The sequence below is a fragment of the Marmota monax genome, unplaced genomic scaffold, assembly GCF_021218885.2.
Source record: "Marmota monax isolate L192 unplaced genomic scaffold, Marmota_monax_Labrador192_F-V1.1 WCK01_AAM20220418_F8-fsc00001, whole genome shotgun sequence".
In the NCBI taxonomy this organism is placed as follows: Eukaryota; Metazoa; Chordata; class Mammalia; order Rodentia; family Sciuridae; genus Marmota; species Marmota monax.
In genome coordinates, this window is record NW_026693777.1 from 22,997,700 (window position 1) to 23,574,415 (window position 576,716).

Below are 576,716 nucleotides of genomic sequence, written 5' to 3' on the forward strand. Positions count from 1 at the left end.
TTCCATCCATTTGCCAGCAAATGCTGTAACGTCATTCTTCTTTTGGCTGAGGAAAAGTCCACTACATATATACCACATTTTCTCTATTAATTCATTAGTTGAAGGGGCTGAACATTTATTAAGCCTGCTAGGTGCAAGTCACTATGCAAGGTGCATTATCTACATTATCTTGTTTAATCCATAGAGGGATATTATGAAGCATGACTTATTGTCCTCATTATTTAAGTGAAAAAACAAGAGAAAACAAGGAGCCAAAAGGTTTGACAATTTGTTCCAGTTCCATAGTAAACAAAATACTAGGTGACAGAACTTAGATTTGAATTTAGATGTTGGGCTAAGGGACCAAAGGAAAAAACAAACCAAAGTGTTTGCTGTTTTTCCACAGTATTTCACACAGCCAACACAGACTGCTTCTGACAGCAGATGTGTGTGGGTTTTTTTCCTCACTTGCCAAGCAATTCTCTGCTAGTCCCCAGCAGACACCAGCTAGATGTCGTCTAACTCAACTTGGTTCTCAGGCTATCTACCTGGAGGTGGTGGCAACTCCCATGGGCTAAGCACTCTGTCCCACAAGGCTGTCCCCTCCTCCACCTTCAGAAGCCATTTGGGAGCACAGGTTGTGACCTGTGTCTCTTCTTCTTTGGGATTGATTTGTTTGCTAGAGTGGCTCAAAGAGCTCAGTGAAACACTTGCTTATGTTTCCCCATTTATTGTAAAGAATAACGCAAAGGGTACAGATTACCTCCAGGGGGAAGAACGGCCTAGCTTGAGGTGTGTGGGAAGAGATGTGAAACTTCCCTGCCTTCCCCAGCAGCCCCACCCTCTAGAAACCTCCATGTGTTCAACTATTTGGAAGCTCATAGAACCCAGTCCTTTTGGATTTTTATGGAAGCCTAATTACACAGGCAGAGTTGATCAAATAATTGGCTATTGACTAACCTTAATCTTCAGCATCTCTTCCCTCCTCAGAAGAGGTTTTTAAAATCGTGTTAAAATGTTTTACTTATTTAATTTCCTCAGCAGCCCTGTGAATTAAATCTCAAATAGCTCATGGGGCTGCTGCGTAAATTAAATAAATAAAATATTTGGAAGAGATTGGTTCATTTTTCCATGTGGCATGTACTGACGGGCCCCATGCTGGGTACATACTGGTGTACAGAACCAGAGGAGGCTTTCGCCCCAGGAAATCTTACAGCCCAGAGAGGAGAGATGACCATTATTCACAGAGGCATACTGAAAACCATTCTCTAGTCCCTTTCTTTAGGAGGGTTACTTCATTCAGCCCCGAAAAGTTATCGAGTGTGGGAGGATTATGGTTACTTGGCCTCCAGCCAGCAGTAGTGCTTGTGAGTGAAGCTGAAACCAAATTTCAGTCCATATCTTACTTACCTTAGGTTTGTCGTGAGGATGTCTGTGAGCTGATTAAAGAAAGCAACAAAGAACCCAGGTCACTTTGGAGATGAGCCAGGACTCTCTGCCTCCTCATGGATGCTGGGGCCTGTTGGCTTATGATATCTTGATTCCGTGGGTTTTCCCTCATCACACTGGCCTTCCATAGCTCACCAGGGCCCTGACAGGATTTCCTGTCCCAGCTCTGCTCATCCAGGCAACCTAATAATCTTAATAGTGTCTAATTTTAATTTCCAACTTGGAAAAGCTCATCTTTTTGCTCTAGGTCACACCAAAATCCTTGAAGAGTGTGTGAAATGCTGCTCCTCAGTCAAGGCCATGTTTTTCATCCTGTCTGTTGTGGTCAGGAGTTCCAGAGGAGGGGGGAACGGGGAGGCCCTGTGGTGGCTGATGTGATGTGCCAGGTCTCAGCATGATATTTGGTTGTAATATTTCTCCAGACCATCTTCTTTGTGTATTCACCAGGTGACAACCTTCTATTAACTTGTATGTCTTCTCAGGTGCCTGACTTTGCGAACATGGGCTGTGAATACATTATAAATGGGATGGTTGCTGGAATGTCTGGACACTCCATTGAAAAATAGCACATGGATATTGTGATCTATGGATTCATCTTTTGTTAGTGACCACCAACATGACCCAGCTCTAGGTCTAGTGAAAAATTGAATGTGAAAATCAGAGATCACATGGGCTGGTCATCTCTCCAACAGCCACATTCTTTCTTGTAATCTTGTTTTTTAGTCTCACATCATTTAAGTATGGTCATTCTATTTTAGTTAAAATTTGAAAACTAATTTGCTTGTATATCATATTTGAAGTTACTTTTTCTTATACAAAAGCAATGCAGAATAAATATATGAGCAAAATATATAAAATAAACATAGCTATAATCCTTCTACTGAGCATAATCGCTACTTAGATTTTTATGTATATCCTTCCCCCAAAGGATAAAGTGTCTAAAACATAGATATTCTGGGTTTGATCCCTAGTACCTCAAAAACCAACAAAACAAAACAATGACCCAAACCCCACAGAAACCAAACCAAACCAAAAAACATATATACTGCTGTATTTATAAAAATGGGATTACAAAGTTGGGTGTGGTGGTACATACCTGTAATTCCAGCAATTTGGGAAGCCAAGACAGGAAGATGTCAAATTCAAGGCCAGACTCAGAAACTCAGCAAGGCCTTAAGAAACTTAGTGAGATTCTATCTCAAAATAAAAAACAAGAATGGCTGGTGCTGTATCTTAGTTGTAAAGCACCCCTGGATTAAATCTCCAGTACCAAAAACATTAAACAAACAAACAAATAAATAAATAGGATTATATTGTTCATACTTTTATAGTCCAGTCATCAATATTAATCAATATTACTGAAAATATTTCTACAATATCCAATTATTTCCAGGATTTTCTAAATGATTTTTTTGGGGGGTACTGGGAACTGACCTCAGGGACACTCAACCACTGAGCAACATCTCCAGCCCTATTTCCTATTTTTAAAAAATTGTTCTAATTAGTTACACATGAGAGCAGAATGCATTTTAACTCATTGTATACAAATTGAGTACAACTTTTCATTTCTCTGGTTGTACATGATATAGAGTCACACCATATGAGCAGTCATACATGTACCTAGGGTAATGATGTTCATCTCATTCCACCATCTTTTCTGTCCCCCCGCCCCTGCAATTCTCTCCCTTCCCTTTGCCCAAAGTTCCTCCATTCTCCCCATGCCCCCACCCCATTATGGATTAGCATCCATTTATCAGAGAGAACATTTGGCTTTGTATGTACACGATAGAATATTTCTCAGCATTAAAGGAGAATAAAATTATGGCATTTGCAGGTAAATGGATGGAGTTGGAGACTATCCTATTTTGTATTTTATTTAGAGACAGGGTCTCATTAAATTGCTTAGTGCCTTGCTAAATTGCTGAGGATGGCTTTGAGCTTGCAATCTTCCTACCTGCCACCCACTTGAATCCACAAATCTATTTCTAGGGAACATGGATGGTCTAAGATAAAGATGAATACCTGCAAGTTTAGAGAGCACAAATAAAGGATTTTGAATTATTGATTTTTTGAATTATGTTTACTAAGGTAAAATTCACTACCATACGCTTTGTCCATTTAAAGAGTACAAGTCAAGGGTTCTAGAATATTTAGTTATTGTGAGTAATTTTCATCATCTTAAAAAGAACCTGGGGCTGTGTGCACACTTGTAATCCCTGTGCCACGGGAGGCTGAGGCAGGAGGATTGCTGGTTCAAAGCCAGCCTCAGCAACTTAGCAAGGCCCTAAGCAACTCAATGAGACCCTGTCTCTAAATAAAATACAAAATAGGGCTGGGGATGTGGCTCAGTGGTTGAGTGCCTCTGAGTTAAATTCCTGGCACCCCCCCCCCCCAAAAAAAAAATAACCTGAGGTACTTTGACTTATCACTCTCCCCAGCCTTAAGGAGGTGCTAATTTACTTTTGGTCTATGTAGATTCACCTAATTTGGACATTTCATAAACATGGAAAAAAATAACCTGAGGTACTTTGACTTATCACTCTCCCCAGCCTTAAGGAGGTGCTAATTTACTTTTGGTCTATGTAGATTCACCTAATTTGGACATTTCATAAACATGGAATAATGTAATTAGGTGATCATTTTTTACTTAGCATGTTATTGATTTTTATAAATGTTATAGTATATATCAGTATACCATTGCTTTTTATGATCAAATATTGCCTTGTATAGGTAGAAAACATGTTGTTTATCCATGTCAAAGTCACTTAGGCCGAGATGGATTGAATGCCTTGTGTTCCTATATAAAGAAAATGAAGCTTAAGCTTAACCAACCATGAACGGCCAGTTGAACATTGGTTATATAATCAGGGACTTCATCAGGATAGTCCAAACCAGGCAACTGCTCAAACTTTAACCAATCAAATAGTTTTATACCTGTGTGTCTAACCACATAAGCCTATCCTTTTAAATCCACTAGTGTTTTAAATTATGTAGAAAACAAAATAAAAAGTGATAAACCATTGTTAAAATAGTATTAACTTTTATAATTGCCTGTGTATTTACCTTAATTGAGATTTTTTTTCACATATCTTTGATATAAATTTCTTGCAGGGATAGGTCTAGTGGCAACAAACTTCCTCAGCTTTTTTTTTTTCTTTTGAGGAGGAATACTTAATTATTCCCTTACTTCTGAAGGACAGTTTTGTTGGATATAAGATTCTTGGCTAACATTGTTTTTCACCCTTCTAGCATTTTGAAAATACACCCCACTGTCTTCTGGCTTCTGTGTTTCTGAAAAGAAATCTGCTGATAATCTTCTTGAGGATAATTTTATGTGATCAATTGCTTCCAAGATGCTCTCTTTGTCTTTCAGAGTTTGATTATAAGTCTTGATTATAAGTTTGATTATAAGTCATAAAGAGACCCACAGGTCTCTATGCCCGTCTTACCTGGAGTTCGTCTAGTATCTTGTATGCTTACATTCATGTCTTTTATCAAATTTGGAAAGATTTCAGCCATCATTTCTTTGAATACTTTCTCTAACTCTTTCTTCTCTCTTCTTTTGAGACTTGCACAAGGCTTCTGTTCCGGCCCACTTGATGGTGACCCATGGGTCTCTTAGATCTTGTTCATTTTACTTTGATTTTTTTGTTTTGTTCCTCAAACTTGATAATTTCTATTGTCTTCACTTCAAGTGCACTGACTCTTTTGCCTGCTCTAATCTAATATGTCTTTGAATTTCTTTTCTGATTTTTTTTCCATTTTCATTATTATAGTTTTCAGCTCCAGAATTTCTTTTTGGTCTTTAAAATTTTTTCACATTTTAAATTTTGTTGCTATTGTGCATATATCATTTCCTCAACATCTTTCTTTAGTTCTTTAAGCATCTTTAAAATGATTTTTAATCATTTTTTTAGAATATTTGCTATTAGGTATTTTCTTTCCTCCCTCCCTTCCTTCCTTTCTTCCTTCCATGGGACTTGAACCCAGGGGTGCTTTACCACTAGGTTACATTCCAGCCCTTTTAATTTTTTTTTTTTATTTTGAGACAGGATCTCACTAAATTTCTGAGGATGGCACTGGGCTTGTGATCCTCCTGCCTCAGCCTCCTAGTTAGCTGGGATTACACCTGTACCCAGCTAACCTTAGTTTGGTCTTTTTCAGGAACAATTTTTGTTTATATTTTCCCCCTTTCCTATTTCTTTGTATGCCTTGTGATTTTTGTTGTTGTTGAAAGCTGGAAATGTGAATCAAATAATGTAGTAACTCTGGAAATCATATCTTCCCCTTTCCTAGGGTTTGCTCTTCATTTATCTGTATGTTCATACCAATAAATATATGCAGGTTGGTCCAGGAGGTGTCTGCAATGGGGTGGGGTAGGGTATGGGTACCTGCTACTGTGCTACGAACTGTTAATTGACTAAAATTAAACACAGTTTACATCTAAATATTTCCCTAGAATTTGCAAGCCTTCAGTAACTCCTAAGTTCTAAAATAGTTACACAAGGCAAATTCTGCCAGTATAATTGAATTCTAGGGGAGTAGAGAGACACTGGTACGGGTACTTACTCTGCTGTCCTCCTAGAATCTTCTAGATCATTGATTTTTTAAAAAATATTTTAATTGGATATAATGTTAAGTGTACAGAAAAGTTGCAATGCACAGGGAACTCCTATAAACATTTTATTCATATTCATCAACTATTTTTATATATATTTGGATATATATATATATATATATATATATATATATATATATATGTCCAAAGAATAGTTTTACTTAAAAATTAAACAAAAGTACTAATTACAAAAGATGAATGTATTTGGTTACTTAAAATTAAGAGCTTAGCCCATAAAAATAAAATGCAAGAAAAAGTTAGAGAAAATATATGAAATATATATAAATAAAAAGGAAAGTGGCATCTGGATTGCATTTTTAAAAAGGTAGTCCATTGAAATGTGAGTAGAAGACATTTCACAGAAAAGTAATCACAAATGGCCAATACACATGAGATGATTAACCCATTTCATAATTAATAAAATGTTAATTAAAATACTAGCAAAATACCTTTTTACACCTAGTAATATGGTCTAAACTCACAATATCTCATAGTAAGAATTATTGGCAAATGTGTAAAGTAAGAGAAACACCTAAAATACTAGGGGTAACATAAAATGTTTATGGGAAGGAAAGACTGTAAATAGGAAATGAAACAGAAAAATATATTAAGAACCATATTCTGAGAACAAAATGTATATGCAATAAGAGTTCTAAGCATGGGGTATGTGAAGAAGGCTTATTACCAAGAAAAATCACATTAATAGATGCCTTCCAAACTGCAGAATATCAACACACCATATGAATCAAAATGCATTCTGCTGTCAAATATACCTAATTAAAATTAAAAAAAAAAGAAAGTAAGAAAGAGTTAGAGAAAGAAAGAGAACACAACTAACCTACTCGTTTGCTTATAGGTTGTGAAAAGATTCATTGGTCTCTTGTTCTCATAGAAAAGCAACAGAATAATTGAGGGATTATTCCACTCTCATCAGTCTAATTTCCCAGCAACATAGTTCTCAGAACCTAACATTGACAAATGGCTTTTAAAAATCAAAGTTAGGGTAGCTTCATTTTCAATTGGTTGAATGTGATGCTTTGAAATAGTGTTTTTTTTTTTTAATTACCTTCCATATATGTACTTCAGAAGAATAAAGTAGTGGCTTTTAATACTGTTACTCATATGAAAGGACCCAAAATTGTTTTCCTTTTTCAATTTTTATCTGACCTATACATTTCAGTATAATAACAATGTGCTTTGACTATTGCTATACTAATCTATTAATAGTGGCTTTGTAGAACAAAGAATTAGTCAAGCATGGAATAGACTGTCTTTAGCCAACCATGTCTTTCTCCTTGACTCCTTTATTCAGGTAATATTTAAATGCTCAAAATCAACATATTCTATTTCCTCCACCTAGTATGATGTCTTATCAGAACACTTGGAATGCTGATAGTTCTACATCCTTTTGCTCATAAGTCACTTCTTTCCTACACTGCAGGGTGGCAATGTAAATGCGAGGCATCACTATCTCTGTTTGAGCTTTCTTCTTGAAAGTTGCATGATAAAAATATCTAGACTCAGTTTTACTTTCCTCTACCTCCATCTGAGTTTCTGAATTCTATTTACCCTAATGTAATAAATCAACTGGATTCATTTTTCACTGAATTCCAATTGTTTATATTTTGATTTCATTCACTTGCTTTATCATTTCTCTCTATAACACATACACATTATTTATCTTTTCTTTTTTAAATTTATTTTTTCAGTTGTAGTTGAAAAAATAAATAAATAAAGTTACCTTTATTTATTTATTTTATTTTATTTATTTTTATGTGGTGCTGAGAATTGAACCCAGGGCTTCACACGTGCTAGGCGAGCGCTCTACTGCTGAGCCACAACCCCAGCCCCTTATCTTTTCTTTTTTATTAGAGTTTTATAGTTACACACAGTAGTTATGTTCATCCCAGCCAACTCATACAAGCATGGAATTTGATTTAAGTTCATGATCCCCCTTTTCCCTTCCTCTTTTCCCTCCTGTCCTCTCTCCCTTCTTTCATTCTTCTTCCTTTACTCTTCTAGACTTTCTTTTGCTCTTCTATTAGTTTACTTCTGGTTCTTTCTACCTATCATAATGGTGAAGTTCCCTGTCATATATTTATATATGCACATAACATGATTTTTAAAGAATTCATTCTGCATTGCCTCCCCTTACCCATCCCTTCACTCTGTCTCTTGATTTTTTTACTTCTACATTACTCATCTTCCCTTTATTTTTATGTTATCTTTCCTTCCCCATTTCCTTTCCTTTACTATAGCTTCTGCATTTGAAAGAAAACATTTGACCTTATAGTTTCTGATTTTGGCTTATTCATTAGCATGGTATTCTCCGTTTCCATATATTTAGCAGCAAATGTCATAATTTTATTCTTTTTTTTAATATCTGAGGAGAATTCCAGTGTGTGTGTGTGTGTGTGTGTGTGTGTGTGTGTGTGTGTGTGTATGGGCATCTGGGTTGATTCCATAATTTAGCTATTGTGAATTGTGCAGCTATAAACATTGAGCTGGTTGTATCACTGTAGTATGCTGATTTTTAGATCTTTTGGGAAAATACAATACCAAGGAGTGGGATAGCTTGGTGGTATGGTGGTTCTATCACTAGTTTTTTGAGGAATCTCCATACTGCTTTCCAGAGTGGTGGTACTTGTCTGCAGTCTTACCTACAATGTACCTTTCTCCCCTACAACTTTACCAGCGTTTATTATTATTTGTGTTCTTGATCATTGCCATTGTGACTAGAGTGAGATGAAATCTTAGTGTATTTGTGATTTGAATTTCCATGATTGCTAGAGATGTTGAACATCTTTTCATGTATATGATGGTCATTTGTGTTTCTCTTTTTGGGGTTTCTATTTAGTTCTTTTGCTCATTTATTGGTTGGGTTATTTGTATTTTGGTGCTAAGTTTTTTGAGTTCTTGTATATTCTGGATATTAATCCCCTATGGGAGGAGCAGCTGGCTAAGATTTTCTCCCATTTTGTAGGTTCTCTCTTCACTCTCTTAACCATTTCCTTTGCTATGCAGAATCTTTTTAATTTAATGGCCTCCTATGTATTGATTCTTGGTTTACATTTCTTACGCTTTGGGGGTTTTGTTAAGGAAGCTGGTTTCAGCATCTATATGATAGAGTGTTGACCCTGTGTTTTCTTCTAGCAGCTGTAAAGTGTCTGGTCTAATTCCTAATTGTTTGATCTATTTCCGTTTGAATTTTGTGCAAGGTTAGAGCTAGGAGTCTAGTTTCATTTTTCTACAAATAGCTATCCAGTTTTCCCAGCACCATTTGTTAAAAAGGTTGTCTTTTCTCCAGAATATATTTTTGACATGTTTGTAAAATATCATATGACTGTAAATATGTGGATTTGTCTCTGTGTCTTCTATTCTGTTCCATTGATTTTCATGTCTATTTTGATGCCAATTCTGTGCTGTTTTTGTTACTATGGCTCTGTAGTATAATTTCTGATCAGATATTGTGATACCTCCTGTTTTGCTTTTCTTTAGTATTGCATTGGCTATTTTGAGGTCTTATTCTTCCAAAAGAATTTAAGAATTGATTTTTTTTCCTAATTTTGTGAAGAGTGTTGTTGGTATTTTGATGGGGATTGTGTTGAACCTGTATAGTGCTTTTGGTAATATGGCTATTTTGATGATATTAATTCCATCTATTCAGAACATGAGAGGTTTTTCCATCTTCTAAAATCTTCTTCAATTTTTTTCTTCAGCATACACTAGTGTTCTGAACTATTTAAAAGTAAGTTTGGTAAAACATGCCCCCTGGATATTTAAGAATATATTTTCTAAGAAAAACAAACTTTTCCCTACAAAGCTCCTGTACAAATATCAAAGTAAAAAAATGTAACATTGATAAAATGGTATTCTAGTTCACAGTTTATGCTATAATTTTATTATTTTGAAATTGACTGTTAACAGTTATTTTCCCCTCATTATAACATCCAATACAGAATCATGTAGTATGTTATATTTGCATGTTTAAAATTTCTATGATTTCTTGGTGGATTGGCCTACTTATTATCTAAATAAATAACTTGGATATAAAGTTATTTAATTTAGAAATTCTTTATGTAGTTTGGACACAAATTCTTTGTCAGAAGTATGTATTGCAAACTTTTCTTTCCCTGTTACGTGGCATGCCTATTTATCTTCTTGATGATAGCATCTGACAAGAATCTTTAATTTTTAAAAAGTCTAATTTAATGTTATTTTTATGTCTTTTGTTTTCAATATCCTATCTAAGCAACATTTGGTCTATGTCCCAAAGATATTCTCCCATTTCTTTTTTTCCAGAAGGTTTAGAGCTAAAGCTTTATAGATAAAGCATTTTCCTTAAGTCTATAACCCATTTAAAAATATTCTTGAGGTATGTTGAGGCTTATTTTTTCCCATAGGCAACATATGTATGCATCATTTTATAAATAGACTTCCTTTGCCGTCATATTGCTGAGATCTTTGTTTAAAAACAAATGATGGTAAAATTTTGCATCTATTTCTGTGATATCTACTTCTATTCATTTATTGGGTTATCTGTATGCCACTATATAACAGTCTTGATTACAATGCTTCTAGTAGTTCTTAATTTCATGTAAGTTAAGTCCTCCAACTCTATTCTCCCTCTTTAAGATACTTTGGAAAGTCGAAGTTTCATATATATTTTAGAAAAATATATATGAAATTCTCTGCTTTTTCATATATATTTTAGAAAAACATCCCCAGTTTCTGCAAAATGCCTTCTAGGATTATGATTGAAATTGTGTTGAGATGATAGATAATTTGGAAATAATTAACATATTAACAATATGATTGCCAATACATGAACATAGTGTATTGCTCCATTTATTTAGGACTTCTTTAATATTAGTGACTTTTATTATAGATATCTTTGTTCTGCCTAATTGTGTATTATTTTTGATGGTATTATAAATGGTGTTAAAAATATTTTTTTTCCAGTGGTAAATAATTCACTTCATTTTTGTATATTGACATTCTGTCCTGAGACTTTGCTGAGTTCATTTAGGATCATTACAGTTTTCTATTTAAATACTCATGTAGCCTGAGAAGAGACTATTTTACTTCTTTCATCCTAATTCTGCCTTATATTTTCTGTTCATGCTTTTTTCCCTGGTTAACACCTCCATCCAAGGTTGAATGGAAGTAGTTAAGTGAGGACACACATGTTTTGTTCTTGACCAATTATGAGAGAGCAATCAATTATGTACGATGGTAAGTGTCTTTCTTAGTTGCCTCTTATTAGGTTAAAAATTTCCCTTCTGTTTATAATTTGCAAAGATTTATTGTACATGGCTGTTGAATTTTGTTACATGCTATTTTTGTGCACCCATTTAAATGATTATGTGGTTTTTCTTCTTTATTCATTTAACATGATGAATTGTATCCATCGATTTTGGCATGTGACACCAAACATGTTTCTGGGGCACATTCTGCATGATGATTCAATGATTTACTTTTTATGTATCACAGATTTTATTTGCTAATATTTTCTTGAGTAATTTTGCAAATATGCTCCTGAGGGATGTGTGTCTTGATAAAGCTAAATGTTTTAGTCAGCTTTCTTGTTGCTGTGACTAAAAGACCTTACAAGAACAATTTTAGAGGAGGAAAAGTTTATTTGGGGCTCACAGTTTCAGAGGTCTTGGTCCATAGATGGCCAACTCCGTTGCTCTGGACCCAAAGTGAGACAGAAAATCATGGTAGAAGGGTATGGCAGAGGAAGGCTACTCAGGACATGACAATCAGGAGGCAGAGGGAGAGCTCCACTCAACAAGCACAAAATATAAACCCCAAAGACATGCCCCCAGTGACCCACCTCCTCTAACCACATCCTACCTGACCAGTTAATCCATTCAGGAAGATTAATGCACTGATTAGGTTAAGGTTCTCACAATCCAATTATTTCACCTCTAAACTTTCTTGCATTGCCCTAAAACAAGAGTTTTTGAGGGACATCTCATATTTAAACAATAACACTAAAAAAAAAAAGAAATTTAAAGCAATAATGTAGTATCAGTTTATAATGTCTACAGTTAATGAGTTGAAAAGCAGTAAGGAAATGTGTTAAAAATTTTTGACAAACTTGTATGAATTTACATATAAAGCATGAGAAATTTATAAATCCTCAATTGCAAATTGTCAAGTAGGTTATATACACAAAGACTGAAACTAGAATTTGAGGATTTTCCTTTTTTAAAAATTTTCGTGTAGCAAACTTACTCTGTGTCAAGATAACAGAGATTTCTTTTATTAAGTAATTGTTTTTGGATATGCAAGTTATTTTGAAAAAAGATTATTTTTCTTAAGGTTAAAAATGCTAATAATCATCATTACTTTTAAGAAAATATTGCATGTAACTATTTTATTTTGTTTTTGGATACTTATGACTTATGTTCTTATCTTCTCGGCCAGGCCTTCTTGATTTTTGTCTTTCCCAAAAGCAGACCCCAAATTTATAATGATAAAATTGTTAGAATAACCCTCACGTTTAAAATATCTTTGAGTTTCCTGAATGGCCCCCCAGGAAACACAAAGATTTCTTCCCTCTTTTTCTTCTTGTGCTTGCTTGGCATTTTCCAGATTTTAATTAATTCAAAGCTTATTGTGAAAGTGCTTTCGTTTGCCAGACTCAGGACAAAGGAGCAATATATGAAATCAATGAGTCAAAATAGAATTTCAGCCTTCTTGAGATATTTATGTATAAATAAAATGTTAATATGAATAGATTTAGATGATTGTGTATCTTTCATATTAAAATAAACATTAGCATGTTCATTTATAAAGACTGACACACTATCTCTAGAAAGGTTTTGTTTCTAGGTTTAAATATGCTTGTCAATCAAGGATAATCATAATATAGTTTATGGAGAGACTAAAGGCCCAGAAATTTGTCTTTTTCTCACTTCCTAAAATATAATCTTTCTTTCAGCATAATCAGTGACTAAATCTTTATATAATTGATTTTGTCTTATAGCTCAGTAGAGGATCCTATTATTCATTCTGATATTGTCAGGTATTATAATAAATTAACAAGAGTGTTGAGTCTTATTGTTTGCAGGATTTTCTGCTTTTTATTTTTGGTTTTATTTCATTTTTTTTATTTTTATTGTTGGTTGTTCAAAACATTACATAGTTATTGACAAATCATATTTCACACTTTGATTCAAGTGGGTTATGAACTCCCATGTTTACCCTGTATACAGATTGCAGCATCACATCGGTTACACATCCACTGTTTTACATATTGCTATACTAGTGTCTGTTGTATTCTGCTGCCTTTCCTATCCTCTACTATCCCCCCTCCCCTCCCCTCCCCTCCCATCTTCTCTCTCTACCCCATCTACTGTAATTCATTTCTCCCCATTGTTTTTTTTCCCCTTTCCCCTCACTTCCTCTTGTATGTAATTTTGTATAACCATGAGGGTCTCCTTCCATTTCCATGCAATTTCCCTTCTCTCTCCCTTTCCCTCCCACCTCTCATCCCTGTTTAATGTTAATCTTCTTCTCATGCTCTTCCTCCCAACTCTGTTCTTAGTTACTCTCCTTATATCAAAGAAAACATTTGGCATTTGTTTTTTAGGGATTGGCTAGCTTCACTTAGCATAATCTGTTCTAATGCCATCCATTTCCCTGCAAATTCTACGATTTTGTCATTTTTTAATGCAGAGTAATACTCCATTGTGTATAACTGCCACATTTTTTTTATCCATTCGTCTATTGAAGGGCATCTAGGTTGGTTCCACAGTCTTGCTATTGTGAATTGTGCTGCTATGAACATCGATGTAGTGGTGTCCCTGTAGCATGCTCTTTTTAGGTCTTTAGGGAATAGACCGAGAAGGGGAATAGCTGGGTCAAATGGTGGCTCCATTCCCAGCTTTCCAAGAAATCTCCATACTGCTTTCCAAATTGGCTGCACCAATTTGCAGTCCCACCAGCAATGTACAAGTGTACCCTTTTCCCCACATCCTCGCCAGCACTTGTTGTTGTTTGACTTCATAATGGCTGCCAATCTTATTGGAGTGAGATGGTATCTTAGGGTGGTTTTGATTTGCATTTCTCTGACTGCTAGAGATGGTGAGCATTTTTTCATGTACTTATTGATTGATTGTATGTCCTCTTCTGAGAAGTGTCTGTTCAGGTCCTTGGCCCATTTGTTGATTGGGTTATTTGTTTTCTTATTGTTTAATTTTTTGAGTTCTTTGTATACTCTGGATATTAGGGCTCTATCTGAAGTGTGAGGAGTAAAGATTTGTTCCCAGGATGTAGGCTCCCTATTTACCTCTCTTATTGTTTCTTTTGCTGAGAAAAAACTTTTTAGTTTGAGTAAGACCCATTTGTTGATTCTAGTTATTAACTCTTGTGCTATGGGTGTCCTATTGAGGAATATGGAGCCCGACCCCACAGTATGTAGATCATAGCCAACTTTTTCTTGTATCAGATGCCGTGTCTCTGATTTGATATCAAGCTCCTTGATCCATTTTGAGTTAACTTTTGTGCATGGCGAGAGGAGGGGATTCAGTTTCATTTTGTTGCATATGGATTTCCAATTTTCCCAGCACCATTTGTTGAAGATGCTATCCTTCCTCCATTTCATGCTTTTAGCCCCTTTATCAAATATAAGATAGTTGTAGTTTTGTGGATTGGTTTCTGTGTCCTCTATTCTGTACCATTGGTCCACCCGCCTGTTTTGGTACCAGTACCATGCTGTTTTTGTTACTATTGCTCTGTAGTATAGTTTGAGGTCTGGTATCGCTATACCGCCTGATTCACACTTCCTGCTTAGAGTTGTTTTTGTTATTCTTGGTCTTTTATTTTTCCATATGAATTTCATAATTGCTTTATCTATTTCTACAAGAAATGCCGTTGGGATTTTGATTGGCTTTGCATTAAAACTATAGAGAACTTTTGGTAATATCGCCATTTTGATGATGTTAGTTCTGCCTATCCATGAACAGGGTATATTTTTCTATCTTCTAAGATCTTCTTCTATTTCTCTCTTTAGGGTTCTGTAGTTTTCATTGTATAAGTCTTTCACCTCTTTTGTTAGGTTGATTCCCAAGTATTTTATTTTTTTTGAAGATATTGTGAATGGAGTGGTTGTCCTCATTTCCATTTCAGAGGATTTGTCGCTGATATACAGGAATGCCTTTGATTTATGCGAGTTGATTTTATATCCTGCCACTTTGCTGAATTCATTTATTAGCTCTAATAGTTTCTTGGTAGACCCTTTTGGGTCTGCTAGGTATAGAATCATGTCATCTTCAAATAGTGATAATTTAAGTTCTTCTTTTCCTATTTTTATGCCTTTGATTTCTTTCATCTGTCTAATTGCTCTGGCCAGTGTTTCGAGAACTATGTTGAACAGAAGTGGTGAGAGAGGGCATCCCTGTCTTGTTCCAGATTTTAGAGGGAATGCCTTCAATTTTTCTCCATTCAGAATGATGCTAGCCTGAGGCTTAGCATAGATTGCTTTTACAATATTGAGGTATGTTCCTGTTATCCCTAGTTTTTCTAGAATTTTGAACATAAAGGGATGCTGTACTTTGTCCAATGCTTTTTCTGCATCTATCGAGATGATCATATGGTTCTTATTTTTAAGTCTATTGATGTGGTGAATAACATTTATTGATTTCCGTATATTGAACCAGCCTTGCATCCCAGGGATGAATCCTACTTGATCATGGTGCACAATTTTTTTGATATGTTTTTGTATCCGATTTGCCAGAATTTTATTGAGGATTTTTGCATCTAGGTTCATTAGAGATATTGGTCTATAGTTTTCTTTCTTTGAAGTGTCTTTGTCTGGTTTAGGAATCAGGGTGATGTTGGCCTCGTAGAATGAATTTGGAAGTTCTCCCTCTTTTTCTATTTCCTGAAGTAGCTTGAAAAGTATTGGTATTAGTTCTTCTTTAAAGGTTTTGTAAAACTCTGCTGTATACCCATCCGGTCCTGGGTGTTTCTTAGTTGGTAGTCTTTTGATGGTTTCTTCTATTTCCTCAATTGATATTGGTCTGTTTAGGTTGTCTATATCCTCCTGACTCAATCTGGGCAGATCATATGTCTTAAGAAATTTATCGATGCCTTCACTATCTTCTATTTTATTGGAGTATAAGGATTCAAAATAATTTCTGATTATCTTCTGTATTTCTGAAGTGTCTGTTGTGATATTGCCTTTTTCATCCTGTATGCTAGTAATTTTAGTTCTCTCTCTTCTTCTCTTCATTAGCATGGCTAAGGGTCTGTCAATTTTATTTATTTTTTCAAAGAACCAACCTTTAGTTTTATCAATTTTTTCAATTGTTTCTTTTGTTTCGATTTCATTAATTTCAGCTCTGATTTTAATTATTTCTTGCCTTCTACTTCTTTTGCTGTTGTTTTGCTCTTCTTTTTCTAGGATTTTGAGATGAACTATGAGATCATTTATTTGTTGGTTTTTTCTTTTTTTTTAAGGAATGAACTCCAAGCAATGAATTTTCCTCTTAGAACTGCTTTCAATGTGTCCCATAGATTCCGATATGTGGTGTCTGTGTTTTCATTTATCTCTAAGAATTTTTTAATTTCCTCTTTGATGTCTTCTATAACCCATTGATCATTCAGTAACCTATTGTTCATTCTCCAAGTGATGCATGATTTTTCCTTCCTTCTTTTATCATTGATTTTCAGTTTCATTCCATTATGATCAGGTAAGATGCATGGTATTATCTCTACTCCTTTATATTGTCTAAGAGTTTCCCTGTGACATAATATATGATCTATTTTTGAGAAGGATCCATGTGCTGCTGAGAAAAAAGTGTAACTGCTTGATGTTGGGTGGTATATTCTATATATGTCAATTAAGTCTAGGTTATTAATTGTGTTATTGAGTTCTATAGTTCCCTTATCCAACTTTTGTTTGGAAGATCTGTCCAGTGGCGAGAGAGGTGTGTTGAAGTCTCCCATGATTATTGTATGGTGGTCTATTAGACTCTTGAACTTGAGAAGAGTTTGTTTGATGAACATAGCTGCACCATTGTTTGGGGCATATATATTTATGATTGTTATGTCTTGTTGGTGTATGGTTCCCTTGAGCAGTATGTAGTGTCCCTCTTTATCCCTTTTGATTAACTTTGGCTTGAAATCTATTTTTTTTTTTTTGATATGGGTATGGACACTCCTGCTTGTTTCCGAAATCCATATGAGTGATATGATTTTTCCCAACCTTTCACCTTCAGTCTATGTATGTCTTTTCCTATCAAATGCGTCTCCTGTAGGCAGCATATTGTTGGTTCTTGTTTTGTGATCCATTCTACTAGCCTGTGTCTCTTAATTGGTGAGTTTAAGCCATTAACATTCAGGGTTATTATTGAGATATGGGTTGTTCTTCCAGCCATATTTGTTTATTTATGTTACTAAACATGGTTTGTTTTCCTCTTTGATTATATTCCCCCCCTTTACTGTCCTATCTCCCACTGTTGGTTTTCATTGTTATTTTCCATTTCCTCTTCCTGTAAGGTTTTGCCGAGGATTTTTTTGAGAGATGGTTTTCTAGCTGCAAATTCTTTTAACTTTTGTTTATCGTGGAAGGTTTTAATTTCATCTTCCATCCTGAAGCTTAATTTTGCTGGATACCCAATTCGTGGTTGGAACCCATTTTCTTTCAGTGTTTGAAATATGTTATTCCAGGATCTTCTAGCTTTCAGAGTCTGTGTTGAAAGATCAGCTGTTATCCTGATTGGTTTACCCCTGTATGTAATCTGCTTCCTTTCTCTTGTAGCTTTTAAAATTCTCTCCTTATTCTGTATGTTGGGCATCTTCATTATAATGTGTCTAGGTGTGGATCTCTTATGATTTTGCACATTCGGCGTCCTGTAGGCTTCTAGGATTTGGGATTCTGTCTCATTCTTCAAGTCTGGGAAGTTTTCTCGTATTATTTCATTCAATAGATTGCTCATTCCTTTGGTTTGGACCTCTATACCTTCCTGTATCCCAATGAATCTTAAGTTTGATCTCTTTATGTTATCCAATATTTCTTGGATGTTCTGCTCATGGTTTCTTAACAGTCTTGCTGAGCTGTGTATGTTCTTTTCAAGTTGAAATACTTTGTCTTCATTGTCTGGATGTTCTATCTTCTAAGTGTTCTACTCTGCTGGTAGTATTCTCAACTGAGTTTTTAAGTTGGTTTATTGTTTCCTGCATTTCTATGATTTTTGTTTGTTTGTTTTTTATAACCTCTATCTCCCTATATAGTTGATCTTTTGCTTCCTGGATTTGTTTATGTAATTAATTGTTGAAGCGATCTTTCATTGTCTGATTTTGCTGTCTAATGTCTTCCTTGAGACTCCAGATCATCTGAAGTATGTATATCCTGAATTCTTTATCTGACATTCCATCTGCTGCAGATATTACCTCTTCTAACTATGAGTTGACCTGCATTGCTTGTGGTCCTTTCTTTCCTTGTCTCTTCATACTGTTCGCGTTTCTTTCTGCTTGGTGAAACTGTTGTGTTATTGAATTTTCCCCCTATATAGTTATATTGCTCTTGTATAGTTGCAACGTCTCCCTTGCAGGCGCGGGTGGTGGTTCTGCCCCGCCTCCAATTGGGGCAATGTGCCTACCATGCCGGCAGGCCGCTGGGCCTGTTCTACCAGTCGGTTGCAGGTCTGGCCTGTTCTGTTGGTGGTCACAGTTCCGCCTACCTTGCAGGCGCGGGGGGGGGCAGCTCTGCCCCTCAGCAGGCCGCTGGGCCTGTTCTGCTGGTGGGTCGCAGGGCCGCCTACCTTGCAGGCGCGGGGGGGGCAGCTCTGCCCCTCAGCAGGCCGCTGGGCCTGTTCTGCTGGTGGGTCGCAGGGCCGCCTACCTTGCAGGCGCGGGGGGGGGCAGCTCTGCCCCTCAGCAGGCCGCTGGGCCTGTTCTGCTGGTGGGTCGCAGGGCCGCCTACCTTGCAGGCGCGGGGGGCGGCTCTGCCCCTCCGCGGGCCGCTGGGCCTGTTCTGTCGGTGGTCACAGTTCCGCCTACCTTGCAGGCAATGGGGCAGGGGGCGGCTCTGCCCCTCAGCAGGCCGCTGGGTCTGTTCTGCCGGTGGGTCGCAGGTCCGCCTACCTTGCAGATGTGGTTGGCAGCTCTGCCCCTCCGCGGGCCACTGGGCCTGTTCTGTCGGTGGTCACAGTTCCGCCTACCTTGCAGGCGCGGGGGGAGGGGGCAGCTCTGCCCCTCAGCAGGCCGCTGGGCCTGTTTTGCCGGTGGTCACAGTTCCGCGTACCTTGCAGGCGCGGGGGGAGGGGGCGGCTCTGCCCCTCAGCAGGCCTCTGGGCCTGTTCTGCCGGTGGGTCGCAGGTCCGCCTACCTTGCAGGCGTGGTTGGCAGCTCTGCCCCTCCACGGGCCACTGGGCCTGTTCTGTGGGTGGTCACAGTTCCGCCTACCTTGCAGGCGTGGGGGGAGGGGGCGGTTCTGTTATTTCATTTTTAATTAACAAAAAATAATGATTATATATACATTTATTGGGTACAATGCAACATTTTGATACATATATACTTTGTAAAGTGATCAAATCTAGCTAGTCAATATAGCCACTGAATATATATATTTATTATTCCTTTTGATGAGGATCTTTAAAATTCTCTTTCAGCTTTTTTTTTGAAGTAAACAATACATTATTAACTATAGTTACCATGCTGTGCAATAGATCACATATTATATTCACCTAAATTTCTCTGATTTAAGATTAAGACTTGGAATGTGTGTTCTGTAAGAAACACCAAAAGAATCTGAGTAAGGAATTGTAACAGGTTCCCTCCCTCCCTCCCTGTGTCATGAGCCAGGCCTTGCACAAGGCATTCTGGCCAGCATTTCCTGCTAATGTCTCCACACACAGCCAGTGTAGACCATCAGACAAGCAAATGAGCAAACTTTTAGATGACTCCAACCCTTATCCTTCAGGTCCCAGTGAAGCAGAGATGAGCTGGCTTTACTGAACCCTGCTCAGATGGATGATCTATAGATCAATTAAATGTTGCTTTAGGTCACTAAATTTTGGATTAATTTGTTATACAATCATTGAAGTCATCAGATCCAGTGAAGCTATGTGGGGTCCCTCAAGATTCCATGTGAATTTTATGATATGAATCTATTTTTCTATAATTAGGATATAAATAGATCATTTTGTGTCTTATATTTATTATCATAAAGCACAACCATGAAGATAATTTATCCTCCAATTCTTTGTCATATAATCTTTAGAATAATTACCGAGACACATTTTCCCACTACACGTTATTATTTTTGTAGACAATCCTCCTGTTTTGAGTTCCTTCAATAAACTTAAATAGTGTTTATTTCCAAAGTATATTTTTAATTTTCCCCTTGTTTTTTATGTACTTATTACATAAAGTCCATTATGTACTTATTCATTCGTTAAATATTTGTTGAGCTTAGCAAAAGCCAAATGTTGAGCTAAACGTTCCTTTTAGCACCCCTGATCATATTTTTGTTGATAAAGTACTAGTTTCAACTAAATCAAGGACCATACATTTTATATTTAAGGACATAATTTGGATAATTATGGGATGCATTGCCCAAATTACTCTTAATGATATGCAAGGTAGGCCTAATTTAGGGAAAAGTATTTTCATAACATTATATAAATCTTTACTGCACATCAAGTTTTATTGAAATTGCTAAATACATATCTGACAAGATTTGAGCATAATTTTCCTAGATTTTTTTTTAAAAAGCTTTAATCCTATACATAAAAGGAAAAATCATAAATTTTAAAGCAAGAATTATAGAAAAATATTTGATAATCTATATTTAATAGTAAAAAAGAACTAATATCTGTGGTCTGTAAAACATGAATGAAAATCTCATAGAATGATTCTTAAACAATTAAAATTAAAATTCTTAAACAATTAAAAATTATATATATCTTCCTGCTAAAAATTTATTTATTGATTGTTAATAGTGCTCACAGATCTATATGTCTTAAATGCTTGAAAGTCATTTCCAATTTAAGACTGTGTTGACATAGAAATAGTTACAGGTTTTTTTTTTTTTGTGTGTGTGTGTGTGTGTGTCTCATTCGTCCTATATTACCTTTTACCCCATACTTGAAATGCTGAAATCCTGCCCTTGGGACACACCTTCGTCCAGCATATACACCTTTTATCTCTTTTGATTCTAATTTGTATCCTTTCATGACTATAATAGCTTTTCTGAGTTTTGTGAGCCATTTTTAGCCTGAGTACAATCTTGGGGCCCCTGACACAGGATGCCAAATATCCAGGGTCATCAAGGATGGAGTTGGATGGACAGTGTTTATTTCCCCCATGATTGTTAAGTGATGGCCTATTCAGAGCATTGGCAACCAAGAAGGTCCAGCTGGGCCTGGGTGTTTTAACTGTGGGTCAGTCAGGTTGACATGGGGCACCAGTGTGGCTGAGTTTACTCTCTCCTCATCCAGAGGTCACCCTGGTGTAGCATGGCCCAAGGCCCTCACCATAAGTCACACTGTTAGCCTGAACTTCCTTTTATTCCCAAGGCCCCAGGTAGATACAGACAATCTTATCAAATAGGACATCCAAGGACTTCGAGGTTATTCCTGAGGAGCTGGCCAGGGGTTAGTCTTTCCTTTGAAATGTGCAGAGTTTTAATAACTTAGTACCCTGAGTCCACCTTTGACTGCCTACACCCTGTACCTGAGGTATTGAAATCTTGCCCATCTTTTGAGGTCCAGCACATTCTGTATCTCTCCATGAGGCTCTCCCTAAACTTCTCCCTCCACCTACTGGCACTAACTTCTCCAAACTCTGTGTTTTAAAAGCACTTTTTTATTGAACTTGTCTTTGTATAATTCATGCAAATAACACCATGAGTTATAAATTAAGCTAGCATACAGTGTGGTTCCCACAGTACCTGAAATGACATCTTCCTTCGACGAGACCAATGATAACTGTTTATTGAAATGAAATATTATTATCTCTGCTCATGTTTTGTCATTCCTACTTTCTTATCAAATTACTTTCTAGGACTACATTGTCTTAATTTTAAAATAGGTACTGGTGACATTTATGAGTCATGTAACTTATTTTTGCTATCTCTGAGAAAATATAATCCCACCAAGATAAACATCGTTAAATGTTGGTGGCTGAAAATATCATGCTATTGTTCAATGGAGGAAGCAGCAAACAGAGCAGAATAATAATTTTATTTTCTGTAAATCTCCTGTCGTCACTGCCTATATGAGGAAGCTGCATCATTGGGTTTAAGTATACCAAGGAGAAGCTGATCTGGTATAGAGGTTGTGGACCCCCAGAGGCAGTCTGCTATCTCTACCATGCCATTATTTTATTTTATTTTTTTAAAAAAGCTTTTGCCTACATGGGTGAATTAACATTTGACTATTTCTATTGCAATTAAATTAAATGAATCATTATTTTGCAACCTAATACATCAGAGATAGACACTTTTATGGTTGGCAGAAACTCTTGCATTTGAAAATTTCCAGTAATTGCTAAGTATTCCTGAAAACTTCCATCTCCAACCATGTTTTCCAAAACTGTGCAGTTTGCTTTCCAAGTTTTGAAGCAGAAAACACATACAATCTGATCATTTGCTCTCTCTTCTTTGCAAAGAGAAGCATGTGCTCTCCCTGTTGGCGACCTTCTACTCTGGCACAGACCCTAGAGCCCAGGTCTGGTGTCTTCCATGGCACCATGCTCCCTACTCAGAATACCTATTACTGTCCTGTCCCACTGACAGATGGGTAATGGTAGCAAAAATGATAACACACATTAAAGTCTCTCTAGTTTAGGCTCAACCCAGGCTCCATACCTACTTAAAAAGAGGAAAAATACAAATTGGCATCAATACTTCTCCACCTTTTCTCTCCATCATGTGGTGGGCCTCTCCAATTTCATTTCTTTCTTCTCCTTCCTGCCAAACCCTTCCTGATTCATCAATCATAGTGAATATTGGTGTCTAGATGCTCCAGGCTGGTCCCTCCCTCCATGACTCTCTCCTTCCCTTTCCCTCAGTGCTTCGGCTTCTGCTTTTCTATTTTTTTCTTCTTTACTTAGTATTATGTTGTGTGTGTGTGTGTGTGTGTGTGTGTGTGTGTGTGGTGTTGGGGATTGAACCCAGGGCCTGTGCATATGAGGCAAGCACTCTACCAATTGAGCTAGATCCCCAGCCCCCATTATCCTGCTTTTTGAAGTCTTTCTTTTACACTCAGGTTCCATCTTCTATGTTCCCATCAAACTTTGTCTGTTCTTCTGTAAAAGCAATTTTTGTGCATTGTGATAATTGGACTACATACATGTGTTTCTTTTCCCCAAGGTTTTCAACTCCTTGGGGAGAGAGTCTTATAATAGTTCTCTTCTGCATTCCATTGCTTATCACAGAGGCATGCAAAAGATACTGAAATGAATAAACAAATAACTCAAAAACACAGGTTTAGTAATTAGATCTGAGCTGGCATCTCAGCGCTACAACCTATTTGCTGTGTAATCTTACACAAGCTACATGTCTTTTCTGAACCTTCTTTTTATCACTTATGAAATGAGGATGTTAAAATCTTCCCCACAGGGCTTTTATGCAGTTTAATGAGATTATATATGTAAAGTTTCTAACACAGGGCTTATTTTTATTCTAGATAAAAGTAGTTCCATTCCCTACTTTGCAAAATATATACTCAGTTATGTCAAAATAATCAAATACAGGAACTGATGACAGGATGGGAGAAAAGAAAATCATTTTAGGGTCATATATTTGCTACTGTGGATTTACAAAATGATGCATCCATATGTTGATTGGAAATTTATCAAGAGAAGAGGTGGGAATTCGGAATTTGGGGTAGATTTAGCTTTATCAGCATTTTATCTTGTGTACCTTGAATAGAAGGTGCGTTTATAGCAATCTTCTCCTTGTGTACTTGCTGGGGCTAGATGTCTGGTTTATCACTTAGTTCATGCATGTTTTTCACTTTAACCAGTTATCAATCTTTTGGTTGTAATTGACAAAAAACAAAATTCAAACTAACTTGAACATTCAAGAGAACAATATGTCACCCTAACACATTCTAAGTGTGCATGCATGTACTTCAGTTTGAAGCTCCATCTAGTGACCTACAAAGTACCAGGCTCTTTATTTTTTAATTAAAAACATTTTTTTTAGTTGTTGATGGACCTTTGTTTTGTTCATTTATTTATATGTGGTGCTGAGAATCGAACCCAGTGCCTCACACATGCTTGGCAAGTGCTCTACCACTGAGCCACAACTCCAGCTCCAGGCTTTTTATTTTTACATATCAAAATGACTGTTTTAATTCTTCAAAATCTACCCACTAGGGGAGAGAAATAGCTTCTTTTTCCCAAGAATGTTCAGTAAAATCATTTTATATCTTCTTTGTTCTGACTAACCAGTGAGCTTATCTTTAAATCAATCATGTTGGATAGAGTAGGTAGGAAGTGTTGATTGACTTAAGCTCCATGGGACCCCTTTCCTGGTGCAGTAGGGTGGAGGCAATCTACACAATGTGGCTGAAATTGGGAGAGGGATGGTGCCAAAGAAATTTTGGTTACAATTTCAAAAAGACATGAGGCAACAGGGAATACAGTTCAGAGAGAGCCAACTTATGTCCAATACACATCTGTTGACCATCTATCCCATTACCTGGCATTGCAGTGGTAAACAGTGAGAATTTTTGACAGTATCTCTTTTAGTTTTCAGGTAGAATGTCACACAAAAGATAATGCAGAGGGTGTAGGAGGGGGTATTCTTTTTCTTTTCTTTTCTTTTTTTTTCATGTGCACTAAATAGGGAATGTTGCTAGCATTATCTTGGTTATTGCCAAGAAAGAATGAGCTTGTTTTTAATTTAGAATAGAGTCATTTTCTTACATTTAATTTTTGTCATAATGGACAGATATTAGGGGTTTTCTCCAGTAAGTCCCTTGGGAAGTCACCTTTTTTTCCAGTTATAGGTGTTTTCTGTTTCCTTCCATATGGAATGGATTTTTTAAAGCAGAATGGATTTTGAGCGTTCCTGAACAAAGAGAGGTTTACAAACATGACATATGGAAAATATTTTTTTAAGTTTTGTGAGCATTTTAATTCCTAAGTTTATTTAGGTTGGATTCACTTTTTTACACACAAGACAAAGTGATCTGAGGAGCAGCTAATAGATTACAAAGTTCTATTACATTAATAAACATGAACTTACTCTCTGGAAATTTCATTTCAAGTGTTCCTTTTTGAAGTCATGTAGGTGTCTGAATGAAAACGTTTTCTTCACTATATTTTGGTCAATTTTTCCATATTTTGAATGTAAATAATAAAAGTGAATGTGTCATCTAGTACCTAACCTCTTTATAAGATGACAGAATAGTTTTCATTATCTGATTATCCTTAATTATTTTGTAAGGTATTTCTAAATATCCAGTTCAGATTTTAGGAAGAAAATTTGAGACTTCTATAAGCAGGAATCTTACCATTGAAAGAGAAATCATGTGGGTTGTTGTTATGGGCTAGCTTTTGTCTCCCTGAAACTTAGGTGTTGAGGTCTTAAACCCCTAATGCCTCAGAATGCAGCTTCATTGGGAGACAGGACATTTAAGGAGGTGATTAGTTTGTGAAGAAGTTCTGAGGGTAAGCCCTAGTTCTCTCTAGAGGTTAGGACACAGATGTGAACAGAATGAGAACCCTGTGAAGACATAGCAAGAAGGGGACATCTGTGAGCCACAGAGTCCTCAGCACAAACCAGACCTGCTGGACTTCAGTCTGGGCTGGCAGCTTTCAGAACTGTAGGAATGTAGATATTTTTTGTTTAAGCACCCGTTTGTGGCATATTGTTATGATAGCCCTCGCAAACTAATATAATCTTCTATCAATGACGCCATGTTGTTTCCTTGTGAGCTTATAGAGATCAGGGACTGAGGTGGACCCATCTGCTTCCACCTAGCTGGAGCCCGCCCTGGAGGTGTGTGGAACTGTTGGTGAATTGAACTGAACAAATACCGACAATGTTTTGATCACAGCAATAGCAGAGCAGCTGGCTGCCAGCCTGACACCTGAAGTTTCCAGACTATTGCTTGTCTAGTTCGTCCCAAGAAAAATGACTTATTTGTTGTTGTTCTTTCTTTTTATATAAAAGTGGAAGTAAAAGCATACAGATATAGAACTGTAATCTGGTAAAGCATTGTAAAAATAATCTGATAAAGCATTAAAGTATGGGGGAAAAAAAAGTAAAACTCACCCAGAGGTTCCCCACCCAAAGTATTGACTATTCAAGTTTTGGTGTAAATATTTTTTTCTTCAGGATTTTTCTGGGTGGCCATATCATTATTGTTATCAATTTATTTTTCCCTAACCAAAAAAATCGTGATTTACATAGCATATTCTTTATAATATCCTTACTCCCATATAATAGATTGCAGATATTTTTTCATCTTAGAAAATAAAATAAATGTAGATTTATAGTATCAATTTCCTTTTAAAAAATATTTATTTTTTAGTTATAGGTGGACACAATATCTTTACTTTATTTTTATATGGTGTTGAGGATCAAACCCAGTGCCTCACACATACTAGGTGAGCATTCTACCTCTGAGCCACAAACCCAGCCCATAAAGTAGCAATTTCAAATAGCTGGATTATAGTTCATTTAAGGAGTATACAATGCCTTATTTAGCCTCACCTCTGTTAATGGTAATTAGATTATTTCTTGTGTTTTCCTAATGTGAACAGTACTGTGAGGAGTTGGTATCTTTGTTGGTGTTCTTGTCACATCATTCCTCTTTTTTACTTCCAATCTCTTTACTTAATAATTACAGACAGATGTAAAACCCCAGGCTCTATTTGATATGCAAGGAGTTGTAGAACTTGTGGATACAGAGGCAATGCAGTCATCTTTTGAGGTTCTGTGCAGACTTCTTTTGGATGGCTCCCAGAAACCAGAACCTTTCTTGTGAGCTCTAGACTCAACCACCAAATTGACTCCATGCCCACGGCTTGCCTGTATCAAATCCAAAATGTCCCAAATATGGCTTCTGATGTCTGTCCTGAAACCTTTCACTTGTTGGCCTTTCCCCTTTGAATCAAAAATAGCAACTGTTGCTACAGTTGCTACAGTAGGAATGAAGGTGGGATCCCTGCTTCCTCGCTATGTCTTAACTTTCCACATCTACTCAGATCCCATCGGAGAATCTCTATTTTTATTTTTTTCTCCCATGATGCATCTTCAAACTACCTTGTTCTTTCTGTCTCTGCTGTCCATTTTGTTCCTTGCCTAGATGATGGCCATAGCCTTCTCACTGGTTTCCCAGTCTTCCCTCTGCTTCTTCCACGTAGCAGCAAAAGCCATCGGGCTGTACAAAGACTCACTGATATTGCTATCACAGGATTTCTTCCATTCCTGTCTCGTTATTTATGTGAACAACATTTACTGGTGCTTACAGCTATCAAAATGAAAAATGAACGTGTTTGAATGCAGTTTTCCGTTTTAATAATACCGATTTGTAGTGAAATTTTTCATCAATTGCATATTCATAACATTAATAATGACTTCTCCCAATTAAAAGATCATGCCACATCCCATCTTAAAATGCCTCAATGGTTCCTATTTATACTTTGATTTCAAGGAAAGTTCTAGGTCCTTGCTTTGGTCTACAAATTCAGAATGATAAGGCACTTATTTATGTGATCTCACCTGAGATTTCACAAGTGGTTCCCACTGGCTGGCCTGCTCTTTCTTCTTCTGGACTCCTTTCCCTCCTACTTTGCTATTTTTGCCCTCCACAGAGACACTTGCACTGAGTATCTAGTCTAAGTTGTGCCCCCACCTTTATTTTTTCTTTGCTCTCAGCCTCTTGTCCTGACATCTCGGAACTATTTGTCTTGCAAATGTTTACTTTTATTGCTGTTGTTGTTGTTTACTGTTTAACTCGTCTACTTGAAGGTGGCTGCATGAGGGAAGGGCTGAGTTTGTCTCAGTCACCAATGCACCTCTGGACTGCAGCACAGAGCCAAGCACACAGTATGCTCTCAAAAAACAATCTGGTGATTTTTATTATTTCTGTGGTTTTCTTACACAACCATGCTTAGATAGCAGTGTTAAAGAGCTTTAACTGCAGGCTTAACCCCACTGTGAGGCTGAGGAAGTCTTAGTACCTAAGGAGATATGTCCCTACCAGATGAGGTCTTGCTACTTTAAGCTCAAGGTCTAGTGACTTTGAGATGAATTGCTAAGTGCTTGCAGTTTGTTGAGCTACAACTTTCATTCTATCCCTCTCCCATTCTGTCTTGTCTCCCTTCTCCCAGTCTCATCCCCTTCTCCCAGAGCCTGTTCCAAACTATTGGACTTCTGCCTCTGATATGGGTTCAAACTTAAGTTGTAGATAGGACTCGTAGTTCCTTGCCTAAGGACCTACCAGCCCCTCTCCTGAAACTGGACTTGTTCCTGATCTCATCTATGGCCTTGGCTGGGATGTGCCTCTGATCAGACAGATTGTCCTCTTCTCCTTGTTCTTCTACCCCATCCTACCTGTTCCACTGGCCCAACTGAAAATATTGCCAGTCTTTAGAGATGTCTGCCATGTGTCACCCAAGGTATGGATGACAGCCTAAACTGGACTCAAGTTCACCACTGTCATTTTGGATTTGGGGATTTGAACTGCTTGCTGCCCAGTTTCATTGGAGGCAACTCCAGGGAAGAGGCCTGGATTTGAATGTTGGTTTTGCCACTTATTAGTTGTATGACCTTAGGTAAGTAATTGACTCATTGGAGTCTCAGTTTTCTCATCTGTAATTTGGTGGTAAATAATGTCTATATTGAAAAGTTGTTAGAATGAGTGATTGCCTCTGACAAGCACCTGGTACAGAACCTAGCACAGAACTGGTGGTTTCTGTGTTCCTAGTTCCCTTTTCCATCCCACTAGCCCATGACGCAGGTTCTGGCCTATGTCCAAGGAATCACATGGGCTTTTTCAGGCTGTTCTCTTTCTCTAAATGTGAACTGAGCTGACTTTTTTTTTTTTTAAACTTTCTGAGTTTCTGTTTTTATTTGGCCTGTACATATCCTTTAAACAAAAGCGTTCTCTCTCTCTCTCTCTCTCTCTCTCTCTAAACTAACTCTGGTTTATACATCTAAGCCACTTTGATCTATTCCTTTCTAGCATAAGAGCCATTTGTTCACCTTTGGAAGTGAACATGCCACAGTTTTTTTTTTTTTTTTCAAAGAATCCTATAGACAGAGAAGATGTTGGCCTGATTTCCCAAATTATACCTATATTGGGTATAGGGTGGACATTAGTCATTACATTCACATGAGAAGGTTATTTTTAAAATTGGAAACATTTTTTAGATGAATTCTAAAGCTATAATGGCTTTATTCTCCAAATGAAATGCAAACAATGGCTGTTCGTGATAAGAAACTTCTTTGGGATGACTTTTTAAATTTTTTCCAAAATACAATTGGAATTGCATGACCACAGAACTTCTCTGGAAGGCATAAAGCTGCTCTCTGGAGCTCAGACACCTTGGTATACATAATTTGAAGAATTACTGGGATTCCATATGTTTCTTCATTCCTCCTAGACAGTGTTGATGTTTAGAGACTTTTAGAGACTTTTTTTTGCTCTTTGTTTAAACCAAAGCATGTTTGGTTTAATCAAAGAGGTAACATAAACTGTTCTTTAAAGAATTGGTACCATATTCAGAATGGGATGTTTGTGACACAGCAGATGGGCTTGTGATCCGACTCAATTGCCATTTTATCAAATTTAGAGTAAATTGAAGAAGATCCCTAGCAGCTAACCCAGCTCCTCAAACAACAGAAGCTTAAAATATGTTGGTAGAGAAAGAATGAATGCATAAACAACTCAGGGTTAGAACTCTATAAATTTAAATGAGTTCAGGATTATTTAATCTTAAAATGTCAGAGTAGGTAAATTTTTGTTAGTTTCTTTTCTGGAGAAAAACCATCAGAGATCACAGTGGCTTCCATTCATTGAGTACCTCCTATAATGGGTGCTATTGCTTGCTTAACTCTCTCTTGCATTTGGGAAACTGTGCCTGCCTCCAAAGTCAGTGAGACTACCCATATGGTATTTACCAGCAACCAGGATAGAGTATGTACCCCAGACTAAGCTAGTGATGATGCTGCATCTCATTTGAAACTGTTCCTGTGTTAGCATTGACGTGTAGACATGTGACCACATTAGGAGAAGTCAGGGAATTCTCTGGACTGACGATTAGATGACAGAACTCCTATAGTTTGGATCTGGATGTCCCTCAATGACCCTAGCTGGGTGCTATTGGGAGGTCATGGAAACTTTCAGAGATGGGACCTAGTGGGAGGTCTTTCAGTCCTCACGGGCATGTCCTTGAAGAAGAACGTGGGATGACCTAGCACCGTCTTCTTTTTTTTTTTTTTGTTCCCGTGATGAGCAGTTTTGTCCCCACCCCACAAGTCTCCCACCAGGATGCACTGACTAAAGGCCCAAAAGTAACGGGCCAATTGATAATGGACTGAAACATTCAAAACTATGAGCCAAAATAAACATTTCTTTTTATAAGTTGATTTGACATTTGTTACAGTAATGATAGGCTGACCAACACAGAAATAGAGAAGTTTCTTTTTACATTGATACAGCTAAATTTAGAAGTGGTGGATCTGGGCTGTAGTGTGTAGGTAACAATGTAAACAACTGGCTTTCAGGAAAAAGATGCATATGTATGTATACACATGTATATTTAAATTCATTTTAAATTCTGTTAGATGTATAACACATACTTTTCAAATAATATTAAAATAGTCAACTCTTTTTGTGTATTTCATCTAGTCCTTTGATTCTCATGGGAAATTTTCACTAATTTTTGCCCAATTCCTGGGTCTATTGTCAACCTCTGGTCATAAGCGATAAAAATATTGTTGAAAAGGATTAGTATTTTCATTTATCTTAATGATGAAAATGAAACAAAAAAGTTATATGTTAGAAATTTATACATTTGTCAATGCTATGAGCATTTTTTCTTGAGTAGGGTAATAAGTTTTGAATACTAAAATAGCATTTCCTTGACCTTTTTTTGTTATTTACTATGTTACTATGGCTTAAATATTTATGCCTCCCCAAAATTGAGATCTGGGTTATTGTCATTGGATATCCAAGGTTTGGAGGTCCACACTGAGATGGGGGCAGAACTTCCTGACTCTTTCTTTCCTTTTCACCGTGTCTCCCTTCCTTTAGACCAGGGAAAATGTTCTTATCCAGGACGAAGGTGGAGCATATGAGAAAGACGTTTCTTACTAGATATTTTCCTACTCTTTTGAGTGACACTGTGGTGTAGTGGTTAAATAGAATGAATAAGAACTTGGGCTCTGAAGGTGGAATACCTTCATAATTCTGGTACATAATTCTTGTTATATCAGATACCATCTTTGTGTCAGTTATTTAACATTTTTTTACCCTAGTTTTATTTTTGGCTCAATAGGGATAATTTAAACACCTGCTATGGTGCCTGGTGCACAGATGTGTAATAAGAATTTGTTGAGTTGAATTAAATTCAATTTTACTCTATTATAATTAAATGGGAAAACGCATGTAAAGTACTTAGAACAATGTCTCACACCTGGTAAGAATGTACATAGCCTTTCTTATAATACTTTTCTTATTGCATTTCTGTTAGTCTAACGCGTAGGCTTTTGAGACTCAAATACCAGGAAGAGGTGAGCTGTGGTGAGGAGTGGGAATACAGTGAGAGCAAGAGGGCAATAGTATATATGGAGGTCAGGGAACATTTGATGTTTCAAAAATATCAATTCATCATATGTAATGGCTTGTTATCTGGTTTATCTAATCCTGGACTTTTCTTTCCCTAAGACATCTTGTATTCTAATTTCATACCGATTTATTTTCCTAAAATACCATGTCACTTCCTACTGAAAACATGCCTTTCATTGCACACAGAATAAAGCCCAAACTCCTCAAGTTGGTCTGACAAACCCCTAACTGTGTCTCCAAGCATCTCTCTCACTTTAAGTACAAATTTTCTACTTCTTGTCACACATCATGATTTTTCTTTTTTTCTTGTTCTTTTACCTAGAACTGACCACTCTGCCCTCCACCCCGCCTTCTTCCTGAGGATTCCCAGAAAGTGGCAAATAGATACGGAAACCTGATCTTCTCATAGACCAGCGTGCTCTGACTTGGGCCTATCACTATCTGTAAGAGATACCTTTTCCTAATTCTCATGAAGATGCCAGGGGTGGGTGGCAGTGCTGGTGAAGGAGGTACATAAAGTTTTAACTGTATTTGTAATCTTTTCTCATCAGCAGTGAAGCAAATGTTGCATCAGGAAGCACGGGGTGGCCTTAGAACTAGACACAGGAAATGCTTTTTGCCAAGTCTTTGGGGAATCCAAGGCCTCTTGGAGGAAGTGACATTTTTCCTATCTTCTGAAGGGTATGCTGGTAATACAAGATATTAGTGGAGGAGGAGAAAGGGTGCTGTAAGTGGAAGAAATAAAAAGGCGTATAGGCAGCAAGGAAGGGTGAGGATGTGGGATTGGAGTAACTGGCCCAGGTAAGCAGGAGTTGTTGGGGAAGGATGTAAAAAGATGGAGTCAGGGCTTTGGACCTGAGGGAAAAGAGAATCTTGGAGGTGTTGAAACAGGGGGGTGATGTAAGCAGATTTGTGCTTTAGGAGGATCACTTCAGCTCCCACGCAGGGTGAAGAATTGATTGGGTGAAGTTTGGAGCTGGGGTGGAGGATACAGGAGCACACAGGACACAGGGAGACCAGTGAGAAGGCTGCTGGGGAGACCACAGGAGAGATTATGGGGCCTGTCCTTCAGCGGTACCCATGGAGGGAGAGAGTAGGGAATACTTGGCAGAGAAGTATTTGTGAGGTTGAATGGACAGGATCGGGCGTGGGGTTGGAGAAGCATTGAATTTACTGACTTTAATACCTGGCATGGATAGAGGGGGCAATTCTGAGGGAGAAAATTTGGGCAGGCTGCAAGTTGATGCGTTTGCTTTGATTATGTTAAATGAGGGGTCCCTGTGGAATCGCCACAGGGAGAGAGTGAGTCAGGACATAGGTATATGGTTCTAAGTTGTAGGAAGGAAGTCTGTGTTTTAGAATCCAGAAATGTGTGGATTTCTGTATATTTGTATCTCCTTTTTCAGGGTTATCAAACAATTAATATCTCAGCAGGAAAACATGTCAATATTCACAGCAATTGGGATAAAGAAAGAATATAGATGCTATATGACAGCTCAGATCAGGTTTTCCTGGCAAACAAATTTGTGGCAAATTTATGAAAAAATACTTTATATCAGATTTTTCTGTTTTGTAAGTATGGACACAGGATTGTCCATCTGTGCTATCTAATTTAATGCTTATATCAACGATATGAGGCATTATTACTATTCTCTCTCTCTCTCTCTTTCTTTCTCTCTCTCTTTATTATTTTCTTTTTTAATAGATAAGAAAACCCTGGCACAGAAAGGTTCAGGTGCTGAGGTCTCATAATTAGCATTAAAAACCAGTCAGTCTAAGGTAGGAGAAGGTTTCCAGAAGAAGGGATTGGTATTAGGGTCAAGTGTCATAGGCAGGTAAAGTAAAATGAAGAATAAAATTGCCTCACTGGATTTGGCAAATAAAAAATGCTCTTTTGGGAAGTAATTTCAGGAACAAGTGGAGTGGACACCAGTGCATGTGGGTTAAGGAGTGACTAGGAGGCAAGGAATGGAGCACCCTGTACAGACTCCTCTTCTGAGATTGTCCAGGAACAGAGTGGGTTGGGAAGAGAGAAAGAAACAGCCAGTTATAATCATTTTTTTTTTTTTTTTGGTGGTGCTGGGGATGGAACCCAGGGCCTTGCATGTGCTAGGCAAGTGCTCTGCCACTGAGCTATATCTCCAGCCCAATGAAAGCATTTGTAAAGCATATTTAAAGTTGAAGAATAAAAAGAGGGGACAGTCAGTAAAGTGGGTTCTCTCTAGAGGTACAGGTGAGTAGGATCCAGAGCAGAGGTGGAGGGTCAGAGACCATAGTTGCTTCCTATTTGCTCAGAAGAAAGAAGGAAAAAAGAACAAAAGCAAGAGTCTAAGGATTGACAGCATGACCTGTTCTCTGTGAGTCATCTTCTGAGATTGGGAGGTGAGAGGGTGACAATTGAAGTGTGAAGAGACACAAGCACTGAGAAAGCTACTGCAGAGAACTAAAGACGCAGTGGATCGAGGAGTATAGAACTGGGTGCATGGAAAGGGTCTGGTTCAGTTTGGAGGTGTGGAATTTACGGCTCATCAGTCTTGGAGGTTTTGTGATTCTGTCCTGAGATTCTCAGCAGCTACAAATACTGAAAGAACTGGGTATGTTAGAGTTGGGTTTTGCTAAGTCTTCATAACCATCTTGGAAGCTGAGGTTCTTGGCACAATATCTAAATCCCAGAGATTCTCCTAGAATGAGCATTGTCCTAGATAGTGACCCTCCATCCTGATGCACATTGAAACCACATGGAGAACTTAAAAACAACAACAACAACAACAACTGATGTCAGTGTCTCATCTTCTCTTTTGGTTGATCTGGACTATGGCTTGGACTTTGAGATTTTTTGAACTCCCCAGCTCCCCAGGTGATTCTTGAGGTCAGTCAAGGAGAAAATTTTTGTTCTTCTAATTTCCTATGTCCAAATAAAGTTCAGAAACTATATCAGCCAGAATAGGCTATGTTATAGGTCAGTAACAAAATGCAGAATCTCAGTGTCTTAATACAATGAAAGTTTTCTGTTTTCTGCTTATATAATGTCTACTGCCACTCATATGGGCAGCAGTCCTCCTTGTACTGCTTGGCATTCATTTGTCATTGAAGCAGAGGAAGAGGAGCATGGGAAATGAGTCATAGTTCTTATATGCTTTTACCAGGAAGTAACGCCCATCATCTCTGGTCATTTTTCATTGGTCAACACCAGTTGCATGGCCACGACTAATTTCAAGGAAGAAGAAAAGGAAGCTGGATATCGATGAACATTAGTAATGACCACCACCTACATAGGGCTTTTATTGAAATACAAGTAGAGGGAAAGAACAGGCTTATGTATTTACTTTCACACTCTTATATAGTACTTATTGCATGCCAGATATTATTTTAATGGATTTCAAAGAGGAGCTCATTTAATCCTCATGACAGCCCTATTAAGTAGGTGATTTTATGTTGATTTTTTTCAGAAGGGGAAATTGAGGTTTAATAACTTGTTCTAAGTCATATAAGTAGCAGAGATGAGATTGAATTCCAGGCAGTCTGGGTCCAGAGTCAAAGTGCTGAGCCCCCATTTTGCTGAGCCTCTTTAGTTTTGCTTGCTCCCAGCTTAGATCCTGTATGGGGTGAGGGGAAAGTGTGGAGGTGGAAGTGTAAGTTTAAGTGCAGGACTTTGTGCATTCAAAGGTACGAAGCAATGCTTGTATATGTCACTGCTAGTGCTCTAGAAGGGAAGCACAAAGTGAGGTTTGGGGAGAAGGAAGTGGAATGGATTGATGGTGCTGTTTCTGAGACCAACCCTGGAGAGTGACTTCTGACCCTTTCCTTCTTCCCTTCCTTCCATTCCTCCACCAGTCATCCATTCAGCATCTGTCGACTGGATTGCACCCTGGCTCTATACTGGATTTGCTTAGAAAAAGAGAGCAGGGACAAGGAGAAAAATCATTCCCTCAGAGAGTAGTGGTTGGGCCATTTGTACATAAGGGATCAAACATTAAATCAGATTTTCTGAAAATGGATGTATAATTATAGCTACTGTCAAATAATTTTGATCTAGGCAACTCATATGGGCAGCAGTTCTCCTTGTACTGCTTGGCATTCCTTAGTCACTGAAGCAGAGGAAGAGGAGCATGGGAAACTGAGTCATAGCTTTTCTATGCTTGTACCAGGAAGTAACACCCATCACCTACAGTCATCTTCATTGATCAGCACCAGTTGCGTGGCTACAACTAATTTCAAGGAGGAAGAAAAGGCAGGGGCATAATGGCAAACATTAGTATGTTCGCCATTACTCTATATTTTAAATTCCTCAAAGGAGGAGTGTTGATAAAAAAAATCATTCAGCAAATTGCAGATCATAAATTCCTAATGTAACAATTTTCTAAAGCTTCACTTTTCTATTGGTTTCTGTTAAAGGGGAACACACCTGCAGTTCAGCTCATTGCAGTTTATTCTGTTGTGTCTTCAGAGTCTAAAAATACTTCCAGGGATTGGAACTCTTGGTTTTCATAGAGTTAATATATTAACATACCACAAGACAGAAAAAAAAAGGACACATGATCTCACTTTAAAATGGATTGTTTTTGCAATAAAATAAACAAAAAGAAGCCCTCTATATGACATTGAGGCTTTTAAATTCCTCTCTCACCTGTTAAGTCCTGTGGTTTGGTCACAACATATGGACTCTGTTTGCAAAACACTTTTTAAAATGCTGCATTGGCACCTCACTGCAATCTGCCAGCACAATCCTTAGGGTCAGGCAGTCCATACGGCTGCTGCTGTATTTTCCTTAACTCTGTTTTGATTGGGAGCTGTTTCAAGTTGTTGCCAGGAGCTTCTCCTTTCTTGTGCTGCAGGAGCTGTTCTGGCAATAGAGATGGCTGGATGTTGATGATTGTTGCCAAACTAACCCACTATTCAGGTTATTTTCTATTACTTAAAAGGAGCTTTGGCTACAGGGTCAGGAGACCCGATTGTAGTCTCTAGCTGAGTGCTCCAGTGCACTGAGTCATCTAGGACAAGGCATTTCATCTTTCTATGTCTCACTTTCTTTCTTTACAAAATGAAAAATTTAAACTGCAAGACTAAGAAAAGTGTGTCATCCAATAATTTGACACTTTATAACCACCAATTGCTTTTTTTTACAGTTAAAAATAATCAAAAAGTTTCAATGCTGGGCAGTTATTAAGGACAAAGAAGAAAGGACAAATGTCATTGTAATTAAATCTGTAGATGGAAATAAAGGAGGATGTTCTACCAGTAATTGTGTGACTGTGTCTTAATGGAGTCCACAAGAGTTTCCTCTTTGGGAAGTGTGAGCTAATACACCCACAGAGCAATGATTAGGAACAGGGATATTTATACTAGATGGGAAATGCTGGGAAGCTGGGATTTTAAATCAATACCCAGAGGCAAGATGTGGGCAGCTGATGATGTGCAAAAGAACATATAGATTTGAAATATTCCCTGTTAATGATGATGATAGAATTATCATACCATGCTAGAAATTTAGGGTAGCAATCTGTGAGAAAAAATACACATGTATATTTTAAAAATATAAGCCTGTCTGTTCACTACCTCAGTCAGTGAATGGTTGATTAGTCTAGGATATTTAACACAGGTCGTTTAAGACCCACTAGAGGGAAAAAATTCAACTGTGTGGTTTAGGCTGGGGTGGATGTGTGGGTTTTGAGTTTCCCTAAGGCTGTTGCACACCCTACCAAACTGCAGTGAGGGAGATGTAACCTCTTTCCTGAGGCAAGCTAAACATAGCGGATCCAAACTGTGACTGAGTTCTTGTTATTTAACTGAAAACATCCCGAGGTATTTAAAAGACATCCTAGCTGTAGGGGGATTCACTCACTTTCCCTGCGACGCTTCAGGAGAAAGCTAAATAGTCTAGTATTATTACATCTAGTCTCTCTCTCTCTCTCTCTCTCTCTCTCTCTCTCTCTCTCTCTATATATATATATATATATATATATATATATATAATTTTTCCCCCCCCAGAAAGGATCTTAGCAGAACAAACCACTTTTTGCTTCGTGTCAACCTTCTGGTTTGCTCAGATGCCCAACATCTGGCTGGGCAGGTGGAAATTTCAGAGAGGAGAGGGGGGAAAAACGACCCTAAGTTAAAATCTGGTTGTGCATTTAACTGTTTCGCCATCTCTGGACCACTGGCGCTGGTCCTTACCCAGGGTGCTCTGGAGAGGGAGGGAGGAGTAAAGGAGGAAGATGGGCCCACGCAGGGTGGGGAGGAGGATGGTAAAAGGGTGAGTTACAAAGTCCCCTGAGGACTACAAAGTCCCCCCAAGGCAGGTGTCTTAGATGTTACCCCAACCACAACCCAGGAAATGCCTTCTGCTTCTGGCCACCTGACCAAGATCACTTCGCGCTAATATTTTGAACCCAGCAAAAGTGGACGCATCTATCCAATTAACCTTCCGTTTTTGGCACCCAAGACTTTGCTGTCACAAAGCACTGACTCCGCTCCAGCGCACTTTGTGTCCTCCACTTATTGACCCTGCCTCTACAGTCCACAGGTTCAGGTGGAGACACCCGAGGGGAAGTCTTGCTGGGCTTCTCAAACTTGAGCGTGTAACATGTTTACTGGAAGGCTCCTTAACAACAGTTGGTTAAACTCCATTCCCAGAGTTCCTTGCTGCCTAGCTCTGGGATAAAGCTCCAAACTTTGCATTTTTAACAAGTTCTTAAGTGATGCTGATGTTGCCAGTATGGACCGGACCAATTTGAGGACCAATGCTTAGCTAAAAGAAGGTGCCACGGCTTGGGATCCCCCTTTCTTTCCATTTCTCCCCATTCTATTCGCATTTATGCAATTTTCTCTTCTCCGTGGCAATCCCTGGCTTTTGGACCGCTTTACCCGTTCCACTGATTCTGAACGTGTATGATGGTGGTGGTGGCAGTGGTGGAAAGGGGGTTGCCCCTGCCCTAGTCTTGCGCAGCTTCGTCTTCACAGCCTTCACTGATTTCCCACACAAATGCCACCTGTCCCACTGTCTCGCTTGGTGGGGATTATCCACACTCTTCCTTTACTCCTTGCGTCAAATGAAATCCCTTTCTGCAACTTTGCCGCGGCAATAAGGCCTGTTGCTCGCCTCTGGCGCTCAGCAGCCTTCGGGGAAACTCCCCTGTGAGGACCGTTGCTCTTTAGTATGCCAGACCCAGCCTGGGGCAGAGGGACTTTCCGGGTGCTAGCTCTGCCCTGGGACTCAATCTGGCTCCAGTTCGGGGCTGCGGGGTAGACCGGGTGCAGAAAGCTCCTCTGTCTAGGCTTCAGGCGCTGAAGCCCGGAGGGGGGCGGTAGCAGCGTCAGGTGGCTGCTCTGCTTCCCCGCGCACCGCCCAGTCAGATCCTACTCGGCGCTCAGCCTAGGGCGTCCATCGGTACCTCTGCCGCTGGAGCCACGTTCGTGGGAGCTGCGGTGGCTTAGGATACCGGCCGGAGAATGAGATGTGACCCCTCCAAGTTCTCATTGCCCTCCCTGGCGCTCTCTTCTTCCATTCTAAAGCGTTTATTGGACAGCGGGCGCTAGCCTCGATCTTCGGGAAGAGAGGAGCGACGACTAGGCGCACAGCCCAACAGAAGTTGGGCAGCGCAAGGCAGCTGTTATCCAGCTGCCCGAGCGGGGTGGGCTAGGAGACCCGGAGAGGCAGGTGCAGTAAGGGTTCTCTATCTGGGCTAAGAAGGGGCTTGAATTTGTTCTTTCTCTCCCCTGGCCCCGGGGCGCTGGGCAGTGGGAGAAATGCTGAGCCCGCGCCCCGGCGACCGCCGCCGCGGCAGCAGCCTCAGCAGCAGCCTCAGCATCAGCACCGGCGGGACAGCGACAGCGGGGGCGGCGCAGGCGCACTGTGCCCGGCGGAGCCTGCAGTTCCCGAGCCCCGTGTGCGGCACCGCCACAGTCTGGGCAGCGGCGGCCGGGGGAGCGCTACTACCATGAACTGCCTGGTCCTCCTCCCCAGAGCTGCTCATCCGGGTCGGGCTGGAGACACAGTCAGGGGACCCCCCCGCCGCCGCCGCGCCCCCTCTTCTTTCGGCTCGATCTCCTCCACCTTTTCCTCCTCTTCCTCCACCTTCTCTTCCTGCTTCCCCCCCTCCCCCGCCGCGGATCCTGGCCGCTGCTCTCCAGACCCAGGATGCCGGGGGGCAAGAGAGGGCTGGTGGCACCGCAGAACACATTTTTGGAGAACATCGTCAGGCGCTCCAGTGGTAAGGAGAGTTGCAGTTCACAACACCCCCACTTCCATCCCACCCACGCGCGCCCCCCGTCCCATCCCTCTCTTAAGGGGGGAGGGGGATGCAGGGAGTCTTTCCTGGTGGTTTCAGTTACTAGTCGGACCTGATTTTGGTGGGCGCGGGGTGGGAGTGAGGTGGCAGAAGAAAGTTAGTTGATCTCCTTCCTGGGAGCCTTACTCCCCCGCCTCCCACCTGTCCAGAGCCCCGAGCAAGGGAAGGGGGTGGGGTGGGTAGAGTATAGGTACATCCGGAGAATAGAAGTGAAATTTCGCTTTTAATGAAGGTTGTCTTTCTGTTTATCCTCTTCTCATATTTATTCCCAAGTAGCCTGCAGAAACTGACCACATTTATAAGAGTTAATCTCTGAGGAAGGATTTCCTTTGAATTGGGAATGGCTGCGAAAGTGGCTACTTAATCAGATTTAAGTCTCTGGAAGGGCTTTTGGTCACAATTGGCACAGCTGAAAGATATCCTGTGTTAGGGAGAGTAGTTGCAGTTTAACCTAAAAAAAAAGAGTGCTTGAAAAATGGGAAGGAATTACTAGGGTCAAATTTGTGTTTAAAGTTTCTTTCTTTCTTTTTTTCTTTTTTTGATTCTTTTCATTGTGCATTGATCTATATGATATATTTCATTTGGCTTAAGCAGAGAAATGTAGACGTGAAGCAGTAGCTCCTGTGCTTTAAATGCAGTTGGAGAAGAGATTTTAAAAAATGCCATCCTACCTGGCTACTGATATGAAGGTTTTGTCTTAAAGTGTCTTTAAAATATCACTTAGGCATGTACTTCCTACAAGATAGTCTGGATAGGAATAGCTGTATAGTTCACGTTTGAGACCCTATTATAAACTTTGCATTTTTACTAAAATCTGTATCTTCTACTTGTTTTTGATTCCTTTATATAATTTTTAATTCCTTTATATAATTTATAAGCAACATATATGGAGTATTCTGTAAAGCTTTTCCTTCAGAGGCCTGTTATTTTATTTGAAGACCCCTTGCTAGGAGAAATAGGAGAAAGACAGTTCTGCATATGGACTACAGTAGACCTTGGAACAAAGCAGTGGAAATACTCTCTGCAGTTCTGTAATTCCTTGTTTATTCATTCACTCATTGAAACAATGTGGATTGGGTGCCTTATACAATCAACATTCTTTGAGTCCTTTGGAAAAAAAAAAGTGATTGAGACACTTCTCCTGTTTTCAAGAAGCTCTTGCCTAGTGGGCAAGTCAGAGGCACACTTAAATTATAATGAATAATCAAATGCTATGATGTTTTTTCTGACTTTGGAGATTATACTGATTCTTAGATTAGGATCTCCTCTAATACTAGGCTTGCAAATATTTCCTCTGATTTGGGGACTATCTGTCTCATAAGGTTTCCCTTAAATCTCTGACTGGTATTTAATCTGAGGTTTGTGACTTTATTTCTTCCACTTTGGTTAATGCTCAGTGTTATAGAAGTCTAGAGAGGCTGTCTTAAAATTGGGTTGAAAAAATGAACTAATATAACCTAGTCTTGTATACATTTTAATACCTATAATATTTTTAGCATTCCAGTGTGATTTCATATGAATTTTCAATTTTTACAGTGTAAAATGTAAATTCATACTGGCATGTAATTTCTAAACTTGTACATTACTTACTTGTGCTAATACCATACATAGATTTAGAATATGAGGGGATGTTACTGTTAAAATAATCAGTCATTGGGGGGGATTTAAAGGTTATTGGAATCAGTTACTTAAGACGTATGAGTATTATTTCAGCTTTTTCATCCTCTTGGGTTATTTCAACTCCACATAATTTGGTCTGTAGAGGACTTTCCAGAGAAGGCCTTAGGAAACAAAACTCAGACTCTGTAACTCTGCTTGGTAGAGAGGATGAAGATGAAAATTCCTTGATTGAAGTTTACTAATATAATATCTTGGGTTGAAACTTCTTATACAGTCTGGTATTATGAGCCAGTTTTTATAATGTTTTGCTTTTAAATATAGCATGAAATTAAGGTTTACCTTATATGGTCCAGAAATATCTGCTTCAGTTGCCTCCATTTTATGTCTACCAGCCAACTTGATGAATATTTTATCTTTTCTATGCTTCATGCTCATAATTGTTTTGTTGGTTTAATGTTTCTTTACATGGATAACACCAAGTGTGAGTGTAAATTTATCTGTTTTGGCATTTTAAAATCCCACCTCTAATTGCCTATGGTTAACTTTGAATAGCGCTACTTGAAACTCCTAGCTTCATTTGAAATGTGTTTGAAACTTGAATGTATGTGCACATCTATATTTAATAAGTGCTGAAAAGTCTCTGTACTTCTTTCACAGGAATTCTTCAGAAATAGAGAATAACAGTACTACTCCACACATTCATGTTGGAGTATCCCATAGTTGTCATTTCTATATGATATGACAGATAAATTGAAATATTTATTTTATGAGATTGTTTAATTGAGATTAACAGAACACTTCTTCAGGGTTCTGATAGATGGATCAGGTTTTGTTTTCCACAATGAAGATTTTGTTAGTCCATAACTTAACAACATTGAAGGTGACATTTTGGCAGAGCTTTGGTGACAAAGGAAAGTAAAAGAGCCAGTTCCCAATCTGTTTAAGAATTGAGCAGAGACTTGTACTGTATATTGACCTGTACCCCATGAAAAGCTTTTTTTATTTTTCCTGGTACAATGTCCTTTTCTTCTTATGAAAAGATCAGATCTTGTAGTGAGAATCAGATAAACAGAAAAAATAACACACACACACACACACACACACACACGACATAGAAACATATGGATAAACAGGCATCCACCCAGACACAGAGACAAGACACACAGGAAGCAAACTAACTCGTGCTTTTTCACATACACAAAGGGAAAAAAAGATGTAGGAAAAAACAGAAACGTGTGTGTGCGTGCACACACACACACACACACAGAGAGAGAGAGAGAGAGAGAGAGAGAGAGAGAGAGAGAGAGAAAGAGATGTTAGACATGAAAGGGAAAGGGGCACAAAGGGAAAACATCAGGCATTTATTTTTGCCCATGGGTAGCTAATGAACAGAAATCTCAGTCAGTTAGAAATCCATCAGAGAACTTTTTGATGATGCAGAACAAATGAGCCAAAAGTATGGCATATTTGAGTATAGCTTTTAAACCTTAGAATTTCCCAATAAAGTTTCAAACTCCTCAGCTGCAATTTCCCAGGACAACTGTAGTATTGCCTTCCCTCAAGTAGCAACTATTGCATATTTGCTGTTATTTTACACCTCTTGAGATTGGATTTTTATTTTCTTTATTTAGTGGACTCTGTTACAGAAAAGGATTGCAAGTTGTTACTGTTGATTCGAAGTCTATAAAATAAAATAATGAGAGCCACTGAGTAGGATGGATATCCACACACACATGCTTTGTAGCCAAATCTCAAAATAAGACTAGTAAGGAATTCCTCTCTTTAGTTTTAAGATTAAAGACAAGTTAAGATAATTTGTAGACAAATAAAAGAAATTATAATAATTCTTTACATGTGATTCTAGTAAATTAGAGCACATTCTTACTTCAGAAGTTGGAAAGGGGAGAAGTATAAGGGGCAATAGAAATGTTTAGATAAAAATTTTTTTAATATATTTTTATTTTTGATTGACATAGTAATTACACATTTATGGGGTATAGTGTAACATTTCAATATATGTATACAATGTATAATGATCAGATCAGGGTAATTGGTATATCTGTCACCTCAGGCATTTATCATTGGGAACATTAAATTCCTCTGTACTACTTATTTTGAAATATTAAATTAATGTTATCAACCATAGTTAAGTTTAGATAAATTTTTGGTTAGTGGGATCAATATAAGTTGTTAGGAAGGAAGGGCTTGAGGACAATGTGTGAGTTCATTACATCTGAGCAGTGCCTCCTACAAGGCCCCTGCCTCAAGTATGTACTTACTAGATCTATGGAACATAATTAGGATTTCTTCCCTTATGTAAATTTTAATTGTTTATGCAAGCTATTCATCAATATAAATTGGGCTGTAGGGAGCAGTAAACTTGTGGTTAAAAGTTAAATAACTGAAAGAAAGGAATTGTTTTTAGGACTTTTAGGTAGACCTTTTGATCAAGAAGGCAAAAAAAAAAAAATTGTAGCCCTCAGTCTGATTATGTCATATGTTGTCTTTGATTCCTTAATGAAGAGGCAGAAGTGATTCGCTTGGGTGACAGAAAACTAGGTTTCCATTCTGAAAAATTCTAACTATAAATTAACATCTTTTTATTAGAAATCAATGACTGTTTCTCGATATTTTTAAGTACTGTGAAAAATTAGATGTTTTTCTAGTTTTATGAAAATTAGAAGTAATTTTCTTGTTGGAGGAAAAAAGGACTCAGGAAAGAAAAAACAAAAAACAGAGAAGATAGTGTTTTCTGAACCTCTCATCTTTCAAAAGGAGAAGCTCAATCTCCCCAATTTTCCATTGTTCTAGAGGTAGCTGGGTTGCTCGGCCAGTTTTTTACAGTCATCTTTTACTTGTAGAAAAATTGTTTTTGTGCTATAATTGATATTTGTAAAAACCGAGATCTTAAACCTATAAGAGAGGAAACAGAATTAGTGATTTAAAAACAAAACAAAAGGATAATAACTTTTAAGAATCATCCACTTTAAAATAAATGGTGGAAAGCAAATGGATTTTTTGTTATAAGGTTCTTGATTTTTTTCTTGAAAGGCTTTCTGTAACATCTAAGACACTATTCAGGAAATATTGATAAAACCACATAGTGTTTTTGAAGCATTGGTTTACCCAGGTCTTATAATATACCACTTTAACATTTAAAATAGCAAAGAGGTTGAAATTATACTGACCACTTCCTAAATTATACTGGTAAGTAAGCCAGAGGGTAGTGGCCGGCTTTCCAGCCCACATTGAATTATGTAATGAATGAAGAGCATTGCTGACTACATGGTTGCTAACCCCTGGACACTGTTGTCTGTACTAGAAATCTACCTCTTTGTCTATCTATTGCTTGCTTCCAGAAGTAGGATATGTAAGAAATCCATTTACTTAGCTATCTTTTAACTGACCTACTAAAAAAGCCCATGTAAAACCACTATTTTTTAATAGAAGGGAGTAATTTTGTTTATTTTAATTGATGAGGACTGAGTAGATTTTCCAGGAAGAAATCCTTTAGTTTAGTCAATGTTTACCTTTTACTTTCATTGTGATGAATAGCCATTTCCTGGGTTGGAGAATCAGTGCTTCTACATTCCCCAGAGGGAGCCTCTGCAAAGGTTGTGATATTCACCCAAGTTCTGTAGTTATCCTGTACCACAAGAGGTCACTGTAGGTTCTGGCACAGGTGAACCAGTAGTCAGTATCTTTCCTTTTCTCCCTCCTTCCCTCCACCCCCACACAATATAATTGGGAGTCAGTATAGTTAATTGTTGTTCTCGGAAGAAAATATCTAAAATGTAATACAGAAAAGTTCAATGAAGTAAGGTACTTCTTTCTTTTAATTATTAAAATTTACTGGATGGCAAACAACATCATATGACTAAAGGAATGTGATATTAATACAAATATTTTAGACTAATAGAACATTTACTTTAGTGGATAAAATTTTATTATAGTATATGATATCAGTGTCATGGCAATATATATGAAATATAAAGTTTTGCAGAAAAATGCCTTAGGTATAATGCTCCCTACCAGGAATATGATGACATATTTCCTATTTCAACCAAATTCTTCCTCTACCAGATGTCTTCATATAATTTATATTAAATTTGAGAGGCAGAATCAGTTCATAACAATGCTTTAGTTTTTTTCTTTTTTTGGTACTGGGGATTGAACTCAGGGCACTCAACCACTGAGCCACATCCCCAGCCCTATTCTGTATTTTATTTAGAGACAGGGTCTCACTGAGTTGCTTAGTGCCTCACTTTGCTGAGGCTGGATTTGAACTCTCGATCCTCCTGCTTCAGCCTCTCAAGCCACTGGGATTACAGGAGTGTGCCACTGCGCCCAGCAATGCTTTAGTTTTATTGGAAGATAGTTCACAGATTTATAGTTACTTCCCTGGGATGTTATGTTTTTCTAGTGTTTTGATGTCATTCAAATTTTAAAAGTAAGATACAAAGCCAAAACAAATTATTTTCAAAGTTCTCCAGGTTTTTAAACTCTAAAAGACATATGATTGGGAAATATATTAATTCCTGTCAACCAGCAAATGAATTTTGATTTTAGGGATTTATTTTTTTTTTGGTAGGGTTGGAAACTATGTTGAGAGATGCTTTGAAATGTCCCATATAAAGTTGGTTTTAATGGTAAAAGTTAAAATATGCCATAGAGTGCTTTTTTGAAAGAGATATGTTGTGAAATCAGATAAACATGAATGACAAGCCTGAGACCTGTGGCATTTATTGTTGTGGAAACTGAAGTCAAGGAAAGTATTGGGGTTGATGGGCTTGAAGAAATGAACATTTATAAAACATATTCATTTTCTAATAATAGAGTAGAATTTTAGAACAATTCTCAGCATGGTCCCCTAAATATTTTAACTTAATAATACCTGACATGACCTTTCATAATTTAAGAATGACTACAAGTAATCATTTAAATATTCTTATTTTATATAATACAGAAGTTAATATTGGAAAGGCTGAGTCTTAAAAGATATTTGATCAAGTGAAGGCAGTGATAATTATTGTCATAGAAATAAGTATTCCATATATTATTTTAGTTTTTGGTTATATGTGAATATGATTACCTAATGAAGTGACATACAGGTATACAATCTTGATGGTAGTTTTGTGATTTGCTAAGTTTGCAAATGGAGAAAGATAAGTAAACAAATGGGCAAGATAATTTAGAAAGGAAGAATGATTGAAAAACGATTTGAAATTCTATTGAAAATGTTTCTCTTTCTCTTTTGGGGTCTGATCCAATCATAGACATATGACCAGTAAGCACAAAGTCTTATGGACTTTGAGAGAGAAGAGATGTGAGATCTGAGCTTAAGTGTACAATCATAGCAGCTTATAGCTATAATGATATATAACTGCTGTCTCCTATTCCAATTTGATGTGAAGCTGAAATATTTCTAATCATTTTTGTTTTAATCTCCAAGGGTTTAAATGCTGGACTATTTTATATAAGACAGAACTGTTTTACACTTTTGTAGATTCTGATTACATTTTTAACAACTTTGCATTTAGTAGTTATTGATGGTAAATTTTATCTCTGGGAATCAATCCTTGCCTGCTTAAGTATCTTCTGGAAATTTTGCCTTGGGTCAAAGCACTTACAGTCCAGCCTCAAATTGCTGAATTAAACTAAAAATTGATCAACTCACTTGGGTTGAGGGGAAATGTTAACCTTTTTCCTGATTTTTTTCTTCTGGAAGCCTTTTCTGTAGGTTTTTCTGGATGTCTTCAGCACCTTTTTTTGTTTGGGGTAAGGGAAGCACAATGGGTTTATTTTCATATATTTGCAGCATTGTAAAAATAGAGAAATTCTACATTGGATGTTAAATAGTTTCAGAGTGAGTCTCCTGAAAACAACTCCCACCTCTTTGCCTGACTCTTATGTCTTTTATAGTTAATTGTTCATTAATGCAACAAAATTTTATTGAGTGCCCACTGTGTGCCAGACATTGATCTAGTACTGAGATTGCAAAATAAACACAATGACAGAATACTGTTTCTCCTTAAGAGGCAATATGCACATTGGTTAGGGTAGGCCTGCTTTTGAGTCCTGGCTGATGTTCACTAACTGTGACTAACTTACTTTACTTGTACCTGGTGTCCTCATGTGTAATACAAGTAACAATAGTATGTAGCTGGTGCAGGTTAGAGTGAGGATTCATAACATAGTATGTGCAAAGTGCAGGGAATAGTATCTGGCACATAACAAGCACAATATCCATGTCATTAGTTATTATTATGATTTTGTTGTTTAATACATTTAATTTTGAGTCATCATTTCCTTCCATACCATGTGGCAGCTAATTTATATCTAGTTCCTAATGTGGAAACTTCCTAGAAGATTATAAGTGAGCATTCTTGTAAATCCAGAGGCCTTTTTCTTTATCTGTATTTTTGTGTCTGCAGGATTTAATATGGCACTCCCCGGCCCTCTAACAGGTGCATCTGTTAGCTTCCATGCCTACATGCTCTCCTGCCCTTCTTACTGGATTTTTTATAGTTCTCCTCTCTCCTCCCTTTCCCTCTCCTTCCTTGACCTCCTGAAGATCAGCCAGCCACTGAGATTTTCCCTTCCTTTCTTCTTAAACCTTTGCCATGCTTTTCAGAGCAAGCTTTCTCTGCATTATTTAAACTTCATGCCCCAGTCCTGTGTTTGCAGTGGTATATGGAATTTCTTTTGTTCTTCTCCCAAGTCATCTAAAACTCCATATGCCCAGAACTGAATGTTTGCTTTTGGCCTCAAACAGATGGATGTTCTTTGGTATTTTCTCATGTCTGTCAAGAACATCTTTAATATTTTTGTCTTTTATCCTTAAAATCTTAGGGTCACCTTTGATTTCCCACTCAGTCGAACATTAGATTTACCCCCAACCTGATTTCAATCCTATGGGTAAGAGTTTTGCCATCTATTTCTCTTATGTTTCCTGAAAGTGCTATTTGTAGAGTAAGTGAAATTATGCCATTCACTATACTGACTCATCTCAGGGCATGAAACTGACCATAACTGACCTCATATGCAGCCAAGGCATTATAAATATGATGGACCGAAGAGCAACAAGAGTTGCCTCATTAGCTGAACTCAGAAACCAAAGATCTCCAAGAGTGAATAGTGAAATGTGGAACATTTCTCCTTCTGGCTGCTAAAGCAACCTCTTTCTCCACAAGAGCAACTACAGTCGAGGTTGCTGGTAATCTTCCTAGGTCTCTGCAGGGCACTTCCAAGGCTCAGAAATACCTGTCCTGGCCCTAGCCCTTGCTTGCAGTGACACACTGAGTCTCTCCAGGAATCCAACACCTACCTTACAGTGTTGCTGGAGAGATTTGGTGAAGCCACAGATGTCACAGATCTTGCACTGCACTGCATCAGAGGAAGGGCTCAGTACACAGTCGCCTTTTCATATTTTTCTACATAAGGTAAGGTAGGAGAAGTTTTTTTTTCTATTTCTTTTTGTTTTAACCTCAAGAAAGTAAAGTAATAAATAATTGAGACTTTCCTAATACAGGTTAAACTTAAAAGCATTTGGATTCACTTTATCAATGGTTTACTAACTTGGAGAAAAAACCAAACCAAATGAATAAATGATTCACCCTGCCCACCTCCCTCCACCCCCAAACAAAACTTACTACTTAGAGCAAAAGAAGCATCAGCAATGGTGACCTCAGAACCTAGCAGTTCTTCAAGAAGCTGAAGAAGGAAGCAGGGCCTTTAGCCCCCTTTTGTAATTGGCCCAGTGAAGACTGGCCCAAGGAGGAAATGGAATCTGTAGGAGCATATTTTTCTCTTGAACAATTATCTTCTGTTGCATAGATTGTAGAAAAAAAATTGAACTAAGATTTAGAAAATTTATTGGATTGCAATGCATTTGGAAAAGCTTCTCTTCTGCATTTGTGCCATGTGTGCAGGTTTCATTAGTCTTTTAATTGTAGTTCTTTATCAGTTATCTTGCCATTAGTGTTTGGTTGCCTTAAAAGGTAAGCTTCAAAGAAAAGTACAGTCCTTTCAGAAAAATTGTGGTTGGTTTCTAAAAGAAAACTTGGTCATTTTCAGGATTTAAAATGAGGCTTGAACACCACATATGTCATATCCTTTTTCCTGATAAACACATCTTGACTTATTTTGCATTTATTCCTCAATATTATATAACTAGCATATGTCTGAAGGCTTTTTAGGTATTTTAAGAAATTTCATCGTAACAGAATTCAGTAAAAATTTGCCATTATCTACATCATGGTGAATATTTTCTATTGTATTACAAGTCTATGAATCATATTGGTCATTATTAAACATTATTCCAATTACATTTTGCTTCTAATAATTTTGGCCAATATACATTTTAGAAATCCATTTTCTTGTGAACAAAACACCAACTAGTAAAAGTAGAAACTGAATTCTTGAACTTTTTTTTGTAGAGAAAATATTTTAACAAAGTTTCTATTGTCCCTGCCATTAGAATTTCAGGCACATATGTTGAAAGAGCTCATGCATTCTGAACCAGTTTGGCTGGATGGAAGAATGATGAAGTTAATGCCATCAAAGAAACACAGAAACTTAAAAATGTACCTTTGATCTTGAAGGAGATGAAAAGTGGAGGCATATTTTTATCTTTGATGACAGCTGAACAAGTTTGAATAAATTAACAGATATTTTTTGCATATTTCAAACTCCCACAGTGATGGTCTGTTTAATGTTGCCAATATTATTATATAATAATTAGTCGCATTGTGGAAGGCACAGAGTGCATGTCTGTACACTTTTCTGTGTGGATATAGAATTGTAGGGTAAAGGTGTATTTTGTAGGAATATGAAAGAAACCAGCTCTGTATTTGGTTATTGACATAATAACAGGCAATGCACAAACCAGAGATCAACATTGTGAATGCGGGCATGACATATAAATTATTTATGCTTTTGTTTAGCTATCTGCACTAAGATTTTATTTAACCCAAATAAAATGTGCTATGTATGCTTCAGTGATTGCTCTATTACTGTTATGTGAAACTTAAATATATTTATAGCTATCACTCACCTACAAGACAAATTTAAACAAATAATATAGATTCCATAATTTAAATTCACAAGTTACCAGATGCCATTCAAAAATTCAGGGAATTCTGTTTGGGAACACCTATTAGTATTCTTTTATTGTGTGGTCAGTTCTATATGCCTGGCTTAGTCCTTATCCACATTCTTGACAGTATCTAAGCACTGCTTTATGGTTGTTTATTGACGGTGTGACTTTAAATAGGAGTCAGAAATTTTTTATTTGATTGGTCACTCTTCAAACATTTGTGGGTACATAGTGATGAACAAACTGACATGATTCTTGACCTTATGAATCTCTTAGCCTGGTAGGTGAAACAGGTATTCAACAAACCCACATTAAATATGTAATTAGAAATCGTGGGCAAGCATTTTGAAGGAAAAGGGGAGGGTCCTGTGATCATGTGTTAACAGAGACTAATTTTGATTGGAAAATAGTGTTAGGAAGGCCTTTCTAAGGAAGTAGTGTTAAATCGGTACCCAAAGTCAGAAGTAATGAGATAAATGGGAAGCATATTTCAGGCAAAGAACAAAACGTGTGTAAAGCTAAGGAGGGAAAGAGAAAATGAATGGCTCAGTGTATGAAACTTAAAAGACTCATACAATTGGATTACAGAGGATATAAAGAGGAAGAAAAGACAGGGGGAAGTTTTGCATTATATCCCACATACTGCACAAACCTGCAGGTCACAGTGGTTGCTTGTTCAGGGCTGGAGGGAGAAGGAGCTAAAGTAGAATAGCTAGGAGGCTATTCCGAAGGTCCAAGGAGGTGGTGATGGTGGCTTGTCTGGGATAGCAGTAGTAGAGGTGGATAGAAATGGACGTGTCCAACATGTTTTGTTGGTAGAACCATCATAAGGACTTAGTAATGAATTAGATGGCATGGATAGGAAGGTGAAAGATGACTCCCAGGGTTTTGGCTCCAGCATCTGAGTATCGCTGGAGGTAGGGAAGATTTCCTTGAGATGGGAGAATTGGAAGAAGGCCATATTTGGAGTGAGGCTCTAAAGATCACCTGCGTCATCACTTTGTCATCTTGCTCCCTTTTCATTTCTTTGAAGAAGAAAAGACTGCAGCCAAAGGACACCCAGCTTAACTTTGCTGGGTACAGGCAGATTTCTGTATTCTACCTGCAGAGTACAGAAAGGAGATATCACATGCCAAGTAGTTACCTTGAACAGTCTTGTTTTTCCTATGTTTAGAAACATGTAGCTTCAAATTTTAAAGATTGTTTCAGATGGGAAACAAAGTAAACTTTGGAATCAAATCAAAGTCCCAACTCATATCTAACTTTATAATGCATGGCAATCAGATTTTTGAAAAGGCCTCTTCAACCAGTCCCTTCCAGAAGTCTATGTGAGTTTTTTGTGTTACTTTTCAGTTTCAAATTTTCCTTCTTGGTCACTAATTTTTGGAATGTTTGTTCTTGAGCTCTTTTGAATCAGGATTGTGCAGAGTCCTGGGTGTGATTGCATGGGACTGTGCTGTAGTTGGTCCTCCTTCAGTGACAAGAAGCAGCTGGAAAAAGCCCTGAGTGGGCTTCTGGGTTCCAGCACCTTGTCTCTGCTGGAGGAGTTGCGTCTCAGGCCTTGAGGGCTTTCAGAATGGCAGCGACAATATCCAGGAGGAGGACTCCAAAATGACAACTACATGAATACGATCAGAGCAAAAATCCAATTGGCTTTCTTCAGAGGGAGCCCTAGACCTTGGCAAAGCTGTCAATTAGTGAAAGCGTTTTCTTCATTTTGTGAAATCCTTTCCCTTCCCACCTCCACCCTGTGTCTTCTGTCTTTCTTTGTACTGTGGAATTCATTTAGGTGTCTTCTCATTTCTTAAAATATCTGAAAACTCCTGCTAATATTCTGAAATACTTCTCTATCGGATACTTTGCATAAAAAAGTTTAGAGGGAGAAACAGCAGGAGTATGACCCCCACAAAGGTGTTCCATTGCTGTTTTCTTCTTTCATGTATTTCTTCTTAGTCATCGTCTTTTTTTTTAAATTACTGTATACAGTCAAGGTGTATAAAAGTGTTTTGGTGTCCATATACATAATGATATTATTACTACAGTCAAGCAAATGACATTGTTACAGTCAAATATCTATCTCCCACAGTTTCTTTGTGGTAAGAGCTCAAATGTTTCTTTTCAGTATACAATACAGAATTATTAACTATATTACAAAAGCTGAACATTTATTTGATCTCTAGACTTATTCATCATATGTTACTGCAAGTTTGTACATTTGACCTCTCCATTTACTTCTCTACCCTGCACCCATTTTTAAGTCTGGAAAGTTCTAGATTCAAAAAGGGGATGATTTCACAAAAACAAAATCTAAAACCATAAAACCAAAACCAGTGTGTCCCCCAGAATTTCTGTAGAAAGGAAAGAAACATTTTAATGATTTTTGGTGCTCTTATTGACTGGCTATAACCTCTCTTCTTCCCCCAATTTTTGTCAGTCAGGATTATTGATCTCCTGGTTTGAGTTTCTTTTAGGAATGGTACTAGGATGTAGTGCTATTAATCTATTTTTAATTAATTTTTAAATTTATATATGACAGTGGAAAGCATTACAATTCTTATTATACATATAGGGCACAATTTTTATATCTCTGGTTGTATACAAAGTATATTCACACCAATTCATGTCTTTATACATGTACTTTGGATAATAATGACCATCACATTCCACCATCATTTTCAACCCCATGCTCCCTCCTTTCTACTCCAACCCCTCTGCCCTATCTAGAGTTTGTCTATTCCTCACATGCTCCCCATCCCTACCCCATTATGAATCAGCCTCCTTATATCAGAGAAAACGTTCAGCATAAGGTTTTTTGGGATTGGCTAACTTCACTTAGATTTATCTTCTCTAACTCCATTCATTTACCTGCAAATGCCATGATTTTATTCTCTTTTATTGATGAGTAATATTCCATTGTGTATATATGCCACATTTTTCCCATCCATTCATCTATTAAAGGCATCTAAGTTGGTTCCACAGTTTAGCTATCATGAATTGTGCTGCTATAAACATTGATGTGGCTGTGTCCCTGTAGTATGCTGTTTTTTAAGTCCTTTGGTTATAGACTGAGGAGAGGGATAGCTGGGTCAAATGGTGGTTCCATTCTCAATTTTCTAAGAAATCTCCATACTGCTTTCCATATTGGCTGTACCAATTTTTAGTTCCACCAGCAGTGTATGAGTGTACCTTTTTCCCCACATCCTTGCCAACACTTATTGTTGTTTGTCTTCATAATAGCTGCCATTCTGACTGGAGTGAGATGAAATCTTAGAGTGGTTTTGATTTGCATTTCTCTAATTGCTAGTGATGGTGAACATTTTTCATATATTTGTTGATTGATTGTATATCATCTTCTGAGAAGTGTCTGTTCAGTTCCTTGGCCCATTTACTGATTGGATTATTTGTTTTTTTGGTGTTTAGCTTATTGAGTTTTTATTAAACCCTAGAGATTAGTGCTCTATCTGATGTGTGAGGGATAAAGATTTGCTCCCAAGATGCAGGCTGTCTATTCACCTCACAGATTGTTCTTTTAACTTTTGTTTATCATGGAAGGTTTTTATTTCATCATCAACTCTAAAGCTTAGTTTTGCCAGATATAAGATTCTTGGTTGGCATCCATTTTCTTTCAGGGCTTGGTATATGTTGTTCCACCATCTTCTGGCTTTGAGGGTGTGGGTTGAAAAATCTCCTGAGATACAAATTGGTCACCCCCTATATGTGATCTGATTCCTCTCTCTTGTGGCTTTTAAGCTTCTATCCTTATTCTTTATGCTAGGCATTTTCATTATAATGTGTCTTGGTTTAGATCTGTTCTAATTTTGAACATTTGGTGTCCTTGTAAGCCTCTTGTATTTGGTTCTCCAATTCGTTCTTCATGCTTGGGAGATTTTCTGATATTATCTTATTGAAGAGATTGTGCATTCCTTTGGTTTGAAACTCTGTGCCTTCCTCTATCCCAATAACTCTTAGATTTAGTCTTTTTGATGATGTCCCATAATTCTTGGACATTCTGTTTATGGTTTCTTACCATCTTCACTGTTGATCAACTTTATTTTCCAGATTGTATACTTTGTCTTCATTATCTGCCATTTTTTTCTTCCAAGAGATCTAGTCTGTTGGTTATGCTTTCTATTGAGGTTTTTTTTTTGATTTATTGTATCCTTCATTTCAAGGATTTCTGACTTTTTTTTTCAGAGTGTCTCTATCTTTCTTGAAGTAATTTTTTGCTACCGGTATTTGCTCTCTTATCTCTTTGTTGAAATGATCAATTTTTGCCTGTATTTGTTCATTTAGGTCATTCTTTAATTCACAGATAATTTTAATTATGAACCTTCTGAACTCCTTCTCAGATATTTCATCAACTTTGCTGTCCATAGGTTCTGATATTTAGTGTCTTGGTTTGTTTGGGGAACTTTCCTCCCTTGTTTTTTCATGTTGTCTGTGTGTCTTCCTTTCTTGCAGTGTGGATCTGAGATATTACAGTTTGTTTCCTATATTCTTGTAGTACCCATGTAGATTGTCTTTACCTCACCTTGATGTTGGGCTTCCATACCCTGATGGTGTCCCTCAATGTATGCTACTGCATCTAAAGGTGGTGGCAGCAATAGCCAAGGTAACTCGAGATAATAGTTAAGGTGCCCCAAGATGGATGCAATGTCTTATAGAGATGGGGCTGAAAGAGTTGGCCTCACACTCCCTTTGTGATGCCTGCTCTGATATGCAGCTGCTTCTAGGCCCTGTCGTCAAAAAGTTACGGGCTACTGCATGGGGAAGACTATGGCGATGACTGCAGTGTCCCAAGATGGAAGTGGGTTAGGCTTTGGCTCCCAGGTTGGATGAGGGGCGAACTCGGACCTACCCTGGAACTGGGTCACGTGCAAGTTGATATGGATGGATCTGGGCCAGGTCTGAACTCCCAAGTCAATCTGCTGGTTGGAAGAGATGGTCCTGTGTTGGAGGCTGAGCTCTGGTGGGTGCCTGCTGGTGGAGGGGTGGACCCAGGCCTACTGTGAGCCTGGATCCCACTCGGTCTGGGCTGGGTCTAGTGCTATTAATCTAGATAGGGTTATTTTCCTGTTGTCTGAAGAAATTATTGTATAAAGATGTGTCTCCTTATATTAAAAATTAAACGAAACAAACATTTGGACAGAAGTTTTGAAATGGTGTGATAGAATAGAAAGTTTTAGACGGTGAAGTTTAGTTCTGTCTTTCTCCCTATTGAATTTCCCCCTTTTAAAAAGTTTATTGATTCTTTTTAGTTATTCATGATGCAGAATCCATTTTGATATAATTATACAAGCATGAAATATATTGTATTCTAGTTAGTACCCTATTCTTGTACATGATGGTGGGATTCACTGTGTTGTTTTCGTATATGTACATAGGAAAATTATGTCAGGTTCATTCCACTGTCTTTTCTTTTCTTATCCATCCTCCCTTTCCTCCATTCCTCATTGTCTAATCTACTGAACTTCTATTCTGCCCCTCACTCCCCCCAACCCTCTTATTGTGGGTTAGCTTCCACAAATCAGAGAAAACATTCAACCTTTGGCTTTTTGGGACAGGCTTATTTCACTTGGCGTGATAGTCTTCAGATCCATCTATTTGCTGGCAAATGTCATATTTTTCTGCATCGTGGAGAGAGAGAGACATGCTCTGCTCTGATTACTCTTTGAAAAGAACAGCAAGTTTTAGGCTGTGCCTAAACCTGAGCTACTCCATATTGTAAAGTAGTAGTTTGCCATGAACTACTCTATTTTGAGTCCAGGTGCCAAGGTAGAATGACAACACATCTTGTTTATACAAGTAAACAACCTCTGTCTGCCTGGCACCGCCACAAGGCACACATTGATAAAGAACTTACATGTGCCATTTTATCAAACTTAATCAAGGAGTATCTAGACAAGTGGACATACCAAATCATATGAGGAACACCAGACTTGGGAGCTTAACAACCTCATTTGATGTGAACACCTCACTTGAGTCATATAAAAAGAGGAGCCCCCTGAGACAGAACACAGTGACACCTTGACCCCATGACCTGGTCACTTACTATGGGCCTTGCCCAGGAAAATCACCACAGTGACAAACCTCTGATCTCCTCTCCCCACCGGCTTCAGCAAAGTGTGGTTTCTCCTGTCTGATGATCACACACTGCCGACTCCAAGCTGACACCTTGAGCTGATACTCTGAAACTGAAACTGCCATCTATCTGGACCCTCTGCTTTGACAACGCTGCAGAACTGGTTCATTAAAATCTTTATCTGGCCACTTTCAGTGACTCTTTGGCTCTGTATTCATGTCTCTCTCTCTGCCTGTACTCTTGGTTCAGCATCTGTGGCCCTGAGTCCATTAAACCCTTTATTAGTCTTTCTCTGACTTATTTATATATTACTGTGCGAAGTATGTGTGACTTGAGTGTTATAGATAATAGAAATTAAGATTGGAATGAAATGACCTGGGTTTGCCCAGCTTATGACTACCAGGTGACCCACAAGTATTCAGTGAATTCCCGTTGATAAAAGTGGTGTAGCTTGTGAATTTATTGTTATCCAATAAATTCTGAAATTGTGGAATGACACCAACATGTTTTCCCCATGTTAATGACATAGGACACTCTTGACTTATGTCCACCAGGCCAGTCCTTTAACTTTCCTGGCTTGCTTTTCCACCAGTAAAAAAGGAAGGCAAGATTGCATGAGGAGGATACTTTCACGTGCTTGGGAATCACCTGAGGACCTTGTTAAAGTGCAGGTCTTGGGTGGGTCTCAGGTTCTGCATTGTTAATAAACTTCTGGGTAATGCCCAATTAATATTTTGAGTAGTATGGTACCAGATCAAAGTGTCCCAAACTTGACTGAGCATGAGACTTGTCTCTATGGCTGTATTTTTGTATTCTATCCTGAGGGAGTCAATTCAGTGCATCTGCATTAGAATTTAGCAATCTCTATTTTTGACACTCGTGACAAGATTCTATTGCAGCTGCCAGCGTTTAGGAATTATTGCACTAGATTAGTGCTTCTCCACCCTGGCTGCACATTAGAACCACCTGAGAAGATTTAAAAATAAATATTAATGCTTGGGTTCCAATCCAGACTAATTAAAACAGGTATGGTGTCTTGGGTGGGTGATTCCTGTGTCCTCCTCCAATCTCTCCCACCCTCCTCTCAAGCAAATATGCAGCCAAGGTTGATCAACACTGATAATTGTTCATGGGGGGCCATTTTTAAAAGATTCATTTTGTTTTTAATTGAAAAGTCATGATTGTATATACTTTTGGAGTCCAATGTGATGTTCTTATACTTGTATACATTGTGGAATGACCACATTAGACTAATTAGCATATCTGTCCCCCAAAGTGTTTGTCATTTCTTTGTGGTAAGAATATTTAAAATTCTTGCTTTTAATAATTTTGGAATATGTAATATATTATTAATAACGGTAGTCACCTTGCTCTGAAATAATCTGATAATAACTTTGTACCCACTGACCAGTGTCTCCCCTTTCCTTATCCATCTCTCTTTCCCAGTCTCTGGTAACTACCATCCTCTCTCTGCTTCTAAAAGGTGTGTATGTGTGTGTATCTCCTAAAACATTGTATATTAAATTTGATTTTTGGGGGGCTGGAGTCGTGGCTTAGTGGTAGAGTGCTCGCCTAGCATGTGTGAGGCCCTGGATTTGATCCTCAGCACTACGTATAAATAAAGGTATTGTGTGCAACTACAACTAATAAATAAATAAATATTTAAAAATTTTTTGATTTTTTTAACTTTTCAGATGGCCTTAAGGGACCATTTTGAACCAGTGGCCTATGAGTTGGTTTTTAACCTTCCAACTCTTGAGGAAAAAGTACTTGTTTTATTTCAGGTCCACCTCTTAGAGGACACTGGGTGGTCTTGAAAGAATATAATGTTTCTCAAGCCTAAACCTCTTATAGGAATTCATTCAAGAATCTGCTGATGTGTGGAATTGCAGCTTCTGAAATCCTCCCTGCTGGTAGGGATAACGCCCTGATCCTCAGGCACCCCATACAGGACTGCAGTGTATATTTGAACCATTTGGAGATTAAATGTTTGTAAATATCTTCAAGGACCAGAGCAGCCTGGGTATTAAGGAAGGTTGGGTTTTCCAGAATTCATGGCTCCATGTGTACTAAGAAAGTGAGAACAAACTAAAACTAGTTTTCATCATCCCAGGGTGAGGCCCCCTGAGAATTCTGGGTGCTTTCCTTAATGGATTCATGTTTTTGAAACTTCTGGGCTGTCTCCCTTTCTAGTATTGCAGCTCATTTGCTCTACAGAGAAGTTATTTCTCTGAAATCAGATTTCTTTTCTCCACTATGTTTTAAAACTAAAGGAAATTAGAATTTTCTGGGAAGCAATTTTAATTAATTTGTTATCTTGTTCTTAATGTTTATTAATAATATTAGATTTCTCATTTGTTGAAACAAGAAGTTTTATGGTTGCATGGAATGGAAAAATTATATGACTATTTCATATATACATAGAATGTTTCAGTTAACACATGGGCAAATTTACAAAAGAAGGTCATAGATCCTTTAGTTTTTGGCATTTTCCATCTAATTTGGTCTTATTTAAAAAAATCTGTCTCTTGTATTTCTCATTTTAAAATATTTTATTGTAGTTTAGTTCTCACTGATAAATATAATTTTGTAGGTTTGTAGGTTCAATATTTAGATGTTTTTTTCCCTTATATATGCATTCACACTCACGCCTTGCCCACATTGCAAACTTTCTCTGCATATATGACACAGAAAAGAATTTTGCATACAATAATATTTTATAAAGCCTTTCTGCTCCAATAGTTAGTTTGTGAAAACTTTGCTGACGTTATCAATTATTTAACCTTCATAATTATCCAGAGTGGTAGTTATCATTATCACTAGTTGGTGTATGAGAAAACCAGTGACCTAATTAAAACTCCCCAGGTTTTTCACTTATTCTCTTGGTAGCACTGAGAGAGGATCCAAGAGTGGAGAGACTATTTGGGACAGGGATTTTTGTGATATTCTGATTATTATGAACATTTATCAGTTGATGAGTTCTTATATTAGCATTATGGCTAATTTACTGTACTATGGTTTTATAAAACATTCAGAAATGATAGAAACAGTTCTTTTATTTGTCCTCCATAGACCTGGAGTGCATATTATTAAAGAGCAATCATTAAAGCTTTATGGTAGGGGCTGGGAGGACTGGTCCAAAGATGTCACTCTTTGATGGTCTAAGTTACTGAACTCAATCATAAAGTATAAATATGAATGGAAAGCAAGTTTCTATTCTTTTGAACTTTAAGTTGGTTTTAAAAAATGCTGAGTTTCTAGGTATGATTGAATATGCAAACAGATATTATAGAACATACCTGGCAGATATCGAAATTGTTCTTATTCTGTGTTATTGGTTAAGATCCAATAGATTTTTTAAAAATGGTTTTGAAGTAATGGAAAATCTCCACTAGTTTGATAAAACTTTCATTTTTTCCCCCCTACACAAGTCTTCCTTGAAGCCAATAAGGAGAATTAATCTTGCATGCAGGAAGTTGCTTTAGGTCTTCCCCTTCATGCCTAATCTTCCTATTTTTCTATCTAAAGCAGAAAAAGAGACACAGTTTTCCCTAGAAAGAGTTTGAATTTGCAGATCTTTCAGGCAAGAATTAGAATTTAGAGAACATGTGTTCTAGTTGCTGCTTCTCCCTTTGGTAGTCTGGGCTTTGTGAGTTTCTGGCTTATTGTTTGTGAGCCATCAGTAGAAGGGAGAGGGAGTTGTTTCCTGGGTTGCAGGTAGCAGGGACAGCATCAGGCCCAAGTCCTAGCACAGTGTGTTCCCCAAACATACTTACTCATGATGCCCACTACTCAGTCAAAATACTTTCCCTCCACCTTTCGCCTGCCAACCGTGGTACTTTTCACTTCGATCCTCTATACCTAAACACCATTTCTTCCCCTTCCCAACCTGTTGACATTTACTTTTATATAGATGTGAACTGGCATGACTTCAGGGCATCTTTCCTGACTAGGTCACATCCCTTGTTACATAATTATCTTTTTGGACATGATTTACTCATGGTTGCTTTTGTTATTAATTCTGTTATCGGGCAGAGTTATTTTTATTGGCATATAAGTGAAATAATGTTATCGACAACAAATGGGTAGTGATAGTTGGGTGCTGCTGAGCTGGACCCTGCTTTTCCATTGCAGAGCTATTAAGAGTGGTATGATGGGGAAGGAAGGGTAGGATTTTTAATTATAGAGTTGACTAGAAACATTGAGAGCTCCTGATTTAAACCTAGCACTTGTCTTTAAAAACAAGTTTGTTTATGAGAGAGGGAGGCCTGCAAAGCTTTGGAGGTTTGCTTCAGACATGTTTTTAAAACCATGAGATGCAACCCTTCATTGAGGTGTGAAATTGATGTAATGGGTTTTGACTTACACACCTCAAACTGAAACAGAACAGAAAATGGTAGAGTACATCTCATGCAGTAAGTGTTGTCCTCAGAAATTTTTCAGTTGTATGTTCATGTGTGTTCATGCCTGTACACACTTTGTGTATGTCTACACCTTATTATTTATTTCTTACAATTGAGCTTCAGTTAAAAAAATGTCTGAAAAACACTGGGTTGCTAAAGAGTACCAGAAGAGGTAAATCATGTCCAAAAAAATAATTATGTAACTATAGATGTGACCTAGTCAGGAAAGATGCCCTGAAGACATGCCAGTTCACATCTAAATAAAAGTAGATGTCAGTGGGTTGAGAAGGGGAAGAAATGGTGTGTAAGTATGGAGGATCGCAAGTGAAAAGTACCATGTTTGGTAGGCTAAAGGTGGGGGGAAAGTGTTTTGACTGAGTAATGAGCATCACGAGTAAGCATGTTTTGGGAACACAGTGAAGAAACGGACTTAACTGCAGTGGCATGTGGACTTTAATAGTAATGAGATATATGTTTGCATTAGTAGAAAGGTGAGGCTAGATGTCAGAGGGCTCTATAAGTCTGGAAGGGGATTATAGATTTGATAATGTAAGTTGTTTGGATTCTTGAGGAGGCTAGGATGGAGGAGGCTTTCAGGGAGTCAATTTTTGCATAAGAGTGAAAATCAGGAGGAGTTAAAGCAGGGAGACTGGGTGGCTGTGTGCTGGGCCATAGTTGTCTGATCATGAAGTGGAGAGTTTATGGATTAGACAGGATAAACCGGCCTGGGATAAGAGGGGAAAGGACATTTTTGATGATCATATTTATAATTGATACTACATATAAAGGAAAATATGATATATTTATAGAGGAGTTTATGCTTTCTGAAGGATTTTTTGCAGCAATTGGCTCATTTTGATCTTCACTGTAACTGCTGTAGGTACCATGGAGAGATAATATTCATTCTCACAGCTAAGCCTCAGCTCAGATATCACTGTTTTCCTAAAACTCCTGATTCTCTGGTCAAAAGGGATTACCCATACTCCTCCTTGGGTTTTCTTTTAAATTTATATGCAGTAAAATGCACAGATTACAAGTATATAGTTCAATGACAAATATGTTAACCTGAGCAAGTTATACCATCATAGAGAACAATAAAATCTCCCAGAATGTTCTTTTTTTTGCCTCTTTCCTATGAGTCCCCTGTTTATTTCCTTCAGAAATTGTTGTTCTGGGTAATTAGCATATCCATCACCTTAAGCATTTATCATAAACAAAGAAAGAGATCCTTGTTCTGATCCTTTTTACTATATTAGCTTTCTCTGTATTTAAGTTTTATGTGGGTGAAATTATACAGTATAGCTACTTAAGTATTTGGCTTCTTTTAGTGATCATAATGTGTTTGAGATTCCTGCATGTTGTTAACTGTATCAGAAGTTTGTTCCACTTTAGAGCTAAGTGTTATTTCTTGTATGAATATGGCACAATTTAGAATCTGTTCTCTTGTTGATGAACATTTGCATTGTTTCCAATGTGTTGGCTCCTATGAATGAATCTGATGTGAACATTTTTCTGCAAGTCTTTTTGTTAACATATGCGTTTATTTCACTTGAATAAATATCTAGGGGTGAAGTTTCTGGGTCATAGATGAATATTTAACTGTACAAGAGACTGTTTTCCAAAGCAATCATACCATTGTAGATTTTCATGAGCATTTTATAAAGACATCCAATTGCTTCAGATTCTCATGTGGTGTTAGCCTTTGTAAGTACTCTGGTGGTTGAGCAGTGGTATAGCACAGTGATTTTAGTTGTTACCCACCTCATGCCTGATGACTGTGAAGTCGTATTTTGTGCTTACTACTACTGCATATCTTATTTAGTGAAATATCTGTTCAAGTCATTTGCTTGTTTTGTTGATTAGGTTGTTTGATCTTTGGTAGGAATTTTTAAAAATATATTCTGGATTGGAGTTCTTATTGGATGTGTGTATTTTGAATATTTTCTCCCAGGCTGTAGTTTTCTATTTTCTTTTCTTTACAGTATCCTTGAATGCTTAGTTAATTTTAATTTTATTGAAGCCTAATTTGGCACCTTTTTTATGGTGATTGCTAAATGAATCTTATATAAGAAATTTTTGTCTTCCTCCATATTGCAAGATTTTCTCCTATGTTTTCTTCTAGAAGTTTCCTAGTTTGTACTTTTGTAGTTAGGACTATGGCCTTTGACTCCTTAGCCTTAAAAGACATTTCTGCTGGGGCAGTATCACCTAATAAACTGTTCAAACTGGGAAGTCCTCTTGGAATGGACACAGTTAAATGAGTGTCTCACCTGATATATCTCTATTTTTTCAGTGTTTATTTTTTTTCCCAGTTTCTGCCCACTTTTGTTTTTTTTCCTAGTGTTCTCAAAAGTTTTTTTCTCATATGTTGTTCTGTGCTTCTTGAATTAGTATCTATTCTCCTAAGTTGGATTCGGTTGTTATACACTTATTTTTCTTAACATGTAAATTTGTTGAGAGCCAAGGGTATGTTTTATTAATCTTTATTCTATTCCATTGTCTAATCCAGAGCAATCCGTTTTAAGTAGTAACTACTACTTATCAAATGTTGAATTGCATTATTATTTTTATGAAGACTGGCTTTGAGACAGGACTTCAAGTCTGCTACTCATAAGCCCATTTTTATTTTGAGTATACTACCCTGAATATGAGCCCAAGGGGGATTTTTTTTTTTTTTGAGATAAGTTTGGAGTACTGTATTCATTTTAGAATTTTTACTCTTTAAAGATTTTTATTTTAAAATATTTTTCATTTTTATGTTAATATTTTAATATTAATTTTAATTTATTGTCATGTTATCTATAAGACTGCTTAAAGTGGCTGCCTGAAATGATTGGATTTTCAATCAAGATGGATACACAAAGATATTTGTTTTTTGTGTTAATTTTATACCTGAAGCAAACCTACTTTTCTATATTAATAAAGTAGAGATATTTCTTATATGTAATACTTGCAGTTTCTAAATTCTGTGCAATATGTGGTAGACAGTAGTATCTTTGAATAATTTTATTTTAAAAGAAGACCCTTTATTTTTTAATTTTTAAAATTTGTTTTTTTAGCTATCCATGACAATAGAATGTACTTTGACATATTATACATACATGGAGTATAACTTTCCATTCTTGTGGTTGTACGAGATGTGAAATTACCCTGGTTGTGTATTCATATATGATTACAGAAAAGTAATGTCTGATTCATTCTACTGAAAAGAATACCCCTTAGAACTATTTAAAATTATACTTCTCAAGATCAATCTAATATACAAAGAATTTGTCCCGTAATTTCAAAATTGTATTAAAAGAATTTTTGGAGCGGCGGGGGGGGGGGTCGCACAATTTGCCTCTGTTGTCAAGTATTTTTGTAAAAGTGCCCATAGGGTCTTAATAAATTAACCCATTTTTAAGTGTAATTATTGTAGTCAATAATATTATAGTAGTAATCACACATTGTTTTCATAACATAGGGTGTACTTGAATGCAAAGAGTTATTATAGTTTCTTTAAATGACATTTTTAGTTTGTGTATAAATCTTGTATGTATTGCAGATCTCATTGATCATCATGCTATATTGATTTCATAGGTTAGGTTACTTGTACCATAATCAGCCATCTTTTTGAATTTGCCTCTTTGATTACTTGAAAGAAGTAAATTGTTAAATAAGGCTAAGTAACTTCCTTTGTTTCTTTCTTCCTTAGAATCAAGTTTCTTACTGGGAAATGCCCAGATTGTGGATTGGCCTGTAGTTTACAGTAATGACGGTTTTTGTAAACTCTCTGGGTATCATCGAGCTGACGTCATGCAGAAAAGCAGCACTTGCAGGTATGTCATGGAAAAAGTTAGGAATCTTTTCTAAAATTGAACACTCTTCTGAAAGTAACTAAAAGCTTTCTCCTTATTTGGACTCACATATACAATCTATAGAGTAAAATTTATATTAGTAAGCTAAGAATACTGGATTGTCAATGGAAATATGTAGTTTAAAGAGCCATTGTTAACTTTTGCAAAGAGAGAGATTTTTGCATATCTGTGAATTAATTAATTCATTCAACAAATACTTTTTGATCAGATGCTGAGGGTTCAGAGGAGCATCCCATGTCAGAGAACCACTGAAGGATTCAGCACCTGTGGAGGGACTAACAGTGTTTTAAAGAAAATCAAGATCAGTGGAGTTGAGGGAAAGGAAGAGGGAAGGGACGAGGGCAGAGCAAGGGGAAGTGCTGGGGACTGAATTAGAGCAAATGACATTCTTTGCTTTTATAATCATGTCATAATGAATCCTAATGTTATATGTAACTAAAAACAACCAATAAAGTAAAAAGAAAAAAAATAAACAAGCCCCATTCAAGGAGAACACGGTCCATGAGTATTTAAAGGACATGAAAATGAAGTGCTTGTATCTTGTGTCAATCACATGTGCTTTGTAATGTTGGCATGTTGTACTGTTGCTATTTTGTTTTATGTAAAACAGAATTCTGACATTTATATTACTTTTGGCAATTTAAAAAATATACATACGCCATTTCTGCAAGTTTAAAGAGAGTATTATGATAAAAGGAGACCAGGAAAAAGAAAACTGTATATAAGAAGCAATTTAGAATCTAAAACTTTTCCACAACAATTCAGTAAGGCCAGATGGGGTGTTTTTTTTCCCTTGATTTAATTTTTCTTTTAAGCTCTCAATTAAGCTCTGAAATCAAACTATTTTAGAACTGTGAAGGATCTAAAAAATTTTTTTTTAGTTTGATCCTGTTTTTCAGATGAGAAAACTGAGGTTGAGCTATGTTAAGCAAAACAGTGATTTATCTTTTATCTTCACATTTATACTGAGAAACTATATACATATATCTACATTTACACTATATGTTCATTCTGAATCTAAAATGAAGCCAGGGATTTCATATTATACTGGTGAATCTAAGCCTGACTAAACCTTAAAGAGTTTTTGCAAAACATAGATTCCCCTACCTCTTAAATCTATTGAATCAGAATCACCAAAAGCAGGTGGATAGGGTCAGTAGTTAGTTTATCTTGATGTTTATCTAGGTTTGAGAAGTAGTCTGATCAAGCCTCCTCTTCCTTCCTGTATCTTCGCCTAGCTGTCCTCCCTGCTATAGTCATTCCTACATGCAGTCTTTACTTGCAGGTATGCAGTTGGTAAACAGGAGTGATGAAAAGTGTGGCCTTTGGTTGAGAAAATCCTTTGGTGGCACTGATGTCTTTGGGACTTTTTATCCATAGGGCAGGCATTGCCTTTTGTCATTAGGGGTGTGTCGTATGTTCTGGGAGATTGCAGGTCTGCATCATGCACCACCCTTTCCTGTATCCCCTGCAGTTTTTAAGTTAGGGAAAGGTTAAATTTGGTGGTTGACCTTACCCTGTGCAATAGGCATGATAGAAAGTCCCAGGGAACATTGATGTTCCCACACCTGCTGACATCTCATTTTCATACCAAGTCTGTCTCAGATGCTATCTTGTACCTGAAGGTATTTATGATTCCCCCAACAACTGGTGTCTCTCTTTTCTTTGATTCCTCCTAGTTCTTTGTGTGTATTTCTATTGACATCACTCTTTAGTCCTTAACTTATCCCTTGGGTTTGAATTTTTATTGGTTTTGTTGTAATTTTTGGGCAAGGATTGCTGTTCATTTCTGGACATACCATGAAATCCTGCTCCCATTCCTTCTGTATCCCATGTATTTGCCCAATTCCCAAAGGGGTTCACTTTTGTAAGTGTAATTTTTCCTACAAAAGGATTCCTTAAAAAAGGCTGGCATGTTATATTAACATATTTTCACCTCTAAAAGAGCTATTTAACCCTTCCTTTCGCCACTACCAGATTAAGTGCCTTGAAATCAGGAACTGGTCTTATTCACTTTGTATGCACTATAGAACACAGGACGGTGTATTGTGTCATTTTTGTTGAATTAGATTGGCTTGTTTTGCAATAAACCCCAGCTCAGCTCTTCCATGCTTCTGTAAAGCATGCTTCCATTTCCTGCATTTCATCCAGGACATCCGAGCTGAGTGAGGGAGAGAGTGTTGGACTATGCTGGATTTTTTTCACTGTGAAAAAGAGTGTGCAAGCCTTCCCCGAAGTCTTCACCTATCAGAGTTGTATTTTCAAAATGATCATATTCCGAACATGAACTGTTTTTACTTGCTTGCACAAAATGCCGAGTGTGTTTTGCTAATCTGAAAATTGCAGCCAGTTTAAGGTCCACACAGAGCGATGAAGTCTAGCATCTGACAAATGAGCAAATGATATCTGAGCCCTGGCAGGTTTTCTTGGAAGCATGATTTATTTTAATGCGTTCCCATTTTAAACTTCCTCATCCCTCTTTTAAAATTAAACTACACCCATTTTATGTTTACTGCAGCATTATTTAGAAGAGTGAAGACCTAGAAATAATCAAAATGTCTAGTTGTGGGAGATTTGTTAAAACACATTATGGCAAAGTCCTACTTTCTAAACCATGTGTTGGAAGGATAATAATGCTAGAAAAAGCTAAAAACATATTATAAAAAAAAGAGAGAGAGAAACTTCAAAACCAAAAAAACCCCAGAAAACCACCTCCAAAATGTTTATAAAACTGTGTCTGTGTCACAGTTCTGAGGTTTTGTTTAACATACAGCTTTTCCCCCCATTTCTTAAATGAATCTATAAAGCCCTTGAACATGAGACTTAAAAAAACAGAAAGGAAAGAAGAAAATTATATCCATATTTAGAGACACAGGGTTAATAATGACAAATTATAGTCTTTTGGAATCACTGAATTTCTGCTGAATATGGAGATAAATCATTTGACAGAGAAAATAGCCTTGTGAATAATTTAGAGACCTTCACTGATTTTAATAATGACAAATTTTAGATGAACTCAAGATTATAAGAAGCTCCCAATCAGGAAAACTTGGAATAGAACCACCATTTGACCCAGCTATCCCTCTCCTCGGTCTACACCCAAAGGACTTAAAAACAGCATACTACAGGGACACAGCCACATCAGTATTTATAGCAGCACAATTCACAATAGCCGAACAGTGGAACCAACCTAGATGCCCTTCAATAGATGAATGGATAAAAAAATGTGACATATATACACAATGGAATATTACTCAGGAATAAAAGAGAATAAAATCATGGCATATGCAGGTAAATGGATGGATTTGGAGAAGATAATGCTAAGTGAAGTTAGCCAATCCCCAAAAAACAAATACCGAAGGTTTTCTCTGATATAAGGAGGCTGATTCACAGTGAGGTAGGGAGGGGGGAGCATGGGAGGAGTAGAGGAACTCTAGATAGGGCAGAGAGGTGGGAGGGGGCATGGGGTTAGCAATGATGGTGGAATGTGATGGATATCATTATCCAAAGTACATGTATGAAGACATGAATTGGTGTGAATATACTTTATATACAAACAGAGATATGAAAAATTGTGTTAAAAAAATCTCAAACCTGTAAGATTATCAAGCTTTTTTCTAAACAGAATTAATTATAGAGATGACTGAAATGATTAAAAAAAAAAAAAAGAAGAAGCTACCAATCAGTGAGCTCCAGTTCATGTGGAAAAATGTGGCTGGTGACACTGTATATCTGAAAAAAAATTAAAAAAGAATCATTTTTTAAAAATATTCAAATGTGAATTGTTTTATGGGGAAATTTTTTAAAAACACCAGTTTGTGTTTTTACAACGTCAAGAGGCTAAGATTTATTTCTTTTGTTTTCTTATCTTTTTCTTCTTTGTTTTTTCCAATTTCTCCTCTATCAGACAGAATCAAATTGAACATTCTTCTCAATTTGTTAGAATATTATCAATATGCTGTCTTCATTTCTTTTTCAAAAATTCCCCTTCCGTAGCTGCTCATTTTAGTGTGTTTACTGGATGTCTTCCTAGTCCATCTTCCATTTACTTATTAAATATGTGTGTTCTTGAAATGCTGCTGTTTTCCACGTGCTCATCTACATGACCCCCATCATCTCTGCTATGCAGAAATATTTATGTTTTCTTTTTCCATTTAACGTTATGTTTTTTGAGATTTCTTTATGTTCCTGTATCACAGCCTGTTTTATTATATATGAGTGTTGCCTGGAGCTCCGGTATCTTTATGGCCTTTCTTTGATTTGTCCATCCTACTGGTCATGCAATCCAACTTCTGACTCTTTGCTACCCATGACAACATGGAGATAAACATCCTATATACATCTTTTTGTGGCTTATGTGAGAATTTTTTTTTCTTTTGTCTGCATGCCCAGAAATGGGATTGATGGATAGTAGACCAGAGGCAGAATTTTAAAGTCAGGTGCTGGGCTATTGCTCTCACCAGTATGAGTGAGCATGCTGATTTTCCCACATCCTCACTATGCTATTATAGTATCTAAATTTCAATTAAAAAATCTGATGTATGCTAGCTACTGTCTCATTTTTGTTTTAGTTAAAATTTAAAAAATTCTATGACTCATCAGAATGCCTAGGATTTTCAAATCTATTCCATTTTGTCATCTAAGAATTGCATTTCCGAGCCTTGAACTGTTTTGCTGTTTATTGGAGAACACAAGAAGTATTGCAAGTTTAAAGGAGAGTATAGGTTTTGAGGGAATGGCATTTCAAAGTATAAGATCCTATCTGATGACCCTTAAGAAACTCTGACATGCAAGACGTATTGTGATAGGTTAGGTTAGGTAAGATCCACGTTAGCCTTTCGCCTGTCTGTACCTTGACACTTTAAAAACCCTTGCTGCCTTGTTTTTTGTTTTTGGATAGAAGGGTGAGAAGAGCAATCTTGTGTGTAGGAAGGGAGGATTAAGGAGTAGTTAGATGCTTTTAAATATAATTACTTTTTTCTGGAAGGCTATTAACAATCTCTTACTTAAGCTATCAAATTAGACAACCAAACAGAGATACTAAGGTACACTTTCTGGGATGGATTTCACAAGCAGTTTTATTAATACAGGATTAACTCAGCAGCCAACAGGAGCACATTATGCATGATGGATGAAAGTCAGTGTGCTTCCCTTTGGCTGAGGGCTCTGCTCCTCATGGGGGCACTGAGGACAAGTGCAGGAGGCGGAGGTGCTTCAGTGATGTCAGATTCCTAAGGCTAGAGGCAACCAGTCCTACCCATGGCTTTCCTTAAGTACATGTTATTGATCTACCATTTATGACTCTATCTAAATCCTTTTAAGACCATATGAATTAATGGGTTGTGAAGCCTTTTGGTAAAGCCTTTGAATTATTCTAAAATTATAGTTTTGAGATTTTGAAGGCTGTGTTCTTATTTGTTTTTAATTCTTTTTTCCTTAACTCCTTTTCTCAGGCTTCCTGGTTTTTATTTTATTTGTTTATTTTTATGTGGTGCTAAGAATCAAACCCAGTGCCTCACACATGCTAGGCAAGTGCTCTTCCACTGAGCTACAGCACCAGCCCACTTCCTGATTTTTGATCTTTTTGACCTGAGGTCTCAGTCCACCTCCCTTTAGCCTTTGTAATGATCCTACTGTTAAAGCCTGTTCTGAGCCACAGACCACAGTTCCCAAGTGCATTAAATGGACTGTGTTGGTTTTTGGAGGAAACTTTTGGTAGTCTGTGAATTACAGCTGGCATATAATAGCACCTTTAAGAATGGTGACTGAATATTTGTGATGTTTTGGTCTAGGAACATTATCACTCAATAACAAAGAAAGATAGTTTGGTAGAGCTCTTGATTAGATTGTATTTCTTTTGAGTTGTAAAAGTTCTTTTCTTCCTTGGTGGTCCATCAACCATTATAGACATCCTTCCTTTGAGATATAATGAAGCTTGTTTGTACTAAGGACTTAGTTTAGAACCTTCTTGTCTCTTCTTAAACATACAGTTCTTAACAAAGTTTTTCTACAATACAATAGATGGGAGCAGAAAGAATATTATTCTTTGAAAAAAATTCCTGTTGTAAGTCAAAGCTACCTATTCCCCAATTTTTTGGGACACAAACCAAACATTGCCACCAGTCATTGATATGGCATGATTATAAAGCAGTAAGTTGAGGCAGGAGGTCTGTTTGAAAAAAAAAAAATCTTGTAGGCTCACAAAGGGAGATGCCTGGGGTTCTGGGCATCTCCCTTTGAGATATAATGAGTCTGTGAACAAACAGGATCCAATCTGAATCCCAGAATGTGAGAAATGAAAGGAATAGGGGTGGGACTAGTGGAGGAGGTCCTTCTAACCCCACTTATAAGACACATTCCAGCAATGTTCCAACCATTGAACACTAACTACATTGTACTTTGTAACTTCACATGTCATCCTTTTAATCTTCACCCTTTGAGTTGTGTTAACATTATCATCATTTTGCTGATGAGGAGACTGAGGGTCAGAGAGGTTATATGACTTGTTCATGAATTACAATTTGTAATTTTCCAAGGGCAAGGGAATTATATCATAGCTACTCACTATTATAGCAGAGATGGATCACTTCTGTGAAACCAATTTTATTTTCCTTCCAATAAGATAACACTGAAGTTGTAGAAGGCATTTATAATTACTAAAGGGGAACTTGGCATTCAGTGTAAGATAGCAAGTGGAAGTTATATATTTTTTATATTCCCAATATATATTCATTGAGTATATTCAATAAGAGGCATGAAATTAATAACATTATTACACATAGGTTTTCAAGTCTGGTGATTACTGGTTTTAAAATCTGGCTCCCTTAAATTCCATTAACCATCCCAAGACTGTGTTGTGCTTGAGTCTGTTGTGCTTTGGGAAATTGTAATCAGACATTCAACATTTACATGTAACACAGCCAAGCAAATAAACATGTGCCGGGCCTAGAGAATGTGGAGTCATTGACTTTGTACGGTTTGGATAACTTTTGGTGGTGGAAATACTTTCCAGGGTTTGAATTAACCTCTGGAACTTTTGCTTTGAGAAGATGGATAGTACATTTCAGACTTTCTTTATAGTCCATTTAAAAATACCTTTTATTCTTGAACTGCCGTGTTCCGCCACTTCAGGTATGTTCTGTCACTAAAAAGACATAGTATCATAAACTCAGAATGAAAAGTCTGAACGGAACAAGGTAAGAAATATAGAAAGGGCTTTAAAAGAGGTTTTCAGATTTTAAATAATTGGGTTTTTTTTTCCTTAAGCATTTTTACTTTGCAAGGACAGGCTATTTTAGTCTCAGAAAGGATGACTAAGGAAGATGAAGTTTTCATAGTTTACTTGAAAAGCTGCTTGTTCATTTTAATCTTCTCTTCAGACCTTTAACTGCACCTGACCTGTGTTGTATTTCCTGTTTTCTTTTTTTTTGTACCAGGGATTGAACTTAGGGATGCTTTACCAGTGAGCCATATCGCCAGCCCATTTTGTAAAATTTTGAGACTGAGTCTCACTAAGTTGTTTAGGGCCTCAGGAAGTTGCTGAGGCTGCCTTTGAACTTGTGATCCTTCTGTTTCAGCCTTCTGAGCTGCTGGAATTAGAAGCATGTGCTACTGCACACAGCATTATTTCCTCTCATGTGAGTGGGTATCTTTCAAGGCTCTGTGTCTAATTGCATTTCATCATTTTCTAGTCTTTTCTTGAAGAGGGTGCTAAAAATTGTCCAGCTTCAGGCACCACCACACCTACATCTGTCTCTGGTCAACATGCAGCTCCTTGAAAAATGGAAGTAAAGCCATAACAAAGATAAACATTTGACCCTTCAAAAACTTTGTTATCCAGCAGTGTCACATATTCTTGGTGAAAGAAATGGTCTGGACAGCCATTAGCTATTTTAGAATGATACAACATAGCACTATGTACCCCAAACTAGAAGCACAACTTGATTTTGAAAGCATCAAGAATGGAGTTTTAGAGATGCGAGTCCTTGAGAGAGTTCTGTCTTATAGATGATCAGATGTTTGTGAGGCTGTCTTGTAAAAACGGAATGCCAGACATTAGGAAGCTTTTTATACATTTTATTTTTTCTTTTCAATTAACACATAAAAGTTGCACTTATTTCTGGGGTACAGTGAGGTATTTCAGTACATGTATGTGATGTGTACTGATCAGATGAGGGTAATTAGCATTTCTGCCTCCGTATTTCTTTGTTTAGAGCCTTAGAGCTACACTCTTCTAGTTCTTCATAATATATGTAGTCGTTCACTGTGAACTCCAGTCTACCTGGTGCACTGTAGATAGAGTATTAGAACTTATGCCTTCTGTTTTGTTACCAATTATCCAACCTCCTTTCCCCCTTTACCTGCTCCTCTTCCCAGTCGCTAGCAATTAGTATTCTACTCTATTCTACTTTGAGCTCAACTTTTTCATTTTCCACATATGAGAGAGAACATGTGATATTTTTCTTTTTGTGTCTGACCTATTTCATTTAATATAATGTCTTCTGGTTTCATCCATTTTTGCTTTAAATGACAGGATTTTACTTCTTTTTTAATGATTGATTAATATTACTATATATATATTTATATTTTTTCTTTACCTATTCATCCACTGGTGGATACCTAGATTGATTCCATTTTCTGACTATGGAGAACAATGCTGCAGTTTACTTGGGAATGCAGTTGTCTCTTTATTATGCTGAATTTATCTCCTTTGGATATATATTCCAACGTGGGATAGCTGGATCATATGTTAGATACATTTTTAGTTTCTTGAGGAGATTCCATAGTGTTAGCCATAATTGCTGTATTAATTTACATTCCCTCCAGCAGAGTGTAAGAGTTTTCTTCTCCTGCATCCTTGTTAGTATTTGTTATTTTTTGCTTTTCTGATAATAGCCATTCTGATTAGGGTAAGATGATGATGTCTCATTATTATACTTAATATAATATCCTGTGGTTTTGATTTACATTTACCTGATAGCTAATGATGTTGAATGGTTTTTGTCATATAGTTGTGGACCATTTGTATTTCTTCTTTTGAGAAATGCTTATTCAGATCATTTTCCCATTTTTTAATTGGATAGTTTTTTTTGTTGTAGAGTTTTTGGAGTTCCTTTTACATTATGGATATCAATGTTTTGTCAGACGAATAGTTTGAAAACATTTTCTCCCATTCTGTGGTTTTTCTCCTCATTCTGTTGTTTCCTTTTCTGTGTGGAAGCTTCTTAGTTTGATAGAATCCCATTGGTCTATTTTTGTTTTTGTTGCCTCTGCTCTTGCGAGTCCAAACCACTCCCAAATCCTTGCCTATACCAATGTGTACAAAGTGTTTCGTCAATGTTTTCTCCTAGAAATTTCATAATTTCAGGGTGTATGTATAGATGATGGATATATTATGAGTGGATCTGGGATAATTCATTCTCCTGCCTATGGTTATTCAATTTTTCCAGCACCATTTATTGAAGAGGTTTTCCTTTCTCGAGTGTATAATTTTTGGCATCTTTGTGTAGAGCCATTGGCTGTCGATGGGTAGATTGATTTCTGTGATCTCTATTCGTGGTCTGTGTGTCAGTTTTTAGGCCAGTACCACATTGTCTGGGTTACTGTAGCTCTGCGGTATGTCTTGAGATCCAGGACAGCAATGATGGCCCCAGCTTTGCTCTTTTTGCACAAGAATCCTTTTATTATTTGTGTTTTTTTTGTGCTTCCATATGAATTTTAGGATTTTTTTTCCTATTTTTCTATTCCACGAAGAATTCCGTTGGTATTTTGATGATGATTGCATTGAATCTATAAGTCACTCTGAATAATATGGACATTTTAACAGTACAGATTCTTCCAATCCGGGGACATGAGGTCTTTCTATTATTTGTGTCTTCTTCAGTTTCTTCCACTAGTATTTTGTAATTTTCATTGTATAGGCCATTTACTCCATGAATTAAACTTGCTTTCAGGTATTTTATCTTATTTTATTTTTACAGCTATTATAAGTGAACTTGCTTTTGTGATTTCCATTCTTAGCAAGTTTGCGATTGATGTATAAAAGTGGAACTGATTTTGGTATGTTAATTTTTGTATCCTGGAACTTTACCAGATTTGTTTATCAGTTCTAATAGACTTTTGGTGGGATCTTTAGGTTTGTCTATATATGTGGAAATAGAGATATTTGACTTCCTCTTTTTCCATTTGTGTTCCTTTTTTTTTTTTTTTTTTTTTCTTTCTCTGGCTTAATTGCTCTGGCTGACTTCCATTCTGTGTTCAATAAGAGTGGTGAAAGTGGACACCTTTGTCTTATTCCATATCTTAGAGGAAACACTTTCAGCTTTTCTGTGTTCACTATGATGTTGCTCTGGGTTTGTCATATAGAGCCTCTGTTATGTCGAGATGTGTTCCTTCTACAACCGATTTGTTCAGATGTTTTATTTTATTTTATTGTTTTTAATCATGAAAGGATGTTGAATTTTATTGAATGCTTCTACTGCATGTCTTGCAATGATCATAAGGTTTTTGTTCTTCATTCTATCCACGTGATGTATTACATTTATTGTTTTGCTAATGTTGAACCATCTTTGCATTCTTAAGGTAAAAGCCCATTTGATTGTGATGGATAATCTTTTTCTGTGCTGTTGGATCAGTCTGAGTAGTATTTTGTTGATAGTTTTTACATCTGTGTTCATAAGAGATATTGATCCGTATTTTTCTTTTGTTGTTCTTGTGTCCTTGTCTGATTTTGGTATCAGGGTAATGCTGACTTCATAGAATAAGTTTGGAAAAGTTCCCTCCCTTTCAGTTTTGTGAAATAGTTTCTTCTAAGGTTTCTAATTTGTCATGTATAATTGTTTATATTAGCCCCTAATGATAATTTGTATTTCTGTGGTCTCAGTTCCATTATCTCCTCAAGCATCTCTGATTTTATTAATTTGGGTCTTCTCCCTTTTTTTCATTTGTCAGTGTACCTGAAGATTTGTTAATTTTGTTTATCTTTCCAAAAACCAACTATCTTTTGTGAGGTGTTTTTAGTCTCTGTTTTGTTTATTTTAGCTTAATTGGTATTTTGGTATTTGTTTTTATGTACTAATTTGGGGCTTGGCTTGTTCTTTTCAAATTCTTTGAGATAGATTTTTTAGGTTGTTTAAATGAATCTTTCTTTTTTTTTAATGTTAGCACATATGGTTAACTTAGTGTTACTTTTGCTATATCTCGTAAGTTTTGATATATTGTGTTTCCATTTTTATTTGTTTCAGGAAATTTTGCAATGTCCCTTTTGATTTCTTCAATGACTCACTGTTTGTGCTGTAGCATATTATTTAGTTTTCACATATTTGTACAATTTCTAAAGTTCTTTATGTTGTTGATTTTTGTTTTTTCTCCATTGTGGTCAGACAAGATATAGGAAATTGTTTAATTTTATTTATTTATTTTTTTAATTTTAAATTTTTTAAATTTGTTTTAATTAGTTATATATGACAGTAGAATGCATTTATGCACTTTGATATATCATACATAGGTGAGATATAATTTCTCACTTTTCTGAGGGTACATGTTATAAAATCATATTGGTCATGTAGTTACATATATTCATACAGTAATAATATCTGTTTCATTCTACTCTCTTTTTTTTATTGGTTGTTCAAAACATTATAAAGCTCTTGACATATCATATTTCATACATTAGATTCAAGTTGGTTATGAACTCCCAATTTTACCCCAAATACAGATTGCAGAATCACATCGGTTACACATCCACATTTTTACATAATGCCCTATTAGTAACTGTTGTATTCTGCTACCTTTCCTATCCTCTACCATCCCCCCTCCCTCCTCTCCCATCTTCTCTCTCTACCCCATCCACTGTAATTCATTTCTCTCCTTGTTTATTTTCCCATTCCCCTCACAACCTCTTATATGTAATTTTGTATAACAATGAGGGTCTCCCTCCATTACCATGCAATTTCCCTTTTCTCTCCCTTTCCATCCCACCTCATGTATCTGTTTAATGTTAATCTTTTCTTCCTGCTCTTCCTCCCTGCTCTGTTCTTAGTTGCTCTCATTATATCAAAGAAGACATTTGGTATTTGTTTTTTAGGGATTGGCTAGCTTCACTAAGCATAATCTGCTCTAGTGCCATCCATTTCCCTGCAAATTCTATGATTTTGTCATTTTTTAGTGCTGCGTAATACTCCATGGTGTATAAATGCCACATTTTTTTTTATCCATTCATCTATTGAAGGGCATCTGGGTTGGTTCCACAGTCTAGCAATTGTGAATTGTGCTGCTATGAACATCGATGTAGCAGTATCCCTGTAGTACGCTCTTTTAAGGTCTTCAGGGAATAGTCCAAGAAAAAGTTGGCTCTGATCTACATATTGTAGGGTCGGGCTCCAAATTCCTTAATAGGACACCCATAGCACAAAAGTTGATAACAAAAATCAACAAATGGGACTTACTTAAACTGAAAAGTTTTCTCTCAGCAAGAGAAACAATAAAAGAGGTAAATAGGGAGCCTACATCATGGGAACAAATTTTTACTCCTCACACTTCAGATAGAGCCCTAATATCCAGAGTATACAAAGAACTCAAAAAATTAAACAATAAGAAAACAAATAACCCAATCAACAAATGGGCCAAGGACCTGAACAGACACTTCTCAGAGGAGGACATACAATCAATCAACAAGTACATGAAAAAATGCTCACCATCTCTAGCAGTCAGAGAAATGCAAATCAAAACCACCCTAAGATACCATCTCACTCCAATAAGATTGGCAGCCATTATGAAGTCAAACAACAACAAGTGCTGGCGAGGATGTGGGGAAAAGGGTACTCTTGTACATTGCTGGTGGGACTGCAAACTGGTGCGGCCAATCTGGAAAGCAGTATGGAGATTCCTGGGAAAGCTGGGAATGGAACCACCAAATTGTTTAATTTTAAAAAAATTTGTTGAGACTTGTTTTGCACCCTAAAATCTGTCCTATTCCAAAGCATGTCCATGTGCTGCAGAATAATGTGTATTCTGCAGCTTTTGGAAATGTTCTGTAATGTTGGTCATTGTCATTTGGTCCATCTCTGACCTTTGTTGATTGTTTGAATGATCTGTCCATTAATGAAGGTGAGGTATTGAAGTCCCCATCTATTAATAGTGTTATTATAGCCTCTCTCTTTGAATCTAATAATGTTTGGTTTACAAAATTAGGTACTCTGGTATTAGGTGCATATACATTGACAATTTATACCTCTTGTTGAGTTGATCCCTTAATCATAATGTAGTGACTCTTTTTGTCACTATGACAGTTTTTTTCTTTTTATTTAGAATCTGTTTTAGCTGATATAAGTATAGCTACTTATGTTTGCTTTTATTTTCTGTTTGTGTGGAAAATCTTTTTCCATTTCTTCATTTTTAGTCACTGCGTCCTTATTGGTGAAATAAGTTTCTTGTAGCAGCATATTGTTGGTATATTCTTTTTAATCCATTCATCCAATCTATGTCCTTTAATTAGGGACTGTAATTCACTTACATTCATGGTTGTTATTGGTATGTAAAGGTTTGTGTCATTTCGTTAATTTTCTTCTTTCTTTTTTTAATATCCTTCATCCTATTCTTCCTCTTTATTTATCTCTATGGTTTAGTGGTTTTCTGTATTGATAAGATTTGCTCCTTTTCTCTTTCTCTTTTTTAATGTAATTTTTTATTTATATGCAATAGCAGAATGCATTACAATTTTTATTACACATATAGAGCACAAATTTTTCATATCTCTGGTTTTATATAAAGTATATTCATACCAATTTGTGTCTTCATACATGTACTTTGGATAATGATGTCCATCACATTCTACCATCAGTGCTAATCCCATGCTCCCTCTTTTCCCCTCCTACCCCTCAGCTCTATCTAGAGTTCATCTAGTCCTCCCATGCTCCCCACCTACCCCACTATGAATTAGCCTGCTTATATCAGAGAAAACTTTTGGCATTTGTTTTTTTTGGGGGGGGATTGGTTAACTTCACTTAGCATTATCTTCTCTAACTCCATCTATTTACCTGCAAATGCCATGATTTCATTCTCTTTTATTGCTGAGTAACATTCCATTGTGTATATATGCCACATTTTTTTAATCCATTCATCTATTGAAGGGCATCTAGATTGGTTCCACAGTTTAGCTATTATGAATTGTGCTGCTATAAACATTGATGTGGCTGTGTCCCTGTAGTATGTTGTTTTTTAAGTCCTTTGGGTATAGACTGAGGAGATGGATAGCTGGGTCAAAGATGGTTCCATTCCCAGTTTTCCAAGAAATCTTCACACTGCTTTCTATATTGGCTGCACCAATTTGCAGTTCCACCAGCAGTGTATGAGTATACCCTTTTCCCCATATCCTCACCAACACTTATTTTTGTTTGTCTTCATAATAGCTGCCATTCCAACTGGAGTAAGATGAAATCTTAGAGTGGTTTTGATTTGCATTTCTCTAATTGCTAGTGATAATGAACATTTTTTCATGTATTTGTTGTTTGTACATCATCTTTTGAGAAGTGTCTCTTCAGGTTCTTATCTTATATTAGACAAAGGTGCTAAGAACATGCTTTGGAGAAAAGATGGCCTCTTCAAGAAATGGTGCTGGGAAAACTGGAAATCCATATGCAACAAAATGAAAGTAAACCCCTATCTCACCATGCACAAAACTCAACTCAAAATGGATCAAGGACTTAGGAATACAACCAGAGACCCTGTGTCTAATAGAAGAAAACGTAGGTCCTAATCTACATCATGTGGGATTAGGTCCCAACTTCCTTAATAAGACTCCTGTGGCACAAGAATTAAAATCAAGATTCAATAAATGGGTTGGGCTCAAACTAAAAAGCTTCTTCTCAACAAAATAAACAGTCTGTGAGGTGAATAGAGAGCCAACATTTTGGGGACAAATTTTTACTCCTCACACATCAGATAGATCACTAATCACTAGGGTATATAAATAACTCAAAAAGCTAAACACCAAAACAAAAACAAAAACAAAAACAAAAAAACAACCAAATAACCCGATCAATACATGGCCCAAGGACCTGAACAGACACTTCTCTTTTGTGTAATTGCTCTTCTAGTGGATTTTATACTTTCATATATTTTCATGAGTCTTTCACTTCTACATGTAGATTCCGTTCATCCAATCTATGTCCTTTAATTAGGGAATATAATTCACATATATTATATATGATATATATATATAATAATTAAGCATAATTTGTAAGGCTATTGTGGTGGTGAGGAATTCTCAACTTTTGTTTGTCTTAGAAGGTCTTTAATTCTTTTTCATTTTTTCAGAGCTTTATTGAATATAATATTATTTTTTTTCCTCTTTCTGAACTTTAAATTTGGCATCACATTCCCTTCTAGTCTGTAAGGTTTCTTCTGAAAGATCTAGAAATAGTCTAATAAAGATAACCTTTAAATGTGACATGATTATTAATGATGAGTTTATCTTGTTCTTTTTTAGAATGTTGTCTTGAACTTTGACAGTTTGTAATATGCCATGGCAAAGACATTTTTTGGTCAAATCTGTTTGTGGTCCTTTGGGATTTCTGGACCTAGATGTCTATGTCTTTCACAAGATTAGGGAAGTTTTTTGCTATTTCATTGACTAGGTTTTCTATACCCTTTCCTTTATCTCTATTTTCTGAAATCCCCAGGTGTCTCATAAGTCCCCTTATGTTCCATAAGTCTAAGAGCCTCTTTTTATTTTTTATTTGTTTATTTTTTTTCTTCCTCTCTCTTAGTGTTCTTTTTATCAAAATATCTTTTTGTATCCTATTGGAATTTTTTTTTAACTTGGCACTTAAAGGAAACACTTTATGCTTTTTTTCTGGCCTATCTGAATTGCCAGAGTCACTACTCTTGCACTTTGGGACCCTTGGTAGATAAAATAAGGGTACTAGAAAATAAACTCTGCAAAACTGCAACAATTGATTTGATAACTGAGATGAGTAGAGAGTAACTAGCTGGTGAGTAGCATATAGAGTATGGATACCATGGAAAAAGGGAATGATTCACATCCTGGATAGGAGAGAGAAAGGAGGTTAGAGATTTTATATTGTTGCTCAGAATAGCACACAATTTTAAACTTATAAATTGTTTATTTTGGAACTTGTCATTTAATATTTTTGTATCAATGTTGACCATAGGTAACTGAAACCACAAAAAGCCAAACAATGGAGAAGGGGGAATGACTGTACTCATGTTTTGTAACTAGCAGTGAAGTTTGTACTTATCCAGTTACTCAGTTAATATAGTGTGGTAACTGAAATTTGAATGTTGTTGTTATGAAATTGGTGTTATTTAACGTGTGGTAATGAAAATCCATGCACAGAGGAATTGTGTAAAGCAGGGACTCCCTGTCCCCAGTACTTATTTATTTATTTATTTATTTATTTGTTTGTTTATTTATTTATTTATCTCTCTCTCTTTCTTTCTATCTATAACTTCTTAAGTTAACTGTTAGCAAATAGTTTAGAAATCATAATTAAAACATGGGTTAACATTTTACTGTGTATATGTGTCCTATAGCATTATGTTGTAAGCCTCAATTTCGATAAAATTTATCTAAGTAATGTTTTATATATTTTAGCTCATTGTATGGGAGCAACATTTCTGTTTTGTAGGCATATTTGAATGCCTAATCAAAGATGACTATATGATTTTATGTAGCATTTTAAAAGCAACACAAAACTGAAGCTTTTTTTTTCTTTTTTCTTTTCCAGTTTTATGTATGGGGAATTGACTGACAAGAAGACCATTGAGAAAGTCAGGCAGACTTTTGACAACTACGAGTCAAACTGCTTTGAAGTTCTTTTGTACAAAAAAAACAGTAGGTATTTCTTTTATTAGTAAGATAAGCCAACTCTTTATATTTTGGTAAATAGTAGTTAAGCTACAATGTAGACAGAATGTGAACTTTTATCACTTCTTATTTTGGTGGAGGGAGGGCAATTTACTGGTGAAATTTGATACCAAAATTTCTAAAATGATTCTACCAATGGAAAGCAACCTTTTAAAGAATGGAAGAAAATAGGGTGCAGTTTATTTTTAAAATTTTTGTTATAAATTGTCATATTTGTACATATTTATGGAGTACAAAGTGATGTCATGATTTATAATTCCAATGTAGAATATTTAAATCTGTCTAATTAGCGTATCAATCATCTCAAATACTCAATTTTTTTTTTTGTGGCGAGAATATTTGGAGTTTACCCTCTTGGTGATTTTGAAGTGCACAGTACACTTTTATTAACTGTATTCATCGTGTTGAGTAATAGATCTCACACACAGATGCTTCTCTTGTTAACTGAGGCTTAGTAACTGTTGGCCATCCTTTCTTCAGCCCCTCAAACCCCAGCCTCTCAATTCATTCCATACAGGAAGTAAATCATCCCTTTGTCCAGGGTATCCATACTCTATTCATTACTCACCAGCTAGCTATTCACTCTTCTCCTCTGATTTTTTGGAAGTTTGATTTTTTAAATTAAATTCCACTTAAAAATGAGAATGTGTGGTACCCTCTTTCTGTGCCTGGTTTATTTCACTTAGCATAATATTTTCCTGGTATATCCCATGTTGTTGCAAATAGCAAACTTTCTTTTAAAGGCAGACGAATATTCCATTTTGTATGTGTACCCCAGTTTCTTTATCAGTTCCTCTGTTGATGGACATTTAGGTTGGTTCTGTAAGGGGCTGTTATGAATTGTGTTTCCATGCACATGAGAAGGCAGACTTCTCTTTGATACAGTGATTTCAAATCCTTTTGGTTAATACTCAGATATGGGACTTCTACCTCATATATGGTAGTTCTATTTTTATTTTTATTTGTTTAGGAACCTCCACATAGTTTTCCATAGTGGCTGTGTTAATTTACATTCATAACAACAGTGTATAAGTGTTCCCCTTTCTCCTTATCCTTGCTAAAACTTACCTTTTGTCTTTTTGATAGTAATAATTCTGATAGGTGGGATGGATATCTATTGTGGTCTTAATTTGCATTTTCCTAATGATTAGTAATGTTGAATATATTTTTTCCACAGACCTATTGGCCATTTGTGTATCTTATTTTGAGAAAGTTCTACTTGGGTCCTTTCTTCATTTTTTAATGGAAGTTATTTGTTTTCTTTCTATACAATTGTTGAAGTTTCTTATGTTTTGAATATTAACCCTTATCAAATGTTCTGGCTTATAAATATTTGTTTCCCACTATAGGTTGTCTCTAAAATTTGGCTTTTTTGTATATGTGTCAGCTAGGAAAATATTTTATATAAACATCCTATAGTTATAATTAATATAAGTGATGAGATTTGTGTGAGGTTAACTGTCCAGTATGTGATCACAGATCTCATGCCATAGACTCTCTGTATTAGAGTTTGGAGGAAAAAGCAATGAGTGTGCTCAACCATCAAGTCCCCTTTCTAATGTGATTTTTTTCATATGGTCACTTACATTTTTCTCTTTTTGCTGCTTTCTCAAATTGTCCTTCTTTCTTGAAATGATTAGTCACTTCATCTTTAGAATCAAGGCCAAAGAGATATATCTGTTTGAAGTCCCAGCCAAATGTCATCTGGCTTATCACTTAGACTGCAGTCCATTCTGAATGATCTGCTCTTTTTCTCTGTAAGAGAAAAGGCAGTTTCTCTGTGCTTTCTGGGTCTTTTTTCACAAGTTCCAAATACACATTGTTAATTCATGGGAGAACCATACGCCAAAACCACTTTCACTTTTCATGAAATGGTTTGTTAGCCTTTGAATGACTTAGATATGTAGCCCAAGTATAGCAAAGAACACTTAAAGACACTCCATAGTACTAAGGTTATGCACTGTGACATTTAAACAGAACAAACAAATCTTTGCTTGATTTTCTAACATCAAAACCAAGTCTGTAGTTTCTGAGTTTCTCAAAAATACCTTAGTAAAATTTCTGTTTTGTTTATTGACTTTAAATCACATTAGTGATAGCTTAATATTCTTGGTTCCAAAAGTCTCCTTTCAGGGCAGTTTAGATATTTTTCCTGATGTTAATAAATTGAAATTATTATCTGACCTAGTTCAGGCCTGTCTGGCTCTTTTCAGATGGCTGCGTGAGAAGAAAAAAACATTATATATATATATATATATATATATATATATATATATATATATATATCTCCATATCCATCCATTAGGAGGTAGAACCCACAACACCATGGATTCAAACTCTTGTCTTTTTTCTAAAAATACCATCTGCATTGAATTTTACTTTTGATTTTTGCTTTAATATGAAGGATAGACATCATCTATGTGTTATTATGGAGTTCTACTATTTAAAAGCAGCTTAAAAAAACTTGTAAAAGGTCAGCTGAAAGCTTTTGACCATGACTGCAAAAAGTATATTCTTGTGACTTCTAAAAATGTTAAATAGGGAAATTCTCATGTCTCGAAACTGTTTTGGGAATGCTGGAATGCCAAGTCCTCCCAACACTTCCATTATGTAATTAGGTTAAACACCATTTTGCAAATGGGGGAAATAGAGATATTTGATTTAATATGTCTCAGGATTCACATTTCAGTTTGTGGTCTTTGTTCTGTAGGTCCAGTGCTCTGATTAGCTGTTGCTACTATGGCGAAGGAAATAGTAGCTCTGGGGTAATGATTTCAAATAGCCCCTCTGTGTATACAAAGGCAGAACTATGAGGGTCAGGATTAGGCCGAGTAACCACTACCAAAGCCCTGCCCTGAGTGTTCAGTGGCCCTCCACCCCGGAACCTCAAATCTAGAATATAAAAGATATTTCACCAGCCGCTTGGCAGACATTCAGCCTACTTGGGGAAGACTGGCTAGCAAAGTTGAAAAAAAAGAAAACCATCTTGATATCTGAAAACAGCTTTTAAGACAGCCCTGTCCGCTAGAATTTGAAAAGTTGCTGTTTTCATAGGAAGGCATGAAATGTTACACCATCTCTTTCTGTCCAGATTTCTAACAGACCTAGGAAAACGACTTATTTTTATGCCCTTTTCTCTTTGTTTATGACCCTATGCCTCAAGCTCATTGTGTTGGAACAGCCATAAGCCATGTATATACCGATATCTGGGTCTGGTTATTTGTAAAACTGTTCACATCACTCACAGTTCCTGGACACGCTGGGTAAAATAAGAAACAGAAGACAAAGAACAAGCCTCTGTGGGAGATGATGTGATTGTTTTCAAGGTCCCTGTCTCATCCTGCAATTATTTTGGAAAGGGCCATGTCCTTCCATAGCCCTGCTGGGGTTACAAAAAACATGGTTTCCAGAACTGAATATTCCCATGGAAATCTCTCTAATTCTCTGACTTCTTTTGGTAGTTGAGTTACTTCATCTTGTCTAAATAGCAAGTTGTCCTCTACAGTGGCATTGGGTGACTTTTCTGGACATGAATATGAAGGTGCTTCCTAATTGGTTTTCACTTGGAGTTGCTAAGGCTATCTACTCTCACCTGCAGACTGTTAGTACCTGCATAGTTCCTAAACTGTTCAAAAATCTTTGTGTCTTTAAGAGAGAATATTTGGAGGGGCCTTAGTGCACTATGGTTTGGTGAAAATATGATGAAAAATGTGTCTTTGATTCTGATAGAGCATTCCTTCAGTGTTTTATCATTTAATGGATAATTATTCTTTAAAGGCATTTCTTATGCATAGGTTTATTATCTGCTATATGCCAGGTCCTGGTTTCTTCAAATCCTAGGCTTTGATGCTCTGAAACCCTCTCCCTGGGTCTACTGTAGCCATTCTTTGAAGAAAAGGGTGACAGTGTATGGCCTCATGCATTAAGTGAGGTGGGTAAGAAGCAGAGGCTGATGAACACCCCTGAGACTCTCAAAGGTTAGGAACATGTCTTTTATTCCTTTAAGATTGCCTTAAAGGCTTCAGGTAGAGCCCAGTACATCAGGCATGAAGTGTTGTTGATGACCTCTCTCTAATATGGGGATGCGATCAAAATAGTGAAGGTGTAATATAACTTTATCTGACTGATGAGAGAGTCGTAGGATAGAAGCAGCATTTCAGATGTTCCTCCGGGAGGAATACTTATCAGAGCATCAGGTATTGCTGTTGCCGTTAATTGGAAACACTTGTCAAAATGACAAGAGGAGAGAAGCATGTAGGAGTGATCACACTTGGTGAGACTATCAAAAAGAGAACAAGCAGTAGTTTAGGGACCTAGACCCAAAGGTGACGCTGGCCTTACCTAGGTAGTGAGACTGCCTTCACGTGCTTGCTTTGCGAAGTGAGACTCTATGCTGTACTTTAGAATTTTGATATCTTGGGTTGAAAAATGTTTATTTAATTTGAACGACTGGTAGTTGATGTAAAAATAAAGGTTTTGGGATTCTTCGTAGCATTGAACGTACTGTTGTTTTGGTGCTAATTCCTGGCAGAGCAATTGGAAGCTGAAGGAAGAGGGAAGGCAGAAGAGCATTGGTATGGCTGGGTCACATTATTGTCCCTTCTGTCTCTCTCTGTTACAGGGACCCCTGTTTGGTTTTACATGCAAATTGCACCAATAAGAAATGAACATGAGAAAGTAGTCCTGTTCCTGTGCACGTTCAAGGATATTACATTGTTCAAGCAGCCGATAGAGGATGATTCAACAAAAGGTAATAGTCAAAGAATTATTGCACTTAAGAAGTAGTCTATTTGTTAAATAGCTTCTTCATCTTATTTTAACAAACTTCATTGGAAAACAAAATTTTAGTGTGCGTGGCCCTCCTTTACTTCACATTCACACTATTAATTGCCCAGAATCAGTTTTATTCAGTCACATTGTCTGAATGAAATAGCATGGCTATCCAAAGTTGAAATAGTAGTTAGTTAACTAACATAATAGGGGGGGATTAAGATAAGACATTCAACTCTGGAGGCTGAGCCAGGAGGATCGGGAGTTCAAAGCCAGCCTCAGCAATGGCAAGGCTCTGAGCAACTCAGTGAGACCCTGTCTCTAAATAAAATATAAAATAGGGCTGAGGATGGGGCTCAGTGGCTGAGTGCCCCTAAGTTCAATCCCCAGTACAAAAACCAAACCAAAACAACAACAACAAAAACCCCTGATAGGACATAAGGAAGAAATTTAATAAGGCATCATTAATTTAGAATCAGCATAATTGGAGTTTCAGCACCTTGTACCATGATGAGCTTTAGAACTGAAAGAGTATAGAGTTCAGGATGATTTGGCTGAAGCCCGACTAGAGCTGTGTTGATAAGTTGATTGAATTTTGTCCAATCAATTAGAGTTTTATTAGCTGACTTTTCCAGTTTACTTTGCTTTTATTTATTCAGTTGTTGCATTTTCTCTTGAGTAGAAGTTGCTAGGTTATGTAAAGTATAATTTTGTCATCAAGAGTGGTTGGCCAAATGTAAACCTCCCCATTGGAGTCTATTGACTATGACATCCAGAGAGACAGCTATAGAAACCTACAGTGTGTGTGCTTTTACCTCTTTTCTATGTAATTTATTCTCTCCAATTATGTTTAAATTAGAAACTGGTGTCATGTAAATGAAGAATTTCAAATACCCTTAGAAGTAGTTTTTATGTTATTTTTAATAATCTCTTAGGAGACTAAAAATGAAATGTCTTCCTTTTTGCATTTGGCAAACATTGCCCTTTTTTTTTTTTAAAAGGAGAACTGGCACAGAAGCTTTAAGCTTTCCAACTATAATTCTAAAATAAAAATCATATCAGTTTATTCCTTGCATATGAGTTCACATATTAATATTATATCTGCTCATTTTCTGGTTAGCATCACATTATAAAAGAAAAAATTTTACAATGTGCCAGTTTCAAAGTATGACAAAGAATAGTTCATTCATCAAAGAACTATTCGTCAATGACCACATTCTGAGTCATAAAACACTCTGACCAATTTAAACAAATAAAAATCTTAAAAGGTATGTTCTCAGAACACATGGAATTAAAAATCAACAACAGAAAGACATCTGAAAAATCCCCCAAATACTTTGAAATTAAGTAAAATATTTCTAAATAATCCATAGGTCAAAAAAGTCTTAAGTTAGATTTACATGGAAATATAGTGTATCAAAGTTGTGGGATGCACTAAAAACAGTGCTTTGGGGCTGTAGTTATAGCTCAGCGCTAGAGTGTTTGCCTAGCACATGTGAGGCACTGGGTTCAATTCTGAGCACCACATATAAATAAGTAAATAAAATAAAGGTTTATCAACAACTAAAAAAATTAAAAAATTAATGTGCTTTTATCATAGGAAAGTAGACAAAGAGGAGAATTTTAAACCAAAAAAGCCAAAGACCAAGAAATAATAAACCTTAGAGCAAAAATCAATGAAATAGAAAACAGGACAACTTTAGAGAAAAATTACCAAAATCCAAAGTTGCTCTTTGTAAAGATCATGAAAGGTAATAAATCTCTAGCTAGGATAACCAAGAAAAAAGGGAGAAGAAACAAATTATCAATATCATAGATTAAAGAAGGTCCATCACTATTCAAGCCTGGGACATGACAACATAGTGTAGGATTATTATGGACCATCCCGTGGTAGTTTAGATGAAATGACCAATTCCTTGAAGAATAGACTACAAAATCTCACTGAAGGAAAAAAAATAGACAACCTTAATTGCTCTGTATTTGTTAAAACTTCAATAAATTTTAAATAATCTTCCAAAACCAAAGAAATATTTCCTAGATAGTTTCATCAGTAAAACCCAGTAGACATTTAGGGAAGAAATAATACCAGTCTTCAAATCTCTCCCAGAAGTGGAAGCAGAAGGAACTTTCTTAACTCATTTTGTGAGGCCAGTACCATTCTGATACCCAAGTCAGAAAAAAAGTCATTACAGGAAATGTTTTTCATGAATGTAGTAAAAAATTTCTCAACAAAAATTGGATCTAGTGTTTTTCCTGAATATATATCTAAGAGTACTCAAGAAAAACTGAATAGAACAAAATATAAAAAATTACACTTGACAACCAAATGGGATTTATCCCTCCTATGCAAGATTGGCTCTGCCTTCCAAAACCCATCCATTCATGATAAAAACCATCAGAAAAGTAGGGATACAGTGGAACTTTCTCAATATGATCACCTGTGAAGGAACATCTGTGAAAACCCTGTAACAGTGAATACAGTAAAGTGACATATTTTAAAATAAAAGACAAAATGATTGATAATTTGATTTGTGGCCCAACATATTCATTTTTGTGTGTGTGGGGTGGCTAGTGGGGATTGAACTCAGGGGCACTCAACCACTGAGCCATATCCCCAGCCCCATTTTATATTTTATTTAGAGACAGGGTCTCTCTGAGTTGCTGAGTGCCTCTCTTTTGCTGAGCCCAACATATTCTTCAAATGTATTTTTGTAGCCTTCACACATGAATGACAACCAACCGGAGTAAAAAGCTTTAATGCCCCCTTCCTGCCTCCCCCCACGTGTATATGTGTATGTATTTGTATTTATGTGTGTGTATATATATATATATATACACACACACACACACACACACATCAATATGTTTGTGTTTGTATTGATGAATATCGTTTTCTGTTATCATTTAAGTGCTTTCATGATACAGTTGGAGCTGATCAAGAAAAGTATAGATGTACAGAATTTTCTCGTTGTTTCAACCTGGTGAACCTTAATGGTGGAGTCAGCAACTACACACACACACACACACACACACACACACACACATATATATATATATATATATATATATATATATATATATAAATGAAATTTGAAAGTTGTTGGCAGAATTTTACAGTGAGGTTGGGGGAAAGGGTGCTCATATGGAAAGGTTGACATTTACTTCTGAAATGAATGTCTCTTCTTTGGTCTGCCACCACCTCCATCTCTCTGTATCTCCATGTCAGAATCACAGAGTACTTTGTAATGTACAGTCTCTGAATGAAGTATGATTTTATAAAAGAAATATGAATAAGCCAAACAACTTTAGAGCATTTGATTTTCAAACTAGGAGTTTATTAGTCGTGTACATTAAAATTTATAGAAGAAAAATCAGATCCCATTGTGACAAGCATTAGTATAAAAAATAAAAATTCCAGTGCCAGAATTTTTAGAGGAAGAGCATATTGTAAAAAGATTTTTGAGATTCCTCCACGTTGTCCAGATGTGTAACAGATTACTGGAGGAGTATTGCATAATGTAACTATGAATGGTGTATATGAGCTACTTTCTATTATTCATGTGAGCTGTATATTTAATATGAAAAATTCAAAAGAAATGAAATATTTATGCCATTGAGTTATCATCCTACTGTATCTTTCATCTGAAGCCAGCATGATAGGAAATTGTGTTTTGAAATCTTGACCTGATAATATTTTTCAACTTTTCAAGTCAAATAAAGGAGACCGTGGAACTCTTGGCAAGTAGCAGGTGAGATTTCAAGATAGCACCATAATGTCAAATGATCTGGGTCTAGAGCTCTGAACTTGGAGGCAGTGAACTTGCTTTGACTCAGCCTTGGACACTAGAGTTACTTTTCATGATCTTTATAGGAATATTGAATTCCCTTTATTGTACATTTAGCTTTTTTTTTTTCTCTAATCAAAACTGAGGACAATACCTTTGAATTATACCATAATGGACAGTAGCAGAACCTACTGAAGGGGAAGATATCAGCTTTGAGGAGTAGTTAATAAATGGCAGGAATTTTATATTTATTATTGCTCATTCCTTTAATTTTGAAAATTAGTATTATTATCTCTATTTTACTCTTAAAGAGACTGGCATTCAGCCTGTGGCTGATTTCAAATCCCTTGTTTTCTCTATTGCACCATGTTGTCTTGTCCCTTTCCTTTGAAAACTTAGTTTTGGGGTGTAGCTGCCTTAATCCCCTGCTCCCTTTTCTTCCTATAAAAACTAAGCACAGGCTGGGGTTGTGGCTCAGTGGTAGAGCACTTGCCTAGCATGTGTGAGGCTTTGGGTTCGGTTCTTAGCACTGCATATAAATAAATAAAATACAGGTCCATTGACAACTAAAAAAATTAAAAAAACAAAAAACTAAGGACAGGTTGGGAACACGTGTGCTCCATCTTATAGAGTGGTACTGTTTGAATCAAAGAAATTAATTAATGATAATTCAAAGGGGCAAATTATTCTTGTTATCTTTTGTTCCTGATATTACGGTCTTGGAAATTTTAATTTTCAGATAATCAGTCAATGGTATCTGATACATTATTTATAATAATACCCAGGGGGAAAAATCACAGCCAAGAAATCCATTCTGTTGATTATCCTTATGTATTCTAAAATAGATGGCCCAAATCTTTGCCCATTTATACTGTACAGTATTTTCAAACAGACTCCAAAACTGCCAAGATAATTACAGTGTGAACTACCCTGTGCCAAATAGTTATGGCATCTTCTTGCCAATAATTGAGACAAAAAATTCCTGTAGAATAAAAATAACAGCAAAAGTAGCAGCCTTCTTATGAAAGCCAATGGTTTTCTTTAGAGAGGAGACAACAGATGAAATATGAGTAATTATACCATGTAGTCCCTGTGGCCAGGAGCATAATTGTTTACCTAAGCTTTTTTCTTATAGATTAGAATCTTGTGTTGCAGTCTAGTAGATTGATTTAACTGCCTCTGTGACTTCCTTTTATTTTTAAGATTAGGCAGTCCATGACAAAGAGGTTAATTGCAACCCAATAGAGCTAAACTAATGTTTTATTAAGAAGGAGTTGGCATCCTGAGCTTTTAGGAGAACAAATGTTCTTATAATGCCATGAACAACTTACAGAGCAAGTATTAGGCTCTTCATATTCTGCTGTCTGTTCATATTACCCCATATCGACCACATCTAAGTAACATCAGCAAACTGTGCTGAATAATCAGCCACACCAGTTAGGTTTATATAAAGGTGAGATCAGGAAATGTATCATTGGGAAACATTAGAACTGCTGATACATCTTTTTTCTCTGACCTAGACAGTGTGGCTGCTCAACTTTTTCAAAGTTTGACTGTACAATGGGGGTTGGTGAGAGATCAAATGAACTCACTTAACTGCTAGCATAGCAATTCCAGATGTGCTCAAGAGCACAAAGGGATAAGCATAAGGAAATTCAGTGTGGCATTATTAATAATAGTGAAAATCTAGAAGCAACTCAGGTGTGCATGCATGGAGCATATGCATGATCAGGAAGGAGCAAATCCTCAGTTCTCTGAGATCAAGGTATAGGTAAGAACCAGCTGCCATTGTGGCTTGGTCTGGAGGTGGAGGGAAGAGAAGGGACATTGAAGGCTATTGGGTTTCTTATGGCTTCTGTTCTATTTTATTTATGAAGTATTTGGGTATATGATAGAGTGAGAAGAGGTAGACAAAAGGATTATTGAGTATCTTCCAGTGTGTCCATTGCTTTAAATGTGAAATGAGCAACCCTTGGCTTTGCATTGGTTCTCCATCTTTAGTGCATTTTGTTAGCAAACTCCTCAATGATCTCTGGCTTTGACAATTGCCTTTGGCTTTGACTTCTCCAGGAAGAAAGAATCCTTTCTAGATCTTTCCTCCTTAATCTACCAGTATGTCTGAGTCTCTCGCTTTGACAATTGCCTTTGGCTTTGATTTCTCCAGGAAGAAAGAATCCTTTCTAGATCTTTCCTCCTTAATCTACCAGTATGTCTGAATCAGTTCTCCCTTTGCCTTTGCCATTTGTTTCCCCTGCTAGTTGGTCCTTGATTTTTCTGAAGGTAGATGCCAGTTGTTAGTACTTCCAGCATCCCCCGCCTGACCCACAGCCTCAACTTCTACCTTCCCCTCTCGCTGCCTTTCCCAGTCCAAATCCTTAGGTTATAAATTATGCTAACACCTGCTAAAAGTCGAGCATATTTCTTTCTTTATATTTTCATTTAAGTACATAAAATGCAGATACTGTGTTAATTCCTATTTAGATTTTTTATTCATTTCTTCATTCATTCATTCATTCAACAAAACATATTGAATGACCACTATGTGCTAGTCACCATTCTTGATAACCAGGAAAAGAAAGAATATGAAAACTCATATCACTTAGTAAATTCCCTTTTCTTCGATGTTCAAGGATAGTCTAAAGTGAGACTGACCTTCAATTAGAGTAAATTGACTGAAAACACTTTTATAATGATGAATTAATATTGCATTTTTCTTTCATTTTCTATTATAATTCAGTGGTAGTCCTATTTTTATCTATGGAGGGAAAAATACGTGTGTTTTATTTTCACTGCTTCAAATTTTTTTTAGGAAAATAAAATAAGGTAAAAAGATGGAATATTCCTTGATTGTATTACTTATTATCATTACCTATTACATATTTTAATCAAGTTATATACACACAGATGTATGTAAGCAAGCTTTTGGGGGTGTTTAAATGAGGAACTGCTGTTTCCTTATTTAGAAATAGACAATCAGAAGATAATGATAAGATTCCACTGATGTGTTTTTCCTCTTCATACATGTACTTCTCTGTATGATAATATGAAATGAGAGAGCACATACCATTTAATGATTCCATATTATTCTTTGTGTCATTGAATTTAGTCATTTAATGTATTCTTTTATTTTCAAAATGTTTTCTAGATTAGCTTTGTTGTATATAGGAATAAAAATGATTTTCTCTTTTAATCCAACTCAGATGTACAAAGGGGTACAATATTACCTATCTTAGAATTGTGATCTTCAGATTGTCTTGGAAGGTTTTACAAATAGTCTATATAATTATAATAGTCAACTGATATAAGACAGGGAAATTATCCTCATGTAATTTTTTAATATGCTGATGGTGAATGTAGTTACTGCCATCTGAGGATACTCTTGCCACTTTTAGCCAATATAGCAAAACCAAACCAAAACTCAATGACAATACAACAAAAATGATGTTTATTTTTAATCTGATTTTTAATGTTATAAAAATTTAACTAATTATTTATTTACTTCTTTATGCCCTGTTTTATGGTAGCTCTGTATCAAGTACTGAAGTGTGGAGAGATGAATAGTAGTTTAGCAAAAGTAACAATGTCAATCAGCACCTGCATTGGTGTGGTTAGTGGCACGTATGGTGTGTAAAGTATGGTGTGAGTGTGAGACCAGAGGTGATACTGGAATTGAGAATCAGATTCTGGGACCCTGTTGTGCTGGTGATGAGGATTGAACACCCCAGAAATGCCAAGGCAAGTGCAGAAAAGTTTTTTTTAAAGGATAGAACAGACACAGACTTCACCTGAGGAAGAAGTGAATCCAGAGCTGGTACCTGAGGGAGTGGGGGTGTCCTCTCCCTTTTAAACATTTTAGGTTCCCCTTCTTCTTATGCCCCCTCCTCCCCTTATCTTTCCTACATGACCAGTGACCAAAATCCTGGAGAGGAGCTGCCCAGAAAATCAGGAAGGGAGTCACCCAAGGGGTACTCATGGACAACTCCTTGTTTGGAGGAACAGTTCCCTGGAGGCAGGTGACCTTGGCAACAGGTTGGAGGAAGGGGAAGTGCTCTGGAGGGATTGGCATTTTATTTCCTTTGAATCATCCCCTATCTTCCTGACCCAATCATTCATTACCTACACTGACTATCCGTTTGCCCCAGCCTCAAATGTACAGAGGAAGGTACCTCTCACTTATGGATGGATTGAAGAAGCTTCCAGAAAGAAGTGATCCTTTAATTGATCTGAAGGTACCAGTAAGGGTTATCCAAACAGAGGGGGAAGGGAGAAGACATTTAGGGTTATAACATGTTATAACATGTAAAAACATGGAAACATGGGACATGATAGGGTAGACAAAGAATTTCTAGTAGATTTTATTTTGGATTAATTGTCACATAATGTGCTATTGTTTTAGGAAGGCTGGAATACAGTGTGAGAAAGCATCAGGAGATAAACATGGTGCAAATCTTTGTGGTCAGAAACTAAATAATCTGTATGCCAAAGATATACAGTGTTATCCTAGGAGCTTCAGACTGCTGCTAAAGGGTTGAAATAAGAGAATTGGATGGTCAGGTTTGTGCTTTAGGAAGAACTTTGTGAGTCAGCAGTGTGGATGTGGACCTTGCCACCTAACTCAGATAAAAGATGATGTATTGTGTGACATAATAAGGATGGAGGGAATAGATTTGAGATATATTTATTGACAAATTATAATCTATAAGGCTTAGAAGTGATTGTGTGTGTGTGTGTGTGTGTGTGTGTGTGTAGGAAATAGTGAAAAGAGGATGGTGAATTTCAAGTTTCTGATTTATGCAATTTGAAATATCATGAGGCAATAGATGAAGATCAGGAATGCGTGAATGATGCGGAGTTGGGGCTGGGGGACAAGATGATGATGAGGTGAATTTTGGACATGTTGAATGTCAGACGTCTGTAGAGCATCTTAGTAAGAGGCAGCCAATGGCAAATAGACACCTAGGTCTGACAAAGAGAAGAATCCTCTGCGTTGGTGAGAGCGATTACATGTTTTTATATGGATATTGAGTTTTTAGAGAGCCAGTGGCATCTGGTACCCTTTGTGTCTCTTTCACATTGTACAGGGTGAGCCTTAGGGCTATATATAATTCCAAAACTTAACTTTTTTTTGGATTCTAGTCACTCGGATGAGGTCCATCAGGAAGAAGAAAGCAGGCCTGTCCATCACTGGTGATAGTTTACTTCTTTCCCAACCTAATTATTAAATACATAGAAGGAGCTGAATTGGTGGGAGCAATTCAAAGTAGAAATGAAATCAGAATCAGCATAAAGGATAGTAGTAAAGTATAATGTAACTTTAGGTTGGTGTACTCCCAGAATTTCTTCCTTAACCTTTTATCACGTCTGAATTTTATAATGCCTTTAAAAACTTTCCTTTAGACCCGTAGGAGTCTTTCATTTTTAAGTTGTTTGGCAAATGTCTCAACAATAGGTAATACCATAGAAGTTATCAAATAGTTTTAATGAGATATTTAGTAGATGAGAGCTACTGGATTCCAGAGGAGGAATAGTTGAGGCAGGTTCAGGGTATGGTTGGTTTTATTCCGTTTGTTTGCATCTCATTGACATTCTTTGGAATTAATGATTTTAATAATGGCAATTTGAGGCCCCAGATGAAATTTCTTTCCCATTAAATTCACATTTCTTTCTCCCAGAAGCTACTGCTCTTTCAGAAAGCATTATTAGAATTCTACGTATTTCAAACATAATTTTTAGATATCACTGCCGTTCTTAAGAGAGAAATAACATTTTGCTGTTACAAGGACAATGGAAATATGCAATATGAAGCATAACAAGTGAGATTTGTTAATATTGGTCTTTTTCTACTTACGTGTGTTTATGTGCACACAAATATATGTAGGACCATTTTTATTAGGGTACTATTAGCTGCTATAAAATAACAATAATACTGTATTAGTGTTAATAAAAGAAAAAAATGGTTGATTTGACACAGAAGAAGTGTTTTTCTTCTTCGTATCAGTCCAAGTCAAGTGATCCTGGCTGGCATATGGCATTCTCCCATGCAGTGATTCAGTGACTTTGCCATCTCCGAGGGTCTTATCATTTGCATGCAGCTGGCATAAGGAGGAGAAAGTGTGCAGAAGCCACATTTGCTTCTTAAGTTGTGACATGGATGTGACACACGTCATCTCTGTTTACATTCCACTGGTGAGAACTTGGAATATGTACCTAGTTCCTAGATGCAGGGAGTACTGGGAAATGCTGAGAACTGGAAATAGGCACCGATTTTCCAGCAACAAATCCACACAATGAAAGTGGGAGCACAGAATTTCGTGAACTGCTCTCTGCCTTGGATATCTGATAGACATGAGTAGAACACAAAAGTCACACATAAAAGTTGCTCATTACTTTGTAGACACCCTTCAAGTATAAGTTGTTTGGTGTCCAGGTCAATAAAAAGCATTATATTGATATTTTTCGATTGTTCTGGTGTTATATGGTTGTGAGACCCTTTGAATGTTACCAAGAACATTGGATTCCTTATTAATTATGAATGAAAAACTGACACCTTTTTTTTCTTATTTTTTAAGGTTGGACAAAATTTGCCCGATTGACAAGGGCTTTGACAAATAGCCGAAGTGTTTTGCAGCAGCTTACACCAATGAATAAAACAGAGGTGGTCCACAAGCATTCACGATTAGCTGAAGTAAGTGTGAAACTGACTGGGCTTCCCAAGGTGGTGGTGTTGGTACGTTGTCTTGTCTTCCCCCACATGACTCAGTAGAACTATTTCTGGCTATTAAATTATAAATACTTACCTGGTACTTAGTTTTTCTTTTGCACAAGTGTAGAAATTCCAAATATTTCTTTTTATTCTCTTCAGCTTTTGAAATGGGATTGTAGTTTGGTACATTCAGTGATTGATGCCTGTGGAGTGTGCAGTTTCTTTTGAGCAAATGGGATAACAGATTCCTTTTTCCCACCAATGATATCAAATGATTATTGAGAGTTTGCTCTGTATGTGGCTCTCTGAAAAGGATGTGAAGATAAATAAGGTGTGGGCCCAGTCATCAAAGAGGTAAAGAGATAGCAGAGTAGACTGATAACACAATGTAAAAAAGCCCATGACAAACAGCAGGAGTGCATGTGGTAGCATTAACCCAGATGTGGGACGCTAGAGGAGGCTACCTGAGTGAGGTGACACCTTGGCTGAGTAAACATTGAAGGAAAAATGTATGTACTAGGCAAGTAGAGGAGGGAGGTCAGCATGAGCTGAGGAAGTCTGAGAGCTTTGACTATGATGACTTCAGTGGTCCAATTCATGTAGGGAAGGGAGGGTTATTTAGGGTGGCGTATAGTAACTTGATGGCTGTGGGTGTCTCATGCCAGGAAAATGACAAGATCTCATAGGTGCCTCAGAAAAATTTCTCAAATGGAGATTGCTCCCAACTGTCTACTTTTGTAATCCCATGCTTTTGTTGTACTTATTTAAAAACATTCTAACAAATAGTAATTTAAGAACTTTCATAGCTTTTACCAGCTTGCCTAAGGAATCCAAGGTACGAAAGTGTTTAAGATCCCTTTCTTGACCTACGGGTTCTGTGGAGGATGAGAAGGCAGGGAAAGCAGTTTCAGTAGTAAAGTCCTAGTGGTAAATTAACTAGGATGAACATGACCCAAAGCAAGGTAGTAGTAGCAGAAGTGGGCAGATTGCAGACAAATAAAACATCCTTTTTCTCTTGGTCTGGGGGATTGAACCCAGGGCCCCATGCTTGCTAGGCACACACTCGACCACTGAGCTACATTCTCAGCCCAACACATCTGTAGATAGAGTAGAACTGAGTGTGAAACAAGGGGATGAGTCAAGGACTTCTGGGTAGACAGAGCTGTTGGTTAATGAAATGAGAAATGCAAAAAGAAGGAAGAGAAGGTTTGGAAGCAATAACGAGGATGGTTTTGGACATGTTAAGTGTGAAGTTCCTGTTGGAAATCTAAGTGGAGGTGCCTAAAGGGCAGTGGGATGTATGGGTCTGGCGCTCTGGAGGGATATTTGGGTTTGAGTTGTAGACTTTGCTGTCATCCTCATAGACATGTATTTAAAGCCATAGGATGAGACAGTGTCACCCTGAGAGATTGTGTGAAGATCAGACAGAAAAGGGATGAGGATAGGACTCCCAGGCAGCTAACAGCTTTCCTGTCTGATGTCTTTTGTAATTATCACTTATTTTACTGGTATGAAAGAGCTGAGATGCTAATTGCTGTATCAAAGCTATGCTGAGCATGTAGAAGGCACTCAGGTAACCTACCTCAAAGAGTAGAAAGATAAAGTCAAATTCATATGTTTATCAATTTCCTCTGCCAGAGAAAGTAGCTGAAGCTCTCCAGGGCAACTCTCTCATCTAGTTGTTAGTATGAAATCTGGTTTGTAGAGGGTTAGGAAGTAAAACATGTTCCCAGAATTTAGAGAGCTGTGCAGTTTTTGTTAGCCCATGGCTAACTAAAAGACTCATTATAGTCTTCTGCTCTAAATAACACTGTTAGCTTGGGGTAACTTTAATACTTTGAGGTACAGACATGTTTTTTAAAACTAAAGTAAGGCATAACATAATGAAATGTTTATTAATATCTGTAATATTTAAAAAGATGATATTCAATTAGCACAAAATTTAAAGCAATTATATGCAACTTCTTTTTAAATAACGCCTGTTTGTAAGTACTGCTTGGTTTTGAAGCTACCTCTTCTTTTGCCTTGAGTTGTCCACTTTTTTCTAGAAATTAGGCTGAGGAGGAAGAGTGTTTGACTCTTCAATGTCATGGTCATGATTCTTCTGAATCTTAACTACATTTCATTCAAAGATTTTTTTTTTCCCTCTGTTACACAGCAGGACAAGAACAAGAGATAGGGGATTATTTTTAAAAACCTACCTTGAGTAGAAAGTTTCTTTCCCTTGAGATCTCATCATCTTTATTTTTTACTTTTGAGACAAAACTTTCATTCCTATTTCTTCCCATCTGATTTTTATTTGTTTTGCCTTTTGATATTAGTACTTTCAATTGGTCATCCCTAATTCATAAATTAGTTCTGTTACAAAATTGCTTTCTGTCAGGTTTTAGGCTTGGGTTTAGAGAACACACCGGAATAACAAGGTTTTCAAATAGAGATTTAATCTGTGGTCTGCCGTATGTGGTCTTAGAGTTCCAAACACAGATCCTGAAAAAATACCAACGAAGCACAAGAATGTTGCTTTTCCAATTAGACTCAAAGTAATTTCAGGCTTCTTTCCTTTTCCCAAGACAAGTAAATCTGATCTCAATTCCACCTGATCTCTGAAGGTAGGAGTTTCAGAGATTCCAGACTCTATGTAAGCAGTTAATAATTTCCCACCTGCAGGACATCCTGCTGATTGCCTTCCCTTGGTTCACATGTGTGCTGCCTGGGGCGAATGGCACTTCACCCCTGCCTTGATAGAGCCTGAATCCTGGAAGTCCACACTCCCAGGGCCTCGGAGAGGAAGAATGTATCTGTGTTGGTATAGAAATACATCAGTAAATGTGATTTCACCACCCCCTCCCCAACCCCAGGGCTTATTTCTTGTGAAAGTGCAAATGAAATAACAATGAAGAGGAAGAGTTGTTACTGCTCTGCTCTGCTGGAAGAGCCAGCGACTCAGCTACGATTCAAGTAGTGGTTTGCACATGAGGATGATCAAAACCTTTGTTTTGTTGTTGTTGTCCTTCTCCTCCTCCTGTATCTCTTTAACCCCTTACTCCTCCTCTTTGTCCTCCCCATCCTTCTCTCCCTTTAGCATTTGGGCAACAGTTTACATTTGCTATAGTCACTGTCTGAAGGACTGGGTCGGGAATGTCTAAAGAAACACAGAGATTTTACCTTGAGCTGTACCTTGTCATCACCTAGAAAGGTTTTGAAAATATAGATTCTCTGAGAACCTACCCAAGACCAAATTGAGTCATTCTTTGGAGTGGGGTCTAGTTGTGAACCCCTGTTGCACTTTCTGAAACATCCTCACCTGATTCTTATGTGTAGCCAGACTTAGACACACTGAACCGGAGATGATCCCCTTCTGTCTCCACAGGAGAAGGTTTATATGTCTCCAGGTGCTTATTCATCAACATAATAGGCACAGTATCTAGTAGGGCCCATAATACTTTTAGGAACTCACAAAATGTTTTGATTTCTATTAGCAACAGAACTAAAGATGAACATTTAGGTAAAAAGTTGAATATATGATTTTTAGTATATTCCTGTAAACCACTGTAGTTATAAAATATAACTTTAATTTATTTTTTAATGGGAAAATGGGATCCAGGAAAGCAAGAAGGCCCAGTGCCCAGGGAGGTGGTAGTGTCCTCTGGTGCTGAGTTTGTTCTTATTTTCCAACTCTGATTTCTGTGTGCTCAGACTATAGTCTGTGGAGATACAGCTGGTAAAATACTAATATTGACTGTGAAGGAAATTTTCACGTTTCACACAGTGAAATTGGAGCTGATAGATCAGTGGTTGAAAGGTGAAAGAGAAGGCTGTGATTATGTATGATTCTTTATGTATAATAGTCCAACTCAACATGAGGCTTACATTCCTGGGAGGATAATTTGCTGTGAGTAATTTAAGATCTTATGGGAAAAATATGCCTGGGGTACTGAAAATGTAGGTAAAAACACGAACCATCCTTAAAAACAGTTCTTCTAATCTTCCAACCCCAAATAACAATTATTATGCACAACTGACGAGAATACCAGTGGTGTTTTTCACAATGAAAATAGTTAGAATGGATGTTATATGGTTTTCAGTTATGTAAGTTCTATGTATGAGAAAAACTAGGGCACTCTCCCAAGTTTCAAAAGATGCTTCTGCATTTGTTTTGCTTTGTGGAATAGAAACCATAGAGTTACATGCTAATGAGTATTTTTGTTTATATCTATTCCTACATTTAAATTTTAATGCATTTATGATTTTATTATTTGAATATTTGGACTCAATACCTCTTGGTTTCCATTAGTTCTACAGACACTGAATAATTGGCTGAATAAGATGAACAAAGTCTGTTGGAAACATTATTTCACAAATTTTCTCATACCAAACTCTTTAACACATACACTGTCCTTTGCTTCATTGATGGCAGGAAGCAAAGGTTTTTGATCTGCCTTTAACTCCTTATTGCAATTTCCATGTTCCAGGTTCAAGAAACCAACACTAAGTCCTATATTTGTTAGCTTTGGCTAAGGGTGCCCAAACCTATCATCTTGCTCTTTCATCTGCTTTTGCTCTTTGTTTCTTCTTTTAATCAGAGTAAATCCAGATTCATATATATGAAATTTTTCCATTTGTCAAAAAGGTAGGGAGGAGCAAACCTGAGTATTTAAGTATTATTATTATTTTTTTTTTGCTAAAGGGAACTTGCATCTGACTATAGAGACAACATTTTTAAAGTGCTGGTTTAAGGGAAAAAAAGGAAAAACAAAACAAAATAGGGTGTAACACAACACATTATACTGCTGCTAATCATCAGGGCCCTTGCTGAGTGCCGCTCAGCAGCAAGATCACCAGCAGTGCCCTGGGGTTCTGAGGCTATCAGAACTGAACATGTATTTTCCTCGGGTGCTAAATATGTGCGAAGAATGGATAATAGTGAGTCACACAAATAGCTGTTGGACAGTCAGTGAGAGCCATACAATTCCAGGCTGGCTCACAGAGTGGGTGTGAAGGCAATACTCCCAGGAATATAATCCAGTAATGTTGGGGATTAGTCTTGACTACTGGAGAGTAGGACAGATGGAACAACAGACAGATCCACTTTTGTAGAGAGATTGGACTTGGAATGATTTCTGTTGAACAAACTTTAGGACAACTCAGAAGAGGAAGATGAAATTATGGAGCATGACTGTCCTTAAAACCCAGAGTGGTGACCAATAGGTGGTGATTTGATTGCCTGTATGTTTGAATTCAGTATGAATTGTGCAGAGACATCCAGTTAATTCACATATGCATTTTCTCCCTTTTAGGTCCTTCAGCTGGGATCAGATATCCTTCCTCAGTATAAACAAGAAGCGCCAAAGACGCCACCACATATTATTTTACACTATTGTGCTTTTAAAACTACTTGGGACTGGGTGATTTTAATTCTTACCTTCTACACCGCCATTATGGTTCCTTACAACGTTTCTTTCAAAACGAAGCAGAACAACATAGCCTGGCTGGTACTGGACAGTGTGGTGGACGTTATTTTTCTGGTTGATATTGTATTAAATTTCCACACAACTTTTGTGGGGCCCGGTGGCGAGGTCATTTCTGACCCTAAGCTCATAAGGATGAACTATCTGAAAACTTGGTTTGTGATCGATCTGCTGTCTTGTTTACCTTATGACATCATCAATGCCTTTGAAAATGTGGATGAGGTAAGTGTTTTGGTTTTATTTATTTAGTGGATCATAAGTTTCAGAAAAAAATCAAGATAAAAGAATTCCACTGACAAACTTCTTTTAAGTCCTCACTTTCAGTCTTCATCCTATAGGTTACCTTGCTCTAAGTTACCTTTGGTTTTCATCCACTGTGGCTGTGTCTGGAGCTTGGGGTTGGAGGAGGTGGGGAGAGAACCAGAATGGTAGCATTTGGAATAAAATATAGTTCACAAATCAGACAGTGGGTTAAAAGATGATGTATATAGCCAGGTGTGGATGTGCACCCCTATTATCCCAGCAGCTCAGGAGGCTGAGGCAGGAGGATTGCAAGTTCAAAGCCAGCCTCAGCAACAGTGAGGTGCTCAGCAACTCAGTGAGACCCTGTTTCTAAATAAAATACAAAATAGGGCTGGGGATGTGGCTCAGTGGTTGAATGTCCCTGAGTTTAGTCCCTGGTACCAAAAAAAAAAAAAAAGATGATATATATATATATATATATATATATATATATATATATATATATATATATATGGGCTGGGGATGTAGCTTAATGGTTAAGTGCCCCTAGGTTCAATTCCTGGTACAAAAACAACCCAAAAACCGATGTATGTACATTAAAAAAAACAAAAAACAAAAAAACTGCAGCATTTTAAAACTCTGTGCATCCATAAGTCTTACTGACTTATCCTCTCCAGATACATATGGTATCAGTGCTGGATTTAACATAAAGATGAGAAAATTTTCATGGGAGAGCAGTTCTTGAATTTTTGCCATTTTGGTTTCTGCTTTTGTTTGAAGTTTTATCAGAATACTTTTGTGGGTAGAAACTTATTGGAGACTTCTGATGTTTGGTCTCCTTGAAGGGTCTGCTCCTTTAGTGTTGTCACAGCAATTAGAAGTACTTAAAATATACAGTATCTTAAAAGACTACTTCATTTATAGTTTCTTAACCTCTAACTTAAAAGTGAGTGATTTATCAGTATATTGTGAACATTTTCCATGTTAACAAATCTGTATATCAGAAAGTTGAGACTGGAGGATTGTAAGTTTAAGAAAACAAAGCCATATCTATAATCACTCAGAATTTTAATGAATAATTTATTTTAAAACAGAGTGGATTATTTGTAAGTTGCTGTACCAAGCTATTAGGGTTCAACCAATAATTTCAATCTAGAATATAATCTCAATATGGACTATGAGTCAATACAGAATATCTTTATTATTAAAATACTTTCATAATGATAATCTTACTAAATTAATTTTGCTGAAGACTCTACTATGTCCATGTTAGACTGCTCAGTTGAAAGATTTTCTGCTACACTGTTATTGCTCTTGTTATTCTCTGTGTGTTGGGAGGTAGATCAAAATTTTCTTTGGTGAGTTTTTCCATAAAACTTCTATATTCAGTCAACTCTAATGGTATTAAAATTGATTTCTCCAAGAGACATATTCTGATACAATAGATATAATTGTTGGTTTAAAAATTGTGGAAAAGGAATCATAAGTAGTTCATGTTGTAATTTTAGATTTTTTCTGCATCCAGTTTTTAAAGCTATGTTTGATTCTTTCAAATTTACCCTCTGGAAAGGGTTAAAAGTAGTCAAATTTAAAATATTAGCTTGGTACAGCAAGAAAGTTGTCAATATCCATCTAGTTTTACCTGCATGTTTATCAGATTCTTTGCTCATACTATATTCAGTTGCATTCTTGGCTGTTTTTCTGTAGATTGGCTCATTAGTATCCATTAGGTAGCATCCAGGTTAGCATTCCAGTGGCCTTCCTGCATCATTCTTAAGTAGCTGTAATTAATATCTTCACCATTTTTCATCTTCACTCATGGACATGCATACAATTAATATAGTTAACATTATTTTGCTTTGTTGTTCAAAAGCACTGTAGCAGATGGTGGATGATCTGGGGTCTTAGCTTTTTCAAGGGCATGTTTTGTGGTGAGACTTTGGGATGGTTTCTCTTTCTCAGTTTCCATATTGTGAAGAAGGAAAAGGAATGCTTGTCTTTTATATCACAAGATGGTTACAAGAAATAAATTGGAAAAGAGGCATTAATGAAATATGGATTTCTGTCAGTCTGATGGGATATTATTATCTCATTTCTAATAATTTCATTTATATAACTGCTTTACAAATTCTGTGGTGGAGAAGAATGCATCTTCTATCTCCTTGGTATGCCTTCATTGTACTGCGTACATCCTAGAGACTCACTGACAGGAAGCAATCCGGTGTTAGCAAGGTTTTGGTAAATTGTACAATGTCACAAAAATAAAATGGAACTTAAACATAATGAACTGCGCTAGTGGTGACTTGGGAGTAAGAGAGCATATGAGTCTGAAAATTGCAATTTAATCCTCTAAGCTGCTGGTGTGCAGAATGACTGAGAGGACCTAATAATGCTCTTTATTTTCAAGACCATCAACATACTCTCTGAAGGTAATTTGATTTTTAGGAATTCATGAACTGGCTATGTGATTTTTTAAAAAGTCAACCATGAGGCAGGAAAGACAGGGTTTATTAGAGAAAGCCTTCTGTCTGAAAAGAAGGAATACAAGTTTCCTAGAAAAAATAAACAGAGGGAAAAGATGCTCTCACTAAGAATCCAAATAGAACTGAGCTTTTTGGAGCAGGCATTGTATCGACTTTAGAAGGTGTAGGGAGCTTGATTTCTGGGAGCTTAAGGGTAGCTGAGTCATGGAACATGAGAGGATGATGGGTCAGCTTCAGAGAACACATTGGTCAGCATAGAGGGTGTAGGAAACCTGATACACAGGGAATTTAGATGATGAGGAGTGCTGTTACTACCTGATAAACAAGGTAAACTAGGTCAGAACAAAATGAAATTGGGAAAAAGATCTCTTGTGTGTTGATTCAGCAAGAAAAAAAAAGAATGAACCAGAAATTTCCAAGTGGAAGTATATAAATATTTTTAATTTTTGAAAAGCTTTTAGGAAGCCATTTATAGATTATATTTTTTTCATGAATTATCCTTGTCAAGCTGTCACGTGTATATTTCATTTTATATGTTTATGTTATAATTTCATCTCTAGTCACCAAAATGAGAATTAGAAGTCAGAAAGACTAATTATGCTTGTAGATTTTAGTGACTCTTGTCAGCCTAGAATCTCTTTTTGTCCTTTTTGCCTTCTCAGACCTTTTACCAAAAGTAGTAGATTGGAATCATTATTTAAAACCATTGCTTTTAAAATTGAAATCTAAATACTGTTTGGGTGGTATAGGTGGGAATTACTTAATTTTTCTGTTTAATTTTTCTAGCCTTAATCTTACTCTCTTAGTCTGCTGTGTACTGCTGGAACAAAATATCACAGACTGGGTCATTTATAAAAAACAGAAATCCATTTCTTATACTCTCAGGGCTGGAAGTACAAGATCAGGGAGCTGGTGAGGCGCTTCTCACAGAGTTCTCACATAGCAGAGGGCGGGAAAGCGAACCTTTTTATAGGGACGTGAATCCATCTGTGAGGATGGAGCTCTTGTGACCTAAACACCTCTATCAGGTCATATTTCCTGATACTGTTGCATTGGGGATTAAGTGTCATCAGGAGTTTTGTGGGAGACAAACACATTCAAACTGTAACACTGTTCAGTCCTCCTTGGAATTGGTTGATTTCTCTTTTTACTGTTCCCTACATGATGAAGCCATGTCAACGTTCAGTTCTATACAATCTTCTTCAACTCTATAAAGAGCATGAAGCATTTTAAAATAGACTTTCAGAGCAGTTTTAGGTTGACAGAAAAATCAAGGGGAAGATACAGGGATTTCCCATATACCCCTCACATACCTGCATATACAGATTGACCTGCTATCAAAATCCCACACCAGAATAGTACATTTGTTACAACTGATGAACCTATATGGATACATCATCATAACCCGAAGGTGACGGTTCACCCTTTGTTTTGTGCATGTGCTGAATTTTGACAATGTATGAAGACAGGTATTCACTGTTGAATTATCAGATTATAATTTCACTTCCCTAAAACTCCTGTGTGCTCTGCTTATCATCAGTCCTTCCCTGCTAACCCCAAGTAACCATTGCTTCTCTGTCTCCTTTCCCAGGTGTCACATAGTTGGAATCAGATAGTTTGGAGGCTTTTCATATTGGCTTCTTTCACCTAGTACTATGCATCTATGGTTGCTCCATGTCTTTTCAAGTTTTGTTAGATCATTCTTTTCAGTGCTGAATAACAAATCATTGTTTGATGTACCACGATTTATTTATTCATTCACCTACTGAAAGACATCTTGGGTGCTTCCAAGTTTTGTCAATTATGAATAAAGCTGCTATAAACATTAGTGTGAGGATTTATATGTGGATATAAGTTTTCAGCACATTTGGGTAAATATGAAGGAACATGATTGCTGTATCATATGGTAAGAATGTGTTTAGCTTTGTAAGAAACTGCCAAACTGTCTTTCAAACAGGCTGAACCATTTAGCATTTCCATCATTAATGCCTGAGAGTTTCTGTTGTTCACATCCGTTGCCAGCATTTGATAGTGTTTTGGATTTTGGCCATTCTAATAGATCTGTTGTGGAATATCATTTTAATTTGTAATTCTCTAATAATATAATGATATTGAACATTTTTTCCTATGCTCATTTGTTATCTGAATATATTCTTGGGTGAGATATCTTTTTGGATCTTTCATGCATTCATTGGTTAGGTTGTTTATCTTCTCATTGTTGAATTTTAAGTGTTCTTTGTGTATTTGGGATAACAGCTATATATCAGATATGTCTTTTATAAATATTTTCTACCAGCCTATGGCATGTCTTGACAATGTCTTTCACAAATCAGAATGCTTAATTTTAATGAAGTTCAGCTTATCAACTATTTCTTTCATGGTTTGTGCCTTTGGTATTACATCTAAAAAGTGTTCATTATAACCAAATCACCTAGATTTCTTTTATTACTATGGTTAAGAATATGTTGTCTCCCATGAAACTCATTTTGAAATTTAATCCCCATTATGAGGTCTTCAAAGGTATATCCAGGTGTGACATTTTAGAAGTGATTAGAGCTCTGTCCCCATGAGTGGGTTAATCCATTTATGTGTGATGACTGGATTAATAGACTGTGGTGGGTAAACTCTGGAGTGGGTCTTCTATGAAAATCAATTTGATTTTCTTTCATGTGCTCCCTGGCTCATGTGGTACCTGTATTGCCCCTGGACTCTACCATCAAGAGGGTCACCATCAGATGTGGTTCTTTGGCCAGAACCATGGGCCCCAAGTAATTTTCTTTTCTTTATAATGTGGCTATAGTATTATGTTAGAAACAGAAAATGGACTAAAAGTTTTATATTTTTGTGTTTTCATAAAGTATGTGATCCATTTTGAGATTTTTTTTTTTTGTGGAAGGTAAAAAGTCTGTTTCTAGATGCATTTTTTTTTTTTTGCATGTGGATATCCAGTTCCATTGCTGTTTGTTGAAGGATGATATTTGCTCAATTGTGTTGCTTTGCTCCTTTGTGAAAAATCAGTTGACTATATTTATGTTCCTCTATTTCTAGGTTCTCTATTCTGCTGATTCATCGATTTGTTAATTAATGTGTTAATTAATTGTTAATTAAATTAATTTGTTAATTAATCCATCACTAATACCATTGTGTCTTCATTGCTATAACTTTACAGTAAGTTTCAATCAGGTAGCATCAGCCAGTCCTCTAAAGTTGTTCTCATTCAGTGTTGTATTGGCTATTCTGATATTTTTGCCCCTTCATATAGATTTTAGATTCAGTTTGTTAACATCCATTATCTAACTTGCTAGGGTTTGAATTGAAACTTTGTTGGATTTATAGTTCAAATTCAGAGAAACTGACACCTTGACAATATTGAATCTTGTTATCTGTGAACATGGAATATCTATTTATTTTTGATAGCTTTCATCAGAATTTTGTGGATTTTTTTGTCATATAGATCTTGTACACATTTTGTTAGGTTTATACTTAGATTTTTCATTTTGGGGAGTGCTAACAAATTGTGTTAGTGTTTAAATTCCCCTTGTGCATTGCTGGTATGTAGGAAGGCAATTGTCTTTTTAAAAATTATTATTATTTTTTTAAATTTTGAGACAGGGTTTCACCAAGTTGCTTAGCACCTCATTTAGTTGCTGATGGGGGCCTTGAACTTATGATCCTCCTGCCTCAGCCTCCTGAGTCATTAGAATTAGGATTATAGGCACTTACTCCTTTTTTTATTTACCAGCTCATGTCTACATTGTGAATCATGTCATTGTTGAATGAATATAATTTTATTTTTTACTATCCACATAGGGTATCTGTTATTTCCTCTTCTTTACTTATTGAATTAGCGAATTTCCATTATGATATTGAAGAAAAGTGGTGGGAGGAAAACATCCTTGCTTCTTTTTTGATCTTAGTGGGAAAGCTTTTAATTTTCTCACTATTAAGTGGGATGTTTAATATAGGTTTTCTGGTATATATTCTTTGTCAAGTTGAAATTTCTCTCCATTATTATTTTTCTAAGAAATTTTATTATGAATAGGTATTGAATTTTGTCCAAAGCTTTTCTAACATATATTGATATGATCATGCAATTTTTCTTCTTTAGCATCTTGATTATTTGATTTGCAAATGTTGAGCCAATCTTGAATTCCTGGTCATGGTGTGTAATTTTTTTTGTACATTGTTTTGTTCTGTTTTCTAATATATTGTTGAAAATTTAGCATCTGTGTTTATGAGAGAGATTAGTCTGTAGTATTTTTTTTCAGTAATATCTTTGGCTTTGGTATTAAGCTAACGCTGGTCTCATGAAATGAGTTAGTAAGTTTTCTCTTTGTTCCTACCTTCTGGAGGAGATTGTAGAGAATTCCTATCATTTCTTCCTTAAATGTGTGGGAGAATTCACTGAACTTATCTAGGCCTGATGTTTTCTGTTTTGAAAGGTTATTATTGACTCAATTTATTCAATAGATGAAGTCCTATTTAGATTGTTTATTTTTATTTGATTTTTAGCAGATGTTTCTTTCAAGGAGTTAATACATTTCATTAGGTCATCAAATTTGTCAGTATATAGCGGTTCAAAATATTCCTTAGTTATCATGTTAATATCCATAAGATTTTCAGTTACATAGTGGTATTCTTCTCTTTAATTTCTGATATCAGTAATTTGTGTCTTCTCTATTTTTCTTAGCTCAGCTAAAGGTAGATAAATTGTATTTTTTTCAAAATTGTATTCGTTTTTCAAATTGTATTAATTTTGTTGACTTTTTATTGACTTCCTATTTTCAGATTTATTGATTTATTTTCCAATTTTTATTATTTGTTTTATTCTACTTTGGGATTTAATTTGCTCTTCTATTTCTTGCTAAGGTGAAAGTTTAAGTAATTGATATAATATCGTTCTTCTTTTCCAGTATGTACATTCAAAAACTACAAAATGTTCTCCAAGCATTGCGTTCACTATAGCACAAATTTTGTTAAGTTATATTTTAATTTCATATTGTTCAGAATATTTTTAATTTCCCAAGATTTTTTTTGTTTGACTAATGTGTCATTTAGAAGCATGTTATTTAACCTCTAAATGTTGAAGACTTTCCCAGGGATTCTGTTATTGATTTCTGATTTAACTGAAAGCAGGCATTGCATGATTTCTGTTCTTTTTAAAATAAGTATAGTGATTTTTGTAATAATTTTAAAAAATTACATTTTATTGAGTATTAGATTAGTGGTTTACTCATACTTCTTTCATCCTTTACTTCTACTAAAGAATTGAAATCCAACAGAGATCTTTAGGCAACTGAAGGTTAGGCACTGTATCAAAGGCAGACATTATGCTTCCACAAGTCAGACTCCTGTCTTTCTAACTCATCTTTTTTTTTTTTTTTTTTGCAGTACCTACCATAATGCCTAGCACTCAATTGCCATTCTATGAATATTTCTGTTGAAGTGAATGAGGCCATTAAGGCTTATCAAAGTCTCCAAAATATACGTACTTCTTGTAAATAATGGGAAAGACAGGACCAGAAGGAGATCTTTAATAGCCTAACCTTAGCTGTACTCCTAACTTCTCATGGATAAGAGGACTGCTCACATCTCTCATAAGTTCCTTCCCATACATACTTTTATGCTCATATGTAAGAAATATTCTAGTTATATGGGTTGCTCTGCCATCTTTTCATTTATGTTTAGTGTTCACCCTAGGATTTAGATCCCTATGCAGGGGCTTCCCACTAGGAATGCCCATTGTAAATTCCTACTGTGAAGAAATAAATGTGGATCAAGATATAGTCTCTGGATGGAAACGTACCTACCTTCTAGTTTGAGGGAAAAACTTGCTTATAAACTATTACTGGTATTAACAGAAGAGGGGGTCAGAGTGAAGGTTGAGAAGGTGAAAAGGTTTGGGCAAGAATAAGACTCAGATTCCAAATTGAAATATGGTAGTTATGATCTCAGCCTCTAAATTCTATTCCTGGTGGGGATTGGTGGTAGAGGATGTTATCAGCATTGGGTAATACACAGATTTAATGATAGACATTCTTCTTATGTTTGAAAAATGTAGCAATGTTGCAGAACCATATTCCTTTGTACGAATTTTCCACTGAGACAAAGCAGACTGCCTAACTGAGGGAATTAGCTCTGAGAGAATAGGAAATAACAAGCAATAAGGAGAGCAATCAGGCTCCTTTATTTGATTTTTTTTGTTTACATAAGAAGAAACTTTTGTCTGTACTGATCTTCATTCATGATGAATGCTTCCTATTAAGCATCAGGGAGTGATTTTAATATAAAAAGGCAAAGAAGGTTGAAATATACATGAAGTCTGTATGCTTTAACTGTCTAAAATATTTTCCTTTAACTGATCTTAGCTGTAAGTTTGTGTGTGTGTGTGTGTGTGTAGTAATTATCTTCATGTTTGGAAGTCATAGTAATGTTACTGTGTTGTGAAAGCAAGTTCTGGTGGAGTTCATCCATATTCCATTTGCCCTTATTATAAGGTTTTATTTTATTCTGTGATATTACTTCTTTCACATAAACACATGAAAACTCATGGAAATATGTTTATCTTTGTATTGGATTTCTTCATCTTATTATATACATCATTGGTAAAAGGTTAATAAACCATTTTCATCTCTGCATGTGAATTTGACATTTGGTCAAATTTTTTTCCTTTATCACCCTGGGAACTGATGAAGGATGTATACCATCTATGTTTGTGGGCAATATCATTCAGGTTAAAAGAAGATCCCTCATCAGTAAGTTGTATCTGGATGGCAAGGAACTTTTACTGGACTATACATAATCTGATGGAGGGTACCAAAGCTTAAAGTTCTTTGACTGATGTCTGAGCATATCCCATGTGGCACTCTGAAACTTATGCCTGTACTATAGTGATTTATTGTCACTCAAGATATTGGATTAGGTGGAATCTTTTGGCATGAGTTTTTCAAAAGCCGCACCTCTAAACATAATCAATGAGACCTGTTAATAAGACAAAGCTGAGTTGAATTTATTGCTTACCAAAGTAAGGAAGAACACTACCTCAAAAAGGTTTGGCAATGCCTCCAAGCAGAAAAACAGGAACAGAATGTATGGAGACTTGCAAGTGGTCTTTAAAAGGAAGGGAGAGGTTGAGGGAGTGGACTTTATTAGGATTGGATAAGGTTCATGGTATAATGGTCCATGATTGGTGGAAACAGCAGGGTGAGGATTATTTAAATTTATTTCTTTATTTTTTTGGTGCTGGGGATTGAATTCAAAGCGTCATGCATGCTAAACACGTTCTATGGTCACTGGATTACAGACCCTGTCACAAGGTAAGGATTTTGAAGCCAAAACATTCAAAGAATCTTTTAGTATAAGCTTTCTGCTGATATTTTCCACCAAAGAGTTAATGGATTTTTGACAAGTTCTGGGAATGAAAGGTAATGAAAAATCAGACCAGAATGTGAGCAGGAAAGTTCTAGAAAAATAAAATCATTGTAAGGGAAAAAACAGAGTAGCATCAAGTCATGTTGATGTAGATAATAAGGGATGATTTCAGTTCTCCATGTTCAGGCTGAGACAAAGCAGGGCGGGAGGTGTACAATTTTAGTTCTCAAGGCTTTTAAGTCATATTGGCTTTAGTCTCTTTCTCACATTGGAATTCTCCCCGAAAAGATGGGACTCAAGGAGCATAGTTCTGTGGACTGTTAAATAGACTGCTAAGAGGTCAACTCCCACATAACATGGTGCCATATATTGCTATACTGATAACCAGTGACTCCTGTCTTCTACCCTTTTGAGTCTACTGATGAAAAGCAGGGCTTATGGGAGTCTTGGGAAGCAGAATGTCTAAGTGGTCAGAATTTCAGACATAGATATGGACTTTGCTATCATTTTTCTAGAGTGCATTTTTCCTAAGGATACTAGTTTTCACCATGATTTTTTTTTTTTTGTATTTAGGTCAATGTGTTAAAAAGAATATCAGCCACCTTACAGTTGCTTTTACATTTGTACACAAGATTACCCTGAGTTATGAAAGGCCTTACTCATAAGCTTTTGTTCACAACTTTACAGATGTTGCAATTTGTCTTGGATTCATCATTAATGAAGTGGTCTATTGCCTGGGTGACAATTAGTTTAGTATAATTACACATTTTTAGACTAGTTGGATTTTATACTCAATATGATGTTGCTTCACATCAAGGAGAAAACTTCAGACCAATATCACTAATGAACATAGATATAAAACATAAGCACTTCAAGAAGATAATACATTATGATCAAGTGAGTTTCACCCCAGGGATGCAAGATTGGTTCAACATATGCAAATAAGTAAATGTAATTCACCACATAAGTAGAATTAAGGACAAGAATCACATGATCACCTCAATAGATGCAGAAAGGGCTTTTGATACAATCCAGCACCCATTCATGTTAAAAGCACTAGATAAACTAGAGCTAGAAGGACATTATGTCAACATTATAAAGGTTATATATGAAAAACCCCAAGCCCACCTCTGAATAGAGAAAGCCTGAAAGCATTTCTTCTAAAATCAGGAACAACATGAGGATGTCTACTCTTATACTCCTTTTCAATATATGTTTTGAAGCCCTAGCCAGAGCAGTAAGGTAAGGAAGGAAATTAATGGGATATAAATAGGAAAAGAAGAGCTCAAATTATTTCTGTTAGAAGATCCAAAACATCCACCAGAAGACTTCAAGAGCTCATAAATGGATTCAGCAAAATAGCAGAATACTAGATCAACATAGAAATTAGGAAAACTATCCCATTCATAATGACCTAATTAAAATACTTGGGAATTAATCTAATGAAGGATGTGAAGGACTTTTACAATGAAAAATATAGAATGGTAAAGAAATTGAAGAAGATCTTAGAAGATGCAAAGAGCTCTCATTCTTGGATAGACAGGATCGATATTATCAAAATGGCCATCCTCCCCAAATTTTTACACAGATTCAATGTGATTCCCACCAAAATAGCAATGACATTCTTCACAGAACTAGAAAAAAACAGTCCTAAAATTCATTTGGAAAAATAAGAGATCTAGAATAGCCAAAGCAATCCTGATCAGGAAGGGTAATGAAGGAAGCATCATAATACCTGATCTCAAATTATGCTACAGAGCCATAGTAACAAAAAAAGCATGCTGTTGGCATCAACATAGACATGAGACCAATGGAACAGAAAACACAGGGGCAAACCCACAAATAACAGCCATTTGATATTTGACAGAGGTACCAAAAATATATTTTGGATTCGCTAGCATGGCTAAGGGTCTGTCGATTTTGTTTATTTTTTCAAAGAACCAACTTTTAGTTTTGTCAATTTTTTCAATTGTTTCTTTTGTTTCGATTTCATTAATTTCAGCTCTGATTTTAATTATTTCTTGCCTTCTACTTCTTTTGCTGTTGTTTTGCTCTTCTTTTTCACGGATTTTGAGATGAAGCATGAGATCATTTATTTGTTGGTTTTTTCTTTTTTTAAGGAATGAACTCCAAGCAATGAATTTTCCTCTTAGAACTGCTTTCAATGTGTCCCATAGATTCCGATATGTTGTGTCTGTGTTTTCATTAATCTCTAAGAATTTTTTAATTTCCTCCTTGATGTCTTCTATAACCCATTGATCATTCAGTAACCTATTGTTCATTCTCCAAGTGATGTATTCTTTTTCCTTCCTTCTTTTATCGTTGATTTTCAGTTCCATTCCATTATGATCAGATAGGATGCATGGTATTATCTCTACTCCTTTATATTGTCTAAGAGTTTCCCTGTGACATAATATGTGATCTATTTTTGAGAAGGATCCATGTGCTGCTGAGAAAAAAGTGTATCTGCTTGATGTTGGGTGGTATACTCTATATATGTCAATTAAGTCTAGGTTATTAATTGTGTTATTGAGTTCTATAGTTTCCTTATTCAACTTTTGTTTGGAAGATCTGTCCAGTGGCGAGAGAGGTGTGTTGAAGTCTCCCATGATTATTGTATGGTGGTCTATTAGACTCTTGAACTTGAGAAGAGTTTGTTTGATGAACATAGCTGCACCATTGTTTGGGGCATATATATTTATGATTGTTATGTCTTGTTGGTGTATGGTTCCCTTGAGCAGTATGTAGTGTCCCTCTTTATCCCTTTTGATTAACTTTGGCTTGAAATCTATTTTATTTGATATGAGTATGGACACTCCTGCTTGTTTCCGAAGTCCATATGAGTGATATGATTTTTCCCAACCTTTCACCTTCAGCCTATGTATGTCTTTTCCTATCAAATGCGTCTCCTGTAGGCAGCATATTGTTGGTTCTTGTTCTGTGATCCATTTTACTAGCCTGTGTCTCTTAATTGGTGAGTTTAAGCCATTAACATTTAGGGTTATTATTGAGATATGGGTTGTTCTTCCAGCCATATTTGTTTATTTGAGAGAACTCAAATTACTAGCATACGGGATGAAAAAGGCAATATCACATCAGACACTTCAGATATACAGAAGATAATCAAAAATTATTTTGAATCCTTATACTCCAATAAATTAGAAGATAGTGAAGGCATCGATAAATTTCTTAAGTCATATGATCTGCCCAGATTGAGTCAGGAGGATATAGACAACCTAAACAGACCAATATCAATTGAGGAAATAGAAGAAACCATCAAAAGACTACCAACTAAGAAAAGCCCAGGACCGGATGGGTATACAGCAGAGTTTTACAAACCCTTTAAAGAGGAACTAATACCAATACTTTTCAAGCTACTTCAGGAAATAGAAAAAGAGGGAGAACTTCCAAATTCATTCTACGAGGCCAACATCACCCTGATTCCTAAACCAGACAAAGACACTTCAAAGAAAGAAAACTACAGACCAATATCTCTAATGAACCTAGATGCAAAAATCCTCAATAAAATTCTGGCGAATCGGATACAAAAACATATCAAAAAAATTGTGCACCATGATCAAGTAGGATTCATCCCTGGGATGCAAGGCTGGTTCAATATACGGAAATCAATAAATGTTATTCACCACATCAATACACTTAAAAATAAGAACCATATGATCATCTCGATAGATGCGGAAAAAGCATTCGACAAAGTACAGCATCCCTTTATGTTCAAAACTCTAGAAAAACTAGGGATAACAGGAACATACCTCAATATTGTAAAAGCAATCTATGCTAAGCCTCAGGCTAGCATCATTCTGAATGAAGAAAAATTGAAGGCATTCCCTCTAAAATCTGGAACAAGACAGGGATGCCCTCTCTCACCACTTCTGTTCAACATAGTTCTCGAAACACTGGCCAGAGCAATTAGACAGACGAAAGAAATTAAAGGCATCAAAATAGGAAAAGAAGAACTTAAATTATCACTATTTGCAGATGACATGATTCTATACCTAGCAGACCCAAAAGGGTCTACAAAGAAACTATTAGAGCTAATAAATGAATTCAGCAAAGTGGCAGGATATAAAACCAGCACGCATAAATCAAAGGCATTCCTGTATATCAGCGACAAATCCTCTGAAATGGAAATGAGGACAACCACTCCATTCACAATATCTTCAAAAAAAATAAAATACTTGGGAATCAACCTAACAAAAGAGGTGAAAGACTTATACAATGAAAACTACAGAACCCTAAAGAGAGAAATAGAAGAAGATCTTAGAAGATGGAAAAATATACCCTGTTCATGGATAGGCAGAACTAACATCATCAAAATGGCGATATTACCAAAAGTTCTCTATAGGTTTAATGCAATGTCAATCAAAATCCCAACGGCATTTCTTGTAGAAATAGAGAAAGCAATCATGAAATTCATATGGAAAAATAAACGACCCAGAATAGCAAAAACAATGCTAAGCAGGAAGTGTGAATCAAGCGGTATAGCGATACCAGACTTCAAACTATACTACAGAGCAATAGTAACAAAAACAGCATGGTACTGGTACCAAAACAGGCGGGTGGACTAATGGTACAGAATAGAGGACACAGAAACCAATCCACAAAACTACAACTACCTTATATTTGATAAAGGGGCTAAAAGCATGCAATGGAGGAAGGATAGCATCTTCAACAAATGGTGCTGGGAAAACTGGAAATCCATATACAACAAAATGAAACTGAATCCCTTTCTCTCGCCATGCACAAAAGTTAATTCAAAATGGATCAAGGAGCTTGATATCAAATCAGAGACACGCCATCTGATAGAAGAAAAAGTTGGCTACGATCTACATTCGGTGGGGTCGGGCTCCAAATTCCTCAATAGGACACCCATAGCACAAAAGTTAATAACTAGAATCAACAAATGGGACTTACTCAAACTAAAAAGTTTTTTCTCAGCTAAAGAAACAATAAGAGAGGTAAATAGAGAGCCTACATCCTGGGAACAAATCTTTACTCCTCACACTTCAGATAGAGCCCTAATATCCAGAGTATACAAAGAACTCAAAAAATTAGACAGTAAGAGAACAAACAACCCAATCAACAAATGGGCCAAGGACCTGAACAGACACTTCTCAGAGGAGGACATACAATCAGTCAACAAGTACATGAAAAAATGCTCACTATCTCTAGCAGTCAGAGAAATGCAAATCAAAACCACCCTAAGATACCATCTCACTCCAGTTAGATTGGCAGCCATTATGAAGTCAAACAACAACAAGTGCTGGCGAGGATGTGGGGAAAAGGGTACACTTGTACATTGCTGGTGGGACTGCAAATTGGTGCAGCCAATTTGGAAAGCAGTATGGAGATTTCTTGGAAAGCTGGGAATGGAGCCACCATTTGACCCAGCTATTCCCCTTCTTGGTCTATTCCCTAAAGACCTAAAAAGAGCATGCTACAGGGACACTGCTACATCGATGTTCATAGCAGCACAATTCACAATAGCAAGACTGTGGAACCAACCTAGATGCCCTTCAATAGATGAATGGATAAAAAAAATGTGGCATTTATACACAATGGAGTATTACTCTGCATTAAAAAATGACAAAATCATAGAATTTGCAGGGAAATGGATGGCATTAGAGCAGATTATGCTAAGTGAAGCTAGCCAATCCCTAAAAAACAAATGCCAAATGTCTTCTTTGATATAAGGAGAGTAACTAAGAACAGAGTAGGGACGAAGAGCATGAGAAGAAGATTAACATTAAACAGGGATGAGAGGTGGGAGGGAAAGGGAGAGAGAAGGGAAATTGCATGGAAATGGAAGGAGACCCTCAGAGTTATACAAAAGTACATACAAGAGGAAGTGAGGGGAAAGGGAAAAATAATACAAGGGGGACAAATGAATGTCAGTAGAGGGGGCAGAGAGAGAAGAGGGGAGGGGAGGGGAGGGGAGGGGGGATAGTAGAGGATAGGAAAGGCAGCAGAACACAACAGACACTAGTATGGCAATATGTAAATCAGTGGATGTGTAACTGATGTGATTCTGCAATCTGTATATGGGGTAAAAATGGGAGTTCATAACCCACTTGAATCAAAGTGTGAAATATGATATATCAAGAACTATGTAATGTTTTGAACAGCCAACAATAAAAAATTAAAAAAATATATATTTTGGAGAAAAGATAGCCTTTTAAACGAATGGTGATGGGGAAACTGGATATATACTTTAGTCAACTTTTTTACTACTGTGAACAAAAGATCTGACAAGAACAGTTTTAGAGGAGTTCATTTGGAGATCCTGGTTTCAGAGGTCTCAGTCCTTAGATGGCTGGCTGTGTTGTTTTGGGCTTGAGGTGAGACTGAACATTATGGCATAAAGGTGTGGAGGAGGAAGGCAGGTCAGGACATGGAACCTCATCAGGGACAAAATGTGTACTCCAAAGCTATGCTCCAGTAACCCACTTTCTCTAGCCACACCCTACCTGGTTACAACCACCACTCAGTTAATTCATATCAGAGGGTTAATACATTGAGTAGGTTAAAAGTATCATAACCCAATCACTTCACCTCTAAAATTTCTTGCGTTGTCTCAAACAAGAGCTTTTGGTGGCCACATCATATAAAAAAAATACCAGGATCCATATGTAGAAGAATAAACTAGATCCCCCTCTCTTACCCTGCACAAAAGTCAAATCAAAGTGGATCAAAGATTTAGGAATTAGACCAGAAACTTTGCAATTCTTAGAAGAAAACATAGACTCAGCACTCTAGCATGTGGTACACACAACACCAATTTCCTTAATAAGACCTCTAAGGCTCAATAAATAAAACCAAGAATAAGTGGAATGGCCTAAAATCAAAAAGCTTCCACACAGCAAAGGAAATGATTAAGAGTGTGAAGAGATCTTTCAGAATAAAAGAAAATCTTTGTCAGCTACTCCTCTGACAGAGGATTAATTTTCAGAATCTATAAAGAACTCAAAAAACTTAGCATCAAACCCCCAAATAATCTGACTAATAAATGGGTAAAAGAACTAAACAGACAATTATCAAAAGAAAAACAAATGACCAACAAAAATATGAAAAAATGTTGAGTGTTTCCAGCAATCAGAGAAATACAAATCAAACCTTCCCTAAGGTTTCAATTCAACACAGTCAGAATGGCAATTATCAAGAACATGAAAGATAATAAATGCTAGTGAGGATGCAGAGCAAAGGTACACTCATACTTTGTTGGTGGGCAGTATGGAGATTCCTAAAAAGACCAAAGTACAACCACTTTGGAAGGCTGTATGGAGATTCCTCAAAAGACCAGGAATGGAACCACCATATGATCCAACTATCCCACTCCTTAGTATTTATCCAAAAGAACTATAATCAGCAGACTAAAATGATACAGGTACATCAATGTTTATACCAACACAATTTACAATAGCCAAATTATAGAATTATTCCAAATGTCCATCACTAGATGGATAGATTAAGAAAATGGGGGTATAAATATATAATGGAGTTTTACTCATCCATAAAAAAGCATGGAATTAAGTTATTTGCTGGTGAATGGAACTGGAAAACATAACGCTAAGTGAAATAAACTGGGGTGTCTAATCAGTAAGCTACATTCCCAGCCCCCTGTTTTATTTTTATTTTTGAGATCTTACTAAATTGCTTAGGGCTTTGCTGAATTGTTGAGGCTCATCTTGAATTTGCCATCCTCTTGCCTCCACCTCCCGAGTTTCTGGGATTATAGGCGTGCACCACTGTACCTGCCAGCATATGACTTTTTAAATTTTGGTACCCAGGATTGACCTCAGGGGCACTCACCACTGAGCCACATCCCCAGCCCTATTTTGTATTTTGTTTAGATACAGGGTCTCACTGAGCTGCTTAGCGCCTTGCTTTTGCTGAGGCTGGCTTTGAACTTGAAATCCTCCTGCCTCAGCTCCTGAGCCACTGGGATTACAGGTGTGTGCCACAACGCCCCGCCAGAATATAGCATTTTTAAAGCAAGGAAAGAAGTCCTCTATGAACAGACTGCACAGAGTGAGACTGGAGAGGTAGGCAAAGACAGTTTATATTAATGAGTCTGGACTTTATCCTGTGGGCCATAGAAAGTTATCAAGGAAAGATTTAAGGCATCCCCCAACTTGGTTTACTTGTACATATTTCATAATGTTTTTTTGGGGAAAAGTCAAGGTTTTAGGCAATATTCCTCTTTATGATATTGCATATTTTGATTAAACTTTATATTTACTATAGATGTAATGGATATTAAAGTCTTTTCCACAGCAAGAGACATTTAGAAATTTAGTACATTATGATTATTGCTAAAAACAAATGCCCATTTTTTATGTAACTAACTATCCCTCCCTCCCTCCCTCCCTCCCTCCCTCCATCCATCCATCCATCTCTCTAGACATATCACTGTAACTCAGTAAGGATATAAATTGGCTAACACAGGTATTGTGCACAAATTATTTAAATTTAGATCCTTTGCTGAAGGATGCTAGCTAATGCTTGGAGTAATTAGAATTATTTCCCAATGGAGCTCTTGGTAGAATAAGTTGGAAAAGTGAGCTCTGAGTAGGAGAGAAGCAATAGAAGTTGTTATCTGGGTTAGAGGTTCAGGTAACAAATGTAGATTGCAATTTTCTTTCAGTCTTTAAATTGCCATCTACAAAAGGAAATGGAAATGGACTATGTAGTCATTCATGTGTAAAATCTATTTAGAAAAAGAACCCAATGCTTATGAAACAGATCTTATTTCGTGGTTTCTATCCAGTTGTCCAATGTGGTCTATTCATGAAGATTAACCAGCTCTTAATTATTATTACGGTATCAGTGCCAAAGGAGTCAAATATTATTACGAGAGTTTTATGTATTGATTATTTTATTCTTTGATGAGCGTCCTCATTCTTTCAATAAACATTTGAGTGCCAACTGTGTGTCATAGAGTGCTGGAGAATGTGCTGGACATAGAAGAATGGTCAAAATATGATGTGCCTGCACAATCAGAGAGAGAAAAATGTGAAGAGAGTGTTCATGGTCTTTTGAGATTATATAATGAAATGACCTGATCTAGATCAGAAAGGGAAGGTTCCCTGAGGAGGGTGATGACTGTGTTGACATCTAAAGTATTAATAGACCTGAGTAAGCTAAGGACAGGGAGATGAAAGACTTGGAGAATATTCTATTTAGGATGAATAGCAATTTGTGTGTGTGTGTGTGTGTGTGTGTGTGTGTGTGTATAGTGAGGATTGAACCCAGGGCCTCAGGTAAGCTAGCAAGTGCTTTACCACTGAGCTCCATCCCCAGCCCATGGTTCCTGCATTGGACGGAGTGTGGCATCTTCAGAGATGGAAGTTGGATGCAGAGTGAACAGAAGAATGGAGAAGAACAGAAGCTAGAGTGATAAGCAGTGATAACAAACCATGGGCATGTGTGGACCAAACAGATTTTAGAACAATGAAAAGTGATTGTATGATTTAAAAATGAGAGTGATTCTGAAAAGCTTAACTATTTTGTAGTGTTCAAACAGATTGAATGGGTTCAGGTAAACACCTTGAATACAGGAAATTTTCATAGGTATAGGAGATGGATGCTCACAGCACGATCTAAGGTGTTGACAGTGGAGATGGAGAAGGAGACAAATTTCAGAGATGGTTAGAAGTTAAAATGGTTAAGATTTAAAGTTAGATTAGGAGTAGGGGCTGTCAGAGCAGGGATGACTAGGAGATCTCTTGGTTTCTGATTTGCTTAAATGGATAACTGATGTTAGGAGGGTGAAGGGAATCTATCATCATTATTATTATTTCATGAGAGGGACAGGTAATGTTTAAATATCTATGAATGAATGGCACATGATTGGAATTTTGAGTAGAGAAAGTTTGAAATATAATAAATGGTGACTTCATAAGAAAGGTAGTATAATTCACAGATAGTTGAGAGATACTTAGAGGTTGATTATGGGGGATTTATAGTGGAAACAGTCTACTCTATTGTATGACTTTCTTGAGCAGGGGTTTTTTTTTATACTAAGGATTGAATTCAGAAGCCCCTTAACCACTACATCCCCAACCCTATTTTGTATTTTATTTAGAGTCAGGGTCTCACTGAGTTTTTTAGTGCCTCACTTTGCTGAGGCTGGCTTTGAACTCCTGATTCTCCTGCCTCAGCTTCCCAAGCCAGGCTCTTGAGCAGTTCTTAATACAGCATAAATAGAGCTGATAATTGAGCCAAGATCTATATTTTGATGGAGGGTATAATGAGATTTCAGAGACACTGAGGAATTTGGGGTGTTGATATTACTGAAATTTGGGGCTACGTAATAAAGGAAGGAGACAATGAAGAATGTTAACCAAGGCCAGCTTCTTGAAAGGTTTGTTCACAGTAAGATTTTAAGTGAGCTTGGATTTGAGAGATATTTACAAGATATTTGAAGTAATAACGTTGAATTTTCTGTTCTCATAGAGTATTCACTGTCATAAATCTATGCAAAACACAATTGTGGTGCATATTCTAATACAAAAAGATAAATAAGACCTATTGTATATTAAATTCTATTTTACATATAGTCATCTTACCTATTTGGTAAGATTTTGATTAAAATGGAACCTCTATATCACTAGATATCTATATTTCCTCCCATCTTAAGTCATACAAGATGAAATTCTTTACTTGTAAACATATAACATATACACTAGTCCCACATTTGTATTAGCTGTTTTTCTTGCCTGCAAAGTAAACTATACCAAAATTTTGTGGATAATAATGACCACCATTTTTTCAAGTTACGAGTCTGTGGTTTAGTTGAGTAGTTCTGCTTACTTGAGCCATTTTTGATTCATCTCAATTAAGTTCACTCATGCATCTGTGGTGAGCTGCTGAGTTGGCTGGGACTTCTGGTCTAGGGTGACTGAAATGCATGACTCAGAGGGTTTCTTCTGTGCTCTCTCATCCTCCAGAAGGCTTGTTGGTCCTGTTCACATACCTACTGCCTTGGGTTTCAAGACCACTAGGAGATAGGCAAGGCCTGTTGTGGTCTAGGTTTAGATTTGACACAATAACATTTTTACCACATTCTGTTGACCAAAACAAGTTATAAGGCAGTCTAGATTCTGGAGATGGAAACAAATCTTATCTTTTTTTTTTTTTTTTTTTTGGTACCAGGGATTAAACCCAGGGATGCTTAACCACTGAGCCACATCCCCAGCCCATTTTTGTATTTTATTTAGAGACAGGGTCTCGCTGAGTTGCTTAGGACTTTGCTAAATTGCTGAATCAGGCTTTGAATTCTTGATCTTCCTGCCTCAGCCTCCTGAGCTACTAGGATTATGGGCATGCACCATAGTGCCGGGCTAAGGTCTTATCTCATGATGGGGGGGGGGGGTTGCAAGTTACTTTGCAAAGAGATATGAATACATGGAGAGAACTGACCACGCCTTTTAAAAAAATCAACTGCAACATCTTGTGTTGTAAGGTTGCAAGATGTAGTAAAAAAAACTGTGCCACTGGATATTAGAAGTCAATATTCCTGCTCTGTTGTCCACTTAACTATCATGGTTTCTTGGTCAAGAAAGTTCTTTGATCATCTGTTTTCTGTTTATAAAACAAGGGAGGGACGAAGGCAGTAAGGAATGTTGGCTGAATTATTGGCCTACTAATATTAGTGATGATCAATTGAGAAAATTGATTTGCATTTTGGATAGTTTTATCATTGCCAGGTATTATTTTTGTGCCAGTAACATCTCATATCTCTTTATTGTGTGAAAATCCACAAAAATTACTGAAAGAGTTAATAGCACAGAGATGTCTCCTGAATATTGTTCTTTATGCTACAATGGCCTGGAGGGTTTGCCAAGGAAGGAAATTGGCTACGAAGGTGGAAGGCTGATGACTGAAAGTTCCCCATTAACCCTGCTGTGTTCTATTATGCATTTGATGCGTTTGATATTCTCTTCCATGAGAGAAACCCCAGGGATTTGTGTACTAAGAGCTCAGAGGTTAGGAAGAGGCAGAAAGCCACTGGAGTACAGAGGAGGGCACAAAAGGATTGGAAAGTTTAGAGTGAAATGAGGCAGAAAATGAATGAACAGAGAAGATGGGTGGAAAGTAGAGAATCAAGAAATTGTTATCAAAAGGGTGGGAGTACAGAATGAGGACATTTTTTGAGGATCAAAAATGTCCAGTCCTATTATATGAGTGAAGCTAAAATTGCCAACAACGAATTAAATAAAATTTGTGGCTCAATGTAAAAGTTATGTGAATCATAAAACAAGGAAAACATCTCTCTTTTGGGGGAGATATATGTTGGATATGAACCCCTAATCATATTGTGAGTAAGAAATCATTAATCTGAATCATGTATTGTGGTGAAATGTTAACCTAACAACAGAGAAATGTGACATACTTAAAAGAAGAGTACACCAGCCTTAAGTGTAAAGCTTAAAGTATTTTCACAAAATGAACACAACTAGTAATGAGTAGCCACCTTAGGAAACAGAGTGTTACTGGGGCCCACAGAACTTTCTCTTCCCCTTCATAGTCAAAGTCCTTTCTCCAGCAGTGGAAGCCACTGTTCTTACTTCCAACCCCATACAGAAGTTCTACCTCTTTTTTTGAATTTGTCATTAAGTGGAATCATACAATATATGCTCTTTTGTGTCTTGTATTTGCTAAACATGATGCTTTTTTAGACTTATTGTGTTTAATTCTAGTCTGTTCATATTTAACTTTGAGATAATATTCCATTAAGTAAATGCACTAAAACTCACTTATCCATTCTACTGGATGGAGGTGGATTGCTTCAAGTTTTTGGTATCTACCACATTTTAAAAATCACATCGTTTCATTTTGTGTTTTGATTTTTTAATGATGGCATTAATTTTTTTGATACAAAGTAATGAAGAATGAGAATTTCCTAATAAAGTAAACTTAGTTACTTTTGTATATTGTTACTTTTGAATAACAGTTTCTGATTTGGCAAAAAGATGAAGGGAGAGCTGGGGTTGTGGCTCAGTGGTAGAGCACTTGCCTAGCATGTGTGAGGCACTGGGTTTGATTCTGAGCACTGCAAATAAATGCATAAAATAAAGGTTCATTAACATCTAAGAAAAACAAAGAAAAGAAAAGATGAAGCTAACACTAATGACAATTTGGGGTTATGTTGGGAGCAAAAAGAAGTTGGTTTGACTGTTGTACTGTTGCTATACAGAGGTACAGTAGAAAATGACCCAGCAGTGAAACAGAGATAGGATGTGGGCATTGAAGGTCTACAAAGAGATTGTACTTAATTTTATATTCGAGATGAAGCCCTTGGAAGATGAGCTCAGTGGTCTTCTTTCAGGAAGATTAATATTGAAGTGATTATGTAATTTAGATTGGGGTAAGGGTAGGAAGACTGAGTAGCAGCTAGTTGCTGTGGAAAATGAATTGAGAATCTGGAGGACTGGGTTGGAGTGACACTTCATTCTTTGCTAACTATGACTTTGGATGAGTTGCTTTTCTATTCTGAGCTTCACTGTCCTCATATGAGCAATCAAGGTAGGAATCGTTTGTTATTCTGAGAATGCAATGAATTGCTTCATGTTAGAGAACTGCAGATTACATAGAATTGTTAGGGCCTCCATAGACATCTTCTGGAGACTTTTGTTGTGACTGAGTGTTGAGAGAAAGGGGGCTTAGTCATTTAATCTCCTTCATTCATTCATAGAGAATGACCCATGGCTAAGCCAGTATTGCAGGTGCATAGAATTTAGTTATAACCAGTTTCACAGAAAGCAGAGATTCTGGAGCCACTGCTTGCATCTGAATCTTGGATCCCCCTTATACTAGCTAAGTGAACTTGGTAAAATAGTTTAACTTTTCTAGGCCATGTTTTTGTGACATTCATCACATAGAGTGATTTTGAAGGTTAGATTAGTTGAGCCATAGAATACACTTCGAACAGTAAATACTCAATGTTATCATAACCTTGCTGACATTTCCAAGTAGCAGTGAATGATCTAGCTTTTTGGTTGGTTAACTGCATGGTGCTGTATGGCACAGGCTTGTTGAAATCTTTACTGTATCCCTCTCTCCCTGCAGCTCCAACTATGAGCCGGGTTACTCACATTAGGTTTATATAGAATGAACTCAACATTCATGCCCTTTGTATCTGAATAAAGTTATGCCTTTCCTCATTTTCCTTTTTTTCCAGTTCCTTCCATATTTCCTAGTATAGTATGGTTTTGAGTTCTTTTATTGTGTGGCAGTTATCTGATGAATATATGCTATGTGTCTCTTACACATGTGGCCTGGTCAGTGAAGAGGTTACACAGAAATTCTCTTTGATACTCAGTGCCATACTCTTTTAGTATAACCCAAAGTTACATCGACTATTTCTTTTCTACATTATACTTTTAAATCACATTGAGTTCATTATTGACCAAATTCCCAATTCACTTCTGAATTTGCTTGTGTTGCAAAAGTTATCCTCTTGCTTATTGACTGCTTAACCTAGTTCCATATGCCAGCTACATAATTGACATTAGATATACTTCTCGAGTTTCGAATTTCCTAGGATGTGATGCATGCAAATAGACTTGTAATAAAGCATGATAGTAATAATTGTTGTAATAGAGATATGCAAAGTGTGTGTAACACAAAGAAAGGACACCCAGTTCTCACAGTGAGAATGGTAGGTGGGGAAAAGTTTACAGAGAGGTAGTGTTTGTTATCACTATAAGTAAGATCCAAGCCACCAAGAAAGTGGGAGGGAAGGGTATTTTAAGCAGAGGGAATGAGCTGTAATGTAGCTTGAGTCTTCTATGAGCTACACATGGCTGAATCTGGCAGCACCATGGCAAACCCAGGGAGGAGTTGGTGGGGGAGATGCTGGCCAAGTGGACAAGTATCAGGCCCTGATGGACTTTGCATGTCGTAGTTGGGAATTAATATTTGATCCCATAAGCAGTGGGCTAATATGAAAAGATTTTTAGCTCAGAGAGCAAGATCATTAGATGGGTATACATTTAAAAAATACTAGACTGACAGCCAGTGTGATCAGTAGAGAGAACAGAGGGCGGCTGATGCAAAGGTTATTCCCATCACACAAATGAAAACAAAACAAAACAAAACACCATGAATCGTGACCAAGAAAAGACTGTAGGAACAGAAAACAAGGAATATTTTTGAGAGACTTATTAAATAGATAGATTTTGAGCACTTAGGCACTTGTAGTGAGATTGTCAGGACTTGAAAACCAGCTGGATGTGACAGAAGAAAGGAGGCATTGAGTTCAGCTTCAGGTCTGAGCAGCAAGGTGAATAACGATGTCACTCATAAGACAGGAGATAAAGAACCCAGGTGGGAGAAGTGAAGATTCCCTTTGGGACCTATTACCTTTTGGATACCTATGGGACATCCATATGGAAATGTGCTGCAGGCATTTGGCTTGTGTGTAAGAAAATCAAGATAGAATACTTTTTGTGCTGAGAAGTGGACCTGTGAATCATCCTTATATAGAAGATTGCAGAAACCTGAATATGCAGTGGGTGAACCAGAGAGGGATAGGGCAATCATGATGAGAACTCTAAGCCACAATAAAAGTGTGGAGAAGGTTAGTCTAGAAAATGATTTTGGGGAATTGGTTAACAACCAGGAGAAAGGGTTTTCATAGAATCCATGGCAGAAAGAATCTACGGTGCTCACAAAATATTTTGTAATAATAGAAGGAAGACCCAAGACCCGCAGAGTAAAGAGAGAAGTGGGAAGAGGGGAGGGGAGGGAAAGTGGAAGTACTGAGATTGAAATAAGCAAGTTATACTGCATGCACATATGAATATGTCAAAAGTAATCCCGTTCTTACATAACTATAATGTACTAATAAAAGCATTGAAACAGTATTTCATAATATTTAAGTAATGTTGAATGTGAGTATAGAAAATGTGCTTTTTGGTGAGTGGCCTCTAGAGCCGGTGCCCTTCAGGGAGAAATCTGCCTACTACAGAACAGAGGAATGTATCTTCTCATCCTTTGAGCTTAATTCTGGTAGATTCTGATTATTTCCATTCTGGTCGTGGCTGTTTTTTAATTCTAGTAGGGTGAAGATTTCTTTTGTTTTCCCTTCCTTTGTTTTTATAGAGAACAATTCAGGTAGAAATGACTTTTCTATTCAGTATTTAAACAGAAATTCCATAGTTCTTTAAAAATTCAAGTTACCTAGAAAACAGTATTTCCAGCAATGCTATTTTATTTTCAAATTGAACTCTTGAGTTTTTCATGCATTTTGATTACGGGTTTCTTTAGAACTGAAGCAAGATATATTTATCTTAATGTCCCCAGGGCTCAACTAGAAGCCCAGCCTACAGAAATGCTCAACAAATGCTTATTTTTGTCTTTCATGTTCATGATTACACAGGCCCATTTTTGAGAGCTTCTAAGCTGTCTCAAATATTCTTACCTTGCAGTGTCTCATGTCACTGAATATTGCTAATTTGTCTCCCAAATTTTATTAATCCTTCTCTTTTTAACTACCTAAATGTTCAATATCTGCACCCCCTCCCCCCAAAAAAAAAGTTCAAGCGAAATGAGAATTTATCTCAAGGCTTCACGTATGACTCGACATTTGAGAACTCAACTGAAACAAGGCACGACTGAGGAAATCAAGGTTGAGACAGAAAACCCGGAGGGGGGACCCTGCTACCCTTTCATTTCTTTGGGTTCTCCTGTTCTGTTTCTCTGTATTCTCTCTCTTTCTCTCTCTCTGAAATTCTTATGGTATATTTCAAATCTATACTATATTATAGAGGATAGAATACAAGCCAAATGTATTCTTAGCTTTTTCCCCTTAACTATTAAGAACTTGATCATTGCCTAAGAGGAGCCTGGTGAATGTCAGCCCTTTCCATTGCTTCATCCAATCCCTCTGTGTTGGTCAGAATTAAACTTCACCTTCTGGGAGACAGAATTAGCAGTAGGAGGTCATGGACCTGATTTGAATTGTAGGTGATGAGCCGATGACAAGAGGTTTCCCAGGTCACTGCTCTGACTTCCCTCCCTGCCTGTTTTGTGATCTGTATCAAGAATACATTTATCCTGACACCTCCTCCCCAGCTCCTTGTCTATCATGTATTAAAAACAAAACAAAAAAGCTTTGTTACTGTTTTAGTCAGCTTTTTGAGGCAGTGACTAAAGACCTAACCAGAACAATTGTAAAGGAGAAAGTTTCAGAGGTCTCAGTCCATAGACAGCCAGCTCCATTCCTTGGTGAGGCAGAATATCATGGCCGAAGAGTATGGTAGGGGGAAGCAGCTCACTTGATGATCAGAAAGCAGAGAGAGACACCACTCACCAAATACAAAATATATGCCCCAGTGGCATACCCCTAGGGACCCACCTTTTCCAGCCATACCCTACCTGCCTGCAATCCCCACTGTTAATCCCATCAGGGTATCAAAACACTGATTAGGTTAAGACCTTCATAATGCAATCATTTTTTCCTCTAAACCTTCTTGCATTGTCTCACATATGAGCTTTTGAGGGACACCTAATATCTAAACCATAACAGTCACTTTTTCTTTGAAGAAAGAAAGCTTATGCTTTTTTTTTTTTCATTTGCATTATGCTTTATTTGGTACGTTAAGCTTTTCAAAAACTATGAGTATTTTTTTTGCTGCTCTTCCCTTTTGGTATTCTTTTCTATAACTATTGCTAGAGGGTGATAGGAATTAGCAGGCTATGTACCCATCCTAAGTTCAGCTCTGTTCACCTTTCCAGAACTCTGCAGATTTAGTGTTTATCAGGATTGTGGCAGGAAGTAGTCGGATTGACAATGGTATTTGCTCACTCTCCCCATATACACAGAAGTATTTCTTGTTTGCTTGCTAGTAAGATTGGTGTCCTTCTTCAGAAGTTCTGTTGTTCATATCTATTATGAAATAATAAAAAAAAACTTTTAGAGTAGAGTCAAGTTTTATAAAAATAAAAGGCCTGAAATTCCCAGCCCTATTTCTACACTCTGTATATAGCGTATTTGGACATTTTTCTCGTTTGTTATTTTATACTCCATATATGAAAATAAACTGGGCATTCCTTAGCTAATGGGAAATGGTTTTATCTGGTGATATTGAAAAATTGTATTTCTGATTGTGGTGTAATTTGCACTTCTAAAAAAGGTTTTATCATTTTGGCCCTTTTTTTATTGTTTACGTATAGTCATAGCTCTATCCTGTCTGTGCTTAGATCAAGTTCCTGAAATTGACCCACTGTATTGTTTCCCCAACTTTTTGTTTTCTGAAAGTGAGCTGTCATTTCTTATTTCTCATTCAGGGAATCAGCAGCCTCTTCAGTTCGTTGAAAGTGGTGCGTCTTTTACGCCTGGGCCGTGTTGCCAGAAAACTGGACCATTACCTAGAGTATGGGGCGGCGGTCCTCGTGCTCCTGGTGTGTGTGTTCGGACTCGTTGCCCACTGGTTGGCCTGCATATGGTATAGCATTGGAGACTACGAGGTCATCGACGAAGTCACCAACACCATCCAGATAGACAGTTGGCTCTACCAGCTGGCCTTGAGCATCGGGACTCCCTACAGGTACAATACCAGCGCAGGGATATGGGAAGGAGGACCCAGCAAGGACTCACTGTACGTGTCCTCTCTCTACTTTACCATGACAAGCCTTACAACCATAGGATTTGGAAACATAGCTCCTACCACTGATGTGGAGAAGATGTTTTCAGTGGCCATGATGATGGTTGGCTGTGAGTATCTTGATTTTTGTATTTTTAATAAATGATCCGTATTGATATTTTTCCTGGCTCCAATCTCCAGTGGGATTAAAATGAATTACTTTGTCTTCAGAAAGGTGTTTTAATCTATATCATTTGCAATTGAGTTAATTTTATGTGGCCTTACAAAATAAAAATGTGAAAGAACATATTTTACTCTTTAGAATGTATTAACACATGAAAAACAGTATTGGGTAGATGATGCGAAATTCAGAATGATTTATTTATTTATTTTTATTATTAGAGAGAATGATTTAATTCTATTGAGAGTGGTCTACCTGACAGAGCTCTCTTGAAGGAATTAGGACCAGCATCTAGTCAGGTGGCATCTGGCACATTCTGGAAGTTTTGTTGACAGTGCATTCAATTCCAAAAAAGCAAGCAGGATCTGATGTGAGATGCACAGTTTGGAAAATGTTCTAGTTAATAACTGAGTTTGTGAATTGAAGTCAACCCCAAGATATAGCTTTATGTTTGCTTTTACAATTTAAACTAGTAAAAGAAAGTTTTTATTAATCTCTGTATTTAGAAACTCTAGGTTTATAACATTCTAGGTTGAATATATGACTAAAAGAATGGAAGAATTAGTACAAAAGCCCATCAAGCAATGAAAAGTGTCTAGAATTTAGCATTCATGCGTGAGTATGCAGTGGCTTGATCGTATTCTTGGAAGTGGAATGTCCTTTGAAGGAGCCAAAGTCTCTACATTTGAATTGAGACTGTATGACATTAGAAGACCAGAATATTAAGGAAATGCATACCCAAGAAGCTGTTCTAAAATCTCTTCAGGAAGACTTCACCACTGTCTATGCCTTCAAATTCACTTGGATGATTTAGGCTAGTCTAGTTTTGATACCTAGAGAACTTGACAACTATTGGACTGAAGGTGTGATTAGCATTGTTAGATCATGGCCATTGGTCTTTGGTCTAAGACATCTGTTTTTGAGATTCTACATTATAGAGGCTTGAATTTTAAGAGGAAAGATGTTAGAGTCCCCGGGCATTGGTTGGCCTCGGGAAAGTGAGTGGCTTGGGTCTCAGCAGATAGCTTTCATAGTTCAGAGTGTCTGAGATCTGTTGGAACACCAGTATTGACTGCTGTCTATCATCCATCACTCTGGCCCTCCTGTGTCCAGATACAGAAGCAAAAATGCACAAGTTCTATTTTCAGGTGGAAGCCTGCAGTTAGAGGGAGAGTTAAAATTGCAAGCGCTATTTGTTCCAGAGGCTTTCAGGAGGACACTGTTTTAATATACACAGAAACCTTGATGATTAATTTAGCGGATACCTACGCAGCCAAAGATATATTGGCAAAAATGTACTTTATAAATTGTGAAGGTGATATTTTTTCAGGTATAATACTTAACTACGATCTACTTTTAATGTTTGTGCAATACATTTTGCCTTACACTTGGGCATAGTTAGGTTTTTAATAAAAACTTTCTATTTTGAAGTATAGATTCACTTAAGTTACAGAGATAAGTACAAAGGGGGCCTTTGTCCCTTTCACCGTCCATCTTCTATAACATAGCACAGTGTCAAAATTGACATCAGTACAATGTATGCACATAGCTCTGTGTTGCTTTAGCATATATGTAGATTCCTGCAGTTGCCACTGTAGTCAAGATATACAGAACTGTCACCACAAAGATCTCCTTCATTTGATCTACCTCTTCCTCAATCATCTCAGGTTCCTGAATACTAACCATCCAGCTCTATAATTTTGTGATTTTTGAGAATATTATATAAATGGAATCATATAAAAGGTGATTTTTAAAAAATTTTTTTGAAATGGACTCCCTCCATTCAGCATAAAGCTATTGAGATTCATGTAAACTGAATGTATCAGTTATCTGTTTCTTTTCATTTCTGTGTAGTATTTTTTTATGGTTTGGGTATACCAAGGTTTAATGACTCATCTATTGAAGGAGATTTTGTTTGTTTCTATTTTTGGGCTATTACCAGCAGAGCTGCTATGAACACTCATGTATAGATTTTTCTTTCTTTCTTTTTTTTTTTTTTTTTTTGGTGGAGGAATACTGGGGATTGAACTCAGGGGCACTCAACCACTGAGCCACATCCCCAGGCCTATTCTGTATTTTATTTAGAGACAGGGTCTCACTGAATTGCTTAGAGCCTTGCTTTGGCTGAGTCTGACTTTGAACTCCTGATCCTCCTGCCTCAGCCTCCTTAGCTGCTGGGATGATAGGTGTGCACCACTGTGCCTGGCTCATGTATTGGTTTTTATAAGCTCATTATTCTCTGGAATGAATGCCCACAAATACAATTAAGTGTATATTTATTTTCTGAAGAAATTGCCAAACTATATTTTGCAGAATGGATGTACTATCATAGTTTTTCATAAGAGAATCAGAGGAAAATAAAAATCTGTGTAGAGTTGAAGAACGCTGTCATACACTTCATTCCATAGGCTCCCGAGCTGGGAATCATCTAAGACTCCTGTTTTTCTCGTGTGTTCCATCCATTCTAGACAAAGCCCTTTGGTTTGACCTGGAAAATACATTTGATTATTTCTCTGTACTTCTTTAGCTTACCACCCACGGGCAACTCACCATCATTGCTGGCCTGGACTTTTGAAGTTACCTCCTGTATATGTTCCTTCTGTTTCTATTCCTGCCCCACAATCTCTCCCTAGAAGCCAGAGTGTTCCTTTTAAAGTAAATAAAGTCACACTGTTCTTCTGCTCACATCTCTCCAATGCACATGAAATAAAATCCAGAGTCCCTGCTCTGTCTTTCAAGGCCTTTCTGATGAGGCCCTGGCCTGCTTTACCCCCACTTTACTTCCCACTAGTCTGCTGTGGCCTGTTGTCCTAAATTCATGTTGACTGCGAAGTCATCAGGCTCAGTCCTGGGTCAGTGTCTTCATATCTGCTTTCCCACCGCTTCTAACACTCCTTTCCTTTTCCCCAATTTCAGACAGGTCTCCACCTTTTCAGAAATTCCTCCCAAAGCTAACTTACTATAAAAATCATCCCAGTCCCAATCACCCATATTCTAACCTTTGACCCTCTTTCTTCACTATTCCTATCAAGAATTGGAATTGTGTTTACTCTGTTTTTTTTTTTTTTTCCCCCTTTCTATCAGAATGTAAACTCCACACAGTGGGGCCCTTGATTGTCTTTTCCTACCTCTACATCCTCAATATTTTAATTGTTAACAGCTCTCCTCTCAATCTCAATTTGTTATTCAAACAAAGAAGTTGTCCCAGCTAGTCATCATGAGGATCTCTTGTCCTTGCATCCACCCCAAATAGGTGTCTGAGGAAGATACCTGTCAGGTAGCCTGGCCTCAATTCTTTTGTGAGAGCCCTCGAGTGCTCACCTGTATTATCTCCTTGGGAGTGCACTAGTTCCTTGCACTGGATTGCCCAACCCTACATCTCTCAGTTGGCCCATTAATATAATTTCCAAGAAGTTAGTGGAAATACCAACAGTCCTTTCTTCCATCACTTTTTATTATCTAGCCTCATAATCTACTAATGTTGAAAAATTTCACATAGATTCGGTTGAATTTTCAAAACTTCATTTGATTCAGAGTTGGTTCTATTCCCTACTTCAAGAATGGGCGATTATACTTGCTAGATCTCAATTTCATTGCTGGGCATTATGGTATGTACTAGTAATCCTGGCAACTCAGGAGGCTGAGGCAGGAGGATTGCAAGTTTGAGGCCAGCCTCAGTAGCTTAGGGAGACCCTGTTTCATAAACAACAACAAAAATGAGTAAACAATAAATTGAAAAGAACTGGAGATATAGCTCAGTGTAAAGCACCTCTGGGTTCAATCCCTAGTTCCAGGGGGGAAAAAAATTCTCTCCTTTTCTGAAGTTCCTGTCTTGATTTCAAAATGAAAAACTAGCTTTAAACCTGATCATTTTCTTCCCCAGTTTTCTGTATCTCCTTTCAAAGCCTGAGCAGTAGTTTTCTGCTTATATTCTGATGTCTTCTTGCCTGTTGACTTTGGACTTATTCAGAGGCATAAAACGGAAAACCAGTTTCTATAGCCAGAGGATTTTTAGGAAGATACCTCTGAGTTTTCTTCTTGTTTTGTGGGTTCTTGATAATTTCATGGCATATTTCCCTTGACATAAACCGAGAAGATTATAGAAATCTGTGTAGGTGCAAGAAGTGTTATAGTAAATTTGAATAATTCCAAAATTTATTAGACACGCCTGTACAGAATATCAGCCAAATGGGCATATTATAGCTGTTTATAATTTCAATATTTTTTTTCTTATAATAATGCCAAGGAAAACAAACAGAAACAAACCACCAGTATTCTTACAACCCAATATGTGCTGTCAGCCAATGCCAGGAATTCAGAGGTGTGTGTGTGTAATATGTTGAGGAAGGAGGGAAAGAAAGGAGGGCGTAGGAAACAGAAGGCTCCTGCGTTCATTTGTGCTGGGAATCCAGTCGCTGTGTGCTGGCTGCCTGAGAGGCACAACTTGAGACCTTATAACTCAATAACTGTGAAAAGCCATTTATCAAAAAGTTGATGGAGGCACCAACTGCTTATAGTCTGTGGGGAAAAAATAATCACTACTTGTAAATGATAGGCTCTTTTTTTTTTTTTTTTTTTTTGGAGAATCCCATCTAAAATTTTTCATGCTTTCCAGCAAAATTCAGAAATTTCAACGGCAGCAAGTCCAGTTTGTAAGTCCCTTTATAAACCCTCTTCTTTGTTTTATGGCTTTTTCTTTCCTGCCTAATGCTCAATTACATGTGACTCTAACTATTTAGTCTCAGAGTTCTTCTTGTTAATATCAGATAAATCTTCAAAAAAAAATAATTATGACTGTGGCCTATCCCAATCCCAGTCTCCCGATGTTCCCTCTGGATTCCTCCTGTGTCAGCAGAATCTGGGGATATTTCCCTTACCTGCTACCTAGGAATTTCTTAGTCTGAAACCCTTCATTCCTATGCCTGCCCAATGTGGAGGATCCTTCTGTTCAGACTGGTTCTTCTCAACACCCATACAGTCTTCCCCATCCTGGTGTTTCCTGAGCCAAGTGACTTCCACAACCTAAGGAGTAGCCTTTGCCCTCACCCATAGGCGTGTTCTCCCCATTCTTCTGCATCTGTCCATTCATAAGTGAACCTGTCTATTTGCTGGCATTCATGGGATTCACTACTGAAGGGCTTTAGTAAAACAATATTTTTGCAATTCAGTTCTGCAGAAGTTGTGGAAAGTAACAGATTTTTTTTTTTTCTTTCTTTTTTTTTCTTTAGATCAAGATGTGGGTAATCTCTTTGCTAATTTGCTCAGTAAACACTTAATGATTCCTTCGTGAAATGTTTTCTAATCCATTTCATTTACATAATCTTATTATTGAGCCCCTAATAATTTTCCATTTTCCAAAGAAATGACAGACTGACCAATTTCTCTGCTATTCAGAAAGCACCTTAGTACACTGATACTTTGTTTTGATAGTTATAAAACAAAGGAATACAAGCATGGAATTTTTCTAATATGATTAGCCCCTTGTCTTAATGTATTTTTACGAATCCTTTTCTAAAGGCTCATCAAGAAAGCAATTACTTAGTTCCTTCTTTATTACTGAATCATCACAGTGCTTTCATTTTAGTTGAATATAACCATCATAAAGAACTTAATATTTGCATATTTCATTAAAATTTTATTAAAAGAAAGAAACATAAAATAAAAATATAAGTTGTGGCTTACTTGTTTTCATAAATAATTTAGTGTTCAAACAAATCTGTCTTCTCATATGCATATATGTATTTGTTTTAATATACTATTAAATATATTATTAATATATGTAGACAGCATACGTCCGTGTTGAACTTCAAGTACTTATTTTGGTTGAATGCATAGTTTACTCTTTTTCTTGCTGTCTGTTTAGGTTCTGCTGTCTGTTTAGGCAGCCTCACACACATGTTGTATGACACTCAGACTATGATGCAGGTTCTGTGATGTTATGCGAACTGAGACTTGAAAAGCAAAAACAAAGCAATGCTAAAAAATCATAAGTTTGAAAATTGCTGAGATTTCATTGGTAGACAAGAAACCCAGGCATACTGATGTTGATCTGTAATTTTCAAAAAGGATGTAATTGATGATAGCTTGCACAGTCTAGAAACTTTTTGGAATGGACTGGTATAGCTTAAAACCCAGCAGGCCAATGGTTTACCACTTTTAGAAGTATAGCGGGACCATCTGTCAGTGAAATATGTATGAAGGGAAATTTGAATCTCCATGTGGGTGGTTAAGGGCCACTGAGAAGCATTTAGTCACACACTGGTTACTCAACGTCGTGTAGAGGAGACCAGAGCCAAGTATCATGTTCTGAGGTTGATGAACTCACTTGGTGTCCTCTGTGGAATTCAGATAAAAGCCAATCTGGGGTTATGAGTATTGTCCTGACTCCTACTCATTAGAAAGGAAAATAAATAGAAAGTGGTAAGAACGGGGGGTTGTGAGAACATAGAATAAGTTTGGGACAAAGTCATGAAGGATTTTCTTAGAGAGTCTTCAAATCTGGCTGGGTTCAGTTGTGAAAGCAGAAGTTGTAACAAAAGGCTTTTAAATCATTTTTTTCACCAGTGTTAATATTCTGTACATTTAGGAGTCTATTAATGCAGTTACACCACTGTCCACAGATTGAAGCTGATTATTGGAGAAGAGATTACGATGGAGAGGAGGTGGGGTCACAAAGATTTTAGGATTTTTCATGTAAAGGGAATACCTTGCTTTATAGAGAATAAGAAATCTCTTCTACAGAGAGTGTTTAGTAAAGAATTGAGAGAGAAGATTGTCTAAGAATATTATGGAGATTAGAAAGTATGCTTTTGGAAAGAGAAGGGTTTTTTTTTTTTTTAATATCATGAGCAATTAGGCAGCTCAGAAGACTGAAAGACATTGTCTCAGGGCAAAGAAAGCTGCAAGGGAGACATCTGTAGACTTGCTCAGAGGGGACGTGGAAGGGTACTTGATCTACATGCCTACCCAGACTGGCTTAAAAGTGGGGTGCTGCCCTTTTTCGGTACTAAAAAGTAATTCTACAAATATTAATATGATACTTCCATTAACTCAGGGAGAGTATTAAGTTATATGTTAAAGTTTTTCTTGCCCTTGCTCTCGTGGTGTAGGTAGGAAATGGAGTGTGAACAGGCGATTTTCATTTCTGGTTTTAGTTTTAGCCAGATGGAGAGAGCTTTAAGCCTAATGTTTATTTTGGAAACTGGGTCAATTCTTTGTGTCTGCTTTACCCTAGCTTGTAAGAAAGACTTTTCTTTTCTTTAATGAGCTGAGTATCCCATGAGGAAAAACATTTTGTGGAGCTCAAAGTTCAGGGTTCTAGGTACTTTTTATGGTTTAGTAGTTTCAGATGTATAGTCCAGTAGACCAAAAAGAAGAAGGAGAAGGAGACTATGTGATATGTGATGTGCACTTTATTCCCTGTTTCTTATTCAAAACAGAATTTGTCTTTTGTAGGAAAGTTCTTTTATACCTATGTTTCTTTTTATGCGTAGTCACATTTTCACAAGCCCTCTCAGATTCTGGAAAAGTTGAGTTTTTTCCCCAGAAAATAGCAGGACATTTCCTCGGTGCCTTATTAACTTGCCTGGACTCTGCAGAAATCTTGGTTCTCTGAAACTGAACTGTGTCCTCGTATCATTCAGAATTATTTAATTCATTCAGCGTTGTCCCAGGTCGTCTGGTAGGCATTGGTGCTCAGCAGTCATCAAGCTTGTGATATGGTGGGAGTGTCAGGAAAATCACAGAACCATCTCCTCTCTCCTCCCTCCCCTGTCCTCCTTTTTTGTTCTTTCTCCATATCCATCCCAGTGCCTCCATCTCATTCTTTATACTGTGAATGGAAATAAAGAAGTTGGGTTCCTAAGATCAAGGTCTTTTTGTCCTGTCCATCATTGTATATTTAGCACAAAGCATTGTCTCTGAGCTGTTAGCGTGTTTATTGAGGATATGTTGAATAAGTGAATGATAAAGCCACCTGTCATAACACATTACTAAACCAGTCCGGGTCACTGCGCTGGCATGAAATAATCACACAGAGACAGAGAAATGCTTTTTTTCTTTGAGTTCCATGATGGCTCCTCTGACCCAGCTTCCACAAAAGAGGCAAGACAGGCAAGAAAGAGAGCACACCTCGAACCCAGGTTTTATTGGGGGAGGTTGTTCCATGGAATATTCTATCCTCAAAAGGGCAAAGGGGTAGGGTTACAAAGGAACAGGTGAGTGTGACTCAACCCCAGCAGTGACGCCTACTCCTGGAGCCACACCTTGTTATCCCAGCTGGGGTAATGCCCAAGTTTCTGTGACCTGCCAATAATTGTTCAGAACCCAGTGCATCAGGACTTAAAGGCTTCTGCACCCAGGGCACCTCCCGACAGCCACCTAGCTCAGCCGGAGGGAATCTAGGAAGGTGTTTAGGAAGAAAGTGACTCTTGAGCTCACAATACAAAAATAAGTGTGTAAAGAGCCAGGACTTAGGGATTTTCCAGAAAAGAGAACATGTTTGAAAACATAAGAATGGGATAGTTTGACCTTTTTGGGGAGCAGCATGCTGAAGTGGGAAGTTGATGTGGCTGGAGAGGAAGAAAGGAATGTATGTGTCAAAAGGCCTTTCATCATTTTATAAAGCATTTGACTTTTACCCTGAAGACTGTGAGATAAATAAGAAGAATTTGATTCTTCATTGTACAATGTAGATTGGAGAAGATGATAGCTATAGTCAAAGAAACCAGTTAGGAAGGTGTTGGAATAATCCAGGAAGACAGACCAAGTGGGAGGTATGTAGCAGGTGGCATAGAGTTGGCAAGTGATTTTTTTTTTTTTTTTTTTGGTAAAGGATCAGAAAGTACCTACCTTAGGCTTCATGGACCTTAAGGTATCTGTTGCAACTGCTCATCTCTGCTGTTGTATTGCTAAAATAGCCACTGAAAACACATAAACAACATGCATATCTATGCTGAGCATGACAGGGTTCCTATACAACTCTGACCAGGTGGCAGACCGTATTTGACATATGGACTGTGGTGTGTGAAAAGACTATAGACTTTGGAGCCAGACAAACCTGGGTTCAAGTGTTTCTATTTATTTATTTATTAGTATTTTTTTTTAGTTGTAGATGGGCACAATGCCTTTATTTTATTTATTTATTTTTATGTGATGTAGAGGATAGAACCCAGTGCCTCACTTGGTAGGCAAAATTTCTACCATTGAGCCATAACTCCAGCCCCTGGGTTTAAGTTTTCTATCATCACTTATTAAGAACTTACATCCATTATCTAAGCTGTGATCTAGAAAATGGAGAGAAGAGTCCCTACACTGTGGATATTTGGAATATCCAAAAGATTGCATGCAAATTCCAGAAACATTTTTCTTAAGTTGTACTCAGTGCATAAATGAATGTGTGGGCAAATGTAGAAGAAGAGTTCTAACAGACTTGTGGATTTCTGCAAATTCAGCTGAATGGATGACAGAACACTTTTCTAAGACAGGAAAGAAGGCACAGGTAATACTGGAGGAAAAGGGTAGTTCTTTTTCCTAGAAGTTATTCCTTGGAGATGTCTACTAGGCAATTAGAAATGTGATTTGGGGTTTCAGAGATGTGAGACATGGAGAGATGTCTGTGGGAATCACAGTGTATAGAAAGTAATTGGTTGTCAAGGGAATGTAGGGGATAGTCAGAATGAAGCTGTCTGAGGGTGGACACTTGATGAAGGAGAGCCACAGAGGGCCTAAGGAGAGAGAGAGCCCAGAAGGGTAGAAAGTATGGCTTTGTTCCTGACAAAGAACGAGAGAAGCTAGACACTGTGACACATGCCTGTAATCCCAGAGGCTAAGGAGGCTGAGGCAGAAAGATCATGGGTTCAAAGCCAACCTCAGCAACAGCGAGAAGCTAAGCAACTCAGCGAGACCCTGTCTCTATTAAAATATAAAAAAGGGCTGGAGATGTGGCTTAGGGGTTGAGTGCCCCTGAGTTCAATTCCTGGTATCAAAAAAAAAAAAAAAAAAAAAAAAAAAAGACAAGCGAACTCTAGGATGGAAGAGGGAACCATAAGAGTACTAGGACAGGAAGTCAATAGAGATCTGGCTGACCTTCGGAGAGCATTGTTGACTTTTTCTAGTGGAGAGGAAAGAGGCAGCACTTGAGGAATTTATAGAATCCAAACTGATTTTTTTTTCTCCTATACGAAAGAGAATGATTTTATTATTAGCAATTAAGCTAGTAGAAGTAGATTGTGCTTATGTAGTAATTTTTACTGCCAGTGATTTTTTTCTGATTCAACTTTCAAGTTGAATAAATAAGTAAATAAATGTGTTTAGATTGTTAGATGAATAACATGCATGGGATTTTTCTTTTGTGTTATAAAATAGAAAATAAGATTGACTTGCAGAGAAATCTTTTTATGAAATCTCACTTTCTAAGAACAGGTATTTTAATTAGGGGAGAATTTTATTTTCCGATAATGAACGGATTATTCTTCCAAGAAATTTAGTTTTGATTCTAAAATAAAGTATACTGCCCAGGACAAAATGTCCATATAGGTGAAATGATGCTGTGCTAGAGAAAAAACTGTGGAGCTTTATTGGTTCTTAGATATGTAGACTCAAGGATCAATTGGCATATGATTTTAATTTTGCTGGAAATGAAATATGTAGAATTTTTTCAAAGGTTGACTCACAAATCCATATATAAATATATTTAGGACTTGTTGAAATGCATGTCATACCAGAGGGCCTTTATGCATAGATTTAAGAATTGCTTTGCTATGATGAGAGAGGGGATTTTTTTGGGAGCAATTTCTAACCTGGCTCCTAAGTGACTGCTTCTTATCTATTTCTTTAATATTTACATAAGTTGTGAAGACTACATTAGGGCCTCCCTAGGAGGTTAGGTGCCAGGTACAACACGCTCCCTTCTGGCTGTGGATAGGTAAGGTGATCTTTGTGGAATGAGAACTCTGTCCAGGTTGACTCTCAGGAAATACTGGAAGCTTCAAAAATTGTCTTTGAAGCTGTCGCCTCCCTTTTAGAAGCTAGTTCCATAGTTACCCTTTTAGATCTCATCTTCTTTAAAGTTGAATGTATTTTTAACAATCTCTGAAAGTCTTAATCTGTGGAGGTCTAATTTGGGATCCTCACCGATTTAAAATAAGTGTAAGGGAAGGACATTTAAAAGTACGTACCTCTGCTTAGGCATCTGCAAAGAAGGCAGGGAGCTATAGACTTTGAGAATGTCTCTTACCCTAGGCTGCCTGTGAGTTTGCTTGCTAGTTTCCTTAGAAAATGCCCCTCTGCCCCCCAAGACCTATTAGTAGGTGTGTTTTCCCCACTTCCTTTCCTGATGAGGGCCTGGCTAAGGAGCAGCAGCCCTTCTTCCTGTCCAGACACTGATATCCCACAATCCTTTATTCCTTCTCCTTTTGCTACACAATGCTCTAAAGCCCCACCTCCACCCACCTGCCCCCAATCTGCCTGCCTCTTTTCCTGCTCCAGGATTTCTGAGCAGTAGCAGGAGTCATCTGCACAGCCACAGGCAAAGGCGCCACTTTAAAAATGCATGGCTCACAGTCTTGTCTTTTACTCTTAGGTGGATGCCCTCTCAAGTTTTGCTGAGCAGCTGAGCTTCCGCTGTTCGGTTTCTGTCTCCACCTCTCCCAAACCCGCGGCCATCCTTCCTTATCTCAGTTGATGGTCTGTGCCTTTTTCTTATCTGAAATAGATGTGTATTCTCTTTTTTTTTTTTAATTTCATAAATTTTTAATTTAATTTTTTTTAAATTTTTTATTGTTGGCTGTTCAAAACATTACATAGTTCTTGATATATCATATTTCACAATTTGATTCAAGTGGGTTATGAGCTCCCATTTTTACCCCATATACAGATTGCAGAATCACATCAGTTACACATCCATTGATTTACATATTGCCATACTAGTGTCTGTTGTATTCTGCTGCCTTTCCTATCCTCTACTATCCCCCCTCCCCTCCCCTCCCCTAAGGGGGACAAACGACTGTCAGTAGAGGGAGCAGAGAGAGAAGAGGGTAGATGTGTATTCTCTAGGAATAGGAACTGTCACAGATGTGTGTGTGTGTGTGTGTGTGTGTGTTTTAAACAACCTTGAATCACTTCTTACCAAGGTGGGCTAGGAGAGGCACAGGCTGGGGGACAAACTGACAGGGCCTTGAAGGCCAGAGTAGTGACTTTTATTCTGAATCAAATGGGGAGGGGATTTCTAAGGATTTTGGGTCCAAGAGAGGTGTGATTTGTCTTACATTGTTATATGAAGAACAATCTGCTGCTTTGTGTAAATTAGACAGTGAGGGGTCGGGGATAGAAGAGGGCAGGCAGGTGGCAGGTGGTGGTGGTAGTTAGAATTGTTTAGATTTCAGATGTATGATTAAGACCAATAAAATGTGTGTGTGTGTGTGTGTGTGAGAGAGAGAGAGAGAGAGAGAGAGAGAGAGAGAGAGAGAGAGAGAGAGAGCGCTAGCACCCACAAGCATGCACATGAGGAAATAGGGTGCAAAAGACTTTGGTGTAGCACCTGCTGTGCCAGGGTGGGAGGGTCATTTGTCATGTCAGGTGAAGGTAACATAGATGAGCCTGGAGTTCATGGGAGCCTCCTAGCATATGAACGTAGATTTGCTTTGTAGCTTTTTTTTTTTTTTGCCCGTTTTTCCCTTTGTTTTGTGCTCATCTTTCCCTTTACTGGCTCTTTCTCTGCCAATAAATAAATGTGTCTATGTGTCTTCAATCCTAAAAAAAAAAACATACCTATGTGAGTAAAATGCTTGGCCCTGCATTTTCTTCACCTTCTTCTCTACCAATTAAAAATTTTTTTTCTTCCCCAAACATGGGTCTTGACTTCCTTATCTGGATGGATTTCTTAATGAAAATGGACTTCTTCCCCTGCTCCACTGCTCCAAGGACATTTATTAGATTTCAGAGACTTTTTCATCCATTAAAACAGCTCCTTGAGTTTCTTGGGTGTTTTTCTCCCTGGTTTTCCTCCCATTTCTCTTGCTGTTTCTAATCTGCTTTGCTTGGTCATGTTACTCGTTCTCCTAAATGTTGAAAATTGTGATATTGGAAATGAATTATTGAAAGATACAGGGCAGCTCTCTCGATAGGCTGAACAGTTTCTTCTGCAAACAGTGATGTGGTGGGATCCAGCCGACTCCTGGATTTTCCCTGTTGTCTGATGGCTCACAGTCAGAAATTCTGCTCTGTGTGTTCTTGACTCCATCCAGACTCTCTGAAACGGCTATTTGTTCTCTAAGAGCTGTGTCTCTAGGCTGTGTTAGCATACCAGCAGGGACTGGGTTTCACAGTAGTGCCCTGTCACGTTGAAGCAAAAACAGGTGATGAGATTTCAGAGGAGGGTACAGAAAAATTTGGAGCAGAGGGTACTGCCTGGCAGGCAGGGCAGGAAGGTGCTCAGGTGATAAGGCCAACAGGGAAGAGACTCTTCCAGTGCCTCTCTTTCTCTCTTTTGTCTTCCTTGAGCTCTCTAAGTGGGAAAAATAATCAGGAAAATTGATAATTCACAATACTTTTTCTCTGGTTCACTGTTATAAGATTCCTCTCCCCAATCCTTCTAGAAAGTCCTTGTCACTCTGTATCTCTTTATCCTGTTATTGTAGTCTGTAACTATAAACTTTAATTTTTTTAAATATACTTACTGCTTGACTCTTCCAACTAAAATGGGAGACATGTAGGCAGGGAGCTTGTTCTCTGGTTCAACACTGTATCTCTGGTGTAACAGAAGCATAGTATGTGCTCATTAAATTCTTTTCGAAGAAATGAGTATGTTTTGAGACTCCCTATTTGAAAAGTGGTAAACTCAGAGCAAGCCAAAAACCACACTAGTTCTCTAAACCCGAGTCCTTTAGTGATGGGCTTAAATTTTTAAACGATAACATGTAGCCTCTGACTATGTGGCTGATTCAATTTCTCTATAGCAGAGTTTGATTTGTGACTGCTCCCTCGCCCTTATCCTCCTCTCAAACTGCTCTCTCTGTCCCGGGGTTACACTGGCTGGTCTGTCTGTTACTTCTTAGTATTCTGGTTGGGAAGCAGAATATACTTCTTGGCTGCATTTGGATTTCCCCTCAACCTATTTTGGGTTTCTATCGTCACCTCCTATTGTTCCTTCTATTCTTGCAGGTTTCACTTCCTCTACTCCTCTCACGCTTTCTGAGAAAAGAGGTAAGATTTTAACAGTGAAAACAAAACACAAAAAGAACAACAACAACATCAAAAAGCCATTTGCTCTCTCAAAGGACTAAAGTTTGCAATGGAAATCTATGCTTTCAAGATTATTGTTTTGGCTATCAGCTTTAAAAATGTCTAATTAGAAACTCAAAGTTAAACTGCTTTCTTTGTTCTCGGCTGAATCCACAGTGCTCTTGGAAAAGGACTGTCAGTTTCAGTGGGAGGAGAGCAGAGGAGCATTAGAAAGAACTAGGAATTAGACTAAAAATATTTGTGTGTGTGTGTGTGTGTGTGTGTGTATCTTTCTATTCTTCATCCTCAGTTATGGCAGAGTCCATAAATGAATTTGCCATACTGCCAATCTTGTCTTGTCTTTTTCTTTTCTTTTTTAAATTGATGATACGAAAGAATTACTTTAGAATTTAAAATGGTGTTTTTAATCAGCTTTTCCATATTGTGACCAAAAAAAAATTTGACAAGAACAACTTAGAAGAGGAAAAATTTATTTTGGCTCATGGTTTCAGTCTATAATTTGCTGACGCCCTAGCTCTGGGCCTAAGGTGAGGCAGAACATCATGACAGAAGGGCTTGGCAGAAGAAGACAGCTCAGGCAACTAGGAAGCAGAGAGAGTTCCACTCACCAGAGACAAAGGCTTGTCCCCACTTACCTATTTCTTCCAGCTACGCCGTACTTGCCTACACTTACCACCCAGGTAATCCATATCCATGGACCAATCCACTAATTAGTTTACAAATCTCATAATCTAATCATTTTGCCCCTGAACATTTGTGCATTATCTCACATATGAATTTTTTGGGAATAACTCATAACTAAACTATAACAGATGTTTTGGAAACAATTGTCCGTAGCATAGGAAGAATATATAGACGAAGTTTGAGTATTCTCTTTTATAGAGGGCAAAGTAAGGTCAGGACTGTTTCAACTTACATTAGAAGTACAAATATCCTTTCTGTTGTTGTTTGCCAAAGAAACAAAGCCATAAACATATATTTTGGAGAAACTTGTCTTTTGAAAGAAGTGTTTCCATTCACCCAAAGGGAGATTTCAGTGGCTTCTAGTATTTAGCCCAGTCTTCCTGTGGCTACGTGGCTGTAGTTGCTAATTGTCATCAGATGTTTCTAACAGAAAAAGATAATTGTGATGATAGTTGGTTAATATGACAATACCAGAGAAAACAGCTGAGATAAACAGGAAGGACATAGGATCTACGGAAGAAGAAAAGAGAATTCCAAATATTTTCTAATCCTTTGGTTCACATGTCTTCTTTTTCAGTTGATCTGCACAGTAATTCATATTTTATCTGCATGATTTTTTTAAAATAAAGGTTTTTAGATTAAAGTAACACATGAGCATAGCTTAAGGAGCCAAATAGAACTTCAAGGTTTATTTTGAAAAATGAAATTTCCTGGTCTACGTGCCTTTTCCCATTTCCCAGTGATTACTTTCAAATCAGCTTCATTTTTGGTGATATTTCTCTCCTTTGTTCTGATATGATTTTTGGAGAGAATTCTTAGTTTGAATCATTACCAATAGACTGACATCTTTGAATGATTGGAAATATAATTCTTTCCTTTCTGCTGTCTCTAAACCACGATGTATATGCTTTTGCAATTTTCTCTGTTATCACTGTATTTAGAACATAATTTTGATTGAATCAATAGTCTATTTTCATTATCATGATTATGCAAATACTTTTTAAAACCGAGTCGTGTGATATACTATGATTACTTTCCTGTTCTACATTTGGTTTTCTCTAGGAGAATGAATGTCATGAATGTTCTTTCTTAGTCTCCATGTGCTTCTATTAATCTGTAAATAGAACTCTCCTCCATCGAGTACCTGTAATCTCAATATACTCATGTTATGTGGTTAACATAGGTATACCTCTCTTGAAGCCTCCTGATGTTCTCCAGTCTGGACTAGGCTTTCCAGGACACACTCACAGTGCTCAGCCTGGTATTTTCCTTCATCCATGACATTCAGGGCATTTCTGCCTTCTCTTGTGGATTGTGTTTCCTACATCAGTTTTGAAGTAACACTTCCTAAAATAGTCTTCAGAGAAAGGTAATTTGTTTTGAGATTACAGATAGTCTCCAACTTAAGATGTTTTGATTTTCAAATTTAAGATTTTTTTTCTAACTTAAGATATTTTCAATGTGTGCTGGGGGTATCTGGATGTAGCCGCATTTTAAGTTAGGGAGCATTGGGTATGCATGTGTGAAAATATCTTTCATTTGTCCTTATAACTGAAGTGATAGTTTATCTCTGAAGAGATTTAAATATTAGAAACAATTTTATGATAATTTTTGGTTTTTCTTTGAGTAACCTTTCCTTCCTTCTTAATTTCTTCCTTTCTGTAGTGGGGATCAAACCCAGGGTATTGTGCATGCTGGGCAAGTGCTCTACCGCTGAGCTACATTGCTATCTTTTTTATTTTTTATTTTTATTTTTTGACAGGATCTCAGTAAGTTGCCCAAACTGACCTTGAACTTACAATCCTCTGACCCTATCTTTGAATTTTCAGTGGAACTTCTCAGAAGACCGATTCCACTTGAGCCTAATATTTTTAAGTAATATGTTTTTCTTTCTGCCTCTTCTCTGGAAGCTCTAAGAATATTCTTTTGGTACCTACTGTTATGAAACACTATGACAATGTCTCTTTCTATTAGTGTGTTTTAATCTACTCTTTGAGGCTCTCAATGGGCATGTTCTATCATTTGGAAACACTGATTTTTCACTCCTGAATTATTTTCTTTGGTTATTTTATTGAAGAATTCTTCCTTATTTTTGTCTCTGCTTGAAACTCTTAGTATTTGCATGTCAGATTCCCTGGACTGTTTTTCTTGTTTTCTTACCCACTTTCTATGGTTCTTTCTTTTTTTTTTTCTCTGTGGTCTAGAAGTTTTTCTGTAGGTCATTTTTTGAAACCCTCTCATCCACTTTTATTTCTGATAGCCAATATTAATTTCCAAGACCTCTTGTATTTTCTCTTTTCCTTCTTATAGCTTCTTGGTTTCATTTCATGAATACAAAAATCTTCTTTTGCTGAGGATATAAGATAGTTTATGTACAGTTTTCATATCCCCACATAGTCCCTGTTTTCTTCAAAATAATGTTTTGTTTGTGAGTTTACGTGTCTGCTTCTCATTTTGAAGTTTTTCTGTCTGGAGATCCTGGCTATTTATTTATTTATTTTTTAGGGCTGGACTTGTGACTGGTATTCCTACTCTGGGGAGATGTATTGGGTTATTTTGTGGGGAATCTTTAACATCAGTATTTTGGGGTTATTTCTGTTGAGCTGCCAGTTGACTCAGAGAGGAATTTTCCAGGGTCCAGCCTGAAGACTATAACCCTTGCATCTAATCTTCTGGAAGCTGAATGGAGAACAGTGATGAGGATTTAATATTCATTGCATAACTTTTCATATCACCGCCCGACTTCAGTAGAGGATGTCTACTTTCTGCTGTTCCTTCAATTCAGAGACCCTCTTGAGTCTTCTGATGAGATGTGAAAAAGGAAATTGTCTCTGTGGAATTAGGGAGGGTTTTGGGGGCAGTGGGATAGACATCCATCTGCTTGTTAAGCAGATGTTCAGTGAATTCTCTGGATTCTACCTCACCTTTGCTCTCTCACTTTCCAAGGTGCTTTGTGCTGGTGATCTTCGGGATATTTGCAGGTTTGGTAGTGTAAATCAGGTTGCTTCTTGGCTTCCCCTTGTGCTGGCCTAAGATTTAGCTTTTTTTGCATCTGCTAAGTCAGGCACTCATTGTCCTACGCTTTCCAGTTTTCAAAATTTTGTTGCTACTGTGTTTTCTACTGTTCTCTTTGGGCTTGTGATTTTGTGGGGTTTTGAGAAAAAGCAGAAGTACTTGCATGTGGTCAATCTTCTATCTTTGGCTGAGTCTGTCTGTCTCTTTGCAAGGTTTTCTTGGCTCTTGCTTCTCTATCATTTGTTGATTATCTAGATTTGTACATTTCTTGATAAAAAAAAATCCCCTCTGTTGTTCATCATTCATCTCAAGCTACTTGCCAAAAGGAAATATCTTATTAAACCCATCAGAAATTTACTGCTCTAATATGTACATAACCTGTAACCCTGCTTCTGGCTATTTGGCATAGTCCCTGCTCTTTGGATGATCCTCGTGGTCATGCACAGCCTCAACTGAAGCATTTTCTTCGTGTTCATTAGATCCAGCCTTTCCCTGATAATACATCATTCCACAAGCCCATCTTCAGCAAAACATCTTTCTTCAAGCCCTTAAATATACAGATTAGCACTCTAAAAGTGTTCTCACGCTGTTTCTCATTAGCTAGGTTTAGTTGGTGGTCTGATTTTTTTCATAGAGGGTTACATTTAAGAGTTCAAGGAAGACATGAAATTTTCTAGCATCATGGATGAAGCTAGACCTACATCTATTCAGTTTCTTTTCTTTTTTTTCTTTTAAAAATTTTTTTTAGTTGTAGATGGACACAATACCTTTATTTATTTTTATATGGTGCTGAGGATCGAACCCAGTGCCTCACATGTGCAAGGCAAGTGCTCTATAACTGAGCTACAACACCCGCCCCCCCGTATTCAGTTTCTTTAAGTCAGGATTCTGTTACATTATTTGGACTAGAAGTGGTCAGCAGGGCCCTAGTGACCACTTTATTCTGTGGATAGGGACTTCTAGAGAGTTCCGAGTAGAAAATGGCATGACTGACATATTTTGACAGTGAGAAGAAAAGCTACTCTCAGTGATATTGGCTAAACTTAATGCTGTCTAAATTTCCTCTTCTATCATCCTTCCTTTAATCAACAGCATTCTATGGTCTATAAAGAATTCAGCACAGTGCTGTTTGGGCTTTGTTGATAAAGGTTTTATAGATGTTCTTCACTTTATATTTGGGCTGAAATATTGTCAGGTTGGAATACTTCAGTGAGGCTGCCAGTGCAGGATGAGAACATATGTACCTTTGCTTTTCAGTTGAAAAGACTGGGATTCCTGTGAAGCTGTCTCTTGTGAACATCATTATGTGAGCTTCACCTTTAAAATCTTTGGCTTAAGTTACAGTGAAGAGGTTTATAGAGTATGGGTCTACTAGCCGAACAGGCATGAAAATAAAATGTCTTCTTGGTGGTACTTGGAATTTTTCTGCTGTCAGATAGAACTTGGTCTACAGTAATTTAGAGTAGGGAAGATGAACTAATAAAAGCCATCATGGTTAGTGGTAAAGAGAAAACTTGAAAAGTATTATGGTCCAAAGGCTGTGTCTCTGTTATACATTCAATAACCAGAGTATCTGTAATAGTGTGAAGAAAGGAGAATATGGTATGGGACATGGTCAGAAAGGAAATGGGACCAGAACATGCCAGGCCCTAGTGGTCACCTTATTCAGTGGAAGGGGACTTCTAGAGGATTCTGAGTAGAAAATGACAGGATCTGACATATTTTAACAGGGTTCCTCTGAAAGTGAAGTCTAGGTGACAAGTTTGGATGGGAGAGATGATTCATAACCTTTGTGCCAGATGATGATGGATTGTTACCAAGGAGGTCACCATGGTGGTGGTGAGATGTGTCAAGACTGTCTTTATGTCCTGAAGATAGAACCAGCTGAATTTGCTGGCAAATCTGATGTGGGTTTTAAACTAAGAATTCAAGGATGACTCTAAGATCTGTTTGGTTTATACATCTATAGGGATAGGGAAGAATTTGGAGAAAGCAGAATTTTAGTGGGGAAGGGATTGGTGGAGGCAAGAATTAAATTTCAATGAGTTGTGTTAAGTTTAAAATGAAAATAGACTGAGGAGGAGCATTCAGTGAGTCAGGGAGAAACCTAGGGGTGAGAGGTGTTGTAGGCCTGTCGAGGGGAGTGTTTGAAGGAAGAGCAAGTGAGCAATTGTGGGATGTTCTATTTACAAGCCAGGAAAGACTATATCTGGGAATTTTGGATTTTGCCTTCAAGGATCACTGGTGTCTTTGAACAGATCTGATGCATTCTTGGGGGCAAGAGCTCTTACTAACCCCCCTGAGCCTTAGTTACCTCATCTATAAGATGGGGTAATAGTTTACCTAGCTCCTAGGGTTGCTATGAAAACTACATTAATTCAGAACAGTGCCAAGCACATTGTAAATGCTAAAGAAATACTTGCTGTTGCTTCTAGAAACCTCCATTCAGGTGTTCATTAATTGTCAGTCACGGCCTTTTGGTGAGGTCATATGACTAAGTAAGACTCCACCTACCTCTAATACCTCCACCTACCTCTAATACCTCCCCTCCAGGCTATCATGAAAGGCCTTGCTTGACCAGTATTTCACCAAAGTATAGGTCAATCTGAGCAGTGTGATAACTATTAAATAAGAGATGGATTATCTTAGCATGACTTGTGCAAGATCATGTGCTGGGTCTTAGGGATCACTCTTCATTTCTGGATGCTTATCCATTCTAGACTGTGTCCAGTGTTGCTTAGTTCATCAGTCTCCTGTTGAAATTTACCCTATTTTAATATTCTTATTTGAAAAGTGTAGTTGGATTTGCCTCATTATTAGTCCCCCTGGCCCCTCAATTCTGTCTTCTTCAAATATAGCTGGCAGTGGCAGAGTTATGTCTGTGGTCGTTTCTCCACAGTATCTTGGAATGAGACATGATGGAGCCAAATCACATGAACTCACTTGGAGATTTTGTTTTCTCCCTCTATCCCCATTTTTTTTGTGATAAAATACCCGTAACATAAAATTTACCATCATAACCACTTTTAAGTATGCTGTTCAGTGTTCTTAAGTATGTGCTCCTGATGTTATGCAGCTATAACCTTTCTCCATCTCCATAACTCTTTTCATCTTCTATAACTAGATGTCTGTACCCGTTAAATAATAATTACCCACTAAATAAAAATAGCCTGTTCCCCCCAGCTTAGACAACCTCCATTCTGATTTTTGTTTCTATGAGTTTGACAACTTGAGGTCCCTCATAGAAATTAAATAATATAACATTTGTCTTTTTGTGATTGACTCATTCTACTTAGCATATTCTCAAGGCTCATCTGTATCATAGCCATGCCAGAATTTCCTCCATTTTTAAGGGAAAATAATATTCCCCTGCATGTATTTACCACATTATGTTTATTCATTCATCTCTCCCTAAATACTTAGTTGCTTCCACCTTTTAGCTATTATAAATAATGTTCCTATAAAATGGGTATTGTTTTAGTCAGCTTTTTATGCTGCTGTGACTAAAAGAGCCACCAGAACAATTGTTTATTTGGGGACTCATGGTTTCAGAGGTTTTAGTCCATAGACAGCTGGCTCCATTCCTGGGGCAGGTTGAGGTGAGGCAGAACATCATGGTGGAAGATTGTGGTGGAGGGAAGTGGTTGAAATGATGATCAGGCAGCCGAGAGAGGAGAGTCCACTCACCAGATGCTAAATATATACCCAGATACCAAATATATACCCTAAAGGCACGCCCCCAGTGCTCACCTCCAGTTACCATTCTAATTCCATCAGGGGATTAATTCACTGATTGGGTTAAGACTATCTATAACCCAATAATTTCTCCAATAAACTTTCTTTCATTGTCTTACACATGAGTTTTTTGGGGGACAACTCACATCCAAACTATAACAGGTATACATATATTTCTTTGAGATATTTTGGATATATACTCAGAAGTGGAATTTCTGGATTATATAAGGAACTACTATACTGTTCTCTAGAGTGGCTTTGCCATTTTATATTGCTATCAACAGTGCATAACCATTCCAGTTTCTTAACATTCTTCCCAACACTTGGTTTCTTCTTCTTCTCCTTCTCCTTCTCCTTCTCCTTCTCCTTCTCCTTCTCCTTCTTCTTCTTCTTCTTCTTTTGCATTAGCCATTCTAGGGGGTATGAGGTGGTACCTTATTGCAGTTCATTTTTTGTGGGTTTTTTTTTTTGGTATTGGGGATTAAACTCAGGGGCACTTGACTACTGAGCCACATCCCCAGCCCTATTTTGTATTTTATTTAGAGACGGTCTCACTGAGTTGTTTAGCACCTGGCTTTTGCTGAGGCTGGCTGTGAACTCGCAGTCCTCCTGTCTCAGCCTCCAGAACTGCTGGGATTACAGGCATGTGCCACCATGCTTGGCTGCAGTTTTGATTTTTATTTTCCTAGTGGTAAATGATGTTGACATCTTTTCTCGTGATAATTGTCTGTATGTGTTCTTTATTCAGGTCCTTTACCCATTTAAAATTTGTTGTTGTTGTTGTTGAACTTTTGTTTTCTTTTTAAATTTGTCTCCTGTGAGGCGTATGTCCTTTCTCAGCAGTGCTTACTATAATCTGCATTCTAGCCTGAATATCATTTTGTGTAAAGTGGAGCACAAGGCATAACAGGAGATGAGGGCTTGTGTGCCCTTTGGTATCCATTAACATTGAATGGTAGCCAGAGAAGAAAGTGGAGGGCTGAATGTGCCCCTTGAAAACCATGTTGAGGTCCTTAGCCTTCCTGTGACTGTATTGGAGATAGGGCCTTTAAGGACGTTATTGAGGTTAAATGAGGTGATGGTGCAAAGCTCAGATGCAATAGAACTGGTGTCCTTGTAGAAAGAGACAGGGCTCTCTACCCACCACATGCAGACACAGTAAGAAGCAGTCATTTACAGGTGAAGAGCAGGACTCTCACCATGAACCTGACCCTGAACTTTCAGCTTCCAGAACTGTAAAACATGAATGTCTCTGAGTCACTCAGTGCTTTTGTTGCAGCAACCCAAACAGATTGAGACTTCAATCTTTTTTCCTTTCTCCTATTCATTATTCTTAGTATTTTTATTTTTGCAAGCATTAGTTCTTTGGGGAGGGGTTTAGATCTCTTAATAATCTAGTGAGCCATCTGCATAGAAAAATACCCCTAAATTTAGGCTTCATGATACTGGCAACTCCTTTAATGGACTCCAGTATAGTGGTTCGTGACAAAATCCATCCAAAAGTTCCATGAATTTATCGGAACAACTCTGAAGGTGCCCTTCTGGTTAACGGGGTTCCACACATTGATGCCTTTGATTCCTTAGAGCTGAGCCCAGCTGACACTTCTAGGCTTCCTTGGATCCTCTCCTTTTCTTTCTTCCTTTTCTGCTTCCCTTCTGTACGTCCATTTGCAGGATTTCATGCCTGAAACGTTTTGAGATGTTTACAGTATGCTGTTCACTCAGTATCCATCAGTATATAACTTCTGTCATTTTTAAAGCTTACAAAATCTATGCTGGTAAAAAGAAAACCTTATCTATGCTTCTAGTTTATGCATTGGCCCAAAATGTCAGAATCTGTAAGGGCTCTTCTTTGATTGTTCCAAACCACATTTTTCCCCCTTAATATTGTATCAGAAAGCACACAAACATTTGTATTTGTAGTCTGTCAAAATCCATAATTGGAAGTCTAGCTGCAGATTACAGAATAATGTCTATAAGGCCATCATGGCCACCAATCCAGTCTGTGGATCTTGCCTGACATATAATCATAAAGGAGAATGGCTACTCATTGGGAATTTAAGGTTATAGGAAAAAACCATGCATATGTGCCAGGGGTGTTAGGAGGGGGTTGGTTAATATTTTGTTTGTCTCCTACTGGGAAGTACAGAATGGATATGTATTTATATTTATACCTCTATATAGCTTTATACGTTATATGTAAATATATATACATATATATATCTCATAGGCTGACATAAATCTGAAGACTGTTCATTATGATACTCAAGAGAAAAAGGAAAACAGCATATTTTTGGAGAATTTTCAGAGAGGAGGAGGAAACATTGAGATGAAAAGTTAAGTATGTGAGCTGTAGTTATACAAAGAAAGACCATATGGTTTAATGCCATACATTAGTTTGTTTTAAACCTTTTGAGGTTTATTTTCAGTTTAAAATGAATGTGTGCTTTAATTAACTTAGAAGTGGGCTAGGAAGACATATGTCTTTTAGTTAAATAGTCATTTATGTAGTATTCTCTTGCTAAATTCTAGAGCTAAATTCTAGTTAATCAACAAAATGTCCACAGAGACCAGGCCAACCATTTTTTTTTGTTTATTGGTTGGTTGATTTATTATTTTCATGTTTTATTGAGATATTTTCATGAGATCCACTCACTCACACACTTCTTTTTCTTTTTCCTCCCAGGCGGATTCCACATATGAGAGAAAACATATTATCCTTGACCTTCTGAGCTTGATTTATTTTGCTTAACATAATGGTTTCAAGTTCCACCCATTTTCCTATATATGACATGATTTCATTTTCCCTTATGGCTTAATAAATCTCCAATATGTGTGTATATACTACATTTTCTTCATTCATTTATCCATTGATGGACACCTAGGCTGGTTCCATAGTTTGGTTATTGTGAATTGTGCTTGGAAGCAAACTTCTAAAACACAGCTTATTTATGTAAGGTGGATCCAAAATTTATATCATTTGCATCATTATATCCTAGAATAAGCCAGAAATTGACCCTGCTTTTAGACATAATTGCTACAAAATCAAATGAAAGAACACATCACAAGCATGTTTTAAACCTGAAAGCACAAAGAATTATTGTTAGTATTCTCAGAATACTCAGAATGCTGCCCCTCTGTTGAAATGGAGCAAATTGAGATGTATTTTATTCATGGCATCTTCATCCAGAGGCTGTCAGGCCAAAGGACCTGTTGTTGTTTATTCTGACATCAGGTAGTCACCAGGCTGGTGGACCTTGGGAGACAGGACAGTCCTGATTTCTTCAAGGCCTTGAGAACAGCTATTGAAATGGGTGAAGAGCTGTTTCAGATGGTTCTCTGGCTTATGCTTACTGGGAGATCGATGGCTGTTCTTCCTGTGTTCAGAAGTATATGAGGCTTTAAGTGGGTCATTTCTGGTCTTGGGAAATTATATGGCTTAGTTGAGATTTCCCAGAATGCGGATGACTCAAGACTTGATAACACAGGCTGAGGTCATGTCCAGACTTTTCTCCATCACACTCAATTTCTAGGTGAGAGCCAAAGCATTTTCTTCCTTGCACTTACTGGTCTATCAGACACTGTCCACTTGGTCAGGGTTTTGAGATTCCACCTACAAAGTCATGAAACACAAAACTTTCCTGTGTTTTAAACAGTGAGCTTAATTCATCATCCTTGTATTTGGAGAAGTTATGGGTTTTCGGATTGTATTTTTGCTTTGGATTAATGAATAGGTTTTTGATAGAAAGAGAGTGAAAAATGAATCCTTATGTTCCTGTAACCGTGTTTAATTATGGAACATGCTGAGTCTTATTTGACCATTTTTCGTTTCTGAACTAATGTCAGCTTCTCCAGGCTGCCACGGAACGTGTTTTGCAGCTCTACAACAAAGGATAAAAATAAAATCATGTTGGGGAAAGCACTTTGAGATAGCTAAAGATAGATAGCCCTACAAAAGCACAGAGGCTTTGGAAGGAATGACAAATTAATTGTGCTGCCTTTAAGTGATAACACAGAACAATTAATGCATTTAATTGCTTTATGGAAACAAAGAGCTCTTTTGAAGTTTGCATAATTTGTTGGTGTAAGGAGAATCCTTCATAAATGTATAAATTAATGCCTGGCCAAACTCTGACTTAGGGAGTTTTGGTAATGTATATCTCTCTGTCTTTTAAATTTTACTTTTATTTGGAGATAGTATTTTTCTTTTTTATTGTATAATTCCAGGTCTGAGTTCCTAATCACATAACATTAGAAGTAGTTTAGGGAAGGAAGGAAAGTGAAACTCTTAAAAAAATAATGTTCAAATTATTTATTGGCATTCCAGATCTCATGATCGAATGAATCTTATTTTCAACATTATAATTTTTATTTCTTAAAATGAACATAACATAAATCAGTTTATTTCAAGATTTTTTTTTTAACAAACTAAGAGTGACACTGAATTTAGTGGTCGTGAGGATTCTCTGGAAGGCTGAAGATTTCAGAGGGCTTTCCTTGGTCCTCATGGCTGGGTGAGGGAGATGAGCAGGCAGGGCCCCGTACTCTAAGATCCTAATGAATGAACATATTCATTCCTGCCCCTCCATTCCCGAGAGGTTCTGTTTTTTTCTCCCCCTATTTTCTTTACAGCAGACTTTACTAGAAGAGTCCAGAGATGGTGTAGAATATTCTCTGGGAGGTTCAGACCCATTGCTACTGTGGACACACATGAGTATTCTGGCTCCCCTGTCTCCATCAGAGAGCTGATGCCTTCTATTTTCATTTATTTCCACCAGTCTTCCTAGGCCTCCAATTCCTGCACCATGTTCCCCAGTGGGAGTCCTAAAGTGCTGATTGAACACAGTCTCTGTCCCCCATTCAATTAGCAGAGTGAATGGGCAACCTCCCTGGAAGCAGTCAGACACCATAGGAATGCAAGGTATTAGTAATAGTTTTATATAGGAATTTATTGATTTCTCAAAGTAATTGATATCACCTTGCCAAAATTGGACAACCTCAGATATCCTGAGACTTTGGCTGTCTGGTGTGCCTTCCTGACCTCTCTTTCTACGCTGGGTTTGGAGATGCTATATTTAATTTGAATTGTGTTCAATAGATGATATGACTCTGAGACAAAGAAAATTATCCTCTCATGGTGTCCTTAGGTGACACGTGGTGAGTAGGTAGATGATAACAGTAGTGGTCATTTATCATTCTTCCATGATAAGCCAAGTAGATTCTGTACATTGTTTCACAACAAAATAAATAGCTGGCTTTTTTTAGAATGTTAACTGTGAATCTAAGTGTTTTACATACATTGATTTATTTCATCTTCATAATAATCTTATGAGATCAGAGATATAATTACCCATATTTATAAGGGAGAAAAAACTGAGCACAGAGATATTCAGTAACTTGCTGAAAGCCACCCAGCTAATAGAACATGGAATATGGTAAGGAAGACTTGCTCTAGTCTGGAGTATGAGATATTATCAGTTTAATCATCTGAGCAATGCTTTAATTTCTTTTGCTGTCTTTTTAATTTCTTTTATTTTTGTGGGTCATAGAATTTACAAAGCATTTCTAGCTTTGTCAAACAACGAGGAAAACAGAACAGTTAAATCATTATTAAAATATCCCCTCTGAGGAAGTAACTACAATATTTGTTTTCTAATAAGCTGAAAATAGCATCATTTTCTCTAGTTATAAAAATAATACCTACTTTGAAGAAAAATGAAATATTCAGAAAATACAAATGAAAATCATAATGGTCCAAAGCTTCACTACCTAAACTTATTTGGGTCTTGACATTTCTCTATGCACATGTACACATATGTGTGTAGCACTTTATATGAGACTGTATTACATGTGTTATTTTATCTTCTATTTATGTGCTTACAGTGAGTTGGGATGTCTTTGTATGGCAATGAATATAAATACCGTGTTTTTGAATAATTATACAGTGCTTCTTTGTATAGTTATCCTTTAAGTAACCCCACATTGAAGGACATTTAATTTGCTCCCAATGTCAATATTGTAAGCAACTTTAGAATAAACATGATTTCCATGTGTCTTTGGAGCAATTCTTAAAATTGGGATTATTAGCATAAAGTTATACATATATTTTTTATATGGATGTATAGTGCCAAACCTGAAAGATTGTAATGACTTAAGTTTGCCAACATATTTTTGAGTGTGCCCATTTCTCATTTACTTGAAACTGTTAATTTGGTACCTTTTATTTCTAATATTTCATGATTAGTGGAGTTGAATGTATTTATTTATTGACCATTTGTATGTATTTTTCTCATTGCCTCAGATGGGCTGTGATCATTATTTTTACTAGTGTGCTGTTTCTTTTTATTGATTTTATGGTTTTGTTTTCAAATATTAGGGATACTGGCCTTTTATTTATCTTATATATTGCAAATAGTTTTTCTAGGTAGTGGTTAACTCTTCAGCCTTGTTTTAGTAGTTACTTATTTGCCACACAGGAATTTAAAATTTTCATCTGATCAGACAAATCTTTTCTGATTTCTGGCTTTGGACTATCTGTAATAATTGCCTTTTTCACCCTAATGTTGTAGAAATGACTTATTTTTATTTTTTTTTAAAGAGAAGGAGGGAGGGAGGGAGGGAGAGAAGAGAGAGAGAGAGAGAGAGAGAGAGAGAGAGAGAGAGAGAATTTTTTAATATTTATTTTTTAGTTTTCGGCAGACACAACATCTTTGTTTGTATATGGTGCTGAGGATCGAACCCGGGCCCGCACGCATGCCAGGCGAGCGCGCTACCACTTGAGCCACATCCCCAGCCCCAAAATGACTTATTTTTAATGGAGCACAGAGCCAGGGTATTATTACTTGTGTGACTGTCACCTTAAAATTTACTAAGGGCTTTTACAAACACTTTCTTATTTAATTCGGTTCATAATTTAACATTATTATTAACATTTTTCAGATGAGGAAACTGAGGAGAAGAAAATAAGTAACTCACCCGAATCACACATCGAGTAAGGATTAGAGTACAGCTTAGTTTGATGTTGAAGCCATGCTTTTTAGCCCTGTCTCCGCACTATGATCCTTACCTAGATGGAAAAGCAAAGAAAGAGGAAGGTTATATGGCCTGCCTCATGCTGAAGAGGATTCCCCTTTTGATAGAAAGAGTAGGAGCGAATCCTTGACTGTTAATATGATCCTTCTTGTTGTAATCGGATTTCAGTTCAGTCTTTTGAAAGGAATATGAGTGGAAAAGCAATTAGATGTTAAAAGAAAAGAGCCATTGGAATGTTAAGGTATTAAGAATAATGTGACGTATGCATTGGATTTAAGAATTAAGAGGATGAGGTCCAAGTAGTTAAATGAATTTGTGAAAATGGGTCAGTGAGAGAGTACCACATCAGAATGTTTCGTCCATTTTCAGGCAAGCATATTGAGCAAATTCTTTTCTCATCTCATTTCCAATAAATAGAGCAAGTATTAAGCAGGATTTTACATGTACAATTAGAAAGGATTTTATGCTTGGTATTATACTGGATTTTGGTACAGATAAATTTCTCATTCACAGAACACTTTTTCAGGCTTCAAGTCAGACTTTACTGTTAGAATAGAGAAAGGTGAATGGATTTTAGTTGATATCACATTAATTAATTATTAGCACTTGTGTGGATGCATTGGTATTTTTGTCAAAATACTATATTTGAGTTAATGCTAAAAGAAAAATATTTTTGGCATTTTTGTCCTCCTCCAAGGATAAATTTGAGCAGAGAACAGGAAGCACATGATTCCTGGTCTTGGAATGAGATAGAGTTTGATCTCATCAGAAAATAAAGAAAAAAGAAAAGTCAGTGCAAACCAAAGAAGCTATATAGAAACCTAAAGCTATATAACAGTAGTAAAGCAGATCCAACACTATGACAAAACAAAGTGTCCCTGTTTTCTAATATATCCTCTCTCGTAGCATTTAAGTATGCCTTGAACAGTAGCATGGACTGTGATTTTTATATCGGTTTGTATTTCTATTTCATAGTCTAGCATCATTTCTAGCATTTCTAGAAAATGAATCTGTTTTCCTCCCACACAAATTGCTTTCAGATCTTCTAGGACTCTTCTTAGTGATCAAGTCATAGGAAATTGCCTATCTATAACAACACGGGCTCTGCTATTTTTACCTTCCTCTGGATTCCTTCCTTTACAGTTGAATTAAATCAATCATTTGTTCCAACTGAGAGCTCTTAAAGATGAGAAGCCAGCTTTCTGTGTCTCTGCGTTTATTTGCACCTGTGCCACACTCAAGACATACTGGCATGACTCATGTTAAGATGTGTTTTTTGCTCCTCTGAGATCAGCCATCCAGGTGCGAGCCTGTCTGTGTTCTCAATTCCCATCACTAGTGTTATCTGACCTGGAGGTTTTTAGGAGTTATATGGCAGTGGGGAATGTTTTTTCTTTTATCATCAGAAAAGCACATGAGTGGTACGATAAACTTAATTGTTTTAATGTTCTGATAAAAAAAAAGGTTTTTATACATTTTCTAGAAGCTAGGGGCTTTCCTTTGAAGTTAACTACCTCTCACATTAGGCTTGTGCTTTCTAATAAAATAACACCGTGACCCTAACAAGATGCTGATTGTTTGACAGTGTTATAAGAAATACATTAATAAATTTGAATTTTGTATCTGTGCTCTTTTTTTATTACTGTTCTTCTAGTTAACCAATTATACCAGATAGGCTTGTGGTTAAGAACATGGACATCTGCCACACTTGGATTTGAATCCTGAGTGGGCCAGTAACCATGCAGGTGCCTTTGGGCAGGTTGCTCATTTTAAAGTCACAATTTCCTTGTTTATCATGTGGGAGTTATGACATCTGTCTCTCATTGAAGTTGTCAGTAAGATGGAATGAGGTACAGAACATAAAATGTTTTCATAGAACCTGACACAAGTGAATGTTCAATAAAAATAATTCAATACTTTGTAAAGAATTTGTTACCAAAATGTGGGTATTTCCATAAAGAGCTAACCTTTAGAAATGCTTCTTGGAATAACATTTCCCCCTATTCACTTAAATTTTCACATCAATACAACCTGGGGTTCTTCAATCAAGGCTCTTCCTCTAAAGCACCTCAGGAGAAAAACAAATCCCCTTTTGTTTTTACTTTCTTGTTTAAATATCATATGTGCATTTTTATGGCATTTGTAACTCTTAAATACTCTGCTTGGAGAGAATTAAAACATATAGCCCATAAGAACTCCATTTCTTACTGTGGTATTTATCCATCAGATTTCTTCTACAAATGATAGTAGTTTTGGAACCTTACAGACCTTCAATATTCTAATTAATGTGGTTCATTAGCAAGCATATAATCCTCACTTATGTTAGTTAGCTTTCCCTTTCCGTGTGACAAATACCTAAGATAAATCAACTTAGAAGGAGGAAAGGTTTATTTTGGTTCATGGTTTTAGTCCATGGTCCCATGAACCTGCTCCTTGTAGGCTGGTGGTGAGGCAGAACATCATGGTGAGCATGTGTGGTGGAGGAACTGCTAATTTCATGGAAGCAGGGCAGCAAAAAGAGAGAGAAGAAGGGTCAAGAGCATGCTCCAGTGACCTCACTTCCTTCCCACAGGACCCGCCTTCTGAAAGTTCCACCATCTCCCAAGAGCGCCATGGTCTGGGGACTAAGCCTTCAACTCACTGGCCTTTGGGGAATATTCAAGATCCATACGATAATGCCACTTTTAAGAAATAGAAAGGTACAGTCTTAGAAGAATGTGCAGATTCATATACTGAGTTGATGGCATTAATTCAAGGAAATGGGAAAGTAAAGCACATTAATTCATTTTTTTAAATTAATTTTTTTCTTTTTTCTTTTTAGATATACATGACAGTAGAGTATATTTTGACATACTATACATATATGGAGTATAACTTCCCATTCTGTGGTTTTACATGATGTGGAGTTACACTGGTTGTGTATTCATATATGAACACAGGACAGTTATGTCTGATTCATTCTACTGTCTTTCCTATTCCCATCCCTCCTCCCTTCCCTTCATTCCCCTTTGTCTAATCCAATGAACTTTTATTCTCCCCTGTCCCCCTTATTGCACATTAGCATCTGTATCAGGGAGAACATTTAGCCTTTGGTTTTTTAGGACTGGTTTATTTTATTTAGCATGATGGTCTCCAGTTCCATCCATTTACCAGAAAATGCCATAATTTCATTCTCCTTTATGGTTGAGTAATATTCCATCGTGTATATATACCACATTTCCTTTATCCATTCATCTGTTGAAAGGTGCCAAGGTTGGTTCAATAGCTTATCTATTGTGAATTTAGCTGCTGTAAACATTGATATGGCCATGTCACTGTAGAATGTTGATTTTTAAGTCCCTTGGATATTTACCAAGGAGTAGGATAGGTGGGTCAAATGGTAGTTCCATTCCAGGTTTTCTGAGGAATCTGCATACTGCTTTTCAGAATGGTTGCATTGATTTGCAGTCCCATCAACAATGTGTGAGTGTACATTTTCCCCACATCCTTGCCAACATTTATTGTTGCTTATGTTCTTGATAATTGCCATTCCGACTGGAGTGAAATAGAATTTCAGTGTAGTTTTAATTTGCATTTCTCTAATTGCTAGAGATGTTGAACGTTTTTTCATATATTTGTTGACTGATTATATTTCTTCTTCCATGAAGTGTCTTTTCAGTTCCTTTGCCCATTTATTGATTGTGTTATTTGTTTTTATTTTTTTTTTGGTGTTAAATTTTTTAAGTTCTTTATATATCATGGGTATTAATGCTCTATCTGAGGTGCAAGTGGCAAAGATTTTCTCCCATTCTGAAGGCTCTCTCTTCACTTTCTAGATTGTTTCTTTTGGAGTGAAGAAGGTTTTTGGTTGATCCCGTTTATTGATTTTTTTGTGTGTGTGATGTGTGGGATTGAACCCAGGGCCTTGTGCATATGAGGCAAACACTGTACCAACTGAGCTATATCCATGACCCCCATTTATTTATTCTTGAGTTTTCTTCTTGCGCTTTAGGAGTCTTGTTGAGGATTTCAGTTCCTCAGCTGACATGATGGAGAGTTGAGTCTACTTTTTTTTTTTTTTAGTAGGTTCAGGGTCTCTGATCTAATGCCTAGGTCCTTGATCCACTTCGAGTGGAGTGCAGAATGAGAGATAGGGGTTCCATTTCATTTTCCTACACATGGATTTCCAGTTTTCCCAGCACCATTTGTTGAAGAGGCTATCTTTTCTCCAATGTAGTTTATGGTGCCTTTGTCTAGTATAAGATTGACTGTATTCATATGGGTTTGTCTCTGAAACACATTAATTCTGAACAAATAGCTGGTAGGAACTTTACATGAGCTTTGTGGCCACTTACAAAGTCACAGGGCCAATTAGGTATAAAAATTGTTACTTTTCACATATGGCTTGATTGGGACAGGAAGATCTCTGGTTGAGATCTGTGGTACATTTAATCTGACTTTGTAAACATTTCCTGAGTGTTTGTTCTGTACCAGGCATTGTTTCCCCTCTGAAAGTACAAGGTGAAAAAGGCAAAGAAAGACCCTGTACTCAAAGAATGTAAAGTCCAAAATCCAATGGGAATGTGCCTGATAAATCATGCTTGAGAATTCACTTCTAGCCTGTTCTTACTGCTCAGATAGTGAGGTGTGCATATTTGGAAATATGAATATTCTCATTAGCACTGTATTAGTCCACTTCAGCTACTATAACAAATCACCAAAGACGAGGTAGCTTATAAACAACAGAAATCTATTTCTCACAGTTCCAGGAAGTCCAGGGTCCAGGCATTGATAGTGTCGGGTGAGGATTTGCTGTCTCATAGATAATGCATTCTTGTGGCATCTTCATGTGGTAGAAGGAGCAAACACCTGACCTCCTTGGATCTTATTTATTTATTTGTTTAAAAAATAAGGATAGCAAGTTCATGGGAGCTCTGCCCCAAAGGCTCCATTTTCAAGAAGGTGTCATCTCCTAATGCCATCATGTTGGGGTTTAGGATCTTGACATGAATTTGGAGGGTCACAAACATTCACACCTTAGCAAGTGTTTTATCAGAATGTATTTGCTCTGTGAGTTCTCAAATGGCAATACTGCATAGAGTTAATTGCCAGAGTATGAGGGATACTTGCGTATTTCAACACACAAACACCACCACATTTAGAACTAGTTCACTTGACATGATGGTCATTACCTAAAAGTAATTTTTAAGATATGGAAAATAAAGAAAACATTGGCAAAACCAGCTCTGTGATAATTTCTAGTAAATATTTATTTTAGGTGCAATACTACCTTTATGTTCAATGTGCAAAATGATACAAATAAAGATTGGGAGAAAACATGACACTAATTTCTAGACTGTCAATCTTTAAAAGTGTTATTAACTTCATGTCAGTTTCTAGACTAGTATCACAGGTTGACTTAATAATATGAGATGTCACTCTTCTAAAGGAGGATTGAGGGAACTGGGAGTGTATAGGTTTATTATGACAGATAGATTCTTCTTCTACTTGACTTTCTTAAGGCTGAAAGTGTTGGAAAATAGACTATTGATTGTGCTCTTGTTTTTACCACTCAAGGCTTATTTTCTAAAAATTGAAACAATTGATAATGGTAATGGTTATGACCCATTCCTTCTTTTTCCTTTTTCCTGTGTTCATTGAGCATCTATGTCTTCTCATGGAGAAAATGATACATACATAGTAATAATGTTCTTCTTGTGTCCAAAGCCCTAGTATTATGTTGTAGTTATTCTGCCTCTGCACTTCCTGGTTGGGCTACTTTGGACCACTTTTTGAACTTTCTACTGTTTTGTTTCCATATCTTAGATAAAAGCAGAATATTATGAGGTTAAAGATATTACACAGTGACCCCTTGGTATCTGCAGGAAGTTAGTTCCAGGATCCCCTCAGATACCAAAATTTGCAATGATATAAATTGGAGTAGTACTGCATATAACCTACACTCATCCTCCTGTGTACACATTAAGTTCTATGTAATATCGTTACATCGGTTTGAGGAATAATGACAAGAAAAAAAGTCCTTATATGTTCAGTACTGACACAGTTTTGTCTCACATATTTTTGATCCATGGTAGTTGGATCAGCTGATACGGAAGCCATGAACATGGAGGGAGCTCATGTTCTAAAAGGAGGAGAGAGGCAAAAAAAAAAAATAAGGCATAGCGAATTTGGAAATTGGTAATATAGCAACAAATGATAATAATTAGCAGGTGGAAAAAAGGATAAATAGAATGGAACATGACATGCAGGAATAAAGGGGTCAGGGAGGGAGTCAGGGAGGGAATCAGATATGCCTATTGAAAAGACAGGTTTGAGGAAAGACTTGAAAGTGACCACAGAGTCACTCTGTGTATAATCTGGTGAAAAGCACCTTCTAGACAGAGCAAACAGCTAGTAGAGAGCCCTTTGTTGGGATTGTGTCTGCCATGCTAACTTCTGAGGAATAAATAAGGAGCTCATTGTGGCTGCAGAAGTGTAAGGGGAAAATATGTCCCGGCAGTAAAAGGTGCTATTCAATTATATTATTACACAATAGGGGTTGAATGGACTGAGGTAGGCATGAATCTGTTTTGTTGAAGCAACGATGTTTAACATATGCTTTAAGGAACAGATAGGACAAAGACAGTACCTGCTGAGTAGCCTAAATCTTGTTATTTAATCCTGGTAAAGAGGCTAGGACTTTATCCCAAAGTGTTTTATCATCATAGCAACTAAGCCTCTTGCTTTCATCATCAAAGGTCTGGGCATCACAAGATCCCTCTCCACACATAAGCCCTTATATATCTTCAAAGAAACATACACATAATATGTTTTATGTACATATGGAATACATGAGAATGTGAGAAGAGGGGGAGAGAACAAAATTAAGATATGGAACATTTCATTATCTTCCAATGGAAAATTCCAAGGAAATTCAATAAAAGTTTTCATCACATAGTATAAAGCCTCAGTGTACCCCTTCATACCTTTGTAATGAAACTTTATATTACTTAAAACATCTGTTTATCCCTCTCTTGTGGTGTTCAGTCTTACTTAATTTGCTCAGTCTCTGAACAAATGTGTGTGATACAGAATCCCCATAGTATTCTCTTATCTCTATGCCTTTATTGTGTCTCTGTCAATTTACAGGGGTGGATTGGGGCCTTCAGAAGATCTAAACCATGAGCAAGACTATCTCAGACCATGTTAGGTCAACATAAATGATGACTCACCACAAGTTAACTCAATTGACGTGGTTGTTAATACTTTCATTTTTGTAAAAGGAATATGGTTAATGTCTGAGAACTCTTTGTGTATCGTTAGCAAATTTAATTTTTTATAATAACTTTTTTAAGAATACACTAGAGTGATATTCATCTACTTCTGAAGATTAAGCCTTTTCACTCTGATTACATCCATTACCAGAATTTCTATGAATCTGTTTCTTTATTGATATTTTGTCAGACTTGATGAAGTGAGGATTTTTTTTACAAACAGTGATTTTAGCTTGAGAGGTTTCAGGCTAACATTATTGTTCCTCTGTTCAGGAATATATTATGAAAAGACAGCCAAGAACAATTTTTTTTTAACCTCAGGGATATATTATTTCCCTATAGTTGCTTGAAAGAAGAATAAAATTCTTTGACAAACTGTTACTTTGGGTAATAATTATGAATCATTAAGAAACTAAAACGTTTTCCAGTGTACACCAAAACCATTTTACCTTGGATTTTATAGTGTTCTTAAATTTCAGCTTCTCCTGAACACTGTAATAAATTGAATTTATAAAGAGTCTCTACTAGGGAGACAGACTATTGCTATATTACCTAAAATTCTGAATCAGTTGCCCACTCCTGTTCTCCAAATATAAGTTTCAAATTTACTGCAAGTTATGGTATTTTCTTGATTTATATCAAGTTTTTTTGGTTTTTCATGGCCCATTTTATATCCAAGACCAGGAAGACACATTAAATTAATCCTGAGGCTTCACTTATTTTGACAAATATTCTCCCCTATCGCCCCTTACATTTTTTGTCCTTAGGAAGAACATTTTAACTAAATACTGATTTATAAGTCATTTTCAGATAGATGTTATTAGTAAACATAGATACAATTGTAATTCTACTCAATTTAGGGGAAGAAAACCTTACACATCATGTTCTCTGCAGCAATTTATATTCTCAGCATGGGTTTGGCCTGAAGTAGAGACACATACCAATCTGTGAAACTTGGAGGGGAATATATCTTTCTACCTGTAAATATTTTTAAAAAAACAATCCAAAACCCAAAAAACAAAAACCAAAACATTTGAAGCTTTATTTTTCGCACTTACAACAGCTTTTAAAAACAAGTTAATCCTTTATTTAACCATGTTCTATTTGTGCCTGAAGAATTTCATTTAGAGTCAATTATTATAAGAAATCAAAATAGAGCAAGATGTAAAAAATAATATGAGGTAAGAGAAAGTAGAGGATTGAATTGTGATTTAATTCTGCAAACATTTTCAAGACTAAAACACAAGATTGATGGTTGTCATCAACCAATTTTCAGTTATTACTATAAAATTGTACAGTAATTATGTATACAGAATTGACTCAGTGCTTGTTATGTGAAGATCATTTTAATACATTTCTTATTCTTTCACATGTAGCGTCTCATTTAACCCCCACAACAATCTTAATAGGAGGTTAGGGTTGATAAAACTAATCTTGAGTTATATTTTATAGGTAGGTAAAAATAATCTCAAATTATATTTTGTAGGTAGTATATCTGATATATGTAAAAAAATTTATTTTTTGTTTTTAGTTTTAAAAAAATTAACTAGTTGAAAGTCTTCCTTCAGTAATCTGAAATATTGCTTTTTCCTGATAGAAAATGTTCATATACAATAGACCCACTTCTGCATCTTCTAGTCTGTTTAATGATCAAGTTCTCAATTTCAGAGTCAGGGTCATGTTTTATTAATTTCTTTATGAAATGTATTTGATATTTGGTAGGGAATAGTTCCAAGCTCTGGCTATTCCCGTTCATTCACTCTTTTACATGAATTTCAAAATTATCTTGTCAAGTTTCATGAACACATGCTATTTTTCTCTGGAGATTCTACTGGATTTATAAATTAAATTTAGATCATTGGCTTGCCTACACTATCAACATTTCCTTTCCATGAATATAGTATACCTTCATTTACTCATGTGTTTTTGTATATCCTTTATTAAATAAGTATTTTTGGGTACAAGTTATTTTTAGGGCACTTTTCTAGATGTTGGTGATACAATAGTGATCACAATGCTCCTACCCTTAGGTACTATCTTATTTTATTTTATTTATTTATTTTAAAAATATATTTTAGCTGTCAAAGGATTTTTTTTAACTTTATTTACTTATTTATATGTGGTGCTGGGGATTGAACCCAGGGTCTCACACATGCCAGGCAAGCGCTCTACCACTGAGCCACAACTCCAGCCCTTATGTCATATTTTATATTTCAGGAGTGGAAGAGAGGAAATAAATAAGATGCAAATATATAACACATTCCATTATGATAGAGTAATGTGGGGTACAGGGTGAGAGGACAATAGGTGCATACATGTGTGCATGTATACACATGTACCCTGGTTAGGTGAGTCTGCTCTGGTGAAGTAACATTTGAGCAAACTTGAATCAGGGGAGGAAGTGAGCCATCTGAATACCTGGAGCTCTTTCCAGAGGGATACTGCAAGCAAGTTTGTGAGGTAGGAAGGAGATTGCCTGCTGTGTCTTAAGAAATAGCACAGGAGCCCAGTATGGTTAGGATGGTGAGCAAGGGAGAAATATTTTGTAGTTGTCTCCATAAAGATGTTGATTATATATTTTTTAAAAATATTTTTTAGTTTATTGATGGACCTTTATTTTATTTATTTATTTATATGTGGTGCTGAGAACTGAACCCAGTGCCTCATACATGATAGGCAAATGCTCTACCACTGATCTATAACCCAGGCCCTCAATTATATTTTGTTAGATTTGTTCCCAAGTATTTTGCAGCCTTTGCTCTTTCTTGTGTTCTTTCTAAAATAACCTTTCTCATCAGTTATTGCTTGTGGATAGGAGAATTACTGATTTCTGTGTGTTGATTTTGTATCTTGTTACTTTATTAAACTTAGTGCTAGTGTTTTAAAGTCCATTTGGTTTTCTATGAACAGTCCTCCCAAATGACCATCTCCTCCATCCCAGAATACCTGTTTTATTTCTTTTTTTTTTCATTATCTGACTGCATTTCTAAGATGCTCAGTAAACTTTGCATTGGGGGCTATGAAATGAGCATTTCCCCCCTTTCTTTAATTAAAAAAATGCTACTAATTTAACAACAAAGTATGATGTATGCTACTTCTTTAATGAACTCTGTAATTTTTCTTCTATTTATAATTTAGTAAGAATATTTCTACGTAAATTTTTTAGCTTCTATTATGAAACTCGTGTGCATGTTAGTTTAGTGAATTCTATTGATATTTTTCTTAAGTAGAACTATTTTTCAATTCCTAGTCATACATTGGTTCAAATATATTGTGTCTAGGTTACAGGTAATGTTCTAGGAAGTTGGGTTACATCAGTGAGTAAAACACCTCAAAATTCCTGACTCCATGGAGCTTTTGTTATAATTATGGAAAGAAAAAAAATCGTAAGTGAGAGGATTGAATATTTGGTTAGGAAAGTACAGTAAAACAGAAAGAGCAGAGCAGGTAAGAGGGATCAGGTGTGGAGGGAGTCTGTTCTCTGAGTTTAATGGCCTGACTTTGCATGATTCTGAGGCATGACATTACTTCTGTAGGCTTGTTCTTAATTAATAGATTATACGGTGCAGGGAGACGAAAAAGGAAAGAAAGGTCTTATAGATTAAATGTTGAATGTCCCTCAAAAGTGCATGGGTAGAAGGATTGGTTTCCAGGGTGGTGCTATGGGGAGGTGGTAGAACCTTTGGGAGGTGAAGCCTAGCCTGTTGGGGAGTCTTTAGGTCAATGGAGGCATGCTCTCAAAGGGGATTAGGGAACCTGGTGTCTACGTCTTCCTCTTTGCCTCCCAGCCATGAGATGAGCAGTTTGCTTTGCTATACATTCTCCCCATTGATATTGTCCCCACCCTCCACATGAGAGATGGAGAGCAATGAGTTTGCCCAGTCTTGAACTGGAACTTCCAAAACAGATATTTTCTTTTTGTAAGTTAGTTATCTTAGGTATTTCATTATAGTAATGTGAATCTAACTAACAAAAAGAGGGAAAAACATAAAGAGCTTTTTGTAGTAATTCAAGAGGGGAATTATGGACACAGATCTGGAAGATGGCAGTGGAGATAAAGAACATCTACTATTTTGAAGTAGAACCAACTGGATTTTTATGACCACTTACATCTAAGGTCTGAGAAGAAGAGAAAGGTTAAGGTTTTATTCTCCAAGGTTTCAACAAGTTAGGAATTTGATGTGGAAAGGAGAGACCCTAGCATGTTCTAAAACTGACTTTTTTTGTGTGTGTGTGGTGCTGGGGATTGAACCCAGGATCTTGTGCATACAAGGCAAGCACTCTACTGACTGAGCCATATCCCCCTAAAACTGGTATTTTGACTAAGCGTTATCAAGTTAATGTGTTATCAAGTCAATGTGTGTTATCAAGTCAGTGTGTGAACAAGAGGCAAGTGTGTGAACAGGAGTCAGGTAGGTGCTTGGAAATCAGAATTTGTTATATTTGTGCTCAGCTGCCCTGAGTATTAATTAAGTAGTCAGCCTCTCTGAGTTCCAGTTTCCTAATCTGTAATATGAAGATTATAGCTGCCTTTTGAGGATGAAATGTGCAAAGAATAGCAAGCAGCCTTATAGTTAGTACATTTTTGATGTTTAACAAATATATTTTTCTCTTTTTAGGTCAAATGAAGTACTGTATGACTCTTTCATACAAACTGAGGTGTAAACATATGAAATCTATTAACTCCAAGAGTTTGTTTAGTCTGTGAACATAATTGTATTGGAAAATAATTTAAATAAAGTCTTTTGTGGTAGAATATCTAGAAAACCCTGGAGATGTTTGGCAACATATTCCCAACATGTTGAGTGGTAGAAGTTGTTAAGGCTTGAATTTGAGAATCTCATATGTGAGACTATGCAAAAATGTTCAGAGGTAAAATAATTAGATTTTGAGAGCTATAACCCAATTAGAGGATTAATCCACTAATATGGATTGATTGAGTGATAACCTAGGCATGTGGGATGTGGCTGGAGGAGGTGGGTCACTGGGGGCATGACTTTGGGTTTATATTTTGTCCCAGGTGAGTGATGCTCTCTCTTTGCTGCATGGTTGTTGTGTCCTGAGCTGTTTTCCTGTGCCATGTCATTTGACTAAGATATTCTACTTTATCTCCAGCCCAGAGTTATGGAGTTGGCTGATCCTGAACTGAACCTCTGAGACCATGAACAAAATAAATGTTTCCTTCTTTATACTGTTCTTGTTAGGTCAGTGATGCAAAAATTGACTAAAACTGAAGTTGCTCATCTTGCAAAGTACTATCTGAGCTGCAGAGCACTGACTAGTAGTTGAGCCACTAGGTTCCTTATTGTTCTGCATGGCAGGTGCCCAGCACAGATGCCAGATGCTGTTCTCTTTGCTTATCACTTGCCACTCTAGGCATTCACCCAAGCTTGAGTAGTGCTTCCTACTTCACAGGAAGTACATGAAGAAGCAAGGAATGACAGACAAATACACATGACCTAGTATTGAGATTCTGTTTGCTTTTACTTGTAGCTCACATTCCTTGTTTGGGTAATTGACTCTATTTCCAGACCCTGCAGGCATTGATGGATCAACGATACTTGGTGTCCTGTCCAGGATACTGATCACCTTAGACTTCAGGGCCCTTGTTATATTCTAACCTTGGCAGTTGCCCTTTCTCTCAATGCTTGCTTGAAGTTATCATTGAAATCATCATGTGGGAGAGAATAAAAATGCACAATAAAATAGAAAACAGTGTGAAGACAAATCATGGCAGACTTATTTCATTTTCTTCTCTGATAGAGTGACAGGCCTCATAAACCAGGGGAGTAATGGGCAAGATCTATCTTGCTTCCCTGAAATCACTCCTGAAACACTCAAGGTATGACTGGGCCATATTTTATGTTTCCACATAGAAGAAAAACAGGATCTTTGTCACAGGGCCTGATTAATCTGTCTCGTTTTCCTGAGATTCCACAGCCCAGCCAACATGCTGGTTAAGTTGTGTTAACAAAAATCAGGACAGCAGAATTCAATGAAGAACTAAAGAGAGAAACTGTCTGTTTAGAAGGACCATGAGAGGATTCCTACATGTGGATAATTAGAATAAAGGAAGGATTTGGGATTGGAAAAATATTAGGGGTTGAAGATACAAGATGTATCTTGTTGAATCCAGGAAGAATCAAGGGGATGGTTTCAATTTTGTAGCACAGGAAAAATGTTTTGTTTTGTTTTTGAGATACCTTAGGTAAGGGACTGGAGAATGATTTGAGGTGGGTTAAATACTGGATTCCTCTTAAAACCTCTAAACTGTCCTTTTAAGTATGTAGCCCATTCATGGGGTAAGTGGAATGAGAACAAATATGAATGTCACCATAGAATATGACAAAGAAAACAAACACTTTCTTGCTAAAACAAAGCAAAACTCTTGAATCGACCTTTTTTTGATAATGGGTAAGTTACATGACTCTTGCATCTGAACGGGTTTGTGCCTCTAATCTTTATGAATTCAGCTATTTCAATTGGAGGCAAAAGGGAACAAAATCATCTATGTTCTTTCACTCTTTTTTCTTTTTTTGCTCAACAAAAACGAATGAGTTTTACACAGTCAGTATCCAAGCATTTTTTTTTTTTAAGGGAAGATGGATTATTTTCACTGTTCTTGAAAACTTGAACAGTGTAGAGCCAGGTGAAATATAGATTTGTGTAAAAGAGAAGAAAGGGATTTTGTTATAGAATGGGTTTCTGTGTTTCCTGTCCACCTCAGCTCAATCACTGTTTCATCAAAGAAACCTTTGCTGACCTCCTGGTCTAGGTCAGTTTAGCCTTTTATAAATCTCAGTGGACCAAGTGTGTATGTGTCTGTGTGTGGGAACACACACAGTGTCATAAACATTGTATTCTGGCTCTTATGTGTTATCTTCCCTGCTAGACAGACTGTAAACTCCACTGACCACAGGGAACGGGGAAGGTTTAGCTCATTATTTTCTAACCATGGCTTGGCATGGTATTGGACACTTACTGGACTCCTGATAATGAATGAGCCGATGAATGAATGAATGAATGTATTCCAGATATTAAAGCACGGAAAAGAAAACCCCATGAGACCAAAGAAAGCTATAGTTATTGCCAGTGAAAGGAGTTTTTATTTAAAGGTCAGGTGTCTTAGCTGTTTGAGTACTGGTGCAGTTCCCCCCACATGCAGAAGAGGGAGCTTGCTGGAGCACCCCTGCCACATTGTGAATGCTGGGTGAGTGGGACTAGGGCCTGCTTCCAGTCTCCCCCTCAGCCCAGTTTCAATCATTATTACTGAATGTGTTTCTCTTTGAAGGTACCATTGAGAGTCTATTTAAAGCACTCTGTGGGTCCTTTTGATATAGCAAGTGAAAGTGATCAAAGCCTTGAGAACTAGATATTGTCTACTCACCCTGAACGGCCAGCTTCAGCAACACTTCTTCCTTGGAGCAGGAACAGGAAGTTGGGATTCATGTGCTGAGGAGCAGGAAAGTTGATAGGGATTTTCACAGCAATTGGTCACAATTAGCAGAACTTTCTAACATTTTCTGACTGGGGAAGTCCAGGACTCTAAACTAACATGTCATATATATCTATTTTTTTTTTCCAAAGTGAAAGAGAAAAGAAAAAAAGGAGATCTTCACAAGGGAGGGGAAAATAAGATGGAATCCAAACTTTTTTTTTCTTATAGTCACTATGGAGTTGAGTCCAGGATGATGTTGGGTTTCGTGGAAGACATGAGTAATTCTAATCTGTCGTCTTTTTCTCTGTGTCTCATTGCTGTTCATACTTATTAGTAATTTTCGGTAGTAGGCTCATTATGCAAATGTTTCCAGGTGTTCTCCTTTTGATTTTAAGCTAAAACAAAACAAAACAAAACAAAACAAAATGGGCTTAATTGTATTCCAGAGGATCTGATGAATTGACAGAGTTTAGAGATTTAAAAATAGGATAAGAAGGAAAATTGTGACTGCTTATTTGGACTTCATTAGAAAGGAAGTAGATTTTATTTCCTGAGCTTACTATGAGTACATTTCCTTCTGAACTTGGAGCATTTGGCTTTATGACTTTTCAATGGTTCCTCTAACTCTTTAATTCTGTAAAATTTGCAAAAGAAATAAAGTTATACTCAGAAGTGCATCTAAATCAACAGTGGACAAATTTTGAATTTTATCAATGGTTGTTCTTTACTTTGTAATTTGTAAAATGAGTTGCATTTGCTTCTAAACTTCCTTCTGTCTAAAAATCCAGACTTGAACATGTTAGCCAGGTGTTAGTATTGGTGATATGGTTTAGAGACGTTGGGCATCACCAAATTTCAGATATGTGACCTCCATTTGGCTTGTAGTGGTGAGGAAATGAGTTGAGAAGTACACCTCACCTTGGAATTCAGCACTTTTTATTTTACTAAAACACAGCCTTGTGATTATTTAGTAGTTTTTAAAGACTCAGTGTATCATTGGTGAAAAATAATGAAAACGTCTAAAAGACATGTTATTTCTAACTTTGATGAGAGGCTGATTTCTTTGATGTGCATATGTGTATATGTTGGGGGTTGGGAATGACCCAAGACAGCTTTGCCACATAAGGGAAAAGTATGGTTTATGAGGCTACCATTGAGTTCCATGGGGTATCAGATTGAAATGTGTTTGTGATTCTGCTGAAGATGAGAAGATCATTTTGGTTGGATGGGAGATATCTAATTGTCTCAGGTGACTGTGTGTTTCATCTGCTTTTGCTCTGTCATAATAGTATATAATCCATTCATGACAGCTACATTCAGTGTGGAGACCCTTTACTTATGGAACAAAACTGATTTATACATATTATTATACAAATTATTCTTGCATATGAATGGGTTTATGCTTCTAATGAATTCAACTATTTCAATTGGAGGCAAAAGGGAACAAAACCATCTGTTTTCTTTCTTTCATTTTTCTTTTTGTTGCTCAACAAAAATGAATTGAGTTTTATACATTCAGTATCCAAGCATTTTTTTAAGGGAAGATGGATTATTTTCACTGTTCTTATATATTTGTATAATGATTAAGAGAAAATGAACTGACAAAGTCATTCTCAATGTACAAAGAATCTACTTAGGCTAAAGTTATTTATGTGCCAATATGGAAATAATTACTTTTGACCTACTTGCATTCTTCATGAAGATGATCTGAGTTTTTGAGTGGGTTACATTTGTGACAAATTCATCAAAGAGTAGTTTTGGAATATTTTTATGGAATGCCATAATTTCAGACATGGGAAAATCACATTCTCATAATTTCGCCATAATATTTTGGTTCCTTAAGAAAGTAATGTAAGAGTGATACTTTTCATTTAAAGAAATATAGCCTGTGATCTTCCCATAATCAGTAATTTCTAAAAATCAAAAAAGTACAGTTTACCTCGTAGTGAAATTATTTACAGATCAACTTTTAAAATTGTTGTAGCTTTAGTAACTAAACATTCTGTATAACTCTGATAACTCCAAGAATGGAACCAACCATTCATCTATTTCTATCCATTCATTATTTTTTTTCTCTAGCTATCTCCTTGGGCCATATGAATGATGCAGTCTAGTTTCATCTTTGCCATGCTAGAATAGTCTTACTTACTTATCACTGAACCCCTGGCATATTTCTTGCTATTTCAAGATTACTTTTTCTGACCTCTTATTGACCATCAGCATCCTGCATGAGCTAATGGATCTTACATGTTGTCTAGCTAAACTCTTTCTTGAAACTGAAGTTCAAAGGTATAAACAGTGGTGGTGACATCAGACTCCTTCCTCTATATTCACTTTAACTGCTTTCCCAGCCCTCATCTTTCCTTGCAATCTGATAAGAGTAATATTTTTAAATGGACAGACTCTGCATTGGGGCCCATTCCTTCCTTTCCTAGAGAAACTTAATTCTCATAATGAACTCTTGATGCATCTTCATTCAGAAAAGAATTTTAGCAAAGCAGAAACTATGAATGGACCAAGATTTGGTAGTGGGCTGTCTATGGGGGGAATAGGGGTAGGGAAGGTAGTTGCTATATCTCTAGCAATAATTCATAATATCACTACCAATATTTTTATATTGTATCTCTTGAAATATATGTATTCATGTCTAGCAATGATTTGTAGATGAAAGTCTGATTTATAGATGAAGGTCTGTTTGTCTGTTATTACTACCATTTTAATTTTGCTTTTTATTTGACAGCATGTCCTTTTATTGCCATTAACGTTCAATCTTTAAATGTTCTTTTTCTTTAAGTTTTATTGATTTTATTTTTTTAAATACATGACAGCAGAATGCATTACAGTTCTTATTAGACATATAGAGTACAATCTTTCATATCTTTGTATTTAGAGTATGTTCACGCCAATTCATGCCTTTATATATGTACTTTTTTTCATTACAATTCTTATTACATATATATATACACCACAATTTTTCATATCTGTTTATATATAAAGTATGTTGACACCCAATTTGAGTCTTCATACATGTACTTTGGATAATGATGTCCATCTCATTCTACTGCCCTTGCTAATTCCCTGCCTCCTCCCTTCCCCTCCCACTCCTCTTTCCTATCTAGAATTCATCTAATTCTCCCATGCTTCTCCTCCCTACCCCACTATGAGTTAGCCTCTTTGTATGAGAGAAAACATTCAGCATTTGTTTTTTTGGGGATTGGCTAACTTCACTTAGAATTATCTTCTCCAACACCATCTATTTACCTGCAAATGCCATGATTGTATTCTCTTTTAATGCTGAGTAAAATTCTATTGTGTATATATGCCACATTTTTTTTATCCATTCATTCAATGAAGGGCATCTAGTTTGGCTCCACAGTTTAGTTAAAGCCCCAACTTCTTTAATAAGACTCCTATAGTGCAAGAATTAAAACCAATGGGATGGAATCAAACTAAAAAATTTCTCAGCAAAAGAAACAATCTGTGAGGTGAACAGAGAGCCCACATCCTGGGAGCAAATTTTTACCCCTCACACATCAGATAGAGCACTAATCTCTAGGATGTATAAAGAACTCAAAAAACTAAGCACCAAAAAAGCAAATAACCCAATCAGCAAATGGGCCAAGAACCAGAACAGACACTTCTCAGATATACAATCAATCAACAAATATATGAAAAAATGCTCATCATCTCTAGCAATCAGAGAAATGCAAATCAAAACTACTCTAAGATATCATCTCACTCCAGTCAGAGTGGCATCTATTATGAAGACAAACCACAATAAATGTTGGTGAGGATGTGGGGGAAAAGGTACACTCATACATTGCTGATGGGACTGCAAATTGGTACAATCAATATGGAAAGCAGTATGGAGATTCCTTGGAAATCTGGGAATGGAACCACCATTTGACCCAGCTATCCCTCTCCTTGGACTATACCTAAAGGACTTAAAAACTGCATACTGCAGGGACACAGCCATATCAATGTTTATAGCAGCACAATTCACAATAGATAAACTGTGGAGCCAATCTAGATGCCCTTCAGTGGATGAATGGATAAATGTTCTTATTGTCTTTTAAAATCTCTGGTAAAGGGTACGTAGTTGTATTTTTTAAAAATTTACCCTTTTCAATCTTTGTTTTTAACCCCAGGTTTTAGTCTGCCTACATTAATTTTAATTACCAATACATTTAAATTCATCTCTATAATCTTGCTTTGTGTTTTCAACTTATGATTTTTTAGTTTGTTTTTCTTCTTTCTGCTTTCTTTAGAAATGTGTTTTTTTCCCCTCTTTACTATTTTGGAAGTTATAATCTCTGTGTCTTTTTGTGATTTCCCTGGATATCTTAATGTGAATGCTTAACAAGTTCTACTATTAATGAGTATCTTTACTATTTGCCAAGGCAATATAAAGGCTTTAGAATAAAAACTACTCATTCCCTCCTGAACTTTTATGGCACTGTTTTGTTCTCTTCTTTTAGCTCTACTTAGTTTTTAACCCCAGAAATTAGATATTACAGTGAGTAAAATATATGTCATAGTGACTATTTTTTTCCTCCTACTTTCTAAAATGTAACCTTAGAATTTAACTCTGTATCATGTGTTGCATTATGTTTTTTAGTCTGTGTCCCTAACATATTCTAAGGTCCTTTAGACCAAGTACCTGACAATATTTATTTCTCATTGGCCCACAATGCCTGGGACAGTGCCTTGCACTTAGCAGGTAGGTACTTAATAAATTTTTGATAGCTCATTGACTCAGCATCCAGTTATACTCATGAGTTTTCGTTCAATGAGAAATTTTAACATTCAAATCCAAACATTTAGAGTTGTTTTTCTTTTCTTCTGTGGTTAGTATTGGTTTGCCATGTTCCATTTCCATGGGATTGATTCAAGTGGAAATTATCAGGCTAGTTTGGTGTGGGAAGTAGTGGGTAGGAAGAAGACAGGTAGACAATGGGTAACACAAAAATTAGCACTATGATTTTGTCACTATGTGAAAAGCAGTAAAACTAATATGGTTCCATTTTTCACTTAACTGTATTACCTAACTGTATTCTTTCTTTTTTCCCCTCAACTTATGGCCATCTATTAGTACTCATAATATTTGCATGCTGTAGAAGCAGAACTAATACGTTGTATTCTTTGAACTTGTTTTGGGTCACCCAAGGCCACAATAGATCTAAGACAAAATTCACATCACTTTTCTTTTTATCCATGCTCTTCTTTTCTGGGATCCCTGCATCTTTTAGATAAAAAGCTTCTTTCTTCAGTATGTGTTAGACACCCTTGTTAATTTTTCAGTCTTATCTTTTCTACTTGGTTGTCTAGAAGAAACATTTTTTTTCCCAATGATAAAAACACTTTTCTTGCTTTACAATATCTGATCCAAAAATAGCCTAAAAAATAAGACTGAATTTGCTAAATATAATGTAATAAAAGGACTCCAAATCAGACATCTGTTACTCATTATTTATAACCTATGGCTAAAAGTCATGCTAATTAGGAGTTATTGCTATTTATTTCTCAGACTGTTTGCTCACAAGACTCATACATTCTCTTTAGTCATTTTCACTTTGCTTGTGATATCAGTAAAGTATAAGTAAAATTTGAAATGCAGTCTCTTAAAGGAGAATATGGAGCCATCGTGATAAAGCAAGTTGATGATCAATATCTATTGGTTCTATCTACTGCCTTACAATCACCTTTTGCTATTTTCCTCAAATGTTGAAAATAATTTAAAGTTTTTAGCCTTCAATAATTGCTTTTTCCTAAAGAGAGCAGGGTGCTTGGTATGTATATTCGTTGTATGAGGGTGATACTACTTACACATATATAATCCTTAATAATTTTAAAATATTCCATTGAGATTATTTTTTGTGTTAAGTCATTGGGATTCAAAAAGATCAACAGATGACTCCCTATGACCTCATGAAGGTCTTCATTTCTGGCAACCTCTTCTAGCTTGTGATAGAGCACTTGCCTAGGTGGAAGGGAGGTCCTTCGCAATTTCAAATATCCATTGACAATGGGAAATTCCAATGGTGAGCCTCTATTGTATACTCCTTCCTTATGCCCAGAACATTTTTATCTTAGTTATCTGTGATATGCTGAAAAATGAATCAGATGGTTTTATTGTGTTAATATAGAGGACATTATGGCAATGGGATGTAAATATGGTTGATTCATGTTTATAACTGTGGGTGGCCGACAGAGGTTTCAGATGGAAAGAGGATTAGCTTGGGTCTGTCAATGACTATTACTTCCATCTTTATCCTTCTAGACTAAGTATTGCCATCAGAGGAAGTAAGTTTCTTGGCCCTAATGCTTTAGGTTCCTGTTTTCTAGACATACGTATTAATTTTTGGATTGACGTCACAGTAGAGATTTTCATCATCTTTGCCTACTGGAAAAGCCTAGGATGTGAAAGCAATTTCTTCCTTTTGTGGCTCTACCCTCAGTTATTATTTTTCCTACTACAAGAGTAAAATTAAAAATGTACCTAAATAAAGTTAGGATTTTGGGCACTGCAGGAGTTCCTAGAAGCAAGAATACAAAGCAGGCTCTCCATGCATGCTAAGTAGAGGTTCTCCTCACTAGTGCTGGTGACCTTTAAAAGATCTCTCTCTGGAATCTGTTCTATTCTGAAATTTTATAAGAAAAAGATATCTCTTCTGGCTGTCTTGCCTTCAGTTCTGTCATATCTTTAAACCAAAAAACTATGGTTATAGATGTTGCATATGGTATGTTTCAATTTGTTCTTTGCCCCCATCCTTTTTTGGCAGGTACTGGAGATTGAACTGAGGGGCAATAAACCACTGAGCCACATACCCAGCCCTGTCCTGTATTTTATTTAGAGACAGGGTCTCACTGAGTTGTTTAGCACCTCAATTTTGCTGAGGCTGGCACTGAACTTGCGATCCTCCTGCCTCAGCCTCCCAAGCCACTGGGATTACAGACATGTACCACCATGCCTGGCTGCCCCCATCCTTATTCAGGAAATATTTTGCTTTATTGAAGTCATGATGTTGATTATGTTATTGTTAACTAATAGGTTTCTTAATCTGTATTGATAGCCAAAGAGTTAAATTTGCCAGGCACTAGATTATGAGTATCTTTCTATAATTTTCTAGAAGACTGAAGAAAGTATAGTAACAAAGGGAATATTTATAGTTAACAGTAATAAATTAAACTATCTCAAAAACAGATATAGGAAAGAATACTTCCATCTCACATATACAAAGCTTTAATGCTTATTAAGAGTTAATTGACACATGGGACCTATATATTATTTATAATTTTATAAACTGAGTCTAAAACCAAGGAAAGGCCAAATGTCAAATTCCCTTCCATGACTAAATTCAGCATTATGAATTTAAGGTCTTTTGCTCTCTTTCTGACTTGTCATTATTGTAGATTATAGGGTTGGTTATCTATAGATTCCAAACTGCAGAAGAGAAGGAAATGTATTCATTCAGAGTTTTAGAAATTAAATTAAGAGGAGTTATCTTTTGAAATATCTGAAAAGTTTATTGAGGCTTGGCGAGTTTAATTTCAGTGCATTTAATGGAAGTCAGAGGTGGATTCGTTTAGTTAAGGCCATCAGATGGAGGCAACCATTCGGTACAGGGAGAAAGTGAGAACAGAGAATGACTTACAGTTAACCTTTTGCTTTTAATGTAGCAAATGGTCAGACAGAAGCTGTCTAGAACTCGCTGGATGTTAGTACAATAGAAATCATTGGTAATCAACCTCAACTTCCTGGTGTTCTAGGGGGTGCAGTTTGAATACTCAGTTTAAATGTACTGATGAAAATACAGAATACTTTTCTGACATAAGAAACCTGAATTGATTCTGTGGTGCTGCTACTCAAGACCAAGAAAATCTATATGAGGTGGTTGAACAAACATGTGCAATCATACAAGAGGCAAATAAAAGGAAATACTTGCATCCCTTGTTTGATTTTTATTACTCAACAGTCTGGACTCCTCCCTTCCCACTCCCACACTTCTCAGCATGCAGATATGTTGATCTCTCCTTTTAATATTTAGATCTTGTGTGTATATGTTTCATGGTGTGTGTGTGTGTGTGTGTGTGTGTGTGTTATTAATACAGGGCTGTAGGATTAGGGACATGATTACTTATCTACATGTACTTTCAACTCTTGATGCCTCATTGATTTTATGACTAGTTGATCCATGACATTTTTATGACCTGAGATTTGTAATTTTTCTACTTAGCTTTCTAATGCCTTTCAGAGCAACCATCTTTAGTACGTGTAGCTATGAGTTATGCATTCAACTAAAATATACTGGCACTATGCAGGATAATTTGTAACTGTACAGAATTATTGTTATGTGGAATATGGCACTTAACAGCTCCCATTAACAGCTAGATGTTATGTCTCACATCTAGAATGTTGTGTCTGAGGTTAGAATCTACCGTGTCCTCTTGCTCTGTGATCTGATCCTCAGAGAGGCAGAGCAATGGGAACTGAGCCGGCACCTGAAACTCCAGCCCCACCCAACTGTTGCTGTGGTCTTGATTGCTCCTAGACCTTGCATCATCTTCTCCAAATTCAGAGTATCTGATTCCAGTTATTGTCCTCCCTCTGGCCTCCTGTCACCTGGCTTTGCTATTCCTGATATGCTTCTCCCCTGCAGTTGAGATTCCTTTGGTACAGTTTCTGTCTTTTCTGACTGAGCTTCTCTCTGATTCTCTCTTCCACAAGGGGAGGGTTTTCATTCATTTTGTGCACACTGTTCTCACTTCCTAGGATGGTGCCTGACAGGTGGCAATACATATGTACTGAACAAAATTTTCTGACTTTTTGTTTCTATCATTTGGTTTCCTTCTAATTCTCACCTTTGGATTTCATCAGGGATGGAACGGGGTGATACCAGACGAAATCTCAGAGGTCATGCATGTCCTGCCACTTGTGATCCATGAGAATCCACTGTGTGCTATGATCCGTGATGGGTGTTATCACCCATTATAGTATTTTGTAGTTGGTGCTTAATGATGATTTTTTTTGTCACCAAATGACTTTGGCCTCTCCCAAATTAGAAGTTTTCATGACTAAGAGGTTCTTATGTTTTATCAAAGAACAATTTCAGGAAATGCTTAGATAAGTGGACACAATTCTTTATATTGCCTAATTGGGTGGAGGTCATTAATATTTTCTGTGGCGTTAAAAATTATCTGAGGGAAGTAATGGAGATGTGGCTTAGTGGTTAAGTGCCCCTAGGTTCACTCCCCAGTACACACACACACACACACACACACAAATTTGTCTGTGGGAAGAGAGGTATACATCCAAATGGATTATGCAGATGGGTAACAGACATACTGTGATCTTAGGAAGTCAGCAGTAACAATGACACTGTTATATGGGTCAAGGTACACATAAACACTTGTCTTTTAATATGTTGTGGCACTATTTCTGTTACTGAGAAATAAACTAATATAGTTCTCTGGGGGTGTTATAGTTTGGATGTGAGGTTTCCCTCAAAAGCTCATGTATCAGACAATGCAAGAAGGTTTAGAAGTGAAATGATTGGACTATGAGAGCCTTAATTCAATCAGTGAATCATCCCATGATGGGATTAACTGGGTGGGGGGGCTGAAGGTGGATGAGGTGTGGCTGGAGGAGGTGGGTCATTGAGGGTGTGGCTTTGGGCCACATATTTTGTATCTGGTGAGTGGAGTCTCTGCTCTCTGATCATCATGTGAGCTGCTTCCCTCTGCCACACTCTTCTGCCATGATGTTCTATCTCACCTTGAGCCCTGAGGAATGGAGCCTGCTGTCCGTGGACTGAGACTTCTGAAGCCGTGAGCCCTCAAATAAACTTTTCCTTCTCTAAAATTATTCTTGTTGTGTCTTTTAGTCACAGCAGCAAAAAAATCTGACTGAAACAGGGGAAACCTTAAAACTGTACAAGACTGAGTTTTAATAGTCTTATAGGAATATGTATCACATTATTTGCCAACATAAAAACCACAGAGATATAAAAATATAGTATGGGTCTTGGAACTGAAACTGATCTGAAGAGACCACCTGTTTCAGGTTAGGTCATTAGAATTTCACACAAGCATCCAAATGACACTCAAAAAGGTTGAATGACTTTTCTGCCCAGGGTGACAGGGCAAAATTTCAGCTTCAGAGATGTAGCCCAAAAGGGAACACATGTTCTTATAATTTCTGTTTCAATTTTTCCTTTCCTCAGGAGCTTCTACAACAGTGAATAACATCATAAGCACATCTTCTTTAATATGTGCAGGATTTTTTCAGTCTTTCTTGTTTTAGCTGGTGGAATTAGAAGATAAATTAAAGTTTGTTCTCTTTCTTCAGGACAAGAAGTGTATGTGCTTTGTACAACAAAGCCCAAGAAATCTAATAAAATACCCTAGCTGCAAAAGTTACCACCTGAGCCTCAGACTCCTAGAATTACTGTGGCGTATCTCTTTTGTTTAAAGAAAAATCTTAGGTTTAAACAAATTAAGTGTTCATAGAAACACATGTTAGGATTAGTAGAAGGACTGATAAAATTCCATAGACAGCTGAGACTAAACATCTTCTTATATTTCCTTCTTGTTTCAAGGAGAAAGAACTGGGCCCTCTTAAGTGATGAGACTACTAAATATTTGTTATGGTTTGGGTATAAAATGTCTCCTGAAAAGCTCTTGTGTTGGAAACGTGATAGCCGATGTAGCCGTGTTCAGAGGTGAAATGATGAAATTGACAGGTGTAACCTAATCAGTGGATTAATTCATTTGATGGATTAATAATGTGAATGGACTACTGGGTGGTAACTGTGGGCAGGTGGGACATCGCAGGAGAAAGTAGGTTCCTGGGAGCATGCCCCTGGGAATTGTGTTTTCCTGGCTGCTACAAGCTGAGAAGATTTCCTTACCCATGCGCTTCCACCATGATGTTCTCTCTCACCTGAGGCCCATAGAAATGGAGTTGGCTGACCATGAATTGAACCTTTGAAACTGAGTCTCAGACAAACTTTTCCTCCTCTCAGTTGTTCTTGTCAGATCGCAGCAAGAAAAAGCTAACTAAAACAATATTTTCACACACACACACATACACACACACACAAACAATGATGCATTTCCAAAAATTTTATGTTGGACTATTCAGTGGCAAAGCCAACACTAGAATACTCTTCTGATCTGAATGCCAAGGCTTTTGCATTTTGATGAAGTGAGTCCCACTTTTTTAAGCCTTATATCATGTTCAGTATGATTTCATCTGATGTGTTCTGCACTGTGGTTTAATTTGGGACTTTATTCCCTCACTTTTCATTGAGTACATTCAGATGATTTTTGAAGCATTGATAATAGGCAGATTTTTATCTTTCCTTTTTCTTATGGCTTCTGGAAATTTCACTCGTTAGTCTTCACATATTGACTTTGAATTGTGATAATAATAGTAAAATAAACATCTCATTTAAATAAGATGTACAATAACAGTTTACTTAAGGTAAATTAGGAGCAAAAGCGCTAATTGTGTATACTCACTTAAAATGCCCTTTCTGCTGTTGTCAGAGATATAGGATTAAATAAATCAAATATGGCAATTTGCTTGGTATTTTATTATGTCTAGAAATATTATTTACTCCAGTAAAGTACATCTTCCTTTATTATCACTCATCACCAATTCTATTCTATCTAGATTTTCTACTATTGCCCTATATCATCTAAAATCTTAACTGCTGTAATATTAGTTCCTTCTTTAGTTTTATTTAACTTAGTTATATGCAGAGATATAGTAATTTACATAGCTTCAAAGGATCCTCATGAACTCAAACTATTCTGCACAGAGGCTGAGTTGTTGGAAAGAAATGTGCATCCAACTATGTGTGTATGTTAACATAATGTTCCTGTTGACAGGAACCATATTTTCCCTTAAAAGCATGATTGATGAAGCCATTTTGCAGACAAAGAACTCATGACCAATTTCTTTCAAGCTTCAAATCGAGTTTGACAGCAGGAAGAGTTTCTTATAGCAAATGGGAAACAGTCATCTTAAAATTTAACTCATATCACGATCATTGTTGGCTTCCAAACACACTCACACTTCACTTCTGGTTTATTAAGAAGCCCTGTTGTGCCAGAGCATTGGTCCTATTAAGAGAGCTTGCAGCTGGTTGTATCTATGCATCCTGCAGAATTCTTCTTTCTTTTAGTTCTAAGTGAAGACCACATGGTGCAATATAAAAATCAAAGCACCACTTCTTATGTGCTACAGGTATTACAGTAATTGGTTAAACTGCTCTATGCTTGGCGATTATCTTTTGGGTTGACAAGTTCCAGAGTAAGCCAACTAGGTAATTAGAGGTGTTTTGGCATATTAGTACCAAAGTTGCTGTCTGAAGATGCCCAGAGAGTAATAGTCTTGCATGTGTGCGTGCGCATGTGTGTGTTTTCTCTGCAGGTGTTAAATTTTCCAGGAGAGAAGTGTTCAGCATGAGCAAACATGACTAATAATTGTGAGCTGTTTATATGCATACAGACAAGCTTGGGAGCACAGAATCCAAAGCAGAAATTATTGCATTAGAGAAGTGCTTTGGGATTTGGGCTTATAGTCCCATGTCTGTCTGCTTAACATTTCTTTTTCGTTAGAGTTTCAACATTTTATTGATTTGTAAACAATTAACTCCGTGTATTAAACTACATCTAACTTTATATTTTAATTGTGCTTCTACAGTCCATGACACCAAAACACAAAAGGATGCTTAGGTAATGATATTCACCACCCCCTCCAGAAGTTTCTCTTACAATAGTTTAAAGTACTGACTTATTGAACTGCTTGTTACCGTCCTGGAATCTTAACTCTCTGAGGGCACAGGCTGTGTCTTTTCATTGTTTGTCCCCAGTGTCTGAGACGGTGCTTCAAGATGTTTTGAAAATATGTAATGAATGAACTGCTTTCACTATTTGTTCAATATATTTTTGTACTTTAAATATTTAAAGGTTTTGTCTTCAGGTGTGATATGCAGGGTAATTTTCCATTATCTAATCCTTCCTTGTCTAATCATGTAAAAATATGTTTCTCTATATGAGTGTTTTCAGATGTAATTCTTTAATAATTATTTATGAATCTGGCCTAGAGTAAAAATTGGTAATATTAGTTATTATACACAGTGTATTCTCAGAATATAGAATATAGAATAATTTTAATTAATACAGTTGCTCCAGAGCTAAAAAATAATTTAGATGTCATGAAATACAAAGGAAAGATCGTTAAATTAAGGTATGGAGAGGTGACAAGTATTATGTGGTGCCATACTGGTAGAGTTAGTTATCAGTTGTGTGAAGATTGATTATATTTTTAAAAATTATTTGAATTTTCCTGAGTATTAAGATCAGGCATAGAAATATCATAATCCCTTTATTCTTCAATAATTGTTTTTCACTTTTATGAATTAAAATAGAATATTTCCTTGGGTGCGGCACCTCACACCTGTAATCCCAGTGGCTCAGGAAGCTGAGGCAGGAGGATCACAAGTTCAAAGCCAGCCTCAGCAGAAGTGAGGTGCTAAGCAACTCAATGAGACACTTTCTCTAAATAAAATAGAAAATAGGTCTGCGGATGTGGCTCAGTGGTTGAGTGCCCCTGAGTTCAATCCCAGGTACCACTCCCCAGCCCCCCCACAAAAACAAACAAACAAACAAAAAACATAGAATACCTCTTTTTTAGATCCCAGGGATTTGAAATTATTATTATTATTTGTGTACTGGCATTCTGTAAATTATGCAACTGATTCATAAATTATGTACCTTTGTTTTCAATGCTTTATTTAAAGCATATAGTTTGTGTCTGAATTCAGTTCTTTCATGCAGAAACGAATACAATTTTGTGTTATCAAATTCAAATGAAAAATTTCTGGACTTTGAATTTGCATTAATCCAAACTTTAAATTTTTGATTTTTTTCATCACCTACTAACTACTTTACTAACATCACTTTAGTAATTTATCAAGTAGCTTTGTATTCCTTTATGTTTGCCATTTCCCTTTTTAAAAGATAGCTGGAATATTTATAAATGACCCATCTGTACACATACCTGTGTAAATGTCATACCTAGTAATTTTCATTTGTTTATTGTTTTTTTTAATTAAAAATTTTCATTTCTAATTCTGTTGTTTGGAATGCAGATCATAGACAGAGAGATCTGATCTTAAGTGTGGAATATAGGCATACTTAGTGCTACTGTTATATTATAGAAGCATTGTGAGTTAAATAGGATTTTGTGAGTTATTTTCAAGATTTATTATAATTTCAATGAGGACAATATTTTAAAATGTAAGGCAGAAATTGAAGAAAAATATTACCCTTCTGTAGTAGTGGTGGTTCTCTAAGTGGCAAATAGGGCTGTGGCTATCAGGTTAGATACTTTGGGACTCTCAACTTGTACTGTGTCTGAATAAGACAAAACAACTGACTGATTCAATATCCAGATGTAAAGATATAGATTGGGGCAAATTGGGAGCAACTCTTTAAGTCAGGTGCAAAATATTAATATGGTTGTTCTAGAGCAAAATATGTAAATTGGGTGCAAAGGACATTTGCCTCCATAGCTTAAAGATTCTTTTTTTTTTCTTTTTTTTGAGTACCAGGGATTGAACACAGAGACACTTAACCACTAAGCCATATCCCCAGCCTTTTGTAAATAATTTATTTAGAGACAGGGTCTCTCCAAGTTGCTTAGAGCCTCACTAAGTTGCTGAAGCTGGCTTTGAACTTGTGATCCTCCTGCCTCAGCCTCCTAAACTACTGGGACTACAGGTGTGAGTCACTGCAGCTTAAAGATTCTTAACTCACACTCTTTCAACTTTGTTCTTTGCATCTATTGTGAGACATTTATCATTATTATTGTTTTTTATTATTATACTACATATTCATGGTGGAGAAAAAGAACAGCAGAGTATAAAGTGAAAAGTTAACTTTTCCTTTCCTGCCAACTATCCCATCAGTCCATTCCACAGAATTCATCAGTGTTACTAATAGATTCTTCTCTAACAAAACTTTTTTTTTGGTACTGGGGATTTAACTCAGGGGCACTCAACCACTGAGCCACCTCTCCAGCCCTATTTTGTATTTTATTTAGAGATAGGATCTCACTCACTTGCTTAGTACCTCGACATTGCTGAGGCTGGCTTTGAACTCGTGATTCTCCTGTCTCAGCCTCCTGAACTGCTGGAATTACTCTTAACAAAGTTTTTGTATATCTACAAATACTATTTCATTTAGGCTAGCTCAGTTTCAATTTTTCTCTTTGTGCCATTTGTAAGTCTAGTATTAATAACACTGATCCATAGCATCCAAGTGTTAGTGTGTTGTGGAATTTCAGTTTTTAAATTTACAATCCATGAGCACCAATAAAGCAGACTTAGCTCTTTCCTGAACCTGGCAGTAGTCCCTAGTTAAGCACACTCACTCATACAGACAAAAGATTTCTATTTTTTTTCCCCAGACGAACTCATTACTTTCCCTGAGCTTTGCAAGGGACTGAGTCATTTACTAGTTTTCTAATGGGCAGCTAAATTTTTTTAGATACCTCCTTAATAATTGAATTTTCCTGAATTTGGGAATACATCCAATTCTTACTCAAAAAGTCATCCTGATTAGATAAAACAGTTAAATGGACCATAAGGATGTGGGAAAAGAAACATCTCTTGAAAGCAGAAAGCAAGCATCCACGTCTGTATCCCCCAGATTGATGTGTACAGCACCATGGAAGAGGGGGTACTAATGAACTCATTAAACAGCCCCCACTCCCATTCCTCAATGTAATTTTGTGCTTAACTGATGTTTAGAGACTTAGGATCTCACTGTAGAAGCTTATCATTGTAAGATGTTGATAAAGCTTTCAGAGATATTAGAAAAATGTCTTGGACCACACAGTGAAAAGGAAGTGTAACAGAGCTCAGGGCTTTTAGTGTGCAGAAGGTACTTTAAATATTTTTTAGCTTAGTTGCCTGAATGCAAATTAAACTGACCAATAGAAGCTAAATTTGCCTGCTTTATTGGTAAAAGACCTTGATTGATTATGAATTTGAGTCTGTGTCCGATTTCAAAGAGGTATGCTGCTCAGTCACAATCCACCCAGGGAGCAAGATCAGCATGTATTCTAATGGTAAAACAATTACAGTAAACTGCATTAAAAAAAGAAAAAGAATATTACTAGCCTTGTTAGGAAGTGAGTACTATGTGGCTAGAAAGGTAATCCTGCTACTGCAGGACTGTATTACACTACAGATTAAAATTCTCGGTCTATTCCCTAAGGACCTAAAAAGAGCATGCTACAGGGACACTGCTACATCGATGTTCATAGCAGCACAATTCACAATAGCAAGACTGTGGAACCAACCTAGATGCCCTTCAATAGACGAATGGATAAAAAAAATGTGGCATTTATACACAATGGAGTATTACTCTGCATTAAAAAATGACAAAATCATAGAATTTGCAGGGAAATGGATGGCATTAGAGCAGATTATGCTAAGTGAAGCTAGCCAATCCCTAAAAAACAAATGCCAAATGTCTTCTTTGATATAAGGAGAGTAAGAACAGAGTAGGGACGAAGAGCAGGAGAAGAAGATTAACATTAAATAGGGATGAGAGATGGGAGGGAAAGGGAGAGAGAAGGGAAATTGCATGGAAATGGAAGGAGACCCTCAGAGTCATACAAAAGTACATACAAGAGGAAGTGAGGGGAAAGGGAAAAATAATACAAGGGGGAGAAATGAATGACAGTAGAGGGGGTAGAGAGAGAAGAGGGGAGGGGAGGGGAGGGGAGGGGGGATAGTAGAGGATAGGAAAGGCAGCAGAACACAACAGACACTAGTATGGCAATATGTAAATCAATGGATGTGTAACTGATGTGATTCTGCAATCTGTATATGGGGTAAAAATGGGAGTTCATAACCCACTTGAATCAAAGTGTGAAATATGATATATCAAGAAATTTGTAATGTTTTGAACAACCAACAATAAAAAAATTAAAAAAAAAATAAAATAAAATTGTGAAAGTATGTGGCTCTTTTCTACAGTCTGCTATATAAACCTCAGGATTGTGGACATTGTCCAGTTATGAGTGTCATGTGATAAGCATGAATCTGATTATCAAGTATGTGGCACATTGCTTGTGAGACTTGACTAAGGTCCCAGAGGTTGTGCAGCTGTTGGAACATGGACATGACAGAATGCAACTCAACACCATTTCTGCCATCCACATTAGCTCTCCTTAGAGAAAATTATTGTTTTACTGAAAGAGATCTTTGGTCTTCCTTCAAGAACCAGGAGGAAAATGACATTGAAGAGTTTTCTGTGGATTCCAGAAAGCCCTCAAAAGATTCTGAAGTGTTTAAGTAAGATTTCTTAGGGTGCTAGAGGTACAGTGGAGTATCAAAGTCGTTTTCAGAGACATTACTTACATTGAAGGTAGGGTTTTGAAAGTAAATACTCTGAAATTATTTGTAAATGGTGAAATCTTCCATGAAACTCTTTAAGTAAATAATGTGTATTTAATTTAATTTCTTTCAGTTCTTATGTATTTTGATTTTTTTTTTTTTTAAGAATTTAAGCTCTTGGAGGCTAAGCTTCAAGTCAGGATACTATTGACTACCTCCATGCCACAGATGGGTAGAAAAATGTGATCTATTATGTGGCCTAAATGATCCTTATTGCATAAGCATTTTATTGAAAGGTCTTTCTGTGAAATGTCAATATTACCAATTGAAAAGTGACAAATTTAGGTTAGTCCAGTTTTTACAAAATGGTGTTTTGCATCACATTTCCCCATCTGTGCCAATGAGTAGAAGGACTGAGCCATGTCTGAGTGGCTGGCTGGTGCTGTGGTGGAACCTTTGTTAGTTTTGGATCTGGGAACAAACACATTCTGGACCTTACCTTTCATCTAATAGGTCCATGTTTCTGAGATGTTCCCAAATGAACAAGTAATCCAATGAATTTACAGTGGCTGGTCATTATTCAACAAGAGGAAAAAAATAAATATTGGGGCTCATTTGGTAGAGTGCTTGCCTTGCATGCACAAGGCCCTGGGTTCAATCCCCAGCATCACCAAAAAAAAAAAAAAAGAGTAACAATTGAGCACAGTGTTGAAGTTGCGACTTATCTGCTCACCTGGAGTCCACTTTCTTGCATCTTTCTTGTCCCCAAGAGCATTCACGCATCATTCATTTAATATCATTCTAAAAATTTGTGATGGTTCATAGTTCACTGTTGATACTTAATAAACACTTTTTCAAGTACTGTTTAACTTTTCATTTACTTTTGTGACAGTTTGGTAAATTGTTTTGGTAAATTATGTCATTCAGGAATTTGTCCATCTTACCTAAAATTATTGGATTTATTGAAAAAGATGTTTATAATATTTATTATTAATGAAAGTTCCCAGTTTCATTCCTGATATTGATAATTTTTGTCTTTTATCTTTTATTATGGATTAATATATTACAGGTGTGTCAATTTTATTGCTTTTGTTTGAAAGATTATCTGTTGGTTTCATTGATTATTCTTTTTTTACAAAAATTCATTCTCTTTTTACCTCTTTATTTCCTTCCCTCTACTTAATTTAGACTTCCTTTTCTAGATTCCTAAGGTAGATTTAGTAATCATTATTCTTGTTCTTTCTTCATTTTTAATATATAGGTTTTCATTGAAATACTGCTTTCATTTCATTTAAATCTTTGATTTTTAAAACTGTTTAGTTAAAAATATTTAAAAGTTTTTTTGTGATTTCTTCCTCAATACTTATACTGCTTAAAAGTATATTTTAAATTTTAAATATTTGGATAACTTTTCAGATAGTAATTTATTATCAAGAACCAGAAGGAGAATGACACTGAAGAGTTTTTACCTAGGTTAATTAATTTTTTCTTTTTTTGGTCAGAGATGTTACTTTACAGGATTTTAGTTCATTTTGAACTCATTGAGACACATTCCATTTCTTGGTGTACTGTTCATCTGGGTGATATACCAAATCCACCTGAAAATAATATGTGTTCTGCCATTGTTAGGAGTAATGTTCTACTATCATCAATTAGGTCAGGTTGATTGATAGTGGTGCTCAGGTTTTATGTGCCTTTATCGATTATCTGCTGTTTGTTTTATGAATTTCCGAGAGAGAGAGAGAGAGAGAACAGTTAGTATCTTCAAATCTAACTGTGGAACTGCCTGTTTTTACTTTCAATTCTTTCAATTTTGACTTTATACATTTTGAACCTCTTCTTAGGTGTATATGAATTTAGAAATTTTAATGTGTTTTTGATGAATTCACTAATTTATTATCATGAAATATTCCTCTTTATCTCCCTACTGTTCACTATACTGAAGCCTATTTCCATAAGTCTAGCCCATCTAGTTTTCTTATGATTATTATAAACATGACCATCCTTAAATTTCAAACTAGCTCTGTCTTCATATTAAAGGTACATTTCTTATAGATAACATGAAAGTTAAATTTTGTGTTTTTTTCCCCAACCTGACATAACCTGTTTTTAAATTAGACTATCTGAACTATTTATTTTAAATGTGCTATTAGTATGTTTGGGTTGATATTTACCACTTTGTTATTTGTTTTTGTGCCTTTATTTCCTCTTTTTTCTGTCTTGATATTCAGTGAATATTTTCAATATTTAATTTTATTGTATTTATTGATATTTTTATTTAATCTTTTTGTTTTATTTTTAATAGTTCTAGAAAATCCAAAGTTTATTCAATATAGCAAAAAATATGCTGAAATTTTGAGATGCTGGATTTGGCTGATTTTCTGCAATCATGTCTTGTCAAAAAAGTGCTTAGGAAGTATTTTCATGACTTTAGCAATATGATACTGAAATCAAATTTAGTTTCCCCATGGAACAGTTTGGAGAGTGCAGACACAATTTCACAATCTATCTATCTTTCTTTCTTTCTTTTATCTTCTCCTCTCTCTCTCTCTCTCTCTCTCTCTCTCTCTCTCTTTACTATAGAACTATATCTTACTTATCTTGAGTGCTTGTTAGCCTCTGTGCTAAACATTTTATATGGAATCGTGCTATTAAGTTCTCCCCAAAATCATATGGGCTAGGTGTTATTATTTGTGATTTTGTTTGACTGAATAAGCAAAAGAACTTAGACTTAAAACTTAGATATATAAAACCTTTACCAAGATCATAAACTAGTGTACGGTACTTTCTAGACTTGGATCCAGATATCCTGTGCTCTTACACTCACCAGTCATTTAAAAATAAGAAACACACTTTTGAAAACAAAGTATTCAGTGGCTCTTACTTTGAGGATTTTTTTTTTTAAGTTCAAATCTTCTGTGGGAACAAACACAGAATAAACTAATTCTCCAGCAAAAGCTTCTCTTCATCAGAAATGGAAGTTCAGGAGGTTAACTTGCATCTGTGCTTGGTTCTTTCTTCTGTGTCTCTTTTTTTTAAATATAAATTATTTGCATCATTTGTTTGAGGCGCTTCAGGCCTCTTTCATGCTTAAGAGTTACTGGATGTTGAGCCCTCTCCCCAGATGCTCGTGTTGGGAGACTGGGCTCATAATAAAACATAGAGAAGGCAGACCTGATGAGCCCTTGGCGCATAGGCCATTAGTTGAGCTGTATGAGCATCACTGTGTTTGACAGCAGCAGACAGGTGACAGTCACCTTGTGTGGCTTACAGATTCTAAGGGCTGCTATCATTTCTAGCTACTTCTGTACTCTGCCACCTAATCCTCTCATTTGGGGAAAATATTGAGAAGAATTTTTTGGCATTTATGAAAAATGAATACAAAGTTTTATCCTGTTCTTCTCTTCCAAATCTACCCAGAAAAATAAAAAAAAGTGATTTCTTATGTTCCTCCAGACACTAGTTAATGAAATTCCAAGAATTGGATCATTAAGCAATCATCCTTCCTGAATGTAATGTCTGGGATCTAACCAGTCAGTGGATTCATTTTTATTGGATGTCAGAGGATGTGTGACATATTGATATGTGCTTGAATCTGATTTGTGTATTTTCACTTTCAGCTAGAACATGAGTTTGTCTGCCTAATGATTGAAACAATTACTATTACAAGTTGCAAAAGGTACTTTTTTTTACCCATCAAGAGCTACAATTTAAAAATATAAATTGGTAACAATAGAAAGAACTATCCTTCATGCATACTCCACACCTTCAAATTATCACTATTTTGAAACAGTCTTTTCCTTTACAACTTTACAGAAAATCAGTGTTTACACCATGGGAGAGTAACATGCCATGTTAGAAATTTATATTTTCTTTTCCTCCTCCTCATTTTTTCTCTCCATCACCACACCATGATTTCATCTGTCACTACCTCTGTCAGTGAGTAGAATGTGTGGTCTTCAAACTTTTCTGTAATATAACTCAAAATCTTGAACTTGTTTATTCAATGTCATTACACAGTAAGCTCTGAGCTGAGTCGAAATTTAAAGAGATATTGTATTTTCCTCTGTGTTAAAAGTATTTATCAAATACATAAATTACAATACTTTTTCAGAAGGTATAAGTACCTGAGAATTTAAACATGCAAACATTAAATCCATTTAATGTCAAAATCCATTTAAAATATGCAAACACTTAGATTGCATGCTATGTTGGATACAGTGTATTGCAGGTAAGAAAATACTTAACGAACTGAATGGAAAATTGTTTGTAAAGTACTTTGTAAAGAATTCAGTTCATAGTATAGGCTCAATCAACATTAGCCATTAATAATTTTTTTGGCTTAATCTCATTCCCTTTTTTAAATTAGTGCATAATAATTTTATAGAAGAATGGGTTTCATTGTGGCATATAAAATACTTTGATCATTTACATTCTTTCATTACTTCCCTTTTCTCTTTTCTAATAGTTTCCCTTCTATTTTTGTGTCTTCTTTCTTTCCCTAGATTTCACATGTGAGAGAAAACCTGTGATACTTGTCTTTCTGAATCTGGATTATTTCACTAATGTGATCTACAGTTCCATACATTTTCCTGCCAATGACATGATTTCATTCTTCTTTATGGCTGAAAAATACTTCAGTGTTTTTTTTTTTTTTGTGTGTGTGTGTGTGTTTATCTCACATTTTCTTTATCCATTCATCCATTGATGGGCATTTACTGCTGTGGTGAGTTGTGTAGTGATTAACATGGGTATGCAGTTATCTCTACAACATCCTGACTTTGATTCCTTCTGGTTCCTTCCAGAAGTGTATCACGGGCGTATGGTAGTTCTATGTTAGTTTCTTGAGGAATCTTCATACTGATTTCCATATAGGCTGTACTCATTTGCACTTTCACCAACAGTGTGTAAGGGTTTCTTGTTCCCTGAATTCTTTCCAGCATTTATTGTCTTTGGTAGTCTTGATGATAGCCATTCTGACTGGAGTGAGATGGAATCTCAATATAATTTTGATTTGCATTTCCCAATGGCTAAAGATATTGACCATTTTTCATGCAATTATTGGTCACTTGTACTTCTTTTGAGACGTGCCTGTTCAGTGTCTGCCTGTTTATTGATTGGGTTTTTTTTTTTTTTATTTTGTTTTGTCTTTGCTGTGTTTTGAGTTCTTTATACATCCTGAATGTTAATCCTCTATTGGAAGAGTGGTTGGCAAAGTTTTTTTTAATTATTTTTCCTCATTCTGTAGGCTGTATCTTTAACTCTCTGGATTTTTTTCCTTTTCTGTGCAAAAGCTTTTTAATTTAATACAATCCCGTTTGTCAATTTTTTCTATTATTTCAGGGGTTTTTTTCCTGTGCCTCAATCTCAAAGTGTTTCCCCTGTTTTCTTCTAGCAGTTTCAGTGTTTCAGGTCTTCTACTTAAGTCTTTGATCCATTTTGAATTGACTTTTGTACAGGGTGAGAGATAGGGATTTAGACACAATTTTGTATTTCCCTTTGTTTCTTTTATTATTTGGCACAGAAATCTTCAGATATAATGCTTTCATTCTGGATCCTTCCATTTGCCAGAACCAGCTTTAGGGAAAAGGTTGAATTATATATCGAGAATTATTTTGTTTTGTTTAGGTTTTGGTAACACATTAAGATGATCCAAACCAGAAGCGTTATGCATGAACTAAGACTGTTTTGCTCATCTCTGTATTGATTGTGGGCCCTACAGCGTCAGGCATACAGGAACAAGCCAATGGATATTTGTTGAGTGAATGAATGGGTGATGAAATTATTTTAAAAATTCATTTTCCCCCCACAAACTGTCACAGACTTGAATGTGCTTACAGGAGGAAGAGGAAGTTCCCATTAAGGGGAAGAAATCCACTATTCAAGAGGGGGAAGGAAGAGAGAGGTGATAGCATATGGCTTCTGTGGATTTTAATGGAATTAAAGCAGTTCAGCAATTAACTGGAGACAACTCTAAACACAAACAGTGACTCAGTTTCAATTTTAAGTTGTTCAAACAAAGTTGTGCTGAGTCTCCTTCTGACATATGTTGTCAGAGCCAGCTGGAGCCAACCTTTCCTACCACACTACTTGCACAGCTCAACCCTAAGTACCAGTGCTCATTAAAACATATAGCTTGCTCATCCTGTATGTCATGGCAACCCATGTAGTACTTAAAGTGTTCCACTCATTTTAGTTCCTTGTTCCCCGAATCCTTAACACAGGTAATTTGTGGTGGAGTCAGCACTAAAATCCGAATTTCCAACCCAACTTTATTATTTAGATGGATCTCTAAATGAAACCCTGGATGTGAACTTCCTTTGTTTTTCACAAAGGAGAGATTTATGGTCTCATGTTTTGGTGGGGAACCATTTGCACTATCATCATAACATAGCCTGATATGAATTTTATCTATCATTATATTAGAGTCATACCAAATAATTTTAGAAAATACTTATAAATTGCCCCTTTGGAAGCTTTTCTTGGGCCCCTGTCATTGGGTTAGGAGCTCCTCCAGTGAGTTCATATAGCAACATTTAGCAGTTGCAGCATTGAACAGATGTTCATCTGGCTATAATTGGGAATTTTTTCCCTGGGCATGGATATGATCTCATTCACCATTGTATCTCAGCATCTAACAGAGGCATTAGGACGTGTAAGATGGTCAAAATTGAATACTATCTAACAAGCCAATCAAAAAATCTGAAGATAGGAGCTCACCAGGTTTAACTTTTCATCACCTTCTCCATTTTCTTCATAAATTGGTGTTCAGTTGTAGTGAAAATAGTTTACTCTGAAGTATATATAAAAACAAAGAGCCCTAGTAAGATCTAATGATTAATTAATGGTAAAAAAAAAAGTTTAAGTGTTTATTAAGAAGTCTCTGGGCTCAGACTACATGGACTTGAATCTTGAGTCTACCACTAACTGGCTGTTTGACTTTGGGGAAGCAACCTAACCTCTGTGTCTTTAGTTTCATTATTTCTAAAAGGGAAATGATAACATCTATCTCAGAGAGTTATCTTAAGGTTAAATGAATTCATAAAGATATGTGATATATGATAATAATTGTATATCATTATTTAATTGTGAGCATAATAGGGACATTTTACAAAATATTTTATTGAAATAGTTTGATTAGAGTCATTTTTTTATATTTTCCAAATGATTAAATAAAGTGTTTCCATGCATTATCTTTTTAAAAGATCCTTATTCTCCTGCTTATATTTTAAATCTGGGGGTTAGACAAAGACATAGATTTTTTAAAATAGAGCAAAATCAATTCTTTTTAATTAAAAAAATCAACATAGTTTGAACATCCCTAATCTAAAAATCCAAAATATATAGTGCACCAAAATCTGAAACTTCTTGAGGGCCAACATGATGCCACAATGGAAAATTGTGCAGTTGACCTCATGACACAGTACACAGTCACAGGCACACTAAAGTATTATATAAAATTACCTTTAAAGTTATGCATAAAAGGGGCTGCAGTTGTGGCTCAGTGGTAGAGCGTTTGCCTAGCACATTCGAGGTGCTGGGTTTGATCCTCAGCACCGCATATAAATAAATAAATAAATAAAATAAAGTTATATAACAAAAAGATATGCATAAAATGCAAATGAAACATAAATGAATTTCGTATTAGACTTGGGTCTCCTTCCATGATACATACACACACACACACACACACACACACACATACTGTTCCAAAACCTGGAAAACTTTGAAATCAGAAACACTTCTATTCCCAAGCCTTTTAGATAAGGGACACTGAAACACTTAACCTATAATTATTCTTAGGTGTGGGACCCACCACCTGTCAGAAGACTTGACTTTGTTCCTCTCCCATGCCATTAGCATACGGCTACTTTGGACACATAAGTTTCCAGTCAGATAAGTCATTACTTCCTACTCTTACATGTAAAAGTTTGATCCTTTGAATGAAGTGACATATATTTATATTGAAAATAAAATATCAAGTTTTGGAAGAAATTATTTATATGCAGGTCTAAGGAGTCAAGTAAAAAAAAAATCACCCCATCCTGTGAAATACTTGCAGTGTTTACTGCAGTGTTTACATGTAGATAGATGTGCCAAAGAAACCTTTGAAGGCTGCATTTTAGGTAGCTTGCTCTAAGCAAATGTGCCACTTGGTATATGTTTTGACAAAAAGTTTCAGCATGTTGAAAGTATTTTTAAAAGTATACGATATATGATAAAAATTGTATATCTATTATTATTTAATTTTGAGCATAATAGGGGCATTTTACAAATTACTTTATTGAAATATTTTGATTAAAATGTTGAAAGGACTATAAAGAAAAGAAAATATACTCAAAACACTGAATTTCAGCTACAAAATGTCCATTTTATAGCAGCCATGGTATCAAGTAGCAGTAGCAAGGGACCTAAATACCATAAATGTTGGGTTTTCATCTCTTGTTAATTACTTACCATAAGGCCTCATGACTTTTGAAATTTATGAATTGCTATGACATTATTGAATGATGGCAACATGTCAGACACTTTGCTAGAGTCCAAGAGCACTGAGAGGTCCTGATGGGAAGAATGTGGAAGGCTTGGGTAGATTTTCAGCTGAAGCTTAAAGATAGAGTAACCACCAAGTGGCATTGGAGAAAGTGCACTGTAGGCCTAGAGGGACAGGATTCACTCACTCCATTATTATTTCATTCATCCAGTGTTGATTGTGTTAAGCTCAAGGAATATTATATTGAATGTGACAGGTAACATCTGGATCTCACAGAGCTCTCAATATGGAGAGGGTGTCAGGTGTTACAGACAGCAAGCAGATTCAGAATGCAACATTAGAGGCTGGGGTTGTAGCTCAGTGGTAGAGCACTTGCCTTGCATGCATGAGGCACTGAGTTTGATCCTCAGCACCACATAAAAATAAATACAGGTATTGTGTCCATCTACAACTAAATTTTTTAAAAAACTGCAACATCAGGTAAAAGAAAAAGAAGGCAGGTTAAAAGAAAGGCATAAAGGAGTTCCTGTTTTGGATGGTAACATTTAAGAAACTTGAATGACATCAGGGAGGGAGTCGTGGAAGCATGTTCTAGGAGCAGAAAATGCAGGGACTTCTGAAGCAGGGGTATACTGAGTGGACAAAGCATCTGAGACTCCAGTGTATGGAAAGGTGGAAGAGAGGGTTAGATGAAGACAGGACTGTGTCATGCAGGCTTTGATGGGAACCCCAGGAAGCTTTTCAACAGATCAGTGACATGATATGATTGTATTTTAAAGTAAAGTGCTGGCTGCTGGGTTGAGAATATACTACTGGAGGCTACGATGGAATAAAGAACAAGTTAGGAGGTTACTGAAGAATTTTAGGAAAAAGATAGGTTGGGCAAGGATGGTAGCTGTGGATGTTGTTAGAAGTGGTCATAATTGTGATTTTGGGGGAAAGTAGCCAACAGGAGAATGGGCGTAGTGCACAAGAAGCCAACAGTTCTGTGTTTGTGGAGCTTGAATTTCAGGATGTGAAGTATGAGAAGCTGAAGGTGGAGATCAGACACCACAGAGTGTAGAGTGGTGGTAGGAGCAGATTTACTGCAACCCATCAACATGGTGTGGCAGAAGCTGTTTTTAGCCATTGACTGTTTTGCGTTCTCTTCCCCTTTCCAGCTTCCCTTGTTGTGGGGAGGGCACAAAGATGGGGAGGAAGTGGTCTGCATGCCCATCTAATGCTCGCTCCTTTGGTGATGACCACGGGGAGCACATGATGAGAAGGTCAAGTTGGTGGGAGCAACTTCACCATCAATTGTTAAACCACCGTGTTTTCAGGGTTATTTTGTTCCCCTGGAAAAGCCTAGGTATTGCCCAGTTCTTTCAGTTGGGATGTGACTGTTGACAAGAGCATTCATTAGGAGGTGATGGCAGGAATTCAGCTGAGAGATGGTGAGTGCCCAGACTAATAAAGATTGGGCGGAAACAGATTTCTCATCTCTAAGTGCAAAGGAATGCCGGCACCCATGTTTGTTAGAAGGGTTAAATGGGAATGTGAAAGCTGTGACGTCTGGGAAACTTAGGTGGCATATTTCTTTTTCACAGTATTAATGACAACTGTCAGCCTCAGTCACCCAACCTCTTCATGTTAATGTTCAGTTTTAACCTACTGTCAGGTTAGGTACTACCTGACAGGAGCCCTGACGATCTTTTTCATCACATACTTATTAGAGTTGACATTCCTGCCACAATGATGTGCCCAGTAGAATGAACCTGATATGGCTTTATTCCACACATGTCAAACCTTGGCTGTAATAATTTATTGAAAAAGGTGAACATTTGGTACCAAGTGTTGTTAGAAAAGAATAAAACCTGGTGATGCAGTAGATAGTAAGAGATTCGGTAAAGTATAATGAGGGATTTTGTTGGGTGCATAGTGTCTCATGGGGTACACAGTCTTAAATATTGAAAAGGTGGAGACAGTTCGATCCAAACAGGACTCACAGTGTTTCAAGCCTACTAAACCAAAGCCATTTTTTTCTTATCCTAACAGTTTTGTATTGGTTCCATTCATTCTAAGCAATTTCATTTTTGTCTAGCTCTTAATGAATAGGGTGAGGTGGGAAGTTTTAGTGGGCAGCATACTCAGTTTCTTGAAGTCATAGTAAATGTACATTTACATAGTAAATGTAAGTAAAGCAATGTATTCTGCTTTTAAAATTTCCAGATGATGGTGTTCTTATGTCTTCCTCTATATCACATGGATTTGTTCCTCTAATTTGATGATAATATTATGGTCACATGTACTGTAATCTCATGGACATTGCTCCTTAAGATATCAAATCTTGTGTTATACAAGGGGTGGAATTTTACCATTAAAATAAATCAGCAAAAATGTCCCATCATATATGGAATAACTTACAGTGCTTGCTTAACAGCAGTTAACTTTACATCAGTTAATTTATTGCTCCAAGTAATGCACAAAATGGTCTTAGGAAATGTACAATTCATAGAAAATTTTCTTGCCTGTAATAAATTTGCACTTTACACAGAGAAGCTAAATGTACACATTGAAGTGATTTTCAAAAGGAATTGGAAGTGATTTTCAAAAAGATAATACACACTGAATATGCAGAATGCCAACATACCATGATGGTCCTCAGGAAACCAGGTCTGAAGGAGTGTAACTGTGTTCCAGTCTTCTGACCTAAGTCCAGTTATTCTGTCCTGTGGATTCTTCTTTGTGTCTTTTGGTTTGTTTCTGTCTTCATCTGCTCCAATTCAGATTCTCATCATTTCTTTCTTCCTAAAGATGGTGAACAATCTGGTAGCTTGTTTATCTGTCTTTAGTCTCTTTCCCATTCATACAATTTGTCTAAAACTGCAAATTGAACTTTTATTTTTCACCCTTTAGTTTTTACCCTTATTCACCACTGACTTAAGATTAAGTTATGGAATGCGACTTTAATACCCCAAAAGCATAGTAACTGAGGAATATAAGTGTCTGAAGACCCAACAAGCCTTGGTGGAAATAGCAACAATGCCTGCTAACTCACGTATACTTCCTATGCCATGTTCTCTGTCACTGCCTGGGTTATTTTTTCGTCAAATTCATGTTGGACCTTACTACCTAGCCCTCCTACTCTAGCTTTTCCTGTAGGTAGGCATAATCTTGTGTTACTTGTTCCTTTTTTTTTTTTTACTTCAATCTATGACACTGGTTGATATAACAATCACCTGCATTTAGATTTACAATAATGGACTCCTCAGTGCCGGACTGTCAGTATCTTGGGATTGTGTCGACAGTCTCTCATATGCCTTAATGCCTGCACCTGCTCCCTCTTGTCTACAGCAGTGATTGTAAAGTAGTTTTCCATGAGATCTGCAAAATGTTTGTAGGTTTCCAATGATCAAAAGGAGTTCCAAGAACAAACAAGTATGAAAAACGGTGTCTTTACTGCAAGTCTTCTTAGAGCTTTTGATATGCTAATATGCATTGTGATATGCTAATGTGAATTGGGACTCTCCAAGAGAGAGAATTAATATGCAATATTAATGAAGCTTATTTGATTCAGAAATTTTTGTTTTCTTTTTTGGAGAAACATCTGTTACCATCACAGAGAATTATAGTGTTCCAATAGATGACAGCAGATTTTGGCTCCTCCATCGTATCAAATTTCTTATATCTTTTCCAATTTTTTTTTTGCCTTCTATTTGCATACTTTTCTCATCTCATATATTTAAAAAAATTCACTGTTCAATTTAAAATCTCAGAGTTTGTAATCTGCATACAGTCACAGCCTAAACAAACAAACAAAACCAAAAGTACATAGTGGTTTTAGATTCTAGAGCCTTGTTTCTATATTTTATGCTCATTCAGAGGTACCTAAAAAGAAATATGGAGAGTAAAATTTTCTAGACCTGAAGATAATGACATGACTCCTTTTAGGCATCTCATCAGGCAGTGTGAGGGATCCATTCATTCAAGGGAAGCGATTGTGTGGGTACTTGTGACATAAGAGGTAGTGTATATAAACAGGGAAGCCATTTCAATTCAGGTGTAGGTTAAAATTCTGTGAATTAGTTCTAATGCATAATGATGAGCAGAAGTCCATCGACCTTTTCTCTTGTAATGGGAGAAAGGGCCACCAAAAGAATTGGAATAAGGGTAGAGTGGACTGTGTTATCTCTGGTTTAACCTGGACAGCTCTCCTTATTTCTATTGTCCTAGCATAAAGCTACTATGTGTTGTGGATCTTAAGAGGTGATTAATGTTAAGATTACCTTAGAAAAGGGAGGAGACAAGAGCCAGTAAAGGAGTAGTGTGTCCTACAATAAAAGGGTTAGCAGTGTTGTAAAGAAGAGAGATGAAAATTGTTAAGGTCAATGTTAAATTAGCAATGAGGAGACTAAGTCATTTTAATGTAGAACAGTTTCAGTTGGAAAATAAGGTCAGCCCATTTAGCTTTGACCCAATTGACCTTTTCAGAGCATTTTGCCAAGTGTGTTGTTATTTAATGATCAGCTTTCTTATTGTGTTGATATTTTGTTGGATTTCTGATAATCTGTTCAGAACATTTTTTAAGGAGTGTGAGAAAAGTCATAATCATTTAATTTTATAACCAAAATGCTTTAAGTATTGGTTAAGACATAAAAATGGGTATGTAAAATTGCACTTCTGTTTATCTTCTATAACAGCACTCAATGAATGTGTACTAAGTATTATAAAGTTTGTAAATATTTTGACCACATGCATATAATTTAAGACATCTATGCTCACACAAACTAGTTTTACATTTTCCCAAACGACACTGTATTTCATTTATGTTCATTGGCAACTTTTGTTGATAACCCACTTTATTGAGAATTATTGTGGTTATATTTGGTTTTATGAAGGGAATTGATGTCTCAGTGATCAGAGAATAAATTTACTCAGAAATTATTTCCTCTCTCTTGATGAATTGTTTGCTATTCAGTATATGAGTTTTTAATAGGTGGTAAGATAATTCATGCACCACATCAGGCAGCTGGAGAGACACAGTTGTATTCATATTCTGTTATATAGTCAGGAAAAGCTTCACATCTCTTTTTTATAGCAAGGCTAAATTAACTTTTATTTGTTCCCTGGGAAGAATGTGACTTGATTGGTAAAGAAGTTAAGGATGTAGTTTTCTTCTTTCCAGGGGCTCAGAGTCTAGATAGGGAACTGATAAATTAATTTTTTGAGAAAATATGAAGTACTGAGTTTGATAGAAACTTCCCATTGCCTTAATTTTATAGGCAATGAGGATACACTTAAAGCATTTTTTAAAGAGGAAAACAAAATTACAGAAACTATTGTTTTAGAAAATTTGGGGTCCTTGACATATTGAATACACATTCATTCAGTGCTTTCTGTGGGTAAAGGCAATGCTAGGCATTATGGATAGAAATGGGCCATTTTACGTACTCTTTTATTTTTTCACAATACTTGAAGCAATTTGGTTATAAAAATTATGACCATGAATTTCCTCAGACTTCTTAAAAATGTTCTGAACAATGTATTATGTGTAGACTGTATTGTAATGACCTGGAGGCAGAGAACAGTTAGGAAGATGTTATGGTAACCTGGCCATAGGATAAGAAGATTAAATTATGGAATGTTAATAGAAAGGAGAAAGTAGGGTCCTGAGTATAAAAGGTATTTTTGAAGAAGAAAAACTCTTTTAATAGTTGGTTTTACAAGGAAGATCATATGGAAAGAGGAGCCGGAATGGACCCGAGGAGAGTGGCCATGTATTGAACCAGAAGGTCTGTCTGATAAGCTGACTCAGTTTCACCTTTGAAAGACTTAATTTGTTCTGCAGTCGACCATGCAGAGGGGTTGTAATTTACACACACAGAGGAAATGTTCACAGAATGAAATTTACAATGGTTCAACTATCTTCTCAGCTCCAAAATTAAAACCTGCACTCCAGCTGTCCAAAGAGATGTTCATCTGGTTAGAAAAACTTGATTTTTAGTGTAATTTCCAGGGTAGAAGTGAAGTGGGGGAGGTGTGACTGAGTAGCAATAATGTAATGGGTCTCTGGACCTGGAGTTATTCTTTTCAGTGCTTTAAAGAAGGTGTTTGAAGCCTGTTGGTAAGACATGTTCATACTGTTTCTGAGTTCCATAGACTGGCTCTAGTATTTAAGAAAATGAAGGGAGGAACCCAGTGAAGGTGGAATCAGCCTTCACAAAGTGTTGGCAGAACATCTAAACTGGATTTGGATGGAAGGCAATGGATACAGCAATGATTTATATGACACAAAATTTGAGGGTTGTGATAGGGACACTATAAATGTTGGATTTGCACTGTTCATATTCCCTGGGTTCTTTGCCTTCCAAGATTCACTAATTGGAATTTCCATTCCATCACTAAGTATATGTCCAATTTTCTTGAATTTTGAATTCTTTCAAAATAAAGATCAACATCTGATTAGTATTGTCTGTTATAATCAATAAACTTTCTTAGCACAAGCAAAGTAAACTGAAAATTTCCTTTTGTATTGCAGAGGTATTAGTGCATTTTCTTTTTCATGAAATGGTTGCTTTGGGTAATGTGGTAACTGTTAACAGTTTTGCACATCATTTTTATTGGTGCATTATAATTATACTTAACAGTGAGGTTCATTGTAATATATTGCACATAACATAATTTGATCAGTTTCATCCCCTAGTACCTCTCCTTTTCCTTTACTCTTCTCTTTCCCCAATCCTGCCCCTCTACTGTACTGGTCTCCCTTCTATTTTCATAAGGTTCCTTTCCCCCCCTCTGTTTTCTCTTTCGTGTCCACACATGAGAATAAACACACCCTTGACTTTCTGAGTCTATTTTGCTCAACATGATGATTTCGAGTTGTATCTATTTTCCTACATATGACATAATTATGTTCTTCTTTATGGCTGAATAAAACTCCACTGTGTATATTTGCCACATTTTCTATATCCATTCATCCCTTGATGGAAACCTAGGCTGGTTTCATAGTTTGGCTATTGTGAATTGTGCTGCTCTATCTAAATAATAGATTTAAAATCTCCTTGTCTATATCACATCCCAGCTTAGAGAGGGGCCCAGAACATCCACTGGTTCATATGTTTTAAAGGCTGTGTACAGTTTCCACTTGGTCTGTATTCTACTCTCTGGCAGTACTTAATTCTTTGAGATCTGCTGTTTGTGCTTAAGAACTTTTGTCTATACCAATGATTTCAAAGCAACCAATAAGGGCTACAAGAGATCTTCTGCAGGACAGAATATTATTTGCAAAATCAATCTTAAAGCTGATATGAGTTTTAGGTTGTATAGTTGTTGAAATTGACTTGGGTCAGGTTCATTTCCTAAATTTCTTCCTTTATATTTTTATGGGAGATAAAATATTAATTTAGGTAGGTCATATGGATGTGAAAAGACAATGCACATAGGTTTGTAATAAGCACTAACTAAAGGTTTGCTATCACAATTATTAATATCAGGTTTCTTAATGTACTTCTGTTAATGTGTCACCTAGGAATTGAAATAATTACTCTTTAAAGAAATTTATAGCTTCAGACTTTCTAAACATATATATAAATAACTTATTTTTGTTAATAAAAGTGGTGCATGTTTATTTGCAAAAAAAAAAACTACAGAAATTTTCTGCAGTTTAAGAAGGAAGGGAATGGAAGGTAGGAAGAAGGGAGGGGAAATACTGGGGACTGAATAGAATGAATTATATTCCATGCTTTTATAATTATGTCAGAATATATTCTATTGTCATGTATAACTAAAAAGAACCAATAAAAATTAAAATTTAAAAACCCCACAAATCTTATTGTCCAAAGACAACAACTGTTAACATTTTACAAATGTCCCTGTAGTTATTTTTTTGTATGCCCCAAAATCAGTCTCCCCTATACATTTACAGACACATATAAAATATTGTGCACAACTTTTTTCTAACAAAAATGTGCCATTGTTTTTCCTTATTTATGACCAGAGATCCCCATGATCATCTTAAAGTCTATTTTTCCATTTTATTACTGTGCTCCTATTTGTATCCCCAATTTTATTTTGGAACTTTTTACTTTTTTTCTTTAAACTGTAAAAAACATATGAGTGAACATCTTTGTGTACTCATTTTATTCATTTGAAAGAAATGGAATAATTGGGCCAAATGGTATACCTACTTGAACTTTTAATCTATGCTTGGTACAGGCATTTTTTTCTTGATTAATTTGTGATGAATTTTTATCTACACCATTATAATAGGAATTGCTATTATTTTAATTTTTTTTTATAAATGATCAAGACTTAACAACTGGTGTCCTTGGGTTCTCATATTCTTGGAATAGATTAGTAGATAGTTGTCACCCAAGCTATAGTGTTTGTAATTTTATTCTTCTTAATGTCTTTGTTTCTTTGGACTTTCCATCTCTTCAGATTGGCATGTTGTAATACTTTAATGGTGTTCTCATATTTGAGCTGGGATGGTTCTTGTGCACTTGCTCTTTGCTACACAGGAGTATTTTAAGTTTAATTCAACTTCTGTCTTTCATGCGTCAAGAAATTATGTGTGTAGGACTATGATATTGATTGAGTTTAAAAGATATTTGCTTTCAAGAACGTTAGTGTGTGTACAGCAAGATATGTTAATACATATACAGGGTCACATTAACAGAAGTGCATTAAGAAACCTGATATTAATAATTGTGATAGCAAACCTTAGTGCTTATTATAAACCTATGTGCATTGTCTTTTCACATCCATATGACCTCCCTAAATTAATATTTTATCCCCCATAAAAATATAAAGGAAAAAATTCAGGAAATTAACCTGACCCAAGTCACATATAATGTAAAGAAGATCTATGTTTAATTTTTTGAATAAACTCCATACTGGTTTTCATAAGTAGCAATACCAGTTGACATTCCCACCAATAGTCTAAAGGTTCCTTTCAGCACTTGCTGTCTTGTATCTTTTTTTGTGAGTTGATAACCTCATTGTGGTTTTGATTTGCGTTTCCTTGATGATTAATGATGTTGAACATTTTTTAAGACCCATATGGCTATTTGTATGTCTGCTTTTTAAGAAACGTCTACTTAGTTCTATTGCCCATTTTTAAATTGAATTATTCATTTTTTTTGCTATTTCGTCTTTTTTAGTTCCTTATCTATTCTGTATGTTAATCCCGTGTCAGTTGATTAGTTTGCAAATACTTTCTCCCATTCTGTGGGTTATTTGTTCACTCTGTTGATCATGTCCTTTGCTGTGCAGAAGCTTTTTAGTTTGCTGTAATCCCATTTATCTACTTTTGCTTTTGTTTCCTGTGTTTTGGAGCCATGTCAGAAAATTCTTTCCTGCTGGGCACAGTGGAGCATGTCTGTAATACCAGCTTGGGAGGCTGAGGCAGGAGGATTGTAAATTCAAAGCCAGCCTTAGCAACTTAATGAGGCCCTGAACAGCTCAGTGAGACCCTGTCTCTAAATAAAATACAAAATAGAACTAGGGATGTGTCTTAGTGGTTGAGTGGCCCTCAGTTCAATTCCCAGTACACACACACAGAAAAAATTATTTCCTATTCTAATATCCTGAAGCATATCCCCATGTTTTCTAGTTTCACAGTTTCAGGTCTTGCATTTAAATTCCATGTAATCCATAAATCCCACTATCGGGTATATATCCAAAAGAGATGAAATCAATATGTCAGAGGGACATATGTGAACTCTCGTGTTTATGGAAGCAATATGCACAATGGCCAAGAAATGGAACCAACCTAAGTGTCTAAGTGTCTATCAACTGATGAATGGATAAAGAAAATGCAGGACATATGTATATGTTGTGTGTGTGTGTGTGTGTGTGTGTCTATTTATACACACAATACTATTTGGCCATAAAAAGAGCAAAATCTTCTCATTTGTGACTATATGGATAGAATTGGAAGACATTATGCTGAGTAAAATAACAGGACAACTTACACTTCTTCAGGGTTGATGGTTGTGGGGCAACATCCCAAGAGAGTGGAGACAACTCTGTATCAAAATGTTGGATTAGTGAAGTAGCAAAGTTTTTGCCATTGTAGTTTTCTTACTTTGTTTTGAACATTTTTTAAAAATAAGACTCAATATAAGAATTTATAAATATTTAAAGGATACAACTCATGTCATTATCATCAATCATCAGATGAGACCATAATTGCACTATTGCGTGTGTGTGTGTGTGTATGTGTGTGTATGATAGAATAGGAAATGTTCCTTTTTTTAACTTAACAGAGGAAAATAACTACAAACAAAATAGAAGTGCCAAAAGCACATGCCATCAGTTATATAAATTGTAAAATATATTATACTTATTTCTTGAATATATTAAAATAGCACATTTAGAAATAGACAAGAAAGGCAAACGAAATATCCTCAGTTGCCAAAGCAAACAAACCGTTATGGTTTGGATGTGATGTGAGGTGTTCCCCAAAAGTTCACGAGTGAGACAATGTGAGAGGGTTCCGAGGGGAAAAGACTTGGTTATGAGAGCCTCAACCCAATCAGTGAGTTAATCATCGATGGGATTAACTGAGTAGTAATTGAAGGCAGGTGTGGCTGAAGGAGGGGAGGCCTGGGGGCGTGGCTTTGGGATATATATATTTGTATCTGGCTAGTGGAGCCTCTCTCTCTCTGCTCTCTGATCACACTCTTCTACCATGATATTCAGCCTTAACTTGAGCCCTGAGGAATGGAGCCTGATGTCTGTGGATTGAGACCGCTGAAACCTTGAGCTCTCAAATAAACTTTCCCTCCTCTACAGTTGTTCTGTTTGGATCCTTTTTGTTACAGCAGTGAAAAAGCTGACTCAAACACAAACAAACAACAACAAAAACCTGATGTCTGTCATTCTGCCTTTTCCAAGTTGGTGTTCTGCTCTTTTTTTGACATAAAGTTGTGTTGACCCTTGTCCACTTCTGCATCACTTCATGCAAACCTATTTTATTTTCCTTTAGTTATTTATACTCAACTGAAGTTTTAGTCTTTTTTTGTAACTATGATTTTTGAAAACTGTCAAAAATAAAAATATCTCTTTGTCCTTTTGGCAATCTCTGAGTGTACACTGACAGTGGTCTCCTGCTCTACTCCTTTTTTTTAAAAAATGTGTTTCTTTTAGTTCTAGATGGACATAATAACTCTATTTTGTTTATTTAGTTTTATGTGGTGCTGAGGATTGAACCCAGTGCCTCACATATGCTAGGTGAGTGCTCTACCACTGAGCCACAATCCCAGCCCCCTGCTCTGTACTTTCTCGAGACCTCCTTCTTGGTGTAGATGGCCATGTGCTTACTTGAAATGGTGCTTCTGGGTGCCTATGACAGCTCAGCCCCCTCCAGAGTAATTATTTGTGGGTATGTCTAGGTTAGTCTTTGCATTAGCTGGGCAACGGCACCTACTCATATAGTGGTGAGTGTGATGGTATAAGCAATGGAGTGGGCCCTGCCAGAAGGGAGCAGAGGGTAGTGAGAGGCACACAAGAGGAGGGGAAGGGATGGATGCTAAGGTGGAACCAAAGATAACACAGTTTAAATCTCTGATAGTCTCAGGTTGCCTGACAGTTGACACATTGGGGACTGTTGTGTAACCCGTGAGAAATGAGTCTGAAATAATGAGAACAGTATTTGTTGAGTGTCTCATCTCAGAGGCATTGTTCTGTATGGTCTGACTTGTTTTTATCAAAGGTACAAAAACTTTCATAGCTGTGTAAGCAGGAATCTGTACACTAATTTTATTAGAAATCTAAATGAATTGTGCTAGATTAGAGAGAATTAAAAAAAACAGGATTTACTTGGCATGAAAGAAATAACTATCATAGAAGGATAAAGTGGAGATCAAGCTATTTTGAGATGTGTTTTGCTCAGACTGGTCTGGAACCCCTGGGTTTGAGTGATCCTCCCACTTCAGCCTCCCCACCTAATGCTAGGCAGGCACATGTCACCTTGCCCCAGTTAGCTTGATGTTTTAATTTTTTGTTTTTACTTTTAATTTCCTAGAATTCTTTTGAATTCATGATCTTCCAAATCTTTCCATTCAACCCCTTCTTATCCTTTCTTTAATCTGTGATGTAACATTAGTAATTAATTGCTAACTCCATGATTATCTTCCTAAAACTAAATCAGCCTTTAGGGTATGTAGGAAACAATATCAATTAACATTGCCATGTAATTGTTGAGACTATTTTGAGGAACCTCGTTGATGTTATAATCACGATATTAGCTCTAAGCTGGGTGAAATATGTCCAACATTATGCTAAAATTTAGTGAGTTCTAAAAATGGTCCCTTCCGTGTCCCCGCACCTCACAAGTTGACAGTTAATTCAAATAGTAATTCAATGCAATCATTGTATTACCTAAAATTCCTCTTTCAAAATTTTAGCATCCCTGAGAGGGATAATATAATTAGCAGTTTTTAGTATTTAAGACTTAACATGTAGAAACCAGATTCATTTCTAACAGTATAACTGGCATAGTGCGGATACTGGGTAGAGTAGGGTTACAGATTAAATGAAGATAAGAAAAAGTGTGCCTTAATATATTGGTCATGGGGTAGGCCTAAATTCAAGGGGAAGGGATATAGATTGTGACTGTCAATGGAAGAGGTGTGTGAGAATTTTTAGATATCTTTAACCTACAATAATTATCTTCAAAATAATTCCTTTGTGATGAATGAGAAAAATATAAGAAAAATATAAAAATATAATTGCAAAAGAGCATCCAGGGAAACCAGGAGCTGTTAGAAGTGGAGGAGAGTGACTTGAAACTGGAGGTTCTTCACTTTGTTTTAAGGCCAACTGGAGCCATTTCAAATGTTTTACCAAGCTGTGTGCTGCACAGATAATCACGTATTGATGCAACATTTTCCTTTCACATCTTAAATATCATTACTAAAGGTGGACATTAGTGAATATCAAAATAGAGGAAGATGATGGTTGGACCACTTATGTGGCCCTATGAGTTATCAGTAATGCAGTCCCATATCAATATTTTAGACTGTGCAAGCCAAGGCCAATGGTCACCTGCCAAGACATACACAATGAAGATAATTAGGAAAAATTTATGTTGGATATTATTATTAAATAGGCGCAAAATTTAAAGAAGAAGGATTGTTATTAAGGAGGTGAATAGATCTAGTGAGCAAACAAAATGAAATGACAGAAGAACATAATATCTTCAGAGAGCCAGATATTATTATTCTATCTACCACGATGAACAACTCACATAAGTGGAAACTGTTACAATTAATTACCTGAACATAGATTGTTGTTTGCTCTGTGAATTCTTTAAGCCTGAGAAATAAACCGCAGTTCAGTTATGGGCTTGACAGGGCTCTAATTTTTTTTGTGTGTGAATTTTTGTAAACAGTGTAAAAGAAAATATTAGCTTTCTTTCAAAGAATGTGACTTGAGATCATTAAAGACTAGCACTTTTCTTTAGGAAACAGTAGATACTCTTTGAAGTTGAGGATTGTTTGTCTTTTTTTTTTTTTAATCATTATATGTCCCTGAGGTTCCTATGGTGACTGGCATATATAAATATTCAATGAATATTTACAGAATTGAATAGTTCTTGAACAAATATTGATATTTATCATTAGTTATAACAGCATTGCTCAATCTTTTAACTTGTATCTTTTTAAAAACATTTAACATTCATTTATGACTTTAATTTTTATATTTTAAAAACAATAGGTATTTCACCACCTTGCTTTCCCAAGTCCTCTACCCAACTGAGAATCACTCTACTTTATTAGGGCTTAAGTTATTATAGTTGCATAATTAATAAAACTTAGTGGCTTGAAAACCCTACCATTTATTACATATATGCATCTGCAATTTATAAAAGACTAGAAAGACATGAATTATTTCTAGGTTATGTGGTATCAACTGGGATGACTTGAATGGGCCAGGAAAATCTACTCTTTTGTTGACTTAGCCAAATAACGTAAGCTGATGCTGTCAAACTGTGTGCTGTACATATAATCGCAAATTGATGGAATATTTTCTTTCATATTTTACATGTCATTATTAAATCTCATGAATACAGATAGAGAGAAAAGTGATGGTTGAACTTCCTACATAGTCTTAAATGTCATCAGAAGTGTATGCTCATACCAATATTCAAATTGCTCAGCCGCCAATCAGGATTTAGCTGGGAGTTCAATAAAAACTATTGGCCAGAGGCCTTTATTCCTTTCCATGAGGGCATATGTAGAAGAATACCAGGGCTTCCTCACAACATGGAAACTAGGTTTTAATAAGGTGTTCGAACTAGGTGTTCAAATGATGAGAAACTGGAAGTCTCTAGTTTCTTAAGGCCTGAGCCTGTATACTGGTACATAATCATGGTTACTATATCTCATTGGTTCCACAATCATGGGGTAGGCCCAGATTCAAGGGGAAGGGATGTAGATTGTGCCTGTCAATGGAAAAGATGACTGAGAATTTTTAGGCATCTTTAACCTACCATAATTATCTTCAAAATAATTCCTTTGTGGTGAGTGAGAAAAATATGAGTTTTTGGACAAGAGACTACTAAAACTATAAATATGAAAAGCTTATGAAATCATCATTTTTAAGTCCAAAAGATTGCAAAAAAGCTTATAAAAAGAGGCTTATGAAATTGTCACAAATCTTCCTAATTATTAATATGATATATGTGAATTGGCTGTGTACATTATTTCCATTCAAAGGTTAAATAATGTAACAGGTCTCTATAAAATTTACCAACCCAAAATCATAGTCATTTATGTTTGATAAATAACAATGGACCTTCTAATTTATTTATTGTCTTACTATGGTGAGGTCATGTATTACTTTAGTTTCTAAATATTTTATTACTGCACCAGCTTTAATAATGTATATTCCTTCTGTATGTTTGAATCCCCAATAGTGAAATTTTTATATAAAAGAAGAATGTTTCTGAAAAACTGTTTCTTAGTTTGGGGTATGTAAGCTTACTTGAAAAATATTTGAACAACTACTGTGTTGCAGGAACTACTGTATTTTGGGAACATATAGTAATGAGCAATAGAAGTAAGTCCACATCTACCTTCCTGGAATTTACATTCCTACTAGGGAAGATGGATAACAAAGAAATAAATATGTAATGTAAATTAAAGTAATGTTAAAATAAACAAGCTCTAATAAGAGGATGTGGAGTGTGATATTGACAGAAGGGAATGTTTAGACCCTGTGGTCAGGGGAGCCATCTAAGAGGAGTTGGGTTTTGAGCAGAGATCTGAATGATGAGAGGAAATAGACCATATAAGCAGCATATATTTTTGAGTGCATATTTACTGTACTCAGAAAGATAAAACATCAAGAAATTTGTCAATCACATACTTTTCTATTGATTTTTAGTCATTCAGTCACTCTGTGTCTTACTTGGGGGAATTTAATCCATTTAAATTTAACATAATTATTGGTAAGTAAGGTCTTACTACTGACATTTTATAACCCAGTTTATAGTTTGTTTTTTTTTTAGTTTCTTTCTTCCTCTTTTATAGTCTTCCTTTGTAGTTAAGTGATTTTTCTCTGGGTAGTGTGTTTTGATTCCTTGTTTACTATTTTTGGTCTGCTATAGGTTTCTGCTTTGTTGTTACCATAGGCTTACAAAAAAAAAATCTATTTTATTTGTAACAAGACATTTTGAAATGATAACAACTTATTCATTGATCATAAAGATAAGAAAAAAATAGAAAAGGTACTGAAGAACCTGTACACGTACACTTCATTTTCCCCACATTTTGAACTTTTGATCTTCTGTTTTGCATCTTTCTATGTGGCTTCTTAACATATTAATGTCATTATTTTTAATTGTTTTGTTTTCAGTCTTTGTACTAAAGATCAAGAAGGTTTATATACTGTGCTTGCAATATTAGGTAATTCTGAATCTGCCTTTATAGTGAGTTTTATACCTTTCCTTTGTCATACCTTGAGGGACACATCTGGCAGTGATAATCTCTCAGCATATTTGTCTGGAAATATCTTTTTCTATCTGAATCAAACAGTATTTGTTGGCATGTTTCTTTTCCCCCTCAGCATGGGAAAATTCCATCCTATTACCTTCTGCCCTGTATGAAGTCTATTGTTAGGCAGTTGGAACACTCTTCTGCGTATTTTTTTCTGGTCTTCTTTCTGCTTGGAGAATCCTCTGTTTGTATGTTACCTTTGAAAGCTTGGTTATAATATGTCTTGGGACAGACTTGAGTGAGTTGAATCTGATGGTGACCTTTGACCTTCATATACCTATGTATTTGTATCTTTTTCAGATTTTGGAAGTCTTCTGTTATTATCTCTTTCAATAAGCTTTATACCCCTTTGCATTTTTTAAGTACCTTTTGAACCTTAGTAACCGAAATATCTGTTCTTTTAAGGTTATGATGTTCCTGCAATCTTTCTTAATTCCACTTCATTCTTCTTTTTCTCCTCCAACAGTATATCTGTGTATTTCAAATTTAGTGTTTTTTTTCTTGAGCTTACCGATTCATCTGTTTGATCTATTAATCACATTTTTTATTTCAATTAGTTCACTTTTCTGCTCAAGGAAATGTTTTTCTGGATTTACTTGAAATTCATTGAGTTTCTTTAAAATATCTATTTTAAATTCTCTGAGAGTTCATATACATCAGTTGCTTTATGGTCAGTTATTGGCACCTTGTTTTGTCTGTTAAGCATGGTCATAGTTCTCTGGGAATTCTTGATGCTTGTTGGCAGACAAGGATGTTGCCATTAGAAGGGTTGGTTAGGTATTTATTCTAGTCTTCATTAACTGGCTTTGTTTGTGCTTGTCTTTATAGAAATTCTAAGCAGGCTGCTTATTTGAGCCTGTGATTATTTACTCGCTTCCAGCATCAATGTCCTAGGTTTCCCAGAAGTCCATAGTTGACACATTGTCACTGTGTCAGCACTAAAGGCACTTCAGGCCCAAGTTGATCACATTCACTATTGTGTTGCTCAGAATGGACTGAACGAATGTCTAAATAGGGTAGTTCATTCCTGCAAGTCTCTCCCTAGAGCCAAAGTGAGCCCAGACACTCTATTCACTGTCATTGGCCTGCGGTTAGATACCACAGTTTCTGCCTGATACTGGGCTTCACTATGCAGGGACTGGCTATAGGCCCCTTTGCCACTTGGTAATTACTTACTTCTTCTTCCCCAAACAGATAAGGCTAAGTTGTGCTGCTTGGGATTGAGTGAGGAATGGAGTAGGCGGTCCTGTAGTCATTGATGTCGCCATGCTTGTGTTAAACCTGGAGTCTATAGGACCAGTGCAGCAGAGGATCCAGGGCCATGCTGCTTTGCCCTGTGTGTCACTGCAGCGTATTAGTGGCTCGAGGCTACTGCAATCAGCCAGTGATGATGTTGGCCACAATACATGTCCCACCATGGCCTGAGGTCTCTCACACTAGGACAAACTCAGAGGCTTTGTCTATAGGTATTTTCCTGAGTCTGGGGATGGTTGGAGTCTGCCCACCACTTGGATTTCACCAGCTGGGCATGAGTTCTAAGACAAAACCTTTTTCTTACTTCCCTGTCTTACCCTATAAGAGGGGGAGTATTTCTCCCATACAGTGCTGCCTGAAGCTGAGGGAGGATGGTAGAAACAGTCCTTTGCTGCCAGACTAACCTAGGTCCAGAGGCTGTGTCTGTGAGCACTGGCCAGGGGCCAAGGGCCCTGGGGCTCTGAAGAGCTAGATTTCACATTGGCAATTCTAGTACTGGATTCAAAACCCAAGGCTTAAATGTAATTTCTTCCCCTTCCCTCAACTGGAGGAGTGTCTTTCCACATAGTCTCTCTCTCCACTGCTTGGAGATGGAGGAGGGGAGTCCCTGAAAATTTTTCCTTTCTGCATTCTTCAATGCTTCTTTTCCTATTATTATACTAAATCCAGGGCTTGCAATTTCTTACTTGGTTTCGCTAGTTCTTGCAAAGGTAGTTTTGTGTGTGGATAGCTTCAAAGTGATGCTTCTCTGGGAGATGTTATTCTGTTATCATCATGCTCCTCTTTAGTATGGACATTTGTTAAACTAGAAGGCAGTAGTAAGGTATGTGTTAATATAGCACCCTGCAAACATCTTGGGGTTCTTAACAAGTAAAATATATCAAAATAGGTAGTTATGTGATATTAGCCATTTATAATAATGGGGCACTATTACAAAAAATGATGTTTTGTAATAGTGCCCCATTATAATTAAAGCATTATTTCATTAACCCCTAAAGTATTCATTATTTTAAAAACATAAACTCTCCTTCTTTTTCTCTTTTCTGTAAACTTGAAATTCCATTTTTGTTAGATGGTTCTTCTATCATTTAGTTGTTCCCATTGCTTCTGTTCATCTTTAGTCTTTATTACTAGCAACAATGGTAGAATAGTGATGTTAGTTCTGTGATTAATTTTTTAAAATTTTTAAATATGAATATTCAAAGATTTAAAGATACAGTTGAGAAATTTCAGCTGCATTTCTACTCAGTTTTAGAAAGATATCATCTATCTTAAAAGTTGTCCTGTACTGGAATCAAAACTTCTACCTTTCTGCAGGAAAACAGACTAAATGTTTATAAAATAATAGCTTTCATTTGTGAAATTAAAATCTGTTGTACTCTGAGGAGAACAACTGTTGTTGAAGACCCAAATGATATATCCAAAATAGTATATTAAGGATCATAAGTTGCTTTGCTTTCTTGATTTTCTACTAGTTTCATTAAATGGGATTTGGTTCATGAAGATACAAAATGAAACTTTATTTTTTCCCACACTCCGTTTAGAGGAGTTGTTTTCAAATTATTAGACAATGCAGGATATAAATGATCACCACCTGATATTCTGCTTTATTACACAAAGCCTGTGGTTACTAAACACTGTGTTACTGACTATTAGGTGGATAAAGTACTGTCCCCTTTTCGAAAGAGCTTCCTGGTAATGATCTCTTGCATCTAAAGTCAGAGACTGGAGGTGTGTTCTCTTCTGGCTAAACTCAAGTACTTTTAAAATTTTTACAGTTCTAAAACAGCAAGTCATTATTCATAGCCTGACCAGATTTGAAGAAAGCAGATTTGGTAAATTAAGGATTTAGAAGGGGGCAGCAGTCATTGCCATTCATGGCTTCCAGGAGATAAATAACAGTGCTCAGTGAGCTGTCTTTATTCTTAAAATGATGGGACCAAAAAACTTATAGCCACTGGCATACTGACATGAGTTTCATAACTCCAGGCACCTCCAAAGTTTTATTTTAGCTTTTAATTCCAACTCTGATTATCTTCCAAAACTTCTAAAAATGGAGCATTTTAATTTGTCTCCACTCCATATATTTCTGATGTTCTGTCAAAAATATTTATAACCAGAGAAGTATTCCAAAAGCTGGAAGCAGTCAGCAGTAAGAAGAAGCCTGCGTTTCTAAGCTAGATCATCAGTCCCTGTAACAATTTAAATGCATTAGGCTTTTTTCAGGAGGATGAGGCTGGAGGATAACTTTAATCCAAAGGCTAGAATTTCTAAGGTAAAATTATAACTTTGGATCATCTGATTCACTATTACATATTTTAACCACCCTCATGATTTGTTAGGTTGACCAGTATGGTACATGCATATAAAATCATGTTTATCATAAGTGAATACCAGGTGCCAGGTACTCTTTTTAGGCATTAACCCATGTAAATTTATAAAATCATCTCTCAAATATTTTGGGGGATATTTGTTTTATTTCCTTCATTCTTCTTTTTCAGCTCTTCTTTATGCAACTATTTTTGGAAATGTCACCACAATTTTTCAGCAAATGTATGCCAACACCAACCGATACCACGAGATGCTGAATAATGTTCGGGACTTTCTGAAGCTCTATCAGGTCCCAAAAGGCCTTAGTGAACGAGTCATGGATTATATTGTTTCAACATGGTCCATGTCAAAAGGAATTGACACAGAAAAGGTATGGGTTATTATTATTGTTGTTATTAATTTTCTATTTAATAGGATCTTTGATGAACATAACTTTTCTATCCACAGGTTGTTTGTATGATTGCTTTGTAAATGTTACTATGTGTTTTGTGACATTTCAATTCATCATATTTATTTTGATAACTTTAAAGGAACAGAGGACTCAACTATTAATCATTAATTCGTTTTAGTCATGATACTTAATTTATGAAATTTGTTTCCTGAAAATAACTAATTATTCCATTTCACTAAAATGCTCTTATTACCACTCAATGTAATTTGCTTCATTCCTCTTAAACCCTCAGAGTGCTGTCATTTCTGCTGCTAGATTTTACTCTGATTTCTTCTTTGGCTTTTTTGTCCATTTAAAAATTATTAACGTCTCTGCTATAAACAAAGAAAAAATGATGTTTTTGTCCATGCTACCCTCCAGTTATTATTTTTTCCTTTGCAGATGTTGTATAAAGTAAGTTGAAAGTTTTTATTTTCCACTTTGGTTTACAAGAGATGCCTCCCTTTAAACAAGGGATGGCTCCCTATCCAATCATCTGACAACTGTGATTTCTTAATTGTCTTTTCATAGAACTGCTTTTAACTTTTTCTGTTGACTTCATATTTGGGCAAACAAGGACCCAAAGTTCTCCTTATAATAAACAAAATAATTTTTAAAAATTCTCACTTCCTATACCTAGCTGATTCACATCAAACATCGGGCATGACAAATACAATATGTATGTAATTTTAGAGGATGCCCACTTGAGCTATTTAACTTTACAAATTTTAGTGAAGACTTCCTGTTAGGTACTGATTTTTTAACATGTGATAGTCAAATAGCACAATAACTTCCTGGCCATTTTCTTCAAATTACTTTTGTGTTGTTGTTGTTGCTGTTTTTAAACCACCCCAAGACCTGTGCAATAAGCTTTTTTTTTTTTTTTTTTTTTTTTTTTTTTTTTAACGTAGAAGAGAAAGCACTTTGACTACAGTAGATGTTTAGTTAGGGGAATTTTGTAAAACAAATAAGTAGTTTTAAGCTAGAGCAGGTGTTGTTATGATCAAATAGTTGAAGGGAAGATTGGGGAGTGGATATGGAATGTAACAGTTGAGGCAGAGGCACCTTCAGAAAGAGTACATGTGAGAGATAATCAGGGGTAATTATAGGAAGGAATTGAGGAATTGTTGATCTAATCTTCTTTCAACCTTTTTCAAGATGCAATATAGATTTTCTAGTTAAATGACCATATAATAGTATTCATGACTATGGAGGGAAAAGCAGCATTTCTATGAAATTTGATTAATATATACCTGAGTCAATATATGAAAAGTCTCCAGAGGAGAAAGAAGACCTTCATCAGGGTGAGGATGAGAGAAATAGAGTTAAAGTTATCCAATGCAGGAGGTCCTTTGAAGTCTGCATTAAGTTAAATAGATCCAGAGGCAACCCCTGCCTTGATAATCACTATCTTAGTGAGATGTTTTTCTTTCCAGAAACACAATGGGGTCACTCAGTAGCTAACAGAAAACATCAATGAAATGATGTCATCATGACCTTTTGCATATTAAAAAAGGACTTGGCCTAGGGCCTGTGCTTACAAGGCAGATTTTGTTCTCTGTATTCCCAGATATTGGGGTGGTTCAGAAATGGAGCTGACTATTTTCTCTAAATGCCTGCCTTTGAGGACATGCTCACCTGTCTGATTCACATGTAGTTAGGGTGTCATGCACTGACATGGACTGCGTCTGCAGGTGCCTGTGCTATGTGACAGAAAACAATTTCTAAGTCTAATATCAAAGGTAAAATAAAAATCTAATTAAAATGACATATTTTTGAAGAGATATTTAAAATGTTAAATGGATTAGCCTTTGTTTTGGAAAATATTTCGAGTGGTAATTTCTTACGGTTATATTTTTCTTTTTCTCTTTTTGCCTATTTAAAAAATTAACGCCTAATAATTATACATGATTACGGGGTACAGTGTGACAATTCAATACATCTGTACAATGTGTATTGATCAGCATTTTCATTTCTTTGTGTTTAAAAATATGAATATGTTCTTTTCTAGTTATTCATAAAATATATATAGTGGGCTATTGTGAACTTTCACTGCCCTACTGTGTGTGGAACAGTAGAACTTATTCCTTCTATCTAACTGCGCTTGTGATCTGAATAGGCGTTTTTCAGAAGAAAAATACAAATGGTCAATAAATATATGAAAAAATGCTCAATGTCATTAGCTGTCAGGAGAATGCAAATCAAACCTATAGATCTTCTCACCCTGGTTAGAATGGCTGTTATCAAAAAAATCAAAAAGCAACAAATGATAGTAAAGATGTGGTGAAAAGGGAAATCTTATTATACACTGTTGGTGGGCATGTAAATTAGCATAGCTGTTATGGACAGCACTATGGAGTTTCCTCAAAAAATTAAAAACAGATCTACCATAGGATATTATATATAAACCACTTCTGGATATATATGATATGAAATCAAATCAATATAATAAAGAAATATTTGCACTCCATGTTTATTGCAAGACTATCCACAATAGCCAAGACATGGAATCATTGTAGGTGTACATGCACAGATGAATGAAAAGAAGATGCAGCATATGTACACAATATAGGATATTATCCACTCACAAAAATTTATATCTTGTCATGTGCAAAAAATAAACTGGAGGACATGATATTAAGTGAAATGAGGCAAATTTGAATTTAAGAGTAGTGAGTACTAGAAGATGTGGGGGAGGGGAAGGGAACATGGTTAGAGGGAGATTGGATAGCAGGTACCACAAAACACTTACAAGGGTTTTTTTTTTAACCAATAAAAAAAGCAGATTTAAGTAACTGTGACAAATATAAAAGTTTTATTATATGTGTATAAAACACATTCCATGATTATTGATTTTTATATTTCATGTATGAAGAACATTTCCACCCAGATGCATAAAAACTAGTGTAATAGCACTGTACGTGGAGAGAAGAAAGAAAAGACATTGCTTTGATCCTGCAGTTGGGGTGTAGGAGTTCCTAGTAATTACACCCTCAATGACACTAAATTTAAAAATGATTTTCAGACTGCAAACTATATGCTATATGGAACAAGAAGGGAAAAAAATTGACATCCAACTCTCTGATTTAGTGAGCAACTAACAACAGAGCAGAAGACTCGCATGTCTGTTAGATATTCAGTAATTGAACAAGTATATAGTATATATAATATATAACTTTACAATAATAAAGTGTTAAGGTTACAAACAAAATAATTAGCAAACAAAACAAAGAGAATAAATATCGAAGACTAGACCTAACTCTAGATGAGACATGAATATAAATTAAAAGACAAACAGCAAAGCTATAATTGATATATTATGTAATATGATTATAAAATGAACTACAAATCTTATATTTATAAACATCTTCCTCATAGCCTAACATAAATATCAGAACTAAAAGTCAAATGTAAAAAATAAGAAACAATTAACTGTTAAATATGCAGATATATTTGACTTATTTTTATACATGTTAAAGTAATACATAACAATGTAACTGATAAAGAGGTTTGACTCACAAAATGTGAAACCTCTCACATTAGAAAACCAGGAAAATAAAAATGAGATAAAGGATTTGCAGCAAATATCACAAGTGAAAGATTCATTATCTTAATATGTAAAGTGATTTTATAAATTAATAAGAATTAGATCACTTGGGGAGGAAAAAATGAGCAAAAGATACAAATAATTTATAAAGACAAAAATACAGGTCATTAATAAACATACAAAAGTGTTTATTTTCATTTGTAACAGTAAAAATTAAAATATAAAGAAACCATTTTAATGTCAAATGCACCAAGATAATGCCAGTCTTAGCAAAGGATATCGTGACTGTCTCTGTATTTATTATATAACTCTAGAAGGTGGAGTATTTCTTTCTTTCTTTCTTTATTTTATTTTAGAGAGAGAGAGAGAGAGAATTTTTAAATATTTTTTGTTTTCGATGGACACAACATTTTTATTTTATTTTTATGTGGTGCTGAGGATCGAACCCAGCGCCCCGCGCATGCCAGGCGAGTGCGCTACCTCTTGAGCCACATCCCCAGCCCAACATTCATGAATTTTGTAGTAAAGTTTTCTTTCTAACCAATCATATATTCATTTGTGCTGTAGGTGTTTGATAAGAGCCAAATTGATTGAAACTGTTGAAGTATAAGTGTGGAAACAATGAAAGGTTGATGACAGTAATCATAAAAATTCTCTGGTAGTCATAATCTTAGAATTATGCATGGACTTTAGGATATAACTCTAGTAGAGAACATCTGAATTTTAACAATTATTCAGCATTTGATGTTAGGCTCCTCTGTTCCTCAGTAAGCTAAATTCTTTGTCTTATCATGTTTTTTATTGCACAGTTTGTTGATGGTTTCAGACATTTTATTAATGGCGTTTTTAAATAATTTAATTATGAGTATAAACTGAAAAATGAATAGTATATAAAGCTCAATGTCTGTTTTAATGCTTCTCTTTCATGTTCTAAAATGACTGTATTTTTTTTCAGTTCCACATACAATTGAATTTAATGATGCATTAGAGCAAATTAAAGAGAAACTTTCACTCCAATTACTGAGATTTCTTTCCATCTTTTCCACATATGTAGTTTCATAGATTTCTGAATTTAGGTTTAACCCACAAGCAAATTAATCACTGTGATATAATTTAGTCTAAACTTGCCTTATACAAATAATGCATTCGCTAATACTATAGTGGCATTAAAATCTGTACAGATGTGAAGACTAACATTTCTATTAAGAAATTTTATTTTAGGTATAATTTTAAAAATAGATAACAGTGCCTAGATTAATTTTTTTATTTGACAAATTGCTAGAGTTGCTTTAGATTCTTTTTGCCTTTAATAACCAAATCTGTCCCCTGGATTTTGCCACTTGTTCCCATTTTGTGCCTTAAAAGACAGAGAAATGGGTGGAATGAGTGAGGATTTGAAAGGGTAAAAGAAGATTATGGGGAAAAAAAAACAGGAAGGATGATGGCTGAAGCTCAGAAAAATCTATTCTGCAGTTGGAAATAACTTTCCTAGGAAATAATTCTAATGAAATAAATGACTAGGATGTTATTTTCAGCTTTTGGGATAATGCAAAACATCTACAATGTATAATTTTTCCCATCATACTGGATTTTTTTCCCAGCTTATTTTATAGAATGAAGCCTAAAACCTGATTATTTTATTTGCTGTTCTTACTGCCTTTTTCTAACATATAGCTTGGAAAAAATCAGTAGGAAAAAACCTTCTTGGTCTTCATTTTGTGTTTTGTAAAGGCACAAAGTATCAGGAGGAAGATGCTACTAAATGGAATGTTCTGGGAGAGTTTTACAACACATTCAGGCAAAATTTAAACAAACTGAGATTTGTGCACATTTTAAAATCTTAGAATTTTTAAACCAAATTCATTACAGATGCACATGATTTCTTCCAAATAAGTAAGTGATGTTTTTTTTTTTTTCCCTACAAGCTAAAGTATCTTCGTTTTGTCCATTTACTTTTATGTTTTGTTTTCTTTTTAAATTTGGAAGGTATTTCTTTGTATTCCTAAATGTGAAAAACAGGGATGAAGTTTACATATGGGGCATCAATTTCTTGTTTTAATATTTAAATTCCTGACAGGGTTGCTGGGGTAACCCAGGAGTAAAGCACTAGTCATCCAAGAGGGTTCCATCAAGAAATGTATTGTGGTAAATATGTTATGTTAGTATAGCCACTTGAAGATAAAAATAAAACCAATCTGGGTTGCTCTTACTTGCAGGTCTTGACACTAAGATTATAGATTTGTTTCTGAATGATTAAACTACTATTATATATCACATTTCATTTACAGTTCACATATATTCGATGGATTCTGTACAGAACTACATAAAAATTTTTTTATAAATAATTCAATTATTATTTCCCAGCTACATTTGGGTAGTATATCTATGTACTGTAATTTTACAAATAAAACTAACTGGCTCTTTGAAGTTGATAAAACAACTACTAGTTTTAAAAAATCATGAGGTCTCAGAATCATTAATGGGACTAAACCAGGCTGGTATTGGGCAATTGAAGTGTTTTCCCCATGGTCTTTAAATTACCTCTTGTGGAATAGGAAACATGATAACTGGTGTACCATAGAAAGCTGTTCTTCAGACTGTGATATGAAACATTAAGCTCCCAATATCTGAAAACTGTAACTTTTTCATTATTTTTTAAAAATATTTATTTATTTATTTTTAGTCATAGTTGGACACAATACCTTTATTTCACTTATTTATTTTTATGTGGTGCTGAGGATCGAACCCAGGGTCTCACACGTGCAAGGAGAGTGCTCTATCACTGAGCCACAACCCCAGCCCCCTAACTTTTCCATTATTACTTAATCATGTGAAGAGAACTCAACTGCTGTGGCATCCCTGCCTGCTTCTTTCTCAGTCGTTACCTACTGCAATAATATGAAGTGAGCTTTCAGAGTTATTGTTGTCATTTCTCTTTTCTAGTGACCTGCACCCCTTATCTGAGACAGTAAAATTTATTTGAAGCCACCATTATATTTTTCTTCCATGTATCAGAATTTAAGTAAAATAACACTCAGGAGTTTATTAGAAATATTACAAGCAAATGAGAACTTTAATATTTTCTGTAATGGTAATTTGCAACAGTCACATGTATATATTAATTTGCCATGGCTGTGACAAAGTTTAAGAATTCTCTAGCACAAGCTTTATATTATTGTTACCTAATAAAATTATTTAAACATTTTTGCCTGTCAGCTGTTGGGGGGGTATTATTTTTCTATAGAAATGATAAAGAGACATTGTATAACTAAATGCTGAATGACTCAAACCTCTATCTAGGAATAATATTAAACTCGTTCTTTTTGTAGCATGTTGAAATTACTTTAGTGCAATGGTGCAGGCTAATTTGTATTTCATTGTCTCATCACTTGGCCATTAACCTCTGAAGAAGGGCTACAAAACAGGAATGAGAAGAAGGAATTGTCCAGATTGGTTGTTTTAGTTAGCTTCTGTGTCCCTGTGATCAAAAGACCTAACAAGAACATTTGAGGAGGAGAAGTTTATTTTGACTCATGGTTTCAGAGGTCTCAATCTACATATGGCCGACTCCGTAGCTTTGAGCCTAAAATGAGCCAGAATGTCATGGCAAAAGGACATGGTGGAAGAAAGCAGCTCAGGACATGAAAATCAGGAAGCAAAGAGATTTCCACTCAACAGGGATGAAATATAAACCACATTACTTACTTCTTCCAACCACACACAACCTGCCTATAGTTACCACTTAGTTAATCCATATCAGTGGATTAGGCCATGGATCAGGTTATAGCTCTCCTAATCTAATCATTTCACCCCTGAACATTCTTGCATCGTCTCACACACAAGATTTTAGGGGATACCTCATATCTAAACCACAACCATAGGGTTATGAGGACTTGCTCCATAACTAGGCTTTATCCAGACCACGAGGGTTGGGTTCCATTGTTCTGTGTTCATGTCTGTAATAGAGATACTACCATGCACCTTCATTGGCTGGGTAAGCAGTTATAGTAGGTAGTAAATGAGTTAGTCCATTGTGGTGGTAAAACATTTCTTTCTTTACTAGTCGTAAGTAAGGACTTCAACAGGCCCTGGCATCATTTCTTAATCTTTTCTTGGTATTTAGGGGAATATGGTCGTCTTTAAACAGAGATGAAAATAGAGCATCAATTGTAGTATATGGGGATGAACAAAGTATTTCTGCATACATATACATTGAACACAAATATATAAATACTTGTCAGACTTTGGGAAAAAGTTAAATCATGAATCAATCCACATGCAGATGGTATCATGCTATGAGTAGGTGTTTGTACCTAACCTATTATTTTGTTCTGAGAAGCCTTGATTGATCTATTTTCAAACTCCCACTTGAGTAAATCTGTAGTAATGGCTATTGAAACACCTATCCAAATGAGATCATAATGCTTCCTACTACTTTTGCAGTTTTTAGATAAAGGTTGGATTATGCAGATGATTGGATTTTATAAATTGAACATTTTTTTTAAAAATGATGCTTCTCTTTCTGTGATTGCTCTTGTTATCATCATTTATGTGAGTGTGCTAATTTTCTTCCAGGGCTTTGTGATTTTTTTTCCTCTCCACCCACTCTCCCATCTCTTTCTTGGTTTTTATGATAATGACTAAAAGATGCCTGTTTTTTGGCACAGGCTGATTGCTTTTGATTTTGTATTCTTTTATATCCTATGAAGAACTGAAAATCCACTTTTAGCTCCTTTACTAGTAGTGCCAAATAACCATGGGCATCCCTGTCTGGCACAGCAGAAGGCAGCAAGAGGCTGGAGAAAAATGTAGTGAATAATTAAAAGGACACATCATTATGTAAGAAAGAGGCTCCTCTGTCTATTCTCTGCCAGTTGCTCACAATACTGCTCTGTGGTCCTGCTCTGTGTGGTTTTAGCATCCAGGACTGGGCCACATGGCTGTGCAACTTGATGGCTTCCTCTCAGATTTACTTTTTGTGAATCTTTGCTTGAGACCTTGACATTCTCTTGTTTTTTATATTTGTATCCTTGATCATTTCTTTAGATCTTAAATTTTCTTGAGGTCTTAGATTTTTTCTGGGTCATCTCTGAGAGGAGACATCAATGAAGAAAGGATCTATTTTATGGTAGAATTCATAAAACTTGGGAAAATAGCCATTCTTTAAAATTTGCATTCATATAAAAGGAAGACATGATATTGTAGGGTTTTGTAGTCATTGTTATTGGGTGGTAAGTGAGCATGATCACAGTTCTTATGTTGCTCAGAGTCCAATAGAGAAGGAGAGACTTAAATAATTATATAGAGAAACACGATTCCAAGTTGTGATGATGCTTGAAATATAGTACAGGATGTTACATAAGATTTTTAAAAAGCAGGGTGAATAATTCAGGTTGTGAGGCTGTGGGTCACAGAAGGTAGTAGGAAAGAAAACACTAGAAATTGGGTAACAAAACTCGCTATGAACTAAAACTTTTCATGAATTTTATCCTAAAATTCAAATTACCTAAGTACTGATCATCAAGTAACTGGTCTGAAAGTGGAAATCAATAGAAAGAAAAAAAAAACCCCAAAGATCTAGTGAATTTATTAACTACTATTAAGTCATTAATTAACTGTACACAAACTGTGCATTCTATGTATCATAGGGTAATTTCAACTGAATATCATGTTGGTTAAAAATCTTAATGAAAAATCAATAATAACATATGTGTTGATACAGAGACATGTTTGTACCCCCAATCTGATGAAACTAATCAGCAAATATTTGTTGAGAATATTCTAGAAGCACTACCTGGGTTTGGTGCCCTGGAAGGCATTATCCACAGACTTACTTCCTATATATTATGAGGGCACAGATGGCACAGGTGCTATGTGGGGAAGGATCTGACCAACAGATAGCTTTGTACATTCTATTATCACTTCTCTGAAGGGTGAATAAATGTTAGAACTGAGTACCACAACACTTTTTGAAAAATTGATGTGTGGTGACTACACCACATCCATGATTACATTACTGTTTTGTTTCTAACAATGTTTATTTAATAGAAACACATGACTGTTATATAAAATTACATATAAGATCCCCCCAAAAGAAGAAAATAATAATCCAACCACTTACTGAACTATACCATGCCATGTTTATTCTCTGTGATTTTGTGAACATTTGTGTATATTATAAATATATACAGGTTGAATACCCTTTATCTGAAATGCTCAAAATCATAAGAGTTTTGGAATTTTTGTATGTGCATAATGTGATTTGTGGGAATAGGATCCATATCTAAACATGAAATTCATCTGTTTCATATATACCTTATATACATATCCTGAAAGTAATTTTATGCAATATTTTTAGTGCCCCTGTTTTTTTTAAAAATATTTATTTTTTAGTTATAGGTGAACACAATGTCTTCATTTTACTTTATGTGGTGCTGAGGATGGAACCCAGTGCCTCACACATGCTGGATTAACCCTCTACCTCTGAGCCACAACCCCAGCCTGCCCCTGTGTTTTAATTGCAACCCATTGCATGAGGCCAAGTGTGGAATTTTCCACTTGTAGGATCAGATTGGTATTCCACAATTTTTGCATTTTGGAATATTTTGGATTTCAGGTGATGGGATTAGAGATGTTCAATCTGTATTATATAAACATTTGGGTTCTACTTTAAGGATATCCTAATATATTGTATCATTCTTCTGTTATTGTATAATTAAGATGATTAATTATTACATTATAATACTAAGAGTAGGGTTTGCCATGTAAAAGGATATGCACATTTTATCGTCTATATAATTTTAATCAATAACAATGATATATTTATTACATATTATATTATTTTAATAGTTCTTTTTCTTAAAGATCAAATAGGATATAATTAATATAAATTTCATGTAATTTTTCCAAATAAACATTGTAAATCCTAGATATTAATATTTTGTATGAATTCAGTCAGCCAGTAATCTCAGCATATGTAATATTTACTCTTTCCAACACATGTGTACGTAATTGTCCCCATTAACTAATACAGAAACTAGACCCTAAAAAATTGAATGACTTGCCTTGGAACACAAATGATGAAACTAAGGTTGGACCCAGTTGGCTTTGCAAAAACCTGTTTTCATACCATTCTTCCCCATGCTGAATATCAATATCTGGTAGACAAATGTCTTCTTATCATACCTTAATTGTTCCTGTTTTCACTTGTTTATTCTTCTAAGTAAACTTTCCCTACTTATCATAATCCTATACCCCACGAAATAAGCCCAACTAACTTTTGACTGGAATTGCACTGTCATAACCTCAGAGTTTAAGCCATGCAGCAGAGGCTCCCTGCAAATGTGTTCAGGCTGCTTGGGTGAGGTATGATGGGTACATGAGATACCATTAGAAATCTTGAACATAGCTCTTCTAATGCAGAATTAGAGGTTCCACTGTGAATGTGCAGGGATTTCATCGTTTTGGAATAAACCAGAAAGAGTGTGGGTGGGGGAGGATGGATAAGATACAACATTAGTAAGTGAGGAGTCTACTAGTCTCCCTGTTAGTTGCTGTGTTCCTGGATGATCAATCAAACCTAATCTCCAAATATATGTTCTTTCATAATTGTTCAGGATTTCTAAAATTAAGATTTAAGTTCATATATGGAACACTTAGTGAGATAGAATAGTTGTTTCTTTTTGATACCCAGGAAAAATAAGGAGACAGTGTTTAAAAATTGTTTAATATTTCAAATTTTATCTTGACAATAAATGAGAAGTTAATGGGAAGCATTCCTCCCAGTGGGAACTGATCACTGTTGGAAGGGAAACAACCCAGCCCTGCCACCAAGTTTTACCCAGCTGTTTCAATTAAGATCCCCCTTGTCTACTGGTACAACTTAAAATGCCAGAACATGTGAAGAGACTTTGCTCTTTAATCTGGTAGTTATTTTGCTTCAGAGTGTCTTCTAAAGCACTAAATCAGTATTCATATGATTTTAGGATTTTCTTAATAACATGTAATTAGATAAATCACAGAGTACCATATGATTAGTAGTTCATTTATTTAAATGCTCTTAACAGCTGAGTAGCATCCTTCCATATGATAAGGAAAAAAGTCAAATCAATGCCTCAAGCTCCAAATCCTTTCTACTTTTAATGGTAACACATTGTGATCACTTAACTTTTAGGTTAGAAGGATTTTGGTTTAATAATAGCTATTAACTTGAAAACAAAATATTGCATGATTAAAAGAAACATGGTTCTCCTTAAAAGTAGGTAAAATTCTCTTGCACTGAAAGCTGAGGCCTTATAGAAAGTTTATAAAAGAAATTCACAAATACAAAGGTAGATATGGATGGACAGGTTGAAATGTGAAGATCCACTTGCCTGTTCTAGTATCCAATGTTAAATTTCCATTAAGGCCCTGCTTATATTCAAGACATGTTCCATCTCTGGAATGACAATGGTAACTATAAGATAGTGTTGACATCTAGGACTCACAGCTGAGCAGGACTGAGTAAATGAGCTTATACTTTTTTGGATCTACTGGTACTGTTTTAAAGAATACACTGAGAGCACATTGGCTCCCAGACCTGAGGCACCTGGAAGAGTGTGGACCAAGAGTCAGAGGGTAAGGGAGCACCACTCACTTAGAGAATGCTCATCTCAAAGCCCTTCCTAGTGTGATAAATTCCTACTCCATGTCAGGATCATGAAGTCCCCATTTTAAAGATAAGGAGGAGATTCTGAAAAATAAATAAATTACCCAAGATGACACAGCTAATAAATGACTGAATCAAAGTTTGATTCTGATTCTTAGACTTCTGATTCCACAGTTCATACTCCTGGTCCTACAACATTAACACTAACTTATGCTTATCTAGTGTGTTCTAGACACTATGTCAGGCACTGGAGATAAAGCTGTGAGCCAAAAAACAAAACAAAACAAAAAACCCAGCATTTTTCTTCTTATGAAATTTACAACCTAATGGTAGAGACAGAGAAAAATAATTCCATGAATCATTAAAATTTTCCAATTCCCTAAGAAAATTTTAAATGATTATGCAGAGTGGCCATTTGAGTTAAAAGGGGGAAATTCTTTTTTTTTGACTTTTTCTTGTTTAACACAGAGGGGAATGATTCCTACCTGCATTGAGAACGGTGAAGTAAATGCACTATTCCTAAATGCCTGTGCTTTGGGATTTGTTGAAATCTCTGAATCCTTATGAATATGCTATGATTACTATTGCAAGTATTACAAATCTAAGTATATCTATGATTGTTATAATTTTTGATTCTGTTTTTATTAATTCATAAAAGGTGTGTAATTTTACTGAACCCAATTGATATAATTACAAATAGAAATAATGAAGTTTTGAATTTTAGTGAGCTTCCACTGCCAAACTTGGACTGGATATTAGATTAATATTGAAAAAAAAGTTGTATTTTAATACTGTGTTGAGGAAAAGCTGCTTTCAATTGCATAATTGGTATGTGACATTTCAAAAACTATATCCAAATTTTTTTTTTTAAATTCCCTTGAGGACCTGAGTTCTCTTAAAAACAGTATTTTAATGAACAGATTTCAGAGAGCCATGGGATCTTACTGTGCCTCATAATAATCCTGTCCCACTTTTATAAAACACATATATTCCACCCAAACTCCTTGTTCTGTATTCTACATTTAGGGGCATTCTAGATCTAATATTCCTGATTTTAAATTTATCTTTAATTTGTTTTAATAAAGTTCCTCTAATGAAATCTCCCTACAAACCTACAGAAAAAGAATTTCATTTATTTGGATTTTTGAGGGCTATTGTAAAAGATTCAAATGCAGGTCAAATAAAACAAGTAAGGAAACAAACAAAAACCCACTCGTCAAATTAGTGGAAGTTTTTCTTTCCTGACACTTTATTTTTAAGGTATTCTATAGGAGATCGGAAGAACTGATAGGAAAACCCAAATCTTAGTGTTATGACCTTTATTTTCTAATTAATAAAACATGTGACCTTGTGTGATCACTTAACCAAACTGACTTCTTATACTGGCGTTTCTGCATAGAGTGCGAGTGTCAGGGCGTGGGTTATTTCACAGAAGGAAGTTTTCCAGTGACTAAGGCTTCCACTTCTATGCACATTTTTCCCCCTGTTACTGGGGATTGAACCCTTGGGCACTTAATCACTAAGCCTTATCTCCAGCCTTTAATTTTTTTTTTTTAAAAATTTCATTTAGAGACAGGGTCTCACTGAGTTGCTTAGCGCCTTGCTAAGTTGCCGAGGTTGGCTTTGAATTTGTGATCCTCTTGCCTCAGTCTCCCAGGCTGCTGGGATTATAGGTGTGTGCCCCGCACCTGGCCTATGCACAACTTATTATTATTTCTGAATCTTCAGAAAAACTTTTCAAATGGTATTGCATGTTTGCTTTAGAGCATGTGTAAGTATATGAATATGAGCATTATTGATGACAACATTTTTTATACCTTGATCTTATTTATTTATTTATTTATTTATTTTTATGTGGTGCTGAGGATCGAACCCAGGGCCTCGCCTGTGCTAGGTGAGCACTCTACTGCTGAGCCACAACCCCAGCCCAAAACAACATTTTTATCATGAAGGAATTCACCACATGAACTTAGATGTGTACTTGTTTAATCCTATGCCATCACAGAGAAAGGTAGTTTTGTCCTTATGATTTAAGGGAAACCTCTTTAAATAATTCACCAAACATAACTTTTCCTTATGTTTGTTCATATTTATATTGACTTTTACACAAAATTATAGTCTTAACATAAAATTAAAATCAATATGAAATGAGATAATAAAACACACATACATATCTATATATTTAAAGGATTAAACACAATTGAGGTGTCCAGTTCCCTGGAGTTGTCACTGTTACTAAATTTGGTCATATTGAGGCTTTGACTTTCTTGGCAGCTGAATTAAAAAGAGAAATGCCTTGGCCTTTTAAAGGGAGCAAAATCACATTTATCCCAAGATGTATGTTTTTCTTTCTTTCTTATTTTTCTGCCATTGATTGTAAAAAGGACTTTTTCATGTGGAGATTTTTGCTGGCAAGCAGTAGAGTATATTGATTGAGACCAGGGGTTAAACAACTTTTTCTAAAAATGATCAGATATTCAGTATTTTAGGCCTTGTGGGCCCTATGGTCTTTGCCTTGTGTACGCCACTTTGTAAAAGAAACATGAAAAGAGCCAGAGACAATATGTAAATAAATGAACATTGCCATGTGCCAGTAAAACCTTAATTATGAACACATTATTTTGAATTCTGTATATTTCACAAACCATAAAATATTATTTTCCTAGAATAGTGCTTGGTAAATGGTAGGTGCTCAACAAATATGCATTCATTATGTCTGTGGTTATAATCCTGGAGTTCAGAAGGACATGTAAATTTGGAAGCCGTTGATATATAAAAGGCCCTGAAAGCCTAGCTGTGATAACTCAGAATGACATGACAGCTAGGAAAGGGAAAAGATCAAGCCTTGAGGGACTCCTACATTTAGATGATGAGCTGATGAGAAAAGGCCAGAGAGGACACACAGAATGGCTGGTGATGTTAGGTGAAAAGTAGAATTATTTGACTTTATGAAAGCCAAATAGAGAATGAACGACTGTCTGGAAGTCTTTTAAAATATAAGTAAAAGAGAAAATGAAGAATTCCTTTTGAATTTTGCCAATGGAGGTTACTGGTGGGCTTGATAACAGTAGATTCGTTAGGGTATCATTGGGGCATGTTCAAGAGTAACGTGAGGGTGATTCCATCACAGAATGATCAATTGACATATGATAATGCATATGATGATTCTAAAATAACTCCAAACATATATAAAGATTTATTGTGGGACAGAGATGAGCAAATACAGATCTGTGGGAAATGAGAGATCATTCGATTAAGCATTATTGTCATTAATGGTTACCTGTATGGAAAATATTCAGTTTAATCTCTCCTTCATACCATCATCAGTCAACTTCAGACTGCAGAACTTATGTATTTAAAATAATGACATTTTTGTTCACAGAAATAGAAACAAAAAATCCTGAAATTCATATTGAGCCACCGGAGGACCCCAAACAGTTAAAGCAATCTTGAGGAAAACAGAACAAAACTGGAGGTATCACACTTCCTGATTCCAAAATGTATTACAAAGCTACAAAACTAAAATCATATGGTCCCAGCAAAAAGACAGACATATAAACCAAAGGACATAGAGAACCCAGAAATAAATCCATGTACATGGGGTCAACTAATATTTTAAAAAGCATGAAGACTACACAAAGGATAGTCTCTTCTATGTATAGTTTTGGGAAAGTGGGATATCCGCATTCAAAAGAATGAAATTGAACTCTTATACTGTAGATAGCAGTCAACTTAAAGTGGATTAAAGACTTAAGTGTGAGACTGACTCCAAACTGTAAAACTGGTAGAAGAACACAGAGGAAAAGCTGGTGTTTCTGGTAGATTCTTGGATATGACACCATAAGCACAAGCAACAAAAGCATAGGTAGAAAAGTGGGTGGGACTCCATTAAACTCAAAAGCTTCTGCACAGTGAAGGAAACAATGGAGTGATAAAGAGGTTATGAAATGGGAGAAAATGTTTGTAACTTATATAACTGACAGAGGGCTAGTATATATTTAAGAAACCCCTTCAACTCAGTAGCAAACTTTGCAAATAATCCAATTAAAAATGAGCACAGGACTTGCAAAGAAGGCACACAAATTTCCTACAGTATATCAAGTATATGAAAAGTTGTCTGAACACCAGGGAAATTCAAATAAAAATTACAGTGATGTATTGCCAACCAACCAAAAGAGCAAGATTGAAAGTATTAGCAAGGATGTGGAGAAACTGGAATTCCGGGAATATAAAATGATGTAGTTGCTATAGAAAATTGTATGGGGTTCCTCAAAAAAATTAAAAATAAACTATAAATGATCCAAACATACTACTTCTAGATATTTATCCAAGATAATTTAAATCAGGATCTCAAGGAGATATCTGTACTACCATGGTCATTGTATTATTCACAATGTCATGATGTGGAAACAACACAAATATCCATCAATGGATTAATGGATTTAAAAATTTGGTAAAAAAAAATATAATGGTATATTATTCAGCTATCACAGGAAGATCCTGTCATGTCTGGTCAACATGGATGACTCTTTGAGTACATAATTCTGAGTAACATATGCCAATCACGTAGGAATAAACACTGTATGATATCACTAATTTGAAGTCTATGACATAATCCAGTGCATAGAGACAGAAACTATAAAAGTGGTTGCCAGGGACTAAGGACAGGAAGAATTGGGTAGTTTTTCCTATTCAGTGGATATAAAGTTTCAGTTATGCAAAACGATTGAATTCTAGAGATCTGCTCTTCAACATTGTGCCTTTAGTTGTACTTTATTTTTTACCTAAAATTTTCTTAAGAGGGTATATATCATGTTAAATGCTATTGCCACTATTTTAAAGTAAGAATATATAGAAAAATTTTAAACATTTCAACTTTCTTAAACATAACAGTTTGGAAAAACAAAGCAAAGCTTGATAAAGTCCACCATTTAATAGTATATGTTCATACAAATATGTGACAAAAATAATCTATAATCTGGAAGGAGCTATTGATACATATATAATAAGTACTAGGATATAGAATACATAAATAATTCCTGAACATCAATAAGAAAATACAGATAACATGATAGCAAAATACACTACAGATGCAAAGAGGCATTTTTCAAAAAGAAGAATATAAATGGACCATGGACATATGAGTGTGCTTAGCTTTATTAATTATAAGGGAAATACAAATTAAAAACCCAATGCTGACCTCTGGATTTCTCTGAATTATTAGAATAATTCAGGTGGCCTAGATTTTCTCAGAAATCTTTTCCCCAAAGCTACAGATTTAGCTAAGAGAACAAATCAAGGCACTCTCAGAGTACAGTTACAGTGTAGGTAAAAGACAGAACTGGCCCACAGGAAATACATGTCCAAACCATCAATGTAGGCTCTGGGACCCACACTGGAGTTGAGAGCCATGAGGGAATTCCACAAGAGAGGAAGAAGAAGAGTCATCAGGATGAGGTTATGATAGGTGGCAGGGTTCACTGGCAGAAAGAAGAATGCTATCCTAAATGAAAATGCTGAGAAAAGGCCTGAGATCTGGCAGGCAAGGGCACATGCACTGTGCAGTCAGGTGACTGGGGAGTGTCTGGGATGAGAAGAAACAGGTTTGAGAAGGACATACTTTTGGGAAGAGCATGCTTTTCTTGGAAGTCTAACGGTGAAGCTGAAGAAGGAAGACTGTGAAGATAAAGAACCCAACAAGATGTCAGAAGTCAGATCCAAATAGTGTTGTCTGTTAAAAAGAAAAAAAAAGAAAGAAAGAAAAAGAAAAAACTGCACTTCACTGTAGTGACAGAGGAGGATGCCTGTGAAAATTCTCTTTCCAGGAATGCCTCCACTCCCTTACCTACCCCAGAGGATCACCTGTTATTACTGGTTATAAAAAATGCAACAGAAATGATCACAAACAGAAAAAAAGAGAACTTATATAAAAATAATTGAAATCAGAAAATAGAAATCTAACTTTTCAACCTGAAAACACATCCCTCCCTGAGAGTTTTGATGCAGAAAACTAATATAACACACAAATTACAGTGAAACAGACAATTTAAGATATGAGAGAACTTCATAAATCAGAAATTTTTTAAAAAATCAGTATGGAAACAAAAATATAAGAGGCTGATCAAAGTCAAAAAGAAAAAAGGAAAGGAAAACTGAAGACCAAATTATAAGATGACCTCATTCTTCCTTATATTATAGAAGGGACATAGGGATGAATGTAGAGGATTAAGTGAAAAGATTAAAAAGAAGAAGAAGAAAAGAAATATAAATAAAGAGGTATAAGGAAAGCAAACATGTAATAGAGAAGATGAGTCCAATATATGTGTAATTGGTGCCCATCAAAATAAAATAAGAGGGGGCTGGGGATGTGGCTCAAGCGGTAGCGCGCTCGCCTGGCATGTGTGCGGCCCGGGTTTGATCCTCAGCACCACATACAAACAAAGATGTGGTGCCCGCCGAAAACTAAAAAATAAATATTAAAATTCTCTCTCTCTCTCTCTCTCTCTCTTAAAAAAATAAAATAAAATAACAAATTTTTAAACTATAACTCAGGAAATCACTCTTGAAATGGAAAAACATAGCAAAACAAAAACAAAAACAAAAAAAAAACTACTTATATGCCCGTTGTATACCTGGGAAATGCATCTGTTTTAATCAACATGAAGGTATATCCTGCAAGAACTATTTGATGTTAAAATATAAAATTCGGTCAAAAAGGCCTGCCACTTAAAAGTAAAGGAAATCAATGGTCTGGAGGCCGAGGCAGGAGGGTCACAAGTTCAAGGCAAGCCTCAGCAACTTAGTGAGGCCCTAAACAACTTAGGGAGACAGTGTCTCAAAATAAAAAATAAAAAAATTCTGGAGATGTGGCTCAGTGGTAAAGCATCCCTGGGTTCAATCCCTAGTAACAATATATATATATATATATATATATATATATATAAAGGAGAGAAAATCAAGTTGATGTCATAACACCACAAAAAGCAAAGTACAGTAGAGCAACCTGAAAACACTCCTGTAGCAGAATTTTTCAGGAATGGATACATCAAGAAATATAGTCTCCCTCCCCAAAACAATGTCTGACTATGGAGCTATTCATATTGCCTTTTTTCCTATTGGTCCTTTCTTTTGGTTCACCTGATAATTTTTTTATTAAATCATGGTTATGAATTATTGACGTGACTCTAGCTGATGTTAATTTCTTCCAGAGAGATTTTTCTTTGCCTTCTAGAAAGCAGCAGGGGTAACAGTAGGTCAGTTGATAAATTAATCCCAGATGGAGATTAGTGGCATTTAAAAAGATTCTTCGAAGTTAGTGAACATAATTTGTTCTTATTATTTCAGGAGTCATCCGAAATGTGGTTCACTAATGCCCCTCTACCTTTGTAGTTCTTGAGCTCCACATTTTATTTTCTCAGCACAATAAGATTTCCCTAAACTCTGTTTAGTTTCATACACTTTGGTCTGTGATGTTTAAGTAAGCGAATGCCTTTAGGAAGCAGCTCAGACTGTTTTGTTCTCCTGTCTGTGCTTTCTATCTCTTTGAGATCTTAGATTCTCAAGAATTGGTTGTTTTGGTAGCCCTGAAATACTGAGACTTCCACTTACTGTCTCGGACTCTGCCTGCACACTTATCATTAGTAAATATATTCCACAGACGAATCTTGAGCTTACATGGGTGAATTTTTCTTCCCTCTGGGATTGCTCAAATCCTCTATGTATTTCTATCTGATGTCTTCAGATACCCTTTTGTTTTTGGTTTCTCTTTGTTTTTTATTTTATCCAGCTTTGTAGTTGTTCTCTGTGGAAAGATTAGCCTTCTGCAAGATTGGTTATCAAGCTGGATTTCTTCCAGAGCCTCTTGTTTTTAAATAAAATATGAGAGAAAGTAATTGGTTGAGATTTAGGGGTTTGAATCAGAGTGGGAAGATTGAAGAAAGGGGGGAAATGTACAAAATAGTCATATTGACATATAGGAATGTGTAGATGTTAGTGACGTATAGTAGAAATTTGAGACATTGTAAGTTTATATTCATCATCTTAAAGAAACCGCTCAGAATAGTGTGATATTATCTAACCCAAGAGAGATAAATCAGATGGAATTTTCATAGGTAATATGATAGAAGAAGAATAACCCCAAAAGTGTTTACTATGATGGACAATAGGGATCTATTTTTTTGGGGGGAGGGTGCCAGGGATTGACCTCAGGGACACTCTACCACTGAGCCATATCCCCAGCCCTATTTTGTATTTTATTTAGAGACAGGGTCTCACTGAGTTGCTTAGTGCCTCCCTTTTGCTGAGGCTGGCTTTGAACTCACAATCCTCCTGACTCAGCCTCTTGAGCTGCTAGGATTACACATATGCACCACCACTCCTGGCAGGGATCTATTTTTTACATTTAAAACGTGAAGATAGAGTTGGGGTGGTCAGTGGCTTGCAGACATTAATGAAGTTGATGGTCTTCTGCTGATAGTGTGCCCATGAATTTCACTGTTGGATGTTGGATTGTTGGGTTTCATTCCATAAGGACTGCATTGTTCATTTCACCAGTCTCTGAGTGTACTAACAAGGTGTTGTACGACAGTCTGTACCATGTGTCAGGGTGATATGCAGCTTTCTGATTCAGTTACTCTGAAATAGCAAAAAATTTGAAAAGGGGTAAGCCACATGCATAAAATGATTACATTTATTATATCATTGATTAAGATCACATGAGCGTCAATTTGAGAAGCAGAGAGAATACCAACTTATTAGGGAAGTTGGGGTGCGGGACAGGTCGTCTTACTGTTGGAAACTGGTGAGAATGTTGTCAAGCATAGTAGGTGTGATGGCAGAGGCCAGGGTCCCTGTAGGAGAATCTTTCAGGAAATGGTTCCAAGAGGGTCAGGTGGGAGTGTGAGAATCATGTTGGATAATATTCTGAATTAGATCAAGGTTCTGTGGTCAGGGCACCTCCACCCAGCACACGTTGACATGGGATAAATTTCTGTTGATTTTCTCTATATCCAGAAGCAATGCTGTGTGATACAAAGAGCAAGAGGAATGTAGTCACCCAAACATAGACCTGTTATTTACCTTTGTCAAATAAATATGAGTATCTGCATTGTACACTTTTTTAAAAGATTAAATTATTGACATTGTTTTCCTTTCTTTCAATGTCTGAACCAATTGTATCTAAGTAAACAACATTGAAATTCCCACTGAGCTATGTTTGAACCTTGGGGAGGGGAAAATTTGCTTCACAAAAATATGAGATTTTGTGACTTTAAAAATATCATCCGAATTAAGATATCTTTTAAGTCACATTTCCTAGCCTGTTGCTCATATCTCAGTGATATATAATAGTATCCTACTTATTTGTTAAAATATCTGACTTGGTCAATAAACCAGAAAAATAGAAAGTAGCAGCACCATACATTTTATATATATGCACAATATATCTTTTTTTAATATTTATTTTTCAGTTTTCAGTGGACACAACATCTTTATTTATTTATTTATTTTTTAATTATCTTTATACAAAAGATATTGCATATTTTGAGTGTTCCTGGGTGCCAATGAATGAATGAATCAGCGAATCTGTGAGTGTATAAATAAATGAGTACAGGAGCAAATAAAATAAAAGATTATTATAATGGAATTGTTTTAGTGTGCTTTGAAACCCTGTGTAGACTCATTTGGGGAAGGAGTTATTTCTTTTTCTTTAATACTTCTTTCTCCTCAGTGAATTAGCCCTTTGGATCACAATTTCAGAGAAGTTTTCAGTCCATGGTCATTTGGGTCTGTGGTAAGGTAGAATATCATGGCAGAAGTGCATCGTGGACAAACCTGCTCAGCTCTTGGCAGCTGGAAGGTAGGGGGAGTAGGGGGAGAGGAGAGGAGAGAGAGAGAGACAAGTAGAGGGGAGGGGAGGGGAAGGGAGGGGAGGAGAGAGAGAGAGAGAGAGAGAGAGAAGGAGAAGGGGAAGAGGAAGAGGAAGAGGAAGAGGAAGAGGAAGGAAGGAAGGAAGGAAGGAAGGAAGGAGAGAGAAGCAAGAGGTCCCAATATCCCCTTCAAGGGCATTGCCGCAGTCTGGCTGGGCACTTGTAGGTTCAAACAGGAACTACTTTATTGCCGGAACTCTCATGGCATGGCACTCCATGCGCTCTCCCGGGGAACTCTCTCCGCCCTCAACCAGGCTCTCCGAGAACTCAAAGGGAACTCCAAAGTAGAGGGCGCCCAGGCAGCAGGAGCCGCCCTATTGCCGGACAGCAGAGGTCTATATACAACTCAACTGAAACTCTGTTTCAATCCAGCATCATCCAGTCACAGCAATTATAACTTAATTATCATCATCTTAATGGTTCTCTGGCATCACCTCTCAACCACTCCTTCTGGCAATGCCAGGCGCCATCCAACTTGGCTGTGGCTCTCAACAAAGAAACAGGAGCAAGAGGTCCCAATATCCCCTTCAAGGGCATGCTCTAATGATCAGACTTCCTTCTACTGGGTGCCACTCCTAAAGGTTCCAACATGTCCCAGTAGTGCCATAAACTGGGACCAAGCTTTCTGCTTATGACCTTTAGGGGAAATTTAAGATCTGAACCATCACATTAGCTTGTTGATTGGATGAGATGGAGTTTTGTACACCTGATATAAGTAAATTAGTAATTAAAAGGAAAATTAACAGTATGAATATTTTATTCCGGCATAAAACATCACTAAGGGCCATTTTCAATCACAGTGTTCTGGAATGTTTCATAGAAAATTCTGTTGCAAATAACAGAAGTAAGTTGATTTCCTAGAGAAGTTTTTGTTTTGTGGAGGGGTGGGGAGTGTGGGGAGTTGTGTGTTGTGTGTTGGAGGCGAACAATGGCTCCGGTCAGGTATTTGGTGTTGGTCTTCCCTGTGACAGAGGGAGAACTATAATTATTTCCAGAAAGATTGAACAGATCTTCCTACCAAGCTGGCACATTGGAAATCCAGGGATTATAGACAGTTCTCCTCTTGAGGGGCCTTCTCAAGAATTTTTGGCTTTGTTGCAAAGTAAGGCTTCCTAAAAATGTGTTGCTAGCACCATGTGTAATGCCCTGATGTTCATTGGTGGATGTTCTCGGCTTTCTGGTGCTTGAAGAGCTAGTAATTCCTCCCTCACAAGGTCCCCAAAGAGAAACTTAGCTTTTTATTTTCATTTCTATTTTGAGATAAGCATAGATTCACATGTCCTTGTAAGATGCAATTTGAAGAGATTCTATATACTATTTGCTTAGCTCCCCCCAATAATAACATCTTATATAACTTGAATAACATCATAACGAGGAAATTGATATTGATACAAATTATTGGCCCTTTTCAGATTCATCCACTTTTACATGTACTTCTCTCTTCCCCACATCTCTCTAATCTGTTCTCTTTAAATTTTTCATTTCAAGAATTCTGTATGCATGGAATCATGTAACTTGTGAGATTGGCTGTTTTTATTGTGTACAACTCCCTTGAGCTCTATACAAGATGTTGCATATATCAGTAGTTTGCTCCTTTACATGGCTGCATAGTATTCTCTGGTGTAAATGTACCACAATGTGTTCAGTCATTCACTGATTGAAAGGAACTTGTATTGTTTCTAGGTTGGAGCTATTACAAATAGAGCTGCTAGAAACATTCGTGTGAAGTATCCTGTGTAGCATTAAATTTTATTTCTCTGAAAAATGCTTGAGAGTGCAATTGCTGGATCATATGATAAGCACACATTTTCTGGGGTATCTGTGCCATTTTGGATATTCATTGGTAACATATGAGAGACTGAGTTTCTTTATATCCTAACAATCAACAGGAGCTATCACTATGTTTTATTTTAGTGAGCAGTGGCATCATATTTTTATGTTTAATATGTATTCCCTAACAGCTAATTTTCACGTGCTTTTATTTTAATTTGTGTATTTATTTCAGTGAAACATCTGTTCATACCTTTTGCCCATTTTATAGTTGGATTTTTAAGAAGTGTTTTGAGAGTTTGTATGTATTAGTCACTAGTTCTTTGTTGGATATATGCTTTGCAAACATTTTTTCCCCTTTGTAGTTTGTCTTCTCAATCTGTTCACAGAGACTTTTTACAGAGAAAAGTTTTTCATTTTGACCAGGTATAGCTTGTCAATTTTTCTTTTTATGAACTTTACCTTTGGTGTCAAGTTTAAGAACTCTGGTCGGCCTTAGGTTTTTGATATTTATTCCTATGTCTTTTCTGAAAAGTTTTTAGTTTTACATTTTATACTTCATGATGCATTTTGAGTTAATATTTCAAGATGTGGAGTTAAAGTTGAGTTTGTTTGTTTGTTTGTTTTTTGATCAATGATGTTTCATTTCTCCAACATCATTTGTTGAAACACTGTCTTTTCTCCACTGAATTGATTTTGCACTTTTGTAAAAAAAAATATGTTAGGTGTGTTTGTGTTGGTCTATTTCTGTGTTTTCTATGTCTATCCCTATGTGAATACCACATCTGCATGACTATGGCTAGGTTGTGTCTTACAGTCTTGAGTAAAGGGATTTCTCTTTTATTAATTTTTTTCCCAATGGTCTTAGCTTTTCTAGGTCTCATGCTTTAAAATATGAATTTTAGAATAGCTTGTTATGTCTACATGAAGTCTTTAGAGGTTTTGTGGAGAATTGCATTAGATTTATAGATCAATGTAGGGAGAATTCATATATATGTTGGGTCTTCTGTTTCACCAACATCTCTCTATAAATTTAGATTTTTTTATTAGCACTTTGTAGGGCTCAGGATATATATCCTGTTCCTGCTCTTTTAGATTTATACTATGTATTTCATTTCCTTTGGCATTATTATAAATGGTATTGTGGTTTTAATTTTTATTTCTGTGTGTTCATCATGACATTTTAGCTTTTGAACATTTCCTTGGCATTGGGCTGTCATCTATTGTTATTCCTGACAGTCAGCACACTCACCACCAGCAGATTTCTATCAGTCTGCTGTCTTTGTCCTGCTGTTGGCAGAAACCAGAGCATGTTTGCAGGATCTGGGGCTCCAACAGATTCCTTGAGGCTTTAAGTGATGCATGAGGGACTCTGTTACAAGTGAATCCTGCATGCTTGGTGGCAGTCTTTCCCCTACTCATTGTATTTTTCTTACTCTGGTATTCAGGGTTATTTTCTGGATGATGAAAATTGTGACAAGTCTGATTTCTGAATAAATAGTGTTACGGACATGTCTAGTTTCTCAGCTATGAAGACATTGGTGACAAATATCAATGTAAATAATGCATGAGCTAAAAATTCAAGTTGGGACTCTTTCCCGCAAAGCCCCTTTTAATAACATCAATATAATATGCTATTTCAAAGAGATGATAATTTGGCATCTGGGATGTTGTAGAATACTAATCAGTATTGAAGGCATTTCTTAATGTTGTCCCTATGCTACTTAATGGGATCATGCAAATAAAGAAAAGTTGGTCCTAATACCATTTTAACCACCATGTCAGCATTTACAGTGCTAGGTAAACAATTCAATAACTAGAAATGCTTGCTGTTTTGTTTTGCTGTTATAATCTATCAATGACATTGATCTAATCATAATTAGAATTTTAGACTCTGCAGTTAGCAATAGAAATTCATTATGATATATCAGTTATTTAAGAGATGCTGTTTCTGCCATATAAAGTGAAGATAGGAGTTTTATAGTCATAAAGTTTAAAGAATTGCAAAATAGGCTTATTTCCACTTTGCTTTGACTTGTGTAGATCAGCTTCTTGTTTCTCAAATATTTCTCATCCCCTGCTCTGAGCTGGATTCCCACTGCAGCCTATTAGCCTTTCCCTGTAACTTTGAATAATAGTTTGTCTTGTTTTCCTGGTTCAATTGATAGGTAACCTGCACATGAAAGCTGTTTACAGCTATTTTTTTAATGTAACTCCTGTACATGTTCCACATATAATAGACACCAGAAATATAGAATTATGGAATGAAATGAGGTACTTATATCTTCTGAGATGTTCTACTCTATAGATGGTGCTACTCACTTTTGACATTGGCTTGTTTGTATTTTTAGTGGTTGGAGAATATCATAGGAATGATTTTTCACATATTCTTATATGCCAGAAAAGTCTACATACAATTATGCATACCACATAAAGTATATATATCATAGGTATACATGATTTTTACATATGTAAATACTACTAAAAAACATTTTTTATGCAGTCTAAAGCCTCCTTTATTTCCTTGTGCAGGCAGTTACTTCTGCTCCCCATGAAATAATCACATTTAAAAATTTGAGATTTAATCCACACATCATGTAATGTACCATTTTAAATGGTACAGTTCGGTGGTTTTCAGTATATTTGCAAGGGTGTGCAGCTGTCACTGTTTATTCCAGAACATTTTTATCACCCCCCCAAAAGAAATTTTATTCCCTGTAGCAGTTATTTTCTGTGACCGTTTCTACTGAACCACTGATGATGACTACTATGTTTCCTGTCCGTATAAATTTACTTATTTTGATCATTTCATTTAAGTGGAATAATATACTGTGTGATCTGTGTGACTATGTGACTAGCTTCTTGAACTTGGCCTGTTTCCAAGGTTTATCCATGTTATGGAATATATTATTATTTAGTTTTCTTTTGTGTTACAGAACAATATATTTTTGCATGCATTTGCTACTTTTTTAAACCCATTCATCAGTTGGTAGACATTGGGGTTGATTCATATAGTCACTATTTTGCCACTGAGTTTCATTTAAGTGGAATCATACATTATGTGTGTAGTATCAAGTTGTATGAATCTACTAAAGGTTATTTGTTTATTCTATGTCTGATGGACATTAGAGTTCATTCTAATTTTAGGCTATTGTAGGTTGAGTATCTCTTATCTGAAATGGTTAAGACTGGAAGTGTTTCAGATTCTAGATTTTATTTTAAATTTTGGAATACTTGTACAGACTCTATTAATTGAATATTCCTAATCTGAAATGCTCTAAAACCTGAAACTTTTAACATGCCAGCACTCAAAATGTTTCAGAGTTTGGAGCATTTTGGATTGTGAATCTTCAGAGTAGGGATATTTAATTCTTTGTATGTGTTATGGTTTTGATGTGAGGTGTCCCCCCAAAAGTTCATGTGTGAAACAATACAAGAAGGCTTAGAGGAAAAATTATTGGGTTCTTAGAGCCTTAACCTAATCAGTGAATTAAACCCCTTGATGGCATTAACTGAGTGGTAACTGAAGGTAGGTAGGGTATGTCTCGAGGAGGTAGGTCCCTGTAGGCATGCCACTGGGGTATAATTTTGTATCTGATGAGTAGATTCTCTCTGTTTGCTGATCGTCATGTGAGCTGTTTCCCTCTGTCACACTCTTCTGCCATGAAGTTCCTCCTACCTCAAGTCCTGAGGAATGGAGCCTGCTGTCTATGGATTGAGACCTCTGAAACTGTAAGCCCCCAAATAAACTTTTCCTCCTCTAAAATTGTTCTTGTAAGGTCTTTTAGTCACAGCAGTGAGAAAAAAAAAAAAAACGACTAAAACAGTGTGACAAAGATATTGTGAAATTCTTACATGTGTCTTTTTAAGAACATAGCCACACCCTTCTCTACTATGTACGCCTAGGAGGGACATTGATGGTTATACTGTTGGAGGTTTGTTAGTTTTATTGGAAGTTGCCATATAGTTTTGAAAAGTGGTTGTAGCACTTGACATTGACATCAGACTACATAAGAGTTCTAGTTGCTCTTTGTGTTCTAGAAGCCTTGGTGAATTGTTGACCAACATACATTCTAGCCATTGTGATGTGTGTGTACTTGTATCCTATTGCATTTTGGATTTGCATTTTCCACTCCTTATTTATTTATTCTAATTAGGTATATATGACAGCAGAATGCATTGCATTTTCCATTCTTAATGTGTTTTGACCTCTTTTTAAAAATATTTTGTTTTAAAGAAAGAAATTTTATTTTACTTTAATTGTTAGGATTTTTGTTGTTGTTGTTGTTTGTTTTGGTAAAGGGGATTGAACCTAGGGATACTTACCCACTGAGCCACATCGCCAGCCTTTTTTCACATTTTATTTAGAGACAGGGTCTTGCTGAGTTCTTTAGGGCCTCACTAAGTTGCCAAGGTTGGCCTTAAACTCACGATCCTCCTGCCTTAGCCTTCTGAACTGCTGGAATTATAAGTGTGTGCCACCATGCCCAGCTAAATTTTTAGTTTTATTGAGAAATAATTGATAAAATCATATGTAGTCAGGGTGTGAAATATCATGTCTTGATATGTGTGTGTGTTGGGGAATGATCGCCACAATAAAGCTGATTCACATACCCATGACCCCACAGTTGCCTTTGTGTTGTGTGTGGTGAGACCTCTTAAAATTACTCTCATAAAATTTGAAATATACACTATTAGCTGCATTCAGTAGGCTATACATTAGGCCTCTAAAACTTATGCACTGTACAACTGTAAGTTTGTACCTTTTGAAAGACCAACATCTTTCCTTTTCCTCCCCCTATAGCCCCGACCCTCCACCTTCCTACTCTCTGTTTCTATTGGTTTAAGTTTACTGGATTTCACATATAAATCAGATCATAAGCCATTTGTATTTCTTTGTCTGACTTATTTCCCTTAGTACAATGTCCTCAATTCATCCCGTGTTGTCATAAATGGCAAAATTTCTCCTTTTAAGGTCAAATAATATTTGTATGGTGTGTGTGTGTGCGCACATGTTTATGAAACCAGAAAAACAATGCATGAACAAAAGAAGAAGTTCAATAACGAGGTTTGCAAAAAAGAACCAGGTTCTGAAGCAGGAGAATACAATGAATGAAGGATGTGATATAAAGTGACCATAGCAGACTTGGGAATCTGTGAACTCAAGACAGGTCATTTGAAAATATCTAGTTAAAGGGGTGGGGAGAAGAAAAAAGAGGAAAGAAAACTCATGTAACTTATGGGACAGCATCCAGTAAACCCACATATACATTATGATAGTTTCAGGAAGAGAAGAGATGGAGAAGAAATGGAAAGAAAGCTTTAAAAAAGATTGACAAACACTCCCCAGACATGGCCATGAACATACATGAAGCTCAAAGATCTCTAATCAGGTTTAACCCACAGAAGTCCTCAAGACACATCATCCCAAACTGGCAAAAATCAAATACAGGGGCTGAGATTGTGGCTCAGTGGCATGTGTGAGGCACTGGGTTTGATCCCTAGCACCACATAAAACAAAATAAAGATATTAAAAAAACAAATACAGAGAACATTATGCTAAATGATATAGGACATACAGAGAAAGAAAAATACTCCATAATATCACTTCATGTGAAATTTGAAAATAAAAGACATATAGAAAGGTAGAGAATAAAATGGTTCTCACCAGGGCAGAGGAGTGGTAGGGAGAGGAAATGGGGAGATGGAGTTTTACACTACAAATTAGCAGACCTGTAGTGGGAACTAGAGATCTAATGTACATGAGGACTGTCTTTAGTAATATTGTATAATATATAGGAGTTTTGATAGAGGAGTAGATTTGAGGTTCTTTTGCAATACAGAAGAGTGACTGTTTATTAATTAACTATAGTATTGATTTTACTACTATATATGTATATACATATACTGCATGTATATGTATATCAAAACATCATGTTGTATAACCATGAGGGTCTCCTTCCATTTCCATGCAATTTCCCTTCTCTTTCCTTTTAGGTATAGGTGTGAAGACATGAAGGATGTGACTCTAATTTGTGTACAACCAGAGATATGAAAAATTGTGCTCTATATGTGTAATGTGAATTGTAATCCATTCTGTTGTCACATATAACAAATTAAAATTAAAAATTAAAAAATGATTTTAAAAAGAAAAAAAACATCATATTGTACACCTTAAATATATATATATATATATATATATATATATATATATATATATATATATATATAAAATAGGAAAAAAATAAAAAGAGAATCTTGAAAGCAGTAAGAGAAAAATAGGTTCCTTCTAGGGAGAGGAACTCCCATAAATCTGTCAGGAGATTCTTGGTAGAAACTTGGCTGTTCAAAAGCAGGGTGGCATGCTTAAACTGCTTCAAAATGAAACTAACCAACGATTCTTTACTCCTGCAAGGCAGAGTTGATAAAGACATTCCCACATCTTTTAAAATCTCATGCAGATAATCTTTTTGTGAATTGTTTAAGTCTGCCTTTAAAAAAACTGTGTTTCCTTTTTTTGCTATAAATTTTTAGGAATTTTCCATAGATTTTTCATGATTCCTTTGTAACATATATGTGTTACAAGTATCTTCTCTCATTCTGATGCTTAACTCTTCATTATATTAATTTTAAGAATTATATTTGCTATAAATTTTATGAGTTTATCATATTTATTATAATCTACATGTTGTCTATATTCTATGTATGCATGAATTACTGTCATAGAATGTTATAGGGAGCATACATGTCTATATAAATACTTAAATAACTATACTCCCTTTGTTTATTCTGGTCTCAGGAAGTTAAATTTTAGAAGCAAACTTTACTAAAAGTGAGAAGTTCAATTTACCAGAAAGTTCAGTCAAATATTGCTCTTGTCTTTGAACTCTAAGTAATAACATAACAGGCTTAACTCAGTAAAAAATGTATTGATCAGGGACTACTCTGGTAAATGTCAGCATATTTGAAGAGGGAAAGAGCTTGTGCTCTTTGAAAGCTTTCTGATTATACAGTACATAGTCATTTTACACATGCACAGGTTGTATATACACACACTCATACATATACCATATCTGTCATCTGTATGAGTACTAGATTGTGAAAAAAATGTTTCAGTGTGATGATTTCAGTTGCTCAAATGTTGGTATTTTGCTTTCTCAATTTAATTTTCCTACCACTTAATAATTTCCCAATCTTTTCAAGATAACTTCATAGCTATTATTTTTATACACTTGATGATTAAATCTGACTATACACACATATGTGTATATATATATGTATGTGTGAATATATATGTGTATATGTGTTCACATATACATATATGTATACACATATGACAATATCTTTATATTCTTTAATAGAATCAGATCTCAATTTGGGAATGGGAATTAGATGTAGTAAAAATATAGTCTACCCACATATCTCTTGCTTCATTTACTACTCTGTGACCAGTTTTGACTGCCTTTATTTTCTATATTTGGATGTGTGTGTGTGTGTGTGTGTGTATGTGTGTGAGAGAGAGAGAGAGAGAGAGAGAGAGAGAGAGAGAGAGAATTTGGAAAGCAGCTGATGTGTACATTTAGGAATTTCAGTTTGTTCTGTTGGAAGAATAGTAGATTTATACATAAAATTTTTTAAGCACAGTCATTTTGGAAGTAATTGTCCATATTGATTTGGTAGCTATACTTTTCATTTCCCTTATTTTTTTCTTTAGATAATGACTGTCTTGTCTGAGGTAGCTTGTTTTTTAAAGTAAACCTTTCCCACCTATATGGAAAGGTAATTGACAAATAAAAATTGAATGTATTTAAGGTGTACCATGTGATGTTTGATAAATACATACCATTTCTATCATCTTACATGTTAGCTTTTTTGTGTGTGTAGTAAGAATACGTACATGTCATTTTTGTAAATTAAATTTTTAAAATTGTAAAATAAACCTTTGAAATTGAAATATTGTATAATACTGAAAGTTGAACACATTGTATTATCAACTAACAGCTTAAGAAGTTTTCACAAAGTGCACATAGGTTTGTAGCCAGCATCCCCCAAACCTCATTCCCAGAATCCCAGAGGTGCTCTTCCCATGTGTTCTATAGGCATTAACCAGCTATTTCTTTCAGGAGTAACTTATATCTTGATTTTCAGTGCCATAAATTGGTTTTGCCAGCTTTTGAACTTTAAATAAATGGAATCATGAACAATATACACTTTTGTTTCAAGCTCTTTTAGTTAGCTATGTTGTTGAAATCCATCTATTTACATTGTATATAGTCACCTCTTTCATTCTCTCTTCTCAATGGCAGTCCATTGTGTGAACATTCCACAATGTATTTATCTATTTAAATGGCTATTGTTCTTGGGGTAGTTTTCAATGTGGGGCTACTGTGAACAGTACTGCTATAAACACTCTAGTCTATGGGGTTTGGTGCATGCCTATAGATGTTTCTGTTGCACATATTCCTAGAAGTGGAATTGTTGGGTCTAAGGGTATACATAGTTTCAACTTTTGTTATTATCTCCAGATAATTTTCTAAAGTGATAGTTCCAATTTACTCCCACTATGGTATTTGAAGGAGCTCGTTCTTTTAAAGAAGCTGGAAACATTGCTTGTCCCAGGTGACTAAAAAGATCATGGCCAGTAGGAAAAATATCGTTTCCACTCTTCTGGGTAATGAATTAAGTACATTAAAAATATCTTTCTAATTTTAGAAAATGTTTTTAGATGTATAGAAAAATGCTTAGTCAAAGACTCTGTAAATAAGAAATTACAGATGTGAGACTAAGACCAGAGCCCTGATTTTGGAAAGTTAATAGCTAAAAATATCTGTGGCTTAAACAAGTTAGCAAATGATGGTAACAATTGTTGTTTGTTTCTTTTTACTCCTTAACTGCAAAACCAAGATTCCAAAAAATTTGGTAAGTTTGGGTCCCTATATTTTGGAAACAATATTCTTAGGACTTTCATTGGTAAATGGACACTGTTTCAAAGAAATTAATCTCTAAAGTGAAACCATTGGATTTTATCCTATAATTCTTCACTGATTGTATCAGATTTCAGTTGCTAAATATTACCTTTTACTTTTAAATAATGGAAGTTAATTTATTTTTGTTTCATTTCATTACATTGTTCCAGGGTTAATTCCTTGGAGGTTTTGACACCCCTGGAGACTGGTTAACATCCGACAGCAGCTCCCCATGTTTTGTATGACTGCCTGGTTCTATTTTTTATTTTCCAAATAAAAATGAACTTTCTTTTCTCCTTGTAAAATGAGTGAAAATAAAATTCCTGTGAAGATCTACTTCATTTTTTTTTTTTTTTACTATCTTAGAGCTCCTTATATTTAGGAAGGACTGTAAAAATGTTTTATGTGGAAATGTCATTTGCTTGACTCCTTCCACTGATTTTTCACTAACTAATATCAATTCAGTTGGATTCCTGAGGAGAGATTAATTAGCAGTGCATGACTTAATTGCATGAAAATAAAGAGGAATTTTGAAGAATGTCAGGAGTAGCTTCATTGCCTATCAAAATGTCATTAATATGTTTATATCCTTTGTTCTGTGAAAGAAAATGGGATCATTTTGACTTATCAGTTATTATTAAAAATAGCTGACACTGTACTCTGAATGGAGGATTTTCTAGAGAATCAATAAGATAATTTATCTTATAACAGTAAGGGACCTCAGGAAAAGCCATGCTTAATTCATTCCCTCCAGACACTCGTCTTCTTCATCGCCATTTGCACATTAGAGGTTTGTGAACTGAGGAGCAGGAGCAGTAATCTACTGAGGCGGAAGCTCTTGCACCTTATTATCCTGTGAAATTCTATTTTTCTTTCAGGTGAAATTGCCTTTTCTCTTTCAAATCCATATGGGAGATTAAAGACTGAGATTATTGAGACCATATAAGATACTCTCATTCACAATTGGTTAGAGAAATTTAGTACACCTTTTCCTGAGAAGCAATTTTGCAAGAGCCTTAAACATGCTTTATATTTTACTCACTAATTTTATTTCTAAAAATCTGTGCTTTGATGATCTGATATAAGCAGGATATTTGTTGTATCCAGGTTTATGAAAGGGAAAGCAGGATATATCGATGTTAAATGTAATGTGATGGTTAAATTGTGCTATGACTATGATGGAATAATATGCAATGAATGATTGAAATTGTATTTTTAAGTATTTTATGGCATGTACATTTTGATTGATTATAATTTTGAGTGATCATAGCATGAAATAAAACTTTAGAGGATAACAAAAGTTGTTATGCAAGATATATAAAATATTTTGCATATTTTATACAGTGAATATTAGGGTACATTTTAAGATATATTCACAGAGTATCTAAGAGAAAGGACAAAACTCTGTGTCTTTGACTCTCTGTAATCAATATTTCCTTAGTGGATCTTACTTTAATTTCTTGGCTTCTGTGGTGGTTATCATATTTAGAGTCCCTCTTTTTCTAAGGTTTTTCAACATTACTAATACCATAATGGATCAAGGTGATAGAGGGGAGAAACATTTATCAAAAATTCACTCTAAATATCTAACTCAAGTCCTTTTCATTTATTCACAGAAACTTGCATTTCAGATTAGATGACTTCCCCTTAGCAAATAATAATGGAATATAAAGAACTTAGCAACAAATTCTTATGTCTTTATCAACACATTCAAATATGCAATACATTTATTGAAGCTAAAATTAATGTATGTAGAAATGGAAAGCAAATTTCCAACAAAATCTTGGCTATTCAGTGGTAGAAGTGGGGTATTAATAGCTTATAAATAAACTATGGATTTGAATTATTTGACCTTATATAGTTTCTAGAAATCAGTATTTATGTTCTTGCAGTACATAGAGAACCAAAAACATCCAAATGTGTCAGATGTTATATTTTATTGCTGGTTGATCTTCACTCGGGAATATGGCTTCAGAGATAGGACCCAAGAACTTTTGCTAGTAATTTGTTTAAAAGACCTCAGAAGATCACATAATATTTATAAGATACATTTGCCTTATCTGTAAAAATGGAGCATTGGATAAGGCACTGCATAGTATTAACACACATAGACAAAGCAGTGCTCAATAACTGTAGTTGAATGAATGAATGGCTGCCCAGCAGGGATTCTTCCAGCATAGATTTTGCTTGTATCTGTCTTATATATTGGGCATAAGGTATGTTTTTTTCAAAATACTAAAAATATATTTTGTAGCTGAAGACAAATGTGTAAAATCTCTAGTAATAATTCTGTTACTATTTTATGTTATTAAAAAATAACAACAAATCACAACACCTCTGACTCTCATTTTTGTCTTTAACATATTCCTAAATTTTGTGGTGATTCTGTGTAGAAACTGTATTTATGGCCAAGAAAGGGATGCTATGTGCTTTGACAAATATCAGAGAAGACTGGGTAGAAAAAGAGAGGATAGGTTGTGCTTGAGAAGGGGAAAGCATATGTGAGGGTCAGGAGAGAGCATGGCAAATTGGGTGGGGAGAAAGATGTGGCCTTGGAGGGAGGGAGTAGGGGTGGAGGCTCCTGAGGTTCAGAGCCTTCTGTGCTTGGTTAGAATTTTGGCTTTACCTGGTGGGAAAGCAAGGCATCAGATATTTTAAGAAAGTAGCGATAACATGATCATATTTGTTTTACTACCAATTCGTTTTATCTTAGTGTTGAGTTTAGACTTTTGGAGCCTGAGAGATATCTGCTATGATACCACTTGACCTTGGTTTTAATAATTATCATAAATAATATCAAAGAGTTTTTATTTTTCAAAATGTGGCATTCTCTTTTTTTTTGTTCAGGGCTGGTTTGCAAAGTTCTACATAATGGTTCCTTATATAGTCATAGCTCTTCCAAAGGGAAAACTTATTGCCTCTCTTAATTAAGAATCTATTTAATTTATAATTATCCTGATGTGAAGAGGGGAGAAATAATCAACTCTGGAAACAAACAAAAGTCACTTTTAACCTGAATATTTTCTTCTGCCATATAATTGTATTTGTTGGTACTATAAGATGCCCATTAGGGAGCCTGAGCAGAAGAAATTGGATCTGACAGTAAAGACAGAATACATTGAAACTGGGACCACTGGTCTAAGTTTAAGAGCTACTTTGAATGATATTTTTATTCTATCACATAAAACTAAATTTTTCCTTGCTTAAGAAAGTTATTAGTGTTTTCATTTCCAGGGTAAATAATGCTGTACTTACATTTTGATAGCAGACACACCATGTCAGGCACATATTCTATGTAGGGTAGGGGAAGAAGCTTTCCACTGGGTGTGACTGGTTGACCTATTTTAACACTTGGTTTTGACTTGCCACCTAGAGCTTCCAGACATAAGTATATACCATCCATCACAATGATCAATGAGCTCGGGTCGTAAGTGGAGCAAAACAAAATAGAGATGATGCATTTAAAATATAATAAAAAATCCTCTCTTGAAAAGCCACTTAACAGAGAATATTGTAAATATTGAAAAATTCCAATTGTAATATGAATGCTAAAAGAAAGTACTAAAAGAACAGAAAATGACTCTTAACCAAATGAATCTAAAACAATGAAAAAAGTCCTTTGTGGTAAATGGATAGAAACAGAGCAGTCCATTTTCCATTAAACTATTCAGTGTAATGTGTGTGTATATGTGTATTTTAAAAATATGTTATTTTAGTTTTTTGCTTTCCTGGACCAAATTTCACTTTCAACTTGAGTGCTTATAATATCTTCAGATACATAATAAAATATTTTCTTAATTCCATTTGGAAATTTAACAAACCCCCCCAGATGTAGGCTTTAGACAGGGGTGGAAAGTGAAACAAGTAAGTTGCTTTTGAAGAAAGTAAAGCAATAATAAACTGTAGAAATACACGTGTTCCAAAGGGATAATAAAAGCTAGCATTTCTTTAACCTTTTAGCCAGGCTAAACTGGAGTGTATTCATGCCCTTTTACTTAATTTTTGTAATGAGCTTATGATATAAGCACTGTCTTTATTCCCACTGAAATCCTATCAAAGAAAAACATTATAAAGAGTAGGTTACCAAGGGGGTTGGGGAAGGTCTCTAAATGAGTTCACAACTATATCTCAGAAGTGGGTAGTGGCGACTTCTGTAATCACATCCAGCTCAGTAATGTTCTGATTAAATGTGATGAGGTTGTCCATTTTAACCAGGGTATTTAAATGCCCTGTTGGAAATAAAAGCCAATAAAAGCTCTCTATGCCTCACTTTCTAAGAATGATTCTGCCATGTGTCCCTCTTCTAAAGGATGCCTAGAGCTTGCATTCTGCTACTGCCCTCAGCAATCTCGAGGAGTCAAAGATGGGAAGGAGCAGACTCCTATGCAAAATGATGTGTCCCCTGCTGATGCTGACATTTCCAGTTACCAAAGCCCTATGGAAGGCTGGTGAATGCCTTTTTCATCCTTGAATACACACACACACACATATGTGTGTGTGTGTATGTGTGTAAAAGGAAAATATTTTAGACAAAAGAAAACATAAGAATAAAGCTATGTCAGCTAGCAAGTTGAATTCCCAAAATGCTTTGGTTGATTATAGTTAGCAAATATGAATCTGCCCACAATGGATGGTTCATAGTATCAAATATCAGTTTAGTTATGACATAGTTGTGACATATCAATTAGACTAAAATGAATGTTAATATCATTTTTTAATTGGCTCTTTGATGAAATGGTAGTAACTTTTTTTCTGGGGCCCTTTCTGACCACAAGACTATGTTTTTGTCATGGGGAGACCGATTCTCTTCTTGAAGCATTCATTATGGAGTGTTGTATTATAATAACCCACATGAACATCAGCCTATTTCACTAGATTATTAGCTCCTTGAGACCGGAGTTGTGTCTTGTTAATTTTGCCTTCCCAGGAATTAGTAGAACATGCAGTAGACATCATCATAGTCAATAAATATTTGTTGGATTTTTTTTTCCTGAAATGGCCCCTTTCTCTTTACCTCTCACTTAATCATCTCTCACTTTCTTCAGGTCCTCTCCATCTGTCCCAAGGACATGAGAGCTGATATCTGTGTTCATCTAAACCGGAAGGTTTTTAATGAACATCCTGCTTTTCGATTGGCCAGCGATGGGTGTCTGCGAGCCTTGGCAGTAGAGTTCCAAACCATTCACTGTGCTCCTGGGGACCTCATTTACCACGCTGGAGAAAGTGTGGATGCCCTCTGCTTTGTGGTGTCGGGATCCTTGGAAGTCATCCAGGATGACGAGGTGGTGGCTATTTTAGGTACTGTGAACTTTTCTAATGTAGTAGTAAATGTGGAATGGTTTTAGAGATTTTCACTTGTCAGCTTTTTTAAACAGAAATTTTCTTTGTTTGGTGATTTTGGAAATTGGGTCACTAATGAGGTGATGAATCTCAGTGAAAACTAGGAATGCTGCTTCAGCAAAGAACATTCGTATCAGTCACAGCCTAATGGGCTGTGAGAGGGTTTGATTAAACTTTGGCAATAGTAGAACAGTACCTTTAAGCTATAGCTGCTTACAGCCCAAAGTGCTTTATAATCCCATGTTGGTAAGTGTGAACTGGATTTTGGAATGATCATCAAGTTAGTAACTCAGGGAGTTAGTCTCAGAGGGGTAATAGACTTATCTAGTTCAACCCTTTCCTTAAGAGGGGAGCCAACCAAGGCCCAGAAAAGTTTAGTGACTTGCCCAGCTAATACATAAACAAGTTAGCTCGAGTATACATCATCTTACTCTTTATCTTTCTGCTTCATCTCAGTGTACCTAAGTAGTAAGATGAAGGAGGAGGAAGTTAATGAGTCTGATCCCTTACTGACATTTAGGTTTATAAAACTTGTTCTATCCATCCATCTTCATTAGCCAGGAAAATGATTTATCTAATAATAACTTTATTCTAAAATTCAGAGACCCAGGAAATAGTTATGCTAACAACAACACAAAGGAATCAATGGTGCATGTGACAAAATAAGAAGTGTACACATGTGGGCACGGGGTAGAAGATACAGCTTGGTAAAAAATTGCTAAGTGAACTTTAGATGACTTTCTGCTCAAATATCTAATGCAGGATCATGAAATCCACGTAGGTATGCAAAGAGGCCAAAATGAGGTCAGACAAGAACCATCCCTTGTTTTTTCTTAGGTAAAATAAGAATTTCAGGATGTCAACTCCATTTTGATCACATTTTTCATGGTTTGTGTCTCGTGAAAAATGAGCTCAATCTTTAAACTATTGGATTTTTAGCTACTGAGGTCAACCTACCATAGCTTGAATGCCACTTATTCTCATAAGGAAAAGATTGACCGATGGATTTTTAGAAACTATAAAAGCAAAACTGAAAACTGATTTCAAGTCCAACACAAAAATGAAAAACTGATTTCAAAAGGCACAATTACTTGAAGAAGACAGAATTCAGAATCGAGAAGAAATGACCTTTCCTAGGAAAACAGTTTCTGTAAAAAATCGAGTGATAGAAAATGGACCAGGCTTGTGAATGACTGAACAGCATTGTTTGTAAACCTTTTCTTCACTGCTTACAAACATTACAGTTACAATTAAACTTCTTCTAGGAGCTGTTTTTAAAAAATGCATTCGCAAGAAAAAGAACACAGCGCTTTTGGAATCCTCTGTGTGCTTAGTGCTCAGGGTGTGCTTAGTGCTCCTTAGTGCTTGTGTGCTTTGTTAATTGGAGAATAAAGGAAGCATAGATAATGCTTCATAAGAAGTGCACACATCACCAACATGATCCTTTGTGGCAAAACAAAGCATCTCCATTCTGCAACCATTCTTGTTTGCTTAAAGAGGAGGATAAGAGACAGATGTCTTTTATTTTCCTGAATGTTCATGTCAATGGGGGGTGGTGGGAAAACAGACATCAAATATACTGCATGAGAGTGAGTACTGTCACCGTAAATTACCTCAGCTTGTAGATGCATGGTCGTTTGTTTTGCACCATTTTCTTCATTACAGCTGCACCTTGGTAACTCCTTTTCTGAAAGAAGGTTGGAGAAAGCCCGGAGTACAGTGCCTCTGGGCTGGGTCTGTTAAAATGGAATCATTTGCTCAGTGAGACAGACAAAATGCATTTTCCTTTCATTTTAGAATAAAATGGTAACTGGTTCTGCCCAATGACACAGTAAAAATGAACACGGGGCCCCTGGGTATTGGACCAGCCTTGTCATCTATCTGCCACATTCTATTTCTTGGAGTGTGTGCTTTTTTGTTCTTCGTCTTCAAAAATCTTGTGATTCGGAGAAATTTTCATGTCTTGGATTCATGAGTCAAATTGCATGGGTATTTCTCTGGCACCCTTCTTTCTTCTTTTTCCATAGGCCTCTAAGAAAGACTAATTCAACTGAGAGGTAATTAGATTGGGTTTTTGTTTTTGTTTTTTGGTTGACATTCAAAATGTTTGAGTACTGTTTTAAGGAAGGGGGAGGGGAAATTCTAGTTTAACCAGTATCACATCTGACAGTTCGATGACTCTTTCTTTTAGTTTTTCTTTCTCTTCTTATTTTTTGGTAAAGAAAAATATTAAGTATGAGCAGGGTGTATACTGTAATTTTTGTCTCCATCTACTCATCCATCTATTTTTTAGGTTCTACCTTAATGAATAAGTTCATCAGGTTTTTATATCTTTACTTAGCAGGACTTGCTGTCTCCGACACCAAAACATTTGCCAGTTGAAAAGTAGAGAAGGGAGGTCATTTCAAAATTAATTAGAATCTCTGAATCCAAAAACAGGTGCAGTTTTATTCTTTTGGATCCTTGCCTCTCTACAGTCTCTTGGTAGGTACGTAATTCTTTAGTGTGTCAAAAGTGCTAAGGAGTTTAATGAATAAGTTCTGAAGCATAACTAATTAATGGAAAGATTAAAAATGTAGTCAACAAATACCTCCTTCTTTTAACACCTGAGGACGGCTTCAAGATGTTTTTCTAAATAGGGCATTTGAGTATAATTGCAGTTCGTGTCTTTTGCCAACTTGAAGTTCTTTCAGTTCTTACACCTCCACCTTTTTTTGACCTTCCCACATTTTCTGAAACACAAAGAATTCCAAATTAAGTTCATGATGCATACATAATATTTTATATTCTTTAATGCCTTCTTACTTTTTAGTTCCTACTCTATAATTACTTAATGCGAACAGATTTATTGGTATGGTTGAAATAGCCAGGTTACTTCTAACTGTCTTGACAAGTATATTGTACCTTTCAGAGCCTATAAAAATAGCATTTCCCCACTAACAATAGACCCTACTCCTAAGACATTTGTTTTGTTGTATTCACATTTCATCTTTTCTCTCTTCATTGATTATTAGAATCACAGGATTAAAGTTCTTAAACTAAGATAATCTCTACCTTGAGGATCCTATTTGTAACTTCAGATTCCTAAAACAACTATGCTTGTGTATGAAGGGTTTTGGTAGAGAGATCAAACATTTTTATATATTTGAGGGAAGGAGGAATAAGAGAGGAAAGGAAAGACAAATTAAATAAACTTAGAAATATTAGAAAGATGGTTTTAACACTTGGATCAAGATTCAATTTAAATAAGCACTTGTAATTTAAAATCCATCTCTTATACACATATGTACATTATCTGAGAAAACTTATAAATTATGGTTCACAAAATTCAAAGTCTGCTTATTTTTATTCCAAAAAGAAAAAACAATCTGAAATGTGAATGAATAATATTTTGCTATTTAGAGAATCTGTGAAAATGTGACTTTTATGCTGTGGTTAAGATTTTTTCCTGTATGCTTGCTATTAGACATCAAATGATTCACACTTTAAATCCTTAGAAAGGCCTTTCCCAAATTCTGAAAAATTGTTTTTCTGTGTATGTCCACATTTTTGTGTTTTTAAACGCTGAACTGTGAAATGTTTAGGATTTTTCTACATATTATATAGATAAACTGTTCATTCAGACATTTTTATTGAGTAAAGCAATTGGTTTTTTTGTCTCTTCAAATACAAGCTTGTTCTATTTTAAATATTCTGAGAAACATTTATAACATTATTTATTTGGGATTCAAAGTGTGTACTTTCAGAGTTCCTCAGCCTTTAGATTATTTTTGATGAAATACAAATCTTTACAATTCTAGTAGTTTAGGCTCAACTTCAAACCCTCTCCCAGTACTCTTCAAAACTAAGTCTTTGTCCTTGGTATCTCTTAATCCTATCTTGGATATGTCTTCCCATGACAATTGCCTTATATGTCAACCTCCTTATTGGCATTCCTACCATGGCTTTCTAGCACCTTAAGATCAAAATGTATCTCCTGACTGGCCTGTGAGACCCTCTAGGCCCTGACCTCTGCCGTTCTTCCCAGTATATTTTGTGCCGTTCCCTGTACCTATCCTGTTCTTACCACACTGGATTGTAGGAAGCAGCCTGAATCCTATCAAACACTTACTGCTTTTGCAAGTGCCACTTCTATTTAGAACACTTTTCCTAGTCTTTTTAGTTGTCTGTCTCTTGCTTCATCATTTACTCTCTCCTTTCTCATCCCAGTCTGGGGTAGGTACTTCCAGTGTGGATGTCTTACCGGGCTATTCGTGCATCCTGTTTTTATCTGTTACCTGTGTGCCCTCCCCTTGTGCAGTGAGCACTTGAAATGTTTTGCTCATTATTTTCTCACTGTCCTCTGTAATAGGATCCCTTAAACAGGTTCTCAGTAAAGGTTTGCTCAGGGCACCAAATGATACTTTACTCTGTCATTGAACTTTTTCTACTTTTCCCCCCCCAATTCTGGGTTCCTATCAAAAATATCATATTGCTCTGGGTGTGGTGGCACTGGTGGTGACTGTAATCCCAGTGGCTTGGGAGGCTGAGGCAAGAGGACAGCAAGTTCAAAGCCAGCATCACCAACTTAGTGAGGCCCTAAGCAACTTAGGGAGAACTGTCTCAAAAAAAGAAAAAAAAAGGGTGGGCTGGGGATGTTGCTAGGTGATTAAAACCCCCTGGGTTCAATACCTAGTACCAAAACAAAATGAAACAAACAAACAAACAAACAAACACAACACACCTATGTTGTGTTCTGTTAACACAATTTCCATTTACTCTGTATTTTATGTTGAAACACTGATTGCTTTCTGTTTCTCTTTTGTCTAGATGCTTATAATAAATATGTATTTTCTGAAAACTTCTAGCTTTAGCTTAGGTCTTTTATGGGCTGGGGAAACATTTTCTTGCTGTTACTTGGGCATTTTGAATACAGAAAACAGGAAGGGTCAAGGTATTCTAAGTATCTCAGGCCTCTTTAAACACTGTAATGTTTCTTCTTTCTTGTTCTCTATCAGGGATCCCTATTACTGAGAAATAATCTAATTGATACCCTTGCATTAACCATGGTAGGAAAACTAAATGACACCTATTGAATAGGATTTAGCTGTAATTCCTAAAAGTGGCATTTGCTTTTTCCAGAAACTAGAAATGGATGGTTCTAAAAAATTCTGATTAATCTTTTTAGAAAATAAACATTTAAAAATTAAAAGGCTTAAAGAAAAAAAAATCATATCTGTAGTTAGTAAATGAGCCTCACCAATACCTAAGTAAAATATCAAGTCTAATGACAAATTTTGACTTTAATATTTCTTACCAAAATTTTTAAAGTGTTTTTGAAGTATATACTCAGGACCATTGGAAGTCTGACTTAAAATACCAATAGTTATTTATTAAACACTCATTGTTTTATAATCATCATTACATCAAATCATTTGGTTAACCTTGTGAACTAAACATTGTGGTTTTCTTACAGTTGAAACTGAGACGTAATATCAAGTGACTCACCCTAGATCACACCAAGTAAGGTAGGCATGGGTTTTGAGTCCAGATCTCTGATTCTATGTCCATGCTTTGAGCATTAAATTATAAAAATTATGCTTTGATAACAGGAATTTTTGGATAGTATTTTGAAATTGTACAATTGTTTGGCTTAGTCTGAAACAAAAACCAGAGTGCCTATATTACATTTATCAATTTGTTTCCTTTTATTTAAAAAGATTTCTCTAATAACACTGCTAAGAACTGTACCTTAACAGTATATATTACAAAAATCCTTCACCAAATGTTATTGGAGAAACTAGTCAAAGTATAAGCTGGCTAAGTCAGGTACTAAGTATCTAAAAATGTGGGCTTCCTCCAAGTGACTCGTTTTCCACTAAAGAGGTATTTAAGGCTCAAGAGAATGTGAATCTCATGAGCCCTAGAACATAAGATAGAGATATTAAGTTCTGCTTCCATCTTTCATTGGAGTCATAGAAGAGTTGACAGCCCAATTAAGTGAGTATTAAAGCAGACATTAATCTTTTAAGAATGTTATAAAATAACAAGCACGGCCACAAATTGTTTGCAGGTAGAGTCCTCTACACAGGCCTCGGGACTTGAGTCAGTCCTTTTTGCTGGCATCTTTGTTCTTTCCTTAAGAGTCAATATTATCTCCACGGGCAGGGCCTGGGTATAATTTGGTGAGTTTGGACATATGCAAAACTCATGATACCATCACTGCCATTAAGGTAATAGACATACCCAACACCTTCCAGAGTTTTCTTGTGTGCTTTTAATTTTTTTTGTGTGTGTGTGTGGTAAGAATACTTAACATGACATCTGCTTTCTTATCAAATTATAAAGTTCACAGTACCATATTGTCAACTATAGGCTCTATGCCATGTAGCAGATATCTATAATTTATTCATCTAGCATAACTGAAACTTTATGCCTAATGAACAGCAAGTTTCCATTTCCTCTGTTTCTGTTTCCTGGCAAGCAATATTGTATTCTCTGCATATATGAGCTGGACGATGGTAGATACTTCATATGAGTGATATCATGTGGTATTTGTCCTTCTGTGACTAACTTGCATTTCTGTAACTTACTTAAGTTACTTTTGTAACTTCACTCAATATACTGCTTTCCAGGTTCATCAGTGTCATTGCAAATGGTGAAATTTCCTTCTTTTTAAAGACTCATTAATATTCCATTGTGTCTATATACCACATTTTCTTTATCCATTCATCTGTTGATGGACACAAGTTGCATTTATATCTTCCTATTTTGAATATTGCTATAACAAACATGAAGGCGTAGATATCTCTTTGAGATTCTGATTTTAATTCTTTTGGATGTATACCCAGCAGTGGGATTGCTCACTCAATAGGTTAGAGTGAGTGTTAGGGCTAGGATGTCAGAAGCATTAATTCAATGTTGTGAACAGGATAATCATTGTTTGTTTCGTGTGACAGATGCAAAAATTAAAAACTTGATTATAATCTTAATATTATTAAGATTATCAACTCCAAGTTATTTCTTATAAAAAGAAAATAATAGTTTCAAGATGTAACTGATTTTCAATTTATTTTTTTGCTTGGATTTCTTTTTTTATAATATCCTACTAACATTCATAATACAGTGCCCAACTTGTGATTCTCAGTCTGTTTATTATCATTTCTTCCATCTTCTTAAAGATAACTACCACTACCTCTTAATATTTCATTTTATTTCTATTTAATAAAAGAAGGAGAGTTTTTCTTTCTTTGTATAAATAAGAATACATGAGCTAAATCAGTTATTTTCTTTCTAGTAAAAATGAACTACTATTTTGTTCAAAGTACCTTTAGTTTTTAATTCATTATAACTGTTTTCAACAGAATAATTTTGGATTTATACCACTAAAAGACTGAAAGACATAATTTTTAAATGTTTTAAAAGCTTTTATTCTAACACACATATATAATTTCTTAATGATTACTCTTTTGTTCTTTCTATTCCCCCTTGAAAATATTATTTTATGACACCTGTAGTTTGAAAATAGTCTATTTAAAATAATATTAAATAATATTGTTTAAAAACATCTTGTTAGGTTAAGAATGACTTTTTGTGCATATGTTTTTATAAGAGCCAGCTGCAATGTTTACTTATTGCAAATGACTAACAAAGTGAACATAGTCACGTCCAATATTTTCTTCGTAATTTTCTATTTTATCTACCTGTTACTGAATGTAGGGTATTGAAGTCCCCTAGTATTGTGATATTGCTGTCCACGTCTTCATTAATATTCATAAATATTTATATATTTAAGTGCTCCGTTGTTGGGTGCACATGTATTTATAATTGCTATGTCTTCTTGACAAATTGACCGCTTTATTATTAAATAATGAACTTCTTTGTCTCTTATAGCAGTTTTGACTTGAAGTCTGTTTTATCTGATTTAAGCATAGCTGCTTCTAATCTCCTTGGGTCAATATTTCATGGAATATCTTTTTCCATCCCCTTACTTTCAGTCAGTGAGTGTCCTTAAAATCTAAAATGGATTGGTGGTAAACATTATGTAGTTAATTTTTGTTCTTTTTTAAATCCCATTCAGCCACTCTATGTCTTTTGATTGCATTGTTTAATCAATTTACATTCAGTGTTATTGTTTTGCTATTTGTTTTCTGGTTATTTTGTAGCTTCTTGCTTCCTCTTTTATTCTCTACCTTTATGATTTAGTGATCTTCTGAAGTGCTAAGTTTTGATTCCTTCTCTTTCCCATTGTGTATCTGCTCTACATTTTTGCTGTGTGGTTACCATGAGGCTTATATGAAATATTTTATAATAGATTATTTTAATCTGATAACAAATTCAGTTGCATAAAAATTCTCTAGACATTATCCCTCCACACACAAAATTTATATTTTAATTGTTAAAATTTACATCTTCTATATTATATATTCATTAATAACTTATTATAAAGTTGTTTTCATCTATTTCAAAGTTTAATCTTCATACTAGAGATCTGAAAAATTTACACACCACCACTACCATGATGAACTATTCTGAATTTGATTATGTATTCATCTCCACTCCTGAGTTCATTCTTTCAAATGTTTTCACGACTGTATTTTTCATCCTTTCCTTTCTGGTAGAAGAACTCTGTAAGCTTTTCCTATAAGGCAGATCTAGTAGTGACAACATCATAATGGATAGAAAACAACTGAAAAATTTTCCACTAACATAATATAAGGCAGTGAAGCACATTCTCACACCACTTCTTTTAAACATAGTATTGGAAGTACTAGCAAGAGCAGTCAGAAAGTAAGGGCAGGAAAGAAGGGTATACAAATTAGGAAGAAGTAAAATTATTCCCATGATCCTAAATGTAGAAAACCCCAAAGATTATACAACAAAACAGGTAAAACTAAGAAATGAATTCAGTAAGGTTTCAGGATACAAAGTCAACATACAAAAATCAGTAGCATTTCTATATATAAGTAATGACCTACCTGAAAAAGTAATTATGAAAACATCCTATTTAAGATATTATAAAATGTAAAATCCATAGGAATAAATTTAACCAAGGAGGTAAAAGATTTATGTAATTAAAACTTTGATGAAGGAGATAGAAGAAGACAAATATGTAAAGATATATGTGTTAAAGAATTAGAAGAATTAATACTGTTAAAATGTATATATTCCACAAAGCAATATACAGATTCAATTTAATCCCTATCAAAGTCTCAATGGCATTTTCACAAGAATAGAAAAAAAATCCTATAATTTGTGTGGAACCACAAAAAATCTTAAGTAGCCAAAACAATAGTGAGAAAAAAAATATCAAAGTCGGTGGCATCACACTTCCTGTTTAAAATTGTAGCGTAAAGTTATGATAATCAAACAGCATGGTACTGGCATTAAAAACAGAAGATGGTGGAATGAGATGGACATCATTACCCAAAGTATATGTATGAAGACATGAATGGTGTGATTCTACTGTGTGTACAACCAGATATAAAAAATTGTGCTCTATATGTGTAATATGAATTGTAATGCATGTTGCTGTCATATATAACAAATTAAAATTTAAAAATTACAAATTAAAAAAATACCTGAGATAATAACAACAGAAACAAACAAACAAACAAAAACCCCAGAAACAGATAGATGGAGTGAAGAACCCAGAAATAAATTCAAATATACATAGTCAACTAATGTTTGACAAGGACATTTAGAGGAACCAATGGGGAAAGGATGGTTTCTTCAATAAATGGTCCCAGAAAACTAGATTTCCAAATGTAAAAGAATGAAATTGGACCCTTATCTTACACTATACATTAAAGTCAAAATGAATTAAAAAATCTAAATGTAAGACCTGAAATCATTAAATTCCCAGAAGAAAGCATAGGACAAAATGGTCTTGGCATTGGTCTTGACTATTATTATTTGGATATCATACCAAAAGCTCAGACTATAAAAGCAATATAAATAAATGTGACCATATCACAAGAAAAGTTTTCTATACAACAAAGGAAACAATCAACAAAATGAAAAGGCAATCTATGGACTGGAAAAATATGTTTTCAAACCACATATCTGATAAAAATTTCCTATGTAAAATTTATGAAGTCTTACATCTCAATAATAAAACAAAGAAACAAAAACAACAAATAACACTATTTAAAAATTGGCAAAGGACCTGAGCAGACACTTTACTCCATAGAAGACAGAATGGCCAATGAGCACATTAGATGATTTTCAGCATCATTACTTATCAGGGAAATGGAAGACAAAATCATTGTAAAATATTACCTTGGGCTTAATAGGATAGTTTTTATGAAAAATTCAATACATAATAAATAGTGAGGGTATGGGGAAGAGCGAATCCCAGTACACTTAGGTGAAAATGTAGATTTGTGCAGCCACTTTGGAAAACAGCATTGGTATTCCTAAAGGTGTATCAGCACCTTACAAAGACATCTACTCCCATGTCCATGTTCATTGCAGCATTATTTACAACAGCCAAGATATGGAAACAACCTAAGTGTCTGCTAATAGATGAATAGATAAAGAAAATGTGGGAATATATATAGCATGCATGTGTAAGTATCATTATATAGGTGACATGGAATATAGAATATTATTCCCTGGAGGACATTTTCTAAGTTGAATAAACTAGACACATAAAGAAAAATATTGCCTGATTTCATTTATATGTGGAATGTAAACAAACAAATAAAGGCCAAATATATAGAGATAGAAGATAAAATGATGGTTACCAGAATGGAAAGAAATGGGAGATGTAGGTCAGCAAATAGAAAATAGCACATATATGCAATGAAGAAGTCTAAACAATCTGATGTACAGTATGAAAATTATAATTGATAAAAATGGATTGTATTAGAGATATTTGTTAAATAAGTAGACTTTAACTGCTCTTGGCATGCACACACACAGACACATACACAGTAACTATGTGAGATGATAGTTATGTTAATTGCTTCACTATAGTAACCATTTTACTATCAGTATGTACCTCATAGCATCATTTTATAAATCTCAAATAGATACAGTACATCGATTAAGTCCACAGTGCAGAAGAATCATCAAATATAGCTATTGTTATACCCACATAAACACAGGAATCCTCTAAGTAGAGTTCAAGTGATATTTTTGTTAGGGACCTGTTGGGTACGTTCGTTAGCTATTCTCACTGATGAATAACTGATTTTTAAATATTTATTTTTATCCATGTCATTAGCTCACAAAATAACATGTCTCACATTAGAAAAAAACAAATGCTGGCATAAAATCAACACTATAGGGGACCATAATCCCCAAACATATCATAATCTGCATTATTCCTTAAATTATGCTGTAACTCTGTCTCTGAAATGTCTTTAAATTTCCATTTTCCTACTATATGAATCTTTAACATTAACTTCTATTTTACAGTCCCATTTCCTGTGGTTTAGCAGTGAAATACTTCATAAGACTTGATGCAAAGAAGCGAGAAAATATAAATAGACCAAACAACAACTTTCATGTTGAGTGTGAGATTTTCTACTATTTTAGGCTTTTGAGGGAGGTTAGTTCGCTCAAGCTCTAAAATGTTTATAGCTGAGACTACTTGCACCCAGCAGGAGCTGACCTAAAAAGCAACATCAAATATTCTATAGTCATGAAAATGAAAGGAGTTCCTAGTTCTGAAAGTATGCAGAATCTTTGCAGTGAAGAAAAGGGTGCTTCTCTATTCAAAATTCCATCATGCATAATCCCACATCTTTACAATGGTAATATGCCTTGAAGGACATTAGCCCCCTTTGCTGCACCATTAAACTAATTAATTGACTTACAAGTCAACTATCTCCCCAGCAGTGTTATAAAAGTTCTTGTGAACTGAGAACCTATTAGGTGACTCAGAAAGTTGGATAGAAGAAACCTATTTTGAAATGACTGATCAGATTAATATCTAATTTATATATTGCATACCCTAATGGAAAGTTTATGCCAGAAAAAATTAATATTGCTTATTTTGAAAAGTTAAATCAGATGTTAGGATTAGAAGTATTCACATCTGTTAATTTCACTATGCTTCTATAAAGTTTTTGGAAGAGAAGCCAGGGATAAAGTTTGTCATGAGCTAATGTTCTAGTTTGTTATTGTTTTTTCCATAGCATGGATTTATTTCCTCATGATACCAAAAAGATACATAATTTAAATTTCAAAATTTTATTAGAGATGGGGTAAGAATTTTAATTTTATCAGTTAGATAAAATACATAAGGATATATCGATTGCCTGTACAATTAAAAAGGTCTATATTGGTAAGGGGAAGTTACATTTATACATTGAGTTTCTTTAACCTGTTAACGATTCACTTTTAAAAACCAATGAATATTTGTTTGCTATTCTGCTTATCTATGCAAATATTTTATGAATTCAGTGTTACTAAAATATGTAAAGAAAAATATTTGCTATTTTAAAATAAAGTTTATGCAGATTCATTATAGAAAATTTTGGAAAACATTAGGAGTACAAAGAAGGAAATCAATAAACTTATCACTTGAAGTCAGTTGCTATTATTATTTAAATATTTTCTTTTAGTCATATTTCTTTTGGTTTTTCTTTCAATTTATTGTCAATTGACAAATTAGTACTAACATACTATATATAACAACATAATTCTAACAAAATATACTTTGTTTCTATCAAAATTCTTAAGAAAAAAAGAAAAGGTGTATTTCTTAATTGACAATTCTTTTAGTCTTAGTACTTTAATTTCATTATAGCTTTCACCATAATCATATAATCCTTTGTATCATTTTTTATTTGACATTATAACATAAGCATGCTATTTTAAAACATGTTTTAATTTTGTATTGTTACTTTACATATTTTTTTTTTGCAATTTTCATTGTTTTGGGACCTATAGTTTCTTTTTCTTTTTTTTCCAACCTAGGGTTATGATTACTAACATTACCATGAATGTTACATATATTGGTTCTACTTTTTTGGTTGATTTCCAGAAATGAAATTACTGAGTCAAAGGCTTTGATTATAATTAAAGTGTTCCATACGTGAGAATCAAATAGCTGAAAAATAATGAGCAATTATACATGGACCAGAGATTGTATTAGAATTGGTGATTTGAGAAAGGGTAATAGAAATGGATTATAAAGAAATGTTTCTTTTCCCACCCCTTTTAGGAAAAAGAAAAAGGTTAAAAAAAAAGCATAGTTTAGAAAGAGTAACAATGATATTAGATGGAAAAGACAAGTAAATCAAATCAATATTTTCAAAACTTGTTTTTTTTGGTAGCATTAGGTACTATGATAATATAATAGTTATTAATCTTTGCAAAATAATATATGCAGATTGTAAGACAGACCTACCCATTGTCCCATAATACACAGAGATTTTGCCATTGTAATGAATTTGCTCCCGTGCTCTGTGTGTGTGTGTATATGTGTGTTTTTGGGGAAGGTACATAAAATGAGATTATACTGTATGTATTATGTGATACTATTTTATATAAAGTGAGCCTTCTCCCCATCACTTCTTAAAATTGATGCTATTTGGTGTCTGTCTGATATTTCATATTTTCTTTATTCTTTGACCTTTATCTTACTTCGTTTTATTGAACTATACTAAATGTCACTTCACTGAACATATTTGTAAGTAAATTTGGCATTTCTGATTATGCAATTAGAATAAATACCTATAATTGGAATTTCTATTTCAAAGAGAATGCCATGTACAGATTTCTGAAATTCATCCTTGTTAGAGGATGTGGGGTCTGTCTTTAAAATTTCTATAGTAAAGTCTCCCTTAGGTTACCTTGATGCTGTATAGTTCTAGAGAACTAGAATTGAATACTAGATCTCTAATGCTCCTTGGACAAATGTGTGGGTTTTAATTAACTATGTCCTTCATCAGGGTCACTAACTATAAGGAATCTTTGGAGGGCCAGAAAGAAATGAATTGCTCAAAATTAAATAAACACCTATGCTGGGTTATTTTATGCTCATGACATGATCACCTGGTAGTTTTAACCATCTTGATAGTATGTGTGTTTCCTCTTTCTACCCTCGAGTACCTCTTACTGTTGAGTCCCAAGCCCCATGGTTTTCTGCCTCCTAGCTGCCCATGTGGGACATCTTTCACTCAACCTCCCTGTCTCTCTCATTTTTCCCTCTCATTTCTCTGGGTTACACTATCTTTCCTCTATGTTGGTGTGATTGTTCTGAAGGATTTTATCTTTCTCCTCCCCCCATTATTTCTGATTTTAATTGGCTTGATGATAACAAATATTTGCTCATCTCCATGACTGGAGCACAGAGAGAAAACAATCAACAGAGTGTCTCTAGGAAGATTTTTTTCCACTTGGGTTTATTCCTCCTGTCTTTTCCACTTTAAAACTTCCCCACAGAAATCAAACAGAGAATGTCATGGGCTACACTTCGGGAAGCAAGAACTCTTGGGGAACTCCCTTAGCAGACAGACATTTGGGGATCTCTGTCAGCCTGCTTTTCATTGCTGGTGACCAAAATACCTGACAAGAACAAGAGGAAAAGTTTATTTTGGCTCATGGTTTCAGAGGTTTAGTCGATGATTGGCAGCCTCCATTGCTCTGGCCTGAGGCGGGACAGAACATCATGGCAGAAGGGCATGACAGAGGAAGTGACTCTCCAGTGCTGGCCAGGATCAGAGGGAGTGAGGAAGGAACAAGGGGGACAGGAGATAATCCCCAAGGGCATACCTCCAAGAGACTTACTTCAAGTAGCCACACTCTATCTGACTACAGTTACCATCCAGAACAGTAGTGCTTCAAATTCTTAATCCGTCAAATGGGTTAATCCACTGATAAGGTTTCAGTTCTTATAATCTAATTATCTTACCTCTCAACATGCCTGCATTAACACAGGAGTTTTGGGGCAACACCTCCTATTCAAACCGTAAAAGGACATTTGACTTTTCCTTATTCCCTTTGCTTGGACAGCTATATCCTCTTAATTTGGAATGGTGAATGCTTGTGTTTAGGCCAACACTAGATGATACTCTAAAATGAATAGATGATTTGTGTGATTTTAGAAATTTAAAAAGTCATCTACATTTGAATATAGTGTTGTATTCTTTATGAAAGATTTTATGGGATAACAAATCTGTTCCTCCATGTTTATCCCAAATCAGTTTCTTAAGCTTTGGAATTGTGTATGGGGAGCTCTGAATAAGATTTGGCTAAGTAGAAGGGCATCCTTTGGGGACTAGGTCATGGTAAGTTTTAGTTGGCTTGGAGCACAATACCTAGTTACTGAATAATATTAGTTTCAGATTAATAAAGTCTGTAATACAAGCCCTTACATATCACATTTTATTGTCATCTTAACTAGAAGGAGTGGAAGAAAGGGTAACCCTTAGAGGTAACCTTTGTTGCTTCTGCTCAGAATAGGAAAAATTAAGGTGGCAAAAGATAATGAAATTATTTGTTAAAATGAAATTTTTTTACTTCTCTATTAGATAACAATTATACATGCCTCTCGAGGTTCCCATCAAAAACTCAATTCAGGGTGATGTTGTTCTACTTGTCTTGTGAAAGTATTGTACATTGTTATATATACATAGGTGGGATTGTACCCTCAGCTCTAAATTATGTTAAAAGACCATTGTCACATGGGAAACTAGAATGTCAATAGCGAATATGATAGGAACTGCTGTAGAGACTTGAATTTGTATCTTACACTGTTTTCCAGGGAAAGGTGATGTGTTTGGAGACATCTTCTGGAAGGAAACCACCCTTGCTCATGCATGTGCCAATGTCCGAGCCTTGACGTACTGTGACCTGCACATCATCAAGCGAGAAGCCTTGCTCAAAGTCCTCGACTTTTATACGGCTTTCGCAAACTCCTTCTCGAGGAACCTCACTCTTACTTGCAATCTAAGGAAGCGGGTATGTTTTTAAATCTGCTTTCCTGTATTAGTACCCACAGGGTTCACATGCTGGGCTCTGTTGGAGCTGAGCAATGGAAAAGTTGATTCATTTTGCAAAAGCACATTCCCATCAATGTAAAGTGATATCATTTTCTTTTTTTATATATTTTGTTCAGTTTTTAAGGGAAACTGATGCCCTTATTATATGAGTGAATATTTGAGTCTTTATTATTTCAGATGTAAAATGAAAAACAGCCTTGAGGAGAAACAAATGAATCATAAACTAACAATGACAGTTCTTGGACTTGATAATGTAACCACAAAATCAATATCAGTGTCTTTTACGTTATTATATAGACTCCTTTAAAGCTGGTAAGGTTAATCAAGCTGGTTGCCTATTTTACATTCCCAACCCTCTTAAACCATCCTTCTCTTTTAATAATCAATTCACAAAGCTTATTCTCCATTAATCCTTTCAAAGAACACTATCTCAAAAATTAATTAGCCACTCTGACGTATTCCAACAAGTATGTATAGGAATCCTTTATTTTGTACTGCTGCTCCAAACTTAATCTTCATTATAATTTTCTTTTTTTATTGATGAGTGTGACACAAATTTAATTTGCATAAAGAAATCTCCTAGCTATGATTTATAGGTCATCGGGCATTGACTAGGGCTCTTTTATTGCCAAGAAGGAAACACATGTTTGGATAGCTGCACTTAAGGAATTTCATCTAAAATGATTGATTCTTTATGGTGAAGTATTTTGCAATAAGAATCCTTTCTTTCCACTATCTCTTAAATAAAACCTTCTCTGTAGTTAACATAGAGGGGAAAAAAAGTCAAGAGACAAATTAATGTCTATACTGTAGCAACATAGAAATGAACATCATTAAATCAACTTGATGCCTACTCAGGGTTCCAAGAGGAGACAAGACCAGCAGGTGTAGTATTTGTACTGGATGTGTTGCAATATCTGATCTATATTTGAACGACAGTTTCAGTTTATGCTTTTGTTAATAGTCATTGATTGAGCATGCAGAACCTGAGACAAGTAAATAGCTTAGAGAACACAAAGACTAACTTCAGATTCCCTATAATCAAGAAGCTTCAAGTGTGAATATGATGTGAAGCACAAATAATTGAACATTTAGGCGGTGATGAGATGCCAGACAACAACTACGTATGGACCTTTCTTGCTTGTTTGTTAGGAAGTGCAGAGTCTCTTTGGACTACCATCTACTTTTCGCAATGACAAGTTCCTGGTCTACAGGGAGCCTGTTAGGAATCTGAAACTATATCCTAAGTCTGTCCAACCTAGAATCTGCCAGATTTTAAATCTTCTGCCTTCTTGCAAGATTACCAAAACCCCTATTTTTTGTCATTCCATCTTCAAGACAAATCTCATTTGTCATTGCCCTCCTGAAAACATGTTGTTTACCCTGTATCTCCTTTGATGTTTATAATAGTCCCGTAAAATAAAACAGGCAGTTTTACTTCTCTCAAAGTACAAGAGGAACCTTAGGGTCAGAGGGATTAATATTAAGACCAACCAATATATTTGCAATAGTAGGTTGCAAAAAAGGACAATTAAAACAAATCACCCACAGAAAATAAAAAATGAATGAGTCAATCATAAACCTCTACCTCCTCTTTTTCTCTTACACACAAACACACAAACTCTCTTTCTTCATTGGTCATGATGGCAGAGTGCACATGCCAGTGTAGCTGCCTCTGAGAGAAACCAGGTAGAGACAGAAAATTTGTGCTATTTTTTAATAGGAATTGGGACTGAGCTGCCTGTCTCCTTGGGTACAGAGGTGCTAAGTGACATCAAATGGTGCCTTAATAACCTGTTCCCTAGTATAACTGTGTCACTTTTTAATAATTCCAACCCTTCTGCTCTTGATGGATTATTTCAATAAGTGGGCAAATTGTGGGTACAGGGCAGATTATCAATGGCACTTTATTCTCAGCAAAATAAAAATAGGAGAAACTGTGAAAAAATATCTTCCAAGGACCAGTAATATAAACTATCATTTTGAGAGCTTGTTTTATATGCCCCCTAAACTTCAACATATTTTGCATACAATAATCTTATTAAATATCAGCAACCCACAAACAAGGCAATGTGGCCTCCATTTCATCTATGAAGAGGTAGAAGTTCTGAGACGGGGACAGATAGTTGCCAAATAACTATGGGATGGTGTTTGGATTTGAATCTATCTCTGACTGATTCTCTGACTGTTTCTCATTCACTTTATTCTCATTGATCTATTAATAAAAATATCTTGTTTTTATTGCAAAAAGTGTTATAGTACTGAATATTTGTTTTGAATTGTATAATCAAAATTATGTCCTTGGTATGCTGTTGACCCTAACTATCATAACCACTGATTAAAGCCATGTAAATGGGGGAGCAAATTGTGAACCATGTTTTCAGCCACAGTGGATTCCAGCTCTAGCTATATAAGTTTTTACAGTGGCTCAGTGGAGAGGTTTGTATAGTGTGCAGTTTTCAGTGGCTGTTGAGAGAGAAGGGACAGTTCTTTAGCTGCCTGCACTCCATCTCCATTAAGGAAAAATGAGATGCTTGCTATGAACATGTAGCTCCCCTTAACTATCCTAAAACTCCTCTACATCAAAGTTCTAGAGATCTAAGTGGTAATTACATCCAAAATAAACTACAGCAGAGTTTGGCAAACTTTTTATGTCAAGAACCCTTGTAAATATTTTAGAATCTGTGGTACAGTCTCAATCCCTCAGCTTTGCCATTGCTCTGTGAACACAGCTGTCTTAGTCACCCAGGACAAAATGCCATACATACACTGGTTGGCTTAAAAAACAGAAATTTATTTTCCTCAGTTCTGGAGGCTGGCAAGTCCAGGATCAAGTTACCATCCAGTTTGGTTCCTGGTAAGGGCTCTGTCTCTGGTTTGCCGATGACTACCTTCTCACTGGGTCCTCATATGAGACAGGAGGAAGAAAACTCTCTGGTGTCTCTTAAAAAAAGCACCAATCCTGTCTTAAGTGTTTTACTCTCATGACCTTATCAAAACCTATTTACCTCCATATCCCATCACGTTGGGGGTTACAGCTTCAACATATGAATTTGGGAAGGAGGACAAAATTTGGCCCATAGCAACAATCATAAAGAATATGTTAATAAATGAAGATGGTTGTATTCTAGTGAAACATAGTTGACAAAACAGGTAACTACCTTTGGGTCTTAAGTGCATAAACTGTTGAAAAGTTGGAAACTGGAAATTAAATGGGGATGACAATGGGTATACAAGGAGAATTCTTTCTTCATTACAAAGCGAATCTCTGTTACTTACAACCAGCCAGATGACAATCATGAACAGACAATACCATAACTAGAGGAGCCAGACAGATAGCCAGTAGGAGGCAGATAGCCAGTAAGAGACTATAAATTTGATGAGAAAAAAATACTATATCTTTATTTAATCTAGTTTATTACTGAAATTTAGCTTTTCCCTAAGTTATGGAATTGGTAACAAATTATAGTGTTATTTAGAAGTGCCAAAAGAAATCATATTTTCAGATTATCTTGTATGTGTTAAAGGTACCTTGAAATGTTTATACTCATCATTATTTATAAATCATGTTCGTTATTAGATCTGCTGCTAGATATATTACTGTGTTAATAAAACACATGTATATTATAAATTAATTCAAAATATTTTGATAACTGAAGTTCAAAATAATATGCTTCCTTTGCAATTCTGTGTATTTTATTTTGTGCTTTTAAAACAACTGGTCTGAGAAGAGGTTCATGGGTTTCACCAGACTGGAGGAGGTTTAGTTTCTGTGTGAGAGCCAGAAACTAAACTGAGTTGAGCAAAGGGACTGGTTGCTATATTTTTTCAATAATAAGAACACAATTATATAGTTTCCAGTAAGTTAAAACATATTTAGAAAAGGCATGAGAGAGAAACAAAGTCGATACGCTTGCTGACTTTATTCATATATTTATTTACTTAAACAACTCAAGATACCATTTCCTAGAATGACATAATGGTGTTTACTCAATTGAGCATCAGACCTCAGGTATGGGTCAAAGAAGGTAAACAATATACCTAGCACAAGTGATGACTAAATTTTAAAGGATTTTCAGTAGACTATTTTTCTTTTCTTTTTGGTGGTGCTAGGGATTGAACCCAGGGCCTTGTATATGGGAGAAAAGCACTCTATCAACTGAGCTATATCCTCAGCCCTTCAGTAGACACTTAATAAGTAATATACTTCTGCTCACTCTGCCTGGTGGTTACACAATGGCATTTGCAATCTGTGTAAAAAGTGACCAAGATGGTTGCCCTTTGAAAGTCTTGCTTATGGAGCCATCTTGTGGGAAGTTGGATTTCATGATAGATCTCGTGGCTCTCTGTGCCTAAATGATTATTTAAACATTGTGACTTATGTGCAACATCTACTTTCCCTCTAGAAGTGTGGAATTTTGATAAGTGCCAGGTGGAGAATGAGTAAGTGACCTGTTCTAATAAAATAAGCACTGAGTGCTTGATGAGTTTCTGTGGTAGATAACATTTCACATGTGTTCTCAAAACTCTTGCTGGAGGAATTGGGGAGTGAGCCCCTGAAGGCTTGTAATGGGTTACTCCAGACTTCTCCCATGTGCCTTTCTCCTTTGCCAGGATTGCTTTGTATCTTATGTTGCAGTCAGTAATGGCCTCAAGTACAACTCTATGTCAAATCCTCAGAGTTCTCCTAGACAATCATCCAGGCTGGAGGTACTCTTGGGGACCACCAGCACACCATTTATAAAGGTTAATAAGAAAAGTATGTTCTCTAAGGTCCTCCAATCTGCAGATATATCTATGATTTTATTGGAAACTTTTTTCCATAAAAGATGCAGAAACCTACAGACATTATGTTTTATGAGTATAAGAAAATGAACCATTTAAAAATTGGTGAGTATGTTTGTTCTTGAGGTTGTCAAGAGAATTCCATTTCCTTGAAGCTTAAAATAAATGTTGCATTAGCACTTATGGCTACATTAAGCATGGCTGAAATTTTGAATTATTTCTGAATATTTTCTTCACTTTCAAGATAGCAAGAACATATTTTACACCAGATTGACTATTTAAATAGGATGGGTGAAGAATTTTATCTGCTATTTTCTGTACATCTTTGAATGAGACACTTTGTTAAAATGGGGCAAAAAAAACATTGGCTTGCTCACTGTGTATATATCGATATACATCCATCAAGCTTCTACTACAGGATTCTGGGGTCCTGGAGGGAAAAGGCCTAGTTCCTGCTCTCCAGGAACCTACCAAATAGGCATCATGAAAAGGTTACAATCAGGTATAAAAGGGGCATGAAGGAGATAAATCCAATTATCTCAGGAGGTGTGAAGGAAGAGGTCCAGGAGGTGATGATGACACTGAAGACTTCATTTCTAATATCAGCAAGGATCTCAGAGATCACCTATTTTGATTTATTTTCATATAGATGAAAAACATCGAGACCCAGACAATTAAGTGATTTGCTCATGTCCACTTAGTTAGGGGCAGAGCTAGGACTTGAATCCAAGATTTTGGAATCCCATATTGGCAGTATCACTACTGTTTCACCTAGATTAAAAGCCATTTTGTAGAAGATTGTGAGTAAAATTCAATATTGGTTGTGTCTATTTTTAATAGGAAATAAGAAAAATATGAGTTTGCATGTGATTCATGGATTTATAGATTGATTTTAATGCTTTTCACACTGTGGTTCAGGATAATACTAACATCAGCATCAAAACAAACAAGCTCTAAGTGGTATTTGGAGTCTGTAAACATTTCTCCCAACTGAACCAGTGGGCGTGGTGTGGCATCGATATGCTACTTGCATTGTGAAGGATCTCATTTGAGTGAAAGCATGTACCTTTCATATCAGATTCATTCAGGAAATATTGATGCATGTGACAAATAATACCTTGCAGAGAATGTTGCATTCTGCTCTTCTGTTTACAATCATGTCAATACTTTTAAAAACTGCAGGCTACTTACCACTTAGTAAATGCATAGAGAAATTCTCACATCAAACAAACTCACTCTCCTCACTTTTGCTAAAAGACATTAGCACTTTCACATAAGAAGATATGGCAATATTGACAAATTTATCTTCAAATAGTAGTACAAATGTGAGTACTGTAAATATTAGTTGAACAAAGAAAAAGAAAGTTGGGTGAGAGAAAGGAGGATAGGAAAAAACCCCAAGAGTTTTCATATAGAATCTGGAAAATCTGATACTTGATTGTCAACAGTTAACAGGTATTGTTAGGGCTGAGAATTAAGATGACTATGCAGTCATTTCCAAAAACTCAAAGAAAAAGAATATTCACTAAAATTTGAAAAGGAAAAAATAACTAAGAATAAAGAATGTTAATACAGGCTAAAGTTGTATACTAAAGTGGACTCCCTTTTAAATATGGCTACGTTATATTAGCAGGTATAAACCTCTTTTATGGTTCCACATTGAGTGATCATGACCAGAGAATGATCATGCTATTTCACTCCATGGCTCTGACGAATTTGTCACTGGTGCAGTCAAAATGACCAAGTCAAATGGCCCTAGAGAAAAAGTGTCTAATACATTTACAATTGTCATGGAGTGGAGCCCAATGGACATCAATCAAAAATAATGCCAAACTAACACTTGCCCTTTAGGTTGTGATCTCAAAGAAGTGCTCCATTTGTATGCCTCAGAGACCCATCTTGCTCTAGTTCTACAGTTAGATTAAACTTCTTGGCACTGAACAAAGTGGTACTTCTCTGAACCACACAGTTCAAGACACAGGCTAATTGGGACCCCTAAACAATATTCATTTAACTCTTGTATTAGTTTGTTTAGGCTGCTATTTTTTAAAAAACCCATAGATTGGTACTTAAACAACAGAAATTTAGTTTTTCACAGTTATAGAGGCTAGAAAATTCCAAAAGTAATGTGTCAGTAGGGCTGGTGTCTGGTGAGGGCTCTGAGTCTCAGAAGCTTACCTTCTGAACGGTGTGCTTTCCTGGCCTTTCTGCCAGTGTTTGTGCATGGAAACTCTCTGTGTCTCTTCTTACAAAGATACTAACCCTGCTGGATCAGGATTCCATTGTTATCACCTTATATAACCTTAATTATTTCCATGAAAGCTCCATGGGGAGTATATAACCACACTGGAAGCTAGACCGTTGATATATGAATTTTAGGGGGATACCAAAATCCAGTTCATAACAACCTTGTTTTATTTTTTTAAGTAAAATATGAAGGAATAACTGAAAAATATTCTAAAACCAAAACGTATAGCTGAGAGTCAGATGTGGTGGAGCATGCCTGTAAACCCAGTGACTAGGGAGGCTGAGGCAAATTCGGGGATAGTCTCAGCAATTTAGCAAGGCCCTCAGCAACTTAACGAGACTGTGTTTCAAAACAAAAAACAAACAAAGAAAAAGGCAGGGGATGTGGCTCAGTGGTTCAGCAGTCCTGGGTTTAGTCCCAAAGTACAAACAAAACAAAACAACATATAGTTGAAGTAGGTCTGCTTTACTGGTTGTGCAGCAGCAGCGTTCAATGTTGGTTTTTAAGATAGGCAGTGCATAATTGTCAATGCTAGTGAAACATTTCTAGACTCTTGCAAGGATTCCCATTAAAACTTAGAAAAATGTCACCAGGGAATGACCCAATTCAGATTATAAAATGGAAAAAAAACAGATTGTAGGGATACTTGTAGAATCCCTCTCACCCTTAAAGCTGGGCCCCTGTTCCACAGACGGTGCTATTCTTGAGTCAACTCAAGTTGGCTGGCCTCACAGAGCAGCTCAGCACCAATCCTGCCTGTAATTTTTAAGTGGTAAGAAATAGTGGTTCAGCTGCATTGTTTCATTTGCACAATCTCAGAATTATTTTCTTCCCCGAAAGCATTCTTATGGTGAATCCAGCAGCCCAGAATGTCTTATTTTTTCCCTCTTCTGTGCACAATGAAGCATTTCAGCAGTGATTACCTTTGACGAATGAAAAACATACTGGAATTGGACATTAAACCTGCCTAAAGTCCTAGCTTGGTGTGCGTGGGTTTCAGATTGTGTGGATTTCAGCATTATAGACAGGCATCGTTAGAGAAATGGTCTAGGAAAGTGACAGTGGGTGTCCCAGTTTTACTATTTTGTCTGTTCTCCTCCATTCCCATGATATATCAGCTCAACAAAATATGAGACCTCCTCTATTCCACAAATCTGGTTTTTCTGATTCTTCAAAAAAGGTATAACTAAAACATTGTCCACACTTAGGAAAAAGGAGAACGTGGCTTCCATACAACTCTGAAATAGTGCATATACCTATGCTTTACTTCTCTCCTAGCACGAATTGTGGTACTTTGGCTTCCTATTTGCATTTTTATTTTTCCAACTAAAGGACTGAATTGCTTAAAGTTGGTATTTTCTATAATTTTTTGATTGTGAGTGGCCAGAATGCATCTTCTATGAAATCGAATGAATGAAGTAGTGAATGAGTGAAATGTGAGTCTGTAGGGCTGCCCAGCAGTTTTTATCGTTAGCAACTGAAATAGTAACTGTCATCTAGAGAAAAACACATGATACCCTTGACAACTCTGGCAAAGAACCTCATGAAATAGGATTATGAAAATGACCATTACTAATTAGTGTTAAATCACGATTAGAGTTAACTTCCGACTGCTGCTTCTAATCACTTGTGCCTGCAGGTTCTGCAGTCCTGCAGCAGCTTGTCTGCTGCTTACAGAACAGTGCAGCAGTTTTGACATCAGTGTGGAGTGAGTTAAGATCATCTAACGTCAGGAGCCGTGATGGCCAGAGTAGTGCCTTCTTCCCATGCTAAAGGACTTTGAAGAGAGGGCGTTTTCTTAGTTTCCTCTGAAGCCTCTGCATACCACACTTGAATCTTGAGCGGAGAGTAGTTATAATTCTCCTTATATCAACTGATCATCAGGATTGCAAATTCCCTTTGCTTTACTAGTCCTACTGACAGTAGCTCTGCTCACCTGTTATGGTTTGTAGAACCTTCACCTGCAAAATGATGCAGCTTGCTGCTCTGCTCTTTATACACCACAGGCATTATCTCATTGGAGCTTGAAATCAATACTGTAAGGGAAGTGAGCTCAGAGAGTAGAGGTGACACGCTCATGACCACACAGCTGATAGTTGCTCTGAGGCTCCAGCTTTGGTTTTTCACCTCCAAGCTGGCTCTTATTCCAGTGATGGGGGTAGCAAGTGGCAGACCTTCAGCAATTCTAGAAGTTTGTCATGTGCATTTAGATGAAGCAGAGACCTAATTATGGAGTCTTTTGCGCCCTTAAGCTGCTTCTATTTAGGGCTCTCTGTTGGTCTGCTTCCAGACAGAATAAAAACTTTTCCACATTTAGTTGCCAGGACAGGACAGGGGTTCACAGATCCTTCACTCTTCAATATGCCTCCCAAGCAATTATTTAAGGACTGAGTTTCCCAAGTTTCAGAGAAGGGGCTAGATTCAGTAATTTACTAACACACTCCACAACATACTCTCTGTTGTATGCCAGAATTCTTTTCAAAACTAGAATTTATTCTTATTGCAGGAAAAGATGTATTTTAGTAGAAAACATAAAGGAAATAACAAGCCTCTAATGGATTGAAAAGTATCTAACTAATATAATATTCAAATGTAGACATTTTATGAATTATTTTTCTTAGGAATCCTCGATGTATCCAACAATTCAGTTAAAGCATTCATTTTCATTTTAGGACTGAATTTGACCTTATAATAATGCTTTTTTCTAGGACATCATTTATAGACACCAGGCTGCTCATTATGAAAGTGTCTACTTCTTATTCTTAACAATATTGATGTGGTGTCACTGAAAGCATGTCACACTACCTTAATTTAGAGGAAAATATTCAAAAGGATTTGAAAAAAATCAAAAGGATTTGAATTAAAAAAAACAAGGATTTTATTAATGTTAAGACCAAAATGTGCATACTATTTGCTTCCCTAATGATTTTTGGTGTTGATTTGAATTTAGATCACTCAGACTTTTTCAATCTTATGTCTCTTTTTCCTTCTCTCTTCTGGATGAAAAAGTCAGTGGATATTTTCTCTGTGGCAGAAAGTATAATGTAATATGTCAATGTCTAATATTAAGTTTGAATCTTTTTCAAGTTTGAATCTTTTTCAGGACCTGTTTTTTAGGCAGAGTTCTTCAGTGAGTTCCTCCCTCCCTGATCCCAACATCTGAATTTTGCCATGCAGTTTGTCACTATGGGGGATTTCTTCCCTTCACTTTTTGAGCTGAATCCAGTGATTCTTTTTTTTTTTCCTGTCCTCTGAGGTATCTGAGAAAATATAGAGCTCAACAGACAGACATGTATTTGAAAACCTCTCATGCTGTTTTTGGAGCAGTAGCTTTTAAAAGTTTACAAGGGCACAGACTTTAGAAGCATTCAGTTATTCAAAGAAGAATTAATCAAGATGTTTACAGTGAATCCAGTCAGACTGTTGTAAAAAGAAGTAAAATAAATATTATAATAATACATATGAATGTCATTGGAATAGTGAGGACTTTAGAACATTATATATATTTTGCAAATGAGGACATAGGGCTGCTCTGCAGTTAGATTGGATTTCCTAATAGTTGACTGTTCTGACCAAACTAGCTCTGACTTCATTGACTGTCACTTTCTTTTCTTCCACCTGGGAGGTTCATTTCATAGATTTTGGCATTCCAGTCAAGTGAGCTTTTTCCAAAGGAATCAAATCAAGCACTTCTGCTAAATAGCCAGAGACACTCGGATGACCCAAGGAGACTACAGTAATTTCTCCTAGAGAAAATCATTCCTTTTCTGCCTCTTCGTTCTGAATCAGGTTACAGTCCATTCACCCAACACGTTTAGAAGCTGACATTTGATTTCACTGGGGTTTCATCTGTGTCTAAAGTTTTATCCGCTAGAGAGTGATGTTATGTGTAGAAGTTCAGCAGAGGCACAGTCCCTTCGGAAGCTCACAATCTGGAATGGAGACATCAGTGTTAAAACTGCTAATTCTGCACGTAAGAAGCCAGTTTCCCCTAACAGCAGCACAACAGGAAATGTGAGGCATTGGATCCTGACCAGGAATTTGCTTCCTTCTTTTAACCAGTACATTAGCAATACTTGAGATACGATTGTGAATACGTCATATTTCAGGCACATTAAATGGCACATGTAGTTAGAAAGTTTGTTTCCCATGACAGGAAGTTATAGACCTTCTCTTGAGCAAAATAATGTTCTTAATGCTCAGAATTCATAAACCAGGATGCTGAATGACCCACTTAGTCATCATAGAGCGTGACAGTCCACAGCAAAGGGTCAGCTGAGCCAGCAAAAAGTGAGTGGGAGAGAGAGGGTCCAGCCTGCAAATGAGGTTGATCCCCAGCTTATTATAGCAATAGTCTACACCTGAGAGTCACCAAGTGGCTTGTTGCTGAAATCACACACTAGAAGGAATTTCTCTGTGGACTTTTGGGAGTAAACATGGGGACAGAAAGCAAAGAAAAGTGCCTGACTGGAGCTTGTCCCCTTCATTCTAATCAGCTATCTTTTCCAGAGTATTTGCAAAGGTCTTCATACAGACTTTTTTTCTCTAGTGTGAAGGTAGATTTGGATTGGGTAGTTTGGTAAAGCTGAAAATTCAGTTGTTGGGTTCCCAAGCCATTTTACTGGATACATTTCTTTAGAGGGCTATTTTAAATTTTGAGCCAGCAATTCTATGGAGGTAAGTAACATTAATGAAGCTTAGGTAGTATTGGGGCTGGTGTCTCTAAGAATTCAGAAATTCAACCAATTCAAGCCTGTCAATCGAAAAGACTTGCAAAAATGTAATGTATATGAAATATATCGTATTCTTGGAGGGTAAGAGGGTAAGACAATTTTACTACACGTAATAGATTATGAGATTTGAACATGTAATTTTTGAGCCAACTTTGTAAAACAAATGTTATCGATGTCTCTCTGTTTTGCATAGTCAATATCCATGCCCCAGAAATCAATCTACACCGATGCCACAAAATTTCAGATTACCCAAGCATTTCTTTCATTTTGTTCTAAGCCTCTTGAGGAAAATGTGCCCAATTTGAAAACTGCTACTGTAGTTTATCTTTCTATCCATGGGAATGTTCAATCCTCAGGTGTACTCTGACTTGTCAAAAATACAGCTGATTAATTTTGGCTCAAAAAGATCTGAGATGCTTTAAATATGTTATCCAAATAACATCAAACTAATATGGGTGACCATAAAGACAAAATTCAACCATTCATATAGCAGCAAAAGTGGTTATTTTAACTGGGAACAAGGGCAAACGTTCTCCTTTAGTGAATTAAAAATACTTTTGTTCTCAAAACTAAAAATTTGAGATAGCATCTTTAAAATATGGAACACTAGATTTATGAAGATTTTAATTAACGTAAGAGAACTTGGAAAAGAATATATTCTACAAGAAAAAACTCTGTGTCCTTTAAATGACTTTTTTATATAAAAGAAACAATCACCTTATCCTAGGACTTCAGCTCCCTCCTTAAGGATTAGCTTGGCCCATTTTATTTTCTGTCCTCCTCTGCATGTGCCCCAGCCACACAAGGCCTCTGCTTTGTCCATACTCCACAACATCATTTGCTTAGTATTTACTGTATGTTGCTTTGCAGGTTCTGCTGAACAGGTGCCCTGTCCCCAAACACTGACTGATAAGCCCTTAAAGAGGCATGTCTCTTATTCCTTATATCCCACTGGTCTATGTAGTAACATTTGTTGATTGACTGGGTAATAATATTGTAAAGTTCATTAAACTTAATGCAATACGCACTGCTTCCTTTTCTGGTGATAGAATTTGACCCACATGGGAAAGTAAGTACTAGGAAGTGAATAGTAAGAAAAGGGGGAAAAGGGGAAAAAGAGGTATAAGATTTATTATATTTTTAATTCTGAAAATCATGGGGATCATTTGGGATGTATGTTTAATAAGAATTTTCAGAGATTACATTTTATAAAAATTAGAGTTATTTGAATAATTGAAAATAATAAATTTAGACTTACCAAGGAATTACTATGAGCAAGTACATGTCAATTGGTTAAAACTAGTCCAAAAACAGTATAAGGGGGCATGATGACATTCGGGAGTCTCTGAGAGGTACTGGAATTCTTTCTTTTCCAGTCTTGGGCATTCAGTTTGGAATGGATCTTTCGTTGTTGCGCTGCTGAAGGAGAAGATGTGGAGAGGATATCTCAATGCATCACCTCCTTTCTTCTAAACATGTAGCAAGGATAACTTACATTCAGTTCAGAAATAGAAACAACCCTGATTTCAGCCATAGTCAAAGGCCCTCTATGCTCTTTCCTGTAGAATGTACCAAGTTCCCTCCTTGTAATGACTGGAGTGCTGGCTTTGGGTTCAAGTATATGATCTTGGCACTTGAAGTTTACTCACTATGCTTCAATTTATACATCTGCAAAATAAGATTAATAATGGTTAATAAGTATGCATGGAGCATCTCTAATACTAGATATTTTTTCTAGAAATAAAATACCTAGAAGGGAATAAAACAGACGTGTTCCCTGCCCTTGTGGAGTTTAGGGTCTAATACCTACCTCATAGAGTTGTTGGCAGTATTCAGTCTAAAGAGACCATTCCCTGTAAGGTCTTGGTGAAGGTTAGCACTGACAATGGCAATGATGGTCATCATAATGGTGATGGCAAGGAGGTATTTCATAAATAGCAGTTCCTGACTGGTGGTCAATATCCTCTCCCAAAGTACTATTAGTAAGAAAAGGTCAGGATGTAATCTCAGTATTACTGAAGTCTGTCAGTCTTTAGTGATAAAGTAAGGAAAATGTAAAAAATGCATCCAGGTCTGATCTCTTTAGAAGATAGAATCCCACTCTTGAAAGCTAAATGTATTATTTAGTGGCAAGAAATTCTATATACCATAATGGAATGTGCTGAGATTTGCATAAATGCTTGCCCAGAATAATCTTGCATTTTCCCAAAGGAAATGTCTAATCTTCTGGTAACACAAAGCAATATCAAACTCCATTTCTTTCAAACCCTCACACATTCAGCATGACCTCCATTTGGGGTCAGATCTCCAACTATGGTCACTCACATTTGATGAAAAGATTTGGCTAATGATACATCTTAAGGGAACAGGTAGAGATTAGAATGTTCAATTCAGGTCTTGGGACTTTTAGTTTATGGATTACATTTCTGTAATCTACATTAATGGGCAAACTCCTGTGCTGTTTTGCTGCCTATACTAAGATAAGCATTAGCCAATTGAATTTCATCTAAAGCTTTCACTTTCTGTTCTCAACTCATCTTGAATTATGTCTGTCATTTGCCTATCTCAGCTCCAAGCCATCTCCTGAAATAGTGTCTTTATAACTATGCCCCTCTGGCTACAGAAAGAGAGTTATCACGTAAATGTGTTCTTCTTAATAGGACGCACTCGGCAGAAATAGTGGACAAATGGAAAATGCTTTGCCAATATGTGCTTAGTATTCATCTAGTAGTTTTATGAACCAAGAGCTAAGTTCACTTTGTTATTTATGACTTCAAGCTAAATTTGAATCGTACTTTTATTTTGCTATTTATTTATTGCAGTGGTGGATATTAAGCCCCAGGTCTTGCATGTGCTAGGAAAACTCTCTACCACTGAGCTGCACCCCAGCCCCTGGATTTCCTTTTAGAAATAAAAGGAAGGCACATTTTACTTTCACAAAGTTTTAAACTTACCCATCCTTTGCCGTTACAGAATATTGGAGGACTTTATTTTTTAAAAATATTATTTGACTCCATTTATTTACTGATAAAAGAACATAATAAAGAGGCTACTGATGTGGGAAGAAAGAGAAATATTGCTTCAACAAGCTCATTCTACTTGTTAAATTTGTCAAAGAAAAGGTGAACTAAAATCTTTTTTTTTCTTTAATTCCCTGCAAGAAAAACTCGCTCCTTTTATTCATGTCTGACATTTCATAGTAAAGGTAAAATTCATTTTTAATGAAAAATATTCCACGGGGTTATTAATTAAAAGAAACACAGGATGAGAGAACTGTCATTTTAAAAGAGCAACTCATGAATTAGAGAAAGTCTCCAGTCAAAAATACAGCTCAGTGAAGTGCTCCCCAGGGTGGGTGGCTGATCTGCCAGTGGAAATGACCCCTTGTACCCTGCTTGGTCCCTGTGTCACCTGGGCATGAGACACTTTTTGCACCAAAGCCCTGATAAACTTAGAGAACTAGTTCCCCCAGCATGTTGCTTAAGTTTTATATAATACTTCTAATTTTTGGTCCATGGTTCTCACCTAACTGTAAACTGCTTGAGCTCAAAGACTGTGAATACTGTACTCACAGCACCAGGAGAAGCGTTTGTGCTTTAATGTTAATTTTTTTTTTGTCAAATGAGTGACTCATCTGAGTGTTCTCTATTTGCAATAGGGCTGATTATAGTTTTCACATACATGGATTTATAGTTCCCTAATACAAATAATATCTGGAAGGAAGAGTTAAAGAAGACAAACTTGTTTAATTTGTTGAAGGAGAAACTAATGGCTATAAAAATCAGCAGCAAAGCCAAGTTGTGAAAAAATTGTGATGTACAATTTTCCTTTGGTGAGTTCACATTGCTTTCTTCCCAACTCCTACAACTTCTAATCTTGCCTGTATTCCAAATACCCACTGACTTTTGATACTTGGAAATTCCGAGGTTTATGCTAATTCTTCCCATTATATACGTAGGGAGTTATAGACATTTGAGGGGTCAAAGGTATAGAACCCCTGGGACCATCTCATATTTTGAACCAATTGTAATATCAGAATATGACAGTTATTTCTGATAAATCTTATAAGAAGGTGTCGCTTTAGTGCTGTATCTAGTGATCTTTGTAATATTTTAGCTCTGAATTAGGCAGTTACCATGCAGGCACCAGTCTGGCTGGGTAACCCTTTAGTAGATAGTTACAGTGGAATGTATCAACTCTGCAGGGAGTTGGCTTCAAAAGCCAAGAGGAAGTTACTAAGCTAATTTTTTTTTGTCTACCCTCAAAAATCAGAATAGTCACCCCTTTGAAGAAAGAAGTTAAAGACCAAGGGAATTGTTAAGAATATCAGCCTTGTAGAAGTACCTCCTTATGGATACATAAGGGGAGAGTAAACATTCTCCTCTAATAAGTACAAATGGAATTACAGCACTTATGAATGATTTTAATGTTCAGGTGTTATATACAAGTGCATAAAATACATAACGTAACATGTATAGTGTTTACATACACATCTAAATAAATACCCATAGATAAAAATACAATCTACATATGTATGAGTATATAACACACAAGTCTTTAAAAGTGGAAATAAATGTGTGTGATGTTTATGTGTATACGTGTGTACATATATATCACACACATTTATTTCTACTTTTAAAGATCATCCAATTTCTAGTTCTAGAATTTCAAGCAAAATGATTATGAGCTGAAGGATGGAGGAGAAGCCATGGAGCCATAAATATTTTGAGGGGAGGGCATAGATCATGAGCAGCCTATGTCAGAATCACTTGGGATGATTGCTTAAGCTGCAGATTTCTGGGCTTCACTTGAGAGACACTGAATCCTAGTTACCAGGTATGAGGAGATTAAGGTTCTCTCCACATCATTCATGTGCATAGCATGGCTGAAAAGCTATTGCCTAGGAGGCACCAATCTTCCCTTAAGAGAGTACAGAGGATTGTGATCAGCCCCTCTTCCTTACAGAGAGGAGACAGAGAAAATGGTTCAGCTACAGGGTGAGTTATTTAGATTATGAACAAAGAGCTTCTGACAATAGGGAGATAGGAAGGGAGGAATTCCTCTGTGCAGGAATTGTGAATAGCTCCAACTGTGCAGAATTTCCCCAGCCAGAGATTCCTAGTGATTATACTCATGCTGGGACATATGATCTTCTCTGGGTTGGATATGGATTTCCATGTGGAGATGTTAAGATGGGTAGGACCTGTATTCAGTGGTACCTAGTGGGAGGTTGTTAGATAGTTGGAGATGCACCTCAAGAAGAAATGAATGAACATAGTTCTTAAAGGTCATTCTTTGGCTACCTGTCATGCTATGTGACCTTTCCTCACATATGTGTCTTTGTGATGCCAGTTACCATGAGGTCTTCACCAAAGCTAGCCTATGTCAGTGCCGTTTGTACCCTTGAACCTCCAAGACTTTAAGATACCTAAACCTCTTTATAAACTTCATGTGCCTCAGGTATTTTGTTATAATAACAGAAAATGGACCAAGAAATGATCCATGTGGGAAGCAGAACACCTGCCACTACCCAGTCAGTCTATACTTTTATTGGCTTCTATGATGAATACCCTTGCTCCTCCATCCTGCACCATCTCCCCAACCCCACACACAAACTATACCCAATAAGTCTCCCGGGCCCCTGACCAATGTCCCTCTTCCAAAGAAGGAGTATTTAAATAAAAATGAAAGAAAAAGTGATTGGTCTTTGATAGTTTCAAGGCATATATCATATAAATATTAAATTTATACTTGTTGAGTTAATAGATTTAGTGCTTTTGAACATTCTGTGCCATGTTAAGAATTCTGAAGAAAATACTGCTTTTGTTGGAAAGTCAGGCTTCACTTAATACTGATTTAGTTTAAGGTTGCTTTTTCTGGGATGATGACCTTTTGTAGTGAGAGGACAGTGTATTATTCTGTAGAAGTGACGTGACTGCTGCTTTGTCTAGATTAACACAGTCCTGACCGTGGTGGTCTGAGGACTTCTTGAGACTTTTTGCCTCATGAGTTTATGATCCCCACTGAGTAACCAGCCACTAAATTCATTTGTCACCCGAGATAACTTTTGTGTTTTAAAAGCCTGAAAATTCGACCTTCATTCTTGCTGGCAATTTGTGCAATGTCAGTGTCCTACGGGGAAGGAGATGGTAAGGACCCTCCCCTGCTAGACTCCAGGTCAAAGTGAAATGTAGAGGGCATCTTCTCAATTGAAAAACTCTGGATGTTCCCTCGACAATCTCCCTGGTTACATTATTTGACTTCCTTCTTTCTCCCTTCATTTCACTCCTTCTGCCCAAGAAATAGTCTTTCAATTAGAAAGTTATGACATTTTACTTGATTTTTTTTTCATGGATTCAGATTCACTAGCCCTTGGAAATGGCCATATGGTATGGAAAAAAAATCGTTCCTGCTATTTTAGCCATTTCAAATCAAAGGAGGTTTTCTCACAGCCCTTGACTGCCCGGTTTGGTGAGTGACTGGTCATGATTTCTGATCATGGTGTGGAGTTTGGTGCCAGTCGAGACATTTTTCATTTAGCTTTTCTACTTAGTATTTCAAAAATCTGTAACTGTATATGATTTCCTTTAGTCGATTTCCCATTACTATAATAAAATACATGAGGCATGATTAGGAAGATGGCGGCGAGGGGAGTGCATTGCCCCCGTGTGCTGCTTCACTGTGTGGGAGTATGACAAGTCAGGATGGCTAAAGGCTATCTTGTTAGGAATTTCCAGCAATAGTGGGGTGCTCGGGAACCTGGAGGAAGGATTTCCATCGCACGAGGATCGGCTACGGGGACTCAAACGCGAGAGGTTTGTCGCACGGAGGGTAACACTGCTTATTCATCAAATCGCCCCGCGGCTAGAGTCTGCAGCGCGCGCTGGGAAACGAGGAGATAGCGACGCAGGAATACAGAGCTGCAGTTTCTGCCAGCCGTGCAAGCATCGTACTCAGGGCTGAATTCTGGGTTCGAAACGGGGGAAGGAAGCGGTCCATCTCGGTTCTCCACACCGGTCAGACCACAGAGGTGGCCAGCGGCCACCATGTTGGAAAGCTGACGTCACCATCCCTGTGTTCGACTGACCACAGCTCATTCAGCCATAGAACAGGTAATTTCAGGCTGCCATTCGCCTGCGGCTTGCAGACAGATTGCTCGGGCTCAGTGCCTGGGTGCTTCTTAGAACCTGCTCTTATCGGAGCAAACACCGAGCGCGGGGCGGCCGAGTTCCGGCTCCCGGAACCACCCTGGCCCAGGGCTGGGGAGCCTGCGGAGGCTGCTTCTTGGACCCTGCTCCTATCAGAGCATACACCAAGCACTAAGCGGCCGAGTTCCGGCTCCCGGAACTGAGCCCGCGGGGGCTGCTTCGTGGAGCCTACTCTTATCGGAGCATACACCGAGCACGGAGCGGCCAAGTTCCGGCTCCCGGAACTGCCCTGGCCCAGGGCTAGGAGCCCCCGGAAACTGCTTCTCGGTCCGGGTCCTGCTGAGGGCCGGTCAGGACTCACCCATTGCTTTGGTTGCCCGGCAAGGGGAACGAAATGCATAGGATACCAACGTGGCAGAGATCTGATGTCATCAGAAAGCGGCGGAGGAGAGAACTTCATCAATACCAGCGGCGACAGAAAGAGTTGGTCTCCTGGTAGGGGGGGTGAGGCACAGACACCCGAGTCTCCTTGATTTGTCGTCGAGCCAGAGGGGAGGAGCCGGGCCGCCGCCAGCGCCCGGAGCAGGCCCAGCGGCTCGCCAGCGTGGTGACCGCGTGACCCCAATTGGAGAGGGGGCGGAGCAGAGCCGCCACCTGCGCTCGCAAGGTGGGCAGACCCGCGACCCAGTGGTACACGGGCGTGGTAGGAGGGGCAGGGCAGAGCTGCCGCCCGCGCTTGCAAGGTAAACAGACCTGTGACAGACTGGCGGGTCAGGCCCAGTGGCCTGCCAGCGTGGTACACGTGTCACCCCAACTGGAGTAGGGGCAGAGCAGATCCTTCGCCCACGCCCGGATCAGGCCCTGCCGGTGTGGTGGTCACGTGAACCCAATTAGAGTGGGGGCGGAGCGGAACCGCCACCCATGCCCGCAGGGTGAGCAGACCTGTGACCAACCTGCAGATTAGGCCAAGGGGTCCGCAGGCGTGGTAGGAGGGGCAGGGCAGATCCGCAGCCCGCGCCTGCAAGGTAGGCAGACCTGCGACAGACCGGCGGATCAGGCCCAGGAGCCTGCCGGCATGGTACACACACCACCCTAATTGGAGTAGGGGCAGAGCAGAGTCGCCGCCCGTGCCAGGAACAGGCCCAGCGACCTGCAGGCGGGGTAGCCACGACACCCCAATTGGAGTAGGGGCAGAGCAGAGCCACCACCTGTGCCCGAAAGGTGGGCAGATCTGCGACTGACCAGCGGGACAGACCCAGTGGCCTGCCGGTATGACAGACACGTCACCCCATTTGGAGTAGGGGCAGAGTAGAGCCGCCGCCCGCGCCTGCAGGGTAGGCAAACCTGCAACCGACCAGCGGATCAGGCCCGGTGGCCTGCCGGCGTGGTACACTTGTCACCCCAATTGGAGTAGGGGCAGAACAGAGCCGCCGCCAGCGCCCAGAACAGGCCCAGTGACCTGCCGGCGTGGTAGTCACGACACCCCAGTTGGAATAAGGAGAGAGCAGAGCCGCCGCCTGCGCCTGCAGGAAAGATACGCAAGCAGTATGAAAAGACAAGGAAAGAAAGGACCACAAGCAATTCAGGTTAACGCAACTTTAGAAGAGGTAACAGCTGCAGCAGATGGAATGTCAGATAAAGAATTCAGGATATACATGCTTCAAATGATCTGGAGTATCAAGGAAGACATTAGACAGCAAAATCAGACAATGAAAGATCACTTCGACAATGAATTACGCAAACAAATCCAGGAAGCAAAGGATCAACTATACAGGGAGATAGAGGTTATAAAAAACAAACAAACAGAAATCCTAGAAATGCAGGAAGCAATAAACCAACTTAAAAACTCAATGGAGAATACTACCAGCAGAGTAGAACACTTAGAAGATAGAACATCAGACAATGAAGACAAAGTATTTCAACTTGAAAAGAACATAGACAGCTCAGCAAGACTGTTAAGAAACCATGAGCAGAACATCCAGGAAATATGGGATAACATTAAGACACCAAACTTAAGAGTCATTGGGATACAGGAAGGTACAGAGCTCCAAACCAAAGGAATGAGCAGTCTATTCAATGAAATAATATGAGAAAACTTCCCAGACTTGAAGGATGAGACAGAATCCCAAATCCTAGAAGCCTACAGGACGCCGAATGTGCAAAATCATAAGAGATCCACACCTAGACACATTATAATGAAGATGCCCAACATACAGAATAAGGAGAGAATTTTAAAAGCTACAAGAGAAAGGAAGCAGATTACATTTAGGGGTAAGCCAATCAGGATAACAGCTGACCTTTCAACACAGACTCTGAAAGCTAGAAGATCCTGGAATAACATATTTCAAACACTGAAAGAAAATGGGTTCCAACCAAGAATTGTGTATCCAGCAAAATTAAGCTTCGGGATGGAAGATGAAATTAAAACCTTCCACGATAAACAAAAGTTTAAAGAATTCGCAGCTAGAAAACCATCTCTTCAAAACATCCTCGCCAAAACATTACAGGAAGAGGAAATGGAAAATAACAATGAAAACCAACAGTGGGAGGTAGGACAGTAAAGGGGGGGAAAATAATCAAAGAGGAAAACAAATCATGTTAGTAACAGAAATAAACAAATATGGCTGGAAGAACAACCCATATCTCAATAATAACCCTAAATGTTAATGGCTTAAACTCACCAATTAAGAGACACAGGCTAGTAGAGTGGATCACAAAACAAGACCCAACAATATGCTGCCTACAGGAGACGCATTTGATAGGAAAAGACATACATAGGCTGAAGGTGAAAGGTTGGGAAAAATCATATCACTCATATGGACTTCGGAAACAAGCAGGAGCGTCCATACTCATATCAAATAAAATAGATTTCAAGCCAAAGTTAATCAAAAGGGATAAAGAGGGACACTACATACTGCTTAATGGAACCATACACCAACAAGACATAACAATCATAAATATTTATGCCCCAAACAATGGTGCAGCTATGTTCATCAAACAAACTCTTCTCAAGTTCAAGAGTCTAATAGACCACCATACAATAATCATGGGAGACTTCAACACACCTCTCTCGCCACTGGACAGATCTTCCAAACAAAAGTTGAATAAGGAAACTATAGAACTCAATAACACAATTAATAACCTAGACTTAATTGACATATATAGAGTATACCACCCAACATCAAGCAGTTACACTTTTTTCTCAGCAGCACATGGATCCTTCTCAAAAATAGATCATATATTATGTCACAGGGCAACTCTTAGACAATATAAAGGAGTAGAGATAATACCATGCATCTTATCTGATCATAATGGAATGAAACTGAAAATCAACGATAAAAGAAGGAAGGAAAAAGCATACATCACTTGGAGAATGAACAATAGGTTACTGAATGATCAATGGGTTATAGAAGACATCAAGGAGGAAATTAAAAAATTCTTAGAGATAAATGAAAACACAGACACAACATATCGGAATCTATGGGACACATTGAAAGCAGTTCTAAGAGGAAAATTCATTGCTTGGAGTTCATTCCTTAAAAAAAGAAAAAACCAACAAATAAATGATCTCATGCTTCATCTCAAAATCCGTGAAAAAGAAGAGCAAAACAACAGCAAAAGAAGTAGAAGGCAAGAAATAATTAAAATCAGAGCTGAAATTAATGAAATCGAAACAAAAGAAACAATTGAAAAAATTGACAAAACTAAAAGTTGGTTCTTTGAAAAAATAAACAAAATCGACAGACCCTTAGCGATGCTAGCGAAGAGAAGAAGAGAGAGAACTCAAATTACTAGCATACGGGATGAAAAAGGCAATATCACAACAGACACTTCAGAAATACAGAAGATAATCGAAAACTAATTTGAATCCTTATACTGCAATAAATTATAAGATAGTGAAGGCATAAATAAATTTCTTAAGTCATATGATCTGCCCAGATTGAGTCAGGAGGATATAGACAACCTAAACAGACCAATATCAATTGAGGAAATAGAAGAAACCATCAAAAGACTACCAACTAAGAAAAGCCCAGGACCGGATGGGTATACAGCAGAATTTTACAAAACCTTTAAAGAAGAACTAATACCAATACTTTTCAAGCTACTTCAGGAAATAGAAAAAGAGGGAGAACTTCCAAATTCATTCTACGAGGCCAACATCACCCTGATACCTAAACCAGACAAAGACACTTCAAAGAAAGAAAACTACAAACCAATATCTCTAATGAACCTAGATGCAAAAATCCTCAATAAAATTCTGGCGAATCGGATACAAAAACATATCAAAAAAATTGTGCACCATGATCAAGTAGGATTCATCCCTGGGATGCAAGGCTGGTTCAATATACTTAAATCAATAAATGTTATTCACCACATCAATAGACTTAAAAATAAGAACCATATGATCATCTCGATAGATGCGGAAAAAGCATTCGACAAAGTACAGCATCCCTTTATGTTCAAAACTCTAGAAAAACTAGGGATAACAGGAACATACCTCAATATTGTAAAAGCAATCTATGCTAAGCCTCAGGCTAGCATCATTCTGAATGGAGAAAAACTGAAGGCATTCCCTCTAAAATCTGGAACAAGACAGGGATGCCCTCTCTCTCCACTTCTGTTCAACATAGTTCTCGAAACACTGGCCAGAGCAATTAGACAGACGAAAGAAATTAAAGGCATCAAAATAGGAAAAGAAGAACTTAAATTATCACTATTTGCAGATGATATGATTCTATACCTAGCAGACCCAAAAGGCTCTACAAAGAAACTATTAGAGCTAATAAATGAATTCAGCAAAGTGGCAGGATATAAAATCAACACGCATAAATCAAAGGCATTCCTGTATATCAGCGACAAAGCCTCTGAAATGGAAATGAGGACAACCACTCCATTCACAATATCTTCAAAAAAAATAAAATACTTGGGAATCAACCTAACAAAAGAGGTGAATGACTTATACAATGAAAACTACAGAACCCTAAAGAGCGAAATAGAAGAAGATCTTAGAAGATGGAAAAATATACCCTGTTCATGGATAGGCAGAACTAACATCATCAAAATGGCGATATTACCAAAAGTTCTCTATAGGTTTAATGCAATGCCAATCAAAATCCCAACGGCATTTCTTGTAGAAATAGAGAAAGCAATCATGAAATTCATATGGAAAAATAAACGACCCAGAATAGCAAAAACAATGCTAAGCAGGAAGTGTGAATCAGGCGGTATAGCGATACCAGAATTCAAACTATACTACAGAGCAGTAGTAACAAAAACAGCATGGTACTGGTACCAAAACAGGCGGGTGGACCAATGGTACAGAATAGAGGACACAGAAACCAATCCACAAAACTACAACTATCATATTTGATGAAGGGGCTAAAAGCATGCAATGGAGGAAGGATAGCATCTTCAACAAATGGTGCTGGGAAAACTGGAAATCCATATGCAACAAAATGAAACTGAATCCCTTTCTCTCGCCATGCACAAAAGTGAATTCAAAATGGATCAAGGAGCTTGATATCAAATCAGAGACACGCCGTTTGATAGAAGAAAAAGTTGGCTACGATCTACATTCGGTGGGGTCGGGCTCCAAATTCCTCAATAGGACACCCATAGCACAAAAGTTAATAACTAGAATCAACAAATGGGACTTACTCAAACTAAAAAGTTTTTTCTCAGCAAAAGAAACAATAAGAGAGGTAAATAGGGAGCCTACACCCTGGGAACAAATCTTTACTCCTCACACTTCAGATAGATCCCTAATATCCAGAGTATACAAAGAACTCAAAAAATTAGACAATAAGAGAACAAACAACCCAATCAACAAATGGGCCAAGGACCTGAATAGACACTTCTCAGAGGAGGACATACAGTCAATCAACAAGTACATGAAAAAATGCTCAACATCTCTAGCTGTCAGAGAAATGCAAATCAAAACCACCCTAAGATACCATCTCACTCCAGTAAGATTGGCAGCCATTATGAAGTCAAACAACAACAAGTGCTGGCGAGGATGTGGGGAAAAGGGTACACTTGTACATTGCTGGTGGGACTGCAGATTGGTGCAGCCAATTTGGAAAGCAGTATGGAGATTTCTTGGAAAGCTGGGAATGGAGCCACCATTTGACCCAGCTATTCCCCTTCTTGGTCTATTCCCTAAAGACCTAAAAAGAGCATGCTACAGGGACACTGCTACATGGATGTTCATAGCAGCACAATTCACAATAGCAAGGCTGTGGAACCAACCTAGATGCCCTTCAATAGACGAATGGATTAAAAAATGTGGCATTTATACACAATGGAGTATTACTCTGCATTAAAAAATGACAAAATCATAGAATTTGCAGGGAAATGGATGGCATTAGAGCAGATTATGCTAAGTGAAGCTAGCCAATCCCTAAAAAACAAATGCCAAATGTCTTCTTTGATATAAGGAGAGTAACTAAGATCAGAGTAGGGACGAAGAGCAGGAGAAGAAGATTAACATTTAACAGGGATGAGAGGTGGGAGGGAAAGGGAGAGAGAAGGGAAATTGCATGGACATGGAAGGAGACCCTCAGGGTTATACAGTGGAGGGGGTAGAGAGGAGGGGAGGGGAGGGGAGAGGTGGGGAGGGGGGATGGTGGAGGATGGGAAAGGCAGTGGAGCACAACAGACACTAGTATGGCAATATGTAAATCAATGGATGTGTAACTGATGTGATTCTGCAATCTGTGTATGGGGTGAAGGTGGGAGTTCATAACCCACTTGAATCAAAGTGTGGAATATGATATGTCAATAAATTTTTAATGTTTTGAACAACCAACAATAAAAAATTAAAATACATGAGGCAATTACCTTATAAAGATGAAACATTTATTTTGGCTCATCGTTCTGGAGTTTCCAGTCCCCAATAAGGTGGACTCATTGCTTTGGGTCTTTGGTGGGGCTACTGAAAGGCAATACTGGGAAGCTTGTGGCAAAATAAACTGCTCATCTTATGAATCAGGAAGGAGAATGAGACAGATGATGGGTCAGGGTCCCACTATCTCCTTTGGGGCATATCCTCAGTGACTTATTAAAGACCTCTCACTAGGGCCTACCTCTTATAGGTTCCATCACTTCCCAATAATCAGCCATCTGGGGAACCAAGTCTTTAACACCTTGACCTCTGGGGCACACTCATCCAAACAATAGTACAGTTATGCTTCCTTTCCCAAAATCATGATCAAAATATGGAAAGTTCTTTTTGTCATTAATATCTCAAAACGTAATAGGTGGTTTATACACACACACACACACACACACACACGTGTATCTATAACCTGATTTAATGTTACGAAGCCCATGGAGCAGTATTCTGAGACTATTTGTAATATTACAAAGGTAACTGGCAGACTAGCAACTAGAAAAACTAAATATTAAACATGATAACATTTCTTACATATTTCTTACCTTCAATGACTATCTTGACCTTTTGGACCTCAATATGATCATCTTTAAAATGGGAATAAAAATAAAATAGTATCTGACACTTCCAAAGTTTTCATAGTTTAAAAATCATTTTAAATGTAATATCTTATGTGTCCCTCAGGGAATATATCATTGTCTCCATTTCATAAATGAGAAAACCAAAACCCCTGGAAAGTTAAGTATCTTGTTAGGATCTCTAAATATTAAGCAATAAAGTAATAGGACTGGAACAAAACCAAGTCTTCACAAAGCTTATTAATTCTTGCCTTATGTAGGTATGTCTTACAGAACTCACAGAATTATTTGAAGAAGCGAGATAGAAGCAAAAGAGTTCTTAAGATATCAATAGTTATATGCATGTTAATGTTAACAAGGAAGGATTGTCGTTGCTAATGATTCCTTCAGTAGTCTTTCTTTTCTCTTTAGTTCCCTGAAGTTATAAAATGTCAATGAAGATAGAGAATAAAAAAAATTAAAATGGAGGTAAATCTTTAGATGGCCATCCAAAAGCTTACTTTGATTTTTCTCATCTTTTTTTAATTTTTAAAAATTTATTTATCCATTTTAATTAGGTATCTATGCCAGCAGAATGCATTTTGAGTCATTGCACACAGTTGCAACACAGCTTTTCATTTTTCTGGTTGTACACAATGTAGTGTCGCACCATAGTGTAATCATACATGTACCTAGGGTAATGATGTCCATCTCATTCCACCATCTTTCCTGCCCCCATACCTCCTTCCCTCCTCTCCCTTCCCTTTGCCCAATCATTTATTGAGTGAACCAACTCTTCTAAATATGGCTGAGACTGTCTCATGGCTTTTGTATTGGATATTGACCACGCCAGTGGCAGCGCTCAACTACACCTGAGAACTCTGCAACCAGCTTTGTCTTCTTGCTATCGTGTTACTCTGTAAACTTGTAGTGAGTACCACAGTCACTAGAGAATAAGAACACCCAGATTGGGGGCGCAGTTGGAGTAGATCTGAAGATTATAAATGTGGGTGGTAAGACCCATCTTAGCCTCAGCAGGAATGAGTGAGCATACAAAGAGAGTCTGTGGCTTATTTATTTTGTTATGAGTTCATATTAATTATTTGGAAACGGATTTCATCGTGCACAGTCATACGTGCATATAACATAACATGATCAATTTCATTCCTCAGTACCTCTCCTTACTCTCCCCTTACATTCTTCTCCACCTGATTTCCTTTCTCTTCACGCTCCCTTCCTCTTTCCTTTCTTCTTTGGATTTAATTCTATCATCCACCTATGAGAGAAAGCATAGTTTATGTTTGGATACAGATTAGTGAACTTCATATGGATGGTCTGTTGTAGAAAATAGACTGGTTGAGAAGTAGCAAGCAGCAGCCCTGATGCACAGATTCTCACACTTATAGGTTATTTGGTATCATCTTAAACCCATCCTATCATTGGGGCTTTTTTCCTCATTTAAAAAAAATTCCTAATCTACATAGCTGAGGGCCGTGTGCAGGGTCTCTAACATACAGCATGCTTACAGAAATAGATAAGGAGAATGGGGCTCCTTTGACAGGCATCTGTTACATTTCAAGAGGGAGTAGTCAGACTCCTACAGCAGTTATTTATAATCCAAAATGTAGGGACCCAATTAATTAGGCTTCCTGGAGAAAGGCTGAGAGAGGGGAGAGACCCTTTCCCCAGGCATTGCTTTCTTACCATAATATTTTTATAATTTCATTTCACAACCAGGTCTGATTTTGCCATCGCAAGTCAAGGCAGGGACTCTTGAAGTGCTTGATACAAGCGTTTCCCACCCAGTCTTCTCTTTAGAATCACCTGGGAAGCTTTGAAAAAATGTATAATGGACCTCATCCCTAAGGATTTTGATTTAAATTAGTTTGAGATAGGGCATAGCTTTTTTTTTCTTTTCTTTTTAAGTTCCCTGGGTGTTTATTGTGTGCAGCCAGAGTTGAAAAACATAAATCTAGGTCAGTGATCACACAACTGTGCCTAAGAATCACCTGAGGGGTATTGATATAGAGTCAATTTATAAGTTCTTTTAAGTTCCCATTTTGTGTTTCATGAAGACAGCCAGTACTACAGAGTTAAAAACCATCCCAAATACACTATCATGAACTCTCCCTGAGCACCAGTTCTTTCATCCTAATCTAGCCCTTTGATGAAGCAGGCTCTTATATTGACAATCATCCTCTCATCTGAAAATACAGTATGGCCTTCTGTATCCCCTACATGAGAAGCATTAACTACCTTACAAAGTGCTTAAGGAATAGGTACAGGCCTCTTAATCTGTCAGCATACTTGTTTTGCTGGAAAATTCCATTAGGAGCCTTCTTCATATAGCAATGAGTACCGTCTGAGATTATAATGGTGGCCCTTAAAAATGTAAGAGGGATTTTTTTTGTAAGAGGGATATCTTTTACATGTATAAGCATTTACTTTTTTTTGTACTTGGAGGAAATCAGAGCATATGTTGAAGTGACTTCTATTTAAAAATAAGGCATGTCAGGAAATTAACAGATTAAGTTTAGTTAACTAAGTAATGGAAGACAGAAATGAGACTATTAAAAGCTTCCCATGAGTTCTCTGTTTTAAATTGCTGCACACAGCTAATCAGTTTGTATTGCACTAAAGAGACAAGGGTGAACTTTGCATGCTAGTAGATATTAATTCCATTCTTGCTATTATCCAGAAGTGATTCCTTGGCACTAAGAAATCAGATGTGCAGCACTGAACAGCCCGCCTCCATGTCCTTATTTCCTTCCTTTCCTTTCCTTTCCTTTCCTGAGTATTGAACACAGGAGCTCATGCATACTGGGCAAACATGCTGCTACAGAGCTGCATACCAGCCCTTTTTAGCTTGAGACAGGGTCCACTAACTAACTCGCACAGGCTGGCCTTGAACTTGCAATTCTCCTGCCTCAGCCTTTCTTGTAGCTAGGATTACAGGTGCATGGAACGGCTTAATTTGATACCATTCCAATTATTGTTTCTTGGTTTTATTTTTTTTATCTTGAGCAGGCTAATTAAGGAAGTGGGTGCCTATACCAATCTGTTGGGGTGCTGACCCTGTATTTTCTTCTAGCAGTTGTAGGGTTTCTGGTCTAATTTCTAGGTCTTTAATACATATTGAAATGAGTTTTGTGTGGAGTAAGGAGATCTAGTTTGGGTTTTTTTAAAAAATATTGGTAGTCAATGCTATAAATTTTCATCTTGGAACTGCCTTTCATAGTGTCTCAGAGATTTTGATATATATATATATATATATATATATATATATATATATATATATATAGTATATATATTATTGTATCTATGTCCTCCATTATTTCTAAGAACTTTTGATTTGTCTCCTGATTTTTTTTATGACACATTCCATCAAAAGTGTATTATTCATTCTTCATGTGTTAGAATGGTTTCTATTTTTATATTGTTATTGATTTATGATTTCTTTTTATTGTGATTTGATAAGATATGAAGAATTCTCTTATTTTTTTTTTGCTAAGACTTACTTTGTCTCCTTAAATGTGATGCATTTTGAAGAAGGTTCTGTGTGTTGCTGAGAAGAAAGTGAATTCAGTGTCAATGAATGAAATATGCTGTACTTGTCTGTTAGGTCCATTTGATTAATTGTATTTTTTAGGTTTGAATAGTTTTCTTAGTTTATGCCTGGATGACCCACCTATTAGTGAAAGATATGTTGAAGTCACCCAGTATTTTTGTATTGTAATTTGAGACTTTATATCAAATAGCATTTGTTTTATGCAAGTAGATGTAACAACATTTGAGTATAAATATTTACGGTCCTTATATTTTCTTGTTGGATAGTCCCCTTTACCAGTACAGAGTGATTTTCCTCATTTCTTCTGATTAATTTTGGCTTGCGGTCTGCTTTATCAGATATGAGAATATCTGCTTGCTTTGGGTCTCTATTTGCAAGGTATATCTCCTCCCATTCTTTCACCTTCAGCATGAATGTCTTTGCCTATAAGACTCTTATAAACAACATATATTCAGGTCCTGTTTTTTAATCCACTCTGCCAGTCCATGTCTTTTAATTGGAGAATTGAGTCCATTTATATTCAGTGTTATTATAGAGATAATTATTAATCCCTGCCATTTTGACTTATTACTTTTAAAAAAAATTTGTTCTAATTAGTTATAATGATAGTAGAATGCATTTTGATACATCATACTTCTGGTTTACATGATGTAGAATTACACCAGTCATGTAATCATATTCATACTTGACTCTCCTTCACTAAGCTATTCATCCAGTGAAATTCATTTGCTGTCTCTGAAATTTGCTTTGTATTTCACCAGCATGAAATATTTTAGTAAGTATTTTCTGTAATGCTGGCTTAGTGGTCATGAATTATTTTAGTTTGTGCTTATCTTGGAAGATTTTTATTTCACTTTCAATCATAAAAGATAGCTTTGATGGATAAAGCAATCTTTGCTGGTGATCTTTCAGAGCATAGTATATATGATTCCAAACCTTCCTGGCTTTTAAAATCTGGACTGAGGTCAGCAGTGATTGTTATTGGTTTATCTCTAAATGTGACCTGACAGTTTTCTCTTGCAGCTTTGAATATTTTGTTCTGTATAGTAGGCATTTTAATTATAATGTGTCTTGGAAAGGGTCTTTTTTGATCTTGTCTTTGTGTGGTTCTGAATGTTCTCTGAATTTGGATTTCTATCTCATTCTCAAGATTTGGAAAATTTCCTCATATTATTTAACTGAGAAGTTTATACATGCCCTTAATTTGTATCTCACTGCCTTCCTCAATGCCAGTAATCCTTATATTTGATCTCTTAACGTGGCCCCAGATTTCTGAATATTCTAGTCATGGCCTCTTATCATTTTAGTTCATTACTCAGTTCTCAACATTATATGCTTTGCCTTTGAGGCCTGGAAATTTGTCTTACACAAGTTCTAATCTATTAGTGATACTTTCCATTGAATTTTTAATTTGATTTATTGATTCTTTTATCTCCAGGATATCTGTTTGATTATTTTTCAGAATATCTGTCTCTTTATTTAAATGATCTTTCACCTCCTGTATTTTTTCTGTACTCTAAGGAATGAACTCTTAGTTCAAATGAGATTAGGACCTCAAAGAGATTGAACACTTATTGAGAAATATTGAGTACCACTATATTTATAGACAATATAGTATAATTTACCATTGACATTGTTAATTTCCTCATATTAGGGATTATCCATAAGTATCCACTTTTCCCCTCAAATTCTCCAAGTTCTTGAAATTTTTTAGTGCTTCTATTCAAGTTAACCCCTGTGCATGGCATGTACTTACATCTTATACATTTTCTGCCCATTGAAGTCCTTTAAGACCCAGCTAAAATAGCATCATCCTTAAAAACGTTTCCAGGTTTACTCATTCAGAATTCACATTTCCATCCTGCACACTGAATTGTTTTTATTGCACATTTCTTTTATTGAAGGGCCTCTCATAGTCTAATTTGTGATCATAGAAGTAGAATGCAAACTTCTGTAAGAAAGACACTGTTTAATTCATCATTGCGCCTTCATTGGGTACAGTACCTGACCTTTCATAGGTATTTAAGAAATGCTTTCTATTTAACAGATGAATGTTACATTGATACCAAGATATCCCAAGTATGATTGTAGAATGTGATAGGGGAATAAATACAAACCATATACTATCCACAGAATATTTTCTTAGCATATGTAAATCTTACTGGGCAAGGTGAATTAAGGAAACTGTCTTAAAATAATTTAAAACATTTTGCTTCTTTAGGGTTTTTCCTCATTTTTCTTATTTTTATGATATACTTTCAGGCAATGATATTGCATTTCATCACTACAAGGAACTCTTTGTGATACCAAGAAAGCTTAAATGGCTTGTGTTATTTTAAGTATTTTGATATCTACAAGTATATTAAGTAACTCTTAACAGATAGTAGCTGTTAATAATGAAAATTGCATTTTACAGCTTCTATTTTAAAGAAAAAATTTTAAGTTTTTCTTGACTGGTATTCTTTTTACTTTTTTTTTCTTTTAGAATCTATTTTCAGGAATCCTGACTTCTGAACAATTAAAAATGTCAACTTTTATTATTAATCTCCTAATATACAGAATCATTTTTATTCTACAAAACTATGAAAAAATATTTATTTATTTTCTCTATTTATTTATTATTTCTTACATATATCACAATAGAGGAGTGTATTACATTCATAATTTTTTTGCATTGCAATTTGTAATACAACTTTATACCATAATTTATCAAATCTCTGTTTGTTTATAAGGTATATTGACATCAAACTCACATCTTTGTACATGAATTTTGTATAATGATGACCATCTCCTTCCACTATCATTGCTATTCCCATTCTCCCTCCCTTTCCCTCCCACCCCTATTCCCTATCTAGAGGTAATCTTCCTCCCTTGCTCTCCCTCCCAACCCCATTTTGAGTTACCCCCCTTATATCAGAGAAAACATTCAGCATTTGTTTTTTGGGGATTGGCTAACTTCACTTAGCATAATCTTCTCTAATGCCATCCATTTCCCTGCAGAAGTCATGATCTTATTATTTTTTAGTGTTGTGTAATATTCCATTTTGTATAAATGCCACATTTTTTTTTATCCATTCATCCACTGAAGGACATCTAGGTTGGCTCCACAGTTTAGCTATTGTGAATTGTGCTGCTATAAACATTGATGTGGCAGTATACTGTTTTTAGGTCCTTTGGGTATAGACTGAGAAGAGGAATAGCTGGGTCAAATGGTGGTTTCATTCCCAGCTTTCCAAGGAATCTCCAAACTGCTTTTCATATTGGCTGCACTAATTTGCAATCCCACCGGCAGTGTATGAATGTGCCTTTTCCCCCCCGCATCCTCACCAACACTTGTTGTTGTTTGTCTTCATAATGGTTGCCATTCTTACTGGGGTGAGATGGTATCTTAGAGTAGTTTTGATTTGCATTTCTCTGATTGCTAGAGATGATGAGCACTTTTTCGTATATTTGTTGATTGATTGTATATCCTCTTCTGAGAAGTGTCTGTTCAGGTCCTTGGCCCATTTATTGATTGGATTATTTGTTTTTTTGGTGCTTATCTTGTTGAGCTCTTTATATACCCTAGAGATGAGAGCTCTATCTGAGTATGAGGGGTAAAAATTTGTTCCCAGGATGTAGGCTCTTTATTTACCTCACAGATTATTTCTTTTGCTGAGAAGAAACTTTTTAGTTTGAATCTATCCCATTTGTTGATTCTTGGTTTTAATTCTTGTGTTATAGGAGTCTTATTAAGGAAGTTGGAGCCTAATCCCACATGATAAAGATTAGGGCCTACTTTTTCTTCTATTAGATGCAGAGTATCTGGTCTAATTTCTAGGTCCTTGATCTATTTTGAGTTAACTTTTGTGCATGGTGAGAGATAGGGATTCAATTTCATTTTGTTGCATATGGATTTCCAGTTTTCCCAGCACCATTTGTTGAAGACGCTATCCTTTCTCCAGTGCACGCTTTTGGCACCTTTGTCTAATATAAGATAGTTGTAATTTTGTGGGTTAGTCTTTGTGTCCTCTATTCTGTACCATTGGTCTACCAACCTGTTTTGGTGCCAGTACCATGCTGTTTTGTTACTATTGCTTTGTAGTATAGTTTAAGATCTGGAATATCGATACCACCTGTTTCACTCTTCCTGCTTAGAATTGCTTTAGCCATTCTGGGTCTCTTATTATTCCAGATGAATTTCATGATTGCTTTTTCTGTTTCTATGAGGAATGCCACTGGGGTTTTGATCAGAATTGCATTGAGTCTGTATAGTGCTTTTGGTAGTATGGTCATTTTGATAATATTAACTCTGCCTATCCATGAGCAAGGTAGAACTTTCCATCTTCTAAGGTCTTCTTCTATTTATCTCTTTAGGGTTCTGTAGTTTTCTTTGTATTGATCTTTCACCTCTTTTGTTAAGTTGATTCCCAAGTATTTTTTTTTTTTTTAGGATATTGTGAAAGGGGTAGTTTTCCTCAATTCCTTTTCGGAGGATTTGTCACTGTTATACAGAAATGCCTTTGATTTATGGGTGTTTATTTTATATCCTGCCACTTTCCTGAATTCATTTACTAGTTCTAGAAGTTTCCTGGTGGAGTTTTTTGGGTCTTCTAAGTATAGAATCATATCGTCAGCAAATCATGCTAATCTGAGTTCTTCTTTTCCTATAGTTATTCCTTTAATTTCTTTCATTTGTCTAATTGCTCTGGGCAGTGTTTCAAGAACTATGTTCAATAGAAGTGGTGAGAGAGGGCATCCTTGTATTGTTCCAGATTTTAGAGGGAATGCCTTCAATTTTTCTCCATTTAGAATGATGCTGGCCTGAGGCTTAGCCTTTATAATTTTCAGGTAAGTTCCTGTTATCCCTAGTTTTTCTAGTGTTTTGAACATAAAGGGGTGCTGTATTTTGTCAAATGCTTCTTCTGTGTCTATTGAGATGATCATATGGTTCTTATCTTTAAGTCTATTGATGTGATGAATTACATTTATTGATTTCCATATGTTGAACCATCCTTGCATCCCAGGGATGAATCCCACTTGGTCATGGTGCACGATCTTTTTGATATGTTTTTGTATCTGATTTGCCAGAATTTTATTGAGGATTTTTGCATCTATGTTCATTAAAGATATTGGTCTGAAGTTTTCTTTCTTTGAAGTGTCTTTGTTTGGTTTTGGAATCAGGGTAATATTGGCCTCATAGAATGAATTTGGAAGTACTCCCTCTTTTTCTATTTCCTGAAATAGATTGTAGAGTATTGGTATTAGTTCTTCTTTAAAGTTCTTGTAAAACTTGGCTGTATATCTGTCTGGTCCTGGGCTTTTCTTGGATGGTAATCTTTTGATGGCTTCTTCTATTTCCTCACTTAATATTTGTCTGTTTAAGTTGTGTATATCTTCCTGACTCAATCTGGGCAGATCATATAACTTAAGGAATTTATCTATTTTATTAGAGTATAAGGTTTCAAAATAATTTCCAATTATCTTCTGAATTTCTGTAGTGTCTGTTGTGATATTGCCTTTTTCATCCCGTATGCTAGTAATTTGGGTTGTCTCTCTTTTTCTCTTCGTTAGCATGGCTAAGGGTCTGTCAATCTTATTTATTTTTTCAAAGAACCAACTTTTAGTTTTGTCAATTTTTTCAATTTTTTCTTTTGTTTCAATTTCATTGATTTCAGTTCTGATTTTAATTATTTCTTGCCTTCTACTGCATTTGCTGCTGATTTGTTCTTTTTCTAGGGCTTTGAGATGTAGAAAAAAAATATATTAATGATAGCTCATATTTATGTAACACTCTTCAGATTCAGATGTACTTTTTTATGTATCATTCAGGTTAATCTTCAGAGCAACCTAGTGAGATAGATAAAGAAGACTTTATTTCCTCATATCGGTAGATGAGTTAACTGGTTCAGAGGATACTTAGTCAAGGCCATTTACCCCAGTGCATTGTCCCTTCATGGGTGATTTGTAGGTATGGAACCCAGAAATTCTAACTCCAATAGCAGTTGGTATTCATTCTGCTACTTTGTACTAGAGATAACTTACTCAACAGACATGTCTTATGCATCCATATATGTTGTAGGTACTCAAAAGTACATCAGTGAGAAAAAGCAAACAATTTAAATTCCTTGTTGAGATGAGTCTCTGGAAAAGCAAGAAATACAATAAATAAAATATATTGTTTATTAGATGGTGGTGAATGTTATGAAGGAAAATGATGTGGGACAGGGAATTAGGACATTTGTGGAGTGTTAGAGTTGTATCTAGGATAATTAGACTTCATTAAAAAATAATGCTTGAGGAAAAACCTAAAGAAGGTAAAGGAACAAGTCTTGTAGGTATCCATGGGATATAAGCAGAGGAAACAAAATGCAAAATCTGTGGGATCGAGTTTTCTTGGCATGTTTCAGGGACAGAAATGAGGTCAGTGGGGCTGTACTATCGTGAACAAAGGAATTGATAATGGGAGGTAAGGTCAAAAGGTATAAAGCCTTGGAATCTACTGTCAGGACTTTGGTTTCTACTCTAAAAAAGATGGGAAACCATCAGAGGATTTTAGTAGAAGAGTAATAAGAACTGATTTACTTGTTAAAAAGGTCACTCTTGTTTCTATCTTGTATGTTGGTAATAAATTTCAGAGGTGGGGGGGATTTAGAAGTACAGAATAAAAGACTAGTAAAGCTACTATTGCAGAAACCCAGGCATTAGTAGGTACATTAATTTTTTATGGCTGTCATAGCAAAGCATCAAAAAATAGGTGGCTTAAAACTTGAAATTTATGCTGGGTGTGGTGCTGCACAGCTGTAATCCCAGCAGCTCTAGAGGCTGAAACAGAAGGATCGAGAATTCAAGGCCAGCCTCAGCTAAAGTGAGGAACTAAGCAACTCAGTGAGACCCTGTCTCTAAATAAAATACAAAATAGGGTTGGGGATGTGGCTCAGTGGTCAAGTGCCCCTGAGTACCCCCTAAAAAACAAAAACAAAAAAGCTGAAATTTACTGTCTCACATTTCTAGAGGCTAAAAGCCAGAAATCGAGGTTTGGCAGGGCTACAGTCTGACATTTTCTAGAAGAAAATCCTCCCTTGCCTTTTCTAGATTCTGTTGTTTCCTAGCAATTCTTGATGTTCCTTGGTTTGTAGATTTATCACTATATCCATGTGGCTGTGTGTCTCCACATTATTTTCACACTGTGCATGAATTTTCCTTTTGGAAAAAAATGCCAGTCATATTGGATTAGAGTCCATCCTAATGATCTTCTGTTAACTTCATTACCTCTTTAAACACCTTATCTCCAGATGAAGTCACATTCCAGGTTTCTGTGGATCAGGAGTTTAACATATCACCATACCAGCAACTTAGATCATATTGGTATGAGTGGAAATAGTAAGGAGTGTTTAGATTGTGGATATATTTTGAAGGTAGAATCAACAATTGTTACTGATTAATCAGACTATATGCATGCTATTATAAGTGCTAATATGCAGTAGCTATGTTTTTTTTTTCTTAGTAAAACTATTTTCATGGTCACATGATCACAGGAGCAAGAGTACTTGTCTGAATGATAACAAGTCTATGTCCCTTAAGTAATGTGTCAAAAAGACATTAACAGTGAAAGTAAGGCATCAAATCACGTCTTTAGTTTAAGAGGTCTTCAGAGCATCTTAAAAGCCCTTAAGTGTCCTTGCCTTACTCTTCTTCACTGCCTGCTCTGCCCCACAACTGAGGCCATGATCACTCCTAAGCATAACTGAGTCTCTTCCTGACTATAGCTGTAGCTCTCTCATTTCTGTTACCTCCTTACATCGTTTACATTGATTTGATTGCACCAACTCTGACTTTTGACCTCACAAGTCCTTTTCCTATACAAATTGCCTTCCACTTTCCAAAATGACCATCATTAAGCTTTATTTACTGCAAGACCTCTAATAGGGTCTCAGGTATGGGAATTGGACATTGGCTGTCACACATATCAATAGCTATGATGTCTTACTTGGTTTTAATACATGTAATCCTAGGCTAGCCTGTTCCAGGGGCTTTTCTACATTTGTATTGATTTCAAATGAATACCTAGTATAGGGCCTTACACTGGTATATCACTGCTATATACAGTACATCAGTTTAAGAGTGGAAAAATTGTCCTATAATGTATCAGAATACTAATTTTTTTCATGGATTTTAAAATATTTCACTGTACCTTTTCTAATGACATTGAAGCTAAAAAGTAACAAGAAGCTTGTTATTAACAGTAATTGCTTTTAATTATAAAATGCAATGTTAAGTATTTGCTTTGATTCAGGCAACTATACTATGCACTTTAAAAAAGATGATTAAGCCTCGTTTTCTGCTTTAGAGTACTTAAAATTTCATGGAAAAGAAAGAGATGCTAATTGATAATTTCAATATAACATTTTAAATTCTCTGAGAAATTTTGATATTCTAGGAGTTCAAGGGTGGACACTTAGAAGCAGGAGGACAGTGGCGAAGACATGTCAGTTGAAGGGGATTGTGGGATAAATAAGGGCAAGAGGAGGGGCTTCCTGGAAAGGAATAGTGCTTCTGCTAAAACACTAAGAACAAAATCAAACAACAAAGTCCATTCCAAGGCATTCTGGAAATTGAGAGACTTTAAAAGGCATGGTGGCATGAAATATCATGACTTGGGTTAGACACTATGAGCAGTGTGGTGTTAATAGCACATAAAGCACAAGGCATGAGAGTTATGCCTGCTGAGACTGAGGATATACAGGTAAGCATCAAAGCAGAAGGTACTCATGTGCCTTGAAAGAGCTCAAAGTAAAGTCATTGAAGGTTCTTTAACACTGGAAGGGAATCATCAGATTTTCTCTTTAGAAATTTCTCCCTGGTGGAAGTATCAATGATGATTGTCTATAAATCATGACTGGAGGCAGATAAGTGGGTAAAAGATTGGATTATAGGATGACTTAGATTTCTGATTGGAAAAATGGAGCCACAAACCAAGAGTGAAAATTAAGTAGGAGCATTTCTAAGGCACACAATATAAAGATAATAATTCATAGGATATTGATTATAGGACAAAATTATTTTTGACATACTGTGTTTGAAATGTCATTGGAATGTATAGATGATTGTATCTAAAAGATTTGGATAGTGAGATCTGGACCATTTTGGGTGTGGTAAATGTTTTGAGAATGGAGCATCTCATTTAGGAAAAAACATAATGTTAAAGGAGATCAGGACAAGTACTGAGCTATGTAGACCACCCATGTTGGAAGGGATAACCTACTAGGAAGAGCCCATGAATGAGCTATAAAGGGAGAAAAAGAAAGTATGATGCCTAGGAAAGAAGTTTATTAGATGAATAAGATGAATAGAATCCTTGGCAATGTCAACTGCAGCAATAATGTCCACTAAGGTGTGGAATATGGACTGAAGAATGTACACTGGATGACTCTATATGAGGATGGGTAAAAACAGCTAGTGAGGAAAAAATAGCTTTAGTATAGGGGCAAAAGCTAAATTGTATGGATTGGTAACTGAATAGAAAGGAAGTAGTACCCCTGTGTCTTAGTTTGGCCTGCTGTGATAAATTACTATAGACTGAGTGGCTTGAACAGAAATTGTGTTTAAAAAGAAAATACATATTTCTCAAAATACATAGTTCTGAAGGATGAGATGTTCAAGATCAAGGTGCCAGCAGATCATGTTTATAGAGAGCACTTGCTGTCTTCTCATTGTTTCCTTACATCGAAGTGAGCAGACAGAGAGAAACAAGCTCGCTCATCTTTCTCTTATAAAGCACTAATCCCATTCGTGAGGGCTCTACACTCATGACCTAATTATTTTCCAAAGACCCATCTTCAAATATCATAACATTTGGGATCAGAGTTTCAGTTTATGAATATTGGAAGTCCAGAAATATGCAGGGCATAGTATTATATAAACCACACTTTTAAGAAAATTGTATCAGACTGAGACTCAACAGGGGGAAAAATGGCAGACTTTTCTTGAATAATTTAAGGAAGATTAAATGAAATATAAAGTATAACCAAGCATTAGGATTTTTCTTCACAAGGAATGTGAACCACACATGGGCTACTTATAGTACATCATTACCATTTAATGACCTAAAAAGATCAGAGAAGGGAGAAAAATTGAAATTGTCTCAAGAAGGTTGCCTGACAGGAGCTGTGATATCTCAAGAAGAGTTTCTAATCAGCATAACCCTGGTCCTCACTCTCTCTCCTGCTTGTACCTTCTGGTGTCTGCCCTTAGCCACATCCAACTAGAAGCAAGGCAACAAGTAAGCCCTTGCTGTAGACATATGGGTCAGCATTTCAAGGTAGAGAACAGGGTAGAGAAGGGTGGAGAGTGGTTTTGGAGGAACAAATGGAATATATTCAGCAGCAAGTTAATTTGAGTAGAAAAATAAGATAATATTAAAGTGGCTGAAAAGTCAAATGAAAGTGTTGAGTTTTGAGTTTTGTGACACTCCCAATCCCAATACCATTCTCTAGGACTGGAGACATGAGCTAACAGCAGAGGCAAAAAAAAAAAAAAAAAAAAAAAAAAAAAAAATAGGTGCAGGGATAAGGAGCAAAAGAACAAGATGTTGACTTTAAACAAAAGGAAGAAAATTTCATTTTCTCAGGTGGGGAGAAGGAGAGGCTCAGTACATTCAATCTGTAGATGGTAGAGGAGACAGACAGGAAAGGCAAGAATTTCAGAGAGCTGGTCACTTTGTTCCAGTTTTCCCAACTAAGAGGACATGATCATCAGCTGATTGTAAGGGGCAAGGATCTGGATGGGTTTTGAAGACAATTATTTGAAAGAGTCACTGAGAAGGGCTGAAGGATTTGACCAAAAGCCCTGTTGATGTCCAAGATCCTGAGCTATGACATGTGCCCTGTAAGGATGTTTGGCTGAGGAATGTTCTCCTTCAGTAGTGTGTGCGCAGCCACCTGAGAATGTGACTCAGGAAGGCCAGTTCAAAGGATAATGCAGGACCAGAGAACCAAAGGAAATGAGGCTATTGGCAATCATCCTTCACAATCCATATTAGATATTGGATTGTTTTGGGATTGTTTTGTTTTCCTTCTCTGGGTGCTACTTTTTAAAAAGTATATTCACAATATGCTTGAATCCAACAGTGGTGACATTCTTAGAATTATTTCATAATGTTTAGATAGCAAAATACCTACATGTATTATAATTAGCATTTTCATGCATACTACAGCAAATTTCTTCTAGAAGTTAAAGCAAATATCACAAAAGGCCAATGAATATAAATGTGATTCTAAATTTAGCAAAACAACTTACTACATCTATATACCTATAATCCATGGGGAAACCATGAACACGGTTTGCTAAATCCATACAGCTTATAGCTAACAAATTAATACTGTATTTCAAAAGAAAGAGCATTACATTGAATTCAATGACATTTTCTCTTCATTTCCTTTTATTTTTATCCATGTGGTTGCTATTTTTGAAAATGATCAGTTATTATTTTTTTCAAAATTCTACAAATTTTATGTTTTTACAAATAAATTCAATGGAAAGGTAATATTGTTAAACAGAATAGCATATGTCAGCTACTTCTCTCACCTACCCTGATTTGTTGTTTGGAATGTAGTTAAGTATAACCCAACTGAAAATTATCCCTTTGTAATTTTAGTCTATCAGCTTTTGATATATAGGGACTTGCTTGGCAAATAAAAATACTCCTACTAGTAAACATAGACTTTAATTGTACATAATGTCACCTCAGTAGAAATGAAGATTTCTGTGTCTATTACTTCCTCAAATTCATTTAACGAACAGACACTCCCTTGTTATTGTTCCTGGTTAGATGTGGAAAGAGGTTTCCTGCTTCTGCAGATATTAAACAAGAAAAGATGATTTGGAGTGATTTTTCTTTCCATAGTAAAGAGTAACAGAAGGAAAATAAAGAGCAGGAATCCAAGTTGTATAAATTGATTAGCATGTTATTGATTGTAGTAATTGATCCATGGTAGACATTATTTCTTGTAAAGTTATTGATTTTTCTCTCTTGCATCCTTTTTCCCTGTAACCATCAAAGGAGGGAGAATAATCAGATCTGTAGGAATCACTACTTCTAAGGCAATGATAGAAATTAAAATAACTCTATTTTAATAAGTAATATTTTGACCTTAGTAAAATAAGAATCAGAAGATAATATTTTATCCACATTTTTCTTGTCCCTGCATATAATCTATTATGTCCCCAAATTATACTTCCTTTTTAAGATATAAAAGAAAATATTCTGAGTAACTGTATATCTTTTCGAGTCTGAAAAGAAAAAGAAAAGACCTATTTTTAATGCAAAGAAGTATAGATCATAAATTTTTCTTTGAATTAGGTTCTATAAAAATTAACATAACTAAGATGAAATCAAATTGAAAATTTATAGAAAATTCATAAGCTCCTTTGTCAAGGAAATGAAAGTTACCACAACCAAATGTCACAACACAATAAAATTTTAATTCTCATTTATGTAATAGTCCAAAACAAGTAATTTAAGGGGCAGTATTCTGTAAGGGGATTCAGGAACCCAGATGCCTTCCATTTTTTGGCTCTTTGGTGCCCTGGCTGCTCTGGTCTCAAGCTATCTCATCTGTCTTTTATGTATGACTGAGGATTCTTTCATTAGCAGTGTATACACAGAAAGCAGAGAGTATAACTCAAGAAGGTTAACTACAGGAAAGTGGGTCCTACTGGGAAATTATCATAGAATTGGCCTGGACATGATGTACATCATTTCTGCCTGTTTCTTTAGCTAGCGCTTAGTCATGTGACAATTTCCGTCTTTAGGGTGGCAAAGAACTGTCATCCATCCTTGTGCAAGGGAAGATGAGTAAACAGTTTGGTTGTAAGATAGTAATCTCTGTTAAAGAGGTGGACTATATTTCCTCCCTCCTACACCTAAAATTCAAAGGGTACAGTAGCAAATCTCTTCTAGGCGCCGTGTCCTTTCCAGGAAAGGACTAAGAGGATAGATGGTGTTCTGGGCACTCTTCAAGGTTCTTTAGATACCACAGAGTATTTGTTCCCAATAATGGCCATAAAGGAAGGCACTATTACCATCCTCCATTTACAAATGAAATGAAGAACTAAAGAAATGCATAGTAAAGAAAATGAGGCACAAAAGGTTAAATATCTTGCCCAGAAACACAGAGATAAAGAATAAATGGGCGACCGGGGTTGTGGCTCAGTGGTAGAGCGCTTGCCTAGCATGTGTGAGGCAATGGGTTTGATTCTCAGCACCACATATAAATAAAATAAAGCTTCATGAACAACTAAAAAAATTAAAAAGAATAAATGGATGGCAATTTGAACCCAGGCAATGTAACACCAGAGCTTATGTTCTTTTCAAAGCATCACAATGTAGTTTAGTAAACACAGATAAATATGTGGATTAGATCTTTTATTTTAACTTACTAATTTAGCCTTTAAAAGGTACATTCAATTACTAGTGCTTCAAAGTGTTGATAATCTTTCTTTTAAAAACAGTCCATAATATAGCCTCTGGATTTCTAACTTTGGTTTCTTTAAAGTGGAGCAAGAGACTACTGATAACTACAAGTAGCACTGACTCAACTAACAGCTCAACTAACAGAAGTAGAGGCTCTCAGTGTAATAGTCTGCAATACCTGGTGTGCACCATCAGTCGGTTCATCTTACAGGGAACAGAAAGCAATGGTCAAGCTAGTCAGTCAAAGAGCCTCTAGTCTTTAGCATCTTATGCCTTCTTTTTTAAATTAACTTTTTAAAATTTATATATGACAGTGGAATACATTACAATTCTTATTACACACATAGAGCACAATTTTTTCATATCTCTGGTTGTATATAAAGTATGTTGACACCAATTCATGTCTTCATACATGTACTTTGGATAATAATGTTCATCACGTTACTCCCTCATTTCCAACCCTATGCCCACTTCCTTCCCCTTCCACCCCTCTGCCCTATCTAGAGTTCCTCTATTCCTCCCATATTCCCCCTCCCTACCCCACTATGAATCAGCCTCCTTATATCAGAGAAAACATTCAACATTTGTTTTTTGGGGATTGGCTAACTTCACTTAGCATTATCTTCTCTAACTCCATTCATTTACCTGCAAATGCCATGATTTTATTCTCTTTTATTTGTGAGTAATATTCCATTGTGTATATATATGCCACATTTTTTTAATCTATTCATCTACTGAAGGGCATCTAGGTTGGTTCCACAGTTTAGCTATTGTGAATTGTGCTGCTAAAGAAATCAAAGAAGACCTTAGAAGATGGAAAGATCTACCTTACTCTTGGATAGGCAGAATTAATATTATCAAAATGACCTCACCACCAAAAACACCATCCAGATTTAATGCAATTTCAATCAAAATCCTAATGACATTCCTTATAGAAATAGAAAAAATAGTCATGAAATTCATCTGGAAAAATAAGAGACCCAGAATAGCTAAAGCAATCCTTAGCAGGAAGAGTGAAGCAGGTAGCATCACTATACCAGACCTTAAACTATATTACAGAGCAATTATAATAAAAACAGCATGATATTGGCACCAAAATAGACTGGTAGACCAATGGTACAGAATAGAGGACACAGAGACTAACCCACAAAATTACAATTAGCTTTTGCCTTCTTATAGTTCACACCTACATATTAGGTTGATGTTGCCTGTTTACAGGCCTGTGTTCTTTACCAGACTGTTAGCAATGATCTTATTTGATTCATCTTGCATCCTCAGTACCCACAAGCTTTCCTGCATGTGATTGGGGCTCCTGTTCATCTTTTATGAATTAGAATACACTGAATTACCCCATGGCAGTGCAGTGACCTACTTAGGAGGGGGCCTTCTCCCACTAACGTAAAAATCCTTGAGGATGGGACAAGCGCTTCTGTACTATCTAAGTAAACCTATTTTAGAAATATAACTCATATATAGAAAAGTGTATGTAAAGCAGAAGCTCATGACTTGGTGAAGTTTTACAAACTGAACACGCCCGTGTAGCCAACATCAAACTCAAGAACAGAACAAGAAGCAAGTCAGAAGCCCATTTCCTACTCTCTTGCATTATCTATGTATCCCCACCCAAGACTTAGCTATTGTTATAATTTTTAATGCTATAGATAGTTTTTATTTCCTTTTTTCATTTTTAGAGATATATAAGGGAAATTATGCAATATGTAAACATTTGTATTTGACTTCTTCCACTCAATATTTTTTTGCAGGTGATATTCATATTGCCGTGTGATTCATTAGTTGTAGAGATTTTCACTGAACGAATATATTTCAATTTATTTATCCATTCTACTCTTGTTAAAATTTTGTGTTTAATTGACACAGAATAATCACACACATCTATGGGGTACAGTGTGATATTGCAATACATGTATTCATTGAATAATAATCAAATCAGGGTATTTAACATGGTCATCTCCTTATATATTCATCATTTCTTTGTCAGAAGAACATTTAAAATCTTCTGCTTTTAGCTATTGAAATATTCAATACAATATTGTTAATGCTACTTTACTCTTGATAGACATCTGTCTTTGCAATCAGGCCCATTATGAACAGTGTTGCTACAAACATCCTTGTACATTCCTTTTTATTTATATGTGTGCAATTTTTTGCAAGGGATATATGTATATGCCTGAGGGTAAAAATTTCTGAATACAGAGTTATGTTTAGCTTTTGTACATACTCATCAAGCAGTTGTCCAAATGGTTCTATGAATTTGCACACCCCAGCAGATTATGGAAATTCTGTTTCTCAATATCCCTTGTTATTTTCTTTTTTTCATTCTAATTATTCCGGTGAGTGGTAGGGATAATATGTTGTGGTTTTAAACTGTACTCCCTTGATGTCTAATTAGGAAGAGCACTGTCCCATGTGTCCCATGGCTATTTACGTAACCCTTTTTGTAAAGTACTCCTTTTTCTATTGGATTTATTTGGGTTTGTTCTTCATGGGTTGTAACAGTTCTTTAAAGATTCTGGTATGAGTCCTGTATCAAATATATATATGCCTTGCCTTTTGATTTTCTTCTTGGTATCTCACAAGGAACAAAAAGTCTTTATTTTAATGTACTGATTCTCCTGATATGGGTACTGCTTTTTGTGGAATTTTTTTTAAAATCTTTTTAATCCTAAAAAAAAATCATGAAAATTTTATCCTATATTTTCTTTAAAAAACTTTATAGTTTTTACCTACCACCGTTGAATTTACAGTTTATTGAGTTGAGTTTTGTGTAGAACATGAGGTAAAGGTCAAGATATACATATTTTTTTGACATAGATATCCAATTTATCTCACACCCATATTGAAAAGGCTTTTGTTTTCCCAGTAACTCAGTTTTCCCAGGTATGTGAAGGTCTATTTCTCAATGCCATATTCTGTTCGTTGATCTGTCTGTTGTACCAATATAGACTACCTTCATGGCTGTGGGTTTTTTAAATAGTAAAATAGAATGCATTATAAATTTTCCGGTCTTTATTCTTATTAATAAATATTACTTTAGCTATTGTAGGCCCTTTGTATTTCCACATAAATTGCAGAATTAGCTTGTTAGTTTCTAGAAAAATATCCTGTTCAGATTTTTATTTTGATTACATTAAATCTATGAATCAATCAGTAGAGAGTTTCCATCTTGACGATCGTCTGCCTTCCAAAGCATAAATGAAGCATACCCCACATTTATTTAAGTCATTTCTTTTTGTGGTTTCTTTGCGTAGAATGTGCCTGGAGTCCAAGTGACTGTCAAAAATATGAACTCTCATACTTTCCTATTCTTCTATAAGTGATCTTCAACTAAAAATATTCAATTCTCCTTTCAAAGATTATCTTTTACTCCAGAGCCAAACTCTGTGAAATATCAACTATACTAATGTAGTCTGTACTTTCTAAGAAAAGAGGGCCAAGACTCTTCTCAAATTTCCTGTATATTATGTTAGTAGGAGACAGTTTCTCTAACTACAGAAATGCATGGAATTTGAGATGTTTCCACCTAAGGGCAGTATACTCACTAAAGATAAATAAAATATGGTAGTGGGGCATCTTTTTAACTGTGTAAAGACACTTTCCAATAGAATAAATCACAGATGCATATATTAATTAACACATATTAGATTTGGTACCAATTACAAGAATATATAGGAAACTGCCAGTGATATTATCATTTATTTTAATTTTAATGCTTATATTTTCACAATTCATGTCCCAATGATGTACAGAGCTAAAATCTCTTTCTTAGACTTTCCAGTGACAATCGCTCAAACTTCATTTCCCTTCACTTCACTTTGGCAGCTTTGCTGTGTGTATGTGTGTACACATACTAGTGGCATAGCTCAATCAGGCTAGAGCCTTTGAAAATTGTTAAGTTTCAGCTCCTGGCAATTGCAATATTAAAGAAATAGGCTGCATAGCTTCTCCTGTTCTTCTTTGACTGGAATAACTAATTACAGCCTAACTCTGTAGGGACAAAGTTATTAGCTACTACTTGACTCTAGACACAGCAATTCAATTACTGGCCAGCAATGTTTGGAAGCACAAACCTCAGTAATTAGCAGCAAATTTTTATCTTCTCTCAGCGCAGCATGTGAGCAGTTGCTTTCAGAAGAAGCAGAATGAAAACACAAATAAAAGTAGACCTATAATTGTTACAGAGGTTATAGAAATCTCAGCAGTTGGTGTAAGGAATGTTGGACACCTAAATAATGGGACAACTGTTATCTTCTAGCAAGAAACTATGTTAGAATAATTTAAAGAGCATAAATTGTGGTTTTTAAATTTTTTTTTTGTTGTTGTAATATCAGATACTGACCTCTTATATATTTAAGATAGCGCTCTAAAGAACTAAGTCAAGCTCCATTGTTCTAATATTATTAAACTAAAGTCAGGAAAGATTGTGGGACTTGCACACAAGGCCACATGGCCAGTTAGAGCCCTGTCTAGGATTGGGAACTCCAAGCTTCAAATGACCACTGTTGCTCTTCCATTAGATCCTCTAAACATTGTCTCCTTCAGAGGGACTTTTGAAGTTGAAAGTGGCACTAATTACTAATGTGGCTTCTAGTTGCCTTTCTTAGATTAAATAAAATCAAATTCTTCAATTGGAATAAGGGAAATGGTCCAAATAGGCAGGACAAAGTCACTTGCATGTCTGGTTTTGCTTTTGTGAAAATTTAAAAAATAGAATTCATAAATGAAAGGCCATTGCACCAGGATTTGGCTATGTTGCACCCAAAAAATAGTTAAGACCCCATTCTCAAGTTTGGACCTGGATGAACATGAACATGTGTTCATTAAAAGCCTGAGAATCGTATCTAGGAAAGAATTTATCATGAGGTTCCAAGCACATGAAGTTGACTGTGAATAGATTTGCATTTCTCTAATGACTAATGATAGTATTTTTCATGGGCCTATTGGTCATCTGTATGTCTTCTTTGGATAAATGTTCATTCAAATCTGTTGACTATTTAAAAATCACTTTTATTTGCCTTTTTATTGTTGAATTATAATAGTTCTAGATACCACACCCATATCAGATACATGATTTGCAAATATTTTCACCCATTCTGTGAGTTGGCTTTTCACTTTGATATTGTCCTTTGTTTAATGTTGATGAAGTTTATTCATTTACTTTTTTCTTTAGTGTCTTTAGGATTAGATGTCCATTGAAGAAGTGTTTCCTGATTCAGGGTTACTAAAATTAACACCTTTCCTTTTAAGAATTTTGTAGTTTGTTCTTACATTTAGAGTTGAGATACATTTTATGTTAAAGTTTGGAAATGGTCTGAGATGAGTATCCATGTTTGCATTTGGTTTGTGGATATGCAATTGTTCCAGTACCATTTGTTGAAAAGGTTATTCCTCCCATATTGAATTGGTTTGGCACCTATTTCAATATATTTATCCTGGTTTGAACATTACATAATGTATACAGTGTATCAAAATATCACATGGTACTCCACTCCCAGTGATTCGGGAGGCTGAGGCAGGAGGATCGTGAGTTCAAAGCCAGCCTCAGTAAAAGCGAGGCACTAAACAATTCAGTGAGACCCTGTCTCTAAATAAAATAAAAAATGGGGCTGGTGATATGGCTTGGTGGTCAAGTGTCCCTCAGTTAAATCCCTGGTACCCTTCTCTCTCCCCCCGAAAACAAATGTGCAATTGTATTTGTTAATTTTTTTAAAAAGTCAAACCAAAAATATCCATAATTTGCATGAGTTCATTTCAGGACTCTCAATTCTATTACATTTATATATATCTCTATTTTTATTCCAGCACCAAGTACCTTGATTACTGTAGCTTTGTAACAAATTTTAAAACTGGGAAGAACAGTCATCCATCTTTTTCAATGTTATTTTGATTGAATCCCTTCCATTTCCTTTTGAATTTTACTAGTCCATTTCTGAAAAATAGGCAGTTGGAATTTTGAAAGGGGTTATATTTAATCTATAAATCAATTTTGGGAATATTGCCATGTTGATGATATTGTCTTCTAATTTATAAACATGAGATATATTTCTATTTATTTAGATTTCCCTTAATTTATTTTCAATATTTTATAGTTCTCTGTGTATAAGTTCAGCACTTTTTTGTTAAATGTATTCCTAAGTAGTTTATTCTTTTTGATGCTATTGTCAATGGAATTATTTTTATTAACTTCATTTTCAGATAGCTCCTTGCTAGTGTATACAAATGCAACTGATTTTTATGTTAACTTGTATTCTACATCCTTGCTAAACTATTTATTAGCTTTAGTAGTTTTTTGATAGATTCTTGGATTTCTATGTACATGATCTTGTCCTTTCTAGAGATATTTTTAATTCTTACTATTTTCTCTCTCTCTCTCTCTCTCTCTCTCTCTCTCTCTCTCTCTCTCTCTCTCTCACCAGGGATTAAACTCAGGGGCACTTGACCACTGAGCCCCATTTTGTATTTAGAGACAGGGTCTCACTGAGTTGCTAAGCACCTTGCTTTTGCTGAGGCTGCCTTTGAACTCACAATCCTCCTGCATCAACATCCTGAGCCACTGGCATTAAAGGCACCTGCCACCATGCCCAGCTATCCATTCTTGATGCCTTTTATCTTTTTTTTTTTCCTTAATAGTATCCCTGGCTAGAACCCCCAGTATAATGCTGAATAGAAGTGGCAACATCATACATGCTTATGTCTTTCCTGATCTTAGAGGGAAATCTTTCAGGATTTAACCATTAATAACCATTAACATATGATGTTAGAGGCCCTGAATTTTCATGTTGCCTTTGACCCTGCAAATTATGGAACTGATTCTGCTTCATAAAGAAAGGCAGAGAGGAGTTGAGTGTCAAAGGGTAAGTAGAATTATCCAATAAGTGATGAGCCCTTGTAGAGCTAATAGATCTGAGTGGCCAAAGTAAAGCAAGACACATCTTTGTCACCCTACCTGCATCTGAATTTGTAGAATGGTCATCTGTAAAAGGTGATCATTGCAAACTTTATTACAAGCTCATCGCCTCTGATATGCATGTGGTAGTGTTTAGCGAATAATACTTTGTTTAATTAGTCCAGGTTTGAAAAGACTATAGGCAGAATTAATAGCTAGGTTTATGGGAACTGTAATAATCAAGAAACCAACACAGGTAGAACCCAGGAAAGTTAGATGAACTAGAGTCACTAGCTTCCTAACCAATACATCCCTGGCCAATTCCTTAGATTCACAGATCTGGAGAGTGATGGCCCATTTCAGAGAAACCACCTCTATTTTTCTGCAAATTATATAATACTAAAACCATGTCATTAAATAAATGATTCTAACCTTTTTTCCCCCTTGCCTATATTGGATTTCAAAGTTCAGTACACATTCAAATTATTCAATTTTGATATCACTTTTATGATCAAATGCCCTACTTTTGAAATGGAAAGCTCAGTTGGCCATGTTCCCTGTTAAGTTTAAGAAGCTTTTATCATTTAAATAAATTAAACCTTCCAGCATGGGTTCCGCAGAACATAATGAAGCACAGAGAAGAAAAGCTTAAATGAAATAAACCTCTTTGCTCATAGAAACAGGACAGGCTATTATGCATGTTACCAATAATAGTGTAGCTGGAACCATAACCTGATTCCTGATTTTTCTTTTTAAATTTTGTTCCTAATTTTCATGGTGTTCAACAGCAATCTGATTTGCCACTGGACAAAAGACAGATACAGAGTACATCAAGTACAAAGGATCTAAGTTATTAATGCTGAGGAAAGAACAAAGACTAGATTTTTTTAAAGCTGTTTTCTTTTAACACTGTGTTGATAATCATATTTTTTTCTTTTACATGATTTTAATCAAACAGGTTGAACTCTTGTGAACTCAGATCCTTTAACATTTTTTAAAAATTGCTTACTTGTGGGTTTTTAAAAATGTTCATTTTCTAAAGAAAAATCGTCATCATTTCCATTCCATAATTGTATAAGATTAATCTGTGTGGTTTGTGTCTTGAGTTAGTAGGATACTTTATTTTTTGTATGACATATTAAAGTGTCATGCCATGAAAAGATTCAAATGGATTGCGGAGAATCTACAGTTTCTTTCAATGGCCAATGAGCAGCATGCAGTTTTAAAAATCTAAATAAATAAAAATAGTATTTTAATTGGGTTTTACTAAAGAAAATTTATGAATCTTTTCAATATATCCTTAAGTGGAACCATTTTATTAAAGTCATGGTAAAAAGTTAAAGGTTAAAAAAAAAACAAAACACTTTTTAAAAGGAAACATTCCACAGAAGTAATTTGAGAATGTTATAATGATAATATAGAATAATTACCATGGAAATGTAAGTTTATTCGGATATAAAAACCCAATATTAGTCAAAATTGGATTGTGGGCTTATGAAGTTATCTTCAAAACTATAAAGATTTAGAGGGAGGGTCTGTTACATATAGTATTTTTTAAAAAATACAGCAAGTTACTTACATTAGTCACTCCTGATGTTTTATTTTCTTGTTTGTTAAATAATGCATTTTTTAAAACTTCAGACAAAATAAAAAACTACTATACTTTTCTTATAAGATCAACTAATGGCAGCACCTCAGTCAATTAATCTTTAAACCTCATAAACATGATGAACTCTTCATTTTTGTATGGTTTTAATTTCAAGGTCTATATTCTCTTACTTTTCATTAAGAAAATCTGGTATTGTCATAAGTCAAAAATAGAGTTTCTGATGGATGGTGTTGCATCCTTACAATGAAACTAAATATTATGACTTAAGACCTTTTAAAAACTGACTTGTGGGTCAAAATTTAAATGTGCTTTGAGCCAGCATGCATTTGTTAACTATCTACTTGTGCTAGGCTAGGTGCTAGGGATGTCACAATGGAGCGTCTACTTCCAAATGAGGAAATAGTAGACACGGTGGATGATAATAATATTACTACAGATAAATTTTGATTCATCATTTAGAGAATGGAAAATAGGAAAGGAACAAGAAACTGCTCATTGTAACTTTGTATTCATAGACTTATCATACACATACATTTGTTGCATGTAGGAGGTTATTCAATTACCAAATAACATTTATTTATTGAGGGCTTTCAATGTGGTAGGCAATGTTGTAGAGACTAGAGTACAACAATTAACAAAACACATAAAAATCCCTGTTCGCATTAAAGAAAAAGATGAATCTAGGTATGAGTGGATCAAGCATGGTGTCAGAGTACAGAAAAAGTTGTTCTTTGACTCCCCCTTCCCCTTCTTTTTCATAAAGGTTCATTGAATATATGTAGAAGGAAGTAAAAAAGGAATAAAAGGCCACCTCATAAGGGAACCAGAGCTACAAAATGGCGGCATGCATTTGGCCCAGAGATAGAGTGAAGCAAACCTACTGGCTTTGCCTTTGAAAGAGAGAGTCTGAAGAGTGCTTCCCATAAGCTCTCTCCCCTGCTTTTAGTTAAGGCTATTATTTACCCAACAAGCATAGAACTTCTGCCTATTTGATTGACTGCTTTCAGGGATGGTCTTCAAGGCAGGGTTATCTGCTGGGTGTGAAGCTGCTGCATCACTTCACCCACTCAGCTGTCCAGATTTTCACAGAACCCAGGAGGAAGTACTAAAGTCACCCTGAGGAGCCACAGAGTGCAATGGTTAAGACTGTTTAGAATCCAACTCCTTGGATTTGTATGCAGGTCACTTACAAGTTGTGTGATCTAAGACAAACCACTTAGACTCTGCCTCCATTTTCTCTTCTGTAACTTGAGAATAAGGCCAATCTCATACGGTAGTTATGACAGTTAATAAATAAGAACACATGTGTGAATGTCCAAACTTTTTATAACTTATTTTCAATAAGTCATTATTATCTGTTCCAAGTCAAAAATAATAAAAAAAATAAACAAATTTAATCTAATTTAGTAAACTCCACCCAATCTCGAATTAAAAAAAAAAATACCACTGGCTTAAAAACCTAGAGTTTTAAGGGAGGAGTTTGATAAAATTCAAGTGCTATTGCCTTCAGGTAGGTTCATTCCACTTCAAATTATATAACTTGGGTAGGTGACATTGCCATATCACTCTTCCCAACTTTGCTTCCATAGATGATTCTGATTCCACTAGGCTCAAGACTTCTGTGAGTCTGCTGCTAAGGGAAAGGGGAGGGGTGGTCTATTTCAATTGGCTTGTTGTCAATCCTTGGAGTATTGGCTTTCTGAGACAGCCAAACCCTGCTGGCTCCATTTTTATACATATATTTAATAGTCTCAAAGTCCCTAGCAACTGGTGTTCTAGAGAGTGCAATAGCCTCTCCCACCTCATGGAATACTTTTTCCTTATCTGGCTTCTGAGGGGCTGAAGTCACACATAGCTACCTTCTGTTCCTTCCTGAGACCACATGAATCCTGACCAATGCCTATTCAGGCTACTAGGAAGTGAGAGACAAGAACTAAGGGCAGAGAACTTTTGCCCTCCTAAGAAGGCATATGTTTGTTTGTTTGTTTATTTGTTTTTTTCCATTGTGTGTTGCTGGCTCCAAAAAGTGAATGTGTAGGTTGTGTTGTTCTGTAAACTCCAGTTGAGAGAAGTCAAGGCCAGTCTTGATGTTGATAAGGTCCCTAGAACTTCAAAGGAGCTATGTCTAATATCACCTCATTCATTATCTATTTCCCTGCATCAGAGATAAAGAAAAAGGAAGTGAGCAACACAGGATTCTGTCATCTAATGTCCCAAATTGTAATTTTTTCTCTTTTCCAGGTTCTTTTTCTTTTCTTTTCACTAGTCTAATTCTGTCTTCTTTGATCCCTGACGCAGACTGGGGGTCTGCCCTGTGCCAGGACTCCCTTTGTACTGGAATTTTGGTGGAGTCTTTGTTCTCAGCTCAATATTAGCAGTCCAGATAACTTTCTTGTTCTTGGTTGAGGGATAAGCGTGGCCAGCTCTGATCAAGTAATCTGAAAAAAGACTTTTTCTTGGTATTTTCATGGCATATTGCAATCTTAATTCACCAAACACTCTGAATTTGGTAAGTATATAGAAACTGCAAGCAGTTGTTAGCCATTATACTGAAAATATAAAACCTAAGGCTCTCACCTTAGAGGCCCATAATTTCTCAGTTACAAGGGATATTAAGTCTCTCATTAGAGTTTCTAAAAGATGTTAAGTTTACATAGCAATTCATGTAAACATTACAGAGAGTAATATTCTTGTTTATTATATACCGATAGCGTTGTCAAATTTAACCAACAAAAAGGCAAGGGTCCCAGTTAAAATTAAATTCACATAGCAGATATTGTTAGAGTATCAATATGTCTTTTTCACATAAGTATTATATGTTTTTTTAGTATGTGTCAAATATTGCACGGGTGTCCTGCATTTTATCTGACGATCCTATGTGCCAAGAACCTGCTCTCCTCCTCTGATAGTTTGAAATAGATTCCTTTACTCCAAATGTAAAAGCAGCTTTCAAAAAAACAAAAAGGAAGCTCAGAAGTGAGTTGGAAAGGTGAAAGGTGACATGGCCAGTCACTTATGTTAGGTCTCTCTTGTCAGTTCATAGAAAAAAGTGAATGCCTCTTCAATGACAGGAGATGAAATGGGAGAATAGTCACTGTGCTTCCATGTTTGGGTCTGTGTGGTCCACAGAGTGTTAGTTATCTTGAAGACTTAGTCCATGTTCTCGTTTGCTTAGGAAGGATAAGAAGTTGTCAACCCTTAAAAGATTTCTAATTAAACTGTGGGTGCTTTGATGTCAGACTTCAAGATTAGTATTACATCTTTTGAAAAGATACGATTTCATGTGCCAAAGAGAGGGAAATATGTTTTGGCCTTTACAGACAATTATTGAATTTAGGGAATACTTATTTTAAAATATAATCATTAACTCTTGATAAGCTGAATTTGGTATATTAATCTAAAATTTAGAAAAACGTGTTGTTACTTAGAAGAAGGATTACTATCTCCCTTACTCTTCAAGTAGTTTCTGGCTAGAAATCAATCATTTATTTATTTGTTTATTTGTTTGTTTGTTTGTTTGTTTACCCTGGAAGGTACAGAACCTTTGAAAGGTGATAGTAGGAGGTATTTTATGGAAGTACCAGAGGGGGGACCCACGAATTCTGAGAGTGTTTTATGGATAGGTATTGTATGCTCCACATCTATTTCTGTTTTAATCAATGACTTGAAGAGGGTGAGAGAGGTAAGTAATTTTGCTTGAGTTATAAAATTGTCTGATTCAGAAAGTGTTTTGTCTAATATAACTCCATGTTGAATTTTCCTTTCAGCCTCACCTGCACTTTCTTTGTTTTTCAGGAATCTGAGCAAATAAAATAAAACAAAACTCACTCTTACTAAGTTCACTTCTAAATGAAAAGATAGGTAGTAATTTCCATATAGCCAGAATTTTTATTTCTCTTGATTTTGCATAAGTTTTTCTGAATATTTTCAAAGTACCCTTTGAATAAAGTCTTGTTTATGTATTTGGGGATAGCCATCTAATCTTACATGTACTATATATTTAGTTTTATGTTTAAAAGATGAAGAATCAGAATTTGAATAGTCTAACCTCCAACCTAGGTAAAAGTGTCACATGGACAGCATTCCTAGGTTTGCTTGAATATTTTTGTGGTAGGAGTTCATATGTTTTTGAGGCAGCTCATGTAATTAATAGCAGTTTGAAATGAAGGCTTAATTGAACTGGTACTTGCCTCAGAGAAACTTTTACTCATAGATCCTAGTTTTACATCTAGGGCCACATAAATAAGTTGATTCCTTACCACCGCCCAACCCAGGTATAATGTTGGTAATCTCTGAATTTCAATACTTTTGTAGCTAAGAATTTTTACTGTCTGACTCCTAAAGAGAGGATGATATTAAAAAAAGGTATTCCAATTATATTTGTACAAAAAGGTGAAAATATACAAAATATAGGGATGTATTACAGGGAAACTTAAGGGATATATATTTGTTTACTTGTATATGTATACACACAAATATTCAAACACACATATACTAACATATACTCACATTGTAAAGAAGAAGCAAAGCCTCAGCTCAGTTGTTTCAGTCACATTCCCCCCACTGATATACAAGGAAATAGAGCACAGCGAGTAAGTAGGTAGTGTTTCCCCTTGAGAAAGGATCTTCCTATTTGTTCAAGGCTTGGTAAACCATGGCATGTCCATAGAGCATCATGGATCATAAATTCACCTGTTTGACTCTCTCCCATTCCACAGATCATCTTCCGTAAAATCAGTGATGTGAAGAAGGAGGAGGAGGAACGCCTCAGGCAGAAGAACGAGGTGACTCTCAGCATCCCCGTGGACCACCCAGTCAGAAAGCTCTTCCAGAAGTTCAAGCAGCAGAAGGAGCTGCGGAATCAGGGCTCCACGCAGAGTGACCCTGAGAGGAGCCAGCTCCAGGTAGAGAGCCGCTCCTTACAGAACGGAGCCTCCATCACCGGCACCAGTGTGGTGACCGTGTCACAGATTACTCCCATCCAGACATCTCTGGCCTATGTGAAAACCAGTGAATCCCTCAAGCAGAATAACCGCGATGCCATGGAACTCAAGCCCAATGGTGGTGCTGACCCAAAATGTCTCAAAGTCAACAGCCCCATACGAATGAAAAATGGAAACGGGAAAGGGTGGCTGCGGCTCAAGAACAATATGGGGGCCCATGAGGAGAAGAAGGAAGACTGGAATAATGTCACCAAAGCTGAGTCCATGGGGCTATTGTCCGAGGACCCCAAGGGCAGCGACTCAGAGAATAGTGTGACCAAAAACCCATTACGGAAAACGGATTCTTGTGACAGTGGAATTACAAAAAGTGACCTTCGTTTGGATAAGGCTGGTGAGGCCCGAAGTCCTCTGGAGCACAGTCCCATTCAGGCTGATGCCAAGCACCCCTTTTATCCTATCCCTGAGCAGGCCTTACAAACCACGCTGCAGGAAGTCAAACATGAACTCAAGGAGGACATTCAGCTGCTAAGCTGCAGAATGACTGCCCTGGAAAAGCAGGTGGCAGAAATATTAAAAATACTGTCAGAAAAAAGCGTACCCCAGACTTCTTCTCCCAAATCCCAAATGCCACTCCAAGTACCTCCCCAAATACCCTGTCAGGATATTTTTAGTGTTTCAAGGCCTGAATCACCTGAATCTGACAAAGATGAAATCCACTTTTAATATATACATATACATATATATTTGTTAATATATTAAAAATAGTATATACATCTATATACATATGTGTGTATATATAGTATATACATATATATATATATTTTCACTTGCTTTCAATATGATGAACACAATATGGATTTTGATATGTACATATTGCATGTCCAGCTGGATTCTGGCCTGCCAAAGAAGATGATTATTAAACATAGATATTGCTTGTATATTATGCAGTTGACTGCATGCACACTTTACACTGACATTTATTTATATCCTCTATTCTATAATTTTAAAATGTATGATTTTTTTGTTAACTAAGGCAATGTAATATTTGAAGAATCAGGGTCCAACCTGCCAATGTTGCCATGACAAATTTGATCTCAGGCTGAGTATATCAAGCTATCATTTCTTCAATGTTATGTTAAGTTAAATTATAGATTAATGCCAAGGAAGTACCATTTTATGATCTCTTTCCATAGATATTTTTCTGTAACTTAGTGTTAGGTTATTTCCCCTCCATTTAAATACTGTTTTGTTGCCTACGTCGGATAGCAGTGTGGGGTATTGAGAACTTATTGCTATGGGTTTTGTGCATGAATTGCATTTTCACTCAACTATACCTCTCCTTTTTTAACGTTATACTTAGATAGTAATCATTAGCTCTTATGTAAGGAAAACCCTACTGCCTCCGTCTTGGAGAACAGCCGCCATCTTGTAAGCTGACATTATCAATACCATAAACACTCAACTACTCATATAGTGTATATTATTATAAAAATACTGCACCACAGGGTATAAGGGCCTTTTGATAATTCATGTTAGAGATGCCAATTTTCCAAATGTGATGAATGTTCTACATTTGTATTTTTAAAATTTGTTCAAGGGTGTGAGGTTGAAAGGTTCCTTAGCAAAATAACATACAAAAAAATTTATGTAAGTGTATGAAAAACTTACCTATTATGATACAGAATTTAAAAAAATAATGTACACTGATAGACATGTTCTGTTGTGTATCTGGAACTAAAAAAGAATGTCACATGATTGCTGACCCATGATTCTGACTGTAGAGATGACACAAGAAATGTGGAAACCAGCAACCAATGGAGAGATAGATGTTAAGTTGTTCAACTCAGTTAACTGCTTTTCTATGATTTTTTCTGGTTCCAGTTTTGTAAAGCCTTTTTGCACACAGTTTACTGCTGGATTCCTGCTGAGTTGATACAATAGACTACCATGGCTCAGGCAGATCCACTTACAAATGAGGGTAACTAAAGACTGAATGTCATTGTCTTTGGGGTCACAAATCCTCTTCTTAGAAAGTGCCTATTATCAACTAAAAAAGAAGTAACAAAGAGTTGTGTTGTCTATAGCTAGTCTTTCCAGTGATATGCATTGAAACAGAATACACATTCCTTTGTAAGAACCCAAGAGAATTTGTTTCTTTCAACTGAAGTACATTTTTTGAAGATGTTCAGAAAGGCATTCTTTTCAATTAGTGCATGCATGGCATTTAATATTGGGAGCAGGGGAGTTAAGTAATGAGTATCAAGTTGAAAATATATTTCAGTAATTTGTATATCATGGGACCATCTGTACATATATGTTGACATATAAGATGATGGCAGAATCAAAAGAAATATTTTGGTTTATTATACCCATTTTTTTATGAGCTTTTGTAATTATCTTCCAGTGTCCCCAGTCAAATCTATTAGAACTGAAGGACAAGTTATCACCTTAGACTGGAGAAGTGTGAAATAGTAATTTATTTTAAAATGTTGCTATTTTAAAATTTATGTTTGAATTTCTTTATGAATCCTGAGGTGTGCCTGTTTAGGAGTCTCAAAACATGTGTTAAATACCATAGCTTCTATCTTTTTTTTTTCCTTTGTGCAAATAACTTCCATTTCCCGTGATGGAAGTTTTCAGGGGAACATATTTCCATGCTATGCTATGCTACAATATCTACCTATCATAGGCACAAATAATAATAATTATTCTTGTGGAATCAGTCTTGAAATTGAGATTTTTTTTTCATAGTGAGGCTAGTACTTTTTTCTTGACCTCTGATGTTCATTGAATTTCAGGGTAACTTTTTGTTTGTTTAAATCAAGTTTAGCTAAAGTTTTTAAAGGTGAATGAGTGCTATAAACAATTTGAGTACAGAAATTGTTAGCTTCAATCACGTGCTTCAAAAATAATAGTCAATGTAAAGCTGTAAGAGAATGACCGTGAAACAGCAGGATGATTTGAAGTTGCCAGCTACACCTTTGTAAAGGGATGCAAATATTTGTTGCATTCTGACATTGACTCAGTTTTACTTAATTGACCTATAATATTAGTCATGTTGTATTCTCTATCTAAATATATTTTCATATAGGTGGGAAAGAAACAGTGGTTTTGAGCTACTCCAGGCTGTCAGTAAGGGGGAATGCATCAACTGTTTATTTATGGTGCAGTTATCACGGTATTCTTTTTCAGACATCTCAGTCCTCTGTGTGCATGTCATGATGCGGTGCTGAATGCACTCTGCTGTTTTCAGCAGGAACGCATGTATTCAGCAAACATTGTATATAGAGTAGTTTTTAGGTTCCCAGGCTTCACAATTCTTCACAGTAGCATTTACTCCAATTTGAATAAATGGTAAACACTTGCTTTAATACATGCAATAATCATGATACAATCAAGTTCTGTGTCGCCTCAACCATCATATGGACAGTTGAGGCTTTATGGGGGACCAAACCACTGCATGTTTTATTCCTACACTGTATAGATGCTCTTGGTGCATCCAGAGTAAAATTTTTACTATTATACTTCTGAACAATGTACTAATAAGAGTAAATGGATATGTATTTAAAATCCAAACATTTTTCCAAAGCAGCATACACATCTTCAATACTTTTCTATGATGCTATTAGTATAGAAGATCAGATGCTGTATCCTGCACAGGTGGTTGTAACATAATAGCAAAAGTCAAATGAAATTGGAAATGTGAGCTTTGTATCATAACAGCAAGTTTTATCATCAGTGTATAGGGATAGTGTTGCATTATATGTGATCCAGTATATGAAGAACTAACAATAAAAGGCAAATAGAAATTCAAAAGGTCAATGACAATACCAAAGCTTCTGGCATCCCACACTGATGTGAATGGTACTTAAAACTGTTCAGGCAAGGTGATTGAATATAGACTCCTACTTTAACAGTTAAAATGGAAAAAAAATTATTATGACACTGGTTTCATCTCACATGAGTATAGGAGTATAAATATTCTAAGTATTAAGATAAAAACCGAACAACCAACTTAGTGTGGATCACAGGACAGAACATTTGAAACCTGGAGTTGAAAATTCTCCCTAGGACCAATATACATTTCTACAGAACCCAGAAATTTAGTAGGAATATTGATTATGACAAATAACTAACATGTCGTTTTGAAAATTAAACTCATTGATACCCCCAAACAAATCACATTTCCCCTTAGCTTTAAAGAGATTTTATTCACCTGTGAGATCTGGTCCTTTGATGTTATATTTGAAAAAAACAAATTTTTCAACCCCCCCTTTTTTCAAATAAAAAAAAATAGTCTTCAGAAAAGTAATTGTTTTGAAGTGTGCAGTGGCTGATACTTGTAAAATTATTTGTCCTATTTCTAATGAATTCTACTTTCTTGTAAAATTTTTCTTTTGTAACTCTCTGATTCTCTTTTTCTAAATCATGTAATTAATGAGAAAATTTGTCTAGGATGTATGTATCATACAAGGATAACTCTAAAATATGAATATTTTGTAATTGTGAGGCTGTTGTGATTTAATATTTCTTTATTAGATATGCCTGTTTCACTTGTGATTCTTGCTGGGAAGAGGAGAAGAAAGATTTTTTTTTAAACACCCGAGGACAGATATCTGGGGTCTTTCTTGAATTCTGAATCTAGCTTTGTCAAAATCTAGCAGGGTAATTTTGGGTGTGGTAATTGTTTTTAGTGTGCTCAGCATTTCAACTTCCTCACCAATGAATACTAAAACAAAGCTCAGTACAGAACCCTTCTTACATCAAGATGCTGTTATTTCTCAATGGAAAGTAATTTTTCTCTCAGATGAAACTCACATTAAGACAAATTATCTTTTTTTTTTTTGTAGGATATAAACTATGATGTGCCCTCCATCTTTTAGGCTTTGGAAGAAATTTTTCTGAATAGAGGTTGTTGGTGAGAGTTGTAGGTTGCTAAATAATTATCAGCCAGTTACATGGGAGCATGAGACTTGCACATTTTCTGGGAATTTAGAATTATTAGTCAAGTAAATATGGAGAAAATGAAGGTTTTTGAAGGTGGAAGAGGGGTAAATTTTATGGCTTTTCATATTCAATTTAATCAAATTGCTCAGCAGAAATTTTCAATTTTATGAAAAAGCATACAAGTTGTTAAATATTCAAGGTATTCATCCTTTGTCTTCTTATATAAATATAACCGTGATTTACACAAGATAAGTGATTCTACATGGACAGATATTCTTACAACAAAATTCTTAACTACAAAAGAATCCTTTCTAATGACCAATAGGTTTTCCAATGTGTATCTTGAACTTAAAAGAACAGGATAAATAAAGGAAAGCCATATGAATGGCATTGAAAACTACTAATTTGATGTATATTAAGTAACAATGTTTTAACTTAGAACGTTATGTGATTACTTTTTTAATATTTATTCTTAAGTTTTAGGTGGACACAATATCTTTATTTTATATTTATGTGGTCCTGAGGATTGAATCCAGTACCTCGTGCATGCTAGGCGAGTGGTCTACCACTAAGCCACAACCCCAGCCCCATTATGTGATTATTAATATTGATAACTGGAAGAAGCTACTTATAGTCTTTGATTTTTGTAATATTTGTTCATTCTGCAAAGATATCTCTGTATCCTATACTCAAACTATTATTGCTACATACATCATAGTTTTTCTTATTATCACTACATTTTCTATGACCTTTTGAGTAAAGAAAATAAGAGGATATAGAAACAACAAGGAAATATTTATGCATTGGAAGCAATATTTATATTTAGATCTCATTAGGTTTTTGCTAATCATTTTCATCAAACCACAACTTAAAAATGGATATTACAAGTTAAGAATTATGCATATTTTGAAAGCACACATAATTGCCCATGTTAAAAAATATATTAGTTTTAAATGCCTTCTATTTTTGAGTAGAGTTCAAGAGGGTTTTAGGGCATTGGTCATCACTGGCCTTGACATTTTTACTATCCACTTCAGTCCTTCCTATTTATTTGCTAAATGATTAGTAATATTTATATTTTGATCCACCAAAGGCCTGTGACATTACAACTGGTAGTTGCTTTACATATGTATTCTTCATATGTAAATAAGTATTTTCAATCAGCTTTCAACATAAACTTTGTGCTTATAGTCTAAACGTATTAGCAGCTTACATTACAAAATCTTTATGACTATGGCATGGCATTTAGTATTTTTTTAGAGAATTGATAAATATCAATTTGTCACTACAGAGAATATTCATCTTACCTTGGTCTAAGAAAACACAGAGAAATAATGTCCAGGGAGCTACACAATCAGAAAAAAATCAAGGATTCAGGTTTTAAATAGGTTACTGGTGCCAGGCTGCGTGGATTGTGGGAGTCCAATCAGGCTTCATATATGGATCTTTGGAACAAATCTACAAAGAGGAGCACTATGGAGGTTGCAGTGTGATGCATGTAGAAGTAAACATGATCATTGACTGTTTATGGATGCAATCAGAGCAACTGCAGCAAGCTTTGTAAAATTTTAAACTGTTTTAGCTTAACTTTACTGTTGTTCTGTGCAAGTATATGCAGCTTTCTCAATGAGAGGGTTAACTAAGTCTGGATCTGATATTTGTTGGAAAAACACGAAAACATGGGTAGGGAGCAAAAACAACAGGAACACTGGAACAGAAACAAACACATAGCTTCCATATTTCTTTATTTAAAGCATATTTTCCCTTTAGCACATCACCAAGCAAAATGAAAGAACAAATTCACATGCATTTTTCCAAGTATCAAAAAGTACTCAAATATTTAAATAATATGAATTACTAAACTTAATGCAATCCTAAGTATTGAACAAGAAATGAATTCAAATATATCTATATTGCATATATTATTCTTTAGTATTATTTTTTCTTTAAGCAGAGGATTTCTTATGTTTGTAGTACACAATAAGTAACTTGTAAAAAATGCAGTTTTCACAGGTCATAGAACCACTCTTATTCAAATAAACACATGTTTAGGTTTTCTATACCTTTTTCTTGTGAAATTGAGATCTGCAATGAAATATTTTTCTAACACTCTATTTTCAGATTCATCATCCATAAATTTAATATTCATTGGTGTTTTTATTCCTTTCTTTTAGCATTTGCCATCTACTGTGCTAAGGCATCTTTTATTTTTTCCCCAAATTTACAGGTTTTCTTATCTCCTGGATTTCACCCAATTTTTCTCATCAAAAATATTTCCAGAACTAGAGACTGGATAGTAAAACTAATGACTTTGCTCTTAATTCTCTTCCTGAAAATGTAAGTTAGTATGTTTCACATATTTAAAAGACTATTTTTATATTAGTACAGAATACTTTCTAAGTTTCAGTGGTTTTATTTTCCATCCTCATTACATTTCTCCTCAAATCACTTAAGAAAGAATTTGAAAAATTCTTCCCTGCCCATAGGTCTCATTTGTACCTTGAAAATGGTAAAGATAAACCTTTATGATATTCTTTGTGTTATTTCTTTTATAAAAAAAGTGATGGCATAATCCCTACAATTTCAAAAATATATTTCATAGATTACAGTCATAATCAATTTGGGGGGTCATAAAATCTGTGAAGATGAGAAGTGTTAAAAAAGAACACTTTGGATTAGCAAAAAAAATTAATTGAATGATGATACCTAATTAAATGTAACAAATCAATTTGTTAAACAGTATTCACGGTAATTATTATTAATAACTTTAATCTTCAAAGCATTTTATGCAAAACAGTTGGTTCTCAGCCATCTGGTGAGGGCAGAAAGTATCTCACCAAAGTCCAAAGGCCACTGAAACAGTATAGAATTCTCCCACAGTTTCATTATTGTCCTTCTCCACATCTCAAAACACTTGGGAATTCACATAATCAAACAGAGCGTTTCCTTCTACATAGAGTTTGGCAGATTTTTTCATTCTTTATAGAGCATTTATTTACCTTTATTAAACTGCATGATGGAGTTTGGGAATATTTGAAAAATTATTTATGTAGAGAAAATAGCTATACATCTGTATCAACATACTTGTTTACATGGTGCTAGAATATGTAGATGGTTCTAGATTCTAATTAAAATTCTGAGTTATGTAGGGAAGGGGGACAAAACTAGAATTTCTTATGCCTTCTATGTATCAAATGTAAGAATACTGCTCTGTGTTCTAACTCAAGATTTCTTATCTCTTGATTTTTAAGATGAGACCATGTGTGCATGTTTTCTTAGGGTCAAGACCATTTGGATTGGGAACTAGGACGATGATGCAGGCAAGGTCTGAGAGAAGACTGAGAAGGATCTTTTGGCTTTTGTATCCTTAGGCTTAGAAGTCAAACAGTAAGACATATACTGAGTGCTCACTATACTAAGCACTTTATTTAGACTAACAAAAGTAACTCTTGCATCAATTCTATGAAGAAATAGGTTCCAGAACTTGTCCAGCATAGCAATAGCTAATTAACTGCTCACTAAATAGTGAAGTTGAGATTGTAACACAGGCAGTCAGACCTTGGAGAGAAAACTTCATCTTACAGAAATGACATTGTAATCATAAATTCCAAGCCTTTCAAGACTTATAAAATTTCCAAGACTTATAAAATTTCCTTAAGTTAAAATAATTAAAAATAATTGTACCCTATAATATTAATGCAAGTATTTGCTTTTTTCATAGTAGATCAGAACATAGGGCAGAAGTTGAAATCATAACTTGTATAAGTAGAACGTGTCCTGTTCCAGCAATGGAATTTTCCTTCACTTCTCTCCAGTTGAAAGTCAGCAGTAGAATGAAATTGGCAAATGTAGTTCTAAGTAAGAAATAAGTTTGACATATGATCACTGGTATCAATATTTTCTTTTCTAGTTGAACTTTAATCTAAAGAGGTAATGAATAATGGTCAAGGAAAGTAAGATATTATCCGGATTTTTTCTATAATTCATTTTTAATATTAAGATTTGGATGAGACTAGAGAAAGGCTTTATTTTAAAATTTTATTTTTTTGGACTCACTGAATTTTAATATAGATTATTCAGATCTTTTTATTGGTTATACTGATGTTGGCTTCTAGTCCAAATCACTATTAAAATAAATGCATCCTCCAAATGAAATATTTGTGATTAGAAGGGCAATTTGTTTTCTTATTTCCAAATTTAATGAGCTTGTTGTACATATATTTGCTTAAGAGATATTAAGTAATTTTCTCTAATGAAAAAATATGTTAATTTCTAAACTGGCATTTATTTGTTCTACTCTTTGATATCTTTAAAGCAAATGTCTTGAGATAAGGAGGAAAAAAATAAACAAATGAGATATTACTACATTATACTCTGGGATTTTCAGTCCAAATCTTCTTGTTTTCACTTTGTTAATAACAGGGTCGGAGGTAGCCATGAAAAGAAACATCCTGCTTTTTTCTTAACTGTGGAGGACCCCAGTGACACTGTCTACAGATTTTGACAGTTGGCTCACTTCCACCCTGGCTTCTACACAATCACTGTTTTTTTTACTTAAACGAGGTCATGGACTTGTGTTGATTGTTAAGACATTTGGTCAAAGAACAATTGACCTAAAAATGCAACCTGTGGTCATAGTTATAACTATGGGAGGAACAGGGAGAAAGGGGAAAGAATAGCAGTTGCTTCCTCTTAATGATTTTTCTCTGTGTTGTGCCTTTTTAATAATTTTTGTTAGTTTATATAGTATGTGTCATGACCACTAAGATTTTAATGAAACATTAGGAAGAAGTTTGAAAGCTTGCTAAATTATTGTTTTAAATAAATGAGGGCTCCCCTACCCATCAACAAATCTAGAGTATCTAGTTTTGACCTGGAAGCCCAGGTCCCTAAGCACTTGCCTGTTTGGGCTGCATCTTGATTGGGTAAAGAGAGGATGATCTGACCACTCTGTCATTTATGTAGAATCACTGCCTGTTGAGTGATCAGAAGGCCAAAAGATCCACCCTGATGCCTGAATAAAGAGTAACCATAATAACTGATATAAAAAAATCCTTGTCAGATATTTGATCTTTATTGTCAGATCACTTAACTAATTCTTTCCATGGTCAGACTCTCAATGAATTAAGGAAATTGGGCTTCCTGACTAAAAAAAACCTAAAGATAATTGTCGATCACAAAGCTGTTGGTGTCACAGGCTCCTCATCAAGTTTTACAACCAAAGTATGATAGAAAGATTTTTAATGAGGTCAGGAGTGAGCAAATAGGAAGGAGAGCTAGCTGACAAACCATGCAAAAATCACAATAAAGATTCATTTTTAATTCTACGTCAAAGAAAGTTGGGTAGACATTGAGTCTCTAATGTTGGTATATTATGTCCCAGCTCTGAATCATCAACTTACACAAAATGCAAATGTACTTTCATTTAAAATCATGATTAACCTATTTCAGTTTTAGAAAAATTAGTGTTGCAAGTTGCCTTTTGATCTTGCAGGCATTCTTCATGCTGTGATTCTCATGATCTTTGTCAGGTTGGCGTGTGCTGTTCGCTCACATCCTTTGGTTCACGGCACTGGCATCTTTATTCAGGAAATCTCCTTCCATCTTAGGACCTATTCACAGTAAAGGGAAGAAGGAACACACACTTTGTTAGGAACAGATTTTGCAAATGATGGCTATCACATTGAGAATTGGAAACCAATTTAGAATCATTTCTCCCCTAAAACCCTCCCTTTGATTTATTGAAAGAGCAATGACTTCTAGAAATGCTTGGTACTCAGACAACACAAATTACAATGTGAATATTTACGACATAGGGAGAACTGCAGATTCTTTTTATTCTATGGTTTTGTCACTTTGTTTACACTAGTTGCTTCACTTTGTATACTAGAATATAAATTCCTGACTGTAACGCTGATGTTACCATGGGGATTTATTTTTGTAAATCCATAAATGCTTTTGCCACTGCAACCATATTTGTGAGAACTTGGGGATATTAAAAAATGCCTCTTCCTTTAGGGTTAATTCCCTGGAAATAATTGATATAGGTGTGGACCAAGGAAATAATGAAAAACCTCATGCAAGATATTTTAATACCATTATGCTAAGCAGTACTTGTATGCAATTTTCAAAATCTTATTCATGCTAAGCAGATCTTGTTTTTACTTAAACCAAGGTATTGCAACATGTAATATTGAAATTTTGTATGTACTGTTGACTTATCACCTGATGGCTAAGAGGATGTGTGAAAAGATTTTAAATTTGTGACTTTAGGTTCAATTCTGTAAAATTTGTGATCAAAATTCTTTGCAGTTGGGAAGTTTATAGTGATTATCACTTTACTTAAGGTTTGTTCTCAAGAAATAGTCATTTTAAAAAGTGAATTGGCAGGTGGAAGTTTCTAACCCAATAGAATTATGGGTTTTAGCACAATAAATATGCTATATTTCATCAGGGAGGATTAACTTTGATTTTTTCACACTTTATTTAAATGTGGATATTTTTTCATGATACAGAATAAAATGTGCATTTTATGGAACTTGTTTGAATTGGGTCTTTCTTGGAAATTGCTGTTTTTAACTTGGTTGAATACATGAAGAGCCCCACAATACAAAAACAGGAAAGAATGGATTTAGGGAAAAGTCTTTTGATATTTTAGCTTTGCCAATGTTACTTTTAAAATATTTTCCTCTGATAAATTATACTGGCTTGTATAAGTAAGAAAATTGAAATAGTATCATATCAGAAGTTAACATTTTAAACCTAGCAGGAAATTTGATTTAGAAGGTCTCTCTCCACCATAAATGATAATGATCAGATCTAAATAGAATTTTGGAGAAATTTTTATTTTAAAATGGTATTTATTTTAATGTTCCTTAATTCTATTAATATATTAAATTCTATTAATGTCATGACATTATGAGTTTATTTCAAGATATACAAAGATGAAAATTTTTTATCTTTTTAGAAAAATCATGAATGATTTTGTCATTATTATTATTATTATTATTATTATTATTATTATTATTATTATTTTAGTACTAGGGATTGAACACAGGGATGCTTAACCACTGAGCCACATTCCTAGAGTCCTCCACCCCTTTATATATTTTATTTAGAGCCAGTGTCTTGCTTAGTTTCTCATGGCCTCTTTTAGTTGCTCTGGGTGGCTTTGAATTTATGATCCTCCTGCCTCAGCCTCCCAAGCCACTGGGATTACAGATGTGCACCACTGTGCCTGGCCATCACTATCCCTTATTAAAAAGCAAAAGCTCAATAATATAGTAAGATTTTAACATAAGAACTACAATTTTTTTCTAATTAGGGAAACATAAGTTTAATTAATTTTTAACATCACTTGGAAGAGTTATTCAGGCATATTTAGTTGTTCTCCAAAACTATATTTTAATTGGAGAGCAATTACATAAAATTTCTTTTCTGCTATGGAATTACTAGGGTATAATTGGGGGGGAATTTCAGACTCAGCTATCAATGACACGGGAACCAAGGAATGGCAATCATACAGAACTAAAGAGGCAATCAGAGTGGAGGGGTGTTTTCTACACAGATTTTCTTTAGCAACTGCTTTCTCCACGTTTTGTCCCTCATTTCCTTCTTGTTTCCTTCTATGCACATACTGTCTACCATTCATCAATTAATTACAATCTTTTCTTATAGTTCTGTGGTAATAACTCAGTTGAGAAAGATACCATGTTCTCAAAACATGATAAACATACAGATATTCATGAGAGAACATTCAAGCACTAAATGCCAATAAATCGGGATGATACCAGACTTTCTATCCTATCGGATATTTCTCCTGGGATTGTGATGAAGGATGGAACACATTTTAACCTTCCAAACCTCATTTTCAAGGCCAGCGTGCTTCCACTCCCAACCAGCAAAGGCTTTGCTTTGTCAGATTGTTGAAGACAGTTTCCCCATATCGAGTACATTTTGTTTAATCTAAACGAATCAGCACAATGTGCTTTCATTTGATTAAATAAGGTTGTATCCAATCCAGTGACTCAGAATCAACTTCTCATGGCTGAAAGGGACATTGGAAGTGAATCAGCACCACAACTATTTTGAGAAACAAAGAAACCAAGAACTGGCAAGGTAAGTAACCCCGGAAGTTATATGAATACTTAGAGGAGGAGCTGGGACTAAAATCCAGTTGTGTTGACACTGAGTCTGACCTTTTTACCACTGTATCACATGCTTCTGGGGTTTTCCACAATGTAACACACACACACACACACACACTCTCACACACACACACACACACTCACATGCACTTTAGTTGATGTCATTGAAGATGCTGCTTGTCCCATCTTTGTTGCTTCAGATTAATAGTTATGTGTCCAAGTATGTGATTCAGATAAAGATGCATATGTCCTTTATTTCAGTTTTTGCAAATTAATATTAGTATCTCGTAAAAGGTCTGTTTTCTCTCTTTGATACTAAGATTGCTATTTAACATCGTATACTCAGGATCTTCAGTGTGCAACTAGGAGTTTTAGAATCAGAGCTAGACAGATCATCAGTGTGTTATATCTGGATAAGACTACATAGTTGGCCCAGACTTCAAGAATACTTAAAAAAGATTGTTCGGATGCTGACCACCTCAGATCACTGTGAGATGAGTAGAAACTGGAACTTTTGGGCTTCTTGTCTCCTGTGGGCCCATGAGTGCACCAAACATAGCTTTCTGTTTTGATTCTGTTCTCAGGTGCCCAGACTTAACTCTTTCAGTGTGTATATGCATACACGTGTGGGCAGATGACATTTTCCTTGGTTCTTAAAATTCTCTAGGACTATTCCCATGAAAGAGACATGTGTATCTATGTCCACAGTTTATAAATAACAGTGCTTAATACAATTAGTGGCCAGTGGAGAAGTACCAGCCTCTGGTCATCTGGTGTCATTTGGCTCTTGAACCAACGTTACTCCCACCTTCAGCTAAACCCAAAGCATGGGTTGTCTTCCACAGCTGAATATTCTGTTGAAGCCCAATGTCAGACTTTTCTGGAAACGCTTCAAGCTAATGCCCTGTGAGCAATTCACTGATTGCCAGGAACAACACCTGGGTTTTAGAAGGAAGGCAGAATTTTAACTGTTTCAGGTCTATAAGTGTCCATGTTCTCTGCTGTTAACACCCTTCCCTCAACTCTTAACAATTTGAGAAAGAAGGGAGATTTTCAGAGCCCCAGATCTCTGCAGCGTGCAGATGCTCTCTCCTCTTCCCTGTAGTTTTCCACTCTGCTAAAAGCTGGGCTAGAAGAAGAAACACTGCAGGTAACCTTGAGCTGGTAGGTTTGTGGCTCCCTGCCTGACAGAAGAGGCTCCCTTCCTGACATGATACCGGGACTACCTTCCAATCCTTACAGTGTCACAAGACCTGCCTCCCTTCTGCATACATCCTGACAGGATGGAACAGAAGGCTAATTCACTTTACTGGAGGGAATTTGAATGTACATCCACTAATAATGGGTCTCAAAAGTTACATTGTATCTCTCCTCACTTTGATGGTTTAATTACATTTGTTGTCAAATGTAGTAATAAAATCTGTATAAATTTGAGATTTTTTTCTTTGGCAGGTTGCTATGACTTCATAATAAATGGGATTTATTTAGCTTAGATGAGCATCAGCCATGAAGTAAAACTCAGTCTCATTTTTATCTACGTTGACTGCTTAGAGCAAACACATCTCCTTCATTTGTTGAACTTACTGCTGGAGTTTGTTGAGGTGATAAAATGGAATTAATGACATTTTACATTTTTGACAATGTCTTCACTATTCAAGATACTTTGAATTTTCTATGTATTAGCAGATAGGCACTTATTTATACAACTTGATGGTGAAAAAAATAATTACATACTTTTTCAAAGTTTCTACACAATTTTTTTTACCACTCAAAAGGGTTGGAACTGTCCATGTAGACCTATAATTCTCAATTGCGGGGGGGGGGGCAGTTTTGTTCCCAGCATCCATTTGGCAATTTCTGGGAGCATTTTTGGTCATCTAATTGGGGGGAGAGTGCTACTGGTATAGTGAGTAGAGACCAGAATGATGCCCAACATTCTACAAGGAACAGGACAGCCCTCCCCATCAGGCATTATCCAGCCCTAGATGTCTGAGGCACTGAGGTGGAAACATCCTACTTTAAACTACCTATGACATACTCGTTTCCCTTTTTCAAATTATAAAACTCATAATGCAAATGATTTGACCCACAAATGGAATCTAGTTGTCTTCTTCAGAAAGTAACCCCTGAGAAAATTCTTAGAAATAAACTCAAGCACCACAATAGCAGCTGGGGTTATGGCATGGCACCCCCAGTTTTCAGCCTTTTCAGTGTATATGTCATCTACACCCCACTGTCCTTTCCCACCTGATGGAATAGAGCAGACCACACCCTGCCATGGTAGAAAAACAACTCTCAATCCAATGGTGCACCTTCCAGCTCAGCATAGATCTTTCAGAATATAACTTTTTTAAAAAAATTGTTCTAATTAGTTATCCATGACAGTAGAGTGTGTTTTGACACATTGTACACAAATGGGGGCACAACTTCTCATTCCTCTGGCTGTACGTGGTGGTGCAGAGTCACACCTGTAGTGCAATCACACATGTATATAGGGTAATAATATCTGCTTATTATACTCTCCTTCCCATTTCCACATCCCTTCCCCTCCCCTCTAGTTAACTATTCATATATTTATACTGGCTTCCTAAATGTGAAATTTGTACATTGAAATACAATGGATAAGTTTTTAACTTTTATTTTGGTAGAATTTGCTCAGCCATCAAATGACTCTTGTAAGTACCCCTGAAGTTACAAATCAGCCTTTTTTTTAACAGACCAAGTCTGTTATAGTTTAAATTGTAAAGGATCACTAAATATTGGCATAACATGTTTCTCAGCACTCATTATAGTCATTGGAAAGAGAGTCTCCATGGATTAACTGTAGCCAAATTCCTTTCCTCATTTGCTCTCTTTACCTTCTTAGTGGTACACAGCTCTGACTGATTCATTAAAGAATCTTTGGAAAGGAGAGTCTATGTTCCAGGCAGCTATGGGCTCTCCTGTGTACACTCAATGCACAATTCATTGAGGATCCTGCTCACGTTCATGTTTCCATTACCACTATTATTGCAAATCTTCCTGAATGTGATGACTTCTACATAATTACATACACATACATCTCATTCATATGAGTGAAATGAGCTTATGAGGCAATTAATAATACTAACTGAATAGCAAACACTCTCATTTCCTTGTGAAATAAAGCAATGTCTAGAAATATTTCTTGACTCCAGGAATCTCATATCCCTTAGCCTTGCTGGTGATTCATAGTTTGTTTACAAATGAGTTTTGTCTGTTATTGAAACATTAATGCCAGGTGCAGAGATCTATTGGAGAACCTGTCATTACAAAACCTTATTGCCTTTTAACAAATAATTTTAATTAAGCATAATTTAAAAAGCATAAATTCACTCATTGTAAGTGAAGAATTCTATGATTTTCAGTGAATTTATATAGCTGTTCAACCATCACCATAACCCAATTCTAGAACATTTCCATTACTCCAAAATGGTCCCTCATACATATTTTTAGTCAACCTCCACTGCATGCCAAGTCCCAGGCAATCATTGATCTGCTTTCTGCTTCTATAAATTTGCCTTCACTGGAACTTTTATTTAAATAGAATTGTATAATATATTGGTTTTTATGTGTAAACTTCTTTTGCTGAAAATGTTTTGGAGGTTAATCCATGTTGCATGTGTCAATAATTTAATTTATTGCTGAATAATAGCACAATATGCAGTTATACCACACCTTGTTTATCCATTCACCAGCTAATGGACATTTGGATTATTTCCAGGGTTTTTTTGGTATTATGAATAATACTGTTCTAAACAATTACATGCAAGTCTTCTGTGTGGACATATGTTTTCATTTGCCATGGGTAGATACATAGAAATAGAATTACTGGGTCCTCTGGTAAGTGTATTTTTAACTTTCTAAGAAAATACTGAAGTGTTCTCCAGAGTTACTGTACCATTTTACATTTCTATTGGCAGCATACATGATGGTTTCAGTTTCTCTGTAATCTTTCACATTCTAGTGGTTCTATAATGGTATCTTATTGTGATTTGAATGTGCATTTTCCCAATGACTAATGATATTAAGCATTTTTAATGTGTCATTTCCATATCTTCTTTGGTAAAATGTCTATTGGAATATACCACATTAAGAGAATGTTAAATCTCTCATCTTTCTTTCGCCTCTTAGAAGTACTTTTAAGCTCCATGGGTTAACAATTAATTGATTTTTGATCTATTAGACTATGTTCATTTCAGATATTTTAGTAAATTAGTAGGGAGAGAGGTCAGGCACCCATGCTCTTGCTATTACAAAGCTATTTTACTGCTTAATATGTCTGAATATTTCCAGGAACCCACTTAGACTACGTACTAAATATGGCTAAAAAAATATTCTGATGCTGGTAGTATATGCCTGTAATCCCAACAACTCTATAGGGTGGGGAAGACTGCAAGTTCAAGACCATCCTCAGCAACTTAGTAAGACCTTCAGCAACCAAGTGAGACCCTATCTGAAAATAAAAAAATAAAAAGGACTAGAGATGTGGCTCAGTAGTAAAGTGCCCTTGGGTTCAATCCCCAGTACCAAAAAAGAAAAAAATACTTTACTATTACCTCAAAGACTGATTTTGAAAAGAAATTCAGGATGTATTTACCTAAATAAATGCTAAATTAAACTATAAGAAACATCAAAGGTAAGCACCTTAAAAATTAAAAATAGGCATCTAGGAAAATTTTGCTCCTTGCAATCCAAGGCTATTGTGGCTGGACCTATTACTTTTTCAACTCTCTTTGTTAGATTGTTTATGAAAAGTCACTTAGTGGTTCTATTCCTTCAGTAAGCTGTGCTTTTCATTGTTGCGTATTTTAAGTAAAACTAAAATAAAAAGATTCTTCTAAATTTATAAAGCAGGATGTATGGTTTTATAACTGTATTCTGTTTAGAAAAATTATAGTTTGATTCACAAGCTTAAGAAATGCAATTATATGGAATTTAAAAGTCTACCTTTGTTGGTTTGTATTGTAAACTTTTTCCTTGAAAGTTGTGAGGAAAATATTTTTATTGTTTGACTTCCTGGCTATGGGTCATTTTTCCAGAATAATTTGATAAAAAAAAATCTTGAGCTATTTTAGTGTGAAAAAGAGCATACTTGTTCACACTTAAAGGGGTTTGGTATTGCTCCAAATGAAGTCTTTTGACTTACTTTTTGCTGTAACATCTCAAACCACAGTAAAGATGAGAAAGAAGATGCCTGTTGAAAGTGCTTTATGTTTTTTTGTCCTGTGCTTATAAAGTGTAAACCGAGTCCTCACTAATTTATACAATGAAATCCCATTCCCATTCTCCTGACTCCATGACCTGGTTCTTTGGAGGCTGAGGCTATATTTCTTGGGCTCCCCTTTTACTTCAACATCTGGCAGAATCATGTATGTAGAATATATCCAGTAATTATTTATTGACTAAACAAATGTTGAATGTTATCTTAACATTGTTAAATGTCAACACTATAAAATGTTGAATGAATATCTTAATACCTCACTGGCCTGGCTCACAGTCCTTTGTTCAGTATTTTCAGGTTTCTTCAAATGTGTTCCTTTGAGTTCAATATGGATAAAATGAATAGACCAACATTGTATATTCTGGCATAATGCCAATAAGTTTATGGAATACATGGCATTATTAATATATAATCATACCACCATAATATGTGCTTTATTTTATAAACATGCATTAGATACTTATTGTATAAAACGATATGCCTTGAAAGGGAGAATTACAGAAGGAAATAAGAGAGAGATCTTTCCTTTGGAGGAGCTTGGAATTCAGAGTAAGAGACTGACAGGTATGTAAATAATACAAAGGACTAAGTACAAATGGAAGGAATGGGGTAGAGAGGCAGAGAAAATTTTGACTGTGGAAAGAATCATCCTCCAAATGGGAATATGGAGGACATATCATGCCCCAACTTTTATTTCCAGGGATGTTGAACTGCAAGGAGGAAAGAAGTGAACAAACCCTACTCTTGAGCCTCAGAAATGTGGCTAATGGTAAATCCAGAGTACACCCTACCCAGTACAAGGGAGCTGAAGTGCATGAGGGTGATATCCAATACTCCTCCCCTATCTGTGGTTCCACTTTCTGAAGTTACCTCTGGTCTGAAAACATGAAAAGGAAAATTCCAGAAATAATGTGAACATTTTAAATTGTGTACTCTTCTGAGTAGCATGATGAAATTTGCTGTCCTGCTCCGACACACCTGGGTCCTGAATCATCTCTTTGTTCAGCCTATCTATGCTGTATACACTACCCCCCATTACTCATTTAGAAGCTGTTCAGGTTGTCAGATCAACTGCTGCAGTACTGCAGTGCTGAGCTCAAGCAGTCTTTATTTTATTTAGTAATGGCCCCAAAGCACAAGAGTAGTGATGCCATTTTATTGTATAACAGTGCATTGTTATAATTTTTCTATTTTGTTAGTAGTTATTGTTATTAATCTTATCCTATGCCTAATTTAAACTTTAATATAGGTAGGTAAGTATAGGAAAACCTCATAGTATATATAGGTTGAGTACTATCCATGGTGTCAGGCATCTACTGCGAGGTGTTGGAACAAATCTCCAAAGGATAAACAGGGACAACTATATGTAATTTTCCATACCGGATGTATTACTTTGTCTGAGCATAGATGTGTTAATTTACCACATGACCCAAGTGATTCAAGGTCTTTTCTTGGTTGGTTAAAGATTTAAAATTTAAAGAAACTATATTTATTTTATTGGATAGCAATAAGAGTGAAAAATCTGTGGCCTATAGAAGTAAAGATGCACCATTCTGTTTTCTAACTTTTGAAAGTGTTTTGCCATTCCAGAAGTTCATAAATATTGCAAAGGTCATCCCATCCCAATATTACTGTCTATTAGTAAATGAAATTTGTATCATTTAGTAGTATCCTTTTGGGTGTAAGGCTGCAAAACCTTTTGACATCTTTTCAATTAAAAAATGTATAAAAATTATTTGTAATGCTTTCTAGCAAAATTTTTTTATTAATTATTTTTTTTGTTTTGAAGTAATTATAGAAACACAGGCAGTTTATAAGTTAGTACAGAGAGGTCCTGTGTATCCTCACTCAGTTTACCCCAAAGGTTGTGTTTTACTAATTATAGTTTATGATCACAACTAGGAATTTGATATTGGTTCAATGTATATTTATAGTAGCTGGTCATTGTATCACGTGGGTAGATTTGTCTAACCACCACTGCAATCACAGTATACAATTACAGCATCATCACAAAGATCTCCTTTGTGCTGATATTTTATGGTTGCTCCCTCCTCCCTGCCCCACTCATCCCTAAAACCTAACAACTGCAAATTTGTTTTCCAGGCCTATAGATTGCACCCAACTGTAATCCAGCGGCTGGGAAGGCTGAAGCAGGAGATTGCAAGTTCAAACCCAGTCTAAGCAGCTAAGTGAGGCCCTAAGCAACTTAGCAAGACTCTGTCTCTAAATCAACAAATAAATAAATAGTCACAAAGTATGTGACCTTTTGAGACTGGCATTTTCCATTCGGCTCAATGCCCTGAAGATCATGCAAGTTGTTGTGTATAGTCATAGTTTATTCTTTGATTGTTCTGCAGTGTGAATGTATCATAGTTTGTTTCACCATTTGCAAGTGTTTTGGCTGTTTGCATTTTCAGATTATTACAACTAAGTCTTCTTTGAACAACTGTACACAGACTGTTGTAGCAACTCAGTTTCATTCATCTGGGCTAAATGGTCAGGATACAAATTGCTTAGTCCTGTGGTAAGTGTAGGTGTAGTATTTTAAGAAACAAATTTCTTCCCAGAATGACTGCATCGTTTTACAGTACCACTAACAACATATGAGAGCTTCATTCTCCACATTGTTTGGTATTGTCACTATTTATCACTTGAGCTATTCTAATAGAAATATGATATTACATGGTAGCTTTAATTTGCATTTCTCTAATGACTAGCAATGTTGAATTTCATCCTTTGATGTCCTTATTTGCCATTGCTATATCCTTTTCAGGGAAATGTCTCTTCATATATTTGTCATTTTCCAATTGAATTGTTTTTTTTTTTTTGAATGTTGTGTCCTAAGAATTAGTTAAGTATTTATTTTAAATATGAGTCTTTTGTTTGACTTGTAATTTTTTTCTCCCAGCTCATAGTTTGTCTTTTCATCTTTTTTTTTCTTCTTCTTGTTTTCAACAAGTTTCACATGGTAGGCAAATGTTCTACCACTGAGCTATAGCCTTAGTCTTTTTTCATTGTATTTACTGGATCTTTCAAAAAGCTGAGTTATTTAATTATTTAATTATAATTAAGTCCAATTTATAGATTTTTAAATAGGGATAGTGTTCTGTCACCATGCCTATAAACTCCTCATGTATTCTTAGGTGTTCTGTGTTCTAAGTTTTAGATTTTTATGTTTTACATTTAAATCTAGGATCCATTTTGAGTTAGTTTTTGTAAAAAGTGTAGTATTTAGATTGGGATTTACTGCTTTGCCTATAGATGTCTAGCTATTTAAAAGCATTTGTGGAAAAATTTATCCTTCTTCCACTGAATTATTTTTGCTAAGAAAATCAGCTGACTTTATAAATCTGTCCCATTTTTTGTGTCCCTCTGCCAATACCACGTGATTGTGATTACTGGAGCTATATAATAAGACTTAAAACTGGGTAAAGTAATTCTTGCAATTTATTCTTATTTTTTCTAGTTTAAAAAAATCTATTCTGGTTCCTTTCATTTCCCATGTAAATTTTAAAAGAATTTTGCCTATATCTACAAAAATATCACTAAGCCTTTATATAAATTTGGGGAAGAATTGATAACTTTGCTATGCCGAGTCTCCCAATCCATAATATAGTTAGTATATCTCCCTGTTTATTTAAGCTTTTGATATCTTTAATCAGAATTGTGTAGTTTTCAAGATATAAGTTCTCTATATATTTTGTTGGATTTATACCTAATATTTCTCTCTTTTTGAGTAATCTTATATAGTAACGTAGTCTTACTTTGGTTTTCACATGGTATTGCTAATATGTAGAAATATAATTGATTTTTGTGAGTTTCTCTCTCCCTCTTTGGCCTTAATGAACTCACTCATTAATTCTAGAAGTGTTTTTGTAGCACCTTTGGAGATTCTATCTATATAATCATGTCATCTGCAAATAGGAACAGTTTTACAACTTCCTTTCTGATCTATATGCCTCCTCCACCCTTCTGTTTCTTCTCTTAATGTGCTGGCTAAAGCAGTTAGAGATGAAAGAAAACACTGTGGGCTATGACTATGCTAAGGTAACAATGAGAGTTTAACTTGATAGGTCAAAGTGTACAGATAGGTATCAAACTCCTCCATTAAACTTCTGATACAATTGGGAGAAGGGACAGGTGAGATGATTTATACTTACAATAAGAAGGACCTTAAATGCCAGAGTAAATGATAAGGTCTGGTGTAAGAACAAGTTATGAATGTAAAATGACATATTGGATAAAGAATCTACAAACTATTATTTTTCATAATTTCCCCCCAAATTGGAAGGTAAAACCCATATTTTGCACTTTTGAAATATATTAGAATTTTATCCTCATTTCAGAGTCTGGAGTCTGAGATCTTAAAAATTCAAGGAACAGAAAGCTTTTCGAAGGAAACTAATTTTGAAGTGTGTGTGTGCGTGTGTGTGTGTGTGTGCAAAAAATGTTATTTAAATTAATTATTTTTACTTTTTCACCTTTTATTTTATCATCTTTGTTAAACAACAAATCTATACTTTCTCACAAACCCTCTTGCCCATGATTATTAAACTTTTCCTTTAGAGATAAATCTGTTAGAGTATGTTTCAAGGAGATTCTTCAGATGAATTAAGGATAGGTAAAATATTTTCAAATAATTTACAAAGACTGACAAATTTAAATAATCTTTATTTCTCACTATAAATAAGAGTTGGCCAAAGAAAGCTAAAAATAACTTCTAGTCTTAGCACATTCATTGAAGATATGTGTAGGGTGGAGTCTGTGTTAGATGTTATAAAATACAAGCAAACAAAAGACAAGCTGAAAATGGATTATAAAGCATCTTTCTGTTAAATCTAGTCATGAATACTTTGTTCAAATACAGACTTGTATCATTTCTTAGGGGATTTTGTTGTCATGACAACAAGTTTTACAAGAATATTTTCAACTTCCATAGTTAGAATTACACAGAAAGAGTTTGATACAAGAACACAGGTGAGCTTTAGTTATTTTCTTTGGCTAAAGTCCTCTGCTTTATTACAGTCATATCCTTGAAAAAAATTATAGAGCTAACACTACTTTCTTCTGCAAAATTAGGTCTTTTGCTATAAGGATTTTTATTTCCTGAGAAAAGGAATTTAAAAGGCTCAAATTTTTCTCAGTTTTAATACTATTATATTGAAAGGTAATTTGTAATGAATAAGCCACGATGACATCTATTACATGAAAGGACTTTGAAATTACATTGTCTCATGTAGAGATAAATTTTGATGATAATTGTAAGTCAAACATAGTTGAAAATATAGGTTGAATACGAAAATACTATTAAGAATGTGATGGCAGTCATTCTGCATTGGACATATTCTTTTATCTTACTTGAAAATCTCATAATGTAAAAAAAGGGGGTAAAAAACTTCTGATCCTATTTCTCCTTTGCAAATGATTTCAAGATAAATGAAAAATCGTGTGTGTGTGTGTGTGTGTGTGTGATTTTCAAGTTGTATACACATATATTACTGATTTATAGCTATGCACTTAACAGATAGTAATCTTCCAAATAATCAACACACAAAGTGTGTTGATTCCTAAAGAGGTAATAGGTGCTAGGTTTTTTTTTTTTTCTAATGTGATGCTGAAGATTGAACCCAGTGCCTCACTTGTGCTAGGCGAGTGTTCTACAACTGAGCCACAACCCCAGCCCACCTATGAAAAATTGTTTTCTATGTGTGTAATATGAAGTGTAATGCATTCTCTTGTCATATATAACAAATTAAAATTAAAAAAAAATAAAAAAGAATTAGATACCAAGGTTGAAACATACAGTGTTGTGGTTAATCTGTAATTTCTGTTAATAATATATGTAATATTTACTTATTAAAGATAAGAACCATACACTTAAAAAAGAGGTAAGAGGTGGAAAATCTGTATTTGATGATTTTAAAAACCTTTAATATTCTAAAATATTTAAAAATCATCATTTGAGTCAAGAGCAGCCCTTTATCATAGTAGCTTAATAGGACTCAGATTTTAGTGCTTTTATCTTTATCCTCCTTGTCACTTTGAGAATGTTTTTTCTAACCCTAGACATAGGAGACCATTCTATCCTACTAACATTCTAGAAAGATTCACTTTATGATTGCCTTGCCTATTGATTACAATAACTCATACAATATATAATAAATTTCAGCTAGAGTTTGAGGAGGAAATATGTTCCTTGGGTTCTAGCCTACCTCTACCGTACGTATAGTAGAATGGAGCCTTAAGCAAGGTTTTTTACTCTTACGTGGTTTTTTTTTTTGTTACCTTTTATCCAAAATGGGGCTAGTATTACTTTGATAGAACTTTCAGGGATTCCTGGTCCTATTGGTTGTCTGATTTACCCAGGCAGAAATCTAAATTGTACAGATGGCTACTAGAGTTCCATCCACATCATCTGCACTCCAAGCAGCAGATCTCAGAGAAAGAAACAAGAAGAGTGAGCTCAATCTTTGAAAGGGATTCCTAGAAACAGTACACAACACTTCAGCTCACAACTCTCCTTGGTGAATTAGTGACATAGCATTACTTAGCTTACAAGGGTGACTGGGAATGTGTTGAGCTTTAGCAAGGTGGCAATATGGCTGGCCAAATATACGGGGTTACTTTTGCTAAATAGAAACAGAAGAATGGAATTTGGGAGATGGTTCACAATTCACAGCAGAGACTCTCAGAAAATGTTCATGGTGCTGCTTTATACTGCATATTCCAAAGTAGAATGTGAAAGAACTAAATGCATCAATTAGGAAGCAACTTGGTAAAAACATCTTTTCCTTTAGTGTATAATCACAGGTAGGTAACTCACTTAATGGATTTACAGAGCTGAGGTAAAGAGATGAAGCTCTTTACTAAATTAGCTGCTAATCTCCAGACTATTCCCCTCCCCCAAATTCTTGCCTTAAATCTATCTCTGAACCTAAAAATATTTACTAAGAATCGTTTTTTTAAAAAAAATACTAAGCTTTCATTCTGCCAGGGCTAAATAATGAGTAAGATACTCTCATCCCGTTTATTAGAGGTGAGTGCTAAGGAAACTAAACACTGTTTAAGGTGCTAAAAGGAGTTATAAAGTAAGTTTGTAGGACAAGAGATAGAGGGCTGACCCTGGAATGGAATGGATAGAATTCCATGTAGGTCTGTGGTAAATGAAGGATGAATTTTGAGTAATGACCAGACCACACCAGGCATATATGAGAGAAGAGGACATAAAACTTAGAAAAGCTTGAACAAAAAGACTTAGATGTCTTACTGAGTGACAAATATGTCCTCAGTTCATTAAGAAAATGGCAAGACATTGACAACAGTGGAAGCAAGGAAGAGACAGGCAATGAATTCTACTGCAGCGTGTAGAGTAAATTAGAGACAATGAGAAATGGAGGCAAATGAAATAATATACTGTATCCCTGCTGTGAACATACAGATGAGGGGAGAACAGGACTTGAACAGGAGTCTGTTCGGTGACTCGGTGACTGAAAGAGTAGCGTTACTATTAAATCTAAGTCAGGAGATGAAACAGGTTGGACATTTTTTTTTTTGATAAGCCAAATTTTGAAATAACTATTTTGAGGTTCCTGAAAGGTGCTGAAAGTGATAAGCCAGACCAAGTTTACAGATATTTATAGAGCCAAACGGTGAGTCCAAATCTTCCTTGGCCACTTACTAAAGGTGCCATGTAAATGGATTAATCAGCCTGATGATGTCTCAGTTTCATGATGGGTGTGATGGTAGCATCTGCTCGTTGGGTGATTGTGAAGACAAGATGATTGAATACCAGTCCCTAGATTAGAGTGGGTAATTTACATGGGTCACTATCATAATGATCATCATCATTGTTTGTTACTCAGAGTGATTGAAGGGATCAAAAGGAAAATAAGAGGCTGGCAAAGAGGACAGAGGAAGAAGGAAAACCAAGGGGAAGTGATGGACTAGAGTCCTCCAGCCCTTATATGAGGGCATCTTAGTTAATAGGACATAAACACCCCAGGAAACAGAAAACAGTTTATGTCAATAAATATGGAAGGTAGAACCTTTGAAATAGCAGATTCAGGACAGTAGTCACGGCAGAATCCAGATTGCAAGAGGTTACAAGGTAAGGAGATGGTAAATGGATACAAGGTGATGTATCCTATTTGTTTAAAAGAAAAATAGAAATTGGTATGGAAAAGAAGGAAAGGGATAAGGTTGAGTAGACTAAATGGCAGGAGAGAAACATATTTGAGATTGGTTCGTTTTTGTGTGTCATAAAAATGTGAAAATATTGTTAAGGCAAAGGGTGGATGGGTAGGAGAGAACGAAATAAGAAATCCAAACAAGAGAGAAAATACAAGCGAAAGAGGGGGAAAGAGCTATTCACGGGGGGATGGGGTTTAGTTTCTGCTAAAAGAAGTGAATTAAATAAAAGGCTTAAATACAGAAATATATTTGAAATGCTGTTTTTATTATAAAAGAATGAATGCTTGTTAGAAAAAATTAAGAAAATACAAGTAATATTCAATGAAAAACAACACATAATTTTACCAAAGAAAGGTACTATTAAAATTTTGATATATAGCCTAATAATCTATTTGTATTTTCCTATTGTCATTGTATTATGCACATTCCCTTTGAAATCATCCTTTTTAATGGATACATACTTACATGTCATGTGGTCATGACAGTAATTAAAAATTTAATTAGTACTTTGAACATTCTAATTGTTGGCAGTATCTCACTTATATTATTAGGGCTTCAGTGACCATCTATATAAGTAAAATCTTCCTCTTGGATTTAGTTCCTCATAATGAATTTTTTTTTCATACTGGGAATTAAACCCAGGGTCACTTTATCACTGAGCCACATCCCTATCCGTTTTTATTTTGAGATAGGGTCTCACTAAGTTGCTTAGGGCCTTATGAGGCTGGTCTCAAATTTGTGATTCTCCTGCCTTCGTCTTCTGAGTCTCTGGCATTACAAGCATGTGCCACTGGCCCATTAATGACTTCTTAAAACTAAAATTACTTGGTTAAAGAATATGAGCCATTTAGTATTACCACATCTGCCGGATTTCTTTCCAGTAGTTGGTAGAACTTTGTACCTCCACCATCTTACCATAGCCTCCCCAGCTGTAGGATGGTCAGCTGTAAAGTAGGCAGGAGGTGAGCAGAAGGCCTTCAACTGTAAAATCTGAGACCTAGCCTTTATGAGTCACTCCTAGACTAGCCTATTAAAAGTTCACTCAGTGTGCCCCTGGAAATGGAATGGTAATTCTATATTACATTTTATGGTGGTGTTCAATCTTACCTATTACCTCAAAAAGTCAGACTTGAACTGTTGAGAAAATTAAGAGTTGAAAGCAGATCCTCTTTTATTATGGTAATAATTATCCCATAGTACTTCTTAAGGAACTTGTGGGTTTTGAGAAATGTTGACACTGGTTTTCTTGTTTCTACCATGTGGTGGAATGCTTTGAGTGCTGCATTGTTCTAATGTAAACAGATTTTCTTTGTATGTATATGTCTAACCAGGTAATCTTTTAGAATCCAATATTTTTCCTAAACAATGATATAAAAGTAGCTAGAGTCTGTAACAAATACAAATCACATAGTCTAAGAGCTAATGCCCCTTTCTTATGTTTTTACTATTTACCATTTTTATAGTTAGTATAATTTAGTAGTACAGTCTAAGCCAGCAATTTCCAAGCCCTTGAAAATATTATTCTCTTTCCATATATAGCCAATCAATTATTAACACTTTCCAATACTGCTTCTTCAACTCCCTTGGAAAGTCATTACATCACTCTGATCTATAAGTCATTCAATGACTCTTCATAATTTGGTGAATAAAAACTAAATATTTTTAAATGGTGAAAAAAAAAAAGTAGGCAGGAGGTGAGCAGAAGGCCCATTTTAGATGGGCCATGCTGTTTCAGAGGCAAGATTGAGAAGCCAAATTATCTGCAGATTGTGAGGAGAAGACTACTGGAGACAGACAGATCTGAGAAATTCCTTGTGAGTTTGTGAGGTTGTTTTATATACCTTCAACGTCTTCCAGGAAAACATTGTACAAGAGAACCTGGGTGTACATACAGAGTTCTTGCTTTTCTTCAATGATTAACTCACCATTTAGCTGAAAGGAACTAGAATGGATTACAAATAGAGGTTTGTGTAATCTTTTGATGTTTTGTATGGATGGCAGCCGTTAAATCTTTCTTTGCACTAAAAAGTAGATGATAATCTGGTGGTTTTCTGGGTCCACAGTTACGTCTCATTAATCAACCAATAAAATTTTATTGGTCCTTTTGTAAGCAATGCTGGGCCAAAAATAAAGGATTTCCTCTTGTGTGCATGAGACAGTTGGAGTCTGGAAATTTAAACAGACTTTCCAAAACACCAGAGAAATATATCTGTTTTTTTTTAAGTGTAATTTATTTATCTATTTGGTATAAAGCTTATTGTATTTGGTTTAAAGACTTTAAATTGTTTCAAAGATGCTTTGTATCTTCATTTGATTAACTTTCTTCCAAAATTTTAAAAGTGTTGCACAGGGGAATTCATATACACTCTTCAGTAATCTGATCCATTTGGGAAATATATTATCAGAGTTATAGATTATTTTGAAAACTATAGCTTTTTTTTCAAATAACTATCATGATTGCAATTAACTATAAACATTGCTAAGTAGATAACCCACCAGACTCTACGTTGGCCATGTGACTTTACTATTATTTACCTATTATTGCTATTATTATTATTTATAGTTCAAGGGTAATTTATGGAGCTATGAATTTGGAATTATTTTCAATGAGCACAAAAGAGGAGTGCAGTGGTCCTTTCTTTGCAGGTAGGATTGATGGTAATTATCAACTTGGTGTGCCAACTGTGGCTCAGGAGATCGATGCCAAGCAGCAGGCCTTACCACACTGCACCCATGTGGCATTGATCTTTTGATTTGCGGCTAAAACCATTGTCCACTATAATTTCACATCTGATAAATTACATATACATTTTTGTGGTTGGAGGTTACCAGTAATTCTTATTCAGAATCTGTATTCACAATACTTATGTTGAAGAAGGCAAAGGTGTAACCAAAATAATCTGTTGCAAAATATTCCTCACACCTGAGTGAGGAACTAGGCTTTAGGAAGATTGGAGACATAGGATTTACTGATAACACAATTGCTCACCATATCAGTTCCTACAGGTTTCCTCAATGCCGAAAGCAAAGCTATTCTCCACCTTCTGTCGGTTCAGGTAGCTACCTAGATCTGAGCCCAGAAACAACTCCATATCTGATCCCAGAAACAACTCTTAGTAAGTCAAATGTGTCTTTGGTTCTTCTCCTCAGGCATAACCTCTCTTTTCTAGCTGAAAGTATAGTCTCACTATTTGCTTGATATTAAACTGGTGCCTCAGCAGCCATTTTTAAGCTGATCTAGGCTGTTTGAAACACAGTGGTGCCCTGATGCTCTTGGTGGAGTTCAAACAGCCAGCACCCCTGCGTGGCGGTATGCCAGGCAGCCTGCTTGCTGCTCATCCCACTGACCCTACCCCAAACCCAACACGAGCCACAGCTATGGCAGAACCAAATGGTTTAGACCAGAGTCATATAAATGAGTTCCTGCTTCTCAGGTGTTTTCTTTCTTGCTTTTTAAAAAATTTATATATAACAGCAGAATGCATTACAATTCTTATTACATATATAGAGCTCAATTTTTCATATCTCTGGTTGTATACATTGTATACTCACACCAATTTGTGTCTTCATACATGTACTTTGGATAATAATGATCATCACATTCAACCATCATTAATTACCCCATGCCCCCTCCCTTCCCCTCTCACCCCTCTGCTCTATCTAGAGTTCATCTATTCCTCCCATGCTCCTAGATGCCCTTCAATGGATGAATGGATAAAAAAAAGTGGTATATATACACAATAGAATATTACTCAGCAATAAAAGAGAATAAAATCATGGCATTTGCAGGAAATGGTTGGAGTTAGAGAAGATAATGCTAAGTGAAGTTAGCCAATCCCCCAAAAACCAAATGCTGAATGTTTTCTTTGATATAAGAAGGCTGATTGATAGTGGGATAGGGAGCGGGAGCAAGGGAGGAATAGACAACTCATGTGTTTTCTTTGAAGCAATCAATCCACAAGCTTCAGGGGAAAACCGGAGGGGACAGGTTTAAAAGGCTCAGTCCTGTAGTAGGTCCTCTCTCTCTTGTTCCTCACCCACTGCTGGAGCTTCCTGCTACCTCCACATTTCCTGTCGGCCTCCTGTCTGCACCCCTATTCTTTCTTGGATCTGTAAGTAACACATTTTAAACTTTTTGTCTGTTTTATGCAGCTTGGTTTCGCCTCATTTTTGTGCCTCACCTGACACATCTTAACCTCAGCTTCCCCCATTAATGTTTTCCTGGAGAGTGGCTCCCTTAATGTCCACTCTTGACAGAGACCTCAAGACCAAATTAGATAAGCCGTAACACGAAAAATCAAACACCTGGTCTCCACCTACAAATTCATGTCAATATACATTGGTATATTCTACGTTAACAGAGACATTCTCTCATGTCCCTTCTAAAAACCAAACCAAACAAAGCAAAAAATTGGCTTAGTTTGATTGGGCTGCGATTTCCTACCACATGTCTGTTGCTTTGTCTGGAAAACATCTGTGGGTTATTATATTTTCTCTTAAATTCAAAGGTCTCAGCTCAATTTATCAAATCTCTGTGCATCTCTATGTAGATGTCTAAGCATCCTGTGATGCTTTTCCTCGCTGTTCTACTCTGTGAATTTCTAGTCTCTTTCTTCATGATTGGCCTTAAATGCAGTCACAAAACAAGATGTGACTGGTACTTTCAATCCTCTGTTTTCACTTGGAACCCCTCCACAATGTGGCCTCCAAGTGCATGGAAATAGCTTCCTTCTCCTCCCGGAACAGGACTTCCTTAATTCCTCTCCAGGACTTTAAGGCAGTAAATGGCCCTCTCTTCTTGACTCTTTATTTTTATTTTTGGTGGTACTAGGGGTTGAACCCCAGGGCCTTGTGCATGTGAGGCAAGCACCCTACCAAATACCATGAGCTATATCTCCAGTCCCCCTGGACTCTTCATTCTTCTTTCCTCCTTAGTTGAACCTCTATAGTTTTATGGCCTGCTGCTATCTAGGGTGAATTTTGGTTCTTGGAACGAGGTATGTGAGAAATGCTAACCTATGTCCAGGGAGACAGAGCAACCAATGTTTCCTCCCTGACTTTAGGTCCTAGTTTTTGTGCTGCCAGACCAGGGTCCCCCTTGCTTCAGCTTTCTCATTCCTTCCATCTGAACACTAGCCTTGATCCCTTGACTAGATCACTGCCTTGATTTTAGCATTTTCTTCCCAACCACATTTTCCTGTCTTTAAACTCCAGGTGCCTCTTTGCTGAAAGTCCTCTCCCTGTGAACTCCTTGAAAGTGCTCTGTGTCTTTCTACATGGAAAAGAGGAGGCTGATATATTGTTACCTTTATGCTTCTTGATCCCTCACTTCACTATGTAGTCAATTACCACCTTTGATAGATTATTTCTTTACATGTTTCAAAGCTGTTTCTAACTTGATGTCAGGGTTATTGTTCTGATTGAGGCTATCACTAACTCTTTTATAAAGTTTTACATATAATTGGTATTATTATTATTATTATTATTATTATTATTATTATTATACTGGGGATTGAATCCAGGGGAATTTAACCACTGAGACACATCCCTTGCCCCAGCTTACATTTTATTTAGAGACAGGACCTCACTAAGTTGCTGAGGCTGCCTTTGAACTTGAGATCTTCCTGGCTCCTGAGAACAGGCATGCCCCACCATGCCTGGCCATACAATTGGTTGTCTTAGTGCTAACATGCTCTCTCCCCAATTGGTCTGAGCCCATTCCTCCATGAAGACTTAAATGATCCTCACTGAAAGAATGATCACATATCCCATATGATCTCTATGAGAGGCGGACAAACTGGATCAATGTAATATTTTCAGTGAGGTGATATTCTAAATGTTTTACGAATATTAATCCATTTCATGCTTAGGACAACTTTATTATTCTAGTATTCTTTATTCTGTTTTATAAATGAGAAAACTGAGACACTGATATATTTAGAAACTAGTCCAAGTTTGCTAGCTAGTTCAAGAATGGAGTCACAATTTGATTAGATACTTTAATTTCAGTATCTTATTTAGCTAAGGTTATTATCTTCTCTTCACAGATACTCATAAATACTCAACAAGTTGTACATAACATGCTATGAATACTCTAATTTACTTTTTACTTTAAAAGAAATTTTCTATTTTCCTTTTTGAATTCTAAATGTTGTTTGGACAGTAACCCCCCATCTTCAGCTTGGTTTAGTAGAGATAAAGTATCTTTGGGTATTAGGAATTTGTGGATCTAATCTATGCAAGTTATTACAATCTAAAAATGTAGGATATACTATCACAAATAACAAATTTTCAAGCAGGGAGAAAATAGAGTTAAGAATATTATAGACAGGTATGAAATACCAGAGCCTTGAAAGTATGTGCTACATTTTACATGTAGAAATTAGGAAAGCAGGAAGAAGGCATCTGAGGTCAGAGACAAGGAGAGACAGAAGGAGAGAGAAGAGAAATAAAATCAAGGGTTATTTCACATTGCTCAGAGGAAGGCAATGGATGATGAGCTGTGAACTCCACGTGTCCTTTTGGCATGGGAGTTTTACTCTAGGTGAGACACCAGTCTTGCATAAGGATCATCTGTAATATAGCAGGATGCTTCTCCTATCGAGTTGGCTTAATGTCCAGAGATGAGAAGAAATGAGAGAAATTGAAGAAAAAACATACGGACAAGGATTTCTTTTTTTAAATTAAATTATTTATTCTGATTTGTTATACATGATGTCAGAATGCAATTCATTTTATATTACATATATAGAGTACAATTTTTTAAGTCACTGGTTGTACACAAAGTATTTTCACACCATTCGTGTCTTCATACGTGTACTTAGGGTAATGATGTCTGACTCATTCCACAGTTATTCCTACCCCTTTGCCCCCTCCCTTCTCCTTCCTCTCCTTTGCCCTATCTAAAGTTTCTCCATTCCCCCCATGCTCTCCCCAAACCCCCATCACCATTATGAATCAGCATCCTCATATCAAAGAAAACATTTGGCCTTTGGTTTTTGGGGATTGGCTAACTTCACTTAGCATTTACCTGAAAATGCCATGATTTTATTCTCTTTTAATGCTGAGTAATATTCCATTGTGTGTGTGTGTGTGTGTGTGTGTGTGTGTGTGTATTAGGGAAACGAATTTCTAAGGGAAAATTTTTAAGTACGTTTTTTCTTTCATAATAGTCATTCAAGTGGTGATTGAATGTGACAAGGATAAAACCTGAACAAAGGTTCAGTTCAGTTCAATTATTTATCCTAATTTGGACTAAAGGCAGGTTAAGATACAAAACTCTTTTCATCGTCACCAAGAGAGAAACATTCTCCTAAAAACAGCAAGTATGCTGTACTGTTGCATGTGGGGAGGAAGTAGAGTTCTCCCTGTGGGTTTTTAATACGTGTCAGTATGATCTCCATGGTTTGTAAACTATGCTCTTTCACCTTTGCTGACATATTTATTTACCTCCTATCAATTTGTTTGATTAGTTAAAAATGAGAGAGATAAGGACAGCATTGGCTAAAACATTTAGGCCTGTAATCAAGACCTGAGACCTTCCTGAACTTTGGGTGAGATACGAGGGGGAAATAATTTCTAGGAGCCCTCTCTCATTTCTCTGCTTCCTCCATTCGTTTGGGAAAGAGTGAATCCCAGGGGAATAGGATGCTTTGCTTGTCTACAAGGCAACCAGCAATGGCTTTATATGTATAGTTTCCTAATGTTTAAATAAAGGAAAAATAAAAACAAAAACAAGTTCCCGATTCCTGCATTTGTTCTACTTATAGATCATATCCTTTTTGTGGCAGGGTATATATCCTTATTCATATCCTCCTTCAAGGCTAATAATTTTTAGCAAATGGAAACAGTTTTTTTAAAAGGTTAGTTCTTTTTAGTTATTAAATACAAATTCTGGCATAAGAAAAAATACATCAAGCTGTAGATAGAAATGAAAGGGGAGTAGATGAAAATCCAAGATAGCATAGATCACCTAGATCCCTTGGTTCTGTATCAGCCTTCAAGTGAGGGTTAGGGCAAGCAGGCAGGTCTCCACCTCTTGCTCCTGGCTTCAGGGTATCTTTGAACACGCTGGATGGGCCTCACAAAGCAGCCATGCAAATTGCTCTCAATTAGAATGCTAACTGGGATTTCTAGGCATGGAAGATTTCTGGCATCTTCTCTACATTGAAATGCAATTAGGGTTATTATTTAAGAAATCTTGAATCTTCCCATGTAAAAAATCAAATTACCGATCATTTGGAACAGGCCAACTATTAAAAGTAATAACTTGTTCCCACCATATGAAGATCTGACCATATCTATGCCTTTGGGGGCCCTTTCTTAGCTGGTTCAATTTTATTTCTCTGGAGTGAGTGCCTGATTCACTCTGCAAGCCATTACCTTCGGAACCTGGCTGATTTTATTCAGTGGTGTGCTTAGTGCTTAGTGTATTGACCCCTGGAGCAGATACTTTAACACCTACTTCCTCTGAAAGATAAGAATATTTATGGCAGCATATAATAATCAAAAATTTTATTTCCAGGTTCTTAAGTTTTATAACAGGTCATATTTAAAGTTAAAAATATTTTTAAAGGAATTATTTAAGTTTAGTAAAATGAACTGAAATTTTCACTTACAAGTATTATACTTTACAGTTTACATTGAATGAGAATGGTAAGAAATAGAAAAACATACATGTATAATTTTTATATATGTATTGTATATGTATAATTTTATATATGTATATATAATGGAAACAACTGTAACTGCAGGATTTGTTTAGAATTTAGATCAAAACTCATTTTGAGGGTATTTATTGCTGATGTTGTTGAGAAGTAATAAGGGAAAACCTTCCCCTTCCCCCAATTGATGAACTGGAGTGGACTTATCCCACCACAGGCCTTGGTACCACTCTATTTGTAGAAGATTCTCAGTAATTTAAATTAGCATCTTTTATGCCCTTGTAAGTAACTGCAAGTATTTTAGGTCAAATGAATAGTTTGGGGTACATAGCAGCCAGTCATTCTTTCTCACCTCCTCTCATTCACCTCTTTCAAATGGTGACATAAATGATCTTCATGGGATCAGAATTTTTCTTATAAATGTTTCTTTCAGCAACTCTCTGTGAGAACTAGAGTTCTGTTTGACCTAACAGCCAACCTGAGGATAATCCTGGACATGAAGTGATTTATAGCCATGTTTCCTTTGGAAACTGGCTTTTCCCAATTCTCTACTGTGTCAACTTCCAAAACTAAGAAACCTAGAAAAATTTCTCTCTGCCCATAGCTTAACAAGAGGAGAGGTTTTCCTAGTCCAGATTGAATATATTAAAATTATGCATAGATAAAAGTCTAATAACATCATACTCATTTTAAAACTGTTACCTCCAGTGAAAGGGAACAGCAAATAGAATATCTAAAGAAAGAAACATGCATGAACATCATATTAATAATTTTCTTACTGGTTAGAACACAGTGAACAAATTAAAGTAAGTGTAATAATCCAATAAGACTGAGACTATTAAAATGAATGATTATCAAAAGGGGGCCTAAGCCAATATCTCTGAAGTAGAATCCCTTTGTGAACATTATCGCGTCTCAGCAATGAGAATTTTAGTTTGCTGAGTCTGAAGTTCTGTATTAATAGCAATAGTTAACATTAACCAAGAGATTTAATTCAAAAAGCCAGAAGGCTGCCATTACTGTATGCTTTTCAAACATTTCCTTACAGGCTATAAATAGCAGGTCCTCAAGGGGCTTATATTTAAAAGCATTTGTGGAGAAGGGGGAGTTGGCAGAATATATATCTGTGGACTCATTAGTTTTGAAACCCCACTGTGTGAATTTCAGAAGCATGAGAACCCCCAAAGCCAAGTTTAGTCAGTATAAATGTTTATAAACCTGTTTGTGTCAAAAATATTAAGTTTCAAGGAACTAGAAAAGTGCATCTTGTGTGATATAATGAATTTCTATAAGAACAGAAGAAAAAATGCTTATATAAATTATGTCTAAAAATTATTTTACTCCAGTGTAAGCAGTTTAGGGAATCGCTGAACTTAGCCTTTATAATAATTGTGAAAGTGAGGTTAATGTTGCTTTTTTGCATATATACTTATAATAAATGTCATATATGTACAAATTCCACACATACACACACGCATACACACAAAAAAAATTGAGCTAACCCAGTCATCCACTTTTGGGTATTATTTATTATAATTCATATGCCTATTCATGTATAGGTGGTTTTTTTTTCCAACCTTCACAAATTGCCATCCCTTCTCATTCCCTGACTACTGCTGCTTCAGCAATCACTTGATCTTAGGGTACAGCACTGCTGGGACCAACCCTGCCCTCCAGGAATGGAGTCCCAGTGACTTGCTTCTTGTGCCGAAATATCAAGATCAGAGATGGCATAGACGAGGCTCCACTGAGAATGGGGTCTTGATTTGCCCACAAAGTCTGTACCTCAAGAAGAAAAGAACATTCTTGAACCATCTTCCTGAATATTTCTCCTGTACCTTATAGTCCTTGAAACCTGGTACTCAACTACAAGTTTTCTTTTTTCACTTTGTTCTGTCCTTTAAGTTGCATGGCACCCATAGTTACCTTTCACAAATTAGGTATTCATAAAATATGTAATTTTTCCAAAATTTTGGACCTTCTACTCTGGTTGCCCTCTGAACTTGGTGCTTCTGGCTCTTTTCTGGATTATTTCTTGCCAATATTAAATCTTCTGCTTTGTGACAGTTTGTCTGTCTGGAAAATTATACAAACAATCTTTGATACCTAAAGATTGAGTCCAGTCCCTTAATTTTACCCTGACTGTGTACTTCTCATCTCTGACCCTGGTCTATTCAACTTAAATCATTCTAACCCTATCATTAGAGTCTGGCTTTTGGCTCTGAATTATTTGCCTGTCACCAGCATTTATAAAAACAATGTCTAATGTGCTTTGGGGACAGGAAGGCTTCATCAAACTATGTGAAGCAGAGGCAATAACACACAGTTTGGATTTGGTGTCAACCCTGTGCAACTATAAGCACTTTAGCTATTTTGCTCTTCCAATTTAGTTAAGAATGAGGTCTTCTTGCTGGCTTAATTGGATGATAATAGCAATGTGCCTGACCCAGGCCCTGGCACATGCCCCGTGTGTGAGGATTTGGTCACAGGAGCAAACCATCAAGAATGAGATAGAATAAGGGGACTGGATATTGTACAATTGAGTAGGTGGGAGATGGGATTACTTTGTAGCTAATATCTGGAACTAACTGCCAAATGACTACCTTTGTGCCTGGGATTTAACACTACATTTGAAGCTATGTCTATAGCAATTTTGTACTTCCTTCTAGGCTGAGGATATTTTAAAGCAGTTCCTGTGTGGCTGCTTTTGCATTTGGTGCTGTTCCTAAAGCAAACAGGGAGATGGGAAGGAAAGGAGGGTGTGAAATGAGGTAGAGAAAAGGCAAACTAGAATCCATGAGGTTGAATTGGAACCCAAAGGATGAACTGGAAACTGGGAGATCTGTCATAACCTTCAAGCCTCCACATTTTAAATAATATGACTTGTAGGAGAAGCTTACCCTGTGTTTCAGGGTCCTAAATATGTACCTGGCCCATGAGTAGGAGAAACTCAAAGAGAAGTGAGCAGACAGAAGTTCAGCAAATTGAACCAGAATATCCACAACATATATGAACTATTTCTTTCATGGTCAACGTCCGCCCAGAACCAAACAGAGCAGGGAACTCTGGGAAATGTAGTGGAAGCTTAGCTAAACTGACTTCATGTGAAGACACCATACGCCTTGGTTTCTGACCATCTGAAGTTAAGTCTATTGGGAACAAGGGGTGTTGAAAAATCATACATGAATTTTCTAGGTCTCCTTTAAATGGCCTAATTTAATTGGCGATCTCAGATTCCATCAACATGGTCAGTTTATTCCATTTGTAAGGAAATTGGACACCTGGTCAAGTCTTTTAGCCTTTGTTCTTTAAAGCTGGATCAATTTATTTAACTTTTCTTTTCCACAGTTATTTTGTGTTTAGGATTTAACACCACCATTGAGGCTACGGCTACAGCAATTTTGTACTTCTTTCAAGCATGATGGGAGGATAATTGGTTTATGACATTTGAGGCCCTTTTAAGCTTCTCTGGAGGGGGGAAGGGGCATCATGCCACCCAGATTCATAAAACTGTTCATTTAATTGTTTTACTCATCCAGGCTCACTGCTGATAATCCTGAGAAGAACGCCATGCCTGGCTCTTTCAAGGGCAGGGTTATTTTCGTTTTGGAAAGGTTTAGAAAGGTTTCCAGACCTTTTTAAGCCTATTTGCACTCTGAAGGTCTGGAAGAGCAATGCATTTTTCACCACATTAAATAATACATTCAAGTGTAAGTGGCTTTCAAAGTGAGGAACTAAAGAAAGGGCCACCAGAGGAAGCCGCTCTTGCTGTGTCTCCAAGGTGACTGTCACATAGCAATAGGCCTGCCCCTGACAGGGCTGGAAACAGTGGAGAGGTATGGGGCAATCAATAGAGCCCCAGTTCACACTGTCACTCATAGAATGGTTCTCACTCAATTCCTCAGAACATTGGCTTTAGGTTCAGGAGAAACAATCTCTATCTTTGGCATTGAATTAAACAGACCTCTGTTTGTACCAGTGTCCAAATTTAAAATCAAAGATGTTATCTTAGTTTTCTGAGGATGATTACCTTAGGAACTTAACATTTGCCCCATCTGCAAGTGCATCTAGACAGAGGAATCTGGTAAACACATCCTTGACCAACACAAAGTTAGCAGGAAGATAGAATCCTTAAATCCTACTTCTGCTGCTCAAATGTCTCAATATCCTTTTCTCTGGAAAAAAATGTTAGCATTTCTTGATATTTGAGATGTTGAAAGAATATATATATCTGCCAATATTTGGTTAAACTCACAATATTGAATGTGAGTTTAAGTACCACATACAGATGATTCCAATTGCTCATTTTATTTCTACTCTCTGAAGTAACAACTTCTAAGTCTTCCTTTAACAAGTCTATAATGTGTTAGCAAATCATTTATTAAAGATAGAAATTATTATTAAAGAAAGATATTAGAAATTCTCTGTGGTCAAATACGAACCTGATTAAGATCTCCAGTATTAGTTCAGAGGATCTGTCAGGACAGGAAGTATGGCTTGGGGCTAGAGAGGATGGATGGAATTAAGATTCCCTCCTTTGCATGGAGAAGTGGGATGGGTAAATGTACAGAAAATCCAATTTGGAGGCTTCTAGCTTGGATCATTGGGTAGATGATAATGGAAGTATCTGAGAAAGAAAATACAGGAAAAGGAGCAGGCGGGAACTGAGATGAGTTTGTAACTAATATCTGGAACTAACTGCTCCTCACTGGGCACGTCTGGGGAAGTTCTTACTGGCTTTCCCATCAGTACCCATCTTTCAGAGCATCACAAAGACACTCACAGTCTCACCATCTGCATTTAGCAAGGGGAATTGCAGCTGCTCTCCCTGTCCCTACAGTTGGAAAGCCCCGGGATGCTGTCAGAGTTTCGGAGTGGTTGGTTGGCACTGGTTCGATTTGTGGGTGGATTTCCTTGTGGATAATAATAGTGGTGTTGGCTGTTTTCAGCACTGGTGATTTGTCTGCTACTTGGCATATAAAGCAAAACTGCTGAAATCAGGGCACCTGGGGGAGCGTCTTAAAATTGTGTCCTTTTAAAATGTTAACTAATGAACTCCAGTTTGATGTTTTACCAGCACCCATGGGATTATGGGCAATAAAAACCTAAAGATGTGAAGTTGATGTGCAGGAACCAAAGATAAAATTTGCTTTTTATGCACTTTGAGAAAAATGCATAAATGTTCCAGGTCAGGAGGCACAGTGGCTGTCATAATGTGTTGGCATCTTGTCACTCTTACACTTTGTCCTCTGTGTTGGATTGTGTTTGTTCAGGTTCTGAATTGCATTAAGCTGCTCCTTATGAGAATAAAATATACTCAGTTCCATAAATACTGAACTAAATTCAGTTGGGGATTTGAATGTTGCTTTTAAATCTAACCTCTTGCTTTTTGTGCTCAGTTTTAATGAACTCAGATGCATTAAGTGATGATTGAGATGCTCTCTTTACCTTCTTATGCAATGAACAGAGAATGGAGTTTCATGAATATTAACTTCTGGTATGGGTATGTTGCAGGTTATCTTTATTTTATTATTTTATTTTATTGTCACACAGTATATCTTTTCACAGAGTGGCCCTGTCCTTTCACACTTACTTTTGTGTTATTCAGAGTAGATACTTTCCTACATGTAGTATGTACCAAGAATGTTGGTTACAGATGTTTCCTATTTAACTAAAAATGGAGCAAGAAAGATGATAAGTTTCTCTAAAACATCAATTTTGGAGAATGATGGAGCTACATCTTTAAAACATCTGAACATGTCATATTTTGAAACTTAAACCAATGCCCTGATTCTTGCTGAAGTTACTTTATTATAAACAAGAAATTGGATTTGCTTTTCTGTAATGTCCTCTTTATTAAGATGCAGTGGCCATAACTTTGCGTTGACTCTGGAAAGTCACTGAATAGTTTAATTCTTGCTTTATATGCTTTTTCTTTTCTACCCATTCCTTTCACAATCACTACACTCATTAGGTCTCCATCACATCAGCTCTGGGACTAAAGTCCCATCATTTTATATCAGATGAACCTTCTTTCATTTGGATTTCTTCACATTATTCCTCTTTGTGGAAATCATCAGTGGGTTCCTATGTGAAATTGAATCCATTAGCATTCAAGGATTTTCACAATAAAATATTATCCCTCTAATTCAATATTTATTTCACTCATCTATTACTACAAAACAAGCATTTTCATTATTCAACCAAATATCTCCTCTTTTCCTTTTCCCATTGCTTGCCCTTACCTAAAAAGCCCTCCAACTCCTCTGCCCGACCAAAATGTTCCCACCCTTCAATGATCTGCTTTGGGCCCCATTCCACTCTTTGACATTATCCTTGGATGTTCTCTGACTTAATCTCTACTATGTAATTTAGCAGCTAGAAAATACAATTTTAATATGTAAATTGCATAAATAAACTCACTTTTAAAATGTTTAATTGTGGAAAAACATGTCAACAAATATAAATACGGATAATTTAGTATAAGTACCCGTATTATCCATCTTCTAGTTTCAATGATAGCCTACTAAAAGCCAGTTTTGATTTATCTGTGCCCTATCCCTATCCTCTCCTATAATATTTTGAAGCAAATAGACATCATGTCATTTTATTTGTACACATACATGATGTGAAATAAACGGACAGTACTATTTATCCTTTTTAAATTGCCCTAGGCACCTGAATCCCTCCTAAAGTGGTCAGGAGGCACCTACCTAGTCAAAACATCCATGTCTCAATCCATGACCATTCTATAATCATACGTCTATCTGTATCTATTCATATGTCTATCTTCATTCATTTCTACATTTAGAAATACAGTCAGACTTTATGTCGTCAGTCCTCCAAACTTGTGAGCTCTGATCCAAAGACTCAACAAATGATGTATTAAACATATTTGGGAAGAGTTTTTTAAAAATACATACCAACTGTTTTCCTTGTTATCCCCCCTTCAAAATAATACAGCATAGCAACTTGTATTAGGTATGATAAGTAATCTGGAGATGCCTTAAAATATATAGGAAGATGTATAAAGCTTACATGAAAATACTATCCCATTTCATATAGGGGATTTGAGCATCTGTGGATTTTAGTATTGCAGGAATCCTGGAATAACCTCTAGTGGATTCCAGAGACAACTGTATCTGTATCTATCTGCATCTATATTTGTATCTCTGTTTCTGTATCATATATTTATAAGTACATTCTATATGCAAAGAAGGATGCACAACCAGATTTGATAAAGTCCTATATGATGGAATGAGGAGACTTCATATTCTTCTATTAGTTTAGCACAAGGATAATTAGATATTATAAGTGACATCTTTTCTGCAATCTATTTCTCATATTCACTAGCAAATGAATTCTCCAAAGAAAGAACTGGTGAAAAAGTTTAACCAAAGTTTACTGGCACCTCTCCTCTTATATAAATTTTACAGATTTTCCTGATTGTTCCAAGCTGTGTTTGCCCCACATGTATCCTGGGAGTTTCAGTGACCTTATCAGGGTTCTAGCTATGCATAAGGTATCTGTAATGTGTAAATAAACAAATATTCCAGGTTTGCTTTCACAACCTTGACCAACCATGGTACTAAACAAACTTCAGGTCCCTCTTAGGCGCTTTGCAAAATGCTTGCTATTGATTACTGATTACTCTGCAAGTGACTTCTACATGGTCTCAAAGGAGCCCAAGTTAATCTACACTCTCTGTCTCTGGCCAGAGGCTTCTTTGTTCCACCTTGTGTTTTATAAATCTGTACTTTTCTTTTCTAATTGGCAAATAGGTGATGAGTAACCTCTCGATGATCTTCAACTGACGACAAATCTAGAATTTATTTGAAGGTAATATGGGTGCCAAGACACCACCACGGATGTTTCAGCTCAGGATATTCCTGAAGAACTCACTGTTGTGTAGATTTCCTTTAGAGGAAATTTTTGAGTGGTATTATGATGTCATTATGCATGTTGGTAGCAAGTATGCTTTACACTTCAATGCTAAGAACATTTATGAGTACCTGTCATGTGCTATATATTGTATTTGATGCTGGGAAGTTTGGGTTTTGAAAGAAAAGTGGCACAGGGCTGATCAAACACACACCTGGGATAAGAAGCGGACTTATTGTCAGGAGCCTGACAAGGCTGCTCTGCAGGAAGAGAGGGGACAGCAGCAGCAACTCCCCCTTGAATGTTACCTTTTATAGGCTAGAATCATGGCCAGATGCCAGGGATGGGTGTAGTCTTGACTGACTTAGTAAGCATCCCCTGATCTTAGGGAAGGCAAGTTTGTTTCTTGGGAACAGAGACAGGCAGTTTTCCTATCTCTCAGAGGGGAACAGGAAAACTGGCATGTCCCTTTGTGTTCTCAAGGAGAGAACAGGGAAACCAGTATGTCCCCATCTCAGTGGCTGGGAGGTTGTCTCTTATCTCTTGGTGAGAGAAAAGGAGAGACCGGCACATCTCCAGGCCTATCGGTTTTATCTCGGGCTAGTTTCTATTTCTTGGGAATAAGAACAGTACTCATAAAGTGGGGGTGGGGAAAAGGAAGATAGCTGCAATTATGCTAACAGGTTTTAAAAAGGCACTGTTCCTGCTATAGATGGCCATATAGAATCTTAAAACAATTTCAACTTAATATGGTATTGACCATGTCATTTTTCTTTATTTCTCTCCTCCCCCAGCATTCGCTCTTCTTACCTCTGTAATCATTCCTCATTTATTCCCACTGTAGGCTCCTCTCTGTCAATTCTTCAAATGTTGGTGTGCCCCAGGGCTTCTATATTGGCCTTTTATTCTTCCCCCCAGGTGGCAAAAATTTTATTAATGAGCTTTTCTTTCCACACACAATTTTGTTATTACAACATTATAGTTAAAACTGTTCAACATTCTTAGCAATCATGGAAATGCAAATCAAAACTACATTGAGATGTCATCTCTACTTAGAATGACAGTCATGTTTTATCTGATATGTAGATGCTAATTCACAATGGGGGGGACTAGGGAGGAATAGGGTTACTTTATATTAGGTAGAGGGGGAATGAAGGGAGGGAATGGGGTATGGGGTAGGAAGGACAGAAGAATGAATAAGACATTATTACCCTATGTACATATACAACCACATGACCAGTGGAATTCTACATCATGTACAACCAGAAGAATGAGAAATTATACTCTTATGTATGATGTTAAAAAAAAAGAATACAAATAATAATAAATTCTGGTGAGAATATGGGGGGAAATTGTACACTCAAACATTGTTGGTGGAGCTACAAATTTGTACAAATTAGTACAATTGCAGGTTTCTCATAAAACTAGAAATGAAATCACCATATGGCCCAGCTATCCCACTCCTTGGTATTTATCCAAAAGAACTATATTGCCTTTTATTATGTACATATTCTCCCAGAGTGATCTTCTATACTCCATCCTGGTAATTGATAGTACTATATCTAATTAAAGTATCTCTTGAATCTCAAGCTTGTATATATCTAAGTTTACTGGGCATTCTTTTTTTCTTGCCAAATCTTTTATTTTTCTTTTACTGGTATCTTGTGTGTCTGCCAAAGACTAGCATCCTCTTCCAGTTATTCTCTTTGTGCTGCTAGTGAGGCCTCGCCAAGCCTTTTTTTCATTTCTCAACTTTCTCCCATTTTCCATTAATACTTCAACGTCACTAACAGTGGCTCTCTTTTTTCCTTCAAGTATTTCCAAAAAATCGATCAGACTTCCCTGCATTATTTTTCCTTCTCCAAAACATTCTTTCTATCAGCAGCTCTCATAAAATACTCCTTCAAACATAAAGTGCAAAAAATAAGATTTTTCTGATAAAAAATAAAATATGATATTCTTCTGATTAAAAAAAAACTTTAGAGATTTTCTATTACCTGTATGATAAACTCAAAATTCTCCAGTAGGCACAGACTCTCCAAATTTGGACTCTATTTCCCCAAATGCATGTTATTTCAGGATCCCACCTCTCCCTTCTCTCACCTGCCCCCATTCTCTGCAACATATACATCTTCTTTCATTTCCAAATCACGCTCAGCTACTCTTCTTGTGCCTGGGAATGCATCTTCCTAAGTTTCCCAGGAAAACCCTTCTTCATTTTCTAAGACAGTTTACTTGTACATAATTTTGTGAAGCACCCGAGCCACTCTGTGACATAATCCTTTTGCACATATGTCATCTTCTACTATAATGTAAGTCCACTCAGGGAAAGGACAGAGTCAAATTCACCTCTGAGTTCTCAGTCCTTCCCCAAATAAACATTTACTGATGGAAAGGATGGAAGAATGGTAAACATTTTTATATGTATTGAATGTTATTCAACTACATAATTGTATGTTTATAAGCTATTTTTGGCCATAAATATCTGATTTTCTAAAGAATCCCTAACAGCTTATATTCCTGAAAGCTACTAATATTGTGCTATGGAGTTGATAATTAATTCTACTCCTTCAGATATGGGATAACCCATGATAAAAGCTAGGCATTCTGAGTCAACAAGTTCCCAAAGAACCATAATGCGAACTTCAGGTTGGGTCTTTCCACTGAGTGTAGTGGACAAAAAGGATTATTTTACTTTCCACTATTCACCCCCACTTCCTATATTTCCTCCATGGGTCTGGATGGAAGAGCGAGTCTGTATCCTACTGAAGATTCAGAAAGCCCATTTAGTCTCCAGCATCTCTCATACCCACCGTCACCTAGGACAGAGACACAAGATCTAGGCTTGGCCAACAAGACCAAATATCTCTTAGCTTTTTGAGTTTACAGGAGTGACACAAAAGTCGGATATGGAATGCATTCCTTTTTTACAGCAACCCAACCCACTTCCCAGGGGGTGGTGCAGCCAGGAATACTTCTCTCTGGTATAGAGGAAACACTCTCCTCACATAATGATTTCTGTGTTTCTGGAATCCCCCACGATATTTCCCTGTTCCTGCTCATTTCCCAAATCTCATTCCCTAGCTCCCAGAATTTCCTGAGTTACTGCGATCTCTTTAGTAAGATCATTTGGCCTCAATTGGCCAGATTCAGTTTCTGGTTTTTCTTTTCTCAGCTAACAAGATTGGCTGATATTATTGATGAAGTTTACTTATGCAAAATTGTTTAAGTAGAAGATGATGTGCTAGTATGTCTCTAAATTAAAAATGAATATAATCAGTTCACTGAATGCACTGGGCAAAGCTATCTCAAGTAATGAACATAGAAGCAAAGTATTCTTCTAACACAACACCAGGGAACAGACTCCGTGGGTAAATGACATAAGTAATTTACGGACAATAACCATTGCTTTGGCTTCAGATATTTCTTTATCTCTTTTACACTACTTTCCCCAGGTGCCATCTGAAAGGGGAATAGTAGGCGGCTAATGAAGGTGTTTTCAGTGGTATTATCTGCAGTCTTGAGAATAAGAAATGGAGCAATTGTCTGCAATCATAACCAGATGCTGCAAAGCTCTATAAGCCTTAATGGCTGTTGTTTCAATACAGCTTTTTAGAAGGAAAAAAATCAATAATGCTAAAATAAATTGTCTATGGGAAGCATTTACTGGCCATTTTTCATGAGAAAATTACTGTACAGAAATTTAATTGTGCTTTTTGGATAGAGTTTGAAAGTTGGAAAGCTGAAGAATTGTGTTTGTGTGTTTGGCTTTTGTGAGAAGTTTTATGAATCATGGTGGGATACCTATTATTCTTTCCTACCCAAAACCATGCATGGTGTTAGACTTTCAGCAACTTAAAATGATTTGAAAGAAAAACTATATCCTGTTCAGCTGACAACATGTATTACTAAAAGAAACAGATGTGAGGGTTCAAGATTTGAATGTTATCAAAGCTGAAGATTATTTCCTCTATTTTAAATTGGGTCTCTGGTGGCAGCAAGAATAGTGATCAATATGTACATGAGAACAATCATATATTTTCCTCCTTCTATGACACTATGGATAGTCCAGGCTGTAAATTATCAAGAAGATGCTGGGGGGGAGGGGAGGGGATGGGGGATAGTAGAGGATAGGAAAGGCAGCAGAATACAACAGACACTAGTATAGCAATATGTAAAACAGTGAATGTGTAACCGATGTGATGTGATGCTGCAATCTGTATACGGGGTAAAAATGGGAGTTCATAACCCACTTGAATCAAGGTGTGAAATATGATATGTCAAGAACTATGTAATGTTTTGAACAACCAACAATAAAAATTAAAGGAGAAAAAATAAAATGTGATCTGAGTGAAAAAAAAAAAGAAGAAGAAGATGCTGGGATCTGAGTCATGTTTTGAAAGCAAAACCTTGTAGTTGCTATCAGTGTTTCCAAGGATGGCTCTTGGATCATATGTATCAGAGCCCCTCAGCAGGGACTCTGTACAAATTCCTTGGCTGCACCCTGCACACTTGAATTAGGACCCTTGTGGGAAGAGCCTGTGCATCCTTCCTATGACATTCCCTGAGTGCTCAGTGTGCTCACTGTGGGTAGAGCTTGTGCATCTATCTATGACATTCCCTGAGTGCTCAGTGTGCTCACCATAGGTCATTGATAGTGTCCCTCCTTCTTAAACACTCATATCAGGACCCAATTTGAAATCCATGTTTATAAGTGTAGCCTACCTTTACCCCATTACCTCTGCCAGTCTCTCCAATTCATGTGGTAGGCATCTTTCCTCCAGTCCTCTATTATTTTCTGCATAATTCACTATTTGAAAACTTCTTCTAGCCTAATGCCTTCTTCAGTGACTCCAGCCACTCAGAATTTTATACTTATCCTCAAACTTATCCTATAGCCAAATTATCTAAAGCAGAGACTCTGTTACTAACATGAGAGAGCAGAAGAAAATTTCTGGAATAATCCTTTTCTGGATTGACACCCACATATAGAACAGAATCTCCTCTGTGCAAAACACCTCATTGGCTGTCTTTGACAAGGGAGTTGCTAAAATAATATTTTTTTTAGCTAGTACACTTTTATTATTTGTTAAAAGAATGATGGAAATTCAGTTTAAGTTAGAGAAAATGGTAGCATGATGGTAGGTCTGTGAGAAAAAGAAAGTTCCTACTTCAGTCATGAAAAGTGAGGAAGGATTTTCAGTGGCAGATAAAATGACTTAATAGAAGTGAAGTCAGAATTTACTGCCAGTCATTAATCAAGTGTAACCTTAGAGAGTCATCTACTGCTTAAATTAGGAGAGTAGGAACTACGGCTTGGGGTGTGTGTTGGGGGTGGGGGAATGGCGTGGTGCAATAGGGCAGGATAATTTAAAAACAGATCTTAAAGGAATTTAAGTAGAATTTTTAATAGATAACCTTGAAGGGTTTTCAAGTGAAGAAAACAGCCTGAGCAAGTCAAAAATGGAAGGTCCTGTGCCTGAACATCTAGCAGTCAACATGGAGGTGGGATTGCTTCTGTAAGCACTGAGAGAGGAGAATGCAGAGGGGATTGAGCACAGCTGTCCGTGGGTGTGTGAGGAGAGGACAGGCTGGCTCTGCTTTCAAGTCCAGCTGACACCACATATATTCAGAGTTTGACTGTGATAATAAGCCTCATGTTTCTATAAGTATTAAGACTATTTTCTTTGAATGTCCTTTTCATGTAGAGTTGGGCTTCCACGCAGTAGTAAAAATATAGCTCCTATTTTCCACGTTTCAGTTATTTGCTGAAAGTATCCATGTGATAATTGTCTTCCTATGGAATTGCCCTAATAAAGTTTTCAGTTTTCAAATGGAGAGAGCTTGTTTGAAAAATGCAGTCTGTGTTTTTTTTTTTCTTTCAAACAAAAGCTTGATTTTCTTGGTGGGACTAGAAATTAAAGGCCCTTAATATAATGTCTTTCCATCAAAAATAGAAAGCATCATGATTGTTTTGTTGCTTTAGTAAAGGAAGAAACATCACCCATGAGCAAAAAGTCTTAGGGGGAAAAAAAGCAAGAGAAACATTATAGTTATTTTACAAATAAAGAAATCAAAATGGCAGACTGCATTTGGTAAGATCCCCTCTAATCCAGGAAACATACAGTGTCAGTGTATTCTATTAATTCAATAATAAAGGTTTAAGAAGTCACAAATATTTTTATTTAAATAGTAATCTTTCTTCCTATCAGTTCGTTTGGTATATCATAGTTCTGAGATTTGGGTATTTTTTTTTAAATCTATCTACAAGTTCTTTATGTTCAACTTGTTGTTTTTATTCCTTAGAAAATTTTCTCCTATTTCAAATCTGATCATTCTTCCAAGGTTTGATTTTTTTTTTTCTTGAAAAGTTTGAAATTAACCCATCACACATAGGTATCCTGGTGAACAGTGACATGAATCTTCTTTCCGTGTCAGTCACCAGACCTCCCTCATTTCAATTTGAAAACATATTTAAATCCTTTTGCCAGCTTGACTCAATCTTTCTTTAGCTTTATAAAGAATTAAATGTCACTATAGAATGGAGAATAAACTGTTACTGAAGTATAATATATTTTAGTTTGTACATTGCATATGAATAGAAAAATTGATTTTGTTTCATTCTAACACAGTTAACTATGTCTCATACACTCTGTAAAAACATACCAGAAACAAGATAGTAGATACTGTACATGGAACAGATGCTAATCATCTTTAAAGCTTTTAATGGCTATAAGAGTAAATGGAATATTTAAATATTTCTAATTCTGATTATAATTAAAGTGAATTCTTCACACTACAGGGCAAAGAAATCTAATAGTTAAGCAGTGATATTAATAGTGCAAACTTCTATAACACTTTGGAGTTTTCGTTTTCTATGAGTTTAAATTTGTTTTAATCTTCATAATAATACAAGGAACTCATAAACCAGGGCAGGTATTAGTTTTGATGTGTCTTAAAATTGAGCTGGTGAGTACGGTTAGGTCTGAGAGCTGGTAAGTAGTAACACCAGAATGCAAATTTTGTTGGTCTTCCAATTTCCATGGGCAATGTGTGAAAAATGCAAAGGATGTAAGGTGTTTCCTAACTTTTATATAGGAATTGAGAAAGGGGTTATCACTAATGTCAAAAAGCACACATATATTATAGAAATGGATTTTTAAAATATATTCTTTTTAAAATATAAAATATATCTTGTGAGAATGGTATTTAAATTATTTTTTATTAAAGAATAAAAATTGTATATACTTATGCCCAACATGTTTTGAAACACATGTAAGTATGCAGTGGTTAAATTGAGTTAATATGTTACTTCACATACATATCATTGTCTGTGGTAAGAACACTTAAAATCTACTTTTTAAGTAATTTTTAACCTTTTGTTTTTGGGGATTGGCTTATTTCACTTAGCATAATAGTATCCAGATCCATCCATTTGCCAGTGGATGTCATAAAGTCATTCTTCTTTATGGCTGAGTAATATTCCATTGTGTATATACACACCATAGTTCCTTTATTCATTCATCTGTTGAAGGAGACCTAGGTTGGTTCCATAGCTTAGCTATCATGAATTGTGCTGCTATAAACATTGATGTGGCTGTGTCACTGTAGTATGCTGATTTTAACTTCTTCAAATACATACCAAGGAGTGCGATAATGGGGTCAAAGGGTGGTTCCATTCCGAGTTTTTTGAGGAATCTCCATACTGTTTTCCAGAGTGATTTCAGTAATTTGTATTCCCAAGAGCAAAGTATGAGTACACCTTTTCCCTACATCCTCACCAACATTCATTGTTACTTGAATTTTTAATAATTGCCATTCTGACTGGAATGAGTTGAAATCATGGTGTAGTTTTAATTTGCATTTCTCTAATTGCTAGAGATGTTAAAACATATTGTCATATTTTTGTTGATCATTTGTATTTCTTCTTTGGAGATATGTCTGTTTAGTTCCTTTGCCCGTTTATTTATTGGGTTATTTAGTTTGGGTGTTAAGAATTTTGAGTTTCTTTGTATGTCCTGGAAATTAACACCTTATCTGAGGTGTGAGTGGCAAAGATTTTCTCCTTTTCTGTACTCTCTCTCTTCCTGCTCTTGAGTGTTTCCATTGCTGTGAAGAAGCTTTTGAGATGGATGCCATCCCATTTATTGTTTTATTTTATTTTACTTCTTACAAATTTATTTTTTGTTGAGGAAGTCAGTTCCTAATCTGACATGTTGGAGTGTTGGGCTTACATTTTCCCCTAGTATGTGCAGAATTTCTGGTCTGATAATAAGGTCTTTGATCCACTTTGAGTTGAGTTTTGTGCAGGGTGAGAGATAGGAAATAGAGGGAGTAGAATTTTATTTAACTACATATGGATTTCCATTTTTCCCATCACCATTTGTTGAAGAGGCCATTTTTTCTCCAATGTTAGTTTTTGGTGCCTTTGTTTAGTATGAGATAACTATATTTATGTGGGTTGTCTCTATCTTCTATTCTATTCCATTGATCTTCATGCCTATATCAGTGCCAATGCCGTGCTGGTCTTGTTACTATAGCTTTGCAGTATAATTTAAGGTCTGGTATTGTGATGTTCCCTGCTTCGCATTTCTCACTAAGGATTGCTTTGGCTATTCTGGGTCTCCTCTTTTCCAAAACAATATCATGACTACCTTTTCTATTTCTATGAAGAATGTTATTGGAATTTTAATAGGAATTGCATTAAATCTGTATAGCACTTTAATTAGTATGGATATTTTGACAATATTAATTCTGACTATCCAAAAACATGGGAGATCTTTCACCTTCTAAGGTCTTCTTCAATTTCTTTCTTTAGTGTTTTGTAGTTTTCATTGTACAGGTCTTTCATGTCTTTTGTTGGACTGATTCCCAAGTGTTTTTATTATTATTATTATTATTATTATTATTATTATTATTATTAGTCTATAGTGAATAGGATATTGTTCCTAATTTCTCTATTAGCTGATTCATCATTGGTGAATTCAAGAAATTTTCTGGTGGAGTTTTAGGTCTTTAAATATAGGATCATGTCATTGGCAAACAGATGTAGTTTGAGCTCTTCTTTTCCTATATTTATCCCTTTCATATCTTTCTTTGGCATAATCGCTCTGGCCTTGGGCTAGAGTTTCAAGGACTATGCTGAAACGAAGTGGTGAAAGAGGGCATTCCTGTCTTGCTTCAGTTTTTAAAGGGAATGCTTCCAGTTTTCCTCTGAATGATGTTGGCTTTGAGTTTAACACGTCTAGGTTTTATAATGTTGAGGTATGTTTCTACTATTTCTTGTTTTTCTAGTACTTTAAACATGAATGGATGCTATATTTTGTCCAATGCTTTTTCTGCATCTATAGGGCTGATTATATGATTGTTTTCTTTGTGTATTTATGTGGTGAATGAGATTTATTGATTTCTGTATTTTGAACCTACCTTGTATCCCTGGGATGAAACCTAATTGATCATAGTGTAGTAGTATGTTGTTAATGTGTTTTTGTATCCTGTTTGCCAAAATTTTAGTAATAATTTTTGCATCTATGTTCTTCAAGGATATTGGCCTAAAGTTTCTTTCTTTGATGTATCTTTGTTCTACTTTTGGTATTAGGGTGCTACTGATGATGATTTTGGAAGGGTTCCCTCATTTTTTATTTCATGGAATAGTTTGAGGATTTTCAACTACTCAGTCCTAGGCTTTTCTTTGTTAGTAGGCTTTTGATAGCCTCTTTAATTTCATTACTGAAATTGATCTGTTTAAATTTTCTATGTCCTCCTGGTTCAATTTGGATAGGCCATATGTCTCTAGAAATTTGTCCATGTCTTCAGTATTTTCTAATTTTTTGGAGTATAAATTTTCAAAATTGTTTCTGATTATCTTCTGTACTTCAGTAGTAATTGTGCTGATCTTTCCTTTTTCATTACAAATTTTAATAGCTGATGTTTTTCCCTCATTCTTTGTGTTAGTTGTCTGATTATCAATTTTGTTTACTTTTTTTTCAAAAAGCCAACTTTTTGTTTTGTTGATAATGTGAATTACTTTTTGAACTTTGAATTCATTGATTTCAGCTCTGATTTTAATTATTTCCTGACTTCAATGACTGTCGTCATTGATTTATTCCTCTTTTTCTAGAGCTTGAAATGTAATATTAGATCATTTATTGGTAACTTTCAGTTATTTTAAAGAATTAGCTCAATGCTATGTATTTTCCTCTTTGAACTTTCCTCATTGTGTCCCAGAGATTCTGATATGTTGTATCACTATCCACATTTACCTCTATGTATTTTTAAAATTTCATCCCTTATTTCTTCTGTTATCCCTTCATCTCATTCAATAGCATAATATTTAGGTATTATAGTAGCTTCTATTTTTTATATTATCATTGACGTCTAATTACATTCTGTTATTATCTCATAGAAGAATTCAAGGTGGTATTTCTATTTTTTAGTATTTAAGAGTTGCTTTTTGGGTTAAGACATGATCTATTTTAGAAAATGATTCATGTGCTGCTGAGAAGAAAGTATATTCAGTCATTAATGGATGAAATATTATATATATATATATAAATTATTGTATTTTTTTGTTCTATAGCTTCTATATTTAGTTTTTTAAATATCTATTTAGTGATGAGAGAGGTATGTTAAAGCCTATTATTGTGTTGTGGTCTATTTGATTCTTAAAATTGAGAAGGGTTTGCTGATATATATAGATGCTCCATTGTTTGGGGAATAAATACTTATGATTGTTATTTCTTATTGTATAATTCTCTTAAGCAGTATGAAATGAACTTCTTTGTGTTTTCTGATTAACTTTTAAGTCTATCTGATATGAGTAGAAACCCCTGCTTTTTTAAGAGATCCATGTGAATGATATGGATTTTTTTTTTCATCCTTTCACTTTCAGTCTGTGGATGTCATCGCCTATGAGGTGAATCTCTTGGAGACAGCATATTATTGGGTCATTTTTTTAAATTCCAGTCTGCCATCCTGTGTCTTTTGATTGATGAGTTTAGGTCATTTACATTCAATGATATTATTAAGAGAAAGATGTCTTTTTTATTTGTTTGAAGTTTTTAATTAGTTTCTCCTTTGATTGACTGTTTTTCTAGTATAGTTTCTCCCTCTGCTGGTTTTCACTTTATTTTTCATTTCTTCTTCATGAATTGTTTTATTGAGTATGTTTTGTACTGAAGGCTTGCTTGTTGTGAATTCTTTTAACGTTTGTTTATCATGGAAGATTTTTATCTCATCTCAATTCTTTAAGGTTTACTTGCCTGGGTATATTATTCTTGGTTGGCATCCATTTTCTTTCACAGCTTGGTATAAGACTTCCTAGCTTTTAAATTTTGGTTTGAGAAATCAGCTGAGGTCTGGGTTGGTTTACCTCTAAATGTGACCTGTCATTTTTCTCCAACAGCCTTTAGAATTCTCTCTTTCTACTGTATGTTTGGTATTTTCACAATAATGTGCGTTGTGTGGGTCTGGTGTAAATTTGTATATTTGGAATCATGTATGCCTCTTGTATTTGATTTTCCATTTCATTCTTAAAGTTTGGGAATTTTTCTGAGATTATTTCATTGAAAAGATCATTTATTCCTTTAGTTTGTATTTCAAAGCCTTCATCCATCCTGCTAAATCTTAAATTTGGCCTTTTTAAAATGTTTTCCCATATTTCTTAAAAATTTTGTTTATGGAATCTTAATATCTTTTCTCTGTGATTTAATTTATTTTTAAGGTGATACGTTTTATCTTTATTTCCTGGACCTCTATCTTCCAAGTTGTCTAGTATGTTGGTGAGGCTTTCCATTGAATTTTTAATTTGCTTCATTTATTTATTTTTTCACTTTGAGGATTTCTGTTTGATTATTTTCAGAATCTTTATCTTGTTATTGAAGTCAAATTTCACTTCCTGTACTTTCTGATTTCACTCATTACATTGTCTTTTATCTCACATAAAAGTTTAACTATGAACTTTCTAAATTCATTCTTTGACATTTCTTCCATTGTGGTACAAATGAATTCTGTTATTGAGATATTTTGATTTCTTTGAGAAGGTTTGTTCCCTTCTTTTTCATATTTATGTGTCTATTCATTTATCACTATGAATCTGAGGAAGCAGAATTTCTACCTAATGCATTTATAGTATTAGAAGGTTTCTAATACTGCATGGTTTAGAGGAAGACAAATAATAACATCATCCAATGCAAACAATATATAGCATTAATCTAAGTACTTAGTTCCTACTATGACATCTACAGTGTTAATTGGCACAATAAACAGAAATGGCATGATAAGCAATTGTCAACAATAAAAACAGTAAGTTTGCAAAACAACAACAACAACAAAAAAAATACAGTAGGTTTGCAATTTCAAAAGGTGAACCAGGAGAATGCAGAAGAGATATAGGATGTGATGATAATGAGGGAGAAGGAGAGAAAGTAGAAGTAAAAAATTAAAGGAAGAGTGAAAGAGAGAATGATAGAATTTCACTGTTAGCAAAAGAAAGGAGGACAAAAAATGCTAGAAATGTGAAAAGTGAGACAAATATGTATATGTATAAATATCGTGGACCAGTCAACACACAATTAAAAAAGAATAAAGAAGAAAGAAAAAAATTAAAAATCTTAAAAACAAAAGCATTTTATTAAAAAAATTCTTGATAGAAAATTAAGGAATTGTTTTCATTGCAGTGGTCAAAAATTTTCAATGAGAATATATGTTCATTGTTCCCAAATGTCTTTCTTTCTCTTTTTTCTTCTTAAAAAGAAAAAAACCTGAAAGAGACATTTGTGCACAAGACTAGTAACTGCAGACTACAAGTCCTTCCTATTTTTGTGTTGCTCATCAACTTGCCAGTTGGAGTTCAAAAATTCTCAGCTTTCCTTTTCAGCAGTATGCAGTGGAATGAGCTGTAGAGTGTTATCTGCTCCACTCTAAGGGTGGGGGTGCCCTAGAGTTCTTTGAAAGGAGTTCCCCAAGGTGGAGTTCCTAGGGCAGGAGTTAGGTCTAGGTAGGCCCCAGTAGCTTCATTGAATGGAGATTGGTCTGAAGATTTTAAATCAGCCTACCTCTAGAGCCTAGCAGCTGTTGGTCCATGCTGGGAGACTGTACCCTAGAAATCCGCCCTGGGTTCCACTTGTGTAGCAGAGGAGCCAGTCCTTTGTCTGTCCCCCCTCCTCCCATGGCTCCTGTCCTTTCCAGTCTTCCAGGCTCAGTCCCCAAACACATATTTACTCCCACCCTCCTGAATCCCCAGCCTACCCCATCTGGTCCTGGAAGTCACCAGATTCAAAGTGGGGGAGAGGGAGCCAGGATCTCTGAGGTCTCAATGACCCATATTCCCTTGGGTAAAATACTTTCTGTACCTGAATTTCTCCTGATATCTTAGGCATTCTCTAAGTTTTGTGTCAGGCTTCTTCCAAACCTGGTTTTTGGACCCAGCTTAGATTTCCCAGGTCTGGGCTCCTGGACTTGCTCCCACAGCCACAGCACAGTAGAAGGATGGCTCCTGCTTTGGTTCTCCACAGACAACTAGGAGATACATTGCATCTTTCCTGCATGAAGATATGGCATAGCATACCCTCTGGATTAGTCCACAGTGTCCTTGATCTCTGGTTTCTCTGCACCAAGACATGCCATGGTGCCACATGAAATGTGGGTTCTCTTAGTCCTCTCCACTACTTTGGTGGTGGGTTAGCTCTCTAGTGAGGATTTTCTTCTTTTATTTTATTATGTCCAAACTTCTGAGTCCCCAAACTGTTCTGAGAGTCCATTACTAAAGCCCAATAAAATCCCTTTCACCCACATCGCTGAGAAGTTGTTTTTCTGCTTTCTTGGTATCTTTCATGCAGCTTAGGAAAAACCTCCTCTACTCTGCCATCTTCCTAGAACTAGATTTCCTTCTTTTTAGGCTGTTTGTTTATTTGTTCATCCATTGATGGCTAGCTAGATTAATCCCATAGCTTACCTGTTGGGAACACCTGTATTTCCATATTTACTGTAATATTTACAGTTAAAAATTTTTTGAGGAACCACCATGCTGTTTTCCATTATGACTATACTTCTTTACATTCTCACCCATGGAGTCCAAGGGTTCCCTTTTCTTCATATCCTTACCAACATTTATCTTTCCTCTTTTTGTTAATAGCCATTCTGATAGGAAGGAGGTGATATCTCATTTTGGTTTTTTAATTTCTATTTCTCTGATGATTAGTGATATTGACCACTTTTTCACATGACTAAGGACTATTTGTATATCATCTTCTAAGAGATGTCTTTTCAGATCCTTTGTCTGTTTAAAAGTCAGATTGAGTTCCTTGTATATTTTGGACATGGATAACTTGTCAGAAGTATGGTTTCCAAAATTTCCTTCCATTCCATTCCATAGGCTGTCTTCATTGTGTTGGCTGTTTACTTGGTTGTGCAATTTAATTTAATGTAGAAAACCACTTGTCTGTTTTTGTTTTGTTGTCTGTGCTTTGAGGTTATATAAAAAATATTATTTCCCAATTCAGGGTTGTCTTTGTTGGTATAACTGAATACAGCAGACTAAATGATTTATAAGAAATAAAATTACTTAGCTCACAGTTTTGGAGGTTTGGCAGTCCAAAATCGTGGCTCCAGCATTTGGTGAGGGTTTCCTTTGGTCTCTACCATTGTGGAGGGCTGGACATGATAAGATGAAACAAGGCAATCATTCTAGCCTTTAGAAAACCAGCAAAGACAATAAGGGGCCTTCTCATGACCCCATCTAATCATAATTACTTTCCAAAACTATCACCTCCAAATATCCATTAACGTATAAATTTGGGGATTTAATTTATAACATATAAACTTTAGAAGAAACTTTAAGCCATAGAAAATATCATGGAGCTCTTTCCTTATGTTTTCTTCTAGTAGTTTAATAGTTTTGGGTCTTGTATATAAATCTTTAACTTATTTTGAGTTGATTTCTTTTTTTTAGTGAGATCTCTAGTGAGAACTCTAGTTAGATAAAGGTCTGATTTAATTCTTCTGCATATGGACACCCCATTGTCTAATACCATTTGTCGAACAGACTATCCTTTTGCATTGTGTGTTCTTGGCACCCTTGTCAAAAACCAATGGAACGCAAAAATATGGATTTGTTCCAATTCCTTTGATCTATGTGTGTTTTTATGCCAGTACTATACTGTTTTGGTTACTACAGCTTTGTAGCTTGATTTGAGGTCAGGTAGAATAATACTTACAGCTTTGTTCTTTCTACACAGTATTGCCTTAGCTAGCAGAGACTTTTGTGCTTCCAAATTTTAAGATTACTTTTTTTATTTCTGTGGAAAATGTCATTAAAATTTTGATAGGAGCGCTGGGGTTGTGGCTCAGTGGCAGAGTGCTTGCCTCGCACATGTGAGGCACCAGGTTTGATCCTTAGCACCATATAAAATTAAAAACAAACCAAATAAAGATATCATGTCCATGTGTGACTAAAAATATATTTTTTAAAATTTTTTGATAGGAATTGCCATGTATCTGTAGATTGTTTTGGGTGGTATAAGCAATATCAGTTCAATTCATGAACATAGGATGTTTTTCAATTTATTTGTGTCTCTGATTTTTTGTCATTGATGTGTTCATCGTTTTCAATATACCGGTCTTTCATCTCCTCAGTTAAAATTAGTCCTATGTATTTCTTTTTTACTTTTGTAATGATTGTTAGTGTTGCTTCCTAGATATGTTTTGGATAGTCTGTTATTAGCAATTAGAAATACCATTGCCTTTTTAATGTTGATTTTTGTATACTGCAACCTTACTGAATTTGCTTGCTAATTCTATCAGTGTATTGGTGATGCACTTTGGGTTTTCTATATATAAAATCATGTTGTCCACAAACAGGGACAACTTAATTCCTTCATTGGCAATTTGGATGGCTTTTGTTTCTTCCTTGTGTGATTTCTCTGGCTAGGACTTCCAGCGGTATATTGAATAGAAGTGGTAAGAGCGTGCATCCTTTTGTTTTCCTGATCTTAGGGGGAAATCTTTCAATTTTCACCATTGGCTATGATGTTAGCTATGGGCTTGTCTTGTATGGCCTTTACTGTGTTGAGGTACATTTTCGTTACAGCTGATTTCTTAATAGTTTTTATCATGAGAAAATGTATCTGTTGAGATGATCCTATGATCTTGTTTTGCATTCTATTAGTGTGTTCTAGCATTTTAATATATTTGCATATGTTGAATGATACTGGCAACCCTGGGATAAATTTTAGCTAATCATAGTGAATGATCCTCTTAATGTGCTGTTGAATCCAGCTTACTAGTATTTTGTTGCAATTTTCATATCTCTGTTCTTTAAATAAATGGTTCAATCATTTTCTTATTTTGCAATATCCTTGTATGGCTTTGGCATTAGGCATTAGCTGACCTCACAAAATGGGTTTGGAAGTACTTCCCCTACTGGAGATTGAACCCAGCACTTCATGCATGCCAAGCATGCACTCTACCACTGAGGTATACCTCCTGCCCAGTAATGAATGCTTAAATGTTGGCAGAATTCAGCAGTGAAAACATCAGGTCCTAGGTTTCTCTTGGAAGATTTTCAACACTGACTCAATTTCATATTTCATATGTTCATATTTTCATTTCTTCATGATTCACCTTGGTAGTTGTAGGTGTGTAGTAGCATTACATTCCTTTCTAGGTTACTCAAATTGCCAGAGACAAAATTGTTGTATATACAATGTATATATAATTGCTCATACTAGCCCCTTATCCTTTGTATTTCTGTGCAATTTCTCCTCCTTTAACTCTGATTTTGAGCCTTCTTTTTTCTTTATCTAGATAGGGGTGTGTTGATTCTGTTTAATTTTTCAAGAAACCAACTTTTGTTAATCTTCCCTATTGATGTCATAGTCTACTTCACTTATTTTTATCTTTATTATTTCCTTTCTTCTAGCCCTGTGTTTCGTTCTTCTTCTAGTTTCTTGAGGTGTAATATTAAGTTATGCATTTGGGATTTCTTTTAAAAAAATTGTATTGGTTCTTCTTAGTTACACATGACAGTGCAATCCAGTTGATAAAATTATACAAGCATTGGAGTTACCTTATTCTATTTAGGACCCTGTTATGGTTTGGATGTGAGGTGTGCCTCAAGAGCTCATGTGTGAGACAATGTCAGAAGATTTAGAGGAGAAATAATTGAATTATCAGAGCCTTAATCCAATCAATGAATTAATGCCCCATGGGGATTAATTCAGTGGTAACTGAATTCTAGCAGGTAGGGTGTGGCTGGGGGGAGGTGGATCCCTGGGGGCATGGCCTTGGGTTTAAATTTTGTATCTGGCAGTGGAGTCTCTCTCTCTGCTTCCTCATTATCATGTGAACTGCTGTCCTCCACCCTTCTCTTCTGCCACGGGGTGCTTCCTCACTTCAAGCCCCTTGGAATAAAGCCAGCAGTGCATGGGATGAGACCTCTAAAACCATGAGCCCCCAGATAAACTTTTCCTCCTCTAAAATTGTTCTGGTTGGGTCTTTTAGTCACAGTGGTGAAAAGGCTGACTAACAACATTGTGTGGTGGGCACGATGGTGGGGTTCATTTAGGTAATTTCGTATGTGTACATAGAAACATTATTAGATCCATTCTACACTCTTTCTATTCCTACCCCCTTCCCTTCCTTTCATTCCCCTTTGTCTAATCTACTGAACTTCCCTTCTCTACCCCCACCTCCACCCCATTATTTTGGTTTAGCCTCTACATATCAGTGAAAACTTTTGGCCTTGGGTCTTGTGGTACTGGCTTATTTCACTGAGCATGATATTCTCCAGATCCATCCATTTGCTGGCAAATGGGGTCTCTTTTTTCATGTAGGCTTTTGTTACCATAAACTGCCATTGTAGAACTTCTTTTGCTGCCTCCTACAAGATTTTATATATTTTTCCATTGTAATTTCTCCCAAGATATTTTTGACATCTCTTTTGATTTCTTCCTTAAACCACTGGTTGAAACATTGTTATTTAGTGTTCATGTATTTGTGATTTTTTTTCAGAATTCCTCGTTTCCCAGCACACGCCGCAGACTCTAGCCGCGGGGCGATTTGCTGAACAAGCAGTGTGACCCTCCGTGCGGACAAATCTCTCGCGTTTCAGCCCCCATAGCCTATCCTCGTGTGATGGAAATCCTTCCTCCAGGTTCCGGAGCACCCCACTTTTGCTGGAAATTCCTAACAAGATAGCCTTTAGCCGTCCTGACTCGTCATTCTCCCGCACAGTGACGCGGGGGCAATGCACTCCCCTCGCTACCATCTTCCCATCTCAAGAGGATCTCTTATTGACAGCATATTGCTGGTTTATAGTTTCTTCTTCATTCAGCCCCTCCATTTTTCCTGATTGGGTAATTTATATTCCTTTCCATCCTAGGTTATGGATTAGGACTTCTGCCATTGGTTAGTTTTCTGGTTGCTTTGTAGCTCCTTTGGCCTCTCTCCCTCTCTCATCATGGACTTTTGTTACTAGGTAGCTCTCTGCAGTGCTGCCTTTTAATTTCTTTTCCTCATTTGTGTATCTGCTATAGTTTTTGTTAGTGGTTAGAATGAGGCATACGTATTATATTTTATAGTTATGATGAACTATTTTAGGATGCTAACTTCTTTTGCATGTAAAAAATTTGACTTCTACCTTCTCACAATTTCTATTTTTGCTCTCATAATTTATATTTTTAAGTTTTAATAGCTTTTTAAGAATCTTTTACTGAAGATATAAGTGATTTCCACACCACCATTACAACATTAGTGTATTCTGAATATTTTTGCATTGTTCTTTCAAATATTTCCATCTTATTAATCAATGAATTTTACTTTTAGCTTAAATAACTTTCTGTTGCAATTCTTCTAAGATGTATTTGGTGGTATATTCTTTCAGCTTTTGCTTGTCTGGAAACATCTTCATCTCTATTTCCAGAGACCTCCCTCCCAAAGTAGTATTCTTGGTTGGCAGTTTCTTTCCTTTTAGCACTTTTTTTTTGGTAGGGGAATTGAATCCAGGGGCACTTAACCACTGAGCCACATTCCCAGTCCCTCTCCCCCCTTTTAAAAATATTTTATTTATAAACAGGGTTTTGCTGAATTACTTAGGGTCTCTCTAAGGCTGGCTTTGAATTTGTGATCATCCTACCTCAGCCCCGCAAGCCTCTGGGATCACAGGCATGTACCATTGTGCCTATTTAGCACTTTGAATATGACATCTTACTCATTCCTGACTTATAAGACCTCTTCTGAGAAATTTGAGCTAAATTTTTGAAATTTAACTTTTGCTACTTGCTTAATTTCACTTGCTACTTTCAGAATCCTCTTTGTCCTTGATTTTTTAAAATTTTGATTTATTATATATGACAGCAGAATGTATTGCAATTCATAGCACACATATAGAGCACAATTTTTCATATCTCTGTACACAAAGTAGAGTCAAACCATTCGTGTCTTCATACATGTACGTAGGGTAATGATGTCCATCTCATTTCACTGTCTTTCCTACCCCACTGCCTTCTCCCTTCCCCTCCCTCGCCTTTGCCCTATCTAGAGTTTATCTAATCTTTCCATGTCCCTGCCAACCACATTATGAATTATCATCCTTAAATCAGAGAAAACATTTTACATTTGGGATTGGATAACTTCACTTAGCATTATATCCCCCAACTCCATCCATTTACCTGCAAATGCCATGATTTTATTCTCTTTTATTGCTGAATAATATTCCATTGTGTATATATACCACATTTTCTTTATCCATTCATCTATGGAAGGGCATCTAAGTTGGCTCCACAGTTTAGTTACTGTGAATTGTGCTGCTATAAACATTGATGTAGCTGTGTCCTTGTGGTATGATATTTTTAAGTCCTTTGGTTATAGAAAGAGGAATGGGATAGTCTGGTCAAATTGTGGTTCCATTCCCAGTTTTCCAAGGATTCTCCATACTACTTTCTATATTGGCTGCACCAATTTGCAGTCCCACCAGAAATGTATGAGTGTCCCTTTTCCCCTCACATCCTCACCAACACTTCTTGTTGTTTGTATTCTTAATAGCTGCCATTCTGAATGGAGTTTTGACGCTTCAATCAAACTATGTCTTGGTGTAGTCTTTTTCAGGTTCTCTGAGTGAAAACTTTTGAACTTTCAGTACTTTAATACTTAGCTCCTTTTCCAAATTTGGAAATTTTCTGCTCTTATTTTTTAAATAAACCTTCTCTTTTCTTTCACAAACTGTGAGCCTTACACTGATGTGTATGTATCTGAAAATGGAAGAACTCATTCTATTCTTTTCAGACTAGTGTTGTCTGAGAAAACCCTTCCCCAGACAGCCCTTGCAACATTTGGACAGGTTGTCTTGTGTGGTCTGAGGGTGGGCTTACTGCTGGAGTACCCAGGTGGGCTGACCTTGTACCTGGGGAAGCATGTGGGTGACTCTGGCAGTTAAGTTCATGGGTTGGGACCTAAAACCCACATTGTCTGAGGTGTACTTCTTAGATGAGATTTGCAGGGAGGGGGTAGTTTTTGATAATAAAAATTCCCCTTAAATAGTAAAAAATAAGGATAGATCATTTCTTTTTAAACTCTATCACAAAATGCTTTGCAAATTTAGAAACTATAAATATAAAATTGTAATTAAGAGCTTCATAGTAAGTTACTTAGATTTGAATCATAACTGATTAGAGAATTGATTTAAATAAATTCTTAAATAAGAATAAAACAAGATAACAGGGAAGTAAGGACTCATTTTTATATCTTTTACTATAAAACACCATAGTTAGTTTAAAAATAATACCATTATATCATCTTTAAGCTTCCTATAAGTTAAAGTTTTACTAATATGAAATATCCCATATTTAAGGTCAGCCTGCAGTCAACAATTAACAAAAATTTTAAACAAAAATCCTTCATACTTTCAAATTATGATATATTTTACCTCTATTTAATTTAATAAAGAAATTTTTCATCATAATAGATGCTTTTCCTGTAGCTGCTTGTATCTTTCCATTTGAGGTTTTAAACCAAAAAGATTATTAAAAATTAGAGATTAAAAATATGCTAAGATGTTGAGTTTGCTCACAGAGAAAGATGCAACATTGAAATAAGACTTCATGAAGCCTCCATTAAAAGTTTCATGGTCAAAAATGCCAAAGCACCTTGATAATGTGGAAAGAATATATGGATGCCATATAAAGAATATATGGTATGGTTTTGGTATCAATTTCCAATTCTTTCTGAGTACTACTCTTCAATGTGTATAGTAGAGGTATATCTCTCATCAGTTGGCTTTTCTTTCATGGTCCTAATTCTGAGGAAAGCATCACAAACTGACCTTCACTACTTTGTTAATTGTGATTAGTAAAACACAGCAATTGCAAGGAAAGTTTCAGTCTCGTTTTGTGTTTTTGCAGAATTCCTGGCTTAGACTGGGGCTGTAGCTCAGTGGCAAAGTATTTGCTTAGCATGCAAAAATCCCTGGGTTTGATCCTTGGCACTGCAAAAACAAACAAATAAACAAACAAACACAACAACAAAAAACCTAAGCCAGTCACAGTGGCACACAACTGTAATTCTAATGGCTTAGGAGGCTGAGATAGGAGGATTGATAGTTCAAAGACAGCCTCAGCAAAAGCAAGGCACTAAGCAAATTAATGAGACTTTATCTCTAAATAAAATACAAAATAGGGCTGGGGATATAGCTCAGTGGTTGAGTGCCCCTGAGTTCAATCCCCAGTACCCTACCAAAACAAACAAACAAATAAATAAAAGTTTAAATGCTTCATCTATCTAATTCTTAATTAGTTTTTAAGTTTGCTCTGTACCACTCAGAGAAATTGTATAACTTAAGAAGGGAATGTAACTTAATTCCTTTATAGCTGATTATCTGCAAGAAAAATGTCTATAGAGGTTCTTTCACAGTAAATATAAAGATATAAATATGTGTATTCATAAATATAGACTCTCCTGAGTTTTAGTAAAGAGAACCTCTCAACCCCATACTCTTCACATACACACCCATACTATAAGAGTCACGGAGACCTTATTACCTCCCATGTAACACACCAGAACCTTCTGTCAGAATTTATTATTATTATTATTATTATTATTTTAATCATATACTTCTTTATTTGTGAAAACATCATTTGCTTTTTTTTTCTCCAAGAGAGATTAGCCAAGCACATATCTCTTGATATGTTTCATATCTATCTTGAACAGAAGTCGTCTTTGTCTCTTAGCAATTAATTTATACCAAAATGTTAGGAAAAGCATTATCTTTTTAAACAAGGTGTTGTTCAGTAAAGGGAAATGAAGAATTAAATTTTAGACACATGAGTGGCATGGCTAGAGGAAGATTTATCCCCCCTAATCCGGGTCCTCAAGTGAGGATAATGTAGAGCAAGGATCTCAAATGACCCATGAGAACTATGTAACATGAGAAAAAAAAATATGCTTTTGTTGCAGTTAAAAATTATATTCTGCAGTGGTTTGTCCTTAAATCTTCCAAACAAAATCTATCATATCCTTGCTGATATAAGAATAAAATAGAATAAACTGTAACATTGCTTGAAAAAATTTAAAGCCTATATGAATACAATATCTCACTTCCATTATTGACTCCCCTGAGTATTCATAAGCCAGGTTTTACATTTATTTGGCTCACAGGAAGCAATTAAATTGTAAATTCAGTCTTGATATTTGTACTTTATCAATAAGTTTTTCACTGGTAAATTTACTGATGCATGGGTTATTCTGTTAACTATGTAGGTAGCTTCCTTTGAAAGTGGGGACATTTTAGAACAAAGAACCAGAGCAAAGTATTGATGAACAATAATGATTCTAAGATAAGTTTCCAGAATAATCCCTGGTTTCCCATGCCAGGGATTCATCATGATTAATGGAGCAAGAGGAAGCCATCAGCTTGCTGGCCATCCTGGAGACCTAAGGCAGTTTGTCCCTCTGGTGTCTTTGTGTCTGAGTGCTTGCCTGCAAGTTTTTTACCTTGTTATCCAATGAGAAAATGGGGTTCCAATTAGGTTAGAACAGAGTTCACAGCAAAAAGCATTTTCAGTGAATGGCAGGAGTGCAGTACTAAGTTATATTTAAAATCACAAATAAAAGCAATTTAAACCTGGAATAGATAGGTTTGCATAATTTAATATAATGATTTATTACTCTAACCATTTTTAACAAAAATACATATCAAATCAATTAAAATCACTATTTTTTAGTGTGTGCTTCTCAAAGGCTAGTATTTTCTTCTTTTTTACCTTCCGTTTTTTTTCTCTCCATGTAATTGGAATACATCCTTCTGCTCCATTAACCTTCAAAGATTTTATGTAACAAGGTGCTCAGCTCAGGTAATGCCAGCCCCTATAAAGATGCATTGAGTAACTAACAAGCACACAGAATGTTAACAATTTATCAATGTACTAACATTTTAAAAGGACTATTGGTAAATAGTGATGTTTACATTGTAATTTTTCATGCAACTGTGAAAATAATAAATATATTTGTTGATCTGTCCTGGGGAAGTAAACTTCTAATCTAGTTACAGCAACTGTTTTGACTGAGTTTATAATATTTTCCTACCATTATTTGATACATTAAGTTGTGAGATTTTTTTTATCTTCTATGAGAGACAGTACTGAAATCAGAATACTTTCTTCCTAAAAATTATTATTGATACTACACTAACATATAGATGTTTTAATGGCCCATGTGAGTAGAATGACAGTCAAAATCTTCAGGTTCTGGTGAGAAGAGCAATTCTTTTTCTTCTTCTTCTTCTTCTTCTTCTTCTTCTTCTTATTATTATTATTTAATCATATACTGCTTTATTTGTGAAAAAAATCATTTACTTTTTTGTTCTCCAAGAGAGATTAGCAGAGTACATGTGATATGAGGTACCCTATTTGATGGCTTTTTGAGGATGGTATTTTGATCTCTTAGACTTAACAAGCAGCTTGTTTTATGCTTGAGCAAGCAATAAAAGCACTCCTTTAGCACTCCTTTACTGGGTGACCTGAGAGTCTGAAGAGATTATGCTTCCTAACCTCAGATTCACTCTGCTCAACCGAAAGTGCAAAATCTATGAAAAGAAACCTACACAAGAGATTCTCAGCTAATGAAATCAGTAGGAGAAATATTTACACATTTTAATATGTTTAGTGTTTTGTTTCTCCTAGTGCCACTGTGGGTGTTGAAGAGATCTGCTCAAACATGACCATCTGTTTGAAAGTTTATGTAAAATGCATAATGAATGTGTGTGCATGTGAGTATATATGTATGTATGTGTGTGTATATATATGTATACATACATACACACACAATCTCAACACACACACACACACACACACACACACACAGGAGATTTGTGTCATTTTATTTTCCTTTGAAAGGTACAAATTCCTAAACTTTTCAGATCCAACACGCTGATTGTTTTTGGCTCCAGACTTCCAGTTGACTGCCCTTCCTAAAATGTTCTTTGTGCTTCTTTAATCTTTAAGCAGCTTGTGTTTTGCTTAGCTAGTCATCCCAGTTTTTTCCTTTTCTCCATTTTTGCCGAGATAAAAATTGGGATGTGGCCAAGCTCGATGATTCAGGGGACTTGGGGATGGATGCTCTCCACACAAAATAGTCATTATATTTCTTCTGGGAAACTGCTGGTGGTTCACTTCAGTATGTGTCCAAATTGTTATTGTCTTGCTTGTCAAATTTCAAAATCATTTGTATTATGAGATGGAAAAGCATCTACTTTGGATCCGTGGAAAACTAGTTTAGAAAAGGAGAGAATGAGGTAAATTGTATTTTTAGCCAACAACAAACACATTAGAAAGGAATTAGAAAGTGTCCAATGAAGACAATCTAAAGAGTTTACAAATATTGACAAGTCTTTTGGGCAGGCCTCATTGGGTGGGCTTTTATTTGCGAATTCACACATAGTTTTTCTTTTCCCCCCAAATGCAATATCACTACTCTGATAGTGGAAATATTCTCAATTTTAAATTGTGAACTATCGATGTGAATGATAAGGTTTATAATAGATTCACTAAATTGAAAAAATGACTAAGTCATTCTTATTGTAAAACCTAGCCTAAAAATTCTCACAAATATGATTTAAGATGTCTTTCATTTGTAATGAATACTAATATAGGAAGAATGAGACACATGCCATTCTTTGATTAGCCAGTAATTAAACATCTGTTGTTCATAAGACTATATGTAAGCTACTCTAGGCTCAGTTATATACAGATTATACATATAACAATGCAGCAGTTGGCTAAATTTATTACAGTTTTCATAGCCAGCATTGATTCAATAATACCATCAATACAAATTCCTAATTGAAATAATCTTAAAGGAGACAGTAGGAAACTTTAAAGTAGATCTACTAAACTCAATGGTTCAGGAAAAAACTGTTGGTCTGATTGAACTTATTCACAACTTAATCACAAACACTGTACAAATGGAAAGTAAAAATACCTATTTATGTTGACGTGTAACAATGGTTACCTTGGTCGTGACTAGTTTTCCACTTACCCTCTGAGCCTCATCTATGAAGTGTAGATAAAAATTATAATTCCTACTCCATAGAATTAATGTGAGGACTAACCAAAACAATGCACATTAATTAGTCAAGTGTTTTTTGCAAATGTGGAGTTTGGGTCATTTTTCTCCTGTCTTTTTAATTGCATTGAAAATAAAAATCAATGGTCCATCATAGCCTTTGAGGACCTGAACATCTGGCACTTGACTATGTCTTTGTTGTTACCTTCCCCATACTCCACATGTGCCAGCTTCAAGTGCTGGTTTTCTTCTTGTACCCTGAGCACACCAAACAAACTGTCACTTTAGGACCCTTACTCCTTTTGCTGCTTCTTCCTCAGGACTTTTCAGGGGTGCTCTTGTTATCATATGGGTCTCAGTTCAATGGTTCTCTCCTCTAGGAAGTTTTCCTGATGAACAGAAGAAAGCCATTTAGCCCCTTAGCCCACACCATCGCCCTCTGCCATATTAACCTAGCTCATTTCCTTCAGGTATCAGTCATGGTGAAAAGGTAATTCTCAGTAGAAGATAAAATCACAACCATCATAAAGAAATAAAAATGAACATTTTAAAGATTCTTTTCTATCCCTTAAGTAACATCCAGGCCGATATCATAACTAGTTCGAAAGATGGTCTGTAGATCAAATTTACAAATCAGGAATACTGACATGAGTATGCCAATGGCGACTAACTTTTCAAGGGGGCAGGTAGAGAGAGTTGAGGTAGAGTACTCTGCCCCTACGAGACAAGTCAGAACAGAGCACGCATAAGGACAGTTTTGCATTCTGTTTTCTGCAACTTACAGAACTATGGAAGTGCTCAAAGGCAATGGATGACTGGAATGAGATATCTTCTTGATAGAGTACAATTCCATCGTGGCATATACGCATGCTCTTAATGCAAGCTTCCCAAAGGTAGGGATTTTGACTTGTGCATGGATGAATCTCAAGTGCCTGGAAGGGTGCTTGATATATAGGAGTCACACTATAAATAGAGTTGAAAGTATAAAAGAAATAGTTGCTACAGATTGTTTTCACTATTATGTATGTAACTTTTTCACCTTTCCTAAAATTTGTTAAATCTTGTTCACATTTTTTTAATTCTCTTTCTCTTCGAACAAACTTAGAAACAGAATTTTAGAGCAGAGAGGAAACTCAAATTATCAAATTCAAATCCCTTATTATATAAATAACAAAATTGTGGTCTACAGTGATTTGCCAAATGTTGCTGGCAGAGTTGGGGCTGGAATCTGTTCTTCTGATATTCAGCCCAGGGTTCTTTTCCCCCAAACAAAAGCCTGATTTGTTTGTTTGTTTATAATTTAGCAACCACATTAATAATAAAAAGCCTGGGAACTCAGAAGCATTGATTTGAGAATTCAGTCTTCACAATAGCTTTCAGTTCTGCTTTATCACCCTCAAAGACATGTTTTTTCCTTTGAAACTGATAAAATATTATTTTAGGTTATCCATGGATTCCATTTGAAGAAGCATGGCACCAAATTATGACCCTCCAGCCAATCTGACATTGTAGCTTTGTTCCTTTTTCCATTATCACTCCTTTGAATTTGTTTCAATTACACAAATGTCTATATACTTGGCTATCAGAAATAAGACAGTATGAAACGGTGAATATAAAAATGTCACTATCTCAAAAGATTATAATCTAATGAAAGGACTAATTCAAATATATAGTATTAGAACACCAGGGCAAAATACTTGTATTTGTGAGGGTTCTCTTGAGAAACAGAACTAACAATATGTAAGTAGCCATAAAAGGTAAAATTTAATTCCAGTAAAGAGTTAAAATATTTGAAAGAAGAGTTGAAAAGAAGGGTCAGGCAGAGGCTCCTGGTTTCCCTTATCTAGTCTTCAGTTGGTCACTCAACACATGTTTATTGAGCAATTACATGAGAGGATGCTGTTTTAAGGAACGAGTCTTCAGCACAAAACCTACCCCCCATAGAGAAAGTGTGTTCTGGACTCTGGACAGCATCTGGACCAAAGTCACTTGGCATTCCTCCTGCTTTCCTGTGAAACCTCTGGACATGGGAAACAGCTTGTACCCTTGCCACCGCTGCTTCCCTGACATCTGTCTCACTTGCTGATGCTCCTGGCACATTAGCCTTCCTCCTGTTCACACCCCATACTCAGGGAGGTTGTTGACTATTAAGCCTCCTATGTCTGTGAATGTTCTCCTTTCTCCTGTGGGTCCATGTTCATATCGTCTTGGTGACCTCCACTATACCTGGACTGCAAAGGAGCCTCACGGTCACGTTGGATGGCAGCATTTTAGGGACCTGTGAGGTCCCTGATGCTCTGTAAAACCTTTGTAGAATTATCTATCATCTGTCTGTCTAACTATCTCTCTACATCAAAGGCCCTATGTTAGCAGCTATCACATTTTCACTTGCCAGAAACCTCAGAGGATGGAAATTATTATGATTTCCATTTTTGCAGATGAGAAAACAGAAGTTTTAACAGATGAAAAAAAAATATCCCAAAGTTACACATCTCATAAATGATGGACCTCGAATTTAACATCACATAGCCTCGTTCTGGATTCCAAAACCCACTGCTCTGTTATTTTGTTTCCTCTGTTATTAGCCTCCTCTCCAGACATCTTCTACTAGCATTCCTCATTGGCTCTTGTTTCCCCCGTTTAGATCCCTTTTTAATATCTTTTTCTACTTTCTTTTCCATTAACTCTTTTCTGACTCCAAACCTGCTCAGCTGTCTGTCTTAAAAGGGGAAAAAGTCCATGAGTTAAATATCTGTCTAGCACACTGTCTCTTTATGCCAACATGCAAAAATGTATCCAAATTCAACTTCTCTTTTCTTACATCTGCTTTTCTTCCAAATCTTGATTGTAGTCTAGAACTATATCTCCCATGGAGTTCATACCATTAAATAGAAAGGCCCATTTTGAGCCTTGTTCAATGTGACCTTTGTGTTCTGTTTGATACCGTGGACTAGAGTGTCATTTGGAATATTTTATGTATGTCTAATCTTTAAATAGGAGAGCAGTTTCACACTGGGTAGGGGTGGGTTGTAGTTTTGTTTCATAGCACATTTTTCAATGTCTATAGACATATATTTTTTAATTGATGTAACTTGGGGAGAAAGTGGTGCTATTGGCCCTGAGGACATAGAAACTGGGTAGGGCTAAACAGCCTACAATTTACAGAAAGTCCCCTATGGTAAAGAATGGCTCAGACTAAATATTAATAGTGGTAAAGGTGAGAAACCTTTAGACAGGAACAAAGAGGAAAAAAATTCTTGAAATTTTATGCAGGTCAAAATCCATGTAGATACACCTGGTTTAAAATGCCACAATTAGGCTATGGAAAAATTTTCTCCCCTTCTATATTCCATTTTGGCATCTGGCACAGCACCCAGGAGTTCAACAAAATGGTAAAGGCTGCAGACAGCACATTGTGACCAGCGGGTGCAGGTGTCAGAGTATAATGCCAGGTGCTAACTACCAGCTACAAATTCCTAAGAGGTTTGCAGTCTGGATGTTTTTCAAAATCTACCTGTGTGCCATGATATCTAGGTCGGCAGCAGTGTTCCTATTAGTAGTGCTCAACATCCAACTTCGTGCCACTAATGCCAGGGAATTTTCCACAGAGAGCCTGTCCTCCCTATTTCTGCTCATTTCTGACTTGACTTGCAAGAATAGCACTTCAGTTTTCTTGTTGTCACTGCTCAGACAGAGGGGGTATTCAAAAGGAGTTTGCTGCAGGCTTATTAAAAATAAGATTTTATTACATTGTGGAGTATGTGAGGAATACACAGTACAGCACTGAAACTTAAGCTTAATCCTTGACACAAAAATTGAAAATTCCTGTACAGTTGTAGTTTTTTGAAAAGTATTTATTCCATGAACTGTGTTTTTTGCATGTTGATTCCAGAGATTGAAGTTGTCAAAATCCCCATTCTGAACTCCAAGTTCAGCTGCAATAACCAGGATTTTTCCATTTAGCTCATGGCCTGGCCCCCAAACTATCCTCTACTTTTCTTTCCTGCCAATACTATCTATGAACTTCTACTCTATTCAACAAATACAATTAAATTCTCAACAATACTCAGTCTATCACCACATGTCTCTCTGAAGTACAAGATATGTATAGTAGAAAAAAACTCCTGAAAATGTAAATTCTAGGCATTGAGGCCAATTAGTTTTAATTATATTTTATGGGCAGAACTATAACATTCTTACTAATATTGTTTTTAATAAGAAAATCTTTTGCACAAAATGCAACAAAGCTGAGCTTATTCATGAAAACATACGTACATATATACATATGTTAATTCCTATAGATGAATAGTCTCCTAACCATGGATCTGATAGTAGACACACGGAATTTCATCTTCCATACAAGTAGAGAAAACTTGCCAAAATGTTACCCTCCCTTTCTCCATCCAGTCTATGGTCTTCAGAGCATGTAAGAACTTTCATTTCCACCATTACTTCACCAACAATCAGATCGATCCTATAAAGCTGATCTAACACTACAAGGTTATTTGTTATCATGTTTAACACCAAAGATGCTTTCTTACAATATTCTTCTTCCACAAATGCCATGAAGACATCTGCTCCTTTTTTGTCCAGTGCTGTGGAAGCTCCTTACTCTCCTAAAATGCTACCGTCCTACCCAGTTTGTGATTTCTTAATTCCCCATTGCTAGTGTTTCTTCTTCCACTGAAATTCTCTCCCTCCCATGAAGCTCATTTTATCCAAGCTATGGTGGGCACTATACCATAGGATTAAGGGCACTTTGTTTGTAATTCACTCTATTTCTGAAGCTTCTGTGACAGGGAGCTTGAGTCCTCTGTGTGAGGCTACATAGTTACTGCTGATTCAAGCATGGCCTCCCTGTTTCAAGCTGAAAAAAAAAGAAAGAAAATCCAAGGGAAAGTCTTTCTCTTAGCAAGTTTTTACCTACAAAGGAAAGCTTTCTCTACAGCCTTCTGGTTATCCCCATTGGCTAGAATAGTGCCACATGCCTACAGTTGATGAAGGAAGGACTTATAATTGGTTTATTTTGACTCCTGTTCATAATGTTAGAGCAAATTGAAGGATCAGTGTAGTGGAATAACGCTCACAGGGTTATTCTTTGCCACAGGTGGTATCCCTCGTGTGGGAGTTCCATCAAAGTGGAAGACTTGATATGGCACCTTCATTTATTTATTTAATCTTAGTGTATTTTCATGTATTTAAAGTTATATGCTCTTAGGTAGAAGGATTCTTTGGTTATATTAACCCATTTTTGTTCCATTGTCCCAGATGTGGAACACCTATAAAATCTTAAGTGGAGCAACAAATATACCACTTATTCAAATAATAAGTATGTTTTTAGAGATATATTCTTTTGATAAAAGTAATGAGTAAACGATTAGAGCTTTTGAAAAAAAATATTTTTCCATATATGTTAAATACTTATAAAAGATAGGAAATTCTAGGTTATGGTTTCCAACCTATTATAATGGATGTATCAATTTCATTGAAATAGTCACAGAATTGAAAATATTTGGGACCAAATGGGTTAACTAATTATAGCTAACAGAAACCTCACATAAAGAACTAGTCATAAAATCAATGCAAAAAAACCCATGATCTAATGATTCTAGTTATCACAAACATTCTGAGCTTAAAATGACAATATAAAAAATTAAGAGTCTGACAGAAAAATTTAAATTATCCTGAAATAAAAAAAAAAAAACTTTAAGGATGATTTTCACTTCATGTATATGGAATCTCGTAACACTAGCATAAAGCCATCATGTTAATAGTTTGAAAAATACTCAGGATTTTTTAAAGACATGAACATCATGCATTTGGAGCATGAAAAGCAACCTCTCCCATTATTTTAGCAATGTTTAAATTCATGGGATTCTTAGTCCATTACTTTAAAATTTTCAGCGAATTTATTGACACATTTTAGAATCATTTTTTAAAATTTTCTAATCTAAGAGGGAAAGACAAACATATCATTGGGAAACACCTGTTTCTTTGCCACAGTATCACTGGATGAAATGACATATGGAAAATAATATGTTATAAACTAAAATTAATTTCTATGTCAGCAAATGCTACTTGAGACTCCAGGGGAAACATTGCTGCTATAGATTAAAAGAGAATGTGAATACATTATCCAGTATGGGAGCACGGTTACAGGTTGGTTAAAAGTAAAAGTGTTTTTAAAATTTTTCAGCATAAGGTGTTTTTAAAGATTATTTTGAAACAATGGCTATATGAATAATAATTTTGTGAACGATTAAAAAAAAACACACCAGAGATTACATATTCTCCCCATAAAATGAATTACTTAATGTATCCCTCAGGGGAAACTGTGCAATGATTTGGTAACAAATTAATTCAAAATTACAATGACTTATTATATTGATTTGGCATGGGTATAATGGTTTCTCTTCAAGGGAGCTATCTTCCAGGCAGTGACCTAGAGATCCAATTTGCTCCACTTTCGTGCTCCATTATCTCAGAAAAGGCTATCAGGTCACCGTGGTAGGAGAAACAGGGGCTGGAGATTCTCCCAGGGGCCTTGTACTGCCTCGAGCAGGAAATGACTCTGGACACTTCCACTTACATTTTAATGGGCAGAGCTAGTTTATGGCTCTATTAATGGCAAAATGGTGGGAAGTATAGTTTCCTGTGTGCTCAGGAAATAGTACTGAGTGCTGATGACTACAAGCAATGTTTTTTACTTTAATACACATAATTTTCAAAGGGAGGAGTGTGTAAGAGTAAACGTTATGGAGTAGTTTCTTTCACTACAACACGAAAAGAATTCCAGAGCAATATTACAGAGATAGCACCATATGTGAAATTCATTTACTGCACTTTTCACAGACAATATATATTTGTAATGAGTTAGAATTCACAGTATTACCAATAGGGTTGAATTTAAAATACAAAGACTTCTCAGTGCAGTAGGATCTTTGAAACATTCACATGAGATGGAAAATAACCATGAGAATCATTTGTATTTCACAGAAGTTTGTTGGCAATCTCATGATGATGTGTGATCCAGTTGTAGAACTTAAAGATAAATTATACATTTTTAAAATAAAAATTCAGGGTTTCAAATTTTTTTAAGGATGAATGACTGTTAGTTTTATGTTGATGGACATGTTTTTTGGAAGGAATAACTTGGACCTTCCAGATAAATTATACATCTGACATGTACATAACAAACAAAAACAACAACAATAACAACAAAACACTTAAAAATCATGCTATGGAGAAAGTGTTTTGAGAAAGCATATTTATAAATGTAGAAATACTTTACTCATTATTGAAAGCATCATGGAATACTGCCTACTTCATCATTCATATCATTGAAAACACTTTAAGTAGATTTTTTAAAGTGCTGAAGACTTGAAAACTATTGAATGATTAGTAGATGGTTCTTAAACAATGTCTGTGTGTGTGTGTGTGTGTGTGTACAAGCATATATCTCTGTTAAATGGAAGGGTGGCAGTGGGCATCCTTGCCTTGTTCCTTAAATTAGAGAAGATTTTTTTTTTTACACTACTGAGTATGACATTAGCTATGGGCTTTATATACCTATTATGCTAAGGATATTTCCTTCTTTTCCTTGTTTTTTTTTTTAATGAGTTTTTAATCATGTAAGAATGCAGAATTTTGTCAAATGCATTTGCTGTGTCTCCAGAGATAAATCATGTGATTTTAATGGCTAGTACTGTTAATATGGTATATAATATTAATTGATTCTCAGATGTTGAACCATTCTTGTGTTTCAAGGATAAATCTATTCCACATGGCAGCATTTTGTGAAGGATTTTTAGTATCTATATTCATCAGGGTTATTGGCCTCTAGTATTCTTGTTTTTTGTCAAGTCTTCTTCAAGCTTTCATATAAAACTAATCCTGATCTTATAAAACATATTAGGAAGTGTTCTTTTCATTTAGATTTCTTTGAAGAGTTTGAGAATGTTTAGTATTAGTTTTTTAAATGATTGGTAGAATTTGTCTGTGAATCCATCCAGTCCTGGGCTTTTCTTTGTTGGGAGGTTTATGGTTCCTGGTTCAGTTTTGGAAGATTATGTGTTTTTAAAAATTTATTTCTTACAGATTGACTAATTTGACATGTAATTATTCATATTGGTCTCTATTACAGTTATTTTGTGACATTAGTTGTAATGTCTTTAATTTCATTTGGTCAGATTCTAGAAATGTTTAGAAGGACTATCACGTAAGATTTGCATAAAAGTACACTAGAGAGCATGAATGAAATTGAGTGAAAGAGTGAAGTCAAGGATTTTGGTCTGAATGACTGGAACAAAGGGCTTTCATTTTGAGTCTGGAAAAACTAAAGAGGCAGATTGAATTGAAAAGTTCACTCGAGGACATGTTAAGTTTGAGAGTCTGAATACACTGAAGGGGATGATAGTAGAGTAGAGCAGGTTGCTTTCCAAGCTGCTCTGTAGTGTGGGACCAAGAAAGTGGATAAACAGCTTCTCAGTGAGATGGATGAAAGAGGGATTTTACCGGGACTTAATACTGGACTCTCAGAACAATTTAGGGACTCAGAAGGTTGGTTACAATAAAATAAAAGAAGAAAGCCCACTGTCGGTCCTGGCAAGTGCTAGAGCTGATACACTGCAGGCAAATTGAGGAGTGGGATTAAGGGCACCACATTTCAGGTGGCACACTCGCATGTCTTGTTAGAGAGAAGTCAGAGATCAGGGACACTGCCAGACTGATCCAGAGGACATTCTAAATTATATCCTCATGCAAGGAAGATGCTGCGTGTCTCCCAGCTGTTCATAGATAGCTGAGGCAGGAGACATCTTTCCATTACACTATCGCAGCCAGAGTTGTGGGAGCAAGTCCAGGAGCTAGGATCTGGGAATTCCTATCTGGATCTGAAAACCAGACCTGTCAGAAACCCACCACACAACTCAGAGTGTGCCTAGGAAACCAGGAGAAATTCAGGTGCAAAGTGTGTTTTACCCAGGGGAATGTGGGTCTTAGAGACCTGAGAGATCCTGACCACCTTTCTCCCTTTGATTCTGGCAGTTCACAGGACCAGCTGGGGCAGGCTGGGATTTGATGGCCTTGGTGGAAATGACTATACACCTAGGGACTGAGCCTGGGAGCCCAGGAAGGGTGGGCCATGGGCTCTGGGGGTGCACTGATTTAAAAATCTTCAGCTAAGATATCATTTAACAAAGGACCTGGGGCCTACATAGACCTAAACCCTGCCTTCAGGAACTCCACCTATGGAAACTCCTCTCAAAGAACTCTAGGGCAATCTCACTCTGTGAGTAGAGCAGACAACACTCTATAACCTGTTCCATCTCATACTGCAAAGAAGGGAAGCTGAGAATTTTTAAATTCAGCCTACAACCACTATGCCTGTGTGAAGATAAAATGAAAAGAAAGACATTTCAGAACAGACAACAGACATATTCTCACTGACCTTTCCAATATAAATAATTCCTTAATGTTTTATCAAAAAACTTTGTATTTTCTTTCTTCCTCTCTCTCTCTCTCTCTCTCTCTCTCTCTCTCTCTCTCTCTAGATTGTGTGCAGAATGGTTCATGGACATTTATATATATTTGTCTCACTTTTCTAATTTATACCATTTTTTTGAAGGTAGTTATTTTTCATGACTGTCTTTTGATGGCTAGGGTTCTTGGTTAGTATATTTTGGTTTTCTTTGTACTATTTGTCACTTTTCTGTTTCTCTTGATCCTTTTTGTTTTGTTTCTTTTGCTAACAGCCAAATTCTATTGTTCTTTTACTCTTCCTTTAATTTTTTACTTCTAATTTCTTTCCTTCTCCCTCATAACCATCACATCCTACATCTCTTCTGCATTCTCCCAGTTCACCTTTTGAAATTCCAAACCCTCCTGAAAACTTACTGCTTTTACTGTTGTTAATTGTTCATCATTATCATTTCTGTCTAATGTTTCACATAACATTGTAGATATCATAGTTGGCACTAAATATTTTAGTGCTGTATGTTGTTTGCAGTGGTGGTTGTTATTATTTGTCTCCCCATAAACTGTGAGGTAAAAGAAACCTTCTGGGACACTCTAAGTTTGTAGGATAAAAACTCTGCTACCTCAGGTTCATAATAATAGATGGGTAGACACACAAATAATGTGAAAAAGTAAGGGAACAAGCCTCTCCAAACAAACCAAAATATCTCAGTAATAGAATCTCTTGACACCATAGTGGATGAAATGTCAAAAAAGCAATTTAGAAAGTTCATAGTTAAACTTATATGCAAGGTAAAAGACAATGTGAGGAGTGAAATCAGAGAAAATACAGGAAGTGAAAGATGACTTCAATAACGAGATAGAGATCCTTAAAATAATCAAACAGACATCCTTGAATGAAGGAATCAATAAAGCAAATTGAAAATTCAATGGAAAGCATCACCAACTGACTAAACCACCTGGAAGACGGAATTTCAGGCAACAAAAACAAAATATATAATCTTGAGAGTAAAGTTGACCATGGAGAAAAGATGATAAGAGACCATGAACCGAATTTTCAGGAAGTATGGGGTGATATGAAAAGGCCAAATTTAAGATGGATGATGGCTCAAAAATCCAAACTAAAGAAATGCATAATCTTTTCAATAAAAATAATCTCAGAAAACTTCGAAAACTTTAAGAATGAAAAGGAAAATCAAATACAAGAGGCATACAGGACCCCAAATATACAAAATAAAAACAGACCCACACAAAGATACATTATTATGAAAATGTCTAACATGCATAATAATGGCAGAATTTTAAACATTGTCCCAGACAAAATGACAGGTCACATTTAGAGGTAAACTAACCTGGATTTCGTATGATTTCTCAACCCAGACCCTAAAACTAGGAAGTCTTAAAATAATACATACTAAGATATGTAGAAAATGGATTCTGATAGAAAATGGATGCCAACCAAGAATATTATTCCCAGCAAAATTTAAGTTTCAGAATTGAAGACAAAAATCTTCCACAATAAATAAAAGTTAAAAGAATTTATAACTAGAAAGCCTACAGTATGAAACATATTCAATAAAATAATTCTTAAAAAAGAAATGGAAAATAACAGTGAAAATCAGCAGAGGAGAAAACTACACTAGAAGAATATTCAGTCAAAGAAATTAACATAAATCAAAAACTAGAAATAAACCCAAATGACAGAGAATTAAACTAATCTACCAATAATAACACTGAATGCAAATGGCCAAACTCATCAGTCAAAAGACATAGGCTGACAGATTGGATTAAAAACCAAGACCCCAAAATATGCTGTCTCCAAAAGACTCACCTCATAGGCAAAGACATCCACTCACTGAAGGTAAAAGGATGGGAAAAAACATATCAATCACTGGATTGCATAAACAAGCAGGGGTTTCTATCCTTATATCAGATAAAGTGGACTTCAAGCCATAGTTAATCAGAACAAAGAAGGTCATTACATACTGCTTTAAGGGGATTATACACTAAGAAATAACAATTTTAAATATTTGTGCCCCAAGTAAGGGAGCATCTATGTACATCAAACAAACTCTTATCAATTTCAAGAACCAAACAGACCACAAAATAACAATATTATGTGACTTTAACTCACCTCTCTCATCTCTAGATAGATTCTCCAAACAAAAACTAAATAAAGAAGCTATATAACTAAAAGAGTTTTTAATAATTACACTTAACAGACATGTATAGAATATCTCATCCATCAATGACTGAATACACTTTCTTCTCAGTATCACATAATAATTTTCTAAAATAGACCATATCTTAGGCCACAAAACAACCCTCAACAAATAAAAATAATTAGATATAATACCTTGTATTCTATCACATCATAATGAAACGAAACTAGAAATCAATGATAAAATAAAAAAAGTAGAAGGTACTCTAATACCTGGAGACTAATTAATATGCTATTAGATGATGAATGGATATTAGAATAAATCAGTGATGAAATAAAAAAAAATACTTAGGGGTAAATGTGAATAGTGATAAAACATATCAAAATTTCTGGGATACTATAAAGGCAGTTCTATGAAGGAAGTTCATAGCATTGAGCTCATTCATCAAAAGAATAGAAGGTCACCAAATAAATAATTTAACAATACATCTTAAGCCCCTAGCAAAAGAAGAACAAATCAACACCAGAATCAGTAGAAGACAGAAAATAAAATCAGAGCTGAAATCAATGAAATTGACATAAAAAATCAACTTTAAAAAAAATCAATGAGATCAAAAGTTGCTTCTCTGCAAAAATAAACAAAATTGATAAAACCTTAGCCAAGGTAATAAAAGAAAAGAGGTAAAAAACTCAAATTATTAAAATATGTGATATAAAGGAAAGATCACCACAGATACTATTGAAGTACAGAGGATAATAAGAAACTATTTTAAAAATTTATACTCAAATAAGTTAGAAAATCTTGAAGGCATGAAAAAATTTCTGGAAATATATGACCTACCCAAATTGATCCAAGAGCACATAGAAGAATTAAACATATCTATTTCAAGTAATGAAAATGAAGACGCCATCAAAAGCCTATCAACAAAAGGAAATCCCAATCTAACAAAAGAGGTAAAAAGATCTCTGTAATGATAATAGCAGAACACTAAGGAAAAATTCAAGAAGATCTTAGAAGGTGGAAGAAAACCCTCCATGTTTTTGGACAGCAAGAATTAATATTGTCAAAATGGCCATGTTACCTAGTGTGCTATTATGGGAAGAGATGAATTAGAGGTAGCAACTATAGAGTTTTGATGTAAACTCTCTGAAACCAGAGAAATGTGTAGTTGTTGGCTCAGAGTATGGAGTTGAGGCAGTTTTCTATTAAGATGCAATATATTAGAGTATTCTAATTCAACTTTAGGAATGATCCTGAAGAGAGTAAAAATTGATGTAGGTAAAACACAGCAACTGCAAGAGAGTATGAGATTGAGTTCTCTGTTGGAGGAGTGCTAGGTCTTATAAAAGAAGGAAAGGCAGAGTACATGTAAGTGGTTGGTGGGGTGGGCAGTGGAAACATGTCCAGATTACTTTGTTGTTTCCCCAGTGGATTTTAACAAGGAATTTGAACCAACTGAAGTTGGAGTAGGAAACAGACATGTTGAAAGCCCAGTTAAAAAAAAAATGAAAATACAAAGCCATTAGGGAAGTGAAAGAATTTAGGACAATTTCTTAGTAGCACTCAGGAGTTCTTATGGCATTTATCTCAGTTATGTATTTTCTCCTTTCATGTTGATCTCAAGTTTGGTTCACTCTAAGTACATATTTCTCTATACAGGCAGTCTTGTCTAAAACAATAAGAAATAATCAACATATTCAAAATATCTGGATTTATTTTTCTCATTTCCTTACCACTGTAATCTTGCTGTGTGGCTTGTATTTCAAGGTGCAGCAGGTGAAAACTGGCCAAATGTTTCACTACCATAACAAAGTCACGGGTTTTCAGTATGCAATATGCGTGTCCCCTCTCCCATTGTCCTGCTAAGTCAGTTCCATGGTCTAGTATTCTCTTTCCTCTTACCAAATTCTGTTGGGGCTGATATAGTAATCAGATGAAAGTCTCAAAGAATACAAATAACATAGTTGTTCAAACAAAGTGGAATTTTATTTGTCATTAAAGACTATTCTATGGCTATTAAATTCCTCAATGCCCACCAACATCTCAGAATCTATCTTTGTATCTAACTGTCTTTGGTTATTTATCTATTTTCTACCAACTTTTTATACCTATTCTTCTCTACTCCACTTCAAACTACTGGAAGTGTGTGTCTGAAAACTATGTTTACTAGACTCTTATGTCAGCTGGCTTCTTGTTAAATATAGCCAAAATGGAGCTCTTGGTAGAATGTGGGAGAACAGAAGAACAATTCTGATTCTGGCTCTGCTTGCAAAAGCAGTTGCTCTAGTAGCTGGTGGTAGTTGTAAGAGTCGTGGAGACCAGATGGCTGTACATTTACAGCAGCAAGCCAACTCTTCATGCATTCCAGCTCTGGCAGGGATAGCAGTCTTTGGAAGTTCTAGTGCCTGCATATTAGAAAGTACATGCAAATGGACTCTATTACTGAAGTATTTTCTTGATTTCATCGTGACATCTTTTCTTCCTTCTCTCCTCCAGCCTTTTTCATACATTTAAACTATTTCGTCTGAATTACATTCTCTTTGCTTGAAAAAAAATTTTTTTTCCTGTGCAGTTCTTGATGGATAGTTGGCACCAGTAGAGGTATCCTGAGAAAGATTATCAAAATAAGAAATCTCATGGGACTTAAACAAAATCATGAGATCATTATCAGTGAAAAGATATGATCCTGATGACCCATGGCATGCTTTATTTTCACAATTACTTAATCTATTACCTGCTGAAACTCAGGAAGGATTACCTTAGAAGATAAGACTTGGGAGTCAAATGGGATAAAAAACCTCATTATTACAGAGGTAATGGTGGCTTAAGTGTGAGGAAATGATTTGATCAGTTCTGGCTGCATTGGAGAGCTTGCACAAAGAAAATAACAAGCTCATGGATTAAAACCTTTAGTCTCAACAAGGACAGGATGCTGAAAACCAGAATTTGTATTTATAGCTTATAAATTATAAGTAGTGTTTACACATTTTCCAGCTCTCTCATGTGTAAGTTGGGACCTTAATTAGAATAGAACATTTGGGTAAATCTGAGAACCATGAACCATTCCATCTCCTGAGCATCCCTACCAGTAGAAGTTCTCCCTTTATTAAGGAGATTAACTTGTCTGAAGAGTCCCTGAGGCAGGTGCCTTTTAAAAAGATACCATTCTCCCCTAGAGGTACCCCACTACTTCTAATTTCTTCTAGACCCATAAATAGAGTCAGAGTACAGAAAGTTCCAGAAAGAAATGCAATAGTTATAACCATGATTACACTACGTTTGAACTAAAAAGTAGAAAAATGCAAATTTGTAATAGCAGAGATTTAGAAAACATGTGTTGGAATGGATTCCAAGGGTCTTAGTGGGAGCTCACAGATATCAGCTGTTAAATGGAGTTTGACTAGAATAGTCTGTTTTGCAGTGGATCTAATGATTCTGCCTAACTATCCTGGTTATTTTCCTCTGTTCTTAAATGAAGACTTGGAATAGACGTACTCAGCAAATGTGAAAATCATCACATTGCTTCCTGATCTGTACAGTGGTGTTTTAGCTTTTGTGCTGCTATGATCAAAAGACTTGATAAGAACAATTTGAAGGAGAAAAAGTTTGTTTAGGGGCTCAGGGTTTCATAGTTCTCAGTCCATAGATAGTTGGATCCATTACTCAGGGCTCCAGATGAGAAAACATCATGACATCATGGCAGAACAGTGTGGCAGGGGAAACCAGGTCAGAACATGGCCACCAGGAAGGAGAAAGAGAGAGAGAGAGAGAGAGAGAGAGAGAGAGAGAGAGACTCCCCTTGTCACAGACAAAATACATACCCCAAAGGCACACCCCTAATGACCTACCCCTTCAAGCATACTCTAAGGGCCAACAGTTACTTCCCAGGTAATTCACCAATTGGGCTAAGGCTTTTATAACCCAGTTTTCTATCTATAAACCTTCTAGCATTGTCTCATACATGAGCTTTTGGGGGACACCATATATCTAAATCATAACAAGTGGTGCCTTTTGTCAGTTTGTTTTTGTAGAAGCTCTGGAATTTCTCCTCCTTGTCAGGATGGAAGCAAAATCCACAGCTTTTTCTGTGGGAATATTTACAAAAATAGTGCTCTCATGGAAGACGAGAGTTGAAGGGGTGATGATCCCTGTTGTATTGGACTACCCAGTTTGCCCATTTGGATTACGGAGAATGATGGACTAACTTTAATCATTTAGCTGGAGATTTCAATGTACAGCTTCTATTCCAGATGTGGCAACCTTGACAGCTGATATACATACTAATTAGTTAAATGCTCTCTCTCTCTTTTTTTTAAAGACCAAACTATTAGTAATACCAACTGTTTGGAAGTCTTTTTACCTATGGTAACACAATCACACAGCTGTCTTTTGTTAATATGGCAAATCTTTTTCTTCTGTTGGGAACGGAGCCATATTAATTCTCCTCCTCTCAGCCTTAATAGAATGTGGAGAACTTTGACTGACCTGACATTCCATAGACTATTCATGATACTGACTGGACATGAAGAACAAGCAGTACATGACAAACATCTTCAAAGTCTTAATAAGACAAGAATGCGCCAGAGGGTAGAGAAGGAACACCACAAAACTTCAGGTGTCTCTTTGCAAAAGTGTCTAAAGAAGGTTCAGATGTCTGAGAATTGTTGAGATGTTCTCTCTAAAGTGAAAGACAAGTTGCCTACGATTAAGAAAATGCCACAGTGATCTCTTTGAATTTTGGAAGCAGTACATACCAATTTGATGGTGTCAGTCTTCCTTATTTTCTAAACAGCTGACACTTTGGGGTGAGCCCTGCAGCAAAACAAGGTCTGCACTGGGTCCACATTCCAGTACAAACTGTTTTACCCTTTAGGTGTTTTTGACCAAGATGATATCATCCTGACGTCTATGATAAAGAGAGGTGTCTGAATGTGTGAGACCAGAAATATCACAGGACCATTTTTTGAAAATACAATCTGACACACCATTATGAGGGCTAGCTGAGCAGAGGAACAAAGCTTATAGGTATATTTTCAGGCTTGAGAATGGTTCATTCAGGAACTGTGGTAGTCTTTGGTTTATGGATGGATTTAGTTACAGAGAAGTAAAAAGAGGGGTCAGGGGCTTACTGGGGAAAAGGTTTGCCATTTATTTACCTTATTCACCTGTAAGAAATTACTTCCTGCCTCACCTATTCTCTTTGTTCCATTTACGTTGGTTGAATGTTTTGCCCAAGTGTCTTTTGGGGCGGTAATGAATCTTTACTGCCTTCTTTGAGTGGGATTACACAAAATGTCCTGGGGATGATGTTTATGAGGAAACAACCACACATTGTTCCTACTCTATCGTAATTTTAAAAACCATGATTAATTACCAAGTCATTTTTATGAAGGCCAAAGAGTAAAGTAGAGATGAGGAAATCAGGTTATATTCACAGAGTGAAAGCCTTCCTTATTTCTCATCAGATGTTAGAGATGTTTGGTATGCTATCTGTGCACTGACATCCTGAACAAGGATAGGGAAGGAATAGCAATAAAAAGTTAGTGAGTGACACTTAATGGTTGAAAAATTCCACATATCCCCAGGCCACACTATCTCACTGGCTGGTGGCAACCTGTCTTCTTCAACTACTTAGCCCCTGTTCTATCGATACCAAGGGATCCTGGGTGGTTCCCAGGAGAAGGGGTGGGAGGAGGAGATGCTGCATGTATGGATGAATGGTTCCAAAATGGTCTATCTACTTTGGTGAGAACTCTCAATTCCATTCCAACATTGTTATCTCTTGATTAAACAGCCAAGACCTCCTCACAGGGCCTGTGAAATGTGAAATCTCAGGAGACCTCTTCTAAACATCCTGTCACATGCCATTACTTGCCTCTCACCATAACCTCATGAAACTGGTTTCTTCAGCTTCTCCTTCATTAACCTGGTCACCATCTAAGAGGAAGGACTGGAGAGGGACAACCGAGACCTGTAGGTCAGCCTATCTGTTCCCTCAGGCTCAGCATGGACATCATCCATGCTTTGAGCTAAGCCTAGATGGTTTTGAATCTCAATCCAGGCTCAGTAGTGGGCCTGTATTACAAATACCTGCATTTGGTAATGTCTTTCAGTCTTCCCAGTGTTCCCTAAATGTCACATAGGGCCATGGGCAATGGTGACATTTGGTCAGATAGGCAGGACTTGTGGCCTGGAAGAAAATCTCTGAGTGTGGACTTGGACTTGGGTTATTCTGGGAGAAAGTACGGGGGTGGGAGGGTGGGGAAGGATAGTGGGGTTTGGAAATAAGACAAAGGTAGTGATGTGGGTTGTCAGGGAAAGTAGCTTGAAACTTGACTAGATACCTAGGAACTAACTTAGTAAGTCATTTTCCATCTCCTCCCTGAACCACAGGAATGCCAGCTACGGACAGAAGCAGAATCACCCACTTGATTCAAAGGTTAAACAGTTCTGCAACAGGACTTTTCTTTTTGATTTCAATCGTCTAGTGATTCTTCATGGCCTTCAGAAGAAAACAGAAAACACACTCCCAAGTACATAGTAGGGCACCTCCAATCTAGTCTTGGCCTGCTTTTCGGCATTATCTCTTACGTTCATTTACTAGGACTAGTAAGTCACAGCAGATGAGGTGACTCTCCTCCTAGTCTGTTTATTTTGATCCTGCAGGTGAGTGACTTGGTTTCTCTGAATTTTTTTCTTTATCTACAAACATCAGATTAATAATGCTAATTTTGAATTGATACTGTGAGAATTAAATGAGATAATGTACAAAAGTGAAAATAATGGTTAGTTTTAGAAATGCATTGAAGCAGCAGCATTCTAATATTTAATGTGAAGACAACGAACACAAAATTGTTAGGAATTCGGTCTATGGTAGAAGCTCAGTTATTTAACCCAAATCACACACATGTGCAGAAATTGTGTGTGTGTGTGGGGGGGAAAGACTAAAATTAAGTATATCTTTATGCCAGTTGGGTATTCTGGGAAGAAGACATAATAAAATCTAGTTTAGGTGGTTTGTTGGGAAAATGATATCTGTAAAAGAAAGGGGAAGAAGCAGGATCTGGCAGAAATAGCCTTCAGATAATTGTAGATTTGATACCTGTGAAAGGAAAGACCAGAGAGCAGGGTTGGACAGGAAGGATTTACAAAATAGATGTTACAAAGTTTCTGCCAACCAATAGGGAGCTCTGCAGCAAGACTGACCATTGAAGAAGTTCCAGTCTTGGCCAGGCCAAGGCTTGTGCCCAGTTACTCACTGGTGCTGCCTGGGTCTCAGCTCACAAGCTGAGGAATAGCCCAGAGATGTTGCTCTCTGGAAGCTGCCAGAGGACTTCATGCCTTGCAGCTTTACTGTGAATTCTTTCTTGAAGGGAACTTAAGAGGCTTATCTCCATAGTGGCTGCTACTTTTTTGTCAATAGAGTAATTCTTTCCATTACTTTCGTAATTTTCTATAGTTTCAAAACTTCTTATACTACACTGTTCATTCTCTTAATCAGAAGGACATTTTCAATTATGCCCAGAAAAAAACTTCACTTTTCTTTTATATAAAAAATTATCTATAAAGCCAGAATAGTCAAAGTTTTAATAATTATTCTAAAAGCTAATATTTGGCCGATGCTCATTTGTCCGGAGCTGCCAAAAGGGAGTGAGCACAGACCCTTAGCCTTGAGCGATGGGGGTGTGGGACTGGTTTCTGCTGCGCACAGAAACAGGTGGATCTCACCTCCACTTGCAGGGGATTGATGCTCTGGGAGTGGGTGTCACCCAATGAGATGGGCTACACCCTCCCCTGAAACCCAATCCCTTGCCTCATTTGGGTTGAACTTTCTCAAATGTCTTTCTCTCCAATAAACAGAGGATTTTCAGGTGGTTCCCAACAGACCCTTAAGGTCGAGAGCCGTCCCTGATTCCTGCAAGCAAAAGGTATTTCTCTGTGTTGTGTGCTTCTTTCACCATTTTCTTAAGTTATTGGTGTGGCCAGCTCTTGTGAACCCAGTTCAGGTCGCCAGTAGGGCTGGTTGGTGATACTCATTGTATGCCACTTTGCATTTGAGGTGATCAGCCTGCACTATCCTTTCTAATTCCTACAACAGTATGATTTTTTTTTCCATTTCGTCTGTCAACATTCTCAGATGCAAAGAGTAGAATGACTTTGGGTAGCTTAGTGAAGGCATTTGTTAGAGGGACATGAGGAAGCTAAGAGTCTCCATGAAGCCCGAGGGATGGGACAAGAAGATAGGATTATGGGTGGGAGCACCTGTCCGTCAGCTGTGGCTTTGGATGCCCCTCTGCCTCTGTTGTGTTCCTCTCCTTGTTGGGTCTCCATCTTTCCTTTCATGTGGGTGCCACTCCCTCCAGAGGCACAAGTCCCAGCAGGCAGAATTCAAGTCACTCAAGTCCCCAAGTTGGAATCTCAACCACAGTGGGGAGGGTCAAGAGGCTACCTGGCCTCTTTGGTTTCTTCCATAGCAGAAAGATTAATAGTGGAGGAGTCCTTAAGAGAAGAAAGTGGTGGGATGCCAGGGAAAAAGAGAAAGAGGACAGAAAGAAGAGGGAAGAAAAGTGAAGCAAGAGAATATAAGGGGAAAAAATCCTCCGTTTTCATTTTATAGATGTGGTAACAGAAGTTAAGGAACTTCCTCTCAGACATCCAGATGGTAAGTAGTGGAGCCGAGATTCAACCACAGACAGCCTGAGTTCAGATTTTGTGTCTTAAATCATGCAATTCTTCCTGCACCCCAGGCTCTGTCAGGTCAGAAGCATAGAAGACAGTATGCTAACTACTGATGACTGCTTCCAAAGGTCTCCTTTCTTCCTGGAATCTGTAGCATCCCAGACTGAGGGCACAACCGTTTGGTTTGAGCACTACCTCTATTCCTTAAAGGAAACATATTCTAATTGAGACAATGAAGCACCCTGCATGCACATTACAAGCCAGAAAGGGGAGGGGGCACACTGCTTCCAAGTGCAGACTCAGCTTTTCTCAAGTCTCATTCACAGTCTTTCTTGCTGTCCATGTTGCCAGGCAGAAGCACAAGTTAACTGAGACCATTGTTTGGCTGCTTCAATTCCCGTCCTTCTATGAACGATTGGGAAAAAATAAATGAAGAATTGCATTTTCCTTCAAAACAAAACAAAAAAATAAAAAAAATGTTTATCCTGTGGTTTTTTTTTCCGCCTCACCTTGATACAATGATCTATCCTCCTGAAACCTTTACACATTCAATTTTTAAAATGAAACTTGTCACTGAGACAGTGACTTCTTTGTTTTAACAAAAATATTCCTCATTCCTTTCTCTTAGTGTATTGCTTCCAATGGACATCTCATTCAAGATCTTAATGTGTGCTTTGTATTTTCTCAGTTGTCTAGACTTTCATCTCATAAAGAAAGCAACACTGGCTATTTGCATTTTTTTTCTTCTAACTGGCACTTGTAGCATATTTGTTTTTCCAGCACACATTCTGCTCACCACAATTAAATTTCAGATAGATGAGAGTTGTTTCTGAGGTGCTCAAAAAGCCACTGAGGTTGGGATATAGACATTTATACCTGGAATGGTAGCAAAGAATATCTTGGGGAATAAGCACCTTGCCAGAGTGGAAAGAACTCCTGCTTTCAATACAGAAAAGCTGCATTTGAACCCATGACTGTAAATATAGTGTGTCCTTGAGCAAGACACTTAACATTTCTGGGCCCAGCTTCCCTTATCTTGTAAATGAGAACACTAAACTCTGCCTCCCTGAGGGTGGTGAGGCTCCAGCTGGATGAAGTGTGATTGTGTTTGGAACTAGAGAGTGACAAATAATTACAAATACAAATTGTTACAAATAATTCTAGTTGTAGGAAATTAGAAAGTTAAGTTTGAAGTCTTCCTACTTTGTAACAAATGTTTTTCTTTGACAACACTGAAACTTGCCTCTCTGGAAGTGGCCAATCATAGGCAATCCTTTGGAGCAAGGCAGGGGCTGTCTATGGCTGTCAGGCCACAGGGGCTCCCCACTAGTTCCTGGCCAACATACCAGTGGATCCTAATCAAGCAAAACGTGGCTGGTCCACCCATGCTGTGACTTCACGACTGTTGGCTTACATCATTTCCGGGCCACTGCTCTGCACATCTATGCTGAGGCTGGAGGTGAGGATATAAACCTGCTTAGCATGCTATATTAGCATGCTTAGAAATTTAAAAAGGAAACAATAGACGAAACAAAATATATTATCTCTGGTGGTAGTAGCAACTTAAATAATTGATTCCACTTTGCATTTTTAATTTCATACCCATTATTAGTTAGTATTGTTACTGGAGTCCTCGCCAGAGTCCTGCTTAAGGGTTCCCAACAGACCAGGTTTAACCAAAAAAAAAAAAGAAAAAAAATGTAGAACAAAGTTGTGATTGTAAGGGTCAGGCGAAGCGTCGGAGAAAGAGACCATCAAGTGACCACTCATGCAATTGGCAGAAGGGGATTTATTGAACCAGCATGCTGGGGCTCCATGCCCACTCAAGAAGGGAAAGCAGCCCAGAGCCCCGAGCAGGGGCTGAGCACTGCTTAAGTACACTTTTTGGGGAGGGCGGAGGGCTTTGGATACATCAGAACAAATCATCATGAGGCGCGGGAAAATTGAACAACAACTCCTAAACATGATTAGTTCATTCATTGGTGGGAACAGGTTAGGCTGGAGTGATAGGTCATTTCTAAACGGGGTACACATTCAAACTGATTGGTTTTAGGGCCTAAAGGACTACGTGACCAGTTACACAGAGCCCTTCAGTTATTAAACAACCAAACAGCCAGGGGAAATGTTTACTGGGCGGTTCTAAGCATTGTCTTAACAGCTACAGGAATTTCAGGTTTTGCAGGTAGCATAGAAACCTAATAATACCTAATCCTTTACATTTTAACTCAGACCTTGCAGCTTAGATACTTTACAACACCCGGTCTTTTACCCTTTAACTTTTACGCTTTAACTTCAATTTCTTTTACCCTTACAGTGATGAAGCAGGAAAGAAATTTATTCTCGGAGTGGCTGTACTAGGAAGATGGAGGGTCTAGTGACTTAGTTCTGTCTCAGACGTGTTCACAATAGCTCTGGGGAAACAGCAGGGTTCTGGGGTGTTTTGCACAGCTGGGATCATGGTCAGGCCCTGGTCTGTTTGATCCTTATCCTGGACTAATTGTGCAGGTTCTTGTAAGAGCCAAGGAAATTGCCACTGCTTGGGGGGGTGTTTCAATTTTCATCACAAGATGTTTATCAGATCTATGATCCTGAAATTTAAGATAAACGGAGGGAAAGAATAGCTCGGAGAAGACTAGGTCAGAGAGAATCACCATGGTGTTAGTTAGGTCAATGATAGGGTCCTCCATTATAATTATATATAAATGGGAAATGTTTAATGCTGTTTTTTTCTACATTGTAAATTCATTGAGAGCATGAGAGGTGTCTATTTTTAATGTTTTTGGATGCTCAATATCCCACAAACTAGTCACTTAAGAATTTCCCAATACATTATACATAGCAAATACAGTAGTCTTAAAAAATTGAGTAATCAAATATAGGATTACACTGTTATATTTGGAATATTTGCCTTGAAGCATAAAATGAGGACCATAGGAGAGGGATTAAACTGATACAGGTGTGGAAGCAAGGCTTAGAGGAAATACTGTATTGTCTATTTCATATTTTAATCAGTTATTTGAGTTGCTAATACTGCCTGAGATAACATATTTTGTTTCTTCCATTGCTCGTCTCCTTTTTTAATTTCCAAAGCATAACACAGCAGCGAAGTGTTTAAGCTTTTGTTTGCTCCTCAGAGACCCTTTAGGAGCACTGTACACTTAAGCTCCCAGGATGCCAGGGACACTGTTGCATAAGCCTGTGACTGATAGTCACCTCTTTGGTGAGGAGAGACCATTATAAAAACAGCTGGGAGCCATTTATGGGCTGTGCAGAAACATTTCCCACCTCACTTCCCTTTTTCCATGTACAGACAATTCACACACCTAATGACAGGCATAAATTTTGGAGACTTGTTTTATGTAAAGCATTTCCAAAGAATATCTAAAATTTACCTCATGAGGCAAGAAATATGAAAATGCGGATTTTTTTTCTTTATGATTGTTAAGAACAAAAAGAATGCTTTCTCAAATTCACTCTGACATTGATTGGAAGAAGAAAAAAATGAGTTTTAGTAGCTCTGAGATACTTTCTCCTCCACACATCCCTATTACAACCCCATCAGAAATTCAGAATTATGGTTGTTGCTTGAATTGGATTAATCATACGATCATGGCACAGTACTTTGCAGGCCTCCGGCAAGCCCAGCGACTAATGGTTTACAGCTGTCAAGGGTGCTCCAGTGGGGGCTAATAAGAAAAGCTCTAGGGTGTCTATTAAAGCAACTGGAATGCAAAATAAGAAGACCAAGTTGTCAGAGATAAGGACTGATTAAATAGAAAAGTTGGCACTTGATGCCCTCCAACAGGGCATGTATGGAGGAGAGGAATTCCATAAATAATGCCTGCGAACAGTTGCTTGGGCTTCTGCCAGAATTCTAACAGGTGTGAGGAGAAGGGAGACAGAAGCTGCACGTTAGGAAGAATTCCCCCTACCACCAAATCAATCTATCGATCTATCTATCTATCTATCTATCTATCTATCTATCTATCTATCTATCTTTATATCTTTATATAATGCCCATTTTCAGATAGACATGCTTATTTTTTTTAATGTCATCACTTGAAGATTTTATTTGTGTCCACATTTCACAATAGTGAACCAGAGGGCATCCATTAGCCATCCATCCATCATAAAACTTCTCTCCTAAGTCTTAACAAACCTCTGATAGCAACACAATCCACATAGTCCAGCCAATCAGCATCTGTGGGTGAAATACAAACCATCTCTGTTCTCTTTATAGGTCTTTTCTAATTCTTAAATCTCATGTTTCATAGAAGAATAGAGAGAGACCACTTTTATGTTAGTATTATAACTGTTCACCTGCAAGAAGGAAAGGCTGGACCATAAGGCCTTTCAATTTTCTTTTTCCATTTTAAAATTTTAAAATATTTCCCTTGAAATTCTCCTGTAGTGCCTAGTAAGTTTCCTTCTCTTTTTTTTTCTTTTTTTAAAATTTTTATTATTAGTTGTTCAAAACATTACATAGCTCTTGACATATCATATTTCATACATTTGATTCAAGTAGACATGCTTATTTTTAAAATGCTGCATGGATTTTTAAGGTTTCTAAAATCATATTCCATATATAGGTGAAAGCTAAAGCTGGAGATCAAAATTTCCTGGCCTCAAGAAGCTTATAGTATAAGGAAATAGGCATGAAAAAAAAAATACACAGTGTGTAAAGGGAACAGACTAGACCCAGGTGCTTCCTAGAGGTAAAAGTGTTCATATTTTTCTCTGTTCTAGCCCAATACCTGGCACATGAATTCAGTTCTTAATAAAAAGTCTGCAATTGATGAGAATTGAAATGCTACTGTAAAGCTTCCTAATAAAAGAGATAATAGGAAAGGCATAACATAAGAAATCTCTTAAAGAAGTCTAGGCTAAAAGGTGAGAACAAACATGTCCGGAGACAACTTTGCAAAGGAAATGGCTTTTGAATGGATTTGTTAATGCTAGGCAGGGGCCAAAGAGGTCAAGCATATTCTAGGCAGTGGAAAAGTTTTTACAAGATAGGAGAGTGATTAAAAGCAGAATATTTTCCAAATCAAATACAGTTCTCTGTTATATCTGCAGCACAAGGGGCTAGTAGGAACTAGTCAGACAGGGCTTAGACAGGTGGACAGAGACCAGATCTTTATAATGTCATGCTAATGAGCTTGAGTTTTAACCTTAAGGCAATTGAAAAACCACTGAAGCATTTCAAGCAGGAGACTGCTATGACTGTGTATGTAGTGCTAAAAGACCACTAATGATGGCTTTTGTGGAAGAGTACTTAGAGGGGCAATGAAATTGCAGGCAGGGTGTGATTGAGAGGCTCTGAAATGATCTAGACAAAAATGTCTGTTGACCTAATAGAATAGGTGGCCACAAGGCCACCTAGCTGTGTGCTAATTTGAGAGATCCAAAGAAGGTAGAGAAGGAGAAGCCGGAAGATTTCATGCAGGAAGTGAGAAAGAAAAAAACTATCCAGAAAAATGCTCTGGGTTCAGACTTGAGCACCTGGGGAAAGGACATTGTTATGTGTTGCCCAAGGAGACTGGAAGGGAGAAGATTAGCCAATGTAGATAAAAATGGATTCTCTAATGATGAACTGGAGGGTTTAGGCAAATTCAAACCAAGATACCCACTAGGTGGCTGAATATTTAGGTCTGTAGATTACAGTTTATCAGAGATCTCTAGGCTAAGGATGGAATTTTGAGAATCACTGGCTTGTAATTTAAAATTGTAGCATGGAGAATAAGAGATCCTGCAAAAGATTACATAGAATCGAAGAAGTATTTGCAACAGAGTCTTAAGTGATCAGCAGAAGGGAAAGTAAAGCTTTTCTGAATCATTGGTATGCAAGAAGAAGCTGAATAAAAAGCATAATAAATGAAGAAATGTAGGCATCTGGGGGTGTACATATATCCATTAAAGAAATTGCAGTCAAAGAATCAGTATATCAAGGATGGGTCAACATCTTGATTCTCAGGATATGGCTTAATTTTACATTTATTTTTTCCACTGTTCAGCAATTCCAAATCACAGGTTAAACACATCAGATTCCCATCCTCTTTTTTTGTCTTAGTGTAAGTGGCATCAAATCAGCTTGTTAAGTCACACCTGTCATTCCAGCAAGGAAGGAGGATTACATATTTGAGGCCAGTCTCAGCAACTTTGCAAGGACCTAACCAACTTAGCAAGACCCACTCTTGATATAAAAATGAAAGGCTGGGGGTATAGGTCAGTGGTAATACACTCCTGGGTTCAATCCCCAGTTCAAGGAAAAAAAAAAAAAAAGACCTCTTAGGTAATAACCACAATAGGTCCCAAAGACAAATAATTTCCTCTAGAAACCAAGGCATAATTTTAACTCAGCCTCCCTCTTTTGACAAGGATCTTGAAGCTTATTTGAGTTTGTGTGTTTGTTGTTCAGGTGATGGGAGTTGAATGAATGGAGTCTAAGGAGGAGGTTGTTAAAATGCTACAAAATACAAGATGGGTTAGCCTTGATACACTCTTTTTTCAAAGTATGCTTCTTGAAAAGAATATATGTGCCAACCTGTCTAGGGTGCTGATGGGCACCACATGGTCAATCAGCTTCCTGTCACCTCAAGCCCTGGGAGTTTTACTGCAGTCCTTTAAGGGTGTTTTATGAGATTGTGTTTTTATAATGCTCTTTCTTTAATCAACTTGAATATTTTCACGATATAAAGTTTGCTTTATTTGCCACTCTTGGCACTTAATTTGATGTGCTTATTCCCACTTTAAGTGCCATTGGCAATCATATTTAAAGTGGAAATCACAAAAATGAAATCTAGACTATCTAGACTTATTATGTGGAGCTGAGAAGCCTAAAATGGCCTAACCTAGGGCAAGTCTTCTGTTAATTAAAAGCAAGTATGACTCCTGCCTGATTCTTTAAATAAGTGAAATGATTATTTATAGTTGTTTCTGGATATAAAATTTCCCTGTATACTATATACAATAAAAGCAGCATAGGCTGGATGTGCATTAAAATAGAAGAGTGAGGCCTTGGAAATATGAAGGAAACAGGCCTCCAAATCTTCTTATAAAAAATATGTTCAAATGAAAGTGTCGCATTCCTTGTGACTAAAACACTCAGGGTCACTTCAAGGGAACTGGGCTGCACAAAATAACCACACGAGAGACAGAGATACCTTTTCCTTTGGGGTCCTGTGATGGCTCCTCTGACCTTAAGGGTGTGCAGAAAGATCGATAGTGAGCACATGCTCAACCCTTTTATTGAGGAGAAGCCATTCAAATGAGGCAAGGGGTCAGGTTTCAGGGGGCTGAGTCTAGCTTCATGATGTCAGCAGGTTGACTGACACCTAGGAAGGCCACACCCAAAGACAGAGCAAGAGAAGGGGACACACAAAGGGCATTTCCATGGAACATTCTATCCCAAACAGGGCAAAGGGGTAATATCACAAAGGAACAGGTGAGTGTAGCTCAATCCATGGGGCGACCCACCTATGTCTGAAGACTTGTCCTCAAACTTCCGGGACCAGGGAAATGTCCAAGTCACTACAAGATATAGTGATGGTCAGAGGCTCTCCAGCTCAGGGAAGGAGACTGCAAAATCATTCAGACTGGCTCCCCACATGAAAGTGAAAACAGCAGTTTAAAAATCAGTAGCATTAATTTCAAGCACAACTACATTTAATTTTTAAAAAATATCTTTATTTCATTTTTTTGTGGTGCTGAGGTTTGAACCCAGTGCCTTGTGTGTGCAGAGCCACAACCCCAGCCCTGACAACTACATTTTAAAAGTCGTCTCACATTCATTATCTCCAGGCTTTACTACCAACTCTCTCAATCAAGAGTTATTATTCCCATTTTATAGATGAAGAACTGAAAGAGGGAGATTGAAGGTCTTAAGTCAGAGAACAGATCAGAATTTGAACCCTGGTCTTCCATAGTTGCCTGCCAGAAATTATTCTTTATTCCATGAAGATGGAGAACTGATTATCTGTAATTCTGTTATTTAAGAAATGATTGGGAAATCATGCCCTTCCAAAATATATTGAAAGCCTCAGTGTTACCAACCTTGGGAAACAAATCTTTCTAGATTTGTTTGTATTTGGCATTCATTAATTAAAATTTTCTTAAATATAAGTGCATTTCTCAGGAGCCACGCAAATATTCCATCAAAAAGAATGTTTAGTAAGGAATCTAGCAAGAGTCCTGGGTAATTTCTTTTTTTTTTCTTCCAAATACGCAGGAAGCAAACTGAAGAGTCCTTTTTCTTGTTCTTTTTGGTTTTATGAACTTATTTAATGTGAATATTCCAGAATAGGCAATTCTTTGAATTCACAGAGACCTCATTTTACCTGGTGCATATTTTAATACATCTTTTTTGGGGAGTGGCAAAATGTTTCTATCTAGATGTGAGAGTCATCTTACTTGTGTGATTCGTAGGTGATCTATATGTATGTGTGCTTATGTATCCCCTGAAGCACCTCTTTTCTGAGCCAGTTCTTATTCTTCTAATGGGATAGTTGGATCTGTTTTTTTTGTTTTTATTAATTTTTTAATTTATATATGACAGTGAAAGGCACTACAATTCATATTACACATATACAGCACAAATTTTTCATATCTCTGGATGTATATAAAGTATATTCACACCAATTCATGTCTTCATATATGTACTTTGGATAATGATGTCCATCACATTCCACCATCACTGCTAACCTCATGCCCCCTCCTTTGCCCTTCCACCCCTCTGCCCTATCTAGAATTCATCTAGTCCTCCCATGCTACCTACCCACCCTACTATGAATCAGCCTGCTTATATCAGAAAAAACATTTGGCATTTGTTTTTTGGGGATTGGTTAGCTTCGCTTAGCATTATCTTCTCTAACTCCATCCATTTACCGGCAAATGCCATGATTTTATTTTCTTTTATTGCTGAGTAATATTCCATTGTGTATATATACCACATTTTTTAATCTATTCATCTACTGAAGGGCATCTAAGTTGGCTCCACAGTTTAGCTATTGTAAATTGTGCTGCTGTAAACATTGATGTGGCTGTGTCTGTAAGGGTCAGGCAAAGCGTCAGAGAAAGAGACCACCAAGTGACCACTCATGCAATTGGCAGAAGGGGATTTATTGAACCAGCATGCTGGGGCTCCGTGCCCACTCAAGAAGGGAAAGCAGCCCAGAGCCCTGAGCAGAGGCTGAGCACAGCTTAAGTACACTTTTTTGGGGAGGGCGGGGATTTTACATACATCACAGTCTCCTTTAACAAATCATCATACACCGCGGGAAGTCAAGCAACAATTCTTAGACTTGATTAGTACATACATTGGCGGGAACAGGTCAGGCTGGAGTGATAGGGGTACACATTCAAACTGATTGGTTTTAGGGCCTAAAGGACTACGTGACCAGTTACACAGAGCCCTTCAGTTATTAAACAACCAAGTAGTCAGGGGAAATATTTACTGGGCGGTTCCAAGCATTGTCTTAACAGCTACAGAAATTTCAGGTTTTGCAGGTAGCATAGAAACCTAACAATACCTAATCCTTTACATTTTAACTCAGACCTTGCAGCTTAGAAACTTTACAACACCTGGTCTTTTACCCTTTAACTTTTACGCTTTAACTTCAATTTCTTTTACCCTTACATTCCCCACTCCTTTTTCTGACTACTTTTAATCTTAAAAGTAATGCATCACAATTATTGAAGGGTTTCACATTTCATGAGTTGTTTTGCGTTCCCTGGAATCATTTTCAGCATGGCCTCCATTTTAGATTCCACTCGGTATTAGATCCCGATTTATCTAACTACACTGACTACCTAACTTTAAATCTGGCTTCATTCCCCCCTCTAATTTGGGAACTCCTTACTGCTGTAAGGAAGGGGGGGGGCGAAGAGAATCTTTCTGGCTTCTTCAGGCTGAAAAGGGACGGTGTGGGGCAAGCAGTTTGGAGTCCCCCTTTAATAATCGGGTCTATCGAGTGGTCCATGATAAAAGTCCAATTGAGAAGTATTAGGCTGGAGGGCCATTCGAGTGATAGGTGGTCTATAAGAGAAACAAGAATTTATTAATTTACTGGAACCATATTGATGCAGCAATAAATGTCACAGCACAGGAATATGCCAATGAGTATAATGGCCAAGACAAAGACTAACAATGTTTTCCACCAGGAAGTACCAAGAACCAGGAGCTAAGATATTGTTTCCACGACAAATTTGCTGAGGACATGGCTTCTATCTGAGCATGTAAATCTTTAAGGACCTTTGTCACATTGCCAGAAATGTCAGGGATGTAAACACAACAATTAACATTTAGGTTTACAGATGTCCTTTACTTTAAGATATAGTCTAATAATTTAATGTCATCTTATCTTGTAAAATCCTTTTTACTAGTGACCTATGTCTAATAGAGAAACCTTTAATTCTGTTACTTAGGGCTGGATAACCATACTAGCAAACACCAAGCCTACCTGTGTAGGTTAGGAATATCTGTGGGCCTTAAACTAAAAACTACTCTGGCAGTTCCTTTTAATAGTTATCAGGCTTTCCTGTCTGAGAATCTCTTTTGTAGCCTCCAGTTTAGTTATTTTTGGAAGTTACATTTAATTATTATTATCATTTAAAATGCCCAGGAACAGCTGTGCTTTGGCTTTAACTATCTTTGCTAAGTGTTTAAGATGAAGCAAGTCAAACTGACTTTTGTTCTTATCTATTGTCAACAGTCAGCTGAGTTTCCATGGGAGTCCTCGGGGAACTTCATAGCAGCTTCTCAGTTCTGCTAGTGCCATTTACCTTAGGATGGGTCCAGGCCTTACTTGACCATGTGGCTTCCCTCAGAAGCATTAGGGATGTTTCCCTTTTCTGATGACCCTCCTTTTCACAGCAAATGCACTGATTGGCTTCCTGTCCTCCACTGGTCTCATTAATCTCCCTGATCGGGAAGTTATATGGCCTAGAGTTGCAGAGCCCTTTGGAGAAGTCCCCTATTCCCTGATTCAGACTGACTCAGAGGGCAAGAGCCAAATTTTTAATTTTAAAACTTAATCTTAAACATCCAGCAAATAAGTTAACAGCCTTCTATTAAGAGCACTGGGCTTTAATGTTTATCTCTCTGTCCTGTAGGTGATAACTCCTTATCTTATGTTGACCCAGGTTGTGTTCTTAAAGCAGTACCTCTTTAAAACATTAACAGGCAATCCTTAAACCATCTATAAGCAAACTACAAAACAAAACTAACTAGGGTAAAAACATATTTAGCTTATATAATAGCTATCTTGAATTCTGGCAGGGTTATACATCATAATTCCCTGTTTGAGATCCTAGTAATCTTGGCAAAAACCTACTTTTGGACACAACTTTAACTGTACTGAAATCTGCCTTACTTTTTTCATAGCCACTTTCACATGTAGTGAGATGGAACAGAGCCTTATCTCAAGTAAGGCAGGGCTCTTTATAAATCTCAAGTACTATAGTTCTGAAGCTGATCATTTTACAAAGTTTACATAAATTGTTGTTCAAGTTTACATGAACATTAGCTAACACAACATAATATCACACCTAAAACATGAATTAAAGGCTGAAAGCTTTTAACCCTTTATAGAAAAGTAGCAAAGTACTTTTGTGTTTTGCAATAAAACCTTCACACAGATTAGGCTCTCATTAACTTAAAAATACATTTAAATTGTATCTCAGTGTAAAAAGTAACATGGAACTGTACATATATTATTGATAACAAGTCCAGTTGTAGAACACAAATGATATGAACAAATCTCCAACATGTTTTTTCTTTTAAGCCCAGAATTACCATACAACTTTAGAACACCAGCTTGATATAATGTTCTTTTGAAGCTTTTACCTTACAGACTTGTATACCTGGAAGATATGAACACATTAACAGCACCATAATTACATTGATGTTTTTATATTAACCGAGGTTAGCTTTTAAAGTAACAACATTACAATATTGAAAAATAACAGCTGTTGTTTAACCATAGTTTTATAATTTTTAATTTCTTTAAGATTATTTGCTCAAACTTACACATATAACCAACTTACACAAACCTTCTTTATCACTTACTTAAACCCTCTTAATTACTTAATCACATAGACTCTCTTATCCAGAAACACATTTTCCCTCTATTAAATCCATACCTAAAACTTTCTAGTTTTTCTTTTCCATCTGTTAACCTCCTTCTGTTCACACTTTAAAATAATATCTGTAAATTTCTGAATTTAGGCAGATTATTTTATAGACATCAACATTTTATCTGTTTACCCAATTTAAATTGAACCATTTGAATCACGTGAATCAAAGATAATTGGATCCATTTTTAAATTTTTTATGAGCACTCCTCATCTGTCAATTGTCATATCACTGCAGGATATATGGACATACACACATACAGACATACCGACATACAACACATAACACAAGTATAACATCCTTGTAGCTTTTTTAGGTGAAATCTCCATTGCAATGTTTAAAAACTCCACAATTGATCAGAAATAGAACTGATCAGAAAACATTAACCCGTCTGTGGGATTAAAATCATGAGCTCCAAAAAAAAAAAAAAAAAAAATACAGAATCTAAGAAAAAGCAAGAGTCCTAAAAAAGATGACTGACCAGTAATTAGTAAATACCATATAATTTACTTTTTGGTTGGGGTTTAGTTTGAGTTCAGGTAAAAAGACACTTTAACTCTTTTTTTTTTCCTTGGGCCTGAAATCTGTCTCCTGCTGAGTGCTCCAGGCTTCTTCTATTTGCATATCAGCTTAAGTCCTGGCTGAGGTCTGGAAGGAACTGGGAAAACTGGAATTCTGAGCAGAAACCTCATGCCTAAGGCATTTTAGCTATAAGTCATAATTTCCAGGTTTAAGATGCAATTCTCAAAATTTTATATCTTTATATCTCTTTACATTAGAAACACTTGCCCACACAAAACTGAAAATAGGATCTTTTTCTGATAATATAAAGGCCACCATCAGAGGAAATTTCCTCAGGATCATTAAGCTGCTTCCTTTGCTAAAGTGGTATTAAGTTTTATCATGTATATCCAAAATCAAGCTTTAAAGATTTTCAAGACTGTTGCTAATTAATGTCATTTCAATAAGCCAGACCAACGTTTTAATTTAGCACCTTTTTTTTTTTCTGAATCTTACACACTGAGGGGAACAGATATCATATCATAATTTATTATCTTTGCCCAGGTTAGTGCACTGGAATACCTAGTGGAATTTTCTCAGGCTACCCAGTTCAAAATTGAAACTTTCTAATTTTTTTTTATCCTAAATATTTAAGTTTTTTAGCATGAACTATCTGAAATCAAACTAAACAATTGCTTAAACCCAACTTTTAACTGCAAGATAGTGCAATGTTTTAGAAACCCATTCAGATACCAAATTGTTAAAATAAAAAAATCATCTTTTAGATACACATTTAGCCAAGATCATCCCCAAGAAACAATCTATAACATCAACACATTACTGTATTTATTGTCCCTTTAGTTCAGTAAACAGAGGTGGGGTAATCCCTAAAGTGCAGGTAAGGAAGGAGGAAACTCCCCAAAGCAAAATGGCTTTGGCAGCTGCTGGGAGCCCCTTAGTTCCACCTTTTACTTATAGGATTAGTTCCTCTGGCTTGGTCTGACCCCAGGCACTAGGCATTTCTCACATCTCCTAACTTTTCAGTAGTCAGCTTCCCAAAAAGTTCATCTTCTGCTTGCAGTTGTTTCGAGTTTGAGAAAAGTTTAAGGGAGATATCAAAGTTTTTAGACCCCAGGCATTTCCCTCTGCAGTGGGCGTGCTCAAGCCAACTACGGGAAGAAAAGTAAACACTGCTTCCCTAATCTCGCTTAACAAAGGGGGGTAAAGTTGATCAAAGTTCTTTAAAACACAGCTAAGAGAGGTGTAAAAGGTGAGAACAGAAAAGCTGGCGGTTCTATTGACTTTTGGTCCCTCACAGGAGAAGCATTAGGTTAAAATTTAGCTAAAGTTACTTCCACATATCTAAGGCCATTTGGAATTTGGGACTCTGCATCGGTCCAAAGTAAAACAATGCCATCACACTTAACAGAGACACAGACACAAAGATCATCATGCAGCTCCCGTTCGTTCACAACCCCAAGATCTACAATCTTGTGACTCAGGGAGAATGGAGGGAAAAGGGGGAGGAGCAGAAGGATTGAGTGATAGGATCTTGGGGGAAGGGGTCGGAGTGGAGGCAGGGACCAAGAAAGGCTTCAGGGACAGAGGCATGGAATGGCTTTGTCCCATACTGGGAGTTACTCAGGCAGAGACAGGGACAATACAAACGTGACACAAACACGGACACACAGTAAACGTTTAACACAAGTTTAGAAGCAAAGATTAAAGGCAGACAGTGAACTCAACCTGAGAAGAAAAGTAGCCGGCAAGACCTGATGGGTTGGCAGCAGAATCCCTTCTCACTGAATGAGGGTCCATCCGCCCCTCCCCGAGTACTTGCAAGGCTTCCCTTGCAAGGACGTGGCCTGTGGCTTAAAGGACACGTCTGCCCACCACCGCCAGGGGGAGTTCACACTCTCCGCTGGCAACCACTCTGCCAACCCAAACCGAGAAACCGAACCCGAACAAAAAAGCTCTGAGAGCTCATGCTCTCCACTGAGCCCAAAACCAAACCTGACCAAAAAGCTCTGAGAGCTCACGCTCTCCACCGAGCCAAAAACCAAAAAGCTCTAAGCGATCGCAAAGGAAAAAACAAGAAGGAGAAGAAGGAGGAGAGAAGAAGGAGAAGGAGAAGGAGAAGGAGAAGAAGAAGAAGAAGAGGCACCTTACTTACCCCCTAAAGGAGTCCGTTGGAGGTCTCCTTGTCTGGCGATGCGCTTTTCCCGGCCAACGCACCAAATGTAAGGGTCAGGCGAAGCGTCGGAGAAAGAGACCACCAAGTGACCACTCATGCAATTGGCAGAAGGAGATTTATTGAACCAGCATGCTGGGGCTCCGTGCCCACTCAAGAAGGGAAAGCAGCCCAGAGCCCCGAGCAGGGGCTGAGCATAGCTTAAGTACACTTTTTTGGGGAGGGCGGGGATTTTACATACATCACAGTCTCCTTTAACAAATCATCATACACCGCGGGAAAGTCAAGCAACAATTCTTAGACTTGATTAGTACATACATTGGCGGGAACAGGTCAGGCTGGAGTGATAGGTCATTTCTAAACAGGGTACACATTCAAACTGATTGGTTTTAGGGCCTAAAGGACTACGTGACCAGTTACACAGAGCCCTTCAGTTATTAAACAACCAAGTAGTCAGGGGAAATATTTACTGGGCGGTTCCAAGCATTGTCTTAACAGCTACAGAAATTTCAGGTTTTGCAGGTAGCATAGAAACCTAACAATACCTAATCCTTTACATTTTAACTCAGACCTTGCAGCTTAGAAACTTTACAACACCCGGTCTTTTACCCTTTAACTTTTACGCTTTAACTTCAATTTCTTTTACCCTTACATGTCCTTGTAGTATGCTGTTTTTAAGTCCTTTGGGTATAAACCGAGGTGAGAGATAGCTGGGTCAAGTGGTGGTTCCATTCTCAAATTTTCAAGGAATCTCCATACTGCTTTCCATATTGGCTGCACCAATTTGCAGTCCCACCAGCAGCGTATGAGTATACTTTTCCCCCACATCCTTGCCAACGATTATTGTTGCTTGTATTCTTAATAGCTGCCATTCTGACTAGAGTGAGGTGAAATCTTAGTTTTGATTTGCATTTCTCTAATTGCTGGAGATGATGAACATTTTTTCCTATATTTATTGATTGACTGTATATCATCTTCTGAGAAGTGTCTGTTAGGTCCTTTGTCCATTTATTGTTTGGGTTATTGGTTTTTTTGGTGTTTAGTTTTTTTAAAGTTCTTTATGTACCCTAGAGATTAATGCTGTATCTGATTGTGAGTGGTAAAGATTTGCTCCCAAGAGGTAGGCTCTCTATTCACCTCACAGATCGTTTCTTTTGCTGAGAAGAAACTTTTTAGTTTGAATCCATCCCAATTATTGATTATTGATTTTAATTATTATGCTACAGAAGTCTTATTAGGGGAGTTGGGGCCTAATCCTACATGATGCAGATTAGGGCCTACTTTTTCTTCTATTAGATGAAGGGTCTCTGGTTTTATTCCTAGGTCCTTGGTCCATTTTGAGTTGAGTTTTGTGCCTGGTGAGAGATAGGGGTTTAATTTCAATTTGTTGCACATGGATTTCCAGTTTTCCCAGCACCATTTGTTGAAGAGGCTATCTTTTCTCTAATGCATGTTTTTGGTACCTTTGTCTAATACAAGATAATTGCAATTTTGTGGTTTAGACTCAGTGTCCTCTATTCTGTACCACTGGTCTACCACTTTATTTTGGTGCAAAAGAATTAATGGAAGGAAGTTCAATCAGAGTCTATATTATAGTAAAGATTGAGGCAGTTAATTATTTCCAGGTGAAATGAGGATAATGATATATTTCAGATCAGATTTTGTAACAAGTGTTTGTAGGTGTTTAGTCTCTAACAAATACAGTAAATTTTGTATTTTTAGTAATTTTGAATTGTATCATGTTGACTGCTTATGTAAAAATCAATTCAGATTTCTGTTTCTTTGATTCTTGGCTGACCAGGCATTATACATATGTCATTGGCTTGTTTTAAGTGCCATTCTTTAATCCAGGAAAATATTTCAAGTTCAACTCAAATATATTGTGTGATGTTGGTTTTGCAATGTTTTAGTTAACTTAGTAAGTGAAGTATAATATATTGCTCATATGAAAGTTTATATATCAAAATATTTAAATCAACACTTTATATTGAATATCAATCCTGTTTCTTCAGAAATATAATTTAATTTTGGTTTAGGGTGATTTAGTAAATGTTATACATAATAAATTGACGTTATTCTTTTTAACTCTTGAAAATTTGGAGATCACTAAAGTTGTCAAGTTAAGTTATAGTTTAATATGTACCTGGAAGAAATAGACATTTAGAAAGCTGCATTATCTTCTCTCTGGTGGCAGAAAACTTGTTTCTTCAGAGAAAATGATCTTGAGGAAACTGTAGTATAATTCAGATTCATATTCAGTCAAAAAGACAAGCAAGAATGAGACTAGAATAAAGATATTTTATTAAAAAACAGAAAATACAGGTATACTCACTTGCCTCTACTCTCTAGAACATAGTCCTTATCAAACTTCTAGATCTGTATCAGTTAAATGAGTGAAAATGTCATATTTGGTGTAGCTTGAATTGTTATGATTTATTTTGTGAGAGAGACTGGCCATTCTGATGCTATACTTTTCCCATGATTTTTTTTCTAATTTTGTTGATCCATTCTTATATAAATGAATATTTAACTCTTTGACACATTTGGATTTTATCTTAGTAAAATACATAAATGTATTCTAACAAAACATCAATTGTGGATACTGTCCCATTAATTTCCTTATGGCTACCTGTTGTCAAAACACACAATAATAAATGTCCATTTTTTTCCTCACTAATTTAAGGTAATGCCATCAATCTATGATGATGGCATTACCTTAAATGCACCAGGAATTCATTGTTTTAAGCATTTACTGTCTTTTTAACTTTCCCAAGTGAATTATAGTTACATTATCAGTTTTCTCTCACTTAAGAATATTCATTGTAGTGTTCTTAGAATAAATTTTGTTGAAGTATCATTCACACAAGGTAAAATGCATTCATTTTAAGTGAATGGTTTAGTGAGTTTTGATAAATAGGTTCATTGAACATCTTCCTTACCCCATAAAAGTTCATTTATGTTTCCTTGTACAAATTCTCCTACACTAGCCCCAAACCACAGCTGATCTGCTTTCTGCCAGTACAGATTAGAGTTCTATATAAATGAACTCATCATGCTGCGTGTACATATTTCTCCAACTTATTTTTTTAGCATGTTTTGATATTATTCATCCATGTTGTCAGTGTACCATAGTTTGTTTCTTTTTACTGCTAAGTAGATTCCATTGTGTGGGAATATGACTTGTTGATCACCTGGGCAAATTCATGGAGTAGCAAGATAGGTCTTCAGTGTGGGGTGGTTGTTTGTAGTAGCTGTGGAATCAAAGGTAATAGTCTCTCTTGGGTCCTCTTTTTTTGTTTCCCTGTTTTGTTTTTGTTTGGGGGAGATGAGTTCTTAAAGATACTTGAAATAGGACCTGCAGCCTGGAATTGTTTAGGATAAAAACCCCTGTCATTGAGCAGGAGCTCTATTGGTGTGCGTGTGTGTGTGTGTGTGTGTGTGTGTGTGTGTCTGTGTGTGTCTGTCTGTGTCTGTCTGTCTGTCTGTCTTGGGCAAGCCATTTCATATTCCTGTCACTAGGTCTTTCAGTCATCAGTTAGATATTTCACTTCCCACACACAAAAGGCCAGAAGGAACTGGAGTTGGGTATTTCTCCTCCCTCATATCAGTTAGGCTCTGGTCAAATCCTTTTTTCCCCCCAGCAGTCCTGGTTAAAGAGAACAGAAAGCTCTGGTCATATTTTAAACTGGTTACTTTCCCCTTATGCTTGGAAGCACAAGAATTGCTGAAGGGAAAACTCACAACAGAGTGGGGACCCCTCTAAGCCTAGGTCCCCTGGAAGCTTTTGTTCTCAAGCTAGCCTACAGAGCTACCAGCCGTTAGTTAATTGCAGTTCACAGTGCTCCTGCTGCTTCTGTTCCTGCACACAGCATTCATCCCTGTATCCATCTACCTGTGTCTCCAGGTTTCAGGGTGCAGTGCATCCTGTGGCCTTGGTTCTCAGATGGATTTAAGAAAGGTTGTTAATCTTTGGTTCACTCAGCATTTTTCTTACGGTGAAGACAGAAGTGATTTCTAACATTTTTACTTGTCGGTTTGGAAACAAAGTCCTCTGGCTATCCAGTTTTTATTTAGTTGTCCCTTATTAAAAAGTCTCTATAGGATAAAAGTTTGGTCAGAGACAGGGATCACAACCAGTTTCTCTTTCAGTTGTTCTCTGCTGGTACTTATGTTAATTTTTCTATGTTGGTTTTGTGTCCAGAAAGCTTGCCAAATTAGATGATTTGTTCTAGTAACATTTTTTGCAGATTCCTTAGGATTTTTTAAAATATACATGGTCATGTTTTCTGCAAATTGATGGCCATATTTCATTATTCTTAGGTCTTTTTATTTCTTCTTCTTGACTTATCACATTACCTAGAAACTTATTGTACAATGTTGAATAGAAATGGTGAGAATATGCATGCTTGCCCCATTCCATCTTAAAGGAGGGGGTTTATTTTTTGACCTTTATTATAGACTGGTAGGTTTTTATCATGTCCTTTATCAAATTGATAGTGTTTCCTTCTATGCCTAGTTTTCTGGGTATGTGAGTTTTACTTCTGACAAGCATTATTTATGTATCTATTGAGTTAATAACACTTTTCTAAATTTTTCTTTGTTATGTTAATAGGGTAAATTATATTAATTTTTTAAAGTGTTAAACTAATCTCACATTCTTGAAATCCAACAATCATAATGAAATATTCTTTTTTATACAGTGCTGAATTCAACTTCTTAATATTTTTTAATGAATTTTTGTATCCATGTTGATGAACAATATTTTTCTACAAATTTTTTCTTTCGATGGACAGTGCTCCTTGACTTCTGGTCAGGTTACATTCTGATTAAATCATCATAAATAGAAAGTATCATCAAACCATCATCAACCCATATGCTCCTCAATTTATGATGGAGTCATGTCCAGATAAACTCATTGCAAAGTCAGAAAAAATCACAAGTTGAACCATTATGAGTTAGGAACAGTCTCTCTCTCTCTCTCTTCTTCCCTCCTTCTCCTGCTCAGTTTGAGTGTTATCAATTTTATTATTCTTTTTAAAGATCAGTTAGGTTTCACTATTTCATTTTTTCTTTTTTTTTTAGTTCTCGCTGATATAATAAATTCTCCTCACTTTAGGTTTTGTTTTCTCTTTGTTTTTCAAGGTTTTGAAGGTATAGTTTAGATCATTGACTTAACCCTTTATTCATTTATTTTTTTTATTTTTTTTATTTTTTATTGTTGGTTGTTCAAAACATTACAAATTTCTTGACATATCATATTCCACACTTTGATTCAAGTGGATTATGAACTCCCACCTTCACCCCATACACAGATTGCAGAATCACATCAGTTACACATCCATTGATTTACATATTGCCATACTAGTGTCTGTTGTGCTCCGCTGCCTTTCCCATCCTCCACCCTCCCCCCTCCCCACCTCTCCCCTCCCCTCCCCTCCTCTCTCTCTACCCCCTCCACTGTATAACCCTGAGGGTCTCCTTTATTCATTTCTAATATAAGAATTTTAGGTTTTGAGGGAAACTCTCAAAATCACTTTTTAGCTGCATTCCACAAATTTTGATTGGATGTAATTCATCATCATTCTTCCCAACATATTTGCAAAATAATCTATTACTTTCTTTTTTATCAATTTAGAAATTTGTTGTTTATTTTCCAAACATAAAGAGATTTCTGAGAAAACTTTTGGCATTTATTTCTACCCTAAGTATTTTATAAAATAATGTACACTGTTTTAATTCAGTTCTTTCAAATGAAAGAATCTTGTTTTATAGCACAGCTAATGCTCTATGTTGTTAAACTTTTTAAGATTGTGTATTCTGTAGGTATTGTGCGGACTATATCACCAATGTCAATTAATTTGACTTTGTTAATATCAGTTCATGTCTACTATCTCCGTGTTCACTTTTCTATCTACTTTTACTTACTACTGAGAAAAAACTGTTACAATCTCTAACTATAATTATGGAATTATCTCTTTTTTCCTTTAGGTCTCTCTGTTTGGGCTGTAAGCAATCTGAAGTATCAGGACTTGGACATTTTGTTACAAATACCTTTGGGAAATTGTTGAATTTTGATGAATTTTTTCTTTATCATTATGAAATGTTACCCATGTCTCTTGTAATATTGCATATTCTATCATCTTTCTTGATGTTAAAACACTGTAATTTTCTTATATGTTTGCATTATATTATATTTTTCTATTCTTTACTTTTAAACTCTATATTTATTTCTATATTTCTTATAGGGCTGGAATGTAGCTCATTAGTAGAGCACTTACCTAGTATACCTGAGATCCTGGGTTCAAACCCCAGCACCACCATCACCAAAAAACAAAACAAAAAAAAAAAAGAGTGTTTTTTGTAGTCAGCATATTTAGGTCTACTTTAGGTCCTGTCTGGGAAATCTTTGCTTTTTAATTTGAGTTCTTAAAATATTTCTTTTAATTCAATTATTTATATGTCTGTACTTAGGTCTATTGATATCTGTTTTCTCTTTGTGTCATATTATTAATTCTTTGTTCCATCTTTTCTTATCTTCCTTTAGATTAAGTTAATATCTTCTGGAATCCAAGTTCATGTCTCTGACTCTTGGCACTGATTTTAGTTGTTGATCTGGCTTTACAATATGCAGATTCAACTTATCTTGGTATACTTTCAAAGTATAATATGCCATTCTCAAGTAATAAGAAATTTAGGGCTGGGGTTGTGGCTCAGTGGTAGAGGGCTTGCCTAGCATGTGTGGGGCACTGGGTTTGATCCTCAGCACCACATAAATAAATAAAATAAAGATCTACAACTTAACATTTTTAAAAAAGAAATTTAATGGTTGCTTCAATTTATTATTCCTATACTTTCTGATCTTGTTTTTATGCCTTTTATTTCTAATATAACTAAGGCATGGTTAAATTTTTGTTTCAGTTAGTGACCTTTTAAAGAAATTTAGAAAGAACAAAATACTTTCTATATTTATCTACTTATTTACCATTTCCAGTATACTTTATTACTTTGTGAGGATTCAAGTTATCACTTGAAGTAATTCTCTTTTCTGGCTATTTTTATAATTTTTCTCTTTATGGCTTGTTTAGTAATTTGATAATGACACAGTTTAGTATGCTTTTTAAAATGTGTTTTTTTTAAAGAGAGAGAGAGAGAGAGAGAGAGAGAGAGAGAGAGAGAGAGAATTTTTTAATATTTATTTTTTAGTTTTCGGTGGACACAACATCTTTATTTTATTTTTATGTGGTGCTGAGGATCGAACCCAGCGCCCCGCGCATGCAGGTGAGTGCACTACTGCTTGAGCCACATCCCCAGCCCTAAAATGTGCTTTTTTTTCTTGCTTGGTGTTTACTCATCTTCTGGGATATTTAAAATTTACCAAGTTTGAAATTTTTCAGTCATCTTCTTCCAAATATATTTTTCTGCTTGACACTCCCTTTGGGACTACAATAACCTAACATCAGATTATTTTTTATAGTCCCTCAATTCACTGAAACACTGTTGACTTTTTTCTCATGTTTTCAGTCATGGTATTTCAAATCTCATACCATTTGTTACAAAATGTCTAGAAGTCCTTCTGTTACTATTTTATTTCTATAGATTTAAACTTCAAATTATGATTTGATTATTTGATTTTTAATTCATATTAAGATGTTAAAATATAAGAGGAATAAAACATATCACCCAAACTGAAAACAGAATTATTATATGTATTCATAAACAATATTTGTTCAAAAACTTTGTTATCTATGCATGGAAGTTACCTTTCAAAAATTATAAATGAAAAACCAAAGACCATCAAATGTGTTAGGAAAATCAACAGAACAAAAGAAGTCCAATATGAAGTAACAGAATAAATATTCCTGAGAAAAATTAAAGATAATTAAAAAGATTAATATAATTGGTATGATCAGAGGGATTTTAAAGGATAGTGTAGTGAGAATGAACTGATCTAAAAGAGCTTTAAAGATTATTAGAAAACACAGGTAAAATAAAATTCAACAGATATGATTAAAAATCACAGTTCTACTGTTCTAGGGTGTATCTCTGTATGCCAGTTAATACCAGTCACCTTGAAAATATAGAAAAAAATTCACAACAGGAGAGAAATTAAATGGTCAGTTCAGTAAATTTATTATCAGCTTTATTACTGTGAAGATAACTATAAAACTCCCTAGGTTGTCCAAAACATCATTTTGGTAAAGAAAGGACAACACCTTGCATTGTGCTATAAATAAGATTTTCTCCCTAAAGCCATGCATGTGCTTTTATTTTCTGTCTGTGTATTCTTGGAGCAATTTCTAATTTCATTGTCTAGTCAGAAAAGAGAAATCTTCTCAGATTTCTTTTAGAGAAGGAAGGTAGCAGAATTCATCCATCAAAGGCAAAGATTAAGGAGCTGGATCTTAACCTTACCTTGACCGGACTTGCTACAGCATGAATCAGTAGTTCAGAGTAATTTTAATCTAATTGTCTGTGCCTTTAGGAGTTAAGTTTTTAAAAATGAATTGGAGCTACAGATATGGAACTTTTGCATTTATCTGATGTAATTATAAAATTAGAGTCAGTGCATTAATAAATAATTGTTTAAAAGCTCACAATAGAAGCAAGAGATGAATGTGATTGCTTGGACCAGCTTATTGAGCATGGAAAGTTTGCTTTGCATAAAATTAAATTACATAAACAAAACACTGATGAATGTTTAACACCAGACCAATGCTTACACCAAATCAAATAAGTTGTGCTACTCTGAACTGGTGTTAATAAACTAGACTGGACTTTGTTTTGTAGGGTTATTAGTATGAGTGTCTATCATGTGAAATCTGTTTGAGAGATACTTTTCATAAATCAAAATAATGAGCTTAAGTTATCAAACTGTCTCAGATAATCATCATTAGCATCTTGCATTTCCAAGATATTTTGCAGTCAATGTTTTTTTTTTCTTCAAATCACTGCTTAAGGCATTCTTGTGTCTTAATCCAATCTTAGTCATTGCTAGTTCCAACTAAGTTATTTTTCACAGGTTTGTTGAGAGGTCAAGGGTTTGGAAATCAAGAACTGTGTTTAGATGGTTGCTATATAGAAGAATTTTCTCATCACCTTGAAAATAAAGTGACTGAGTATTAAAAATGTTATTTTCTGTGTCCTTGGGGGCATTATGACTGATGCTTTCTGATCTAAATTTTACCTATCAGTGCAATTCTAAAAAAGAATTAAATGTTGGTCATTCCTTTGTTTCTATTGATCTAATTGCAGAGTTATTTTAAGTGATGTTTCTAATTTGGATCTATACCCCCACAATGGAATATTTGTTGTCGGTGGTCATGTCTAATACATGTTTGGGAAGGCATAAGTCCTTACAATTATACTTGAAACATGTGCACTTGTATCTGGAAGACCATCAGCTAAAAGAAACTTGCTTTTTTTTCTTCTATCAGATGCAGGGTCTCTGGTTTAATTCCTAGGTCCTTGATCCACTTTGATCTGTACCATTGGTCTACCAGTTTATTCTGGTGCCAATATCATGGCGTTTTTGTTACTGTTACTCTATAGTATAGTTTAATGTCTGGTATAGTGATGCCACCTACTTCACTCTTCTTGCTAAAGATTGCTTTAGCTATTTTGGGTCTCTCATTTTTCCAGATGAATTTCATGAGTAATATCATTAGGATTTTGATTGGAATTGCATTAAATCTGTATAGTGCTATTGGTAGTATGGTCATTTTGATAATATTAATTCTGCCTATCCAAGAACAAGGGAGTTCTTTCCATCTTCAAAGGTCCTCTTTCTTTACTCCTTTAGTGTTCTATAATTTTCATTGTAGACGTCTTTCATCTCTTTTGTTAAGTTGATTCCTAATTATTTTATTTTATTTAATTTTTTGAGGCAATTGTAAATGAGGTAGTTTTCCTAGTTTCTCTTTCAGAGGATTTTTCACTGATGTACAGAAATACCTTTGATTCTTGGGTGTTGATTTTATATCTTTCTACTTTGCTGAATTCATTTATTAGTTCTAGAAGTTTTCTGGTGGAATTTTTTGGATCTTCTAGGTACATAATCAGGCCATGGACTCTGTGATGATTCTCACTGTATCATCACTTGTTCCCATCCCCTCCACTTGGTTAATTCAGTTCTCTTTGGCCAAGTCGTATAATGCCCATGACACTATTGGAAAGAGTCCAGATAGGACTATCAACACCAATACTAGTTATTCCATTGCAAGACCCCAGGGCTTTTACTATCTTGGGTGTTTCACAGTTATGTTGTCCTGATTCATCACAATAGCAAAGGGCCTCCATGTGGGAATAATCAGTAAGAAACCAAGGTGAGAAGCATAAGAAGCTTAAATCCACATCTATAAAGGAATAGATCATAGGATGAGAGAGACTAATGATTCAGATTTAGGGAGATGGCTTCAGATTTTTACTTCTTATTTATTTTTATTTTATTTATTTAATTTGTTATATATGACAGCAGAATGCAATTCAATTCATATTACCTAAATAGAGCACAATTTTTCATGTCTCTGGTTGAACACAAAGTACAGTCACACCATTCATGTCTTTATACATGTACTTAGGGTAGTGATGTCTGTCTCATTCCACCATCTTTCCTACCTCTATTCCCCCTCTTTCTTCTCCCTCCCTTTTGACCTATCTAAAGTTCATCTATTCCTCCCATGATGCCCCCTATCCCCATTATGAATCAGCATCCTCATATCAGAGAAAACATTTGGCATTTGGTTTTTTGAGATTGGCTTGCTTCACTTAACATAATATTCTCCAACTCCATCCATTTACCTGCAAATTCCATGATTTTATTCTCTTTTAATACTGAGTAATATTCCATTGTATATATATACCACATTTTTTTATCCATTCATCTACTGAAGGGTATCTAGGTTGGCTCCACAGTTTAGCTATTGTGAATTGTGCTGCTATAAACATTAATGTGGCTGTGTCCCTGTAGTGTGCTGTTTTTAAGTCCTTTGGGTATAGACTGAGGAGAGGGATAACTAGGTTAAATGGTGGTTCCATTCCCAGTTTTCCAAGAAATCTTCATAGTGCTTTCCATATTGGCTGTACCAATTTATGTCTGTTAAGTTCCTTGGCCCAGTTATTGATTGGGTTATTTGTTCTTTTGGTGTTAAGATGTTTGAGTTCTTTATACATCCTAGAGATTAATGCTGTATCTGATGTGGGTGTGGTAAAAATTTGCTCACATTCTTTTTTATTTTTAAATGATACATGGAAACCTAAATATGTTTTATGGTGCATCATGTGATGTTTCATCACATGTATACATTTATAATATTTAAATCAGGAATAGCCTAACTTCTCAAGTATTGTAAAGACATTAAAAACTTCATTCTTCTAGGTTTTTGAAGTGTTTAGTATATTATCTAACACCCTATAATCACTCTATTGTCCACTGGTACACCAGCACTTCTTACTGCTCTGTAACTATAAGTTAATACCCCTGATCAGTTCTCCCTCTCTCATCCTCCCTCCAGCCTCTGTTGACTACAATTCTATTTTCGACTTCTATGAGAGCAATGTTTTTAGAATCTATGAAAGAATGACATCATTTGATACCCTGGTTTATTTCATTTAACACAGTGATCTCCAGGTTCATCCATGTGTTATCAATGATGGTTTTTCTTTACTTTTCATAGCTGATTATTATTTCATAGTGTATATGCACCACATTTTCTTAATCCATTCATCAGGTGATGTTCACCTTGGTTGTCTCCATTTCTTGACTATTGCTAATAGTGCCACAATGAACCTGGGAGTTTAGGAGTCTCTTGGACATATTGAGTTCATTTCCTTTGGATAAATACCCCAAAGTGGATATTTTTAATTTTTTCAAGAAACACTCATGCTGTTTTATATAATGACTATACTGATTGACACTCCCACACCCCAATAATGTGCAAATGATCCCTTTTCTCTACATCTTTGCCAGTAGTTAGCTTTTGGTTTTGGATAATAGCCATTTTACTGGAGTAGATGATATCATTGTGATTTTGATTTGAATTGCCCTGATGATTACTGATGGTGAGCATTTTTCATATACCTATTCCTATTTATTTGCTTTCTGTTGAGAAAGTTCTATGTATGTCTATTGGTCATTTTTGAATTTTTTTTTTTTGCTATTGGAGTTTTAAATTTTCTTTCATATTCTGGATATCAACCCCTCTTATATACATAGTTTACAAATATTTTCCCCCAACTCTGCAGGTTATATCTTTACTCAACTGTTTCCTTTGCTGTGCAGAAACTTTTCAGTTTGTTGTAATCCTATTTTTCTATTTTTCTTATATCCTGTGCTTCTGGGAACCTGTAAAAAAAAGTCCTTGCCTAGCCCATTCCAATGCTCTGAAGCATTTCTCCTGTATTTTCTGCTAGTAATTTCACAGTTTCCGTTATTACATTTAAGTCTTTAATTGGATTCTGATTTCATTCTTCTACATGTGGAAAAACAATTTTCCTTCTTCCATTTATTGAAAAGTCTGTTCTTCCTCCTCTGCATGTTCTTAGCATCTGTTGAAAATCAGGTGGCTCTAAACATGTGGGTTTACCTTTAGATTCTATTCTGTCCCATTGGTCTGTGTCTCTTTGTGTGCCAATGCCATGCTATTTTGATTACTATGGTTTTGTGGTATATTTTGAAACCAGGGAATATATCTCATAGGAGATATATTCTTCTTGCTCAATATGGCTTTAGTTATTCAGGTTTTTTTTTCTTTTGCATGTGCATGTGGTTCCATATAAATTTTAAGATTATGTTTTCTAATTATGTGACTGATATCATTGGTATTTTGATAGAGATTTCATTGAATCTGTAGATCACTGTGGGTAGTATAGACATATTAATGATATTGATTCTTCTAACCTATTAACACAAAATGTGGTGTGTGTGTGTGTGGGTGTGTGTGTGTGTATGTGTGTGTGTTCTCTTCAACTTCTTTCATTGGTGTTTGTATCATTTTCATTGTAAAGATCTTTCCTCATTTTAGTTAATTTATCTCTTGGCATTTTATTTTCTTGTACCTATCTCATCCTAAATTATATTGCTTTGATTTCCATTTTAGATAATTGGCTATTGTTACATAGCAATGGTCATGATTTTTGCATGTTGATTTTATATCCTAAATCTTTGCTGAATTCCTCAATTAGTTCTGATAGTTTGAGGTAGTTTTCTACCTATTAAATATGTAAGCTGGCAGGACTTTCATTTCAAATAACTTCCATGCTTCTATGCAAAACATATAAATAAGTACCATAGAAAATATCTATTGACATCCTTTTTCCTGTTTTGGAGTCAAATGATTTCTTTCCTTGGTATTAAATTGAGCTCCTTATATAGTTTGGATACCAACTCCTTATCAGACAAATAGCTTGCAAATAGTTTCTCCTTTGGGTTGTCTCCTCACTCTATTTTTCTTTGCGGTGTTGATGCTTTTTAGTTTGATATAAAGCCATCTGTCCATTTTTCCTTTTGTTGCCTGTGTTTTGGGGTTCCCCAAAATCCATTATTCATCAAGTAGATCAATGTCCTGGAATTTTCCCATTTTCTTCTAGTAATTTCATAGTTTTGTATCTTATATTTAATTATTTAATCCATTGTGGATTGATTTTTATATATGATGTGAGTAGGGGTCTAATTATATTTTTTCCATGTAGATATTATGTTTTCCCAAGAGAATTGATTGAAGAGGCTAATTCTTTTCACCTTACATGTTCTTAACACTTTGGCAAAAAAAAGTTGTCTTTTAAATGAGTAGTTTTATTACAGGGCTCTTTATTCTGTTCTTTTGGTCTATGTGTCTGTTCTTATGCTACTATCATGTTGTTTTGGTTTCTGTGTTAACTTTTTATCACTGTGACCAACAAAATGGTAAGAACAACTTATAGGAGGAAAGATTTATTTGGGCTCATAGAGGTTTAAGTCCTTGATTGGCTGGCTCCAAGGCAGAAACATCAAAGTAGAAGGATGTGGCTAAGGAAAGTTGTCGTCTCATGGCAGCCATGAAGCAGGGAGAGAAAGGGGCCAGGGGGACAAGATATAATCCCCAGTTGCATGCTCTTAGAAATCTACTTCCTTTAATCATTCCTCATCTGTCTACACTTTTCAATTCCTCCCAGTAGTCTATTCAAATTATCAGTTTATTAAGTGGATTAATCCACTGACAAGGCTAAGCCTCTGTGCTGCACTGGGGACCAAATCTTCAACACATGAACTTTTGGGAAACATTCTAGATCCAAACAATAAGAGTTACTAGAGTTTTGTAGTATATTTTGAAGTCAAGTAGTGATCTTTGTTCTTTTTACTCAGGACTGATTAAGGTGTTTGGAATCTTTTGTGGTTGCATGTGAATTTTTTATTTTTTTATTTTTTTGCTTTTGTGAAGAATGTCATTAAGATTTGGACCGAGATCACATTGAATCTGTAGACAGCTTTGTATAGTGTGGGCATCTTAAAAATATAAATTCATACAATCCATGTATACAGAATTTCTTTGCATTTACTATGTCTTTGAAATTCCTTCATTAAATATTTTAAAATTTTCAGTATGCAGATATTGCTTTTCTTTGGTTAAAATGTCCTAAATATTTTAATTTTTTCTAGCTATTATAAGTGGGATTATTTTCTTGATTCTTTTTCACATAGTTTGCTATTAGTGCACAAAATGTTATTGATTTATGTATTTTTATTTTGTACTCTTCAACTTTATTGGATTTATTAGTTTGTAAGAGAATCTTTAGGATTTTATAATTATATGATCATTTCATCTACAAATTAATTTCTATCCCAATTTGGATGACAATTTTTCTCTTGCTTGATTGCTCTGTCTTATGCATTCAATATTATATTGAATCTCAGTGGTGAGGGTAGGTATTCATCTTAATTTTAGAGGAAAAAGCTGAAAGATTTTCTCCATTAATTGTGATATTAGCTATGAATTTTTCATAAGACTTCCATTATGTTGAAGTACATTTATACTATTCTTAATTTGTTGAGGACTTTTATTATGAAAAGATGTTGAGTTTTTTTTAAATGCCCTTTTTAACATCTATTGAAGTGATCATTTTTTTGTGTTTCATTGTGTGACTATAATGTATTAAATTTATGAACTGGAGTATGTTGTGAGCCATCCTTGTATCTAGGATAAATCCATTTGATTATTGTTAATAATCTTTTAAAGTATTATATTTGGTTTGCTAATATTTTGTTGAGAATTTTGCATATTTGTTCATCAGAGATACTAGTCTCTAATTTTCTTCTTTTATATGTCCTTTGTTATATTCTTTCCTCATTTTTTGGAAGAGTGGGAGAAGAATTAATATTAATTTGTATTAAAATGTTGGGTAGACTTCATCAGCAAAGCTCTCAGGTCCTGGGCTTTTTTTTTTTTGACTTTTTGCTTCTGATTCAATCTCTTTACTCATATTGGTCTGTTCAGATTTCCTGTTTTTTCATATTTTAATCTTGTTAGATTGTTAGGTTGTAAAGGAACCTGTCTATTTCTTTAGTTAATCCATTTTGTTGGTAATTGTCAAGAATAATTTCTTATCCTTTGGATTTTTGTTTTATCAGTTGCTATCTCTTCTTTTAAATTTCTAATTCTATCTATTGATATCTTCTCTGTTTTTTTTCCTAATTTAGCCAAAAATGTAATTAGGTATTGTTTTTTAAAAACAATTCTCAATTTTACTAATGTTTTCTATTGCTTTTCTAGCCTCTTATTCATTTCTGCTGTGATATTGATTATTTCCTTCCTTTAAGCTTTTGGTTTTGTTCTTATTTTTCTAGTTCCTTGTGGTATTGGTGTGATGCTTGATCATTTATTTAGGATTGGTCTTCTTTTCGATGTAGGCATTTATTGCTATAAACTTCCCTCTTATAACTTCTTTTGCTCTATCCCCTAGGGTGAGATATGTTGTGTTTCTTCTTTGGTTTCAATAAATTTTTAAAGTTCTCTTTAAAATTCTCTGGTGACCCCTTGGCTGTTTAGAAGAATGTTGTTTAATTTTTATATATTTATGAGTGTTTCAAAGTTCCTTCTGTTATTGATTTCTAGTTTTCTATCACTGTGGTAAGAATGAATACTTGATGTATTTCACTCTCCTTATATTTATTAAGTCTTGTCTTCCGGCTTTCTGTATGGTCTGTCCTGGAGAATAAATATCCCATGCACAGTTAAGAAGAATGTGTTTTTTTTTTTTCCAGCTGCTGTTGGATGAAATGTTCTGTCTATATTAGATCCATTTCACCTAGAGCACAATTTAAATCTGATGTTTCCTTTTCTATTTCCTGTCTGGATGATCTGGTGCTGAAAGTGGGGTGTTGAAGTCCCTTATTATTGTACTGCAGTCTGTATCTTCCTTCATATTTTTTAATTCTTGCTTTACCTTCTTGGGGAGCTCTGATGTTGAATGTGGGTATAGCTATTATATTCTCTTGCTGAATTGAACTTTAACATTAAATAATGACCTTCATTAGATTTCTGCCAATGTTCCACCTGAAGTCCATTTGATAAAGTATAGCTGCCCCTGCTCTTTTGGTTTCCCTTAGTGTGAAATATCTTTTGTACCCCTTTACTTTCTGTTTTAGGTATATCTTTAATGCAAAGTTTCTCTAGTAGGTAGCGACAGTTGTGTCATATCATTCATCAGCTACTCTCTGTTTAAAAAATGAGAGCAAAATTCTGGATCAGATTCAAGGAAATAGGCTAAATTAGGAAAGGTAAGATACTTAACCAAGTAAGGCAGTTGTTTCGGTTCAAGTCATCTTGATATTGGTTACTTGAGTCCGTTCCTTAGCTACCTTTATTTGTATTCTCACTTTGTGTCAGTCTCACATATATGCTCACCCCAAACACCATGACTTATACATGTATGCTTTTATGCTGTCTGTATTGCATCTAACATGATGTTGATTTTAACTCTCAACTCTTTTTACCTTTCCTAATTTAGCTTATTTCCTTGAGTCTGACCAGAATTTTGCTTTTGTTTTTTTTTAAAGTAAGTAATAAGTCTCATAAATAGAAACAATTTTCCAATTTCTTAAAACCTAAAACATGAGTATCTGTTGTGTTTCATCAAGATGATGTATTTTGGCATTTTGACTCTTCAACAGGAGATTTGAAATTAGGAGAGGATCATAATTTAGATAAATTGAGTTTAGCAAGAAACAATGAAAGTCTGTTTTCCTCATAGTATTTTAGGTTTATGCAATTAGGGAATTATTAATACTAGACCATTTTACTCAAAGTCAGAATTCAATGTACAAATAAACATATAATTATTAATTTTGACCTAGTCACTCCAATAAAAATGATGTATATATATATTTTTTTTTCAAAAATGGCTTATATCTACCTGCTAGAAAGTAAAATGAAATATAAAAACTAGATATATGAGGGGGCAGAGCAAAATGGCAGAATAGGACTTGAACAATTATTCATCAGCTTGAACAATTATTCATATATGAGCATACCTTCACAAGAGCTAAGGAAAGCAGGTTAAGTGATCACTTTACCTAATTGTGGCAAAATAAGTACAGAGACATAAAAGATGGTAGAAAGGACAGTTTTCTGTGCCCTGTGTCATCCCTGTCTCAACCCCAGGCAGCAGTTGGGGAAATGAGTGTGAGATTTTGTCTTAAACTCTAGTATCAGCACCCAGAAGGCCCCGACAAACTCAGAACTCAGGCTAGCACCCACAACCTGAATTTGCAGAACTACTCAGGTAACTGGTGGGATCCCACAGCACCAGGCCTGTTAGGTGGACTCAATCTCCGGTTCACCCCAGCAGCATACCATGCTGGCCACCATGGCCCAAGGTTCTGGGGTCCTCCCCAGCACAGTACATGCTCCAGGAGCCTCAGGCTTCAGAACTATGCCAGAAGGCCTAGCCTACTGAAAAGCTTTCCTGACAAAGCCAGTCTAAGCAGATCCAAATTACCTCCTTCTTCAAATGCATACACATTGACATGCAACCACAAGAATCAAGAACAATCAAGGAAGTATGACATCACTAAGGAGACAAAATATAGTAACTGTAAGGACTCAGAGGGATATGAATGAGTGATTTGCCTAAGAACTAAAAGGGAAGCTCAATAAACATCAAGGCAACATAAATAATTCAACAAAATGAGAAAAATAATAATTGGCCGGAATGAAAAATTTAATAAAGAAATTGAAATAGTAATATTAATAATCAAGCAGAAAACCTGAAAAATATAGTGAATGGAATGAAAAGTGCAATCCAGAGCATCAATAGCAGATTGATGAAAACAAAAGGAAGAATCTGAAGTAGAATACAGGTTATTTGCAATGCATAGTTGAGGAGGAAAAATAATGAAAAAAGCATAGACAATTTATAAGAAAGCATCTGTGTTAGTTGGCATTTCATCATTGTAACCAAAATACCAGAGAACAATTTGAGGAAGGAAAGTTATTTTCAGTTTCAGAGATTCTGTTCATGGTCATCCGACTCCATTGCTCTGGGCTCTAAAGGCAGAACATCATGGCAGAAAGGGAAGTGGTAGAGGAAAGGCAGTTGGGAAGCAGAGAGAAGAGGGGAAGGGGTCACAGGGAAATGAACTCTTCCAGCACATGACCCTAGTAACCCACCTCCTCTAGTCATGCCCCACTTGCCTACAGTTACCTTTCAAATTATTAATCCATCAAATTGATTAACCCACCCACTATGTTACCACTCTCATAATATAATGATTTTACTTCCGGCATTAACACAGGAGTGTTTGGAGGACATCTCATATCCAACGCAGCATCAAGTGTTAATATTTGAGTCATCAGAGTAACAGAACGAAAAGATAAAGATAGGGGGATAGAAAACCTACCTAGTAAAGAAATAGTAGGAGAAAGTTCTCAAACCTGAAGAAAGATTTAAATATCCAGGCACAAGAAGGTAATACATATCCAATAAGAACATCCAATACAAACAAGACTACCCTAGACATATTTATTTCTACTGTTAAAGGCAAAAAGAAAATCATAAAATTAGAAAGAAAAAAGCAAATCACACATCTCATCAGAGCACTTCTTACAGGCCTGGAAAGAGTAGAATGATATCATCAAAGCGCTGAAGGAAAAAAAAGTGTCCAACCAAGAAAACTGTAACAAGCAAAAATAAGCAAAGCTGTCCTTCAGAATAAAGGAGAGAAAAAGACTTTCCTAAACAAACAAACAAACAAACAAAAGGAAATTATTACTACCATACCTGTTTTATAAGTAGTATTAAAGGGAGTTCTTCAAGTTGAAAGAAAATCACACTAATGAGTAAGAATAAAAACATTTAAAAATTAAAACTCTGAGGGCTAGAGTTGTGGCTCAATGGCAGAGCCCTTAACTGGCACTTGTGAGGCACTAGGTTCAATCATCAGCAACACATAAAAATAAATAAATAAAGACATTGTATCCATCTACAACTAAAAATAAAAAATATTAAAAAATAATTAAAACTCACTGGAAAAGTAAGTACACAGTTCAATTTTGAATAACCTACTGTGATAGTTATGTGCAGAAAATACCTTTAGTATGAAAGATAAAAGGCAAAAATATTAAAAACAATGATTTGTTGAGGAATATACAACATAAAATATGTCAGTATGACATTAAAAAAATTTTAATGTAGTAAGGAGTCAAGTATAGACAGGAGGATTTTTATTTTGCAAAGTTAAGTTTGTATCAGCTTAAAATAACCTGCTATAACTATGTTTTTGAAAGCCTTGTAGTAGAAAGTAAAAAAAAAACAACTAGAATATATACACACACACACACACACACACACACACACGTGTGTATACACACATGAAAAATGATCATACCAGTAGGTAAAATCAGTTAATCAAAAAGTAAGACAGCAAGAGGGGAGGACAAAAAAAATACACAAAACAACAAGAAAACAATAAACAAAGGGCTGGGGTTGTGGCTCAGTGGCAGAGCATTTGTCTAGCATATGTGAGGCCCTGGGTTTTATCCTCAGCATCACATAAAAATAAATAAATAAAATAAAGATATTGTGTCCAACTACAACTAAAACATAAATATTTTTTTAAAATAAAGTGTCAGCAAGTCCTTATCTATTAATAATGCCTTAAATGTAAATGGGTTTAACTTTCTAGTGTCCAATAGGTAGCTAGTTTCATGGGACTATTTACATTTAAATTGAATAATATTTAAAAACCCAGTTCATCAATTGAACTAACCACATTTAAATGCTAAGTAGCTTTATGTGGCCAGGAGCTGCTTTCTAAGGAAGCACAGATATAGATCGTTTCCATTACTGCAGAAATTTCTACTAAGTAGAATTGGCCTAGAAATATTAACATATACAGTAGTCAAACCTAAAATAGCATTTTAGGTTAAATGCTATTAAATCAAATGTTTGAGGATACTATAAAAATGTCCTTTTTGGTTTGATTATAGTATAATATTTATACTATCAAGTCAAATCAGATAAGTAAATTAACATTTATACATTAACTCAAGTAAAAATCAAATGGGAAAATGCCATTATTCTTCTTATAACCAATCATAAAATGAACAAGACAAATGAAGACACTTTATTCAGGCACTGCACAACAGGTAGTATGAGACTGTAATTTTTAAGGGCTGGGACTCCAAAGGTGAGATCTATTATCAGAATGGCTATCTTCCTGGGAATAACATTTTGAACACAGCACAGTGGGACATAGCAAGCATGTTGAGCTGAGGAGTCTAATGTTGAAAGCTCCTTGCAATTTAGTCAGTGGAATATGCAGGAAAAACATATTGGAAATAATTTGGTTGCACAGAAGACTTTCTGGTGCATTCTCAGGAATTAGATGGTCTATGCCAGGGAAGAGCCTGCTAATATGGGGTTACTAGAGAGAGGCTGCTATGGAATTGAGGCTACCTAGAGGATAGAAACTTGTAACCATGGTGAACATTCAGCTGAGACATCACAAAACTTCCACTTTAAAAAAAAAAGGTAAAACAAGATCAGTTATATAGCTGTTCTTTTTTTCTATTTTTATTTGTTATTTATAGGTATAGTAGAATATAGTAGAATTTATAGGTATAGTAGAATATTATAGGTATAGTAGAATGTTTTCTGACATATTATACATACGGAACATAACTTATTCTAATTAGGATCCCATTTTTGAGGTTGAATGTGACGTAGAGTTACACTGGTTGTGAATTCATATATGAACATAGGAGAGTTATGTCTAGTTCATTCTTCTGTCTTTCCTCTTCCCAATCTCCTTCCCTTCTCTTCATTCTCCTTTGTCTAATCCAATAGCTGTTCTCAGGAAGCCTGAAACTATATCTTGTCCAGATACACAGGGGAAACAGAAGAGTTTAAAGTTGAGTCCTAACAAATTCTGACTGGGGAAATACAGTGTGTTTTCAGAGATCTCCACTAACACAATAGAAGATCAAGCATATATAAACTCAAGGTATTTAGCCAAGAATTGAATGGAAAACTAGAATAAGAATCAAAGTAAACATAAAATAAAATAAAATAAACAGAAATTAGTTTCTTAAATGTGTCCTTTGAAATTGCAAGTGCAAAGAAATAGGGAATTGTGAACTACGCCAAGGGTCAAAATAGGCAGTAGAAACTGACGCATAGATGATGCAGATGTTTGGTTAAATAAAGATTTTTAAAAAGCCTTTATAAATATGCTCAAAGAAGTAGGAGAAATATAATATTAAATAGGGATTTATCAAAAAGAAAGTATAAAAAAATATCAAATAAAAATTCTTGAGCTGAAAACTGTAATGATTACTGTGAAAAAAATCATGGAAGGGCGTGAAGAGATTGGAGATTTTAGAAAAAAGAGTCATAAAATGTATAAAAATAAAACAGGCTAATACAGATTATCCAATATGAAGAACAGAGAACACAAAGAAAAAATAGAGAGTCAGAGACTTGTGGAAAAATAATATCTGTAATATCTGTTATAGAAATCACAAAGAAGGAGAAAAAAAGAGCAGAAATTTTTCAAGAATTTCTTCGGTTTGGTGAAAAATACAACTTCAGTTCCAAGAATATGAGTTAACTCAAAGGTACACATAAAGAAAAATACACCTAGATTTATCATATTCTGCATATAAAATACAAAGCTCTAAATAATGTATAAATACATGGAGATAAATGTGTTTATGGATTAGAAGACTCAAAGTTTAGATTTAGCAAAATCCTAATCAAAAACCCAACAGGCTTATATTGTGCAAACTGATAATTGAATTTTGGAATTGAAATTAACTAGAATAATAACCAAAACCTTTTGAAAAGAAGAGAAAAATTGATTTTAAGTCTTCCAATACAACTATGATAATTAAGGTACTGTGTAACTGGCATAAAGGTAGACTTTTGAATCTAGAAGACAGAATAGAATGTTCAGAAATAGACTGATGTCCAATATTTTATTGAAAATGTGACCAAACATGCAAACAAATAGAGAACTTATTTATTTGGAATAAACTGGCTACCTGTGTTAGAAAACAATCTGGATGTTTTAAATTGTTACCCTTTATATTAGTTCTGAGATCTATTCATCATTTTAATATTAAATAGATCATAGATCACAGACTAAATATAAAGGGTAAAATCAAGAGGTTTTGATGAAATAGAGGAAAATTGTGGAGCACAGACACAAAAACACTAACCATACAGAGAAAAATCCTGTAAGATTTATTTTTTTTTATCAAGTTAAAAACCTTCTTTCAAAAACCAATGACAAAGAAAAAAGGAGAAAAGTGTTCACAATATTCATATTTTCAAGAAAGGACTTCTTGATAGAATATATAGAAGACTTCCACAATAAAAAGCAGAAAAACAATTTGAATAACATAATGGGCCTGGAATTTTAACAGTTCACAAAATAAGATATATGAATGGTCATTAAACACAGTAAAAAATGTTCAGTATAATTAGTCATCAGGGAAATACAAATTAAGACCACAATGAAAGACCTATGAGGACTCACTAGAAGGAATTTTTAGAAATGACAATATCAATTGTTTTGGGGAATGTGGGACAATAACAGAAATCATCACTAGTGGAAAGGGTACAATTTGGAAAGCATTTGGGTAGTTTCTAATAAAGATAAACACACATATCTCACACCCTAGCAATTTCACTCTAAATATTTATCCAAGTGAAAGGAAAATTAAAAGCATGGACCCAACAAATTTGTACAGATATTTAAAGCAATTTTCTTTTCTTTTTTAAAAAATATTTTATTAGTTGTTGATGGGCCTTTATTTATTTATATGTGGTGCTGAGAATTGAACCTAGTGTCTCACACATGCTAGGCAAGCACTCTACCACTGAACCACAACCCCAGCCCTTAAAGCAATTTTCTAATAGCCAAAAGGAGAATCCATTGAAATGCCCATCAATAGGTAAACAAATTAGTTTTTTTTTTTAATCTTCTTGGAAGCAGATGCCAAAACAATGTGTTAGAAGAGTGTATTGGGGGGAAAACCTGTAAAAGGTAGAGAGATAAAAGAGATGGAATAAAATGGAAGCCTTCAAGAACATAATGTGGGTCTCACAAGTGTGAAAAAGCTCAGCCCTAGAATATAAATTGTGCTCAGTAATTATTTGGAAGAGCAGATAATCCAGGAGGAGCAACAATTACTTAAGCCCTGGGCAGGATATAAAGGCACTGCAGCTGGGGGCTGGCAGCTAGCTGTACTCTGCAGATGACTCCTCATTTATGATGTGTTCACAAAAGAGATCACTCGGCAATGAAAAAGTACTTACATATGCAACGTGATTGGATGGGACCTAGAAAACACAGAAACACTTAAAGGAATGATTTTATGCTATATACATAATCATCAAATGACCACATGCAAATGTTAGTGGACTTGTCTCATATTGTACATGATACATGTTACATAAACATTGCTTTGTTTGTAAATTTTAACTTTACATTTAGGGTCACTTCCCCAAACTATTTATTAATATTAATGCATATATAATTTATTTGTGCATACTAACATGGTCTTAAATTCAAAAAGATACATACTTTCTTCTAAAAGGGTTTAGAACCTGGGTATGTTTCCATGTTACTTAAATTGGATATTAAGATTTTCCCTCCATTTTTCAATATTAAAGCTATAATGCCTTTCTTTGTATCTGACTATTTTTTTATGGTGTGGTTATAGAAGTATAATTCCAGAAATGAACATTTTTAAGGCTTTTGACACATATTTTTAAATTGCATTTTAGAAATATTTATCTGAATAGTTGAGCATCCATTATCACATTTCACAACTTGGAAAAATCACAATATTTTAGAAATATTTGCTAATTTAAGCTCAAGAGTATTAAACATCAGAATTTTACTAATTTACTTGAATTTCCATTTGTTATGAAGTGGAAATTGTTTCAAACATTTGTTTACTATATTTCCATTTATGTGAATTATCTGTTTCAACTTTTGTCTATTAGACTATTTTACTCTCTTGGGGTCTTATATTCTTAATGTTTCACTAATGTAATGAATTGTTATATATTGTGATGTTTTACATGCTGCATTGAAGGATATCTTTTAAATTATATTTCTTTTGTAATTCAATGCCCTTTGGGCATGAAAACAAACATCCACTTATTTCTTGACTCATCATTTAGTCATTACTTGGAATTGCTGTTTTTACAACAGCTATCCATAATTTTATACAAATGCTTCTACTTGCCATTATTTCACATCTTTGTAGAGATTTTTATTACACAGATCTTTGAATGATGACCGCCACTTGGATCTCATTGACATTCAAAATTTTATTTACTCAAAGATATATTTATTTACTGTTCTTTGGAAGCCCACTTTTCCTCTTATCACATATCCAATCAATCATGAAACCCACCTACATATGGTGCTGTAAATAGGGAAAACATGAGAAAGCATTGAAAAAAAAACAGACTATGTATAAATAATCAAAAGAGAGCTTCAGTGGTATTGTTAGCAACATATTAGTGGACTTCAGATTAAAGATAAACAGGGACAAGCATGTCAATTCACCAAGAACACAAAGCAAGGCTAAATATCACATACCAAGTAAAAGATTACCAAAAATACACAAAGCATATGATGTCTATAAAACCTGACAAAAGTGAAAATGACAATCATAAATCTATAATTATAATTGAGTAATAGAATTCCCTCTCTTGATAATCTATAGAATTACTAGGCAGAAAATAACTAAAGATATTGAAAAACTCTACATCATCTACCAGCTAGATCAAATAGATCTTTTTTTTTTTTTAGAGAGAGAGAGAATCTTTTTTTTTTTTTTCATAGATGGACACAACACAATGCCTTTATTTTTATGTGGTGCTGAGAAATGAACCTGCGTCCCGCGTGGGCTAGGAGAGCGCTGTACCGCTGAGCAACAATCCCAGCCCAGAATGCATATATTTTTTTTAAGTGCCTATGTGGTATCTACCAAAGTAGATCTCAGAAAATCAACTAAAAATTTTAAAACATATAAATCACAGATGTATGTTCTCTGATTTTAATGGAATTACATAGGAATTATTAACAAAAACACAACAGGAAATTGTATATAATTTAAACAACTTATTGTAGTTAATCATGGGTAAAAGACTGTCTTAAGGAAAATTAAAATTTGTATTTTACTTCAAAAATGAAAATCCAACTTATATCTAGCAAGTGCTGTTAAATGAATGCTGAAAAGAAAATTTATAGGGCTAAATGTTTATATTAAAAAGGAAGATAAGTTTCAAAATAATCTAAACCAGCTTTGCTAAACATTTTCTATAAAAAGCCACATAGCAATTTATTTTTCGTGTGTTTTTTGGCCATGTAAGTTTTCAATATTCGTGCTATTTTTAAAACTCCTTAAAGTGTAAAGAAAAGAAATTAGCCTACCCTTTACATAAAATTGGTTGGGAAGCATTAATTAGCCTTACATATCTAAGGTTCCCTGCATGAATCAAGAAAAAAAAAAGAGCAAAATAAATTCATTCAACAGAAAAAAGGGAATAATAAAATTAAGATCAGAGATCATTAAATGGAAAATATAAAAACATTAAAAACAGCCAAACCAAAATTTGGTTCTTTCAAATGATAAATAAAATTATTAATATTTCAAGAATTATTAAAGGAAAAAAGGGAGGGAGGAAGAACAAATGCAAAATTTCACTAACAAGAATGAAATAATTATCACTACACTTTCTAAAACATTAAAAGGATAAGGAAATATTCTACACATATAAAGTCAAATAAATGAATTGGGCTATTTCTTAAAAACTTATAAACTTCTAAAAGTAGTTCAAATTGAAGTAGGTAATCTGCATAGTGCAAATTATTTAATTAGTAGTTAAAATCCTTCCAAAAAGAAATTACCACACCCAAATTGTTTCACTGGTGAGTTTTTTTAACCAACGTGAAAACAATACACAACTCCAACTCTACACAAACTTGTAGAAAATAGAATAATAATTAATACTTTTTAACCAATTTTAGGGAGCTGTCAACATCTAAAGCAGGCAAGGAAGAGTAAAATAGAAACTGCAGTTCAATATCTTTCATAAATATGGTTACAAAACTTAATTAAATTCACAAAATTTAATTAGAATAAGATGTATTCCATGCTTGTATAATTATATCAAAATGGATTCTACTGTCATGTATACTAAAAAGAACCAATAAAATTTCAGCAAATAAGCAATAAAATAAAATACAATTTTGAAGTTTGTTTTGAGGAAAGTAAATGTGCTATGATATGTAAATTTCAATTGATGTAATCTACATTCTAATAGTCTAATAAAGAGAAAAAAACTCATGATCATACTATTAAATGCAGAAACATTTATGCCAAAAACTCTTCAAACTGAAAAAGAAACCTCTTTAAACTGATGACTATTCCAAAGCCCCTATGTCTAACATCATATTTAATGGTAGCAGAATGACTACCCATCTGATCAGGAAAAAGGCAAGACTGACCATTCTTACCACCTTGATTTAACATGGAACTGGAAGGGCTAGCCAGTGCAATAGGACAGAAATGGAAACAAAAGACATGGAATGTAAAGGAAAAGATAAACACGACTCTGACTAGTAGTTGACATGAAAATCTACATAGAATGTCACAGTCTAAAGACTCCCAAAACTTAAAAAATGTTCAATATCTTTAGTAACTAGAGAAATGAAAATCAAAACTACTCTAAGATTTCATCTCATGACAATCAGAATTGCAGTTATCAAGAATACAGACAACAATAAATGTTGATGAGAATGTGGGGGAAAAGGTACACTCATTCATTGCTGTTGGGACTGCAAATTGGTGCAACCAATCTGGAAAGCAGTACAGAGATTTCTTGGAAAACTGGGAATGGAACCACCATTTGACCCAGCTATCCCACTCCAAAGGATTTAAAATCAGCATACTGTAGCAATGCAACCACATCAGTATTTATAGCAGCTCAATTCACAATAGCTTAACTGTGGAAGCAAACTAGATGCTCTTCAATAGATGAATGAATAAAGAAACTGTGGTATATAAACAATGGAATATTATTCAGCATTACAAGAGAATAAAATTATGGCATTTGAAGGTAAATGGATAGAGTTGGAGAATATCATGCTAAGTGAAGTAAGCCAATCTCCAAAAACCTGAAGGCTGAATGTTCTCTCTAATAAGTGGATGCTGATCCATAATGGGGGGTGGGGGGGAACATGGGGAAAATGGAAAAACTTTCATGGGACAAAGGGGAAGAAGTGGGGAGGGGACATGGGGGCAGGAAAGATGGTGGAATGAGATGAGATAATATGCAAATATTATGTAAGATGTGTTAAAAAAATCAGTAAACTAAATTGAGAAATACTGAGTTTATATATTGGAAAACTCAATATTTAGATACATGAATTTTCTCCAAATTAACTATAAATTAATATAATTCTAATTTAAATCCCAGCAAGATTTGTTTCAGCTATAAATAAAACTGATTCTAATACTTAAATGAAAGGGAAAATAAACTAAAATAGCTAAAAAAATACTTTTAAAAGTTGGAAGAATAAACCTATAAGTACTCAAGACATGGTGTGTGTGTGTGTGTGTGTATAAAACTCTGATAATCCATAGCAATAATTAAAAACAAAATTTGGGCCAAACTTAAACAAACTTATCAACAAAAGCATGTATATAAATAAGAAAATGTTCTACACTATTAGTTCTTATCAGGGAAGTGAAGATTAAAATCAAAATGAGGCTTCTACATACTCAGTGGAATGGATGAAAGTAAAAAAAAATTTTGTATAAGAACATTCATTCATAATATTCTATCATAGAGTCAAATACTGGGGAGGATTCAAGTATTTACCACTAGGAGATGAATAACTGATGTATTCATTCAATGGGTTGATATTCAGCAGTGAGAGACAAATTATTGACTCAGAACTACATGGATGAATCTCAAAAAAGTATGAAGAGATATTATGAAGAATATAAATTTGTATGATTGAATTTATCTGAAGTTCTAGAACGGACAAAACAAATAACTGCTGAAAATTATACTAGAATAGAACTTGCCTCTGGGAACCAGAATTGCCTAAGGAGAGGTATGAGGAAATTTTCTAGTGTGAATGGTAACTCAACAGGGATAAGAGGTTGGGACATGCTGTTTACAAAATTAAAAAAGCATTCATCTTGTTGTATGCAAATTTTACTTAGAAGAGAGAGAAATGTGAACCAAGGTGGAACTTTAGTTAATGTAGAAACAATAAAGTATTATGGGATAACTGTACCAATGCTTGGAGATGTCCTTTGAAACTCATCAAAAATTAAATGACTTTATATATTGATAGAGGAACAAACAGAGGGAGAGATAGGTAATAAAGAATAGTATATAACGGGCACTATAGAATCCAGATGTTGGGTATATGATTTTCACAGTAATGTTCTTTCAACATTTTTGAATATTTTAATAATTGGCTATTGGATCAAGCTTTATTAGACAATGTAACTGCATTACAAAGAAAGGGCTAAATTCTAAGGAAATTGCTAGGACCCCTGTCAGAAAGAAATTTATCTTAGACAGGGAAATATTAAGGTGGATGACAATACTGCTGCATTGTGTAGCTTGAAGAGATACCTGTGCAACATGGTGGCCACGTTAGAGCCCTCAGGGTGAGGGAGGGTCTATAACACACTTACCCTCACCAGTATACTTTTATTTGACAAAGTAAAATTTTTATCCCTATAAGCATGATACCATTAGTTCAAAAAATACCTTCCTATAAGTTTGACCAAAAATTAACTTCTGTGTTCTCAATTTTTAAAACTCGGTGTTTTGGGGAAATTTTATACAAAGGTTGTAACTTCAGTTATGTAGCTATGAGATCTTATTTATGTATAGAAGTTCCACTTACAATTATTTTAACTCAGTTCATATACATCACACAATAAAAATAACAGAATTGGATGACACTTTTTTTGCTTCTGCATTATTTTGTGATGATCCTGAATACTTGAATTTGTGAGCAAATGAAGTTAGTTTATATCTGATGCATTACTGGATCAGCAATTGTAGAAACATATTTGTAGTAAATAAAAAAATGAATCCTCAAACTGATAATGACATACCTTCTTATGCTTGTTGACAAGATTTCTATTCATTGCTTTATTCCTTAGATGTAAGGACATGTACCGTTAGATTCCAAAAGATGCACCAAGCAACTCTTTTGGAGGGCTTCTTTCATGAATAATACATTAAAAAGCTCTCAGAAGTTCATAGTCATCTCTTTGACTTAAAATAAGAAGAAAGAAGGGAAAAACTAATTTTATGTACGAAATTCTGAGTTTTCTACTGACTCATTTTATGAATTCATCTCTTTGAGCCTCTCTTTGGATACAAAATAATGGCATATACTATATCTTATCTATGTTAGCATTGAATACAAAACTTTACAACTAAAAATCTGGTAAAAGTGGAGCTTTTATTTTTCTTTGAGGAAACATATCTGTTGCACAAAGCGATAACATTTTTTAAAAAGTCTAAATATTTATGTGTATTAACTATAAGATGGAATATTATATAATTATAGAAACCTGAAAAATTATAAAACAATTTATGGAGAAAAGCAATGAAGCTCACTTAAAGAACTATAATGTACAGGGCTCACATAATTATGAACCTACATAGAAAACTATGTTGTTGTTGACTTTTAAATTTTTTCTTGTGTATATGTTCTCCCTCAGTTTGTTGCTAAGTAGGTCAGGGAGAAATCCAGTTGTAAGAAATAACTTAAAAGGCATGACCTCACCAAACACCCTCTGTAGTTCCACCAGAAGGGGACTGATTCATGGAAGAGAGGACTCAGATTACTGTGCAAGGGAAAGGATAGGTATAAGTCAAAGTGAACAAAAATTAGGAGTAGGTAATGGAAGTCTCTTCCTCAGTGGGGAACATAAACTAGACTTCTGAACAACCATCTAGTTCAGAATAGAGATTCAAAATTCAGAATTTTGTGAAATGGGCTATAAAAAACTCAGTGGGGAAATTGCATGGGAAAGTAACTAGTGTTATGGTTCACTCATCACCTGAAGGTCATAGATGCTCAGGTTCTCAGCATCACATCACAGAAAAGTCAGAAAGCACTAATATAGGGTCGATCCATCCCAGAAAACCTTTACAAAGATGTTATAATCTCAGTGTTACCTTGTCTTCTTTAGTCTCCTCGCTATTCCCTGGAATCTCTCATATCATCATGTATCCAAAATGAAGGAAAAGGGGATGATGATCACCTTATCCAGTTTTATTTATTTAGAAAATTGTTAAATGTCTCCCATATCCTATGCACTTAGTTGGTAGAAATAAATGGAAATACAATTGTGAACAAAAGGACATTCAGTTTATGCTTTCATAGAGCTCATAGGAAGAAGAAGAGAGCTTGATATTTAAAAAATCTCACTAGCTAAATACTTTGAAATTCTGATTGTCTAAAGAAGAGAACATTACTCTCTGAGGGCTTATTACACAGTCTTGGTCTAAACTGTGTTGTAAAGAAACGAAGACTGTAGGTGAGATCTGAAGGGAGAGTGGGAATTAATGAGGTGAGACTGTTGAGAAAGTGGTTTTAGCCAAATGTATTACAGACTTGTGGTAGGAAAGAAATTGTTTACTGAATAACTAAGGAAAGACTAGAGAAAAGACTAAAAACAACAAATTGGCACCATGCTAAAGAGGGGGCCACTGACCAAACCAAAAAAACTCTTCTGAACTTGTTAAGGATTTGGGTCTTTGTCCTAAGATCAACAGGCAGCCACTGAAATGCTTTAAATGGGTAAAGAATGTGACATAATTTTGATATAATATGCTGCAATTCAGGAAATGAATTGTTGTAGGGAGGTTGTCAAGGTAAACTTTAAAAGAGAAAATTAGTTGGGGGGTTGCAACCTTCCCAGCAAGAGATGATGATGGCCAAGACTAGGGGACAGTGGCCAAATGGAATGGATTTGGAGGAATTCTTTAAACTGATCTTTCAAGGTATATGGAGGCCATCTGCAATCTTTAAAAAACCTTTGGTGCATTGATAGGGGGAGAGATTGAGAAATTATTCAAAAATAAGAAAATGAGACAGAAAAAAAATCTATTTCTTCTAAAGAGTTTGTGAAGGAGAGAAGATAATGGTAACAATAGAAGGAAGATTTTTAAAAAAGTAAACCTGTGAAACCTGAAGATGTTTTAAGTGACTTTCTGAAGGATAAATACCAGAGAGACAGGTCAGTAGGGTGTAGTTTCTGAGTAGACAGGAGAGAATCAGAACCAAAGCACCAGTGGAAGAGTAAGATTTAGATATGGGGGTTCATCTAATGACATAAGAAAAGGGAAAGAGATAAGTAAAGATGTAGGTAAGTTTACTGGTTTGTCCACAAAGAGCTGATGTGGTTTCTATCTGATAGCTTCAATTTTTCATATGATTTATGAGCTGAGGCTATCTGCTGAGGATGAGGAGGAAGTTGGGGAGATGGTACATTGTTCTGAAAAGAATAGAGAATGGGGGTTGTAGAGGGTGGGACAGAGGGCTGAGATTGGTAATTCTGCTTTTGAAAAGAAGCTGATTCAAGACTTTCTCAACAGAAGACTGATCTCATTCTCTGATAAACTATTTTACCCTCTAAACAAACTGGAACAAAACAGTTCTCCTCGGCATCCCCTTCCTTGTTAAAAAATCATTGCCATTCTAGCACATATTCTGTGAATGAGACGATGTCTCATTATTATCTTTTGCTATACTTCTGTTCTTCACTGAGAAGTCTCTCTCCTCTAAGTTGAAAGTCCTTAGATGGCAGGAAAGGCACTCTGAGGTGGTTACTATGAGTTTGAAGACGCTCCCTCACTTTGGGTCTTGCCCATTTTAAGTCTTGCTCACACTATTTTCATTCTTTCCTTCTTCCATTTTGGTTGCCTTCCATCATCATTCACTTTTCTTCTCATACCTAGAGAAAACAATAGGAGAGCCTCTGTGCAAACTGTCATTTTTGGAAGGATGTTTTGATTAAGAGATCATGCCTTAACAGACAAATGGATCAGGGAGGAAGACCCCAAGTGTTTTTCCATCTGACTTCAATCTAATGCATTTTGAATGTTAGGTCTCCCGAAGCTGAATGTGCAGATTCTGAAGCTCTACAGGTCTGCAGAATTTCAAAAGTAAGGTCTCTAAAATACTGTAAGACAATAAGATTTTTTTTTTAAAAAGAGAGAGTAGAATTATATAAAATACCCTTTCAGTTTAAGTCATAAAACATAGTTTGCTACAAGCCAGTTCTTCAGTCCATAATCCTTCTCCTTTGAAAAGAGTTGATTTTAGGAGACAGTGTTCATTGTTGCTTCTCTCACAAACCCCAGAACTAGAGAAAAGCAAAGGAAGTACAATGAGGGAAGAATATTACTTTAGAGAGTTATATTACTTCTAATTAAAAAAAATTCAAAAGAGTTTGAAATGAGCTATTATCTCTCTCTCTCTCTCTCTTTCTCTCTCTCTCTGATTATATATACTTTCATGGTACAAATAATTTTAAAACCAAATATTTGTGTACTCACCACCAACTAAAAAGTAAAACATTTTATTCTGACTTCACTGTCATCTCTGAATATATCATCAGAGAAAAGGAAAAGGAAAGATTTTTAAAAAGTGAAATTGCCTGAGATCAACTACTGCCCACATGAAGGTGACCCCAATTACCCCAGGAAGCTCTCAGCTTAACCTCCCAAATGATATGGCAAGATTCTTACATTGCATGGCTGAAGGAGAACTGTGTGGGGGGGAAACAGTCTTAAAAAGTGGGGTCCCTAGAAGCTGCACAAAGCTCTGACACTCTTTGCCCCCCTCTTTGTCAGATCCTAAATAACCTGCCAAAAAATAAATTTCAGGTGAGATGCTACAGGAACTGTCCCTTGATATTAGTCTTGCTGAAAGAAGCCATGATGAAATTCCGGGTTGATAGTTTAACATCTATTTTAGAAGAATGCTATTTTTATTGCTTTCTTGGCTGATGACAAAATGAGAAGAGAAACATGTCAAAATCCAATAAAAGTCTATCTTTCCCCACGTGTGCACAATTCTAAGCCAAATAAGACAACACATACTGTGGCAAGTGGTCCTTCCATTCTTCAAAAATGCTAACCCCTAAGTCTTCACAAGCCAACTTCTGAAATAAAAGTTTTTGTTTCAGTTATCCATGTAGGACTGAATCATTGAGCCCCAGATTAAAACATGCCTCAGGCAAAAAGCAAATTTCTATGTTGCTACTTTCTCTCGACTGCCTGACGTGGAGTATGTCAAAAGCTTCTTATATATCTGAACTGCAGGTTTCAGCTAAATAATTAATAGTACCATAGTGCAGTTTCTTTTCTCTCCAGTAATGCCTGTATAGTCTGCTTTTTATTTTTCCAGTCTGAAGCCTTCCTCATACAGCCTGGCTGTAAGGAAGCTGGAAAGTGAGATAATGTTCCTGTAATAAAAGATTGCCTTGAACTCACAGGAGCACATAATAGACATGGAAGTTTCATTTAAAAAAAAAATCCTTGTATACAGTAAATTAATATACAACTGTTAGACATATAAAATCAATTTGTAAAAATGTGAGTGCTGAAGATAAATTCTTATTCCATATTTTATTGTGTATAGAAAAGAATCATTTAAAGTTTTTTTCTAAATAGAAAGGTAATGTGATATGTGAATTTTACCAGAAAGTTCTCTGGGCCAGGATCTGTCTTGTTCAAAGCAGGTTTCTTCATCAACAGAATATAAGTCTGTTGATTAAAGAAAATAATTCCTGTCTGAATAACACCTAATTAGGTAGTATGTGAAAGTGTTTTGACAGTTACAGAAATACCATATGCATGGAACTATTAGACTTCTCTTATTCTTATTCATTAACTTTCATCTTCATCAGTTAAACTAATTCTCATTATAATAATTTGATTTTAGTGCCTTGAAGATATATTCCTGAATATTACATCCTCTGAAAAAAAGAATAAAGAGTAAAAATTAATGTTAAAATTTTACAGGTAGAAAAAATATATGTGCGTATGTATGTGTAACTGTGTGTACATACACAATGTTCAGCCTGTTAGAGATAATCACTCCCCTTATTTACCAAATTTTTCTCCTCTCCCCATGTCATGTGCTCTGCTTTCATTTTGAATGACTTCAACAATTAAGTTTCTTTAGCAAAATCTCATTCATCTTTCTCTCTTCTATGCTTATAGTCTGCTTTATCTTCTATGCTTATAGTCTGCTTCCAACTGGGTTACCCTTGGATGTGGCCATCACCTCCAACAACTATATTTCCCAGTAGACTTAATATTGTGGGTGTTTGTCTCATCTACCTGAAAATTTGAATTTTAAGACATTCTTTCTGCTTTGCCAGAGGAACCATAGTCCACCTATATGTTTTCTTTTACCCATCTGAAGTCCTCTCATATTTTACTCTCTTCTTTGCAGGGTTACTTTGCCTTTCAATTTTTTGCATGTTTTCTCCTAAAAAAAAACATCAGTTTGATTATGCTTCTCACTTGATGTACCTTCTCATCAGAAATACTCAATACTGTAAAACATCATCTCTGTTCATTCTCCTTCCTCAGACTTTATGCACCAACTTACAGAAGCTTCGATTTGGCTGTTACATTGTCTCTGAATCTTCTTTGCTAGTATTCATCAAGGACTGTGTATCACCAGAACCAACATGTAATTTTTGCAATCAGTAGACTTGGCTTGCTCACAGCTTGGACCATTATTTGTCACTTTTGCTTCTCCATGCCTTTGTTAGCTTTGTATTGCTGTGATCAAAATACCCGGTAAGATCAATTTAGAGGAAGAGAAGTTTATTGGGGGCTCACAGTTTCAAGGTTCAGAACATGGTCATCCAATTCTTACTCTGGGCCTGAAGTGAGACAGAACATCCTGATGGAAGAGTGTGATGGAAAAAAAACTGCTCAGCTTGTGGCCATCAGGAAGGAGAGGGAGAGAGGAAGAGTGAATGAATGAATGAGGAGTCAGGGACAAAAGATAATCCCCAAGGCTATGCCCCAAGTGACCTACTTCCTCCAGCCACACTTCACCTGCCTACCGTTATGACACAGTAGTCAATACTGGTTATTAATCCATCAAATGGATTAATCCACTGATCAAATTACAGTTCTGGTAATCTAATCTTTCATCTCTGAACATTCCTACATTGTCTAATATGAGCTTTTGGGGGATACCTCATATTCAAATCCTAACACTGCCTATCTGAATCCCTGTATCTGTTCCCTTAATGGATCCACTTCTGATCAAATACTTGTCAAATACTTTTGTCTTCTCAGGTTCTCTCCTTAGTGATGGCTACATTGTCTTTCCCTGGGTACCTTTATCCACACATACAAGTGAAACTCATGAACTTGATGCAGAAGACTCTCAGATCTATCTAACCCCAGCTTCTCTTGATTCCAGATCAGAATTTACAATATTTACTAAGACATTTTCACATTAATGTCTGAAAAACTATTAACAACCAATCCCAATTCTATATGCAGTGTTCCTCAATTGAACTGTTTATTTCAACTCATTGTAACTTTGATTTATTCCTCTAAGCACCCAAAGAATGGGAACATAGAGCATTACCTTATCCCTACTGCCACTGCCTTAATATTAAGCCTCATCTGCACTTGCCTATTATGCTATTATTTCTTACAACTATTACAACAGGCCCCAAACTCGTCTATCTTTCCATCTCAACATAGCCACAGCATTATCTTCCTAAAGCTTCATTGTGATCATGACCCATTACTTCCCAATCATTGCTACTGTTTCCAGATTTTCTACAAAAATGAAGTCCATATTATTCAGCATGTATTTGGTACTACTAACATCAGTTTTACCTTTTTCTAAACCTCCCCTATTTCACCCCAGTCATTATTGTCATCTCCCCAATTTTATGATCTCTGTGCCTTTCACTGTTTATATTGGTCCTTCTGTGGAACTATTCATCTTGCTTTCCTAATTTCTTTACTACATTTGAATCCAGATCTGGGTTCACCTATGATCCCCTTAATGGTTCCTAATTACCAATATTGCATTTAATTTATATTTTGTGTTTACAGAACACTTTTGCCAAGTAAGTATAATTGTATACGTACAGTTTTGAATTTTAATGTGTTTTATCCACCAGATTTTATGTCTTTTTTCTCCACTAGATTCTCAGTTCCTTTCAAGAGAGGAAGAATATGTTATTAAATTCCTTCGTGATACATGTTTTATACAAATAGGAGTTTGATCAATATAGTTCAATTTGAAATGTAATTTATGGAGAGATTTTTCATAATCCTGAACACCCAAAAAGAGTCCTCAACAGTAACAACAATCTATGCATGTATGTGTAGATGCTAAATGCTAAATGCTGATTTTTGTTGTTGTTGTTGTTAAGGCACGTCAAAACTTATACAAAGTTATATAGTTTTTTAGATGCAATAGTAGCATTACCACTAATAATATTTTAGTGATTACTCAATAAATACTTGTTTAAAAAATTTCCCAAAGTATGTATGATCACAGAGATTCATTTTTCTTTTGTGAGGAATTATATTGCCAAACACAGGATTAAAGCGAATGTTTTTAGATGAGGTTCCAGAAAAGCCTGCTCTCCTTTCACACCTAACTAATAAAGTACTTCAGGGCTGGCCTCCAAGAACTGTTTTTCTTATCCCACAAGGCAGCTATTCTCCAGAGAATGGCTTCGTTTCCTCACAGCTGTCATCTTTCAACCTTATTTTAAAAATCAGATGTATGTGGCGGGGGGGGGGGGGGATAAAACTGCCTGCAGGTGCATGGGACAAACTTTAGTTAGAGGCAGCAGGAGCATCTTCTCATATATAGATTAGTGAGGCTTGCAGAGTGGTACCCTCACCATTCAGGTACCATTTAATCCAGAGCGTGCCTTCCACAGCCAGTCCATTTTAACGCTCACTGTTAGTGACATCTCATAGCAGCCTAATTACCCAGTTGAAAATGCTCCGTAGTTTGAGTCTTTGGGTAAGTCTAAGTCATTTTTCTTCCCACCATATTCCGTTTGACAGCGAGGAAACATTTCATTAGCCGTAAGAACGACTTTCATTTTTTTTCCTTCCATTTTCAGCTTTTTGAAGAATTCTTCTCTGAATGAAAATGCTAGCAAAACCTGATTTTCATTTTGACTCATTGTCACTTTGATTTATTTCTCTGAGTACTTAGCAAATGGGAACATAGAGCAAGCAATAAAAATGGCATCCCACTTCTTCTTTTTAAAAGAACACTCTCATTTTGGCTTCAAGGAAACTTTTCCAGTAAACTGAAAGAGTTGATGCAAGAATGCTTGGTTAGGCCTTAAATTCACCAAGTCATCCACAGCAAGAGAACTTCACGAATTTTACTGAGATGTTTTGTTTCTGCCCTAAGTGTGTGTGGGGGGGAGTGTGTGTACAAACATATGTATGCCACATATATATTTACCTTAGATACACACATACTGTTTTATATACAAGTACACATTCAGATGTAGTATGTATACATTCACACACTAAAACAAATTTTTACTATTTTATACAAAAACAAATTTCAAATAAATTAGACCAAAAAAATTATTTTAGCTCATTAATTCTTACAGTCTTAATTTACTTTTCATTTAAGGTCTTTACAAGCCAGAGGAGAGGAAGTACAAGAAAGGATAGAACAGATTTGGCAGTTAGATCTGAGTTAAAATTCTGGTTATATCATTTCCTAGCTCCAGAATTTGGGCCATATTATTGCTCTCTAAGACACAGTTGCTTCATTTACAAGAGAAGGATAATTTTTGTGAGGATTATGTGCTAACATATGTAAAGCATCTAACATGAATCCTAGAACACGAGGTAATACCTACCAATGTGTATCCAGAATGTGATGATGAGTTTTAGAGTGGTGTTATGTGATATTGGAATATTCATAAATAATATGTGTGGGTTATGGAGGAAGCCCCCATCCTATCCCCAGCCTCCCTTTCACTGTGTAAGCTCAGTTTTGACACAGACAGATCAACAACAGTGAAGCAGCTCTGCCCTGAACATTAGGACTACAGGTGCTCAAAGTTGTAAAAGAGCTTAAAGATCATCTGACCCCACCCTGTCCTGCCCTTCTTCTACTTAAGCATCAAATAGACTCTTCTCAGTCAAAGAACCATCATCTAAAGTATACAGTTATGCTTTAATTTGTAAGAGGTCATGGAGAAACCTAAGAATTAGTACCAATTTCTTATTTTCAAGCATCTCTAGTCTTAATAGCTATATTTCCAAAATATATTGAAAACATGCATCTTTCTCATCCCTTCTGCTATGACCCTAGACAATACTACAACCTATATGTGGGCTCCTGCAACAACCCCCAACTAATCTTTCTGTGTCTCCCTTGGCTCTCCACAGTCTGTTCACATAGTAGTTAAGGTGATTTTTTAAAAAAATAATTCAGAACTGTCTAAGATGCTTAGGATGAAATTCAAAATCTGACCATCAGTTTCCAAATGTCCCCTTTTATTCTCATTTGTACACCCATTACTCATCCACCTGCTCCTAAAAATACTCCTAGTTTATTTCTCACTAACCTTTCTTGAACAGTCCACTGAAATTTGTCCCAAAGTTCCAGTCCCTATCACATCGCTGTTTGTTTTTGTTCTTTGTTTATGCCTTTTCATTCATCTTTTCCTCTTGCAGAATGTAAAGTCTATGGGTGGAGGAACCATGTTAGCCTATTTCCCACAATGTTCGCATTACTTACAGCAGTCCCTGGAGCATAGCAATATGTAAACATTTGTTCAATCAATCAATAAATTCTCTACATTATAATTACTAAGATTTCCTTAAGAACCATATGAATATGGTTCGAGAACCAGGATGGAGTGCTATAGTCCCTGCTTTCAGAAATAATCTGTGGGACAGATAGAATGTAAAAGAATAAACTAACAAGGGAGTTTTAAATGGTGAAAGTATCATGGAGGACACAGTTATATTAGTTTCGCAGGGTTTCTATAACAAAGTACCACAAACTAGGTGGCTAAGAACAACAGAAATTCATTGTCTCACAGTTCTGGAGGCCCAAACTATGAAGTTATGGTATCAGCAGAGCCATGTTTTCTCTGAAGGATCTGTTCCAGTCCTCTCTCCTTCCATCTGACAGTCCCTTGGCTTGTGATAGCATGATTTCAATATGTACATGACATTTTCCTTGTGTGGGCCTCCTTGTTAAAGTTGCTTCTGTGCCTGCATTCTCTTCTCTGTTCATCTGTAAATATCTCAAGGTCAAAGACCATGTTGATATTATCTGGGCACATATGAGACCTTAGTGTGTTTCTTCTAACCACAAAGATATGTTTAAGCATTTTAGAGTAAGAGGGTGTTTTTTCTTTTCTTGGCTTTACTATGACATAAGTCTCATGTAGTTGTCTTCCATACCTATGTCAATAGACTAAACAAAACAAATAATGTGTCATCATACTCGTCCCAGATCCTAGGCCTTCTTCTACCCCTCCTTTCATTCACATCATATCCCATATATAAGACATACTGAAATGAACATATAGTTAGAAGCAAATAGGCTCATTTTATTAAAGAGAGCAGTTAGGAATGAATTTGTCATTCTTATTAGAATGGATAGACATTTGGGAATGGCATTTATATTTACTATTCTATGACCCCAAAAGAAGATGGAAATAATTGTTCATTGGGAGAAATGATAGTTTACTTTCAACATATCTTAGCTTATACGTTTAAAGGTAGGATTAATCACAGTGGAATACACTGAAGAATTGACTTGTTGAACAGAGTTATAAACACAGATAAACAAATAAAAGACACTCCATAACTTTAACCTTTCTTTCACCTCTCAGCTAACTAATGGGGTTCTGTGGTGTCATTAATTTGAGCTCTATTGCAGTAATCAGCCTGCCGTATGTTTCCCTACCATTTCACTACACTTAATATGCTGTTGCTGATGTCTGGCTTTATAACTCCTTGGAATGACCCTTACTAGGGAAGGCAGATGGGAAGAGGAGACTTTTAGCTTTTCAGCCTCTCCAGGCATAGGACTTAGGAGTCAAGCACATTAGCTCAAGAGAGATGCTGTGCTACTAGGAACTGTTCCTGCACAGGCCAATTGAGATACTTAAATTCTGAAACTCAGTCTTGTCATTTGATGGTTCTACCAGGTGTACATCAGTCTGGAAACACAGATGATTTCTTTATGCATTTATATATCAAAGACATCTTTCACGATCTTCTGCTTTTTCTTAGAATTTTGCTGGACTTGCCAAGTTGAAGTTGCTGAGAAATAGGCTCTTTTTCAGGGAAATTAACATTTCTTGGTACAATTTTCAAAAAGAGTTTCTCTAGTGTTTATTGAATCCTAGATTAGTTCTATCTTTTCTTGAGGGCAGTTTGGCAATATGTACTAAATGTATTTTGTATCTCATATAAATTAATAATTCCTTCTTCAGGAATTCATCCTAAAAACTTAGCTATATAAATTTTTGCCCAAGTTCTGCTTATGAAAGGGAAAGGTTTGAAACATTGTAGGTTGTATTTGGTTGTAAGACACAGCAAACTCTCTTAGGAGTCTCAAAATAGTCTATTGATGGTCTGGTTGTGAGAGCTCTGTGATCTCTTAGACGTCATAGCCTCTTTCTGTCCTCTGTCATCTTCATGTGGATGGCATTGTCTTAATCTCATTTCTTTTGGCTATGAAATTATAGCCACAGATCCAAGTAGCCTGGATGGTAGATAGTAAATGGAGGAGCAGTTGCATTTCTCAAAAGTTTTCTTATCCCATTAGACTTGTGCTTCCCTCTTATTTACCCAAAGTAGATCACATGGCAGATTCTGGCTGGGAGGAGGTGGGGTAAGTAGGTATCTAACACAGAAGTTCCATGGTTAAATTGGACATTCTTATTTCCTAGGGAAAATGCAACCCAACCCTCTAAATCAGGATTACATTATCAGGGGAAAGAAAAAGAACAGCTGTTATGTGATACTAACAATGTCTGCCAAATATAAATAGGCATAGACACAATGAAACTTTAAAATAATGTTATGAAATAGACTTAATACCATAGGATATGATTATTATATTAAGTTACAGCTAATTATTACAGTACTGCATACTTTGGAAGATTAATTAGCAACAACATCAAAGCCTTCCTGGACTCATATCATGAAAGATATAAAGGCTTTGCATAAATTGTCACAAGATATGTCTACATGTAGGAGGAACTGTTAGAAACTAGATTATCATGCTTGTAAATGATATTTGATCAGATAATCAAGGAATATTGACATCTGCTCCATATTTCAGTTACTTTTCTATACTAGTTCTCCAAGGAACAACAAATTGGACATTCATCTCTGTATCTGAAATCCCCATATGCTAGTGACCCAAGATAGAGATCTAAAGCATTACTTCTAAACTCAGTGTCCACTGAACTCTTCATTTCCCTCCATCCCTAAGCTTAAGGTGCATATTGGAGCCTTCTATGTTCTAACGATGAAACAGAAGGGAGAAGGGGACAGTTGGGTTTCATAGCGTCTGGATCCAATGCCAATTTCTGCCTTTTGTTTAGGAGTATGAGAAGAACGAAAACCACATCCAGTTTGTGACCTTTTAAAATACATAGATTCTGACCACTAGAAAATATGTTCTAAGCAGCATTCCAGAATATTTCCTATAATGTTAATCTTCTGTTTCAGAAAGCAAAAGGGAAAAAAGGGGAGGGGTGTGGTGGAATGTTTTTTTCCCTTGGCTGATGATTTACATTTCATCTGAATCTACTAAGTTTGCTACAATAAACATATTTTTATTCTGTAATAAGAAAAAGATGTTACATTGGCATGAAACTTTTGATACACGTTGCATATGTAATGAGGTGTTATATTCTGAAAGAACAGTTGTTTCCCACTCTTTGTTTCCTTGATCATGAATTTTTCCTGCAGTAAATAATATGCAGTAATAGATACAGGTGTAGTGATAGATTTTGCATCTGATATGTATACAAGAAACAAACAGAAATAAATGAATTTTTTATAACTTAAAGGAGTAAATCAGGAAAAGGAAATTAAACATGACAGAAAAATAATATCTCAGATTTGAAATGAAACTTAGATGTAATCTACTTGTTCCAGCTTTTGCTTTTGAAAAGGAATCACCTTCAATGATATCTCCAAAATATAGTCATTTAAGGTCTGCCTGGATGTGTTCAGTAACATAGTCACAATTATTTATTTTAATACAGCTTATATTATTAACATTTATTATTTCTTGGGTTGTGCCCAGACCTTCTAAGAACTTTCTTGTTTTCCAACTCACAGAGTCAACATATAAGCCCTTCCCAGTATGTGCCCCATAAGACAGATGGATAATATTGATGTGCTTTCTGAAAGTTTTATATTATTTTTGCTCCAAAGATAAAATTTTCTACCTCTTTCCATTCCTAAGAGAGTATTTAAACTCTCATATTTTCAATGTTAGATATAATTCTAGTTTTCCCAACCGATTCATTACCAGATAATTTTCTTGTTCTTTTTCTTTTATGAAAAAATCTTTTATATGTGTTGCAAGTTCCATCTCTTTTTTACATTAATTTTTCTAGATCTGAGTTCCTTATCTTTATGCTATTACTCTTATTTTTGATGACTTTAGTTCCTGCTCTCTTTATTTTACTTATTGTATGTCTTTTATTGTGAAGCTACATCCAATATAGATCATATGTTCTTCATTTAAATTTTCTTTCTAAAACATTCTGTAACATTTCTATGACATTCAGATAATTCTTATGTTACAGAACTTGTTCTATGGCGTTTCATCTGTCAAAATGTAGATGGAAGGCCCCATGTCTTATATAAACTTATATTGCCACACAATAATTAACAGTCTTCTACATGTAAGGTTTTCTCTTCATGGGTATATACATAGGAGGCAGACTCTGTCCTTAAGCCATATCTTACATGCATGTGTATGTACAACATATACATGCATACCTACATATTTGATAATAAGAAATTTACACTGAATCTAACAAAATGGAATTATTTTCTTGAACTTTTTAAGAAGCTTCAATACAAGCAAGGCTAAAACCACTGTGTTGTCTTTTTCTCAAGTAACTCTTGAACTATTTAATACTTCTTCCAGAACTGGGTTTCTTACTCCTGCTGATAATTTCTTGGGGGCACTGAAAAAGCTCTGAACAAAAAAGGCAAGTATTTCAGAAAAGACTGCTAAGTGAAAGAGCAATTCCAAAACTACAGAAACAATAAGGAAGTTTGACTCACAGCCATACAGCAGAGAACAGGATTGATCCTCTTGCCAAAGTAATGCTCTGTACATCTTGTGCATTTGCAGTTCTTTCATATAAATAGGATCATTTTTGGAATATGCCAAGAAGGATGCTAATCTATGCATTTTCCCATAATGGTGCATTTGCTCTTAAAAGACAACTACAAAATTACTTTTCTTTATGCATCATCACACAAATATAGACACCCTGACTGGTTTTAATTAGTAATTCAGATAAGATACAAACTGAGCCTAAAGAATCTTGAATTTTCTATGTTGCTGATTTGCCACTTATGATGCAGACTCCAAGTTACCCAATACTTCTCACAGATTATATCATGTACCTTATTAGGTACCACACAGTTATGGAAGTCTGGTATTCATCTGCTCTAATTAAACATTTCACACAGGGTCTCTCTCTTCCCAGCAAATACTTAAAATTCCAAATGGCCACAGATGTAGATTTTGGTTAGATAAGTTTCCTTCCTTTGAAATCAGTACGGAAATAAGATACTTAGATAAATATTATAGGGAAAATGAGAAATATAAAAAACTGGAAATGCACTAAGGACACTGCTTCTGTGACTGACCTAAAGGCAAAGTGTAGAAGGCACTAAATAGTTTTGGAGGTCACTCACACTTGATTCAAACTAGGTCTGTCACTTCCTAAAGGCTCTAATATCACTTATTTAACTTCTGCTGCTTTCTTCTTGTCTCTAGAGTGAAGATGATCTCTTGCAGCACTGAATTTTACTAATAAAAATTAAATAGGCACATGCATCTAAAGCACTTAGGTTATTGTCCAGTATGCAATTTTTATCATTATCATCAGTATCAAATATGGACTCAATCCGAATCCAAATTCCTATCTTTTCTTTTGTCCTTATATAGTCTGTTCTCCACAGAGAAGTAACTGACCATTTAAAAACCTATTTGTACCAAATTAGTTTATTACTGAAAATCTGCCTATGGGTACACAATGTAGAAACAAACCAGAAGCATCTCATTGTCTAAAAGGCACTGAAGGATCAGGGTTTTGCCTGGTTTATCCCCCATCCCCCATGCCTCCTATTCCAATCCATGGGTTTTTCTGTTTATAAATTGTGACAAGCTTATTTTTATCAAAAGACTTTTAATTTACTTCTTCCTCTTCTTGGAATGCTTCTCCCCTAATTTTTCACTTGAATTGATTTTTCATTACATTCAGTCATTGGCTCAAGTAGTCTGTTTTCAGAGATGTCTTCTCTGAGTTAGCCTATAAAATAGCTCTCTACCCAACCTCATGCAATCATCTGCACCTTAAAAAATATATTCTTTTTGCTTCCTAGAGTGACTATTTATGAATTTATAGCACACATTATTTTGTGTGTTTGATTGTCTCTGGAGTTTAGACTCTATGAAGGTACTCATTTTTTCTTTTTTCCCACCTGTATGCCTAACAATAGAATGATGTCTGTACTATATGAGACACTCAACAGATATTTATTGAAAGAACACCTAAAATGCATATTTACATACCAAATAACATTATTATCAGGGAGGCAATGTATAATAAATTCATTGGTATAAAGTGTGATTTTAACATAGCATTTCCAAAATTTTACATAAAAATGGACAAAAAATAGTAAGGATATGGCTTTATCAATTTAGGATGAACTACATCAATGCAGTTAACCATCTGAGGTCTTTTAAAACTCTGTGTATTTAACTAAAAAGAATGAGTTTAAAAAATTCTTTGTATTAATTATAACAGTTATCCATGTAGTTCAGAGAAATTCCCAAGGTGGTAGGAAAGGCAATGTCAAGTTGGTAAATGCAGAAGAAAGAGACCTAACAGCCAGCTCTGTCTTCAAACCAGTGAGTCTGGTTATCACTAAAATCATCTCATGCCTCTTGGCCTCTAGATCATGCTGTTGGACCACAATCTTGGTAGATAAATTTTTAAATGTTACATTAGTTCCTTCAGGGTGCTATAACAAGAGAAGTTTATTCCCACATTTCTGGAGCCTGGAAATGGTGGTGCTGAAAATATCCATTGACGTGAACTTGGGTGCTGGGCTTATGTCACCAGACAATAGCGAAAATAGATGTGAACTGAGAGGACTGGCCCTGATAGATGGCATATATTGGAAAGGAAGAAATACATGTTTCTCTTCACAGGTCACAAAATTGTCTAATTGGAAATTCCCAGAGAGTTTACAAAACAGTAGAACTAATATGAGTTTAGGAAGGTTGTACGATACAAGGTCAGCATACAAATATCAATATTCTCTTACAAGGTAAAAATTTAAAATATTGAATTAAACTTCAAAATGGAAATATATCTAGCAAAACATGAGCAGGTTTTCTATGCATAACACTATGAAACACAGATGATGAAACAAATTAAAGATGATAGAATAAGATGGTATGCCATAATTGAATTTCTCAAAACAGTTAAGATGTCACTTTTTGTCAAACTAATATAAATTTAACAGATACTAAGGGAAACTTTTGTAAATATACGTGAGAAAAGATGATTCTAATATTTATGAGGAAAAAGCAAGGAAATTTGAAAGGTAAAATACTTTTAAAAAAAAATAGAGTCACATTACTCAATTTAAAAACATAAAAAGCTAACTAATGAAGACAATGTGGTATTAGTTGCCATATGTGTCCATGTTTCAATGGAACAGACCTACAAGTAGATCAGTTGAATATAAAATCCATAAATGGATCCTCACAAATATAACTAGTCAGTTTTCTTTGTGTTTATACCTCATAAAATTCACCATTTTAACAATTTTAAAACAGACAATTCAGAAGAATATAGTTCACTCACCAATTTATTTTTAACATGAGTACAAAATAAATTCTCTAGAGAATGAATAGACTTCAACAAATGATGTTAGAACAATTTGACACCCATATGCAACAAAAGTAATCTTGATCCAAACCTTGTCTCTTATACGAAAAACAAGACAGAACCCTCAAAATGGATTATAGAACTTAAATGAAAAGTTACAACATGAAACTTTTGAAAGAGAAATCTGGATTCCTGAGATTTAGGTCAAGGTATGATATCAAAAAATCCATAAAAGAACAAGACATTTTACAAATTGGACTTAAATTGTTGTGTATTGTAAAGTGCACTGCTACGGGAATAAAAAGACAAGCTTCCAACTAGAATAAATATTTGAAAAAATAACATATCTAAGAAAACATTTGTACCAAGAAAATATAAGTAGCCTCCAGATTTTCAACAAGAAACAAGCAAATTTTAAAAATAGAAAAAATCTTGAGAAGACTCTTCATCCAAGAATATATACAAATAGAAAATAAGAACATGCAAGAATGGGATGCCAATTAGGGTTAATTATATTGCATATATGTGTAATATATTAAAATACACAGCCATGTATATCTAAAAAGAACAGATTTTTAAAAACATGTTATATATCATGATACAGAGCACAATGGCAGAGAAGTCTCTAGTAATCATTACCCCCAAAAAAGATAAATTTGAACAACTTTCCACACATGAAAATAACCTTCCAAGAGCTAGGGAAACCAGATGAGAGACCATAGTACTTGGGTGTAGCATCATAAGAGGTAGGAAGGGCAGTTTTATATTATCCATATCCCTTCCTCCAACTCAGGAAGCCCAAAATGGAGAGAGATTTTCTGGTTGCAAGAAAGGAAAATTAGCACTGAATTTTGTCCTGGATCCCTGTACCTGTCCTGTCCTATTAGAGCCCCACACTGGGCAAACCCCATGGCTCCATATTGCAGGTCAATACCTGTTGACTAAGCCTTTAGACTTTCCAGAGCCAGATGGGACCTTACAGCCCCATTGATCTGTTAGCTGACATCAACAGCCTTAGGTTCCAGTCATCTCTCACCAGTATACAGGCCTGAGAAGCCACTGGCTTCAAGTATGATATAGCACAGTATGGATTGCATCTTCCCTGTTCCTTCCTGGGCCCACCCCAGTATTACACCTGCAATAGGGCCATGCCTACCTCAAGACTTTCCAGACAAAGCCAGTCTGTGAAGCCTGGAATAATACTCTACTTCTTCATCTGCTCAGATACAGATACATGATCATGAGTATCAAGAACAATGAGAGAAACATGATATCACCAAGCAGATAAAATAAGTCCCAATCAAATTACCCTAAAGAGAAGGAGATGAAGTACTTGAAGTACATGAAAAAGAATTAAAAATAACTGTGTTAAGGAAGTGCAGTGAACGTTCTAATAATTCAAAGAAATAAGAAAAACTGTAAGTAACCATAATGAGAAATTTAATAGGGAAAATGAAATTATAAAAATACATAAAATATTGGACATGAAAAACTAAAATGAGTGAAATGAAAAATGCAACAGAATATCAACAGCAGAAATTATCAAGGAGGATAAAAAAATCTGTTAATCTAAAGATAGCTTATATGGAAAATACAGATTTAGAGAAGAAAATAATTAAGACGAATGAAGAAAGCTATCAGAATGATGGTACAGCATGAAAAGAGCAAATATTCTAATCATAAAAGTTCAGGAAGGAGAAGAGAAAGAAAAGCAGAAAGTTTACTTAAAGAATTAATAGTAGAAAACTTTTGAATCTGGAGAAAAGATGTGAATATCCACATGTACTAGCATTTTCTTTTGAAAATAATACAATACCACTGACTGGGTATGTTGTTAAAAAAAAACAACATAAGCCAAACATAAGCCAAAACATGTTGTTTTGGCTTATGATGTGGGGGGGTACAAAGTCAAGGGGTCATGTATGGTGAGGGTCTTGCTGGCAGAGTCCTGAGATGGCATAGGGTAGTATATGTCAAGAGATAGGGATCACATGTGTATCTGTGTCTCTTTGGGAATCTCTTCCTCTTCTGAAAACATTACCAGTATTCAATCAAGTGAGAGCCACCCTAATTACCTTATCTTATCTTGATCACCTCCGAAAGGCCCTACCCCTAATATCATAATCAGATTGTTTCCACTCTTAACACCTCACAATGGAGATTTAAAGTAAACCCACTGTGTTACCAGCTTTTCATGTATGAGACCAAAACATCTGATAAGAACAACCTAGAGGAGGAAACGTTCATTATTGGGAAGCAAGGATAAAATACTGTTTTTCAGCAGCTGACCCTCAGAACTTTCAGAAACCAACAAGAAAGACTTTTCTACAACAACAACAGAAACTTATGGAGTTTCCCACCACCAGACCTGGGTTATAAGAAATGGGGGAGGAAATTCTATAAGCTGAAATAAAAAAATGCTCATTAGTAACACAAGAACATCAGAAAGCAAAAATTCACTGGTTAAAAGTACACAGTCAAATTCACAAAACTCTAATAATGTAATTGTGTTGTGTAAATAATTTATGTAATTAGTATGCAGGTGAAAAGTCAAAAACCACTTAATCATACCTGCAATAATGTGTTAAGGCATATATAAGAAAATATAAATTATAACAAATTTGTACAAATTCAAAATTTGGGGATAGAGTGGAATGAAAGTGTAAAAGCTTTATTCTTAGTTTTTTTTTTTGCTTTTTAAATCAAAGTTAAACTGTTAGCAATTTAAAATAACCTATTATAACTAGAAGATATTTGTTGTAAATCTCATAATAAAATAACCACAAAGTAAAAATGCATAATAGATTCACATAAGGAAAACAGAATTGAAAACATACCACTAGAGAATCACTTAACTAGAAAGCAGATACCAACTGAAGAAGATAAAAGAATTTAGAAAACAATTAACAAAATGGCAGATGTTCTTGCCTATCAATAATAATCTTGAATATAAATTCGTTAATCAAAAGATGTAGAATGACTGAATGGATTAAAAAAAAAAGGACCCAACTGCATGCTGCCTACAAGAGACTCACTTAACACATAGACTGAAAGTCTAGGGATGGAAAAAGATAGTCCATGCAAAAGAAAACAAGAAAAGAAAAGGAGTAACTATACTTAGACCAGATAAAATAGACTTTTAAGTCAAAAACTATAAAAAAAACAACTAAGAAAACCATTATATAATAACAAATGGGCTAATTCAGCAAAAGGATATAAAACTTGTAAGTACATATGCACCCAACATTGGAGCACCTAATAGATAAAGCAAATACTAATAGGAGAGAAAGACATCAATTCAGAAACAGTAAAGGACTTCAGCATCTTACTTTCAGAAATGAACAGCTCATTCAGACAGAAAATTACAAAGGAAACATTAGACTTAAATGGCTATGACACATAGAACATTTCATCCAAATGGCAGCAGAAAACACATTTTTCTCAACCAAACATGGAACATTCTTCATGACATATCATATGTAGGCCACAAGGCAAATCTTAGTGTAAAAAGTCTAAAATCATATAAAATATGTTTTCTGACCATAATGACATAAAACTAGAGATTAATAACAGGAGGAGCTTCAAAAATATAAAATAATCAAAAATACATTCCTCAACCAACCAATAAGTCTACAGAAAAAGGAGAAATTTAAAAACTTAGTGACAAAAACAGAAATGAAAGCATAATATCCCCAAATCTCTGGAGTACCACATGAGCAGTTCTAAGAGGAAAGTTTATATCCATTAATGCCTATATAAAAAAAGAAGAAAGACCTCAAATAACCTAATTTTGTACCTCAAGGAACTAAAAAAAAAGAATAACAAGCTAAATCCAAAGTTAGTGGAGTGAAAGAAATAACAAATTAAAGCAGAAAAACAACAGAGAAGATGAACAAAACTAAAAGGCAGTTCTTTGAAAAGATAAAACCAACAAACCTCTACCCGGATTAAACAAAGTGTTTAAAGACTCAAGTCACTAAAACCAGAAATGAAAAAATAAGGCAGTATCACTGGTAGAAAACAAAGAATCATAACAGGCTCTTACGAACAATTATATGGCAACAGATTACATGACCTAGAAGAGGTGGATGTATTCCTTGTCACCTACAGCATTCCAAGACTGAATTGTAAATGAATAGAAAGACTGAGACAGACCAAAAATGGAAGGAGATTGAAACTGTAAGAAGTCTCCCATCCAAGAAAAGCCCAGAGGCTGAAATTCCACAGGTGCGTTCTATGAAACATCTGAGGAAGAACTATTACTTTTTCTCAAACTTTTCCAAATGTTAAAAAAAATAGCACTTTCCAACCCACTTTATGTGGCTTATGTTGTTATGTGCCAAAGCCAGGCAAGACCACTACAAAACAAAACTGTAGACCTTTAACCCTGATGGACACAGATGTATAAATCCTCAACAAAATCCTAGCCAAGCAAAGAAAGCAGCACATTTGAAAAGATCATTCACCATGATTTATCCCAGAGATGTAAAAATGGCTCAACCTATATAAATCAATTATATATATATATATATATATATATATATATATATATATATATATATATATATATTTGTGATATATTAACAGCATAAAGGAACAAAGTCATATGATCATTTCAATAGATAAACAAAGAAGCTTGACAAAATTCAACAACCTTGCATAATCAAAAACTCAACAAATTAGGTATAGAAGGAATGTACTTCAACACAATAGGGCCATATAAATGTTAAACCCATAGCTAATATAATACACTAAAAAGAAAAATTAAGTTTTTCCTATAAGATCCAGCCAAACATAAAAATGATTACTTTCACCACTTCAATTTAATGGAGCACCGAAGGTCAAAGCCAGAGCAAGAAGCAAAAGGAATCTAAATTGTATAAGAGGAAGTTAAATTGTCCCTGTGTGTGGATTACATGATCTTATACAAAGAAACTCTAAAGGCTATGCCCCAAAACTTTTAGAACTAATAAATGGATTCAGTAAAGTTTCAGGATACAAATTTAACACACGAAAATCAGTGGTGTTTCTATACACTAACAGAAACTATATGCAAAAGAAACATTTTTAAAATGCCATGTACAATAGCTATAAAACATATAATACTTAGGAATGAATTTAACCAAGGAGAAGATAGATTTATATACTGAAAACAATAAAACATTGATGAAATAAATTGAATACACAAATAAATTGACAGTTATCTCATTTTCATGGGTTGAAAGAATTAATATTATGATATTGATACTGCCCCAAACAATCTAGAGATTCAATGTAATCCCTATCAAAATACCAATGACATTCTTCACAGAAATAGTAAAACCAGTCAGGCAGGGTTGTTCTCATTTGTAATCCCAGCTACCCAGGAGGCTCAGGCAGGAGGATCACAAGTCTGAGGCCAGCCTGCAAAATTTAGGGAGACAAAATTAAAAGGGCTAGGATTATAGTTCAGTGAACAAGTGCTTGCCAGGTGTGCGTGAGGCCCTGGATTCAATCCCTGGTATTGAAGACAAAAAAGAAAAAAGAAAGGTAGGAAGGAAAAAAATAAGAAAAATAATCCAAAAATTTCTATGGAACCATGAAAGACCCTCTAAACCAAAGCAATCCTGAGTGTAAAAGACAAAACTATACGGTTTCAAAATTTACTACAAAGCTATATTATCCAAATCAGTATGGTGCTGGCTTACAACCAGGCACACAGACCAGTGAAACAGAATAGAGGGCTCAGAAATACATACACACATTTATCTATAGCCAACTAATGTGTTTTTTTAATATTTAATTTTTAGTTGTAGTTGGACACAATACCTTTATTTTATTTATTTATTTTCATGTGGTGCTGAGGATTGAATCCAGAGCCTCACATGTGCTAGGCGAGCACTGTACTGCTGAGCCACAACTCCAGCCCCTCCAACTAAAGTTTTAACAAATGTGCCACAAATATGCAATGGAGAGGGACTGGAAGCAATGGTGTTAAGAAAATTGGATATTCATGTGCAAAACAATGAAATTAGACCCTTATCAACTCAAAATATATTAAAGATTTAAATGTAAGACACAAAACTACTAGACGAAAACATAGGTGAAAATCTTTACCACCATGGCAGGGACAATGGTTTTTTTGGACATGATGGCCACAAAAGGAAAAGTGTTAAATGAGATTATATCCAACCAAAATGTTTCTGCATAGGGAGGAAACAAGAGTGCAAAGATAACCCAGGGAACCGCAGAAAATATTTGCAAACCATACATCTGATAAGGAAGTTATATTTGAAATATGTAAATAATTCAACTCAAAGCTGAGAAAACAGATCATTATATTTAAAAATGGGCAAAAGACTTGAATAGAACTTTTTTAAAATATAAATGATTAGCAGGTATTTTTAAAAAATACTCAATGTTAGTAATCATCAGGGAAATGCAAATGAAAACTACAATGAAATACCAATTTCCACCTGTTGGAGTAGCTATCATAAAAAAAGACAAAAGAAGGCAAGTGTTGGTGTGGAGAAGATGGGACTCTTGCCACACTTCTGTGGGAATGTAAATTAGTATAACCATTATAAAAAATAGTATTAAGTTTTCTTGCAAAATTAAAAATAGAAATTATGAGCCATCAGTCCCACTGTGCATATATATCCAAAGGAAATGAAATCAGTGTGTGAAAGAGACATCTGTACTCATATGTTTTTTTCTAGAAATATTCACTATAGCCAAGATGTAAAATCAACATAAGTGCCCATCAATGGACTGTCCACCCTTTTCACCATTCAGAGTCTTCCTTTTCTTGTTATGTCATGCCTAGGTTTTTTTTTTGTTGTTGTTGTTGCTGTTGTTTTTGTTTTTGTTTTGCTTTGCTTTGCTTTGTTTTGTTTTACCACCTGATTTTGGACAAAGCCATCAAAGCAATTCAATGAAAATTCAACCATATTCAGCAAGTGACTTTGAATGTGTGAGTTATGAATACAAAACTAAAGTAAACTTCAACAGTATGTTCTACCATATACAGAAATGTTTTATACAAAAGTAAGGACCTAAAAATGAAAGATAATGTTATATAGCTTCTAGAAGAAACCAGGAGAATATCTTTGTGCCTATGGATTAACAAACATTCTTAAGCAGAACACTGGAAGGAGTCATTACAAAAAAACAAAGTGTGCTTAACCAAAATTTATACTTCTGCTTATCAAAATAAAAATTTAATAAACTTTACAGGCAAACATTTGAGTAACATGTATCTGACAAAAATTTATAATCAAAATATTCAAGGAATTGCTACAAATCAGTAATAGACAACAATCGAATCTTTTTTTGTTTGTTTATTGTTACTGTGGATTGAACCCAGGAGTGTTCTACCTCTGAGCTACATTCCCAGCTCTTTTTATTTTATTTGGAGAGAGAGTATTGCTAAATTGTTGAAGCTGGCTTCGAACTTGCAATCCTCCTGAGTCACTGGGATTACAGGAATGAGCCACAATGCCCATCCTTACAACAATTCAATCTTTTTTTTTTTTAAGACAGAGAGAGAGAGTGGTTTTTTTTAATATTTATTTTTCAGTTTTCAGTGGACACAACATCTTTATTTTTTTATGTGTATGTGGTACTGAGGATCAAACCCAGCGCCCTGCACATGCCAGGCGAGCACATTACCACTTGAGCCACATCCCTAGCCCAAAATCTTAATAATATATATCAGACTTGAGTAGATCCAGTACAAAAGATGATATTATAAGCATAGCAAGCATACGCAACACCATCAGTTTTCAAGAAATCAGATATCACAGCCATAATGAGACACCATTTGAAATCTACTAGAAAGGCCAACATTGAAAAAGCTGTTAGTACCAAGTTTTTATTAAACTAGAGAACAATGGTAACTCTCATAAATGAATAGTAAAATAGTAAAAGAAGTTGGGAAAACAGCTTGGCAGCTTAAATAAAGTTAAATATACACCCTCTCTATAATATAACAATTTTTCTGAAGGGATTTACCTAATAAAAATATAAACATAACACCATAAATATTCGTATAAGGATATTCACAGCAGTTTTACTCATAGTAGCAATTAAACTGGAAACCATGTAATTATTTATCAAATAGTTAAATTTTATGTAATCAAAAAATGGAACACTTCTCATTTACAAAGAAAAACACGTAACAACGTGTTTTGCATGTAACAACGTGCAAAATCTCACAAGCATTTTGTGAAGAGAAAGCATTCAGACATAAGTACTGCATCCTGTGTTACTGCATTTGTATGAGAGCCTAGGACAGGCGAAACTCATCTATGGTAAATCAGAAAAGTTGCTTTTTTGGTAGAGAGAAATTAGCTGGGAAGAGCATGAGAGAATTTTCCAAAGTAATCATAATGTTTTAATTTTTGAAAGGTACATACCGTTTCCAAAATGCTTAAATTTGTACACTTAAGTTAACTCATGTACATTTTAATGTATGTCAGTTTTACTTCAAAAGAAAAAAAAAGAACAGTGAATAAGTTTTGAAGTAGAAAATTTCAAATGCTAGGACAATTGATTGGCAACTCATGTTTCAACTTGTGGAAAGAAGTTGAGGCCAAAAGAATATGCTAGTAATATTGATAATGGGGAAAAATGGCAATTAACATCTTTCAGGAAGCTATCCAGGAAGACAGTATTAATATATCCAAAGAAATAATGCTAAGAGAGACAATAATGCTCAGGTTTGTTTAAAGATGACCCTTGTCTCCTGAACTGGATCCTATTGTGTGGTGATTCTGTTACCAATGATGATCAAGGTCTGGAGAAGGAAAACGGAGTAGGCACACAGGCTGTGCAGGTCTGATAAGAGTGAAGGGTGAAGAGCTCTGGTTTGAGGAGCTATTTTCTGCAGAACCACTTTCAAACATATTCATGTATTCATTTTCATATGGAGATAGAAGAGCCAAATCTTGCTCTTAGTCTGAGTTATCTCCTTATTATACTGAATAACAATTTTAAAACAAAAGGAATTGAGCTTAGGCCTTCAGATTCTTGATTAGGTGAAATAATTTCCCAGATCCAAAACCCATCGAAACTTTCAGTGGGATAATAAGGAATTTATTGGAATATCCACTTTCTAAAATAATGTATATATTGAGTTATGATGTTATCCTTGGGCTTTGAGATGAGTAAGGTCATCTATGAAAGAGCATCTTAGTTCTTGGATTCTTTGACTTCTTTAAAAAAACCAGCTTCCAATCACTGTAAATATTTTTTTAATAACCAGCATATTGACCTCTCCTTTAAATACACTTCTTCAGATGTTATCAATACTTTAGAGCTCCCCTTCCAAGATCCACTGCCAGAATGTCAATTAAGCCTAAATGTTACACTATGAAGGCCAGGACATACTATTTCAACCATGGTTATTTCTTGACATGGCTTTGAGCTGTTCTGGTTGTATACATTTCCCTCTAGTTCAAATCAAAAACTGAATCTTAGGTAACTATTAGTAGTGACTATAAAATCATGGTACATGGAGAACACTCGGATCCTCTGAATATGCTACTAATAAATTTTACCCTTTGAATGTTCCACTAGGAAGTTGAAGAGAAGTGTGGGCTGTCCTTGTAGGTTTTTAATGTGTTTTATTTTGCATTTATTTGTTCCTACCTAGAACTAGAGTTCATTAGTGGTAATAATACTGTATTAGATTATATCAAGACACAACTTTCCATCATATTCCCATTAAAAGTGACAGTTCTAGTCAATTCTATGTTCTTAGGAAGCATGCAGATTTTATGAGGATGAGCTTAACTTGAACCATTATCACCCTACTAACACTATAACATTGCCAATAATTGTAATGGAAACTGCTATAGTTTCTTATAATGGTCACATTAGAGTTAATATAACCATAGTCCTCTGATAGATCATGACTATTTAAAAATTAGGTGGTGGGTGTAGCCGTTGTTCTCTTCCTCTTGGGAGAGTCGATTTTGTAATATATGAAGTTTGAGTGTAAGCTTATAGTAGCAATAAATATGTACTCATGCTATGGCCTTTAAATGCTATTGTCCATAGGACCATCAGAAACATTAGAACTTCTGAAGCATTTTTAAATTTATTTTATTTTAATATATTTTTATTAAAAAAAAACCCTCTTGATAGAGCATTATTCCTCAAAGGCTCTAGATTAGAGGAGCATATTTCATGTCCCCCATTGTAGTCTAGCTCTAGGACTTGGCTTCAGTTAATTCTAGAGGCAGGAGAGGAAGACATAAAACCAGGCTTCACTAGGTCCTGAAGCTAATGTTCCCTTCACCTCCCCAAAACATAATTTTCTCCCTCTGGTGACTGGTTTTCAGTACCAACAAAGGTAAAAAAATTTCTTGTAAATTACAGAAGAACACTGTATACAGGAGTTCTTCCTCTTCTTATATATTTTGTTTTGAATGCCAGGAAATGAGTTAAGTGCTGAATTCTAGGTTTTAGGTACAGGAGTAGCTATGAAAGGAAATTACCAGAATAAAGATTTTTTTCCTGTGCAGCAAATCTATGTTCCTATCAGTTGGTATTTAAACTAGTAACACAATAGTGAACTGATGGTAATTCCTTAAATGATTGCAAATAGCTGGAACTTTTTAAGCCATAACACACGTAAGTGTATAATAACTATGGCAACAGCATAAGAAAACTACAGTAGAAGTAAAATAACATAATAAACTGTATTTACAATCACTTCAAAGCTCCAAGTAGAATTAGAATGATGGCATATAAAAACCTATATTAACGCTAAGGACTTTCTTTGACTTTGTAGAATGGAATACTGAGCTTTCACCTACATAATCTTTCTACCTTGTGTGAGATGCTTTTAATTAATTTTAGCCACAGAGTGGGTCACTACCAAGCAGGGCCTCAGGAACAAAAGGGGAGAAAAGCCTCCTTAGAATGTTCCACCATGGGCCTCCTGGAAAGACGTAGAAAATAGTCCAAAATTTCTCCCTGGGGACACAAATAAAATGTTCTCTTTGTGAAAACAGTGTCTGGTCTTAACATGGTTTGGGACTTAGAGTAGCACTCAGTGAGTGCTTTTAAAATTATGTTATGCACAATGCCAAAACCTGAGCCCAAATATAAATAAGGCACAAATTTTGTCCTCAATGAACTCAGTCTATTATGAGAACTAAAACCTTTAAAACTAACTATAAAGTGATGTCCATATTTGAAAAACAGCAAAAATTATGGTATCCCAAATGACCTCATCAGTCATCATTTATTTAAAGACTTTTCATTTTCTCATATGGTTTTATGTGAAGTGGAGAATTTATGAGGCTGTTCTAGAGAATAAAAAATTTTAAAACATCCTTATACTAAACAAGTAACATCTTTGCATGAATAACAAACCCAGGTAATTTTAGTTTCTGATCAATTATACAAGAGGAAATTCATAGAAAACAGTACAAAGTGTAGATATGAATAATATCAAGTAGCTCAAGGAGTTGGAAATGGAGCAGAATATTCATACTGCAGATGGAAGTGCTAGCAAAGATGGCTTTGGTCCCTTGCCATTTCCTTTAAGGCTAGAGAATACAATATGATTCTAAGTATCTAAAGTAAAAATTCATTTATATAGATATCTCCTTTCCATCCTCACACTGAATTGGAAAACTAAGCCAATTGAAAGCAGGTGTTTTAGAATCTCGGTTATCTTTTATCTTGTCGTGATATTCTGTCTTATATTGTCTTGATTGACTTTCACTAGCCATTGTTCTTCCAAACAATTGACTTAGACAACTTTCCTGGATTCTTCTCCTGAATTCTGCATTATTTTAGATGGTTTTTTTCCTATCTTTTAATGGATAGTCTTATATAGTCATCCTAAATTGAGCATAAGAATGGAATTCTGCATAAAAGACATTCTGGCTTCAAAATGGGCACCAAAGGGAATGTCATTAGGGATAGTTAATTGAAAAAAGAATTTCAAGTTGGGCATGGTGGCACACACCTGTCATTCCAGTGACCTGGGAAGCTGACACAGGATAATTGCAAGTTGGAGGCCAGTCTAGACAACTTTGTGAGACCCTGTCTCAAAATAAAATTTAAAAAGGGCTGATTGAAGATGTAGTTCAGTGGTGAAGAACTTGCCTAGCATGTATGAGGCCCTGGGTTCCATTCCCATTCTCTCTCTCTCTCTCTCTCTCTCTCTCTCTCTCTCTCTCTCTCTCTCTCTCACACACACACACACACACACACAAACACACACACACACACCAAAGAATTTCCTATAACCAATCTATCTTATAAAGTTTAAAAATGACTTTGGTGGGTTTTGTTTCAATTGTGACTTGAAAAGGACATTTATTTCCTCTGAGGACTCAGGGTTGCTGCTTAAGTTAGGAGTTTTACATATGTACACATTCTGACAGACTTGAAAATACAAGTCATCGTCCATAATACACAGATGACTGAATCCAAGTCTAACTTCACTGTGCACATGTCAACAAGACAGCAGTCATGTTACCTCTTTATTTTTAAAAGGGGAGGGAGAACTTTGATAGAGGGTGGGTGAGAGGGAGAGGGGGGAGAGAGAGAGAGAGAGAGAGAGAGAGAGAGAGAGAGGGAGAGAGAGAGAGAGAGATAGTAAAAATGATGATGAGAAAATCCTAGTAGATGTTGCAGTTTCTGTAGGGGGTTGAATAATGGGCACTCAAAATTCACATTCATCAGATCCTTAGAATATGACCATATTTGTAAATGGGGGTTTTTCAGATGTAATTAGTTCAACAGAGATTATACCTAAGAAGGTCTTAAATTCAATGATACAGACATTTATACTGAGAGGTGAAAGCCACATAAAGACACTGAGGTGAAGACTGAAGTGGTGTATGACCACAAGCCAGCAGACAGATAGCTGGCCAATACCAGTAGCTAGGAAGACCACCTGGTCAGATTCCCCTCAGGGCCTCCAGAGGAAACCAAACCTGCCAACACCCCAATTTTGGATTTCTAGCCTCCAAAACTGTTTAAAAATAAATTTGTGTTGTTTTAAGCCACCCATTTTGTAATAATTTGTTCCATTATCCGTAGGAAACTAACACGGTTTCTAACTATTTTAATAACCAAATGCCCTAAGCCTCATTAATATCTGGGTGGATAAAGACTCACACAAACAATAACAAGTCAAATTTGTTATTTTCTCACACCTTCTGATGCAAGATACTCAGGCTCTTTGAAAATAATTTTCAAAACCAATTATTTGCGGATGTCCCTGGGGAGAATTTTTCAGGAATACACAAATGGAAATCTGCTCCTAATGGATCCCACGATTGCTCCTGTATGTACCGCTTTGTGCCTGGTACTATCACCAAAAAACTGAGTAACACATCATGTCACACCTTCAGGGATCCATGAAAAGGGTCACTAGGCCAGCCTCAACCAGCCTCTTTCTATGTTACAAGACAATGAAGGGGTCCTAAAACATCATGAAATATATTAAAACTGTTTCAGTTTTTAATCACATACTTTCTCCTACGGTTGGCAAAGAATTATGGAAAGAACAGGGAAAAATTCCATCATATCTATCACACTGAACCTGTCACTATCCACTTCAACAACTTAAAAAACCAAACCTAGTTAGCTCATCATTCTTCTCTTGAAAATGACTTCCCTTAAATTTTCATACTCCTTGCAAATAGACTTTGGTTAGTCCACCTACCAATTCAGTCCTGTCTGTATTCTAGCAGTGAATAAATAAAGGGGAAACCCTGATGACATGTTCAGATGATTTCAGAATAAAATATAACTTTTTCTTTCCAGAGAAGAATACTTTAAAATTTCTATTATTTTTCATAGTTCCTCTTAATTCCCAGGGAAGCCTCTGGAGGCTCTGATATAGTATTCTGACAGTTTTATGTACCTGATATGTGTTTCCAGAACAAGGTAAAAAAGAAGAAGAAGAAATAAAAAACTAGTTGAAGAGGAAATCTTAGGCTTGCCTTGAAAATAAAGAGTAGCAAGTGTTATTCTAAAAGCAAATATGCCCCAGCCACAAGAGCAGGTGCCAAATCCCCTGTCATTCATGTCAGGGCTCTCCTGCACCTCATGAGTAAACACAAGAGTAATTGTGACTGACCCCCCAAAAACTTCCTGTGACACAGCCTTGCTTGCTTGTTCTCTTATGTAGTAGTAGACATGGTGGAAAAGAGAAGATACCACATTTATGTACTGATCAAGTACTTTCTAATTCTAGAATGATCTTAGAACTACAGCAGTAGGGAAGAATGGACTCTATGTGGTGGTCATGATGGGACCTGGGACAGGCCTGAAAGCTTCAATGATCACTAGAGGGAGCTGCAAGGCTTTGGCCCTTGTATTTCAGTCCCTATGAGACTTGGCTCTGATTCTTCAACTTCTTTAAGCCACAGGCTCTATATGATAATTGCCAACATTTGTGATTGGTCTTATTCTAGGTCTCTTCAGGGTTAAAATGTCATTTCCCTCTAAAGAGCCCATGTGGATCTTCAAATTCATGGCAGTTCCACACACCAGAATATGAAATCTGCTTTAAAAATTTTGGGACGTGACTTTCATTTCTACCTTTATCCCTATTTTTTTTCATCTGCTTTAATCCTCCTCCAGTCATTTCCTTAGTTCTATAAGCCTGAATTTTAAATTTTTTCTCTATCCCATTGGACTCATCTAGATGAATTGCTTGAGCCTGGCTTCCTTTTCCCCCACAGTACGCTGTCTTGTGTAGCTCCTCTAGGCTGCACATACTGCAGTCAGGAGACAATGCAACACGCAAACTTTAGTCTCAGCTATGGATCCTAAGGCCCAAGTCCCAATTAAATGGGTGATGGGGGAAAAAAAAGAAACAGGAAAAATGGTATCATGAATTAGAGCAAAAGTAAAAATTTTATAATGCTTTCGTTTTAAAAAAACTTACATTTGTCATTTACCATCTTTCTAATTAGGTAAACAAATCATAAATGTAGAGAAACAAAATACCTGAATATTTAATAGTACCTTATTCTCTGGGCAGGCACTGTATTTTCATATGGTCAGGGATCCAATGGCTCAACATGGGAATATAATTACTTTCACTGAAGCAAAGCAAATGATGATAATTAGGCAATTAAACTAATCTTTATGACTATGTTCGAGATCATATTTACTTAGCAAGAACTGCCTAAAGAGAGTAGTTGCTTCAAACAATAGCATAAATAATGAATGACAGTGAAGGTCACAGGAAATGTTAAGTTTCTATCAAAATGTGCCTTGTGCATAAACCAAATTACCAGATTCTTCCTGCTTGTTGAGCAAGAGTGGTTGACCTTATTATATCACCATGGATGTCATAACAGCTCAAGTGCATTGCATCTTATTGTTTGTCTTCTGGACTTTTCTTCCTCTGTGGCCAATGCTGGACATTAGTCCCTGATTCAGTCAGAAGACCTGGGTTCTACCATTTTTTTAAAAATTTTTATTGTTGGTTGTTTAAAACATTACATAGTTCTTGACACATCATATTTCACACTTTGATTCAAGTGGATTATGAACTCCCATTTTCACCCCGTATACAGATTGCAGAATCACATTGGTTACACATCCACTGATTTACAGATTGCCATACTAGTGTCTGTTGTATTCTGCTGCCTTTCCTATCCTCTACTATCCTCCCTCCCCTCCCTTCCCCTCCCCTCCCCTCTTCTCTCTCTACCCCATCTACTATAATTCATTTCTCCCCCTTGTTTTTTTTCCCTTTCCCCTCACTTCCTCTTGTATGTAATTTTGTATAACCATGAGGGTCTCCTTCCATTTTCATGCAATTTCTCTTCTCTCTCCCTTTCCCTCCCACCTCTCATCCCTGTTTAATGGTAATCTTCTTCTCATGCTCTTCCTCCCTATTCTGTTCTTAGTTACTCTCCTTATATCAAAGAAGACATTTGGCATTTGTTTTTTAGGGATTGGCTAGCTTAACTTAGCATAATCTGCTCTAATGCCATCCATTTCCCTGTAAATTCTATGATTTTGTCATTTTTTAATGCAGAGTAATACTCCATTGTGTATAAATGCCACATTTTTTTATCCATTCGTCTATTGAAGGGCATCTAGGTTGGTTCCACAGTCTAGCTATTGTGAATTGTGCTGCTATGAACATCGATGTAGCAGTGTCCCTGTAGTATGCTCTTTTTAGGTCTTTAGGGAATAGACCGAGAAGGGGAATAGCTGGGTCAAATGGTGGTTCCATTCCCAGCTTTCCAAGAAATCTCCATACTGCTTTCCAAGTTGGCCACACCAATTTGCAGTCCCACCAGCAATGTACAAGTGTACCCTTTTCCCCACATCCTGGCCAGCACTTGTTGTTGTTTGACTTCATAATGGCCGCCAATCTTACTGGAGTGAGATGGTATCTTAGGGTGGTTTTGATTTGCATTTCTCTGACTGCTAGAGATGGTGAGCATTTTTTCATGTACTTGTTGATTGACTGTATGTCCTCCTCTGAGAAGTGTCTGTTCAGGTCCTTGGCCCATTTGTTGATTGGGTTATTTGTTTTCTTATTGTTTAATTTTTGGAGTTCTTTGTATACTCTGGATATTAGGGCTCTATCTGAAGTGTGAGGAGTAAAGATTTGTTCCCAGGGTGTAGGCTCCCTATTTACCTCTCTTATTGTTTCTTTTGCTGAGAAAAAACTTTTTAGTTTGAGTAAGTCCCATTTGTTGATTCTAGTTATTAACTCTTGTGCTACGGGTGTCCTATTGAGGAATTTGGAGCCCGACCCCACAGTATGTAGATTGTAGCCAACTTTTTCTTCTATCAGACGCCGTGTCTCTGATTTGATATCAAGCTCCTTGATCCATTTTGAGTTAACTTTTGTGCATGGCGAGAGAAAGGGATTCAGTTTCATTTTGTTGCATATGGATTTCCAGTTTTCCCAGCACCATTTGTTGAAGATGCTATCCTTCCTCCATTGCATGCTTTTAGCCACTTTATCAAATATAAGATAGTTGTAATTTTGTGGATTGGTTTCTGTGTCCTCTGTTCTGTACCATTGGTCCACCCGCCTGTTTTGGTACCAGTACCATGCTGTTTTTGTTACTATTGCTCTGTACTATAGTTTGAGATCTGGTTTCGCTATACCGCCTGATACACACTTCCTGCTTACAGTTGTTTTTGCTATTCTGGGTCTTTTATTTTTCCATATGAATTTCATGATTACTTTATCTATTTCTACAATAACTGCCTTTGGGATTTTGATTAGCATTGCATTAAACCTATAGAGAACTTTTGGTAATATCACCATTTTGATGATGTTAGTTCTGCCTATCCATGAACAGGGTATATTTTTCCATTTACTAAGATCTTCTTCTATTTCTCTCTTTAGGGTTCTGTAGTTTTCATTGTATAAGTCTTTCACCTCTTTTGTTAGGTTGATTCCCAAGTATTTTTTTTTTTGAGGATATTGTGAATGGAGTGGTTGTCCTCATTTTCATTTCAGAAGATTTATCGCTGATATACAGGAATGCCTTTGATTTATGCATGTTGATTTTATATCCTGCCACTTTGCTGAATTCATTTATTAGCTCTAATAGTTTCTTTGTAGACCCTTTTGGGTCTGCTAGGTATAGAATCATGTCATCTGCAAATAGTGATAATTTAAGTTCTTCTTTTCCTATTTTGATGCCTTTAATTTCTTTCGTCTGTCTAATTGCTCTGGCCAGTGTTTCGAGAACTATGTTGAACAGAAGTGGAGAGAGAGGGCATCCCTGTCTTGTTCCAGATTTTAGAGGGAATGCCTTCAATTTTTCTCCATTCAGAATGATGCTAGCCTGAGGCTTAGCATAGATTGCTTTTACAATATTGAGGTATGTTCCTGTTATCCCTAGTTTTTCTAGAGTTTTGAACATAAAGGGATGCTGTACTTTGTCGAATGCTTTTTCCGCATCTATCGAGATGATCATATGGTTCTTATTTTTAAGTCTATTGATGTGGTGAATAACATTTATTGATTTCCGTATATTGAACCAGCCTTGCATCCCAGGGATGAATCCTACTTGATCATGGTGCACAATTTTTTTGATATGTTTTTGTATCCGATTCGCCAGAATTTTATTGAGGATTTTTGCATCTAGATTCATTAGAGATATTGGTCTGTAGTTTTCTTTCTTTGAAGTGTCTTTGTCTGGTTTAGGTATCAGGGTGATGTTGGCCTCTTGAATGAATTTGGAAGTTCTCCCTCTTTTTCTATTTCCTGAAGTAGCTTGAAAAGTATTGGTATTAGTTCCTCTTTAAAGGTTTTGTAAAACTCTGCTGTATACCCATCCGGTCCTGGGCTTTTTTTAGTTGGTAATCTTTTGATGGTTTCTTCTATTTCCTCAATTGATATTGGTCTGTTTAGGTTGTCTATATCCTCCTGACTCAATCTGGGCAGATCATATGACTTAAGAAATTTATCGATGCCTTCACTATCTTCTAATTTATTGGAGTATAAGGATTCAAAATAGTTTTTGATTATCTTCTGTATTTCTGAAGTGTCTGTTTTGATATTGCCTTTTTCATCCCATATGCTACTAATTTGAGTTCTCTGTCTTCTTCTCTTGGTTAGCATGGCTAAGCGTCTGTCGATCTTATTTATTTTTTCAAAGAACCAACTTTTAGTTTTGTCAATTTTTTCACTTGTTTCTTTATTTCGATTTCATTGATTTCACCTCTGATTTTAATTATTTCTTGCCTTCTACTGCATTTGCTGTTGTTTTGCTCTTCTTTTTCTAGGGCTTTGAGATGAAGTGTGAGATCATTTATTTGTTGTTTTTTTCTTTTTTTGAGGAATGAACTCCAAGCAATGAATTTTCCTCTTAGAACTGCTTTCAATGGGTCCCATAGATTCCGATATGTTGTGTCTGTGTTTTCATTTATCTCTAAGAATTTTTAAATTTCCTCCTTGATGTCTTCTACAACCCATTGATCATTCAGTAACCTATTGTTCATTCTCCAAGTGATGCATGATTTTTCCTTCCTTCTTTTATCGTTGATTTCCAGTTTCATTCCATTATGATCAGATAAGATGCATGGTATTATCTCTACTCCTTTATAATGTCTAAGAGTTGCCCTGTGACATAATATATGATCTATTTTTGAGAAGGATCCATGTGCTGCTGAGAAAAAAGTGTAACTGCTTGTTGTTGGGTGGTATATTCTATATATGTCAATTAAGTCTAGGTTTTTAATTGTATTATTGAGTTCTATAGTTTCTTTATTCAACTTTTGTTTGGAAGATCTATCCAGTGGTGAGAGAGGTGTGTTGAAGTCTCCCATAATTATTGTATGGTGGTCTATTAGACTCTTGAACTGTGAAGAGTTTGTTTGATGAACATAGCTGCACCATTGTTTGGGGCATATATATTTATGATTGTTATGTCTTGTTGGTGTATGGTTCCCTTGAGCAGTATGTAGTGTCCCTCTTTATCCCTTTTGATTAACTTTGTCTTGAAATCTATTTTATTTAGTATGAGTATGGACACTCCTGCTTGTTTCTGAAGTCCATATGAGTGATATGATTTTTCCCAACCTTTCAGCTTCAGTGTATGTATGTCTTTTCCTATCAAATGCATCTCCTGTAGGCAGCATATTGTTGGGTCATGTTTTGTGATCCATTATACTAGCCTGTGTCTCTTAATTGGTGAGTTTAAGCCATTAACATTTAGGGTTATTATTGAGATATGGGTTGTTCTTCCAGCCATATTTGTTTATTTATGTTATTTAACATGGTTTGTTTTTCCTCTTTTATTATTTTTTCCCTTTACTGTAGTACCTTCCACTGTTGGTTTTCATTGTTATTTTCCATTTCCTCTTCCTGTAATGTTTTGCCGAGGATGGTTTGAAGAGATGGTTTTCTAGCTGCAAAGTCTTTAAACTTTTGTTTATCGTGGAAGGTTTTAATTTCATCTTCCATCCCGAAGCTTAATTTCGCTGGGTACACAATTCTTAGTTGGAACCCTTTTTCTTTCAGCGTTTGAAATATATTGTTCCAGGATCTTCTAGCTTTCAGAGTCTGTGTTGAAAGATCAGCTGTTATCCTGATTGGCTTACCCCTAAATGTAATCTGCTTCCTTTCTCTTGTAGCTTTTAAAATTCTCTCCTTATTCTGTATGTTGGGCATCTTCATTATAATGTGTCTAGGTGTGGATCTCTTATGATTTTGCATGTTCGGCATCCTGTAGGCTTCTAGGATTTGGGATTCTGTCTCATTCCTCAAGTCTGGGAAGTTTTCTCGTATTATTTCGTCGAACAGATTGCTCATTCCTTTGGTTTGAACCTCTATACCTTCCTGTATCCCAATGACTCTTAAGTTTGGTCTCTTTATGTTATCCCATATTTCTTGGATGTTCTGCTCATGGTTTCTTAAAAGTCTCGCCTTGCTGTCTATGTTCTTTTCAAGTTGAAATACTTTGTCTTCATTGTCTGATGTTCTATCTTCTAAGTGTTCTACTCTGCTGGTAGTATTCTCATTTGAGTTTTTAATTTGGTTTATTGCTTCCTGCGTGTCTAGGATTTCTGTTTGTTTGTTTTTTATAAACTCTATCTCCCTGTATAGTTGATCTTTTGCTTCTTGGATTTGTTTATGTAATTCATTGTTGAAGTGATCTTTCATTGTCTGATTTTGCTGTATAATGTCTTCCTTGAGACTCCAGATCATCTGAAGCATGTAAATCCTGAATTCTTTATCTGACATTCCATCTGCTGCAGATATTACCTCTTCTAAAGTTGAGTTGACCTGCATTGCTTGTGGTCCTTTCTTTCCTTGTCTTTTCATACTGCTCACATTTCTTTCTGCTTGGTGAAACTGTTGTGTTATTGAATTTTCCCCCTATATATTTATATTGCTCTTGTATAGTTGCAAAGTCTCCCTTGCTGGGGCAGGCGGTGGCTGTGCTCCTCTTCCAATTGGGGTGATCTGTCTATCATGCTGGCGGGCCACTGGGTCCCATCTCTGGGTCGAGTGGTCTGCCTACCTTGTGGGCAACGGCTGGGCCCCTCCTCCAATAGGGGTGATCTGTCTACCACGCTGGCGGGCCACTGGGCCTGTTCTCCAGGTTGCAGGTCTGCCTACCTTGCTGGGGCAGGCAGCGGCTGTGCCTGTCCTCCAATTGGGGTGATCTTTCAACTAGGCCGGCGGGCCGCTGGGCCCCTTCTCCAGGACGCGCGGTCTGCCTACCTTGCGGGCTGCAGCTGGGCCCTTCCTCCAATTGGGGTGATGTGTCTACCACGCCAGCGGGCCGCTGGGCCTGTTCTCCCTGTCGGTCGCAGGTCTGCCTACCTTTCAGGCGTGGGCGGTGGCTCTGCTCTGCCCCTCCTCCAATTGGGGTGATGTGTCTACCACACAGGCGGGCCGCTAGGCCTGTTCTTCCGGTCGGTTGCAGGTCTCCTGGGTTCTACCATGTATCTCCCGTGAGCTCTGGACTAGGCCAACTTGACTATAGCTACAGGGGCTATAGTATGTTTTATAACTTCCTTCCTTGCATGATTTTGGGTTTATATAGGCTACAGGATATTTTGTGTAAGATTTGGAAGACAGAAATGAGGCAGCTGTGAAGACTGGTACAGTGCACCAAGATGTCAGCTCTTGCAAAGCGAATATGCAACCACAGGTTGGAGGCACCAGCTTCTCTTATAGGGCTATGGTATTGGGATTGGATACAGCAAGAGTCAGACCCTAGTTCCAAATATTTTTTAAACGCTCCAGTTTTTCATTGTGCCTTAGTCCATTCTTGCAAGTGCTTCTTTATACCTGCTTTCATCCACATCCAGTTTTCCTTTGTGATTTCCAGTCTGGCTGACCAGTCAAGCTCAACAATAGATATGGAATCAACGGTTTTTATAGACTGCTGTAGCTCTCAAAGTTGCATAAAGTCCAGCCCCTAGAAGGAATCACACATTCTGCATTACTTCAAGCAATTCTGAATCTGATTCTATGATATAACTCTGCTCTGTACACTTTCAAATAAAATAAACTTAGATATGCCTCATTTTTAAATTCCTTTTTGAGGACCAGTAGACAAATATCATATAGAAATTTTTGGAGAATTTCTTACATATGAAAAAAATGTGGGTGTGAACAGATATATATGTACAGTTTTTTATATACAAATTATTATATCATTAGTGAGTTTGACTTTATCTAGGACTAAATATAATTATTACCTTAACAAAAGCTCTTAAAGCCTCATGTTAATTTTAAGACTTCCAAATAAGTGCCCTGAGGAATTTCCTTGACATGTGTAATTAATATTGAAGATTATCAAGGAAGATAATAGAAAGCTATGGAGGTATGTGGAAATGCAGGAGATTATTCAGTGGAATGATATATATTTTTCTTTTTAAATCAATTTTTGTTTGTAAACTAACTGCCTTAAAAGTTTTTATTTTTGACATTTAAAAATAATCATTTTTGGGTGGTTTGTCTCCAGAACTTTATGGCAAACAGTCAAGATCCAAAGTTTGTGTGACCTCTCATCTTTTCTGAAAGGAAGAAATGAGATCTTTACACTTGATGAAGGGATGACGCTGGGCAGGTGGCGAACACCTGTAATCCCAGTGGCTCTGGAGGACAAGGCAAAAAGACCATGAGTTCAAGGTCAGCACAGCAACCTAGTAAGGCTTTAAGCAACTCAATGAGACCCTGTCTCTACATAAAATATTTAAAAAGGGGGTTGGGGATTAACTCAGAAGTTAGGCATCCAGGGGTTCAATCACCACTTCCCCCTGCAAAAAAAAAAAAAAAAAGATTCATCAATGCCCTCTGTGTGATAATAGAAAATATTGTGTTCAGAGGTCAAACCATACAATGTTGTGGACTATATGAGCTGAAGGATTTGATACAATGAGTAAGCATATTTTAGATTCAGAATGTTTTGATCAATAAAAATTAATTTAATTAAGTTACACTGCACATGTGACCCAAAAGTTTTATGCAATGGTATGCAATATACAGAACATTTTTTTAGGGACTATGCAGTAGTTCAGCTACTGAACTCTTTGTTTTTATACAACAGCCTGAAGCTCTGGTCAGCTTTTAAAATAAAAATGACTAGAGCACAAAACCAAAATTTTGCCTTGATGACCTACCCTTGTTATAAATGTTTGTATCTGGATGTCAATTTTGTGTATTCTCTTAGGCAGAAGAAAGAGATCATGGAAAATTTCACTTACCAGAATTGATAGCCTGTTAATACCAAAAAGGTGACAATTTCCCCTTTCACTTATTTTAAATGAGTGCATAACTCCAAGCAGATATTTGTCTTTGAGTGATAAGGGGAAATGCCTTCAATTTTAGGTCCTTTATGGGGATAAAGAAGTCAATTGCACAATGGGAGTGCTCTTTAGACTCGAAGGCCAGGGATGCTTACTCAAAACTCTTATCTTTGAGTGTAATTGATTTTAAATTGCTTTGTTTTAATAGCTAATGATCAGAAATGGATACTATGTAGACCAGAGAAAAGGCTATGTATAAGTAAATTGGGTCATTGGGGTCTGGTCTAAACTGTTTCAAGAGGGCAGGGAGGTCAAAGGGGAGATTGCCATGTTAACTGATGCTTCAAAATCCATAATATAGCTATTAAAATTGATACTACAGTTCTTCCATTGAAAGTGAGAATTGAATTTCTAAAGAAAATTTCTGCAAGAGGTCTCATGATAGAAAACCTATGATTAGCAAAATAAGCCAATCCCACAAAACCAAAGGCCAAATGTTTTCTCTAATATGTAGATGCTAATTCACAATAAGGGAGGGTAGGTGGGGGTTTGGGGAAGAATAGCATTACCTTAGATTAGATAGAGGGAAGTGATAGGAGGGGAGGGGTGGGGATGCGGGCATAGGAAAGATAGTAGAATGAAACAGACATTATTACTGTATGTATATATGTGACTGCATGACCAATATGATTCTGCAACATGTACATTCAGAAAAATGAGAAATTATATCCCATCTATGTATGATATATCAAAGTACATAAATGCATTCAACTGTCATGTATAACCAACTAACACAAATTTTTAAAAAGCCAAAATTATTGAGGCAATTTTAAAGCATCAGCCCAAATCCACTGAGAGGTAGGTAGTATCTGTTCCCTCTCTTGACATATTTCTACATGACTTGTGATGACACAACAGGAAAGAAAATAAAGCTACGTCTTTGGTCACTGGAACATTTGTGCAAGAGCCCTTGAGGTAGTCACGCCTTGGGGAAGGCCTAACCACCCCATGCAAAAAGATTATAATAAAAGCCCTATAACTCTCTATATAGAGAGGGCCCAAAGGATGGCAGTTTCAGCTCCAACACCCTGATCTTTCATCTCCAGCAATGGTCCAAGTGCAACTTCTTAAATATGCAAAGGCAGAACTAAACTGCTAGTATTCCTTCCTGGAATTACTGAGCCACAGGAATTGTATAATATAGCAAAATGATTGGTTGCTCTGTAAAGGCATTATGTGTGTTATAGCTTAGAAATGAGGTGTCCCCCAAAAGCTCATGTGTGAGACGATACAAGCAAATTTAAAGGTGGAATGATTGGGTTCTGAGAGCTTTCCCCAATCAGTGCATTAATCCCCTGATGGGGATTAGGTGGATAGTAACCGTAGGCAGGTAGATTGTTCCTGGGGGTGGTGGGTCACTGGGACTGTAATTTGGCGGTTTATATTTTGTCATGGCAAGAGCTCTCTCTCTCTCTCTGCTTCTTGGTTCTATGTCCTCAGCTGATTTCCTCCCATACACTCTTTGCCATGATGTTCTGCCTCACCTCGGGCCCAGAGCAATGGGGTCAGCCCCCTATGGACTGAGACCTTTGAAACCATGAGCCCCCAAATAAACTTTTCCTCCTTTAATTGTTTTTGTCAGGTCAAGGCAACAAAAAAGCTGACGAAATCAATGTGTTAATTTTTCATGCAGCAACAGATAACCAGAATAAAATTTTGTATCTGGAAGTGGAGTGTATCTGGAACATAGACCTAAAACAGCTGGTGTTGGCTTTGGGCCTAAATAATGAACAGAGAGTGAACTTGAGGAGACTGTTAATGGAAGCTGGACAGGTCCCAGGAGATTGTACTGAGGGCTTAAAGGAAATAGAGAAAAATGACATTTGAAGCTAGAGGACAGGAGATTCATTGCATGTGGTGGCATCATGTGTATTAAAACTCCTACTTACGTTAATATTGAAAATAAAAATGTATTTTATGAACTTGTTGCTCTGGCCATGGATATCTTGGACCTGTAAGTATTTTTTTTTTCCTTGTAGTCCTATATAATATGGTACAAATACAGACGGATGAAGTACAGAAAGCAGATATTTAGTTTTCAAGCAAAATTTAAAGGAAAGTAAAATGATTCATGGTCTGATGGGTTACAGAATAAACCATTTCGCATTTCTTGTCTTTCCAGATGACAAAAATAATGGAACGTTCAAATTAAGAAATGACTTCAGGGCATAGATCACACCTAAGGTGGACCTATAAACGTCCCTAAAGACCTCAGAAGAAATGTGTTTGAAGCCACATTGACCCTTTCAAACAGAAGCCCTCTGAAGATTTTAAGACCATGTTCTCCCTGTTAAACAATAAGACAGGCATTCCCTATTAAACAATAAGCTCTATAAGAATCTTATGAATGTTTTCCCATAGAAGACTCTTGGGAACTCAAGGAAGAAAGAACATTTACATTGAAAAGATCTGGGAGTTTGATCTCGGTCTGTTGGGATAAATTCTGGATTGGTATACAAAAAAAAACCAAAAAACCACATTGGGGCTGGGGGTGTGCCTCAGTGGTAGAGTGCTTGCCTAGCATGTGTGAGGCACTCAGTTTGATTCCCAGCACCACATATAAATAAATTTTAAAAAGGTCCATCAATAACTTTTTTTTTTTAAAAAAAAGCCCACATCATTTTAAGAATACTTGTATCCTCGTAGACAAGATGGGACACAAACAGTACCAAATACAAAAAAAACACTTGGATCCTCAGATTTCTACAGGCAGGCAACAGTCTTGGAAAATGACTCAATTGATCACCTGAGCTCTTATTTTGAGGAAAGGAAGGATGAAGATTCAAGTGATTGAATCCCACAAGACACAGCCAAGATTTCTAGGGAATCAGTCCCAGGGAGCAATGTTAGTGCCCAATGAAAGAACTAGAAATGTGTGTCCAACTGGATCTCAAAAATATCTTTTCTCAGGGAACTTTGAGCCTCCCATTTCCCCTGTTTATAATTAGTCTTGCCTATAGCATTTGTCCTACTACCTTTAAATTTATCTTTTTAATTGACAAAAATCAAATGTATTGATTTTGTACATGAGGTTTTGAAATATGCATCCCTTGTGGAATGGCTTAATGTGTGAAGACAAAGAACTTTTTATTTCACACATCTTAAACTGCAGAGGAACCAAACCTAAGAAGATGTATACGCGGAACTAACCCAGGGAACCTTGTGTTCCTGTATCATAATATCCTGAACCCCAAACCTGAGTCTGATACTGTAATGAAATCCAACCTATGGAGGCCATTAGGAAAGAGTGGTTGCATTTTGATGGTGAAAATAATGCAAATAATTTGTAACCAGAGTGCAGAGGATGAAGTTTTATAACAGCCCTGAATAATTTGATCCTCCTCCTGTTGAGAGGTGGGTCTATATATGCCTTCCCTTCATGTGTCTCCTGAGGCTACATCATAGAAAGTGTCTAGGTTGATCACCAGTGCTTTCACGTTGTAACCCTTAGCTACCATTTAAGCAGTTCCTCTGCCCCGAGGTCACCAGGGTTCTGAGGCAGCCCAAGTTAAATCACGTGGACAAATGGACAGAGGAAATGGAGATTGTGAACTGCCAAGTAAGTGTGTGTGTGTGTGTGTGTGTGTGTATGAGAGAGAAAGAGAGGGAGAGAGAGAATGGCTAATTCCTAGATATTTCAACTCTCCATTGTTCCAGCTCCAAACATTGTCTAATAGCAACTTCGTAAGAGATCCTAGGTGAAAACTGCCCAGTCTGCTCCCTCCCAAGTTTCTAACCTCCAAAACCAGGAGAAATATGATTGCTAATATTTTCAGCCACTGAGTCTAGGGTTGATTTGTTACATGGCAATGAACAACCCAAATGGGCATGAATCAAACAAATGTTGACCTTTTACTTGTTGACCAAAAAAATTAAAAAGCAATAACAGCCTATTTAATTTAGAGAGTATTAGTTACATTACTCATGCTTTAAATTCGAAACACTAATTATTCAATTATGTTTCATTTTCAACACATTGCTCATTAGAAACTTTATGGTCTTCTCTCTGCATTTTGTTTCAAGGTTATGCTGTATATCCTTTCTGTATCTTTGTAGCTATGTACCAATCTTAATATATATTTTTTATGCACATACTTCTCCATGAAAACATTTAGTGTCCTTCTTTGAAAATTCCTCATTTGAAGATATAAATATGTGACTCCCAGGTTTCTAGGTCTCAGAGATAGTAATTTAGAAGTTTGTGATGGAAAATATTTTAAAATATTTACAAGTAGGGTCCCAATAGAAGTATCCTGAATTTCAACTACATTGGAACTCAAATACTAGAAAGTGATAAAAAGGCTTAGAGAAGTGATTTTTATATTAGCTTGTATATTGCAAAGGAGAAAGCAAAGGTTATAAAAGGATTGATAAATCATGATTGATAATAAAATTTCTATAGTATATAAACTGCATATCCTAGAATTTCCAAAATTCATTACTTTCAACAATCCCATATTGATCCACCCACTCCTCCAGAGCTAAATAGACACAAGTATGATGGGTTTCCAGTAGAACTGAGATGAAAAGAGATGCAGCTCTGGAGGGGTTGTGGGGTAGCCACCTACATCCAAGGGAAGCAGGAGGTGAGCACTTCCATTTCAATATGGTACAGTGATTACGATTTCTAAAATGGGTCTGACCCATTTCAAAATGGTGTGATAGAAGGTGAGGTAGGTCCTGAGGGAGAAATGGGAAGAGACAAAGGAAGAGCACTCCTCATGGTACAGTTTCAGGGGAGTAGGAAGATTCACTGTGCTGTATGTGACTTGAGAGTGTCAGTGTTGGTGGCGAGAAGTCACACTAACAGGGAGAGGTGGAGATGTCAACAAAACTGGGTATGCCACACACATAGATGCCACCTTCGGGCATAGTGAGGAAAAGGCAGATTTCTGGAATCCTCCACTACCTGAGTTGTGTGCCATTGAACAGACTGAATATTGGGAGCAGGCTCTAAGAAGAGGCCCTTCAGCTCCAACAGTAAATCTAAATGTTACTTCAAAGAAGATGATGAAGATGAGGTCAGAGAAAGATAAAGACTGAAGAGGAAGAGCAAAATGGAAAAGGAGAGATTACTTATACATGCTAACATTCATGTTAGCTTTAGAAAGCTGTCCACATGATCCTATAGAGAAAAAAAATGTGTGTTTTCCCTACCTTCTTAAATAAACTAGAATAATGGACAGAATTTCCATGGAAAAGACACAAGGAAAAGTTTGGAAAGCCACCCACCCAGATCATGGGTCATTCAACATGAGAATCCATTTTTCCCTTACCAATCTGACTAAAAGCCAGCAAGGGAACTTGCTTTACTACTTGATGGGTAATTTTGTGTTTGTTTATTTGACTAAGTTCCCTATTTTCTTTTTCCTTTATTATTATTCTGTGCATGAGAATATATATATATATATATATATATATATATATATATATATATATATATATATATATTCTCCATATATATGGGGAGAGAGAGAGAAGTTTACATCCACAGATATCAAAATATCATACAAGGCCTCTCATTTATCTTCAACTCCTTAAAATGTACATCTATGGCAAAATTTCCTAGTCAAATCCTGTAAACTGAAAGATATACACCTATATGAAGTGACCCAAGAAGGTTTTAGTTGATGAGAACTGTCAGGGACTATTTTTAGAATGGAGAGGATGCAGTGCTTCTAAAAATAAGGTTTCCATGGGCTAGAGCCCCTGCCTTGCTGACAGCAGCCTTTGGAGCAGAAGTTTCCAGCAGGAATTTGGTAATCCATGAAAGCACACAGAGTGACACAGGGGCTAGCGTTTTCTCCTGGGAGTTAATAAGTGGGGGCAGTGAGCTCTGAAGTTGCAGGCAGATTCTGTTATATATATTTTTAACTGATACTGATAGTACAAGAAAATGGCTCTGTCACTCTTAAGATGGTCTCTAAAACTGGCCATACATCATAATGACATTCCCACTAGCAGGAAGGAAGCTAGATATGTTGCAAAGAGTTTGGATCTGAGTGAGAAACAGGCATTTAATCTTACCAGCCCTTAATAGCAAAATGACAGTGATAGGAAATTAGACTTTTGGGAGTTATAGCCAAAATGCTGAATTGTTAGAGCCTAAGGTAAATGAGGAGAGGATATATGGCCAATGAAGACCAGAAAGGATAACCTAAATGGCATGCTAAGACATCTGGGTGTTATTCTGAAATAAAGGCAAATTATTAAAGAGTTTTCAGCCAGAAAGTACTGGTCTACCCCTTGGAAATAGAGATTATCATAAACCTGAAAGGCAACTAACAGTCCTGTCCAACCCTGCGTACATCCTTATACTTCTCCCTACAAAACACACGAGACATCCCACCTCCATTGATCAAGTCTCTTCTCTTCTCTAAGTAGTTCAGTTCATAAAATATTTTTTCAGTGATATGGTTTTGAATTTCTTCCTGTCTCAGATATTATTTATTGTAATAAAAACTAACCCCTCTGAGCTTCAACATGCATATTGGCTTCTGCTGCTGGGGAACTGCTTGAGGTAATGGTGTTCACAAGACTGCTCACTGTGGGGGAGGGCCTGGTGCCTGGTCCCTGGCTGTGTTGTTACTGCACAGGGGCTAAGCATAGGATTAGACCACAATCGTTGATGAGTGAACATATTCCACAGAGTATGGAATTGAAATATGCAGAACGTTTTAGAAGATTTCCAACATGGTTGGGGTAAGCCCCGGTGTGTTTCCTTTCTATGGCTTCGGTATTACTGCATTGAAGGATTGCTTCCTCTTGTTAGGAGGATTACTTCATCACCTGTTCTCTTAACTTGATAACATAAAGCACTCAATTTCAAGTGGAGTATACTCCAGTTTGCTTACATCATTTTTGCACTCGATTTTTAAAATTCTTTCATAAATATTCTGGGTATATTTTTAACAAAATTAACATGGCTTAAAAAAACTACAAAGCCCCTTTGGAAAGTTACATACAAGAATATATTTCTTGTTACCATTTGATATTTTACATTATAGAAGAACTTATGTAGTAGGGAGTTACCAAAATTGGAGTAATAGGTGAAAAATGTATTGCAGCACTGTATTTGTGGAGGAAAAAAATCAATCAATTAACAATGACTTGTTAAGCCTTCAGTTATGAAGAAGCTGGTTGCTGTGTTACTGTTATGCATCTTGATAGAGCTTCAGTGCTTTTTGTCATACTATTAAAGTAAAATGAAGTATGAGGATGTGATACAGTTCATAAGACAAACATGTTGTGATCCTTTTAACAACAACAGTCTTTAGAAAAGTATCACCCTATAATGTGATTGTGTATCAAAGACTCTAGTAACTGTAGAAATAACTATTGTGGCCAGGCCCTGTAGTTTATACCTGTAATTCCAGAGGCTGGGGAGGGGGAGGCAGGAGGATCACAAGTGTTAGGCCAGTTTCAGCAACTTAGCAAGACTCTCATAACTTAGTGAGATACTGTCTCAAAAAAAAAAAAAAAAGGACTGGGGATATGACTCAGTAGTAAAATGTCCTTGCATTAGATCCCCAGCACACACACACACAAAACTGTTGTGGTCAATGAGACTGGGCTTCCTGATGCTATTTACCTTGGAAATGGAACTTGAGATAGGACCTAATTTTTCATTCATATTAATCATCATGGTAGCTAGGCAAATGAGTCCAATAAGCTTCCATAGGAGTCTTGAAAAACAGTTTTACCAGGTCATGTGTTTCACATAATTGTCTTACAATCTTTGTGCATATTTGAATACTTAACAAAAAATTCTTGCTGTTCAGCATTTCAAATGTATTTATTCCCTGTGTTTTCTTCTACTATGTGATCCAGAAATCCTACTTTGGGGTATATATCCCAAGGAATTGAAATCAGAGTGTAGAAAGCCCATATTCATTGTCACTTTAGTCACAATAGTAAAGATATGGAAGAATCGCACATCAATGGCCAATACATAAGAAACTGTGGCAAATACATATGGTGAAATCTTATCCTGTCTTAAAAAGAGGGAAATCCTACCATTGGCAAAACATGGATAAACCTGGATGACACTATGCTAAGTGAAATAAGCTAGTCTTGGTGACACATACATTATGATCACATATATATGAAGCATCGGATATAGTCGAACTCACAGAAGCACAGAACTAAATAGTGGGTGAAGGACATGGGAGAGGAGGAAGTTGATGTTCCATGGGTATAAAGGTTCAGTTATACAAGATGTGCTCTACCACAGAGTGCCTATAGTTAACAACATGGTATGGTGTATTTTAAATAGGGTAGGTCTCATGTGAAGTATTCTTAACACAAACACACAAAGAAATTTTTGGAGGTGGTAGATATATTTGTTACCTTGAGAATGGTGCTAATATCACAGGTATATGCATGTCTCAACTCATCAAACTACACACTAAACATACAATGATTTTTATATCAATTATATGTTAATCAATCTTTTCATTTTATACTAATTGATATTTCCTGATATCATGTAGCATTGGATTTTTTGCGGGGGGGAGTGGTTACCAGGCATTGAACTCAGGGCCACTCAACCACTGAGCCACATCCCCAGCCCTATTTTGTATTTTATTTAGAGACAGGGTCTCACTGAGTTGCTTAGCACCTCACTGATGCTGTAGCTGGCTTTGAACTCGCAATCCTCCTGTTTCAGTCTCCTGAGCCACTGGGATTATAGGCATTGCCACCAAACCCAGCAGCATTGAATTTTTAAATGTAGTTTCATGATAGAATCCTAACAAAGTAAAATATAAGATATGTAAAAATAATACTTGCATAGATTTACTATCACACAGAACTAAAATTCCAGGAACTATGAATGTGAACACTCTATAACTTATGTGGTTTATCTTTCAGGCATTTGAAACACTGAAAACAGGTTCTGTGTGATTATTTACCTGCTTACTTTATGTTTTCATATCCCATATTCATATATATGAGGTTTGCACAACCATTGAGTTTTTGTTGGTTCTTACCAAATACTGTGATTATATAACATCTTTATAGAAATCTCATTTTGTGTTGTTTCAGGAAACCTCCATTGTGAAAATCTGCATTGTATAGAAGCACATGTTTTTCATGCAATTTAATGTTTGTACTTATGGATACAAATTTATAGGAAGGAACTGAAAAATAAATAGGAGGGATTAGTAAATTAAAAATAAAATTGTTTTCTTGGACAGAAAATGTGGAATACACTTTTTAGCAAATATTTTTAAAAGGTAGAGATGATTTGTTATGAGTAAAATAATACTCAAACATCAAATTTTGAAAACTTGTTATTTTTATAAGTATTGGATATTGTTTATCAACTATCATTTTTGTTGGAAGTGTGAATTTCTTCTTTCTCCTTCCAAATTCTTTTTCAAAAAAAGTGGTCTTCTGGTAATAATTGAGAATTTATGTTTTATATTCCATTTGAAATGTGTAGAAATATTAGTTTTATTTTGTAATTGATAAAATATGATTGCACTAATGTTAATTCAGCAATATATTTATTCTTTCTGGAAAAGTATGGCTATAGTTTTGTAAGTCATCCATGTTCACCATCAAAAAAGTATAGGGAATGGACTTAAATAAATAAATAATGAAGTAGAAAATAAAATAAGATCTCTTCTTTGTATTTCTTAAAATGAAACACCCACATTTATTCAAGGTGTCTATTTCAACCTTCCATCTAGGATGTGATCCCAGGGACATGTACTCTCTAAGACAAATGATTCTTTTTTTCGAATTACATGTCTGTCGTGTCTCATATACCTACTCTGAATGCTCAGCTGATACTGCTAAAATAATTCTTTTTAGGATTTTAAATTCTTTTTTCTCCTTTCTGTGTTCCGTTGGATAGTTTCTCTTGTGAAGTCTTCAAGTTCACTAATCTTTCCTTCTATAATATAATCTGCTTTCAAGTAATTCCATGTTTTTTAATACATATGATTGTTTCTATCTTTACAAGTTTGATTTGCATTTTTTTAAATATTACCTGCCTATACTTAACTATTTTGAACATCTGCCATTCAGTTATAATAACTATCTTAACATTTTTATCGCTCATTCTAACAGTTGTATCAGTTCTGAGCCTGTTTCCTCCTAATTGAATTTATATGCTTTATCCGTGTCTGATAATAAATGGCATCCAATCAGAAATTAAGAATTTTATGGCTGTGGGTGCATTTGCATACATTTTTTGCATTCTTATAAACGTTAAGCTTTATTCTGGAATACAGTTATTCTGGAATTTTCAGGCCCTACTTTTAAGACTTGTTTGGTCTAAGGCTTGTTCTCATGTTATTTTTTTCCTACCAATGAGTCAAGACATTTCTGATAGCTTCCCCCAGTGCCCTGTGAAGCGTGGTGTTTTCTTGTCTGGTGGAAACAGGCACCACTCTTGGCCCTTCTACAGCACCGTGTACTTATTCCCTAACCCTTCAGGTTGTTTTTTTCTCCAGCACCAGAGTCTCCACACAGGCACATGCTAATCCACATGCAGCTGAAAACCTGCAGATGATGTTCCTCAAACTCTAAAGTTCTATAGACTGTTCTCTCCCCTTCAGTCTTCTTTCCCCATGAACTGTGGCTTTTCTATTTTATTTTAAATTCTTTTAGAGAAGATGACCAAAAGTTTTTGTTATCTCAGGATGCAGGTGGAAAAGGACTGTGGGATTCAGGGCTTTTTCCTATAAACTGGTAAAGTCCCAGACAAACTGGGACAAGTTGGTTACCCTAGTGCCAGGCTTTGCCTTGTCTCACTCTCTTTGTGGTGCTACAGTCTGAAAACTCCTGCAAACTGAAGCACCTGTTGGTTTCCATTGTTTTGCCTTGCCTCAGATCCAATGTCAAACATTGTCTCATATGTTTTTCTCTTTTTTTTTTGTCCTTTGATTCTTTTTAGTGAGACAATAAACCTTACTTCATTTTGGCTGGAAGCAAAACTTATTCTCTCTTCATTCCACTCTTTCAGGCCTTTATTCCCACCTCTTCCCTGAAAGTGCTCGCATTTCATTTTACTTTGCCAAATGGATATAGTTATCATTTGCTTACTAGTTTTCTTTGAAACATGTTGTTTTTTCCACTTTGCTACCAGGACCCAGCTCTCTTGGTTTTCCTTTTGACAACCAACTCTCTTTTTTAGTCTCCTTTGCTGAACCATCCTCATATTCTCAACCTGTTGAGATGCAATGCCTTGCCTCTTAGTCCTAGGATAGCTTGCCAGGCATACTCATTTCCCAGGCTATTTCTTTAACTCTCATATTTTATTTCTAATTTATAATTCCAGTCCTCCAAAATTGTACACCCAAATACCTACTCAAATTTTACATGTAGAGAAGGCATCTCAGACTTAATACTTCTAAAACCAAATTCATATTTCACCCCAGCTTCTACTGATTTTCAGAATCACATCTTTCTTCTGATTATTTTTGCAAAAACCTTAGCACCATCATTGACTGAATTTTTTTTTCACATATCCAATTCATCAGTGAGTCTATGCAGCTTTATCTTCTCACCCACTTCCCTCCTGATTCAATTATCATCCATTCTCACCCAGATTGCTGAAAGAATCTCCCAGCTGGTCTTTTCTGCTCAAACTCCTAGACCCCTACATTCTGTTTTTTACATTTTTTTCCAAATTATTACTGTTAAATATGAACTAGATTGTATCATCCCTCTGTTTAAAATGCTGCAGTGTTTTCTATCAGCTCATATTAAGATAAGGTTGTTGATGTGTTCCTCTAGAGACTTCATGGCCTAACCCAAGGGCAACTAGAGCTACCACCATTTCTTTCTCTTTAGTCCATCTACAGTGGCTTTTTGTTTGGAAAATGGAAAGCCCATTCCTGCCTTCAGATCTGTGACTACTGGAACTTGCTGTTCTTTCTTTCCAGTGCTCTGCCTTCTGAGATGACCTACTCCATCATTTCCTTCAGTTCTCAGTTCAAATGTGTTTTATTAGAGAAGTATTCTCTTCTATACTCGTCACAACAGCCCCTGCCATCTCCTTCAGTTATTTTATTCTATTACATTTTCTATATAACACTATCCAGTATGGTAAATATCAACCAATCTCCTTGCTTATTATACTGAATTGGGAGCTCTGAGAGAACAGGAGTTTTGTTTGCAAACACATGCCTAGTGCAGGCATACAATAGTTATTCAATAAGTGTTGAGTGAGTGAATGAATAATACTATAGTTACAGACACTTCTGATCCACAACATTAGACAGTGTCACTGCTACGAAGTGAGCCCTGATTAACAAGTAACCTTTCATGTTGTTTATAGAAGCATTCTTCAGAGGATTTCTTGAGTACTCTTGAAAGATGCCAGTTGGAAAAGCCTTATATTAAGATATATATATATATATATATATATATATATATATATATATATATATATATATATATTTACTATTCATTGGGTCATTAAAGGATATAAAACAATTCAAAGACATACAACATAGAAGGACTTTCTTCTCTTCATTCTAAAAAAAAAAAAAGGAAAAGTAAAAGCATCTTCCAACTGAGGAGATAGACCACTGAATTCCCAGGAGGTGAAGAAGGATATTATTTTCAGTTATTCTCTAATAGAACAAAATGGTCCTATTCTCTCTCAAAAAGTTGTTCTCCTGTTGACATGATGAAAGCCTTCTATCAACGATACAATTGGTTCTATTCGATCAATGGAATAAAAATCATAATTTTCTTGATTGATTTCAAGCAGAAAAAAATATTCTTTTTTTCCCTGCAGAATACCCATTCCTACCATCCTGATTTCATTCCTTTTTATGTTCAAAATATTCTTTCAATTCAGGTCTCTTAACTTATTGAACATTACATTTGAATAATGTGATTTTATTTTTGATTAATAATAATCTTCTTTCTCAAATTTAGCTTTTTTAAACAGTACAACACTTTAAAAAGATTTCTCTGGGCAAAGAATGATGTGGTTCTTCTGTTGTAATGGATAGACTTTTGCTGTATCTCTTTTGTACACTTGATAAAAGTGATCTTAGAAGAAAACAGATTCAACTACCTGTTCACATACCCTGTCATGTGGTACTGGGAGAACACTTGGAGTAAGAAATATTGTTGTCTTTTACATATGTATTTATGGATATACCTATTCCTGTGAAAAAATTATGATATATTCCTAAATCATGAAAGGAAATGTATTTCTAAATTTATATGATATATTTCTAAATCATGAAAGGAGATAATATTAGAATATATATGCACATATAGACAAATAAGAGGGTTAAATGAAAATTTAGCCTACTTTAAAAAAATCATAACTTGTGGTTAGTAAATTCAAAACAGTAAAATTATTTTTCTTTTTGAAAATTTTTCATCTAACAATTCTCTCTCTACATAGATTTTGTAAGGAAACTTGTAGAAGATATGATTATTTGTATTTTACTTATTTAAAGAGAACAGGAGTACAGCTAGGAAAAGTGATTCTCTGAGGGTTTCATAACCGATCGTTGCTTTTTACCAACAATGATGCAACATTTTTCTCCAGTGTGCAATCTGGGGAAGAAGGATGGAAAGGGAGGCCCTAGGCGACAACAGGAGATGACAAGGTTTCTTTGGTGCGCTGCAGGGGCAGTTCTGAGCTTTGGTTGTTCCTTTGTTTTGGTGAAAACAGGGAATACATTCCCAGGAATGGTTTGTCTTTGACTCAGAAAGTCTTAATGAATCACATCAGGTGAAGAAAATAGAAGCAATAAAATAAAACAAAAATCAGGATTGTTGAGCCTCATAATACCGTAATATGAATGCTTGCCTCTCTTTAGTCCCCAATTCTTTGGGAAGGAAACAATACCAATTAGTGAGACCATTTTTCTCTGCTCTAGATTTTTAGATACAGAATCGCAACCTGGTGAGCCAATCCTGGCCCCTGTAGTACAGCTTACGGGAGTACAGTAGAATATGAATACATTTGATGTGTCCTACTGTCCCAGAACTCTTTTAAATTACTGTAGCTGGTGCTTCTTAATGTGCATCGCCAGTCTGGTCCCTGGAGGAATCTTGAGTATTACCTCGTAGCAACACACCCCTTCCATCTCTGCTGCTTGGTTTTCCTCACTAGACTGCAGATCATCCATCCTGACTTTTATTTTCCCCGTGAGTAGAGTTAAGGCCAAACTGTTGACTACACCTCGATCAAAAGACTCCATCGCCACTATCTATAAACATCAGCTACAGTGCTTCCCTCTAGCATTACAGAAAGCTCTTCCTGAACAAAACTTATTTTTAGAAATGCAACACAATGACTTTTTTTTTCTAAAAGTAAAGTTTAAATTTCCATTTCATTTAGAAGCCTTAGGGACATGATGGCTGAGGAAATGCATTCTTCAGCCCAGAGACTTGATCATATTGTCCTTACAGATGACAGTGGAATTTTGCTAGAGTAAGGACAATAAAATTAGACCTGTCATTCTTGTTTAGGCATCTGAGAAGTAAATGTACAGCATGAATGGTGCTGGCTCAGTCACTTAGCCCCGAGCAAAAAGGAGCAGCAGTAAGATTCCATTTTCAGTAGCTGGTACTCTAACCTCAGTGCTTATTCTGGGCAAGGCCACCACTCAAGGTCACAATCTCACCTTTTCTCAAAATTCATGTTGCAATATGTAGTGATTTTGGCATCTGTTATTGTTTATTTCAAAGTCTTCCATAATACAAAATGTGTCCTAATTGAATTTGTGCTGTATCTAACACACCTTCTAAAAACAACCACTTAATATAAGCCTCAAGCCTACTTTTCTTTGTAGTCATTGCCTTGATGTCAGGAGTGATCTGAAGGATAAAACACAGGAATATGTTTTCAAACATCTGATGTTTACAATGTAAACTCTTACATTTATTCATGTTCTCTGCCCCACACTCAGGAGGTTACCTGAGCACAGTAGAATATGAAAAAGTGGCTGGAACACAAAAGAAAGTGTGCAAGTAACATACCCCCCACATTTTACATCACACAGAATGCATTTTATTTAATTCACTGTAAATAATGCGACTCTTCAAGGAACTGTGGCCCAGATTACTCTTCAAGGTTTCTGTAAACTCATGAGTTAATTTATTATAATTCTTTATTCCTGAACAATTAAATCACTCATCATCATATTTCCCTCGGGATGTATTTAGATATTATCATTGCAAGGAGCCATGCTTATTTTGCCTGTCAATTCTGAGCAATGGAATTTTCCACAGCAATTTTATCTAGGTGTATAAAGTTTAGACTTTTCTTGAGGGACTGTTTTCACTTAAAGATAAAACTGAACTTTTATGATAGAATCAACCATGAACACATTGATGGAGAATACAGAAATTTTCTGGACACACACACACAAACACACACACACACACACTTATACAATAATTATACAGTGTAGGAATTCAGAGTTAATCACAAATCTCTCTTCATGATGGCAGTGATATATCCTTGTATTAACTGGGTAAAAAGAATTACTTTCTCTCATTACTCTTGTTTTGGTACCTATTTTCCTCTGAATCTAGAGAAGTCCAAATGAGATTCATAACTTCATTGCATTAGAAAATATATGCCAACACAAGGATAGGTTTGTTTCTGTCTACAAACACTTAGGGTTTAGACTTTTTGAAGACAAACTATTTTAAAAGGTCTATTTCTATTTCTGCTTGCTAATATATCGACTTAAGTTTATAAATCTCCCTGCTATATGACATAATATGTCTTCTATTTTTTTTCCTTTCCTGTCATACACTTGGAGAGACTCTGAATCTTCTCTCATTCTTGACAAAAACATGAAAAATATTGCTTTCATAGTTCTAAAGAGGAGAGTTACCTGCTTACGAGCATTTTAAAAGAAGCTCTTTCCCTCACAATTTTTCCATTTCTTTCTTATCTCTCTCTCTCTCTCTCTCTCTCTCTCTCTCTCTCTCTCTCTTTTAATACTGGAAATTGAACCTATGAGCACTTAAACACTGAGCCATTTATATATATATATATATATATATATATGTATATATGTTTTTTAAAAATTTAGAGATAGTCTCTTGCTGAGTTGCTCAGGGTCTGTCTAAGTTGCTGAGGTTGGCCTTATTGCTCTTTGTGACGTGGACCTTCTGCCTTATCCTCCCAAGCTGCTGGGATTACAGACATGTGCCACCATACCCGGCTTCTTTCTTAACTCTAATCATCTCTTCTGCCTTCTGATGCTCACCAACCAGAGGTCAAATCTGGGATATAAAACTGCGAAATTAGTTCCTCCAAAATATTCTGATACTTAACAATTTTGTTACAGTTATTAGAGCTTATCTTCCCAGTTAGTTGCAGCATCTTAAATTTTCTAAGGCATTGGCATAATTTAAGAAAGATGCCGGCTGGAGGGAAGATGGCGGCGAGGGGAGTGCATTACCCCCGTGTGCTGCTTCACTGTGTGGGAGTATGACAAGTCAGGACGGCTAAAGGATATCTTGTTAGGAATTTCCAGCAATAGTGGGGTGCGCCGGAACCTGGAGGAAGGATTTCCATCGCATGAGGATCGGCTACGGGGACTCAAACGCGAGAGGTTTGTCGCACGGAGGGTAACACTGCTTATTAAGCAAATCGCCCCGCGGCTAGAGTCTGCAAGGCGCGCTGGGATAGAGACGCAGGGTTACAGCGCTGCAGTTTCTGCCAGACGCGCAAGCACCGCACTCAGGGCTGAATTCTGGGTTCGAGACGGGGGAAGGAAGCGGTCCATCTCGGTTCTCCACACCGGTCAGACCACAGAGGAGGCCAGCAGCCACCATGTTGGTAAACTGACGTCACCACACCTGTTTTTGACTGACCGCAGCTCATTCAGCCATAGAACAGGTAATTTCAGGCTGCACTTCGCCTGCGGCTTGCAGACAGATTGCTAGGGTTCAGCGCCTGGGGGCTTCTTAAAATCTGATCTTATCGGAGTGAACACGGAGCGCGGGGCGGCCGAGTTCCGGCTCCCGGAACCGTCCCGGAACCGCCCTGGCTCCGGGCTGCAGAGCCTGCGGAGGCTGCTTCTTGGACCCTGCTAATATCAGAGCAAACACGAAGCACCAAGAAGCCGAATTCCAGCTCCCGGAACTGAGCCCGCGGGGACTGCTTCTTGGAGCTTACACTTATAGGAGCTTACACCGAGCACAGAGCGGCCGAGTTCCGGCTCCCGGAACCGTCCCGGAACCGCCCTGGCTCAGGGCTGCGGAGCCCGCGGAGGCTGCTTCTTGGACCCTGCTACTATCAGAGCATACACCAAGCACTAAGCGGCCGAATTCCGGCTCCCGGAACTGAGCCCGCGGGGGCTGCTTCTTGGAGCTTACACTTATAGGAGCTTACACCGAGCACGGAGCGGCCGAGTTCCGGCTCCCGGAACTTCCCTGGACCGGGGCTAGGAGCCCGCGGAAACTGTGTCTCAGTCCGGGTCCTGCTGAGGGCAGGTAAGGACTCACCCATTGCTTGGGTTGCCCGGCAAGGGGAACGAAATGCTGCCATTCGCATAGGATACCAACATGGCAGAGATCTGATGTCAGCAGAAAGCGGTGGAGGAGAGATCTTCATCAATACCAGCGGTGACATAAGCAGTTGGTCTCCTGGTAAGGGGGGTGAGGCTCAGTCACCCGAGTCTCCTCAATTTGTCCTCGAGCCAGAGGGAAGGAGCCGGGCCGCCGCCAGCCCCCGGAGCAGGCCCAGCGGCTCGCCAGCGTGGTGACCGCGTGACCCCAATTGGAGAGGGGGCGGAGCGGAGCCGCCACCCACACCCGCCAGGTGGGCAGACCCACGACCCAGTAGTACATGGGCGTGGTAGGAGGGGCAGGGCAGAGCCGCCCTTCGCGCTTGCAAGGTAAACAGACCTGTGACAGCCTGGCGGGTCAGGCCCAGTGGCCTGCCAGTGTGGTACACACGTCACCCCAACTCGAGTAGGGGCAGAGCAGATCCTTATCCCACGCCCGGATCAGGCCCTGCCGGTGTGGTGGTCACGTGACCCCAATTGGAGTGGGGGTGGAGCGGAACCGCCACCCGTGCCCGCAGGGTGAGCAGACCAGTGATCAACCTGCAGATCAGGCCCAGGGGTCCGCAGGCGTGGTAGGAGGGGCAGGGCAGATCCGCCGCCCGCGCCTTCAAGGTAGGCAGACCTACAACAGACCGGCGGATCAGGCCCAGGAGCCTGCCGGCGTGGTACAAACACCACCCTAATTGGAGTAGTGACAGAGCAGAGTCGCCTCCCTTGCCAGGAACAGACCCAGCATCCTGCAGGCGGGGTAGTCACGACACCCCAATTGGAGTAGGGGCAAAGCAGAGCCTCCACCCGTGCCCGAAAGGTGGGCAGATCTGTGACCGACCAGCGGGACAGGCCCAGTGGCCTGCTGGTACGACAGACACGTCACCCCAATTGGAGTAGGGGCAGAACAGAGCCGCCACCAGCTCCCAGAACAGGCCCAGTGACCTGCCGGCGTGGTAGCCACGACACCCCAATTGGAATAAGGAGAGAGCAGAGCCGCCGCCCGCACCTGCAGGAAAGATACGCAAGCAGTATGAAAAGACAAGGAAAGAAAGGACCACAAGCAATGCAGGTCAACGCAACTTTAGAAGAGGTAACAGCTGCAGCAGATGGAATGTCAGATAAAGAATTCAGGATATACATGCTTCAGATGATCTGGAGTATCAAGGAAGACATTAAACAGCAAAATCAGACAATGAAAGATCACTTCGACAACGAATTACGCAAACAAATCCAGGAAGCAAAGGATCAACTATACAGGGAGATAGAGGTTATAAAAAACAAGCAAACAGAAATCCTAGAAATGCAGGAAGCAATAAACCAACTTAAAAACTCAATGGAGAATACTACCAACAGAGTAGAACACTTAGAAGATAGAACATCAGACAATGAAGACAAAGTATTTCAACTGGAAAAGAACATAGACAGCTCAGCAAGACTGTTAAGAAACCATGAGCAGAACATCCAAGAAATATGGGATAACATTAAGAGACCAAACTTAAGAGTCATTGGGATACAGGAAGGTACAGAGCTCCAAACCAAAGGAATGAGCAGTCTATTCAATGAAATAATACAAGAAAACTTCCCAGACATGAAGAATGAGACAGAATCCCAAATCCTAGAAGCCTACAGGACGCCGAATGTGCAAAATCATAAGAGATCCACACCTAGACACATTATAATGAAGATGCCCAACATACAGAATAAGGAGAGAATTTTAAAAGCTACAAGAGAAAGGAAGCAGATTACATTTAGGGGCAAGCCAATCAGGATAACAGCTGATCTTTCAACACAGACTCTGAAAGCTAGAAGATCCTGGAATAACATATTTCAAACACTGAAAGATAATGGGTTCCAACCAAGAATTGTGTATCCAGCGAAATTAAGCTTCAGGATGGAGAATGAAATTAAAACCTTCCACGATAAACAAAAGTTTAAAGAATTCGCAGCTAGAAAACCATCTCTTCAAAACATCCTAGCCAAAGTATTACAGGAAGAGGAAATGGAAAATAACAATGAAAACCAACAGTGGGAGGTAGGACAGTAAAGGGGGGGGGGAAACAATCAAAGAGGAAAACAAACAATGTTTAGTAACAGAAATAAACAAATATGGCTGGAAGAACAACCCATATCTCAATAATAACCCTAAATGTTAATGGCTTAAACTCACCAATTAAGAGACACAGGCTAGTAGAATGGATCACAAAACAAGACCCAACAATATGCTGCCTACAGGAGACGCATTTGATAGGAAAAGACATACATAGGCTGAAGGTGAAAGGTTGGGAAAAATCATATCACTCATATGGACTTCGGAAACAAGCAGGCGTGTCCATACTCATATCAAATAAAATAGATTTCAAGCCAAAGTTAATCAAAAGAGATAAAGAGGGACACTACATACTGCTTAAGGGAACCATACACCAACAAGACATAACAATCATAAATATTTATGCCCCAAACAATGGTGCAGCTATGTTCGTCAAACAAACTCTTCTCAAGTTCAAGAGTCTAATAGACCACCACACCATAATCATGGGAGACTTCAACACACCTCTCTCGCCACTGGACAGATCTTCCAAACAAAAGTTGAATAAGGAAACTATAGAACTCAATAACACTATTAATAACCTAGACCTAATTGACATATATAGAGTATACCACCCAACATCAAGCAGTTACACTTTTTTCTCAGCAGCACATGGATCCTTCTCAAAAATAGATCATATATTATGTCACAGGGCAACTCTTAGACAATATAAAGGAGTAGAGATATTACCATGCATCTTATCTGATCATAATGGAATGAAACTGAAAATCAACGATAAAAGAAGGAAGGAAAAAGCATACATCAATTGGAGAATGAACAATAGGTTACTGAATGATCAATGGGTTATAGAAGACATCAAGGAGGAAATTAAAAAATTCTTAGAGATAAATGAAAACACAGACACAACATATCGGAATCTATGGGACACATTGAAAGCAGTTCTAAGAGGAAAATTCATTGCTTGGAGTTCATTCCTTAAAAAAAGAAAAAACCAACAAATAAATGATCTCATACTTCATCTCAAAATCCTTGAAAAAGAAGAGCAAAACAACAGCAAAAGAAGTAGAAGGCAAGAAATAATTAAAATCAGAGCTGAAATTAATGAAATCGAAACAAAAGAAACAATTGAAAAAATTGACAAAACTAAAAGTTGGTTCTTTGAAAAAATAAACAAAATCGACAGACCCTTAGCGATGCTAGTGAAGAGAAGAAGAGAGAGAACTCAAATTACTAGCATACGGGATGAAAAAGGCAATATCACAACAGACACTTCAGAAATACAGAAGATAATCAAAAACTATTTTGAATCCTTATACTCCAATAAATTAGAAGATAGTGAAGGCATAGATAAATTTCTTAAGTCATATGATCTGCCCAGATTGAGTCAGGAGGATATAGAAAACCTAAACAGACCAATATCAATTGAGGAGATAGAAGAAACCATAAAAAGACTACCAACTAAGAAAAGCCCAGGTCCCGATGGGTATACAGCAGAATTTTACAAAACCTTTAAAGAAGAACTAATACCAATACTTTTCAAGCTACTTCAGGAAATAGAAAAGGAGGGAGAACTTCCAAATTCATTCTATGAGGCCAACATCACCCTGATACCTAAACCAGACAAAGACACTTCAAAGAAAGAAAACTACAGACCAATATCTCTAATGAACCTAGATGCAAAAATCCTCAATAAAATTCTGGCGAATCGGATACAAAAACATATAAAAAAAATTGTACACCATGATCAAGTAGGATTCATCCCTGGGATGCAAGGCTGGTTCAATATACGGAAATCAATAAATGTTATTCACCACATCAATAGACTTAAAAATAAGAACCATATGATCATCTCGATAGATGCGGAAAAAGCATTTGACAAAGTACAGCATCCCTTTATGTTCAAAACTCTAGAAAAACTAGGGATAACAGGAACATACCTCAATATTGTAAAAGCAATCTATGCTAAGCCTCAGGCTAGCATTATTCTGAATGGAGAAAAACTGAAGGCATTCCCTCTAAAATCTGGAACAAGACAGGGATGCCCTCTCTCTCCACTTCTCTTCAACATAGTTCTCGAAACACTGGCCAGAGCAATTAGACAGACGAAAGAAATTAAAGGCATAAAAATAGGAAAAGAAGAAATTAAATTATCACTATTTGCAGATGATATGATTCTATATCTAGCAGACCCAAAAGGCTCTACAAAGAAACTATTAGAGCTAATAAATGAATTCAGCAAAGTGGCAGGATTTAAAATCAACACGCATAAATCAAAGGCATTCCTGTATATCAGCGACAAATCCTCTGAAATGGAAATGAGGACAACCACTCCATTCAAAATATCTTCAAAAAAAATAAAATACTTGGGAATCAACCTAACAAAAGAGGTGAAAGACTTATACAATGAAAACTACAGAACCCTAAAGAGAGAAATAGAAGAAGATCTTAGAAGATGGAAAAATATACCCTGTTCATGGATAGGCAGAACTAACATCATCAAAATGGCGATATTACCAAAAGTTCTCTATAGGTTTAATGCAATGCCAATCAAAATCCCAATGGCATTTCTTGTAGAAATAGAGAAAGCAATCATGAAATTCATATGGAAAAATAAAAGACCCAGAATAGCAAAAACAATGCTAAGCAAGAAGTGTGAATCAGGCGGTATAGCGATACCAGACTTCAAACTATACTACAGAGCAATAGTAACAAAAACAGCATGGTACTGGTACCAAAACAGGCGTGTGGACCAATGGTACAGAATAGAGGACACAGAAACCAATCCACAAAACTACAACTATCTTATATTTGATAAAGGGGCTAAAAGCATGCAATGGAGGAAGGATAGCATCTTCAACAAATGGTGCTGGGAAAACTGGAAATCCATATGCAACAAAATGAAACTGAATCCCTTTCTCTCGCCATGCACAAAAGTGAATTCAAAATGGATCAAGGAACTTGATATCAAATCAGAGACGCGCCGTCTGATAGAAGAAAAAGTTGGCTACGATCTACAGTCGGTGGGGTCGGGCTCCAAATTCCTCAATAGGACACCCATAGCACAAAAGTTAATAACTAGAATCAACAAATGGGACTTACTCAAACTAAGAAGTTTTTTCTCAGCAAAAGAAACAATAAGAGAGGTAAATAGGGAGCCTACATCCTGGGAACAAATCTTTACTCCTCACACTTCAGATAGAGCCCTAATATCCAGAGTATACAAAGAACTCAAAAAATTAGACAATAAGAGAACAAACAACCCAATCAACAAATGGGCCAAGGACCTGAACAGACACTTCACAGAGGAGGACATACAGTCAATCAACAAGTACATGAAAAAATGCTCAACATCTCTAGCTGTCAGAGAAATGCAAATCAAAACCACCCTAAGATACCATCTCACTCCAGTAAGATTGGCAGCCATTAGGAAGTCAAACAACAACAAGTGCTGGCGAGGATGTGGGGAAAAGGGTACACTTGTACATTGCTGGTGGGACTGCAGATTGGTGCAGCCAATTTGGAAAGCAGTATGGAGATTTCTTGGAAAGCTGGGAATGGAGCCACCATTTGACCCAGCTATTCCCCTTCTTGGTCTATTCCCTAAAGACCTAAAAAGAGCATGCTACAGGGACACTGCTACATCGATGTTCATAGCAGCACAGTTCACAATAGCAAGACTGTGGAACCAACCTAGATGCCCTTCAATAGACGAATGGATAAAAAAAATGTGGCATTTATACACAATGGAGTATTACTCTGCATTAAAAAATGACAAAATCATAGAATTTACAGGGAAATGGATGGCATTAGAGCAGATTATGCTAAGTGAAGCTAGCCAATCCCTAAAAAACAAATGCCAAATGTCTTCTTTGATATAAGGAAAGTAACTAAGAACAGAGTAGGGACGAAGAACAGGAGAAGAAGATTAACATTTAACAGGGATGAGAGGTGGGAGGGAAAGGGAGAGAGAAGGTAAATTGCACGGTAATGGAAGGAGACCCTCAGGGTTATACAGTGGAGGGGGTAGAGAGAGAGGAGGGGAGGGGAGGGGAGAGGTGGGGAGGGGGGAGGGTGGATGATGGGAAAGGCAGCGGAGCACAACAGACACTAGTATGGCAATTTGTAAATCAATGGATGTGTAACTGATGTGAATCTGCAATCTGTGTATGGGGTGAAGGTGGGAGTTCATAACCCACTAGAATCAAAGTGTGGAATATGATATGTCAAGAAATTTGTAATGTTTTGAACAACCCACAATAATAAATTTAAAAAAAATAAAATAAAAAAAAATAAAAAAATAAAAAAATGAAAAAAAAAAAGAGAGAGAGAGAGAGAGAGAAAAAAAAATAAAAATTAATTAATTAATTAATTTAATTAAATTAAATTCTAGAGAAGTGCAATTTATCATGGTATGCTAGGGCATATTTATCTTTACCTATCTCCTTGCTCTGATAAGCAATAAAACTTAAAAATTAAAAAAAAAAAAAAAAAAAGAAAGATGCCAATTTGGCCTGGGAAATGCCTGACACTAAGAGAGCTAGATAATACCCTTAAACTTGTTTTTGTATAAAGATGATTAATCACATATTACCTTTTCCCTTCCATTCTCTTCCTAATTCTACCTATACTTCCATCACCTTGGAAACCCAGATAATGAAAGGCAAGCAAGATTTCTGGTACTTATCCAGCCTAAGAGCTTTTGTATCCTTTAATGCATCTTTAACTATAGACTTGCCAAATAAACCATAGCTAGATTACTGCGTCTCCAGTCCATGAGTTAAAACCCTCAATGCCCCATATTTTGTATATTAATATGGAGAAATCTGTGTTCTTCTTCTTATCTATATATTTGTAGCAGGTAACTGGCTCCAGGAGTAAACAACTTCAGAGCCATCGGGAGACATTCCTAAGTGATTACCTGCAAACAAGAGAGATCTGTTTTATAAGAGGCCTGTTTCTGTTTTCAAAGTGAAGAGTCATTAGGCTTTGGAGAAAAAATAAAATGTCAGGTCCCTATGAGATTATGAAAAAGGGATATATTCAAGTGTGTCTCTTCCTTTTGTTAAACCTGTTATTCTATTTTACTATTAATCTTCCAATTCAATCTGAATTGTTTTTATTTCTCTGCTGTGTTTATTGCTCTTTGTGACGTGGACTCTCATTCATACTGCATGAAGCCTTCCTTTAAAGGAACAACCCTCTCTAGATGGCTGCTATTAACTAGGGCAGAATTTCAAGACTTTCTAAGCATTTCTCTGCAAGCAAAATCTGCTTACCTTGCAGGTTAATCTTCTCAACAATTTCCTATTTAGAATTCAATAGAATTGACACTACCCAACAAGGACTAATGCTATATTAGTGATTTGATGTCTGTTTCAATTATTTTCCAAAGTTTCAACATGTTAAAAAAAAAAAACCACCCAGGCTCTCTGAGCACCTCTCAAAAAAACCTTTCTCTCTCCATCACCTGCCACCAAAGATTTATGCACACTATGCTCCATAGACATCTGTAATTGATATTTGTTGCAATGTGTCACCTGTTTTCTGTCTGACAGGTGTTTTTGAGTACTCTTCGTGACTGTCCATTGAAGTTCCTGTTTTGAAACTGAAGTATTGAGGAAAATGTAACTTCTCAAAAGTCTAGAGTATGGCAAGTCAAGTTCTGGGCAATAAATGTAGACCTTCAATCATATGGCAACATAATACATATTTAACCAAGAGATTGTGAATTGTCAGGGTTATGGTCTTTACCAGGTACTTAATTCTGAACACAGGGAAGATTCTCCATCACGTGGATTGCTCATGGATAGGATATACTACTTCCTCATAATACAAGCTGTTTTGACTTTTGTTCTTGATTTCATTTGACACGAAAATTATCAAAACTCAAAATTTTCTGTTGAAATTACACCTATATCTTACCTCTCTGGAAATAAGTGCTATCCAAAAAAGACCCACCTACTTTAATCATCAGTTTCTAAAAGGTGGTGAAGTTCCTTTGATAAACCTAAAGTTAAGGTTAAAATTCTCAGACAGGTTCAGGGTATGGTCTGGGGAATTTACCTCCAAGGAAAGCAATTCAAGGCACTGAGTTCTCTCTTCCTGGGATTCTGAATCAGTACACAGAGCTCTCTGTGTCTAAATCTGATTTACTGCTTCTTCTTGCCTTGATCTTTGCCCTGTAATTTTCTACTACTTTCCGTTTAGCTTTGGCTTTGACCCCATCCCCCCATACTTCAGTTAACTCATAAATCACCCCTGCCTTAATCTGTCAATCTGTCGTCACCCTGTTGCTTAGTCTTATTACCAGCAAGCTGTCCTGTGAGGCCTATTAACTGAGAATCCTGACTCTTGACCTGCCTTATTACCAGCAACCTGTACCCAGGCCACTCTCTTAGGCAGTATCTCTGACTCTTCTAGTACTTAGAGAAAGTTTGGAAAGAATCTGAATATTTGAAATATTGTTTCATTTATTATAAACAGCACATCTTTCAACTATCCTAGGAGAATAAGACACATGGGTTACCCATAGGATTCCTACTTCTGGTCTTCAAAAGGAAATTTCTAGTCAGCCTAAACCACCAAATTAAATGGGACCCCATGGGTTTTACCTAGACTTTAGAGTGCATTCCTCTGTTTACAAAAAACAACCTAAGTTAAGAAAATATACACTTCACAACAGGCGCCTTAAACTTTCTCATTTGAATGAAGGGCTGTTAATAATGGAATTGTGGCTCTGAGGATTTCTGGGGTACCTGGTTCTATGGGGGAGTCTCTGGAATCAGAGAAGAATTATGAAGTTGATGTAGAGACCTAGAAGCAATAGAAGAATCTTCCAGATACAGCCTGAAGGCACGTGTCGAAGCATCTACTGGGATACACAGACTAGGCAGGAAAAAAATTTCATAAACAGAAGAGGGCAAACAGGACAGAAATTTCAATATCTGTGTGGGCAACATGATGTCCCCAAAGGACCACATATTCAGGTTTGAAGCTGAGCACATTAACTAAATACCAGTTGGAGTAGGAAAATGTCTTGGTATTTTATCACTGGTTAGTATTCAACTAACTGCCTTTCAATCTTATTTTGAAGTGCAGTCCTTATAATTATTTTCACTTTTCTAGAAGAATTTTCAGTGTCCAAATGAATGTATGAATGTCCTTTTCCAGTTAATGAGTTAAAGACTTTCCATAATGAATAAATTAGATCATATCAACTTTTAACAACACCGTGAAAGGAAAGGATGCCCGGAAGATAGGTAGGAAGATGGTTAGGTAGGAAGCTCCAGAAATTGTTCACCCCACCTGAACAACAAGAGCATTGGCAGAATCTATCTGCTACAACTATTGAAGGCCTAAAGCTTCCAGAGGAAAGCTTTGGAGGTAAATTTCTATCAACATCTTAGCAAAGCCATAGCTACCTGTTCCCACTTCTCAGCCATATCACAGGCAACTATGCCTATCTTCCTCAGCAACTTGCAAACAGCTCCCTTGAGATAGGGTGTGTATGTGGGGTTGGGGGTGGGGTGGGGGTAAGGAGCCCATATTCAAACTATTAGAAATCTGTGCTCCACGCACTGATTGCTGCTTCTGATCACAGAGGTGAAGACAAAGAATTAGTGTACTTGCCCTCTTATTGCAAGCCAGAAATTAAGGAGTAGGACATTCAAAAGAATTGCTTGTGTGGGGAAAATTAGAATTGGACCTCACATCCCTATAGAAAGGCTCAGGGAACTATCTGAGAAGACCTTAAGTTCATACCTCAAGTTAATCCTGATTGCGGAGATGATTTACAATAATAAAAAAAATACACAAATAAAAACAGTGTAAAAAAAGAAATGCCTGAAAAGATGTGGAATATGATTTGCAGAGATAATTAATGTCATTAGACTCAAAAATCCACTTATCAACAACAACAACAAAAATCACCATAATGAATAAATTAGATTTTATCAACTTATAACAACACTGTAAAAGGAAAGCATGCTGGGAACATAGGGCATACAAAGAAACAAGAAAATATGGAACATTTAAAAGAGAAAATAAGTCAATATATGTTGTCCTGAAAAAGACTGGATGGCAGATATATTAGATCAAGACTTACAAATCCTTTTCTGAGGGTTATTCATAGTGGTGCACATTTGTAATCCCAGTGATTTGGGAGATTGAGGAAGATTGTAAGAAGGATCATAAGTATGAGGCCTGCTTTAGGAACTCAGTGGGACCCTGTATCAAAATAAAAATGAAAGGGCTGGGGATGTAGTTCAGTGGTGGAACATCCTAGAGTTAAATCCCCAGTACTGAAGGCGGGGGGGGGGGGAGTCAAAAAAGAACTAAAATCAGCATATTACAGTGATACATGCATAGCAATGTTTACAGCAACACAATCCTCAATAACCAAGTTATGGAACCCATCTATGTGCCTGTCAATAGATGAATGGATAAAGAAAATGTGGTATATTGACACAACAGAGTTTTAATCACTCATAAAGAATGAAATTATGTCATTTGCTGGTAAATGAATGGAACTGGGGAACATTATGCTAAATGAAATAAGCCAGACTCAGAAATCCAAGGGTCATATGTGTTCTCTCATATGCAGAAGCTAAAGAAAAAGGATTAAGAAGGGTGATCTTGTGAAAACAGAAGGGAGTTTAATAGAGTAGAAGCAGTGTTCCAAGGGAGAGGGAGGAGAAGATGAAATGGGAAAGAACTGTGGAATGAAGTGGACCGAATTATACTAGGTGCATGTATAAATGTATCACAGTGCATCCCAATTTTAGATATAACTATGATGCACCAATTGAAAAATAAATAAAAGACCAATAATAGAATAGAGGAAAGGGAATAGGATGAGGGAAAGGAGGAGAGGATCAAAATGGAGCAAACTATGTTATATGTGTTTATGAATATGAAAAAATGAACTGTATTATTATGTGTAATTATAGTATACTAATAAAATCTTTTGAAAACGTATCACACATATGCATCTTGTTATGTTAAGTGATATAATGATATAGGCATACAGTGTGGATTGATTGAATCAAGCTAATTAACATAACCATCACCCAAAATCCTCATCATTTCTTCCTCCTAGTTTAATTTTGTAGCTTATGTCCAATATCTGCCCATTCTCTTCATTCATACCCCAGCCTCTGGTAACCACTATTCTATTTTATGCTTCTATAAATATTGAAATGCAGATATTATTCAACATGCTGATTTCAAATTCTTAGACTATATGCCCAGAAGAAAGCTGGCTCATATGGTAATTCTATTTTTAGATTTTTGAGAAACCTCCATACAGTTTTTCGTAATAGCTATATTAATTTGTATTTCCCCCAAAACTTGCACCAAGACACATTCTAATCATACTTTTGAAAGACAAAATCAAAACAAGAATTTGAAAAGTAAGAAGCAACTTATCACATGCAAAGGATTTTCAATAAAATTAATTTTCATCAGAAATTTTGTAATTCAAAAGGCAATGGGCTGAAATAGTCAAAGTTGAAAAAAAATCACTATCAGTTGAGGATCCTGTATCTGGCAAAACTGTTCTTCAAAGTGAGGCAGAAATTAAGACATTCTAAGATAAAAAAGAGTTAAAAGATAATGTTACCATTGCATAATGCTCTAAAGAATCAAACTTGGTTAAAAAAAAAACTAGACAGTAACTAAAAGCTATAAGAAGAAATAAAGATCAACAAAAAGGTAAATGAAATATATGAACAGTTATAAAATCTAACATTATTTATTACACCAATAGTTTATAACTCCACGTTTTGTTTTCTACATGGTTTCAGAGACTAATAGATTTTTTTTTTTAAAAAATTTACTCTAAAATCTAGTATTGCTAGATCTTTAATTCTGTAACTCCAGATTTCATTTTCCACACAATTTAAGAGCATAATACATTTAAAATACTTATTAAATCTTTTGAGCACCCAACGTATAAAGATGTAATTTTGTGACCACTGAAAAGGAGCCATGAAGGAACAGCATTTTTGTATGTTATTGTAGTTAAGCTGATATAGATTCAAAATAAAAGGTTATAACTTTAGGATATCAAATGTAATCTCCTTGGTAACCACAATGAGACACGAGGTATACATAGAAGAAAAATTAGAATTGAATTTAGACATTTCACTGAAAAAAAAATCTAATAATAAAAGAACACAGAAACACAAGAAAAATAAGGAAGAAAGGTTAGACGGCATATAGGGAAAAAAAAGCAAAGTGAAAAAATTAGTTCCTTCTTATCAGTAATTACACTAAGTATCAATGATTATGCATCCCAAACAAAATGCAGCATTTGACAGCACAGATAATAAGACATGATTCAATCTAACAGGTGACTCAGTTTAGATCCAACACACCAATTGATGAAAGGTAAAAGGATGAAAAAGATTTTCCATGCAAATAATAACCCAAAGTGTATCTATTAGTACAGCTATGCTGCTATACTAATATCAGACAAAAGAGATTTAGAATTAAAGTCTAAAATAGAATTTTTATTTAAATATAAAAGATTAAAGGAGAAAATGAAGCACATTATACCTTTTACATTAATAAGTTTCAATACAGTGAGAAAATACAATAATTACAATTATTTAGGCCTAATGGCAAACCATTTAAATATATGGGGCAAAACTTGACAAATTTGAAGGGAGAAAAAGTTCTACAAGAATTGAAGGAAATAAGGAAAATTAGAGAACAGAAAAATAGAGAAAAATCAATGAAACACAAGTTGGTTATTTGACAGTTCAATAAAATTTATAGGTCTTTAAGCTAAATGACCAGCAGAAAAAGAGAAAACTCAAGTTAGTAGAATCAGAAATGAAAGAGGAGACATTAAAATGGGTAACATAAAAATACAAAGGATCATAAGAGACGACAATAAACAACTTTACACCAACAAATTGAAATCCTAGGAGGAATTGGTAAACTTCTAGACATACACCAAAATCATAAAGAAATAGAAAATATGAACAGAACAGACCAACAATCTTCAAGGACATTGCATTAGTAATCAAAATCTCATGACAATGTAAAATAGCATGAAAGGCTTCACTAGTGAATTCTGACACTTCTAAAAGGAATATGTTTTCATCTAAAACATTCCCCAAAATTTAAATAGGAGAAAACACTTCCTAATGCATGTATAAGGCCAGGATTACCCTTATACCAAAGCCAAAGTCCCTACAAAAAGAGAAAAGTACACTTATGCAAAAGTCCTCAAAAATTTTCAGCAAAATTAATTCAGCATTGTATGTAAAGGGTTGAACACCATGACCAATGAATTCAAGAATGGTTCATACTGAATTCTGTCAGTGTAATACATTAATAGAATAAAAGGTAAAAAAGTATAATAATCTCAATAGATGCAGAAAAACATTTGATAAAATTCAACATACTTTCCTGATAAATACTCTCGATAATTAGATATACAGTAATCTAATATGATATAGGTCATATGTGACAAACCCACTGCTAACATTGTACCCATGGTGAAAAGTTGACAGTTTTTCCTCTAAGATCAGGATCAAAGGAAAGATGCACATTTTTGCAACTTCTCTTCAACAAAGTACTGAATTTCTAGCCAGTTACATTAGTAATGCAAAAATGTATATTATATTCAAATCAGAAAGGAAGAAATAAAATCATCTCTGTCTACAGATGACCTAATTTTATATGTAGAAAAACCTAAAGCCCCCACCAAATAAACTATTAGAACTAATAGATGAATTTGGTAAAGTAATAGAGTCCAAGTCAAGCCAAAAATTAGTTGTAGAGTAGTAAAGTATACTGAAAATTAAAAAATCCCAAAAGGAAATTCTGAAAATAATTCTATTTTTATTAACACCAAAAATAATAAAATATTTAGGAATTAACCAAGGAGGTAGAAGTCTTTCCCAGTGAAAACTATAAAACACTGCTGGAAGAAACCAAAGAGAAACAGAAACAGAAACAGTTCCCTTCCATGGATAGGAAGACTTAATATTGTTAAAATATCAACATTACCCAAACCAATCTATTGATCCAATATAACTCCTATCAAAATTCCAAAGATGTTTTCTTGCAGAAATAGAAAAATAGATCCTAAAATTTATAGGAAATTTAAAAGAACTCAGAATAAACTAAACAAACTTGAAAAAAGGAGAACAAAATCATGAGACTCATACTTCCTGATATCAGAACTTACTACAAAGCTACAGTAATCAAAACAATGTGGCATTAGCATAAAGATGGACATACAGATCAATAGAACAGAATAGAAAGCTCAGAAATAAACCCTCATCTCTAAAGTTAAATGATTCTGGATGAGGTTGCTAAGACCAGTGTTGGGAAAACTGGAGATCCACATTCAAAGGAATGAAGGTGGATTCTAACCTAAAACCATAAACAAAAGCTAACTCAAATGGATGACACACCTAACCATAAGACCCCAAACTAACTCACAGAAGAAAATATAATCCATGTTGGAATTGGCAATACTTTTCTAGACAGGACCCCAAAGGCACAGGTAACAAAAAAAAATAAACTAGAACTCAGGAAAATTTTATAATTTGGAGTATCAAAAGATAATAATAGAGTAAAAAGGAAACCCATAGTATGAGATCAATTACTCATAAATTACATATCTAATAAGGGACTAATTTTCCAAATACAAAGAGAATTCCCCAAACTCAAAAATAGCTAAATGATACAACCCAATTTAAAAATGAGCAAAGAACTTAAACAGACATTTCTCTAGAGAAGATATACAAATGGCCAGTAAACATATCCAAAGATTATCATCATTAGTCATTAGAGAAATGCAAATCAAAAGTTTAAGTAGGGTAGTGGGCATCCCTCAGTGGAAGAGCACCTGCCTAACATGAACAAGGTCCTAGATTTGACCTTCAGCACTGAAAAAGAAAAAAAAATGTAAAGGAATAGCATCTCATACCCATTAAGATGGTTACTATTCAGAAAAGAAGTTTTATGATGTAATTAGAATCCTTGTGCCTTGTTGGGAGGAATGTAAAGTGGTACAGATATTATGGAAAACAGTAGCAGTTGCATAAGAAAATTAAAAATAGGATCACCATATGATCCAGCAATTTCATTTCTGAGTATTTATTCAAAAGTTTTGAAAGCCGAGTCTTGAAGAAATATTTCTACACTCATGCCCATGACAGTATTATTCACAACAGGTAAACCATGGAGAATCCCAAGTGTACATTAATGAATGCATAAATAAGTGAAATGTGACATAGACATAGAAAAGACCGCCATTCAGCCTTAAAAAAGAAGGAAATTCTGATTTGTGCTAAAATGTGGATGGAATTTGAAGACATTATGCTAAGCGAAATAAGACAGTCACAAAAAGACAAATGCTATATGATTCCACTTATATGAGATAGAATACTCAAAATTATAGAGAAAAAGAGTAGAATGGGGGTTGCCTGGGGCAGGGTAAAGGAAGAAAGGAGAGTTGTTGTTTAATGGGTATAGACTTTTAATTTGATAAGATGAAAAGGTTATGGAGATGCTGTTAGTAATGGAGGTGACATTTTGGCTGTAGTAACCCTGATCTGTACACTTAAAAATGGTTAAGATAGGAAATGCAAATTTTTCCACCATAAAAAAATTGAAAAAGAAAAGAATGTTGTAGAATCATGGCAGCCACACACAATGTGAAGGTTAATAGTGCTCGTGTTGCTGTTATTAGAATGATTTGAAAGTTCAGTGCTTTGAAACATGCAATTGATTGACCTATCTTGAAAGTTGTTTCTACTCCTCTAAGTCAGACATTTCAATCAACACAGAACTAGAAATGCTTCAACTTGAATTGATCAGTCAGGTTAAAGGTAAAGAGTTTTGACTTAGGGTAACTCTGTACAGACATTTTAGTTGACACTGAAATGATTTCCTTAAGTGCTTAGGTCCTTGTGTATTGCCAAGATCTTATTAGATTTATACTAACTTTAAAATAATTTATTGCACATCTCTTTTTCCTATATCATTTCAACATTATTAATAGTTTCTTCCTTTATGTTCCTAGTAGAAAAAGTCCTAGCAATATCACAACTGATTATTTTGAAGGGCCTTTTTGTTTTAGCCAGATTCCTTAATGTGAAACAGGCATTAGAGCCAGGAACACATTGCTTATTGCTTTTTTGAAAGATCTGCTTTCTTGCAAAACAATGCGTCCACACACTATTGGTTTCTCTTATTAAATTATGCATCATTTAAGGAGAGAGAGAAATGGTTCTCTTATAGAAATAGTGCTGATTAGGAGCTGCTGTTTAGTTTAACTACTTTACAAATTAAGTGTGTTAATGTTTAGTACCATAGAGTACGATGTGTAGCTCTTAAATACTAAGGGAATTCAGAAGTTTGGTTCAAATGATTAACTGTAATAATAATGTTCACTTCCCCAATCTTCTGCTAACTGTAATGTGAGGTGTTACATTTAGCAACCCTCCTTATGATCTTAAAGAGAAAGATGTCTAACTTAAGTATGTCAGACAATTGTAGCTCTGTTTTCCTCTACAATAGCTTTAGTGGTAGCACTTTCACAGTTTCCTCATGAGACTGAATACTGTATTGCACAGATGTTTTCTCTTTCAGGCTTTCATTAAGTGAACACATACACCTGGCAATCACACTGCTTTCCTTAACTATCCACTTCGCCAGGTGAAAAACCACATGATCTGAACTGGCAGCATTGGCGAGGCTAAATTATCAAGTGGGACAAATTACAAAAAGACCAGGCAATAATAAGAGGCTTCTAGGAACAGGTAGTTGTAGAAGATTTCATTTTATCTAATAATTTCTAATATGTTTTAGAGCAAGTGTTTACCTGGAAGAGCAGATGAGTGAGCTAATCTTGGGTGAATACATCCAAGCTCTAAGTGGGGAAAAGCTAACCTAGTTATTATCAGGCATGGGGCAAACTGTAATCCCAAACTTTAATATGATAGAAAAGTTGGATTTCTAACATTTCCACAGTCTTTAATTTTTTCTTCTCCTTTTGACATTCCCTCCTAAATACTGATGTTTACCAGCCGACCAAAGTTTCCGATACGAAACTTTGGTTGATCTAATGAATCCCAAGATTTTTATATTACTGAAAGCCTTAAAATCTTTTACTTCAAAACACAACTTACACCCTTCACTTCAGACCATCTGCTGAACACATGGATGTTCCTGGCATTGCAAGCATGAGAATAAAGTGGCCTAAAACTTGGAATAGAACGCTTTATGTAGGAATCATTCCAAAAATCTACAGAGATGCTCAGCTCCAGAACCAGAGTTATAGTGGCAAGAATGGAAAGGAGATGAATGAAAAAAAAAATGCTTGCATAATAGAAGTCTTGTGACATTAAAAATGGTCATACATTGAAGAAATGGAGAGGAAGAGGACTCAATCTGTGGTGGCTCGGAGGTTTCTGATTTGGCAACCTGAATGGGTGGAGGGAATATGGGGAAAGAAGACAAGGTGAGAAGAGGGCACCGATAATCAAACACTGTCAGAACTAGGGATCAAGATGTCTCAAAGACCTGCAGGTAGTGATGTATGTTAAGGACCAAAATCTAGAGGCCTGAAATATAAGACAGAATTTTTGGCTTCTGTTGAAACCATGGTCATGGAAGACATTCACCTGTAAGAACATGTATAAGGAGAAGAAAGATAAGGAATAGAAAATACAACTTGAGATGTTTCACTTTTCCCTTGAAGTCATCATCAAATTAGCTTTCAGTATATTGCTATTGCCTATATATTTAAAAATATCACAGATTATTTATGATTAATTGTAATAATAATGAAAGCAAAAAAAGGTAATTTAACCCTTGCAAGTATTATGAAAAATGATGCACATCAGAACTAGGTGTGGCAGTTATTTTATGGATCTTTTAAAGTCATACCAAATGACTTTAGGAGAAAAAATGAGACAATAGGTTTACAATATTTATACTTTAAATTGCTAGGAGGTATTTGATAGGTGGAAATTAAACCACAATTACCCAGTCTGGAAGTTTACCAGGCCACTAAAATTAACATTCCTTCCAGTGACTCAAAGGAATCATTTATATCAGCGTGCATAAAAGCAGCAAACTAATTTAGGGCACCCTCAGCATTGCTGTCAATGCACTCATTCATGTCACCTGCAGTGAGGCAAGGGCATGAGTTAAGTTAAATGCAAAGGAGGCTGCCTAAGAGGTATGAAAACATTTTTTGTTAAGGCTTATAATTGATGTTTCTCTAATGCTAAGTTTCTGAAATGGGTGAACCTATGTCAGTACCAATAGCAGTAAGTTCACTTCTATAAAACCATTAAGAAGACCACTGTTGTCTGTGATAGCACATGAATGCCTTTGAATAAATAGTCCTATTGTGAATAAAGGAAATGATCAGCATTTCTCTCCTAACCATAGATGCACATGTTACCCACTTTGCATTGAGAATTATATTCTACACTGAGAAAAATATGAAATATAAAAGCCATGACATTTTCACCTAGAATAGGTATGGAAAAACATCTGGGATTATTAATAACAAGTTTCATGAATTTGAGCACTAAGGATTTGATACTTACTTTTGAAAATGCAGAATTTGAAAATATTCTAGAAATTTACTTCAGTGCTTTGCCTCTCCTGGATGTGTGTGGGTTTAGTATCTCACTAGCCTTAGCTCCTATACCATCTGACTATAATTGATCACCCCTCCTTCCTTTTTATTTCCCAGTTCCTTACATGCACTTCTGATACTGTAAGTAGCACACACATTATAATTTATGATTTCTTGTCTACTTTCCCCATCAAGACTGTGAACAGCATAGAGAAGGGACGGTGTCTTCATCTTCTTTAGTTCCCTAGGATTTAGAACATAGAGGATATAGAAGTAGGTGTTTGTTGAAATGAAAATGAAACACATGTTCCTATTTTGGAGGTATAAAACTGAGAAAGAAAGTGTTCTGGAATGGAGTTTATGTTATGAAAAATCCTAGGTTCGATACTATTTGAGAAAAATAAAAGAGATAGGAAAATAGCATGTTTTCAAAGCTCAGAGATATGATTGAATTTTGAAATAAATTATTGTTCACATCAGTTCCATGTGAGGAAGTTATTTTGTTTCACAATGGTGAAAACAAATTTTAAATGCGTGAATGTTACATTTTCTTCTCTTTTTGGTCTTTAATGTTTCAGAAATGTAAGTGAAATAAAGCTAAGGGTGTCATTTTTATTATAATATATCCAGAAATATTTGTGATTGAATTTTAGGAATAATTGAGCTAATTCTGCCTCATGAAAGAACTCCCAACTGGTTGTGCTTTAGATGGCTTACAGATGTGTTGAGATATTAATTCCCTTGAGCAATTCCATTCATTTACCCCATATAAACTACAAGTATTTCTTTCTGCAAAGGCCATGACATGAGAATGGTTGAGAAACACTTCTTGTGGCATAAGGGCAACATGTAATGTTGATCTAAAACATTTTCTTCTGAATGGTAGAATATGTTATAAAAACCAAATTATATTCTCCATTTCTGTATGAAGAAGGAAAATTTTAAAAATCTTTGGCTGTGATGTGATGCGTATTGGCAAGAAGCTTTCATAACCTCAGCAGGCAACGCGTTCAGGCACAATATTAGGAGTAGGTGTCTTGCAGACATTAAATTTTCTTTACTTAATTAACCAAATCCATGAAGTCAATTACACAATAGGGAGTTTGCAGAACCAGATATTGAAATATAGAATTAGGATAACAGCCAAATAGTAGGTGTAGAAATGTTATTTCAAGTTAAGTATCAAGAAAATTGGGTAATGTATGCAGGAAAGTTCTCAGTGTGGCATTGGACTGACAGAGTTCTCGCTCCTTTTTACACTTGTAATTCTCAAAAATAACTGTGCTGGCGATGTAGCATCCTGAGATAAGAAGGAACTGGCTGTAAAAGCCCAGGCTCTTTTCTGTCCTTCAATACTTTAGCTTAGCAAATCTTATTTCCTTGCAGTATAAAACCCAAGGTAGACTTCTTCAGGCTTCCTTAGCTGCAGTACAAGTAGGACAAGAATAGACAAAATTCCAGAAAAGTTTGGCAGCTTTTCTGAGCCTTGGGGGACAGGATCACCATGAATGCTAGGTTTCTACTGTCCCTTATTACCACAATCTGAGTACTGAAATCGCTTTGCTTAACATTTCTCTGAGTATCCTTTCTCACCAGATTGAGGCAAATGATATAAATTGCAGCACAAAATACAGTAAGTCCAAATGCTTACTGCTGGTGGTTTGCTAATTCCATGCTCCTAGCATTGCTAACCTGTTTACACTGAGCCTACTTCATGATGCGGAGGAGGAAAGATGAAGTTTGAAGAAACTGAGGGACAAGGTCATATTCAACCAGAGGTCAAGCAGCTTGGAAACAAGGTCAGAACACGGCAGAATGCAATGACCAGAAGAACCAATTATAAATTAGAAGGTCAAAGATCTAATTCAGAGTTCAGATGGTCTATTAGTAGCAACTGCTATAATTTGGATTTTGAATGTCTCTCAAAGGACAATGTGTTGAAGACTTGATTTCCAGCCTATGGCACTATTGGCAGATGGTGGAACCTTTAGAAGATGGGCCCTACCCAAGGTTACATTATTGGAGGTGTGTCTTTAAAGTGGATCCTGAGACCCAGGCCCCTTCCTGTTTCTTTGCTTCCAGGCCATCACAAAATAAGTAGGTCTTCACTGAGCACTCCTGTCATAATGCTTTGCTGCCACAGGCCTAAAGTAACAGAGCCAAGTAACCATGGACTGAAATCTCTGAAACCATGAAACAAATAATTTTTTTTCTCTTTAAGTTGATTTATCTCAGGTATTTGTTACAGTAATGAAAAGATGACTAACACAGACACCAATCATCTGAAAGAAGTCAAAGGTCCAAAAGTGTATCAGTTGTCTGGAGCACAAGCCAATGTCAGAGAAGGCATGAGGTCCAGAATTCAGACTCAGAAACCAACTTCAGGAAATCAATGCCCAAATTGCTGACATAATACAAAAGCACAATACAGTGGTGTTTTGACCTAACCATCCTTTCTTCATTTTATAATCAGGATGGGGAGAAGTCTCAAAAGGAAATAGCCTAAGGTCCATTCTCATAAGCGTGTTTTTATTTGATATAGTTCATTCTTTGGCCTCATCCTTTAACACTCATTTCATTTAGCTGTGTGTGGTATCCTTGTTGAAGTACTTGATTTTCTTTGAAGATGCCAAATATTCTCAGGACATTCACTTTTGATCTTTTCTTCAAACGCTTTCCCCAAGACATCTGCACCATTCATTTTCCCATGGCCTCTATTCCAACATAACCTCCTCAGTGAGGCTTTTCCTACCAACCCTAAAAACCTTGTGTGAAACAGAACTAACACATCACTTTCTAGCCCTTCCCCTTTCTCATTTTCATTCAAAGATTTTATTCCTATGACATTGCATCACATCTTCATTTATTCATGAACAGAATACAAGTTCTATGAGGATGGAAATTTATCTGTTTCTCACATTTTCCCCAGAACTCAAAAGAAGTCTAGAATATAACATTTATTTAAGAAATGAGTAAACATTTTAAATTGAAGCTATACCTAGCTGTAAATTTGTTAAATGGAGAAGATGGAATCATAAATATGTATGAGCTCTATCATGATGACCGTGTCAAAATTTAACAAGAACAGTACTATTATATAATTATGGTTCTAACAAACTATTGACAGTGTCCCTATTTTCTCTCATAAAATTCCAGTTTGGAATATAAGGAAAGATAGTTGTAAGTATAATGTTTAGTGAGAACTTACATATGATGAAAGCAAGCCATAGGTAAATTTAGGCAAATGTGGTCTCATCTTTTAAATTATTAGTACCTGAAGACTTGTTTTGATTGGTTCTTTAGCAACTGAAAGAGTTTGCCTCCTTTGGAGGCCAATCTTTCAGGTGATAGCAACAAATTCTAATGATTTGTGAGTCTGCCAGGTAAAGGAATGTGTGGAGTCTACAGTGAAAAGTGAGAAGCACTATCTGACAGTTGGGTGGAGGAGCTCTATGCATACACAGCCAATTTGTTGCTATGTTAAAATGCTAGGGATGTGGCTTTGCGATAGTGTTTGCATGTGCAAAGGCCCAGGTTTGATCTTCAGCACCACGAAACAAAACAGTGCAAGTCAAGATTTGTATTTAAGGTCTCCAAATATTTAGATGTTGAAAACTAATTTAAGAGTTATAAAATATTATGGAAACAAAACAAATCATGGTTGCCTTGTGCTGATGAGCAACATAGGGATTTATATCATTTCCGTATATATACCTTGTTAAGGAAGTAGGAGGATATAATCATAATATGATTTGTTCACTTTAGAATTACTTTATTTCATTTTGTTTTTATAACTTTTGGGGAAATTTGTCTAAGGGCTTCTTTGCATACTTTCAGAATGTTAAATAGAAATAAAAAGAAAGATTTAAAGAAACAGTCTCATAGAGAAGGCATAATGGATTTAGGATGTAGAGGAAATACTAAAGAAAATAAAAATAAAAACTAGAAAAGAGAAAATGGATCAATGTGAAACAACCCTATTGAGAATGGAAATAAATCATTCAAGTGCTGAGACTTGACGAAACTGATATTTAAAATAATGATATGGTTCCCTGGTTGATTATAGATAAGAGAGAAGATGAATTATGGGAAATCAAGCTGCTAAAGTATAAAACTCCCATGATGAGATTATTATCACTCTTATGCAATATATATAAATTATATTATAATTGGTAGTTGGTCTAAAAGGTAAATAGTAAAGCATATGCATTTTTATAAATGAGGAGTCATAAGATTCAATTTTTACCAATTTTTCTGATTTGCTGTCTTAATAGAACTCAGGTGAGGAGTCATGACAGACCTGAACATTATCAGTCCATGTGGGGAGAGTAATGAGTTACAGTAATAAAATATTACTGTATTAGGTTGTATTAAATGACATGTATATAATGTTAGCTGTCTTGAAAATGGAATTACCTGACATTGAAGAGGTGCACATTGTCTGATTGAGGGTGAAGGATGTGGAAAAACACTCCTGCCCAAACTGAATAGTTACCACTTCCAAGGGTAGCACGTGATGAGTGAGAATATTGGGGTAAAACAGAGAGAAACCTAGCAGGACAAAGTATTCAAATCACTGGAAGAATGCAAGGATATAAAAAGAAGAAAAAAGAGAAGAAAGATGAAAATGTCATTGGGGAGAAGAAGACATGAAGGAATGATGGAAGGGGCAATAAAGAAGGAAGGGAACCCAGTGGAGAATTGGTCAGAATGCAGAATGGGGGCAACTAGAGCCCCAGAGGAACAGAGGACATTCAATTCCTACACATAGGACACACCAGTTTGCTTTTGTTGCTCTTAGGACTATAAAGAGAACAGTTTTGAACCAAGGTTAAAAATCAGTGAATCAAACTTTGGTGCGCACTCAGGATGCATAAAGTTGCAAAGAACGTGCTCCCAGACTAACAGGGAGGAAATCTGTGAGAAAGAACACAGTCCTTCCCTGAAGTCATCAAAGAGATAATGTCACAGGAAATCCAATGATCCTGAAATTCAAAAAAGAGCAAGCCCTTCCAAGGATAAAACTGGACCCACAAACTGTCTCACCAGTGAATAAGTATAAGACAAAAAGACAGTTGACAAGAGAAGAGCCCAACGCCACATACAAACTGCTCTTAAAAAGCTAGCCTAGGTGCTCGGAATTAAGAGTTGGTGTCAAGTCAGAAAACTACCTGGAATACCCTTGATGACATGCTTGTATTAAAACAGGAACTATTAACCTAGAAATCTATACTCAGTGAAAACACTCTCAAAAATAAAGATTAAATAAAAGTGGTTTTCAGATAAAACCAAAGAGAAATCATTACTAACATTTATACTACAAGAAATCCTGAAGTTTACTCAGGCAGAAAGAATATAGTGACACTCATAAACGTGAATCTACACAGAAAGTCTGGAAATACTAAGAATGAATGTTAGTATGAAATACCAAATTTTTTCTACTGAGCATGGTTAGCACATGCCTATAAGCCCAGCAGATCATGAGGCTGAGGCTGGAGGATCACAAGTTCAAAACCAGCCTTGCAACTTAGCGAGGCCCTGAAGCAACTTAGTGAAACCCTGTCTCAAAATTAAAAATAAAATAATAAAAAATAGAGCTGGCTCAGTGGCTAAGTGCTACGGGGTTCAATCTCCAGTACAAATAATAATAATAATAATAAAAATTCTGATTTTAAAAGGTAACTATCTAAAGCAATAATAATAATAATGTATTACAGAGTACAAAACCAATATAAAAGTACAATTTATAAAAAACAGTTGAAAGAGATGGAGGAATTGGAAATATAAGTGTACTATTACGAATGCTCATAGTGTACATTGTTAATGTAGACAGTAATAAGTTAGAGTATGTCATAACATGGGAAAAAACTAGAATCAACTTCAAAGAAGATTCAAATAGTAGAGATAAAGTAGAATAATCAAAATGTTATATTAATCTAAAAGCAGGCAGAAAATGGGAAAAAGCAACAGCAACTCAATGGTACAACTCAATAGAAAACAGCTAAAAAATTTAAAAAGCAAATGCAAACACTTCAATACTTACATTAAGTACATATAGTTAAACACATGAATTAAAATATTATCAGACAGGGTTAAAAGTCAAGACTCTTGACCATGTGCTACCTACCTAAATCATTTAAAAATAAACCATAAATATGGTTTTAAATTATATGGATGGTTTAAATATGAAAGGACAGAAAACATGCTAAAAATCTTTACCAATACAGATAAATTTGATTTTCTGTATTAATATCAAATGATAGAGGCTTCAGAGCACAGACTATTGCCAGAAGTAAACAGGGACATTACATACTAATGAAGGGAACAATTTATTAAGACACAAGAGGAAGCAAAAACAGAAATAAAGGAGAAACAGAAAATTCCACAATTACAGTTGAGAACTTCAACAATCTTCTGTCAATAGTTGATAGAAATAGTGATATCACATCATTTAAAAAAATATAATCATCTTCCATAAATTATTTGGCAAATAGGGACAACAGAATACTCTCCAACTCATTAGTCTGATGTGAAATCCAGACAGAATCAAGTTTAAAAAAACTTTGAAATGAATGTCTCATTAATATAAATGCCAAAACTCTAAGAAATGCTGAACAAATCCAGCGTCATTCAGACTATTATACACTATGATCATACGAGATTTTTTTCCAGGAGTGCAGGACTGCTTTAACATTCAAAAACCAATTAATATTAATGCCCATGTTAATAAAATAAAAAGCAAATTGATAGGAACATTTTAACAGACACAGAAAAATAGCATTTGACAGAAATTTAATACTTGATAAATTTTCTCAATGGACTAAAAATATTTTTTAAATTCCTCATTATGATAAAGGGAATCTACAGAAAAATCCTACAAATAGTATCATACTAATGGTTATAAAATGAATGCTATCACATTTGTATCAGGAAACAAGATGCTTGCTTTCACCCTTTCTATTCAACATCATACTGGGAGTTCTGGCCAGTGAAATAAAGCAAGAGAAAAAAATGAAAGAATTGAAAAGGAAAAAAATAACTTTTAATTCACAAGTGATAACACTGCCTGCAAAGATAAAGGCATAGTAATCTGTGAAAAATCTATTTAATCTAATAGGTAATTTCATGAGTTTTCTGGATATAAAGTTAATAATTTAAAAATCAATTTTATTTCCATACATCAGCAATGAAGAACTGGGAACTAAATTTGAAAAGAGCGTCAGTTATAGTAGCACCACGAAATATGAAAAATTTAGGAATAAACCTTTAAAAAGTGCAAGATTTACATGATAAATAACTATAAATCATTGTGAGAGAAATAGATGACATATCGATGGATACTTACTCATTGATTGGAAGATAAAAAATAGTCACAATGTCAGTTGTAAACAGTCTTAATCCTAACCTCAGCAACAGTTTTGGCAGCAACTGACAATGGGAAAAAAATCTAAAAGAGTCAAAACAATTTTTGAAAAAGAACTTGCAGACTTCATACTACTTGATTGCATGACATACTATAAAGTTAAAGTAATTAAGAAAGTAAAGTATAGCATTTGCAAAAGAATGGCTATATTAATCAATGGAATGGAATTAAGAGTTTAGCAATGACCTTACCCATATATATCAATTGTTTTCCACAAAGGTACAGTGGTAGTTTAATTGAAAAATTATAGTTTTCAATAAATAGTGTTGAATAATTGAATATCCATATGCAGAACACTTGAATCTCAACAATTACCTCACACCATGTACAAAAATTAACACCAGCTTGACAGGAACCTCATTGTAAAACCAAATTATTAAGATGCTATAATAATTCTAGAATAAAAAAAATGAGAAAGTGTTACATAGGGTTAAGTAAAGATTTCTTAAGAGTCTTAAAAGACAATCCACAATAGACAAATATTATAAACTGGGCTTCATCATAATTTTAAACACGTTCTTTGAATAAATATTCCAAAGATTTGGGGAAAACCAAACACATATCTGATAAAGAAGTTATATCAATGTATGGAGAATCCTGGAAATTCAATGACAGGGAAAAAACAACAAACAAATGAGAAAACTAATTGAATAATACTACACCAAAGAAGAGATATAAATAATAAACATACAGATGAGCTAAACACCTCTAGATAATTTTAAAACTAAAACCACAAAAAAAAGCTACTATGAAATCTAATAACACAATTAGAAAAATACCTAGCATACCAAATGCTGGTGCTGATGAAGACCAACTAAAACTCTCATACATTGCTGACAGAAATTCAATATGATACTGTCACAGTATCATTTTGAATACAGTTTGACAATTTCTAATATTTAAACATACACTTCTTATAAGGTATAACAGTCTTCATCCTAGTGTTTACCTAGAGCAATGAAGATATATGTCCACATGACACAACCATGAATTTTACAATGGCTTTAGTCATAATCACAAATAACCCAAATGTCCATCAGTTTGTAAATTGATAAACAATTTATGGCATATACATACAATAGATTACTCCTCAATAATAAAAATGTTCAACTATAGATGCATGCAGCATCATGGATGAATTTTAAAAGCATTGTGTTAAGTGAAAGGAAACAATTCAAAAACTGCATAATGTATGATTTCATTGGTAGGACATTTTAGAGAAGGCAAAACTATAGAGAAAAACTCAGATTAGTGGTATTCAAGAGCTTTCTGGAACTTGTAGGAGGGGGGAATAAGGAACATTAAGGGATGCTTTCTGGAACTGGTAGGAAGGGGAAAAAGGAACATTAAGGTGCTTTTGTTCTTGTCACTGGTGTGGTCAATTAGTCACTCGGCTACCTCAGCCGCGCAGGGGGGGTGGGGAGGGGGTGTATGGGGGAGTGTGGGGTATAGACAGCGGAGGAGTTAACACACAGACAGTGGGAGCTGGTGAGAACTGGCTGGTGGCAGCCTAGCTGATGTCCAGTAGCTCCATTTATTTTTGGAATGCATACAACTGTTATAGGGTTCGGGTGGGGCATGCCCATCCATCATACATAAGCAAGATAATATACCTAAGCCAATCGTCTTATGTCTAATGTAAGGGCACTATGAGGATGCTCTAAATATTGCTATCATCAGGAAGGGTCTTTGTCCCTAGGGTATGGGGCTTTCTAAGTTAAGGGTTTCATGCCCTGAAGCTTCTGGCTATTGGTTTCCTGGCCTGATAGCTTGGCAATGCTAACCACAAGCGCTAAGGATGTGTTTCACTAATGGCTCATTAGAGCAGAGCACCCCATCTTGCAGGCATTCCTATCAGGCCTGAATGAGCTTGGATTCTTCAAGCACTCGGAGCTGCTCATAGCTGCTAGCTATAACCCAAAAGTTATTCCAATATTATTTTGATTGTGGTGATATATAACTGTAAAAGTTGATTACATTTTACAGACCTATACTCTTTAAATTGTGAATTTTACTATATGTAAACTGTATTTCCATAAACAAGAAGAAAATGAGTGAGTCTTTAACTCAATGAATGAGCCCACTTTTTTAATACATATAGTTTTTTTAGTTGTCGATAGACCTTTATTTTATTTACACATGGTGCTCAGAATCTAACCCAGTGCCTCACACATGCCAGTCAAGTGCGCTACCACTGAGCCCCAGCCCCAGCCCTAGCCCTGAGCCCACCTTTTTGAAGCACAAAGAATGCTTATATTAAGAACAACAATAACAAACAAAAACACACCCTGGCTGTTAGAGAGAAGTAGGAGAGACACAAGTAAAAGTCTATAGCCAGAAATGGTTGGAGCTGCTTAAATTATTAAAAAATATTTGCCCCTGTCTCAGCTAGACCAGTGGGACATAATGCAAATGTGAGCCCTAACTTCAAGTGCAATCATTTTGGAACACATTGAGAGATCAATTCAGTATTTTGCAGAGCTACAGTGAAGGGAAGAGATAAGTATGCAGACAAAGATATTGGTTATTATCTATGAGTTTTTGGAAGAAAAGCCTCCATTTGTCCTCCTGCCTACTCAAGTCCATTGAACCATACCAGTGTCTTTCCCTTAGATTCACTTTGAATGTGTATGTATTCACTCCAAGATGTATGTGTTTTTTAGGGCTGCTATAACAAAAAACTTTTTATTTTGTGGCTGTGAAGGCTAGAAGCCTGAAATCAAGGTATTGGCAGATCCATGATCCCTCTGATTACTGTAGGGTAATCTTCTCTCTTCCTAGCTTCTGATGCTCTGCAGGAAATTGTTGGTATTCCTAGCTGCATAGTACTTAGCTTTGCATTGGCCATTATATGGTGTTCTCCTGTCTGTCTGTTTTTCATGGCTTTCTAGAAAGATTTGAAGCCCACTATATCCTACTATGATCCTAAGTTAATTACATGTGCATCCTAAGTTAATTTCATTTGCAACAACTGTATTTACAAATAAGGTCCCATTCTGAGATACTAGGATACACACATACACACACACACACACACACACACACACACACATATTTTGAGGAGGTACAATTCAACTTATAACACAGGGCATAGAAAATCTGTTCTTTATGGCCTAGGAGGCCCTCCGTTCCTATAAGTTGGCAGGCAAATAAGGTATTTTCACCTCTAGACCAATCATATTAAGAACCAGAGACTTTTATTTATAAAACTGCAGACTTTAACCAGAACAATCTTCCTGTGTGATGTTATCCTTTATCCCAAATCTCACTTCCCCAATATAATACCCAAATTGAACTGGGTCTTCACTCAGTAGGTAGAAGAGCCTGTTCCTTACTTCTATCAACTATGTCTTCCTGGAATAGACCCTGCTGCTCTTATTTCAGTCAGGATATTCCTACTTATAATTAAGACATTGCCATTTACCAGTCTTGCGTATCTACATTACCCATTCCCTCACCTGACCACTAGAGTGTAAGACAGCTCAGATGGACCATCAATTTCTTAAACCCCTTTGTATTAGTGATTTTTATTGCCAGTCCATCCTTAGATAATGTTTAGTTAGCTTTTGCATTGCTGTGACAAAAATACTTGAATAACTTAAAAAAGGAAAATTATATTAGGGTTTCATAGATTCAGAGTTGGATATTGATTTTAGTCCGTGGATATTATGTAGGCCAATATCTATACTGAGCACAGATGAAAAAAATTCTTAACAAAGTAATGTATAAACCAAATCTGACAGCATATTTAAAGAATTGTTTACCAGGATCAAGTGGAATTTATCTCTGGAATGCCAGGATTTTCAGCACTTGCAAATAAGTGAGTTTCAAGATGATTATTTTCCATCAATTTCCAGGCATTTCCTAGCTCTAAAGTGCTCTCAGATTTGTTTCAGGTTAGTTATGAGAGTTTATTTTGTTCCTTTGGTGGTGTCATGTTTCCCCAATTCTTTATGATACCGGTATCCTTGAATTGGTATCTGTGCATTCTGTTTTCAGTTTTAATTGAGTAGCTTCAACAGGGAAAACTCTTTATGAGTCAAACTGCCTAGAGATTCTGGGTCAGTCAGTTGGCAAAGTTTAGGGGCCAGGTCTGCCCACTGGAGTCTGTGGGTGGCTGTCCATTCCACTAGGATATATGGGTGAGTCCGCTGCTGGGGATCATGGCCTGGCTGTTAAGGTCTACATGATGCTTGTTGAATATCCCACCCCTTTCCTATGTTCTCCATTACCTGTAGGTAATCTAGCCATGCTGATTCCTTCAGTGTTCTGGGTGAGGCACAGCAAAGTCAGCTTCTGAAAGGCTGGAGAAGTTGGACATTCATTTGCTGTATATTCTACCATGAGAACTCAGGGCTCATGTGCTCTCTCTTGATGCTTTTACTGAGGCAACTTGGAATATGGCTGATATGGGGAAATTAAAACTTATTTTTGCTTTTTACATGTCATCTTATTTATGCTCCACAGGAATGTTTTAACCTTTCTTGAATTCCAGAGATTTCATAAAGTTAGTTTTGTCTACAGATAGTTGTTAAATTGGTGTTTTTGTAGGGGTTTGAGCAATGGAACTATTTATTCTGCCATCTTGCTGACATCAGTCTTTAAGATTTCTAAATACTACAAATAAAGAGGAATTATAACAAACTTTCTGATAACAATGTTATTTACCAAGTTTAAAAGTCATAGGGTATCATATTTCTTATTAGTACTTGATTATTGTATACTTTAAGATATATTTGGGGGCTGGGGTTGTGGCTCAGTGGTAGAGCACTTGCCTCACACGTGTGAAGTACTGGGTTTGATCCTTAATACATAAAAATAAATAAATAAAATAAAGGTATTGTGTCCCATTTACAGCTAAAAAATATATTTAAAAAAGATATATTTTGTAAGTGCTGCACAAGTATACCCGCTTCCTACTATAAAATGAATATCTAATTTTCTAGAAATGAGATTGCATCACTATTGTTTGTTTGATAACTACAACTTTATTATGTTTATTGTATGTTTTTAATAACCAGGTTTTAAGCAAATGCTTATTCCCAACACCAAATACAATAGAGTGAACAAATCAATGTGAACAAAAGATAGTCACAGATATGTAAACATTAGAAAAATGTATAAAATATATAACCCACCTGAGCAAAATACTCAAAAAGCAAGACTTTAGAATAGGGGTCTTTCCTCCCCACCACCCATTAGTACTGAAGATTAGACCCAGGGGTACTTAAACACTAAGGTGCATCCTCAGTGATTTCTATTTTTTTGACACAGGGTATCACTGAGTTGCTAATGATCTAGCCAAGTTTCTGAGCCTAACCTCAAACTTGCATCCTTCTGCCTCAGCCTCCCAAGTAGTTAGTACTGTGATCTTAACAATGGACACACAGTGTTAAGCAAAGAGCACTGTGATACTTGTAAAGTTAAATTAATAAATATTTAATAAAGCCAACTGTATAGGAATGTGTAGCCTCGTGCTGAATAAGAATTTTTTTAAACTTAAGAGACCCATTGTAAATTCTTCTTAATGCTACTTAGCTATATCAGCAGAGATTTAGCATTTGGAGAGAGAGTTAGTGGTAGTTAGAAAAGGCAGCCAAGTAAAAGAATCCCTAAGGTTTCATTTTCATCAGAGAAAAGGAAAATGTGAGGTAAAGATATTCAAGAAGTTTCAATCTATTAGGAGAAAAAATGTTTGAAAATCTTGATTTCATGTAAGTACAAAAATATGTTTGACAATGGGTTCTAAGAATAAGAACACAATAATGCAATGGAAAATGTAAAGAAATGATCAAATTTAGAAATAGAAAAGGATATCAGCAGCAATTTGATCAAACTAGAAAAAATAAGAAAAAGATAAACCATGAACCAACATAAAATGTAAAATAGCCATTAATAAATAATAATACAACATCAAAGCATCCAGACTTGACAGACTCAGGAAATAGCATGTGTTCTCCTGGTGATAACAACTAAAGAGGCTTGATGAAAGTTATCTTCTAAAAAGATGAGAGATCAATGGGGAAACTGACAAATGGCCAGGCTCAGAAGAGGAAGAAGAGTACAGCTAACAGGTGAGCCCCAACTGTTTCTTCCTTAGGGCACATGCTTATGCAAAAAGGCAGCTCAGCAAAAGGGTTTGATTAAGGAACAGAGACAAAGAGAGCTACGTTTGAGCCCTGAGCCTATGAGAGGGGAGAGAATAACCCTAGTGTATAATACCCTCCACCTCCCATGAACCCCCCAAACTGGCGCTTTTTCCCTGAGACCGTTTTCTCACTCAGAATCTTAACTGTGGATGTTCCTACAGGGCAGAAGGAATGATGTTTGTAGCTTGTGACCCGCAAAGGCAGAGACATCAGTGTGACAGTCCTGCTCTGGATTGGTATCCTGCAGAGCTCTTTTCAGAAATGGTGGCTCAGATTATGCTTTGGTTGGTTATCCTGCTGAACCAAAAGACTCTCAACTCTCAATCCTGAACTTGCTACTACTACTCTTAGACAACTTGTAAAAAGGGCAAAATTCTCCCTCAAAGAAGCAAACATCATCTTAGACTCAAAATTATTTCTGAAAATGTTTCTCTCATAATATATTCAGAAAGTATTATAAATAACAGATGTTGACGATATTTATGGTGTTCCAACATACTACAAATCACATATGGTGATTAGCCAGAATAAAGATACTTAGGAACTCCAGAATAGAATTTTTAGACACAGACTGAAAAACAACAACCACAACAATCCCATTTATCTCAGAGAATATAGACATGCAAAAAATTAGCAAGGAATGGGAAAATATTAAAAATATCATTAAAGCACTGAAAAAGAATGAAGTAGAAATTATAGAAATGAATTAATTGCAATTAAGACCAAATGGATGGGATTAACAAGAAATATGGCAAGATATCCAGAGATTTGGAAATTCAAAGACATATTAAAAGAAAACTATCCAAGCTTAAGTATTGAAATAAAAGATGAAAAATAAAAAAATAATAAATAATAACTCACATATACAAGAAGTCTGTCATAATTTTAATAGAGTCCCAGAGTATAAGAGGGAGAAAATGCAGAAGGAATGGCTAGGGTTTTCCAATAGCTGATGAATTCAATAGTTCACAGATGCAATAAGGATATACAGGCTTACTTTCTCTTTTTGTGCTTCACTTTGAGATGTGCAGATGCTACATTATATAAATTGGAGGTTGATGACATCAAGCAAGTCTGTTGGCACTGTTTTTCCAAAAGCTCATATGATCATTAGCATTCTTTAGCAATTAAGTATTTTTAAGTAAGGTGTTACATTGTTTAAGACACAATGCCACTGCATACTTAATAGACTACAGTATAGCATAAATATAACTTTTTTCTTTATTTCACTCTAATTTGTTATATATGACAGCAGACTGCATTACAATTTGTATTATACATATAAAGCACAACTAACTTTTTTATATACTGAACCCCCCAAAAAAAAATTCATGTGACTCACTTCAATGCCAAAACCAAATCCACAATATCTCCAAAGTATGCCTGTATTTAAAGATGTGTGTGTGTATGTTTAAAAAAAACACACAAACTGAGATATAAGAAAATGCAAGACAATGACAAGTCTTAAATGCAACCCAAACAAAAGTGAGCTGCCTCAAAGGAGTGACAGCTGACTGCTTTCTACCAGATAGGAGACAACTAAAAGTTACCTTCAATATGATAGAAAGTGACTGACAAGCTAGAATTCTCTACTTAATAGAAACACCCTTAAATAATGACAACAAAATATAGATATTTTTCAGGACCAACCAACCAACAAACAGGATTATGTTTTATCAGCAGAACCAAACTGAAATTTTTTTATCAGGCAGACACGGAAAATGATCCCAGGTAAAAATTGTTAAATGAGATAATTTCTAGAAAAACTTACTTATGTAAGTAAAAATCTGAATGATAATAAGTTGGTTAAGATAAATTATAAATAGGAACTTTTATTGTAAATTTAAGAAATTTAAATTTAAGTAAATTAATGAATCACTGATATTTAAACATTAAATATCCTATTTGATTTAGGAACTTTTGAAATAAAAATTGTGCAATTAGAAATGGCATGAACTATTGAGAATAAATAACAGTGTTCTGAGAAAGAGTTAAGTAAGTCTCTATTGATAACAACCATCTCTGTTCTAGTTCCTTTCATTCTGAACTGTTTCAGGAGAGGAGGAAGTTTAGATGAGGGTACTTGGGGTTTCCCAAAATAGTTCCCACTGGCCAAACTCCCACCCAGCTTAACTTTAGTTAAGTATATCTATTTGATTTTAAGTTTGAATATAGAATATTTAGGACATTCTGAATGAAGGAATCTTTAGGACATCTGTTTCACCAATATCATTTCAAAAGAAATAAAAGTTAAAATACCTTTTAAAATAACATATTTCTATAAATATTTCCAACCTTCTAAATTAGAATGTCTGAATATAGGACCCATAAATCTGTCTTTCTGAAAATATCTCCAAGTATTTCCTATCAACCCAGCCTGAGACTGAAAACAGGTATTTGGAAACCGCAATTCTAGATCCATCTCCAACAAAATTTGCAATCCTGGGGCTCTGACTAGTTCAGAATAGTCCTGCTGATTTCCATCCAATTGAGTAGATATTTACTGAGCATGAATATATATATATATATATATATATATATATATATATATAATATAAATAAATATTATATATATAATATTTATTTATTTAATGTCAGGATGAGTACTGGTTAGAAGCTGAAAAGAAAAAGCAAACAAGATTGTTGCCCTGAAGGACCTTTCAGTCTAATAGCAAAGACTTATAGAATAAGTTATTTCATAATCACAAAATCTATGACAAATGGAAGCCTAGAATTGGGGAAAGAGGGGGAGGGCTGGAGTTGAGGGTGCCTACATAGAGGAGGTAGCAGGAATGTGTGATTAGCATAAGGGTTGGTGAATGAGGAAAGGCCAAAGAGAACAGCAAAAAGTAGATTTTCCAGACACTGGTAATATTATAAAAAAAAAATGCTATTTTTTTTTTAAATTGTATTTCTTCATAAGCCAATGAATCAGGTAGTAAAACTAACTTCTCTCAAGGGAGATAGTCCATCTCTAATCAACCAATAAACCACATGAGGATTTCATGAATTTCTGTTCATTGTGTTACCTGCAATGAATTTAAACTCTGGGGCCTTTTCAATTGGAATCCTCAGTTGCAATATTCTTCTCCCATCTCTATTGTAAACATTCTTCTTTGATTACAGCCAATTTGAAGACCAAAGGAGATTGTCAAGCTCAATAAATAATAAAAGGATCATGTATAAATGATAATGATATGAAGTTGATAATGATGACATTAACAAAGACATCACAGTTGAATAATATTGTAAACTTCTACTAACTCTGCATAATATCTGGATCCAGGACCCAGGGGGATGAGAGGAATCTGCAGAGGTGTTGAAATGGGCATGCAACACAGTCTGAATCCAATGAGTCTCAAACAAATGCTGATAGTGTGGAATAATAGTGAGGAACATTATTACCTTCAGTCTATGGTTATTTTAAAAATTTTATATATCTATTTAAAAGAATAAAATGAGTCATCCTGTACATTGGTTCTAATGGAGCTGTGTGGCACCAGGGACTTGCATTTTCAGTGCTACAGAGGAGGCTGCTGCCGTTGCTATGGTTTCCATGATGTGGATGATATAAGCCATGTAGCTGCACCAGTACACAATTATGCAATTCTACTGCAGCACATCAGGATTTATTATTTTTCCTGTATTTTTTTCTTTGACTTTAAACATCAGGTAAACTTCACCTCATAAATCACAAATCAGTGAAATTACAAGAAATATAAGTCTTCCATTATTCTGGTGTCCTGATTACAATTTCCCCCATACTTTAGATGGCAGATACAGAACTTAATATTTTACAAGGCTGTAGGGTTTAACATGTTGTACACCTTCCTTTTTCTAGTTTCCATCTTTGCCCACTTCAGGGTGCACATGTATAGTAGTAACAGAAGAAGGTTAGCAATGTTTTATATTCTCATGGAATCCGACCAAATACAATTCTTCATTGAAACACCAAGACAGATTTGGGTATGTTACATTTTTTCCTAATAGAAATAGTGATATAATAAATGGGAACTTTAAGTCAATATTGGGTTTATCAGTAATTAAGTTTTAACATTGTGATAATTAAGTAATTAAGAGGCTAGTTTCCATTCATTTCTCTGAATGTTTAAATAAATAGAACATTTGTGATGTCTGTCACTGCATCATTTCATTTGCCATTAAAGTGATACTTGGAAAAATAAAATAGATACACACACAAAAGCCCAGGTATATTGGTTGTATTAACCACTATTTAGTATTGTGACTCTAGTTCATGGTAAATATTCCATATGTTTAAGCAAATGCCTCTCATCTAGCCCAAATAATTTTTAAATACATTCTAGATGACTTCTTTGGGGAGTCTTTATACATTAATATTTATGATACTTTTAGCATCAGTATTCTTTCTTTGCAACTGATCAATAGCATTAATTCTTCAAAAATCTTTGTATAGATTAATTCAATGGCCATTCCATAATAAATTGCTATGAAAATCATATATTGTTAGGTGCTCCAGAGCACACACACCTATGTGAATAAACTATGCCCTCAAAAGTTGTTATGATTTATGCAGGAAAAAATAATAATTCTTCAATACAAAATAGAAAAACTATGCAATGTTTAAAACATTATGTACTAAAATGTATTATCCATTCTGGTGCATTACATATTTGGAGTTACGATATGTTTAAATTACACATGAAATATGGAGAAGAAAAGGCAATGATTTGGGAACTCATGGGTGGATGTGGTCAGCTTGCTATAATTTGGAAGTTGAATCTCCCCTACAGGCCAAGGTGGATACGTCCTGATATCCAGAGTAGTGGTATTAGGAGGTGCTGTGGACCTTAGGCGGGGGCTACTGGGAGGTTCTTCAGGCATTGGAGGTGTTGCAGTCAGCTTTTTTTTTTTGCTGCTGTCACCAAAAGACCCAATAAGAATAATTTTAGAGAAGTAAAAGTTTGTTTGAGGCTCGTAGTTTCAGAGGTCTCAGTCCATAGACCATCAATTCCATTTCTCTGGGCCTGAGGTAAGGCAGAATAGCATGGGGGAAGTGATTGACAGAGGAAAGCAGCTCAGGATATGGCACCGGGAAGCAGAGAGAGTGAGAGCTCTGCTCAACAAGCACAAAATATATACCCCAAAGGCCTGCCTGCAATGACCCACCTCTTTCTGTCTACAGTTACCAATTAATCCTTATCAGGGAAACAGTACCCTGATTAGTTTAAGGATTTCATAATCCAGTTGCTTCACCTCTGAACTTTCTTGCATTGTCTTTCTCATGAACTTTCTGGAGAAACCTCTTATCAAAACCATGTTATCAATCCTGGTGCCTACCCACCTCACACTCTGTAACCCCATTCATAAGGTGAGCTGTTTCCTCCACTATGTACTCCTACCCTGACATGGTGCTTTCAAAAAACTCAAACTTTTCTCTTTGTAAATTATTTACCTCAGGTATTTTGTTATAGTGATGGAGACGTGTCTAATACACAGATATTCCCTGTTTTCTTTCTCAATGTTTCTCCATTTCAATGGACTCTTGATTGGTCCAAAAACTCCCAAATTGTGCCAGAACTACAACAACAAAGAGTCTTAAAATAGAATTTAATCAATCCTATGTTCTTCTTTTTTCTTTTACTAAAAAAATGGCTGAAATGTGCACTATAATGTTTGAGTGCTCTATGTCTTGGTCATCTGTTTTCTTGAGCCAATATGACCACCTGTGCCCACAAAACTTGTATAGACTTTATATCATTTTATAGGTGTGCTCTGATCTGCTTGGCCCTCGTCTGTTCCTGTGGTTCCCAGTCTGCATATCTTTGTAATTGTAATTTGTGTTTTGAACACAACACATTTCTCAGCAGGTAAGAATAAGCTAAAATAAAACACGCATTCCAACCTCCTAAGTACCATTTTTTTCTATTAAAAAGCTAAATGTAACATTTGTAAAAATAGAAATATGAATTGATTTATCATTCTTTGCTATAATTTTAGGCTACTTAACAACAATGTGCCAATGTGCTCTTTACCCACATAGAAAACTACTGTAACCTTGAATTTGAAATGTCCACTGAATCTTTATGTCCACAAATTTATTGAGTCAAACTTCAACATATTCTCTTTGTTATAGTTAAAGCTTCGTCCCAGGGTTTCATAAACTGACTTCCAGACCACTCACGTATAATCGAATCAAGCCTTTATTGAAGCACACTGGTGGTGGCTGACCAGAACATAAAGCTGTTCCCCTGACCAGCCCCGAACAATTGCAAGGGCACTCCTTATAAGCCTGAAAACCGCAAAAGGGAGATTCAGGGGTCTAACCAATGCAAGCAAGCCAGGTTACAGAAGCAGGACAGTGCAGTCAAGCGGTGGGAAGCCTAACCAATCATAGTTAGCCCAGTCACCCCAGTTACAGAAACAGAGCCCCTTTACCCTAGTTACAGAAACAATGCCCCATTAGGTAGTTTTGTGTTTTTAAAGGTTTCTATAGCAAAAGGAAAAGAACATCTTGCCCCAGTCATGACCCTTCTACTTGGCATGGTTGTTTTATAGGATGATGTCATAAAACAAAATGGAGTCACATTTGCTTCTACTATCACATCTTGACCTAATAAATTCTTGAGATGATATTCTTGCGTAAACAATAAAATCCATGTGAACCCAAGGCACAAAATAAAGAGGTGAAAGATTTATACAATGAAAACTACAGAACCCTAAAGAGAGAAATAGAAGAAGATCTTAGAAGATGGAAAAATATACCCTGTTCATGGATAGGAAGAACTAACACCATCAAAATGGCAATATTACCAAAAGTTCTCTATAGGTTTAATGCAATGCCAATCAAAATCCCAACGGCATTTCTTGTAGAAATAGATAAAGCAATCATGAAATTCATATGGAAAAATAAAAGACCCAGAATAGCAAAAGCAACTCTAAGCAGGAAGAGTGAAACAGGCGGTATAGCGATACCAGACTTCAAACTATACTACAGAGCAATAGTAACAAAAACAGCATGGTACTGGTACCAAAACAGGCAGGTAGACCAATGGTACAGAATAGAGGACACAGAGACCAATCCACAAAATTACAACTATCTTATATTTGACAAAGGGGCTAAAAGCATGCAATGGAGGAAGGATAGTATCTTCAACAAATGATGCTGGGAGAAATGGAAATCCATATGCAACAAAATGAAACTGAATCCCTTTCTCTCGCCATGCACAAAAGTTAATTCAAAATGGATCAAGGAGCTTGATATCAAATCAGAGACTCTGTGTCTGATAGAAGAAAAAGTTGGCTACGATCTACATACTGTGGGGTCGGGCTCCAAATTCCTCAATAGGACACCCATATCACAAAAGTTAATAACTAGAATCAACAAATGGGACTTACTCAAACTAAAAAGTTTTTTCTCAGCAAAAGAAACAATAAGAGAGGTAAATAGGGAGCCTACATCCTGGGAACAAATCTTTACTCCTCACACTTCAGATAGAGCCCTAATATCCAGAGTATACAAAGAGCTCAAAAAATTAGACAATAAGATAACAACCCAATCAACAAATGGGCCAAGGACCTGAACAGACACTTCTCAGAGGAGGACATACAATCAATCAACAAGTACATGAAAAAATGCTCACCATCTCTAGCAGTCAGAGAAATGCAAATCAAAACCACCCTAAGATACCATCTCACTCCAGTAAGATTGGCAGCCATTACGAGGTCAAACAACAACAAGTGCTGGTGAGGATGTGGGGAAAAGGGTACACTTGTACATTGCTGGTGGGACTGCAAATTGGTGCGGCCAATTTGGAAAGCAGTATGGAGATTTCTTGGAAAGCTGGGAATGGAACCACCATTTGACCCAGCTATTCCCCTTCTCGGACTATTCCCTAAAGACCTTAAAAGAGCATACTATAGGGATACTGCTACATTGATGTTCATAGCAGCACAATTCACAATAGCTAGACTGTGGAACCAACCTAGATGCCTGTCAATAGATGAATGGATAAAAAAAAAATGTGGCATTTATACACAATGGAGTATTACTCAGCACTAAAAAATGACAAAATCATGGCCTTTGCAGGGAAATGGATGGCATTAGAGCAGATTATGCTAAGTGAAGCTAGCCAATCCCTAAAAAACAAATGCCAAATGTCTTCTTTGATATAAGGAGAGCAACTAAGAACAGAGAAGGGAGAAAGAGCATGAGAAGAAGATTACCATTAAACAGGGATGAGAGGTGGGAGGGAAAGGGAGAGAGAAGGGAAATTACATGGAAATGGAAGGAGACCCTCATTGTTATACAAAATTACATATAAGAGGAAGTGAGGGGAAGGGGAAAAAAACACGGGAGAGAAATGAACTAAAGTAGATGGGGTAGAGAGAGAAGATGGGAGGGGAGGGGAGGGGAGGGGGGTTAGTAGAGGATAGGAAGGGCAGCAGAATACAACAGACATTAGTATGGCAGTACGTAAAAACGTGGATGTGTAACCGATGTGATTCTGCAATCTTTATACGGGGTAAAAATGGGAGTTCATAACCCACTTGAATCAAATGTATGAAATATGATATGTCAAGAGCTTTGTAATGTTTCAAACAACTAATTAAAAAAATTGCAAATTCATGCATCTTCCCCTGATTTTAAAGATAGTCCAGGTCACTTCACAAGGAATAACTCATCTGTTCTAGAGTAGGCTAGTATGGTGAACACCTGTCTTGCTTATGAGTTTCAGTTGTTTTCTTCCCAGCCTCACTTAAACCCTTTGGTAGCATTGGTAGTATCCCTTCTTCATTCCTTGTGGCTTTGATAGAGGTGCAGATTGACCAGTGGACTAACCAACTCTCTAGCCTCCACAGGGATCAGCCTATCAATCAAACCTGTACAATAAGGTCAGTTCTGCCCTGATATTGATAGCAAATGTCTTTCTAATGTAGTTGTTAAACCACTTTGAATGTTGTGATGATGTCAATCTGGGTGAGTCAATGGGCAACCTGAGCACCACTACAGGAAGAGAGAGGCAGAAGTGACTGAGTGGGGGAGAGGGATCCAGGTACTAATCACTTAAGCCTCCAGAATTCTACTCCTCTCCTCTCTGTACTATTATTAGAATCAAAATATTTCTTTTTTCTGCTTTGGGAGAATATTTAAAATATTTAACCACCAGCACAGCAGACGTACCAAATAATCAGAACAACTAATGGTCAGAAAAGAAGCTGAGAGTGAATCCCAGGACTGGTTTCTGCCACTTCCTAAGAGAAAAGGTTGTATCTAGTATAGGTAAAAGTGGGAGGGGGAGTATGAGAGGGTTAACAAGTGTAGACACTTACTACATCATAGAGGCTATGCTGAGGCTAGCATCCTAATTTTATAATGTCATTGGCTTCTCACAGTTGGCAGAGTGAGAACAGAGGAAAGCTGGATCACTTCCCTTCCTGTGCAGATAAGAAAAATTGAGGCTTAAGAGATTAGGTAATTTCCCTAATAGATGGTATGTAATACACTTGAGATTATTTCCAGGACTGTCTAGTCTCAAGGATCAAACTGAAGAAACAGATATGGACATGGTAATTTTGTAATTCTCTTGGCTCCTAAGTTCTGTATCTATGAGAGACTTAACTGTGGAAATTAATGACTTCATGTTCAGTATTTTAGACTCCTTTTAATTTAAGCTCTTGAAAGACCAGTTTTGATACTAGTAAAAGTCACTTTGGTTTCAGTCTCTAATATCAAATGGTGAATTTCAATTCTGATTTATCCAAATCACAAATATTTCCTCTAGATTAGTCAAGCTCCTGTAAATTTCATATGTCTTAATGAGGTTATTACTAGCTTGCATACATGGAATCTAAGACCAGGTTTACAGTCTCCTGATCTCCCCCCCACCTCCCGCATATCTATTCACATGGATAATGATTTCTAAGACATTTGTGTACCAGGACTAGAATTTGCTCCACCATTTTCTATTATTTAAAAATTCTGGAAAGAGAAGTTGTTTTCCCATGGCTTCTCTTTTAGGGTAATGACTTCAATTTATATTTTGTACAATCCGGCTACACATTTTCTCCCTGAGTAATTCTGTGTCCACTAATTTTGGGATAAAGAATAGGAAAATCATTCTCTCATTTTATAGAATTTTCAGGATTACTAGCTATTTAATAATAAGCCCTATAATTTGTATTCCAATAGAGAAAGGCACTATTGGTTTAATGTGACTCATTTTGCACACACACACACACATACATATACCTTGACCTTTAATATTGCTGAATATTTCTTTTACTACATACAAAATAGGATAAGTGATATTTAGAAGATAAGGTGCTTAATTAAAAAGGGAGTGAGCATCTCAAATTTCTTCAGTGACTTTCTAAATTAAAATTGCTTGTAGTCCTGCATCTATACCTTCATCTAGAAGAAATGCCTCCCTCCTTCATCTAGCAGGAAAAATATATTGCTTTTCTGTCCCTTGGTTTAATTAAAACAAAACAAAACAAAACAAAAAACTATCCTCATTAAAAAAATCCTAAAATCCCAAACCTACCCACACTGTTAAAACAGCATCTCACATGGAAACTCTCTAAAATACCTTAAAAATATTAAATTCATATTGTTCAACACACACGATGATTGATATCTCTGGCCCTAATCAAAGTTCTCAATTTGAGACATCAAAAAACAAGAGAAAAAAATCTGTGTTGCTAAGATAGAGGTGCTAGCAGTTCTGGAGTGAAGACTTACAGACTCTGGCTGAGTCAATCTAAAGTGCTGTGTCAGTGAAAATGCGTTCCTTTCAGCTGAATCATTCTTTATACATAACTGACTTTTCTGGAATTGAAAGTCAGTCTAATACGTGAGCATCAGAGAGCACAGCCCCAGCTACAATGGCCTCATTGTGCCAGCAGGGCATACTGGGAGACTTGCATAATTTAGATTGTCAGATTCCTGGAGTATCTGCTTTTTGGATTCCTTTGGCAGCGAAGGGATAGAATAAGAGCCAGGGTTGGGACAGTATTCTAGGCATGACTGAATTCATATTCATGCTAGTGCATAAAGATCAATTTGTTCTTTATTGTTTAACCAGAGCAGTAATTAGAAAAAGGTAGAATCTCTAGGAACCTCATCAGGCAATATATCAAACAAAGTATTGATATAGCTTTTATGCATTCATACAAAGCTTCCTACATCATATTTAAAATAAACTGGGGTCATTGGTTACATAAGCATTTATCTGTAAGGATTGTGGGGACTACGATGTGCTCCCAGTATAGGGTAGCACTGGTAGTGGGTGTGTTTCCTATCCAGGCACTTTGGGTCTCATTCTGTAGCTGCACCTCAAACAAGAATCCTGTGTGTAGTAAGTAGGTGACGACGTGTGTGGATAACAAGGAGAGAAAAGAAGTCAATGAATAAAAGAGGTAAGAGAAAAGTGAAAGTCAATGATGACGATGCTGTTCCATGCAGATCCCCAAACTTAAATGAACTTTGAACCCAGAACGCAGATAATTCATTTTCCAGAAATAGAAATCCTCAAATTGACAGTTAATACATTTAAGAGTAGGTATTGTGAAGGAGTTAAGACTGTGGGCTGGAGCTATAGGCTGAGATTCAAATTCCAGTTTTACCATATTAGACGAGTTACTCTGGGCCTAAACGGCTGTATTTCTAATATAAGAATCACAGTTCTAATTTTGTAGGATCATGGTGAGGACTAACTGAATTAAAATATGTCCATGGCATAGAATATTACCTGCCCCAGATTGGGTACTCAGAAAATGCCATGGACTTTTATTATTAACTGAACATTTACTGGGCACTTGTCATGGTTTGAAACAATTTATGTCTTTTATTTTAGTAAATACTAGCAGAGATCCCATGAGATTTAGATGAGAAAAGAATAATTTTGAGATAACAAAACCTTCCCCAAAGTTTATGCATCTAGTTAAAGGCTTGGCACTTTACTTGACTCACTCCGTTGGACTCCAGTGTCCATTCTCTTAGTCACCACACTTTGCTGCCCAACCTTTTTGAATCGTTACTCTTTTCCCTGTCAAAGACCACTCTTTCCTAATGACAGTAGAACTTCAAATTATGGAACAATTATTTCTTACAGATGCCATTATCATTGGAGGTGTTTTTTTTTTATCAAAATAAGTGCTTGCATAGTTGGCTTTCTTTTGGTTATATGAATATTTGTGTTGAAAACTATCTGCTTTGGATTAAATCCATGCTTTCTAAATTTAGTTAGGCTGTGTAGGCTATTACATAAAATTTGGGGTGGTCCACTTGTGTAAAAGATACATATAATTTTGTTTAAATACCTGTGTATAGTCCATCATAAAGATGAATCTCTGAAACATCTGCTCCCTTGGAAAAACTTTTGCTCTGAGCAAATCAGGATAGAAGTTTACACAGGCAACAGGGGACTTTTAACATCTCCCAGCCAAAGAGTTCCGAGGTCACATCCAACAGAGCGAAAGGGAAAAGTCAACAGATATGTTTTGAGGTTCACGTAGTAATTACAGTCATAAATTTAGATGACAATAATTATAATTCCAGCAGAGAGGTCTAGAATATACCCCATAAAAACTATGTTCAGGGTGAAAGAAAACAGTTGCAAAAGGAACTAAATCTAAAGAAGGGGGGAAAGTTAAGGAATCGATGGCAGATCTAAATAACGATAAAAAAATGAATAAAGGCCCAAATTCCAAAAAACATGGGATCATACTCCAGCAAAATATTGAGCCCACAGGCACAGAAAAAGCCATCATTGTCTTGCCCATCACATGGAGTAGAGGCAAAAGGACTAAGGTAGGCACAGAGCCAGTATCCCTAATTCCAGTTGACAGGGTTCCAGAATGGAAGCAGAGCAATAAAAAAGATTAAGATTCATAGGAAGGATGTGAGACATACTAAACAAAACAAATGTAAGCATATAAACATTTCACTCATAAATACATGAGTTACTCGAAAGAAAAGGGATGGTGAGATAGTTTTTTCAGATCTGTGCTTTTACAATAGTCTGTGCTTGCTTATGATCTATTTATGAAATTGCTTTCACATGCCACATCTTCGCCTTCACCCTCGGTGACAAAACAAACACTACCGTCCTTCTATTATGGCAAGGGCTCTCTCCAAATAGTTCAAAGTGGTCATCTCCATTTTGTTCATTCAGCTATAGTTGTGTGATGATATGACTAGCTTGCAGTTGGATCTTATTAGTTCATAAAATGAGTAGAAAATTAAAGACATTGATATGGGAAATTAAAACTCTGGATACCATAACTTGTTATACGTGAGGGAAAGATTGTCAAGTCATTATGTATATAGAAGTGAAACTTCAGTTTCACTTGAAGACACACTGGACCTCAAACAGAAACAAGATTTAGAGAACATATATGCAATACTGGACTGGAAATATATATTTTATAATTGTATCTAAAGTGGTAAAATTAAGAATCTTTATTCCATTTTTCTAGATATGAAATATCCCCAACCCATCTTTACTTCTTCCTTTCCTACATTAACTCCTCCAACACATACAGATCATAAGGCGATTTCCTTACATTCCACTAATAGTATGGATATTTAAAATGTATTTTGCATAAAAGTGAGAACGGTCTAGAATTCAGTCAATGGATACATACACACAATTATGTTTGGGTCACGAACAGTTGCACCCCCATTCCAAGTCATAAAAATAACTTTAGACATAAGATTCAAAATTCAGAGTTATCAATAAGCAATTGTTCTCATTTGAGAGTCTCTTAGAGGATAACCTTATAATGTTCCCTTATGTCTTCCAGAGAGTATTTTTCCAAAATAAATTTTCTATAATCCCTTGGATATACTTTTTGTTATCTTTATTCTTAGTATCTCTGAGAATGCCAAGTATTAAGTTTTTCTTAAATCATATTTTTCAAAAAAATAAATAGTAATTCTATTTTGTTAGCTATAATGTCCTCGTTTTTTATAAATTGGTAACAAGGAAAGAATGTCAAACACTTAGACTGGAATTCAGCTGTGATATGAAGTCAGGGGAATTAGATAAATTTGAGTCAGCAGGTGGAAAGGTAGTGTTGTCTACCTATGTCATTTCAATTACTTTGGAATTGCTGAAGGTATTTTTTTACTCTTAGCTCCTAATTCACTGTTTGGTTGTGTTGGGCCAAATACACCGCAGGCTAGTTAATGTGCAATAATAAGAATCTAAGCCTGGCAGAGGTTTAACCCAACTGAGTCACACCCTGCCTGTGGAGAGTTAAAGAACTCATGAGCCGTTCCTGTTACTGACTCATGATCTAGTTTCTCACTTAGCGATAATAAACCCCAAACCAAAGAGAATAGTTACTTCTGTTACTGATGATAAAAACGGAATCAAAGGAGGCTCTGAGAGAATCCTTGTTGACTGCCCAGGAGCATAGGAATAAATCTGCACTCAAACTGAGAATACAACAGATGCATGGTATCTGTGTATCTAAATTAGAGGTTTTCCATAAAGCTAAATGTAAGCCATTATTTGTTGCTAAGAGGCATATGTTTGCTCTCAGAATTTATTAACTAACTCACACTTTCCACCCTCCTTCTACAAGGAGGAACTGAGCTATGCTTCCTGTGATTACATTTACTTAAGCAATGGCATCTTGGTAAATCCAAATACATTTGAATAATATAAATTAAAATAGCAATAGCTAAGATTTTAGAACTTACTCTATGCCAGATATCATTCTAAGGACTTTTGCCCTTTGAGATAAGTACCATTATTAACCTTATTTTACAGAGAAAATACTAATATATAGAAAAGGAACTTCCCCAGAAGCATGTTAGCATGTGATATAAATTTACAAATTTTCTGAGGTACTGTCTTATCAACGATGATAATCTGATGCACTAAGGACTATGGTCTTTATACTCTAGCCCAAGTCAAATGGATGAACTCAGTTTCCAAGGAGAGTACCCATCCAAGGCCATGGCCACCTCATTTCCACCTCTTTCATCTGAATGGTGCACCATTTTACCTCTCTTCTCTTATGGATGAACTCTAGAACTTATTGTCACCTACAACTGCTGTGCATCTAGAATCCAAAACACCACTGCAGAAGTACCATATATTGATTCCTTTTACTCTGTTCCGTATACTACACCAGTTCTTTAGACAGTCCTGACATTTTTGTTATATCCCTATTTCTTTTCTATTTCTATATTTTCTTTCTTTATTCATCCTACTCCTCATAGTCAATAACCACCAGCAATTTCTTTCTCCCTTTTCTTTCCTGTGGACCAAAGCAGCCTTCCTTTGCTCCTCCGTATTGACTCTTGAGCACAAAGGAAGCACTTTTCCTTGATTTCTTTAGATCAATGCTCTCCTGACTTTCTTCTTTCTCTCTAGTGGCTCCTTATGTCACCTTGAAAGGTTCAACTTTCCGTCCACCATACTTAGGCATTTCCTTGGCAGCTTCTTTCTCTGCATCTTACCAACTTCTATTGCCTTGGTTACTCCCTCTATTTATTAAAGTAGGCTACAGTATCATAACAAATAGACCACAAAACGTGAGGTTTAGATTCCACACCCCTATTTAAGAAGGGGAATATTATTGATGTCGAGGTGGTTCTATTTCTATACAGAGATTCAGGAATTCAAGATTCTTCAAGCTTGTCAATCAAGTATCTCCTAAGGCCTTGCCATCATCTGTTCCCATCCAGGTGAAGCACAAAGATAACAGGAAGGCTCAACTACCTGTTTTGAAATCTTAGTTCAGGAATGACATATTTCAATTCCCTAACATCCTACAGGTCATATCTAGTTAAACAGTCTCACTTTAGTATAAAAGAAGCCAGAAGATATAGTATAGTTGCATATCAGGAAGAAGTGGAAATTATTTTTTAATGATTAGTTGGTAGTATCTATCATATCATGTCTATATATTGCTGAATCTCAGATATTTATCCCTAGCTATATACTCAAATGCCAATTGAGTTTTCCATTAGGAGGGTTTTACTGGCATTTCAAAATCAATGTATCTAGAATTAAGCCATTTAACTTACTACCTAAAAACTGAACACAGATGCTTTGCAGAAAAAGAAATACAATCCATCAACAAATATATGAAAAAATGTTCAATATCTCTGGCAATTAGAGAAATGAAATCAAAACTACACTGAGATTTCATCTCACTCCAGTCAGAATGGCAATTATCAAGAATACAAACAACAATAAATGTTGGTGAGGATTTGGGGAAAAAGGGTACACTCATACATTGCTGGTGGAACTATAAGTTGGTGCAACTACTATGGAAAGCAATATGGAGATTCCTAAAAGAAAAAAAAAAGTAGGAATAGAACCACCATTTGACCCAGTTATCCCACTCATAGGTTTAGACCCAAGGACTTAAAATCAGCATACTACAGTAACATAGCCACATCAATGTTTATAGAAGCTCAGTTCACAATAGCCAAACTATGGAACCAAACTACATGCCCTTTTTTCGGCAGAGACAATATCTTTATTTGTATGTGGTGCTGAGGATCGAACCCGGGGCCGCACCCATACCAAGGGAGCGCGCTACGGCGCTACCGCTTGAGCCACATCCCCAGCACCAAACACAGTGGAATATTATTCAGCCTTAAAGAAGAACAAAGTTATGGCATTTGCAAGTAAATAGATGGAACTTGAGAATATCATGCTAAGTGAAATGGCCAATCCCAAATAATCAAAGGCCAAATGTTTTCTCTGATATGTGGACACTAATTCATAATAATGGGAATTGTTTGAAACAACAGAGGCATTTTGGATTAGACAGAGGGGAGTAAAGGGAGAGGAGAGAGTATGGAGGTAGGAATGATAGTAGAATAAGTCAGATATAATTACCCTATAAGAATACATGATTGCACAACCTGTATGATTCTCCATCACTTACAACCAGAAGAATGAGACGTTATACTCCATTTATGTATAATGTGTCAAAATGCATTCTACTGTCATGTATAACGAATTAGGACAAATTAAAATTGAAGAAAATTCACTGCCTTAAACGTTCTTGTGATGTTAATCTTCTTGGCAAAAGATCAGGAAAACTGGACTTAATTCTTAGTTCTTCTTTTTCTCACCTCAAACCCAATCACCTACTCTTGTGGATCTACATCTTCACCAGAGTCATTCTCATCCTTCAGCTGAATGACTATCAATGTCTCCAAGGATATTTCAACCTTGATCAGATTTTCATGCCCTATTCAGAATGATCTTTCTCAAATACCAAACTGATTGTGCCACATAAAGCTTCAATGTCATTAAGAGTTCCACATTTCCCTTAGGATAAAAATCCATACTTCTTTGCAGGAAGAAGTCTCACATTTGGTGTCACCATTTATTAAGTGAATGAAACTTCTTCAGAAGACTTTCTTCTACTATGCATGCCTCAGGAAGTTCACTCACGCATGTTTCCAGGGCAGTCTCTGTCCACTTGCACAATAGCACATGTCACACATGATTTATTTGGCTTTAATACTTAGGCATTACATTTCTTACAGCAGAAAGAGTATGATTTATTATTTCCAGCATGTAGCACCTTTTTCTGTATCTAGTAGGTCCTCAAGCATCAAGTATAAATGAATAAACAGTTGTTCCTATTAGGACTAAGAAAGCAAACCTAGGATTCTGTCTTAGAGAGTCATTTTGTTGAGTATTGCTCTAAATTGCCTTTTTTTCTAACTCACTGGAGACTCTGACTCATTGGAATTGCAAGAGGATATCAATTCTTAAGAGAGAACTGCAAAGCCAAGGAATACACTTCCCAGAGTTTGCAGATGGCTGAGAGTCAAATGTAAGTTGTTTTATGCACAAAAAAATACAATGTATGGTTTAGATATGAGATGCCCACCAAAAGCTCATGTGTGAGCTTAAATTTTATCTGTGATTAGCACAACTCTCTCTTGCTTCCTTATTGCCCTGTCCTGAGCAGCTTTTCCTCTACCATGCACTTCCACCTGGCGGTGCTGCCTCACCTGGGACCCAGAGCAATGGAGTTGGCCACTTATGGACTGACATCTCTGAAGCTGTGAGCCACAAGTAAACTTTTCCTCCTTTAAAATTGTTCTTTTGGAGTCTTTTGCTCACAGCAATGAAAAAGCTGATGAAAACAGAAGGTATAATGAATGGGGAATCTCTTGATTGTAAAGCAAGTAATACATAGCATATAACTCCAAGGGGATTTTTTTCTTTCTTTCTTTCTTTTCTCTTCTTTTTTTTTTTCTTTGTACCTAGGTTGAACCCAGAGGTGCTTAACCAACTGAGCCACATTCCCAGACCTATTAAATATTTTATTTCACTGAATTGCTTAGAGGCTTACTAAGTTGCTAAGGCCAGCTTTGAATTTGCCGATCCTCCTGCCTCAGCCTCCAGAGGCACTGGGATTACAGACATGTGCCACGATGCCCAGCTCAGATGGAATTTTTAACTTAAGTAATGATACACACAGATCCACCCAAAACTAAGCAGTTTGGCAGTTCTAATTGTACAAGGCTTCATAACTGTGAAAGATTCTTAATTACATGGATGACAAATATTGGGAAAGAGATATATTTTTTACAAAGTCTTTTTATATGATATATTTTGTAAATATCTGTGAAATTCTTCAGGATATAGTAAAATCCTACCACATTCAACATAGCTTTCAGAATCAGACAAAAGCTTTTTTAAACAGGACAGACAATGGTCCATGAACAATCTAGTGTTTATGTAGGTTATATTTACCTGGACAATGGATAAGTGTTTGAATAATTGCTACAAGGTAGTGTAGGATGTCAGCATTTTTTAACTGTCTTTATTAGTACCCTAAAGCTATACCTTACAGTGGGGTCTATTTTGACATAATCATACATGCATGGAATATAATTTGATTTATTTCAATTCCCAGGTCTTACTCCTTCCTTCTTGTCTTCTCTCCTACTGTTCCCCTTCCTCTACTGGTTTTCTTCAAAATTTTTGCTTTATAGATATAAATCAATGTGGAATTCACTGGGGTATATTCATAAATGTACATAAGATCCTTTGGTCATTTCATTCCACAGTTCTGATCTTTTCCTGTTCGTCCTCCCTCCTCATCTATCCCCTTTCTCTACTCCAATTATCTGCCTTCCTTCTTTATTGTCCCTCCCCCCCCCTGTTCTTTCTTATTTTGCTCTACCTTCTGCATATGACTGGGAACATTTGACCCTTGACTTTCTGAGAAGGTCTTATTTCACTTAGCCTGATGCTTTCCAGTTCTAACCACTCACCAGCAAATCTCATAATTTCATTCTTCTTTATGCCTGAGTAAAACTCCATTGTGTGTTTACCACATTTTCTTAAATGCATTCAACTGTTGATGGGCCCCTGGGCTGGTTGTGCAACTTGCTATTAAGAATTGTGCTGCTATGAACATTGATGTGCTTGTATAAGTAAAGTAGGCTGATTATAGTTCTTCAGGATAAGTGACAAGGAGTGGGATATCCAGGTCATATGGTGGGTCCATTCATACTCTTTTGAGGAATATCCATAATGCTTTCTGTTGTGGTTGTACTGATTTCCAGTCTCACCAACACTGTATGAGTGTACCTTTTCCCCCACATCCTCATCAGCATTCATTATTATCTGTATTCCTAATGATTTCCATTCTCTCTGGGGTGAGATGAAATCTCAATGTTGTTTTGATTTGCATTTCCCTAATTGATAGAGTTGTTCAACATTTTTTCATATATTTGTGGGTCATTTATATTTCTTCTTTTGAGAAGTGTCTGTTTAGTTGTATTTCCCATTTATTGATTGGGTTATTAGTGTGTGTGGGGGGGTTGTGTTAAGTTTTGTGAGCAATTTATATATTCTGGCTATTAATACCCTGTCAGAGGAATTGCAAGCGAAGATTTTCTCCCATTTTGTAAGTTTTCTCTTCATGATCTTGTTCACTTTATTGTGTAGAAGCTTTTTAATTTGATGACATCCCACTATTGATTCTTGGTTTTATTTCTTGAGAATTAGAGGTCTTGTTAAGTAAACTGGTGCCTGTGCCAATATGTTATAGTGCTAAGCCTGTATTTTCTTCTAATAGTTGTAAAGTTTCTGGTCTAATTCCTAGGTCTTTGATCTAGTATGAGTTGAATTTTATGCAAGGTAAAGTATAGAGATTGAATTTCATTCTTCTATATATGGATATCCAGTTTTCCCAGCACCATTTATTAAAACGGCTATCTTTTCTCCAATATATGTTTTTGACACCTTTTGTGTTTGATGACTGTATCAATACAATTGGTCTCTGTGCCTTCCGTATTATTCCACTGGTCTTCATGTCTGTGATTTATGCCAATGCCATGCTGTTTTTGTTACTATAGCTCTGTAGTAGAGTTTGGGATTAGGTATTGTGATGCCTTTTACATCATCGCTCTTCTTTCTCAGGATTGCTGTATTTATTCTGGGTCTTTTATTCTTCCAGGTAAATTTTAGGATTTTTTTTCCAGTTATGTAAAGAGTGTCATTGGTATTTTGATGGGGATTGCATTGAATCTGTATATTGCTTTTTGGAGCATGACCATTTAACAATATTAATTCTGCCTATCCAAGAACATGGAATGTCTTTCCATCTTCTAATTTCTAAGACCTTTTTCAATTTCTTTATTCAGCATTCTATAGTTTTCATTGTAGAGATTTTTACCTCCTTGGTTAGATTTATTCCCAAGTATTTATTCTCAATGTTACTGTGAATTTGAGAGGTTTCCTGATTTCTTTCTTAGCAGATTCATCATTGCAGTATAGGAAATCTATTGATCCATGAATGTTAATTTTGTATTGTGCTACTTTGCTGAATTCATTTATTAGCTCTCTGGGACTTCTGGTAGAGGGTTTCATTTTTATTTTTTAATTTTTGATCGTCTACCTATAGAATCATGTCATCAACAGCAGAGGTAATTTGACTTCTTTTCCTATTTGTGTTTCTTTAATTTCCTTTAATTTAATTAATCAGGGTTTCCTTCCCTTGCCTGATTGCTCTGACTTGAATTTTAAAGAACTATATTGAATAGGAGTTGTGAGAGTAGACATCCTCATTTTTTTTTCCTGAATTTTAGAGGAAATGCTTTCAGTTTTTCTCCATTCAGTATGATGTTGGCTTTGAGTTTGCGATATATAGCCTTTATAATCATGAGGTTAAGTTCTTCTATGCCTAATTCTCCAGCATTTGACTGAGATAACATGTCAGCTGGCCTTTCTTCATCTGAGCACCTGCGGGTGGTGGCTGTGAATTGCTGAGCACCTGCTCCTCTACACAGGG

At 36.1% G+C, this 576,716-nt stretch overlaps 1 protein-coding gene across 1 annotated transcript; it reads left to right on the forward strand.

Annotated features, from left to right (window-relative positions):
• Positions 1–39,700: 39,700 nt before the first annotated feature.
• Kcnh5 (potassium voltage-gated channel subfamily H member 5) lies at positions 39,701–343,514 on the forward strand. The gene is made up of 11 exons (XM_046461686.2): positions 39,701–40,028; positions 65,003–65,126; positions 81,914–82,020; positions 86,675–86,803; positions 97,178–97,293; positions 102,609–103,001; positions 131,189–131,615; positions 220,716–220,915; positions 258,877–259,129; positions 274,872–275,068; positions 331,725–343,514. The coding sequence occupies exons 1-11, from the start codon at positions 39,956–39,958 to the stop codon at positions 332,670–332,672; spliced, it is 2,967 nt and encodes a 988-aa protein (XP_046317642.1). The 5' UTR covers positions 39,701–39,955; the 3' UTR covers positions 332,673–343,514.
• The last annotated feature ends 233,202 nt before the right edge of the window (positions 343,515–576,716 follow it).

Bases quoted from the DNA above. Each gene is read 5' to 3' on its own strand.
- Kcnh5 (XM_046461686.2), top strand. From the start codon at position 39,956: ATGCCGGGGGGCAAGAGAGGGCTGGTGGCACCGCAGAACACATTTTTG. The intron at 65,127-81,913 runs GTATGTCATGGA...TTTCTTTTCCAG, and splicing joins CAGAAAAGCAGCACTTGCAG to TTTTATGTATGGGGAATTGA. The intron at 86,804-97,177 runs GTAATAGTCAAA...TTATTTTTTAAG, and splicing joins AGAGGATGATTCAACAAAAG to GTTGGACAAAATTTGCCCGA.